Source organism: Halichoerus grypus, chromosome 4 (genome assembly GCF_964656455.1).
Source record: "Halichoerus grypus chromosome 4, mHalGry1.hap1.1, whole genome shotgun sequence".
NCBI classification, from domain to species: domain Eukaryota; kingdom Metazoa; phylum Chordata; class Mammalia; order Carnivora; family Phocidae; genus Halichoerus; species Halichoerus grypus.
The window spans coordinates 139600877-140054125 of record NC_135715.1 but is presented as its reverse complement, the minus strand read 5'-3'; the positions used below and the strand labels follow the sequence as shown (position 1 = coordinate 140054125).

The 453249-nt window shown below is 40.4% G+C and overlaps 2 protein-coding genes, 2 long non-coding RNA genes and 1 pseudogene across 4 annotated transcripts; 3 read left to right on the top strand and 2 right to left on the bottom strand.

The window, feature by feature from the left end:
- Nucleotides 1-1316: 1316 nt before the first annotated feature.
- Nucleotides 1317-392207, top strand: PDE11A (phosphodiesterase 11A). Its single transcript, XM_036099160.2, has 20 exons — nucleotides 1317-2440; nucleotides 57479-57637; nucleotides 154759-154848; nucleotides 158667-158807; nucleotides 173973-174037; nucleotides 196303-196435; nucleotides 212588-212663; nucleotides 215077-215144; nucleotides 215890-215982; nucleotides 258938-258988; nucleotides 300329-300475; nucleotides 300715-300822; nucleotides 315706-315815; nucleotides 325407-325497; nucleotides 329299-329399; nucleotides 343120-343197; nucleotides 348753-348816; nucleotides 355665-355739; nucleotides 361718-361801; nucleotides 391191-392207. The coding sequence occupies exons 1-20, from the start codon at nucleotides 1529-1531 to the stop codon at nucleotides 391347-391349; spliced, it is 2805 nt and encodes a 934-aa protein (XP_035955053.2). The 5' UTR covers nucleotides 1317-1528; the 3' UTR covers nucleotides 391350-392207.
- LOC118540141 (cytosolic 5'-nucleotidase 3A-like) lies at nucleotides 37247-52413 on the bottom strand (annotated as a pseudogene).
- Nucleotides 392208-393127: 920 nt separating the features above from the next.
- On the top strand, nucleotides 393128-411341 carry LOC144381633 (uncharacterized). The gene is made up of 3 exons (XR_013447229.1): nucleotides 393128-393445; nucleotides 407926-408039; nucleotides 410143-411341. It is a non-coding gene; the product is annotated as an uncharacterized LOC144381633 (long non-coding RNA).
- Nucleotides 393505-400979, bottom strand: LOC118540130 (uncharacterized). Its single transcript, XR_004919477.2, has 4 exons — nucleotides 400939-400979; nucleotides 400612-400671; nucleotides 399454-399669; nucleotides 393505-394936 (listed from the first exon to the last, which is right to left on the bottom strand). It is a non-coding gene; the product is annotated as an uncharacterized LOC118540130 (long non-coding RNA).
- Nucleotides 401051-403505, top strand: LOC118540126 (intraflagellar transport protein 70B-like). Its single transcript, XM_036099162.2, is given in 2 exon segments — nucleotides 401051-402803; nucleotides 402805-403505. Coding segments are annotated over 2 exon segments (1995 nt in total). The 5' UTR covers nucleotides 401051-401282; the 3' UTR covers nucleotides 403279-403505.
- Nucleotides 411342-453249: the final 41908 nt, after the last annotated feature.

Here is a 453249-nt window from a genome sequence, read left to right as displayed (position 1 = left end):
TGTGTTAGGTCATCTGTGTGTGCCTGCCACATGGAAGCACTGTAAAGTCACTGCTTGCTTCCTCTCTAGCTCTTTTCTATTACCCTCATTGCTGTCATTCTGTAAGAACATGTCTAGATTGTCCTGCTGTCCCAGGGAACTAGATAGTTCCCAGTCTGCTTTTGTTTCTCACCAAAGAGGAGACCCCTGAGCATCAAGAAAGTGTTATCAGCCTGCTGTTCTTTCCTGGAAAATCACCTACATTTAACCACTAGGTTTGGAAAAGGCCCAAGGGAAACTTGATGTTATTCTAGCTGAGACAAGCCAGATCTGGAGCATCCCTAGGTCTGGAGAAAGAAAAGCTTCCCACAGAGGAGAAATCCTTACCCACAAAGACCTAGGATGTTGGTAGGAAGGGAAGCATTGGTGGCCTTGCCAGACTGAGTGGGGAAAGAAGGAAGAGATGGTCAGTCATCCATGAAAAGAAGAGAAACCACCCATAACATTATGCAGGACTGCCCTTAAGTCTGCCTTGCTATATGCCCCTGCTAGGTAAGGTCACCCTAATCCAAGGAACTGTGTTTTATACCCTCCCTCCATGTACCACCTTTTCCCACTCTCCCAGGTCCATGAATTTGGTTAAAGTCATAAGCTAATGGGTAACTTCATTTGCTAATTTCAGGGAAATCCAGTTCCATTAATATTTACTGAAAGCCCACAGGAGCTGGGCAGTGTTAGCGGGCAGTCCCAGGAATCTTAGGAACTAACAATCCACAGTCACATCCCAGAAAAATAATCCTCCCTTTCTCTGAGCATCCTCATTTCCTCGGAGTCAGCTTCTGGGTCTGATGCCTGCAAAACACCAGCACTTCCTAGTACTTGGATTCCCACTGGGCTCCCCTGGGGCCTCCTGGAAACGCTGGAGGATTAAGGGACGGGGAATTGGGAGGGCTGGGGAAGTAAGGATGGGAGGAGAGGGAAGGAACAAGGTGCGTTTCCCCCTTTAATCGTGTTCCAATCAGGAGTCGGCCGCGTTCCCAGGCGCCGATTCCGGCGGTTCAAAGTCTCTTCCAGGAACCACTGGGCATCCTGGGCGGTGGACTCCGGCTGGTCCAGCGCCCGAGCCTCCCTCCAAACCCCCCCCCCCCCCGCCGCGGGCTCCGTGCCTCACTCAGGGGCGTGTCCTGCCCTACCTCCCTTTCACAGTGGTCCACTCAGCCGGGTACAGCTGCAGCGGGCGGCGGCAGCAGCCGGAGCCAGAACAGCGATAGCTCCGGCTTTCCAGACTGGAACTGTGGCCACGGCAGCAGCTCAGTGGGGGCACCTGTGCGGAGCAGGAGTAGCAGGACAAGGGGGTGGGGTTCTTGCCAGCCACTCTCCGAGCCCGAAGGAAGGGGCCCCTCCCAGCTGAGATTCCTCTGCTCAGCCGGAGCTCGCACGGAGCTGGGAAGACTGGTGGGGATAGCCATGTGCAGGACCAGCTAGAGGGCTGGGGTAGGTAAACGTTTGGTCCGAGTGTAGAGTGGCCGTGAAAGCTGTGTCTGGGACCATGACAGCCTCCCGCCTGGACTTTGGGGAGGTGGAAACTTTCCTGGACAGACACCCAGAGTTGTTTGAAGATTACTTGATGCGGAAGGGGAAGCAGGAGATGGTGGAGAAGTGGCTGCAGAGGCACGGTGGGAGTCAGGGGGCGGTAGGCCCAAGGCCCGCAGTGGCCGGCACCGGCAGCTCGGCTCACAGTGGTGGCAGAGGCAGCGGCAGTGTTGCTGGTGGCACTGGACCAAATAGCTCGGCCAACAGCCAGCCCGCTCCGGGTGGCGCGGACTGTGGCGGGGCTCCCCTGAGTCCCAGCTGGGCCAGTGGCAGCCGGGGCGATGGGAGCCTGCAGCGGAGAGCTTCTCAGAAAGAGCTCAGGAAGAGTTTTGCTCGCTCCAAGGCCATCCACGTGAACAGGACCTACGATGAACAGGTGACCTCCCGGGCCCAGGAGCCCCTGAGCAGTGTGCGGCGGAGGGCACTTCTCCGGAAGGCCAGCTCCCTGCCCCCCACCACGGCCCACATTCTCAGTGCCCTGCTGGAATCGAGGGTGAATCTGCCTCAGTACCCCCCTACGGCCATGGACTACAAGTGCCACCTCAAAAAGCATAATGAGCGTCAGTTCTTCCTGGAACTGGTCAAGGATATCTCCAATGACCTTGACCTTACGAGCCTGAGCTACAAGATCCTCATCTTTGTCTGCCTCATGGTGGACGCTGACCGCTGCTCTCTCTTCCTGGTGGAAGGGGCAGCTGCTGGCAAGAAGAGCTTGGTCTCCAAATTCTTTGATGTGCATGCAGGAACCCCACTGCTGCCGTGCAGCAGCACAGAGAACTCAAACGAGGTGCAGGTCCCCTGGGGCAAAGGCATCATTGGCTATGTCGGGGAGCATGGAGAAACGGTCAACATTCCTGATGCCTACCAGGTAGGACTTTGCATTGTCCCTCTTCCAGAGCCCCATTGGCTTGGAAGCTAAGCCTTCTGTTACCCTTTGGCATCCAGGAACACATTAATTTAGATTCTTTACAATACTAATCTTGCTACTTAAATTCCCTCTGAGTTTAGACCAGTTAGAATGTTACTACACCATCTTTGATGTAATGGTCTTTTCCGAACACACAGTGGTTTGTGAACAGTTCACATATCACAAGGACTACATTTTGCACTCATTAATATCACATGTTTCTCTGTCAAGATTCCTTATCTTTAAGAATATCACTGTATGGTTTTAGAATGCATTTGTGAGGTGCTTGAAAAAAAAAGTCTGCTCCAGAATACTAGTATTAGTCTGAAGAAAATGGGATGTTGGTGTCTCTGATGTCTTTTGGGACTGTAATAAATTTCATTCTTTCAGAGTTGGACGGGAAACAAAGTACCAAACTCCTTTCACATCCCTTAGCTTAAAGTTGCATGCATTTCAAGGTAGGGAAGAAGAACAGAGGAGGAAAATCAGAGGAAGAGTGGGCCTTTTTAATTGTTTCTGTTACTGAGTTTAGAAAGGTTGGACAAATAGAGGGATTATTTATCTTGAGGTTTGAATATAGCATTTTCTGCTGTCACCTTTTGACAGGACTGAGCATGTAGGTTTTAGTTTGTGAAACAAACAAATATTGGTAATTTTCTTAGCAACTCCAGAGGAGATCAGCAGGGTAAACCTGCTAGTTTCAAGTGGAAAAGGAAACCCAACATGCTGTTTTCTGCTATTTCTAAGCCTTTCATTTTCACGGCGATTTGAACTTGATATTAAATGCCAGATCTGAAAGGCAGTCAATTCTAATTTCTTTAGTATCTATTCACTGAACATGATGAAATTGGATGTGCTTTCTATGAGACTTCTTCAGGGTTCATAAGAATTGAAAGTTTTGTGGTCATTTGATGAGCACTTCTTCCAGTGTCTAATAGAGCTACCTGTTTCTCTAGAGTTTGGTAGCTGTTGATCAGAATAGCAAAAGTGGTGGGAAGAAGACTGAGGGCAAAATTTTCTCCATTTCATCTGAAAGTTGACAGTTTTACATAGAAAATTGACTGGCTTGGACTAAAACCAAGTTTCACATTTTTGGGAGGTGTCTGTCAGTATAACACTTTCATAGTCAGGGATGCCTGTCAAAATACCCTCTTCATTAACCTTTTGTTATTGATTAGGTGCCTTATTCATTATACCCTCCTTGAAGACTGATAGTTTTAGGTCAAGCAACCAATGAATGAACTTTCACAAGTGTCTGTTTCTCTGTAATCTTGGAAAATAGGAAGAAAGGAAACATTTAATAATTGGAATGTTGAAGATTCTTTAAGAAGTTGAACAATCACAAAGTATTTTCCTTCCTATTCCTTCCACATTTGTATTGTGTGTTTGGGCTAAAAAAAAAAAAAAAAAAAAAAATCTCTTTCTAGTTGGATGGCACTTGTTAGAACCCAGAATTGCATTCTATTCTCTTCATTGCCTTACTTTTTCTTGTTCTTCCCCAGTTGATATTCTCCTATTTCTATGAGCCTTTATTTCTTGCTCTTCTCCTTCAACTCCCAGCTTGTATTTAATATTGTCCCCATAACCACCTTTTCTTCCAGAGCAGAATTCCCAGCTTCCTCAGCAGTTGACTTGCCTTCCTGCTGCCTGGAATCATGGCTAGAGGTGTTATCAGAGTTACAGACAATCGGGTTTGTAGCAGCTGATATTTCTTCTGGGCCCTACTCGCACTCTGAAGACAGAATGAAAGCAAAGTTGCCTTTGATATCTGAAAGCTGACAGTGGGAAAGGAGAGTCCCCAGGGTGGCAGCGATGGCTATAGAGAAGACAGGTTGTTGGGAGGACTGGCAAAAGGCAGGTAGGGGGAGGGTGTGATATTGGCTGAGAATTTGAGATCTGTCTGCGTCATGCCTTGTCTTCATTTTGACCTGAAATGAAGAAAAGTTTCTCAGAAAGTTTCTCTTTCCTTTCACCACTGCTTCTACTATATATTTCTATATTTTTAACGTGGTGTGTTTTTCTTCATTTTTTAATGCTACTCTTCTTCAAAAAAAATGCTTTTTTTTCTTTATTATGGTGTACCATAATATGTAGTCTCCATTAGTGTGACCTTGGGAGAATTTCTTAATCTCTAAGTCTCAATCTCCTCATCTGCAACATGGGAATAATAACATCTATGTGGCAAAGATAAAATAATTGTTTGGAAAATAAAATGAGCCCCTAAACAGTACCTGCCACATTGCAATTGCTCAGGAAATGGTAACAATTTATGATGATAACGATGATACTAGTCTGCTAGAATTCTTTTTCTTTATCTCATTTTCAATTGTTTTTCTCTTGATCAGGGACTGAGAGATGTGGACTCAGCACATTTTGACCAACCTACTCTTTCCCTGAGCCATGTTCCACCCTTAAATAAGTATTTTAGAACCATCTTTACATTCAAGGAAGATAGAAATATCTATCCTTCTACTCTCTACTTCAGATTCCTCTAAATGTGATAACACTTGACCCTATCCTATCCTATCAAAAGTTTTATGCTTTGTTCCTTTTAGAAACCCATGCAAGATAATTTTTTATGGAGTTGTATTAATGCTGCATCCTTCCTAAATTCTAGCATTTCCCCCCATCCTTCCCATTTCTGACTCTTATAGATTTCTCTTAATGAAAACCGACAACCTTTCAAATGTATGATCTTTTATCACAGTGTTGTTGTAATTCTGATCCTCTGTAAACATTCTGAAGTTTCTTTGTAAAAATATAACCATCTTCTTTGATTTTCATTACCTACTATGTTTTCAAGGTGTTTCCTGCTCAGATTCAACTAGCATTCTTTTTCTTCTTCGGGAGGTGAAATTTTTATGATACAACGTTTCAAAATTTAATCATTTAAAAATTAGGCTGATGATCTTCTTGGGTTTAGGATATGGGTGAGAGAAAAGCATTAAAGATACTTATGAAATTATGATAATAAGCAAGACATTCTGGAGTCAAGAGTAGACTGTTTAATGAAATACTAAAGTTGAATACAAGTTCTGACAGCAAAAAAACCCCTTAGTTTATTTCATTACTTTTCATTACTTTCTTCAATTTGTCTAAAAAACAGACTTGAAATTAGAAGAAAAAAAATTGCAAGTGGAAAAAAATTCATTTTAGGTATCCAGTATGGATCATAGTGACTGCCATTTATCTTTTTTTTCCCTGACAGTTATAAGTTATTAAACAGCCCACTTTAATATAGTAATGAAAAAATTGCCCTCAAGAGGTTGAAAATAAGAGCACTCAAGTAACAGGTGTTCTCTTTGAGATTATTCTGAGCATTCAGAATATAGCACTTTAAACATTAATAAAAAGTGTGAGATGATATTTTTGTTAGTGTTGATAATGATGGTACAGGTGTTTGATGGGCTTTGGGTCTGAAAAGCAGCCAGGATGTTTTGTTAGGTGAACTGGGAGGAGGAAAGGGGATGACGCAGAAGGGTTACAGGTGTACCAGGGTTTCAGAAAACTCATCTGTTTACAGTACAGTTTCGTTTATTCATTAGTTCCAACAAACATACACTGAGTACCCATTTTACCTAAGGCCTGGGTAGGGGGACTGTGGGTATACAAAGGTGAGAGGACATGCTTTTTTGCCCTCCAAACACTTATATTTGAGGGGCATATACTATACACAAACAAGTAAATACTAAGTGCTGTACTTAATAAATGTTGCAGACTAAATGATTAGTCTCAGAGGAGAATGGAGTCCCATTGTGACTGGCCTCATGATGGAAGACTTCATGGAGTAGGTGCCATTCAAGCTGAAAAAAAGGTTAGATTTCATCATTGGAGATGGTTGTGGGTTTGGGGGTCATGATCCAGGTGTAGTAAAATGGCTTCAGCAGAGACACAATAATGAGCAAGCACAAAATGTGTATAGGGCACAGTGAATGGTTTCATTTGGCCAGAGTATTGCCCATGCTATAGAACGAATATGCAAAAGTAAGATGAGGGCAAAAGAAGAAAGAACCTTGAATGCCTGACTAAAGAACTTGAATTTTACTAACAGTCGGGGACTAACAGTTACAGGGAGCCCTTAAAAACATTTTAGTAGGATCAGGGTGGTGTTTTGGGTAACCTGGTGGCAGTGGCGGAATGGATTGAAAAGGGGGAGGCTCAAAGCTGTGGCAATAATTAACAGTCTATTATGATGATCTAGTGGAGCCATGATGAACAACTGAATTAAAGCAGGGACAGTGCAAATGGGCAGCAGGGGACAGATGGAAAATGTTCTGCAGGTGTGGAGTTGGGCTAAGAGGAAGGGAAGATAATGCCCTGGGTGATATGGAGAAGGGTGCTGCTGTTATCAATAACAGGAAAAGAAGCTGGGCGAGTAAAGATTCTAAGTAGAGCCAGTTATGTAATTTGTGGAGTGTAGTGCAAAATGGTAAAGCAGGAGCCTGGTTGGAGGTGAAGTTAATCTTCTCTTCCCAAGAGTATGTCGCCTCAACCCGCAGCAGACATGCAACACCCTAGTGATTTCAACCTCCATGCTGAGAAACTCTGTGCCTGGATTGGGGGTAGGTAAGGGACCCTCATTGAGTTCCCTGCCTAATTGGTCATAATGCTGCCAGCTCTGGGTGAGGATGACCACAGCCTTGCTCTTCTCTGTGATGGCATGGGGCATGCACCTGACCCTCCCCACACTCCCACCCAGATCCCAACCAGGAGCAGAGGGCAATGGCAGATGTGGAGTGTGGCCTCTCACTCAACCAGGATGACATGGTTGTAGCCCCTGGTCACAAGGGAAGGGTGATGAGGTGGGAGGCCTGGGACACAATAGAGCATGATGGATAAATGACCAAGAACTGGTCCTGGGCAGGCAGTGGGAATGAAGACTGAGTGTGAGCTAAGGCTTCAAGATTTGGGGTCATATGCCCCTGTTCCATTGGACTTCACTTAGCACAAATTCAAAGATAAAATTATTAAGTGTTTCCTACAGCATAGCATTAAACCTCAGGCAGGGGGCCCCTAGGCAACAGCACCAGTCACGTGTCCATGAAGCTGGCCTGAGTCTGAGTCATTTTTATTTATTTATTTATTTATTTATTTATTAAAGATTTATTTATTTATTTATTTGAGAGAGCGAGAATGAGAGAGAGAGAGAGAGTACATGAGAGGGGGGAGGGTCAGAGGGAGAAGCAGGCTCCCCGCTGAGCAGGGAGCCCGATGCGGGACTCGATCCCGTGACTCCAGGATCATGACCTGAGCCGAAGGCAGTCGCCTAACCAACTGAGCCACCCAGGTACCCCGGGTCTGAGTCATTTTGAGTGTTAGGTGGAGAAGTTCAGTTTTATTTCAGCTAGTGTCTACTGCTTCCTTTCACATGGCCTCAGCTCCATTCTAATTACATTATGTGCCATTTTCAATGCCTGGACTGTGCTCTTCTATTTCTGTGCTTTTCATCCTTTCTGCCAGGATTACTCTTTCTCCGTATTTTCTCATTCAAATCTTGCCTTGCCTTCTCCTAATATAAGAAAGGAGGAGAGCTGATTGCTTATCCTTGATGAGAAGAGATGGAAAACGAACAAAAATTATACACAAAGTCATATTTAAGAATGCATTCTACTATACTGACATATTTATTATATGTATTAAGTAAGAATATGAATAATGATATTTTATAATTCACTTTCATTGAATTTCATTTTAGAATAACCTCCATTGAAATAACTACATTTAAATGTGTTTGGCTTCAGAAGGGATTAATTTCATATATCTAGAAAATTCAGTGAGCAGTATGCTTCATTCCCTGATGAGCCACTGCTGACAGACATGGGTCCTGTGATTGAGTTGCTGAGATTTGCTTAAAAGGCAGATGTTGATCCCACCCCAAGACTGGTATTAAAAGGAGTTACATGAATTCTTATTTCAGCCTTGCACATAGTGTTTTAGAAATTCCCCTAAGCCCACAAACATGTTCACTAGCCCAGAACCAGAATTGATTTTGTGCTTGAAGCAGGAAACATTTGCTGTTTCAGCCCCTCTTCCTGACAGACACATGATCATGATAAACACAGTGACAAATTGCATTTGCTGCTTTGTACTTGAGGATAGATTACAGAGAAGTACAGTTCCTACAGAATCATGGGGAGGTAATTTAAGGTTAACTTAATTTTTTCCCAACCCATAAGCTAAATGTTTACTAATCTGACCAATTTATTTTGGTTCCTGAGGTTTGGGTCACCTGTTTATTTACAAGGTTGGCTTAATTTGGAAGTTAGTGTTTCATGTTTAATATAGTGTTGAAAAGTCATTTGAAGCTGTCCTCTGAAATAGCTTTGAGTCCTTTTACAGGAAAGTCAACAAGATCCTTGACGTCCACTACTTGCTACTTTAGTTACTTATTTTAAGGGTGGTGTTTTGCAATATAACCACATTCTTTTGGAAAGTGTAATTTGAATCATAAAGGAAGCCGTTTAGTCATAAGAGAGTGGGTTGGGTTTCTAATATTTTGGGAGAAATGTTGGTTCCTGGCCATTTATAGGCATTCAGGCTAAATTTATTTTTATTTATTTTGGGGATTAAAATAGTAAAGAAGGCTTCCTGGTATTAAAAAAAATGTGTATTTTCTATAATTCTAATGGTTTCTTATTAATTGGTTGGTTTCATTGACTGTTGAACAGTGGTTTTATACATTAATGATAAATTCTGTTTCCTATCATAAAATATAGCTTTAGGCTACTGCAAATTTAGTACAAGGAATCTTTTTTATCTAAATGAAAAAATGAGGAACTTTTGAGAGCTTTTTAAGGGTGTCAATTTTTTAAAAATTTAAGCATGATGATAGATGGGAAACTGAAGCTCCACTGTGGATTAACAATAACTCTATTTATAGAGCACTAATTATGAGCCAGGCATTAGCTCATTAGCAAGCATTGTCTCTTTTAATCTTCTCCACAGTTCCCAGAGGTAGCTATTACCACCCTCATCTTCAGAAGGAGAAACTGAGGCTTGAAAGGGTTGAATCATTTGCTCAAAGTCACTCAGGTGGTGAGGGAGCTGGGATTCAAAAGGAGACCTTTGGACTGCAGAGCCTTCATGCCTACCATCCCCAGTGTGGCCTCTACTGACCACTATTATATGCACACTGATAACTGTCCCTTTGCCTTCTCTTTTTCTCTGCCAGTTGAAATCCTCTCACCCCTCAAAGCCCCACTTCATGAAGCCCTTGCTAATCCCTGCCCCATCCCACCCAAACTAGACAGGATTTCTCCCTCTTTGATATTCTGTAATGCTTTAATGTGCTTCTTTCTATTTTCATAGTATTTTAACTATTTGGATACTACATGACCTCTTGACCATGAATTCCTCAAGATCAAGATCATGACTTCTTCATTTCACATTCTGCAGTAGGTCATATATGGATTCATGCAAATCTATTCAACTGAGTAGTTACACTGATACACCCTTTATGTGGTCAGTTCAACCACCTCTAAGCACAAAGTTCAGCCTGTGCAGGCCATATACATAGCTAAACCAGGAAATTCATCCCCTGAGCACATCTTTTACTCTTTAGACCTGATTTTGTAGATTTTTTTTTTTTTTTAATAGGGCTTATGAAGCCCAGATAACTGGTCAATTATCTGAATTGCTTGTCTGCATTAATCAAATCTTCGTAGTAACTGCTGGGCCCCTGTCTCCCCACCCCCTTCACTTATATTTATTTATTTATTTTTTAATTTTACTTTATTCCATGTGGAAACTATGGAGAAAATAGACTGCCACTAGCCAAATACTAAACTAGCAACAGCTCACTGCCAACTTCTTCTTGGCCAAAGCATAAGATGGAGCATGACTGTTCTGGCTAACTGAATTTTCTAGTTTTCTCATGATTACCCCTATTCATGCAATACAACTTTTTTAAGGTAAAACACTCCTTCCAGGATAAGGTCTTACAGATGTTAGAATTTTTCCCTGAAAGTCCTTTCAGACATGAGAGATTATATTGACCAACCTGGTAATTATTTATTTTTCAGGAACATTGCACTTTCAAGTTTATTGATTACATTTCTTATGTTTCACATACTCTTAAAAGGTGTAAAAAAATTCAACTTCTGAGATGGTTGCATTTACAAACTACTCATTCCAAGATGTGGTTATTAGATGTCCATGGGGCATGTCCAAGTGAGAGCTATCTCTTCCCCTTCTATTCCCTAAAGTTAGCATCAATAAACTGGGCTGGTTGCTACACCACCCCTCCATCCCTCCTCCCAGCTGAAATAACAAAGTAGCTAATGGTAAACCATACAACTACCCTTGTTATATAGAAATGAACCACCATCCCTACTTCTGAAGAGGAGGGTGCAACTACCGGAACCCTGAGAGAGAGTTCCAGCTGTGGGAGAGGGGCCACCCAGCCAGAGCTGTGGCCTGAGGGAGAGGAATGCAGCCACAGACGAACAGGACCTGGAGGAGAGGGGGCCAGGAAATGTTATCCTCCTCACACCCTCTTCCTCTGTCAGTGTCACTCAGTGGTTTAACCCAGGCTTGGTTGAAACCAAGAGGGCAAAGGGAGTCCTCCCTGGCACAACGATTCATAGGAGTCAGTCTTCTGGCACAGAATAGAGTAGTAAAACGTGGTAAGAGCATCTGAAGAGCCAAATGGGGACTATCCAGAGTCATCAGGATATTTCTTAGTTTACTCACCAGGAATGTGAGTGTGTGTAGAGACCAAGTCAGGTGGGAATATCCATCTTTGATGTGAATACTGAATTTCATCAGTATGTAGAAAATAGTGATTGAAATCTGTTGAAAATGAGTTCGAAATGCCATATTGGTATTTGGCTGTCTTGTTCTGTCCAAGTAATTTTGTTTATTCCCAATATGCTATTTCCCAGAAGAAACTCCATAGGAGGCAGCCAAGACCAAACACACCTAACAGGAATGAGATGACTTTGGTCTAGTTAATGGAATTTTTTTTTAAACAACCTGATTAAGCCCATTTATTTGAGAAATGAATTTGTCAATTACTAATCATCTTGTTAAACTGTAAAAGCCATCAGCATGTAATAGAACATGCTCTAGACTTGGATATAGAAGTCTTGAGTTCTATTCCCAGTTCTGCCTTATTGTTTTCAGCTATAGTAAAGGAATAATATGTCCAGACATGTCTATCCCATAGTATTTTGTAAGGATCTATCTATAAAACCAGTATTAGATTCTAATGAGGTAACGAGAAAGAATATTCAAAAGGGTAAAGTAAGAAATGTAAGACTTTATTCATATTTTTAAATGCACAGTCCAACAGGGTTTATTCACAGGACCTAGCCCGGAAAGGTCCTTGTTCATGAAAGGAAAACTTTGATTTAAAGTATGGTAGTACCTGTATTGACCATATTTTCTTATTTTCCGTATTCTTGATGTTCTGGTTTTGGTGGCCCTGATCCTACAAAGACTGCCCCTCTTAGGGGTAGCTAATTCCTAGAGATAGCAAAGGACTCCCCTGCAAGTGCACCTGTGATATACTAACCAACCACCCCAAAGAGCCCACATCCCCAACAATCTCCTTTATCAAACTCTCACACACCAAGCCAGAATCCCTTTGCTTATGTCACCCCAGGGTCCTAGACAACTAGGGACCACCCCTAGAGTCCAGAGCCTGCTGAAATTCTTCAAACTATCCAATACTAAATTGACCCAGGGACCCTACCCTGCCTCTGCAATTTCTTCCCAAGGTAACCCCAGTAAAGGCTCTGGGCCATGTTCTGCCCTCTCCCTTTCTGCCTCCCAACTGACTCTGGTTCTTCCCCATAGGGCCCTGCATGGTGTGCCCTGCCTCCTGTGTTTAGGGATCTGTGAGTATAACCTTCCTCCTTCAAGACAATCATTTCCATGTCAGTGTGTCTTACCATACTGGATTAAAACAAATTTCAGTCACATTTCAGGATAGTACCATACATACATGATGCCTTATACATAGATAATGATTGCTTTAAAATGTAAAGTAACCAAATGCTTTAAATGAATTTTAGACTGTCAGGATCTACTGGCCATAATACATATCGTGCATTTAACAAGCATAGTTAATTTTTTTTTTTTTTTACAACTGATGAATATGCCTATTTTTCTAGTATAACATGTAATCCCAAAAGTATGCATTGGGTTTCTGTGCTGTAAATTCCCCCATAATGTCTCCAGATTGACCATTTGTACTTTTATTCTTGAAATCATAAAGATTTTTTTAAATGACAATATTTGGATCTAGTACTTGTAAACTAAATAAATTGTAGCAGCTGAGATTAAAGGGTAAATGAATACTAAATCATGGTGCTTATAATCAAGCTCTAATAATTTATTAGGCTAGGTGGAATCTGTGATGCAATTTTATTTTAAATGTGTTGACTATACACCAAATAAAAGATAGACTTTCTTTATTTTATGTTTTTCTATTTAGATATGTTGTTAATTTTATGCTATGCACTATCCTTGTACTTATGCTACCTATATTTATCAGATTGTCAGAATGTCCTAACCTTTACTTTTTTCAATTTAAAGAAATTAGATGTTACTCCTTTTTCATTTAAATGGCTGTATGCAGTTTAATAACCTAATAGTTTTTATGGGGATTTGGCAACTTAATGTGCATGATTACATATTTAAAATTTTAATAACATCTGTAATGGAATTAAGAAATGTAGGCTTGGGAAATTGTGGGAAAGATTATCTCAGGGTTGCTAAGGAAACCAGTCTAGGTTTTTCTGTATAAAGTCCTCTGGAAAGGTGAAGCTATAATCCCATCTCTAATGGCCACTTTTATGGAACATCCGCATTTCCCCCTTAGCTTCTTCTTTTTGCTTCTAGAGAATGACTATGTGATAGGGTATATGCTTTGCATCTGTTAAGGCTGGCTCCTTTTCCTGTCTTCAGGTGAGAGTGGGGTCAGATTCTTCCCTTACTTGCTCTTCTTTGAGCACTGGCTTTGAAGGCCCAGGACAGCCATGGCATCCCCTTTTTACTATAATCCAGAGATTAATATGCAGAGAAGCGAGGAGGAGAGGAGCCGGTGACAGTGAATGTGCCAAGCAGGCTGAGGAGCACAGAATCTCTGGAGAGGAGGCTGATAACACGGCTGGGATCCAAGGCATTTTTCCCCCTCTCTCTTTGCCATCCATTTCTTTTTTTTTTAAGATTTTATTTATTTACTTGACAGAGAGAGACACAGCGAGAGAGGGAACACAAGCAGAGGGAGAGGGAGAGGGAAAAGGAGGCTTCCCGCTGTGCAGGGAGCTGGATGTGGGGCCCCATCCCAGGACCCCGGGATCATGACCTGAGCCAAAGGCAGATGCTTAACAACTGAGCCACCCAGGCGCCCCACCATCCATTTCTTAAATGAGGAAACAGAGAAGCAGCTTCTGATTTTGGTCCCTTTATGTTTTCCATGCCTGCTGTGAGTCCCATTGAATAGCCAGAAAGGAACTGGCACTCAGGGAATGCGTGCTAATTTAAAATAGAAAGAGCAGGAAAACATTATTCCACCTCTGAATTAACCAAATCGAGATGATCTGCTAGGTTAAATTAAAGAACAAAAAGGTCAGCAGGGGAAAGAGGAACCACTGTCATCGTAGGGATGTTTTATACCTAAGACCTTGAGTTTCTGTTGAAGAAGCAACCGATTTTATTCTTAGAGATAACCTGGAAGGATCAAGCATTTATGTATGTAGTGATGTACCAAAATTAATCATTTCATGTAGCAACTTTGTGAGACTGTATAATTTAATGCAAAAGTATATGGAAATCACTTGATGAAAATGATATGGAAAGATATGAAGCTATAAAATGAAACTGATGTGCTTTCTCTCTAGCAAAGGAAGGTACAGTTTACTTCCAAACCACCTCCTCTCTTTACTGTTGACTGTTGATCTGACCCTCCTCCTTGAATGCTAACTTAGCACTTACTACAGTATCTGGCTATAGTAAGTAGATCCTTGGTGAATCATGTTTGAATGAATGGAAGAGCCCTGTTGTAGCCTTTGTTTTGTCTTAAGAGTGACACACCCTCATGAGACCATTGTGTAGCTTAGAGCATCTCAACATTGGACTATTGGCATTTTGGACATCTTCGAATCCCTGGCCCTACCTGCCAGATGCTTGCTTGGTTGTGACAGTAATGTCTCTAGACACTGTCAAATGGCCTCTGGGGGCAAAATCCTCCTCCCCCCCTTTTGGAAATCACTGATGTAAGGCAGTTGGTCAATACACAGGTTCTGCCTTAAAAATAGTCCTAACTTCTGATTTAGCAATTCCAGATCATTCTAAGGAAATTTTTATGGGTATGTGCAAAGATTTGTGTATATGAATATTCATGGTAGTGTTATTTATAGTAGTGTGAGCTTATCAATCCAAACACCTAACTAAGTGTTTGGATAAATAAATTATAGTACATCATAAAATGGAACATTTAATCAGAGGAAGTCGCCCACAAAATATTAAGTGAATGAAGCATATTTATAAAACAATAGCATCACAGTTTTCTTAACAATAATAACAACAACAAAAGCATGAGGGAGGGAGTTGAATTCAGAATCAGACAGACTGAATTTGATTCCCAGTCCCAACCCCTTGAGAGTTGCATCGTATTTTACCTCTGTAATTGTTAGTTTCTGCAGCCCTAAAATGGGGATAACGATACCTATCTTAAAACGTTGTTGTCAGGATTAAGTGATATCATATATGAAAGGTGCTCAACATGCTGTTTGTTACATTGTGAGGACTCAGTAAAAAGTACTTGGAATAACGCATGGGGAAAGGCCGGAAGATGATTCACAAGAACATTAATAAAGGTGGGCTTCTTTTTCTCTTTTGTGTTTTCTTTTATGTATTTTTCAAAAATTTCCACACATGTATTTATTAATAGAGTAAGTGTAGCTGCTTTAACGGATACACCTCACAAGCTCAGTGGTAACACAACAGTAGCTTATTTCTCACTCTTGGGAAGCTCAGCAGCTCTTGCTGATTGAGGGATAGCCATCCTCCAAGAGGGCATTCTTTCCTGCCTCCACACCTGCAACATGGGGCTTCAATGTATGATCAGCAGATGAGGGGAGACAGAAATGGATAAACAACATGGGAGGATTTGTGGGTCAGGTCTGGGATTGGCACACATTATTTCCTGCTCCCATTTTTTGTCTTTCTAGGCTCCAGAACTCAGGCATGTAGCCATACCCAACTGCAGGGAGGCTGGCAACTAGAGCTTAGCCCCGCCCCAAAGTGGATCCCAGCCCAAGAACCATCTAGTCATGGTATACAGCTTGAAGTATAGGATCTTCAAGTGGGGAGCCATCCTCTCTAGCAGGTCCTCTTGGTTGTCACAGGCTGCAGCTCACATGCGTGACTAATTTCTCAGAACAAGATTTGAGAGGGAAAACCAGCTTTGGAAAAGGGACCTGGAAGACATGGGGAGAGGATTCTTGCTGTTTTAGTTTCCATTGTTGAGAATGGATTGGAGAATAGGACTCCGGAGGCTGGAAATTTTCTGAGGAGATTGTGGTCTCTAATCTCAAAGGTCTGAAGGTTACAAGGGATGGAGCTAGACCAGGCTACATAATTTGTGGGACCCAGTGAAAAATCAAAGTGGGGTTCTCGTCATCCTTCCAGTCCAGCCACCCCCACCCACAACAAAGGGGCCACCCCACAGGACTGCAGCCTCAGTGCCAGAACATGTATCATACCTGGATCAGGGGTGGGTGGGAGGCCACCACAGAGTTGCTTACTGGACAGGCTATGGTACTGTCAGCCTGCAGTGGAAGCAGCCAGAGTCTTGCTCTACCCCAAGACACCTCAGGCTCCTGATTCTCCCTAGACCCATGCCCACAACCTCATTGGGAACGGAGGGCAAGAGCAGAATGTGGGCACCCTCCCATCTCAACCCCCATCAACCTGTTGTAACCCTGGGTAGAAAGAGGTAGAGATCATGGGGCTGGGGCAGGGAGCAGGAGACTGAAAACCCATCAGGAAGCTGGACTGTGGGAGCCCCCGGGGCATGCTCCATCTGACTTCATGTACAAAACACTAATTCAACTTGAACTTCAAGTGTGTATATAGGGGACCCTTCTTAGCATGGGGCTCAGTGTGACTGCACTGGATGCATACCCATAAAGCCATTCCAGGGTGATGCCTACACTGTTTTTATCTGTAAGAATAATGAGGATGGCAAACTCCCCAAGGAAGTTTTTTTTATTTTTCTACCTACTTCCATAACACTTCACCCATATGACTCTTGCTATTTATTCCATTTTTGGTAATTTTAATTTTGGCTCACCTGTCTTTCTCTCCATTAAACTGTGAGCTCTTTGAGGGCAGATGCTACGACTTTCTCAGCTTTACAGCACTCCCTGTGTATGGCGCAGTGTCCAGCGTGTAGTAGTTAGGTACTCCATAAACATTTTTTATGTGAATAAGTGAGGAAAAGGAAGGTGATCAAGAATTCGGTCGCTAGGGCAAGTGGCCTAGGAACTAGTACTAGGTTATAAGGTCATATTAAGACCAGGGGTTTAGCGATAATGTTGAGCTAGGCCACTTTATAGGCCAAGGGTCCTTTCATTTTCTCATACATAAGGCTGGGTTGAGTTCCCAGGTCAAGTGGTCAGGTACAAGGCTTTGGTGGTCCAGGCTGTGAATGCTAGAGAAGTGAGGGCACAGGGAACCGAGCAATTCATCTGTTACCAGTAGAGAACAAGAATTAGCAAAGCTGGGAGGATAAAAGCAAGAGAATAAAAGTATCAGCTATGACTAACGTAACAGGCTGGGGGCCTTGGGAAAAGAGTGATTAGCAAAGGACATGTATTCTTCTTTTCATATGGTTATTTAGATGGCAGTGATGATGTCTTTTAGGCCAGGCAGACTGATTCACTAGGGAGAGTGTAAAAGGTTAGACCAGGAGCTCTCTGCTTTAGGGGTGGTAATTTAAATCAAATTAATGTATACAGAGAGCCCAGCACCAAGCCTTTGAGGAAAGCGAATGCATCACCACCGCCACCACTTCTATCTTCCCCCAAAGAACCACAAGTATTCTCATTTCTCTAGTCTGTACTTGTTTCCCGGGAGCATCCTCTGAGATTGTCAGATTCTTTTTTAGACTCTAGATATTTTTATTTGGATTATCTATCATTACCCTAGGAAATGGTAATGGTCCTTTGAGAAGTACGTAACTCTTCTAAAGTCCTCCGTGACCAGTTGTGCTGAATAGTTAAATGACATTTCTAAAGACAGCAATCACAATCAAAATCGCTAATGCTCTAGAGCTCACTGGAACAATAGTGTCAACAAACACATTTACCTAACATATTTCAGAGTTCCCTTCACTATTGGCTTGCTTCAACCTCTCTCCTTTCCTCTCTCCATTGCTTTGTCCTGTGCTTTCCATTTCCTCTTTTCTGGCATTCCACACCTGTCTTCCTGTTGACTAATTCTTCCCTCATTCCTCCCAACTACCCTCCTGCCTTTTCTGTTCTCCCCACTCCACCTCCTGTCCTTCATCCTGCCTGTCCCCCTTTGCCTTATTTTTTCTTCTTTTCCCTGTCTGCTTCTGGCCCTCCCTGACATTACTGACCTTCACATAAATGGCTGTAACATGAGAATAAGTATTTGTTCCCAGTTTTTAATTTCCCAAGCAAATTTTTAAATCTCACAGGATTCCCTCAAGAAAACAACCGAGTTTCCTTTTTTACTTCTATGTGGCCTGTGATTGTATCTTTCTTTTTAATTTGAAAATCAGATACATGAAATATATATTTTTTTAAAACACACAGTTTTAATTACGTTTCAAACTGTTATCCCATGTGGCCCTTGGTTGTAATTTATTTCCTCAGGGTCAATGCCTTGCAATATGAAAAAGACCTTGCCCCTCGAGTACATTCTAAGTAGAACAAGTGACAGGGAAATGGTATTTAAACAATTGGTATATAGCATCCAGCCTTTTATTAAAATGAGAACAGTGATAAATATTATTTCTTTGGTATATCTCTTAGTTTAGTATCTACCAGGAGCTTTTAGCAATGGCAACACCAAAGTTACTATGCCAGCAATTTTCAGGCTGATTGCTTAAAGAGGTCCTGTCTCTGTTAACCTAAAGTTCCTCTTAGTGAATGTCTCCTGCAGCGTTCTTTTTTCCCTTTTGTACACAGAAAAGAATATTTTCCATCCTCCTGAATCCACCAGGAAGCATGTGGGATTTAATCACCTCTGTTATTATATTGCTTTTCCCCCAATGTATTAACGCTCCGAAACTTGCTTAGTCATTTGTAAAATTCAGCCACAGGACTTGCTGTTGCCCTTCCGTGATAATCCATCAAAGGGAAAGTTAACCAAACTTTATAAGCTGTGTGGCTCTGTTTCCTAGAGCTGATATTTTCTCTTGACTGAAAACCACATTGAACCTTAATACCTGCATCTTGCTTCATTACTTCTAGCAGAAGGTAATAGCTGACTTATGTGTGGATGTGTATTTTTTTTTTAATCACTCCAGCTTTATAAAAGAGAATTTTTCCCTTCCTTGATAAAGGAGTCCATTTATTATGAATGCATTTCTAATTCTCAAATTCTCTGTAAACGTACCAAGCTGAAGAATAAGCCAGAGGCAAGCCTGGAGACCTTTTCCTGAGGCTACGGGGCCATAAGTGTCAGAGTTAGGACGATTGTGTTCCTCTATCACTGTTTCTCCCACTCTTGGACTCTGAGAAGACCCAGTAAATAACATCCCTCTTTCCTGCCCTGAACTGGCTGAGATGAGAGAGAAGACAGAAGAGGAATAACTTGTTGAGCAGGTGCTGGCATGTGGGCTTGTCTTTAACGGCTTATAATAGTCACCTCCAAAATGAAATAGACCTACTCTCCCAGATACAGACAAGGCTGGGGGCCTACAGTCTTCTCTACATAAGGGCCTATCCCTTTGAAATTTGCAGCACTAAGGAACAGAGTAGAGGAATGCCTTCTGTGGGTAGCCTGACTCTAGAAGATTAAGGGGAGCAAGAGGCCGGGGTGCATACCCAATTAGTCTCCCTAGCATACTGATCAGGTAACTCCCCATGCCTTTGTAGGGAGGAACAAGGGGTGGGTCCAAAGGCTGGAAGGTTAAGGGAAATCTATTCTCATGGAATCCAGAAAAGGGGGAAGAGTTGTTCCTCTTCTCACATAAGCCATGCCCCCTCTCAAATAGATTATTTTATCTGAAACATTGAGAAAACACTTTATTTTACTGCCCCATGCCCCAACACTCTCCTTCCCCTGCCTTATCTTCCTTATCTTCAGTTACCCAAGCCAGAAACCTAGGCATCTTCTCTGATTCCTTCGTTTTATTCAACCACCACCATATTAAATCCATCAGAAAGTTCTTTTGATTTACTCTTTAACAGAGATCTGTCCACTTTTCTCCATGTTTGCTGCCACAACCCCAGTCCAAGTCACCATTATATTTCACCTACACTAGTGAATCTGCCTCTAATGTGTCTCTAATTCTGCTCGTAATCATTTCCCACATAGAATGTATATGAGGCGACAAGGAGTCTGTCTTGGATAGCCGTGGCTAGGAGGATGGGGCCAGATAGGAAGATGGGGCCACTTTGAAGGCAATGAACAATGGAAGGCTTGTGAACAGGAGAGGGACACAGATCTGGGCTGCTCTCCACTCATCATCCATGGGAACTTGGGCAGATAACCTGCTCCCTGTGGATTTCAGAATCTTTATATGTAACATGAGAGGGCTAGGAAAATGATTTCTAAGATTTCCAGTTCTAAAATTTCATGTTAATTATGGAAAGGAAGAGGAAAAACCTTACAAAACACCTCTGCCCGAGTTGAACCATCTTTCTAGCAAGATATGCTTAGTGTTGAATGAGCCACATGTCTGAGTCACTCAATAGTTATTAGTGGCAGCTCCGGAATGTTATAGGAGTGGCTCAGGGCTGCCATCTCCTGGAGGTGTGGACTAGGAGACTTGTAATAGAGCTCTATTTGAGGAGCAACATGTTGTCTTTATATATCTTTGGGAAAGCTGGGACTAAGCCATTCTTTGGTATTGCCATTGGGTGATATCCTTAAGAAAGGAATGATGTAGGTTCAGGTTTGCTTTTGGGTCTTCTCATCAACTGCAGTAGAGGGTATAGCCAACTATTATGTCATAGGATCTGAGCCTCTTTATCTCCAAGTCAAAAAGAAAGTTTTCAGCAGAATTATTCCAATCTAAGAGCGCAAATGCGTCTACACAAACAAGAAAGGTCTTAGACATAGCAATAGTGGGCAAAAGATAACAGGTAATGTTCTCTGCACAACTTTACAACCTATAATTCTACTATTATAGCTTAATTTCCCCCAATATTTCTGGCTTTTCCAACTTTAAGAATCTCTAAACATCTTTGAGAGCCCATCAGTGAACAAGTTAATTAACAGTTAACACTAATGGAAATAAATTGACCACTTGGTAAGAGCAATTGGACCAGGAAAGTTTCATGGATTGAGAAAGTAAGGGAACCAAAGATGAACTGGCTAGCTCAGCTTTGCCAAAGGCAAACCATGTTTAAGTCATGTCTGCCTGACTTTGATGGGCTAGATATCCTCTGTCTTAACTCTATGATTTTCTCATCCTGAAGTTCTGATCTGAATTCTTAAATTGTACAAACAACATGGGCGCCTGTGTGGCTCAGTCAGTTAAGCATCTGCATTCGGCTCAGGTCATGATCCCAGGGTCCTGGGATCGAGCCCCACATCTGGCTCCCTGCTCAGCAGGGAGTCTGCTTCTCCCTTGGTGCTTCCCCCTGTTCATGCTCTTTCTCTCTCTCAAATACATAAATAAAATCTTTAAAAAATTATGTAAACAAACAAAAATCCTTAGTAGAAAGGAAGCCCTGATGATTCTATTACAGAGGTCAACCACTTTCTCAACATATTTCTATAAATTACTTAGACAACTACTCCAGAATTGTTTTATATTGTAAGGTTTGTAACAAAATCTTCCAAAAATGCATGTTAAAGTGAAATAAATTTGACATTATAATGGCACAAGAAAAGACTTCTGCCAGTAAAATTTCATCCTTTCATTTTATAAGCCTTAAAGTATCAGTTGCTACCATAATTTGTTTTTTGATTAACACACAGGCAAAGAACTCGTATCAACTGGACTAACCAAACCAAAGAAAAATTAATAGCAATAGCTAACATTTATTGAGTATATGTACTAGGCACTGGGCTAACATGTAATTGTCTTATTTAACCCTCATAAAGTTCTATGAGATAGATACTATTACTTTCCACATTTTACATATGAAGAAACTGGACTTTGAGAGGTTTAGTTACTTGCCCAAGTTTACACAGCTAGTAAGTGGCAGAGCCAGGATGCAAATCCCCCTTGTCTGATTTTGTCTACACTTTTACTACTATGGGACATATTAGGGATTATACTCACATATTCAAGATTGTACCAGTACTGTCCATGAAAGAAGAAGGCTCCTTGACAGAATATGAAATTCAAAACCACAGAAGCTGTGTGAGCAATTCATACCCACTGACATCAGACGATATTGATTATTTACATCTAGTGATCCCAGCAATTGCATCGTGTTTGGAGAGTTTGGGACAAGATGCCTCAGGAAACTTCACCGCATGCAGTGTAACCCCTTAATGCCTGTGCCGGCAAAATAATAATGGTAGGAATAGCTAACATTTATAAGGAGCTTAGTGTGTGCCAGGCCTTGTCTTAAGCACTTTATATATATTAACTCATATATTATGCACAGCAATTTTATAGAGTAGGTCAATTATCAATCCATTATACAGTTGAAGAAACTGAGGTACAGAAAGGTTAATTAACTTCCCCCAAGATCACATAGCTAATAGGTTGGAGAGCCAGGGTTTGAGCCCAGATTCTTTGGAGCCACAATTTGTATTCTTAAGCACACGACCTGCTGCCTCCGTTGTGCTGTATAAACATCGTGTAACAAGCTATTCAGCAACATCTTTTCACAACGCCCTTTACTGAAGTTGTGAGACAACTTTGACATGGACTACACAGTTGATATTTCTGGAAGCTGAGTTGTGAGTGTGCAACACTGATAGTTCCTTTAACAAGAAAAAAACTTTCATTTTTTATCACAACTGGTCAGTACCAAACCTGTTAAGATCATCTGTTTGCATCATTAGGAATTAACTAGAGGAAATCGTCAACAAATTTCCCACACTATTGTAGACATATTGATAATCTGCAAGGCAGAGATAGAGTTGTTCTTTGCAGATCTTATAATTGTGTGTGTATATCTGTTTTAAAGTACGAGATGTACATGTCTCTGAGAAATGACCTGGAGCTCTGGAGTATATAAGCAAGCAAATTATGCTAGAATAAATTGCACATTTCTCTTTACTGTGAAACTTTTTGGAAGCTATAGGTGAACTGTAAGTAGGGCATCGAAGTTATAGCCACGACAGTGATTTATTGGTCCAACAGCTCTTTGTTCTTTGGCTGGAGGGGAAGTTCTTTGGGGGCATTTGTTGCTTTAGTCATGGACTGGTTTGATTACTGGGGACAGACACCCACTGAAGCAATCAAATATAATAAGTGGGGCGAGGGATAACATCCTGGAAATAACATCTAGGGAAATCTCCCAGAACACAAGACAGGAAGTTAAGCGAGCCTTGTGGGGACAGGATTTGGTAAATGGAGAGTTCCTGATGCTGCTCTGTATTCTGAATGTGGTGGCATATTTGTGTAGCATTTTATGATTTATTTTTATTTTTTTAAAGATTTTATTTATTTATTTGTGAGAGAGAGAATGAGAGAGAGCACATGAGAGGGGGGAGGGTCAGAGGGAGAAGCAGACTCCCTGCTGAGCAGGGAGCCCGATGCGGGACTTGATCCAGGGACTCCGGGATCATGACCTGAGCCGAAGGCAGTCGCTTAACCAACTGAGCCACCCAGGCGCCCAAGCATTTTATGATTTATACAGTGCTTTAGTCTATGCTACTTCAGTTCATCCTCACTTCTGTGAAAGGTAAGAATCACTATTCCCATTTAGAAGGTGAGGAAATTGAGGCTTAGAGAAGTTAAATGTCTCAGAATTTTGGAGCTAAATAGTCACAGAACTGGGACAGGGAAACCAGGACTTTTGGCATCACATCCAGCATTGTTTGTACTTCCCACGAACTTCCTTTATGACCATGATCATGACAGGTTTAAATTAAGAGAATATATTGGGAAATTATTATATTATATTTATATATTAACTTTCAGCTTTTGGAAAATAAAGTAAAATCAGGATTCTAGCTTCACTTTCTTGGGTCATTTCATCATTTCTGTGAAATGGGCTGCACCTGGGAAAAGATATTTACAATTCAGGATATGCCTACTCTTCATGAAGCATGAGCTTTAAGCTAAGCTTTTGGAAAGCATACTTGATTTTTTCTGTGCTTTCCTTCTGCAGAAGCCAACCTTTGCTGATATAATTAATCATAGACTCGGAAAAGAGTGACCACCCTGTTGAATTTGGCGAAGAAGAAGAATGGCAGTGTTAACTTCTGACTCTGTTCTGGTACATTAGGTTGAACATAAACTACTGTTTATTACCACTGACAGATCTCTTTCTGATTGTGGGGCTGCATTTCACAGCAATATGGGCAGTGGCCCTGAGCACATGTACGCTAACTCTTGAAAGTAGTGTAGTATGATGAAAAGAGCCCATGCTTTAGACTCAGGCATCTCCGAGTCGGCACTCTAGCTCAGTTATTGGTAAATTACTCACATGAGGTAAATTTACTTACTTTCTTTTAGCCTCAGGTTCCTCATGTGCGTAATGGGGCCAATAATACTCACTTTGGGTGGCTGTTGTGAATATCATATGTATGTCAAACACCTGGCACAGATACCAGGCCCATGATAGGCTCTTGGTAAATGAGAGCATTCATTTTTATTATCTGAAGAATCAGTTTCATAATTACGTCAATTCCTTTATAATTTAAACAGATCACAAGCCTCATTTAGTATCTCTTAAAGGCTAACTTACACATGCGATGCTGGAATAATTGGTATGAATTGTCTACTTGATGCTTGTCTACTGGCTCAGGAGACCAAGAATGAAAGCCAAAGTCATGGACTCTCTGTTGCTACAAAGCCAGATTGTGTAGTTGCTCTCTCTCAAGTTTTAATGTCAGTAGACTCCTGACTTGTCTTTATATGCACACACACACAAACACACATACATCCATACATACACATACATCCGTACACACATACACACATATATCATACATACATACGTATACTTAGCACTGCAGGGTTTGGCTAATATCTTGAATTTAGTATGAAAGGAGGGCCCAGTGGAGAAATTTCCTAAGGAATTCATGCTATTTATAAGGCATCAGTGTGAATCATCTGCCCATGACAGATACTGTCCGTGAGGAAAATAGCATTGGTTCTCATCAAAAACCCATTTCTTAAATTCCACTTCACACATGTGTACCAAATACCTAATATCAGCCAGGTATGACTGTACTAATATACAGCTGCATTCTATGATCCATAACCAGAAATGGTCTTTATGACAATACTGGTTAAAATCTATATTTAAATTCTTATAATTCATCTTTGTACTGTAAAAGGAAAGGAAAAAAAACCCATAAAATCTTCCCCTTCTGCATCTCAAATGCGTTCCTTACCACCCACACCCAACGAGGCCAGTATTCCCTCATCTTAGGAAATTGTTTCAGGCCTTGCACCAAATGCTCTGAACTCCCCAGTCTTTTTCTTTGAAACAGTATACCTTGATTGTTTCTCTCTTGCTTGCTCCTCTGATTGACTTTTTTTTTTTTTTTTTACATGCTCTTCTCTGTTTTCTGCTTTGGCCTTCTTTTCAAATACTACCTGTGTTTGCCATCGTCTTCCACCTTTTTGACCTCATGAATAGCACATCCTTACACCTAGCCAAGGCATCCGATGTACCACACACTGATCCAGATCCAGTGTCCTGAGCCTTCAATTGCCTGTTAGAGGAAGCAGGAATAGTTTATGCCTATAAACCCTGTCATGACCTATCAAAAGTACTTACCTTTCTTTGGAAATTTATTAAGAAACTTGACCAAGATGTATTGATTTTTGCAGGACCACAGAAGAGTATTTTAGTTGTGGTAATTCCTTCTTTTGATGAGTTTAAGTAGATTGTTTTATCTCAGATCACTGCTGCAGCAAGTACATCTCTAAATCAATTATTTGCAAAAATATGGATTGTCAGAATTATTTCTCATCTGTTTTTATTTCAGTTGAGTTGAAAGAATTTGTGGCTAGGAAATTTACAGCTGCCATGATCCTGTTTCATGGAAGAGGTCGATCTGAAAAGATGGTGTCAGATGTTAAGAATGCCCTATGGGTGGATGGTCTGAGATGGCAGGTCCAGGAAATTATGCAGGTTTTTGTTGCTCTGCATGTCATTCTATGTCTTACAATTGGAGTCAATCCTGATGAATTAGTAAGGGCCTTAAAACCTCCATCAAGATCAAATTTAGAAGCACAAGGTGAAATACAACAGGGAAAATTTTTATTCCAACTCTGAGTCTTTATTAGTCTTTGTGGATCTGGGCCAAAGTTGGTTCAAATTTTTATAATTAAGATTCAGACGATGTGGCATATAAAACCCGAGGACATAGCATGTTGTGTGGATTTGAAAAATCAAGCAGTCCTATGTTAATACCCAGGCTGAGTCACTTAGTGCCCATGGCCTTGGGTGCGTTGCTTAACTGCTCATTACCTTCGTTTTCATACATGTAAAATACCTACTGTACAATTCCCAAGGTGTTCTTCCCAGTTAACAAGAGCAGAGCCATTAGAAGCCTTAGAGTCTTCTGTCATTGGTGTTTGGGATATATTTCTCTAGTACCCTGAACCACAAAATAGAGGAAGCCTAAATTCTTTGTTAGCCCCTGCTGTCAAAACTGAGTTGTAATTAAGCCCACAAGGTACATCTTCATTAATGGAAAGTGGGATCTAAAGGGTACCTCATTCCTGGTTAAAATATGTCAGTCAAGGGGGAGACAGGTGTTATGCCTGCTTGGAACCTCTGTGGTTCAACGCTGGTGAATTATTCGATTTTCTATCTCGTGTTGCCTGCAACAATGATTTAGTACGAGGTTGATACAAAGCACTTTGGTAGCAAGAAGCCATGTTTTGGTTACAGCCTTCTTTCCCCTAACTGTTGTTTTTTTAAAAAACTTCTATGTGACATAATAATAATTTTAGAGATTTCATGGCAGAATATCTTATGTACTTTCAGGATCTTAAAATCAGTTTTACCATTCTGAATATTACTTAACAAAAATCATGTACCGAGGTCCATTTCAGATTGAGTGGAAGGCATATAATACAAAGCTAATTACCTACACTTTAATATCTTCCAATATTCACACGTTTATTAATTTTGGTGAGCCACCTACCCTTTAAAATTGTATATATAGTGAAAGTTTGTTAGATGTTTTATAAAATAAAATAGATAAAATAGATAACTCGTATGGATTTTATTAATTGTATGTATCTTTAGAATTATTGCATAGACATTATGTGGCATGTGAAGTCAGCTGAGCTGTATAATATCCCTTTTCTTATTTTCATGTAAGAAAATGACCCCATTTACTCATTGTCCCCTTTGCTCACACAAGACAGCATGCTCATCACTTAGACCCCTACAGAAACAGGAACAAGGACTAGCAATATTTCTACAGTTTCTTTAAAAATTTTTGAAAAGAAAACTGCTTTTTTAAAAATAGGGATAAAGATGCTTTTTAAAAATTAATTAATTTATTTTTAAAGTAATCTCTACACCCAATATGGGGCTTGAACTCATTACCCTGAGATCAGGAGTCAGATAGTCTGCTGACTGAACCAGCCAGGCAACCCCAGGAACTTCCTAATGTGAGAAAGTTATTTTTGTGATCATCTAAAGTTTCTAGCAGATAATAAATATGGATCTTCTGACAAACTTATGCTCAAGGGAGTCCTTTAATTCACAGGCAGTTCAGCTAAATATATTGTAACATTTAAGGGGATAATGCTTGAAATATTGTCTTTTCTTACAGAAAAGTTATGGGGAAGGTGTCAAACTGGACAGGTAGTACTTCAAAAGGGGAATTAAGTGCTTTGATACCTTGACAATGACATATGTCATACATATTATGGGAAAACGGGAGAACTATTGTAACGTTCTGGCTTCTGCCACTTTTGAAAAAAAATTTGGGGGCACCTGGGTGGCTTAGTCGGTTAAATGTCTGCCTTCGGCTCGGGTCATGATCTCGGGTCCTGGGATCGAGCCCCGCATAGGGCTCCTTGCTCAGCCGGGAGCCTACTTCTCTCTCTCCCTCTGCCTCTCCCCCTGCTCGTGCTCTCTCTCTCTCAAATAAACAAAAAAACCTTAAAAAAATTTAAAAAAATTTTAAAAAAAATTTTATTTTTGCATGTGAAAATATCTCACTGTAGCTTTTATCAAGTTAGAGGTTATTTGGAGAAATGACATAGTTAAAAAAATATGTCTGAATACTTATTATTATCAATCTATATTTGCTGATTAGATTCTTAAAATTACATGTCATCAGCATCAAAGTCATAAAAGTTATGTGGACAAAACACCGTGGAAAGGACTGTAGAGAAGGAAGGTAATCCTATTTAGTAGATTATCTGTAATGCATGGTAATGTCAACACACAGTACAAGAGTGAGAAAAGTGAACAAACTGGGGTGTGTATGTGTAGATCTCTGAATAAACATTCAGTTTTAGTACTAATAATCCCATGGAGTAAAGTTTTAATTTAGTGGTTTAGCCATAGAGATCCCATTAACATAGTGAGAACTGAGTTGTTAACTGCTCATGTATGTTGCCAAAGCATACCCCTTGGAAATCCGCAAATTAAAGTAAAAGAATGTGTGCTGAACATATTGGCAATGACAAGAGCTTTGGCCCTTCAGTTTTCATTGTATTGTCCATTTCCTTTTTTGGAAACTGAAATGTATCATATAAACCAAGGAGGAAAAGAAAATATTTATGTCCAGCATAAAGAATAATTATAAACTGGACATTCTTCTATTTCCACCAGTTTAAAACAGAAAACATAGCCATAGTACTGAAGTCTTCTGCTGCCCCTTCACAATTATATTGTCCTCCTTCCCAAGCCTCACCCCTGTTATCGCTATCCCGAGTATTGTGTGATTATTCCTTTGGTTTCTTTTTGTTTTTATGGCTTTGCCACCTATGTATGTTTTCCCATACAGCGCACAATTTTGTTTTATCTGCTTTTGAACTTTGTATAAATGGAATCATTCTATATATATTCTGTTTCTTGCTTTTTCTACCCAACATTGTTTTCAAGAGTAATTGGCAAATTTTGAAATGCATAGTAATAATATCCAGTGCTATATAATATCCCTTTGAATAAATATATCACGCTTTACCTATTCTACTATTGATAGACTTTTTAAAAATTTTTTATTGTTATGTTAATCACCATACATTACATCATTAGTTTTTGATGTAGTGTTCCATGATTCATTGTTTGTGCATAACACCCAGTGCTCCATGCAGAACGTGCCCTCTTTAATACCCATCACCAGGCTAACCCATTCTCCCACCACCCTCCCCTCTAGAACCCTCACTTTGTTTTTCAGAGTCCATCGTCTCTCATGGTTCGTCTCCCCCTCCGATTTCCCCCCCTTCATTCTTCCCCTCCTGCTATCTTCTTCTTTTTTTTTTCTTTTTCTTAACATATAATGTATTATTTGTTTCAGAGGTACAGATCTGTGATTCAACAGTCTTGCACAATTCACAGCGCTCACCATAGTACATACCCTCCCCAATGTCTATCACCCAGCCATCCCATCCCTCCCACCCCAACCCCCACTCCAGCAACCCTCAGTTTGTTTCCTGAGATTAAGAATTCCTCATATCAGTGAGGTCATATGATACATGTCTTTCTCTGATTGACTTATTTCGCTCAGCATAACACCCTCCAGTTCCATCCACGTCGTTGCAAATGGCAAGATCTCATTCCTTTTGATGGCTGCATAATATTCCGTTGTATATATATACCACATCTTCTTCATCCATTCATCTGTCGATGGACATCTTGGCTCTTTCCATAGTTTGGCTATTGTGGACATTGCTGCTATAAACATCGGGGTGCATGTACCCCTTCGGATCCCTACATTTGTATCTTTGGGGTAAATACCCCGTAGTGCAATTGCTGGATCTATCTTCAACTTTTTGAGGAACCTCCATACTGTTTTCCAGAGTGGCTGCACCAGCTTGCATTCCCACCAACACTGTAGGAGGGTTCCCCTTTCTCCACATCCCCGCCAACATCTGTCCTTTCCTGACTTGTTAATTTTAGCCATTCTGACTGGTGTGAGGTGGTATCTCATTGAGGTTTTGATTTGGATTTCCCTGATGCCGAGCGATATTGAACACTTTTTCATGTGTCTGTTGGCCATTTGGATGTCTTCTTTGGAAAAATGTCTGTTCATGTCTTCTGCCCATTTCTTGATTGGATTCTTTGTTCTTTGGGTGTTGAGTTTGATAAGTTCTTTATAGATTTTGGATACTAGCCCTTTATCTGATATGTCATTTGCAAATACCTTCTTCTATTCTGTCGGTTGTCTTTTGATTTTGTTGACTGTTTCTTTTGCTGTGCAAAAGCTTTTTATCTTGATGAAGTCCCAATAGTTCATTTTTGCCCTTGCTTCCCTTGCCTTTGGCGATGTTTCTAGGAAGAAGTTGCTGCAGCTGAGGTCGAAGAGGTTGCTGCCTGTGTTCTCCTTTAGGCTTTTGATGGACTCCTGTCTCACATTTAGGTCTTTCAGCCATTTTGAGTCTATTTTTGTGTGTGGTGTAAGCAAATGGTCCAGTTTCATTCTTCTGCATGTGGCTGTCCAATTTTCCCAACACCATTTGTTGAAGAGACTGTCTTTTTCCCATTGGACATTCTTTCCTGCTTTGTCAAAGATTAGTTGACCATAGAGTTGAGGGTCCATTTCTGGGCTCTCTATTCTGTTCCATTGATCTATGTGTCTGTTTTTGTGCCAGTACCATACTGTCTTGATGATGACAGCTTTGTAATAGAGCTGGAAGTCCGGAATTGTGATGCCGCCAGCTTTGCTTTTCTTTTTCAACATTCCTCTGGCTATTCAGGGTCTTTTCTGTTTCCATACAAATTTTAGGATTATTTGTTCCATTTCTTTGAAAAAAGTGGATGGTATTTTGATGGGGATTGCATTGAACGTGTAGATTGCTCTAGGTAGCATTGATATCTTCACAATATTTGTTCTTCCAATCCATGAGCATGGAATGTTTTTCCATTTCTTTGTGTCTTCCTCAATTTCTTCATGAGTATTTTATAGTTTTCTGAGTACAGATTCTTTGCCTCTTTGGTTAGATTTATTCCTAGGTATCTTATGGTTTTGGGTGCAATTGTAAATGGGATCGACTCCTTAATTTCTCTTTTTTCTGTCTAGTTGTTGGTGTATAGGAATGCCACTGATTTCTGTGCATTGATTTTATATCCTGCCACTTTACTGAATTCCTGTATGAGTTCTAGCAGTTTTGGGGTGGAGTCTTTTGGGTTTTCCACATAAAGTATCATATCATATGCAAACAGTGAGAGTTTGATTTCTTCTTTGCCGATTTGGATGCCTTTTATTTCTTTATGTTGTCTGATTGCTGTGGCTAGGACTTCCAATACTATGTTGAATAGCAGTGGTGATAGTGGACATCCCTGCCGTATTCCTGACCTTAGGGGGAAAGCTCTCAGTTTTTCCCCATTGAGAATGATATTTACTGTAGGTTTTTCATAGATGGCTTTTATGATATTGAGGTATGTACCCTCTATCCCTGTACTCTGAAGAGTTTTGATCAAGAAAGGATGCTGTACTTTGTCAAATGCTTTTTCTGCATCTATTGAGAGGATCATGTGATTCTTGTTCTTTCTTTTGTTAATGTATTGTATCACATTGATTGATTTGCGGATGTTGAACCAACCTTGCAGCCCAGGGATAAATCCCTCTTGGTCGTGGTGAATAATCCTTTTAATGTACTGTTGGATCCTATTGGCTAGTATTTAGGTGAGAATTTTTGCATCCATGTTCATCAGGGATATTGGTCTGTAATTCTCCTTTTTGATGGGGTCTTTGTCTGGTTTTGGGATCAAGGTAATGGTGGCCTCATAAAACGAGTTTGGAAGTTTTCCTTCCATTTCTATTTTTTGGAACAGTTTCAGAAGAATAGGTATTAATTCTTCTTTAAATGTTTGGTAGAATTCCCCTGGGAAGCCATCTGGCCCTGGGCTTTTGTTTGTTGGGAGATTTTTGATGACTGCTTCAATTTCCTTAGTGGTTATAGGTCTGTTCAGGTTTTCAATTTCTTCCTGGTTCAGTTTTGGTAGTTGATTTGGGTCATTTCTCTTTTCTTTTTGATAAGTCTGGCCAGGGGTTTATCAATCTTGTTAATTCTTTCAAAGAACCAGCTCCTAGTTTCATTGATCTGTTCTACTGTTCTTTTGGTTTCTATTTCATTGATTTCTGCTCTGATCTTTATTATTTCTCTTCTCCTGCTGGGTTTAGGCTTTATTTGCTCTTCTTTCTCCAGCTCCTTTAGGTGTAGGGTTAGATTGTGTACTTGAGACCTTTCTTGTTTCTTGAGAAAGGCTTGTATTGCTATATACTTGCCTCTTAGGACTGCTTTTGCTGCATCCCAAAGATTTTGAACAGTTGTGTTTTCATTTTCATTGGTTTCCGTGAATTTTTTTAATTCTTCTTTAATTTCCTGGTTGACCCATTCATTCTTTAGTAGGATGCTCTTTAGCCTCCATGTATTTGAGTTCTTTCCAACTTTCCTCTTGTGATTGAGTTCTAGTTTCAAAGCATTGTGGTCTGAAAATATGCAGGGAATGATCCCAATCTTTTGGTACCAGTTGAGACCTGATTTATGACCTAGGATGTGATCGATTCTGGAGAATGTTCCATGGGCACTAGAGAAGAATGTGTATTCCGTTGCTTTGGGATGGAATGTTCTGAATATGTCTGTGAAGTCCATTTGGTCTAATGTGTCATTTAAAGTCTTTATTTCCTTGTTGATCTTTTGCTTAGATGACCTGTCCATTTCAGTGAGGGGGGTGTTAAAGTCCCCCACTATTATTGTATTGTTGTCGATGTGTTTCTTTGCTTTTGTTATTAATTGGCTTATATAATTGGCTGCTCCCATGTTAGGGGCATAGATATTTACAATTGTTAGATCTTTTTGTTGGATAGACCCTTTAAGTAGGATATAGTGTCCTTCCTCATCTCTTATTACAGTCTTTGGTTTAAAATCTAATTTGTCTGATATAAGGATTGCCACCCCAGCTTTCTTTTGGTGTCCATTAGCATGGTACATGGTTTTCCACCCCCTTACTTTTAATCTGGAGGTGTCTTTGGGTGTAAAATGAGTCTCTTGCAGACAGCATATCGATGGGTCTTGTTTTTTAATCCAATCTGATAGCCTGTGTTTTTTGACTGGGGCATTTAGCCCATTTACATTCAGGGTAAATATTGAAAGATATGAACTTAGTGCCATTGTATTGCCTGTAAGGTGACTGTTACTGTATATTGTCTGTGTTCCTTTCTGGTCTATGTTGCTTTTAGGCTCTCTCTTTGCTTAGAGGACCCCTTTCAATATTTCTTTTAGGGCTGGTTTCGTGTTTGCAAATTCCTTTAGTTTTTGTTTGTCCTGGAGGCTTTTTATCTCTCCTTCTATTTTCAATGACAACCTAGCTGGATATAGTATTCTTGGCTGCATGTTTTTCTCGTTTAGTGCTCTGAATATATCATGCCAGTCCTTTCTGGCCTGCCAGGTCTCTGTGGATAGGTCTGTTGCCAATCTAATGTTTCTACCATTGTAGGTTACATATCTCTTCTCCCGAGCTGCTTTCAGAATTTTCTCTTTGTCTCTGAAACTTGTAAGTTTTACTATTAGATGTCGGGTGTTGACCTATTTTTATTGATTTTGAGAGGGGTTCTCTGTGCCTCCTGGATTTTGATGCCTGTTTTGTTCCCCAAATTAGGAATGTTCTCTGCTATAATTTGCTCCAATATACCTTCTGCCCCTCTCTCTCTTTCTTCTTCTTCTGGGATCCCAATTATTCTAATGTTGTTTCGTCTTATGGTATCGCTTAGCTCTCGAATTCTGCCCTCGTGATCCAGTAGTTGTTTATCTCTCTTTTTCTCAGCTTCTCTATTTTCCATCATTTGGTCTTCTATATCACTGATTCTCTCTTCTGCCTCATTTATCCCAGCAGTTAGCACCCCCATTTTTGATTGCACCTCATTAATAGCCTTTTTGATTTTGACTTGGTTAGATTTTAGTTCTTTTATTTCTCCAGAAAGGGTTTCTCTAATAAAGTCCATGGTTTTTTCAAGCCCAGCTAGTATCTTTAAAGTGATGATTCTGAACTCTAGATCCGACATTGTACTAATGTCCATATTGAGTAGGTCCCTGGCAGTCGGTACTACCTCTTGTTCTTTTTGTTGAGGTGATTTTTTCCGTCTTGTCATTTTGTCCAGAGGAGAATAGATTAATGAGAGAACAAAATGCTAACAGGGTAACAACGTCCCCAGAAAATATACTCTAAACAAATCAGAAAAGACCTGAAGCCGGGGGAAAAAGAAAGGGAAAGAAAGGAAAAAGAGAAAGCAAAAATAAAGAAAAAGATAAAAACAGGAAGAAAAAAAAAACAGAACAGAACAAAAAAAACAGAATATGATCAAATATGGTACATAGATCAGTGCCACACACTAGATTTTGGGTGTATTTTGGTCTGTTAGAAGATAGTGCCTCCCAAAATTTTAAAGAAAGAAAAACTTATATATGTACAAAAATAAGGGTTAATATGATGAAGGGATGGACTATGACTGTAAAGATGAAAATTATAAAAAAAATTTATAAAAGGAATTGATAAGAAGTTGTTTGAAAAAAGAAAAGAGGATTAAAAAAAAAGAAAGAAAAAAAAGGGAGAAAATGTGATCAGGCAGGAGAGTAGAACAAAACCATACACTAGAGATTTAGGGTATATTTTGATCTGTTAGAAGAAACTATCTCAAAATTTTAAAGAGAGAACAACTTATATATATATATATGCCAAAAATAAGGGTAACTACTATGAAGGGATAGAATATGACTCTAAAAATGAAAGATAAAAATGTTTTTTTAAAAAAGGGATTGATAAGATGTTGGTTGAAAAAGGGAAAAAGAAAAATTCAAAAAATAAAAAAGAAGACAGTTAAAAAAAAAAATTGAAAGACTAAAGAATCATGGTAAAAAAGCCATGGATTCTATGTGCAGTATTCCCCTAGCACTGGAGTTCTGCCATTCTCATTGATCGGTAAACTTGGTCTTGGCTGGCTGTTCTCGCTGATCTTCTGGGGGAGGAGGACCTGTTGCCGTGGTTCCCAAATGTCTTTGCCGGAGGCAGAATTGCCCCGTCCTTGCCTGGTCCGGGCTAAGTAATCTGCTCGGGTTTGCTCTCGGGAGCTTTTGTTCCCTGCAAGCTTTCTGTACAGCTTTGGAGGAGGAGAGTGAAAATGGCGGCCTCCCAATCTCCGCCCCGGAGAAGCCGGAGGAGCCAAGAACTCAAGGCCCCGCTCCTCAGTGCGCCCCCAGAGAAAAGCAGTCAGTCACTCCCGTCTCCCCGGTCTCTGGCCACACTCCGTGCTCACCCGGCCTGTGACCGAGGGTTTCTATCTCTGGCACATGACCCCGTGTGGAGTCTCCAAACCCAGCAGATCCCTGCGGTGCACTCCCGCGCCGCTCCTCCCGGGGGAAGAAGGTGAGTCTCCCCGGATCTGCCGCTTGTCGGGTCCCTGCTGGAGGAGCAGTGGCCCGACTGTGCCACGGATCACGGTTTATGGCAACCCCGAGCTGAGAGCCTGCGCCTGGGCTCCGTCTCTGCAGCCGGCTTCCCCACTCCGATACCTGGGAGCTCTGCCACACTCAGGCACCCCACCCCCACCCCCGGTCTTTCTGTGACCCCGAGGGTCCTGAGACCACACTGTCCCATGAGGGTTCCACCCCCTGCTTAGCCACCGGAGCGACGTCCCACAGCGGAGCAGACTTCTAAAAGTTCCAATTTTATGCTCCGTGGCTCTATCACTTGCCAGAAGCGGCCGACGGAGGCCCCCTCCCCCGCCGTCTATCCTCCCGAATATCGCCTCGGATTCACTTCTCCGCACGTCCTACCTTCCAGAAAGTGGTCGCATTTCTGTTCAGAGAGTTGTTGCTATTCTTTTCTTTGATCTCCTGTTGAGTTCGTAGGTGTTCAGAATGGTTTGATCCCTATCCAGCTGAATTCCTGAGACCAGACGAAATCCAGGTCTCCTACTCCTCCGCCATCTTGCTCTGCCCCTTTATTGATAGACTTTTGAGTTACTTCTAGGTTGTTGTTGTTGTTCTTGTTTTTCCTGCTATAAACATTTGTACATGTCTCCTAGTTTACTTGTGTGATATGCTGAATAATGGTTTCCCAGAGATGTCTGCATCTTAGTCCTCAGAACCTGTGACTGTTTATGTGACATGAGGGATTTTCAAATGTGATTAACCTAAGGATCTTGATTTGAGGAGCTTATTCTGGATTTTCTGGGTGGACCCAATACACAGTCATAAGGGAAGGAGGGGGGTCAGAGTTAGAGGGAGATTAAAAGATGCTGTGCTGCTTGGAAGTGCATTTGAAGATGGGGGATTAGGCCATGGACCAAGGAATGCAGACAGCTTACAAAAGCTAGAAAAGGCAAGGAAGTGAATTCTCCCCTAGAGCCCAGAAGGAACACAGTCCTACTGTTCTTGATTTCAGGACTTCTTACCTCCTGAACTGTAAGAGAATAACTTTGTGTTGTTTTAACCCACTGAATTTGTGGTAATTTGTTACAGTAGCAATAGGAAACTAATATATTTGTGTGACAGTTTCTTTGGAGTATATATGTACAAGTAGAATTGCTGGGTTATAGTTAATACACATGTCAAATTTATTATTAATGACAAACTGTTTTCCCAAGTAGGGTCACACCAGTTGCATTCCCTCTAGCAATGTGTGTTGGTTTCTATTGCTCCACATTCTTGTTAACACTTGATATTGTTAGACTTCTTCATTTTTGCCAATCTGGTGTGTTGAAAATTGTATCTCACTGTGGTTTTAGTTGTATTTTCCTGGTCATTAAAGAGGTCCTCATCCCCCTCCCCCCACTCTTTTTTTTTTTTTAGGAGATGGTGATACCATCAGCATAATTAACCCAAATTATAAAAACAGCAACACTTAAAATCACGCACATTATTTGACTATTTCATGCAACTTCTTTTCAAAATATAAACTTTCCCAGTATAAAAGGACTCCTGAGGAAGTGCTTGATAATATTAAACTCCAAAATCAATTTTAGAAAAGCAGGGAGTTATTTTCTAATTTTGGCTTTAATTTTTTTTGTTTTGTTTTTAACCTATTAAAAAAATATGGTGGGAAGTGTGTTGGAAGAGGTAGAGAAAAAGGAGTTTCCAGCTGATGGATTCAACATATTTGAAAATGCAGAAGTAACATAAAGGAAAAACTTTAAAAGCAAGAATATATTATAAATAGCTGCCTTTCTGCAAGAAGAACAGATGAGAAGTTTTTGTATCAGTTGCTCTATGAGAGAGAGGTATTCCTGAAAGATATGTGTTTATAGAATCTTATGTAGGATAATGTTGGCTATCTCAAATGAGTACTAAATTGTACAAAAAATGATATTGAAAGAGCCCAGGTACTTTCCTAAAAGTTCACCCATTCGATCATTTAGATACCCAGTTGTCTGAATATATTTAATATTAGCTCCCACATTCGTAAGTCTACTTGGGAGTCTTTCAAAGCATTAAGTTGCTATTGTCTTTTAGTGGATTGAAATATTCTGTTTTTGTTAAATATGTGCATTAATTCCCCTCTTTGTCCTTTGAAAGCCTATTTTCATCAAAATCCATGAGGCTGGACACTTCTTTGATATTTGGATGATAATACTAGCTTGATAGATAACCTAGTTTAGTACATCACCTATTTCATGCAAAAATATGAACACAGGGATATTGTGTTTCTGGAGCTTATCACATAAATTCTCATTTCCTTCCTTGAACATGACATCAGATTCTTCCATAATTTCTTTAAGTTTGGCTTCTGAGAAAGCTTGTTCAACTGGCAGATTATGTAACTTAGTATTCTAGTCTACCATATAAGGGTACTTCTAGTCTCTGGTAAGAACAAGATCAACTTTAATAACTTAATATTTTTCTTTTAGTTGAATATCTTTTTTTGACATTAATCTGTAAGCAGTTTACAGTTGTTGCTATTATAACATGTTGGGCGTCTCTTTCCTTTGTATTTACTTAGTGTCATATCAAAGTCTGTTATTATCAGAAGTATGTATGGTGGCTCCTTCTTTGACAAGACCATGGCACAGATAATTTTTTCTACCCTTGTAGGGTTCTTGATGAGAACTGGATGTTTCTGGAGTTTTGGTATCATTTTCACAAAGACAGCAGACTCTTAATTAGTCACTTCTTAGCTACTCAATATTCATCTCAATAATCTTGATCTTCTTCTGTAACCTCCTCTTCAAGGTGAACATGTACTGGGCCAATACCACCACTGCCACCAGCACACAAACTCTGACACCGAGCCCATTGTCCCCATAGCCAGCCAGGACCCTCACCTGGCTCTTAGCCAGGAAAAGAAAAAGCCAATTACAGAGGAGCAGTGGGGCACACACATGCTTCACAGTGAACCCTTTGAATACCAACCTCCTTAACGGTTATATATATTGTAAATATCTTTCTCTTCTCTATTGCTTGCTTTTCATTCTTTTTTTAAAAAGATTTTATTTATTTATTTTATTTTAGAGAGATACAGAGACAGAGAGGAGGGGCAGAGGGGGAGGGACAGGGAAAGAATCTCAAGCAGACTCCGTGCTGAGCTTAGAGCCCTGATGCAGGGTTCCAGCTCATGACTCTGAAATCGTGACCTGAGCCGAAACCAAGAGTCTGACACTTAACTAACTGAGCCACCAAGGCACCCTGCTTGCTTTTCATTCTTAACGGTGAGTTCAGATTCTGAATTTTACTGTAATTTATCAATCTTCTCATTAAGTTTTGCATTATTTGCTTCTTATTTAAGAAACAAGGTTACAGAGAAAAATATTTGATATCGACTTTGGCAAATTTTATAACTTGGTGTTTTATATTAAGTATTTGATTTCAATTCATTTTTGTGTTAGAATGTAGGAAAGGGATACAACTTCATTTTTTTTTTTCTGTTTGGATAAACAATCAACCTTGTGTCATTTATTGATTTGATCACCTTTTTTCATGATCTGTAATGTCTGCTTTGTCATAAATTCATTTGCCATACAGGCATGGGTTTAGTACTAGGCCCTCTATTCGTCCTTTGGTATATTAGTCTGTGCCTGCACCATAGCACACTGCCTTGATTTCCATAGGTTATAGGAGGTCTTAATATCTGGTGGGGAGAATCTCCCAACCCCTCCCCACACCTTGTTCTTCAGGAGTATCTTGGCTTTTGTTGGCCCTCCTTTCTTTCCCGTAAATTCTGTGATCAGCTTGTTGAGTTTCTGTTAGAATTGTGCTGAAGTTAAAGATCAATTTGGAGGGAGGGTATGTGCTATGGTGAGCGCTGTGAATTGTGTAAGACTGATGAATCACAGACCTGTACCCCTGGAACAAATAATACATTATATGTTAAAAAAAAAAAAAAAAAGCAGATAGTAGGAAGGGAAAAATGAAGGGGGGGAATCGGAGGGGGAGATGAACCATGAGAGACTATGGACCTGAGAAACAAACTGAGGGTTCTAGAGGGGAGGGGGGTGGGGGGGTGGGCTAGCCTGGTGACGGGTATTAAAGAGGGCACTATTGAATGGAGCCCTGGGTGTTATACGCAAACAATGAATCATGGAACACTACATCAAAAAAATAAATAAATAGAGAGAAAAAAAGATCAATTTGGAGAGAATTATGATATACTTTATGATATTTAGTCTTCCTATCTGATAATATGATAGACCTTATTCACTATTCTTTAATGTCTTTCAATGAAGTTTTTAAGCTTTCTCTATAAAAGGCTTAACATTCTTTACTTTATCATAGATATTTAAAAATGTTTATGGCTATTTTATTTTATTTTATTTTTTAAAGATTTTATTTATTTATTTGAGAGAGAGAGAGAGACAGTGAGAGAGGGAACACAAGCAGGGGGAGTGGGAGAGGGAGAAGCAGGCTTCCCGCAGAGCAGGGAGTCCGATGCGGGGCTCGATCCCAGGACCCTGGGACCATGACCTGAGCCGAAGGCAGATGCTTAATGACTGAGCCACTCTATATTTTAAAAATTTACTTTTTAACTAATTGTTGTGGATATCTAGAAACGTAACTTACTTTTGTGTATTGATTTTTGAATCCAACATCTCTAAATAATTTAAATTTTTACTTAAAAAATTTTTTTTGACCACATGACATAAACAACTAAAATGTAAATTTTAAGGGAAGGGAAATTAGTATTTATTAAGTTTCTACTATGTGCCAAATAGTTGACAGGTTATTTCACTTAATCTGCACAATTATTTTATTTCTTATCTCCTCAGCAAACATGTATTAAGTAATCCCTGTGTGTTAAGCTTTTTTTTCCCTTTGAGATTTTCTGTGTAAACAATCATATCATATACAAATAATGAAAGTTTGTTTCTTTTCAATCCTTTACCTTTTATTTCTTTTTCTTGCTTTACTGTGCAAGGACCTCCAATACAATATAGAATAGGGTTGTTGAAAACAGGCATCCTTATATTGATCCTGAGATTATAGAGGATGCTTTCAAAGTCTCATTGTTAGGTATGAAGTTTCTCTGGGTCTTTTGAAATGCCCTTTATTGGGTTAAGAAAGTGACTTCCATTCCCAGTGTGTTAAGGAGGTTGTTTTTCTTTTTTTAAATCACAAATGGATATAGAAGGTTATCCAATTTTTTTGGCTTCTATTAAGATATTATTTTTTTTATCTTAAATTGTTAATGTGCTGAATTACTTTAATTGATCTTCTCATGATAAACTAATCTAGAATTCCTAATAAACACCAACTTGGTCTTAATAAGTTATCATATTTATACATTGTCTGATTTGTTTTATAAAAATGTTTATTTTCAGAGTTTTTGCATCTATATTCACTCATAAGTGAGATTGGCCTATATTTTTCTTTTCTTATAATATCCCTTTCTGGTTTTGAAAGCTGTTATATTACAAATGACTCTTTTTCCATTGTATGTGATAGTTTGTGTAATATTAGAATTTCCTAATGCTTGAATGGTAGAATTTCCTAGAAATCCATCTGGATCGTGTGTGTGTGTGTGTGTGTGCGTGCGCGCGCCCACGCACGCACTTAATGGGAGTATTTTAAACTACTGGTTCAATTTCCTAAAAGCTTATATGACACTTTATGTTCTCTGTTTTTTAAAGAGTTGGTTTTTGTTAACCTGTATTTATCTGTTTATTTAAGTTTTCAAATTTATAGGCACAAAGTTGTTCAAAAACATTTTATCTGTTTAATTTCTATAGCAACTATAGCTTTACCCCCTTTTTATTTAACAATGTTAATGCCCTTCTCTTTTTTATTTTGATTATTTTCTCTAGATTTATATATTTTATTGCTTTTTGGACCTTTATTGACCCTCTTCATTATATGTTTATTTTCTTTTTCATTAACTTCTGCTCTTATTTTTATTATTTTCTCTCATCTTCTTGAGTTTTGTTTGCTGTTCTTTTTTTCTAATTCCTTGTGGTTGGATATTCACTTCATTAAGTTGAACTTTTCTTTCTTTTCTAATGTAAGCATTTAAGACTAACACTTTAAGAATCTTTATAACTCTGTGTCCTACAGTTTTGGAACCTAATACTTATAACAGCACCCTGGTATTTTTCTAAATATTTTCTAAAAAGTTTATAACTCCATTTTGGTTTTTCTGATTGATAAGTTGTTCCAGCAGTGTATGTTAAGTTTTCAAATATTTTATTTCTCTAGTTTATTTTTTCTAACTACAGTGCATTGTAGTTAGATGATATGTTCTGCATGATACCAGTTTTTGACATGATGATTTCAAATTGACTAGCTTGATGACCTAGCTTGTAGTCAGTTTTCCTAAATATTTGATGTCAGCGTAACCAATAATAGGAAGTGTCCTGTGGTTGGGTGTAGTGTGTAGCCAGATGCATCAGATGATCTTGTATATGAGCATGTTGGTGGGTGTGTTATCAGGGGGAAACATGCTCGTAAGATATTCTTTCTTTTTAAGTAAACAGAGGGACTGGGACACTATGAAGTTTTAAAGTTGAACTTTCCATTAATATTAGAAGTCTATTATTGCTTTGTCCACAGGATCATATAGGAGTCTTGTAGATTTGGGCAGCGCAGGGTTTTTGTGCTTTTTGCTTCTGTTGTTCCATCCTATGCATATCCTAAACCAGGGAAGAACTGTAAGTGGTTAAACTGGTTGCTCATTTTATTAAAGTGAACTGAGACATATAGAATGGTTCCTGACCCTGTTGCTTCTATGAGAGCTAGTGCTAGCTGGTATGGCTAATCTTTCTAAACTGGCCGAACCCAGATCGGAAAAATGTGATGAATGGTATAAATGGTTGGCTCTGTCAAGGGCTTGATCTGCTTTGTAAAAAGGCCATTACAGTGTTCTGCCAGCTGGTCGAGGAAATATCTGCAACAAGGCGGAAGGCAGGAGACCATCAGAAGGGGCTAACTAAACCTATCCAAAGTGGAATAATTGAGACAAACCTGCCAAAGATCAGTCTGATTTAGTTCTCCAGTGTATCTCTCTAGAAGGCTCCTACTTATAAGCATTTCTTAGAAAACATCTTGGTGCTCTATCCAGGAAAAGACACCCTGAGTGCTGAGTTCACTCCTGTGTCTATCAAGATTATTTATGAATGATTTGTGCTGATGGAAACAAGCCTCTGAGGGGCGCCTGGGTGGCTCAGTTGGTTAAGCGACTGCCTTCGGCTCAGGTCGTGATCCTGGAGTCCCAGGATCGAGTCCCACATCGGGCTCCCTGCTCAGCGGGGAGTCTGCTTCTCCCTCTGACCCTCCCCCGTCTCATGCTCTCTCTATCTCATTCTCTCTCTCAAATAAATAAATAAAATCTTAAAAAAAAAAAAAAAGAAACAAGCCTCTGAGAGACCTAACCACATATCAACACCTTCAGTTTGATACATGGCTCTTCGTTTCATGTTGGAGGGCTGGAGATTCATGCCCCACTGTTTTGTGGCACGCATGGCCATAAAACTTCTGGGGTGTGTCCAAGTACTCTTAGCACTGCTGTTTACTTGCTGCCAAGCTAGGATGAGTACCAGTGAAATGGAGAGCCTGGTCTAGGACAGCAAAAGAGGATTTCAGGGGAACAGTGGCTTATAGAGGGAATGCAATGTATATGGAAACAGCCAGCCCTGGGGATCCACCTGGAAGGTCAGTGGGCGGTAGTGACACACGGCTTCCGAGTCTTCTTCCCAGTGGGTGATGCCCGATCTTTTCTAACCTGGACTTTCAGTGGTTGAACACACTCTAGTGGCTGGAAGATTTGTTCTTAATCATTTTCTTTCTAACTTCACATCTACTGGTTTAATAGTTTGTTGACAATTTTGTCTTGTGAACCTATATCAGGCTGCTAATTTTTGGTTTCTAATATTTTTCCTTTTGGAAAATCAGGATGTTTTCCAGCATTATATACACTGTGCCACATAAGATGTTGCAATGTTTAGCAATTAAATGTGGAGAGGGTCAGATTCTAAAAGAATTGAGAGATGCATCTATATCAGAATATTGCCCAACTATAGTATCTTGTCAATCCTTTTGTTCTTTGTTCTCTGTGATTTTCAGAAAATACCAAATTCCTTTGACATTCTGTGTAGCAGTTCAATTGGACTGAATTTTTATGGTAAAGAATTTCATAGCCAGGACAATAATGGCTTAAAAAAATAACAGGGCTATTTAGACTGGTGCTAAATCCTGCTAAAATTGTAGAGTGCTGGGGCACCTGGGTGGCTCAGTCAGTTAAGCCTCCAACTCTTGATTTCAGCTCAGGTCATGATCTCAGGGTTGTGAGATTGAGACCACTTAAGATTCTTCTCTCCCTCTCCCTCTCCCCTCCCTCCCTCTCTCTAAAAAAAAAAAAAAAAAAAAAGTGTAGAGTGCTATACTATTTTCCACATATTTATATTATTTATGAGAATCAACCCCCCTCCATCTTGATAGCTGTCATTTGGTATATCTTGCCTATCTATCTTACTAGCAATCAGATAGTATAATGACTTCTATCTTTTTGGAAGGCATTTTTGAAGTTATAGTCCCTATGGTAATTCCATTGCCCGAGGTAACTATGCTAATTAGTACTGCTTTTATAACTTCTTATGTCATTTTTCTCATGTCATAATAAAAGCACTCAAACATGTATAATAACCTATAACTTTTTTTTAGTGGTAGTGTGGATACACCTTAATATAATCAATTTCTTATTGAATATTTAGATATTTCTCAATTTGTCCTTGTCATAAATCCTAGAAATGAAATTACTGCTTGCAAAGTATAAAAATCTTAAAGGTTTTTGTTATTTATTGCCAAATTGTCCTCCATATATATTGCACTACTTTGTATTCTCACAGCAATGATAAAAGTAGACTTTTCAGGGGCACCTGGGTGGCTCAGTCAGTTAAGCATCTGCCTTTGGCTCAGGTCATGATCTCACGGTCCTGGGATCGAGCCCCATGTGGGGTTCCCTGCTCAGCATGGAGTCTGCTTGTTTCTCTCCCTCTGCCCCTCCCCCACTTGTGCTTTCTCTCTCTCTCAAATAAATATATAAAAATCTTTAAAACAATAAAAGTAGAATTTCTTTCTTTTTTTTTTAAGATTTTATTTATTTATTTGACAGAAACAGAGAGCAGGAACACAAGCAGGGGGAGTGGGAGAGGGAGAAGCAGGTTCCCGCTGAGCAGGGAGCCTGATGTGGGGTTCTATCCCAGGTCCCTGGGATCATGACCTGAGCCGAAGGCAGACGCTTAACTGACTGAGCCACCCAGGTGCCCCAAAAGTAGGCTTTTCATAAAAACTTTCAAAAAAGTATCCTGTATTTTGACATCTTAGATTTTTAATCTTTGCCAACTTTATAGAAAAAAATATAACTGTTGTTGTAATTTGACAGTTTCACACTTAATAGCCCATCAAGAATTTTTCTTCTGTTAATTCCTTATTCCTATCTGTTACTCTTTTTTTCTCATTGATTTGTCAGAAATCTGTATGTGAAGGACTTAACACCTTGCCAGCCATCTACATTTAAAAATATTTTTCCAATTTTATTTTACTTTTAATTCTGTTTGTATTATTTTTCAGGTACTGAAATTTAAAATTTTTATTAGTCAAATCTATCAGTCTTTTCTTTTGTGCTTCCTTCTTTTGGGTTTATGGGTTGAAAGACATTCTCCTCATGAGATCAGACAAATGTTCAGTTATATTTCTTCTATTCTTTTATTATTTTATATTTGACATTTAAATTTTTAAATAACATAAGTGTTTTAATATAATTTTCAAGTAAAGAAAATGATGATTTAGTTTGTTGTTTGTCATGTCATTATTCATTCTTCTACTGAAAACTTTTGACCATTTGTACCTCTGATAAGAATTATAACTGAAATAGAATAAATGAAAGCAATGGAATTAATCTTACTTTTATTGCCTGCTTTGGCTAATGGTTTGGTGGAAAAGAAGGCCAACATCTGATCACAAAGCCATTGACTTTTCTGAATGCAGATTTAGGATTCACTTGATAATATGGGGTATATATGCATTCTCATAAGATTGGTTATTATAATTAATATTCAAACTTTTTTTCCCTCCTAGTATGTAACATTAAAATAAGAAATGTATCTTGGCAGGGATTGAGTAAATCTGTCCTACTTTTGCAATTCATCGGATGAGTTTATTTAACTTCTTATTCAACTAGAATTAATTTTGATGTATGATGTGAGATAAGAATCTTATTTATTTTTCCAAATATATAACTAATTGAATAATCTATACTTTTCTAATTGATTTGAAATTCTTTTATGATTAACTAAATACATTTATTCACACACATGTATACACATATGTACATATATGTGGCTTTCTATTCTCTTTCCTCAACTTTTCTGTTTTTAGAACAGTATCTTCCTCTTTTAATTATTGTAGCTTTGAGGTATGTTTTAATATCAGGTAGTCACTGTATTTTTATCATCATGCTCTCACAAGAAAGAATGATTTAAATATTTTTAAAAACACATTTCATTTTATTTATTTATTTTTAAAGATTTTATTTATTCATTTTGAGAGACAGAGACAGAGCACAAGCAGAGGGAGAAGGCGAAGCAGACTCCCCGCTGAGCTGGGAGCCCTACACGTGGCTCCATCCCAGGACGCTGGGATCATGACCTGAGCTGAAGGCAGACGCTTAACCATCTGAGCCACCCAGGCACCCCCACATTTCATTTTAAAATGTGTTTAAGAGGGACGCCTGGGTGGCTCAGTCGGTTTGGCGTCTGCATTCGGCTTAGGTCATGATCCCAGCATCCTGGGATCGAGCCCCGCGCTGGGATCCCTGCTCAGAGGGGAGCCTGCTTCTCCCCCTCCCCCTGCGGCTCCCCCTGCTTGTATTCTCTCTCTCTCTATTAAATAAATAAAATCTTAAAAAAAACTTAGCTAAAAAATAAATTAATTAATTAAATAAAATGTGTTTAAGAATGAAAACTTTCAGGACTTTTAAAGTGAACTTTAAAATTACTTTTTAACATTAAACTTTTATCAAACAGAAACAGTAATTTCCACATATTAACAATAAAATCTAAATAAAATATGTAATTAAAATATATATACTACGACACTAGAAATTACAGTATTTGCTATAAACATGGGAAAGGTCAGGATCTGACTGATATGGTTGCTAACAAATTAGTTACATTTTGGGGCCACTTTTCAGGTTGTCTCAATGGGCCACAGTTTGAAGAGTACAAGGGGGTTTCTGTTGGAGGTGGTCTTTGTTAGTTTTTTTTTTTTTAAGATTTTATTTATTTGACAGAGAGACAGAGAGAGAGAGCAAGCGAGCACAAGCAGAGGGAAAGGTAGAGGGAGAAGGAGAAGCAGACTTCCACTGAGCAGGGAGCCCAACGTGGGGCTTGATCCCAGGACCCCGAGATCATGATCTGAGCCAAAGGCAGATGCTTAACCAACTGAGCCACCCAGGCACCCCCTTTGTTAGGTTTTAACAAATGATGAGACCAAGTCTCTAGTGTATCACTGTTACAGTCATACTCCCAACCCAGACCTGGCTTTTCATGTATCACTGTCTTGTCCTTGGCTTTTTCTATATTCCTGGGCCTGACTGTTTGGTGCCTGAACCACAACTCCATGCTGACCATCCCTTCTTCATATTTGCAGACTTCTTAACCTTCCTGGTCTACCTTATAGCCTTGCCTCCCTGATTCACTGCAGTTTTTAGCTGTCCATTCTGTGATAAGAAGGAAGGTGCCTCCGGCTGACTCTGCATAACTCTCTCTTCATGTACTGGCCTTTTCTCAGACATTTTAATTACACACAATAAAACTTACAGAGCATGGACTTGTATTTTAATTCTACACACAGTATATCTGCACACTTACAGTATATTTGTAATAGGGATTTGTGCTATCTCTTAAAGAAGTTTAAGAATTCATCATTTTCAAATGGTGACTAACATAACATAATAAAATAAAATAAGTAAAATAAAAGAATTCATCATTTTCTTTTGTACCATCTCACCTGCAATTTTGGTTTCAACTGTGCTGTAGTTTTTCCATTTGTTCTGTGTCTTTTGCCTTAAGATATATTTGTATTTATCATAAGAAAGATAAACAAAAATAACCATGATGACTATAATAAGGGCCAAAGAAAAGTGCCAAAGAAGGGAAGAACAAAGAAATAACACCAGCAAACCAAGTTGACTTTAGCAACATAACTAAAATGGGTAACCTCCCAAGCAACTTGGTAATGACAATGACACTGAATAACAGTAGTTCAAATGACATTAACAGTGGTCTTGAAACCTCATATTGAATTCTTTTATGGCATGTGTTAACTACTATTCAGTTTGGAAGATTTAAATGAAAGTATGTCCATTAAACATTTACCAAGGAGAGCTGACCTTTATGTATTTACAAACTGCTCCATTGCCTACCATACCACTTAAGGTCCATAAAAAAAATGAAGCCTCAAAAACATACGTATTTTTTGGTAATATTTTGTACTATTCAAAACTCTAAAGGATTTTTGTGAAAGAATTCAGAGAGACAAGATTTTTACTTACTGGAGGGCAGTGACACTCTGCGAATACATATTAAGAACAACAATGAAAATTTTGCACTTTTTCTCAGCAAGCATTGAATTAGGAGACCCAAAGAATTAGCTATCTAGTTACCATGTCTTTGTTTATATGCGATATAATCTCAAGCCTTACATCAATTCAGAACAATTAGTTCTTCTTGGTATGGAGAAAAGCAGAATAGTACATTTGAAATCTTTAAAGACAAATTAAAATTTTCAAGAGCTTAGCATTTCAAGCATTTTCTGGAAAATAAGTGATGTTTATGAAAAGTCATAAGTGTAAAGGAGATGCTTTTATTTTTTTTTTCCAGTGGTCCACTCACTGCAAAATGTATTTATTGGTTTTTCTTCTTTTTTTATTAACATATTATGTATTATTTGTTTCAAGGGTACAGGTCTGTGATTCATCAGTCTTACACAATTCACAATGCTCATCATAGCTCATACCCTCCCCAGTGTCCATCACCCAGCCAGCCCATCCCACCCACCCCTCTCCACTCCAGCAATCTTCAGTTTGTTTCCTGAGATAAAGAGTATAAAGGAGATGCTTTTATTAATGAGAATTAAATGAGTGTTACTAATTGATGTACCAATAAAAGCAATTTTTTTTAAAGCCTCAGACATAGTTTGGCAATCTATCAGTTTGAATTTCAATGGCTTATTCCTTTTACAGTTCGTATTTCCATTAGCTTTTCTACATTACAACTCTATAAGGCATTTTAAAAAGATGTAGATGAAATGTGGGACTGAACTGGGTCTTCAAACCTTTCTTTGCAGGTGTGAAATAGTAGGGTGCTGGAAAAGGTGTGCAGGCCTGGTATGTTAAGCCTTCAGGGAAAGTGGATGGAAAACATAACAAAACAAAACGAAGCTAACAAATACACTTGTCCTGAAAACTCTAAATTTACAATCTATTCCCCTCAGACCCCTGAAGGCCTTGGATTTATTAAGGGACCTCTAATTCAGTGGTTCTTAACCCTGACCTACAGCCAAAAGTCAGATCTCCTGTCCAGTCCCTCCTCCCACGCATATGATTTAATTGGTCAGGGTGGGGCTAGAACAGCAGTATTTACTAAAACTCCCCAAGTGATTCCAATGTTAGCAAGGATTAACAACCACTGTTCTATTCTTATGAATATATATGTGTCTGAAGAAGTAAGAAATACCATATATACACATCTATCTTGTATCACCTTTTCTCTGTAACTTATGGACACAATGACTCATATACAAATTCATTAAACATTTCATGGAATTTAATAGGGACTTTTTGCATTTATATGTTTCTTCAAAGGTATGTTCTAAAAACAAGATTACCATCATGTGGACATTATCAGACTTGAAGAGTTTGATCATTTTGGCTATGAAGAAGCCAAGGTAGGGTTGAAATTGTGATTAAACATAATAATAAAAAAAAAACAAACAAACAATCACCCTTACAGGTTAAACAGTGGTCAAGACCAGTTCTTGGCTTAATCATGACCACTGGAAAATTTTACTATAAAGTGTTGGGGAGAGAAGCCTTAAATACAGAGAGGATGAAAGAGAGCTTATGTGACTCATCCTTGCCATGAGTCTGAGACCTGGATAAGATTCTTAGTTTTGGCTTCTGCCTTGGGGAGCCTTGAGTGGCTTCACAGAGAAAGTGAAAAGAAGGATGGACTCCCTTTTACTTTGATGCACCTATGTGACTCTAAATCGTGTCTCTTTGGGGCTGGCTGGGATTCTTGAGTGCAGTGAACATAGCTGTTTTCTTAAGGACCTGAAAACTCAGACTTCAGAAGTTCGATCTTTCTACAGCCTCAATGGATCTGGTATGTAGGACTCATTATCTGGGTATGCTATGTGGCATCCCATTCATCTGAGGAACTTGCAGAATAGGCTGCAAGTGCAAAGATCCTAAGTCAGAAATGTACCAAATTAACTGTTCTCTATGGAGCAGGCATAGTTCAGTTCCATTGCTAAAAAGTAGTAATTGCTTTTGGCCTTATGACTTTGTCTTTTTAAAATATTAAAGATCATAGCTGAGTGTCACATGCAAAAAATAGGTCTGCACAAAAAGCACTGAGAAGATCCTTGCACTTCTTTTTATAAGAGCGGTTATACTTAAAATATTTGAGATAGGAAAAATATTATGACATAAAAATACTTGAAGCAAGAAGAGTCTACCACAATCATAAGAAACTCATTCCAGATTTTAACAACCTTATTAAAGAAGCTCTTACTTTATTAGAAATCTCACCTGTTGTAGATCATTTCTTGTTCTTTTGTCCTAGGGGAGATGAGTAAAAATTGGACACCATTCTCCATGTGATATTTCATTATAGACCTAGAGGCATTTGTTAGTTTCCTATTCAAGTTTCTATTTTCAGCAATAAATAGGCCAAATGTTTCTACCTTATTGGTCCTGTTTCCTCCTTCCTTGGCCTTCTTGAAGCTTTGCTATTGAGTGGGATGAACTTCTGAAGACCTCAGGTTAAAAGTTACTGATCGGAGTTTCTCACCCTTACCTAAACCATCTCTACTTTCCATTCTAAGTACTTTTCCTGAAATTTAAAAAGAAAAAAAAAATATATATATATATATACATAATTTATCTCTCAAACTACTTTGGGTGCGATACCACCACGTGGATGGCCTATAGTCAACTAAACCTCAAAATGTGTACAGGGGAACTCATATTCCCACCTCTGAATTTGTCCCTCCCTGTGTTTTTCACTCAATGAATCACTCTGCCACTCACCCAGGGACCTGTACCTGATATATGGAGTCATTTTTTATTCCTTTCAACCTTTCATCAAATTAATCAGCAAGTCTTATTGATTCTACCTCCTAAATATCTTTCAACTCAGTCCATTCCCATCACCCTCACCATCATTAACCATCATCACTGTCCAGAGGTGGTTTGTCTCTCACCTAGATCTCTTGCTCCCAATCCATTCTTTACATGTAAGCCAGAGTGGTATTTGTAAAATGAAGAATCAGTTATATTACTCCCACCCACCTTCTGAAAACCCTCTAGTGCCCTCCCCTTCCTGTGATAAATTTATAATTCTAAACCTGGCCACTAGGCACCCCTTCATTAGTCTCCAGCTGGTCTTTCCTGTCCCATTTTGGACTCTTCCCTTGAGAGCTATCTTAAACTTCTTTCAATTCCTCAAACTTACCAGTGTTCTATTGCTTTTGCATTTTGGGTACTATTTTCTCTTCCTGAGACATTGATCCTTTGGGTGTCAGCTTAAACATTTCACTTTCTTTGGGGGATTTTTTTCTGACCTTACACTAGATGTGGCCTCCAGCTATGTCTTCCAAAACGTCCTATGTTTCCCTTACTACTACACTCATTTGTGGTCATTGCTTGGCAAGTGAAATCTATTTTTTTGCTGTCTTCTGTTTTTAAACTTTCCTTCCCTATATAACATCAGAGTAATATGTTTCTTTATCTAATTATTTCTCTAGTTTTCTTCATCTCCTATAATTAATTTATACCTCAATTTTGTGGTCAACTTTCTTCATTTTTTTAAAATTAGAAAATTAATCTAGAGATTAATATACATTAGGAAGGTGTACAATTATATCAGCTCTTCTCACCTCCCATTAGATGGATTATATTTGAGTTAATTTGTGAGAATTATTCCATAAGCAGTGTAATGAAGACTTGGACAAAGCATATTTTAAGATGAATTATTTTTTTAAAAAAATAAAACCTAATGAAATAAATATTTCCTCACAGCTTTTAAATTGGAAGATTAACACCACATATATCAACATAATTATTTTTTTCTCCTCGAGTTAGAAGTTTATCAGATGCGTACAGATAGTTGGAGAGGTGGTGGGAGGGTTTATATTATTTTGGTGTCCCTGGTCATGGGGAAGCATCCCCATGTCTATTGTTCTCATGTGGTTTTGGATAGTTTGACAATGAATACCCCACAGTCTTGGTGGTTGATCTACACAGAGTTGGACTGGGGTGGATGAGGCCCTTCTCCAGAGATACAAATTATCACAAAGGTAAGAACAGATGGGCCATGTCTACTCCAGAGTGGATTTTCAAGTCCAGTTTAACACAGTCCACCCCATCTGATAGGTGACCACTAGTATATGAGCTGCTCTCCTCGTTTCTTCCCATCTTAAGCCTCTCCCTATCAATGAATTTTATTGCTCTCACTAGTGACTAATCTCCTTATCATTCAGGACAGTTGTTCTCATATGAGAATCACCTATAAACATTTAAAAAATACCAATGCCTAATATTCATTGATTTGGTTTGGGGTGGAGCCCAGGCTCTGGTATTTTGAAAATCTTCTCAGGTAATTCTCACATGCAGCTTGTGATTTAGGTCACAAGATGTACCTCACCTTGCTTAATAAACTGATTCATCAACCTTCTTGACTTTCTTTATATGTAGACTTTCACCTTCATCTGGATCTCTTCCGTTCCAGTAAATGGCACTTCCATCCATAGTTTCTCAAATTTTCTTGGTTTCAATTTTTTATTTAAATTCTAGTTCGTGAACATATAGTGTATAGTGTATAGGAGTGTTCTACAGCTGAATATTAGTTTCAGGAGTAGAATTTAGTGATTCATCACTTACATATAATACCCAGTGCTCATCACAAGTGCTCCCCTTAATACCCATCACTCATTTAGCCCAGCGCCCACCCACCTCCCCTGCAGCAACCCTCAGGTTGTGCTCTATAGTTAAGAGTCTGTCTTATGGTTTCCTCTCTCGTTTTCCCCCATGTTCATCTGTTTCATTTCTTAAATTCTTAAATTTCTTAAATTTCATTTCTTAAATGAGTCACATAGTTTCTCAAATTAAAACTGAAGATATACTCTTCTTTTTCTAGTCCCCCATCCTCAACCAATCCATCAGGAAGTACTGTAGACTAAACTTCCAACCTATCTGTCTTCCTTCATTGCCTTTCTCTTAACCCAGACCATCCTCTTGCTTTGCCTGGACCACTGAAATTTCCTAATTGGTTTCTCATATTCCAATCCTGTATCATCTTCCACAAAGTTCTTAATTTTTTAAAAATGGTTTTAAACTTTTTATTATAAAATCTTGCAAATATTTAGATGGAAATAGGCCCTCAAGGTTTATAAAATCTTAACATTGTATTATATTTGCTTCACAATTGTTTTTTTTTCTAAAGAAGGAAAACTTAAAAAAAAAAAAAAAAGGAAGGAAAACCATTGGTAGAGTTGAAACCTCCTCTATACCCCTCCCTGACGCCATTTCCCCCTTCCTTCCCAAAGGTAACCACTTACATAAATTTAGAGTTTATTATTCTCATGTATGCTTTATACTTCTGGTACATATTTGAATCCATACATAGTGTTTAGTATCGTTTTTAAATATTAGTGGTATTATGTAGATGGTATCAGATTACAGGTTGTTTATTTTACTTAACATGTTTTTGATATTCATATTAACATAAGCAGCTTTAGTTTATTCATTAAAATTGTTGTATAGTATGGTATCAGAACAAGAGATCATAATTTGTTTATTTTTCTATTGACCAACATTGAAATGGTTTTTCATTTTTTCTTTTCATAATTGATGTTACAGTCAACATTTGTATATTTCTTTTCTGTACATGTGCAAAAGTATCTCTAAATATACACTAAGGAATGAAATGTGGGGCCTTAGGGCCTTTCCAACTTTTCTATATTTTTGCATAATTGCAGTACAATCTTAAAGAAAAACTCCTAACACTCAAAAAAATTATTTTGGAGCACCTACGATATGCCTGTAAGAAGCAGGAAACCAGAGAGACAAAATCTGGGCTGTCTTAGATCTTATATATTAATGGAGGGAGAACAAGTAAACTAATAAGATGATTTCAGGGAATGCTAAGTGCTGGATAATGAGTCATATCATCCTCTGCTTTAAGATCTTCAATGACGTTTAGGGTTAATGTTATAACTCCTTTCCAAGCCTGTAAGACTTGCTACCATCTGGCCCCTGCCTCCCTCCTTTCTCCCTTTGACTCCCTGTGCTTTTGCCACACTGACCTTGGAGTTTGGGGAACTTACTAAGCTTTTTCCTTCTTCAGGACCTTCACATGTATTGTTATAGCTTCCTGGAAAGTTCTTCCCAACTTTCTTTGTTAAGTCTTCTTTTTTTTTTTTTTTTAAGATTTTATTTACTTATTTGACAGAGAGAGAGATAGCGAGAACAGGAACACAAGCAGGGGGAGTGGGAGAGGGAGAAGCAGGCTTCTTGCTGAGCAGGGAGTCCAGTGTGGGGCTCGATCCCAGGACTCTGGGATCATGACCTGCACCGAAGGCAGATGCTTGACGACTGAGCCACCCAGGTGCCCCTCTTTGGCTAATTCTTACTCATGATGCAAGCCATAGCTTACTTGTCCTGTTTTCAGATAGACCATAGAAATAGGTCCCTCCTGTTAAGTCTCTCTCAGGGCACCCTGTTCTTTTCCTAGTATCACTTACTACAATACATGATTATACATTTATATGTCATCTGCCTCACCTACTAGATTGCAGGTCTGTGAAGTCAGGGATGATGTCTCTCTTGCTTCCTGCCGTATCTCCTAGCTCACAGCTTGACATATAATGGTTCTTTGGTGAATTTTTAAAAAAATTAATACAAATTAGTGTTTTTCTGAAAGTTTCGTTGCAAACTCATTTTGAGCAGGAGATTTGGTTTAGTTTGGGTTTTGATTTCCCTCTCTCCTTCAGGGCTTTTCTCTCCCTAACTAAGGGTTTAGGGTAGCTTCCATGAGTCCCCAGACCAGAACCAGGTCTTAGTATGGAGTTTAAGGGCTCCTGTCCTTGTGACACTAAAGATAACAGACTTCATCAGAAGGCCAACAGTTTTGAGGTTTTGAGGCTATCACCCCTGTCCACAGCCAGCCTCCCTCGCCTCTTAGATGAAATTCATAGCTCTAGATGGTGGTAGACAGTAGGGCTTTGTTGTTTTTTAAGCCTCTTTTAAGAAAGAATATTGAGGTCCTTGGGAGAAGCTTCACTCCACTCAGCCCCTTGCTTGAAGCAGTGAGCCTGGATCTAGTTTATCATCTTCCTTGGAATCTTTTTAGTCCCTGTTACCTTTTCTTTTTCTTTTCTTTTCTTTTTAAAAAGATTTTATTTCTTTGACAGAGAGAGAGAGAAAACATAAGTAGGCAGAGCAGTAGACAGAGGGAGAGGGAGAAGCAGGCTCCTCCCTGAGCAAAGAACCTCTGTTACCTTTTGAGGAGCCAGTCTCTTTTCTCCCCCTCTCTCTTTCTCTTTTCTTCCTCCTTCCCTCCCTCCCTCCCTTCCTTCTCTTTCTTACCATTTGAAAGTAAGTTGAAAGTTGGGACGCCTGGGTGGCTCAGTTAAGCATCTGCCTTCAGCTCAGGTCATGATCCCAGGGTCCTGGGATCAAGCCCTGCATTGGGCTCCCTGCTCCATGGGAAGCCTGCTTCTCCCTCTTCCACTCCCCCTGCTTGTGTTCCCTCTCTCGCTATGTCTCTATCTGTCAAATAAATAAATAAAATCTTAAAAAAAAAAAAAGAAAGTAAGTTGAAAGTATTATGACATTTCACACCAAAATGCTACATCATGTAATTATCCTAAAAAAATAACATTCTACATAATTACAATACCACTATCACACCTATGAAAGTTTATGTTGATAGAATATTACCTAATATAATTTCCGTGTTCAACTTTCTCTAATTATCACCCCTCCACACCCAGAAATTGCATAATAATTTTCAGTGAAGGATCACACATTTTATTTAGATTTCAGGTCTCAAGTCTTCTTTAAACCAGCACAGCTCCCATGGCCCTATTTTATTTTTATTTTAAAATTTTTTGTCTCTCACGATATTGACATTTTTGAAGAGCTCAGGTCAGACTTCTGATAGAATGACCAATAATCTGCATTTTTCTTAATTTTCTTTTTTTTTTTTAAGATTTTTATTTATTTATTTGACAGAGAGAGACACAGCGAGAGAAGGAACACAAGCAGGGGGAGTCGGAGAGGGAGAAGCAGGCTTCCAGCTGAGCAGGGAGCCCGATGCAGGGCTCGATCCCAGGACCCTGGGATTATGACCTGAGCCAAAGGCAGACGCTTAATGACTGAGCCACCCAGGCGTCCCTTAATTTTCTTTTCCTGAATGGTCAGATTCATGTTACACATTTGGAAAGAACACTCCATGTTTTTGATGATGTTGTGTCCTCATCACATCGCATTCCATCAGGAGGCATATGATATTATTTCCCATCAGGAGGCATATGAGTATTTTGTCTCCTTAGTGGTAATGCTAAGTTTGATTACTTGTTTAACGTGGTGTCCACCCAATCTCTTCACAATAAAGACATCTTTTTCTCTCTGAATGTAATAGGGAATCTTTGGGGTGGCACCCTAAGACTATGTGAATATTCTGTTTAACAACAACCTTTCACCCAGTGGTATTAGCATCCATTGATGATCCTTGCTTGTATATGTTATTATATTAGTAGTTGCAAAATAGATAATATATAATTTACCATTCCTTCTACATTTTTAATTAATTTATTTATTTTTAAAGATTTTATTTATTTATTTATTTGACAGAGGGATAGAGAGCACAAGTAGGCAGAGCGGCAGGCAGAGAGAGAGGGAGAAGCATACTCCCCGCTGAGCAGAGAGCCCAAAGTGGGACTCGATCCCAGCTCTCTGGGATCATGACCTGAGCTGAAGACAGACACTTAACCATCTGAGCCACCCAGGCGCCCCCGTTCTACATTTTTTAAGCTGACATTCTATAAAGAAGCCCTTTCTCTCCTCCCTCCCATCATACTGGTTTTTTTCTTTTTGTTTTTGTTTTTTTAGAAGTATCATTATGGGCTCATAGGTTCTTTTTGCATAGGACATTTTGACTAGAAGTAAAGTAGTGCTTTTCTGCATATATTTTCATAGTGCTTAATATGAATTTATTAGCTCTTTTTCTTATATGATACTTCATAATCAGTTGTCTATGTGAAATAACATATTTGAATAAATAGCATAGTGTGGAGCTCCATTAAAAACACTTGCCCCTGGGGGGCGCCTGGGGGGCTCAGTTGGGTAAGGATCCAACTCTTGATTTTGTCTCAGGTCATGATCTCAGAGTCCTGAGATCAAGCCCCATGTTGTGCTCCACGTTGGTCCCCACGATGGGCATGGAGCCTGCTTAAGATTTTCTCTCTCCCTCCCCATCTGCCCCTATCCCTGTTCTTGAGTGTGTGCTCCCTCTCTCTCTCAAAAACAAAACAAAAACAAAAACACTTGCCCCTTCCCCAACTTTGAGATGTTGTTGTAGTCACATTTAAAGTTTTTTCATCATTTACCATGGTTAACAACTATGGTAGTGATTTATTTTCATTTATTTTCCTTTGGTGACTTCAACATGAAATCAAATCTGGTATTGTTATTAAAAATTCATTGGGTAAAATTCCTAGTGATAAAATATAATACACAGAAATACACTTCTCTCCCCTTCTCCCTGACAACAATGCACATGCATTTAATGTCCTCTCTGTCTTATTTTTAGGATCGAAGGTTCAATGATGAAATTGACAAGCTAACTGGATACAAGACAAAATCACTATTGTGCATGCCTATCCGAAGCAGTGATGGTGAGATTATTGGTGTGGCCCAAGCGATAAATAAGATTCCTGAAGGTGTTCCATTTACTGAAGATGATGAAAAAGTAAGTTTTCATGCCTTTTGTGAGTTGTACTCTCCTTGATCATTGATTGCTGTTCTCCCTGAAAAGGACAGGACTTGTGTAAATAGTTGTTGGATTAACCTATTCATAGATCAAAGAGCTTTTTCTCGTGTTATACAAAATGTAATGGAAGTTTGGGATATTTCATAGAATGTGTTACAATTGAAAATAATTACTTCATCTTTTTCTTAGTTTACTTTTCATTGCAAGCCTCAGTAGTATTCTTTCCTTGGTCTTTATCTTCCGTATACATAAACTTTTTAATTGAGGATCACACCACCACTACACATGGCCCAAGGGAAGATATGGAATTAGGAAGATGACTGTGTTTCAGAAACTCAACACTTGCTCTTGTGTTTTCATAACTACCATGAAGAATTGTTTTCTCAGTTCTTATATAAAAATCTCAATAAAATGAATGTTATTTAATTGTTATTCCAAATTACTAATAAAGAGAATGTTATTTTTGTCTCTGAAGAACAGTTGGCTTTGGTAGAAGTGATGTATTTTTGTTCTGAAATGTTAAGTTCTTTCACCATAGTTTATTCCAGCTCATATTAAAAAAGAGACTCTTCAAAAAGCTGGAGTTCTTTCTGACTTTGAAGCTCTTACCTTCATATTGAATAAAATCTGGTGGAATATTTATGAAATTTGTGGTAAAAGCTAATCTCAAATTAGTTTAAGTTTGATGACTGCCATACACCTATTTGATTAAAAAAAACCACTTTATAATTTAACCTTCTGGATGTGAGCTTGCTATTTGCTAGTGCTACTTACTAATGCATTAAATGAATGCAAATGTTCTGGAACAAAAAGTCAGCATAAAATATGATTATAAGGAGACAAGATTTTTAAGTGAAGAGAGTCCTTTACTGAGGTCATATCTGTAGTTGAATTTGAATATCCCAAATCCCAGGAAAGGTTTATAAACCCTCAGAGCGTGATAGGACCTCAGACAATTTCTTACCGATTCAGTGAAAAACTACAGTGTGAAGACACTTGTGTTGGGGCTGTAGGAAGCACAAAGATAAAACCCAAGTGTTTATGCCATCCTGGAGCTGAACAAGGCAGAAGGCAAGATCATTAATAAGATGACCTAGAACATGCTATGAATGCCTAGGAAAGGGAGGGTTCATCTCACCTGAAGAACCTGAAGAGGCTTCTTGGAAGAGATGGCATTTGCTCTGATCTCTCAAGAAAGCCTAGGCTTCCATAAGACAGAGTTGGGTGAGAAGGTGAGGGCATTTAGGGATGTATACAATGTAGGCTGCCTCATTCACTCTGCAAATGCTTCCATGGAATGTACCGATAAAGCAAAAATGTTATTTTGTACCAATGTGACAGAGTCTTATAATAATGTGCCTCTTATAAGGATTCAGATAAAAGGATTAGAGTTTTGTGTTTTTCCAAACATACAACCACCTGCCCACGACATCTTCCAAACAGTTTAGTTTATGGATGGTAGTCCTGCCTTCACCCTGCCTCCTTCATTTAAAAGGATCCTGTTATATATTTAATTCTCATCTCTGATTGCACTTATGTTAGATTTGTTTTCTGAACTTCTCTCAGTAGATTTATACTTATGGCCTAGGGCTTCATGGGCTCTGAATGATTTACAGGGAAGGTCTACACCGGGCTTTGTCTTGAACAGCATCAGTGTTTAGCTCTATTGAGAACGAGGGTTGGGACGGAGGTCTGGCCCCACTAAGGACAAATGGGCCTGCTTTGGGTGAGACACTTAATCTTGTGACTCTCCTTTTTCTCCCCTGTCAACTATACTATTCACCATTTACAGCATGAGAATTAAATAAGATCATAAATTACCAATACTTTGTAAAATATAAGAAGCTAGGTAAATATAAAACATAAATTTTTATTTTTAAATTATCATTTTCCCAAGAGTTTGAAATGTTCTTTTATATTTGTCGCTTATCCTCAGGCAACTTATTTCTTAGATTCAACGTCATTTGAGTATCACATTTGTTCCATGTGTTATATTTTTCTCCTTTGCAATTATCCCATGTGCCCACAATTGCATTTTATTTTTCAGCCTCTACAATTCCCTCACCTGATTTAAAAACCCTACTCTAGTCTTACTTCTTGGATGAAGTCTTGCCAGTTAGGGCAAGTTGATTATGCTCATGCAGGTGACACTAGATGGAGAGTATTTTATCTCAACTTCTATATCTGGTTATTGTTTTTTCCTGCAGGGATTCTTGTGTTTATAATATATTATAAACAAAACAGAAGTGGTGAAGAAGAAAAGCAGAAAACAAAATCTAGAAATGATTAATGGGAAAGAACAAGATCTAGAGACTTGTTTCAAGTAAGAGAAGATGTTGTGACATAATGACCGCATATAGGCCATAGTACTAGTCTACCCTGGTTGAAATTCCATCTCTGCCATAGCTGTGTAACCTTGGGCAAGTTGCTTAGTTGTTTTGTGCTCCAATTTCCTCCTCTTGGAAGAGAGATGATAATAATAATACCTGTTTCATGAGGCTATAGGGGGATTATATGAGAGAATACAGGGAGAGAACTTGGAAGAGCGCCTAGCACATAGTAAGTCCTCATAAAAAATTAGCTCTCACTGATAGCACATTAATACATGTGAGATACAGTCTGGTCTCTGTTTAAAAACTAGCTCTATATAAGTTGTCTATAAGTTTTTATTAATGACAGCCTATATACCTGTTCCACTATTGGAGTTACAACAATGAAATGAGGCTTATATGTCTTTATAAATTCACATTTCTCTTGTGTGATTGTTAATGCATAGAGTATTTTATTTGGCACAAGTAAAAAAGAAAAGTCTTGGCATAAGACTATGCTTATACTAATTTGTATTCTACTTTTTAGAGTTATTTCTTACATATATGTCCACATGTGAATGTAGTCTACATTTGCCATTATTAGGGATTATGAAGTTTTTTTCTTTTTCTTTTTCTACATAGCCTAGTTTGCTTAGTCATTGTCCTATTACTGGAAATTTGGGTTATTTCCAGTTTTTCACTAATTCAAATAGCCCCTGAATGAACATCTTGAACAAATTACCTTTTTCTTTTGTGTTATTTCCTTGGGGTATATTCCAAAGACTGAAATTACTGAGTCAAAGGGCGAGAAAAGTTTTATAGCTCTCATTCCAAGATACAGATAGCTTTCGGGAATACTGAACCTATTTACCATAGTAGTAGCTTGCCTGTACCTCTTTTTTGCAGAGTCCTGCCACCTTTGTTCAGTCCCCATTTTAAAACTCAAATTAGTTTTCCGTAGTCTGCCAGCCGGCTTCAGACAACCTCCTCCCACACTCACCAGTATAACTTAAGCAACAGAAGTTTCAGTGTTGCCTGCAAGTAAGGAAGAAAGGAAGCGAACTGGAAGGCCCGTGCTCAGTGCTAGGTAGGGGCTCCAGATCAGATAGCCTTCGAAGCAGGTTCAAGTCTTTGCCCTGCTGCTTATTAGCTGAGTGACCTTGAGCAAGTTGCTCAATTTTTCTTAGCCTCAGAATGTCTGTAATAGCGTTGTGGTGAGGGATAAAATAGATAGAGATGTAAAGTGCTTAAGGTAGCACTTACCAGTAAATGAACTTCATGAAATCTTGTCATCTATTTCAAAGTAGAACTAAAGTAATTTGAACCTTATTTGTTATTTTACTTTATACACATAACTGCTATGTCATCGTTTGTATGGGTAGTGATAAATTTATTGCACATTTAGCATAATATGATTTGTATGTCCTGATATCTTAAAATGTCAACTTCTGGAGAGCATCAGCTGTGTTGTGTTTGGTGTAATTCCAAATATTTTGCAATATGAGAATCAGTAAATTATTTGCCTGGGATAAATTGAAAATTAAAAGTGGTATATTCATTTCTGGGCCATTTATATATCTAACACAGTTGTGCATACATCATATTGTGTTTCTTGAAAATTCTATGCCTATATTTCAGTGGCTGTGCCGTACCACGTAAAGTTGATGGAAAAGCCTGGAAAGGTCATCAAGATAATTTCCCACCAACCCTGCCCTCATCCAATGCAGGAATCTTTACCTGACAGATGGTCATCCAGACCCTGCCTAAAAACTTCACTTTTAATGACTTTAAAAGCATCATACTCTTTAAAGTTCTTGCATAATAGCAGTAATTTTATCAGCAGTGGTTAAAGTTTTGTGTGAAATAACAGTCTACCATAGGCACATATTAATAATTTAAATTACATACTGACAAATTACTAGTTCTGTAATTCACGTTGGAAGTGCACACAAAGGCAGATCATACAAAGGAGATGACTGGAATTTCCTGGTTCACTTCATGGGTTTCTAGCAAATGTCCCTGTTCTTCAGTGATACGTATAAGCTAGCTGATTTAGGTGGTATGACTGTTCCTTTCATCCAATTAATTTATCACTTTGTTATTCTTGGGTGAGTAAAGAGAGGCACTCTTTTGCAGAATAAAATGAGACCTGGATGGGGAGCAAACACCGGTTATCTATCAAGATGTAGGGGCAGGCCAGATGAAACCTGGAATATGGCAATGAACATGGGCTCTTATCTGCCCTTCCCAGTTTGCCCATACCTGGTCCCCAAAGGAGCCATTTCTTATTGCAGTATTTCATAAAGACGATGTCTATTAAATTCACTTTCCAACAGCTGACATATAAGCAGCTGTGGCTTGAAGTTCTCCAGCTAATCTCAACAGGGTTTCTTTAGTGTGTGGTCACCTCTCTCCAGCTCATAATTCAGAATGTTCAGCCACCCTGCTGCTCTCCTTCATGCCAGCATGTTCAGACACCCTGCAGAGCTGGGATGCAGCCAACTGAGCTTGACTACTGGGACTGGCCACATGCCAGCAATTCGTTATGGGTGACGCTGCCCTGCCAATTGGTGTGAAGGATGGTGCACGAATGATGCCAATGAGATTTGCAGAAGCTGGAGTTTTGTTATTGACAACAGGCCTGAAACTTCCAGCCAAGTAATGGGAAGGATTTGATAAGCTCTTGGCTTTACATTTTTAAGCTGTTCCTGATTGTGCAAAGGCTAATGTTTAGGATCCTGGTGAAATGTCAAGGGTGCAAAAGGTATTACAATTCATTTTGATGAGGAGCAGGGAAATTGAATACGTCTTGCTGATAGGGGTGACAAATTGGGGGTCCCAGAAGACTGAATGCAGCTCACAGATGTGTGACTTGCATGGAATTTGACTGGCATAAGACTGATTTTTTTTTTTAAAGTCTTTGGCTGCCAGCTTTAGTTCTGCCATAATAGCTAATCCCTAAACAACTAGTCAGTTTAATAAAATCAGCTTTTTTTCTGTCATCTTCTAAAGAGTTAGTTTCTACACAAAGGTACTTTTCAACAAGTACTTTTTAAATAGTTGTTATTTTGAAAAATCTCTTGTATACATGGCTAGTGGTATTGCAATTCTGCCAGGCAAGTTTATGTGTTTTCTATTAATGCTCTGTTGTCTTTTGGATACTCAAATGCTAAATGAGCAGTGAATTAACTAATTGTAAGAAGTGGCCTTTGTATTATCTCATTTTCCCCACTTTTCTACCTATATTCCAATTAAGTTAGATTTTCAAAACTGTGGCAATAAAATTATAATTAAAAAATCAATGTTTAGGGGCTCCTGGGTGGCTCAGTCAGTTAAGCGTCTGACTCTTGATTTTGGCTCAGGTCATGAACACAGGGTCGTGAAATTGAGCCCCGTGTCAGGCTTGTACTCAGCGCGGAGTCTGCTTGAGATTCTCTCTCTCCCTCTGCCCCTCCCCCCACGCTCTCTCTCCCCCCATAATAATAATAATAATAATAATAATAATAATAATAATTTTAGGTTTTAGAAGTCCTGGCAGATGGCTCTTGATTTCAAGTTATACTTGATCAATAAAATTGCAGTCCTAGAAAAATTTGGATGAAATCTCCTAACTTGTTGATTGCAATACTTTATCTACATTTAAACTGGCTAGTCACTGCACTATTTGCCTTCTAACAGCTATTACCCAGGTCCCATATGATCACTGTGAAACTACAAGAGCTTCAGAGACTCATTTGTTCATATTCAATGTATTCCCTGGACTCTATCTGGCCAAGAGGTTCAGAAACAAACAAGATCTACAGGAAAACCATTACCAACACAGTCCCTGTCAGAACTTAGGTTAAACTTCAGGGAATTTTTCCTATTGGTGAAATACTGTTGTGGGCTTCTAGCTCTATTCTCTGCCTCTTCCTTAGGCAGTCTAACTTTGGGGTAAGAAGGCAGTTCTACCTGTTGGGACCATCTTAGGGGTTCACATTCAACACAAAATGGTCACTCTGTCCCAGATTTGGTCTTGTGCTTGACTTTTGTTCATATCTAACTGCACAAAAGTCTCTTCTTCTTTATCCTTTTCTAAGGTTTAAGTCCAAGTCTGATGTCTCAGATTTAAGGAGACACTATTCCGAAAGTATTATTGTTTGTTCTTAATAGTGGTTCTAATATTTTATAGTGTAACATTTTTTCAGATGTCCCCAGTGGTTGCAGTTGGATTTTGACTAACAATTAATTTAGAAAATATATAGTGACCAAATAATCAGGAAGTAAAAAAAACCTAGTAATACAACAATTGACAAAATGAGGGGCAGTGCCTACATGGTGCATTTTGTATTTCAGATGCAAATAATGCTTGGTATGCCTGTAAGTTTGCAGGCCCCTTGCAGAATTCTGATGTCATCAGATGACTGATAATGCTGGCATTTGTAATTTCCTGCTTTCTTAGTTTCTCTTTTTTATACCAAGGAAATGATAAGTGCTTAGATGCAGCATCCTTCTTTCCATCTCTTTCCATATACTTTGCTAAACCTTGGAAGGTAGCTTGCATTTAGCAAGAACATGAAATAGCAGGAACATGAAATAAATGAACTAAATAATTTACATGGCAATAACTGTTCCAATGCAAAATGGAGAGGATTTTGAGTGATCGTTGACCCGAACATCATTTTTAGCAGCTGAATAATGTTCCATTGTGTGGAGGAACCATTCACTGACTCACTACTGACTGAGTTTCCACTTAGTAGACACTATTTTTGAGGCACTGTTCCCAGTACTGGAGTTAAACTGATGAATAAGACGGACAAAAATTCCTCCTCTCTCCGAGTTTAATTCTTGTGGAAAAAACAGACAATAAATGAAGTAAATATTTAAGTATATAACATAACTTTAAGTAGTGATTAGATGTATAATTTTTATAAATTAGATAATTAGACAATATTTTCTGTTGCTTCTATTTATATGACTGTGCTTTACTAAGGCTAGGTAATATCAAAAGGGCTCACGATAAAATAGTGTCTTTTACTAGGGAGCGGGATTTGATCCAAAACTCCTTCTCAAATAACTATGATAAATTGTGATGGACTCTTCAACTGAATCTCTTTCTTTTTTTCCTCTAAACTCCAGGTGTTCATGTAAAGTGTGTGTCCCTCTAGGCTGCCTTAGGCGCTAAACTTGAAGTACAAGAAAGTGTTGTCTTTTTATTGTGCTTACCCCAAGTATCTTTGTGCTGCATCTGCTCATGAGTATCACGCTGTAATCAAGGTATCAAACTACCACCAACTGAACTGGGGATGTTAAGAGACCTGACGACCTTAAACCTGACACTGCCAGGCTATAGATATATAGAGCTGGACGGACAGGACTCTGGGGCAACTGCGAGGGAAAGGTCAGGGGCTGAGAGGAGTTCAGTGCATTCTGATTTTCAGGGACTGATAATACACCTATGGCTTTTACTAGCTGGCAGGACATGAAATATTCTTATTTGTCAAGCCACTTCTAAAAGTGCAAAATGACAAAAAACTGTCATATAAACTCTATGTCTGATTTGTACATGGCTTGGACAAGGGAGGATGATATGCAATCAGCAGATCAGAAATAAATAAGCACTTGTTGGCAAGAAGAATTATTTCTAAAGAACTAGAACAGGGTGTTGTGGATTCTTGGTTAGCAAAGCTTTCAAATTAAGACAGATTAAGACTGTCCTTGAATAATTAGTTTTGTGTTACTGTCTGAATAAAACAGCAGGGTTTCTTCTTTTCACCTTAGAGGCTGAAATACTTGAATTGGAATTTTGAAAACTTAGGTCAAGGGCGCCTGGGTGGCTCAGTCGTTAAGCGTCTGCCTTCGGCTCAGGTCATGGTCCCGGGGTCCTGGGATCGAGCCCCGCATCGGGCTCCCTGCTCTGCGGGAGGCCTGCTTCTCCCTCTCCCACTCCCCCTGCTTGTGTTCCTTCTCTCGCTGTGTCTCTCTCTGTCAAATAAATAAAAATCTTTAATAAAAAAAAAAAAAAAAGAAAACTTAGGTCAAATTCTTTTTTGATTAAAAGTGAAAGTTAGGTGATGAGTTTAATAAGTTCTTTATAGATTTTGGATACTAGCCCTTTATCTGCTATGTCATTTGCAAATATCTTCTCCCATTCTGTCGGTTGTCTTTTGGTTTTGGACGATGGACTCTGAAAAACAAACTGAGGGTTCTAGAGGGGAGGGGGGTGGGAGGATGGGTTAGCCTGGTGATGGGTATTAAAGAGGGCACGTTCTGCATGGAGCACTGGGTGTTATGCACAAGCAATGAATCATGGAACACTACATCAAAAACTAATGATGTCGGGGAGGGGGGTGGGAGGATGGGTTAGCCTGGTGATGGGTATTAAAGAGGGCACGTTCTGCATGGAGCACTGGGTGTTATGCACAAACAATGAATCATGGAACACTACATCTAAAACTAATGATGTAATGTATGGGGATTAACATAACAATAAAAAATTAAAAAAAAAAACTAATGATGTAATGTATGGTGATTAACATAACATAATAATAATAAAAAAATACATACAAAAAAAGTGAAAGTAGAATTCCAAGTACATTTGGCTATCTTTGAATTAGGCATCTCGGTCTTTCTTGTTTTATTTTCCTTTCCTTTTATGAACGATTATTTTCTAATTATAAGAGTAGTGCAAGCCTATTACAGAAAATTTGCAAAGTACAAAAATAAAGGGAAAACTAAAATCACCCATAATCCTAACTTTCAGAAGTAATTCTGTTAATATTCTTGGTGTATTTCTTTATGTTTATTATTTTTGCCTATGAATGAAGGTATATTTCCAAATTTGCATCATGTAGCATGATACCTGGTATTTTGTCATGCTTTAAACACTTCTTCAAGGAGGTAATTTAAATGTTTGCATTATGTTCTATCATGTAATTATACAATAGTTTATTTAATCATTTTTTTTCCCCCTCAGCATTTAGGTTGTTTCCAAAATCATGTTCTGGGCTCCTGAGTGGCTCAATTGGTTGAGTGGTCCACTCTTGATTTCTGCTCAGGTCATGATCTCAGGGTCTTGGGATCGAGCCCCTTGTGGGCTCTGCACTCAATGGGGAGTCTGCTTGAGGATTCTCTCTCTCCCTCTCCCTCTGCTCCTGCCCCCGCTCATGCACTCTCTCTCTCTCAAATAAATAAATCTTAAAAAAAAAATCATGTTCTAATAAAATTACAGTGAATGAACTTCTTTATAAATAAACCTTGGATTCCATCTTAGGATAGCTATATTAAGTTGCTGTTTTGTAAGTCAAAAATATTGGTAATTTTCTATAGTTCAAACTGATGCTTAGGGTTACTGGGTCAAGGAGCTTGAACATTAGTAATTTTTACAACAGCTGTATTGTGGTATAATTCCATGCCATACAATTCATTCATTTAAAGCATACAATTCAGTGGTTTTTAGTATATTTGTAGAGATGTGTAACTATCACCACCTTCAATTTGAGAAAATTTTCATCACCCCACAAGAAACCCCATATCCATCAGCAGTCATTCTCATTTGCCTCCAGCCCTCTCAGTTTTAGGCAACCAACAATGTATTTCCTATCTTTGTGGATTTGCCTATTTGGGGCAATTTGTATAAATGGAATAATACAATATGTGGTCCTCAGTGACAGGCTTCTTTCACTTAGCATAATGTTTTCAAGATTCATCCATGTTGCAGGATGTATCAGTGTTACTTCATTTCTTTTGGTGGCGGGATAAAATTCTGTTATATGGATACACCACATTTTATTTATCCATTCCTCAGTTGATAGACATTTGGGTTGCTTCTACTTCTTGACTTTTATGAATAATGCTGCTGTGAACATTTGCATACCTGTTTTCATTTTTCTTGGATATGTACCTAGGAGTGGAATTGCTGAGTCATATGATAGCTCTAATGTTTAACCTTTTAAGGAGCTACCAGACATTTTCCAAAATGGCTGCACTATTTTACATTTCCACCAACAGTGTATGAGTGTTCTAATTTCTCCACATCCTTGCCAATACTTGTTATTATGAGTCTTTTTGATGACAGTCATCCTAGTGGATATGAAGTGGTATTTCACTGGGGTTTTGATTTGCCTTACCCTGATAGCTAATGATTTTGAACACCCTTTCAGGCGGTTATTGGTGGGACATTTATATTTAAGTCTCATGATAAATTTGACCCATTTTTATCCCCAGAAAATGGTGTTACTTATGATGCCAATAGCCATATGTCAACTTACTGAAACTTTACCACCTTCAACGTTAAAATTTTTAAAAATTGCGTTCTTTTGGGGCGCCTGGGTGGCTCAGTCGTTAGGCATCTGCCTTCGGCTCAGGTCATGATCCCAGGGTCCTGGGATCGAGCCCCACATCGGGCTCCCTGCTCAGCAGGAAGCCTGCTTCTCCCTCTCCCACTCCCCCTGCTTGTGTTCCTTCTCTGGCTGTCTCTCTCTCTGTCAAATAAATAAATAAAATCTTTTAAAAAAATTGCATTCTTTTGATTTCTAATTTCACTTTATTTCCACTCCTTTGATTTACTCTGTGTGTGTATGTACTCCACAAGGAATGAATTAACCATTGATCTAAGTTAATATATTTTTTTAATTAGAGAAAAGACTAGGGCACCTGGGTGGCTCAGTCGGTTAAGTGTCCGACTCTTGGTTTCAGCTCAGGTCATGATCTCATGAGTTGTGAGATCAAGCCCTGCATGGGGCTCTGTGCTCAGTGGAGAGTCTGCTCACGCACACACTCTCACTCTTTCTCTCTAAAATAAATAAATAAATCTTAAAAAATATAAAAAGAAAAAAAGACTAGCACAAACCAAACTGACCTAAGCCAGTTGGGCCACACACAACTATTAGGTTGCTCATAATAGCACCTAGGTACATCATAATAGTTGCCAAAAAGTTTGCAGTAAGTAGGAGTTAACTACTAACTATCCTATAACTTTGCTACTTGGTTTTAATGAAAGGTGATCTCAGACCAAATTCTGCTGCATATAAAGACATTTATTTAAACAAAGATTTATTGGCAAATCAGGTCAAATAGTACAGACACTGTTCAGTAAGCTTTATGAAGTCCAAGTTCTCTTAATGTTAGGTGATCAAAACACCACTCACAATATCTCCGAAGCAGAATCTGGTTGCTCTTGTGGTAGAAATCAGACAACTAGAATCCTTTGACTGAATGGCAGGATTGGACAGCCTCAGGCTCCATTCCTATGGATGCAAGTTTGGAACTTGCTAGATTTTTATACCTTATTAATACAAGGGTTGGGGGGATGTCTCTAGAATATTATTACCAATATACATATCCTGCATACCACTAATTTCAGTAATTACCATCCATATCTAATATCCATTGTGCTGATTAATAAGCTATTAATTTCACCAATGAAAGTCCATTTTTAACATTGGCAAAGCACCATGCTATTAACGGCAGGCAAAACTCTCTGGAGCCCTTGTAGTAGCCACATTTGGAGTATGACTTTCCAATTATCCCTGGAGGGTGAATTCTTGATAGGACAACTGTCTGTTCCTCAGTGGCATATTAAACCTGCCCTGCTGGTGGGACACACATAATTTCACATCATCTTTGTTAAAGAAAAAGCAAATTTTAGACATAAAAGAGCATTGAGTATCTCTCAGTGTTTTTTTTCCTTAGAAAGAAAACAAGAATTAAAGAAAACCATTTATTGTCTACTCTGTGATAAGTGTTCTGCATACATTACCTAATTTAATCATTTAATCCCCCAACAACCCTGTGGGTAATTATTATCATCCTCATTTTATGGATGGGAAAACTAAATGTAAGAGATTTTAATAATGTGTCCAGGATCACTTGGTTTGTAAGTGACAGAGCTGGGCATCGTCTCTGCCTGTTCATCTTCTTATGGCATGTTGGAATGCTTGGTGGATGTTCGTTATTTTCCTATTATGTCATCTTCACTTTGGAGACTCATGAATACACCTGATGTACATGCATGGTTGGTTAAATAAAATGTGAGATTCTGCATATTTAATAGATTTCAGGGAGAGCATGTGACTGAGTAAAACGTAATTTCTAAATTACATTGCTGGAGGCATTCTGGCCTTTTATAAGTATCTGTAACCAAGTTTGAGTTTTATGTCCTCAAGAAAAATAAAAACACTAACAGGGTAAAGAGTGATTTAAAAATATAATATAATATATAATATAATATTAAAAAGAGTATATTAAAAAACAATGATGGCTTTGTATACATACAACTATTAAGTAGATGATTTAATATTTTCTTTTTATTCCATTTTTGTGTTTCACTGACAAAAAAACATTTTACATTTATGGTTTTTGATGTATTTTTTTCCCTCCTGAGGATGAAAAGGAGGTGAGGATAAGTCTAACTGTAGCTTTCTTTTGCTTTTTGCAAGTCAGAATTTGCAAATAGTGTTCAATTTCACTGAGCAGAGAAGTGAGGTGTTCCACTGAATTATCTCTAGCTTAGAGGGTTGGTTTTTTGTTTAGCAAAATTATGGAGTATGCTGTTTAAATGAAGCTACATTATATTCTTGGAGAATTTCAAATAGAATATAAGATGACTTGGTAGCATACTTCATAATTTTTATTTTAAATAATATATTGATTTTAAAGATATACTTGTACTTATTTTTTCCTTTCCTTTTTTTTCTGTATCGGAGGTAGAAATGAAGCCATTTCTTTTTGTCATTTTCCATTATTTCCTTTTATTTCTCCCACATGTGCCCTGGATAATATCCTGGCTAGATATGATTGTAGGCTATTTGCACTGGCAGATTCTGATTCCATTGCCAATCAGCAACAATAGGAGCATTGTCCCCACCCCCTTCATATTCTGCACACTCCATTTAGAAATGAGAAAAAGTCTCAAAGGTAGGCACTACTATATTACCAAAGCAGGCAGCAAAGTGCCCCCGGGGAGGCCCTGAGCTGAAGTGAGAGCATGTTAAGAGGGGGAGAAAGTAATGAACACTTTTGAAAAATGAGGTTATGTAAGTTAGAGCTGCCCAGAGATGCTCTGAAAGTCTATTAAACACAGTTCTTGAGAAGGGGTTTAAATGAAACTAAATGCAATAACAAAACTCTCTCACTGGAGAGAATTTAAAATGATTCCTCTGAATTAATTGACGCTATCAGAAGGCTGGAGCGTGCTTGTCTGTCTGAAAAGTGTGTTTGGTGTTCTGGAAGAATCTCTTTCTATGGCATGTAATAAGTGGCTGGGAAATCAATACCTTTTCTTTAAAGCTGCCACCTAGTCTGTAGCACTGGGTAATTATGTCCACCATGGCATCTGGGCAGTCTTAACTCCATCTTTAGTGCTTGATCATTTGGTATACTTCATTTCCCAAACCTACCCATGTCTGTTTTCTTTCTGTCTCTTAACAAAACAAAACAAAACAAAAAGCAACATGTTTCTAATTAATCTTGCAAATCCTTTAATAGTGACATCAATTTTGTTTGTCATGATTTGTCGTCAGTGGTGCTTGTGGTTTAATGTAACTGAAATTTGTTCTAGGCATTTTGTCCAACTTTCTATTTCCAAACCCAAAATGAGCCTTTAGAATAAGCTGTGAATTATTCTCCCCTGTCATGAGGACAGAGAATCACAATCCTCGGATGAACCTTTTAAGTGTCCATTGCTCCTTGTTGTATTTGGCTCTAGATTTATTTTAAAACCTCAACATAACAATTTGACATGATACATTCATGATTTGGATAGTCATGAGACGTAATGGGAGTTTGCTGTTACTATTTTTTAACTTCTGATATAAAGTGATGGGAATTATTGTCTTTTTAAGACTGACAATAAATTCATTTTACTCTAGATCTAGAATGACCACCGTTTTAAGATTTGGTTCTGATACTTGTGGTTAGTTGCCATGGGAGTTTCTGTTACTTTAGCTTTGAAGATCCATCCCGTTGAAAGCAAAACTGTATAAATTATGGCAAACTTCTGGTTTGCAGCATGGATTTCTTAAGTAGAAGAAAACTGGAAACCAAACGGTTTCTTCCTTCCTTGTCTTCAAATTGTTGCCAGGGGGAAGATTATGCACAGATCATTGGGTTAAGCAAGGGTTATTGTTCCCCCTGCCATGCACAGAGTAATAAGTCATTCTCCTTGAAATTACATCTTCACTAGGACCAGTATAGGAAACATAGTTCTATTTGTGTTGGAAGTACAAGGTCACAGCCATTCACCTGGAAGATGATCCTTCACAATTATTCCCAGAAAAATACTTTGGAAAAATACTCTCTGCTCTTCATGTTCAATGATGTAAAATGTTTGTACTGAACTTGTTATGGGCACTAAAGGCAGAGAGCTTATCCAACAGATAGGCCTGTGGTCTGGTGCTATATTTAGCAAGACAGTCAGCTGGAAGATGGTAGGATACATGCCAGTTCATTCCATTTACTATCTTAGAAGCTATTGGCAGCTCAATCATAATAACAGCAGAATTTACATTTGCAGAGACTTTAATCTTCACACATATTTAACCCATATGATTCTGTCAATATTCTTATGAGATAGGTAAGACAGTTGTTAAATTTTTTATTACAGATGAGGTGACTGCAGTCTGTCTCATCTAGCAAGAAATTAATAGTGGAATTGGGATGTCAGTGTGCTTTCCTCTCCTTCTGCCTGTCTTGTCATTTTTTTGTAAACAGTGCATTGACTATTCCCACTACTTAGAAAGAGGAGAGCTCAGAGTAAAGAGTACCCATTGGGTTAATTGTAGAAATTATGCCATTTAATATGCCACAGAGTACAGCTAACTAATCAGTAGGAAATGGAAGATTATAACAATGAAATCACAGTTCTTCATGGATGATGAACAATGAGTTATTAAAGAGATAAAGGCGACATAAGAATCTTATCTGATAAATCCTCATGGAAAATTATTAAGAACCATCTGCTCTGAATGTGTGAAAATTATAGAAAGCAAAGATACTTGAGAAATTATTTTCTTCAAACTTTCATTTTACAACTAAAAAAAAAAGTTCAGAGATTTCAAATTATTTGCCCCAGGTTACACAGTTAGAAAATGACAGAGCTAGGGGCGCCTGGGTGGCTCAGTCGTTAAGCGTCTGCCTTCAGCTCAGATCATGGTCCCAGGGTCCTGGGATCGAGCCCCGCATGGGGCTCCCTGCTCCGTGGGAAGCCTGCTTCTCCCTCTCCCGCTCCCCCTGCTTGTGTTCCCTCTCTCACTGTCTCTCTCTCTCTCAAAGAATAAATAAGATCTTTAAAAAAAAAAAAAAAAGAAAATGACAGAGCTAAGAGTTGAATCTGTATCTTCAAACCCCAGTGTTCCTGGGCTTTACTCTATGCCATGCTGATGTTTGGCTGCCAATGGACAGAGTGTCAGACCACAGTGGTGGTCCCATTCAACTCTGGTCCTCTGGTGAGCAACACCACACAGGGAACCTCATTTTATGGGTAGGAAAATCCTGATTGAAGAATGTCCCCAGAAGCAATTAGTATGTCAGTGTTATAATGTCTCCCAAGAGCTCTTTGCCTGTCTTCTCACAGATGGAGGAGCCTGCAGTGTTTCTGCTCCACAGTGAAAAGGATTTGTGGAGAATCATCTATACATTTCAGCCGCAAGAGCTGAGAATGAAAAAAAAAAGAATCTCTGTTCTCCAGCCAATATTGAAGTAAAGTACCTATTGTCATGTCCTTTGACAATCTCAGTCATGCTGGAATCACATCAAAATACTTACGTGAGATTCTAGACTGGCATAGTTTTGACACTCTTAAGCTGATATTTGGGTAGAGCAATTTTATGGCAAACTGAGGAATCTTCAAAAAATTGGTATGCAAATCAGTGGTCTGCATGGCTTAAGAACCTTAAAAGGGGGCTACAACTCTTTAACTATCTACTGTGATCATTGATTTTTGATAGTTAACACAATGTATTTAAGAGTAAACGGAACCTCTGACGTAAAACTATATGGAATGTAGTTAAAAACTACATTAAAAACTATAAGAAATAGGGCACCTGGGTGGCTCAGTTGGTTAAGTGACTGCCTTCGCCTCAGGTCATAATCCTGGAGTCCCAGATCTAGTGTTCCTCACCCCCCCCCCACTCCCCACCCCCCCGCAGCAGGCTCCCTGCTCAGCAGGGAGTCTGCTTCTCCCTCCCCCCTCCCATGCTCTCTCTCTCATTCTCTCTCTCAAATAAATAAATAAAATCTTTAAAAAAAACTGTAAGAAATAGAAAATATTGGTGAAAATGGGTTTTGACTAGGTAGGAGGCACAGGTCTGTTGGAAAGACAAATAGTATGAATGGTAGGAATATTTTAGTAGCTTCTCTTTATCATCTCACTACATAAACATTTTGTTTCCAACGTTTTTGCTGCAGGCATTTTGTCAGAATTAAAGCCATAAGAACTCTGGAATCTTGTTCTACCTTTAGCCCCCATCCCAATTCTGGGCAATTTTTACTTTCCACTTTATTAATTTATATACTGTTTGGAAACTTTTAAACTTTGGGTTTGTATTGCTTTTATTTCTGGAATGAATCTTGTTTGGCTGTGTATTATTGTTTTGATATATTGCTGGGTTCGGTTACCACTTGATAAATGGGATTGATCTATAGCTTTTTCATACTATTTTTTTTAAAGATTTTATTTTTAAGTAATGTCTACACCCAATGTGGGGCTCAAACTCACAACCCCGAGATCAAGAGTCGAGCACTCTACCGACTGAGCCAGCCAGGCGCTCCTTCATATTATTTCTAACTCTACTATTTTTATTAAGATTATTTAGGCATATTATTTTAAATTTAAGGAAAAAGCAGTAAAATATTGCTTAGTCTACTATAATTGGGAAGCCTCCAAAGGGTTATCAGATACTTCCCCAAAAGCATTATTAAAAATAAGTTTTACTCTAAGCGTAATGTGTTATTTACAGAAGAGTTAGAAATTTGATTAGGGTCTCCTGTGCACTCTGAAGCTGACAATAAGAGATTTTATTATGGCCCAAATGTCCTTCCCCCACATCTCTAATACATACCCAATTGAAAAGGAAACTCAGGAAACTTACCGGAAGAAGATAATGCTTTTCCTTTAGGTAGATATTTTGCAGCATTTAAAAACTCATACCCTCATAAGAATCTACAAGAGTCCTATCTTGACTGGCCAACAAGATATTACTGGATGACCCTTTCTACCATTTGTTTTATGGAAACAAGACATATATTTTCATTTCCAAATATAAAACTATATTATATTCTAAATGTTTTTTCATTTCCAAATATAAAGCTATATTATATTCTAAATATTTTTTCAAACTATCCTGTCAGAAACTTATAACTCTGAAAATCACTGCTCTAAATTTCTGCAGTAAAAACCGTTAAGTTGTGTTGTTGATCAACCACATGATTGAAAAGGCAAAAGTGTCACCATTGTGACTTTAAAGGTGGAATTGCAATGTCTGAGATGCAGAAAACTCAAGACACAAGTGAATTCTCATTAACCGTTATTTGATTGGAATAATTCATGTTTCCTTCTGAGATGAGTGCATGGTTACTAAGCATATGTAGTTTGTACTAGGTTAAGTTACCCCCATCTTCACCTATCTCCATTGGTGCTGAGATGAAGTTCACCAGAGAAAGAATGTCTGTTTTGCTTATAAATATAATATATAAACATAATTTTTCAAAGCTGAAACTGTAGTAGTGTATGCTTTAGGTCGGATCAAAATGTCATACAGTTGAGGGCGCCTGGGTGGCTCAGTCGTTAAGCGTCTGCCTTCAGCTCAGATCATGATCCCAGGGTCCTGGGATCGAGTCCCACATCGGGCTCCCTGCTCGGCAGGAAGCCTGCTTCTCCATTTCCCACTCCCCCTGCTTGTGTTCCTGCTCTCGCTGTCTCTCTCTCTGTCAAATAAATAAAATCTTTAAAAAAAAAAAAAAGTCACACAGTTGATTTTCTCTCTCTCTCTCCTCCCTCGCTCCTTCTCCATCTTGTTCCATAAAGGATTTGAGGCAACTGATGGGAAATATTGGGATATAAATAGAAGTCTTATTGCCAGATGAGGTGATGAGCTGGAAGTTCTCTAGGGCTCTTTTTTTTCATGCAGATTTTGGGAAACATAAGGGCCGCAAGCTGTTTGGATGTGATGGTAATTTCTGACTACATTCAGTCTTGACCAGAATGTGTCATTGATCCACCATCTTTCTAGCATGGGGTGGGGCTGGAATAGTCTAGTGTCTCCTTGTATTGAGATAGATGCTCCTAGGTCTCAGGTTGAAGGACTTTCAGACTGGAGGCAGTGACTCATGGAGAATACACAGGACAAATAACACTATTCAGTGAGATAAAACATTATGTGATCTGCCAACCAGGAAAGCTGCTCTCTTGAAGTGGTGAAATTCATCAACATAATGAAGAAACTTGTTAATGCACAAGTATTACTATTAGGATTTTGGCCCTAGTGGATCAGTTAGTAGATCCATTTCCCCACCGTGTAAATAGCAGAAATCCCTGATTTGTGCATGAAGGAATTCACAGGGGAAAAAAAATCCTCTGTTTTACAGAGGAAATGAGCTTTCATTTCCTTTCTTATTTATAGCTTGCCTTGGGGTGTGATAGGAAGATTTAGCCCTGAGCAGAATATTCCTCTGAACTTCATTCATTCTGTGCTATGACTAAAAGGTTTTTTTCATAACCATATCAAGGATTGATACTGCTTTAAGAAACAGCATTCCGCATCTCTAGTGAACTGTGGCATATCTTTCTTGAAGCAGAGTGAAGCTCGAATTGTCATTCTTATGTATTTTCTGATGTAATAGAGGCACTAAGGCTATTGATTGCTTTAGACTGTCTGATGGATACTGAGGACCACTTAGTAGCATGTTGTGCAAAACAACTGAATCAGACTCTGAGCTCACCAAAGTTCAGCAGGCGAGCCTATTTTGCCATCCTCTCTATCACACTGAAATTTTGCAAGCAGAAGTGATGCATTTTTATGTAGAGAGAACACACTATCCTTGGTGTATCTGAAGACTTTGGTTAGTTTTGAGCAAGGATAAAATAATGGGGCTACCGAAGACCTCAAGAAGATTTCAGAGACTCTAACTTCCATATATCTCTCACCCGCATGTTTGTTTTAAGAATAGGCTTTCTCCACAGCTGCTCTCCATGAACCTCAGCTTGACCTCCCCTTTTGACTTCCAGCACTAATTCTTGTCTTAATCCCAGAGCCACAGACATGAAGAGAGCATGGGCTCCCACATGGGAATAGGCCTAGACAGTTCAGACTCTGTGGCAGGGCCAACAATAGAATTTGTAGGGCCCAGTGCAGAATGAAAACGCTGCGCCCCTAGTTAAAAAAGTATTAAGAATTTTAAGCCTGTGACAATAAGGAGCGTTAAAGCAAGCTCAGCACTCTTCTAAGCATGGGATGCTGTGTGACTACATAGGTCACATGCCCGGGAAGCCGGCCCAGCTCATTGGTCTGGAAATACAGAGAGAGAGAGGGATTTGCTTTCAATCTACAGGGTTTAGAAAGCAGTAATAGAATAGATAACTTTTGTGTATGTCATCTCAGAAAATTAACTTTAAGGAAACCACTGAAGTTCCAAGGTGGATGATGATAGCTTACCCTCCTTTATATAGTAGAAGCAAACTCCTTTTTCTGAGAAGTTTCACTGGGTAGATCCAAGAGTTTTTTATTTGTGCCAGCCTCAGGGTCAAGTGGATCCATGGAGGCATTGAGAGGTGACTCCTGAAGGCTCAGTTTGGGTATAGGTGACATTCTCAAATTCTTGGGATAATCATAGAAGGTTAAAAGTCATTGTTTTGTTTATGGTTCCAGACCTGATTTGCTTTAGTTAGAGCTTTAGAGTAAAGATTCTCACAAAACTTAGAAGAGATGAGAAAACATTGCCTCACAAGATTTGGTGTGTGGCAGTGGTGGTACCCAGTGACTTCTCATACTTAACTCACTAGAAATTATGTTTGTAGTTACTCTTCTCACTAGTGACTAATTTTACACAGCTGCTCAGCTTTTAATGGATGGACTGTGACAATGGAGGAAAAAGCATTAACTTCTCTGAGGGAATGTTCTAGAGTCATTGAAAAGCTAGTAAAAGAGTTTTGCCTAGTTCTCTTTGCAATAACACAAAGTAAAGTATTAAGCAAAAAAATGAAAACATATAGTAAATGATAAAAATTAAAACACAACAGAAAAATTTCTTCTAAAGTTCTATAAGAAGAAAGTAGACCTTATCTTTTTAATGCAATAGTTACACATAGAATATTTATTTCCATACAAAAAATTCTAGAGACAACAGTCTATCTTCTCTCTTTCCCCCTCCATTTTCTATTCATCTAGCCGTTAAATAAAACATCTGTTCATTTCTGATGAGAAAAAAATAGCTCATGCAGGGATGTGAAACTAACACTTACTGAGTGGGTCACTGCGTTAGACACCTTTGTGTATAGCATCTCTGTTTTATACGACTACCCAATTTGCTATGTATCGTTGTACTTAGAGATAAGGAATATTTGGTTCAAACGTAAACATTTCATACTGGATGTTCCTCAAAATAGTGATTCTGTAAGTTGTTCTGTGATAGTGGAATACTTGGGAAAATACTTGATTTTATCAAGCATTAGGGACTATGAGGAAACTTGGAATATATAATTGACACTTTTTGAGGCCCTTTTTCTTTGCCTTTTTCCTTCTTCTTCCCCATGAGGGTTAGAGGCTTCTGTGTCCTCAGTACTGACTATAGGAAAAGCTGCTCTCAGGAGGCAATAAAGAAAATAGTATGCACTATAGCACTGTAGACATCTGTAGGCTGGTGGGGGTGTAGTTAGGGGACAGAGGGTCTTCAAGGAATCCCTGAGATTTTACTGTGTAAGCAGGTATCACTGGGTAAGTCTGCCTTTGTTTGCAAACATACTCAGAAGGGTGTAGTTTTAGGAATGTTTGTTGAAAAAAATTGGACACTATATGTATTATATTCAGCTTTCAAAGTTAAAATTTTAATTTCCAAGATTTGAATCAGTTATCAAACTACAGCTCTTTCAGTAAAATCAGTGTTAATTTAAAGTTATTGTGTACTCTGTAAATCTGAAAGATAATGACTATACTAGATGAGGTCAAAAATAGGATCATAATCATATATAAGAAGGCTTTTTATCTGATATGGTCAGGACTGGTAATTGGTTAGTTAAGCCCCAGATTCATTGAAATAATCATATGCCTCTTATACATGGTATTTTAATTTAAAATATTAATGCACATTCATTGGATAATCTTATCTTGTTGGGCACGTGTTTTCTTTGTGGATCCACCAACTAGAGGAACACTTTGTTTTCCTTATTCAAACCGCACCCATAACGCATTATCTATGACTGACCATTTAGTTTGATTTAAAATAGAGCTAGAGGTAAGAGGACCTTGTGAAGAAACCTAAAGAAATCGAGAATCCTTCTAGGCTTTTATGATTTTTCTCCAATTTTTTTTACAGCTATTTTATCCATACGTAGCTTGAGAGCTCTTATTGATGGCACAATTTTATCAAACTCTCTGGCTTTTAACTTAATTTTCCTAGAAAAAATTAAATAATTATTTTTTTCATGTTTTTTTGGTTTATGTTATAAAAAACATATTTGAACTTACAATAAGAAGTGCAACTGACACAAGCAGGTTTGGGAACAAATACAATTAACAGTTGGTAAGCAAACACCAAACACAGCTAGCGGGAGCAGGTAGATGCAGGAGTATTGGCTTCCTGGCCACAACCTTGCAGCATGCCATAGGTATGTCTGTGTCATCTTCCATGTTGAGACATCCAGGGAAGTGGGGAGTCAAGCTCCTACCATCAAACTAATACCCTCTCAATTCCCTTCTCTCTTCTTAGCCATGTAACATAAACTGGTTTGGGAACAAACTGTGGCAATGCATTAATAAGTTTTAGTAACGTTCAAATTCAGTCCTTTAAGTGATTATTTTCCCAAAAAGGCTTACTATTCATCTACACTATTCATTTCAACTGCCAACCCTGCTTGACATGTAGATTTGTTGAAGAAAGGAAGCACTACTTGAACTTCTGTAGCCTGAAATGCTAATAGACACAGCACAGTGTCCCATATCAGAAGCCATGGAGGACAGCTACGGAATAGTAAATATGCACTTTTTTTCAGCTTATCAAATGCCAGTACATTTATTAGAGTAACTGGAGTGTGTTTCACAAAGGGGGCTTATTTGTGTAGTTTGGAGGTACCTGAGAGAAGTTGGAAGGCTCTCAGCAGGAGTTTTTGAATTTCTACCTTATGAACTGCAGGGTGTATAATAACAACTAAATTGGGACACAGAATGCCGGAGTAATGTGCCAAGACCATAAAGCTGGGCAACTTAGGAGCCAGGTAGACCTCAGGCAACGTAGTGCCGACCATCATGCTTCTACCTCTGCTCTACCAGGCAAGCCAGGGGCTTTGGCATAAAGTATTCTTGGATTCAAAGCTTGGCTTTGCGACTCAGTAGTTGTGTAAACTTGGCCAATTAACTTATACCTTTGTTTCCTCTATATGAGTACTAATCTCATGGGATTTTTTGTCAGGGTTTATGTGAAGAAGTATGTACTATCAAGAAGTTACGTTTGGCTAGCTACTTATCACAATGCCTAGCATCTAATAAGAACTTAGTAAGTGGTAGGCTTTATTATATTATTATTATTATGACTGTGGGGGACTTAAGAATTAGAGAGATTACTAAGGCCAAGGAGCTTTTGATTTAATTGGGGACTGAAACATGTAAGTAGGTGTAAATAAATGTAGACTCAGCAATAAAAGCATAAGAATAAAACTCCATAATTTGAAAACGCTTGAAGGAGACACAGGTATAACCTTGATTTGTTTTCTTTCTGGGTTTGCTTTGGCTCAGTTAAAAGTGTTCATGTAATGGGGCACCTGGGTGGCTCAGTCAGTTAAGCATCTGCCTTCAGCTCGGGTCATGATCTCAGAGTCTTGGGACTGAGCTCAGCATCGGGCTCTCTGCTCAGCGGGGAGCCTGCTTCTCCTGTTCCCTCTGCTGTTTTCCCCGCTGGTGCTCTCTGGTTCTCTCACTCTCTGTCAAATCAATAAATAAAATCTTTTTTTAAAAAAGTGTACAGGTAATATATACAAATATGGAACCATTATGTTGTACACCTGTAACTAATATAATGTTATAATTTAATTTATATCCAAATTTTAAAAGTGTGCATATGCCATTCCTACATACTTGCAGCAATGTGCTGTTGATTTCAAGAAAATTATTAATTCCAGATTTTTATATATGGACATCTAACTTTTCATTTGCCCTACTGTTACAATATTTTTAGATTAGCAAGCAATTTTATGCATTTTCTCTATGCATCATCTTTTTAAAATTTTTTTTATTGTTATGTTAATCCCCGTACATTACATCATTAGTTTTAGATATAGTGTTCCATGATTCATTGTTTGTGCATAACACCCAGTGCTCCATGCAGAACGTGCCCTCCTCAATACCCATCACCAGGCTAACCCATCCTCCCAACCCCCTCCCCTCTAGAACCCTCAGTTTGTTTTTCAGAGTCCATCGTCTCTCATGGTTCTTCTCCCCCTCCGATTTCCCCCCCTTCATTCTTCCCCTCCTGCTACATTCTTCTTCTTCTTTTTTTCTTTCTTAACATATATTGCATTATTTGTTTCAGAGGTACAGATCTGAGATTCAACAGTCTTGCACAGTTCACAGCGCTTACCAGAGCACATACCCTCCCCAGTGTCCATCACCCAGTCACCCCATCCCTCCCACCCCACCCCCCACTCCAGCAACCCTCAGTTTGTTTCCTGAGATTAAGAATTCCTCATATCAGTGAGGTCATATGATACATGTCTTTCTCTGTTTGACTTATTTCGCTCAGCATAATACCCTCCAGTTCCATCCACGTCGTTGCGAATGGCAAGATCTCATTCCTTTTGATGGCTGCATAATATTCCATTGTATATATATACCACATCTTCTTTATCCATTCATCTGTTGATGGACACCTTGGCTCCTTCCACAGTTTGGCTATTGTGGACATTGCTGCTATAAACATCGGGATGCACGTACACTTTCGGATCCCTACTTTTGTATCTTTGGGGTAAATACCCAGTAGTGCAATTGCTGGATCATATGGTAGCTCTATTTTCAACTTTTTGAGGAACCTCCATACTGTTTTCCAGAGTGGCTGCACCAGCTTGCATTCCCACCAACAGTGTAGGAGGGTTCCCCTTTCTCCGCATCCCCGCCAACATCTGTCATTTCCTGACTTGTTAATCTTAGCCATTCTGACTGGTGTGAGGTGGTATCTCATTGAGGTTTTGATTTGGATTTCCCTGATGCCGAGTGATATTGAACACTTTTTCATGTGTCTGTTGGCCATTTGGATGTCTTCTTTGGAAAAATGTCTGTTCATGTCTTCTGCCCATCTATGCATCATTTTTACTCTTCCATTCAGCACTAGTCTAAAATCAGCATAGTATTAAGGCACTCTCAAATTATAGTAGATCTTTTCTAGTGATTGGCACATTTCAAATTTTTATAAAAACTACTTTTTTTTCCTAAGCCCTGCAACAATTGAATAGCTGCTAAGTAAAAGAATTTCTAAGAAGGAAATATGAGTACCAGTGTATTAAAGAGAAGATATGTTGCTAATGTGTTTCACTAATTGATGCTACTTTGGGAGTTGGCTTTGTCACGCACTTCTGATTAAGAGTCCCTCATCGGCTTCAGAATTCTTTATCTGGAAGGTCACTTTTCTAAGCTGTCAATGTCAGTTGCCTTACTTAGTTGACTGAAACAATCAGATTATACAGACTTGATGACTAAACTTGTTTATGTTATGGTTATCACCAGTGAACTAGCAATTCTTAGTTTTCTGTCTGTCTTGCACTTCAACTATAAATTCACTGGTGCCATGTATTTAAAAATAAGAAAGACTAAGGAACTTAGAACATCTGAAAAAGTTTTCTTTAGCGCATCAAATAATAAAACCTTCATGAATTTGTTTCATTTTGCAAGTAACTAGTTCGTCACAGTAAATAATAAGAGTCTTTAAAGTGGCTTCTTACGTGTAGTGGAAGATCTGGAGCGTGTTTTCTATGTAATCTTTTCATTTATGTAATCTTTCCTCATCATTCTGCATTGCAGTCTCAAGAGTTTTTCAGTTTACTTTAGAGCCACTTAGATTGGATCAGTTTTTAGAGTAGATGCTGATGAAAATAAGCACCAATAGCCCATTGCTTATAGTGCCATCTTGTGGCCCTGATCCATTACTGTGCCCATGAGCAATGACTGCAGGCCCTCGGGTTGGGGTCAGATGTATCCCTAGTGAGTATAGGGATTATATTGTTTTCAGCTAACTACTATGAAGATTTGATTGGTAATTTCATTTTCCTGATCACTTGCAAGGTACAAATAGAGGTAGGTCTACACTTTCTCCTTTTTGGGGGGTCTGCTATCAAGAAGTTATGTTTGGCTAGTACATTTTAGAGGGCAAAAAAAAATTCGTGCCTGAAATTTCATCTTGTTAAATTGGTAAAATACTTAACTAATTTCTTGTCTCTATTTGATTCCTCTCTTCTCTTCACATTAGCATATGACCCTTTTTTTCTCTGCTACATGTTCTTTGAGAGGAGGTCGTTGACACATTTAAATGAATGTCCTGAATAAAAAAAATAAAGGTGCTGGGGCACCTGGGTAACTCAGTTGGTTAAGCGTCTGACTCTTGGTTTCAGCTCAGGTCATAATCTCAGAGTTGTGAGATCAAGCCCTACGTTGTCAGGCTCCCTGCTCAGCATGGAGTGTGGTGGGGATTCTCTCCCTCTCCCTCCACCCCTCCCCCTGCTTGCATGTGCTCTCTCTCTCTCAAATAAATAAATAAATCCTAAAATAAATAAATAAGTAAATAAAGGTACTATATGTTCTACTGGCCAGTGTTCTGTTCTCAAATATTCCTATTTTTATTTCTTGTGTTACCTAATTTGAAGGCTTTAAAAAAGGTATACCCATGACTGCAGTGTTAGGAGATCAAATCTTCATGGCATGTTCCAGCTTTGGGCAAAAATATGTCATTTTGTAAAGCATATGAAGAGATAGAGATGAATATATAGTGTTTGGGTATTATTTTTCATGATGAAAATGAGCTTAGAATGAGGGTTATGGCAGAGAAAACAAAAAGGTCACATTACTCATTAAAAACATTTAAGGAGAAAACAAAAGAAATTGGTTGAAAAGAATTCAATTTGATTAATAAGTATGTAATTTATACTCATTTAAATTCCACTGAAGAGCTGTTCTCTTCCAGTTGTGATGAGCATAATTGAGGTTGTTATATGATTAACAAATGGTTTAGAGTAGAGGTACATGCTCTTTTTCTGTGGGATATACTTTTGCAGGCCTGGCTGCATAGATTTGTGGCAAATTTCCTTTCCTCAAGACCAGCAAACCATGGATAACAGAAGTCAACACCCAGCCATTCCAGATTCAGCTAAGAGCAGGAAACTCACTACTTTATACGAAAGTCTCTACATGATAAAAAGCAACAGGTATTCCTTACTTTAAAAAGAAAAAGAAACAGAAAACGAATCACTAGATAAGGATATTCTACATTTTTATTTTATTTTAAGATTTTATTTATTTATTTGACAGAGAGAGACACAGTGAGAGAGAAAACACAAGCAGGGGGAGTGGGAGAGGGAGAAGCAGGCTTCCCGCCAAGCAAGGAGCCCGATGCGGGGCTCGATCCCAGGACCCTGGAATCATGACCTGAGCCGAAGGCAGATGCTTAACAACTGAGCCACCCAGGCACCCCTATTCTACAATTTTAAAGTACTTTATTTACTAACCTATCTCTTGCAAAATGTCTCTAGCAAAATAGCCTAGTAAATAATTGTTATGGATTGATTGTCTTCTCCTCAAAAAGATAAGTTGAAGTCCTAACCTCCAGTACCTTAAGATGTGACCTTATTCGGAAATAGGATCTTTACAGAGGTAATCAATTTAAAATGCGGTCATTAGGGTAGGCCCTAATCTAATAGGACTAGTGTCCTTATAAAAAGGGGAAATTGGGACACAGAAACAGAAATGCCCAGAGAATCGACTATGTGAAGAGACACAGGGAAAATGCTATGTGAAAACAGGGGGGGCAATGCTGACATAAGCCAAAGAGTATCTGGGGCTCCCAGAAACTAGAAGAGGAAGGGTCCTTCCCCTTATAAGTTTCACAGGGATATAGCCCTTCAAACACCTCGATTTAAGACTTCTAGCCTCTGGAACTGTGAGATAATACATTGCTGTTGTTCTAAGTCACCCAGTTTGTGGTGCTTTGTTACAGCAGTCCTAGGAACCTAATACAATCATAATATTGAACTAGTACTTACTACATTGCCCTATGAGCGTTTACAGGAATTGTCTTATTTACACCTAACAATAACCTTCAAAAGTATTATTATCTTCCCAAGATATTAACCGATGAGGATACTAATTGAGAGGTTAAATGATTTGCCTAAGATCAGGGTTAGTAAGTGAGTGAGCTGAGATTTGAAGCCAGGTCGGTTTAACTGTAGAGTCTAGTGTGTGTGTGCGCGCGCATGTGCGTGCGTGTGTGTGTGTCTTCTCCTTACTGGATTGTTTAAGGCTGCAGCCACCTTCATACCACTCTCATGTCTCATCTAGAACCATTCACCTCCATTTGGAGGAGAATTTCTCTTGGCATTCACTGGCAACCCCACCCTCGGCTTTCAAGGGCATGAGTAAAACTCCATTTCTCTGACAATAAAGGGTTGGTAATATTCTCTTGTCTCTTTGTAATTTGAAATTTATAACCTTATTGGCCTCTTGTCCCACACCTCTCCATTTCTTTCTGCCTCTTTCCATCACCCAAATCAATGGAGTTTAATATGTGTAACGGAGTGAAAAAATCTACACCGAGTCAATTTTCTGCTTCAAAAGAATTTCTTTAAAAAAACCCAACCAATGTCTTTGTCAAAGACTAAATAAACCTGCATTGAATTGTGTATATCGGAGATACTCAAAACTGGGCTAACACTTAAAACCCAAAATGTCATCAGTGAAACTAACCCTGTCATTCTGAGAGCTGAATTGTTTTTTGAAATCTCAGAATGAGTGCCTTTTGCGTTAATAATTATTTCTGTTACAGTTTAATTTCACTCAATGATCCCCAAAATCAAGACATAAATTTAATTTATAACAATGCCATGGGTTGGTTCAGTTAAAAAAGGAATTCTAGTTAGACCAATAGTTAAGCAAAACAGACGGCTGATTATACATTAGTCATATGATATCAAAGCTAAAGCCATCAAATTAGATTTCTATGAGGTCATTGGAGATACGAAGAGAGAATTAGAAATCTCAGGTTATATTTACTGTTAACCCCTAAAAGTTCTCCTCGTCTGATATTCTTGTTGTTGACTTAGGGTGTCACCTTCTGCTCAGTCTTCCACGTTAAAGCAGTAGGTTTTAAAGTTTTTGACTCTCACCCATACTCACAACAGCCAGGGGAAGAGTTTCAAGGAGGCAGGGATGGTAGGGACTGTCAGCCACTCCAGCGAGAGTAAAAAGATGACTAAGAAGACCTGATACTTAGGGGATCAGTATTTACTGAAGCAAATGTTTTTACTGTGGTTTGATCAAATGGTCATCTAGGCAATATCCAGTCATGCACGAGTAATAGAGCTGTCAGAGGGATAAAAGTCACTGGATTCTCTAAGACTGGTCAGCTGAACAGCGAGAAAACCCTACTGCTTGGTAGGTGTTGCATGCTCCAGCAAACATCGCTGTGTGGACAGACCGTCCATTAGCGAGGCCTGAGGCAACTCACCGAACAGCCTCCATGCACGCTGACTGTCTTACCACAGGGCAAGGAGAGCAAGCCTCTGCAGTAGATTTCCTTTCACTTTTTCTTTTCAAATTGCTTTTTTTTTCTTTTCTCTAACACAATGTTTATAAAGTGGGGCGGGGGGGCGGCAGTCAGGAGTTTTACATATTTGTAGATTAGAACCCATACAGGTTCGGTGACTCGCCCAGGGCCCCAGAGCTAGGAAATGGCTGTACTGGAGAGGCCGGGAAATCTCCCAAGTCACAGTAATTATTCTGCCCTCACTGATCCTTTCTGTTTTAGGAGGCTTTTCCCAAAGCCCTGGATTTCTATCCTGCTATCTTGCCTGACTAAACTAAAATCACTACATTAAACTAAATGACTAAAACACAGACCTGTCCTGAGTTGAGGAATGTCAGGTAGGGACATCCTTTACTGACCAGTTTTTAGCCACCAGCACACATTTACATTTATAACTGAAATGTCACAAAATGATATTTACCCTTACTATGGTCAATGCACTCTGATATTTTTTTTGCTCTATTTTCTTTCATTTGCAAAAATGTTCTGTTCAAGGCTCAATTGATTTCACAGCCCAACTAGTGGGTCAAGACCCGAAATTTGAGAAACACTGCCTTGGAGCCCTCCTTGAGGGTCCTGAATCACAGCACAGGCATCTGATAGGGCCAGCAGAAACTGCCTGCTCTGCCTCACTTCTGTCCCCCTACACTGCCTTCTCCTCTCTAGCTCTATCCTGTCACTACCTTAGTTGAAGCTTTTCCCATCTATCATCTGATTTATTTCAATACACGCACCACGCACCCTCTCTCTGACCACAGTAGTGATCCAAAGCTTTTCTTCTTTCTGTGAGGCCCTCACTAACCTCTACCTTAGTCGCATTCAGTGAAAACTGGCTCCTCAATCACAGAGAAAGTATCTGGCAGGACCTCCAACCTCTAAAATGACCTGCTGCGACGCTGGTCCTCACTTCTTACCTCTATCCCAGGGACGTCCCTCCTTCTGTCCAGGGCCAACCCCTCCTCATCTACACTGGACCCTTTGCCCACCCACCTTTTCCAAAGCTTCATTTTTTCAGCTCTCTCCTCAGACTCCTTCTCCAATGCTCACTTCTCCCCATTATAAAATAGCCATCTTTCAATGCAGTTTTTCTTTTTACTTCTCTCTCTCTCTCTGCCTTCCCGTCAGGAACAAACATCTTAAAAGATGGTTCTACCCTGATGTGGCCACTCCATTCATTTCCACTTATTGTTCACTCGAATTTAATTTGGCTTTCTCGCCACCACTTCACTGAAAGCTTTCACTGAGGTTGAGTATTCTCTTCCTGCCAAATACCAAGGCATATTTTGAGTCCTTAACCTCAGAGTAGTCACTGATAGTTTGAATCCTTCTGGTCTCCTTCTCTCCTTATTTTCTTCCCATATCTCAGACCATCCCTTCTTTGGCTCTTCTTTTTCTACATAAGCTTCAGTATCAGGATTCTTTACATAATCATCTTCTTGGTCTACAGACATTTTTTTAAATTATCTTTTCAATTTCAGTGGCATTGTCTACCACTTTTACGTTGAGAGTCCTAAATCTCTCTTTATAGCTCTGTTTGGCTCTGAAGGATACCTGGTTTTGATGGAGTTCGCTTTTATATCCTACTGCTAATATTGCTTTCATCTAAATTAGGAAAACATGCAACAAATTGACATATGTTACTTGCTTTCCTATGAGAATCTCACTGGCCCCTAGATGGTTCTAGTTCTAGCAGTCCACAATGGAAAGTCACCACTCAATAGTCACATTGCCTCTTTTATAACTGTTTTTTTCCCCTGAATTTCTTAGAGGTTCCTATTTTCTAGAATTTTCTCTTTGAATTGTCCAACTCTTACCTGCCAGCTCTGAAATAAGTTGAGTGACTGGTATCATCATTCTTTTCCTGCCATTTTATTAATAGGCAAAAAGAGAAGTATCCTGGTGACCTTAGATAATGAAACTTATTATAAAATCTCAGTTTCTTTCCCCCCACACTTCCCCTGCTCTTCCCCTTCTCCTTCTCTTTTTATAGACAATTGACGACCAAGCAGTAAAGGATGTCCCTACCTGACATTCCTCAACTCAGGACAGGTCTGTGTTTTAGTCATTTAGTTTAATGTAGTGATTTTAGTTTAGTCAGGCAAGATAGCAGGATAGAAATCCAGGGCTTTGGGAAAAGCCTCCTAAAACAGAAAGGATCAGTGAGGGCAGAATAATTACTGTGACTTGGGAGATTTCCCGGCCTCTCCAGTACAGCCATTTCCTAGCTCTGGGGCCCTGGGCGAGTCACCGAACCTGTATGGGTTCTAATCTACAAATATGTAAAACTCCTGACTGCCGCCCCCCCGCCCCACTTTATAAACATTGTGTTAGAGAAAAGAAAAAAAAAGCAATTTGAAAAGAAAAAGTGAAAGGAAATCTACTGCAGAGGCTTGCTCTCCTTGCCCTGTGGTAAGACAATCAGTGTGCATGGAGGCTGTTCAGTGAGTTGCCTCAGGCCTCGCTAATGGACGGTCTGTCCACACAGCGATGTTTGCTGGAGCATGCAACACCTACCAAGCAGTAGGGTTTTCTCGCTGTTCAGCTGACCAGTCTTAGAGAATCCAGTGACTTTTATCCCTCTGACAGCTCTATTACTCGTGCATGACTGGATATTGCCTAGATGACCATTTGATCAAACCACAGTAAAAACATTTGCTTCAGTAAATACTGATCCCCTAAGTATCAGGTCTTCTTAGTCATCTTTTTACTCTCGCTGGAGTGGCTGACAGTCCCTACCATCCCTGCCTCCTTGAAACTCTTCCCCTGGCTGTCATCACTCCATGCTGTATGGCTCACTCTGATTCACCACCTGCCTCAGCGTTCCTTGTTGTACCTGCTCTGGCTCATCTCCTTTACCTGGTCTTGAAGTGCTGGCATCTCCAAAGGAGCTATCCTCTGCTCTCTCTTCTGCTCTTCACTCTATCCCTTCATAGTCTCATTAGTGCATTCTGACCATAATGTTGAATGAAGGTCACTAAGCTTCTTTCATTTCTGAAGCTCCAAGGATCCACAGGTCATTTCTACTTGGATCTTCTGCTGTCTTCTCAAATGCTACACATCCCAAAGTTTCCTGCACTGGTGCCCCGACTTTAGTCTTCCTCTGGAGTTGTCTGAGTTATTTCATGAAATCACCATTCTTTTAGCAGCCTGGAGACCTTACCATCATCCTTGATTCTATTCCTCCCTTTAATTTCATGTCCAATATCCAATTGGTTGTCAAATTCTATCAGTTTTACTTACAAAAGACTCTGGGATCTATAACCTTTAAAAGTGATAGTTTATAACCCTACATTGTTGATTCTTGCTATCTCTCTGGAGTACTCTTTCTGTAGTTAGATTTTTACAGTCCTAATGTGACCATGTCACTCACTTCAAGTCTCTGAAAACTCCCTATTGCTTCCAGCATAAAATGCAAACCCTTAGGATGGCATTTGAATCATTTCAGTTGAAATCATTTCAACTACTTCTTGAGTCTCATTTCTAGACACATTGCCCAAACATTGTTCACACTAAGTCACGTTGGAATTCTTGCCAATTACAGGACCCAAAATGCATCTTCCTATCTCCTGATCTTTACTTTTTTCAATTCCTTCAGTCTAGAATTCATTAAAGTCACTAACATTTCTTGAAAATTAGCTAAAATGCTACTCAGTCAATGTTTGTTGGATTGAAATATCATGAGTAGCGGTTAAAGAAAGATGGCGGAGGAGTAGGGGACCCTATTTCAACTGGTCCCAGAATTGAGCTGGATATTTACCAGACCACTCTGAGCACCCACGAAACCAGCCTGAGAAGTAAGAAGATCTGGATCTCTACAAACAGAATATCTCAGGCAGTTGGTTTTGAGGTACGAAGCGGGGAGCCGTGATTCCGCGGGCAGATATTGGAGGATAAACGGCAGTGGGAGGGTGCCTGGCCGTGCGGATCCTACACCGCCAGTGAGCGACAGCCTCGTGAGCTGCGGACGGGCACAGACTCGCAGACCGGTAGTGGCGGGGAAAGGACTTTAGGGCAGCCCCCGGGGCGGAAACCTGGAGTGGCGGGGTCACACCTGCGAACTGGGAGCAGCTGGCGGTTTTAGAAGCACAAAGGGCAGAGACATGCTCTGACCTGGAGGCAGGACTGGGGGCGCTGGGGGGGACGCACAACCCAGGACGCTGCAGTTTATAGCAGCATGGACAGAAACGGAGACAGTGTGGCCTGGAGAGCTCACTGAAGAACAGACTGCGGTCTCTCTGCTCTGAGGCAGAGGGTTGGAAACGGTCTCTTCTGCTCTGACTCGCGGAAGAGACACGGAAAGCCGCCAGGGAGAGCCGCCAGAGAACAAAAGCCCCAAAGACTGATTCCCGCTGAGCCCATCCCCCGCCACAGGGGGGCAGGGCAACTCCGCCCAAACAGGGTTGCCTGAGTAACAGCCCGGCAGCCCCCTCCCCCAGAAGAAAGGCTGGGAAAACAAGAGGCCAGCAACCCTAAGGTCCCAAGAAAACAGGTGCATCTTGCTTGGGTTCTGGTCAATAATTTGGACTCTATACATTCCCTTAAACACCCATCAACAGAATGACTAGGAGGAGGAACCCCCAAAATAGAAAAGACTCAGAGATCATGACTTATGCTGCAGATTTACAAATGGATGCAGATATAACCAAGATGTCAGAGATGGAATTCAGGCTAGCAATTGTGAAGACAATGGCTAGAATGGAGAAATCGATTAATGGCAACATAGAGTCTCTAAGGGCAGAAATGAAAGGTGAATTGGCAGAACTTAAAAATGCTATCAATGAGATCCAATCCAATCTAGATAATCTAACAGCTAGGGTAACTGAGGCAGAAGAACGAATAAGCGACCTGGAAGACAATAGAATAGATAAAAAGGGAAAAGAGGAGGCCAGGGAAAAACAACTCAGAATCCATGAAAATAGAATCAGAGAAATAAGTGACACCATGAAGCATTCCAATGTCAGAATAATTGGAATCCTGGAGGGAGTGGAGAGAGAGAGAGGACTAGAAGATGTATTTGAGCAAATCGTAGCTGAGAACTTCCCTAATCTGGGGAATGAAACAAACATTCGTGTTCTAGAGGCAGAGAGGACCCCTCCCAAGATCAAGGAAAACAGGTCAACACCCTTGCATGTAATAGTAAAACTTGCAAATCTTAGAACCAAGGAAACCATCTTAAGGGCAGTTAGCGGGAAGAGATTCGTTAGGTACAAAGGGAGGAACATCAGAATAACGTCAGACCTCTCCACAGAGACCTGGCAAGCCAGAAAGGCCTGGCAAGACATATTCAGGGTACTAAATGAGAAGAACATGCAGCCACGAATACTTTATCTGGCAAGGCTTTCATTTAGAATGGACGGAGAGATGCAGAGCTTCCACGACTGGCAGAAACTGAAAGAATATGTGACCACTAAGCCAGCCCTGCAAGAAATATTAAGGGGAGTTCTATAAAAGGAGAAAGACCCCAAGAGTGATCTACAACAGCAATTTACAGGGACAATCTATAAAAACAACATCTTCACAGGCAACATGATGACAATTAATTCATATCTTTCAATAATCACTCTCAACATGAATGGCCTAAACGCTCCCATAAAATGGCACAGGGTTGCAGACTGGATAAAAAGACAGGACCCATCCATATGCTGTCTACAAGAGACTCATTTTGAACCTAAAGATACATCCAGACTGAAAGTGAAGGGATGGAGATCCATCTTCCATGCCAGCGGACCTCAAAAGAAAACTGGGTAGCAATTCTTATATCAGACAAATTAGATTTTAAACTAAAGTCTGTAATTAGAGACACAGAAGGACACTATATCATTCTTAAAGGGTCTATCCAACAAGAAGATCTAACAATTGTAAATATCTATGCCCCCAACATGGGAGCAGCCATCTACATAAGCCAACTGTTAACCAAAATAAAGAGTCATATTGATAACAATACGTTAATTGTAGGAGACCTCAATACTCCACTCTCAGCAATGGACAGATCATCTAAGCAGAAAATCAACAAGGAAACAAGAGCTTTGAATGATACACTGGACCAGATGGACCTCGTAGATATTTACAGAACATTCCACCCTAAAACAACAGAACACTCATTCTTCTCGAGCGCACATGGAACTTTCTCCAGAAGAGACCACATACTGGGTCACAAATCAGATCTCAACCGATACCAAAAGATTGAGATTATTCCCTGCATATTCTCAGACCACAATGCTTTAAAACTGGAACTCAGTCACAAGAAAAAATTTGGCAGAAATTCAAACACTTGGAAGCTAAAGACCACTCTGCTCAAGAATGTTTGGGTCAACCAGGAAATCAAAGAACTTAAACAATTCATGGAAATCAATGAGAACAAAAACACATTGGGCCAAAACCTATGGGATACTGCAAAGGCGGTCCTAAGGGGGAAATACATAGCCATCCAAGCCTCACTCAAAAAAAAAATAGAAAAATCCCGAATTCACCAACTAACTCTACACCTTAAAGAACTAGAGACAAAGCAACAAACGATGCTTAAGCCATGCATTAGAAGAGAAATAATTAAAATTAGAGCAGAGATCAATGAATTAGAAACCAGAAACACAGTAGATCAGATCAACAAAACTAGAAGTTGGTTCTTTGAAAGAATTAATAAGATTGATAAACCACTGGCCAGACTTATCCAAAAGAAAAGAGAAAGGATCCAAATTAATAAAATTATGAATGAAAGGGGAGAGATCACGACTAACACCAAGGAAATAGAAACAATTATTAGAAATTATTATCAACAACTATATTCCAATAAACTGAGCAATCTGGATGAAATGGAGGCCTTCCTGGAAACCTATAAGCTGCCAAGACTGAAACAGGAAGAAATTGACAACCTGAATAGGCCAATAACCAGTAACGAGATTGAAGCAGTGATCAGAAACCTCCCAAAAAACAAGAGTCCAGGGCCTGATGGATTCTCTGGGGAATTCTACCAAACCTTCAAAGAAGAAATAATACCTATTCTACTGAAGCTGTTTCAAAAAAGAGAAACAGAAAGAAAACTTCCAAACTCATTCTATGAGGCCAGCATTACCTTAATGCCCAAACCAGGCAAAGATCCCATCAAAAAGGAGAATTTCAGACTGATATCCCTGATGAATATGGATTCCAAAATCCTCAACAAAATCCTAGCTAATAGGATCCAACAATACATTAAAAGGATCATCCACCACGACCAAGTGGGATTTCTCCCCGGGATGCAAGGGTGGTTCAACATTCGCAAATCAATCAATGTGATAGAACACATTAATAAGAGGAGGGAGAAGAACCATATGGTCCTCTCAATGGATGCAGAAAAAGCATTTGACAAAATACAACATCCTTTCCTGATTAAAATTCTTCAGAGTATAGGGATAGAGGGAACATTCCTCAAGTTCATAAAATCCATCTATGAAAAACCCACAGCGAATATCATCCTCAATGGGGAAAAGCTGAGAGCCTTTCCCTTAAGATCAGGAACAAGTCAAGGATGCCCACTCTTGTTCAATATAGTACTAGAAGTCCTAGCAACAGCAATCAGACCACAAAAAGAAATAAAAGGTATTCAAATTGGCAAAGAAGAAGTCAAACTCTCTCTTTTCGCAGATGACATGATACTTTATGTGGAAAACCCAAAAGACTCCACCCCCAAATTACTAGAACTCATACAGCAATTCGGTAATGTGGCAGGATACAAAATCAATGCACAGAAATCAGTTGCTTTCTTATACACTAACAACGCAACTGTAGAAAGAGAAATTAGAGAAACGATTCCATTTACAATAGCACCAAAAACCATAAGATACCTCGGAATAAACCTAACCGAAGAGGTAAAGGATCTATACTCTAGAAACTACAGAACACTCATGAAAGAAATTGAAGAAGACACAAAAAGATGCAAAAATATTCCATGCTCATGGATCGGAAGGATAAACATTGTTAAAATGTCTATGCTACCCAGAGCAATCTATACCTGCAATGCCATCCTGATCAAAATTCCAATGACATTTTTCAAAGTGCTGGAACAAACAATCCTAAAATTTGTATGGAATCAGAAAAGACCCCGAATCGCCCAGGAAATGTTGAAAAAGAAAAACAAAGCTGGGGGCATCACGTTGCCCGATTTTACAGCTATATTACAAAGCTGTGATCACCAAGACAGCATGGTACTGGCACAAAAACAGACATATAGACCAATGGAACAGAATGGAGAACCCAGATATGGACCCTCCACTCTGTGGTCAAATAATCTTTGACAAAGCAGGAAAAAACATGCAATGGAAAAAAGACAGTCTCTTCAATAAATGGTGCTGGGAAAATTGGACAGCCACATGCAGAAGAATGAAACTCGACCATTCTCTAACACCATTCACAAAGATAAACTCAAAGTGGATGAAAGACCTCAATGTGAGACAGGAATCCATCAAAATCCTAGAGGAGAACATAGGCAGTAACCTCTTTGATATCGTCCACAGCAACTTCTTTCAAGATACATCTCTGGGGCGCCTGGGTGCCTCAGTCGTTAAGTGTCTGCCTTCGGCTCCGGTCATGATCCCGGGGTCCTGGGATCGAGCTGCACATCGGGCTCTCTGCTCCGCGGGAAGCCTGCTTCTCCCTCTCCCGCTCCCCCTGCTTGTGTTCCCTCTCTCACTGTTTCTCTCTCTGTCAAATAAATAAAAATCTTAAAAAAAAAAAAAAGATACATCTCCAAAAGCTAGTGAAACAAAAGCAAAAATGAACTTTTGGGACTTTATCAAGATAAAAAGCTTCTGCACAGCAAAGGAAACAGTCAACAAAACAAAGAGGCAACCCACAGAATGGGAGAAGATATTTGCAAATGACACTACAGATAAAGGGCTGGTATCCACGATCTATAAAGAACTTCTCAAACTCAACACCCAAAAAACGAACAATCAAGTCAAAAAGTGGGTGGAAGATATGAAAAGACACTTCTCTGAAGAAGACATACAAATGGCTAACAGACACATGAAAAAATGTTCATCATCATTAGCCATCAGGGAAATCCAAATCAAAACCACATTGAGATACCACCTTACAGCAGTTAGAATGGCAAAAATGGACAGGGAAAGAAACAACAGATGTTGGAGAGGTTGTGGAGAAAAGGGAACCCTCTTACACTGTTGGTGGGAATGCAAGTTGGTACAGCCACTTTGGAAAACAATGTGGAGGTGCCTCAGAAAATTAAAAATAGAGCTACCCTATGACCCAGCAATTGCACTCCTGGGTATTTACCCCAAAGACACAGATGTAGTGAAAAGAAGGGCCATATGCACCCCAATGTGCATAGCAGCAATGTCCACAATAGCCAAACTGTGGAAAGAGCCGAGATGCCCTTCAACAGATGAATGGATAAAGAAGATGTGGTCCATATATACAATGGAATATTACTCAGCCATCAGAAAGGATGAATACCCAACTTTTACATCAACATGGATGGGACTGGGGGCGCCTGGGTGGCTCAGTCGTTAAGCGCCTGCCTTCGGCTCAGGTCATGATCCCAGGGTCCTGGGATCAAGCCCCGCATCGGGCTCCCTGCTCAGCGGGAAGCCTGCTTCTCCCTCTCCCACTGCCCCTGCTTGTGTTCCCTCTCTCACTGTGTCTCTCTCTGTCAAATAAATAAATAAAATCTTAAAAAAAAAAAACAAAAACATGGATGGGACTGGAGGAGATTATGCTAAGTGAAATAAGTCAAGCAGAGAAAGTCAATTATCATATGGTTTCACTTATTTGTGGAACATAAGGAATAGCATGGAGGACATTAGGAGAAGGAAGGGAAAAATATGGGGGGGAATCGGAGGGAGAGATGAACCATGAGAGATTATGGACTCTGAGAGACAAACAGGGTTTTAGAGGGGAGGGGGGAAGGGGGATTGGTTAGCCCGGTGATGGGTATTAAGCAGGGCACGTACTGCATGGAGCACTGGGTGTTATACGAAAACAATGGATCATGGATCACCACATCAAAAACTAATGATGTATTCTATGGTGACTACCATAACATAATAAAATTTTTTTAAAAAGTTAATATTAAACACATCTGCAGACCAGACGTCACCCATAGGCTACTAGTTTGTGGACTCCGAATTAACCATTAAAAATTATTATATTAAAAAAAAAGAAATATTATGATTAGCTTCTCTCCTGAACATAAATATGAAAGCAGAGATCAAATCTTTTTCATCTTCATGTTTCCAGCAATTAGCAGAGTGCCAGAAGTATGGTAGGTACTCAAGAAATATTTACTTTGAAACAAGAGCTAAGAATTACTAGTCTGCCTGGTTATATGTATTTTTAATATCCATATTTTCCCTAGGAGACACAAAGTAGTAAAATAACCAGTTAAAGAAATCAAATCAGCATTCTTTACTACCCATTAGCATGAATTGTTACTCACTCGGGGGGGGATAGCTATTTACAAGATTGGTGCTGACATTAATAGTTGCAAACCACTTTTTTAGTCACTTAGATCTGATTGAATGTTTGTAGTAATGAGCTTGCTTATAACTTTTCTCTACATGAGCTTTTACACATAGAGGACCCTCAAGTTTTAGTATCATATATTACAGGTAACATATCTGCTCCCTGCTTTCTGGTAGCAAAAGTTCCCAATACAATGTGTATGAAACACTGGGTGTTTAAATCTGGATCTTAATTTACAATGAAATTATGGCTATGATGCAAACACTAGAGCCTTTAATAACTAAAAATTTGTTTCATCCTATAGGAATTTACTTGACTGTGGACAGTAAGGTATTTTCACCTGAATACTTTTTTTGGAAACAACTATATCCCGAGGCTTCAGTTTATTTAGCTTTTTATATAATAATTCTTTTGACCTTCTCAAACAGTCAGCATTGATTAGGAGAGCACCAAAATTCTAAATCTTTTTTAGTTTGCTATAGAAAAAACAATTTCTTCCTTAGGATAGTTCTGTGATACAGATTAAATTGGAGTCGATCAAAGAAAATCTACCAAATGAGAGAACTATTTGTCTTCTTAAGTAGGTTTGCCTGAGTGAATTATTTTATTATTTTGGGGACCACAGGGAAATTTCATTAGCGTTGGCATAAAAATAAATGTATCCATTGATAAGCCTTGATTTTTTTAGGAGACGAAATAATCTCTTACAGTTAAGGGACAGAATAAATATGGTCTCTCTGTCTTTTTAGTCTGCGACAGCAAGTCTATGTGGGATGACTCAAAATTAGCACCTTGTCTGACTCAATCATCACTCTCCCATTTGAGAGGACGGGAGAGTGGTTAAAGACCATGGGCATTCGTATCAGTCAGACTGTGGTTTGAATCCTGGTTTCACCATCTAGTAACTGTGTGACCTTGGGCAAATGGCCTCGTCTCTTTCAGCCTCAGTTTCCTCATCCATAAAATAGATATTCATTCATTCAACAAATATTTATTGAGCAAGTCCTATGTGCAAACTCATGTTCTAGGAATCTGGGAAATAACAGTGAACACAACAGGCAAAAATCTTGACCTTCATGGAATTTACTTGTAGTAAGACAATAATAATAGTGCCTACATCTGTGATAGTTGTGGGAATTAGCTGATACAATGCAAGTATACTGCTTAGCACAAAGCCCAGCACCTAGTATATGTAGTAAGCTAGGGAAAGTGACTGGTCTAGTTTGACAGGTATATAGAAGAGGTGCTGGGAGGGTGTGTATGGCCTGGAGAGAGGGTAGGTTGGGGTCACGTTGTTGAGGCTGAAGTTTATTGAACACTTGCTATTTTTCAGACCCTGTACTAGGTGCTTCTAACTTACAACAGTCCAATGAGGCAGGTACTTCCCCAGCACCTAACCCAGTCTGAAGGCATAGGGCTGGATGAGGGAGGTCATTGGAATCATCTGAAGCTTGGGTTACAGATTGGTTCCAGTTCCCAACCAGCCACCCTGCCCTATCCCTAAGTTGTATTTATGACTGGCTAGATACTTTCCTGAAAGTTACCCTATCCTTGTACTTTAAGGTAAAAGCTATTTTATTTTATTTTATTTTACCATTTTATTTTTTAAATTTAAATTCAACTAGCCAACATCTATTACATCATTAGTTTCAGATGTAGTATTCAATTATTCATCAGTTATATTGCATATAACACCCAGTGCTCATCACATCACATGCCCTCCTTAATGCCCATCACGCAGTTACCCCATCCCCCGCAACCTCCCCTCCAGCAACCCTCGGTTTGTTTCCTATAGTTAAGAGTCTCTCATGGTTTCCCTCCCTCTCTGATGACTTCCCATTCAGTTTTCCCTCCCTTCTCCTATGATCCTCTACACTGTTTCTTATGCTGAAACTATATGATAATTGCCTTTCTCTGATTGACTTATTTCGCTCAGCAAAATACCCTCCAGTTCCATCCATGTCGATGTAAATGGTAAGATTTCATCCTTTCTGATGGCTGAGTAATAGTCCATTGTATATATATGTCACATCTTCTTTATCCATTCATCTGTCGATGGACATCTGGGCTCTTTCCACAGTTTGGCTATTGCGGACATTGCTGCTATAAACGTTGGAGTGCAAGTGCCCCTTGGGATCACTACATTTCTATCTTTGGGGTAAATCCCTAGTAGTGCAATTGCTGGGTCGTGGGGTAGCTCTATTTTTAACTTCTTAAGGAAGCTCCATACTGTTTTCCAGAGTGGCTGTACCAGCTTGCATTTCCACCAGCAGTGTAAGAGGGTTCCCCTTTCTGTGCATCCTCACCAACATTTGTTGTTTCCTGACTTGTTAATTTCAGCCATTCTGACTAGTGTGAGGTGGTATCTCATTGTGGTTTTGATTTGTATTTCCCTGATGCTGAGTGATGTGAAGCATTTTTTCAAGTGTCTGTTGGCCATTTAGATGTCTTCTTTGGAGAAAGGTCTGTTCATGTCTTCTGCCCATTTCCTGACTGGATTCTTTGTTTTTTGGGTGTTGAGTTTGAGAAGTTCTCTATAGATCTTCAATACTAGCCCTTTATCTGTTGTGTCATTTGCAAATATCTTCTCCCATTCCATAGGTTGCTTTTTAGTTTTGTTGACTGTTTCCTTTGCTGTGCAAAAGCTTTTTATCTTGATGAAGTCCCAATAGTTCATTTGGTAAGAGCTATTTTAGATATTATATTTCTGAAAACAGATTTTGAGAGAAGAGCAGAGAACAAGGCAATAATGCATTGGATATTTCTCTGGACCTGCTCTCTTATCTTGTAGGTGGACAAGGGGAGATGGACACTTTGGGTAGCTGGACTCCGGTCCGAGTGGGTCTCTTAACTTCATTCAACTTGAGCTCGTCTTTCAAAGTTGGGAAAATAACTTCCTTTCTTTGGGGCCAATTTTCATATTTGAAGGAGTTATCCTAAAGGATTTTTAAGATCTATTCCTACTCTGACATTTTGTGATTCTTCATGTAGGAGGAGGTAGGTCACCGAATAGTATTATGTATTTGTGGGCATCTGGAATGGAGGGTTACACCTGCACACATTCATGCGCATTTCTCATTGTGGTTCCCCTCCATATAGTGCTCATCCTGAAATGGCAGAAATAGTGGCGTGGCTGATAAAATTGAGCAAGAACCCTTATAAATTTAGCAGAATATTATTTGATAATTTCAAAGCAGATTTTACTTTATTTTTCTGTGTTTGAGATAATTAAAGGACATAGATATAGAAAGCTTATTGTTAAATTTTATTTATTTTTCCCACATAAGGCATAGGGAGCTGGAATAATTCCCACCACCCCAAACAGTTTTCCTATTTAGTTTTTAAAATTCTTGTAAGCAGCTTTTTTCTTCTTAAAAGTAAAACCTTGACCTTTGGGAAGTAACAGTTCAAAGCTTAAAAAAAAATTATATACTATATTAACTAAATCTCCAGTTCAGATCTGAAAATTTCTGGGATTTTTTTTTTCCAGCTTTTTCTCTCCCTTGCATCTATTTGTGTTTATTTTGATGATAGAGCACACCTTAGTTTATCTAATAAATATGTTCCTAAAATAGGAATCAAACCATATTTAAAATGTAGTAAGGATTTGCTGTTTAAATAGTTTTTATTGTAAATTTATTTTGCACTGTAAGCTATTTGACCCTAATTTATCTTTGATGTATGCTTGGATTTTAATCTATTAGGTTTGTCTAAATCAAGGCACATCAGTTAACCATTGGATCTATTCCTGTTTATTGCTCTCGTAAAATCTAGAGCTATCACTTTAAAATTTTAAAATTCAGAATCTCCTGTGGCTAGCCTAAGTTACTACTAACAGCAGTGTAAGGTTTTTCTTTATTTACAATGTATTTTATATCCAAGATAGTATACTATATATATAAATTCTGTATATAATTAAATGGTCTCGTTAAGTTTAACTGAAAGATTGAGTATCTTCATTTTACTGATTGTATATCTACAAGCTATGACTAGGGAATATTGATATATTTGTGGTCATTTTTTCACCGAACAAATATTTAATGCCTACCATGTGCCAGGCACTGGGCTAAATAAAAACACTGGGGAATGTAAAGTATAATATATGATCTCCTTTAGGAACTCACAATTTATTAGGGGAAATAGATATAAACACATAAAGAGTTACATGATATAAGACAAATTTCAATATGAGACAACAACATAAAGTAGCATCTCCCAAATTGTGTTATATGAGATAATTTTAGGTAGGAGACATGGACAAACATTTGTTACATTAATGGTTACATTTTTATTGTATATATATTTACAATTACCTTCAATTTATGTAAAGTGTTATTGGCTTTCCATTATGGTCATGATCTAAAATTTCCTATAAAATTAAATGTATTAAGTAAAAATACAGCAGTTTATTTTAAGAAAATATTACAGATGAAAACAAAACAAGTAGTATGTGGATATGGAAAAATAGTCAAGGATACATGAATACTGAGATTTGGGAAACTAATGAAATAAATGTCAACAGTGATTTTGTAACAAGGAGTCTTACCAGCAGTTACCAACCTGTGTGCTGGAGGGAGGCAAGGTCCTGGCACGTTGGAGGGGAGGGCAGGCTCCCAGGAAAAGGAAATACTTAAAACTGGATAGAGAGGAGGGAGAACAAGACCAGGACTCACAGTGCTAAAGGAACGTGGAAGCCAGAATTCACATTATATTGAGGGGCAGGGAAAGAGTGTAGAGTGGAGTTTCTGTGTAGGGGAGGATGGGATGTGAGACAGAAAATGTAGGCTTGAAGGAAGATGGTATAGGGTATTGAATGTTATGCCGAGAAATGTGGGCTCTATTTGCTGTATATATATAAGAGCAAGCATTTTATTCCACATGGGGCCAGCATCCAGGAGGGATGATCGGGAAGGCTCTGAAAAGCCTTCTGGATCGCATATATATCTCCCAGCATGAGATTCTCAGCATTGTCATTACTGAAGGATTTGCTGTCCTTTCCCACTGATTATGATTCTATAGCAATTAGTAGCTTGAAAAACTCTTTAGTCAGAAGGCAACTTTAGGATATGGGTCCATTTAAAGGGGGGGAACGTAGGGTAGGACTAGAATGGCATCAAAATACGGAATGCTGGGCAACCCAAGATAGCTATAACTCAATAGTTTTGCTTAGGACTGACCTGTCTTTTCTGTGTGGCAATGTGGTACCCATGATAGAGTTGCAATAACATGTTACTGGATTTGTCATTATGTGTTTCCTTTTTTTCTTTTACTCTTGGCAGCTTTTCTGTTTGACACAATCATACATAACTATGGCAAGTCTCAAGTTCTTTATATAATTGCCTTTAGTTCTCCCAACTGATTTTACTTTGGGGCAGCCTTGGAGTTCATTTTCCACAACCTGCAAATTCTCTTAAGTTTATTCTGTGGTATGTTTAAATAAAAATTTGGCTTTAAAAAATAAGCATGAAATGACTAATGTTTTGTGATGAAATTCAACTTGGGAAAAAAATTCATAAATAATGAAAAATATTATACTGATTTTGCTATTCAGTTGAAATTTTTTCATTCCAAATGAGTTCCAAAAGGGTACCATTAGCTTCTTGGTAACACAGTGGTATCAAAATGGAACTATTTTCAAATTTTTTTCAATCCTCTATGGTGGGTAAGAAGGAGAACTCTGGGTTCTGATCTCTACTTCAGCTACAGCAAATCTGCTTTAATTTATTTTTTATATCTGTTCTCTACTTTGAAACTCTAAAATAAAGATGAAAAAGATAATGAAAACCATAAGCCATGGGGTACTTCTCCAGTGGTCTAGAGATCAAAGCAGTAATGACAGTAATTGCTCATCACCCCTGTCAGGGGGTGTTGGGATAATTACTAAACCTTTTGTGACGTATAGATAAGCAAAGCCATCACTGTTTTTGGCTGGGGTCAAGAATTGGCTACTCAGAAAAAGAAGAGAGTTTTTACTCAATTACTCTATTAAAAGTAAGTTATAATGATTTACTCTACTCATAAACATCAACAAGTATTCCTAATACCTAAAAATTTAAAGGCATTATAGTTGAAGTAAAATTTAGAGCAATAAAATATATATCTAATCTTCTTGCTAATACTTGATTAACTTGTATCTCTACTCCTACCTACATAAATTCAACTATCTACTTGATTTGACGTTTGGATATCTAACTGATACATCAAATTTAATATGACCCAAACCCAAATTTTGTATCCTCCTTGCAATTTATTTTCCCCCAAGTCTTCCTTATTTCAATAAATGACCCTACCAGCTACCTAGTTATTCAACCCCTATATCTTTTTCTCACTGCTCAAATCCAGTCAGTCCATAGGCAAGTCCTGTTGGCTCAAAATATATCCAATTTCTCCATCTTTACAGTTACCATCTTGGTCATGATCCAAGCCACCATTATTTTTTGCCCAGAGGATTGAGATAGCCTCTTACTGGGTCCTCCTGATTCTGCTAATGCTGCATAACAATCTATTCTCCATACGGTAGCCAGAGAGATCTTTTAAAAATGTGTATCAGATCATGGCACCCTTCTAGCTAAAACCTCTCCCTGCCTTCTCACTGTTATCCAGATTCTCAGCCTTGGCTTATAACCTGGGTCCAGTCTTCCTTTGAGATGCTTCCACTGCTGCTCTCCATGTCCTGTACTCTTCAGCTACAGGGAATTTTCTGTTCTTGGCACATGCCAAGCTCACTCCAGACTTGGGGATGCTATATCTCCTCATCCCTCTTCTTAAGAACCCTCGGTCTCCTGATCAGCTTCTTGTCACTCAGATGCCCCTTCCATGGGGAAGATCTTTCTTAAATTAGTTCTACCACCCTCAAGTCACTCTTTTCATAAAATGAAAATTATCTCATTCATTTCCTTGTTTGTTGGTTTATTGTCTGTCTCTACCTCCTCTCCTCTGGAATGTAAGCTACATGAGAAAGCAACCTTATCTTCCTGGGAACCACTCGTTCCCAGTAATTAGCACAGTGGAACATAATGGAGACTCAATAAATTTTGTTCAGTTAGCCGGTTCATGAATTCAATATTTTTTTTCTTCCTTTTATTTAAGGAGGGAAACCTTTAGCTCTTTCTCTGAGATTCTGTTTGCTCTATTGCATCAATCTCTATTTAACTGTAGAATGAAATTATATGGAAACAGCAAAAATATAGCTCTATGTTCTCCTGAACCCAGCTCTGAGAGTTGCTCAGTTCAGGGAATTATGTCCTTTCCTAATGGCTTGATTCTGTTGAAATTCACCAGAGGTTTTAGCATTTCTCCTTTGATAGCTGTTCTTGCCACTTCTTTCATGAGGCAGAAATCAGAGGAGGGAAATTAATTATTCCCAATGTGCACAAGAGTGATATTTCGTGATTGCCTCTTTAAACCTACAAGGGAATAATTTACCCCTCTCAACCTTGTCTTACTTCCCCTTCTAGATGTGGATTTGTTTGTCTGACTTTTCTCTCCACATCCAAAATAAAATATCTTTATTCAACAATTAGGTAAAGTTGCACAAGAATTTTAAGTGGAGATAGGATGATAGTAGTTTCCCAGAGGGCTTTTGTTGACTTGGGGAGGCACTTGTGCTACCCACTTCCATTCCTCCTTCCAGTTAACCAAACCCTGTTCACCAAGCGCTTGCATGTATTGCTGGGAAAAAAGCATGCTGCAATACTTTATGTACTGTAGGGTTCTAGTTATTAAATGCATTGAAAAAAAACAGGAAGGAAAAAAACCGTACACAGGTCTTCAATAAGTGGTTTTGAAATTATGGATATTTTTGTTTTCTTTATATCTTTTGACATTTTCTAAGTTTTAAAAAAATATGTATTACTTTTATTATTTTTATTACTCTCATAATCAGAAAAAAAGAATATGCTTCAAAAGAGAGAATTATTGGAGCTAAAACCCTAAGATGGGCTGTGAACACCCAGGCCTCTGGTCACCTTTCTGTGTGACTGTCACTGAACTTCCAAATCTTATTGCTAATAACCTGGAGGATCACGTAGCTCAATGGGCTCTGTGTTATTTTCTGGTTCAGAAAAGCTGGTTTGGATTCATACCTGGTTTGAAGCATAATTCTTTTCCAGACAAAACTGGTTTAAAGACCAAATTGTACTACATAATGGAATTTCATTTCTTCCTGAGCACCATCACCCAGAGGAGGTTTTTTTGTTTTGTTTTGCTGTTGTTTTTAGGATTAAAAAAAATTACTTCCATTGAATCGATAATGTTTGGTTCCATGAAAAGAAACACTATTGAATTTAACAGTTCTAACAATTGGAGATCTGAGACTATTGAAAATAAAGAATTAAATTTACCCTCTCCTTTATCCTTTTTTGTTGGGAGAAATAGCATATGTTATATACAATATTGGGTTTTCAAGAAAGGAGGAAATACTTGTACATTTATGGTTTTAGGTACTAGGAAAAGCCAGTAAGGTTGGTGACATATATTTCCAAGTACCTTGCTCCTTCAGATCTGATGTATGAAAGAGCAGCTTGTTAGAAATGCAGACTCTCAGGCCCACCACAGACTACTGACTCAGAACTTGCAGTTTAACAGATCCCCAGACCATTCTTATGCACATGAATTGACAAGCATTGTCCTAGTATACTTTGGGGATTTCCAGGGCCAGATGGCTTCATTTACTGCCCTTCCTCCTTTTCTTCTCTCCAACCCCCATTAGTAACTCATAGGCAAGTCCATAAAGCAGGAGTTCTGAAGCTGGGGTCTGTGGACTCTTATGAAGAGTTAGTTGTAAGTGGTTATTTGTGAACCCACTGAAATTTCACATAAAAATTATGTGTGCATATGCATACTCAACTTTCATTATAGTCTCATGAAGTGCAAAAAAAAAAGGCTACCCGTTCCAGGCTGCAAAAGCATAGATACCATATTCTGCCCTGAAAGATGGAGTAGGATAATTCTTATAATTACAGAATTATTATCCTGGAAAAATCTAGGAGAAAAGCCCGATAAGTCTTTCCTATTCTTTTAATAAAAAGAATCAAACTGCCCAGAGAGTTGATCACACAGATGAGGGATTTTTGGAAGCAGCTTCCTTGTTCCCAAAAATTGAATTCCACTCCACTGGTCCTGATGTGTTTAGGTTAGGAGAAAATTGCCTGTTCAGCTCCCATAGGTCCTGCATACTTTAGGGTAAAGAAGATAAACTTTTTCCTAATATGAATTTTGTATCTTAATTCTATCTTTTTGATTATTTTGAATCCCTAGGTCAGTGCTCCTTAGCCCTGGCAGCATATTAGATTCATCTCACAGTAGACCAATTGTATCAGAATCTCAGAAGCTCTGTGGTGAGGACCAGGCTTGCTGGGTTTTGTTTTTGGTTATTTCTTCATTTTGTTATGTTTTAATTCTTTCTGGATAGTTTTATTTTTTATTTTTTTAAGATTTTATTTATTTATTTGAGAGAGAGAGAATGAGAGAGAGAGAGCACGAGCATTAGAGTGGGGGGAGGGTCAGAGGGAGAAGCAGACTCCCTGCTGAGCAGGGGGCCCGATGCTGGACTCAATCCTGGAACTCCAGGATCATGACCTGAGCCGCAGGCAGTTGCTTAACCAACTGAGCCACCCAGGCGCCCCTTTTTGGATAGTTTTAAAGTATGGCCAGGTTAAGTACCATTTGCACAGAGCAATGTGTTTGATAAATTCCAGAATGTCTTTCTTGGAGAACTGTGTGTCTTTCATATCTGAGGGACACTTATTCCATTTCCTCTAGACAATAAAGTCCCTTTTTCTATTGGAATATCACTATATATGTGTCCTGCTGTGCTGTCTTTCTTCATCATGTTAAACCAAGGCTGATAAGTAAAGAAATTGTTCAGATATGGAACTGATTTCAAGAATTATTGAATCATTAGTTTCAAATGTAGTGTTCAATAATTCATCAGCTGCATATAACACCCAGTGCTCATCACATCGTGTGCCCTTCTTAATTACTCACTCAATTACCCTCATCTCCCCCTCAACCTCCCCTCCAGCAACCCTTGGTTTGTTTCCTATAGTTAAGAGTCTCTCTAGGGGTGCCTGGGTGGCTCAGTCGGTTAAACGGCTGCCTTCGGCTCAGGTCATGATCCCAGGGTCCTGGGATCCAGCCCCGCATCGGGCTCCCTGCTCAGCAGGAAGCCTGCTTCTCCCTCTCCCTCTGCCTGCCTCTCTGCCTACTTGTACTCTCTCTCTACCTCTCTGTCAAAATAAATAAAATCTTTAAAAAAAAAAAAAAAGAGTCTCTCATGGTTTCTCTCCCTCTCTGATGACTTCCCATTCAGATTTCCCTCCCTTCCCCTATGATCCTCTGCACTATTTCTTATATTCCACATATAAGTGAAACCACATAAATGCCTTTCTCTGATTGACTTATTTCACTCAGCGTACCCTACAGTTCCATCCACATCGATGTAAATAATAAGATTTCATCCTTTCTGATGGCTGAGTAATATCCCATTGTATAAATATGCCACATCTTTATCCATTCATCTGTCGATGGACATCTGGGCTCTTTCCACAGTTTGGCTATTGCAGACATCGCTGCTATAAACGTTGGGGTGCAAGTGCCCCTTGGGATCACTACATTTCTATCTTTGGGGTAAATCCCTAGTAGTGCAATTGCTGGGTCGTGGGGTAGCTCTATTTTTAACTTCTTAAGGAAGCTCCATACTGTTTTCCAGAGTGGCTGTACCAGCTTGCATTTCCACCAGCAGTGTAAGAGGGTTCCCCTTTCTGTGCATCCTCACCAACATTTGTTGTTTCCTGACTTGTTAATTTCAGCCATTCTGACTAGTGTGAGGTGGTATCTCATTGTGGTTTTGATTTGTATTTCCCTGATGCTGAGTGATGTGAAGCATTTTTTCAAGTGTCTGTTGGCCATTTAGATGTCTTCTTTGGAGAAAGGTCTGTTCATGTCTTCTGCCCATTTCCTGACTGGATTCTTTGTTTTTTGGGTGTTGAGTTTGAGAAGTTCTCTATAGATCTTCAATACTAGCCCTTTATCTGTTGTGTCATTTGCAAATATCTTCTCCCATTCCATAGGTTGCTTTTTAGTTTTGTTGACTGTTTCCTTTGCTGTGCAAAAGCTTTTTATCTTGATGAAGTCCCAATAGTTCATTTTTGCTTTTGTTTCCCTCGCCTTTGTTTTTTTTTTAATTTTTTATTGTTATGTTAATCACCATACATTACATCATTAGTTTTTGATGTAGTGTTCCATGATTCATTGTTTGTGCATAACACCCAGTGCTCCATGCAGAACGTGCCCTCTTTAATACCCATCACCAGGCTAACCCATCCTCCCACCCCCCTCCCCTCTAGAACCCTCAGTTTGTTTTTCAGAGTCCATCATCTCTCATGGTTCGTCTCCCCCTCTGATTTCCCCCCCTTCATTCTTCCCCTCCTGCTATCTTCTTCTTCTTTTTTTTTCTTAACATATATTGCATTATTTGTTTCAGAGGTACAGATCTGTGATTCAACAGTCTTGCACAATTCACAGCACTCACCATAGCACATACCCTCCCCAATGTCTATCACCCAGCCACCCCATCCCTCCCACCCCACCCCCCACTCCAGCAACCCTCAGTTTGTTTCCTGAGATTAAGAATTCCTCATATCAGTGAGATCATATGATACATGTCTTTCTCTGATTGACTTATTTCGCTCAGCATAACACCCTCCAGTTCCATCCACGTCGTTGTAAATTGCAAGATCTCATTCCTTTTGATGGCTGCATAATATTCTATTGTATATATATACCACATCTTCTTTATCCATTCATCTGTCGATGGACATCTTGGCTGTTTCCCTTGCCTTTGGAGATGTGCTAGCAAGAAGTTGCTGTGGCCTAGGTGAAAGAGGTTGCTGCCTGTGTTCTCCTGTAGGATTTTGATGGATTCCTATCTCACATTTAGGTCTTTCATCCATTTTGAGTTTATCTTTGTATATGGTGTAAGAAAATGGTCCAGTTTCATTCTTCTGCATGTGGCTGTCCAGTTTTCCCAGCACCAGTTATTGAAGAGACTGTCCTTTTTTCATTGGATATTCTTTCCTGCTTTGTCAATTAGTTGACCGTAGAGTTGAGGGTCAATTCCTGGGCTCTCTGTTCTGTTCCATTGATTATGTGTCTGTTTTTGTGCCAGTGCCATACTGTCTTGATTACAGCTTTGTAACAGAGCTTGAAGTACAGCATTATGATGTCTCCGGGTTTGGTTTTCTTTTTCAACATTCCTTTGGCTATTCTCAGGTCTTTTCTGGTTCCATACAAATTTTAGGATTATTTGTTCCAGCTCTGTGAAAAAAGTTGATAGTATTTTGATAGGGATTGCTTTGAATGTATAGATTGCTCTAGGTAACATAGACATTTTAACAATATTTTTTCTACCTATCCACAATCATGGAACATTTTTCCATTTCTTTGTGTCTTCCCCAATTTCTTTCATGAGTGTTCACAGATCCTTTGCCTCTCTGGATAGGTTTATTCCTTGGTATTTTACGGTTTTTGGTGCAATTGTAAATGGGATTGATTCCTTAATTTCTCTTTCTTCTGTCTCATTGTTAGTGTATAGAAATGCAACTGATTTCTGTGCATTGGTTTTATATCCTGCCACTTTGCTGAATTCCTGTAAGAGTTCTAGAAATTTTGGGGTAGAGTCTTTTGGGTTTTCCACATAGAGTAGCATGACATCTGCGAAGAGTGAGAGTTTGACTTCTTTGCCAATTCGGATGCCTTTTATTTCTTTTTGTTGTCTGACTATTGAGGCTAGGACTTCTACTACTATGTTGAACAGCAGTGATGATAGTGAACATCTGTGCTGTGTTCTTGACCTTAGGGGGAAAGCTCTCAGGTTTTCCCCATTGAGAGTGATAATCATTGTGGGCTTTTCATATCTGGCTTTTAGGATATTGAGGTATGTTCCCTGTATTCCTACACTGTGAAGAGTTTTAATCAAGAAAGGATGCTGTACTTTATCAAATGCTTTTTCTGCATCTATTGAGAGGATCATATGGTTCTTGTCCTTTCTTTTATTAATGTGATGTATCATGTTGATTGATTTTCAAATGTTGAACCACCCTTCAGCCCAGGAATAAATCCCACTTGGTTGTGGTGAATAATCCTTTTAATGTACTACTGGATCCTATTGGCTAGTATCTTGGTGAGAATTTTGGCATCCATGTTCATCAGGGATATTAATCTGTAATTCTCCTTTTTGGTGGGGTCTTTGGTTTTGGGATCAAGGTAATGCTGGCCTCATAGAATGAGTTTGGAAGTTTTCCTTCTATTTCTATTTTTTTGTTTGTTTTTTTGTTTTGTTTTTTAAAGATTTTATTTATTTATTTGACAGAGAGAGAGACAGCGAGAGAGGGAACACAAGCAGGGGGAGTGGGAGAGGGGGAAGCAGGCTTCCCGCCGAGCAGAGAGCCTGATGTGGGGCTTGATCCCAGGACCCTGGGATCATGATCTGAGCCGAAGGCAGACGCTTAACGACTGAGCCACCCAGGTGCCCTTATTTCTATTTTTTGAAACAGCTTCAGAAGAATAGGTATTAATTTTTCTTTAAATGTTTGGTAGAATTTCCCTGGAAAGCCATCTAGCCCTGGACTCTTGTTTGTTGGGAGATTTTTGATTACTGCTTCAATTTCCTTGCTGGTTATGCATCTGATCAGATGTTGCTTTTCTTCCTGTTTCACTTTTGGTAGTTTATAAGTTTCCAGGAATGCATCCATTTCTTCCAGACTGCCTAATTTGTTGGCATATCGTCGCTCATAATAGGTTCTTAAAATTGTTTTTTATTTCCTTGGTGTTGGTCATGATCTCTCCTCTTTCATTCATGATTTTATTAATTTGGGTCCTTTCTCTTTTCTTTTTGAAAAGTCTGGTTTATCAATCTTATTAATTCTTTCAAAGAACCAGCTCCTAGTTTCATTGATCTATTCTACTGTTCTTTTGGTTTCTATTTCATTGATTTCTGCTCTAATCTTTTTTTTCAAAGATTTTTATTTATTTATTTGAGAGAGAGACAGACAGATAGTGACAGAGATAGCAAGAGAGAGCACAAGCCGGGAGGAGAGGGAGAAGCAGGCTCCTGCTGAGCAGGGAGCCCAACATGGGGCTCGATCCCAGGACCTTGGGATCATGACCTGAGCTGAAGGCAGATGCTTAACCGACTGAGCCACCCAGGCGTCCCTGCTCTAATCTTTATTATTTCTCTTCTCCTGCTTGGTTAAACTTTATTTGCTGTTCTTTCTCCAGCTCCTTTAGGTGTAAGGTTAGCTTGTGTATTTGAGACTTCTCTAATTTTTTGAGAAAGGCTTATATTGCTATGTACTTCTCTCTTAGGACCACCTTTTCTGTATCCCACAGGTTTTGAACAGTTGTGTTTTCATTTTCATTTGTTTCCATGAATTTTTAAAATTCTTCTTTAATTTTCTGGTTGACCCATTTGTTCTTTAGTAGGATGCTCTTTAACCTCCAAGTGTTTGGGTTCCTTCCAAATTTCTTCTTGTGATTGAGTTTAAGTTTCAAAGCATTGTAACCTGAAAATATGGAGAGAACAACCCTAATCCCAATCCCAGTCACCGGTTGAGACCTGATTTGTGACCCTTTATGTGATCTGTTCTTGTGAATGTTCCATGTGCACTCGAGAAGAATGTGTATTCTGTTGCTTTAGGATGGAATGCTCTGTATATATCTGTGAAGTCCATCTGGTCCAGTGTGTTATTAAAAGCCCTTGTTTCCTTGTTGATCTTCTGCTTAGATGATCTGTCCATTGCTGTGAGTGGGGTGTTGAAGTCCCCTACTATTATTAGTATTATTATCAATGTGTTTCTTTAATTTTCTTAGTAATTATTTTATATAATTGGCTGCTCCCAAGTTAGGTGCATAAATATTTATAATTGTTAGATATTCTTGTTGGATAGATCCTTTAAGTATGATATAGTGTCCCTCTTCATCTCTTACTACAGTCTTTGGTTTAAAATCTAACTTGTTTGAAAAATAAAATAAAATAAAATAAAATCTAACTTGTCTGATATGAGGATTGCTACCCCAGCTTTCTTTTGATGTCCATTAGCATGATAAATGGTTCTCCACCCCCTCACTTTAAATCTGGAGGTGTCTTTAGGTCTAAAATGAGTTTCTTGTAGACAGCATATGGATAGGTCTTGCTTTTTTATCCAGTCTGATACCCTTTGTCTTTTGATTGGAGCATTTAGTCCATTTACATTCTGAGTAACTATTGGAAGATATGAATTTAGTGCCATTGCATTACCTGTAAAGTCCCTGTTTCCATAGGTTGTCTCTGTTTCTTTCTGGTCTATGTTACTCTTGGGCTCTCTCTTCACTTACAGGATCTCCTTTAATATTTCTTGCAGGGCTGGTTTAGTGATCACAAATTCTTTAATTTCTGTTTATCCTGGAAACTCTTTATCTCTCCTTCCATTCTGAATGACAGCCTTGCAGGATAAAGTATTCTTGGCGCTGGAATTTTGCAGTTTTGTGTTCTCTGTAAACTTGGTATTCGCCTGATGCTCCAGCTGGTCTTCTGGGGGAGGGGCCCCCTGCATGGATTATCAAGTGTCTTTGCCTGGCCGAGTTGCACCGCTCCTTGCCAGGGGGCTGGGCTCAGTGTAAGCTGCTCTGGGTTGTTCTATGTGGTTTTTGTTCCCTGAAGGCTTTCGGAGCCCCTTTAGAGGATGAAAATAAAAACAGCGGCACCCCGATGTCCAGCCCTGGAGCTGAAAGATTCGGCCCCCTCTCTTCAGTAAACCCTCAGGGAAAAGCAGTCTTCACTTTTGTGTGCGCCAAACTCTGCAGACTCCTGCGGTGCCTACTTGGGCCAATCCTGCCAGGGAAGTGTGGAAGGATCGCTGCATTTCTGCCCTTTGTAGGGCCCCCATGTGAGAGCAGTTGCCAATCTGACAATGTTCACGGTTTATGGCAAACTGAGCTGAGAGCCCCATCCCAGGCCCTCTGACTATAGAGGGTTTCCCTACTCCAATGCTTGGGAACTCTGCTGGGTAAGGCACCCCTGTTCTTTCTGTGACTCCAGGGATCCTGAGACCACACTGTCTCACCTAGCATTGCTCTGCTTCACCACCTGAGCACCTTTCAGGCAGGGATGTCTCTCAGTGAAGCAGACTTCTAAAAGTTCCGATTTTGTGGTCAGCTGCTATATCACTTTCCGGTAGCCGGCTTATGGAGGGTCCCTCCCCCTGCCATTTATCTTCCAATATATCCCCTCAGATTGACTTCTCCACACCTCCTACCTTGCAAAAAGTGGTTGCTTTTCTATTTGCAGAATTCCAGCAATTCTCTTCTTACATCTCAGGTTGAATTCATAGGTGTTCCAAATGATTTGATAGATATCTGCTTAAATTCAAGGGACCAGATGAAATGAGGTCCCCTACTCTTCTGCCATTTTGCTTCCCTCTAGCTATAACTAAGCAATTTAATTAGAGATAACTTGGGGGTTTTTTCCCATTATTTTTTTTCCATATCAGTATTGGCTGATACTATAATTATAAAATCAACAGTCTCTGACATTTTGAAAGCCTAAGAACAAATAAGAATCTGTAGGATTCAGGATTCCAAAGAGAACAAGAAAGAGTATATAGACTGAATATAATTTACAGTCACTAGTAATGCCTTTCATCAAACAAAAGAAGTGAAATCCTATGATAAAGTTCCCATTTATAAAGGATTCTCCTAAGACACATTCACAAATTGATGCAGAATTTTACATATTCACATTTTTCCATGGTGTACTTTAAGCATTTCTAGCATTATTAGATTTTGCAGCCAGTCCCTTGAAAAATAACCTAAGAGTTTACTTGTATATTGTCCTTTTCTAAAGGAGATTTCTGCCAATCTGAGCACTCATCTTCTCACTTGTGGGAATTTCCATGAGAATTAGTGGGATTTGTGTTCAGCTCATGTTTACCTATCTGGAATGGATTCACCAAAGTTTCATTTAATTACTGTTTTCTTCTAGATCATGAGAATGCATGTCTGAGAATGATAAATTAGCTTTAACATCGTTTGGGGAATGGGAAATGAGGAATGGAATTACAGAACAATTCAAATCTGATGAAGATATTTTTGAAGTTGTGGTTTGTACTCAACATTAATGAAAAAAATTGGAACTGATTATTTTCCTAGTATTAATGCTTCAGTGTTCTCTATAAATATTGAGAAGGATGTATTGTAACTTGTATGATACTAACTTTTGTAACCTCTTTCTAGCTAAGAGATTTCTCAGTTGTCTCCTAGTAAATATATAAACAAGTGATTTTCTGTTTGAAATGGAAAATGTGGGGTGCCTGGTTGGTACAGTCGGGTAAGCATCTGACTCTTGGTTTTGGCTCAAGTTGTGATCTCAGGGTCCTGGGATTGAGCTCCATATGGGGCTCCGTGCTCAATACAGAGTCTACTTAAAACTCTCTTTCTCCCTCAGCCCGTCCTCCCTCTCTCTCTCTCAAATAAATAAATAAGTCTTTAAAAAAAAGAAATGGAAAATGCACATAGGTTATATTAATGCTTTAATCTTTACAGAAGATTGCTCAATTGGAGGACCCTCAAGCGGAGGCTCTGTGATAAAATTGCTCTTCTTCCTGATGTGCTTTGGCATTGGAATTTTTTTCCCCTGGTGGAGGCTACAGTTTTGTGACAGTCACACCTTTGTCTGATATTTGCTTCTTGTTCTAGCTTGCAAAAAGAAGTCCCATGTCTGAGTTCATGAATGATCTGCCCACTTAACTTAAGTCATTTTGATAGACTTTCCTCTCAATTTAAGCCAAACTAACATAATCAAGGACATTTGGCAATAAAATTCAAAATATTTTTTTCTTTTTTGGAGAAGACAGGTGACTCTATGAGTTGTGAAAGTTTACTAGTCATTCTAATTCAGCCCAAATGTGTGAGTGCCTAAAATGTTCCAGGTTCTGTGCTAGGCATTACAGGGAAAACAGTGAACACCTGCCAATGAATCACATATGAGAGGGAAAATAGAAAACGAGTAACTATAACAAAATGTTGTAAGCACGATACGTAGGGTGGGGCAAGACCACAGAGAGGTGACAAAAATCTCTGAGAGTCAGAGAGGCTTCCATGGAGGAGAAATATCAGTTATCAATATCATCTGTTCAGTTACAAGTAACAGAAACTGATTCAGGATAAAAAGCCAAAAGACAAGAAGAGACAGAGATCAAGTTACTAGAAGGATTTGGGTTTCTGACAGGTTAAAAAAAAGGGAGTGGGGGAGGGGCACTGAAGAACCAGGCCTCAGAAAGGACCTAAATTGGAGAGTTTGGGCTTCTAAGTAGAAGAAACTAAAGGATGGTTGCTAAAGGGAGTTGCTGAGGGATCAATCAATTCTAGATGTTTTCTGTCCCTGTGTCACTCCTCTCAAGATTTTCAAGAGATGCAGCATTATTTACAATAGCTAAATTATGGAAACAGCCCAAGTTCCATTGATTGATGAATGGAGAAAGAAGATGTGGTGTGTGTGTACACACTCTCTCACACACACACACACACACACACAAGAATATTACTTGGCCATAAAAAAAATGAACTCTTGCAAGGAAATGGATGGAGCTAGAGAATATAATCCTAAGGGAAATAAGTCAGTCAGAGAAAGGCAAATACCATATGATTTCACTCACATGTGGAATCAAAAAAAAACAAGGGAAAAAAGAAAGACAAACCGAAAAACAGACTCTGAACTCTTAGAGAACAAACTGATGGTTACCTGAGGGAAGGTAAGCTGTCGGGGGGGGGGGGGTGGACATGAAATAGGTGATGGGGATTAAGAGTACACTTCTTTGATGAACACTGAGTAATGTATAGAATTGTTAAATCTATCTTTCATACAGATCAATGATGAAGGTTGTTACAGTTACACACTTGTGACAGAATTTTTTGGAGGGTATATTTTCCATATGCTCTAATCCAAAGTTTCTCCTGCCCTCAGGTAAAACACTTTTTCTCTGTCTCTGTCTAGAGGATGTGAGGAAGAGATGGGGCTCAGATATTTATTTTAATCCTTTGTGTACTAGAAGCCTACTTTTCTTTTCTCTACCATCTTCTTTCCTTTAAAGCCTAGGCTAACTCAAGCAAATAACCTCAGAAATTACAAAGAAAGTCCCATCTTCTGAGCATTTCCTTGAGAACATCTGACAACATACCCTAAATACATGTAGGGAACAAACAACATTAGCTTCTGAATGTGTCTTTCTCAACAAATGGTGCTTGGAAACTGGATATTCACATGCAAAAAAAATGAATTTGGGCCCTTGCCTTACACTGTATTCCAAAATTAATTCAAAATGGATTAAAGATCTAAACATAAGACCCTAAACTATAAAACTCTATAGAAGAAAACATAAGGAGAAAAAGTCATGGCACTGGAGTTGACAATGATATCTCGGATATGACACTAAAAGCACAGGCAACAAAAGCAAAAATAGACAACTGGGGCTACATCAGACTTTAAAAACTTATATGTATCTGGGTGGCTCAGTCGTTAAGCGTCTGCCTTTGGCTCAGGTCATGATCTCAGTGTCCTGGGATCGAGCCCCACATTGGGCTCCCTGCTCAGCGGGAAGCCTGCTTCCCCCTCTCCCACTCCCCCGCTTGTGTTCCCTCTCTAGCTGTGTCTCTCTCTGTCAAATAAGTAAAATCTTCAAAAAAAACAAAAACAAAAAAAACTTATATGCATCAAAGGACACAACCAACAGAGTGAAAAGGCAACCTCCAGAGTGGTAGAAAATATTTACAAATCATAGATCTGATAATGGATTAATATCCAGAATATATAAATAACTCCTGCAACTCAACAGCAAAATAACCTGATTCAAAAAAGGTTAAAGGACTTGAATAGACATTTCTTTGAAGATGATATACAAATGACCAATAAGTATATGAAAAGATGCTCAACATCACTAATCATTAGAGAAATGCAAATCAAAACCACCATATGGTTACCGTCAAAAATAAAACAAAACAAACCCAGAAAATAACAAGTTATTACTGAGGATATGCAGAAACTGGAACCCTTTGCACTATTGGTAAGATTGTAAAATGGTACAACCACTATAGAGATGGTGGTTCCTTAAAAATTTAAAATAGGACTACTATACGATCCAACATTTCTACTTCTGGGTATATATCCAAAAGAATTAAAAGCAGAGTTTTTAAGAGATATTTGTACACCCATGTTCATAGCAGCATTATTATAGTAGCCAAGAAGTTGGAAGCAACCCAAATGTCCACCAAAAAACAAATGGAAAAACAAAATGCAGTATGTACGTACAATGGAATATTGTACAGCCTTCAAAAGAAGGAAATCCTAACACATGCTACAACATGGACGAACCTTAAAGACATTATACTGAGTGAAATAGTCTAGTCACAAAAAGACAAACACTGTATGATTCCATTTATACGAGGTATGTGGAGTAGTCACATTTCATAGAAACAGAAAGTAGAATGAATGCTGGTTGCAAGCAGCTGGTGGGGGAGGGAGAAAAGAGGAGTTATTTAATGGAGTTGTTAATTTCATTTTTTGCAAGATGAAAAGATTCTAGAGATCTGCTCTACAACAAAGTGACTATATTTAACAGCACTGACCTATATAGTTAAAAATGGTGAAGATGGTATAATTTGTGTTCTAGGATACTTCTTAAATTACCATGGTCAGTTGGGGCAATCATAATATGACTCAGAGCACTCCATGTTTTGGAAAAAAATCTGGATTTCTATACCTGAAATATTCCAGGAAAAATTACCCTGCTGCTATAAAATACATGGATCAAGAAAAATGTTTGAGGGATTTAGGAATTTAACTGGTGGAAGAATCCTTTGGTAGGAGGGTTAGAAGAAAACACAGGGTTGGATCTGGTAGAATCTCAGTTTTGCCCCTTACTGGGTAGAAAGTTTAGGGGTGTGCCATGAAACATCATGTGCTTTAGAATCTGCAGGGTAGAGGCTAAACTGTGTGCTCTTTTGTTAGAGATTCACAGTGCAAGTTATGAGAAGTCCTGCCCAGCATTCTGTTTAATTCAGTGATTCCTCACTTATCTGGCAGAACCCTTCTTAATATCACGCAGAAGACAACTTAGGGTAATTTCTTGAGGATTATTATTTGCAAAAGGAATTGCTCATATTTAAAAAATAATTTTTAATGCACCAGAATGTTTATTTTCTAAATGAAATTGATAATGGCATTAGCTAGGAGCACAGCGGGCTAATAAGGCAAACGATTATAAATAGGACCTGCATCCTTCATTCAAGCAGCTGCTGAAATCTCACCTCCTTTAGTAAGCTTTTCTAGAATAAATAAAATGGCATAAATTCCCAGGACCCCATTCTGTCCTGGTTATCATTTCATGTACTTGTTTTCAAATACAGTTCCAGTAAAATCAAGGTTGCCTTTTGACCTGATGCTTTTGAGGAAGCATAGCCCAGTAACAAATAGGTGATTTCAGTTAATTCAGGTATTTTTCCATCTCGGAAGAAAACACTAAATTGGAGAGTATATTCTTAATATATAGAAAAAACTCTTTCTTAAAAAAACAACCCTGTTTTTGTAATGGAAAACTTAAAACTTTTGTACAGATTAGACAGAATAGTGTAATAATCCCATCTCAAGTGTCATCACTACTCTTGGCCAATCCTGCTTCATTGTATCTTTACACCATTCCTCACCCACCACCTGTCCCCTCCTCCCATCTTATTCTGAAGCACACTTCAGGCACCATTCAGTTTTATCTATAAATATTTCAGTCATAGCTCTCTAAGAGAGAAGGGTTCATTCTTTTAGAAAACATAACAATATAATTTGCAAATATCTTCTTCTATTCAGTAGGTTGTCTTTTTGTTTTGTTGATGGTTTCCTTCACTGTGCAAAAGCTTTTTACTTGAGTGTAGTCCCAATAGTTTAATTTTGCTTTTGTCTCCCTTGCCAAAGGAGACATATCTAGAAAAATGTGTCTACGGCTGATATCAAAGAGATTACAACCTATGTTTTCTTCTAGGAATTTTATGGTTTCAGGTCTCACATTTAGGTCTTTAATCCATTTTAAGTTTATTTTTGTATATGGTATAAGAAGGTGGTCCAGTTTCATTCTTTGGCGTGTAGCTGTCCAGTTTTCCCAACACCATTTGTTGAAGAGACTTTTTCCTATTATATATTCTTACCTCCTCTGTTGTAAATTAACTGACCACCTAAGAATGGGTCTATTTCTGGGCTCTCTATCCTGTTCCATGGATCTATTTTTGTGGCAGTACCATACTGTTTTGATTACTATAGCTCTTGTATATCTTGAAATCTTGGATTGTGATACCTCTAGTTTTGTTCTTCTTTTTCTTTTTTTTTTTAAAGATTTTATTTATTTATTTGACAGAGAGAGAGCACAAGTAGGCAGAGCAGCAGGCAGAGGGAGAGGGAGAAGCAGGCCCCCCACTGAGCAGGGAGCCCGATGTGGGACTCTATCCCAGGACCCTGGGATCATGACCTGAGCTGAAGGCAGACGCTTAACCAACTGAGCCACCCAGGTGCCCTTGTTCTTCTTTTTCAAGATAGCTTTGGCTATTTGCAGTCTTTTGTGGAGAAGATATTTGCAAATGCTATATCCAATAAGGGGTTAATGTTCAAAATTTAAAAAGAATTTACACAACTCAATGCCAAAAAAACCCCAAATAATCCAATTAAAAATGGGCAGAAGACATGAATAAACATTTTTCCAAAGAAGACATACAGATAGCCAACAGACACATGAAGAGGTACTCAACATTACTCATTATCAGAGAAATGCCAATCTAAACCACAATGACATCTCACCTCACACCTGTCAGAATGGCTAAAAGCAAAAACACAGGAAACAAGTGTTGGTGAGGATGTGGAGAAAAAGGAACCCTGTGTACTGTTGGTGGGAATGCAAGCTGGTGTAGCCACTGTGGAAAACAGTATGGAGGTTCCTCAAAAAATTAAAAATAGAATTACCATATGAACCAGTAATTCCATTACTAGGTATTTACCCAAAGAAAATGAAAACACTAATTTGGAAAGATACATACATCCCTGTGTTTATTGCAGCATTATTTACAAAAGCCAAGATATGAAAGCAGCCCATGTGTCCATCAATAGATGGATGGATAAAGAAGATGTATATATACATACAATGGAATATTAGTCATAAAACAATGAAATCTTGCCATTTGCAACAATATGGATAGAGCTCGAGAGTATAATATTAAAGGAAATAAGTCAGTCTGAGAAAGACAAATATCATATAATTTCACTCAGATGTGGATTTTAAGAAATGGAACAAACGAACAAAAAAAAAGAGACAAACAAAAACAACAGACTCTTTATTATTATTATTATTATTATTATTATTATTATGTTCAGTTAGCCAACATATAGTACATCATTAGAAAAACAACAGAACCTTAACTATAGAGAACAAACTGGTAATTTCCAGAGGAGAGGTTGGTAGAAGAATGAGTGAAATAGGTGAAGAGGTTTAAGAATACACTTATCATGATGAGCACTGTGTCATGTATAGAATTGTTAAATCATTATATTGTACATCTGAAATTAATATGACATTGTATGTTATTTATACTTGAATTTAAAAATAAACTAAAAATACAAAATAAAAAACAAAAACCATAATACTATTATCATACTAAAAAATTAACAATATTCATTTGCCTCATAAAATTTTTTACCAGTTCATTAATCTGTTCAAAGCAAGGTCCACATATTATGATTGGCTGATATGTCTTTAAGTATTTTTAAAGTATAGATTCCCTCTCTACCTCTTTTTCCCCTTGCAATTTGTTTGCTGAAGTGATGGCTAGGGTGACCAACTTGTCCTGGTTTGCCCCTAATTTTCCCTGTGTTAACACTGAAAAATCCTATGTTCTGGAAAGTCCCTCAAACTGAGGATGTTTGTACTACAAAGTTCCCCACAATATGGATTTTACTGATTGCATCCCCATAACAACATGTTCCTCTGTCCTCTATTTTTGTGAGTTGGTAGTCTAGTGTCTTGGTTAAATTCAGATTAAATCTTCCTTCCTTCCTTCCTTCCTTCCTCCCTTCCTTCCTTCCTTCCTTCCTTCCTTCCTTCCTTCCTTCCTTCCTTCCTTCCTCCCTCCCTCCCTCCCTCCCTCCCTCCCTTGCTCTCTCCCCCTCTTTCTCTCTTTCTTTCTTGGCACTTGGTTACAGTGTTGTACACTTACATCAGGAGGTACATAATTTCTGGTTCTCTATCTTTTGTTATGTTATCAGTTGTTGATAAACAATGTCTAGATTAGCAAAACTTCTTAAAAATTCTTTCCCATTTCTTGTTTCTTCCCTTGTTGCAGATGTTCCTGGTTGTGTACTCTCTTAGATTCAGGCTGCCATAAAAAAATACCACAGACTGAATGCCTTAAAAGATAGAAATTTATTTTCTCACAGTTCTGGAGACTAGAAGTCTGAGATCAAGATGTTGACAGGGTTGTTTCTTCTGATGTTGTTTTCCTTGATGTGTAAATGGCCATCTTTTTCCTATATCTCCATATCATCTTCTCTTTCTTCCCTTTCTACTCACCTGTGTCCTCATCTCTTCCTCTTCTACGGACACCCATCATTGGATTAGAGCCCACCCATACGACCTCATTTTATGTTAATTAACACTTTAAAGACTGACTATGGTTACTTTCTGACATACTGGGTGTTGGGACTTCAACATATAAAATTTAGACACAATTCAGCCCATAACACATACCAAACCCTGCTTATTTCTCTTCCAACTTTCTAACAGGAATCCCCCCTATGCCTGACCACCGTGAGTTTCAGGGAAGGGAAGCCTCATCCTGTGTGCTGGAGGGTGAGTTATGGTTGATCTAAGCCTTATGGTGGTCCTGGTTTCCTTGCCAGGGAATGGTTTAAGCATGGATATAACATGCCATTCTGGCAATGAGATGTGAGAGAGTCAGCTGGGAATCTTCTGAAAAGGGTTTTCCTCACTGATTAAAAAGATGACACAGGAGAAGAAACAGAGCTTCTTCTACTGAAACATGAGGGAAGCAGGCTGAGCCAGCTCGTTGTCATGACATTGAAATTGCATGGATGACAGAGCACACGGATGGAAGTCCTGGAGGAGACTGTGTAATCTGAATTAATCCACTTGGCTTCCTTGCTTTGGAATTCCTATGTGTGATGATGTCTTCCCTTTGTTTAAAGGGCACTTTTTTTTATTAATTAGTTTTTATTAACATATAATGTATAATTTGTTTCAGGGGTACAGGTCTGTGATTCATCAGTCTTACACAATTCACAGTGCTCACCATAGCACATACCCTTACCAATGTCCATCACCCAGCCACCCTATCCCTCCCACCCCCCTCCACTCCAGCCACCCTGTTTGTTTCCTGAGATTAAGAGTCTTATGGTTTGTCTCCCTCTCTTGGTTTCATTTTATTTCATTTTCCCCTCCCTTCCCCTATGATCCTCTGTCTTGTTTCTCAAATTCCACATATCAGTGAGATCATATGATAATTATCTTTCTCTGATTGACTTATTTCGCTTAGCATAATACCCTCTAGTTTCATCCACGTTGTTGCAAATTGCAAGATTTCATTTTTTTGATGGCCGCATAACAGTCCATTGTGTGTGTGTGTGTGTATATATATATATATATATACCACATCTTCTTTATCCATTCATCCATTGATGGACATCCAGGCTCTTTCCATAGTTTGGCTATTGTGGATGTTGCTGCTATCAACATTGGGGTGCATGTGCCCATTTGGATCACTACCTTTGTATCTTTGGGGAAAATACCCAGTAGTGCAATTGCTGGGTCCTAGGGTAGCTCTATTTTCAACTTTTTGAGGAACCTTCATACTGTTTTCCAGAGTGGCTGCACCAGCTTGCATTCCCACCAACAGTGTAGGTGGGTTCCCTAAAGGACACTTTTAGCTTGGATTTCTGTTCCTGCTTCACAGGCATCTTCAGTGGCTTATCCCCTAAATGCTGTCTCCCACACATTCAATGACTCCAAACCCAGCTCGTGTTACTCTTCACTCCAAACTTCCTTTGCCCTTCCTTTTCATTGTAATAGTGATTTTGTTCCCTTTCCACTCTTAAGTTTTCCAACCTCTCCAATCACTCCTTCTCTCCTATTTCCCTCTGTGGTTGCAGGCTAAAGAAAAAGGTTGTGAATGCTAACAATTAGTAATTGTTGCCTCTCTTTATATATGTACTTTTCTCTTTTTCATTGCACCTAGTGATCATGCTAAAGTCCTAGTGATTGTGCTAAAGTCCCATGCTAAAGTCCTAAAGTCCTTTGGGTGGTTGGTATGCTCTTCAGGAAAAAAAAAAAATCTATACTCCTCACTTTGTTTCCCAGATGCAGCCCTTCTATTGGGTGAGAGGTGAATCTGCTTCCTCTCTGGGCTATACAGGATCTTCTCTTCATCTTGGAACTCAAGGCAAAGTTAAAGTGTTCTTTTTGCTTGCTCCATTGCAGCTTTTTGGAAAGAAAAGATGGAAAGCAACTTTAGGTTATTTTTGTAGGTAAATTTTATAAAAGAAGAGCTTTACCTTCTTGTCAATGAAGCTTTTACTTTATTATTAGATTTCTGTGTTTAATCAATTATTTGTCTTTTATGTCTCCCTGAGGGTTGACTTATATAACCAAGTGCATAAAAGGTAGGGTGGCCATAGAACTTATCATCCAAATTGGGCCGCTTCTACAAATCAAAGGAAGTGGGTCAAGAGGCATAAGCCAGATTTCCCAAGCCAATTGTGATGTACATTCACTCCAATTAGAGTACTGTGAAGGCATTCACAGCTTTCTTTCCTCTGTAGAAATGTGTAAAGAGATGCTAAACCAATATTTTTGGGACATGGTAATTAGCTCTAACAGTCCCCATAACAGTCCAAACTCTCAGAAAATTGCAACTCCTAGGAATATCAGAGGGGTGTTCAAAATACAAAACAATTTAATAAATGTGTGGGAGATAGCATTTAGGGGATAAGCCACTGAGGATGCCTGTGAAGCAGGAACAAAATACCTTTATTAAATCATTATATTGATCCGAAGGGGCACGTGCACCCTAATGTTTATAGCAGCAATGTCCACAATAGCCAAACTGTGGAAAGGGCCCAGATGTCCATCAACAGGTGAATGGATAAAGAAGATGTGGTATATATATACAATGGAATATTATGCAGCCATCAGAAACCATAAATACTTACCATTTACATCGACGTGGATGGAACTGGAGGATATTATGCTAGGTGAAATAAATCAGTCAGAGAAAGACAATTATCATATGGTTTCACTCATAAGTGGAATATAAGAAACAAGACAGGCTCATAGGGGAAGGAAGGGAAAACTGAATGGGAAGTCATCAGAGAGGGAGAGAGACCATGAGAGACTCTTAACTACAGGAAACAAACTGAGGGTTTGCTGGAGGGGAGGTTGGGGGGATGGGGGTAACAGGGTTATGGGCATTAAGGAGGGCACGTGATGTGATGAGCACTGGGTGTTATATGCGATTGATAAATTATTGCACTCTATATCTGAAGCTACTATGTACTATATGTTAGCTAATTGAATTTAAATTTTAAAAAAGAGAAAAAAAGGTATTCCTTAATTTTTAAAACCCTGGGAACAAATAAATAAATTTTCAGTCCAAGGCACTTTTCAGATATTCACCTATCCATGGGAGAGCATCTGAGATGGATCAACTTCAGAAACATGTTCTTCTCAGCATGTTTCCACAGTAGGGGGCTCTGTGAGCAGTAGAGAGCAGTGATTAAGGAGTGAGTTACAAAATGCTCTGTTTAAATCGCGCCAAGGGCATGGAGATGGCTTTCTGTCCATGGCTTCAAACCATGGAAGTAGAATGACAGTTTTTCCTAGAAACGGAATGAAAAATAGATCCACGTGTCACTAGCAGAATGTGAAATGACAGGCTGCGGCTCTGACATTGTCACACAGATGCCAAAATACAACCAAGCTCAAAGTAGACCAGGCGTAGAAAACGTTAGCAGGATGTTCTGGGAAAGCAAGGAGAAGAAAAAAAACAGTGAAAGAATATTCTTTATTAGAGCCCGAGACTCACTAATATTTTTCAAACTTCAGTCTGCCTAGGAAAATGTGTACTTGCACTTTTTCTGTCAATACCTCACACTCCTCAAATGACATCCCACCCATCTTTTGCTGTGGTTCCCAATGATAATAGGTTAAGATATGTACACAGATGTCACAGAAGAAATGGAATTGCACTCTATTGCACTGGGTGATGGGCGTTAAGGAGGGCACATGATGTGCAATTAAAAATCTCACCAAAGAGTGCTAGGGAAAAATAAAGGAAAATTATATAAAGGTAAGACAACATATGTTGACAACATATGCTGACAAGGGATTTTACATTCCAACACACAAAATGGAGCAGATTGATAGGTAATTAGGTATTTCGGTCTTTCTGACATCTACTTGAGATTAGGGAGGTGGGACTCAAATCCTTATTATTCCCAAGCCAATGTTAGTTGTCTTACTAAATGTCACATTTCTGGTAGGTGTTATGGTCAGGGCTAGAACTCAGACCTAGATCTTCTGGCTTTACATCTCAAGCTCATTCCATCAGCATGCCTCTGAGCAGCCGCCGCCCCCCCCCCCGCCCCCCCCCCCACATCTGCCTCTGGTTGCCCCTTCCTCTGGGGCAACTACCTGGTCCTGGGCTGGTAGGGATGAGGCAAGGACCCAACTTTGAATGTGGAAGGATTAGAGGAACAGATGGTTCCTGAGATCTCTTGGGTACAGCCTATTGATTTGTTGTGTCTTGCTTGTGAACACATGCAAACTTGTACTTGCCATGGGCTTACATGCTAGGTCAAGGTGATTGGTCCTTACACCAAAAGCAAAAGCATTGCCTTGAAAATATCATACCTAGATCAACACAGTAAAACGATGACTCACAGTAGCGTTCACTACAGCTGAGCTACTGTGGTTTTCTGAACCTAAGTAAATTTGTAGCTATTCTAGCCCGCTGATCCCCAACATAGTGAGTCCTGTCCCCTAGCTGTCGAAGAAGTAAGTAGTGGTAGTAAGAGTTGGGGCAGTGGGAATTGGTTGGTAAGAGGTAGGATCCATGAATAATTAAAGTAGTGCAAACAGACTAACAGAGACAACATGCTTAATTAACCAGGACAAGTCTACACAGATTAAATAAGACAAGGTTTTTAAATGTCTTTTGGTGGGAATTTTATCAATATTCTTATCAGAAGACCTAATTCACATTTCAATATGTATCTGATGAATAAAACAGTGAGAAACAAATTATTATTAATAATGGCAAATTCAGAAAAAGATGAAGATTTGGAACGCCTGGGTGGCTCAGTTAAGCATCTCAGCCTCCCTGCTGAGCAGGGAGCCCACTTCTCCCTCTGCCTGCCCCTCCCCCTGCTTGTGCGTGCGTGCTCTCGCTCTCTCATTCTGACAAATAAATAAAATCTTTTTTTTAAAAAAAGAAAAAGATGAAGATTTTAACAGATGGTACCCATAATAGGAAATAATAACAAAAGCTGTTCTTTTTGGTGAAGAGCATGGGAATCAGTGGATTAGCCCATGGCTGATTATGAGTCCCAAGGGGAGGTAAGCCTGGCTAAGAAGCCACAGTGCAGGACTCTCTTTGATGTGCAAGTTCTAGAACTTTTTCAGTTAAGTTTCACAGACCAGTTAAGAATCCAACCCTCTGTGGATCCTTACAAGGTCCCAGTTAGTTCAAGGATCCTCCTTTGGATTTAAGGCAAGTAATCAGAGGGACCAACATTTGTGATTTACTCAGGCTTTCCAAAATGATTCTGGGCCTTGTATTAATCAATGTGCATGAAGAAGCTTCCTTATGAATACTTGTGGAATGAGATTTCCTACCCTTTCTTCTCTTCTCTGCATCTCATTTCCAGGTAAAGGAAGGGTTGGGCCCCAGAACTTGGTAGTTATTCAGTATTCTACTTTTAACTGATTGCTGCTTCTGCCTTTGACCTGGGCTTCCCTAGGATAGACACCTGGACTCATGCCAAAACTATATTTGTTGTCTTTCCTGATCCGGTTTTAGTTCATTGACTACTCATCCAGGTATTGGATATGGCTGCAAGGTGGGCATTGTGCAGCTGCTAATACAAGCTTGTCTGCCTGCTTGGATGCAAACCTTTCACTCTATAAGCATATATGAGTTGTCTACTGCATGCACTGAGGAACTTGTTCAAACAGTAAATTTGCCTCTAATACATCTCAAATTTACCAGAAAAATTAGCTTCAGAAACACTAGTCATTTTATGACTAGCAGCACAAATATATAATAATTTTGTGAGATAGCTGTTAAATTGCACATAATTAATTGATCAATTTAAGCCTCAAAGAATAAGCCTCAAATTGAGCAAAGAGAAATCTAAAGTATTAACTGCCAAACCACATACATAGAATGACAAAGTGAACAGCCCACTCTTATTCTATCAAACTTGTAAATGGTGATTCATTCCTATTTCTTGTCAGGGAGTGTATTTCGTTGATTATAATCATATTTATCCTAGAACTTTGGTTTATTAAGTAAATAACTTGTACAAAAGTGGGATTATTTTTCAAATAGCAATTACCTATTTATAAATCTTATTGCTGTCTTTAGATTCCCACATAAAAACAGGCTGGAGGAAAAGAAACACTGTACACTGTGATTTCTGTGCTGAGAGTTTGATGTGAGATGGGGGGAAGCTTTATGAAATTCTAAATGGAATTTATTCAACTACAGAATTAACTCTCTCTCCCCACACCCCCACATCCACCCACATACAACCTCCTGAAGTAATTTAAGAGATTAAATGTAAAAGAAACCCAAGAGCGTCAAACATATACATGTTAAAGGGAAAGCAAACCACAGAAGCTGCTCATAGGAATTGTGAACTGAAGCAAGAGTCTTGTCCTTGTATAGATGAAGCTTCAAGTTCATCCTAGCAGGCTTTAAAATACTGATGCCATCTTTGAAATACAGTTTTAAGATAAGGTTATTTAAAATATAGCAGTCTTCATTTCTCAACGTTAATACAGTTACTAGATATCCATTTTGTTTTGATCTTACTGATCTCTAATCAGTGTTCCTGAACATTTTGCTCAACAAGTCAAGAGTCTCAGTGAACTAAAGAATGGTCTCTCCATATATGGTCTCCAAACCACAGAGAATGTGCACGCCTCATGGAGGGTGAACAGGAAAGCAGGGTATGGAGCTAAGACCTGTGGGCTGGGACTCACTGCTCTTGGGGAGAGACAGAGAAGACAGGTGGCCATGAGAGAACCCAGGCTGGTGACACTTACTGAGAGCAGTTAGGTCAATTTAGTCTTCCCTATCTCCAACAGTCAGATTTCCTTGAAAACACCAGCAAGTATCCTGAAGAAAGAAAGATTTCATTTTGCTGTAGGCTATTTTTTTTTCTATTCATCCCTCCGCATTGACCTGAAGGAACACAGCTTAGGTTTTCAAAGCTCTCAAATGCCTTTATTTTGAGAAACATAAAAATTGAAAACATAACTTCAAGGTTATTTCTAGATTATTCTGTTATTTGCTTTTTTTGAGTGGAGGGGGGGAAGGTGGCAGAGGGAGAGGGAGAGAGAGAATCTTAAGCAGGCTTCATGCCCAGTGTGGAGCCTGACGACACAGGGCTCAATCTCACAACTGAGATCATGACCAGAGCCGAAATGAAGAGTTGGATGCTCAACTGACTGAGCCACCCAGCTGCCCCCCCACCCACTTTTTTTTTTTTTTTTTTTTTGGTTATTCTGTTATTTGGAACAAAGTTAATTCTTCAGTTTCAGTCAGGATCAGAATTTATACAGGAACTGGAGATATTGAACCTATATTATAATTTTCTACAATTTATTCTTAGAATCACAGAAAATAAAATCTTGACATTCTGTCAAGTGATTGTCATATAGCTGTGTAAGTATTCATTAGATGAGATTTACTAAATGATATTTCCTCTATCTTATATTCTTTTCTTTTTTTTTTATTAAGTTCAATTAGCATCTTATGTTCTTATAAAAAAATTAATCAACTTTAGTTTTTAGAGCAGTTTTTGTTTCACAGCAAAACTGAGTGGAAAGTACAAGGAGTTCCCATACGCCCCTGTCCCCACACATGCATTATCCCCATTATCAATATTCATCACCAGAAGGGTACATTGGTTATAGCTGATTTGGCACACCATTTCACCTAGAGTCTGTAGTTTACATTAGGGTTCACTCTTGGTGTCATCCATTCTATGGGTTTTGACAAATGTACAGTGGCATGTTTCTACCATTGTAGCATCGTACAGAATAGTTTCACTGCACTAAAAATCCCCTGTGCTCTACCTTTTCATCCCTCCCTCCCCCAGACTCCTGGCAACCATTGATCTTTTTTACTATTTCCATAGTTTTGCCTTTTCTAGAATGCCATGTAGTTGAAATCATACAATAAATAGCTTTCCATACAATGAATAGGCTTCTTTCACTTAGTAATGTGCATGTAAAGTTCCTCCATGTCTTTTCAGGGCCTGGTAGCTCATCTCTTTTGATCACTAAATAACATTTCAATGTCTGCATATCCATTCACTTTTTGAAGGACATCTTGGTTGCTTCCAAGTTTTGGCAGTTATGAATAAAGCTGCCATAAACATCCATGTGCAGGTTTTTGTGTGGACATGTTTTCATTTAATTTGAGCAAATACCAAGGAGTGTTTTTCCTGGATCATATGGTAACAGTTTGTACATTCTTTTAAAATCCACCATAATAATATATGATGAACCTGGCATCATAGCATTTTAAATTATAACTCCAGAGCTTTAAGTTATTCCTTTACTTTAGGAAATTAGTTACTATTAGTATTTCTCTTTCAAAGGTAGAGAGACTAATTCAAAGATTGAAATACTTAAATAGTTATTTTCTTGTCCCAATTTACCAATAATCTGATAGGTTATCAGCAAAGACTTATTAAAATATGGAAAATGTATTTTTCTAGAACTCATCTGTTTAAATATGTAAGTTTCAATTTTTTTTTTTTAAGATTTTATTTTTAAGCAATCTCTACACCCAACATGGGGCTTGAACTTACAACTTAGAGATCAAGAGTTGCATACTCTACCTACTGAGCCAGCCAGGCACCCCTCAATGCTTTTATTACTTACTAGCCACCTGTAGAACAGTGTCACCTTTGACAGTGTGAGCCAACAGTCTGGTACCCTGGAGGATTTTGTTCCTGGTCTATAATCTCAACAGTTAAGAGGCACATTTTCATCCTCTTCACATTGTCACTGAACCCAAAATCAATACTGAAGATTGGGTATTTAAGAAGTATTTGCTAATTTGACTTAAGTATCTGAAGTGACGGGTTCTGCATTAAGGCAAAATTTTCTATTACGAATATAAATAACCAAGAAAGAGAAAATGTGTCAGATGCAAAGGATAGCCTGATCAGTTCCATTAGCTGTCATGGCAATGACTTTTGAAAGATTATTAACAGGAAGGGAGATAGTGTTTGGCTTCATATTTCATAGGTGTGGATCAGGGTCAGTTGTATAAAGGGCCAGGAGGAGGTGAGAGTAAGATATGTAGATGTCGGGCCCAGACTGTAAACGGCCAGGTGTACTCTGACCTGGTGGCTTTAGGGAGCCACTGAGGTCACTGAAACAGGAGAGTACATGATCAGATCTGGAGAATAAATGGTGGCAGAGAGGAGGGGAAACAGTGGAGAGACATGAATCCATGAAAAGATTTTTCTGGTGGTGCGGGTGAAAGTTGATTAGGACTTGCAGACTTGGAGTAAAAAAAAACTATCAGAAAGTTCCAGTCCTTTATATCTTCATAGTGGGCAAGAGTTCTGAGTAAAAAGGTCCAAAAGTGTGTGAGGATAGGAGACTGAGTAAAGGAAAAAGCGCTAAAGGAGAACTGCTAAATAATGAACAAGATGTTGTCCCTGTTACATCATGGACTTAAGAAAAAAATCAATAAGTAGCTATGGAATACTTTGAAATTGTCAACTCCCCTTTGGAATATTTCTGAGAGCCAGTACTTTTCTTCATACTGTTCAAATCTCAAAAGCTGAAAGTTGCTCTGTCTCCTATTTCATGGGCTCCATATTTTACTGCCTAAAGTTATTCACTCTCAGCACCTTAATTTCCTACCTGTTCATTGGGGTTGTAGCCACTGAATTATAATGCAAACATGGAGGAGAGATTGAATTATATATCAATGAATCAAACTGTTGCCCTTACTGAAGCCTTAAATTGATTCTCTTAGACATACAATCTACTTCTTAGACCATAAGAGGGTTTCTAACAAGAAAATATGAAGCTAATATTTTGCCACAAACTTTTCCCTACACTATCATGAAGTCAAGAAGAAAAGAATGTTTGAGTTCCTCTTAACTTTTAAAAAATACTTAGTAGAAATACGGGTGATAAATCAAGCATTCTTTTTCCCCACCTAGAAAATGAAAAAGACACTTCTGAAGTTATCTTGAAGCTATTTATTAAGGCTGTGTACAATATGTAGGCAAAATGAAATTAGTGCTGTGTAACATATAATTCACACAAATAATGTTTCCAGTGATAAAAATTGTTTCTTTTGGTTTCTATTATCTTCATTAACTTTGTATTTTGACATAGATTCAGAGAGAATTTTTGCTCTCCCCTGTTCTTTCTCAAAGCAAGAAAAGTTGGTGTGATCTGAAAGTTGATTCTTCATCCCCTCCAACCCACCTTTGTCCCCCTAAGCTTCCTGCTTGTTGGATGTCATGAGGAGACTGGCATTCCATCCTTTCTTGGTAATGAAATGTACCTAAAAGAAAGCTTGACAGCAGAGAGAACATGAAGAAATACATTAAACCATAAATATATATATGTGTGTGTGTATATGTGTGCTTACATCAATTCATGAATTATTTCTTGAAAAAATTTTGTGTCAGACCTTGTGCCCTGTTTCAGAGGAAGGGGGAAATGAATAAAATACTGACTCTGGCATCGAGGAGTTCACTCTCTATCTGTGGATTTGACATTGGATCTCACAAATTCATTGAGCTGACAGCCACATCTAAGTTTCATGGTCAATGGGTAAGCTTTAGAGCAGTCATGAAATCAATCTTACTTGGTAGAGTAGGTCTGCTAGATATATTTGTAAGGGAAACTTCTGCCCTTTAAGACCAAAACAAGTTGTATCATTGTTTTTAGTTCAGGCAGAACTCTACTCGGTAGTCAGTATTTTTGTAATGTCAGCTTGAACCAGGATATGATTTGATTATGGTCATGGATGCTTTAACATATAGATGTAAATCCAAAATACAATTTGGGTTCATACATGATCATATAACAGTTGATTTTAGTAAGTGAAGACAAAAATTTAAACCGATGGCCCATATTCTGAACTTTTAAAGGAAAAGAAAAGAAAGAGAAGATGGTGGGGGTCGTGTACAGTTTTTCTTTAAGCAAACACAAGTTCTGTTTCACTTGGTCACTTGTTAAATAATGAATTACTTTAGGGTAAAGCAGATCTCTGTATTTCTTGTCCTGGTTAATGTGTGTATGTATGTATGACATATTCTATATGCTCTTTTAGATATTATTTTACAGATTGTGTTATTTATCAAGGCATTGTTTTATTTATTTAACATATACGTCCTAGACATACGTGCTAGGTGCCATGTGCTAGGTGTTATGCAAGATGTTCAGAAACATCAACATGATGCTCTTAAGAATCCAGGACTATTTTTAAGGATAGGTTTCAAATTTTATGAAATTTCAAATAAGTGAGGTAACACTGAGAATTTTGTCTGAAAGGAAAGTTAATGATAATTTTCCCAAGAATTTTATAAACTACTTGTGTACATTTGTTATTTTGAGCCCACAGCATCTTGGTAATAGGGGGCCTTGATTTTCCCCTAGAGAGCTATCCTATTCTTGGTCTTTGTTTCTACCCCAAGCTCAGTGATGGGCATATGGCTCAGATCATGCCTATGAGGTGATTAGTTTTCTTTGACCTCAAGAATTGGTTCAGTGATGATCATGTAATCCAATTCAGTAAATAAGGGCTAGGTCCAGCATTTATGCGCACACTATCAGGGAAAAGAAGCTCTCCGTATACTGCTCAAGTTTCATCTTGAATGATGGTCTAGAGCTACTATGGTGCTTGAGAATAAAGCCCACATAAAGGAGAGTGGAGATAAGAGGTGAATAGGGACAGCATTTTATGACCTCATTCGAGATTTAATTCAGCACCTGCTGGAGCTAGTTCTACCCCTGTACTTTTTATTACATGAAAAATACATTTCTTATTTCTGCTTATGCCAGATCAGTTGGGATCTTGTTCACTTATAACAGAAAGTATTGAAGATATGCTGTAGAAACATATATTGAGGTCCTACATTTTACCTAGGCCCTGTGCCACGTGGCAGAAGGAAAAAAGGTGAGTAAGCCATTGTCTCTGCCCTCAAGCAATTCATAATCTATCCAAGGTTATAGGTACTGGTACAAATGAACTCTAATATAAAAGTGCTGTACTAGTGGTATGTACAAAGAGCTATAAAAGCATGATGGAGTACTGGTTATTTGTTTGGTGGAGTGGAAAGAGTGGCAGAAAATGGTAGGGCAAAAGGAAAGGTCCAGGAAGATACCATCAAGATGATCTTTGAACTCAGCCTTGTAAAATAAGTAGAGTTTAAAAGACAGACAAAGTGGGCAAGAGCATTCTAGAATGAGGGAATAATGATGGAAAAAGACAAGTATAAAACTTGATTATGCATAAGAATGAGTAACCTCCTGTGGCTAGTATACAAGGAATGTGGAGGGAGAAGAGTGTTGGAAGATGAGTCTAGAAAATATGTTGGGGCCAGATTGTGAAGGGTTTTGAATGCCAGGTCCTCTAGGAAGTAGGAAGACATGGAAGAGCAATGAGGGTAGCTTGGATTGAGGTGAAGGTGAGGCAGTGGGAAATGATATAATGATGAAAAGAAACAGACAATGTTGAGAGATAACTAACAGGTAAAATCAACAAGACTTGGTGATGTGTTGGGTATGGGGCTTAGGCTTTTGTATTCAACCCTTGTTTGAGAGGAGGTGCTTTGCTAGGACACCATATTACTCTCAGAAGAGAAATAAGTTGTTGAGGGTGTTCAATTGTTACTTCTATCTTGGATAAGGCATTTAACATGCTTTTGAGATATCTAAGTGAAAATGTTGAGTAAGCAGTTGGATCTAGGACTCAAAAGAAACTCTGGATTAGAAATACAAGTTTGGAGGTCATAGGCATGTAGATAGTAATTTAACCTAGCGTTGCAGAGAAGATTTCCTATAAAGAAGTGAGTGGGATAGGAAGTCCTGGGATCGAGCCTTGAGGAACTCTAACAAGTAATGGTCAAATGGGGGAAAAAATTGCAAAAGAAAATGAGAAGGAGCAAAGTTGTGTAAGGTTAGCAAATGTAAAATATTTTAAGAGTACTCACTTGAGACAACTTTCTTTTTCCATTCCAACTTCCTGACTATCATGCTTCCCCATTTATCAAGTGTTTCTGGAGGGGCCACATTTTTGGGACCTAGTTAGGGAAGAAGTCAGGTTGAGGATGCACTTAGTTTGAGTTTAGTAAGATGCATTAATATGGTTTTCGATGCCTGTCATGTAGAGTTAAGTTGTTGCAAGACTTACGTTGCAAGAATGGCTTCCCTGAATACTCTTTCACTCACTGTCCCTGCTCACTCAGCATCTTGGCTCAAAGGTTCAAGGCTAGAGGACACCCTGGAATATGAATGTTTTCTGTAGTATGTGGCCCTAGAAGTATGCACAGTGGAAGAGAAATACAGCTTGAAATGTATGAAGACGAAGCTAGTCTATGGAAAATTGTAATCATCAGATGTATAAAATTTAGTTTTCATAGATGCCTAGTCAAAGCAGAAGTTCTCTCCTGTCAGGAGCATATTCAATAATGCAGCATCTATAATGACAAACACACCAGGCTGGCTGGCTTCTTGCTTGCTTGCTTGCTTGCTTGCTTGCTTGCTTACTGTTAGGTGAGGATTATGCAACATAGAATTGATCAGAATTCCTGCATTTGTAGGAAACAAACCTGTACTAGCAATGCAAATAGGAAATATGCCTCTGGGTGAAGTTAATTGTATTATGCATTTTAACCATCAATAATATAGAACAAATATTGATTGCTCATGCTAGAGAAGACAACTATTTTTCTATGTGTCTATAGAGAAATAATATTAAAAATTGCTATCACATGCAGAGGCAATCAAAAATCATACTGTCAAAATTTTAGGAAAATTAATATAAATATTATGCTGTTTTGGGAGATGCTGTAATGTTTATGGTTATTTGTCAAGTTTTAAAAAATTGTAATATATTATGATTTCTTTCCTCATTCTAAATAAATATTCATTTTATAACTAATTTTGTTTACTTTTTTAAAAAAGATTTTATTCATTTATTTTGAGAGAGAGAGAGAGCACAAGCATGAGCAGGGGGAGGGGCAGAGGGAAAGGGAGAAGTAGTCTCCCCACTGAGCAGGAAGCCTGACCAGGGCTTGATCCCAGGACCCTAGGATCATGACCTGAGCTGAAGACAGACACTTAACTGACCAAGCCACCCATGCATCCCTAATTTTGTTTTCATAATTTTGTATTTTTTTCTATGTATGTATGTATGTATGTATGCATGTATGTACGTATGTAGGCTCCACATGCAGCATGGAGCCCAACGTGGGCCCTGAACTCAGGATCCTGAGATCAAGGCCTGAGCTGAGATCAAGAGTCCGATGTCTAACTGACTGAGGCACCCAAGCACCCCTTGCATTTTTTTCTTAAAAAGCTCCCTTCCCAAATGTATACATTTCAGGCCTTACAAGATGGGAATTTGCCCCTGGTAAGACATAAGCACATTGATTAAACCTGTCAGATTATTTTCTTAAGATAAATTTCTAGGAATTAAATTGTAAAGACAAAGGGCCTGTTCTTAAAAGCACTTGATACATTTTGCAAAACTGTTCTTCAGAAATGCTACACCAATTCATCTTCTTAAAGAGATGCCTGTTTCCCCCATTATTATTAACCTTGGATATTAGTTTTAATTGTGATATTTGTCACTATAGTAGGAAAAATGTGGCAATTAATTGTTATCTTAGTTTATACTTATTTGATAATTAGTGTATTAAACATTTTTCATATATTTTTTAGTTATTTATGAGGTTTTGGATAATTTTTATGAGGGTTTTTTTTTCTGATTGTTTTGAGAGTATTCTTTTCCTATTTAGGGTATTTACAATTATCATAAATTGCAAATCATTTTTCCCAGTTCATTTTGCCTTTTAGTATTAATTTATATCTGGAGATATAAATGTTTTCATCTACAAATGTATCCAAAATCTCTCATATAATTTCCACATTTGGTGGTATGATTGGAAAAGACTTTCACAATTAAGGACTATGTATATAAGTATTTATATTTCCTCCATGACTTCTGTAGTTTCATTTTTTAGCCTATCATTAATCTCTCTGGGATTTTTTTTTTAAAGTTCTAATTTTTAGTTGTTTTTTTTCCCCAAATAGTGAAATATTTGTCCCAATGTGATTTGTTGATTAAACCATCTTTTTCTACTGATCTGAAATGCCACCTTTGTCAATATTCATTTGTTATACATCCTGGTTCTGGACCTCTGTTTCATCATGCTGTGGGATTATTATGTCCCTGGTGCTACTCTATTTTGGCCATCATAGCTTTACTTACTTCTTATTTCTCTTACTCCTTTTAATGTTGGTTAGTGTTGTATATTTCTCATTTCATTTGAATTTTAGAATTACTTTTTTTTCAAATTCCAAATGTATCATTTCAATTTCCACTAGAATAAAATTTATAGAGTAATTTAGAGGGAAAATTGATCTCTTTTTAATATTGGGTCCCTTCATTTAGAAATATGACATGTTCTTCCACTTTTAAAATGCTTTTTAATAGCCTTCTAGCTTATTAAAAATTTCTTAGGCAATAGGTAGTAGACTTCATCAAATGATTTTCTAGAATATTAAGGTAATCATATCTTTTCCTTCACAAGTTAAGATGAAAGTTTGTAATAATTGATTTTGCAATATTGAACCATCAGTTCAGTGAACAGAAATCCTTGGTCATGTCCATTTTTTGGTATTTGGGTAAAATTCAATTTCATTGTATATATATATATATTTGATTTTCTAATATTTTTATTTAAGATCTTTCTCACTCATTTTCATAGGGGACTTATTTTCTAGGTTTAATTTTTGTGCTATTTTTATTAGGATGTGCTATCAGAATTATCGTGCCTTCAAAAAGTATTTGAGGTTTTCCACTTCCTCTGGACTCTAGTATAGTTTGAATAGCATAGTAATTACCTTGTTTTTGAAAATTTGAAAGAATTTGCCTATGAAACCATTTAGACCTGGCACCTTTTCTGAGAATGATTCTATTACAACTCTCCTTATTATTTATTTCTGTGGTGATGTGTTTACTCAGATTTTCTCATTCTTATTAATTCAATTTTGCTAATTTATATTTTCCTTAAAATGCACCATCAGATTTTCAAATATATAAGCTTAGGGTTGTGCAAAGAAGTCTGTTATAATTCTTTAAATTTTTTTTCTGTAGCTGAGAATATATTTTCTTTATCACTTCTGTTTTAGTATATTTGTGGGTTTTTTCCTCTGATTAAACTAGCTAGTGATTTATTTGCCTTATTGATTTTCCCTACAAGCACCATTTCTGGAGCAATTTATCAGTTTTACTGGTTGTTTTCTCATTTATTATTTTCAGTTTTTATTTTTATTAATTCCTGCCTTCTGCTTTCTTTGGGCTTGTATTTTTATTCTTTCTGCGTACTGTATATGAAATTTAGCCCTTAAAATAAATATTTGAACTATGAAAAGAAATAACACCTGAAGCAATTGATGAGACCGTACTGCTGACAGACTGAATCTGGATGAAGAATGAAAAGTGTGGATGGGGGCAATAAAGCATTTTGGCTTTGAAGATAGCTTCCTAGCTTTTTAGCTAGACTGTTCTAAGATACATAATGAGAAAACTTGCTGAATTACTGATGAATCCCATAGAAGGCTTTCCTCTTTGGATTGCTACCCAACACTGGTAATACAAGCAAACTTCAGAGATATTGTGGGTTCGATTCCAGACTACTGCACTAAAGCGAATATTGAAATAAAGTGAACCAAATGAATGTTTTGGTTTCCCAGTGCATAAAAGAGTCATGCTTATACCAGACCATAGACTACTAAGTATTCAATAGCATTATGTTTAAAAAAACAATGTGCATACCTTAATTAACAAATACTTTAATTCTAAAAAAATGGTAACCATCATCTGAGCTTATAGGAAGTCCTAATCTTTTTGCTAGTGGAGGGTCTTGCCTCCATACTGATGGCTGCTGACTAATCAGGGTGCTGGTTGCTGAAGGTTGGGGTAGCTGTGGCAATTCTTAAAAATAAGACAACAGTGAAATTTGCTGCATTGGTTGACTCCTTTTCACAAACGATTTCTCTGTAGCATGCGATGCTGTTTGATAGCATTTTATCCAAGTAGAGTTTCTTTCAAAATTGGAGGCAATCCTCCAAACCCTGATGTTGCTTTATCAACCAAGTTTATGTAACATTCTATCTAAATCCTTTGTTGTCATTCCAGCAGTCTTCACAGCATCTTCACCAGGAGTAGATTCCGTCTCAAGAAACCACTTTCTTTGCTCATCCATAAGGAGCAACTCCTCCGAGCACCTGTGTGGTTCAGTTGGTTGGGCGGCCGACTCTTGATTTCCACTCAGGTCATGATCTCAGTGTCCTGGGATCGAGAGCCCCGCGTCAGGCTCCACACTCATCAGGGAGTCTGCTTGAGGATTCTCTCTCTGCCCCTCCCTCCACTTGTGGGCTCTCTCTCTCTCTCTCTCTCAGATGAATAAATGTTAAAAAAAGCAACTCCTCATCCATACAAGTTTTATCATGAGATTGTAGCAATTCAGTCATATCTTCAAGCTCCACTTCTAATTCTAGTTCTCTTGCTATTTCCATCACATCTGTAGCTACTTCCTCCACTGAAGTCTTGAACCCCCCAAAGTCATCCATGAGGGTCAGAATCAACTTCTTTCAAACTCCTGTTAATGTTGATATTTTGACCTCTTCCCACAAATCACAGATGTTCTTAACAGCATTTAGAATGGTGAATCCTTTCCAGAAAGTTTTCAATTTACTTTGCCTAGATCCATCAGAGGAATCACCACCTATGACAGCTTCTGGCCTGATGACATGTATTTCTTAAATAACTAGACTTGAAAGTTGAAATGACCTTGATTCATGGGCTGCAGAATGGATGTTGTGTTAGCAAGCATGAAAACAACATTAATTCCATTGTACTTCTCCATGAGAGCATTTGTATGACCAGGTGTACTTTCAATAAGCAGTAATATTTTTAAAAAGAATCTTTCTCTGAGCAGCAGGTCCCAACAGTAGGCTTAAAATATTTAGTAAACCATGTTGTAAACAGATGTGCTGTCATCCAGGCTTTGTTGTTCCACTGATAAAGCACAGGCAGAGTAGATTGAGCATAACTCTTAAGGGCCTTAGGATTTTTGAACTGGTCAGTGAACATTAGCTTCAACTTAAAGTCACCAGCTACATTAGCCCCTAGCAAGAGAATCAGCCTGTCCTTTGAAACTTTGAAGACAAGCATTGACTTCTCTTCTCTGGCTATGAAAGTCCTAGATGGCTTCTTCTTCCAATAGAAGGCTATTTTCATCTACATTGAACATCTGTTGTTTAGTGTAGCCACTTTCATGAATGATCTTAGGTGGATCTTCTGGAGAACTTGCTGCAGCTTCTACATCAGCACTTGCTGCTTCCCCTTGCACTTTTTTATGCTGTGAAGATGGTTTCTTTTCTTAAACCTCATGAACTAACTCTGCTAGCTTCCAACTCTTCTTCTGCAGTTTCCTCACCTCTCTCAGCTTTCATGGCATCCAAGAGAGTTAGGGCCTTACTCTGGATTAGGCTTTGGCTTAAGGGGATCTTGTGGCCAGTTGGATCTTCTAGCCAGACCACTAAAACTTTCTCCATATCAGCAATAAGGCTGTTTTGCTTTCTTATCATTCATATGTTCACTGGAGTAACACTTTTAATTTCCTTCAAGAACTTTTCCTTTGCATTTACAACTTGGCTAAATGCTTGGTGCAGGAGGCCTATATTTTGGCCTGTCTCAGCTTTCAACATGCCTTCCCTTACTGAGCTTAATCATTTCTATCGTTTGATTTAAAGTGAGAGACATGCAACTCTTCCTTTCACTTGAACACTATAGGGTTATTAATTGGCCCAATATCAATAGTGTTGTGTCTCAGGAAATAGGGAGGCCCAAGGAGAGGGAGAGAGAGTGGGGAATGGCTGGTTGATGGAACAGTCAGAACACACATTTACTGATTTACTTTGTTGTCTTATACAGACATGGCTTGTGGCATCCCAAAATAATTACAATAATACATAATTACAATAATAACATAAAAGATCACTGATCGTGATCACATAACAAATATAAGAATAATGAAAAAGGTTGAAATATTGAGAGAATTACCACAATGTGACACAGAGACATGAAGTGAGCAAATGCTGTTGGAAAAAATGGTACTGATAGACTTGCTGGATGTCGAGTTGCCACAAATCTCTAATCTGTAAAAAATACAATATCTGAGGGACATCTGGGTGGCTCAGTCATTAAGCATCTGCCTTTGGCTCAGGTCATGATCCCAGGGTCCTGGGATTGAGTCCCACATCGGGCTCCTTGCTCAGCGGGGAGCCTCCTCCCTCTGCCTGCCATTCCCCCTGCTTGTGCTCTCTCTCTGACAAATAAATAAATAAAATCTTAAAAAAAAAAACAACAATATCTGCAAAGTGCAATAAAGCGAAGCACAATACAATGAAGTATGCCTATAAATGATTAGCCCTTCACCAAGTTCCATGTGTTTTTAGGCTAAACTTTAAGCTCTGTCTTCAAGGTTGTCTATTAAAAATGTCTTAAATTTAGCAGGTACCAATTCAGTGTTTTACTTGCATAAGCACAACTTATGTACTTGATCAAGGCTTTTACATTTATAATATTCATTTTAGGGTCCTATTACATTAATTAAATATTAATGCTCTAAGCATATTTTTCATAGCCTTCTCTGTTTCTTCTCCACTGGAGAATATTGCTGGAAATTAAAAAATAGTGTGGTTTATTATCCATGTCATTGGCATTGCATTTTGATGATAAATTATTTTTAGAAAATGAAAAAAAGATATATAAGTAGAAGAATCCCCTCTGGGTCTCCTCATGTGTTCCTCTGAATAGCAATTTTATATTTCCTCACTGTTTTTCCTGAGATTATTACATATCTTCCACAGGCATCTATAAAATACTAAGCCATAGTCTTAAATATTCGAGATACTTTCTGATGAGCTTCTAATGAGATTTTTTTGAAAATACTGTATGTGGTGTAGACATGCTCACACAATAGTAGTTTGAAGAAAACAGTTTTCAATATGTATAAGGCATTTATAATATTTATTTCTTCTATTCTTTAATTGTCACAACAGGGCACATTGGGACAGTCAGTGTGTTTAAATTTATGACTTTTCTGGATGAGAAAGCAAAGATTAATGAGTTCTTGGCACATTGTGAGGATGAGAATGTCTCAGCTACCGTTACAATAATCTAGAGATAGTGAGGGATGGCAAAGCTGACCCACAGAAGCTCAAGGGTGTGGGATGGAGACCTCGGAAGCTACTGAAGTACTATTATGTGTTTTTGCCAATGTATAGACAGCAATCAAAGTTGGCTTCAAGAGTTTGGAACTGAGTAAATAGAACATTAATGGCTCATTTGGCACATATAGAGCATTTTGGAAGCTCTCTTTCTTCAGGAGGAGAAGGGGTTAAAATGATAAACTTGGGTTTGGAATGCTGAGTTTTTGGTAGTATATGGACCTCTGAGTTGAAATGTCCTATAGGCAACTGGTGATGTGGAGCTAGAGCACAGAGAAAAGGTCAGCACCAGAGAGCCATCTTTGAGAATCATCCCAGAGGTTACTACTGAAGACACCAATAAAAAGAAGAGACTTTGGCACCTGTCTAGTTAATATTGTTGAATTCAGAGTCAAGTTCAATTTAGGACCGGAAATGTCAAAATTAGACTATGAGATAGAGGAAGCAAATGTTCCCAGAGCTCAACTTGGTGGATTAGGATGAGAAACTCTGAAACCTAAATCTGAAAAATAGCAGAGGGTGGCTGAGAGGAAGTGTGGCTAGAGACAGCAGAATGAGTTCAGAGCCAAAGGGAATTAGAGGTGGAGCGACATTCAAGAGTGAGGCAGGAGAAGCAAGTAAGCAAAAGAAGGAAGTTTCTCGGCTGCTTAAATATCTGGCCCTATCGAATTTGCTGTCTTTTCTAGCTGACTCTTGCTCAAAGGTTAATTCTTGGATGGCCAACCTGCTTTATTTTGTAGGATTCTTTTTTTTTTAAGATTTATTTATTTATTAGAGAGAGAGAGGAGGAGAGGGGGCAGAGGGAAAGGGAGAGAGAATCTCAAGAAGACTCCCCACTGAGTATGGAGCTTGATGCTGGGCTCCATCTCACCACCCCGAGATCACTACCTGAACCAAAACCAAGAGATGGATGCTCAACAAACTGAGCCACCCAGGCGCCCCTGTAGGATTCTTATATTATGAGAATAAATAAATCCTTAGAGGGAGAATGTGGAAAGAGAAGGTTAGAACGTCAAAGATTGAATCTGGGAATATAACTTGAATAGGGGTGTCAAAAACACAGAAAAAGAAATAGGAGTGTATAATGTATGGAAGCCAAAGTTTTAATATCTAGCTCGTGATTAAGTGGTAAAGGGTTTAAAGAGGACAAGGACATAGATTATTTGGTGGGTTTTGTGATCTGGTGATCAGGAGATCATAGACAAGCTTCCAGTGAGCCATTCCTGTAGACTGAAGATTGTAAGCCAGCTGATGGGAGTGAGGACCTGGAGGTATGCAGATGGAAACAGCAATACCAAATGAAAGGAAAGACATTTCCCTTTAAGGGAGAAGGGAAGATCCAGACATAGGAGATAGAAACAATGATGGTAGAGAGGAAGGGCCCCCAATCCCACAGAAATGACAGAAATGAAAAACCCTAGGAAAGGGCTTACCTCCACAGACAAAACATGACTTTTCCCTTGGGCCTGGACAAGAGAATACTGTCCTGGGTACACTGATATCAAGAATAAGGTTGAAAGTAGATGAGAAAATGTATTAAAATCTTTGATTAATTCTAAAGTTCGCTGAAAGCAGAATAGAAACAAGTAAGTAAAAATCTAGTTAAGCTTTATACAAAAAATAACATGTAATGAACAAACCACAGACTGGGAGAAAAATCTCTGCAAAACATATAAAGGACAGGTATCCAGAATATATAAAGTACACCCAAAACACAATAAGCAACAAGCAACTTGATTTAAAAATGGCAAAAGATCTGAACAGACATCTTACTAAAGAAGATACTCCCGGCAAATAAACATATGAAAAGATGCTCAACATCCTGTGTCATCAGGGAACTGCAAGTTTAAACAATGATGAGATATCATGAAACACCTATTAGAATGTTTAAAATTTGGGGTGCCTGGGTGACTCAGTCGGTTAAACATTCAAGTCTTGATTTCAGCTAAGGTCATGATCTCACAGTCATGAGATCAAGCCTCGTGTTGGGCTCCGCGCCGGGCTTGGAGCCTACTAAAGATTCTCTCTCCGTCGCCCTCTGCCCCTCCCCACTGCTTGCTTGCTCTCTCTCGCTCAAAAAAAAAAAAAGAATGTTTAAAATTCAAGACACTGATAACAGCATTTGTTGACGAGGATGTGGAGCACCAGGAACTTCTGTTCATTGCTGGTGGAAATGCAAATTGGCACAGGCACTTTGGAAGATAGTTTGGCAATTTCTTACGAAACTAAAATACTCTTCCCATGCAATCCAGCAATCATACTCCTGGATATTAAGCCAGATGAGTTGAAAACATGTCCACACGAAAACCTACACATGAATGTTTATAACAGCTTTATTCATCATTGCCAAAACTTGGAAGCAACCAAGATGTCCTTCAATAGGTGAATAGGTCAACAAACTGTGGTACATCCATATAATGAAATATTTTTCAGTGATAAAAAGAAATAAAAAGCTATCAAGACATGAAAAGACATGAAGTCACCTTAAGTGGATATTGCTAAATGAAAGAAGCCAACCTGAAAAGACCGTATACTGTATGATTCTGACTATATGATGTTCCTGAAAGGGCAAAATTATGGAATCAGTGAAAAGATCACAGGCTACCAAAGCTTTGGGGAGACAGAGGAAGAGATGAATAGGCAGAACACAGAATTTTTAGGTCAATGAAATGATTCTGTGTGACACTATAATGGTAGATACATGACATTATACATTTGTCAAAGCCCATAGAATATGCAACCCAAAGAGTGAACCCTAATGTAGACTATGGACTTCAGTTAATAATAATATATCAATATTGGCTCATTAATTGTAACAAATATACCACACTAATGTAAGAGGTTAATGCTGAGGGAAACTGTGTGTGCTAGGGGAGGGAGGGAGGTTTATGGGAAATCTCCGTACTTTCCACTCAACTTTTTTGTTGTCTTGTCTAAAAAATAAAGTCTATTAATTTAAGTAAGACTGAAAAAAGGAATGGAGTACTGATAAATGCAACAACATGAATGAGCCTTGAAAACAGTATGCTAAGCAAAAGCAGACAGACACGACAGGCCACATATTATGTGAGTCTATTTATATGAAATGTCCACTACTTTAAGAACCAGGAGTTATAAAAAAGAAGGAACTAGATAAATAAGATGGTGAAAGGAAGGATCCTGTTACTATAATAGGAGGAAATAGTGTGAATATGTTCTACATTTAAAGAAAAACTAATGTGTTTCTCATTAGAAAATAGCCTAAGAGGAATTTTTCTGTTCATACAATGATTATGATATAAGGTTTTTCTAGCATCAAGGTGTTGATACCAAGACTAAATTACTATGCAGTGTAGCTTCCTGCATTTATACCTGTGCTTGGTAATTGGAGAAATCATAATGACCTTACTAGCTAGAACTCAAGAATGGCTGGATCAAATTGTAGCTCAAACTGACTTCTTACACAAACTCTGAGTTACAAAAATGAATGGAGTGAATAGGCAGAATGAGATCTGTAGGTCAACCTGCTTATGAAAATAACCTTGACAGGGTTATATAGGTAGATATTGTTGTGAAATTTCTTTATACTGTGAGAGGGAGCAGGCCCAAGTTTACTGGGTCGTAATATCTGTTTATCTTAGACAAAGCAGTCATGGCTTGTAGGGCTGTTGGATTGTATCAAACAGATGACAACTGCTGATTATCAAATAAGATTCATGATTTGCAAAAATGGAAGATGGTTATTATTCTTAGGATAAAAAGAGTGCTTCGTAAGTAGTAAAAAAATAGAATGTCCAGTAAAAGATAAGCAAAGACACAAATAGGCCATATTAAAAAACAGAGATAACCAACAAGTTATGGAAATTATAACCAACAAATTTGGAATTATGAAATTATTATCAATATCATTAGTAATCAAATAAATGTAAGTTAATGCAAAAATGAGTGCTGATTTAATCTGTCAGACAAAATTTAAAAAGAACAATAATACCCAATGTTGTACAAGGAGAGGTAAATGAATTCTCTGATGACTGTTAGTGGGAGTTTAAATTGGTAGAGAATTTTTGGAGGAGGAGTAGGCAATAGCTGTTAAGATTTTTTTTAATGCACATTTTCTTCAACTAAAATTTCACTTCTAGGAATCTGTCCAACAGAAGTATTGTCCAAGTGCACAAAGTTGTATTTATAAGAAAGTTCACGGCAGTGTTATTTGTAATAGAGAAAACTTGGAAACAACATGAATGTCAATTAATGGGTACATTCACCTCCTAGAATATTCAGCAAAGATTAAAAAGAAATAAGTAGATTTCTTTGAACGGACATGTCAAGTTTTCCAAGATATAATGCCAAGCAAAAGAGAAGGTATAAAACATAACCTATAGTCTGATCCCGCTTATGTTTACAAACACCCCCAAAACTCGATATTGTATGTAGGCAGTTAATGAAAAAAAGGTCCAGAAGAATACTATAAATGTCTCTTAAGGTTGTTCATTGGGAGGGGAGTCGTTAGCAGGATAGTAAATGAAGAGGCGTCTGTAGATATTTTATTGTATACCCTTCTATACTGTTGGATTTTTTTTAACAAAAATTAAAAATTTGTGTAATACTAGGAGTTATTAAAAAATGTACATGCATATTAACAAATTAATATTAGTAAAGCACTGGGAATATTTCCTGGTAGAGAGAAAGTGCCATGTAAGTGTGTGTTAAGTTAAATAAATAAGTTCAAATGTTAGGGCTTTATCCTAAGAAAATAATTATGAGATGTGCGAAGATTTATTTTTAAGATTTTTTTATTGTTATGTTAATCCCCATACATTACATCATTAGTTTTAGATGTAGTGTTCCATGATTCATTGTTTGTGCATAACACCCAGTGCTCCATGCAGAACGTGCCCTCCTCAATACCCATCACCAGGCTAACCCATCCTCCCACCCCCCTCCCCTCTAGAACCCTCAGTTTGTTTTTCAGAGTCCATCATCTCTCATAGTTCGTCTACCCCTCCGATTTCCCCCCCTTCATTCTTCCCCTCCTGCTATCTTCTTCTTCTTTTTTTTTTTCTTAACATATATTGCATTATTTGTTTCAGAGGTACAGATCTGAGATGTGCGAAGATTTAATTGCAAGGATATTTAACCCTAAGATTGTTAAAGTTAGAAGCCACCTAAATGTCCAGCAATAGATGACTAAGTGAAAAATATTAATCCATACAGTGAGTGAGATTTTTGAATGAAAATTTTTAACAGCTATATTGAGATATATTTTACATGTCATAAACGCACCCATTTCAAAGAACAATTCAATGATTTTTAGTAACTTTATGAGTGGTGCAACAATCAGCAGTTTTAGAACAGACCCCTAATAAGTTCCTTTATCTCATTTACAGTTAATCTCATTACCACCACTAGCCCGGGCAACCAATAACCTACTTTCTTTCTGTATAAATTTTCTTTTTCTGGACTATACAATGGGATATTCTGCATTGGTCATAATAAGTGATAGCTAATTATAAAAAGTTTAAAAAGTAAATAAAATATTACATATAGGATTAGCGTATTTGAATTTATATGGCGAGAGAGAGGAAAATTTGAATGGCAGTCTCCAAAATGTTCATAGTGGTTACCCTTGAACAGTAGAAATATGAGTGCTTTTTTTTTTTTTCTGTTGAAATCTTATGATCCAAAAATGACAATTCAAATTATCTTGGAAAGGACATGGCTCCTGAAATGGGTTCTTTCAGTAAATGAAGAGGCATGGCTCCTGAAATGGGTTTTCCCGTCAACGCAGTGAGTAAGAGAGTGGGAATTTAGAAGTGCCTCGGGATATGAGAGGGTTGTTTTTCTAAAGTCTCCCACGTGGGGAATGGGAGCGAATAGAAATAAGGTTATCAGATAATATGCATGATTCAAGTGCTTAGCAGACCAGAGCCTGCAAAAAAGTCCAGGAGAGTAGGCCCTGATGCTGCCAGGCTGCCTGCCAGGAATCAGCTCCAGCCTGTCTACCCTTGGATAAGCTTGGCTTCTTAGGGATCTTTTAGCCACTACTAGCCTCAGGAAGAGAGGTGAAGATAGTGGAAGGGAGATCATTCCAATTCCCCTGGGGTCCCAGCTTTGATACCCAGGGGCAGAAGCAGAAGTACCTACATGCCCATCTCCTCAGAAGGAAAAGCAGAAGAGTAAGTTTCTTTCTTTCTTTCTTTCTTTTTTATTTTAAGATTTTATTTATTTGTCAGAGAGAGAGAGTGCACAAGCAGGGGGAATGGCAGGCAGAGGGAGAAGCAGGCTCCCTGATGCGGGACTCAATCCCAGGACCTTGGGATCATGACCTGAGCTGAAGGTAGACGCTTAACCTACTGAGCCACCCGGGCACCCCATAAGTTTCTCTGTCTACTTTATTTGCTGCCTTGCTCTTCCTCATCTTTTGTGAATGAAATGCACCCCCGTCCATTCTCTTTAGAGGGTTAATTCTTTTTTTTAATTTTGTTTAAAGATTTTATTTATTTATTTTTGAGAGAGAGGGCGTGAGCACGAGCAGGGGGAGGGGTAAAGGGAGAAGCAGTCTCTCCACTGAGCAGGGAGCCCGAGGCGGGGCTTGATCCCAGGACCCTGGAATCATGACCTGAGCCGAAGGCAGACGCTTAACTGACTGAGCCACCCAGGCGCCCCTAGAGTGTTAATTCTTAAAGAAACAATTTCCAAAAGTATGTGTTGAATCAATCTATTCGTGCCAATGTTCCTTCAAACAAAGTGGGGACTTTATGTCTCTGTGTATTTTTGGGAGACTGTTTTCTTCAAAGGGGGCACAGGTGACATTTGAAATAAAAATCTGACCTATTGTCTTTACTGAATTTGCCTAGGAAGAAAATTGCAGTGAACCAAACTATGCCTCTGGAAGCAGGAATTTTCTTTGGAGACTCTAGAAAACTTCAGACTCATTTTTTACTATTTTATTTATTTATTTATTTAAGATTTTATTTATTTATTTGTCAGAGGGAGAGAAAGAAAGCAAGCACAAGCAGGGGGAGCGGCAGGTGGAGGGAGAAGCAGGCTCCCCACTGAGCAGGGACCCTGACGGGAGACTCTATCTCAGGACCCTGGGATCATGACCTGAGCCGAAGGCAGACGCCTAACCAATGAGCCACCCAGGCGCCCTTCATTTTTTTACTATTTTAAATATTCTATTCTTAAAATACGTGGAAGGTGTTTCATTATGTGAAAATAATGTGACTGCCTCCATATTTTGATACCTTATTTTCCAAATTACTCTACTTGAAGACTTTATTTAGTGTTCGAGTTACAACATCTCCTGTTTCAAATCGGTGGGGCCCACCCAGCCTTAGAGTTCCTGCCAGAGGGCAGGAGGGACCTGCGACTGCAAATCACAGGGTCAGCGCAGAGGCAGATGTTGCCTGATGGTGGGAAGACCTTCTCTCACCCATGACTTTAGCGGATAGTGATGTGGTTCTTCAAGCTATTTGCCTTTAAGAGTGGAGTCCATAAAGGGGATGGCCCGAGGCCCCTCAAAGAATCTCCAATGTAGACCTCCAGTGTCCTTTAATGATGAATAATTGGACCAGCCCTGCCCAGGAGGCTTTAATAACCTTTCTCTGTGGTCTGTAAGTTTGAGAAGGCTCAGTACCTACTGTCTTTCTTTAGGACATTGATGGAAGGTCCCAGTGCTCCCATTTTATGCTTATTAGTGACACTTCTCATGAGTTTCTAGGGCTAAAGGGACTTTTCTGCACTGTTAAATGATTTTCAGTTTAACTCCCTTTCCGAGTGGTATGTTGTAAAGATCAATTAGCCAATGTTCATAAAGTGCTTTCAAGCTGAAAAGCACTGCACAAGGGTGTACAGACTCATTAGCTTCTTAGTCATTAAGGTTTTTTTAGACCTTTCGTATTCAGAAACTGGATGATGAAGGCCAAATTAATATTTTTTCTTGGAGGAGGGGGACTTCAAAAGGAGAAGAATAGAGCAATATCACTCTTTCTTTGTTTAAAAAAAAGACATCTGTTGCACTGGGACTGAAAAAAAGACATAAAAATTTTTATTTTTCATTATCTCCTATTTCCACACTGCTTCTGCTTCTTCTCACTTCCTCCTTTCAAAATGCATTTGCCTGATTCTCCTGGATATTTATTTAGAAACTCATTGGATCATACTGTCATGTAGGTGTCCATAGTGGAACTGACTCTGGCCTCAGAGTGTTGAGTTGTTCTACCAATAAATGACACAGGGAAATCATTCTCTTTATAAACCAAGATCCCCTCCCAGTTTGCAATGTGTCATAAGGGTATAATATTGTCTCCATCCTCAGTAATCTTTGGCCAATATATTTAGAGTTCTATATGATTCAGTTAAGCCTTTGATTGAGGCTGGAAAAGTACAGACTGGCCACCAAAGACAGAAAGAGGTCCTAGGAGAAACAAGAGACAAAGATGGATAACCTACAAAGAATTAGATTGACAGCTGACTATTTTAGCAGCATCAGCTGCACATGATAAGAGAATAATATCTTCTAAGTATGGAGAAAAATAGCTGTCAACCTAGAATTGTATACCAAACTAAATTACCTTTAAAGATTGATCATAGAATAAGAACATTTTTATACAAAACAAAAATAACACATTTACCAACAATGCTAAAGGATATCCTAAAGGATTCAAAAAGAGAAAAATTATTCCAGAAGGACAGAAGGAGATGCTGGAAGGAATGAAGAGGAAAAAATTGGTAAACATGTGGGTAAATCTAAATAAAGCATGAACTAATAATAATAATGTGCAGTTTGTAGTAACAAACAAGATATAAGTAAAAAAAGTAACATATATAACAGGAAGGTAAAAGTATTCCAGTGTCTTTATCTTATTTAGAAGGAGGCTAAAGATGTTATTTAGATTTTATTAAGTATATACATAGACTTTCTAGTTTTAATCACTAAAATAAAGGAAATGCAATGTAGTAGAGGGGGGAATCAATGGAATGAGACAATAAAATAAATAGCAACTAACTCAGTAAAAAGGGAATAAAGAAATTTAACATGGATCTCAGTAACTGTTCCTGGGGTTCTTACCCTACAATTACAAATACTAAGTAACTATGTCAGGGAGTTCATATCAATACACCTACAGGATAAATGAAAAATGAAATAGTCTTTTTTTTAATTTTTTCTAAGATTTTATTTATTTATCAGAGAGAAAGAGAAAGAAAAAAAAAGAGCAAGAAAAAAGAGCTGGGCAAAGAAAGAGCAGGGGGAGGAGGAGGGTCAGAGAGAGGGACAAGCAGATTGTCCGCTGAACAAGGAGCCCAATGTGGGGCTCCATCACAGGACCCTGGGATCATGACCTGAGCTGAAGTCAGACGCTTAACCAACCGAGCCACCCAGGCACCCCAAAAATGAAATAGTCTTAATGATATGTGAACAGCTGTTTCTGGCTTGGGATGAAATGTTCGCTAACAGCCTCATCTTGATGACACAGGACATCGGTTATGGGAGAGGAACCACAAATGTAGGGAACACACGTCTTTCATAATGGACAGTAAGCCTGCAAGACCTCTGCCCCAGAGAGAGATACTCCCTTAATGATACTTCATAGTAAACAAGTGTGCTCTTTGCTCTGGAAAAAGATACAGTTTCCCAAGGCTGTTCATTATACAAACACCTTTGAAAGATAGAGCAGTGCCTTTGCTTGTAAGCTGTGCAGAAATGTGAGAGACCCATGGAGAGATATCTCCCAAAAAATTTGGGTAAGTTTCTAAAGCCTCAGTTTTCCCATCCGAAAAATGGTATAAATGGTATGACATATGTGATTACAAGGATCAGAGGGTAGAGCACATATAAAATGCTTAACATCATATCCAAGGACTGTGTCAATATCAATTACTACTACAAATGATTATTTCTTGAATAAAATATGAGCATGTTTATTGAATTCTTTGTTTTCTCCAGTAAGTAGAATGTTACAGCTCATGGATGTTTCTACCGATTAGAATCACCAAATATTAGAACTAAAAAGGAAAGATTAGCCAGTGAAACCAGGCATTTTATAGATAAGGAAATAGGTTCAGAAAGGTTAAATGACTTTTTGGCTTTCACACAGAAAAGCCATACAAAGGACAATGGTCATCTAATTTAAAATTCACATTCTTTTTAATTATACACAATGCTTGGAGCTCAATAAATATTGGTATTACAAATGAATTGAAGCAAGCCCAGGTATATTAGAAAACATTTCACGTGGGGCGCCTGGGTGGCTCAGTCGTTAAGCGTCTGCCTTCGGCTCAGGTCATGATCCCAGGGTCCTGGGATCGAGTCCCACATTAAGCACCCTGCTCAGCACGGAGTCTGCTTCTCCCTCTACCCCTCCCCCCTGCTTGTGCTCCCTCTCTCGCTGTGTCTCTCTCTGTCAAATAAATAAATAAAATCTTTAAAAAAAAAAAACATTTCACATATTCATTTGGTCATGCTCTCTGCCTGCTTGCATAACCTACAAACCATATTAAACATGGTCTCTGAAGACAAATAAATACAGGAAGGAAGGAAGGGAGGGAGAGAGGAAGGATAGAGGGAGGGAGGGAGGAAGAGAAGAGGAAAGAAAGAAAAGAAAAAAGAAGAGAAAAGAAAGGAAGGAAAAGGAGGAGAGTAAAATAACCCGTATCTCCTCCTCCCCTCCACCTCCATCATAGTCACTGCCTCCACAACAGAGAAAAAACAGGAAACAAAAGAAAAGTGCTTTCTGTGTGTGTAGGTAATGTTGAAAGTGGTCCCATTCTGGCTAATGACAGGGAAATTCTGGCAGAATATTTGGCAGCTTTATGTCAATAGCTTTATCCGGGTTTAGCAACAAACTTCCTAAGGCATGAGGGGGAGTAGTAAGGAAAGGGAATGAGGGGGTGACAGAAATAGCACCTCGTTCTAGGAGGCAGCATGTTGTAAGGAATGATCGATCATCAGTTGTAGAAGAAGATGACCTGAGTTCCTGTGTGAGTTTGAGCAAGTTACTGAATTTCCTGATCTCTAAAATGTACTTAAAGTCTCTCCGTGAGAAGTTGATGTGCTATTCAGATGACGAAATGAAGTGAGCGTGTCTGGCACCTAGCAGGTCCTCATTAAATAGAAGTTTGAACCAAATTCAGTGAAGGAATTTATCCTGGAAAGATGTGTAAAAAATCAACTCACTGGTTTTGTACGTCTGTCTACTCCCAATCCTGCCGTTTGTCTTTCTTCAAGAGCGGTGTCGCCACATTAGCTTCTACAGCATTGTGCTACACTTCCTGGGACCCGAGGTCAGAGTTGAGTAAGCCCAGGCAGCCAAAGCAAGATTTTAATAGGAAAGAAATGATAGGGAATGTGGATTGTCCTTCATCTTTTGTCTTTCTCAAGCCCTCTGCAAAATCACCTTCCACTCTAGGTAATTGTGCTCTGCAGGTCCCACGGGCGTCTCCCGCGGCTCCTGCCATTCTCATCCCTCACCCATGGTGAACACTGCACTTCTGCCTTCTGGGCATGCAGGAGCGGCTCTGTTTTGCCACTGCTCTGTACCTCTTCACAGGACATTGCAGTGTGGGGGGTGTGTGTGACAGAGAGAGAGACAGAGACAGGAAAGGAGACGGAGGGAGGGAGGAAGACGATGGAACAAAACATGCCCTTTTCCTTAGAGAAATCCCAAAGCAATCTTGCTCGTCACAATGTTCTATGTTGTGAAGAGTCTAGGGAAATCGTTCCTTTGGTTTTTACTTGGGGCATTCTCTCTCTCTTTGGAATCAGAGATTCCAGAGATGAATTTGAGTGAGAGTGTCAGGCAGTACTGAAAATAAGTGATGATGAAATGATGAGCAAGTCTTTGTTAGGATGGAGCCCACCACACCGAGCTGTTTCTTCCCATAGGAGAAGTGTGCTCTCTGAAAGGATCCCCAACCTTTCCTCAAACAGGCTTCTGTAGGATCATCCCACACATTTGCATTCACATCCAGTTATGTCAACAGAACAGTGGGCACAATTTGAGCTCTTTTGCACGAGGCTATTAGGCCCTGTGGCCCCTAAGTTCCTACTGGGCCAATCTACCAGGCATACTGAAATTTGTAGCTAGCAGTGTGCTATGGTCAAGCTGAGAACCCTGGTAAAGATACACGTGTACAAGGAAATTGACTCAGAGCCTGCCGCCCTCCAAATATGAATGTGGACACTTGCCTTACATTTTAGATATATGAGTTGATTCATTTATTCCTTTTTCACTGATCAAAGAAGGAATACACAGATGATTTAGGTACAGTTCCTGTATTAGTCATCATTGTTGCTTCACTATATGTGCTCATAGATGTGACTGTCCCTAGTTAAAGCTTGATTGAGACCATCTTAGAGTCAACTCTGAAAAATATCCCTTCTAAAGTTAAGATACTTGTATCAGTAATTCCATACTCGATTTCTGTGTTGAAAAGAAAGTATTATAATCAGGCCAATGCAAGGAATATAGCATTTGGTGCAGTAAGGTTTTAATGTTCTTAACACTCTCTCTGCCCCCAGGTTATGCAGATGTATCTTCCATTTTGTGGAATTGCCATATCTAATGCTCAGCTCTTTGCTGCCTCAAGGAAAGAATATGAAAGAAGCAGGGTGAGTAGAAAGAAACGCTGCTCACAACCCTCCAAGCTCTCTGACTTTCAAGGGTCTGTGAGTCATCATGTCTTTTAAAAACAGCAGATGATGTTTGAATAGTACAGGAGTCCTTTTTATTTGTTTAATCCTTCAAGTTTATGGTTGAAGATATCTTTGAAGCAGTAAGTGCAAATGGAAGTGGATACAAATTCTCTGTTGTTTGGGGGCAAATAGTACCAGCTTCTTTTAAAAATGAAATTAATTTCACATCTATACTGTAAGGTAGTAGATATACTCTTATTTGTAGCTTTGAAACAATAACACACTTTAGCTATATTTTTACAATTTAGTTTCTTTAAGAAGCAAGATACGTTACAAATGATTTCACCCCACCTCATAGATTTTGCTTTTGAAATGAAAGTTTTTCTGGAAGAGCACCACAAGAGAACTGGACAATAATGCAAACACTTTTATAGGATTATAAAGAAACACATACAAAGAGGGACTTTCACCAGCTATCCAGGTAAATAGGAAAGAGAGAAAGAGAGAAAAAGAAGAAAGGAAGGAAGGAAGGAAGGAAGGAAGGAAGGAAGGAAGGAAGAAAGAAAGAAAGAAAGAAAGAAAGAAAGAAAGAAAGAAAGAAAGAAAGAAAGGGAGGAGGGAGGAAGGAAGGAAGGAAGACTCAAAAGAAATGCTAAACTATCAAATAGATATTAAATTATATTAGGCTCATAATACAATAGATACAGGTAGGTATAGATAGGTACAGTAGATAATAGTCAAGCAAACCAATAAAAAATAATATAGTATCAGGTAGTGATAAATGCTATAAAAATGAAATGAGATGAAGAGATAGAGACTGATCACTGAAGGCTAGTTTGAGAGGATGCTTATTTCAGAGCATGATCAAGAAGTTCTCTATAAGATGTTATTTGAACTGAGACCTGAATGAAATGAAGGAGCAAAACCACCCAAAGATCAGGGAAGAGCATTCCAGATAGTGGAAATGTCAAGTTGAAAGGCACTAAACAGGCAAAAGCTTGGTCTGTGCATCTAGGGAGCAGAGAGGAAGAACTCCAATAGCCAAAGCAGTACTTAAAAAGAAGGACAAAGCTGGAGGTACCACACTTCCTGATTTCAAACTATAATACAAAGCTCTTATAATCAAAACAGTATGGTACTGGCACTAAACACAGACACGTAGACCAATGGAATAGAATTGAGAGCCCAGAAATAAACCCATGCATATACAGTCAACATATATTTGACAAGGGAGCCAAGAATACTAAATGGGGAAAATATAGTTTTTTCACAAATGATGTTGGGAAAACTGGATATTCACATGAAAAAGACTGATATCAGACCCCTATCTTACACCACTCACAAAAATTAACTTGAAATGGATTAAAGATATATATGTAAGACATGGAACTAAAACTTCTAGAACAAAACATAGGGGAAAAGCTCCAGCAATTTTTTGGATCTGATACAAAAGCACATTTGTGATCATTTCACAACATGTGATGTATCAAATCATCATATTTTACACCTTAAACTTACACAAAGTTATATGTCAATTATATCTCAATAGAGCTAGGAAAAAAAGAAACAATGTGACTGGGACTAGAGGAGCAAGAAGTGAGAGATTCCCTCCCAAATTAGCAGTGACATATACAAAGCTTATTGATGTGGGAAATGAGTGACAATGACTTTTGGCTTGTACATCTGGCAAGTAAACAGTGGGGTAAGGAGTCTAAAGTTTTGGTGAGATGTCAGGACTCGAGACTCGTCGTATTGGGGAACGATCAGTATATAGATGATACTTAAAAGTAGGGTACTGAGTGGGTCAATCTGGAGGAAAATCTGTAGATAAGAGAAAGGGAAAGGTCCAAGGATGAGCCCAGGAGCAAAAGAAGGCACTAGACGAAGGAGGGGGGCCAATATAAGGGAAGTCAAGAAACAGGGAGTGTTCAGGGTGTGAAGAGCCTCCAATGTCTGTTGAATTGCCCATCATCCAAGATTTTCTTCTCTTTTTCTCCCATTGTGGAGCTAGTCTGTATTATTTGTGAAACTTTTATCACTTGTTAGTAAAGCAGCAATTTTTAATTAGAAACAGTAAAATTACTATGATGTGATTTGTCAGTGCAAGACTCAAGGCACAATTAGTTTTTCCTCTGAGATAAATGTTCTTGTATATGGGTCCCAGGGGCCCTATCCACACAGTCACAACAAATTGAAAAGTTAAATAATTGCTCAGTTAATATGATGCATCTGAAGAAATAGTCTGGATGATTAAGGAATAATGTTTTCCCCCTTAATAACAGGGAATTGTGTTGGTAATTATTCAGACAATTGCCTCATTTTTAATGTTATATTTAAATATGAAATTATTGCACGTTGACTTCTTACAGCAATTTGCTGCCCAAATGCCAAACAGTCAGGATACACTCAAAACTTTTTTCACCTCCTGGTGTTTCTCCTCTTCAGGATCATAGAGCCACCCAGGCCCTTAGCCGTACTCAGAGGTTCTCTTTAAAGAAAATGCCACCAAGGATATTTGATCCTCTTTTAGATGCTCAGTGAACTAGACTCATTTCATGGATCCCTTAACTCATTCAAATGCTTTTCTACCTGAATAGACTCAGAGAAGAAATTTTCACATGTTTCCAGTGGTTTCAGGACAAATCAAATTCATTACTAAAGTTGAAAATTGGTCATATCCCTGGGATGATCATCAACACCATCTACCTGAATAGAAGTGAATTTGAAAACCCACAAAATCCTTTTGTGAGAGGTCAGACCTGAGAGTGTACATCTTATTAAGTTCTGTTGAACGAAGCACCTTCTGGCCAGTTCACTGGCTGTGTAATTTTCTGATTGCTCTCTGGCAGAAGCATAATACCTACTACCTGTACATAGCCCACTATTCTGAAATCTCTGGAAAGAGCCATGTTATTAAAAATTCCAAATAAATATTATTTCAATGCAAAAATTGCAAGCTAACTTAGCTGGATAAAATGAGAGGTTATTACCATTTGATTTTTAAGTGAGTATGCAGGTTTTCAAGTTAGTTTTCAAGTTAGTTTCAAGTTTTCAAGTCATTCATCTAAGGTTTTCTTTCTTTAATTTGTGTGTTTTTCATTCTGTTAACAGAAATTTTAATGGTATTTTCTTTCCTGAGATATATTTTAGTATCTGTGTTTTCCTGGACAGGTGAGATGAAGCAATATTTCTTATGTAGAGGGATTAATGGGGATTTTATATATTTTTTGAAGGCTCTGAAGCTTAATTAGCATTCACCCCTATAATTCTTTCAGAGTTCTGTGAGAGATGTGTATTAGGGAAAATAAGTCTCAAGTCTGACCATGAACCTATTTCTTCCTGGGTGAGGAAGAGCTGCTTTGTAATTTTCTGAAATAAATGTTCTTTGGAGAGAATCAGGTATTCATAATTTATAAAATGTTGGGTTTATACCTAGTTATGTTGCAGAAAAACTCCTGTGAAGTGGGGCTGGGGAGGGAAGCCTAGAGCTATAGCGGACTAAACGGGATCGTGTAGTCATTAGCTCCTCGGGAGATAGTCCTATAGCTGTATGTGGGATTTATATAGGATTATATGGATTGACACTATTCTCAAGTTGTATTTTTCAGTTCAAAACTGTGTTATAAAACAAAATGATGGACTATGTCGAAACAATGATCAATGCTTTAAAAATTAGCCACACAAAAATATTTATATTTTATTACAGCAAACACCAAATGGAATTTTGAGAGGAAAAAAAAATTTTTTTATTCAGTCCTATACCCACCTAAATACATCCATTTTATCTTTCCTAGGCTTTGCTAGAGGTTGTTAATGACCTCTTTGAAGAACAGACTGACCTGGAGAAAATTGTCAAGAAAATAATGCATCGGGCCCAAACTCTGTTGAAATGTGAACGCTGTTCTGTTTTACTCCTAGAAGACATTGAATCACCAGTAAGTCATCTTTTATCTGTCACACAGTGTTGAAGACTGTGTTAATGGACTGAAGTTTCATTTATTTGTAATTCAGCTTGTGAAATCTTTGCTTGAACCACTCACTTCATGACTCTTCTAACCATGAGGTCACTTTTTATAAAATTAAAGTTTTTTTAAATTTCTTTTACATGTATTTTCCGTCTTGTTTTGCTGTCACCTTAGAAACATAGGCTCTTACGTTGATGGGGACCTTGGAGATCAATCCCAGCCCTGAGTATTTACAGATTACAGATTAGCTGGTTTGCCCCATGTCTCCCAGCTGAATAGCTCAATGCCGGGCTCCCATCCTATTCCCCCAGCATGAGGAAGGCCGTTGGCATCTCTGGGTGTGGACTGCAGTCCAGACTGTGCTCCCCAGCCCTCTTATGAGGAGGAAGCAAACAAATGCTGGAGGAGCAGTGCCCTTTGCTTCTGGGGCTCAGACAGACTGTACTTGAGCTGAGGGGGATGACAGGCCTCAGCTGGGCTGTGCTCTGCAGCAAAGCCTTGAAGTGTAGTTTCCAAGTTCTTTTCCTGTTGCTTCGGAGCTGGGGACACTTGCACAGAGCACACACCAGGTGGAGGCGGCTCCTTGCCTCTTCCCCACTGGGGTTCCTGTTACTCCAACGGCAGGCATCAAGCTAGTTCAAGGCCTCCGGCCTGTAGCACCTTGGCTTTCAGGTTTCTGTTAAGCCCTTCAGCTCTTTGGGGGAAATCTGCTGGGTAAATATGCAACAGTATTGAAAATAAGGATCATCATCAATCTAACTTCTTGAAAGTTAAATGTCTAAACCCTTAGTAGCAATTTAATATCTTTACTGTGAACTGTCTTCGAAGACCAGGAATTGTCTAGCTACTTAAGTACCGTTTTAATACTTCAGAGGATGATATTTTACTGTACTTTGCTTAGAAAAGGTTATTGTCTTTGCCTTCAGGTTTGTTTTCCTCCAAGAATAAGAACCTTAGGGTAAATTTTGGAGATGTAAAAATAAGTATCATAAAATTTACAACATGAAGTTTTTTTTTTTTAAGATTTTGTTTATTTATTTGACACACAGAGAGAGATAGTGAGAGAGAGAGCACAAGCAGGGGGGAGCGGCCGGCAGAGGGAGAGGGAGAAGCAGGCTCTCCGCTGAGCAAGGAGCCCAATGCGGGGCTCGATCCCAGGACGCTGGGATCATGACCTGAGCCGAAGGCAGACGTTTAACCGACTGAGCCACCCAGGCGCCCCACAATGTGAAGTTTTAAAAAATCTATACATGTTTAAAATGTTGAGGCATGTTTGCCCATATTTTAGCAGAGCTTGGCATTACTTCTACATCAGCAGGTGTGGTTTAAACAAACGATAGCCTTGCCATTATCCTGTGATTATGTAAAACTCAGTGGAACCCTGGGAGAACACCCCCCCAACAATAGCCCACATTTATGGAATGCTCTGGATGTTGTGTGAAGTACTTGAGTTCATTTAATTGCCCCTCATCCTTATGAAGTAGGTATTATTATCATTCTCACTTTATAGAGGAGGAAATGAGGCTCAGAGAGTTGAGTGACTTGCTGGAGTCTTCCCTCACCGCCTGACTCTAAAGCCCCAGAAAGGAATGGGGAGGAGTGGGGGTGCTCGGTGGTACGATGATAGTCCTGGCAAGCTGTAGGCTCTCACCAAGCAAGGGCGGGAAGAGGCAGCTGTTGGGGCCTCAGCTTACATGGGACGAATCTGCTGGTGGGGGTTCTGGGGTAGCACAGTAGCCCGATGATGTAATCAAGAGCCCAGCACTGTCCACTTTCCTGCCCACGTCTCAGTGCTCGGCTGCCTTTCACCCTCATGGTCCAGGATGCTGACACAGCTCCAGGCAGTGTGTCATCATGTACCAGGAGAGGAAGAAAGGAAAACTTCTGTTCACCTAGCTTTCTTTTTCTCAGGGGAGAAAGTCTTTTCCATAAGAGTTTTTTCCCAGCTGACTTTCCTGCAGGATTCACTGGTCAAGAATGAGATATTGCAAAAAAAAAAAAAAAAAAAGAACGAGATATTGCTTACATCATTCATATTCTTGATATTTTTCTATTCTTCACTTCTCAGTCTCTAATACAGGTGTATTCAAATGTTCAGCATAACTGAGATTTATCAGTATCTTCTTGTCCAGTTCTGTAGGTCGTTGATTTAGTTGTATTAATATTACTTGTTCATGCGTTTTTGAGTTTTGGATTGGAGGTCATTTTGATGGGAGGGTGTTCGTTTGTTGGTGCCATTGTTTTCTTTGGTTCTTTCTTGTACTCCTCCCTCCCTGTCTAATAGTTTGTGCAGTCCTTGGCCCCTAGTCAAGAACAAGTTGGGTCTCCTGCTGCGTGGTAATATTACACTAAGCCAGAAGCAGCGTGGTTCAGTGTCTGGGGGTGAAGTTAGGTCACCTGTTTCAAGAGAACATTTTTCGTCCCCAAACCCCAGTAGAAGCTGAAGTTCCAATCATTGCCACCTGCCTGTTTCTGGACTTGGAGGACAGTAAGCCTGTGTCTTCAGGCTTGGCCATTTAGAGACCTTTTCTTTTTGGTCTTCTCTGCCATCCTGCCCTTCTCTTTTTTCTGCTTTTTAACCTCTAGATGTCTTTCTGGTTTTCTCTTTCTGTATTTTTATCAGTCTGTGCTGTTTTTGGAAGAGACAGATGTGTCAAAGCATTAACTTATGGCATCATGTCTACTGGAGTTCCATATGCTACTTTTTACAATCGGGGGGAGACAAGCATCATTTCACGAAAAAAAAAATCTGCTGGAAGTTTCCTTCCTCTAAAAATAACTTTTGCTTTTCTCTATTTTATTAGAATCATTCCTGAAAACAGAAACTTCTGATTATTGCCTTGTGATTTGAGTATTTAAAAAGCTGGTTACTGCAGATGTATGATATTTCCTGGCCTTTGTTCATTTGAGGGAAAGAGGAAGAAAAGAAATTGAAATCTAGCTATCGAAGCTTTGATTCATCAAGCTCCTCAGTGTTTAGAGACTGCCTTCCTGAGCAGGCAGGTGTTAACTGATCAGTTCACTCAGTAGATGCCAAAAACAGAAATAAGAAATGCCTTTCTGGCCTCTCTCCCGCCAAAATTCATATTTTACCCTCTTTTGCTTCCCTTAAGTGTTTCAGTCAATCAATTTTAAGTGACTTTGTCAGTGGTATCTTCCACTAGACTGAAAAAGTAGAAAGATTGTTCCTTAGCTAGCTACCATTGACATTAGGAAAATTTAGTCCTTTGAACTGAATATTCCCTATATAATATTATGACATTCCATGAACCTGTCCAAGCAATTCCTATACCTTCTGTTAGCTTCTTTCTAGTTCATGTATTTACTATTATCTCTACTTCTTTCTGTGCTTTGTCAAGGAAAGCAAGAATGTGGACATTTTCATGGTAAAGTCCTAAGGTACTTTCTCAGGACTAATGTTTACTCGTGTTCTCCTTTCACGGATCATCCCGATGGCTGGCAGCGACTGCCTCGTGGAAAACTCCAGCAAGGACTTCATAACCCAGCTTATAACCAGGAAGCTAGTTTCAGGAGCTCACTTCCTAAACCAGGAAGCATGACCTACACTTACTTTTTAATATATTCCTTAACTTCTTGGCTCTTGTGTAAATATACATGCAATTAAGCCATTGAACTAGATGATCTTCCTGAATCCCATATTTAAAAGGAAGAGATGGAGGTAACTGTTATCTGATTCTTCCAGAACAGCCTATAATTCAATCCCCTCCATTCTAAATGGATGGCAAAAATCGCTCCAGGTCACTTTCTTTCCATTTCCTTACCTTTCTTTAGCTTGTCTTCTCCCTATAAGGAAATCAATGTAAATTCTTTTTGATTTTTGTTCCAATTGCTTTTTCTAGAGTGCAAAGTGGCAACTATCTAAAAAAAACTCTGATGATTATCCAATCATTGTTTTATATATACTCACATCATTAATCATTAATATATTATATTATATATTTGTTATATTAAGTCACTTTATTAGTAATTTTCTATCAATATATTAACTCACATCATTAATCACTTATATGTGTTAACTATATGTATATGTGTGCATATATATATATATCCAACTTCTGAACTTCAATTCCCACTCCATCTCCACCACATCCTGCCCCAAATCTTTATCACTTCTAAGATTTCCTATTTCAGTTCATAGAATCATCATGTAGTAAGCAACTCAAGCTAAAAAACCACACAGTAGCTTCTAAGTGTTTCTTACCATTTACGTTCAATCGTTTGTCAGTTCTGTTGCTTTTATGTTGAAACCTCATTTCTACTCCCTTCCTCTCGCCTCTTCTACTACTGTCTTTACTAATCTCTTAGCTCCACATTTTCCTCAACTCATTTCTTCACTTGCAAATGGGGCAGTCTTCCTTTCCATCAATTCTTAATACTCCTTCTAGTTCTCTTTCTAAAACATGCATCTGCCTCTCCCATGGTTCAGAATATTTGGTAACTGTCTGTTGCCTACACCATAAAGTTCAAACTGCCCAAAATACAAGGTTCATCACCTCTGCTCCCAACTTAACTTTTGGCTGTTCTTTCCGGTCCTCAGCCTCACCCTTTCCCTTTCTTCCTCCTCTATCCCCCCTCCCCAGGTCAGCCTATGCATGCATTTGCCTCTGTATCTTGGAACATCTTGTTCTTGTGGACGACAAAATGCACCAGACATTTAGGGAGATAATTTCATCCAGGCTATTGCTATAGGGAGAACATTCATTTCTGAGGAACATCTCAAAAAAAAAAGGAAGGAAGGATGAAGACAGGTCTTATTTTAGAATATGCTAGGGCAGGGTGGTCCTTTGAGGTTAGCCAATTCTGGAAGAAAGTGGTAGGAGGGATTTCTTTATTATTACTGTTTTTTTGGGGAGAGCAGGGCTCAAGTAAAGTTCAACATTGTCAACTCTGTACTGACTATTTTCTGCACCGCCCCCCCTTCTATTCTTGATGTTTCTCTCCTTAGCTCAGTGCCCTTGAATGTACTTGGGCTTTCTTGCCCACTGGCTTCCAGTTGAGTTTGACAAAAAAGAGGGATCAGCAGAAGGTTTTTTTGTTTTTTGTTTTTAGATTTATTTATTTTAGAGAGAGAGAGCATGAGCGGGAGGGGCAGAGGGAGAGGGAGAGAGAATCTCAAGCAGATTCCATGCTGAGCACAGAGCCTGACACAGGACTTGATACTGTGACCCCAAGATCACAACCTGAATAGAAACCAAGAGTTGGATGCTTAAACTACTGCACCACCCAGGCACCCCCAGCAGAAGGTTTAAAGGCTGGAGGAGAGAGAAATTGGGGATAGTTATTCCTCTTGTTCTTTCTGTGCCAGTTGTTAGAGGTGGCTGGATTCTTCCAAGATCCCCTTCCATAGTTCTAGTGCCTCAAGGACACCAAAAGCATTATTCCCTCCTTCCTGACATCCTTCTTTCTCTCCCTTCCTCTCTGTGATCTTTAGACATGCTCCTTTAGACTGCAGTCTTTCCAAAGTTGCTAGTTCCTGTGTATCTCACCATTTCTTATTGGTTTCTTTTAACCCTGCCCACACTTCTGTAACTAGTCCCTTTATTGAATTAGGTTCAGTTAAAACCTTTTCAGTGTTCTTTCTGTTTTCGGCCAAAACTGACCTATTTGGTCCCTCAACCCAGAAAACTTCCCCCACTACTCAGCCTAGAGCATGCCTGCCCACCGATGAAGACACAGTTCACACAAAGACTTCTTCAATACCCTCTTCTGTGTGCTTGTAGAATTTTGAACATATACTGTGGTGAAATTATACTTTTGTGAACTGTTCCCCCCACCCCTGTACTATTTTGTGAGTCCCTCAAAGACAGGACATGATTTATGCCCCTTTGGTATTTCCAGAGCCCATAATGGTGCCTGTACACTAAGTATTTGATAGATGTTGATTGAATGAATAAATGATTAGAGTAAATTACTCATCATCATAAATGAGAAATTTATCAAGAAGGATGACAATGGATGATCATTTAGTTCTTTTGCCCTATAGAATAGTCCTCTTGTGGAAAAATATAGATTAAGAAGACTGAAAAATGGTGATTATTAGATCATTCCTATTTTCTTTTTGGTGGCAAGAGTATCTGTTTGAGCACAGTTTTTGTTTTTTAAGTTGTTTTTAAATTTAAAAAGACAGAGAGAAACCAAACCAACTAGTGCTTGATAAATATCCAAATCAAAAAGTCTTCTGTCCGTGGAGCTTTTCCAAAGAACAGGCAGAGGTGCTCGGGGATATTTTGTTTGCTTCACTGTGTACTGCCTTCCCCAGGGTGCAATCATCAGGGCTGATCAACAGCCAGGAGAGCTTGGAACCACTTGTTCAATTTCATTGACCTATAAACCACTTCTGATATTTCTCTTATAAGATTCTCTTTTTACTTAGTGTATGTGAATGTGGGTATTTATTTATTTAATCTAGGCTCATGTAGTATATCTATTATAAAATCAAACTTGGATTTAGAGAATAAATTTTAAAAAATTAATGAGACCAAGAACTATACAATTGGTCCAAGTCAAGAATAAAGCATGAATTTTATTCTCTTCTTTTATGCTCTTGTCTGTTTTTTATTGGTCATAATCTCCACAGTGACACTATATATCCCATTAAATTGCACTGAAATATTTTAGCTGTTTTTGCTGTTTCATTTTTAAACCCAGGTGTCTGACTATAAATAATTTTCTACTTGAATGCATTATATTTTTAATAAATATTTTAAAATACATAAATTGTTTGGGGCATGGCTGCCTAGAGTTTTGCTTTTCAAAAAAAGATACATTTGAGAGTGAAAAGTGGCACTTTTAATAATTGTTTCAGTACAACAGGCTTAATTAAAGTGGGACAGTCCGTGACAACTTTGACATATGCATGTCCTCAAGTATGTCCCCCACCACTTACTGTGGTGCCTAAAATTTCCATCATTACAGTCTTGTTTCAGATGTGAAGATTCTGACTCCAGGAATCCCCTTTCTGAATCACAGATAAATTACGTAGGAATATGAATATATTAATCTATCATCAGTCATTAAAGTTTAGCAAAAAATAACTAGAGATGGCTCTAGATCATAAGTCAACAAATTCTTCTATGAAGGGCTAGCTAGTAAATACTTTAGGCTTTGTGGCCCATATGGTCTCTGTTGGAGCTACTCAACTCTACTGTTAGAGCAAAAAGCAGCCACGGTAATATTTAATTAATGAGTGGGCCCTGTTAAAATGTGACTTTATTTATAAAAATAGATGGTGGAGAAGATTTGGCCCATAGACTCTTTTGCCTATCCCTGCTCTAGAAGAATGAGAGGCAAGCAGATCAGTCTGCATCTCCAGAAACGTATTACTTCTCTTCTGTTCATCCTGCTGGCCTCAACATGGACCAAGTCCCATGAGTATGTCGCCTTAAGGGCCCAATATTCTGATGACTTGGAGGGTTCACTGGCCGTGAGTCTAATCTCAAATTGCCCTACATTCAGAAAATCTGTAAGAGGATTCCACCAGCAGCCCTGGGTTCCTGACTAGATGGTCTAGACTAGGATTTCTGTGATAAATCCATTCTAAAATGGACTTGAAGCCCTTCATAGTCAGATTGGCTGGACTTAGACTAACTTTCTACACCTTATGGAGCCAAGACTGGCTTTTCATCACTTTCTTGATCTTATCTGGCTTACAGTCATCAGTGGGTTTGTCCTCACAGTTTCCGTGCTCTGCTTATATTTGACCACTCTCTAAACGGGACTCAAGCCTGCTTCTCTTTTATTCTTACATTGTTTGCTATCAGCTGGAGGCCCTTAAATGTTGTATTTCTCTTACCCACCATTCCAGATTCCCTTCCCATGCTTCTGAAAAATCCTCTTTTATACAACTTAATGTTCAACTGTAATTACTTTTACATAAGCAAATTTATGTTACTTCATGTGTAAAAGCATTTTTATACACTTTATACATTTTTCAAGTACATAAGTACTTTATCTCCTCTTGGTTTATACTTTAACTCAATTAATTACCACAGCACTTAAAGCACCCTTCAGCAAAAATAGAAAAATTCATAGTGAGCAAATATTTTCTGAATGCTTATTAGGTGCCAGACACATAACAAAATGAAAGGCAAAATTTCAAATAAAATGGGAGAAAAAAAAGTAGATGATATAAGCAAAACCAAATGAAATCAGCAATCTCAAAACCAAATTATGCTGCAAAAAGATAAAACTTTGAAACTAAAGCTTTGCTCTGAGCTTCCTAACAGCTAAGGTAAGAGAAGAAATTTAATACATTTTATAATTGTTTGTTAAGTAAAAGGAATCACAACAGCTGATCAAGAAAAATCTTCCTGACCCTTAAGTTTAAAGTTTTTTCCCCTTTAAAATATTATTTAAAGGTTAGAGACCTTATTTACTATGTTTTGATATCTCTTTTTGTTACCCAGTATACACTGATATTGCCTTAGATAATCAATATTAGCCAAAGACCATTATTCTCAACATTATTCTCATTTTTCTTCTAAAGACACGAGAACCTATGAATTATCACATAAGGTACAAAGTAAGGGAACATAATCTATAATACTGCCTTCACTTCTGACACCAATTATAAGTTCAAGGGTTCCCAAGACCACCCTCAGTCTCAATAATTTGCTAGAAGGACTCACAGAACTCACTGAAAGCTGTTATACTCATGGTTATGGTTTATTATGAGGAAAGATACAGATTAAAATCAGCCAAAGGAGAGATGCATGGGCAAAGTCCAGGAGGGTCCAAATGTGGAGCTTCCAGTTGTCCTCTCTCCATGGAGTCATGGATAGCATTCACTTCTCCCAGCAATGATATGTGACAATGTACATGATGAAGTATGGCCAACCAGGAAAGGTCACCCTTTGGCATCCAGAGGTCTTTATTGAGGCTTAATCACCAAAACTTAGTTGACCACCTACAATAGCTGACCTCAGTCTCCATTCCTTCCAGAGGTCAAGTGATACCACATGACCCAAAGCTGCACCCGACCTGACCCCCCACCCCCCAACCACATTGTTGTGTGGCTCAAATTACATTGTTCTATCTGGCTGGCCCAAGGCACTTTAATCAAGGCTGGATATGTCCAGGGGCTTAGAGGTTACCTCCCAGGAGCCAAGGGCAAAGTCCAGACCTTTCTTTGCATAGAGTTAATTCTTTATTACACACAAGGTCAACACTATGGTTCATGAATCCAGTGTCTGACTTTGACCAGGACACCGTGGACTGGTTTATTGGGGGACACAACTAGTATTCTCCATGATATAGAGTGCTAAAGTTGAAGGATAATCCTTGACTTTCCCTTTACTCATTAAATATAAATTTAGAAAATAAAACCAATAAAATAAAATAAAATAAAATATTTGACCCTGTTTTTCTTTTTTTTTTTTAAAGATTTTTATTTATTTGATAGAGAGAATGAGAGAAAGAGAGCATGAGAGGGGGGAGGGTCAGAGGGAGAAGCAGACTCCCTGCTGAGCAGGGAGCCCGATGTGGGACTCCATCCCGGGACTCCAGGATCATGACCTGAGCCGAAGGCAGTCGCTTAACCAACTGAGCCACCCAGGCACCCCGACCCTGTTTTTCCTTATAGCATATGGTTTATATTGAAATAAAAAGTACTAACATTTTTTTTAAAGTGTTTTTTTTCCTTTTGGTAGTTTTAAAATGTCCTGTTTTACATATCAGGAGTTCAAACACTGACATTTCATCAAGAGGTTATTTGTTTATCTTATCCATTCTCTTTCTCATTCTAGATCTATAAGTTTTATAGCTTTAAAATTCCAGAATTTTCTATTCCATTTCTTATCAGCATTATCCTTTAGCAGGTTTTTTTTTTTTTTAATTTTTTAAACATTAAAAAAAACCCTTTATTCTCTTTTAATCTCTGAACATTTCTTAGGTTTGTTTTCCTAAGATGTGGAAAGCAGAAGTTCCTTATTATTCCAGGAAGCACTAGTCTTGAGAAGCCAGGGCAAATTAAGCTCCCTAGGATACAGTAGACTTCATGCATGCAGAGATTGTTTTCCGTTTACTTTCCCACGTGTAGTCCCAGTGCCCTATGCTCCTTGACACATACAGACACTCAGTACATATCTGTTGTGTCGAAGCACAGTTTTTAAAACGTTAAAACCTAGCCCTTGCATAAATCTAAAGCAAGCATGTACCAAAGATTTATTGAACTCATTAAAGAGATAAACCAAGTGAGGTAGTAAAATCAGTTTTAAAATAGGTACTAAGGGGCGCCTGGGTGGCTCAGGCAGTTAAGCGTCTGCCTTCGGCTCAGGTCATGATCCCAGGGTCCTGGGATCGAGCCCTGCATCGGGCTCCCTGCTCAGTGGGAAGCCTGCTTCTCCCTCTCCCTCTGCCTGCAGCTCCCCCTGCTTGTGCTCTCACAGTCTCTCTCTCTCTGTCAAATAAATAAATAAAATCTTAAAATAAAATAAAATAAAATAAAATAGCTACTGAAAGAATGCTAGGGTAAGATTGCTAGGTTAGATTTCTATAATGGTTACTATCATCCAGGACAATAAAATTGTCACTATGGGCTTACCTTTACTACTGCTCAGAAATCATTTGCATTTCTCCTTGGATAAAATTCATTTGTGCATTGTCAAGCTGTTCTTTGTGGCCTCAATGACTCACTGAGTGCCTGCACTCAGCCTGCTTGTTTTGAACTTTTACCTAGTTATTGCCCATTCTGGGTACCCATCCCCAACGTGTGTGTTTAAGCAGTAAGCCTCAGGATGACATTCCCATTTTGCCCCTTCCTTCCTCTCCATGTTGACCCAGTTACATTCAAATTACCCAAAGAGCAGGTTTCCCAAGTGCCACAAGCTACCTTACCCCTGACACCATTAAAGGTACTTACCCATGGGTCCTTGCTCTGCCCTTTCCCTGCCTGCAGTGACCAAGCTCTGGGCTTTGGGTGACTTTATATGATCCTCTGAGCATACCATGCTCCCATCTCTATGATTTGTGATGAATTCTTTAATTTCACATGCCTTTCCAAGTATAATTTCTGGGACTTTGTCAGAGTGATCTTTAATGACCCCACAAGGGGGCTTACTCCCTCATTTACAACCCTAATTTGTATTGCTATCAGTTTTTCAGGAATTATTATCTATCCTTTTAGAGTTGTAAAGTATTCTAATTAATAGTAAAAAGGAAGCCAAATGAAGTATTCCTTAGTAATATTGAGGAGTTTAATCTCATCTGTCCAGTCAGGGAATTTAAAGGTATCTCCTTTTTGATGGGTGCCTGGGTGGCTCAGTGGGTTAAGCATCTGACTCTTGATTTGGGTTCAGGTTGTGATCTCAGGGTCGTGAGGTCTAGCCCTACATCGGGCTTTGTGAGCTGGGTGCATACCCTGCTTAATATTCTCTCTCTCCCTCTCCCTCTGCCCTGCCCCACTTGCACTCTTCCTCTCGCTCTTAAAAAAAAAAAAAAAAAAAAAAGAAGGTGGGGTGCCTGGGTGGCTCAGTCCATTGAGCGTCTGCCTTTGGCTCAGGTCATGATCCCAGGATCCTGGGATCAAGCCCCGCATGTGGCTCCCTGCTCAGTGGGAAGTCTGCTTTTCCCTCTACCCTTCCCTTCTGCTCATGATCTCTGTCTCTCTCTCTCTCTCAAATAAGTAAAACCTTAAAAAAAAAAAAAAGTATCTCCTTTTTTATTTCCAAATGCAGAAATAATTAATAGTTTATTGGTAATTTGATTAGTTTTATATTAAGCCAAGTATTTTACTTCAAGCTACTTTTAGTCTGTGTTTATTCAAATTCAGGCATTAATGGGTACTTGAAAAATATTTGTAAAATTGATAAATAAAGGCAGAGTTTATCTAACTATTCTGACTTTGAAGGAGTCATGTCCAAATAATTTGGTGTCACAATTTTGCTCATGTTTACAAAAGCAAGGAGTAGTGGGGAAACTGGGGGCTGTAGAATCAGACTGACATGGTGCAAATCCCAATTCTGTAGTGTATTGGTTGTATGGTTTCCAGGAAACACTTAACCCCTCTGTGCCTTAATTTCCTTTCAATAAAGTGGGGATGATATTATCTACCTTGCCAGAATGTTGTAAGCATTGATATCTACATAAAGGATTGGTCATAATGTATGTAAAATGCCTCATACACATTTGCAGCAAAAAGGGAGAATATAGTTGTCTCAGTCAATTCAAGCTGCTATAACAAATTATTATAGAATGGATGGCTTACAGAACAAACAAGCTATTTCTCACAGTGCTAAAGACTGGGAAGTCCAAGATCAAGGCACTAGCAGAGCCAGTGTCTGGTGAGGGCACTTTTCCTGGTTTGTAGATGGCCAATCTTCTCGTTGTATCCTCACATAGCAGAGAAAAGGAGAGGAAGCAAGCTCTCTCTGCCTCTTCTTATAAAAGCACTAAGCCATTATGAGGCTTCACACTCATGACCTCATCACCTCCCAAAGACTCCATCTCCATATACCATCATGTTGAGGATTAGGGTTTCAGTATATGAATTTTGGGGAACACAAACATACAGTCCATAGCAACAGCATAAACATGATAAAATAGGGAAAGAATTTTCTGTCATCTAACAAAATAATGGAAAGAAATCACAAATCATGGACGATCAAAGCAGAGATAGAGGACTAACTCCCTCTTTTAAAATCTGTGACAATTTTCTATTATGCAAACAGAAATGAACTGCTACTACTTTTTACCTTATTATTATTTTAACTTTAAAAATTATTTGGAGTATAGTTTGAGAGATTTATTATTTGGTGATAGCAAATAGTTTCTCTGTGGCTTGCTAGCCTTGTGAGATCCAAGAATACTGCAAGTGGATAAAGATTTCTAAGTGATTGATTTCTGTTTAAGTCCTCAATTAAGACAAGTGTTCTGGTTATTTTTGCTGTGTAACAAATAAACCCAAAACTTGGAGGCTTAAATCAATCATGTTATGCTCACAGATCCTATGGATCAGGAATTTGGAGAGGGTACCACAAGGATGGTCTGCCTCTTCTCAGGATATCTGGGGCTACATACAGTTGGAAAAACGTAGAAACCAGAGGTGACTTAAGGGCTGGGAACTGGAATCATCTGAAGATTTATTCACTCATATGTCTGACTCCTAGACTGGAAGGACTTAAAGCCTGGAGCTTCTGACCAGAATAGCTACACGTGGCGTCTCTATGTGGTTGGGCTCCCTTTCAGCAGAATGGCCTTAAGGTAGCTGGACCTCTTACATGGTATCTCAGGGCTCCAGGCACAAGTATTCCATCAGACAACACAGAAGGAACATCGCCTTTTATGACGATCTCCGAAGGCACATCACATCCGTTCTATATACTCTATTGGTCAAAGTGGTCAGTAGCCCACTTAGATTCAAGGGGAGGGAACATAGACCCTACCACTTGGTAGGAGGGTGGCAGGGTCGTATTGTAGTGAAGAGTGTAGGATAGGAGACAGTGTTGTGACCATCTTTAGAACATAAAATTGGCCACAATGAAGGACTTTGTAGAGGCTCAGTTCACACTGGAATATGAAATGAAGTGTGTGCTCTAGCTGTCAAGGGCATTTCCTTGCAGTTGGTCTGTGTCACTGCCCTGCAGTCAACTAGTCACACACAATTTTCTTTGTGATGAGCTTTTCTTTTCTTTTATCTTTTTCCTAATGTTGCATTTTCTTAGTTTGGGTTCATTACCTCACTGATAAAGGTGTTTTAATATTTAATCTATTCCGTTTCAAAATCATTTTCTCAGGTGCCCATCCATTCCTCATAAGTGGTTAATTTAAAAGGCCTTTGAAGCATGACTGCATCCAGCTACGGCAAATCTAAATGTCAACCTTGGAAGCATCCAGTGACGTTCAGATGACTCCTTTCAATATAAGGGCCTCATTTTTCTATCATGTGGTATAGCTTGTCAGAAGAGGGCGAGAAATGGTACTTTTCCCACTCCACATTTTTAGTGTTGTTGAAAGAACAGGCACTCTAGAATCATGCAGGCTTGCTTTAACCCCAGGTGCCCCCATTTAGTTCTGTGAAACTGAGCGAGTTTCTTAAAAATTATGGGTTAGTTTCCTCATCTATACACTGAAGATAAAAATCCCTGCTTTATAGAGTTGTACTAAGGAACTTAAATAGTCCAAGAAGCTTCTGATGTAGAGCCTGGTTTATAGTAAGAACTCAATAGTTGCTAATAATAAGGAAAACTACCTTTACATTTCCTGTGTCCAAAATTTTCTTTCAGTGTAATAAGTCTTGATCAGGTTCTTGCACCAAATATGCCGGTTTCACAAGACAGGTGAGAGAAGAAGTGTCTACACTAGGGATGATCCTTGAAGAAGATGGCTTTCTCTTCTTTACCCTTGGAGCAGGAGGCTGGGGTTGGTGGCAAAAAATGTTCACCTGAGAACAATGATAAACCGAGGAAGGTGACTTCAGGAGCCTGGGGTTGATGGAGGACATCCTTTTCTAGGTTTTTGTCTCTACCTTCTTCTCCATGCATATTGATCAGATTGTTAAAAGGGCAATAAAAATTTTAAAATGTTTCCAAGTGAGATGTCCCTTGGTAGAACTACCACAGATAGTAAACACCTCATTGTAAAAATATAACACACTTAATTTTCCACCGGTGTTCATTTGTTTTGTTTCTTATATGAGTGGGGAAAAAAAGAGAGGAAAGCCAAGAAACAGACTCCCAGCTATAGAGAACAAACTGAGGGTTACCAGAGGGGAGGTGGGTGGGGGGGATGGGCTAAATGGGTGATAGGGATGAAGGAGGACCTTTGTTACGATGCGCACCGAGTGTTGTATGGAAGTGTTGAATCCCTAAATTCTATACCTGAAACTAATACTACCCTGTATGTTAACTAACTGGGATTTAAATAAAAACTTGAAAAAAATATATGCATGTTTAGTAAAATGTATCAAAACTTTGGCAATGTATGCCATGTTAGAAGTAAAATCCAAAAAGTAGGATAGAATTTTCTTTTTTGGCCCCTTGAGACTTCTCCACTTAAAATTCCTCCTTAATCTCCAATTATTGTAATTATCATTATAAAGATGAAAGATGTTTATTGCATTATTTTAAACTGCAAAAAAGCTTTAATTGACTTGAATTTATGTCTTTCTGTGTGTGGCAGGTGGTGAAGTTCACCAAATCCTTTGAATTGATGTCCCCAAAGTGCAGTGCCGATGCTGAGAACAGGTAGGGCTTGTGAGTTTCAGGTTTGTCTTTTGCTCCTTGTCTTCAGTCCTTGGTGTTGGCAGCATCGTGTAATTCTTTGAGGATAGGAGTTCTTTCTTTAGATCAGCAAGTGCAGCCAAATACCATCACTCTTCTGTATTTCACAGCTTAAATAAAAATTGCTGCCTTTCTATGTCAACTGTACTTCAATAGTAAAAATTTTCAAGAAACTATAGCTTAAAAATACATGTGTCTACATTGCAGAATAAAACTGCAAATGAATGAAGTCAATTTTTAGATATTCCCTAACTACACAGACAGCCTAATTTTCTGCTTTATTCTGTCGCTTTGCTTCTCTTCCTCCCTTTTGTTTGCTTATATTTGGCCAATAATATACCCTTGGGAAAGAGGGAGAGTTTCCAGTAATTCCTTTTTTTTTTTTTTTTTTTGTTCCCATTGACATCTTTGAGATAAAGGTGAGGGTTGGGGACAATCAGTGAATTTCTGTTAGCTTTGCGCTGCCCTGAATACCAGTTGGGCAGCTACAGAAGTGGATTCTGTTTACTTTGGTCCCTTCTAGAGGAAAGACTAAGAAATAGTGAAACTGACAAAAATGCAGAAATATGGAGAAAGACAAGTAAAGTGTTTCTGGTGCCGTGATGATGATAATGATGTTAATATTGATACTAATGCCAGCAAGATAAGCAGCTTCCAATCACTGAGTGCCAAGTGTGCCACGTTCTAGCTAAAGGCTTTATAGGCCTTTAATCCCCATATTAATCCTATGAAGTCAGCATCATTACCCCAGCATGACAGAGGAGAAAACCAAGGTTCAGCTAAAGTTCCTGCAGGCAGTAAGTGGTAGCCACATCCAAGGACAAGGTCACCTAATGAAACTCTCCAACAGCCTCTGAACTTTGATCCTATTCCCACACATGATTTACAGCCTGGTAGTTAATCTCATACAGTGAATATCTGTTGGGCTAATGTTTCCCAAATCTGGCTGATCAATCAGAGTCAAGCTTGGAGAACTTGATAAAAACAATTCCCAGAAACCTCACTGAGAGATTTTGATTCAGTATGTCGAAATTGAAGTCCTAAAGATCTCTATATTCAAAAGGCTCCCTGGGTATACTACCTGCTTCAAGATGTGATATTCAAGGGTAATTTGATTTTATATATCCATCATTGCCTTAAGTTCAGGAAATAGAAATCAGTACATTAACATTGACACTTCATTTAGTTACTTTAATTTTTATCCAGGGCATGAAATTTAAAAGAGGCCTTTGCTACATACCATATAATTCCATTTATAGGACATATTTGAAAAGGCAAATTTATAGAAATAGAAAGCAGATCAGTAGTTTCCAGGAGCTGGAGATGGAGAGAGGGGTTTACTACAAAGGGGCACAGGGGAATTTGGGGATGTGATGGAATTTTTCTGTATCTTGCTGTGGTGGTGGTTGTATGACTGCATTTATCATAATTTGCAGAACTGTACACTAAAAAGGCTAAATTTTACTGTCTGTAAATTTTACCTTAAGATGGGGAAAAAGAGGCCTTTCATAAGAGGTTTTTGTTTTTCTGCAAATATATTTTTGTCCACATCTATATCTAATGTCAGCCAATCTATACCTAAAAAAGATATTTAGACATAGAGAGTTACTAGTGGTATACTGAGCAGTTTTCATAAAGTTTTCATGTAAAATAACATGAAATGTATTAGAAAAAAATGTGTATTCATACTTACTCCTTGAGCTAGTCATGGCCTCAAGTAAGCTATCCCTCATACATGAGGGGGGCAAGGTTTATGGAGTCATTAAAACGTAACCTTTGAAATCCAAGTGCTTCAATATTGTTCTTTTTTATGCTACTGAATGTGTCCTCTTGGTCACTGCAGAGTTAAATATTTCTGGTCTTTCAATTATTTTTAATGATGAAAGAACTTCCATGTCAAAACAGAATGACCCAAGGCCCAGAGTGTCCTTGGCAAACTTTCTGATAACAAAGAGAGAAAGAAGGAAAGAAAGAAAGGTCAGATTTTCTTTAAAGAGACATTTGAAATGTGCCTTTGAACTTTGACATTATGAAATAGTACTCTCCATCATTCTATTTGTGGCCTTTAAATTAATGTAGAATATTCATTTATCTCAGAAGACCTTTCCTGCATTGTTTAGTAATTTCTCTCTCATAGACAGGGGGATCCTTCGGTCATTTATTGGAAGTTAAAGGAATAAAGACGAGTGGCTCTAACATTTACTTTGCCAGAGGCTGTGGAAGAGTCATTGAAACAGGCTATGAGTCCGCAAATCACAGCCTGCTCTCAACACATTGTAAATCTTTCCTTTAACCTTTCATCACTTAACATCTTCACTGTAGATAATGTCCATTAGATACCTTAGTCCTCTGGACATCGTTCAAAGTTATAATAGGATAGCTTTTGAAGATAAAATGTCTATGGCTTCATGCAATGTTTCAGGGTATGGTTTTAATTCTGATGAAATCTGGCTTAAGGCTTGCTGATTTTTATAGACAGTCCTTGAAGATTTTTTTTAAAAAAACTGGTTTTGTTGCTGACTCATCATTTTTGCATATTGCCCTATGGGGCTAACTCCTTTGTCATGGCCACGCTCTTCTTGGTCTTCGTGTAATTAATACCAAGCAGTTTGAGAGTTAGAAATGATCTGATGCATTTCTCTCCCTGAGGTATGTACCTCCTCTGGGGCATCCTTGACAACTCCTCCAGTGATAAAATGCACTACTAAGTATTTAACCCAAAGATACAAATGTAGGGATCCAAAGGGGTACGTGCACCCCGATGTTTATAGCAGCAATGTCCACAATAGCCAAACTATGGAAAGAGCCAAGATGTCCATCAACAGATGAATGGATAAAGAAGATGTGGTATATATATACAATGGAATATTACGCAGCCATCAAAAGGAATGAGATCTTGCCATTTTCAATGACGTGGATGGAACTGGAGAGTGTTATGCTGAGCGAAATAAGTCAATCAGAGAAAGACATGTATCATATGACCTCACTGATATGAGGAATTCTTTATCTCAGGAAACAAACTGAGTGTTGCTGGAGTGGTGGGGGATGGGAGGGATGGGGTGGCTGGGTGATAGACATGAGGGAGGGTATGTGCTATGGTGAGTGCTATGAACTGTGTAAGACTGTTGAATCACAGACCTGTACCTCTGAAACAAATAATACATTATATGTTAAAAAAAAAAGAAGATAGTAGGAAGGGAAAAATGAAGGGGGGGAAATCGGAGAGGGAGACGAACCATGAGAGACTATGGACTCTGAGAAACAAACTGAGGGTTCTGGAGGGGAGGGGGGTGGGGGGATGGGTTAACCTGGTGATGGGTATTAAAGAGGGCACGTATTAAATGGAGCACTGGGTGTTATTCGCAAACAATGAATCATGGAACACTGCATCAAAAACTAATGATGTAATGTATGGTGATTAACGTAACATAATAAAATTTAAAAAAAGGAAGAAAAAAATAAAATTCCAAAAACTTAAAATTCTAAAAAAAAAGAAAAAATTCTCACTGTGTCACCATGGGATTTTTCTACTGATAGTGTTTTCTAATTGTTAGAAGAGCATTTTACGTTCCTATAACTTCCACCTATTTTTCCTGAATTTGTCCATTCGAGATAGTTGCTCTTTCATTAATTTTATTCCTTCATTCAATAGCTGTATGTTGAATACCTACTCCGTGCTGGGAAATAGATAGGTAATGGGGCTACAGAGATTTTTTAAAAACCAGCAGTTTCTGCCTTCAAGGATCTCAAGGCCAGTGAACAGAGGTCAGAGTAGGTTGAGAATATAATATAACCATAACTAGATTTCACCAGGCCTCCAGACCATGGCTATAAGTAGAGTCACATTAACAGTGATAATTTATACTTAGCTGCTGGTCATTTCTCCCTTGTGTAGTATAAGACCCTCCAGCCCCTTGCAAAAGCCACTCTTAAACTAGTTCTGGGAGTCCCTAAGATTTAAACAGACAGAAACAAAATAATTTTATTACTGACTCATCATTTTCCCAAGTGTCCATTCCTAAATCCTTTCCCTCTAGACATAACAGAGCAGCATCTGCTGGGCATGGGCTTCCTTGCCCACTCCAGAATTCATTGCACTGTCTCAGAGGTACCGGTGGCCTTCTCAAATCTGAGCAAGGCTGGGTAATGAGTGCATAAGTGGGAAGAGGGCTCATTTTCCCGACCACGTGTTATAGTTTGTTGTTTGGCCCCTAAATAGCTTTGCATGTACCCCGTTTTTTCCAAATATTTCAGTTCCCAAAGCTTTTGTCTGTTGCCCTTCTTTATCCATAACTTGGATTTAGTCCATGGGGCCAGGCTTAGGAACCAGGACCTGGACTGAAGGCCAGCCATTAAGTTGCTCTCTTGGTTTCCCCACCTTACTTCCATGTTGGCCACCAGGCTTAGATGCTCAAAACCTCCCCCTCACAGTCCCTTTCCCTCTGTGCACATTACCTTGTGCAAATAAATGCCTTCTCATGTACAGATGCATCTCAGTTTAGGCTCATATGTCCTGCTATCAAGTAAGTCAGTGACTGCAGAGCAATTCAATACTTTGTGCAAAAGGTTTGTGGTATTTTAAGGTGGTATTTTAATAGAGAGGAGGGGCACCCAACTCATCGGGTAAAAATGGAAGACGATGTTCAGGGAAAGCTTTTGGATGTGATGAAACTTCACTTAGGTCCTCTAGGATAATGGAAAGTTAGTGACACAACTACCTTCCAGGAAGAGGAAACATTGTAAACGGGGGCACAGAGGTGAGAAAGCTAACGAGGCACGTTTCAGGATCTTTAATTTGGGCTGTGAGCTGTTATCACAAAGGTCATCATAATTGATGGTGGTGACCCTTAACTCCCCGTAAGGGCATCCAGCTGCCCAGAATGCCAACTGACTGGGGCAAGGGTCTTATCGGGTCCTGAAATGCTCAAACCCTCTTAATTGGCCTAGAGACTGGCTACATGCTTACTCATGGGTGAGCAACCACAGACAGTGACATACTGAGATTTGTGTCTTGAAAACTCATCTGGGCGGTAGAGTGGGAGACGTGCTAGAGGAATGGCAAACTAAAGCCACCAAGGGATTAAATCTACTGCCTCACCCCAGTGGCAATGGTTCAGTACTGGAAGACTGCCCTGGATCCGCTATGCTTACCTTTTCCTGGTCAGCAACTGCTGTTCTTAGATGATTTTTATACTTCGTGGTCCAGACTTTTTGCCACTCTTTTCATTCTCCCCTGGATGTGCTCTAGCTTGTCAGAGTCTTTCTTAAAGTTGTGTTTCCCAGAATGGGATATACTTTCCAGTTTTTTCCAGAATCAGAATAGATCAGAAAGAGATATGTACCTCACTTTTTTAGAACACAGTACTGTTAATGCATTGATTATTTACAGTCATCTTGTGTTCTCAATGCTGACTTTTTAAAAAAATTAAGACTTTTATCTGATTCATTTGATGCTCAATCTCCTCAGATCTCACTGTTAGAACCTTTCCTATGAAGCTTAATTTAAGAATATTTAGTGAATCAACTTGAATAAACTTTCTTGGATCTCTTATTCAAACTTTAAAAACCTCTTTTCTATCCTCAGTGGGAACAGGTAGTTTGAATGATCATGTGTAACTTAGAAATGGGAAAAGAACATTTGTGGACATCAAAACAGAAATTTTTATTTCATTTGAAACACATTTGGCCAAATTCTATTGATCTGTCTCCTAGGTATAAGTTTGGATGCTGCTTTGGAAGTTGCACTTTCTCAGCTGTGCTACTTAAGGTATTTTTTTTTAAAGCCAAATGTCTATAATGTCTGGAAGGTAACACTGATTAAAGGGGAATTTTTCAAGTTTAATGGAATATAGTGGAAATATTATTATTTAAAACCTGAGCTCTGTAACCACGGCCTTCTAAGAATAGTGAGTAGAGGGGGCAAAATTTATTTTAGTGGGAAGCGATCTTTTTTTTAAAAAAACTTAATATTTATGCTATATTTTTCATTTGTTGTGACTGGAAGGAGAGGAGAAAAATAAAGCTAGAAATCTCAGAGCAGCTAAAGGGCAAGATGTTTGGTTTAAGGAGCCTTTTGGCATGCAGGTCAGCCTGGAGAGTGGAGAGCTAAAATGTTCTGTTTGAAAAGATGAGGACATATGGTAGCAGAATAAGGGCTCCCCAAAGATATCCAGGTCCTAATCCATGGAATCTGTGAATGTTACATGGCAAAATGGACTTTGCAGATCTGCATAAGAATCTTGAGATGGGGAGAATTATCCTGGATTATCTGAATGGTTCAGTGTAATCATAAGGGTCCTTATAAATGGAGATGTGACAACAGAAGCAGAGGTCAGATTGATGCAGTTTGAGAAAGACTTGACCTGCCCTTGCTGGCTTTGAAGAGAGGGGAATGGGGCCATGAGACAAGGCATGTGGGTAAGCTGTATAGTTAGAAAAGGCAAGGAAATGGATTCTCCCCTAGAGAATGGTACGAATTGTAAGATAATAATCTTGTGCTATTTAAAGCCACTTAAGTTTGTGGAAATGTGTTATAACAGCAGTAGGAAACTAATACAGGGGTATGAGTTTAAAAGGAGTCTAACAACAAGAGAATTCAGGAAAAAAATGAAGGAGTAAGAAGAGGCAAACCAAGTCTTCAAGAATCAAGGGGGCTGAGAAACGTGGGTAGAAGCTAAAACTTGCAGGAAAAACATGGCCAGTGAGAAATTCCCAGGGATGGGACAGGTAAGGGATTGGTCTGAACCGTCTGCTGTGCTCAGTGTTAAAATACTGCACCCACTTTGTCCTTTGCTTGCTGTCTTCAGTTGCTACCGGAACTCTGGTGTTTCATCCAAAGGCTTTTCTGAGCAGTCACTCTTACCTTGCAAAACCTAGAAGTCACACTGTTATAGGCCACTTCTGAGGTTATAAAGATAGAAAAAAATAAGAGATCTTTAAACACTCAGATATATGTAAGGTTAGAAATTTGTTCTCTTTTAAATGTTATTTCAGTAAGACCTGTTTCCTCAGTGCAGTGGGTTGAGTAGTGTCCCCTCAAAATTTGTGTCCATCTGGAACCTTAGAATGGGGCCTTATTTGGGGGCACCCTGGGTGGTTCAGTCAGTTGAGCGTCCGACTCTTGGTTTCAGCTCAGGTCATTATCTCAGGGTTGTAAGATCCCACCGCTGAGTGCAGAGTCTGCTTGAGATGCTTTCTCCTCCCTCTTCCTCCCCATTTACTCCTCCCCCTACTCGTATCTCTCTCTCTCATAAATAAATAAATAAATAAATAAACAAACAAATAAATAAAATCTTTTTAAAAAAAGAGAATGGGACCTTATTTGGAAAGAGGGTCTTTCCAGATGCAATTAATTAAGGATCTTGTGGTGGAATCATGCTGGATATAGGGTGGGCCATAAATCCAATGACTGGTAAGGACATATAGGGACATAGGGGAGAAAACCATGTGAAGACAGAAGCTGAGACTGGAATGATATATACAAGTCCAGGATAGTAGGAGCCACCAGAAGCTGGAAATGGCAAGGAAAGAATCTCTCCTAGAGCCTTTAGGGGGAGGATAGCCCTGCCAATACCTTGATTTGGGTCTTCTGGCTTCCAGAATTGTGAGAAAATAAATTTCTGTTGGAAACCACCAAGTTCGTAGAAATCTGTTATAGCAGCCCGAGGAGACTAATACACTCATTAAATGAGGAAGATGAAATAGATAATGTCTACTAAATTTCTCTTCTGGCAACAAAGTTCCAGGAAGCATTGAGTCTATGAATCAACTATTGTGCATTGTAGTGATTTTTTATCTAATTAGGGAAGAGAATTAACTGTCATTGAAAGATTCATATGTCACACTTATGTTCTTTAAGTTAATTTCACGAATGCCCAATGCATTAGACTTTATTGTCCTCATTTTACAAATGAGAAACCTAAGGCTCAGAGAGGTTAAGTCATTTGCATACATTTGCAGGTTACTAAGTGTTGAATTTTTAAGTCCAAGAGCAGTGCTACGGGCAGTACTCTCTGCTTTCCTGCAGGCTTCTGCCTGGAAGAAATTCTCTTGGCCATCTAATGCTTTACTCTATTAAGACTGAGGCCTTAATTGGGTTTAGATGCTGTTTAATATGTCTCTAACAAGATTATACTACGATCTGGCATTGAAATGAACAATTATTGTTTCACAGAAAAACATGGAAACAAGAAATGGAGTATAAATTTGATATTAGTGATGAAAATGTGTATTGTTGGGAAACTGACCATGGTCTAGATGTTCTTGCAAAGCAACAACCGAGGAAGAAACTCACAGGGAGATAAAGCTAGACTATGTTTTGTTCCTGAAATACATACTGAAGGATCACTTACCAATGCCAAGTCATGCAACTGAAGACAAGAGAAATTGCCAAAGCACTCACAATAAATGAAAGAAATTTCAAAACAGTAAGAGGCTGGTGTAACCAACTTCAGGCATGATCAAGACTGCTATTAAAGTGTGGATTATCAATTTGTCAAAAACTTCCAATGTGTTGGAGGCTGTTAAATTTCTAGGGACAAGTGATTCAATTAAAGAAAAAAGGAAACCATGAACTTAGTCAAATAGGAAATGCTGAGAAAATCCCAGTGTCCTTTTGACATGCCTGTCAGTGCCAAGGGTACTAAAATGATCACTATCAAGTACATAGATTACAAAATGTAGCATTTCAACATAATGCCATGTCTAATGTCAAATGGTTAAAACTTGCCACCATATTTAATTTTAAACAACAAAATCAAACTAAATGTGGGAAACAGAATTGCAGCCCCCAGGGCCCTCACCTTCAGTTGTCATATCCATGAATGTGTTACATTTCATGGCCAAAGAAACTTGCACATGTAATTAATCAATTGATGTTAAAATAGGGAAATCATTCCAGATTATCTAGGTGCCCCAACCTAATCACAAGCCCTTAAAAACTTAAGAACTTTCTTCTAGTTGAGGACAGAAAAGGAAGCCAGAGAGATGTAGCCGATAAGGGAAGTCAGAGATTTAAAGCACAAGCAGGATTCCACACATATTGCTGGCTTAAATATAGAGGGGGCCACATGTCAAGGAAACCAAGACCTCAGTGGTACAATTACAAGGAGTTGAATTCTTCCAACAACAACAAGCTTGGTTCTTCCCCAGAAGCCCCAGAGGAGAATGTAGTTCTGTCAACACCTTGATATTGCTCTTGTGAGATCCTGAGCAGCAAATCCAGCTATGCCATGACAAACTTCTGATCTCCAGAATTGTGAGATAATAAAAGGGTATTGTTCCAAGCTGCTAATTTTGTAGTAGTTAGTTGTGCAGAAATAGGAAACTAAGGCACTATTAGTGCATGAGTTTGAACCCAATCTCATCTGAGAATGAAATTGAATTCAGTGATGTGAACACAGACACAGATAAATAAATGGCAGCTGAGCTGGTGAATGAGCGATGCATAGCCAGCCATGTAGAACAGATGACCAGGAGCCCTCCATAACCTTCAGATTATGTTAGGTCTTGATGTAGTTTTAGACACGTGGCTGCACAGTTAAAGAATCACTGGTGGCATGACTGGACAACAGCAGCCCCTTAACATTTCTGGCAACAAACCAACTGAAGATCCCTTGAGGGAAGAGTATAGTCTGGTTTTGTCTAAAAACTTTCCAGTGACACTTCCTAGTAAGTTCAACAGAACGCCAGCTGGAGGGTGCTGGTGATTTGGAAGAGAGTCCCCGAGATGATACTAGAGCCCTCTTGTAAGAAATGCTGCATCCTCTACATCCTGATAGCTCAGAGGATGTTATCTGCAAACATCGATGACTCCATATTGAAAAGTGATTCAGAAGAGCGACACTGAATTTGAGGAAATTTTAGAAATGTCTTAGTCAATTTATTTTACTTATAATTTTTCCTTTTATATATAATTAACTTGTATAGTTTAAATTTTCCTTCAAAATAGCATATCATAACATTTATGTCTAATCTAAAAGATCTTTTAAAATAAAATTAAAATAGTGTAAGTGATAAGAACAAATTGCCTCATAGCATTTTTTGTCTTTTTTTACTGATTCAAAAATAACAATGCATCTTACAATCGATGGTATTGTAGATTCCATCAAATAATATGACCCTTACACACATTGTTTTTCCTGTGACTTTTCTACCCCTCAGCTCATTTACACCTACCCCTGAGGGTATATATATTTCAACTTTGAGAAGCACCTTAGGGGCCCTTTAGGGTTTCTTTCAGTTTTTAGACTGGACACCCCTGTGATTCTTCTCAATATTAGTTTTCTGCATTACATTTTTTAGGTCAGAATATTGAAACTTATGTTTCAATGCCTTATTGATTTTTTTCCTTTCCTTAGAGTTCTGTGTAGATCTAGTTTTGCAAACAAATTATTCCTCCCAGCAGTGGTTTGCAACCATTCCTTACTTCTCTATAACTCTTTCCTTTAGGCTTCCAGCCCCCATGGCCCAAATCTGGCCAGTTTTTAAAAGGGAACTGACTTCCATAAGATGTGACTATAATGAGACAAAAGTACAGGATGAGCTCTAAGATTGGTTCATGAGTCTGTAAATAAGACTCCCAGAGATGTTCTTTGTTCTTGTCCAGCAGCAATGGTATATTCGGGAATAAACTTGGAATAGACCATCTTAGCCTAAAAAGACTAAGTATGATGACAGAGGATTTTGTTTATTCACTTTATTGTGATTGTACCCTGCAATCATATTGTACATTTTACAACCCTGAGATGTACCTGGCCCAGGTGAGATGATCTCTAGCACCTATCCACATTACGAATAGGACTGGGCTTATGTTTCCAGAAAGTGTGATGTAACCCACCTTCACTTGGACATTGCTATTTAACCCTGATGAGGATTTTAGGAATCAGAAATTCTGCTTCTACCTTGAAGAAAGTTGTTAAGTGTCTTCACTGTGAGTCCTGACTGTGCCAATTTCTTTGGGTATCCTTTAGATGGTGACTTTCAACCTTTTTAATTACAATGTAGAACAAAAGATATATTTCATATCCAAATCTAGTTAATGCATATAAACACACACAAAAAGGTACACATACTTATCAAAAGCAAGTTTTATGAAACTATGCTTACCTTCGCTATGTATTTGCTGTGTATTCTGATGTATTCTGTTCTTTAAAAACAACCAACCAACCTGCTGTCCTAACTTATAAAGTTGATTTCATGATTCACTAATTTGCTGTGACCCACAGTTTGAAAAACACAGCTTTAGACTCATAAGCCTTGTTTGATTCATACATGTAGTATGTGTGGCCTCAATCAATGTCTATATTCGTTATTTTTAAATATGGTGGTCATACGAAACATACAACCCAAACCTTCAAAAAATTTTTCACTCAAAAATATGTTGTGCTTCAAATTTGGCACCTTGGAGAGTGTTTTGCTTATGTAAGTTTTGTATACCACTATTTAGTACAAGTGAATGAAATGTGTTACATAATCTGTTGATAAGGTTGACAGTCTTTCTTTGAGCACTTTGAATATGTCATTCAATGGCCTTCTGGACTCCATGGTTTCTGATCATGGAGCTCTTAATCTTACTGAGAATCACTTGTATGTGATGAATCACATTTCTTTTGTTACTTTTAAAAGATTCTTTCTTTGTCACTGGTTTTCAACAGTTTAGTCAGGATGTGTGTAGGTGTTGGTCCTTTTGAGTTTATCCTACTTGGAATTTGTTGAGCTTTTTGAATGTATAGATTAATATTTCTTTAACCAAACATGGGAAGTTTTTAACCATTATTTTTCAAATATTCTTTCTGCCCCTTTTCCTCTCTCCTGTTTTTCGAAGTCTCCCGTAATGTTCATATGCTTGATGGTGTTGGTGATTCTTTCTTCTGGCTTCTCAATCCTTCCGTTGAACCCTCTTAGTGAATTTTTCATTTCAGTTATTGCATTTTTCAATTCTAGAACTTCTTTTATTCTTTTTCATAATTTCCAACTCTTTGTTAATATTCTGTATTTGTTGAGACATTGTTCCCTTATTTTCCTTTAGTTCTTTAGATTTGGTTCCCTTTGGTATTTTGAATATATTTATAATAGCTCAATTAAAGTCTTTTTCTAGTAAGTCCAACATCTGGACTTACTCAGGGATGGTTTCTGTTGACTGCTTTTTTTCCTGTGTACTTTCCCATTTCTTTGTATGTCTCAGTTATTTTTTGGTTGAAAACCAAATATTTTAAATAATATAGTGTGAAAACTCTGGAGATCAGATTCACTTCCCACTCACTTCATCTAGGGTTTGTTGTTGCTTCTATTTGTTGCTGTTATTGTTGCTGCTACTGTTTGTAGTTCAGTGACTTTCCTGAACTCTTTGTTGTGTGTGGCAACTGAATTCTCTGCTTGGTTAGCTTCTTATCAGCGAATGACTGGACACAGCTTTCCTTAAAAGCCTTGAGCCAGTAAACCTTCCATCCTCGCTGAGGGGATCTGTATGCATGTGGGTCATACCTTCAATTCTCTGAGGGGAAGTTTACGTAGCTTTCACTTTCTGCTTACACAGAGCTTCAAGGTCAGCCAGAGGTAAGGACTTAGGGCCTTCTTGGGTCTTTGCTGGGCATACATACAACTCTGCAAATGAGTGTGCCCTTCTAGATTTCCAGGAATATGTCAGAGCTTTTCAAAACCCCCTAGGAATATCTCCTTTCCATGCTGCTTCTTTCAAGTTTTCTAGTCCACTTCCTGTTAGTTACAACTGTTATCCCTGCCTACAGCAGTTGCAGTGTTAAACAATTGCTGCTGGTTTTTCCCCCCAAATGCCCTGAGGTGAAGGGTGTTCTCATTGAGCAAGCCCCAAGTCAGGTCGAATAAAGACAAGCTCTATGAGTGGAAGTTTCTAATGGAGCTGCCAAACAGGTCAAATAATGACAACGCTCTGGGGATTGGACTTTTAAGGAGCTCCAAATCTGTTCTCTCTCTGCCAGTGGCTGCTAGGCTGCTGGTTTTCACAGCTATCATGATTATGTAGCTCTTGGTCTTCTAGCTACCCTAGAGTTGGGGAGAGGGAGACGGGAATAAAGTCCATGAAAATGCCCCCCCCTAAAAAACTTGCTGTCCTTACAGAAATTCAACTGTTTGTCTTGAATAAACACTCCTCAGATTTTTGCAAGCCTTTCCTTAATTTTCAGAGTTCTCAAAAAGTTGATTTTGACAATTTTTGCTAGTGTTCTTACTACTTTTATGGAGGAACAAATTTTCAATGGCCTTATTCTGCCAATTTGGAAGACCATCCTCTTCTTTTTTGCCTTCTTTTTAATCTCTATTATCTACAGTGATAGGAAATGGTAGACAAACTCACACACTGGTATAAGACAAAACATTTCCACAGTATGTGATGAATATATTCTTTTTTCCTACTTTTTTTCTTCATGGATCTCCTTTCTTCTGTGCTAGAAAGCATGTGCTAGGAAGCCTGTGATGGGTGTTCTGTATGAATAAAAAGATGATACCTATTCTGATTTCAAGAAAATGAAGAAAAGCTTCAAAATATTAAAAATTAAGGGGCGCCTGGGTGGCTCAGTCGTTATGCGTCTGCCTTCAGCTCAGGTCATGGTCCCAGAGTCCTGGGATTGAGCCCCACATCGGGCTCCCTGCTTGGCGGGGAGCCTGCTTCTCCCTCTCCCACTCCCCCTGCTTGTGTTCCTGCTCTCACTGTCTCTCTCTCTGTCAAATAAATAAATAAAATCTTTAAAAATAAAATAAAATAAAATAAAATGTTAAAAATTAAAACAGCACTGTCACCACCACTCCCAGTCATCTTGAAACAGAAGCAAGATTTGTGTTGCTATGTCACTTCCTTTAAAACAAGAACTTTAGGACATTCTTCTTGACTACTGTCTAGCAAATTCAGGGCTGCTGAACCTCATAATGCCAATATTTAGTGTTGCTAATTGAAGAAGAGAGATGCAGATGGCCCAGGAGTCTCATTTTTATCCCCTTTCCATTGTTTAGCAAAGAGGTGGTTCAGCAGATCTGAGTTAGCTCAGCAGAAGACAAGACTGGTACCAGAGACTGAACTCTGAGGCTCCCTCTTGGCATAAAGGCTAGTTCTTTACCAGGAAGCTCTATTGTTGCAGAGTCAAGTATATATTTCTGATTCCTTTCCCTAAAAATATACAGAGTGTTATGAGATTGGAGTGTTTCCACTGAAACATTTTATATCTGACCTACGCATACCTCCCAAGGAGCTGTGTCACTTTGATACTTCTGGGCTTGCATGTTTTCCCCCCAAATAACCCTATTTTATAAATATCCTCCCTGACATAGTGGTGTATGTGTCCATGTACCATTTGCATGATGCTAATTATAAGAATTAAACATCAGTGAAAGAGAGGAAACATTTTAAAATGCAGTCGTATGTCTTCCAAAATCTTAAGAAAGTCAAGAACACATATTTCTCAAGTATCTAACCTTTATCTCTTAAACATAGTAATTTCTATCTTTTCTTTTTCCTGCCTTTGAACATGAAGACTCAAATGAAAGACAACCCCTCTCATTACCCTTTTTTATTTTGGACCAATGGGCTTGTCACTCTAGAAAAACTGTCACAGAGGAGAAGAAAGCTATAAAAATGTTCTATGGAGAGCAAGGCACATAAATAAGTACTGAGATCAAACATAATAAAGTAGCCTATGGAGGCCAACTGTCTCTTAGATTGATGCTATGCAGTAAACAGAATTATGGCAACTTGAAAGCTTTCATGACTCGTTTTTATATTTGACTCTTATTTTTGTAGGTCTCTTATTTAACATGCTTGAGTTAATATTTTAACACTTTGAGTCCACTTCTCCTTTCTTGCTGTGTAGACATATGTCTGGGACTTGTCGGGAAGGTATGTCCTCAAAAATGGAACAACAGATGCATGCAGTTGGCCACAGCACCCCCAAAGAGAGATATGGTGGGGCTACTTGAAACATCTAGCAGGATAGGAATTTTAACTGTGTGCTCTATTATCAACAATTTTGCCAGCTAGCACATTTTCTCTTCAGCACGTCTCCAAATATGACAATGATGCCACAGTCAAAAACAGTTAACATCTCTCCTGCCCCAGGAAAGAAGCAGTTAAACAGAGCATGTCTCACCTTAGTGTTTTTTAAAAAAGAAAAATCTTTGTGATATAAGGAATTGATATTTATTGAGAGCTTTTTATGTGCCATACATTCATCAAGGTTATATTATTGTATCCTCAAATCATCTCTGTACAACGAATTTTATTTCCCCTATTTTCCATTATGGAAACTAAAAGTTATTAAAATTTTATTTGTAGTCTCACAACTAGGAAATGTTGGACCAAGATATGAAAAACCGTTCCAGATTTGCTTGGCTGTGAAACCAAGCAGTTGTCACTATATAATGCTAAATTGTAGACATCAACCACTCACAGTGATGCCATCTGACACCCATCTGAGAGTCACAAGACTCTTCCCCAAAGTGACACCAACTCCTGCAGGTGATAAATCTCATGATTCTAATTGTACAACTTGAGGAAATGAAGGGTGGAAAATGTGTTCTTTGGTCGCCATGTCTTAATTTCTAGTAACAAAGGATGCTTAAAACAGGAGAAATAAGAGTGTGATGAAGTGTCCTCAGGCAAGACCTTAAAGGTAAGTCCATTAACAGGTCATGATAAGGTTTTGGAACTTCTGCAACTTAGAGCATCTTCCTCACCTACCACCCTGTGACAATTGACAGGCTAGCTCTGCTTGCTAATTACACTCTCTCCCATTACTTTTTATGACTAAAAGATTTGTTTGGTAACCTTCAAAGATATACTGAAGCCAGTAGGGGATTATTCATGTCCCAGTTCTGGATGTTTAAGACTCTCCTGCTGGGGTGCTAGCTTTGAGTCCCACTGGTATTGACTTAGTTCCTTAATCTCCTAATTGAAAGACAACTTCAAATAATATTGCAGAGCTCGAGGCTTCAGGAAGGACCCAGGGATTGATAGGTTTACCTGACAAGAAAAAGTAAGGAATAGAATTTTTCTCTGTGAACCAAAGCTCAGAACGACCTCTAATCAATGAAACAAAATGGCAAATAGTATTAGGCACAACCTATAGATCAAAAAACAGTTTTTGTTTGCAAAATGGAAAAAAGAAATATCTGTCCTAAAGAGTTCTTGGAGTTCCTGTCTTGCTTCTTTGCCTTTCTGAATCCTGCCCCCACTGGATAATACTCAAGCTAGCAGAAGGCAATTGACAAACCCTCCTTGACAGTGAGAAAATAGATGTGCCTATGTTGACACTTCTGCTCCTAACCTAAAGATATATTTTTAGTTAATGGCCACAGTTTTGATTAATGATTGTTATAGCACATCAAGGAGAATATATTAATGTAGCCCTGAAAACGTTAAATTTGAGGTGACTGGAAATGACGAGGAAGAAATGTCCAGAAAGTGCTTGGATATATATGTAGGGAAGTCAGGACTCAATGGGCTGCTGGTGAGATGTGGAGATCGTCAGTATATATTCGGTTGTGGATACAAAGTATGTCCATGGGACCACACAGTATATTGGTTGGCCTCTTCCACTGTAGCCTTCTTGATCACTTCCACCATGTATCTTAAGTTTTAGTTCTAATATTTATCATATCAATACCGAAAACCTCACACTTCTAAAGCTTTACTCCATGCTGTGGTTTTGTCTGGATTGTTTTTATGAACTTTTACTTCTACAAAGACCAGCTTAGACCGACTTCCTTTTGGGAAGTAATTTTCCAAATACCATTCCCAACCCAAACAAAGCTGACCCTTCTTTGCTCTGTTCCCATAATGTCTTGTACATTTTTCCATTAAAGCATTTATCACAAACTGTTGTCATTGTTTGTGAGCTCCCCAAAGGTGTGGTTCCTTTAGCTTCTTCCTATACCTCTTTCTGTAAAGGTAGGGGCAGGGCTGAGCTAGCTGACCATCCATACACAGATGGGTTCCCACTGCCAATTTATTTAAGCAACAAGGAAAAGACCTTTATTGGTGTGTTTATGCAAGATTAGCCCCATGACCGTCCAGCACTTAGTAGGGAGCATGGTCATTCTTGAATGACCAACACATGGTCATTCTTGAAATAGCAAAGTCTTGGGAGTCTCTCGTGAAGACTAAACTCTAGGTTTGAGAACAAAAATGTCAATGCAGACACAGAATAATGATTAACATTATTTTATTCAGATATTTTGTCTTCTAATTTAGAGACTCGTTTTGAGAATTAATCCTTAAAAAAGTCTTAAGTGTATTTTCATATAGTTTTCTCTGTTTGAATCTTTAGCTAAGAGGTTTTTCAGACAATTGAAGATGGTGAAGTTGCTTGTCCAGGGGTGTTTTATTTTGTCTTGTTTTGTTTTACTTGTATTGATTTCTTTCCTCCACTACTCTGCAACTTGTTGTCCTCAGGTTTATATCTTACCTCACTGGCCCTCACTTCAGGGGCAGTCACATTTCAGGAATTATGTGTTGTCTGTAATAGGGCAATTCTCTTTTATCCTTCCACTGTCAGTATATTGGAGCTCATGAAGCTCTCTTTGAAGTCAGTGTGAGTCTCATATTTGGAAGCAAGATACCACTGAGAAAGAAGATTCTAAACTGCAGCCCTTTGAGGGAAACTCACTTTTTAAACCTGCATCTTCCTATGTACCTGGTTCTAGTAAAATACAATTGTGTAAAATATTTCTTTACAATTTTCATGTTACTTTAAACAGTCTTGATCTTAGGGAGGTCTTCTTTTTAAAGAGTTAAAATAAGCTAAGTGCTTAATTTTTACTTTTTAAGGAAGAATCACTAAAGTTAAGTGACAACTCTATTTATTTTCCTTTTCTCAGACTTTTATTTCAAGCATTTTTTGGTCTGCTGGTTTTTTTTTTCTTTAAGCCAGAATCTATTTTAACATCCCCACCTTAAAGGTCAAAATAGTTTTATGATTTGAACATGAGAAGCTATTAAACATAGACAGATATTAAAACATACAAACTTTGGAAGTATTTTAATGGTTTCTCAAAACTTCTGATTTTTCAACAACAAATGAATGTTGTATAGAATTTTAAGCCATTTTTCCCCCTCTCTATGGTGCACTGGTATACAGTAAATGTCTTGGCAAAATATACACAAACCCAGAAACACTCCCACCAGACATCCACTTGCATGAGATGATCTGTAAGTGTCTTTTCCTTTTTGCTGAAAGAAGGGTCAGCCCATCCCTATTCCCTGTGTATAACAGAGAAGGGTATGGGGAAAGCCAAAGGGGCTATTTAATGAGGAAACTTGTGGCAGTGTAGACATAAACAATATGGCCTTGGGATCTAGGGGCTAAAATACAATGCAGAGAGTGGGGGAGAGGATTCTTCCTTTACCCCATGAAACTTAAACACCCTCAAGTGTCTGGTCTCCCTCAAGTGACTTCCAAGGCTTTGACAAGGGGCCTTGAGTGAAAGAATAAATCTCCTTAGAGACTAGGGGTGAGGAGAGGACTTAGAGGTGTCTGTGGTCTTGGAGTTATGCACATGGCAACTAAGATCCACTGAACTGACATGATCTCACTTGCACCCACAAACTACAGAGTAATCAATATTGATGTGTTTCCAAACTGCAGTAACTCTCCTTATCTTGGTTCTGGCCCAAACTGAAAATCTTAGTGCTGGATTTGATATCTCTGGTCAGATTTAGGGGGGCTCTAGAAAGTTGGCCAGTTCAATTTTGGATATTAATTTAAGCTTCCAATGACCTATTAACAAAAAAATAAGACCGGCTAGAAACTTTCAACCCTGACTCTTCTGGTAAGAACAAGATCTAGAACAAAGGTGATGGTCATCCTACCTCCATCCTGCTCAGACCTCATGGAGAAGACTATTCTGGACTGGCTTTCATAATCAAGAGGGCTATCAATCAGCAGGGGTACATGTAGGACAAGGATGATGAGAATAAGGAAGGCATGCCAGAGGAGAAGTCGCTGAAGAAATTAGAGCTGATTAGAAAAGAATGATCTTAGATGGAAGACTATGGGGAACATGTTAATTATTGCCAAATATTTCAAGGGCTGTCAGCTAATGAGATCCCATGGGACTGGGAGCAAAGGATGATTATTAGGAAGTAAGCTGAGCTGCCACAAAATGGAATGGAATATTTTGGTAGGTAATGGGTTCTCTGTCACTAAAGACATTCAATTTGATATTAGATGTCCATTTGTCAGAGAGATTGAAACAGGGCCATTGTCAGCCCATACAGTGTCTCTGTGAGAATAGAAAAAGTACTCCCTCTAGATGGATGCAGCTCTAAGTCAACATGCACGGCTAGGCTAGATTTCAGCCCCCATTTGTTCCTTTTACAGGGCACCCCTTTGCAGGGCAGAACCTGCATAACCACACATGGCTGTGTCCATGATCTTAACATGTTCTGCTCCAACAGCAATCAATCAAAAGAGAGGAGGCCACACAGAATAAAAGAGCTCTCATCAACCAGAAAGAGTTGACCTATAGGACCTTAATGAAAGAACTGATCCTTTAAGCCAGATGTGTCCCTCAAGAAACAGAAATAATTTGGGCCATTTCCTTTGTGGTTAAATTCATAATACTTCATTGCTGAAATGTACAAAGACTACTGTCACATGAGGAATTTACTTTAGAAGCTATTAAAATGTAGATACTTTTTAAAAATATTTACTGTGGGCTAGAAAATATGTTAAGCACTTGTATAAATTATTACTTTAATCTGCACAATAAGTAGTAGTATTATACCCATTTTACAGATGAAGTGTAACCCAACTTGCCTGAGATCACTTTGCTAGGAAGAGGCAAAATAGGTATTTGAATCAGGTATATTTGACTCTAAAATTCATGGTCTTTCTCATAAAACAAAATTATCCTTTTGAAAAAAAGCAAGGTTTTTGGGGCGCCTGGGTGGCTTAGTCAGTTAAGCATCTGCCTTCAGCTCAGGTCATGATCCCAGGGTCCTGGGATCAAGTCAAACATCGGGCTCCCTGCTCAGCAGGGAGTCTGCTTGTCCCTCTCCCACTCCTCCAGCTCGTGCTCTCTCTCTCTCTCTGTCAAATAAATAAATAAAATCTTTAAAAAAAAAAAAAGCAAGGGTTTGAAAGCTCTAACTCAACATCATAATTTTGCATTACAGTAAAATTTTAAGATTTGGAAGGTTGAATTGGTGCAAAAGCCAGAATGTGATATAAATACTCAAGAGTGACAATCATCCTTCCTGACCGTCTCTCTGAGCATTCTGTCACGCTGGGCCTTAGTTTATGTACCCATGCACCATTAAACTGAAGAAATGGAGAGGTGGTTTTCAGAACATCTGCTTGCACTGTTGCAGCTATAGGTTCGCTAAAATCTCCGCTCCCCTCTGTAGCCTTACCCCATGATGACAGTCTCGGTGGCTGCTTCCTCCCTGCACTTCTTTTGCATTCCTGATCGGTACCGTTGACTTGGCAAATAGTCAACACCGCCATGTGACGCATTTCTCATTTGAAATTTGAATGGAGCCCTTAAAGTGGTCATTGTATAAGTGTCATCTCCCCATCTAGGTGGAGACCTCCATGAGGGGAGAGACCGTAGTTTATACTTACGCGCAGTGCCTTGCACGGAGTTGACTGTCTTACGTTGTCCTACAATTTTAGAGTGATTGCAATACCTACATAGCCTGAATTAAACCCAGTTCTAAGCATGTTTAGATTTAGAATGAATCTCCCAGGAGCCCCTGCTCAGTAAGTGTTCCCATCATCATCTTCCTTGGGAATTTTGTAAGTAGGGACCTATGGCCCTGGACGATCAAGTCCAATGTCTTCTCCTCCCTCTTCTTCTGACTGCATACAGTCTCAGACTGCAGTGTTTATGATTAGCAGTGTTTCCCTGAAACTCTCTGTATATGGACTGCCACTCCCTTCTTTTCTGTAGGTGAGAACCTACTATTCTTGCTCTACTCCTACTCATTGATTCCTCTCCTGAGAGGCTACAGGGATGAATAACATCACCAGTAAATGTTACATTCACCAGACACAGACCAGCAGCCATTACAGATGATGTCTACGGATGGTGCTAAAGAATGCCTCTGCTTCCCAATTCTTCATGTATCCAGGGGCCTCTCCGTGCCCCAGATCCTTGGGATGGCACAAATTCCACACTGCGACACATCGTTGCATAGTAACAACGGCTCGTGACAGTGGTTAGTGTTTTCCTTACATATAGGGCAGTTTAGATTAAAAAGTCAATAGAGTTCTTACTCTTCTTGCTGTGGTGCCCTCACTCACGTGTCCTGGAACCTAGGGTTCCACAGAGTGTGGTTGGAAAACGTCGCCCCTGTAGACTTGCATTCATTTATGTAATTTCAGTTATCACCTGCCACACCACAAACCTCACATCCTCCATGAAAATGTTCCTTGACGTTGTGATTTTGAACAGTACTCAGTTTTGCATTTCCATAGCTCCTGGCAGTGCTCAGTTTGCACTTGGGGAAGAAGTGGTGGAAGGGAGGGAGGGGAGTAGGGAATCTTACTAATTCTTATGCCCTTTCTATAAATGTGATGATTGTAGTGAATGTGATACAAGGGAAAGTTCACAAAAGCATTTTGCATAAAATACCTGTTCAAATCAAATATGGATGTAATTTAAATGATCAATGTTAGGGGTCAGTAGCATTAAAACGGGTTTTCCAGTAAGATTTTGTAAGTAGGAAATGTGTTTTTGTTAAGAAACTCTGAGACATACGCAGAAGCATTACGCATGGTCTAGATCTGCTCTTTTGCTGCCTTTAAAATTTTGTAAATTCCTAATTTATTTCCTGATTTTTCCCCATTCTGGGGCTTAATTTTTCCCTATGTCAAACATCCAGTCTGCTCAGTTAAGGGGTGTGGGTTTTGGGAGGTCAGTGGAATTTATTATGCTATGGTGTTAGCATCCTATTGTCAATTTCAGTCATTACTTGATTGCTTACTTTATGTCTGTCTGCTTTGGCCTAAATACAACCTCAAGTGGTTCTCTGGATCATAGGCAATCTATTATTTCTTCCCATGGATTTGATTATTTTACATTACATCAGGTAAGTTTTTTTGAAGTAGCTACTGATAATTACCTCGCTATTCTGTGACTCAAGTCACTTATCCCTTCTTAAGGGGGATAGATAATCCTACTATGAGTATAATTTTATGAGATTTGCTTTCAAGCAAATTTATGTTTCTCTATTTTCTTACTGCCTGTTTTGGTTTTGATAGTTTCAAAGAAAGCATGGAGAAATCATCATATTCCGACTGGCTCATAAATAACAGTGTTGCTGAGCTCGTGGCTTCCACAGGTCTTCCGGTGAACATCAGCGATGCCTACCAGGATCCTCGCTTTGATGCCGAGGTAAGAGGAATTTTCTCATTCCAGTCTTAAGGTTCACTTGTCACACTGGTGATGGTTTGCTGGTTGAAGCAAAAGAGGGACCATCATATAGATCGATAGCAATCCCTGAGTTTATAGGCAATTTTTTTTTTTTTTTTGCATCTTTCCCCCGTGATCAGATTTTTAGCATTGCCTACTGTTGAGTAACAGAAAAACCTCCTATCTACTCTGATTTGTGGCAAAATGGGTATCTGTTATGTATTAGTTTGATGCTCTTTTACAATTGGGTACATTTTATATTAAATGTACCCATATACAAGTACCCATGCCTTAACTCATGGACATTTTATATTAAACATAGTTTATATTAAACTATGAAATAGTATTGATAAAAATGTGTATATAACATAGTTATTTCCCAATAGATGCTAGAACAACTACCATGTCTTTTAAAATTGCTCCCAAGAAATGGTAAATTGGTTTGTGTTATTATTTAATGTTAATTTTGTAGGCACATTGTGCTCTATGCAGAATATATTAAAGCAATATAGATTCTGACTTGCAAATGTTTAAATTCTAAGTATCTACAGTATCATACAGATAAATTTACATGAATTTATAAAATATCTGTGTGTGTGTGTGTGTGTGTGTGTGTGTGTGTGTGTGTATTCAATAAATTACACATTTCCTATTCTACATTGCCAAGCTAAGATCTAAAGAGTAGCAGGAGTTTTTTGGCGAGGAAGGTGAAGAGATGTGTTCCAAGCAAAGCTGAGAGAGCATGGGGGCTGAGGGGCTGGAGAGCTGAGATGAGTTAATGCTGCAGAAAGCACCAGGTAGATGAGGCTGGAGGAGGAAGCAGAGGTCAGATTGCGCCAAGACTTTGAAAGTTACGTTAAGAAGTTTGAGTATTTGTCCTAGGCAATGGGGAGCCAGTAGTTGAGTTTTAAATCAGGGAGACGCAGGACTTGTATTTTAGAAAGATCACACCACCTCTGTGGCTACAGCACAGAGGATAGATTAGCAGTAATAACTGAACGTTTAAGCTGAAATGACAACTCTGGAGACAGACAGGGATTCAGTCCCAGTCTCCAGACTCCACAGCCCTCCTCCTCAGGTCTGCTCTATGCTGTCCCATGTCTGGGGTGTGGCATGATGTGACAGGAGGCTGCAATCTAGACTTAACTTTGAACTTCAGTCATGTCATCTTTGCAGATCTCTGCAGGGAAATTTTTTATTCCCCAAAACTCACCACCTCTCTGTAGCTGCCTGGAGCTTTCTTCCCCCAGGCCATGTCCTCTAGTAGTTTCTATTAATTCTTGAGCATGGAGCTTAGCTTCTCCTACCTTGCAAAGGCTTTCACGAGCTCCCAGTCTGGGTTGGGTGTCTCTGCAGCGTTCTCCTTCGGCTGTCCCAACCCTGACCACCCTCTAGCTCTCTTCAGTTCTGATGCATTATTTCTGAGTTTTGACTTCCCTTTCTTGGGAAAGTACACAGTCTAAAGCTTCTTTAGTTGTCCTCCTTTGCGGGAAAATACCACCACCTTGGTTCTGTGATTGGCAGAGAAGAAATTATTTATAGAGGTCAATATTTGTATACTTTAGCATTATGATTGGGTTAGGACTGATTTGACAAAGTTTTGTGTTTTGCCTTGTTTCTTTCTTCCTTGCTTTTAGAGAGAGAATACTGAAGAACAGATATCTAAACACCGTTTTATGAAGGAATGCTTTCAGTATCCTATTATTGACATCAGTAATAGCTGAACAAACTGAAAGCCTTGCTATGCAGAAAAATCATTCGTTGCCAATTCCTTGTTACCAGGTCATCATGTTAGATCAGATGTCAAGGGGTCATGGTTGATTCCTATCCCAAATTTTAGTGCTATGTTTAGTATGGATTACTGTTATTCTGCTCTTCGCTTTGGATCATGAAGTCAAATTCTGGGGAAAGGAAAGAACCAACAAATTACACCATTTTAAAAAGTTGGTTAATTAGCCATATGTAAAGGTATAACGAAACATGAGGCAGTGAACACCCACTACCCAGTTTAAGAAAAGAACATGATTATTACTTGTGAATCCTTCCCTAATCCTTTCCCCCTTTGCTTTCCCTGCAGAGGTAACCCTATCCTAATATGACCTTAACATTCTTTTGCCTTTCTGTATAGTTTCATTGCATATGTCTGAATCCATGCCAAATATATCATTATATCCTACATGTCTCTGAAATTTATATACATTATATTATACTGTATGTATTCTTCTGTGGCTTGCTTTTTCATTCAACATATGTTCCTGAGTCATGTGAGTTTGCAGTTCATTCATTTATTTTCACTGCTGCCAAGTATTCCACTATATGAATAAGCCTTGCTTTATTTACCCACTATGGTGTTGATGGACATTTGGGTTCCATGTTTGGTTATTACGTACATAGCTGCTAAGGACACTCTTGAACATATCTCTAAGTGTACACGTGCAAGAGTTTTTCTGGGGTCTGTACGTTGCCTTCATCAGGGAAGGAAAAATTCTTGTCCAGTCATTGGTCTTTTTTTTTTTCTTATGGGAAACAGCACATGTAGCAAGCACAATTAATATCTCAAGAATACTTCTGCTCGTACAATTTAGTGATTTTGGATATACCATATCCTTATGTCTGCAGACTCTTACCACATCTCTTCCTGATTAATGATACAGCCATTTTACATTGTTCTCTGTGCTTATAGTCCATTCCAATAAAGCAGGCTGCTCCACTGATCTATAAAAAGAACAGTGTGGACTCCTGAGCAAAAATGCAGCAGTTTCTTCTGTGGGATTGGTCATAAAAATTTCATGCTTTTATCCAGTAGTTAGAAGCAACGATGCCTGAAGACAGTAAACTGTGGTAGGTTAAGCAGTGACTATTTCCTGAAATCACTTTCTTCCCTCTGATAAAATAAAGCATGTACTTAGACCAACATTATTTCTTGGTCTTCCACCTAAAATGCTTTCAATCTGCCACATACCTAATACTAGATTTCAAATGCAAATCTGAAGATGCATTATATATGATGTTTACATGGGTGTCTTTGCATGGTATTGGAATTTAAAGTTATTTTATGTTTCCCTTCTCATGCTAAGGGAAAAAACTGGTAAGGAATTAAGCAATGTAGATGGAGGTGAGTGAGAGAATTTTTCCTAAATGCAGGCATTTAGTAGATATGTTCTATGAATGTGTGTGTATGTTATAGTGTGTGTGTGTATTGCTAGGAAAAGCAAAATTATTTATCTGCTTAGGCTTCCTCCCTTCTCAAGTATATTTTGCCTCAGGGCATTTTGTCAACTGTTTATGTTAATAATGAATGAGACTCCAGACTAAGCCACAATGCCAAGAGGCTAAAAGGCTCCAACCTTCTCCCCGTGAAGCCTGATGTAAGATGGTGTAGATCATAAGATAAAGACAACCATTTCAGATAATATTTTTTATTAATGGTTTAAAAGTTTTCCTCAATATAAAAAAAATGTCATGACAAAATGAAATTGCTTCGTTCTTGCACCAAAAGTAATTCTGGAATCATCCTAGAGGTAGAGGGTAACTTTTATAACTGTGTTGTCTTCCTGCAAAGGTTTGAGTCCTCTCCTCTTGGTCTGCTATGGATCCATAATTTTTATCGGTAATTATAATTGAGTAGTTATTTATTACTGATAGAAAATAAGGAAATAATTTTTTAATCCAGGATTAATGGAGTAGCTCCCAGAGTTTTCTCCACTGGAAAAGGTGCTTGCTTTTTGGTTCACTACACTCATTGACTTCCCTGAATAGTTTGAAGCTGGTTAATAAGAATGATAATTTGCAGAGTGGTAGCATGGGTAATCCCTTTCAAAGCATTTCCTATTTTTCTTACAGATGTTCTCAACCTAAGTCTACATAATGAACTTAAATCTGCCAAAAATATATTTTCCTGAACGCTGGTATCTATCCTAAATTTCTCAATGGTTCAATGGCTAATTCTGACAACTTGAATTCTCTTTACTGAACATGAAGAAGGACCCCAATTCACCAGACAATGTAGTGTCCTGGGATAGAACACCCAAAAATGGATTGGTCTTCTTCTGGGGTTTTATACTGTAGATGTGTCAACTTTCAGTTAATAGGAATACTAGAGATTTCTTTAATTTACAGATGAGGAAACAGACTCAGAGAGCTGAAGTGACTTGCCTAAGGCCACACAGCTTCCTTGAGATAGGACACAGAACAGACTGGACTTTCTGATTCCTAATTGAATTCTCTGACTGGTCTCCTATAGGGACCAGCTGCTAAGGGGCTTCCTGGGCAATGGAATCACCACTCCATCTTTCCTCTATCCACAAAGGCACATAAATGTTGGCCAGTAGACCTACCTCTTTGTCCAGTCTGCTCCACTCACCTGCTGAGTCATCTTGGGCATACTACTTGCATATATATTGTAACATGTAAAATGCTATATAAATATTTTGTAAATGATGCAGTTCTATATAAATGTCAGTGAAGATATTTATCTGATTAAGGATTAAGTTTCTTCTTTTGGGGTAGGGGCAAGTTGGCAGAAGCAGGTCCTTTTCTCTAAAATGAGGGGCCATTACACAGAGCTGCAGACCAGCAGACCTTGGTTATAGACAAGCCAACTTCAATTCTCTTCATCCTCAGACACAGTGGGGAAGGAAGAGGAAAGTCTCTAGCCAAAGAGGGGAGTTAAGGGTGATTGTTTCTTGACAGTAAAGAGGGGATGGTGACACTAATCTGATAACCTGTGGGTCTTCAAGTCAGCCAGGTCTCTCTTTGTCTTCTCAGAGGAGGAACAGTAACAGATGTTAGTTACAGAGGTGGTGAAGGCTGGATGCATGTCCTGTGGCCTTCGACTACCATAGAGATGGTCACCATATCCTCTCCTCAAGGAGCCAGCAATATGCAGACTTGGCTTTTAACAAGAATGGCCAGACATCCAGGGGCCAGATTACCAAGGCACATTAAGGATGATCAAATTTCAGGAGCCAGCCACACTGTCCAGACCCAAATAATCCACCAATCTTTAAAACATATAGCTGAAAAACCGATTACTCTGGTATATTTCAAACACAGCCCCGTTGCCTACATTCAATCCACAGTATCAGTTAAGGCAATAGATAAACTCCAAAATCTCCATGGCTTAACACAATAGGAGTTTAGTTTTTGCTCCTGTTGAGCCTAAGTGGATGCCCCTGATCATGGGCACTGCACAGAGAGATGTTCCCTCTTCCATGAATGAAATTGTCCAGCAGCCACCGATGAATGACTTGCCCAGTGAACCATCTTGTGGAGTCTTCAGATCGCTAACTGGGTGCCAACCCCAATACGTCTTCTCATGTGCATTTGGTAGTTTCTTCTCCAGTTTAGACTAACACGGGACGTTTGTCAATTTGGGGATTCATGATGCCAATGGCTATTTTCTGTTAATAAGAGAGAATTTACTCTGCCAAGCTTTGCCTTAACTGTACAGCTTAGGTGGAAACTAGATTTCCAATTGAGGTGTCTTTTCTACCTTGTAACTTCTGGGAAGTCCTCACAAACTCTGCCCAAAGATACGCAGCAAGAGAATGATCCTTATTTTGAAACCTCAGTTTTGAAACTGTTGGTCTTCCTTTTAATAGAAACTACAAAGGGATGTGTTTCATGTGATATGAAGCCCATCCCAGGTGCTGCCAAGAGCTTGCTGTGAAGGCTATGGGGCAGATAATCATAGTTGTCTACCTGCTGTGTGTTCTCTTTGTGATTGTATTAAATATTTAATGGAGGTCCCTCCTTGTGGGGAGCAGAGCAACTTAGAGGGCAGCCACTGTGATTACTTGCCTTCCGTCTGCCTGTTTGAGTTGACTCTGAGGAGCGGCACCTGCTGGGCTTGATCGCCTGCATGGTTTTAAGGCCAAAACTCCTTGGTTTATGGGTGGAAAATTATGACAGAATGGTTATATAAAATACTCGCAGAGCCAGAACTAAATTTCTGAGCTTTAAATTCTGCAACCTTATGAAGATCGCTCTATGTTTATTCTGTTACAAGGCTCTGTTACATCCTCCATGAAAAGGATGGAAGACAGAAAAGATATACCTGATTATATTTATTTATAGTGGCTCAAGAAACACTCGTGTTCACAGGTTATCATGTAGGTGGTAGGTTTCGTAGTTTTACCCACCATTTGCTCCTTGGGAAGAGGATGCCCATCCTCGGCTCGTGAAGACACTGACAGACACCATGTGTATTAATTTTCTATCGCTGCCTAACAAGACACCACAAATTCAGCAGCTTAAGACAAACACTCATTTCTTATCTCACAGTTTCTGTAGGTCAGAAATCTGGGCATGGCATAGCTGGGTTCTCCACTCCAGTGTCACACAGGCTAAAATCAAGGTGTTGGCCAGGTGGCATTCTCATGTGGACTTTGGCACTTTTCAAAGCTTATTCGGGTGATGGCAGAATTGAGTTCCTTGCAGTTGTAGACTGAGCTTCCCCTTTTCTTAATGGCTGCTACTAAAAGGTCTCTCTCAGCTCTTAGAGATTGCCCTTAGGTACTAGCCATATGGTCCTCTCACAACATGGCAGCTCATTTGCTCAAAGCCAACAGGAGAATCTCACCCAGTTGGCTGTGACAGAGGCTTACATGATGTCGGGAGTGACTTACATAATCACAAGAGTGGCTATCCCATCACCTCTGCCACATAACATAACCTAATCAAGGAAGTGATGATCCTGTCATATTTACAAGTCCTGCCCACACTCAAGGGGAGAGGATTCTACCAGACTTGTACAAAGTGGAGGGTAGCAGGTGGGAATCTTAGAGGCCATCTTTAGAATTCTGCCTACCACACTATAAAAATAACCACAAAAAATATCCCTTCCATATGTCCTGCTATGGAAAAATGTCTACAAGAAAAAAAGCCACAAAGAAGTATGTATAGAATAGAGTATAGAAGTATGTATAGAATGATAAATGTACATATATACACATATTTTTCTTTTTTTTTTTATTTAAAGATTTTATTTATTTATTTGACAGAGAGAAACACACCGAGAGAGGGAACACAAGCAGGGGGAGTGGGAGAGGGAGAAGCAGGCCTCCTGCTGAGCAGGGAGCCCGATGTGGGGCTCGATCCCAGGACCCTGGGATCATGACCTGAGCCGAAGGCAGACACTTAACGACTGAGCCACCCAGGCGCCCCTATACACATATTTTTCTAATAGACCCCTCAAACCTAACATGTCCAAAACTGAGCTGACAATCTTTTTTCTCCCAAGCCTACTCCTCTCTCTATCTGTTTCCCTCTCTCTATTAAGGCAACTCAATCCTTCCTGATGCTTATGACAAAAATTTTATAGGCATCATGCTCTCATGTTACACATCTAACTCATCAGGAAGTCTAGTTGGCTCTACCTGCAAAATTTATCCAGAACCTGATCACTTTTCACCACTCAACTGCTACTACCCAGGTCTAAGTCACCCTCATCTCTGGACCGTTTCATGGCCATAGCCTCTTAATCTCTCCCCCTCTATGCTCTATAGCCAGATGCTTTTGAATTTTAATCATATCATATCACAACTCTGCTCACAAACTCTTCAAAGTCTCCTTATGTCATCACTAGAGTAAAAGCCAAACTCATAATTCTTTCAGAGGTTTCCAATATCCTACACAATCTGGCACCTCATCATCTGGCCCCAGCCCTGACTCCTACATTTCCAGCCACACTGGACTTTTTGTTATTCCTAGAATATACTGCTCACACACCTACCTCAGGGCCTTTCCACTGGCTATTCCCTCAGCTGAAATACTTTTCCCCCTGTATCTGTGTGGTTCAAATCCTTACTTCTTTAAAGTCATCTTTCAAATGTTACCTGATAATAAGGCCTGACAACCTTGATATTAAATCCCCTTTATCTTGCTTTATTTTTTCTCTGTAATTCCTAAGACCTTCTAACATGTAATCTATTTCTGTATTTTTAAAAAATTTTTTGCCATCTGTCTTCTCTCACTAGAATGTAAGCTCAACAAAGGTGAGGATTTTGTCTGTTTTGCTCATGATTCTCCCCAACAACTGGAACAATGTTTAGTACTTAATAGTCATTATTGTTCAACGTTGTTGGATATTTTATCTATGTTATTTATGAACGTATATATTGTTGAATATATCATAAATTGATGCATGAGCATATTATATATTTGTAGGAAAAGATAGGAAGAACTTACACTAAGTTGTTAATAGTTGCCATGTCTAGAGATGGAAAGATCAGAGATTTTGATTTTATTTTTACTTAAAAATTTCACAAGTATTTGTATTATTTTCGTAATCAGGCAAAATTATACAGATATTTTAAAATTTTAGACCCTTTATATCTTATGTGAAATTATATTTTGCCAGGCTATTCTGAGCCCTCTAAAAGCTATAAATTATTACTCAGAACCAGAACTGAAATAATGCAAGATCTAAGTACATTAACTTGCTTTGCCGTATCTTTGGGGAATTCAGATGGTTATTTTCTATAGCCCTAGCCAGCGTAGACTGCTGCATGGATTTTATCCTAAGATCTTTCTTTGCCTGAGACTGTCCCCACAGCTTGTACATAAAGTGTCTTTGCGGATGAGCTGCTGCTGTATTAGGTGATTCCTTGGAGTGCATACTCTATTTACAAATACAGTCATCCTGAAACAGTTATTCTGGTCTTGCTTTTAGCTGGAATTGTGCTTATGAATTCAACTCCCAATAATTAGTTGCACTCTAGTGCCTTATCTGTGAAGCTTTCTGCCCTTCTTTTCATACTAGATTCAAAAGAATACCTTAAAACAAACACACTAATGCACAACAAGGCATTATTTAGTCATTATAAGGTATAATATTCTGTTGCTTAATTTAGTATTTCCCCCCATTTGTATAGTTATGGAGAGAATTTTCAGAGCCATTATGTGCAGAGTTTGTCCTCTGTCTGCAGCAGGAATGAACAACTGGACCCAACATTTAAATAGGAAAGGTTCGGGAAGGTGGGGGGGATGGCAGAAAATAACTAAAAAGTAGGGCAGGCCTTATGCACGGATGGTTTGGTGGTGTATGTATTTGTTACAAATTTAGGAGCAGTGGGAAACTCATCAGTACCCAGATCTCCTCTGCCATGGGTGGCTGATGCCCAGAGTTACACAGTTAAATATAAGGTGTCGTGACCCTAAATCCATCACGCTTCAATCCCATGCAGTTTTTCCATCTGAAATTCTTTCTCTGATTTTTTTTTTTATTATTAAAGCCTGTTGAAGACAACTCAATAGTTCTTGCCCTTGTCATGTAACACTTAAGGTTAATGGGGGCTCCAGGCTCTAAATCCTTTGACTTAGAGCATTAAAGCCCATTTCGCCTGTCAGAGCCTCATAGCCAAGCACTCCCGTAGTCTGGGATGCTGAGTGCTAGCCCAGCAGGACAATTCATTATCTATTTCCTATAATGTCTTCTGGTCTATCAGCTATGCTGCCGTCACAAAGGAAATGTGCAAAATTGAAACCATTAAGAGATAGAGCTGCGTGAATCTGCTGAAAAGCATTTGCTTACCAGTAATCTCTCAGTCACTGATACTTAGTGTAAGCCAGTTTGAGATACCTTCCAGGGAGTAAGGTTTGAAGACTGGACGGTGCATATAACAATTCCAGATGACCAGGAAGGTGAGGAAGGTTAGGAGGATTAATAAGACTTGAATAAGGTATAGAATGGGGTAGCTGTGGGGAGTGAAGACAGAAAGGGGTCCCATGGTTCTAAGAGTGGAACAGACTTTGCTGCATAGGTGGTGAGGAAGATACTTCAGTTCTTGGCCCAAAGGTCAGTTATTTTTCTAGGAATACTTTTGTCAGAAATTTAAGGAATCATTGGTAGGTATGTTCCAGAAGCCATTAAGACTGATCCTATGTGTAGGTAAGATAGGCAAAGAGAAACTGCCTCTCTACTGTTCCAGAAAAACCAAGGGACTGATGTCAGAACATCTCCACCCTCAGCTTGTCCTAGTACCAGAATTTCTCTCTGGTGGATTGACATTTGGGAGATAAAGTATTGTTTTAAATTATTGCTGGGGTGCCTGGGTGGCTCAGTCGGTTAAGCATCTGCCTTTGGCTCGAGTCATGACCCTGGGTCCTGGGATGGAGCCCCTTGTCAGGCTCCACGCTCATCGGGGAGTCTGCTTCTCCCTCTCCCTTTGCCCCTACCCGTCCCCCTGCTCATGCACTCTCTCTCTTTCTCTCACTCACTCTCTCTCTCTAAAATAAATAAATAAAATATTTTAAAAATAAATAAATATATAAATATATAAATAAATAATTACTAAAATTGTACGTATCTTTGTAGGGAAAGGAAACACCTTGAATATAAAGAGTAGTGTTATAGTACCACCAATTCACTTAACATTTCCACTGACCATCTTTGAGAGGCTGGAAAATATGACAAGTGTATTTTGATGGCTCCAAGTAGATCCGTTTACTGGGAAGGCCCAATGAAGACAGACACTAGACAAAATTTTTAGGTATACACATCTTTAATTAGAAAGAAGTAGGCACTCCCCGATAATATGTTTATTTTAACTGTAGCCTTCTAGAAAGGCTGCTTGGTCTCACGTGGTCTAACATTTGGGACTCTAACAATGTGAGTTTTAAACTGAGAATGATCGAGCAGGAACCCTGTGGAACAGTGGGGCAGATATTTGGGGGCAGGTATTCCTCTCAATATTAGTAATATTTATATTTGCAAAACACCTTACAAATTTTGAAACCCTTTCACACATATTCTTACAAAACAACTTGAAAAATAAGAAAAAGCACAAAGGGAAAAAGATGAGACTTGGCTATAATGCTAAAATCTGAAGACAGCCAGTGTTAACATTCTGGTGCACATGAGATAAATGTAAATAACAAAATTGAGACAGAAAGTTTTGGTGACTTGGTCGGGGTCAAGAGACCAGAGATATTTTTGAGCTCCATTGACTGATATGATCTGAGGACTTGGGGTTATGTGATGAACGGAGATGATTCTTTCCTTCCTACTTTGTTATTCCTGTTCATCCCTGTTTGGGACTCATTCTTCAGGTGTCTTGTGCTTCCACTGATGGGCTTCATCTCTTCTCCTTCACCCCTGATATATGCTCCCAGCCCTTGATGTTTCATACGGTCATATTAACTAAATTGGATTTGTTTAACTTTCCAGAAACAACAGCACTGTCACAGATAGACAAGTCATGGGGGGGGAGGGGGGCGAGGGGATTGCCTTAGTGATCTTAAAATAAAAAAATTCACTCTCGTCATACTCTGCTGTCCTTCTTACTCTCCATGTCCTATCGTGCTGGGCTCATCAAGCATGCTGATCACTACCACTCTCTCTTCCCTATTCTCATTGCCAGTTAGTGCCAGTTTCACTTCCTTCCCTCATCTGCAGTGGGAATGATTTAAAGACATTCTCAGCATTCTCTTTTGCCCCTCCTCTCCTCTTGTGCTCAGCCCACGCAAGCCTCCAGCATTGGATCAATGCAGCTCCGCTCTCTCAGTGTGGTCTTCCTCTCCTCCAGAACTAACCACTTGACTTCTGTTTCTCATCCCATCCCTTCTTGCCTTGCCTTTGTCTTCATTTATCCTTCTGTGCTGCTAAATTCAATAACCCATTTTTGGTGCTTATCTTATTTCACTATTCTGCAAAATTTGACACTATTGTTCCACTTTAGTTCTATTTAGAAAATAACTTTCCCCCATGTCTACAAGTAATTCATTATCCAAAATTTAGAAAGCAGAAACAGTAATTTAAAAACTCCCATAGGCAGAATTCTTTCACAATGTATACATGTATCAAATCATCATGATGTACACATTAACCATGTTACAATTTTGTCAGTTCTGCCTCAGTCAAGCAGGGGGTGGTGGGTGGGGGAGAAAAGTGGTGGCCAGAGCTGAGCAGGGATGGAGGAATGAACAGGTGGAACAGAGAGGATTTGAGGGTCAGTGAAACTATTCTGTATGATACCATAATGGTGGATAAAGGTCATTATGCAGTTGTCAAAACCTGTGAAATGTACAGCATCAAGAGCGAACCCTAATGTAAACTGGGGACTTTGGATGATAATGGTGTATCAGTGTGGGTTCATCAGTTGTAACAAATGTACCACGCCGGTGAGTGATGTTGATAGTGGGGGAGGCTGAGGTGCATGTGTGGGGCAAGGGATGGGAACTCTCTGTACTTGCACTCATTTTGCTGTGAACTTGAAACTGTTCTAAAAAAGTAAAGTCTATTTAAAAAGTAAAGAAACAGAAACTCCCATAGGCAAACAATTCAGAGGGGACCATTGTGGTTATATTTCCAGGATTTTCCAATGTATATGATAAGTGTTTTTATACCTACAGACACCCACAGTTATCACTTAATATATTAAAATTTTCCACGTTTAACAAATATTCTTCTATAGCATGATTTAAATTAGATGGATAATATTCCATCGTATAGGTGTGCTATGCTTTACTTAACCAAATCCCTCCAGTTGAGTATTCAGGTTATTTCTAAAATAGCATTATCATTAGTAATCCTATGGTTTACACCTTTATATGTAAACTTTTGTGTACAGCTATAATAACTACCATAGAATAAATTTCTAGACACAGGAATTGATGGGTCAAAGGGTATTTATACTTTTTAGACTCTGGATACACATCAATAAATCTGTTTCTGGAAAGGTTGTAGCAGTGTATTCACACAATAGAAATGCTACAAAGCCTTGAGGTTACGAGCTTTGGAGTTCTTTTCCATCCCCGGCACTGACCCCACCTTCTTCATTCTGCCCAAAATACCATGTCCCCTCAGGTTCAGTTTTCATCCTTTTCGTCTTTTCCTTGCACAAGTTCTTCCTTGATGATTTTACTCACTTCGTCCAAACCAGAGGCTGATGACTCCGAGGTGAGTGCCTCAGCTCCTCCTTCTCTCCACCACCTTCCCAATTGGAACTTGAACTCGGAATCATTTCGCTCAGACTTCCTGTGTTCCCCACATCAGGGAATTCCAGCCACTCTTCCTCAACCCAGAAATTTCCATGTTATCCTTGGCAGGGATGGTAGAACCTCCCCAGAATAGAAAATTCTTTGGGGCAACTAGAATAATTTTTGGTAAACAAAATTCTCTCTTATTTCACTGATAAACAGCTTAAGGTTTGTTTTTCCTCACCACCAGCCTCTCAAGCTGTCTCTCTCCTTGTTTCTTTCACTCACTGCATGTCCTTGTCTTCTTGCACTGCGACCTCGTGCCTCAGCTGCTGCAGATCTCCTAGGAGAGGTTAGCATGGGGCTACAGCTGTCCCCGAGTTGGCAGAGGCAACCATACCTCCTGCTCCGTGCTGGCTTGGGACTACCGACCCCTGGGTATGACCCTCAGCAGAACAAAACAGACCCAGACATTCTAGCGCTGCTGCGGCTAGCCCCAGTCTGTAGCTGATGCCTCCCAGACCACTGTCCAATCCACCTCCTCCTCTTCCTGCTTACTAGCATTGCTGTTGAGTCAGACTTCAGCTGGAGGGAAAGAAAGAAAACCACTTTGTTTCTTTCAGAAGATAACTTTGATGGATGTGTTTGTTATTGCCTGACTTCCTTTGAACCAGTCTCTCCACTTTCAAGGCAGTTAATCTCTCTGAGTCTTATCTGAGAGGGAGGAAGTGAACAGGACCTACCTGCAGGGTTGTTTTAATAAGTATATGAGATAATGCTTGTGAAGGTGCTGAACCCAGTGCCTGGCAGGAACTGAACATCCAGCAAACATTAGCTCAGCATCATCAGCGCCATCACTGTCCTTGAAGACCCACTTATAAGGATCTAAAGCTACTCTTATTTTCTCTAAAAAGGGTTGCTGGCTTTTCTATAGTATTTTGAGATTGCTTTACTTGGACACTTATTTTATCTTAACTATTTCTATTTTTACTACACTGTGAGCTCCTCACACAACTGTTTAAATTCATTTTTATATCCTCCAAACCCAGCCATGTGTCTGGTGCATAGGAGGTGGTAAATAAATATATGTTAGAAGAGTCTTGACTCTTAGCTCACACTATTCTCGAAAATCACTTTCAGTTTGGTTGCAAATCTAAACGTGAAAGCTAAAACAACAAAGATTCTAGGAAAAGAATTGGAGAATATCTTCATGAGCTAGGAGTAGGGAAAGATTTCTTGAGCAAAACCAAACAAATACTTTAAAAAAAGAAATGAACATGCTGGTATCAAGAATAGAAGATATCTGGAAAATTAATTTCTCAGAGAAAAACCAAAACAATCTAAACATAAAATTTAGGTGTGTAAATGAACTTCCAATTTCAAATGTTTAAAATATGTAGCACTTAATTTCTACAATGAACATTGTAGAAAAAGAGTACCTTTATTTCCCCAATAACCATGATCTAAAACCTTGATGTCTTTTTTTTTTCCCTATAGTATTGGGATGACAGGTTGACCTTTCTCACGAGATATCAAGGTCATATGAACTCACCAACACCCTATCAGTCTTTAGTAGCTCTTACCTAACAGTTAGATATGGACCATTGGTTTTAATATTAAGTGGAGCTTATTACTGAATGATGGTTTTTGATCCTAGTAATTATATCTTCCTATTTTAAATATATCATCTGACAGTCTGCTAGAGTATAGAAAGATCTCTGAACCTCTACATTTATCATATATTTTTGCAACTTCAATTTTTTGTATATGATTTTATAATATATATAGTGAATTAGTGATGTTAAAAATATAGAGTATTGGGGCACCTAGGTGGCTCAATCGGTTAAGCATCTGACTCTTGATTTTGGCTCAGGTCATGATCTCAGGGTCGTGAGATCGAGCCCCACTGGGCATGGAGCCTGCTTAAGATTCTCTCTCCCTCTCCCCACCCTCCTACCCCCACTCAGGTGTGCTCAATCTCTCTCTCTTAAAAAAAAATATATGTAAGAGGGTTCCCCTTTCTCCACAACCTCTCCAACATTTGTTGGTGGGAATGCAAGTTGGTACAGCCACTTTGGAAAACAGTGTGGAGGTTCCTCAAAAATTTAAAAATAGAGCTACCCTATGACCCAGCAATTGCACTACTGGGTATTTACCCCAAAGACACAGATGTAGTGAAAAGAAGGGCCATATGCACCCCAATGTTCATAGCAGCAATGTCTGCAATAGCCAAACTGTGGAAAGAGCCGAGATGCCCTTCAACAGATGAATGGATAAAGATGTGGTCCATATATACAATGGAATATTACTCAGCCATCAGAAAGGATGAATACCCAACTTTTACATCAACATGGATGGGACTGGAGGAGATTATGCTAAGTGAAATAAGTCAAGCAGAGAAAATCAATTATCATATGGTTTCATTTATTTGTGGAACATAAGGAATAGCATGGAGGACATTAGGAGAAGGAAGGGAAAAATGAAGGGGGAGGAAATCGGAGGGAGAGATGAACCATGAGAGACTATGGACTCTGAGAAACAAACAGGGTTTTAGAGGGGAGGGGGAGGGGAGATTGGTTAGCCCCGTGATGGGTATTAAGGAGGGCACGTACTGCATGGAGCACTGGGTGTTATACGAAAACAATGGATCGTGGATCACCACATCAAAAACTAATAATGTATTGTATGGTGACTAACATAACATAATAAAATTAAAATATATATATGTATAAATATATATATGTATATATATAGAGAGAAAGAGTATTAAAAGTATATATGCATTTGGCAGCATTATAAGCTCAAAACATTTTTACTAACAGATGCGCCCAAACAAAGAGAAATATTGACCACTAGTTTAATTAAAATATTTTAAATACTCAGAACAGAAACTGTTGCTAGAATTTTTGTCTGGTGGTATGATCATGATCAAGAGTTTTACATCCAGCTCTCTGTGGCTACAGGGACTGAGGGAGGTATCACTGGTGTGGGGTCTTTTGGTTGATTCATATTTGGTTGGGGCTTGATCTCCTTAGGATGTCTATTGTGATGCTTTAAATTAAAAGAGGCAGGTGAGTGTATGCATTTAAAAAGAGATTATAACGTGTCTTTTTAAAAGCTATTTTTAAATGTCTGTTATGAAGAGTGGTAAGCTGTAAGTCAGAAATGGGTAAATAATGTTTAATTTTAATTAATTACTTTCTTATATCCTAGGCTGACCAGATATCAGGGTTTCATATAAGATCTGTTCTCTGCGTCCCTATTTGGAATAGCAACCACCAAATAATTGGTAAGGTATTACCTAAATAGTTTAAAGTTCTTTTTCTTTTTTCATTTTTTTTTCATTTGGGGGGGCAGGTGAGGGGCAGAGGGAGAGAGAAACTTACACAGACTCCCTGCTGAGCGTGGAGCCGAGGCAAGGCTCCGTCTCATGCCCCTGAGATCACGACCTGAGCCGAAACCAAGAGTTGGATGCTTAACCGACTGAGCCACCCAGGCGCCCCAGTGCAACCTTCTTGTATAAAGAAAGACAAATTTACTTTAAAATACACGGTATCTTTTTTACACTTGATCTTAGCAAAAAGGCCAAGAAGTGATACCTGCTCCCCTCTTTATGTCCAGGACTCATCAACCTATGTTTCATTCTCTCATGTAATTTCGTAAGTGCAGACTCCTGATGAATTGACATTAACCGGAACAATGAACAAAGATTTATTCTTTTAACCAAAGACCAATAATTCTGAAGTTGGAGGGGTTCTCAGAAATCACCTAATACGGCTCTCCTACCTTACCTTGGGGAAATTGAGGTGGGATGGCGGAATCACACAAAGACCAGAATAAAGTCACAGAATGTTAGTAGCAGGATCGGGATTACAAGTCAGGCCTCCTAACTCCTATACAAATTTTCCCACTACATCTGTGTTTTCCATCTATGCTTTTACACATGGAGTACATGCAAAGGAAAAAGAACATGCATTATTAGACATATACGGAGCATGTATCTTTCTGTCTGGATGATTCTGAAATAGGTTATACTTGACCCAGAATAACAGAACTGTGGGCCAAAGCAGCTTCCAAGTTTTTTCTCCCTCCTTTGCTCCTTTCCCTCCCCTCAGAACCTCTGTCAGGAAAGTATCAAACCCAAGAAAGAAGTCAGTGGGTAAAGTAGAGAAGTCATAAAGAGTGGAGGCGTTAAAATTATTGAAACATAATTAAAACATGATTTTTTTTCTAAGAGACACAAGGTAACTAGTGCGTTTGCCTTTCTTGGCCTCCCTCCAACATTGTCTGTTAAACTGTAGGACACTGCTACTTACCAGAGGATTTAGTATACTGTAAACATTGTCAAGACTTGAACTGTAACAGAATTTTTTTCATCAGTTCGCTTAATTTGCAGAAAAATATTGGTACGTTAATGAACATAAAGATTGTTCTAAGAGTTGGGGATTCGAGCCCCTAGTACAAAGTGTTGAATTGCATCATGTATAGTTTTAAGTATATTTAAGTTTAGAGAGAAGAGAAAGTGCATAAGAAACATTGTTTCTGTGCTATCTGTTGATGTCCAATGGCAATCTCAAATACGGTCCTAGCTTTCATTTGTAACAGTAAACATCTGTTATTCTTTCCAGATTAAGACTGCAGTTTGCCTATTACACGCTAAAGATTTGTGTTTCATTATATACGTCATTATATGTGTCTTCTAGCATATGATGACTTACTTCCCTAGTGGGAACGTAGGTGTTTTAAAAAACACAGGTATGCTTTAGAATTATGGCTATTTTTTTTTTGTACCAAATGGGGACACAGGAGAATGTTTTTCAAGATTGTTCAGTTTTTCTGGTTAGAGTTGTATGTTTTGAGAGTCTTGCCCCAAAACATCTGGTACAATGCCGGAAATGAACTTTGGAAAGAGGAAGTACATAGGAATTAAGTTTGTTAGAAGTGTGTGTACCCCATCGGTAGAGGGCAGCAGATCTAACTTTGCCTTGAAGGTTAACTGCGCCACAATCCCCCACATTTCTTGAACGTTCACTCCATGTGGAGCAATATGCTTTAAAACATTCAAACATTATCTCATTTCATCTTCATAACCCTCTGAGACAGTGAACATTTTAATCCCCATTTTACAGATGAGGATTTTCAGTGCTAAAAAAGTTAGGTAACTTGTTCAAGGTAACAGCTGATGGTGGCGTTGAAATGTGACCTGAGACGGTGTGACACGAGAGCCCACGTTCTTAATCACGATGTCATCCTGCCTCACTCAAGCACTGTGTTCCACGGGATTGAAAACATAAAAAATTACATAAATATATGTAGACACACATATGTATATACACACAGTTATTAATACTCAGTGGTATATCTAATTGCATATATGTGTACATGAGTGTGTATATTTGTCAGATATATCCGAGTCACTGTGCACTGTCATCTTGAAAACCATTTTCAAGGCATCAGACTGATGCTCAGTAGAACTCCAGGCTTCACTGTGACCCGGTTTGGGTATCACAGCCTCGAAGATAGACTGTATCGCTGTACCTCAGATCTGTCCCATGGCGACAGCAGGCAGTGGGAAGACCAGGGATTAAACTGAGTGTCTGAAGTTACCTAAGGGAGTTATTGAGTCAGCTGGGCTTTATTATATTATAGTAATACAGTGGCCAGTGCTAAAAATGACCACGTCAACCAAACTCTTCCCACAGGAGTGGCTCAAGTGTTAAATAGACTTGACGGGAAAGCTTTTGATGATGCAGATCAACGACTTTTTGAGGTAAGAAAATAAATTTGTGAACCAAAGGCTAGGGCTGAGTCACCAATAGTCTCCTGGTTGCAGCTTGCCAAAATCTGTCAAGAGTATGTCTATAGTCACGAGACCGCCAGCCAGCTCCGCAGCAAGTTTGGCCATCTCCTTTCTTGTGTTTTCAAGCTTCCCTTTATTCCAGTCTGCCCTCTAGCTGGAACGGTTGGCCTTGAACAGGCATCCTTCTAAACTTTGCACCAACAAAGTAGCCAACATGAAAACCTCATGATTATTTTTTCTCTAGGAGAGAATACCTCACAGCTTCTTTACTAACTGGTTCTAGATCTGTCTTTCTTCCTCTTAATAACATTTACCTCATGGGTATGCTCACTTGGTTTCCTCACCAAAATATTTTATAGCCTAGCCACTAAAAGAGGGTGCTTTAGTTTAATGGAATGGAAGTAGTAAAACCAGTCCGTGACCTAAATAAATTAAGAACACATTTGGTAAGACTGTAAGTATGTTTTTAAATTTATAAAGTCATTTCTTCACCATGACATTATGTTAATAATTTTTTCTCATGTGCAATGTGAGCTATAAAGTTGTTACATGACAATAGTAATTAAGAATTTTAATGTGCATATTTCCCCAAGGCCTACCTCTGTGTACAATAAAATTATATTTTCAGACCCATTTCTGATGACTGCCTGCTTTCATATTAGATTATACCAATGAGTTATTGCAATTTTTAATTAGTGGGCTTTCTCTTTCCTAGGCTTTTGTCATCTTCTGTGGCCTGGGCATCAACAACACAATTATGTATGATCAAGTGAAGAAGTCTTGGGCCAAGCAGTCCGTGGCTCTTGATGTAAGTCAGTATTTATGTCCAAATCATATGCTTAAAAGCCCTAATTTTATGAGAGAAAAAAGGTCCTTGTTATGGGACTAATTTCTCAAATTTTAATTACCTATTCATTGGGCTTTAATTATTTTAGAGTCATGTGTTTGAATTTGATGAAAGCCACAGACCCTCTCTAGAACAATGCACCTATGCACACAATTTTGCATACAATTTTGGGGAGTTCACAGATTCCTTGAAGACCATCCATATGTTGCACAGTTAGATATAGATTTTATGTGTTAGGCTTATTAAAAGTGATGATGCAAAAACAATTTGTTAGGATTTATTTAAAATTAAATGCATTTTGAACTTATTTTGAATATGTATAGGTAGTCTGGAAATTCACAACTTTTCTTACCATAGAAGAACCCTTCACTGTGAAAATATGTGACCCAGGTGGGGGAAGCTGCTCCTGTCATTCTCCAACTCCCCCGCCGTGTACACCTCCCACCGAGAACTCCGACCTATTCCCCAGACCTAAACTGCATGTCCCCTCAGACTAAGTCCCAAAATAGTTCTCCCTGGATCCCAGCTTGTTTCTTTTCTCAAATGGTACGATGCTCTTTTAAAGTACTAAGACGGTAAACTCTACTTACAACATTAGAACAGAAACTTAAAGATTTAAAAGTATTCTGCTCCAAACCCATCATTTTTTTTTAGCTGCAAGTAGCTATAGCATTTTTTATTATTTAAGTTCAATTAATTAACATATAACATATTAATACTTTCAGAGGTAGAGGTCAGTGACTCATCAGTCTTATATAATACCCACTGCTCATTACATCACATGCCCTCCTTAATGTCCATCCCCCAGTTACCCCATACCCCCACCTCCCTTCCCTCCAGCAACCCTCAGTTTGTTTCCTATGATTAAGACTCTTATGGTTTGTCTCCCTCTCTGATTTCATCTTGTTTTATTTTTTCCTCTCTTCCCCTATGATCCTCTGTTTTGTTTCTTAAATTCCACATATGAGTGAGATCATATGATACTTGTCTTTCTCTGATTGATTTATTTCTCTTAGCATAATACCCTCTGGTTCCATCCACGTTGTTGCAAATGGCAAGATTTTATTTTTGTTGATGGCTGAGTAGTATTCCTGTGTGTGTGTGTGTGTGTGTGTGTGTGTGTGTGATATATATATATATATCACATCTTCTTTATCCACTCATCTGTCGATGGACATCTCAGTTCTTTCCACAGTTGGGCTATTGTGGACATTGCTGCCATAAACATTGGGATGCACGTGCCCCTTTGGATCACTGCATTTGTATCTTTGGGGTAAATACCCAGTAGTGCAATTGCTGGGTCATAGGGTAGCTCTATTTTCAACTTTTTGAGGAATCTCTACACTATTTTCCAGAATGGCTGCTCCAGCTTGCATTCCCACCAACAGTGTAGGAGGGTTCCCTTTTCTCTGCATCCCCACCAACATCTGTCGTTTCCTGACTTGTTAATTTTAGCCATTCTGACTGGTGTGAGGTGGTATCTCATTGTGGTTTTGATTTGGATTTCCCTGATGCCGAGGGGTGTTGAACATTTTTTCGTGTGTCTGTTGGCCCATCCGTATGTTTTCTTTGGAGAAAGGTCTGTTCATGTCTTCTGCCCATTTCTTGATTGGATTATTTGTTCTTTGGGTGTTGAGTTTGATAAGTTCTTTATAGATTTTGGATACTAGCCCTTTATCTGATAAGACATTTGCAAATATCTTCTCCCATTCTGTCGGTTGTCTTTTGGTTTTGTCAACTGTTTCCTTTGCTGTGCAAAAAGCTTTTTATCTTGATGAAGTCCCAATAGTTCATTTTTGCCCTTGCGTCCCTTGTCTTTGGAGACATGTCTAGCAAGAAGTTGCTGCGGCTGAGGTCACAGAGGTTGCTGTCTGTGTTCTCCTCTACGATTTTGATGGATTCCTGTCTCACATTTAGGTCTTTCATCCATTTTGAGTCTATTTTTGTGTACAGTGTAAAGAAATGGTCCAGTTTCATTCTTCTGCATGTGGCTGTCCAGTTTTCCCAACACCATTTGTTGAAGAGACTCTTTTTTCCATTGGACATTCTTTCCTGCTTTGTCAAAGATTAGTTGACCATAGAGTTGAGGGTCCATTTCTGGGTTCTCTATTCTGTTCCATTGATCTATGTGTCTGTTTTTGTGCCAGTACCATACTGTCTTGATGATTACAGCTTTGTAATAGAGCTTGAAGTCTGGCATTGTGATGCCACCAGCTTTGGTGTTCTTTTTCAACATTCCTTTGGCTATTCGGGGTCTTTTTGGTTCCATACAAATTTTAGGATTATTTGTTCCAGCTCTGTGAAAAAGGTTGATGGTATTTTGATAGGGATTGCATTGAATGTATAGATTGCTCTAGGTAGCATTGACATTTTAACAATATTTATTCTTCCCATCCAGGAGCATGGAATGTTTTTCCATTTCTTTGTGTCTTCCTCAATTTCTTTCAGGAGTGTTCTCTAGTTTTCTGAGTACAGATCCTTTATCTCTTTGGTTAGTTTTATTCCTAGGCATCTTATGGTTTTTGGTAAATTGTAAATGGGATCAATTCCTTAATTTTTCTTCTGTCTCATTGTTAGTGTATAGAAATGCAACTGATTTCTGTGCAGATTTTATACCCTGTCACTTTGCTGAATTCCTGTAAGAGTTCTAGCAATTTTGGGGAGGAGTCTTTTGGGTTTTCCACATAGAGTAGCATGTCATCTGCAAAGAGTGAGAGGTTGACTTCTTCTTTGTCAATTCGGATGCCTTTATTTCTTTTTGTTGTCTGATTGCTGAGGCTAAGACGTCTAGTACTATGTTGAACAGCAGTGGTGAGCTTGAACATCCGTGCCTTGTTCCTGACCTTGGGGAAGAGCTCTCAGTTTTTCCCCATTGAGAATGGTATTCACTGTGGGCTTTTTGTATATGGCTTTTATGATACTGAGGTATATTCCCTGTATTCCTACACTGTGAAGAGTTTTAATCAAGAAAGGATGCTGTACTTAGTCAAATGCTTTTTCTGCATCTATTGAGAGGATCATATGGTTCTTGTCCTTTCTTTTATTAATGTAGTGTATCACACTGATTGATTTGCAGAATCCCAGCTTGTTTTGACCTAAGACCTATTGTTTTCCCCAACTTCTGTAACTATTATCAAAGATTCTTTTTATATCTGTGAAATACTTATAAGTAGGGCAGAAAAAATATCACATAATGTATGACATCATCTAGAACAGCATAATGTAATACATGTGCAATCTTCAAAATATTCTGTGTACCAAGCAAGATACTGGTAGAAAGATAAAACTAAGGGAGAGGATAAGTAGGTAACACAGTAGTACCGGCAGCACTTTGATTTAAGGTTTAAAGACATAAAATTACTTCTTTACCAAAAACTTTTCTACCCTTAGTTGAACCATGAACATCCTAGTTCTGTCACCTACCTCAGTTGTGAGAATTAAATGAGATGATACATGAGATTTTAAAACTCCATCAATAAAATTATAGTAATACCAATAATCGCCACATTATTACTTGCAGTAATATGTTTATTCCCGAGAAATCACCATAGATTGTAAGAAAGAAAACAGGACAGGAATTTTGAACAGTAAATGTCATGACTCTTTCACCATCTTCAAATTTTGACCTCCACAGAGTTGCCTCACCCAGCTTTAGTTTCTTTAAAAACTTTAGTTTCTGCAACTGTGAAAAGGACGCACTATACACTAGTCCCACAAACTATTTCATCCTGTCATCTTATACTTCACGCACAGAACAGCTCCTATACACCCACATTCGAGCTCCTCACCGCCGCCTGGTGGATCTTCATCCCGTTGGGAAGGGAGTAGAATCCGTGGGTTGAAACTCGAGCTGCCATTCACCAATGAGAGGCAGCACTCTCACTGGCACCATGGCCTAGTCGCCACCGGACCCCAAGGAGCCACAGTTCCCGTTACCTAGAAAGTGCTACCACAGCCATAGTCTCCTCACCCGTGAAGTGCTCATTTGGGTTCATAGTGAACACCCTCTTGTTTGTGTAACTCAGATACCTTCCATCCTTACACACAAAAATTATTACTGACACTCCCAAATTTCCAGCGCAAGTCTGGGCCTCATGGCAGTCTCACCCTTTCAGAAGTTGCTTGTATGTGTGGTTGTATGTTCTGTGTGCTTGCCCTGTCACAACTCTGGTGTTGCCATCTTGGTTCGTCCCTCCCTGCTCTGCTCAACTCCTACCTCACTAGATACCAAACTCTGATCTCTAATGATGGGGGGTTGGGGGGGGAATCCATTCCTCACCCAGGAATCCATATGCAAGAATATCTGGAAGGATTTCTTATCTCAGGGCTTTATGAAGACAAAAGATGATTTGTTGAGAGCTACTAAACCCAAACTCTGGAATGAAATCTACATGTATTATACATTAACTTTTGAATGAATATATATATATTTTTTTAATTTATGTATTTATAAATACTATAGATGGGTATGAATAATATAATTTTATGTGAATATTTCTATTAAAAGTCTGTATTTATAACCAGCCTATTCCAGTAAAGGATTTAAGCTACTTTATAGGAATGTAAATAATCCAGCAAATGTTTTAAGGTAAAATAATAATGATGACTAATAATAATAACAGCAGTAACATAACAGAGGAGAGAGAAAGAGGACACACAAGCCAGAGGGGACAGAACCACATGCATTGCTATCCTTCTATCATCTCCGTCCTTCATCCCCAAGGACCTGGGATGACCCTCTCCTCTTTTGTCGGTGTGGCTAAGGAAAGATTCCCTACTTGGATCTGGTCAGGTTCTTCTTCTGCTTGTGTTGTCTCATTTTTTACTTATTCTCTTCAGTTTTTTCTGCCTGATCTTGCACAAGAAGATATTTGTCTCAATGTAGCCTTCCCATTCATATATATGTATATATATGTTCATATTCATATATATATAGGAATTATATATATAATATATATTAAATGTATATTATATATATGTAATCTTTTTGCAGTGTGTTTTTTCAGCTGGCAACAAGAATGAAGGGAAGTAATCCATCCCACAGCCCCCAGTGACAATAACCGCCCTAGAAGCCTTTCCCTCCCCAGAAAGCGAGCACGCATATTTCATGGCCTGGAGAGGTAATGTGAATACATTTCTTCCGGCGTGTTCAGGAGACTCTTGAGAGACAACACAACATTCTCTTGTCTTTTAAGAATCCTTTCTCCCAGACATTTTTATTTTTTTAAGATTTTATTTATTTGAGAGAGAGAGAGAGCACACAAGCAGGGGAAGGGGCAAAGGGAAAGGAAGAGGTAGACTCCCCACTGAGTGGGAGCCCAAATGCGGGGCTCAATTCCAAGACCCTGAGATCATGACCTGAGCCGAAGGGAGACACTTAACCGACTGAGCCACCCAAGCATCCCCTCCACAGCACCCCAGGCATTTTTAATAAAAAATACCATCTTGGTGCATTCTCTGAAAGTAAATATTTTCCCTATTCTCTGGGAAGGCTACTTCTTCTTTTTTTTTTTTTTTTTAATTTTATTATGTTATGTTAGTCACCATACAATACATCATTGGTTTTTGATGTGGTGATCCACGATCCATTGTTTTCCTATAACACCCAGGGCTCCATGCAGTATGTGCCCTCCTTAATACCCACCACCGGGCTAACCAATCCCCCCTCCCCCCTCCCCTCTAAAACCCTGTTTGTTTCTCAGAGTCCATAGTCTCTCATGGTTCATCTCTCCCTCCAATTCCCCCCCCTTTTTCCCTTCCTTCTCCTAATGTCCGCCATGCTATTCCTTATGTTCCACAAGTAAGTGAAACCATATGATAATTGACTTTCTCTGCTTGACTTATTTCATTTAGCATAATCTCCTCCAGTCTCATCCATGTTGATGTAAAAGTTGGGTATTCATCCTTTCTGATGGCTGAGTAATATTCCATTGTATATATGGACCACATCTTCTTTATCCATTCATCTGTTGAAGGGCATCTCGGCTCTTTCCACAGTTTGGCTATTGCGGACATTGCTGCTATGAACATTGGGGTGCATATGGCCCTTCTTTTCACTACATCTGTGTCTTTGGGGTAAATATCCAGGAGTGCAATTCCTGGGTCATAGAGTAGCTCTATTTTTAAATTTTTGAGGAACCTCCACACTATTTTCCAAAGTGGCTGTACCAACTTGCATTCCCACCAACAATGTAAGAGGGTTCCCCTTTCTCCACAACCTCTCCAACATCTGTTGTTTCTTTCCCTGTCCATTTTTGCCATTCTAACTGCTGTAAGGTGGTATCTCAATGTGGTTTTGATTTGGATTTCCCTGATGGCTAATGATGATGAACATTTTTTCATGTGTCTGTTAGCCATTTGTATGTCTTCTTCAGAGAAGTGTCTTTTCATATCTTCTGCCCACTTTTTGACTTGATTATTTGTTTTTTGGGTGTTGAGTTTGAGAAGTTCTTTATAGATCGTAGATACCAGCCCTTTATCTGTAGTGTCATTTGCAAATATCTTCTCCCATTCTGTGGGTTGCCTCTTTGTTTTGTTGACTGTTTCCTTTGCTGTGCAGAAGCTTTTTATCTTCATGAAGTCCCAAAAGTTCATTTTTGCTTTTGTTTCACTAGCTTTTGGAGATGTATCTTGAAAGAAGTTGCTGTGGCCGATGTCAAAGAGGTTACTGCCTATGTTCTCCTCTAGGATTTTGAAGGATTCCTGTCTCACATTGAGGTCTTTCATCCACTTTGAGTTTATCTTTGTGAATGGTGTTAGAGAATGGTCGAGTTTCATTCTTCTGCATGTGGCTGTCCAATTTTCCCAGCACCATTTATTGAAGAGACTGTCTTTTTTCCATTGCATGTTTCTTCCTGCTTTGTCAAAGATTATTTGACCATAGAGTTGAGGGTCCATATCTGGGTTCTCTATTCTGTTCCATTGGTCTATATGTCTGTTTTTGTGCCAGTACCATGCTGTCTTGGTGATCACAGCTTTGTAATATAGCTTGAAATCGGGCAATGTGATGCCCCCAGCTTTGTTTTTCTTTTTCAACATTTCCTTGGCAATTCGGGGTCTTTTCTGATTCCATACAAATTTTAGGATTGTTTGTTCCAGCACTTTGAAAAATGTCATTGGAATTTTGATTGGGATAGCATTGCAGGTATAGATTGCTCTGCGTAGCATAGACATTTTAACAATGTTTATTCTTCCGATCCATGAGCATGGAATATTTTTCCATCTTTTTGTGTCTTCTTCAATTTCTTTCATGAGTGTTTTGTAGTTCCTAGAGTATAGATCCTTTACTTCTTTGGTTAGGTTTATTCTGAGGTATCTTATGGTTTTTGGTGCTATTGTAAATGGAATCGTTTCTCTAATTTCTCTTTCTACAGTTGCATTGTTAGTGTATAAGAAAGCAACTGATTTCTGTGCATTGATTTTGTATCCTGCCACATTACCGAATTGCTGGATGAGTTCTAGTAATTTGGGGGTGGAGTCTTTTGGGTTTTCCACATAAAGTATCATGTCATCTGCGAAAAGAGAGAGTTTGACTTCTTCTTTGCCAATTTGAATACCTTTTATTTCTTTTTGTTGTCTGATTGCTGTTGCTAGGACTTCTAGTACTATGTTGAACAATAGTGGCAAGAGTGGGCATCCTTGACTTGTTCCTGATCTTAAGGGAAAGGCTCTCAGCTTTTCCCCATTGAGGATGATATTCGCTGTGGGTTTTTCATAGATGGATTTTATGAACTTGAGGAATGTTCCCTCTATCCCTATACTCTGAAGAGTTTTAATCAGGAAAGGATGTTGTATTTTGTCAAATGCTTTTTCTGCATCAATTGAGAGGACCATATCGTTTTTCTCCCTCCTCTTATTAATGTGTTCTATCATAGTGATTGATTTGCGAGTATTGAACCACGCTTGCATCCTGGGGAGAAATCCCACTTGGTCATGGTGGATGATCCTTTTAATGTATTGTTGGATCCTATTAGCTAGGATTTTGTTGAGGATTTTGGAATCCATATTCATCAGGGATATCGGTCTGAAATTCTCCTTTTTGATGGGGTCTTTGCCTGGTTTGGGCATTAAGGTAATGCTGGCCTCATAGAATGAGTTTGGAAGTTTTCCTTCTGTTTCTATTTTTTGAAACAGCTTCAGTAGAATAGGTATTATTTCTTCTTTGAATGTTTGGTAGAACTCCCCAGGGAATCCATCAGGTCCTGGACTCTTGTTTTTTGGGAGGTTTTTGATCACTGCTTCAATCTCGTTATTGGTTATTGGCCTATTCAGGTTGTCAATTTCTTCCTGTTTCAGTCTTGGTAGCTTATAGGTTTCCAGGAAGGCCTCCATTTCATCCAGATTGCTCAGTTAATTGGCATATAGTTGTTGATAATAATTTCTAATAATTGTTTCTATTTCCTTGGTGTTAGTTGTGATCTCTCCCCTTTCATTCATAATTTTATTAATTTGGGTCCTTTCTCTTTTCTTTTGAATAAGTCTGGCCAGTGGTTTATCGATCTTATTAATTCTTTCAAAGAACCAACTTCTAGTTTCGTTGATCTGATCTACTGTGTTTCTGGTTTCTAAGTCATTGATCTCTGCTCTAATTTTAATTATTTCTCTTCTAATGCGTGGCGTAGGCATCGTTTGTTGCTTTTTCTCTAGTTCTTTAAGGTGTAGAGTTAGTTGGTGAATTCGGGATTTTTCTATTTTTTTGAGTGAGGCTTGGATGGCTATGTAGGACCTTATGACCACCTTTGCAGTATCCTATAGGTTTTGGACTGATGTGTTTTCATTCTCATTGATTTCCATGAATTGTTTAAGTTTTTCTTTGATTTCCTGGTTGACCCAAACATTCTTGAGCAGAGTGGTCTTTAGCTTCCAAGTGTTTGAATTTCTGCCAAATTTTTTCTTATGATTGAGTTCCAGTTTTAGAGCATCGTGGTCTGAGAATATGCAGGGAATAATCTCAATCTTTTGGTATCGGTTGAGACCTGATTTGTGACCCAGTATGTGGTCTATTCTGGAGAAAGTTCCATGTGTGCTCGAGAAGAATGAGTATTCTGTTATTTTAGGGTGCAATGTTCTGTAAATATCTATGAGGTCCATCTGGTCCAATGTATCATTCAAAGCTCTTGTTTCCTTGTTGATTTTCTGCTTAGATGATCTGTCCATTGCTGAGAGTGGAGTATTGAGGTCTCCTACAATTAATGTATTGTTATCAATATGACTCTTTATTTTGGTTAACAGTTGGCTTATGTAGATGGCTGCTCCCATGTTGGGGGCATAGATATTTACAATTGTTAGATCTTCTTGTTGGACAGACCCTTTAAGAATGATATAGTGTCCTTCTGTGTCTCTAATTACAGACTTTAGTTTAAAATCTAATTTGTCTGGTATAAGAATTGCTACCCCAGCTTTCTTTTGAGGTCCAATGGCATGGAAAATGGATCTCCATCCCTTCACTTTCAGTCTGGATGTATCTTTAGGTTCAAAATGAGTCTCTTGTAGACAGCATATGGATGGGTCCTGTCTTTTTATCCAATCTGCAACCCTGTGCCTTTTATGGGAACGTTTAGGCCATTCATGTTGAGAGTGATTATTGAAAGATATGAATTAATTGTCATCATGTTGCCTGTGAAGATGTTGGTTTTATAGACTGTCCCTGTAAATTTCTGTTGTAGATCACTCTTGGGGTCTTTCTCCTTTTATAGAACCCCCCTTAATATTTCTTGCAGGGCCGGCTTAGTGGTCACATATTTTTTCAGTTTCTGCCGGTCGTGGAAGCTCTGCATCTCTCCATCCATTCTAAATGAAAGCCTTGCCAGATAAAGTATTCTTGGCTGCATGTTCTTCTCATTTAGTACCCTGAATATGTCTTGCCAGGCCTTTCTGGCTTGCCAGGTCTCTGTGAAGAGGTCTGACGTTATTCTGATGTTCCTCCCTCTGTACGTAAGGAATCTCTTCCCCCTAACTGCCCTTAAGATGGTTTCCTTGGTTCTAAGATTTGCAAGTTTTACTATGACATGCTGGGGTGTTGGCCTGTTTTCCTTGATCTTGGGAGGGGTCCTCTCTGCCTCTAGAACACGAATGTTTGTTCCATTACCCAGATTAGGGAAGTTCTCAGCTATGATTTGCTCAAATACATCTTCTAGTCCTTTCTCTCTCTCCACTCCCTCCGGGATTCCAATTATTCTGACATTGGAACGCTTCATGGTGTCACTTATTTCTCTGATTCTATTTTCATGGATTCTGAGTTGTTTTTCCCTGGCCTCCTCTTTTCCCTTTTTATCTATTCTATTGTCTTATTCATTCGTAGCTTATTCGTTCTTTTGCCTCAGTTACCCTAGCTGTTAGATTATCTAGATTGGATTGGATCTCATTGATAGCATTTTTAAGTTCTGCCAATTCACCTTTCATTTCTGCCCTTAGAGACTCTATGTTGCCATTAATTGATTTCTCCATTCTAGCCATTGTCTTCACAATTGCTAGCCTGAATTCCATCTCCGACATCTTGGTTATATGTGCATTCATTTGTAAATCTGCAGCATAAGTCGTAATCTCTGAGTCTTTTCTATTTTGGGGGCTCCTCCTTTTAGTCATTCTGTTGATGGGTGTTTGAGGGAATGTATAGAGTCCAAATTATTGACCAGAACCCAAGCAAGATGCACCTGTTTTCTTGGGACCTTAGGGTTGTTGGCCTCTTGTTTTCCCAGCCTGTCTTCTGGGGGAGGGGGCTGCCCGGCTGTTACTCAGGCAACCCTGTTTGGGCGGAGTTGCCCTGCCCCCCTGTGGCAGGGGATGGGCTCAGCGGGAATCAGTTTTTGGGGCTTTTGTTCTCTGGCGGCTTTCCCTAGCGGCTTTCCGCGTCTCTTCTGCGGGTCAGAGCAGAAGAGACTGTTTCCAACCCTCTGCCTCAGAGCAGAGAGACCGCAGTCTATTCTTCAGTGAGCTCTCCAGGCCACACTGTCTCCGTTTCTGTCCGTGCTGCTATAAACTGCAGCGTCCTGGGTTGTGCGTCCCTCAGCAGCGCCCCCAGTCCTGCCTCCAGGTTGGGGCACCTCTCTGCCCTTTGTGCTTCTAAAACCGCCAGCTGCTCCCAGTTCGTGTGCATGACCCCGCCGCTTCGGTTTTCCGCCCTGGGGGCTGCCCTAAAGTCCTTTCCCCGCTGCTACCGGTCTGCGAGTCTGTGCCCATCCCCAGCGCCCGAGGCTGTCGCTCACTGGCAGTGTAGGATCCCCACGGCCAGTCACCCTCCCGCTGCCGTTTATCCTCCGATATCTGCCACTGAATCACGGCTCCCCGCTTCCCACCTCAAAACCAACTGCCTGCAATATTCTGTTTGTAGAAATCCAGATCTTCTTACATCTCAGGCTGGTTTCGTGGGTGCTCAGAGTGGTCTGGTAGATATCCAGCTCAATTCCGGGGACCAGATGAAATAGGGTCCCCTACTCCTCTGACATCTTTCCCCCCTCCCGGAAGGCTACTTCTTAACGAATGTTTGCCAAAAGGTTCAGAGCTCACTAGAAGTACACTATTAGGCACACCTTGCTCTGTATCAACATCCCCTGCAGGAGGAGGCTGCTGGCTTTATCTAAGCGAGAGGCAATGTGGGCAGATTTAGAGCCTTGTCTTCGCCATTGGTCTGATCAGTCTAGTTAGGACTGCGTCCCAGTTCAGTTGCTCTGGATCTTGGACAACTGAACTTCTCAGTCTCGGTTTTTTCATATGTTAAATGGGTATGATAAAAGAGGTGTTTTAACAGTTAAATGAAACAATGCAGGGAAAGTGCTTAGGGAGTGTTTAGTTACAGTAAGCACTGAATAGAAGCTCCCTAGTCTATTAACCAGAGCACACGCTGCCCCTTAATCTGCACCGAGTTCTGCATGCTCAGCCCAAGAGTTACTATAAGACTGCGCTGATTGAGGGGCTGGGGAAGAGGTATAATTTTTTGCTCCTTTTAATGAGGAAGATCATTTCCTGCTTGATGTTTGAGCTGAAAACATATCCCTAATTTCCTAGATACTCAGCACACCCATGTTCCACCACTGAGCATCCCAGCAGCGTCACCCCTGCTCCCCATGGCTCACTTAATGCAGGCCCATTTTCTATGGCTCCCATCGCCCTTTAGATTTCTACAGAAAAGTCTGGGGGTGTAAATACAAATTTTCCCATGTCAAAAATAACTATGGAGGTCTTCAAAAGCTATACATCACCAAGGGCAAAGCCTCCCCAAAAGACCTGCCAGGCGAGGGGTCCCTTCCCTGTTGCCACCTACTGGCAACTTCAGCTCATTTTAACCTAATCCACAAAAGGCAAAAAATAGCAATATGAACATACGATATACTTTCTTCTTTTCTGGCCTTTAAAAAATGAAGTGGCTAATACATTGTCTGGATTTTGTTTAACAATTAATTGAATTATAAAACACTATTATTTTTGGGGTGCCTGAGTGGCTCAGTCGTTAAGCGTCTGCCTTCGGCTCAGGTCATGATCCCAGGGTCCTGGGATCGAGTCCCGCATCGGGCTCCCTGCTCGGCGGGAAGCCTGCTTCTCCCTCTCCCACTCCCCCTGCTTGTGTTCCCTCTCTCGCTATCTCTCTGTCAAATAAATAAAATCTTAAAAAAAAAAAAAAACACCATTATTTTGATGACTGCTTTTCTTAATTTCTCATAATTTAGTTATGTAATTCTATTGTTAAAGGTCTTTTTCCTAAATATATAAAACTAATAATCTAAGACTCTTAGAGAGCAGAAATGCTCTTAAAGCTGAATAATGGAACAAAGAGAGGAATTTACTATCATTTTTAATAACTCTAATTTTATTATCCTGATTTCCATTCTACCGGAGTGCCAAGAGCTTCACAGGAAGTGTACTAATGTATGTTCACATATTCTGAGTGTAACAATCCTATGGTAAAATGGGTAACTTCACCTGAAAGTCCAGAAGACAGAAAATACAGTACGAATGTAAATCAGAATATCACTTCTTCATTTTGAACACCAAGAATTGTCCTTTGGGGTGTCTTTCATTGAAAATGCAAATGAAGCCTCGCCTGATACTGATGAGAAATTTTCCAGAAAATATAAGTCAGTGTATTAAGGGACACCTTCTACCCTTCTATGATCAGAGGAGGGAAGGGATGAGGGTCAGACAGAGGGTGTGGAAAGGGCAAGTGCAATCAGGAGCCAAGCCCCATTTATCCTACCTCCCCAAAGTCTCTCCCATCCATTTCCTCCTTTCCAACTGCCACAGCAACCATCCCACTTACGGGCTTCATTACCTTTTGACCGAGCAATTGTAATAGCCATCTATCTGTTCTTCCTAAACCATATTTCAGATTGCATCACTCACTCACTCAGAGATCCTAAATTACTCCCACATTACCTATCAGAGTACAAACTTCCTGGCCTTCTGGGCCCTTTGAAAGCTCATACCAAACTATCTTCCTACCCCTGGCTCTCATTTCTCTTTTCAGAGTATTCAATGCTACTTACAAAAAACTCAGCTACCTCGTAGTCTCCAGATCAGTCACCTGCTTCTCTGCCATGTGCCCTTTAACACCCTCTCCACTTCAGTTGTTCTCTGTTCCAATTATGCCATCTCCCCTCAAAGTTGTTCTGTCGTTCAAAGCTCAATTTAAATGTAATCTTTCCTATAAGTCTTCGAATCCCACGCTTACTTGTTCCTCTCTTTGTCCTAGATTATAGTTAATTGGGAGTTTGTATGATTTCCTTTAGAACGTGTGTACATCGAAGTACGTGATTATGTCCTAGTATTCCTTATTCCTTTCTGTGCTTTATAGATAGTGGTCCTCAACAAAAGTATATTGAATAAATGAATGTATGCAGCCACAGCTAATTATTCTGGTCAGCCATGTCAGCATTCCAAAGGGGAAAGCTTGGGCTGTGCTGGGAGAGCTCGCAGTCACCAGTGCAGCCTTGCTGGCCGCAGACTCGCACAGCATGCCTCTGTATTCCCTTTCTCCTTTTGTTTCTATGTATTTATTTTGGGGGAGATCTCCTCCCAGATACCATCTCCCCTGGGCTATTTCCAGAGATGATGATTAAGGGGCCAACTGGCTTCCTGAAGATAATTCTGCCATGTGGAATCTCCTAAGCTCCAAGGAGAAAATTTTCTCTAACTGGGTGATGGACACAACTAGACTCATAGGACGCCAACAGAATGCCACTCCATTCCTTTTCATCCCTCTTCCTTTAGACCTATCCTCTTGAACCAATCTTCCCTACTCCTGGATGAACTCTGTGGCTCTCCTCCATGGCTCTTCTGACACGCTCAGATGTTAAATAGCCTCCAAGCTCCTCCCCTTCCCTGGGATTAGAAGCCTACAGTCAGGAGAGGGTCACACTGGGCTTCTTTACTCTTCTTCACTTCACCTCCTTCCCAAGACAGGTGCAGGGAGCAAGATGGAAGTAGGATAAAGAGCAAACTCTTACATGACTGGTGCTGTCCTAACCTGGTTTCAAGGTGCTCTTGTGTCAAGCAGCAACATTCTCTTTTTATTGTGAGCTGCTTTCATGAATTCTTCAGAGAATTCTGGGGGGTAGGAATCTCCTGGGTAGGAATCTCCTGGTGACAGTCCCTGATGTGGGTTTACCTCTCCTGACTGACAGGTTTTAATCTTCTCTCCGGCCTTGGTTTCCGGTGGCCCATGCAGACTCTCTTTCTGTGGGGATCATCTCCTTCAGGAAGTCCTCTTTCTTAGGATCTATTTTTGTTTTTCTCTTTTATTTATTGTAGTCAAATAAGCACAACATAAAGTTTACCCTTTTTAATTGTACAGTTCACCGGCATTTAGTGCATTAGCAATGTTGTGCAATCATCACCATCATCCATCTCCAGAACTGTTGGCTCTTCCCAAACTAAAACTCTGTGCCCATGAAACACTAACTCCTCATTCCCCTCTCCAGCCCTTCGCAGCCACTCTTCCACTTTATGTCTATGAACTTGACTCCTCTAGATACCTCATGTAAGCAAAATCATACAGTATTTGTCCTTTTGTGACTGACTTATTTCACTTAGCATAATGTTTTCAAGGTTCATTCATGTTGTAGCTTGAGTCAGAATTTCCTTATTTTTTAAGGCTGAATAAAATTCCACTGTAAGTATATACCATATTTTGTTCATCCATTCATTGCTTCAATGGTCAGGGTCCTTTTAAACCTGGTTATCTTTCATTGGTCCATTTGGCCAATTGAAGTCACATGTCTTGGACCAATAGATTACACAAAATAGGCCTCTCTTCCTGCCCATTAACCTTTAGAATTTTTAGGCATGAATCAGTGACTAGTCTGTTTCCACACCACACTCTGGGGGTATACATATTAGGTTCTACATGTGTTTTTCTGGAAGGAACCCTCAAAAAACCCTAACTAAAAGATTTTCAATAGTGGGTCCTCTCATGAATTGTTTCCCTTGTCTCATACAATGCAGAGATGGGGAATGAGCACCTTAGCTTGAAGGTAGCAGAAGTAGTTTGGGACATCTTTCCAAGTCCTGTATTGGTAGCCTACATGGCCGAGCACCTCCTTTTAGAATGTAGTATCTGTTGTTCTCAACTATAAAGTCAGACAGAAAGAGTCCCGTTTAAACATGCTGTTGTTGACGAAAATGACTTTCCAGACCAGGTTACTGTCCAACCATGATCCAGTGATTGTCTGAATGATAAATATCTACCCTTGGAAGATCCTTGTTTATTTGCAGGTTCATTGGCTACAGTCTATCAATTACAAGGGCAAATGCAACACTCAGCAGAAGTGAAATTGTTCCCATTTGTAAAATCTTCTTTACTGAAAACATGTTGCATTGTGTAAACACTTCTTTTGAAGAAAGGATAAAAAGGAAACCCAAATGAACTACTTCCCTGAAGTGGTTATATGGTCATTAGTTCCCCATTGTAGCTACTACTACTTCTTAAGTTACTTTTAAAGCAAACAACATGGGGCGCTTGGGTGGCTCAGTCATTAAGCGTCTGCCTTCAGCTCAGGTCATGATCCCAGGGTCCTGGGATCGAGCCCCACATCGGGCTCCCCGGTCCGCGGGAAGCCTGCTTCTCCCCCTCCCACTCTCCCTGCTTGTGTTCCCTCTCTCGCTGTGTCTCTCTCTGTCAAATAAACAAAATCTTTAAAAATAAATAAATAAAGCAAACAACACTTTGGAAGCAGTTCTTTGTGAAAATTCCTGGCTCTTAACTGAGCTAGTTTATAAATTATGATCAAATAATTGTGGCTTTCTAAAAGGCCCTAAGAAAATAATCATGCCAACTTCCTTGAACTTCTTCTTTGGATATAAGGTACAGGAAAACCAATTAAACAAATAGTGTGGGCTTCCACTTTTCACTTGCCACTTTGAACGCAGGGTTCATACAGAAACCAGGGAAACAAATAGGGTGATTGATTGCTTTTCTGTGAGGGCTCACTGAAGAGTAGGGGGCTTGAACTTTCAGGTCCAATGCTAGAGAACAGGGCGCAGCCATTGCATCCTGCCCATCAGTGCTGAAAGTCTTCAGGGAGCAAAACAGCACCACCTAGTGGAGGCTGGAGCCTGGTACACCAAGCCCTGCCTCCCTACGCCCTGGAGACTCATTTCCATTGAGTCAGCCTGAGAATCAGCCCAGCAGGCCTCTCCCCCAGAAGACCAGCACAAACAGCTAGCTCACACCAAGTTTATTGATTATAAAGTGCTGCAAAGCTTCAGCTCTAGGGGAAATAGGATTGAGCTTCTTTTTTACTTTTTTCTTTATTTCTTTTATTTTTATTATTTTTTCATTTATTTTCTTAAATTTTCCAATTCCCTTTAAAATTTTTAAATTATTTTTTATATTTATATATATTTTTTCACATTTTTGAATTTTTTGGCCTACTTTTATTTTATTTTATTTTTTATTTTGGGATCTAGATTCTTTTAACAAGCAGACCAAAACCCACCCAGGACCTAGTTTTTGTGTTTGGTTTGGTTTGGTTTGGTTTTCTTGTTTTGCGTTTCTGTTTTTCTTGGGGGTTTTTGGTTTTTTTCCCCCTTTTTCTTTTTTTTTTTGCTTTGTTTTTGTTTGTTTGCTTGTTTTGCTTTCCTTTTTTCTATTCTTTTCTTTTCTGAACAAAATGACAAGACAAAGGAATTCACCGCAAAGGAAAGAACGCAAGGTAGAACTCATGGCCAGGGATTTAATCAACACAAGCATAAGTAAGACATCTGAACTAGAATTTAAAACAACAATTATAAGGATACTAGCTGGGCTTGAAAAAAGCATAGAAGACACTAGAGAATCCCTTACTACAGAGATAAAAGAACTAAAATCTAGTCAGGCCAAAATTAAAAATGCTATAACTGAGATGCAAACACAAATGGAGGCCATAAAAATGAGGATGGACAAAACAGAGGAGCGAATCAGTGATATAGAAGATACAATAATGAAGCCAAAAAGAAGAGGGAAAGAAAGGTAATGGACCATGAAGATAATCTTAGAGTACTCAGCGACTCAGTAAAATGTAATAACATTCAGATCATAGGAGTCCCAGAGGATAAAGGAAGAGATAAAGGAGCAGAAGGTTTATTTGAACAAATTATAGCTGAAAACTTCCCTAATCTGGGGAAGGACACAGACATCAAAATCCAAGAAGCACAGAGAACTCCCATTAAATTCAACAAAAGCTGGCCATCATCAAGGCATATCATAGTCAAATTCACAAAATACACAAACAAGGAAAGAATCTTGAAAGCAGCAAGGGGGAAAAAGGTCCTTAACCTACAAGAGAAGACAGCTCAGGTTTACAACGGATCTGTCCACCGAGACCTGACAGGCCAGAACAAAGTGACAGAAAATATTCAACTGCTGAGTGGGAAAAAATATGCAGCTAAGAATTCTTTATCCAGCAAGGCTGTCATTCAAAATAGGAGAGATAAAGAGTTTCCCAGACAAACAAAAACTAAAGGAGTTCATGACCACTAAACCAGCCCTGCAAGAAATTTTAAGGGGGACTCTGAGTGGAGAAAAAAAGACCAAAAGGAACAAAGGACCAGAGAACATCACCAGAAACACCAACTCTACAGGTAACACAATGGCACTAAATTCATATGTCTCAATAATCACTCTGAATGTAAATGGACTACATGCACCAATCAAAAGACATAGGATACCAGAATGGATAAAAAACAAGATCCATCTGTATGCTGCCTACAAGAGACTCATTTTAGCCCTAAAGACACCTCCAGATTGAAAGTGAGGGGATGGAGAACCATCTATCATGCTAATGGATGTCAAAAGAAAGCCAGAGTAGCCATACTTACATCAAGCAAACTAGATTTTAAAATAAAGACTGTAACAAGAGATGAAGAAGGGCATTATATCATAAGTAAGGGGTCTAACCATCAAGAAGATCTAACAATTATAAATATTTATGCCCCCAACTTGGGAGCACCCAAATATATAAGTCAATTAATAGCAAACATAAAGAAACTCATTGATGATAATAAATAATAGTAAAGGACTTTAACACCCCACTTACAGCAATGAACAGATCATCTAAGCAGGAAAATAAGGAAACAATGGCTTTGAATAACACACTGGACCAGATGGACTTAACATATATTCAGAACATTTCATCCTAAAGCAGCAGAATACACATTCTTCTCAAGTGTACATGGAACATTCTCCAGAATAAATCACATACGGGTCATAAATCAGCCCTCAACAAGTACAGAAAGATCAAGATCATACCATGCATATTTTCAGACCACAACGCTTTGAAACTTGAACTCAACCACAAGAAAAAATTTGGAAAGACCTCAAATACATGGAGGTTAAAGAATATCCTACTAAAGAATGAATCGGTTAACTAGGAAATTAAAGAATTTAAAAAATACATGGAAGCAAATGAAAATGAAAGCAAGACAGCCCAAAACCTTTGAGATGAAGCAAAAGTGGTCCTAAGAGGGAAGTATATTGCACTATAGGCCTACCTCAAGAAGCAAGAAATGTCTCAAATATACAACCTAACCTTACACCTAAAGGAACAGCAAATAAAGCGTAAAGCCAGCAGAAAGGAAATAATAAAGATTAGAGCAGAAATAAATGATAGTAGAAACCAAATAGAAACCAGTATAATATATTAACAAAACTAAGAGCTGGTTCTTCAAAAGAATTAATAAAATTGATAAACCCTTAGCCAGACTTATCAAAAAGAAAAGAGAAAGGACCCAAATAGATAAAATCCCAAATGACAGAGGAGAGATCACAACCAACACCTACTTCACACTCTCTCTCTCTATGAAGCTTTTTTTTTTCCCAGCTAACTCTTGATTCTTGTATGTACCTCCAAAAGTTCAGACTTAGCATATCTAGCAATTATAATCTCCATTAAAAAACAAATATATGTTATTAACAGAATACTGATATGATGTTTTCATTTACAGTGGTTTATCTTTAACTTCTCTCCCTGGCTTTTCACATCCAGACCCCTGCCAGTCCCAGTCAATTCTGCAGTATCCTGCAGACACTGCAGTATCTCCATTTTCATGGTTCAGGTCTTTATTTCCTCTTCCTGTATTCTACTTATTCAAGCTAATAATCCTGGCTCTAGTGTCTTCTCTCCTCACCCATAGTACACTCAACATACAGATTTATTTTCCTAAAGTGCAATTACTGATCATATCTGTCTCTAAAACCATCAGTGGCTCCCCATCACCTGCAAATTAGAGCGATAGAACATGTAGAGTACTTTTATGAGAAGAAATCAAAATCAGTGGTAACCAGTGCTTGGAACTAACCACCTTATCATTTGGGTTGACAATTTTTTTTTTCTTTCAAACCTTTTAACATATCACCATCTTCTGGTTTTCACTGTTACTAATGAAAAATCTGCCATCATTCATGTTGTTCCCTTAATGGAATATATCTTTATTTCTTACTGATTATAACATTTTATTACTTCTGGGTTATTTTGTTTTAGGCATATTTCTTACAAACTACATACATCTGATTCCATACAAGTTTTAGGATTGTTTGTTCCAGCACTTTGAAAAAAGTCATTGGAATTTTGATTGGGATGTCGTTGAAGGTATGGATTGCTCTGGGTAGCATAGACATTTTAACAATGTTTATTCTTCTGATCCATGAGCATGGAATATTTTTCCATCTTTTTGTGTCTTCTTCAATTTCTTTCATGAGTGTTCTGTAGTTCCTAGAGTATAGAACCTTTACCTCTTTGGTTAGGTTTATTCTGAGGTATCTTATGGTTTTTGGTGTTATTATAAATGGAATCGTTTCTCTAATTTCTCTTTCTACAGTTGCATTGTTAGTGTATAAGAAAGCAACTGATTTCTGTGCATTGATTTTGTATCCTGCCACATTACCGAATTGCTGGATGAGTTCTAGTAATTTGGGGGTGGAGTCTTTTGGATTTTCCACATAAATTATGATGTCATCTGCGAAGAGAGTTTGACTTCTTCTTTGCCAATTTGAATACGTTTTATTTCTTTTTGTTGTCTGATTGCTGTTGCTAGGACTTCTAGTACTATGGTTGAACAATAGTGGCGAGAGTGGGCATCCTTGTCGTGTTCCTGATCTTAAGGGAAAGGCTCTCAGCTTTTCCCCATTGAGGATGATATTCGCTGTGGGTTTTTCATAGATGGATTTTATGAACTTGAGGAATGTTCCCTCTATCCCTATACTCTGAAGAGTTTTAATCAGGAAAGGATGTTGTATTTTGTCAAATGCTTTTTCTGCATCAATTGAGAGGACCATATGGTTTTTCTCCCTCCTCTTATTAATGTGTTCTATCACATTGATTGATTTGCAAATGTTGAACCACCCTTGCATCCCGGGGATAAATCCCACTTGGTCGTGGTGGATGATCCTTTTAATGTATTGTTGGATCCTAATAGCTAGGATTTTGTTGAGGATTTTGGAATCCATATTCATCAGGGATATCAGTCTGAAATTCTCCTTTTTGATGGGGTCTTTGCCTGGTTTGGGGATTAAGGTAATGCTGGCCTCGTAGAATGAGTCTGGAAGCTTTCCTTCTGTTTCTACTTTTGAAACAGCTTCAGGAGAATGGGTATTATTTCTTCTTTGAATGTTTGATAGAATTCCCCAGGGAATCCAACAGGCCCTGGACTCTTGTTTTTTGGGAGGTTTTTGATCACTGCTTCAATCTCGTTACTGGTTATTGGCCTATTCAGGTTGTCAGTTTCTTCCTGTTTCAGTCTTGGTAGTTTATAGGTTTCCAGGAAGACATCCATTTCATCCAGATTGCTCAATTTATTGGCATATAGTTGTTGATAATAATTTCTAATAATTGTTTCTATTTCCTTGGTGTTAGTTGTGATCTCTCCCCTTTCATTCATAATTTTATTAATTTGGGTCCTTTCTCTTTTCTTTTGGATAAGTCTCGCCAGTGGTTTATCGATCTTATTAATTCTTTCAAAGAACCAACTTCTAGTTTCGTTGATCTGATCTACTGTGTTTCTGGTTTCTAAGTCATTGATCTCTGCTCTAATCTTAATTATTTCTCTTCTAATGCATGGCGTAGGCATCGTTTGTTACTTTTTCTCTAGTTCTTTAAGGTGTAAAGTTAGCTGGTGAATTCAGGATTTTTCTACTTTTAAATTCAATTTGAGAACCTTTGTTTTTGATGAAAGATTTGGTTTTACATAAGTTATCTTATTCTTCCTGAGTTTTTACTTTCTTATGGTTTGCTTTTTCTGTGTTTTACTATGTGGATTATATTTTGCTTGATTTTTTACTCCAGTGAAGTGGAATTTTTTTATTATGTGTCTTTTACAAAAGCATTCTTTAATCAATATTTCTCTAATTAATAAAGACAAAAATGAACCAGTATCTTTTTACTTCTCACTATGTAGGAAAATGAATTGTGGCGCATTTATTTACCTGCAGTTGTCTGGTTTTGTTTATGTATTATAGGATTTTAATTACATGATCATGAGCAAATTGTTACATTTACATACTGCAGTTATTTTTTCAAAAGTACTACTCATATTTTCAGTACTAATATAACTATATTTGTAATATTTATTTAGACATAGGTTTTGTTTTGGTACCATAGTGTCTATCAAACCACCTCAAAACTTATTAGTTTTAAAACAGCAATTTTGTTATTTCTCACTAAGAATCATATCTTAATATGTCACAAGTACAGAAAGTGTTCCCCCATGCCTCTTCCCAGAGACACCCACCACCACCCCTAGAGATAACCACTGTTTGGCTCTTCTTTCTAGATCCCTATGCATTGTCTCCACAGATCTCAGTCTCCAGTTCCACTGTCCTAGCCCAGCCACCATTCTCTCTTCTATATCCACTCTTGCCCCCCTCCAGTCCATCCCCTACACAGCAACTAGGGTCATGTTCTACATGTAATGGGGATCCCTTTATGTAAGTTCAAGAACAGGCAAAACTACATCATATAACAAGGGAATGCATGCCTCAAAAGTTGGAGTGGTGGTATAATTGAGAAAGGGCTTCCAAGATCACAGTGTTGGGAAAGCTAACCAGGTCATGTCAGTCTCTTGCTTAAAAACCCTCAGTGTATTCCCACTGACTGTAATAAAATCCTTTATTAGCCCACAAGGCCCTGGATGGCCTAGCCTCAGCCCAGCACTCCTACCTCATCTCAGGTCACCCCTGCCTCACTCACATTATCCTTAGAAGCAACTTCTCCTTCTGCCCAAAATATCTTCCCTCCACCCCTTGGCCTGGCTAGTTCCTTTTTATTTTCCAGGTCTCACCTTAAATATTATCTCAGCAATGCTGTCTCTAACCAACTTTCATGCCACCTCTCACACTCGGCCCACCCCCATTCTCGTTCAGCATTTTGCTAATTGACTCTGTAACAATTATTTCAGTGCATATGTTTGCTGGTTAGTACACTCTCTACTGCTGAAACAGAAGTTCCATTAAGACAGGGACCATGTGTACAGTGCTTGGCACAAATTAAGTCCTTAATAGATACTTCTTGGTTGAATGAAGGGCTCATGATCTAGACACCCAACTGCGTTAATGCTGTTCCCTGACTTACTCCTTCAGATCTCATCTGATCTCTATGGCCACCAACTTTAGTTCAGACAGATTAAAACTTGCCCTTTTTAGTCTTACTTTTGGACTTCCCTTCCCTCCATGGCAACCAGTCACCCCTGTGGCCCTAGTCAGGTTGACAGTGGCTCAAAGTAGGTCTGGTCCCTCCTTACTCCTTTCACTCCAGAGGGAGCTCCCAGCAAAACCATGCTGCATCAAACATAAAGTTCTCCATGGTTCCTGCATAGCCACTGCAAATAAACAATATATCTTTCTCCCAAATCAGCCACCACAGTAGCCTTGCTGATTATGCAAAACCCATGAGGGAAGAGATACAGAAAATAAATATATATAGATACTCAATAATGGGCAGCTTAGAAATATGCCATTAAGTGAAATCAGACTACTAATAGTTCCAGATAGGTAAATTGTAGATTTGAAAAGCCATTGGCACATATTATAGTTGTTTTATTTTTTTAATTTTTTTATTTTTAAAGATTTTTTTATTTATTTTTTGACAGAGAGAGAGACAGCGAGAGAGGGAACACAAGCAGGTGGAGTGGTAGAGGGAGAAGCAGGCTCCCCGCTGAGCAAGGAGCCCAATGTGGGGCTCGATCCCAGGACCCCGGGATCATGACCTGAGCCAAAGGCAGATGTTTAATGACTGAACCACCCAGGCGCCCCTATAGTTGTTTTAGACACAGTAATAACCAATCCAAGTTACTCAGTTAGTCCAGAAAAATGTTACATTCTCCTCTGTTCAAATTAACAAACAAGAAAAACAAGCAAGGAGCTCATTAGAAAGGCATTTGTGAAACATTAATACATATAATAACCTACATGATTAAGAAAAGCAGCCTCACATTAAAACAAAATGTGGGGAATAATGCAATTGTGGGAAAGGAACACTTATTTTGAAGCAGTTATAAATTATAGTCCATTATGTGTATATATAGGATTATACTGAATCACACTAAGAATTAATCCAAAAGTAGCCTTTTTCATTTAAGTGTTAATAGCTGAGATCTTTAGTGAGAGACTACTAAAAACTTTTATAACTTGGAAGAATTATTACCACATACAACTTTTTCAAAAGAAATAGGGTGTTTCTTTCACCCTAAGGACATTGAAATGATTGACATTAGTAACTAAGCAATTCAGAAAGTTATGTAACAGAAAAAAAAAAATCATAATCCTTCACTTATAAATAACTTTCTTCTATAGGTATCAGAATATGTTTAGTCAAATCAACAATATTTAATGAGCATATACTACATGTACTATATATGCTATATATAAAGAATATTTAATAAGCATATACTGTAATCCCACTTATTTGGAGGTCCTGCCTACCAAACACAACTCTTTGAAACTCAGAAGAGAATCAGGAAATAAGTGAAAGTTGAATAAACACCATGAAATTCATATACTAGAATTCGTACATTGGACTCATCTGCTCCAATTTCAAACACAATCTAACACAACTTGCTATTTGATTGCCTAATCTATTGTGATACTCATTAGAGCTCATGACTAAATATGTCTGATCCTGCCCCTTTTGAGCTTATGGTAGGGTTACACTTTTGCACTGCCTTGAAGTTAAATGGAACCATGGGACTTGTTCTGGCCTGTGAAATGTGAATGAAAAATGCAGATATCTCTCCCTTTTTACTGATGAGGAAACTGAGCCTCAGATAGGGTAAGCCATTAGGCTAAAGTTACAGGGCTTGTGGAGCCAGGATTATGAGCTCGGGCAGTCTGACTCCAAAGCCCCCTATGCTCAACTGCCAAGCTATACTGCTTCCCACTGTTACTGTACTGTAGTGACAAATTAAGAAAACAAAACTTCACTAAATGAAAGGAAATGCCTTGCCTTAAGAATTGCTGTAGGGCGCTTGGGTGGCTCAGTCGGTAAGCATCTGTCTTCAGCTCAGGTCATGATCCCGGGGTCCTGGGATGGAGTCCCACATCGGGCTCCCTGCTGAGCAGGAAGCCTACTTCTCCCTCTCCCTCTGCCCCCCACTCCTGCTTGTTCTAACTCTCTAGTGCTCTCTCTCTCTCAAATAAATAAATAAATAAAATTTTTAAAAATAATTGCTGTAAATAATCCGTAAATCAATTAATCCACATAAACAAAATCAAGTACTACTACTGACCCCTTTGAATAAGGAGAGAATGAGGTCATACTATAAGCCAGTGGCAATTCAGGGGATGAATTCTGATTTCTGTGCTCAGAAATGTCATAGAGTTGACTTATGTTATGACATGATTTTAAACAGGATCTTGAACAAATTGCTTTCATAAGCCAAAATGAAACTAATTTCATTTATTTTGTATTTCCATTTTCAACATAATTAAGAAATGAAAAGAAATCTAGTTATAGGAAGTGTAATTAGTAAAATAAAGCTAAGGAAACATTTCAAATAAAGAAACTATTCAAATCACACTGGGATTTGGGAGAAGATCCAGACAAACTTTATCTCTTTCCTCTCTACTCACTCCAATGTCCAACCAGTAATGTCCACTCCAGTCTAGTCATTTTTAACCTGGAATCCATGGGTGAGACTTAGACCAGTGGTTCTCAAGGTGTGGTTCGCAGACCAGCAGCATCAACATCACCTGGGAACTTGTTAGAAATACAAATACTCCGGCCCCACTCCAGACCTGCTGACCCAGGGAACTCTGGAGGCAGGGCTCAGCCATCTGTGTTCTGATGCATGCTAAAGTTTGAGAACCACTGAGCTAATGAATGACTTAAGGTGTGTATGAGAATTTCTGATATATAACAACATGGGTGAAATATTATCTAACTATAGGTTACCAGCATTTTATGGGAAAATCCTTGACAAGCCCTCTTGGAGGTAGTAAAGATATGAGGGAATAGATTTTGACTGCCTCCAGCAACCAGAGGGTGTGGAAGACATTCTTTGTGAGTAAAGGAGAGAATTTTGTTATTTTAGATTTGAAATGGAGGGAGAAGGGAGAAAAGGTAAAAGGGAAGAATACATTGGAGAGTAGCCCGAAAAATGAAGAGAGGCTGAAACTTATGAGGTTAAGGGTCAGTGAAATGTCCCATTCGTGGAAGGAATCAAGAGGCATTTTGAGGATGGTGAGGCTGGCATTTGATTTGAAATGATGTAACTCCATCACTCGTTTTTCAGAAAGAAAAAGAGAGGGGGGGAGAGAGAGAGAGAGAGAGAGGAAAGGAGGAGGAAGGGGGAAGAGAGAGAAAGAGAGAAGGAGGGGGGGAGAGAGAGAAGAAAGGAGGAAGAACAAGAAGAGAAAACTTTCTTCATGATCTACTGAACTCATGAATGCTTGATGTGAATGGACCTTTTTATGAAAATTAAAGAGGAGTTGAATTTCACATTTCTGTATGATGGATACAACATAAAAATACATAGGAACTTGAAGGCCAAGGTAACCAGTTGAAGGTTGATGTTGTTTTGCTTATTTAATGCTCCTTAACCAACTATCCTAAAATTGAGTGGCTTAAAACAGTCAACATTTGGGCGCCTGGGTGTCTCAGTTGTTGAGCATCTGCCTTTGGCTCAGGTCATGATCCCAGGGTCCTGGGATTGAGCCCTGCATCGGGCTCCCTGCTCAGCGGGAGGCCTGCTTCTCCCTCTCCCACTCCCCCGTTTGTGTTCCTGCTCTCGCTATCTCTCTCTGTCAAATAAATTTAAAAAATCTTAAATAAAAACCAGTCAACATTTTGCTCATGATCTTATGGATCAGGAATTCCAAAAGGGCTGGAATAGATGGTTCATCTCAGATCCACGTGGTATCAGCTGGGGTGATTGGGGCTGGAGGATGTATTTCAAGATGGCTTCTTCACTCACTTACATGTGTGGCTTCATGGTGCTCCTTGGCTTCTCTCTCCTTGCACTTGGCCTTTCACCCTTCAGGCTTCTTCATGTGGCTGGAGCTTCTCCCAGGGTAAACAGACCTTATACACAGTGGTTCAGGGCTACAAAAGAGAATGTTTCATGGGCTAGGCAATAGAAGCTTCCAGTCACTTAAAGCCTGGGCCCAGTACAACTAGCACAGCATCACTATTATACGTTATATTATTAGTGAAGTAGTCACAAACCCTACCTGGAGTCAAGAGGAAAGGACATAGACTCCACCTCTCATGGGAAGAGTAGCAAAGGATGTGTGGTCTTCTTAATCTCTGTAGATAATAATTTGCATGTAGTTGCAGAGTACCTGTTAAGTTTCAGGATTTATGTAATACAAAATATGTTATCCTCCGGCAAGTGTACCTGTACCAGTCTTTATCAACTTATAGAAAGGGTGAAAGATAGTTTGGGTAGCTACCAAATGAATGTCAGTGTTGTCATATCCTAGCTAATGGGTACTATTTATAATTATGAAAGTATTTTAAAGGCTTGCTTTTCAAGATTAGGTTGAAATTTGGAGTGTTGTTACCAATATTAACATTTTAATTTGGTAATGACATCGAATAATCAGATTAAGCCTTTGTTTTGGGTGAATAAATGATGAATGCACACCTCATCCTAAGTTGAGGGCTCTCTCAAACCAATGGAGATGTTGACTCCACACCTCTGAATGAAACAAATGCAAAAATGACATGTCTGTTCTGTCAAGATTAATTAATAGAGAATCCAGCCAAGATGAGCAGGTCTCACTCTGACCTAAAAGCCTAAACTTCTAATATGGGGACATCATATCAAAGTAGATTTCAGAACACCAAGCTCTTTGAAAAACTTCTACTCGCATCCCACTGAACACAATTTGGTAGACGCTTTTATATTCTTTCTGTTTCTATATAAAACAGGAGGCTTGTTATTTCAAAACTAAGATGATTCTTTTAAACGCCCACTAAGATGGACCCAGTAGGAACTTGATATATCCTTTCTTGTAACCACAGTTTCTTATACGCCATGCTAATTTGTCCTACTGGTCAAGTGGAGATCTTTTAGCCTCTTACATGAGAAGGTCACTATTTCTTTTATTCCAGAGGGCCAGCAGCTGGCTACAGAGCTACCAGGCTTATTGTTAGTACAAATTATACCTAATGCAAAATGAAATTGACAATCAAAATTACACCCATGTTTTAGGTACAAACCTAATCATTTAAATTTAGACATCTATGATTTTCTCAAAACGTATCTTTGCAGCTCTTTCATCAAGAGAGCCTTGGACTGAATGAGTTAGATCCAGAGGCTCATTGCTTATATGCTGATGTTTTCAGTGATTGCACATTCGTAGCGCAAATGCCACCGCTCTTCCCGCCTAATGTACTGAAGACATCAGTGATCAGGCTCAGCAAACCTTCCCACTGAGCACCTCTGTTAAGCCTCAACAACCATTTTCAGCACAGTGGTTCATAGAACTCCCAGCAGGCCAATGAAATTGAGGCCCCAAGTAAAATTTATTTGGCAGGATGGGGAAAGGAAGCCCAAAATGTCTATCACCAGGGCTTACGCATAGTAAACCATGGTGATAGACATAAATATGTGTTGATATGAACTACAGATGTGGCCCTTCTTTCCTGCATGTAGTAGTTAAAAAGAAGCTGATCTTAAAGTCAGGCCGACAATTGATTATTTTATTTATTACCCCAGGTCCAGCAGGTATTTTCATTCTACTTTAAATTCAAAAAGGTCGAGTCTGTTTTAGATTTTTTTTAATATTTTTTTTTATGACAGGGGTGCCTGGGTGGCTCAGTCAGTTGAGCGTCTGACTCTGGATTTTTGGCTCAGGTCATGATCTCAGGGTCCTGGGATGGAGCCCTCCCCACTCAGCAGGGAGTCCACTTGTCTCTCTCTCCCTCTGTGCTCTCTCCCTCAAATAAATAAATCTTTAAAAAATATTTTTTTTTTTATGACAGATACATTCTGAAGGTCGTGATAACAGATCACATAGCAGGCGCAGGTTTGTGAAGTCCCTTTGTGAACGTTCCATTCCATTAAAAAGCAGGTAGTTTCTCAAATACTTGACAGTAGAAACTGATGATCTCTTTGTTTCTACGCATTCATTCAGTGGAAGTATCTATGAGGCTTGTCATCCTGTTGTTAAGAAATCCTGGAGTATGGTTCTCCATACTCATAGCACTTCTGTTAGGTCATTCCAAGTAAATTGGCTTTCTGTTCCTTGTGGGTCATCATCATCCTTGGCTGGAGACCTGCGGCTGCTAGCAAAACTTCTTTATTTCTTTGGAGCTCATCAAAATAAATTATTTGGGACTTTACTTTGGATCAGTTTAACTTAACTGATATGTTTAGTTTCTAAGTGCCACCAAGTGCCACTTTTGCCACCAGAGTCATAAACATTTCAGTAAATATTTATGCGGTCCCTTTCTGCCCGAGACAGCCCAGCGTCTGCGGTCTCAGCGAGAGCTGTCTTCCTCCCCCGTGTTAAGTAGTTCTTTACATTTGTGCTCCTCTCAGCCAGTATCTGTAATGGTCCATTTCTCATTTTAGAAGCAAATGACCGCCCAGATTTTATTTGTTATTTATTATAACAAATTTATTATATACTAAATATTTATTTAGTATCAGTTCATCCTGATTATTAATTAAAATTAACATTCAAAACTCCTGATGTGAGAGATTTGCTGTCAGCTACTCGGGGGCAGTTCCTGGGAATTCAAGGCGGGCATTGGCTCTGGTCTTGAACCGCGTGAGGCAGAGGGCAAGGCTTGGTACCGCGGTCGTGTTTCATAGCTCGGCTCATTGTTTTTCTTTTGAAAGGTGGTTAATTGTGTTTTCCCACTGAAGAAGCTCGACACAAAAACATGAGTTCTTTACACTCTCGTTCATGGGTCTGATGATTGCTTTATCTCGCTTTTTGTGCCTTTTTTTTTGTTTTGCTAGGAGCAAGTTCAATCCAAAAGTTAATTGAAGTTGGTAGGGTTTTGCAAATAGTAACATTTTTGGAACTATTAAGATTTCTCAAGTTAGAGTTCACCAACAAAACTGAGTCACTACTTTTTACTTTAAAATTTTTCTAATTTAATATAGATACAAAAGATAAAGCTATCTGGGATAGAAATTTTCTTGTGAAAGTTTAATATTTGTCAAGTGTTCTGTGGATCAGGTGTTTACTTTTGTACATAAGCTTTATACAAATTTTATTTAGCTGTCAAAAAAATTGACGAGTATGTATGTTATGGCTAAACTCATAACCTAACAATGTTCCTCACAGAGAAAATATTTATATAATTAAGATATGCAAATGCTTCTTTCTTAAAACTATTACAATGCATTCATAGTAAAGCATTTTTACTCAAAGATATTATTACTTAAAAATGGATAACTAGATTTTTGATATGAACTATACAGTTGATGGAATTCTTATAAAATTAATAGAGTCTGGAACCATGGAGGAAGTGTTCATTTATCCAAGAGGGTCTGACAATAGTAATTAAAAAAATACAATTCTTGGGGTGCCTGTGTGGCCCAGTTGGTTAAGTGGCCAACTCTTGGTTTCTGCTCAGGTTGAGAGCCAGCCCCACCTCTGGCTATGAGCTTAGTGCAGAGTCTGCGTCAGATTCTCTTTCCCTCTCCCTCTGCCCCTCCCACTCCGGTCGTGCTCTCTCTCTCTAAAATAAATAAATACATCTTTAAAAATATATATAATTCTTCATTTGCAACAACATGGATGGAACTCAAGGGTATTGTGCTAAATGAAAGAAGCCAGACAGAGAAAGACAAATACCATATGATTTCACTTATATGTGGAATATAAAAAAAAAACAAAAAACAAATGAACAAAAAACCAAACACTTTCTTAAATATTGAGAACAAACTGGTGGTTGCCAGAAGGAAGGAAGTGGGGGGATGGACAAAATAGGTGAATGGGATTCAGAGATGCAAACGTCCAGTTATAAAATAAAAAAGTCACAGAGATGAAAAGTACAGTATAAGGAACATAGTCAATAATATTGTAATAACATTGTATGGTAACTATACTTATTATGGTGAGCTTTGAGTAATGTGTAGAATTGTTGAATCAATATGTTGCACACCTGAAACTAATATAACATTGTATGTCAATTATACTTCAATAATCAATTTAAAAAAAAGAAAAGAAAAATCTCCAGGCCATGTCAATGTGGAGATATATATATATATATATTATTCTTTAAGTTTTATTCTCAACTATAGAAATTTGCCTGATCTTTAGTCTTTAGTCATTAGTTGTGCTATACGGTTATATATATATATGATTCTCTTTTGAATATTTGCTATGCTAAAAGTAATCAGGAATTACTTTTGTTTTATTTCCCTCGATGGCATCCCTCCATAGATTTGTCACAAGGTCTTAGATTAATGAGGTTATTTGGCATTGCTAAAAATATTCTAGACTCCAGGCATTTGATAGGTTTGCCAAATAAAATACTGGTAAAAAAAGTCACTGGGAGATGTTGTGAGGTGGGGGAAGAACGTGAATATTTTGGGATGTGGCTTAGAGTTTCCCATATTTGTTTCTAGCCTTTTTAATTTGCAGAGAGTAGAAGTAGGGTTTCTAGGTAAAAACACAAGACACCCAGTTAAATTTGAATTGCAGATCAACAACAAATAATATTTTATTTGTTATTTATTATAACAAATTTATTATATACTAAATATTTATTTAGTATCAGTTCATCCCCAATTTTGCAAATATTGATTGTTGATCTGCAATTCAAATTTAACTGGGTATCCTGTATTTTTATTTGCTAAATCTGGCAACCTTTTACATGGCTCAGTTTATGCTCTACGACATATTATGATTTCACTGAGGAAAAGATAGCAATTAAGGCCACTCATAATATAAGCAATGAAGCATTATGGGAAATGGAGAGAATCTTTTAAGGTCATCTTATTTTTTTATTCCTTGATTCACCAAATATTTACTGAGTACCAACTAAGTATCAGGCACACTCCTAGGGACAGGTTACCCACTGGGTACCCAAACCAGATCTGATCCTTCAGAGTGCTTACAATATAGTGGGGGAGGCAGGTGATGAACAGGCTAACTAATTACTCCAACTGTGGTAAGTGGTGTGAAGTGGACAAAAAGTCTTGATCTGCAATAACTGTCTGCTTCACTGATTCAAATAGTTTCAATTAAGTGGAGTTAATGGCTCCTTTTTTTTTTTTTTTAATAATAATAAAGGATGTGGGAAAATTTGATTTAAACAAGGCAAGTGGGTGGTATGCCTTAAATACCAAAAGCCTGGCTAAGCACCACCTGGTGGCAGAGATTTTGAATTTCAGCTTGAATTTTTGTGGAATTTTATTTTTTAAAGTAAAGACAAATTTTGAAGATTAAATCTGCAAAGAGAGACTTATAAGTTGTAAGAAATTTTAATAAAATGACTAACATAACATAATAGAATAAAATTTTTAAAAATGACATCCAAATTAAAGTTACCATAGTAAAACTGAACCAAAAGAACAAAATCTATTCAGTTATTTTTGCACTGAAAATACCTGTAAATACTTATGAGCCAATGAAGATAATAATAAGATGATGCAATACTCTGCCAAATATTTATATGATAGAAATATAATTGAATATTAATATAAGAGCTGTAAGTTGATTATTTGTGTGCCAAGTGTTTGACACATATTATTCCATTTAACCTTCCCAAGAACTGTGTGAGATACAGGACCACACCACAGAATTTCCTCAGCCGAAAGTATCTTGGTTTTTAATAACCAAACCTCATAGAACATATTTCTTTCTCAATACAACATTTTTGTGCCTTTGTTTATATTGGGAAAAAATATATTTATGTCCCCAAAACTCTGTATACTTTTTTTTAAAACAAAATGAGGTGTGGGGAAAATTTTGATTTACATTCCAGATAGACTTGGTCTTAAGAACTTACAAATCACGTGTAGACATGTTGAGAACCACACAGAATTTAACAATGAGGCCGTGCATCTCAGTTGTCCCTGCTGCTGAGAAAGGCAACTCATCCTGATGTATCACCGCCAAACTGCTAACATTTAGCTCTTGTTTTTGCTTCATAGTATCTGACAATGAGTCCCCTCCCAAAGATGAAAAAGTGTTGAGAAAATTATGGGAAAAGAAGCGAGTGATCAAAGTGCTTACAATGGGAGAGAAGATACTACTGAATATAAAGCAATGTTTTATTAAGACTTTCGGTTATTATCAGAAAATAAACACTTGAAGCAATTTATAACCTAACATTTTTTGTTTCATACATACATATTAATTTTACTGTGTTTTCATTAAGTTTTAGAAAGTGCTTGTAGGTTTTATCATGCATTATAATTTTTTTCAATTAAAAATAATGGAAAACAGGATCCCTGTGGGTGTTTTCAGGTCGAACCTGATTTTTAAGAATAGATTACTGATGTTCAGCAGGAGATGCCTGTTTAGTGTTAATATTAAACCACGTAACAAAGAGCCACTTGTCCAAACTCCCGTAGCTGGGAAGTGGTGGAGCCCTGGTGACCTGGCCCCAGAGGCTGTGTTCTCCACCCATGACACTGTCCCAGTGGGGCCCCTCTGCTGTCCCATGGGTGGTGCACACTTCCCATCAGCATTTCTCAAAGCTTTTGGGCAATAGGTTATTAGGTTAGAATGTCACTAGATTAATATATCACCGAAAAGGGAATTCTGTGGCTAATCAGATTTGGGAAATGCTGCATTTAACAAAATAAAACGTTGTTAGTCTACTTTTCAGAACCAAATGTGCAATGCAGTTCTCTAAGATTGGTAGTTGAAGAGGGAGTTAGCATTTCCTAGACTTATTTGTTTGAAATCTGTGTCGATTAAGAATGGGATTGGTAGTGGGGAGCCTGGGTGGCTCAATCGGTTAAGCGTCTGCCTTGGGCTCAGGTCATGACCCCAGGGTCCTGTGATCAAGTCCAACATTGGGCTCCCTGCTCAGCGGGGAGTCTGCTTCTCCCTCTACCCCTCCCCCCTGCTTGTGATATCGCTCTCTCTCTCTCAAATAACTAATTAAAATCTTTTTTTAAAAAAAGAATGGGATTGGTAGCATAAAACATATAACATGTATAAATTATGTGTGTGTGTGTGTGTGTGTGTGTGTGTGTGTGTGTGTATGTGTATGCCTTGTAACATACCAATACTGACTTAAGCGAATGTGTGTTTATTTGTCTTCCATAACAAAAAGTCTGAGGCAGGGCAGTCCAGGGCCAAACTCATTTCTCTTTCCCATTCTGTTCTACTACCCATCACAAGCGGTCATTCACACTCATAGTTGTCACCTCACAGACACCAGATGTTGCTGCACCCCCAAGCCTTACAGCTGTTTTTCAGAGAAGAAAAAGCAAAGAGGCAGCCCCAGCCTTCCCACTTGTATGTCATTGACCAGAGGAGCATCACATACCCACTCCACATGATTACCCCTAGCTGCAGGGAGATTGTGAATTCGAGTTTTGACTTTTAAGCCTCTGAATCAGTAAATTACAACGTGGTGATAAACCACAGAGCTTGATCTCATGCTCACGTGACACACCATCAGCTGTGGCTTAGCTGGGGCTGTGCTCTTCATTTTGGGACCCCTTCTGGGGGCTACACACTTCCCACCGTGGAAGGGAGCAGGCGATGGCAGAACCATGTGATGGCTCTTGAAGACTGCTCAAAAACGGTATCTGTCACTTCCCCCCCATGGCATTGGCTAAAGCTAGTCATACACTAAGTCTAGCAGTAGGACAGAGAAATGTAATCCTCTTACAAAAAACATCACAGATGGTTGCGCATATCAGTATAATCTTTCCTATACAATAAAAGCAAGCAAGTGAGAATAGACCAGAAATGGAAGTTGAGTCAGCTGTCTATAGTGTCGGCCAAGTTCACACACATGCACACACACACAGACCACCCACAAGTTTTTATTTATTTATGTTCCACAGCATTTCACAGGACAAGTATTCATGTCCTTTGGTAACTGGGTCTTGAGTCACATCATGTCCCTTTGATAAAATAACTACCTATAGAAACATCCTGGTATAAAATACTTAGCCTTTATTTTTTTTAATTTTATTTTATTATGTTAATCACCATACATTACATCATTAGTTTTTGATGTAGTGTTCCATGATTATTTGTTTGCGTGTAACACCCAGTGCTCCATTCAATACATACCCTCTTTAATACCCATCACCAGGCTAACTCATCCCACCACCCCCTCCCCTCTAGAACCCTCAGTTTGTTTTTCAGAGTCCATAGTCTCTCATGGTTCTTCTCCCCCTCTGATTCCCCCCCTTCATTTTTCCCTTCCTACTATCTTCTTTTTTTTTTTTTTAAACATATAATGTATTATTGTTTCAGGGGTACAGGTCTGTGATTCATCAGTCTTACACAATTCACAGCACTCACCATAGCACATATGCTCCCCAATGTCTATCACCCAGCCACCCCATCCCTCCCACGCCCCACCACTCCAGCAACCCTCAGTTTGTTTCCTGAGATTAAGAATTCCTCGTATCAGTGAGGTCATATGGTACATGTCTTTCTCTGATTGACTTATTTCACTTAGCATAATACCCTCTAGTTCCATCCACGTCATTGCAAATGGCAAGATTTTGGGGTTTTTTGATGGCTGCATTTATTCCATTGTATATATATACCACATCTTCTTTATCCTTTCATCTGTCAATGGACATCTTGGCTCTTCCCATAGTTTGGCTATTGTGGACATTGCTGCTATAAACATTAGGGTACACATACCCCTTCAGATCACTACATTTGTATCTTTGGGGTAAATACCCAGTAGTGCAATTGCTGGGTCATACGGTAGCTCTATTTTCAACTTTTTGAGGAACCTCCATACTGTTTTCCAGAGTGGCTGCACCAGCTTGCATTCCCACCAACAGTGTAGGAAGGTTCCCCTTTCTCCCCATCCTTGCCAACATCTGTCGTTTCCTGACTTGTTAATTTTAGCCATTCTGACTGGTGTGAGGTGGTATCTCACCGAGGTTTTGATTTGGATTTCCCTGATGCCGAGCAATGTTGAGCACTTTTTCATGTGTCTGTTGGCCATTTGGATGTCTTCTTTGGAAAAGTGTCTGTTCATGTCTTCTGCCCATTTCTTGATTGGATTATTTGTTCTTCAGGTGTTGAGTTTGTAAGTTCTTTATAGATTTTAGGTACTAGCCCTTTATCTGATATGTCATTTGCAAATATCCTCTCCCATTCTGTCAGTTGTCTTTTGGTTTTGTCAACTGTTTCCTTTGCTGTGCAAAAAGCTTTTTATCTTGATGAAGTCCCAATAGTTCATTTTTGCCCTTGCTTCCCTTGTCTTTGGCGATGTTTCTAGGAAGAAGTTGCTGCAGGTGAGGTCGAAGAGGTTGCTGCCTGTGTTCTCCTCTAGGATTTTGATGGACTCCTGTCTCATATTTAAGTCTTTCATCCATTTTGAGTCTATTTTTGTGTGTGGTGTAAGGAAATGGTCCAGTTTCGTTCTTCTGCATGTGGCTGTCCAGTTTTCTCAACACCATTTGTTGAAGAGACTGTCTTTTTCCCATTGGACATTCTTTCCTGCTTTGTCGAAGATTAGTTGACCATAGAGTTGAGGGTCCATTTCTGGGCTCTCTATTCTGTTCCATTGATCTATGTGTCTGTTTTTGTGCCAGTACCATACTGTCTTGATGATTACAGCTTTGTAATAGAGCTTGAAATCGGGCAATGTGATGCCCCCAGCTTTGTTTTTCTTTTTCAACATTCTTCTGGCTATTCGGAGTCTTTTCTGTTTCCATACAAATTTTAGGATTATTTGTTCCATTTCTTTGAAAAAAGTGGATGGTATTTTGATGGGGATTGCATTGAATGTGTAGATTGCTCTAGGTAGCATTGACATCTTCACAATATTTGTTCTTCCAATCCATGAACATGGAACGTTTTTACATTTCTTTGTGTCTTCCTCAATTTCTTTCATGAGTATTTTATAGTTTTCTGAGTACAGATTCTTTGCCTCTTTGGTTAGATTTATTCCTAGGTATCTTATGGTTTTTGGTGCAATTGCAAATGGGATCGACTCCTTAATTTCTCTTTCTTCTGTCTTGTTGCTAGTGTATAGAAATGCCACTGATTTCTGTGGATTGATTTTATATCCTGCCACTTTACTAAATTCCTGTATGAGTTCTAGCAGTTTTGGGGTGGAGTCTTTTGGGTTTTCCACATAAAGTATCATATCATCTGCAGAGAGTGAGAGTTTGATTTCTTCTTTGCCAATTCGGATGCCTTTTATTTCTTTTTGTCGTCTGATTGCTGTGGCTAGGACTTCTAGTACTATGTTGAATAGCAGTGGTGATAGTGGACATCCCTGCTGTGTTCCTGACCTTAGGGAGAAAGCTCTCAGTTTTTCCCCATTGAGAATGATATTCGCTGTGGGTTTTTCATAGATGGCTTTTATGATATTGAGGTATGTATCCTCTATCCCTACACTCTGAAGAGTTTTAATCAAGAAAGGATGCTGTACTTTGTCAAATGCGTTTTCTGCATCTATTGAGAGGATCATATGGTTCTTGTTCTTTCTTTTATTAATGTATTGTATCACACTGATTTATTTGTGGATGTTGAACCAACCTTGCAGCCTAGGAATAAATCCCACTTGGTCGTGGTGAATAATCCTTTTAACGTACTGTTGGATCCTACTGGCTAGTATTTTGGTGAGAATTTTTGCATCCATGTTCATCAAGGATATTGGTCTGTAATTCTCCTTTTTGATGGGGTCTTTGTCTGATTTGGGGATCAAGGTATTGCTGGCCTCATAAAATGAGTTTGGAAGTTTTCCTTACTTTTCTATTTTTTGGAACAGTTTCAGAAGAATAGGTATTAATTCTTCTTTAAATGTTTGGTAGAATTCCCCTGGGAAGCCATCTGGCCCTGGGCTCTTGTTTGTTGGGAAATTTTTGATTACTGCTTCAATTTCCTTAGTGGCTATGGGTCTGTTCAGGTTTTCTATTTCTTCCTGATTCAGTTTTGGTAGTTTATACATCTCTAGGAATTCATCCATTTCTTCCAGATTATCTAATTTGCTGGCATATAGTTGCTCATAATATGTTCTTATAATTGTTTGTATTTCTTTGGTGTTGGTTGTGATGTCTCCTCTTTCATTCATGATTTTATTTATTTAGGTCATTCCTCTTTTCTTTTTGATAAGTCTGGCCAGGGGTTTATCAATCTTGTTAATTCTTTCAAAGAACCGGCTCCTAGTTTCATTGATCTGTTCTACTGTTCTTTTCGTTTCTATTTCATTGATTTCTGTCCTGATCTTTACTATTTTTCTTCTCCTGCTGGGTTTTTATTTTTATTTGCTGTTCTCTCTCCAGCTCCTTCAGGTGTAGGGTTAGGTTGTGTATTTGAGACCTTTCTTGTTTCTTGAGAAAGGCTTGTATTGCTATATACTTTCCTCTTAGGACTGCCTGTGCTGCATCCCAAAGATTTTGAACAGTTGTGTTTTCATTTTCATTTGTTTCCATGAATTTTTTAAATTCTTCTTTAATTTCCTGGTTGACTCATTCATTCTTTAGTAGGATGCTCTTTAGCCTCCATGTATTTGAGTTCTTTCCAACTTTCCTCTTGTGACTGAGTTCTAGTTTCAAAGCATTGTGGTTCAAAAATATGCAGGGAATGATCCCAATCTTTTGGTACCAGTTGAGACCTGATTTGTGACCTAGGATGTGATATATTCAGGAGAATGTTCCATGGGCACTAGAGAAGAATGTGTATTCTGTTGCTTTGGGATGGAATACTCTGAATATATCTGTGAAGTCCATTTGGTCCAGTGTGTCATTTAAAGTCTTTATTTCCTTGTTGATCTTTTGCTCAGATGATCTGTTCATTTCAGTGAGGGGGATGTTAAAGTCCCCTACTGTTATTGTACTGTTGTCGATGTGTTTCTTTGCTTTTGTTATTAATTGGCTTATATAATTGGCTGCTCCCATGTTAGGGGCATAGATATTTACAATTGTTAAATCTTCTTGTTGGATAGACCCTTTAAGTATGATATAGTGCCCTTCCTCATCTCTTATTATAGTCTTTGGTTTAAAATCTAATTTGTCTGATATAAGGATTGCCACCCCAGTTTTCTTTTGATGTCCATTAGCATGGTAAATGGTTTTCCACCCCCTCACTTTCAATTTGGAGGTGTCTTTGGGTCTAAAATGAGTCTCTTGCAGACAGCATATTGATGGGTCTTGTTTTTTTATCCAATCTGATACCCTGTGTCTTTTGATTGGAGCATTTAGCCCATTTACATTCAGGGTAAATATTGAAAGATATGAAGTTAGTGCCATTGTATTGCCTGTAAGGTGGCTGTTATTGTATATTGTCTCTGTTCCTTTCTGGACTATGTTACTTTTAGGCTCTCTCTTTGCTTAGAGGACCCCTTTCAATATTTCTTGTAGGGCTGGTTTCGTGTTTGCAAATTCTTTTAGTTTTTATTTGTCCTGGAAGCTTTTTATCTCTCCTTCAGTTTTCAATGACAGCCTGGCTGGATATAGTATTCTTGGCTGCATATTTTTCTTGTTTAGTGCTCTCAATATATCATGCCAGTCCTTTCTGGCCTGCCAGGTCTCTGTGGATAGGTCTGTTGCCAATCTAATATTTCTGCCATTGTAGGTTACAGACCTCTTGTCCCAAGCTGCTTTCAGGATTTTCTCTTTGTCTCTGAGACTTGTAAGTTTTACTATTAGATGTCGGGGTGTTGACCTATTTTTATTGATTTTGAGGGGGGTTCTCTGTGCCTCTTGGATTTTGATGCCTGTTTCCTTCCCCAAATTAGGGAAGTTCTCTGCTATAATTTGCTCCAATTTACCTTCTGCCCCTCTCTCTCCTTCTTCTTCTTCTGGGATCCCAATTATTCTAATATTGTTTCATCTTATGGTATCACTTATCTCTCAAATTCTGCCCTCTTTATTCTCCATCATTTCGTCTTCTATATCACTAATTCTCTCTTCTGCCTCATTTATCCTAGCAGTTAGAGCCTCCATTTTTGATTGTACCTCAGTAATAGCCCTTTTCGTTTTGACTTGGTTAGATTTTAGTTCATTTCTCCAGAAAGGGTTTCTCTAGTATCTTCCATGCTTTTTTCAAGCCCAGCTAGTATCTTTATAATCGTCATTCTGAACTCTAGTTCCGACATCTTACTAATGTCCGTATTGATTAGGTCCCTGGCAGTCAGTACTGCCTCTTGTTCTTTTTTTTGAGGTGAGTTTTTCCATCTTGTTATTTTGTCCAGAGGAGAGTAGATGAATGAGAGAACAAAATGCTAACAGGGTAACAACGACCCCAGAAAAATATACACTAAACAAATCACGGGGGGAAAAGAAAGGGAAAGAAAGAAAAAAAAAAAGAATATGATCAAATTTAATCAGGCTGGTGCATAGATCAGTGCCACACACTAGATTTTGGGTGTATTTTGGTCTGTTAGAAGAAACTGCCTCCCAAAATTTTAAAGAAAGAAAAACATATATGTACAAAAATAAGGGTAAATAAGATGAAGGGATGGAATATGACTGTAAAGATGAAAATTATAAAAGATTTTATAAAAGGAATTGATACGAAGTTGTTTGAAAAAAGAAAGAAGGGAAACTTAAAAAGGGGGGGGCAGAGAGAATGTGATCAGGCAGGAGGCTAGAACAAAGTCATACACTTAGAGATTTAGGGTATATTTTGGTCTATTAGAAGAAACTGTATCCCAAAATTTTAAAGAGAGAACAACTCATATATATACCAAAAATAAGGCTAGCTACAATGAAGGGATAGAATATGACTCTAAAAATGAAAAATAAAAAAGATTTTTTAAAAAGGGATTGATAAGATGTTGGCTGAAAAAGGGAAAAAGAAAAATTCAAAAAAAAAATAGAAAAAGAAAAAAAAGAAAATTGAAATAATTAACTTTGAAAGACTAAAGAATCATGGGGAAAAAGCCATGAATTCTATGTGCAGTATTCCCCTAGCACTGGAGTTCAGCCGTTCTCATTGATCGGTAAACTTGGCCTTGGCTGGCTGTTCTTGCTGATCTTCTGGGGAAGGGGCCTGTTGCTGTGGTTCCCAAATGTCTTTGCTGGAGGCAGAATTGCCCTGCCCTTGCCAGGTTGGGCTAAGTAATCTGCTCAGGTTTGCTCTCAGGAGCTTTTGTTCCCTGCAAGCTTTCCGTATAGCTTTGGAGGACGGGAGCGAAAATGGTGGCCTCCCAATCTCCACCCCGGAGGAGCCGAGAACTCAGGGCCCCACTCCTCAGTGCGCCCCCAGAGAAAAGCAGTCAGTCACTCCTGTCTTCCCGGTCTCCGGCCGCACTCCATGCTCACCTGGCCTGTGACCGAGTGTTTCTATCTCTGGCACCCGACCCCGTGTGGAGTCTCCAAACCCAGCAGATTCCTCCCAGTGGAGGAAGGGGAGTCTCCCCGGATCTGCCACTTTTTGGGTCCCTGCTGGAAGAGCAGTGGCCCAACTGTGCTGCGGATCACGGTTTATGGCAACCCCGAGCTGAGAGCCCACTCCTCGGCTCCGTCTCTGCAGCCGGCTTCCCTGCTCTGATGCCTGGGAGCTGTGCCGCACTCAGGCACCCCCGGTCTTTCTGTGACCCTGACGGTCCTGAGACCACACTGTCCCAGCAAGAGTTCCACCCCCCCGCTTAGCCACTGGAGCAATATCCCTCAGCAGAGTGGACTTCTCAAAGTTCTGATTTTGTGCTCCACTGCTCTATCACTTGTGCCTAGCGGCTGACGGAGGCTCCCTTCCCCCGCCGTCTATCTTCCCGAATAGCACCTCGGATTCACTTCTCCGCACGTCCTACCTTCCAGAAAGTGGTCGCTTTTCTGTTCAGAGAGTTGCTGCTATTCTTTTCTTCGATCTTCTGTTGAGTTTGTAGGTGTTCAGAATGGTTTGATACCTATCTAGCTGAATTCCTGGGACCACAGGAAATTTAGGTCTCCTACTCCTCCGCCATCTTGCTCCTCCAAGCATCAATACTTAGCCTTTAATGTGGGCTGCAGTTCCATTCAGCATTATAATAGATTCCATTGCACTTGCACAGATAACAATCTGTGTCACAGTTATTGGAAATTTCATGTACATTAAAATCCCCTGTTGAAAAGACAGTCTCTTCAATAAATGGTGTTGGGAAAACTGGACAAGCTACACACAAAAGAGTGAAACTAGACCACTGTTACACTATATACAAAAATAAATTCAAATTGGATTAAAGATCTGAATGTCAGACTTGAAGCCATAAAACTCCTAAAAGAAAACATAGGCAGTAAGCTCTTCGACATCAGTCTTAGCAAAAAAAATTTTTTGGACCAGTCTCCTCAGGCAAGGGCAACAAAAGCTAAAATAAACAAATGGGACTACATCAAGCTGGAGAGCTTCTGTACAGCAAAGGAAACCATCAACAAAACCAAAAGGCCACCTCCTTAATGGAAGAAGAGATCTGCAAATCATACATCTGATATGTGGAATCTAAAAACAAAACAAAAGAACAAATGAAACAAAACAGAAACAGACTCATTGAAACAAGAAATAAACTTTTGGTCACCAGAAAGGGGAAGGGTTGGGTAGGGGGGCAGATGAAATCGGTGAAGGGGATTAAGAGATACAAACTTCCGGTTAGAAGCATAAAAAATACAAAAATACAAAATACAAAATACAAAAATACAGTCAATAATATTGTAATAAATGTATGGTGACAGATGGTAACTAGACTTATCATGGGCATCATTTTGTAATGCATAAAAGTATCAGATCACTATGATGTATACCAGAAATTAATAGGATATTGTATGTCAATTATACTTCAATTAAAAAAAATCCACTATTTTCAAGGTGACATAATGAACTGCATTTATTTATAAGCCAGGAGAATTTCAGAAAACACTCATGTCTAGTTATTAAAGGGTTTTTTTTTTCCCTTTTCTTCTGAATCAGGTGCTGTCATACCATGCAACATGTTCAAAAGCGGAAGTTGACAAGTTTAAGGTAAGGAAGCAAAGGGTGCCCTTGCTAGTACTGAATGTTAATCTTCACATGGCATTCTGACCCGTTGTCACTTGCCTCTGTAGAATCAGTCTGGTCCACTAGGTATTAGGGAAAAGAACTGGGCAAAGGTGTGTTTGAATATTTCAGTCTTAGAGGGGAAAAGGGACTTATATATAAACTAAGTATCCCCTTCATGATCATTTAAATGATTCATTATTTATTTCTTTCCATTTGTTAAATATGTGGGGTATTAGAGAAAAAATCTGTGTAATATTGTGAGAATCGGGACACCTGGCTTTGGCATTTATTTTTCCTCCAACTTTCTGTTCACTTAAATATTTTCATCTGTAAAAATAAGGAAGAGATTAGGACAATAATAACTAACATTTGCCATATGCTTACTATGGACCACAATACAAAGCATTTTACCTATATAATTCATTTGAGTTTCATAATCCTGTGAAGAACATACTGTTTTACAGAGGAGTCAGTTGAGGCATGGAGATGTTAAGTAGACAGCCAAGGTCAAATGATTGTAAGGGGTAAGCCAGTCAATCTGGCCCCGGAACTGGAGCTCCTAACCACGGTGTTCACTGCTGTTCAGTGGGACCTTCTTCCAGCTCCAATATACGATAAGTCTGTGAATGAGGCTTAGATATTCTTTATCTTTTTTTTAAGATTGTATTTTTAAGTAATCTCTACACGCAACATGGGACTCGAACTCACAACCCCAAGATCAAGAGTCACATGTTCCACCAACTGACTCAGCCAGGTGCCCTAGATATTCTTTTTCACCTCAGTCACCACCATTCTCTTAAAGGCAGCCCAGAATTCTTGTTCCGTCCCCTGCACTTCTAACCAGTCATAGTCAAAATATGAGAGTGTTGGTAGGCCTGATTTCCCTCCCCTTTGCAAGCTTTGGTCTCTGCCTTTTAAAGTTTTCGTGGAAGTCCAGAATTATCAGGTTAGCCACCACAACCGTAAGAAAGACAGTGTTTTGTACTGTGATATCTGTATGTAATAACCCTTGGTGATGGCTACTCTTCTAAGAGTTTCATTTACACGCAGATGCATTCATCTTCCCAGGAACAATGGCACAGAGAGCTGATCCCTAAATTGGATCATTAGAGTTGAGTCACACTAATAAAGAAAGGAAACAAGGGAAGACTCCAAACTCAGAGTAAGGATGAGGGGACTGCTCAGAAGGGCAGGGAGCAGTGCATTTAGCATGGGCACAAGCTGAGCTGCATGGGCTCCAGCCAGGGATATGGTGCTATTGGCTGGATGAGAGGCTTAGGAAAAGACTGCAGTGCTGACCCAGATCAGGAGCGACATGTTGCCAGCAAGAGGTGACAGCTGACAGCAGAAGAAGGAGACAGAACAACCCAAACTGTGGCAGTCAGGGCCCTCTTGTTAGGGAGATAAACATCCTACCTATCAGCTAGAATGTGAGTGTCATCGGACAGCACTTTTTGTATGTTGTGTTCACTGCTCTATCCCTGCAGTTCTGGGAACATGGTAGTACTTAGTAAATATTTGTTGAATTGATAGATGAATGAATGAATGACTGAATCCAAAAGGCATCAGTGTTCCATAATTCAAAACAATTATTCATTAAGAAAATGTTAAAAACCATGGTTACATATGATTATTTTTCATATCTTCTATATATTTTATAAATAAGTCCATCAAAAATAGGTAAAGCTTTTATACTTTAATAAAGCTTAGTTACCTAGAAATCTGATTTAGGGAAATAACTTGCTGCAAATATTTTACTGTTCTTACTGTCTTATATGTTTACTGTTATTATCATTATCATCATTGCTAAAAGAAGGAAGGGACCTGCAGGGAGAAAGATAGCAAAGCGCACAGTGGGACAAATATGACTGCAGGAGCTATTTGATGGGACAAGCACAGAGGCACAGCGGGCCAAAATCCATAGCTGTGTACCCTCTACACATACTGCCCCTTGTTCAGCCTTAATTCTTAATTCTAATTTCCTTAGATTAAGGAAAATACCATTGTCTTGGAATTTGCCGTGCTTTTCTATTGTTAGCTCACAAACATACTAAAAATATGAAGTATTTAAATTTGAGAACAAAGGGTTATTTCATCTTAAAGTTATCAAGAATATTAACTTAACTGATTTATTCCAGATTTTATCCTGAAAGATATTGGTAAGTGTCTTATTACAATGTAATTGAGATATAGTAGATAATTTTAACTTAATGGCTTTTTTTCTTGATATATAAAGTAAACAAAACATTATCATAATTAGTAGCTGATGTCTTATAACTGCAGCAATAACATTAAAATGTAGTGAGCTTAAAATAATCCTGCACATAGACACTGAAAAGTACTTACTGAAATTTCACACTGGAGTATGTGCAATGGCAGTTTCCTAACATTGTAGCTAAATAGCAGTAAATAAATGCTTTGTTTTGACCCATATGTACAGATAAACCATGCTTGCATTCAAATATATTGTAAACTTTGCTACTTACAATAATTTTTTAACAGAGATAGTAAAGAAAATAGATCTATATGTAGAGAGAGATTTGAAATCTGGAATAGAGTTATCCATGAAATTTCGTCCTTTAAGGATGGCTGAGTCAATGTATTGGATTATGTACAGCTGGGACCAAGCTATTGATCAGTGATTCAGAGATGAAATCAGGGCTTGGAAGGAAATATCATCCTCTAGGACCTGGAGGTCAAATACACGCATACATAGGCCAGACTCCGGTTGCAGCCCAAGCTGTACCATATCCAGGATTCAGATATGTTGAGAACACCAGTGAGAAATGGTTATTCACACAAGAGACTAGAGGCCTCCTAGTCAAGAAGTCTTCCTAGTGGAAATTGAGACCACAGGCCTCAGTGTCTAGATGATTCCAAGTTCAACATGGGGTTTGTCTCTTGGATTTGTCCCTTAGCCCAGCCTCCTATAGATTCATCTTCTCAGCTAAAAACGTGAATGGACACAAAAGGTATGGACTTTAGTACAGTTTCAGTGCAATAAATGACCCCAAGAGCATGAGGGTTCCAGAGTGCCAATAGCATGCAACAGAAAGCGGCAGCCCAAGGGAAAGAAAGCCTCAGATAGACCAGAGGGAAGGCACCTTCTATCAAAATGACCAGCAGAAGCTGAAGGAATCAATGCAGGCTGAGTGGTCACATTTTAAAAACAAGTTAGGTATACCCTGAGAACTCTCAGAAATAAGTAGGAGAGATGGAAATCCCATAATATTGGAGAGTACAATACACACCATTAATTAATTACTTTCAATTAACTACCATTTGTACTCCTCGGTGGGATGGTTTCAAGCAACACAGATTTCATATATGATAAACCTATAGTCAATCTTTAATAATCATTAATGCAAGGCTAATATCATCTTACCTTTTTTCATATCTTGTCTTCCTATTTCACACCTGTCTATATTTGGGGATTTCTTTTCCTATTGTAGAATGTCAGAGGAGAGGGAAAAGATGTTTTCCTTTCTGTTTTGTTTTGTTCTGTTAACTCCATTTCTCCTGTTGGGAAAAGTCTCTTTCATGGGTGTGTGGTGGTAGGTGGGTGAAGGGTGGTCAGAGTGTGAAAACCATTCTAGAAGTTTTCCTGGATTATCTAGCCAGAATAAGTAGATGAAACAACATATAATTGCTCATCTAGGAATGTCAGAACCTAAGCTTATTTTTGTGACTGTGATATATTATTTATACCTTGGGAAACAGTCTTTTTTGGAGGGCCACCTATACACAAAAAGATCACAGAACTTCCTGGAACTAATGAATTAACTTTTTCAAAGTCTGATTGAGGTTATAATGTTAATAATTTGTCCTTTATGGGCTGGTTGCCCTGTGCATTGAATGAGGAAACCAGGATCTAAAGAATAGTTTTTAATCCTCATTAACATTTACTGATCTTCCTTGAACTTGAAATAAGAAAGGTGTGCCCAGAAAATTTGTGCAGATTTTAGTGCCTGTTTATATCTTTTCTGCTCTGTGCTAACGGGAATAATGTATAAAGACCATATTGACAATTAGATCTCTTTGAAGATGACTGGTTTAAAGGCTTTTAATAACCTGAAGATGCCAGATGTGATAACATAAGAAAATGAGTTTGGTACACCAATTATATGCTCCTGTAATTTTATGCACTTCCCTAAGATTCCAATGTGGTGGACAGACCAAACAGTTACTACTGTATATTCCAGTTTACTAATTAAAATAAACTCATGGACGTTCTCATGTTGTATTGCCACCTTTTATCATCCCTTCTTTCAATTCCAAACTGCACGGGTTATGGCTGCAACCAGAGATGAACTTGTTTACGGCACTATTTAACTGCCTCGGTAATTAAACACCGATAACTCCTGTTAGATGTTTGGGTTTGGACCATAAATTAACATCCTGGTAAAGTAAATAAAATAAAGTGCCACGGAATAGGTACCCCCTCTGGCCTTTACTACCAAAATAAGAATGGCCACATCAAAAATAGGATCTTACAAACTCCTCTGTAAGATAGAGGGCAGGGGAGAGGCTGGGCAATGGGATAGGATGTACTAGGCTTTTTTTTTTTTTTTTTAAGTAATTAAGTTTGAGGAGGCATCTTTGATCCTGAAATATTCAAATGTTATCATAAGCCCTGGCAGTTGTGCGGGTAGATGTGTCTATCATAAGTCCTGCACGAGGGTCCCTGTGTAAGGAGGCAGGAGTTGGGGCTTGCCCCCACTTGGCTGGTCCACTGATGGGTTGCCCCTTAGTGACTGATCTCCCAATGGGCACACCTTTTTCTAATTGCATAGCGACAGAACATGTGCTGGCCTGCCAACTCTATTTCCAAAGCTGGGGGAAAAGTCCAATCCTTGCACCGGCTTGTTGCAGAGGAAAAGTGTCCCATGTAGACAGAGGGTAACACCATGACACTTACCCAAACCCAAGTAATGAGGCAGCTGCCAAGGAGGGGAGAGGTAGGGCAGGGCACCATGTGGCAAAGGCTTAGGGAGCTCATTGTTCCCCACCACAGTCAGTAGGAAGCACCTTCCAGCTCCTCTCCGGCAGGCCAGGCGCTCCCATAGAGACACCTCCAGAGTCCAGGCGGTAATCCACGACGTCAGGGTGCCAAGGAGGGAGGGAGAACTTCCACTTGTTCCTCTAGCCTCAGCCCTCACAGTCTTCCTGAAATGCCGCCTTTGGAAATCTCAACAACCAACCACTTTCCGGTTCACCTCTGCTTATTTCTTTTTTTTTTTTTTTAAATGTTTTATGTATTTATTCATGAGAGTCAGAGAAAGAGATAGAGAGAGGCAGCGGCAGAGGGAGAAGTAGGCTCCCCGCCTAGCAGGGAGCCCGATGCGGTCAGAGCTTTCCAGAACACTAGGGCATCTGGAACTGTATCACTCTCCTTCTTTCCGGTTTGCCTCTAGTTAGAGCCATCTATGACTACAGGCATGGAACTGGGAAATAAAGATGCAGGGTCTCAGGACCCTGGGATCGTGACCTGAGCCGAAGGCAGACACTTAACCATCTGAGCCACCCAGGTGCCCCCACCTCTGCTTATTTCTAACGTTGTTTAAAAGATGACCTCGACCTCGCGGCAGTATAAATGGAACTTGGGAATCATCTTACACCTAACCTATTCTGTCTCCTCTCTTTTCCCTGCCTCTTGACTTGAGGGCTTTGTTGTTACTTTAATAGTATCTGTGCCGAGTTTAATTTCCGAGATTTTTTTTTTATCATCAGGGAGTTCTTGAACCTTCAGTAGGAATCTGGCTGCAGGGGAAACATCTGGGAATCGGCATTCAAAAGGGCATGCCCTGCTCCTGTGGCAGCCTGCACGGCTTAGGCCATGTCCAGAAATCCATGGAGTGCTTTGTGTCCGAATGTCCACATGTTCATATGGGCTTCTCTTTATGAATTGTGTCTTCATGGAAGGTTAGGTCAGATAAAAGATGGTTACGCTTGGTCACTGTTGAGTGTCAACAACCCTGGGGAGGGGAGCCGTGTGAGGGGAATCAGGGCTGAAGTCCAGCCCGGCCTTTCCTACTGCTGCACTATGTGGCTATGAGTTGAAGGCTCCTCAAGAACTCACCTGGCCAAGCTACATCCTGTGGTGACACTGACCTTCTCCCAGATCAGCTTCAACAGCCATCATTTGTCCCTTCTTTGAATTTGGAAACAAAACAGGAACACTGTCTCTGAAAGGTCATGAGGAATGTTGACTTTCCCTGGGAGGAAGGATGTGCCTGGAAGGCGTTCTCCCACCTTCTTGCTTCCACACACTAACACAGCTGGTCCACTGCACTCCTGGAGTGGCACACGTGAAGGCCCAGGGAGTCTGACCCTGAGGGAATGAGATAAAGGGCAGTTCATTTTTGGCTTCAGAGCAGTGATGAGTCCTGAAGGTCCAGAGAAGACAGGAGTGGAGGGCAATTGTGTGGCCCGGTTAAAGCGCTGACTCTGAACAGTGAAGGGAGCTATAGAGGCCAAAGGGGTCAGAGCTTTCCAGAACACTAGGGCATCTGGAACTGTATCACTCTCCTTCTTTCTGGTTTGCCTCTAGTTAGAGCCATCTACGACTACAGGCATGGAACTGGGAAATAAAGAACTGATGTGCCCTCCCCTCAGTGATGTTGGTTTGGTTTAGCAATCGTAACGGTTGGTTTTCTCTCTGCATCTCCTTCAGTATACGTAGGAGCTACAAACCCCTGACTGCCATGCTTCCCTCACCCTCCTCTCCAGAGGACCACTTTGGATATAACTGTCCAGTCACCTTTGAGTCCTCACATCTCCTCACTCCCATGGGCTCATCCCTCCATTCTGACTTCACAATGTCTCCCATGCTCCCCCGATCCTCACAGTCACCACCAGCTCGGATCCTCATTCTTTCTCATGCAGACGTTTGTTATGCATGCTCTCCTAGCTGGTCTCCCTGCCTCTCTTTCTCTCTCGCTCTTTTTTAATTTTTTTTTAAGCAAGCTGGTCTTATGCCCAACATCTGGGCATAAAACCAGCTCCCAAATTAATCCTGTGCATAGTGGCCGGATTAATAGTATGTTGGTACCAGTTGCCTTCTCACAAAGCTCAACATCTTCTATAAGCCTTTAGATTCCATCATTTCAAATCCTTCAGTTGGACATGAAAATGGGTGAAGACCAGTGGGAGAAACAAGCTTCCAGTTAGAGAATGAATGAGTCACAGGAATAAAAGGTACAGCAGAGGGAATATAGTCAATGACACTGTAATGGCGTATGGTGACAGATGGTAGCATAGCATCACGGGTAGAGAAGTTGAATCACTGTGTTGAACACCTTAAACTGATGTAACATTGTGTGTCAGCTATACTCAAATTAAAACATTTAAAATAAATAACTAAATTCATTATAATAATACTTATAAAAAGTGCTCTGAACTCTCAGCTCCAGTTCACTTTTCCATCCTGTTTCCCATGCTCCCACTGACCCACCCTTTACATGAGCTCTATTTGATATTTTCTGTCCATTCTCTGCCCTTCCTGATCTCGGTCCCCATTCCTGTTTCTATCTCAGCATATTTAGAGTCCTGACAATCCATCTGCTCCTGCTCAGTTGTGCCCTCTGTGAAGTCATTCTCACTGTAATTCAGGCAAAAGTGATCTGCTTGTTTGCCATTTTTTTCATTATACGTATCAGTTTCTGCCTTGTGATATAAATCTTTATGCACCTGTCCATTCATCTGATTAAACCAGGAGCATTTTCATGAGCGAATCCTTGTCTTTACTCATTTTTGTAACCTTTATATTTCCTAAAGTCATGTCTTGCACCTGGGTGCTGGAGAAATTTCTACCAAATCCATTGAACTATTTGTGGTTTTGATGGCAGAGGTGATTACAACATATGAGTAGAATTTGGAAGCAAGGATCTATGACAATAAGAGTGTCTGCAAATTGTATCTCAACACCTTGTTTTAAGTTCTTGGTTGCTAATTTCCTAAGAAGCCTGAACTATATGAAAATAAAGGGATTCATTTTCTTTGTTTAGGATACTCTCTTTGAAGTGTTCAGTAATGACAATATCTGTGCTTCCCTACTGTGGGCAAAGGCCCCTTGTCATTAATTCTTAGTTGATTCAGCAATTGCTATAATATAAGTACACCTCGGAGATGTTGAGGGTTTGGTTGCAGAGTAGTGCAATAAAGCAAATATCACAATAAAGCAAGTCAAATGCATTTTTGGTTTCCTGGTGTATATAAAAGTTATGTTTACTACACTATACTATAGCCTATTAAGTGTACAATAACATGATGTCTAAAAACACAATGTACATATCTTAATTAACAAATATTTTATTGCTAAAAAAAGATGAACCATCATTTGAGATTTGAGTAAGTCATAATCACTGATCACAGATATATAATAATATATATAAAATATAATAATGTAAAAGTTGATAGTATTTAGACAATTATGAGAATGTGACACAGAGACATGAAGTGAGCAAATGCTTTTGGAAGAATGGTGCTGATAGACTCACTCAACACAGAGCTGCCACAAACCTTCAATCTATAAAAAACCAAAGTATCTGCAAAGCGCAGTAAAGCCAAGTGCCATAAAATGAGGCATGTCTGTATTAAATAAGATTGTTCACTCATGTATCCTGCTACCACCATCCCGATAATTAAATCTGTTAAAACTATTCTTTTCTTGAATCTCAGGATGCCTTTCTAATTCTTTTTATTTGTATCATCCTGCGTTCTGTCCCTTCTACCTATTTTTGAAATTATGTGCTGTTTTGGGTAGTTCTGCATGGTTTCTCACAGTTGACACCAGATCCACCCAAAATCTTAAAAATGTGCATAAATCATGATTCTATTGATCTCAAGCCCCAACATGAAATCCCAAGTTAGGAAAGAATGTCTCGGTTGCCAGAGCTGTCCCTTTTGAAGCAGTCTTTGTAAGGTCATGGACATAGGACAGAAAGCGAACATGTAAATAGACAAAGCAGCCACCAGACCTCTGGGTTCACTTAAAATTGCTAGGCCTCAGGTTTCCTCGTCTGAGTAACAAAGCCATTTTCAGCTATAAAATGCTACGATGTTATGAGCCTATAAAATGTATCTCCAGGAGGGAAGGGGAAAATAAAACATAAAGCAACATAAAGTTTATAAAACATCTTGGGGTTCTTATAATTTCTAAATACCCAAAGCTTTAAATTTAAGCTTATTTAAAAATTTGGATATTTGGTGGAAGACTTGGCTCAGCTTGATGTAATTACATATTATAAGTGATTTCCAAAGCCCACCATGGCTGCATTATATTTGAAGGGTAACATTATACAGTAATACTCATAAGAAAGATCAGTGATTATTTTAGGTAGCAAGAATCTTAACCTCATAAGTATAGAAAGTATACACTAGGGCTACCTATAAATGTTTAAATAATATTAATGCATCAAATAATATGTAATATGACTTAGCAGTGTATAAAAATGTTTTCCTTCCCATTATCTTACTTGAACCTCACACCTCTTGGTGAGGGCAGGGTCATTACCCTTTACATACAAGGTGACCAAGAACCAAAAGAACCAGCAAGAAAAGTGCACGTGCTTGGCTTTGATTTTTCCTCTCCAGTGTTTTGTTTTGACCTTGAAGATAATGCTTCTCTTCAAGTTCTGAATAGGAAAATGTAAGTAATATCATGGAATTTTATCCTGAAGTCATTTCTTTTGATTTCTTGGAACCTCTGTGGCATTTTGACAGTGTGGGGGCCAGATAAGTGTGAATGGTGATGATGTCTGAGAAAAACAGAATTTGGGGCTGAACTTAACATAGACATTTGTAAAAAGAGGCTTTTCATGGTACTCTTTGGGCAATCGATATATAATGCTATTCTATTAGAAACTTCTTTTTGTATTGTGGTTGTACCATCCATGTGACTTCTTGCCCTGAGGTTTCAGACTGCTTAGAAACCTAAGGAAATTGGAAACAGCAAACATTATGAAGATATTGCATCATTTTGAGCAAGAGGGTATATGATTCATTATTCTGACATCTTGCTTGTCTTCCTTACTGTCTGATTGGCTATCTAGCTGTATAGAAATCTCTCGACATCTGGAAAGCTCAAAGGAAAGAGAACAGTCCCACTTTATTATCCTGTGCTCTCCAGGCCTGCCAAGTACCTTGTAAGAAAGATAACAGGGTTATGAGATTGTGAACATCAGTTTAAGGATAAAGCACTTGTCAGGAGATAAAGTCTTATGTTTAAGGCATGAGAACTCATGAACTAGAGACTATTTGGGGGAAGATATGAAGTGAAGAATGGGAGACTGGGTTTACATTTGTATAATGTTTCCTATACTGATGCGCGGTATTAGGGACATCATGGACAGTAATCTGCATATCTGAAATATGACGACTCTAACATAAGACTTTACGCTAAATTTTTAAGGATTTTTGAATGTTATTCTGAATTAGCCTCTGTATATAGCTTCAATTTGTATGTGTGAATATGTGTGGTGTGTGTGTGTGTGTATGTGTACACACTTCAGCTTAAAGGGATAGTCAAGTGATTTAGTGTTTCAACTCTGGCGTTAGAAAAAGATGGCAATTCATTGTCTCCAAAGAGACAAGCAATGGAAAATCTGTGAGAAAAACAAGATCTGAGATGAAACACTTTGGCCACTGGGTGCCATCCTTGCTCCACGTAAGGATTTGCTGAGCCACATTTCTAGGAAAATGGTTTTAAAACCCAAAAGACAGTCATTTAAAAGTAATTTCAAGATATAATAATGTTTGTGTGTGCACATGACCTGGAATATGTTAGTGACACAGCAGCTTATTTATCTGCTGAGGCACGAGGTGGAACGACTGGGGAGATCTCCCCTCTGGTTCAGCCTTACCAACAAAGCCTGGGTAAAGCCCTCTTGCTGGCTGTATCCCAGTGAGCCAGTGAGTTCAGGGGAGGCACAGTGGAGGTGCTGGGAGTTGATGGTGAGATGGTGTGGTAGCTATCCAGAGGTCGGATGCTCCATTAATTGTTTGTATGGTGGCGTATTGTGCGGTATGCACGGAGCGGGACTTGAACCCAGCAGTCAGTGTGGCTGTGCTCAATCCCTTCGAATACACTCCTTTCATTCCCAGAGCTGGTGGAGCCATTCAGCACTCTTCCCTTTTCTAGCAATGCTGGTGATGCGTGTTGGTGGAATAGGAACTCTGTTTTGCGTGCTTTTTCTTTCCCTGGAAGCAATTCATGGAGTCGGCAAAGATAACACCTTAGCCAGGCACCAGAACATCCCTAGTCAATGACACAGTATCTGTGCAGGATTTTGCTATCTTTGGATTTGACACTAATATACACAAAACTTAGAAATTAAACTCAGCTTTATGAACAAGAGTAGCCACAGAGACTGTTCTAAGACTAGCTTGTAGTACAGGCCGATGTTCCCATCTAGGGCCTCGAACGTGGTTGAGACTAAAAGGAATTAAGGTGTGAACAAGTAAGAATTTGAATAAAAATCGAAAATCTGTGACAATCACACTAACAGAAGACTCTAGAATCCTTTCTACAAGACCACATTGTAAAAGGGATCCAAGCTCCAAATAGGTTTTACCTCACACCCCCAGGCTGGGGGCTGTGCAGCTTGGCCTCACCCTTGGCCCAAGAAGCTGCCCAGAGCAGGGCCTACATGTACTTCTTCAGGCTCACTGTCATCAAACCCACATGCCCATGAAAGGGGAAAGTGTAAGAAGGGCTGGTGAGAAATTTAAAAAGGGCAAGCTTTTTTCAACCTGCCCAGGGATAAAAATACCATCCTGCCATTAATCATCCACAGGTGGACAGACTTTAACATACATTTTCTGGGCTTACTGTAGGATAACCTGATACCAATCATTATATACTTTTAAATACTGCCACTCGCTGAGAGTTGTGTTGTTAATGGCTGTAGCATTCCTTCTGATTCAGTGTGCCTTCACTGTTCTTATTTCATTGGATGTTAACAGAAGCCCTTAAAGGAGGCATCAGTGGCTTTATCCCACGTATGCATCTGGCAGCTGAGGGAGATCGCACACCGCCCATTTGGAGGCCTCACTTCTTGCCCCGGAGGTCCTTTTTTGGGACTCTCCTACCCAGTATGTGCTCAGTTCTTGCAGTGTGATGGTCACATGGAAAATAACAAATATTTAATGAACATTTTACCATGTGCCAGTTCTCTTTTCAGGGCCTTACCTGTATTACAAATTAAGAAATCTTGATCTAGGTAGGCATGCTGAATTTGTAATATTCCCTTTCAGAACAGACGTGGAACCCTTTTCGTTTTAGGTTCTTCTGGTCCTGGTTTGGCCCTGTTCTTATGGTCTGATGATGAGCCCTTCTGAACTCTAAGGCTTAGTTCCTTGATAGATGGAGGAGTTCAGATTTCAACAGACTCTGCAAAGGCGTGTTTGTTTGTTTGTTTGTTTGTTTGTTTTGAAGGTGACACAGTAGGAAGGCAGTCCAGGCCTACTGCTCAGGCAGGTGTGCTTTCGCCAACTTCAGCATCCGGGAATAGCAGCTTCAGCAGACAGGCTGTGGGATCTAATAGCGATTTTTCCCCTCGAAGGGTAAATCCCAAACAGTTCTTGTGCTGAATGATCCCATTCGTATACCAGGTTCATTTTTCCTAACATATATTATAATTCATCTTGGGCCTTTCCAGAGACAGAAGGGAGTTCTGTGAAAACCAAGCTTTGTGATGGTTTTTGCAGGAACAGGTGGCCATCCTCACCACTGGGCTTAAATTTGTCAAACAACTCCATGAAACACTGAAGCTGGATTTTAAAGAAGGACACTTAGCACTCTTCCCCTCACGACCAGCAGGAAAACCCGAGAACTCAGAAAAGAAAGAGAAGAGGGAGAGAGGCTTTCAGTGACTACGTTGCTCTAATATGAAAAATCATAGGACTCACCCTCCCTTTATTTTTTTAATGAAACTATCCATTTTCTTTTATTTTTTTAATGAAACTATCCATTTTCCTTTATTTACTTAACTTTTTTTTTTTTTCCACTAATCACCCTCCCTTTAAAACCATGGAGAAACTTATTCTTCTGCCTAAAATATCTTTCAAACCATCAGTGATCTCTTTGAAAACAACTTTCCTCTGGTTCTCTGAAGAGTTATGTGTGAGAGCAAAGGCTGATTATTTTGATAACCCCCTTAAAAACCAAAGGTCCAAGTATTCTGTTGTCCCTGTCTGCACTGGGCTGTGATCACGTGTCTGTCTCCACATGAGCTCTTTCTCCCACTGCATAGTGATTCACTTATGAGAAGGCAGGACGGAGTGGTGGCAAGGTCCCAGAGGTAAAAATCTCCTTCCTCTGTATAATATATGTAAGCTCAAAGTTCCTCCCGAGAAGGGTTACAAGTAGGGGTACACTGTATACCAAAAGGACAACATGCCCCACAGAATGTGCTTGGACGAAGCCAACTGCTGGGGGCAGAGGCACCCGGCTGCAACAAGCACCCAAGGGGCCCCTTGAGTCAAACGTGCAGAGCCGCATCAATGCAGCTTTGAGCCCCCAGATATGCTCCCTGCAGCCTCGCTTTCCTTACAAAGGGGTAAACGTGGCCTCTGTCAAGGCCTCAGTTTCTCATCTTTCAGCAACCCCCTCCAGAAAGAACTGTTTCCAAGTTCCAGTTTGAAGAATCTCAGGAAAGTTTTCCAGTTGGTCTATTTTGGGTCAAGGGCCCATCCCTGGACCAACCAACTGTGACAGGGACATTGTCATAGAAGAATATATCAGCTCCAAGATGGAAAAACATGGTTGGAGTGAGACACATGGTTTCCTTGAAAGGAGAGGGAGGGGCGCCTGGGTGGCTCAGTTGGTTAAGTGTCCAACTCTTGATTCCAGCTCAGGTCATGATCTCAGGGTTGTGGGATTGAGCCCTGCGTAGGGCTCCACGCTTAGTGCAGAGTCTGTTTGTCTCTCTCTTTCTTTCTTTCTCTCTCATAAATAAATAAAATCTTTAAAAAAGGAAGGAAGGAAGGAAGGAAGGAAGGGGAGGGATACTAGGCAGATAGAAACATAGCTGGCCTTCACAGGCGAGGTATACAGGCACATAACTTTAAGATGCAACTCTCGGTCCCTATCCAACCTACCGTGGCCTCTCTATGGAAAGCACACATTTCCTGGAGCACAGCTGAGATGCTCACAATCTCCCCTTTCATAATTCATAATTGTAGACACTGGGCAACACCCACCAGTGACCTGCCAGCCATAGTGGTTTCCCAAGAGCCTTTGTCTAGGTTGCATTATTGAAAAGAATGTTTTATTATAGCCTTAAAGCATTTCTATTTCCACCACTAATCCCATTGAGGGTCACCTTGATTAGGCTTTCAAACTCACCCAAATTTTATAAGACAAATAAATCTAACTTCCAGGAATGTGCCAATTAAATTGGCCCAGGAAATCCTCATTAACAATTGTCTCATCTGATCATCTCACAGTAGCATCTTTCTATTGCTCTTGAGTCCTGGGGGCACCGATGCAGACCCAGGAAAACCCCTTTCGACTGGATCAACCAATAACCCACAGCTCTCTTCTCGAGTAGTCATTTCTTCGTGAACTAAATAGGACTTACTGGAGAATTGAGCCGATCGAGTAAGCCAAACATCTCAAAGTTCCCGAAGATCTGATGTTTGAAACTCACAGTAAAAGCTCAATTCCTAATCTACTTCCTAGCCTCATTAGAATTCAATTAGTAGAAGGACATTCTTTCCTAGAGGCTCTTTGGCAGATTTGTGTATGAACAGTTAACCCCGGTGTTAGCAAAAGCAGTTACTTGTACCCAAACAGCTCTCTCTGGCTGCAAAGAGAATCCCAAAGCCGTTTAGACAAGACTTTGCTTATCCTCCCACCAGGATGCAAATATTTTAAGTGGACAGTGAGATAAAATGCAGTCAGTACTGTGCTGACACTGACCACACCCTGTGGCTGATGGATTTTTGGACTTGAAGGTCAGGGGAGGAAGGTGAAGGAGAGGACACTAGAGACAAGGAGACAAAGAAAAAATTTAAAAGGCTTCCTTGACATTGTTTAAAACTATTTCCCTGTATAAACAAGTTTGGACTTTAAAATGTATCAACACGTAACTACAAAGAGTATGTAGAAATACATGTATATTCTAGGACAGGTGGAACTTCTAATGTGTCGTGAAAAGCAGGATATTTGAGGGTAAGAAAACCTTGAGGTTTTTTTTTTTTTTTCTTTTTTTTCTGCAGTATTCCCATAACTGTTCTTCAGATGCCCGCATGTAGACTCAGGGAGATTTATTTTTCTTCTAACAGGGTATGTAATAGTTGTCACTCAGCCTTGAAATAGTTTTCCTCTGCAGTGGAACATTGGGCCGGTAATATATTCGCATATAGCTATTCCCACCTGTCATTCTTCTGCCAGCCTAATGCGTCAGCAGGGCACAGGACCCCCCACAGGCCAATGGCAAGCTTTTAAGCTGCTGCATTTATGGGACATAGTTTCAAAATATCCGTAGTCACCCAGCAACAGGAAAAGGTATTTCATTGGCTCTCTTGCTGTCAGCTAGAAAGGAGGACAATCTGGATGGACTTCAGCTGTGAAGATCAAGATGAGGCATTGGAAGAGGGGCGAGGGGGCAGGGGCCCAGGGGGAGAAGGGGGGGCCAACGTTTGAACACAGGAGCCTCTCAGTGGCCAATGTGATATTTTATAAGTATTGTGTAAAGCATGATGCTTTCATCCCCCCAGATTTAAGAAAAAAAATCAGATGTTAAAGAATAGTACTGTAACAGGGCAGGTAGTTTTCATCTGCAGTGTCGTAGATGCAGAAGAGATCAATCTCGGCTCCCAGTCTTATCTGCCTGATCAAAGGGAGTGCTGCTGAATTTGGAGCCCCAGTGAGAGATAAATTAGAGCTTTTTAGTGTGCAAACAATTAAGCCTTCCTCTACTAGAGGTAGGATGCCATCTATAGTGGGTATTCTAAATGCAAATCAATCCCATAAGTTACTTTATCAATATCTAATCTTGTGAATTATCCTGCCCTTAAAAAGTTCTGCCTAACTCTTCAGGCTGACTTCTGCCCCACTCCCCAAGCAAACCCAGGAGAGAGCCGCAGAGCAAGTCCAGGTGGCCTGGGCCTTGAATAACAGGCCATCTCGCCGTGTCTTCTGCTTTCTCCTCCAGCCGTTCCCACGTAATCTATCTATAAAGGAAAACAAGGCTTCCTCTTTCTGATTTTACTCTTTTGTTGTTACCATAGAGCAGAAAATTAATACCAACTGGGTGCACATGTAAAATCAAAGCAATTAGGGAATGCTCTGTAAACCAGACAAGGAAAAAAAAATACTTTGACGACACCCAGTCCTTGCTGAGAATCCAGCCTCACCACTTTAAGCTGTATGATGGAAGGACATACACTCTCAATAGTTAAAAACCGTTAAACTCTTGGGATGCCTGGGTGGCTCAGTCGTTAAGCGTCTGCCTTCGGCTCAGGTCACGATCCCAGGGTCCTGGGATCGAGCCCCGCATCAGGCTCCCTGGTCCGCGGGAAGCCTGCTTCTCCCTCTCCCGCTACCCCTGCTTGTGTTCCCTATCTCGCTGTCTTTCTCTCTGTCAAATAAATAAGTAAATAAAATCTTAAAAAAAAAACAAAAAACACGTTAAACTCTTCCCTGCAGATTCACCTGAGCTGCTGCATAAAGCAGCAAAATGGAGGGAAGGTGCTGTCTGCTTTTTCTGAGAGTTAGTCGGATTAGAAATCAACCATAATTACTAGTAATTATAATTAACAGCGGGCAACGTATTAACTGTAGATCCAATACTATTACATGCATGTTAATTCTGTAGACTCATATTAATAAATTAGTATGTGAATATCATTTCTGTGTATCTCTTAAGGGGTATAAAAAAGGATGCAGGCAAATTTGCCTTAGCTAGACTCTAGGCTACTTGAAAACTGCTTTATCTTCAGTGCCTAACACGATGCCTGATATATGGTGGGTGCTCAAGAAATATTTCTGGAGTGACTAAAGCAATAAATTGATGAAATTGATGAGTCAACAAATGACACAAAACTTGTGAATCTACCTGAGTTTCTCAAATGACAAGCCTCAGAAAGTTGTGAAACATTTCGATCTTCTTTTAAATGTTTGGATTTACGCATCTCATGGAAACGAAACACAGGAGACCTGATTTGTTACCTTGTTCTGTCACAAGTCTAGGAGATAGACTTTCTTATTACCTCATTTTATAGATGAAGAGGCTGAAGGCTAAGAGGTAATGTGACTCTCCTAATGTCACAGAGTTAGTAAGTCACAGGATAAGATTTGAACCCGGATCTAATCCAAAGTTCATGTTCTTACCATTATGCAACTCTGCTTGCACACCTATGCGTTTTTTAAGTACTGAAATATAAATCCCCGGGGCAGAACATGCTGCCTTTCTACACAGCATTACCACTTATCCTGTTCCAAAACCACAGACTAGAACATTGAGGAGAAAAGGCTTCTGAGATTAAGATGCTGTTTTGGAGACGACACACAAAAAACTGAGAGTCAAGATGCAGGAAAATAATGAAAAACATGGAACTTTCTGAGCGCTAAACGGGTCATCAAGCTCAGACTGGAGTCCCAGCCTGTTACCTGTGGTGGGCTCTGTGGAGGTGGGAAATGTTGGTCTGGGCCCGAGTTTGCCACCATCATCATCACAAGACCTGGGTTCAAGGCTCAGCTCTGCCTCACATTTCCAGCAGGACTGTGGGCAGTGCCCACAGAGGAGTTAGGCCCTTTGAACCTCCTTTTCCACAGTCAGAAAAGTAGGGTAATAGGAACTACCCTAAGGGATAGTGTGAAGATGAAATGTGATGACAATATAGAAAGAACTGTGTTTATCCTAGACCATTGCCGATGCTTAATAAATATTAAATGTCTTTTCTCTTTCTCCTATACCTTTAAATGAAAAGGTTGAAGAATCACATTTGTTTAGCAGATTATAAAAGGACTCCATAAAATTATCCAGTTTTTCTCTCTGGACTTTTTAATCAGCAAATGTTGGTTCCTTATTTAAGGAGGAAGCAACATGCATTTTGTATTCCAGTAAGACTTTAGAAAAGCTCAGACACAAGGTGAAAATTTGAGCTAGAAATTTACGTTAGACATGGCTTTCCAAGCCTCCAGGTACCAGGCTATTGTCCTGATTTTCATTTCCCAAGTGAACTACACTAATGATGGACATTTCAGGGATTTTTATCACCTACTAGGTCAAGTAGGAGACAGGCTACCATAAGTCATAGAGAAAGTCTTGGAAGGTTTACCTACAACAGAGGTCCTCACCGTTTTTCGTGAGGAAGAGCAATTCCTCACTTACCTGAAGTCGTGATACAGCAGATGCAGGTTTTCAGGGAAGGTTCTGGGTAAAACAGGCAGCCTGTTCCTTCCCACTGAACATGGCAACTACCAAAGAGAAGGAAGCGTGGTAGGGAGTGGGCCAGTGAAACCAGCAAATCCCAACATGTCAGCTAACACTTCAAGATCCATTAATGATCCAGATCTGAGCCCAGAGAAAATGTCTTTCTCTGACACATTAGAGCTCTAGGTCTGCGCACTAGAGGGGGACCACTGGGGGGCATAAGGGGCAGGCCTTTAAAAACAATACCACTGCCTGGGTATCACCCCCAGTCCGATTGAAAAGAAGTGGGCAGAGGGCTGGCATTGGTGTATATATATATATATATATATATATATATATATATACACATATATATATATTTCAAGCTCCCAGATGAGACTATTATGGAGCTAGGAATGAAAAGCCCAGATCTAGCTAATATTTTCCAAACTGGTGTCCCATTAGAACACCCTTCCACAGAATATTAATAATGTACCACCCACCCACCAAAAGTGTTCTGGTAAATACTCGATTAAATGAAGCTAAAAAGTGATTTTACTGCACCCTTTCTGAGACCTTGTGCCCTCGTGGGCCTTGTACCTCGTATGGTAGAGTATCAACTTTGCCCAGCCACTTTTAACCCCACCTGTTTCAAAGTCCACCTGCTCATGGCTTCTGTAACAGGCCACACCAGTCTGAGCGCATGCTGGCCTGGGGCCACATGTCGTCAAAGGAAAGGCGCAGGGAGTCCTAAGAAGGGGTGGCTGGGTGATAGACATTGGGGAGGCTATGTGCTATGGTGAGCGCTGTGAATTGTGTAAGACTGTTGAATCACAGACCTGTACCTCTGAAACAAATAATACATTATATGTTTAAAAAAAAAAAAAGAAGAGGAGAGTAGGAAGGGAAAAATGAAGGGGGGAAAATCAGAGGGGGAGACGAACCATGAGAGACTATGGACTCTGACAAACAAACTGAGGGTTCTAGAGGGGAGGGGGGTGGGGAGATGGGTTAGCCTGGTGATGGGTATTAAAGAGGGCACGTATTGAATGGAGCACTGGGTGTTATACGCAAGCAATGAATCATGAAACACTACATCAAAAACTAATGATGTAATGAATGGTGATTAACATAATAAAATAAAAAAAATTGGGGAAAAAAAAAAAAGAAGAAAACAAGCAGTGGCATCTGCCAGCGGCCACATTCTGTGATCTGAAATGCCGAGGACATCCAGCTCCTGGCATTGATACTATTCTGAGCCTGAGCCTTTAAAAATTAATAATTATTATTAAATAATAGTTGCATTAAATAATAGTTGCAATAAACGCTTGTTTCAGGAATTTCCAAAGATCAAGTCACTTTAATTACAGTAATGTATTTTTCAAAGCTGCTCCATTTTTATTGTCAGTATTCCTACCCTGAAAAGAAAATGTGTTGCTGTTTTGAGTTGTAAATTGATTCAAAGAAGGGAAGCTCCTAAAGATTCATATTGCCTTCGAATACCCAGCAACGCTCAGGGAGCAGGTCTTTACCTCCAACCAGGGATCTAGGAAAGGAGGTGGAAATAAAACGGAACTGACAATGATATTGAGCTTGAGAATGTGCAGGAATTAACGATGTACTAACTATCTAACTGCCTAAAATAAAAATGGGTAGTCAGTGATTTGTATTTTACTGGCCAGAGGTGGCAAGTTTACTTATGTGCGGCTGAGATTATGTACTGTTGTAAATGAAACCTAAACTCCAGTGTTCAGGATCGGAGAAGGGAGCTCTCTGAGCCTGCATCTTCCCTTCTGCCGAGGACATTCTCCGAATTATCTGACCTATTACTTTTCCCGACCGGCTCGTCATTTTTCCATTCATAGTTGGGAATACGTAACAATCAGTAATTTCTAAATCACAGTAAAATGGTGACCATACTCCATGCCACATGGCCAAGAGCCTTAGAATTTATTAAAATGAGGTGTAATGAAAATAATAATAATGACAATTATATTATTACTGTTATCCTAGCTATAATTTTTGAGCACCTACTATGTGCCAGGCACCGGACATGTGTTATCTTAATTTAATCATCAGTATAACTCTGTGAGATTAGTGATTTGGGCCTTCTTGACCTAAGGGGGAGCTACAGCTCAGAGACATAAAATAACTTGCTCAAGTCAGCATTGAAGCTAGGATTGAAAGTACTGTCCATAAAAAAAAAAAGAAGAAGAAGAAGAAGAAGAAAGAAACTACTGTCTATAATTCTTTTTGTGGTAAGCCCTTCTCTTAAATGTATGGTATACCTTGTTCCATTGGTTAAGGAAATGACAATACAGAGGAGAAAATGATACATGTTTATAACTTTATACATGAGCTATTTCAGTATACTGAGACTTCAGTCTCTAAATATAAATATTTTTACAACATTTTTCAACTTTTAAAAGACGATTTGGCATCATTTAACTGCAGCTCTTATTTGCAGAATGATGTATGGGGCTTACAATAGCAGATTAGTAGACATGTATATATTTATATTTATATAGATAGAGCTACATGAACATATGCCAGGTTTTATTTTGTCTAGTGAGCATTGTTTGATGTCTTTATTATGGGAAGATGACTTTCCAGACCCGTCTCTGTGGCACATCAACTCCTAGTTCTTTAGGGAGCTATAATCATTGGATTTGCTTTACCTGGCCACATTCCTTTAATGAGCCCCTTCGTGACACATTTATTGATAAGAAAGATGGCTGGGGTGAGGACCACTGTCTGTAGCCACAGAAAATAACAAAGCTAACTAGCTTCTTAATCCCACAATCACTACCCAGAAAGAGAGGTATAATTCTAACATACTGAATTCATCTGAACTATGAATCCAATGTTTGGTGACCTCTGGGAAAGAAGTATAAAAAAGAACAACCACCAAAAACCAACCAACAAAACAAAGGGCAGTTAAAATATGGAAAAAAAAAGAAGAAGAAGAAGAAGATAACAGGAGGGGAAGAATGAAGGGAGGGAAATCGGAGCGGGAGACGAATGATGAGAGACAATGGACTCTGAAAAACAAACTGAGGGTTCTAGAGGGGAGGGGGGTGGGGGGTGGGTTATCCTGGTGATGGGTATTAAAGAGGGCACGTTCTTCATGGAGCACTGGGTGTTATACGCAAACAATGAATCATGGAACACTACATCAAAAACTAATGATGTAATGTATTGTGAATAACATAATAATAAAAAAAAAGATTTAAAAAAAAAAGATGAACTCCTATATATCCAGCAAAAAGAATGTTAGATGGTGGCTAAAATATATTGGAAGTATAGATGGGAAAGTAGTCCACTCTGGCCTATCCTGGCAATAGCATACTCTGCACGACTCAAAGAAAATAGCTTTTGGCATTTATCCACATAATTTTTTACCACCTAATTCAAAAGCAGAACATTCCTAGGTCTGGCAAAAAAGCTATTTCGATACTTTATTTTTATTCTCCAGAAGACAGTTTCCAATGCGAAAGAATAGTTTTATCAATATAAATAATCTACCTTCAGGTGTTTTATATCACATTCAATGACAAACTATGAAATGTAACATTCTGCGCTTTGACAGCCCATGAAATCCATTATCTCTCTTTATAGATCTTTCATTCAGAAAAAGATTTGAATTTAGAGGATTTACGGTCCGATCAGAAATATTTGAATAAAAGATTTGCAGCTTTTAAAATCAATATCGAGATTTACTAGTGAAAACCTAGAGTCAGTGGGTGAAATTTTATTGTAATCATTTATCCTTTGTGACCTTTAAAAGAATTAAAAAAAAAAAAAAAAACTGCAGTCTCATGCCCATAGTTTATATCCAGCAACACTAGGCAAGAGCAAGAAGCTTTTTTCCTTCACCCGGTGGTTCATGACTTTTCCAGGAATTACCCGTATACTGTTTCAATGAGGAAGAGGACACTGGGTGATCTCGGTATTTAATAAGGTATGAATAGGTAAGACAGAGAAGGGTTTTATTCACCTGGTGTGTCTTTATAAAAGTAACTGGAATGATGAGAAATATGACCGGATTCATTTTTAGAATATAAATTTACGATCTTGTCTACTCTCTTTCTTAGATGAGTTAGCATGCTGTTCTTCTATACGGGTCCATAAAATGGACTCAATCTAAAACTACCATTTAATCAAATCATTATCATAAAGGAAAACTATTTCCTCTCGGTGGTAATCACAACTTTAAGAGTATTCTGTCTTGGATAAATTCTATTATTTATCATTTATTAGATTTATTAAAATGCTCCCATGTGCTAGAATTTTCTTGGTAGAGAAGTGCAAATATGATCATTATGTTAAAATGCGTCATCTGAAATGCCGCATACTCAAAGCAAAGCTACAGAATGGGACTAATTAGAGTCCGATTTAAGGGAGAGGTTGAGCAGAGCACCCTGAAAGTTGGTAAATTCTGCCTCTAACTGGAAGGGGGACTTGGTAGGGGCAGCAGGGTCTGGTAGAGAGAGCCCTGGGCTGGGAATCATGAGATCCTGATCCTGGCCCTGATACCAACAGGTGCTCTCACAGTTTGGCCTAGACTCCTTAGCAAACTGCCAGTGCTACCCTTAGCCCATCTGGCAGGGAAGTGCAGTGACTTCGGTGCAGGGAGGGCTGGAGGCCAGGCTCCCGGGAGCTCGGTACCCAAAGTGAATGATTGCAAAGTGAAACACTCACCCCACTCACATCCCATGGGCCAGAGCAAGTCATGGCCAAGCCTGAGGTCAATGGGCAGAGAAGTAGTGCCATCCCACGGGAGGCACAGGGTCAAAGTGCAAAGGCACGTAGAATCTTCTCACATGGAGAGAAGCAACTCATCAAGAATAATAATACCATTTGTCATAGTCACTGCGCATCCCTTTCAGAAGTTATCCCATGAAGAGGCCCAATCAGGAAAGTCCCCTGATAGACAGTGATTGAATAACGTAACCTGGACCAGTGGTCCGCTGCCTCTCCTGGCTGGTTGATCTCCTGGCCGGTCCTCCGTGATTCAGGAAGCCGGGAATGTTCTTTCTCCTCCTGCCTCCCATAGCGTGAAGAGGAATTTAAAGGAGGTTTGAACATACCTTAGGTTCATGCTAATCTATCTAATGTTACCTAGTCAAGAAAAGCATGGAACATTGTGAGTGGTCCCCCTCCTCAGCAGTCTCCCCCAGCACAGAGGATCACCAGCAGACCTCAGGAATGTCCTACCAGGTCACCAGAGCATATTTCTCCTCCTGCCTTTCTCTCAGCGCTCTCCCACATACTCTTTTCTTTTCTTCCCTTGGATCTCTGCCTTTTTCCATGTCTAGTCTTTCAAGGTTCCTTCCTCCCTGTGTATCCTGAGCTGGAGCCCCACTTTGGTCTTAGAAATGTGGAAGTCTCCAGCCCTTCTTGCCTGGTTTCAGTGCTGGTGCAGGGGCAGAGGAGGAGGGAGGGGAGGGAAGCCCCATTGTGGTCTGGACCCCAGGTGGCAGCTAGCTTATTTTTCTTTTTGAATGATCCAGATACCTGAAAAGTACAAGCCATCTCGCCCAGCCAAGGCTGACATAGATTTAGTCTCCTGCTAACACATTCTCTCATTTCCAACTTGAATTTCATACATCGGGCCTCTTCAGCAACCCGTTCCTGGTTCCTGGCTGTGAGAGTGATAAAGCTCTCTGAACCCTTACTCCACCCCTCCCTTCCCTTTTCCCTTCAGAGCTCTCATGCCTCAACTTACTTGGGCTTCTTACCAGCAAGTTGGTCAACCAATCTGAGCCTCGCGGGACCGTGAATATTCAAAGAGAAACTAGCTGTGGTGGTACCCACTCAGAAAATGCCAGTTCCTTTCTTTTCATTTCTCTTCAAAGGATTTGAGAGAACTACTCCTTCTTGGCCATCCTAAATCAGGTGAGGCTGATTTTGGAGGCATTTCTCCCCTGAGCCCTCTTATCCCATGCTTGCATAGTTCAGAGCATACAGTGAGCACCTGATGGCCCAGTTTCCTTCCCTCATCCCTCACTTCCCTGCCCCTCCCCTTGTCAGCCCTATGCCCTCCACACATGTCCTCTTCTGATCTCCTTTTCTGCACAGCCAAAACCAAGAGAGCAGTATTTGCACACTTAACTCTTGTGCGGGCTAACAGTCAATGATCCCAATAATCAGAGACTATGAGAGTTTACCAGAAAATCAGGAAAGCAGCAAAGTCCCATTATTTAAAACTTACGTTCTACTTCTGGTGTCTGTAATCAAGCCTCTGTATTAAGCTTTGATTCTTCTATCCCTCTCCTTGTTCCAAGGAGAATGAAAGAAAAACCATTATAGACAGCTTTATCAAGCGACTCTGCACATCACTAAATCACTGCTGTTTATGTAGAGTCAGGACACGAATTCAGAAACATGTTATCCACAAATTCCAAAAGCAGCTGAGGAGGGAAGAGCAGCTGATACTGAGCTGCCTGGTAATTCCCCTGTGACACAGTTGGTCCTTAGCCCTCCCGTCATGCCAGCTCTGCCGAGATCCCTTTCACCTGGGGGCCCCTCTCTCAGGACAGAGGTTGAGAATTGAAACCTCTATTACCTCTACTGTCTGTTGGAAATGGAGCTTTTCTTCAAACCTCAAGATACTGCTACCTCTTACTTTCCTACCCATCTCTTCCTTCAGAGGAAAGTGTTCTCAGAGAAAGTATCCTTTTACATCTGGCAATTGAATTTAGCTAACACTTATGGAAAGCCTGCCAAGTGGCTGCCCCCTGGGTGGTACAAAAATGAAGTAGGCACCGTTCCTATTCTGTCCTGCCCTTCAGAGAGTCCCTGTCTAGTAGGAAAAATGAATTCAGACACAGCGCTCTGCAAAGTACCTCAGGAAGCCCTCACTAAAGATTTGTTGAATGAATGAGCGAAAGAATGAATACACAACAACTTGAACAGAGAGCAGACTATGGTAAATGCTATAGAAGAGAAGAGAGCAAAATATCCTGGGAAAGTTGATGGGAGAGATTGCAGGTGGTTAGAGACACCGGGGAGGGCTTTATAAGGGGAGATAGACAAGAGATGGAGCCCCATGGGGGTGAGATGGATTGAGGTTGACGCACCAGGGCTCTGCGGGAATGAAAAATCTTTCCTGGCCTTTTCTCAACAGCACCACCATGCAGTAATTTTCTACATAAGGGAGGTACAATGATAGGAACACAGGGATGGTGAGGGCTTGTTCCACAAGATATGAGGCTGAAGAATGACTTGGTTGTTGGCTCTCCACAAGAGGATCACCTTCCCTGGCAGAACGGGCAGGCTGATTTCATGTTCGACAAGTTTACAGTTCCCCCGATCTTTACTTTCTGAGATGTTTAACTTGAACTTGACGAATCATATTTTCCTCCAGTGTATCTTGGATACCCCAGCATTTCTTTCCAAAGTGAATATGGTACAATTTGCTGGGGAGAGAAAGCCTCTCTAGATTGTCTTCTCTAAGAAACCAGGGAGAGGAAGGACTGGAATTGTAATCAGGATACTTTTGAAGGGGACCACCACTCTTGAGTCTGACATAAATCATTTATTCTGAATTTTTGGAAATTTAGTATTCAGTTCATCTGCAAAATAATAATCACCTGTTGTGAATGGAATTGTGTCCCACCCCATCCCTCACTGAAATTCATATGTTGAAACCCAACCCTAGGGCACCTCAGTCAGTTAAGCGTCTCCCTTCAGCTCAGGTCATGATCCCAGGGTCCCGAGATTGAGCCCTACATCGGTCTCCCCACTCAGTGGGGAGTCTGCTTCTCCTTCTGCCCCTCCATCTGTTTGTGCTATCTCTCTCTCTCTCTTCTTCTCTCGCTCACTCTCTCTGTCTCTCAAATAAATAAATAAAATCTTGAAAGAAAGAGAAAAAAAGAAGGAAGGAAGGAAAAGAAAGAGAAGGAAAGAAAGAAAGAAAGAAGGAAAAGAAAGAAAGAAAGAAAGAAGAAAGGAAGAAAGAAAGAAAGAAGAAAGGAAGAAAGAAAGAAAGAAAGAAAGAAAGAAAGAAAGAAAGAAAGAAAGAAAGAAAGAAACCCAAACCATTTCATTAGCATGTGACTGTGATTAGAGACAGAGCCTTTAAAGAAGTGATTCAGGTTAAGTGAGATCATAAGAGGGGCCCCAATCCAAAATGACTGGTGTCCTTAAAGAAAAGGACGAGGCATAAGGAATGCCTACACACTGAGGAAAGGCCACGTGCAAGCCAGGAAAAGAGGCACAGGAGAAACCAACCTTGCCAACACCTCAGTCGTGGACTTGCAGCCTCTAGTCCTGTGAGGAAGTGCATTCCTGTTGTTTAAGTCACCCAGTCTGCGGTACTGGCTGTGGCGGCCCTAGCAGACTGATACACTGCCATCCACTGAGGGCCTACTAGGAGCCTGGCACTGTGCTAAGTGTTTTATCTCACTTGACACTTTTAATGAGAGTTATTTTTACGCTCCTTTTTCAGAACAGGAAGTAGATGCCCAAGGCCAGAGCTCTAGTAGGTGGCGAAACTCGGATTCAAAGACATAAATAACTATTGGCCCCAGACAGTATGCACTGAGCATACCACCAACCCCCATTTAAGCCATGAAAGGAGTACTAGGCTATAATAATTGCTGGCATTTGAGAATCTTAATCTTTTCCTTATGGAACTTATAAATGATGAGAGACAGACTTACAGAGATAAACATACACATATGTACTGCATGGACGAGAACATCTGGGATTAATAATGCCATGGCAGCGTCACTGAGAATGTAAGCTAAGAGAGCACTCAGATGATGGCGAAGATGGTATAGGGTAATGATTACACACACTGGGGGCAGGGGCAGATCCAGCAGTTTTCTAGTTATGTGACCTTGGCGAAGTTACTTATATTCTCAACTTCAGTTTTCTCATTAATGCTAAGTGGGGCTAAATTGAGCCTAATAATAGAACATTACCCATCAGGTTGTTAGAGGATTCAATGAGATGCTATAAAACACTTCACATGATGCTTGGTATATAGTACATCTCAAGAAATGCATCATGTGATAAAAAAAAAAAATTCATCTAATGCGTATGCTACTAGGAACTGATAAAAATAGCCAACCTGTTCAAACATGGTTGAGTTCTTAATTGTTTAAATGAAAATTATTCATGTTGTTAAATTTATGACTATTTTCACTGACCCTTGCATGTGGGTTTCTAGATATAATTTCACTTCCAAAATATTTTTGTCCAATCCAGCACATTTAGCTGGAGTCAGATAGCAACGCATACCACCAAATGTTCATTTGTGTGGGGGACGGCCTGACGAAAAGGCAGGACACAAAGGACTAATAAAATATCTGATAGAAGTCAAAAAGCAAATTAAAAATAAAGTGTGTGTGTGTGCGTACATGCACGTGTGCGCATGACAATACATGCATGGAGGTATGTGTGAGTGTGTTTTCAGGAGCTCCTCCGTCCATCTGAGAATAAATCCAAGTGCGATTCAAGACAGGGAATTGTAGCTGAGGAATCAGCACCACACCCCACTTTCCTCACTTGACAGATTGCTTCTTTACTGCAGGTAATGGCTTTATTCACCCCTACGAGTAGAAACTTCTTTTAGAATGCTTCATGGGCTTTTATGGCACAAACCAATATAAATATTTACTGGATCTATAAGTAAAAGCACATAAATTCTTATTTATCTTGCAGCATAGAGGAACCATGAAAAACATGTGGGAAGTTGAGTCTGTTTTTCTCCAAGAAGCTACTCAACTCCATGCTGAGGCAACAGCAGAGAGATGCTTAGTGTCAGAAGTGACAACGAGGCTCTACTATACTTTTTGATGCACAGGATGGGAAATAGTTTCTACTGAATACATGAATATTGAAATATGTACTCTAATCAGCTCACTGGAAAATGACGATTGGGTGGTCAGCCACAGATGTCCATGGAGACAGATTGGACTCCTAACCCCAAGTAGCAGGCCAACAGGAGTATGGAATTCAGAGTACGGAACAAGGGGAGAAAGCATAGGATCAGGCCAGTAACATGAATGGAAAACCGAAACAAAGCCCAGTCCTGATCACTGACTCACACCATCCTCTTCACCCCCAGTATAGCCCACTGTTGCTGTTAGCTTCTAATTTTAATCTCATCGTTCAAGTTTTCCCCTTCTGTAGCTCTGTTCTCATGGTGGGTGTGGAACTTTGGAAGAGAGCATTGAGACCCATCATCCCAGCACACACAAGGCAGAGGCAGATGGACTTCCACCAAAACCATAAAGAGAGGAAGTTGAGCTTCCAGTTCTCTTTGATCCCCCAACATTATCCTTCTCTACTATTCACTGGTCTCCAGGCTCCATGCCCCTTGGTGTCCTCTGTGCCTTAGGTATTATAGTTCAGCATTAGTGTTTGCTCGTTCCTATGAATTCTTATTAGTGGAAATTCTTTAATAAGCCTGTAATTTCAAACCACAGAAACAAGGGAGTATGATGTTCCTTCGTCTTTAGCCATTTGTTAATAAAGTGCAGAACCAACCCACCTTGTCCCTATTACTGGTTTCTAAACCCTGACTCATCACCAGGGGCTGATGTCCCAGACAGCCTCACTTTTTGAAATAACACCACTTTTGCGGTGCTGTTTCAGGCAGGCAGGAGAGAGCTCACCTGGAATTGTAGATCTCCCCCGACCTCCATCCTGGCGTGTAGGTGATTATCAATTCAACCCATGTTGAGATCATATTTGTGCATAAAGTTGCAGTTTTTTCTTTGCATTATTCCCACCAAGAGTTGGGAATTTCTGACAGTCTTTTGTAAGTTTCTGTTTGTGAAATTAACATCTATGCCTGCTCACTAAATCCAAACCTTTGAAAAAATTACAGCATGCCAAGGCTAATAGCAGAAGTTAACAATGTTGGGTGCATTGTTTTATTTTCTAAGATGCCTAGATTGTTCTAAAACTAATATAGAGTGGCTACTGGTTGGAGTAGATGGTATTTATAAGAAGCTGACATTTGAAGTGTCCTTTTCTTTTAAGTGGAAACAATGTTGATTAAATCTATATTATTTGATGTAAAATCTGTATTATTTCCTAGAGGATGATCTAGGTTATCTTCCATAAATCTCTTTTGTAATATTCTTTAATTTCCTATTCCTCTTTGAGTATTCATCGGGTGGACTTAGGAACTTGGATAAACTACCAATGAGTGTAGAGTTTATCCTCACTCGTCACACAATTACAGAGTCCCTGTTAGGTATCCGATAAGCTGCCAGGCACCGTAGAGTGTGGAAGAAGCATCAGTGGCTGAGCCTTTCCTCTGCTGGATAATACTGCAGCAGAGGGGGGCAGCAAGGATCAAGCAGCACTCACAGCGCAGCAAGTTGAGGCTGAGGTGAGCAGGAGGCTATTAAGATCCAACCAAGTGTGTGAGTCAGAGAAGCAGTATACAGAGGGGATGGTGGCTCTGGCAGGGCCGAGATGAAAGGTAGCAATTTCTTGGGCTGGATGGGCCACATTTGCTTTAGGGTATTCATATCTCACATCTCCAAACTCTGAAGTCTAATGCAGTCAACCCAAGCTTGGCTGACCACAAACATCCTCCGATCCTCCCACTACTAAGACATGGGAAGAAGTTCATGGTAACCTCACAGGGTCACCATGTTGCCCTCATGCATCCACTGCAAGGACTTATCTCCTTCTTGGAGAGATGAAGCAGGCTCTCTTGCCCCTCAGAGTCACACGGCTGATGAGCTCAGACTGGAGCCTGAAGACCAGGACCATAGGCTCAGAGGTCCCTCTGTGGGTCTCCTACTACAAGTAGCCTACAACAGTAACAGGCATCATGGGAGTCTCCTACTACAAATAGTGCATTAGTTTCATGCAAAATTAGAAGGCTACTTGACTCACTTAATTTTGCCTGAGCTTGGATTTCTGCATGTGTGTGTGTCTCCATGTGAAGGATTCACAGAGGTGGTTGGCAGTAGGTCCCACAAGCTCAAATCCACAAGAGGATGTTGTGGCATGGTTTGGGGAGAATGAGTAAGATAACTTTCAGTGAGGTTATCGGGTGTTCATTCACTCATTCAATAAATGTTTAGTGAGTTTCTTCCAGGTGCCAGGCACAGCCCTGCAAAACTATCCTGGACACTTAGGACACAAAAGTAAACAAGACAGACACAATCCCTACCTTCCTGTAGCAGACCTTTAACAAATAATTACATAACACATTACTGATGATGCAGAGATGTCATCATCCAGCTTCCCACCCAAGTTCAGGTGTGCAGAGCACCCCCACCAGCACTCCTCCAGGTACCTGGGACCCTACCCCTCTTTCTTGGCTTTATTGGTGGCCTTAGGTATTATATGTTTGGGGACTGGGCAGAGGTGCTGTTGCTCAGACAAGTCTCACTCCCATTGAGTGGCCAGCGGATGAGGTGCTGACAGTGATGAGCTAAAGTCTTCACCAGTCTCCCATGGACAAGTAGCTGGTGAATCCCTGAGTGCAAACAATGGGGGGTATCCACTTGAGCAAAGGCAGGACAATCCGTGTGTGAATCCAGATTCAGCTACCGTGTAGCTCCTGGAAGCTCAAACAATGCTTCCATGGCGGTCCTTTGCTAGGTGCATCTACTTCTTCCGCAGATGTCCCGGGATCAGTTGCTGTGCTCCCAGAGACTCTCTCTTTCCTTTCTTACCCCACTCTGTGACCTCTGTGAGGTGGCGACATTCTTCCTACCCCTTCTCTTATCTCCCCCAGGAGCTCCTTTGGTTCTTTCAAAATAGATCCCGATGGCCCACTGACTCAGAGCCCCACTCAACTGAGAACAAGTTTCTTTTCCTGGAGGACTCAGAGGGCTGCTTGATCTTCACGTTTTCCCAGAAGAGGAAAGAAAGTGTTTGCTGCTGCGTGCAGCAAAAAAAGGGAAAAAAAAAAAGTCCCCAGCCTATCACCTGCCACAACAAAAACTGTGACCAGAGCTTTGAAGGTAAGCTTCTGGGAGCTCTGACTACAGAGGACAGAGACTGTGACTGTCCAGGGACAAGGGAGCAGGCTGGCAGGGACAGTGAGCGGAAGTCAGTCCTAGAATTACAGGCAAGACACACTCCCAGGCTGTGCTCCAGGACCGCAGATGGGAGCCTGGCCAAGCTGCTGCCTCCCAGGCTCTAAGGGCCCATTAGGGCAAGTCCTGAATCAAGCCACTGTCATCAACCTGGGGCCCTGGAGGTCTGTGCTTCCTGGTTTTGTGCCATCTGCAGGTCAGATGGGAGCTCTACTCTGTCCGTGCTGTTCTCTGCCTGCAATCGTCCATATTTCCTAATGCTCCTGGTGAACTTGCATTCATCCTTCGATGCCCACATCAGCTGACCCTCCTCCACTGTGGTTCTTGGCCTCCTCTATGCTCCCTCCCCTTGTTACCTCTGAACTTTATGCTTCCAATTTGTCACTAATAGTTCTGTTTCCTCTTCTTTCTCCCTGCATAGACCATGAGCATCTCGGGAATGGAGTCTGCATCTTTTCTTAGGTTTCAATACAAGCTTTATGAACTTGAGAACCTTTTCATCATAGTAACTATTTTTAACATTTTAAATTATTCTCAATATGCTTTATAAAGCAGAAGTTTAATGATGATTTAGAATGAAGGCAGCGGCATTATTTCATCAAACTCTCCCAGGGATTCCAAGAGTGCCCTGTGTTTCCCCCTTCACAGCACTTCCCACATGGTATTGTCACTGCCTGTCGGCTTCATTGTGTCTCCTGACAGACCGTGAGCACAGGGACCACACTGGTTTCAGAAATATATCTGGAGCCGGTGCTGACCGTGCCTGTCGTTGGGTTGGGCACCCAACACAGGTGTGTTCAATGAATCAGAATGAAATTCAGAGGTCTCCTAAGGGAGTGGGTAGAGTTGGTTCCTCAGGGTCTAGTCACTGAAATTCTTTACATCCACTCCTTCCTTCTTTGAGGCTATCTGTATAAAAATTACTAACAAGTACACCAACAGCATGCCAACAACCACCACGGTTGTACAGTCACTATTAGTTAGTGTTTCCTATTTTCAAACACTGCTGGACCCTGACCCTGAGTGGGGGTTATTTCATTTACTCCTCACAGCAACCGCACAACAGAGTTTTATTGTGTCTACACGGAGCGTGCTCAGTCTCAGGCTTACCTCAACTTCGTGCCCAGGGCCCTTAGCAAGTAGGGTCAGGGGTAGGATTAGAGCCCATATCTGTTGTGAAGAGAGTTCTAGGCAGCTACAAGGTAAATAAATAGCTTCAAGAAAAAACAGTTATTAGAATTTAAGCCACACTCTTTAGAAACATAACTGCACAAATCCCTATAGAGCCAAACCTTTTCCTAGAGGACAGTATTGTTAGGTTGATGCTTTATCAGTTGTTGGCAGTGAATATTTTTTTCCCCGCATTTTATTAGGAAAATTTTCAAACATAGAAAAAGTCCATTCCTACTATCTTCTTTTTTTATTAAAAAAAAAAAGAAAGAAAGAAAGAAAACGTCCAAAGAATTGCATAGCAAACCCTCATCAATCAGCAGTTTTTCACTTCATTGAGGAACCCCTTATACTCTGCCTTCCATCCCCCAAATTTGCACACCGCCCAAGCCACCCCAGCTCTGAGTAATTTGCTGCTGTGCTTCTTGAAGGGATCGTGTTCACAACAATGGTTTTCAAAAGTTAGCAAGCATCAGAAGCAGAGGGCTTGTTAAACATAAGTAGAGTTTTCTGATTCAGAATTTGCATTTCTAACAAGTTCTCAGGTGGTGATATAGCTGGTCTGGAGTCCACTCTTTGAGAATTAATGGCTTGGGAAATTTTTCCCTAAAAACCACAAGAGACGTTTCTCTGTAGACTCAGAGACAGCATAGCTGTGTCTCTATGGGTTTCCTTAGCCCTGTCTTTTTAAAAAATCTTATGAATTCTGTAAATTATCTAACATACCAGATTCTCTTTATAGTGGTTGCTAGGAAGCTTACAGACAAATTTCTGGCTATCCTTACAAATGTCTTGACGCTAGGGCATGCATTTTATCTAGTAACTTCACTTCTGATCATGATTTATATTCCTATCCTTAGTTTCTCTTTGATTTCTCTTTCTGGGCTATTTTTATTTTCTCTTACTCTTTGTTATTGCATGGATTTTGAAATCCACATTAAACATTTTTTTTGGAACAAAGAGGTTATGTATATAACACTACCACCAGCAACAATAAAACAATACTTTGATATACCATATTTTTTTTCTAACAGGAAACATTTTTCTAACAGAAACATTTTTTAAAAGAAAAATTACTCCACAGGGCTCACCTCACTCAGGGACCACTGGCTTGATTTTAAATTAAAGATTCAACACATCATCATCTCTTAGTGCTAATTCTCTCTCACCTTACCCACTGCCTTTAAGACCACCATAATGTACTCAATGCAAGATGGATTAATCTTGTACTCTTAAACAATCTTCTTTCATAAAGAAACTACAGAAAACATGAAAATATATAAACAGATACTGCGTTGTCTGACCTGGGATATCTCATGTGTTAAAGAAGAAACACTTGATAACCTTAAAAAAAAACACACACACAACTTATATCGAATTGCTCTTAATTTTATCTTAAATGTTACATGCTAGAAAAAATAAAATCTCTTTAAAAATGACCAGTTTCTGTTGAAATGCAGTATTTAAATGTTCAGTGCTGCTGTGGAGACTGTTTCATTGATAAACATAAAAAAGAAGGGCACATTAGAAATATGAAAGAGCCAGTGTTAAAAAGACATCACATAAAAGAAAGTTTCTCTGTTTCCAAAAGGAACACCCACTCTAATGTTTCTTTTACTTTTTGTTCTCACCATGACAAGAAAAATCTGTGGGCATCATGCCTCCCGAGGCTTATGCTGTTGCATAAAAGATAACAAAGGCAGTTCATGAGATCAATAGGAAACAGGTAGCATTGAGATTGTTTAACCAGAACAGCTCAAACAGAAATATAAGATTTTTAACTTCTGGGGAAATTTCTGAAAATCACATGTCAAGAGATGATAGAAGTTCCATTCTCCTATTAAGAGATTCAAAGTAATAGGTGTACTCAAGCCTAGAAAACCAAAGTGAATTAAGCAGTAATTGAGAATAACTAAAGGTTAGTGAGAAAAAGGACATACTGTACCTAAGAGTTCGTATTTCTTTAAACTTTCCTCTCTTTTTCAATATAGTGATTATTGACTACAAATCCTCCTTGCTTTTATGCACTTAAAAAAGACAAATACATAAAATGCCCTTTGACTTGGTTAGCTGTGTAATGGGAAGCATTGCCACTGTTTAGGTGAAGCTTAAGTATTCATGTATACCAAGATTCTGGTAGGAAACAGCCCTCAGCGTGTACAGAAAGATCACCTGGTGAGTTTGTCAAGCTACAGAACCCATGTTAAACCACCGAGGAGTCTGAAGAAAGCTATGGACCCCTCCCCCCCCGTTACAAATAATCACATTCAAACCAATCTGCGTACCTGATTCAGGGACCTACCTACTTCCTGCTCTAAAGGGTATACGTGAAAACCCTAGAGTATAAAGTGACTGTAAATATTACAGTGATTTCTATAACTGCAGAGAAGGACATCACTGTAGGATGAGATAGGAATGAATGAATGGAAATGAACTTGTAAAGAAGATGGCGTTTGAATTTCAGTTGGCACAGAGTAAGGAAGAAGTCAAACCCCATGGTGGGGGCCGGGGAGTAGAATAATCTGAAACAGAGAGGGAGAGATGAGAATAAGGATAATGAAATGCCCCGCCTGATGCTTCCACAGACAACTGGAAGATGGTAACGTTGGATGGGCAATGTTTACGAAGAGCCTTGAATGCCAAGCTAAGGAATTTTACTTCATTCAGCAGGCCACATTGAACACTTAGAGGTATTTGAAGAGGGAGTTACAGAATAAAAAATGGTGTGGGCGGAGTTAAAGGCATAAAGTCTATGTTTTAACATATAAGCATGTTAAAATATACTATGTTTATATTTTAACCTGAGATAGGATAGGGCCTTATAATTCTTCTTTTAAAAATATTTCTTGACAATTCTTAGACATTTATATTCTCTCTTATGTTCTAAATTTTACTGTTTCCACATATAAATTGAGCCCGTGAGCTGCAGTGTTTGGTCATCTCCTTATTGTATGTCTGGCCCCAGGAACACGACTCAGAGCTTCACATTACTGCCACCCAGGCCACCAGCTGGCTTCATAGCCTTTTGTGGCTTCTGGCGGTGTTTTGTAGACACGCAAGGTGGGTGTCGCCTGCAAACGTGCTGGGCGGCCCGCACCTCCTCCGTCCGCTGAGCAGCTCGCTGCTGGAACTTTGTTGCGCTATCTCCTTTGAATTCCGTATCTTTCCCCACACATGTCACATGTTGTGGGCTCCCAAATAGCCCAACTTTCCCGTTTGAAAGTTGATTTAGGAAAGCAACATTGCACTGGGATTAATAAGAAATCGTTTCCTCTTTTCCTGAGCAAGAGCAGAAATTCGTTAAGATGTCACTCTTCGCCACCAGAAATATGACTGTATACTACCTAAACTACTACTTCTAGTACTGTTAGTTCCTCTAAAACCTGAGTGACGCATATGTTTTAAGCATTTCTCAACTGCAACCCAAATGTCCAGAGAAACCTTCCCAGGTTTCTGACAAAAGGATCCTGTCTACACAGAAGGATCCCTCACCTTCCTGCTCTCCGCCCAGCATCTCACCTGTTTGCTGCTTCCCTTACTCTTGCCTGGCCAAGGGTAGTATCAGCCCCATGCATGCTCTGCTTTCCCGTCGGAAGCTGATGTCATTTGCCTGAAGTCTGCTTCTGCTCCCTCAGAGGAGAAGTTATTTTTTTCAGGATGGTCTTGGGAGTATTGAACTGATTCTGTGTTCCCTCTAATCAAAACAATGCTAACGACCGGGGCTATTCTAAAGGCAGTTGTGGACCTAGAGACTTCCCAAATGAATTCATGTAAGACCAAAACATTGTCCTCTCAAATGGTTCCAGGCTGCTCATCATGAAAAATGGATCGATAATTATCTGGATCTAAGTCCCAAACATCGCTCCTGGTGCACCCAAGTTAGCTTGCATAAAACAGGGATGAGGGACCCTTTGGCTTGGCAGCAGCCCATTTTTAGAGGCAGTATAGTGGTTGGGAACCAGTCTCTAGAACCAGATGCCCCAGGTTCAAATCTGCCTCTGCCAGTCACCACTGTGCAAATTTGAACAGATTACCTATCATCTATTCCCGTGGCCTCGTCTGTAACATGGGATTAAAAATATTCCCTACCTCTTCGGGTCCTCGTGAGGAGCAAGTGAGTTAATATGCATAAGGTGCCAGAACAGTGCCTGGCATGTGGTAAGAGCTGTAACAGTGTGGCGAAATAAAGAACGTCGCAGTCCCTTCCACATCCCCACAGCCCGGTCCCCTGCCTTCCATAATCCCAGGATCCTAAAGCCCCCAACTTCTGCTCTTGTCCAGAGGAGCCCGTGAGTGAGTGGGCTGGAGTGGCGACAAGTCATTCTGCCTTTGAAATGCTTGGCCTGGACCACCACCCACTTTGTTGTTTCTTCCCACTTTCTGAACATCACAAAATGTAATATTCATGTGTCAGGGGATCCAGGATTGTATTTTAACATTTTATGGCCTCTTTGCAAAGCTACCTTTTCAATTTTAGAGGAGGCAGTTTTATGACTTCCTTTGATAACCACTGAACTATTAAGACCCACACAAAGAAGAGGCATGGGAGAGGCACTCCCAGCCAGCCAGAGTCCCACTTCTGGAACATCATTCAAATTAGCTCCAGGACTCATAATTCTGTGTTTTCATTTATTGCTGCACTAAAGTAAATTGTTCTTTTATCCAAATGTTATTTCCTGGCTATTAATTCAGTAGTTACTTTGGATTGTAGCACTCTTCTTTGATTTAGGGATATGGTGCCTTATAAATATTTAAAAGTTGAAGACTGACAACTGGAGAAACTGACTTTGATTTGTTTTGTTAATATCCTATGTCTAGAGTAATTATAGGTCTGGAAGACGTGATCCCATTCTCTACTTATCAGAAGATATGCAGAGCTTGTGTTTCTATAACAAGGACATTTGGCAACAGAAGGCTCTTCCCAACTCTTTTGCAGACGAGATCTCCATGCGCACCTCCTCAGGACACACCCTACTCTTAATTCTTCATAATTTCCCCCAGAAACCGCTCTTGAACCCAGGAGTGGGGATGAAAACTATCTATACTTCTCAAAATAGCTGAAACTGGCCATTTCTGAAAGGCTGGGGACTTTCTCTGCATCTACAAGTGCCAGCAAGGGTTTACGACAGGGCTTGGGGTGATCCATAGACTGGTATGATTTAACTGTGGATCAATCAACCTGTTAGGGGAAAAAAGACAAGGTCAATAAGTATGGGTCTTGGTGAACCAGAGGTCACCCTACATTTTTCAACCTAATGTTCTTATTTCCTTTCCATTAACATTTCATAATGAAAAAATGCCTATATTCTTTAATTTTTAAGATAATTAAGTGAATTTAGTGCCTTTGAAGGGTAGAGGATTTACAATGGCATCAGAGACGACACTATTAATAATCCACAAGACAGGGGCCACCTGGAGAGCGACACGGCCTCCGCGGCCACATAAGCTCCTCGGCAACCAGCGGGGAGGGGGTTGGACTTCCTCTGCCAACGCAGGACCAGACTCTTCTCCTGAGAGCAGAAACACTTGTGTCTTTGGGGACGGGGCTCCTACCCTCTTGGGAAGTGGTTTTCCAGTTGTATTTGAGTCTGAACTTGAACAAACTACCACGAGCACAGATATTCTAAGTAGAGAGAAAGCCCTTGAAACATGTGGTGGAAGTAGAGAGTCGTTCTGGAGTTTCCCTAAGGGAAAGAAACACCGCATCCTCTTCTAAGAGTGTTACAGCCTAAAAGGCAAGGTCAGGATTGACACAGGGGTACAGAATAAGAGAAAGGGGTGTGCACGGTTGCCGCCAGGCCCATGCACGTAGAAACAAAGGGACTAAAAACCAAAGGCCAGTTTACCTCTGAGTTCTCCAAGCTGATCATTTAAGGCACCATTTTAAAAACACAATTTAAATGATTTTTGGATAACGATGGTAGAGTAAACTGACTCATTTTCTTTTGTTCCTGCCTCAGGCCCCACTAAAAAATCATGAAGAAATTTTTTTTTAGGGTATAAATTCTCAAAAACAAAGAAATTGGGAGAGGACTTGGGACGCCTGGGTGGCTCAGTTGGTTAGGCGGCTGCCTTCGGCCCAGGTCATGATCCCAGGGTCCTGGGATCGAGTCCCACATCGGGCTCCTTGCTCAGCGGGGAGCCTGCTTCTCCCTCTCTCTCCCTCTGCTTGTGCTCTCTCTGTCAAATAAATAAAATCTTTAAAAAAAAAAAAAAAAAGAAATTGGGAGAGGACTTAATAATAACAAAATTTTGAAAGCTAGAAAACAGATGGATAAATACTAAGTAATTTAGCAAACCCAAGAAAGCCAAAATAAGCCAGCCATGGGAAAAGCTGAGAGACAAACAAATTTATACCACAGAGCCCCTCCCAGATAGCTCCAGAACTGGCTAATTAAGTACCTTTGGAAGTAGGGATGAGGGTGGGACTATGTCCAGGAAAATGGGGAATCTAAGAAACAGTGACATCTCCAGATCCTTTGTCTCACGCCTCCACTTCATAAACACTGAGAGCTGTGTGTAGCTTAAGAGTGTATAACAGCTGCTCTTTGGGTTAGGGAGACTCCAGCGCAGAGCTTGAGGGTAGGCCTACAGCCTGCACACAGGGCTGAATGAAGGGCTAGCAACCAGTGCTGGGGCTCCTCCCCCAAGCCCCTTCCCAGCCAGGCTCCACCCGCAAGATTCTTCTCTGGGGAATCTGAGTAGCTGAAGAGCAAAGTCCTGAAGATACCACACATTTGGTGGCTTTCCCAAGGAAACAGGTCAGTTAGATTCCCCCTCCAGAGAAGGCTGCAGGAGATTTAACAGGAGCTATTAGAGCCTGACTTGTACACAGAAGCTGAAAATCAAAGATGACCATACAGCTAAGGAAAACCTCTAACACTCTGAAACCTCTGATATATGAAAATGATTGCTTGACAGATAAGCTGATTAAGACAGAGACTAAACCATCAGCAGATGAATGGATAAAGAAAATGTATTACAGTTGACCCTTGAACAACATGAGGGTTAGGGGCGCCAACCCCCATGCAGTCAAAAATCTGTGTAAAATTTTGACTCCCCAAAAACATAACTACTAATATCCTTATTGACCAGAAGCCTTACTGATAACATAAACAGTCGATTAACACATATTTTGTATATTGCATGTATTAGGTACTGTATTCTTACAATTAAGTAAGCTAGAGAACATAAAACGTTAAGAAAATCATAAGAAAGAGAAAATACATTTACAGTACTGTGTCGTCTTTATTGAAAAAAAGCCGCATATAAATGAACCCATGCAGCCCAACCCATGTTGTTCAAGGGTCAACTGCATACACATGCAACGGAATATTATTCAGCCTTAAAAAAGAAGGCAATCCTGTCATATGGTACAACATGAATGAACCTTGAAGACATTATGCTAAGTGAAATAAGCCAATCACAAAAAGATAAATACTACCTGATTCCCCTTATATGAGATATCTAAAGTAATCAAACTCATAGAAACTGAAAGGAGAATGGTGGTTGCAGGGACTGCAGGGGAGAGGAGAATGGGGAGTTGTCCATTGGGTGCAGAGTTTCAGCCACACAAGGTGAAAAAGTTCCAGATACCTATCGTACAACAGTGTGCATATAGTTAATACGGTACCATATTTTTATATTTGTTCATTGTTCTTCTGTGTTGTGGGGAATAAACAGTGTTCGGATTTTAGCCTAGAGATGTAAACTCTTATGGAGGAGCATGGAGTTGGGAAGGCAGGACTGATTATATGGTTTCTAGAATGCTTAGAGTGACAGCGTTGGATTTCATTGCTCAGCCAAATTAGTCCCAGGGTGAAGATAACTCCTTGAGTAATTTACACCCAGTGAATAGACTAGAAATATGAATCCAGAATATCCCCGATAGCTTGAAAAGGTAGAAATTATTCCCCTACCAAGAGTGGCCCAAAGGATATGGTGAACCCAATGAAATCAGCATGAAAATGATTCCCTAAGATTTTGTTCTTCCCTTTAAGTTTGTGTGGGGCAACTGATGGACGGCTGCCTCACGTGAGTGTTTTGAAAACCCTGAATATGTATGACCAGTATTGTAATTACATTGTGATGTTCATGTAGAATGAAACTAAGCGATATTGTAAATTTATTCTTTTGGTGAAACATACGCTGGTGTTGATCCTCCAAACGTCGCTATTCTATTAAGAAAACATTTTGTGCCAGAGATGCTCTGTCTGATCCTTTCCATCCTCCTGAATATACAGAACATGTGTGTAACAAAGGGCATGTGCGGAGCTACAAGGTATAAGGACACAAGAAACGGAAATAAGGATACACAACGCAAGGATATGAGAATACAAGAAACAAGGCAAAGGGGTGTATTCCCATGTCCTCCTCTGAATAGCAGCAATTAAAATTAAAATAGCAGCAATTAAAACCAGATGTTTCTTGCATTTAGTGCTCTGTAATATGCATCAGAATATATTGTATGACTGCAGTTTCAGTAAACTAGACAGCTTTGTATTCTAAATTCTGCAGACTAGATCCAGTGTGTATATTTTTCCTTCAGATTAGCTTCCCTTCCCCCCTCCCACCCTCTTCATTTGCTTGGGGCATTTGCAGCTCTGAAACAAAAAACATTTCCAGCTCAGAGTTTAGCTCTATCGGAGTGTAAGTGCAGGTCAGGTCTGATTTATGTGGCACGTCTGATAAGCAGGAAAGGAGAGAGCAAGATGAGGGCTTTGGAAAAGCTGGTGAACTTGGCTTGACTTCTGTCTTCTGTTTTGTAGGCAGCCAACGTCCCTCTGGTGTCAGAACTTGCCATCGATGACATACATTTTGATGACTTCTCTCTTGATGTTGACGCCATGATCACAGCTGCTCTCCGGATGTTCATGGAGCTGGGGATGGTACAGAAATTTAAAATTGACTATGAGGTAAGATGTTCTGACAAGGCGATCTGCCTGGGACAACATGGTAGCCAGCTTGCCCAAATGGCAACCTGAGGATGATACTACTCAGCCTGCACACCTCCTGGGATTACCGTGAGAACCCTGGGAGGTTTGTGGAAGGGCTTTGGGTGGTGAAGATGACTCAGACATAAGGCATCGTTTTGATAACAGCCCACTGGAGACACATCCAACCGCCTGATACAGCCTTTCCCTTCCCATTTCAGACACTGTGTAGGTGGCTGTTGACAGTGAGGAAAAATTACCGAATGGTTCTGTACCACAACTGGAGACACGCCTTCAACGTGTGCCAGCTGATGTTTGCAATGCTCACAGTAAGTGTGTTCGGTAGCAGTGGAAGGTCATCTGTCATTTGTAGGGGCCTAGAGGCCTTCTCCTTCGCATTTCCATTTCTCTGACAAATTGCCACGTGATTTATTTTACACTGGGACTTACCTGCCCTGGTTATGGGAGTATATATTTCACAACAATTTCTGGGCTTTAAAGCAGTAAACTCGCTGACACCTTGAAGCAGGTGTAGTCTTGGCATGATTGCTTGAGCCTCTTTTCAGTGTTTTATCTTGGGAAACTGGTTCTTTTTACAAAAGAAATGCTTGGACTTTCAAAGTAATCTTCTTGCAGAGGACAGGGGCTTGAGTAACAAAACATAAGGGATCCCTGGCTAAGACTCTCTCGGTTGGTGAGCCACAGTCAGGGCGTGTGAACATTACCCACAGAAACATGGAAATCCTGAAAGAACGCTCATCTCTGAGATGCCCAGGGAGGCAAGGGAAGAAAGAAGTAGGAGCAAATGCTGTTAGGGCTTAGGGGCACACGAGGCTTAAAATCTCTGTTCTAGGGGCTGTCACCCAGGGAAGGTGGTAGTCTGGTTCTTGGAGATGGTTAGAGCCACTGGCCAGAGGTAAGCCTTGGAATTTAAACTAAAAGCAAATGTTTGTGGCAAAAATTGAAACCAAATCTTCTATTCGTCTCCATTTACTGGCAAGAAATAAGGCTTGTTTTGGCCTTATTTCCACTTACACTGTTAAACTGTAATCAAGTAAAATATTTTCTGGCTTAAATATATTGGCTTCTCTGGCCTCTTGGTTTTATATATATACACATGTATGTAGATATATGTACATATATTTATATGTATAAACATATTTACCATATAAAATAGAAAAGAATACAAGTTTTAATTATTATAACATAAATCTAAGTACCTTACATCTTTGTACCCACACTGAAATTTAAACCCAAAATAGGGAACTCCAAATGATATACATTTTTCTTTGGCCAAATGAGCAAGTACTGTTCTGCTCCTTCCTTATGAAATGATCTGTCCCGTTCTCTGCCTATTAAAATTTTACTCATCCTTGAAGGCACTGATCTATGCCAGTTTTTCCCTGAGTCTTCCCCTATCTCCCCAAGCATCAATAATTACTTCTATCTCTGCACTGTGTCTAGTACAATGTATCTTTCTTTCCGTTGTGTATCTTAAGTCACAGGTCCCTCGTTTTGCTATAGAGTCAGCAGCTTGAGGCCAAAGAGATCATTTCTTATTCTTTCAACAACATTCATTTGCTTGCCCAATGAGGGCATTTTTTTGCTGAGGGCCTCGCCAACACTTTGCATGCCCTCATACACTTGGTAGGTTTTCAACAGATGTGTGTTAGGTTAACTTGAACGCCAATGTGCATATAGCATGAGAAGATGGGACCAAAATGTCTTCACTTTACGCGGGAGGACATCTGTTTTGGATCCTTAGCTGCTTAAGGAGCAAGCAGATTGGCCTGGAAAAACTGGACTGACCCTGTCCTTCTGTAACATACCCCATGAAAGCAGTCGGCCAGGCAAATGAGGGAGGAAGATGCTTTGAACTATTAGCCTTAATTGCTCAAGTGCCAATGTTGCTTAAACACACACACACACACACACATACACACACACACACAAAACAACAACAGAAAAAAACGCACTTTCATCTTGCTTTTCCATATCAGATCTCAGTAGACAAGGAATCATTTTCTGTGTGCAGAGTTTATGTGTTGGACTCACAGAAGACATTCAATAAAGAAATTGTTAACCTGTTATTTTGGAGAACCTATGGATTTATGGTGACTTGCCAAAAATAAGTCAGCGGGAGCCTTATTCGACGAAGGGAAAAAAAGGAATGGCCTTGCTATTATGAGTTAGAGATGTAAAAGACAGAAACAGACTTCTATGACAAGCCTTAAAATAGTCGGGGTGGGTTAAGTTAGCAAGAGCAGTGGGGTCAGGGAGGACACTTAGGAGTAAAAGGAAATACCCAGTTTTCTTCAGTATATGTTTCCAAAGTACAATCTTGATCCTTTTCAGGAACTGAAAGAAAGCAGAACTCTCAAGCTCTGTTATTACAACAGGGGTATTCATACTGCCAGAATATTTCAAGGGTATAGTTATTTTTGCAAGTCTGCTCAGCAACCTTGAAGAGTAGCCCTGTGTGAGAAGGTTTGGGTTTTGTTTTTGTATTAATGCTAGCTCAAAAAGGGGAGAATTCTCTGTTAAAGTTCCCACCCTGGCTTTGAAAAAAATACACTGGTGAATGTTATTTTTTTCTCCCTCAGACTGAATTGAGAAGCCACATCTGGAAAAGATATCATTTCCTGCTCATTAGATTTTGCTGAACTTGACTAAGGGTTACAATAGGTTGAAATTATCAACTTTTGTACCTAACACAAGCAGTCTCTTCAACTTGACCATGGGCAACCTGGTTAACGAGAATTTTTTAACTAAGAAAATAATTACAGAGGTGAAAAAAATTACTTGATCAGTGAAGAAAAAATGAATTTAATTTACTCATCAGTTCTAATTTCTGGAATACAACCTCAGCTTATGGCAAAATGATAACCTACTCACTTCCAAGAATAGGTATTAACGCTTCAGACACTCCTGAAAACTAGTAGGGGCTTTCACTGTTCTGTTCTCATTAGTGATTATATTTCCATTCTAGTTATCTCATATTCTATTTCCATGCATTGAGTTAGAAACAGAATTTTCTCTTAAAAAAAAAAAATTACCATACACCAACCGACACTGGATTCGTTCCGCCTGAGTCACAAAGCCAAGAAAGCATGGCGCACATATGCTGAGTTTTCCTCTAGATGGCGCTCCAAGGCAAAGTTTCCCAGCCAGTTGCCAAGAAAGGAGGAAAAAAAAAACCTTCCCAACCTTCCCTGGAAGTACTTCTTTTCTTCTAGGACAGGAGATAATGAGGCACACACTCCCACACTCTTTTCTTAAAAGAGGCACCACCAAAGCAAGTGTGTCCAAAAAAAGCCCCTCCTATCAGGTCAGACTGTATTATGACTGCCTTGCCCACAGAGCTGTTAGCAGGAATACTAGAACATTCTCCATGTGACCTTGTATCTGTGCACGTATGTATTTTTCTAAGCCCATTGTCTCTGAGAGTGGGAAGATGCATAGTTGTGTGTCACTGCTGAGCAAATTATGACACCATGTACAACAGGACAAGCAAGTAGTAAATCTACACACCAGCTGCCAAACCTTTAACCCTAAAATCATTTTGAACGTGGAAAATAAACTTATTGACTCAGAATTATGTTTTGCAAAAGTATTCAACCTCATGTCTAGGTAACAAATCGGTTTTGTTCCTTTATGGGGAAAAAGAATGAACTGCTTTGAAGCATAAGCAATTTGATATAAAACGGTGGAAATTTAGTTCACTGGGAACCCTGCTAATGACTTACTAATTTATTCTACACCTCTGGCCTGAAATTCCCAATTTAGAAATGAAAGCTTCAGTATTATTCCTTGCTTCTAAAGAGATATTTAGGTAGTTAGAATTTACCAAATATTTTGAATTCCTTGGATAAACACAGTACGGTTACTATTTGGGGCTAAAACAAGGAAAAAAACCTGCAGATCAAGAATAATTATACAAATTCTCTTTATTTATGGAAGCTTGTAGAATAAATATTCCATTAAGCACATACATAATGAACAATGAGAAACACATCTCTCCTATTCACAATGCAGACCAGATAGGGAAAACGACTGTGCTTTTGTTTGTATTCTGTGGAATAAAAGGTATGCGGTAGTGCCAAGGTTGCGGAGACATTTTTCGGTTTTATAAATGATGTATGAGTTCTGACAGATTCTCCAGGGGGGATAAAAAAAGGTTTCCTTAAGAGTCAGTGTTCTTTACTATCCCATAAATGTACTCATTAGCACTTTGGGCCATGCCCAGCATCCTGTAGGACTCTTTCAAAAGAGATGCATTTGAATGAGTGGATTTAGTTGAGGGTAATATTATTCATGTTGCCTAGTGTCCAGTTTTTTAAAAAACTATAAAACGATGAACAACTATCACTGCTAGAAATCTTGTTTTTTCTTCATATCACACTAAGGTTCAGCTAGGGTTCATATAGAATATTATGATCCTGCAGAATTCACTGGATATGAAAAGAGAAGAGCACATGATCACATTAAAATTTATGGTGGTGCAGGCGGCGTGGCGCTGGTGGGGGATTGCAGTTAAACACTAGTAATAACCAAGTATCACAGCAAACACATTGACACCCCCTGACATTTACTGGGGGCTTCTTAAATCTTAAATGTGGAGGTAGCGTGTTTAAGTCCATATTTGTGTTGTCAACAAGGTTATTTTCAGAGATAAGCCAAGTCATTTTATTGATAATTCAAACTAGAGAGCAGAAGGGACGTTTAGGGAGAAAAATCCATCCTATTCACCAGCTTGAGGATAATGTGCTGTCTGCTGTCTGCTGTTTTCAGAGAAGTCCTTGATTTTTGAGATAGAAAATTTATTCTGGAAAGAGATCTGAGAAGCACAGTTGGAAATCTCCCTCACTCCCTCTCTTCCCTCCCACCACCCCCACCCTGCTGGCCTCCCAAGAAGGACAAATTCAATTAAAATTTTTTTTAGAACCAATTAAATTTTTGAATTAATATTTTCACTAAGTAACCAGAATCCTAATCTCAACAGAAATCTAAGTTTTTTTGTAGATTGTCACATTGGGAGGTCCAGAGAGATCTACATGTTTTGTTCTGTAACTGACTATAATAAAGTAACAAACGATAATCATGTTTATAATCATCAAACATCATTTTCACATTGTATTTCCTTTTCATATAAGTAGTAACTACTATATTTACTTGAAAATAAATGGCAGCGTCATCATAACAATGCGATAAAATCTGCACGTTAGAAAAGCCAGTTCTTTAATCTTCATGTAGGTATGTCTTGACTTCCAGTGTAACTTTAAAGATGGCAAATTTTCAATTTAGGAAAGGAGTGATTTTCAGTGTATTTGCAGAATATCAGCACTGGGCACTAATCACTTTGAATACTGTGCTTAAATTACATTTAAAAGTCCTGCCTTTTCATCATTTAAGAAGGTTTCTATTTTTCTTCTCTCTGGCCACCTCTGAGAGCTCCAATTAAGCACTCCATGCTTCTAGTTGACATTCCCTTTATCCACATTTATTTTATAAAAGGAAAAAGGCAAAGCCACACATAATTAAGAACCCGGTACGCTAATAACCAAACATACAATTGGGCAGAAGGATAATCCAATCCATTTCCTCACACAGGAGAGTAACCTCCATAACTCACTTTAAGCGCTGCCATTCATGAGTTATGGGTCATTCCCTTCCTAGTGAAAATAAATTCTCCAGCACCATCAGCCAGAGCTGGGTATTTTTCTTAGGACATGTAAATTGTAAAAGTGTATGAACATAATCATGTCCAGTATTCTGGGGTGCGTATAAGCTCCTGCTCATGGACACAGGCTTGTGAGGAAATGAATATGCTTTCAGGGCTCGGGCCGCCTTGTTACAATATAGGATTTTTGATTAAAGGGAATTTATTCTTGAGATTTTTACAGTGTTGGTAAACTGCTTAATCTGTCGCTTTGTGTTTTATGACACCAGCCGAGTCCTCCAGGTCAGGGAGACCCAGCAACAAAGCCATGGTCATTTATCACCGCCTCCATTCTCCCTGGTTTATAACTTAGTGATGGCACCTCCGTGGGGCTGGAAATGGGCACTTCAAGGTGTCAAGCTGGGAGCTTTAAGAAGTTTTAATTCTTCATGAGTCCGGTGTTTAATTTTGGCTCAACGATGGCAAATAAAATTTTGCGTAAGCTTTGAAGAGCCCTCATAGTCTTGAAACTCATCAACCTGGCTTCTCGTACTTGGAGAGGTCTGTCTCTGCACAATTAATGTTCACCAAGTGATCTGCCTCATTTTCTGTGCTCACAAACCACATGCTGTATTATATTCAGTTCACTAGTAATTTATCACAAAATATAAACTACCTTTCTAAACATGAACAAAAAGTCTCTGCCCTCAAAAAAATCACAAAGCACATCTATTTTTAGTGTTGAAAGCTAAGTCCTTAAGAATCGAATATGCTTTTTATTGTTCCTTTTTGAAATACAGTGTGTGCTGCATGCACACAGATATGTAGTCCTTGTGTTATCTAAATTGAAGTACAAACTTTGTTTTTCCCAAGTCTTATTAGGATGTCCACTCTGAAATTTTCCATCTACCGTTTGTATGTCTTTTTACACATTTTATCAAAATATGAGAGCAGAGATAATTCGGCCAGTTTCTATTTGACATCCTGAGAATGAAATAAAGAGTGCTGACCGATGCTGGAGGTTTGCTTTGAAAGACTCTAGCTCACAAACAAACAAAGCAATGCATGTGAACAGATAGATGAAACAGGACCAGCAAACCATGGATCCTGTTGTTGAAGTTGGATAATGAAGACGTGGTGGTTCATTATTAGTATTCTACTTTTTGTATGCTTTTAACTTTCCAAAGTAAATAATTTTTTTAAATTATGATAATAGGTAGGTTAAAAATTAAGTCTTGGAAGTGGTTTAAAAATAACTATAAAATTTATTAGGATCAACCCAATTTTTTTTTCATGCATCAAACATTCATTCAACATATGCAATTACACCAAACAGACCACTGAGTTTTGCTCCCTGGCCTTTCTCAGACTTACATGGGCAAACAGTTGCAACATTACTTGAGGTTGAGAGTCACGGTATATCCAAAATATGACTTAGGTTTTACTCTTTGATGACAAGTGCCTTTGGAGGCTTCCGGTTGTAGGAGAGAGTATTTCAATGTAGACTGTAAGATTTTCCCAACTCTTGGGTTGGTAAGGGAAGGGTCATTATAGATTTAAATCAGTATTTGGCTGCATTCATCTCGAGGAGAAAGAGAAGCAAGTTTGATCAAAACTACCCCTAGTGCCATGGATAATTAGACAAACTACAACTGGTTTGTGTTACACTACATGCTTTGGTGAAGGGGACATGTAAACATAGTGCTAGATGGTGGTCCCCTAACAGCTGGAGAGGTTCTGGTCTCTGGACCTCAAAAACAGGGCTAAAGTGCCTCTTTTTCAGCTCAGCACACCCAAATACTGGCAGAAAAAGATTACTGTAAATTCCAAAGGAGTATGACCATTAAATCTAGATGCTCTGTTTTGTGCAGTAGGGTTTTTTTTCCCAGTAGGGGATTGTGGCTGTGAATACCTGTTCTCCTCCCCATTGTGTTTTCATCACATAATCCCTGGTTGGCAGAAATAGGATCCTGTTTTAAAAAGAAGATAGGATATGGCATCAAGTAGTGTAAATTTATTCATAAGCACTCTTGGTAAGCAACTGAAATCTACTTCCATCTTAAAGCTTGAGAAAGCCCTCTGCCTAAACTCATTGCTTTGTAGCAGTTGAAAAGGTTGATGCCCATCAGCCTGCTCCCTGGATTTGTATGTTGAGAGGTAGCCATTCCATCTTGAAGCCAACAAACAGATTCCCAAAGAGAAACATGCTGGGCTTGCCCTATACACGCCCGTGGAGGCCAAACGCGTGACTTAACAACTCTCACCGCTCTGATCCACCCACACCCGGCTATGTGCTCAATCGGGAGGGTGATTGAAGGCCCCCTTCTCATAGAACCTTTGGTTCTTGTTCGCAGATCTAAGTTTCACAGAGAGACACGAGCATCTTGTATGTGGCATTTACAATGAAACCCTCAAAGAGTGCTCTTTGGCTAAAGTAAACTTGATTTTAATAACGTATCAAACAAAGGCCCCAGACAGTGATCTGCAACACTCTGCACATCAGAAATTAAGAAAACCAGAAACTAAACGCTTCTTGTCTAAATGCTGCATTTTGGCCCCAAGCTCACATCACTTCGAAGTTGGAAGTCATCTATAGGTCAGTTGAGACATGACACAGATTAGGGATGTGGTGTGCAGATTCTTCTAGAGGGACACTTCCTTGAGAAACCATGTTCTTCTAAACCCCTTGGAATGGTGACCTCTTCTTATCCAGAAAGAGAGAAAGATGAAGGGGAGAAGGAAATCTCTACAAAAACTAATCGTGTTCTCCCTCAACTTTAGCCAATCCACTGAGGGCTCTGCTTTAGTGCCTGGCTGTCAGCATCCATGGAGGAACATTCGGGGAGCCAAGAACCTTAAGTCTGGAATTTCTGCGACCATTAAGAATTCCTAGTACATCATTGGATTCCCTCCCTCTTTGTCTGCCATGTGCTAGATCTTGAAATCAACAGAATGAACTCAGGAAATCCCTCATCATTCAGTACCTCCGACACCAGGTGCAAAAACAAATGTGAAGGCAGAACTTCTGGCATCACTCTCTCAGCTTCCCATGCTGGAGCCGAATACACGACAAGGGTCTTGCAGTCCATAATCTACTGTCTCCAGAAACAGAGCAGGGGTGGCTGACCTCTTCCAACATTAGTCTTTCCTACAAAGCACAGCCAGTGTTGTGATGGTTTCTCACTAGAAAGGGGACCTTTACAGCATGCCTCGGGCTGGCCAGGGTCATTCCTGTCTTCCTCCATGCTCTCTTCCTTGTGCTTGGAACAGTGTAAATGCTTCATAAATATATGCTCAATGAACCAATGAATGAATGGACACTTTTCAAGATGTTAGTGCTTCCCTCGTGCCTAACATGGAGCAAATGCTTAATGAATATTCGCTCGATGAATAAATGAGTGAAGGACACCTGTGAGGTTGTCACTATTTTATTCCAAGCTAGGAGAGTTTGATGAAACATGGGCTTACTCTTAAAACAAAACAGAATTTAGACACACACACACACACACACACACACACATATATATTCTAATGAATAAATGTTTTTTATGGAAATTTTGGACACAAAGGAAAATTTTTAAGTCAACTGTGAACCCATTACTGGTAACATTTTGATGTCCTGACAGTCTTTTTCTATGCAAGTATTGAGTAAAGTTGGGATGTTACATATAAACCATTGTATCTTTCTTTTCTCTCCAAACCTATTTGTACGTCACTCTTTATGATCAGTTACGTCTTGATGCACCCGAGCTCATGTTTAGGCGCAAGATGTCCAGTGGTTCTGCAATATCAACCTATCACCACTCAAGAACAGCATCCTTTGTGGAATAAAGCACACATCAACTGATTCTTTAAAGCCATGTCATCTAACACTGTATCATCACAAGAGTATTTAAAAGTTGCGTAACTGTACCCACACCCTCACCTTAGCGGCTGAATAGCAGAGTGGATGAGAGCACACTTGGGAGCCAGTCTGCCTGAGTTCTAGTCCACCTCTGTTACATTCTAACAGTGTATTTTAGTGCCTCAATAGCCTCATCTATAAAATGAAAGATAAGAACAGCATCTCCCTTAGAGCGTTCTTACAAGGATTAAATGAGTTAATGGATTTGAAGTATATAGAACAGTGCCTGGCATACACAAGCACTATAGAAGTGTTAACTACTGTTAGTATTATCCCAAGCCTTTTCTCAGATATGAAATCATTATCCACAATATCAGTTGCTTGATATACAATAAGCATTTAATAACGTTTGTTAAATGAATGAAGCCTCTATAGCACCATCTATATTGTGATGATATTATGGCTCTTGTTTTTTAGACCTTTTTGGAATCTACAGAGCCACAAAGCAACAGTCATTTTTCTCTGCCCATGATTTCCTCCATTCACTACTATTACATTGGGTCAGCTTAGAAATGGTAGTATATCCTAGCTGGTTTAAATCTTATGTTGACCGGATGATAGGAAATTATTGGGTAGCCTAGGGTACCCTGTGAATCAATCTAATTGTCTGGGTTTTTTGGATTCCGGTGATTATATGCTCTGGTAGCTGGGAATAGGATTATCCCAACATATGTTTTAGCCCAAGAAAGGATGATCATTGGAAGCCTGCTCAGAGGGTAGTCACAGGCTTTTCTGGAAAGGGTGATGTGAGAACTGGGTCCATATGCCTTGACTATCTCTTTGCTTATATATATGGTATTCACTGCTTTACATTTTTTATATGGACTGTGAGGGAATACAGGTGAAAAAATAGATTAATGTAAAGGTCAATAAAACCCATAATTATTGGGTCAAGAACAGAAAAGATATAATTATATTTGAAAATAAAAGAATAAAATAGAGTCAGGCATGGGATAAATACATTAAAATATACTTTCCATGGCCACTGTGTTCTCTTTTGAAAGTATATTGTCCTCAGCAGGCAGTTGACTTTTTCTCCTCAACGTGGGTAAGTGGAGGTCTGAATGGAGAGGGCACGAAGGAAGATGGATGTGGGGGGAGGGGAGGGGCAAACGGACACTTACTGGCAGCTGGACACTTTTCAAGCCTGATGATTCTCAGAAACCATTTACCAGGCAGTTTTAAATCACAGTCAAGAGACAGGTACTGCTTCAGTAATTCAGGTATCATGGTTGAGAGAGGTAAATATGTTTGTGACTGTGAGTGGGCTGGACTTCAGGGACTCTTTATTCTGAGGATCTAGAGGTGGGCTCCATGGTCTTTGAACACCATAAACTTATAGAATAATTTCTGGGAAGAGGGAGCATGATTTTTATCAAATTCTCAAAAGTATCCATGATCTAAATAGTTTAAGACCTACATGTGGATTCCCAAGAAGGGGCGAGGGAGGCGGGGGGAGGAGACGGGCTGCATAGAACATTCTAGTAAAATATATTCCATCATATTATATAATGGGTGATAACTGATAGCTTAAAAATGACTCAGGATTCTGATCTTGTGTATATTAGAAGCATTTGCTTCCAACTTCTAATTAAATTTCTAGTCTAATTACCTTACTTTAACATTATCCCTATTCTTACTATTCTAATTCATCAGCTCATTCTAATCAATAATATTTTCACAGGCAGAACCTCTGTAAATTTTAGTGCAGTTCTGTTGCTTATTATAGCACTGATTTCCACAGTATTCTGGATAATTATTTCCTATTTGATAGGCTTTCAGGATTTACTTATTATTAGCAAGATCCAAACCCAACAAAGTTTCAAGATGACAGAGATGACAGATAAAAACTTTTATACTCCTTCCTTTCAAAATCACCCCCAAAAAGCAAGGAGAACAAGAAATGGATACACATCCCATATATTATGGAATCATAATATATGAAGGCAGAAAATGGAGAGAGGATAGCTCATAGCTTAGCAGAGAAAAGGAAGATCTAACCCAAGTGCCTTCAAGGTGAGGGGATAGAGGAAGTGGTACACGTGAGAAACATCTCCCCAGAATCTATCAAGGCTCAGGAACCGGAGGCATCAGATAATTTAAAAAATGGGGTGAAGTGGAGTGAGGAGGTGCTGAAAACTCTGAGTCCCCAAGTCTCCACCCCTTCTCCATGTAGTCAGAGGGCTACTCTTCCCCTCACCTATGCAGGAAACCAGGATATTTGCTGGAGAAACTGAACTGACTTGGGGACACCAGCAAAAGAAAAGTTAGGGTGAGGTACACCCTGAAAATGAGAGAATTAAGTGAAAGTCTACATTCTCAAAGATGAGGAGATACAGTTCTCTTTTCTCGAAATGCCAACACCCACGTTTACACCATTTCCAAGCAAAAGATTGGCAAGTCCAGAGAAAATGAGCTTAGATACCGACATTTAGGGATGTCCAACAAAAGACCAGCTGGCCTTCTGCTCACCTGGTGGTAAGGCCCAGCAATCTACAGATACCACCCCCATGAGCTGGTGTGTGGTGAACATTATAGTGCTTTACTCTTATATGAGTAGACGCTCAAGGATATCAGGCATTTGAGGGAAACCAGCAAATACAGAGAAAAAGAGTTTCAGAGGACACAGGCAATCAAGGAGCAGAAGAGAATTTTAGAGGAATTATAATTATTATCTTCAAAAAGATGAGATGAAAATGCATCCATGAGAGAATAGCATGCTATGAGAAAAGGAGCAACAGATAAGAAAATGCTTATAAATTATTACTCCTGGACATTCAGAGGGAAAAGTCAATATGAGCAATGGGAAAGAAGAGACAAGAATATAAAGAGATCAAAACAGGAAGTCCAATGTCCAACCAACTGGAGTTCCATTCAAATAGGACCCAAAAAATAGTGAAAAGGAAATTATTTTTTAAAATATAAGATTACAAAAACATTGTACTGAAGAAAATGAGCCTGCAGGTTGAAAAGCCTCACCAAGCAAAACGATGGGGGAAAAAAGTCCCAAACCAAAGCATATCTTTGTGAAATTGCCAAAATCCAGGGATAGAGAGAGGATTCTAAGAGAGAGAAAATCAAATAACATCTGATTTGTTAGGAATGAGAATTGGATATACTTCTCAAAAACAGCTTCAGAAGTTAGAAAACAATAGAGCAGTCTTTCAAAATTCTGAGTGGAAATGTTGCAAGCTAGAATTGTAGGGGAAGCTAACAACTGAATAGAGAAATAAAGACATTTTCAATCATGCAAAGCCTCAAAAGTTATTGCACTCCCCAGTGTTGAAAAGTTAACACCCTTTCTCATGAAGCCACTGGCAGATGTGCTCCTGCAAAATGAGGGAGGAACTGAGGAAGAAGAGAGGTGTGGGGTGCAGGACCCTCGAGGTCACCCCCAGGAGAGGAAAGCTGACAGCCCACAGAGAATCCAGACCAAAGAGCAGGACCAGACTACCGCAGGGGGTCCCCGGGACAGGAAGGCATCGAAGAAATGCTGTGAACCTTTAGAGAGCTGTGTAGGATATGCGAAGACTTCGATGTTCAAAGAAATCTTAACTCCAGGAAATAAAAACATTTACATCAGAAAGGAAACAAACCTTGGATACTAGTTGGCTCAGTTGTGAATATTTATATAGAGAGTGCGGATCTGGATTGCATTGTGAGTGTGAGGGGAGGGAAGAGAGGAAGGGAAGAGAATTCTCACCTGTCACAAGACATCAGTGTTTAAGGGTAAACTCTGGCACCTGGATGCTGGGAGCTTGCCCACCTCTGCCACGTACTAGCTGTGAGTCCTTGGGCACATTACCTAGCTTCTCTGTGCCTCAATTCCTTCATCTGTACCTGGGGATAACAGTAGTTCCTAGGACCACAGGGCGGTGGTGAGATTTAAGTCAGTGAAACAGTTGGAGAGCTCTTAGGATTGTCGGCACAGAAGGAGGACTATATACATACTTGCTGAATAACCAAGTGCTAATAATATGGACATACTATCTAGAAATATGGTAGGAAATAACTACCAAATTAGGGAAAGATTAAGTGCCTTTGGGAGTCAGGAAGGGGAAAGGATGAGAGACTACTGTTTTTGATTCGAAACCTCTTACCATGATTTGATTTTTGTTTTATAACTATTCAGGTAATACTCCAAGTAAAATAAAATTAACTTAAAATGAGCAGCCAACTCCAAATTTTAAAATGAAGGGGCACACACAGCTTTGCTGGGGGCTATTTCATCCCTCCCCCGACAATTTATTAACATTCCCATTTGCTGTGCTAGTGAAATTATGTGTATTTCTAAATGTAGCAAGGGACCCAACTTAATTTTTAAAAATAAAATTGTCAACACAGAAACTTATTGTTCAGTTATTTCTGCAATAAAAATGTAATCAATTAAAAAACAAAGTTTTGGGGCGCCTGGGTGGCTCAGTTGGTTAAGCGACTGCCTTCGGCTCAGGTCATGATCCTGGAGTCCTAGGATCAAGTCCCACATCGGGCTCCCTGCTCAGCAGGGAGTCTGCTTCTCCCTCTGACCCTCCCCCCTCTCATGCTCTCTGTATCTCATTCTCTCTCTCAAATAAATAAATAAAATCTTTAAAAAAAAAAAAAACAAAAAAAACAAAGTTTTCATTGCTCTAAAGGAGTGTCTTACAGATACTACCTATTGGTCCAAGGTTTGGGGAAAAAACATACACAAAAAAGGAAGCAGTTTGAACTCCACTTTCCCCCTCCTCCTGTCCTCTGATAAAGATTTTAATAAGTAATGAAATGGGAGACTTAACTAAGTATAAAGGGGACAACATAAAGGCTTTGGGTCAAGAAAATGCATAGACTTGTGTTTCCAGAGGTTCACTTCCTCTTCTAAACTAACCAAAGGACAGCAGGAACCAACCAACCTTGGTTCTGTAATTACATCACGCTGCTCCCCAAAGATCTCACATCCAGCCTATGCATTCCACGAGCATGCTACCATAGGCTAATAAAAAAAGGATTCCATGCAATAATACTCCACCTGATGCTCAATCTGCATTGCCTAATCGTCTGCCAAATCCTAGCTTTCAAGACATACCCTGCCTTATTATCTGTATAAATTTAATCTGTCTTCCAAGCTAATATGAATTAAGGTAGTCACAAGATAACTTCTCGGATATTATCATGTAGCAATCTGAGTACCTCTAAGTTGCTTCTTTTAATATACATGTATATAGGAAAGGTGTTTTCTTTTGCCTGCCTTCCTTTGAGTGGCCATTGATGGATATAGCATTCACTTCTCAATTCACAGCCCTCTTTTCTCCTCATACCACTAGATGCTCATCATTGCAATGTAGAATTACAAAACACATTTTGCTCTGGGCGGCTGCCAAACTGTCACTGTATCTGGATGGTGCTGCCTCTTCTCTAAAAAGGGAACAAAATAGTCTGAACTGTGTCCTGGTGTGCCAGGGTGGGCCACCATGACAGCCAGCTAATTCATCACTGTGGGGACCTTAGGCTCTGCAACTGACCACCCAACTGACTGTCATTGAAGGGGGTGGCAGTTAATCATTTCCTTAAATGATGTGAGTATGAAAACGGAGCAGACTGTTGCTCAGAGGACGAACCTGATCCATCCTCCCTGCCCCGAGTAGTGACTGTGCCATTTTCCCTTCTTCCCAGACCGCAGGGTTTCAAGAGATTCTGACCGAGGTGGAAATTTTAGCGGTGATTGTGGGATGCCTGTGTCATGACCTTGACCACAGGGGAACCAACAATGCCTTCCAAGCTAAGTAAGTGTTCTAATTGTTGTTATTTTAATGCATTTGCCTTTCTGTTCAGAGCCAAAGGTGATGAGTGCTAAAGAGTAAAGCATTAATATCTGGCATCTGAGGCCAAGGCCACGCAGACTTGGGTGTGCATGTCATGGGGCTCATCCATCTTTATAATTCCCTATTCTTCTTTTAATTGCAAATTTGCCCTTCATGTCATGCTTGTTGATTTGGTCTGTCTCTGTTGACCTCAGTCAGATAACAAAGCTCAGATTTTAAAGGGCCTGTTTTTTTTTCTCCCAGAATATTTGCCTTCATGGCATTATAAGCATCTTGGACTTGCTACTCTCAAAATCGGGTTTTGAGACTATTAAAATAAAAGTGGTCTTAAGAAATTTTATGAAGCAAAATATCTTTCTTCACCCAGTAGAATCTCTTGCAGGTTCTTTAATGTTGGGTTTGTATAAACTGCAGTGAAGTAAAGCGACGTGAGGAATAGGGTCTCTGCTGCTCTCATCCGTCTTCCTACAGAAAGGTGGGAAACAAAGGATTGCATCAGGACCGGGGATGTGCGAGCACATAATGTGCACAGACAAAATAATCTGCCCCTAAGCAAGTTGGACTGGCCAAGATAACCGTTGCTCCATGGCTCATGCTGTGGCCAAGGCCGTAGAATGTTTGGGTGCTGGAAATAAGACCAAAACCCCAATCTCCCAACTTAGATTGAGGATCCAGTTTCAATGTTCTTTTTACTCTCTGTTTGCAAACAAAATGATATGTTAGCTCAGACTCTGGAGCAAAAAGTTTGGGGATGGAGAAGTTAAGGAAGGCTTCAACAAAGAAGTAAGATAACTGTCAGGTGACTGATTTCGAAGCCCCTGAACAGGTCTGCCTCCACAGTCTGAACGTCAACAGCCCACTGAATGTCAACAGCACACCACTCACTTTGTTCCTGGAACATCTACCTATTGAGTTCTTGGAGTCCTGGCATCTTGCATTTACTCCTGATCGAGCAAATGAATTTTTATCTTATTCACTTCTCTATGCATCCTGGATCCTATTATAGCCCATCACTTCAACTCTCTCTTCTCAATATCCTATGATTTCTTGACCCTCTTAACCTGCTGTGACATCTACTCTGCAAAAACTCAGCCCCAGTTCAATCAAACAGTTCAATTTCTTGCTACTCTACCTAGATTTTTAAAGGCTTTGGGAGAAAATGTCACAGTTGCGAGAGTCTGAGACATACCAGATATATATTGTCCCAACTCAGCTGGCGGCTCTGTACTCCCCGCTGATCTTTCTGCGTCCCCAGCCAGCTCCATCCCCCATTGCTCTTAGCAGTTATATGTACCAAACTGTTCTCCCTTCCTAAACCAGCCCCTGTCTACCACCACCCCCGCACCACTCAGCAGATCACCTTGCCTCCTCCTTCACCGAGAAAATTGAGGCCATCAATTGAGCACTCCCTCAATTTCCTCCCCTGCCAAGTAGAAACTTATCTGTCTGGCCGCATCCTTTCATCCTTCCCTCCTATCTCAGCCAAAGGGCTCTGCTGCCTCCTGTCTGAGGCTAATCCCTCCACCTCAGCTTTGGGTGCCTTCCTTGACCCCTCCTGCGGGACCCCACTCCATCAATCTTCCTCTCTCTGCCTTGTGTCTCCTTCCCCTTCCTACTAGTGCTCAGCATCCTGTTAATGTGAACGATTCTCCCCCATCTTGAAGAAGCCCACCTCGATCCCCACTTCTCCCTCTGGCTTCCGTCCTCTTTCTCTTCCTTCCTTTCCAGTCAGTCTTCTTGGAGAGTTGTCTGTTCATTGTCTTCACTTCCTCAGCCCCTGCTTTCCACATGGCTTCCAGGGCCGCCTTACCAGGGAAGACCACCAATGGCCCCTTTTCCCAAAGCTTCTTTCTTGGTCCTTCTTGCCCTCAGGCACATTTTGCCACTCCCTCCTTCTGAGAACTCTCTTCCTACTGGAGTCCCCCACTCTCTTCTTTTCCTCTATCCCAGTGAATGGCAGCACCAGAAATCCACAAGGCACCCATATCTTCTCCCTAGCACACTTCAAAGTCTAAATCTCTGCATCCTTACTCTAACTGCTGCTTCTTCACATCTGTCCTGGATTGCTACAACAAGCAGCCCAACTTCCCTCCTCCGGTTTTCCCCCTCCCTGGCACTCCAGAATAATCTTTATAATTCATGAATATTCTGACTAGATCACTCTCCTGCTTAAAAGACATTCACTGGCCTCCTGTGACTTTCAGGATAATGTTCAAATTGCTTACGTTAGCCTCTGAAGGTCCTTTTCAGTCAGGCTTCTGCCCATTTTCCTGGCCCAGCGCCCACTCCTTCCACCCCCACCCCCATCAGCACATCAGGGTTCCAGACACAGGGGCTATTTGGAGTGCTCGAGGGGGTCCAGTTAGTCACCTCTCTCTGATCCCCGGTATGCTGCCTGCCTTGCCTGGAATGCCCTTCTTCTCCTTTCCCCAAAACTCCTCTGAAAGCATCACCCTCCGGGCTTTATCCCTGAGGTACCATCCCCTTTGCAATTTTCTGTGCCCACATAATGCCCTCTGCTTTTTCAAAAGTATGCATCTCACTACATTTTAATTGCTGATTTACCGCTGTGTCTTTCCTTCTTCTTGAGTACCTATAATGCGTAACAAGTACCAAGAGCATAAGAAACACACAAGGAATGTTTGATGAGTGAATGAATGAATGATGAATGGATAAATGGATGAGATTTTATTTTAACTAATTTAACAATTTTAATATAGCTTTTCAATAAAGTTTCCTGATTTCTTAAGTATAATCTTTTATAGATTATTATAAAACATAGTATTCATACACAAAGGTTTGATGTTGCACTTAAGACAATAGTGTCCCTGGGGCCTGCTGAAGTGTAAACTGAGTACACTTTCATTACAGAGTCTGACAATTCCTTATGTTTGAGTTCCTGTGTCTGCATTTCATTATTTTTTAGGATGCCTCTCTCTCTCAGGTCAATGGCATCACTATCAGTGTATCTTCCTTTAGCACCCTCTCTCCAGCCCCCTACCATTCTGCCACTTATGCATAAAGAAGAAATAAATGTATTAGAATTATATTCATGAAACAAGACTGAGCACCTTGTGGGTTCTTTTTAAGAATCAAGTGCACAGGGGCACCTGGGTGGCTCAGTCGTTAAGCGTCTGCCTTCGGCTCAGGTCATGATCCCAGGGTCCTGGGATCGAGCCCCGCATCGGGCTCCCTGCTCAGCGGGAAGCCTGCTTCTCCCTCTCCCATTCCCCCTGCTTGTATTCCCTCTCTCACTGTGTCTCTCTCTGTCAAATAAATAAATAAAATCTTTAAAAAAAAAAAAAAAAAAGAATCAAGTGCACAATGCTTGTGCTTAGATACCAAAGTCCCCTCCCAGAGAAAGCCTGTGTATCACACTGAGAATGGCAGCCCTTCTTGCCAGTTGACCTCTCAGCATTTTGGACTGAGAATACACACCTATAATTAAAACCCAGTTAATCATATTTTATCTGCTAGGAATGACATTGACTCAGTTAGCTGTTGAGATCCAAGATGCAGATCCACAGAGACTTGGGAGCTCTAGGCTGCCATTCTGGGAAAGCCATGATGACCACATCAAGTAGATAAGAGAGACAAGAAAGGGAATCTGCAGAGAGAAGAGAAGAAGTAGATATTCAGAGAGAAACAGAAAGAGATTGTACAACCCTAGAGAAAGAGAAAAAGCAGACTTGATCCATGCTTTCCACATCTCTCCTCCCTTTCCAGGAGACCCAGCCACACTTGTGATAATTGGGTTCTGTCAGAGTTCATTTTATCTTTTAATCAAACTTCTCTTTAGTGAAGCTGCTTCTAATAGATTTCTGTTCTTTGCAACTAACAGTCCCTGAGACCAAGAGAAGAACTACGATGTGTTGTTTCCTACTTCCAGGGCTCACCAACATACCTACAGGGCAGATATTTTTTGTCTCCATTTAAGAGGGAGGGCCTGAGCCTCAGGAAAGTAATTAATTTGCCCAAATTCATACATCCAGAATGTGGCAGAATGGCATTTGGACTGGGCTATCTGATTCCGAAAGCCATTCTTTAACCACTGCATCATACTCTCTTTTGTGACTTTGTAATATTTATTTGGGGCCTTTGAGCTTCCAGTTTATTGGCTGCCTTGCCATATATGTGAGCCCTGGAAAACTAAAATATATTTTGACATCTAGCAAATCAAGACACAGAGCCATAAAAAATCATAGAACTGAACTAAACCTTGGTAGTCATATCTTTTTTCAACACCTTAATTTTACAAAAATGGAAACTAAGGTTCCCAATCTCAAGCGACTGGTGTAAGATTAAACAACTTTCAACATATGAGATAGGTATTAAGTTGATGATATTAGAATTCAGTTTTGTTTTTTTTTTTGGCATCCTCATACCACATGATCAAATCTACCCGTTCCAAGATAGTCTGACGTGTTTCCTCGAGACGATTAAACTTGTACACAATTTACCAGCTCATGGGATGTCCATCAACCCTGCTTCAACCTAAGAGAGTCACTTTTGCACCCAACCTCAGTTAAAATTTCCTTCAACAGTGAATACTGGAAGAGACCTTTTACATCATGGGGAAGGGATTATCTTTTTATTGATTAGAATAAGACTTATTCAGTAAGTGTGCCATTGTTTAGAAAAACCCTAAGAAGAAATCTAATCCTTATTTCCTTTGTTATTCCACAATAATTGAGTGCTTTATTGTGCAAGGCTCTGTGCTAGGCATTGTGGGAGAAATAAAGAAGTATAACAAAGAGTCCCTTCCCTTAAAGTATTCACAGTATAATTCCAACCTTTCAAGTGATTTGGAAATGGGATTTAAATGCACCAATTATTATGTGGCAAAGCATACAGTACCTTTTATTCATATATAAGGCTATAAAGAAACAAGAGACATTTAGCAAGGGACAAATTACTATATAAAATGCAAAATGCCTCTACAATAAAAAGTTGTGACTTTAGTTATAGCACAATATGATTTATTCTCTTAGCCTTTCTGATGAGTGAACCTTTGCATTTTCATATTTTATTCTAAATTTTTAAGTATTGGAGCGCGTGCAGTGAATGATCAATAGGCAGAGAGGGCTGCTTATCCCACCATGCTTGGCAAGTACTCTGTGAACACCTCTCTCCTGTTTTCTCCAGGGACCGCGTTTCCCCACTCATCTCCCTCTCCATTACAGCTGCCCCCAATGATTAAATATCAGTACCAAGCAGCTTTGTAGTATATTCTCCTAGGAGACTTCTTCTATTCATTTCTAGCATAATCTCTTATACTCATTTATTGGGAATGAAAACCCATCTTGTCGCTTTCGGCCAGGTCCCAGAAGTGAAATCCTGGGGCACATTAATCTGCCGTGACAGCCTAATCCCATTCCTCACCACCTCCCAGCAATTCTCAATTTCCTAATTACCTTTCATAGTTTTCCTTTTAAAACTTTCCCATAAGCCACGGCCACACACTTCCATTACATCTCTCTTTATGCACATCTAGCAAACTTATGCACGTTTTTGCACTTTTTTTTTTTTCCTGCTCCCTGTGCAAAGTGCTGAATGCCTGTAGGGAAAGAATTTTCACTTCAATGTTTCTTTTTAATAAGTGTCTCCTTGGTGTGTCGCCTATCCAAAAATGAAAAACTTTAGTATGTTGTGATGACCTAATCAATAATGAGCATCATGAATAATCACATGTATAAATATTCCTGTGCTTTTGGCATTTGGATATATAATATGGATATCCACAATTTGGAGCTATACATAGCTCCACATTTGGATATGTAATATTTTCGTAATTACACTGTGTGTGCCCCAAAGCTCTTATATGATGGGTATACTTACCACAGACAATTAAGATGAAGGCTGGTGTTAAAGTTCATTTTTTCCATATGAAATTGATTTGGGTATCTTTTTCATATTTTACATGAAAAACTGGAAGTATACCTTTACACAAAATATATTACATGAAAGACATGGCCTCTTTTAAAAAATGGTTTTATGATAAAGTAAAATTGGTTAATACTGCATATTACATTCCTCGCCTGCCAAGTCACAATGTATTTTCACATATTGATACCATTGGGAAAACCTACAATAAAAAAACAGCTTAACTTTTTAAACCCAGCATTTTGACCATGGGACTTTTTCATTTCTGCCCACATGCCATTTAATATTTCAAAGAACTAATATTCTGCAGACTACTTTTTGATAAGGTATATCCTAACAGACACATTTTATTTTTTGCCACTTTCATCAAGTTTAATGCCTATGGGCTTCACTCCTGCAGCCCTAGGAGCTTCATAGCATGTACAGATCTTAAACATCCTCAGTGAGACTTGGCCTGAGAGAAAAAGCACCAAGGGGTTTTGCAGTCTTAGAAAAACTGACAAAGACCAAATCTAATAGTGTAAACAAAGGATCCATATGGAAATGGAAGCATTCTTGCTTATATGGTTTTACTCTAGAAAACTGAAGTAGGTTTAGTCTCACGCTCTATTCTATGAACGCTAAGAGGGCACCTTGTTTGCAGAAAGGTGAGCGTTATTAGTGCAAGTCTACTCAGAGAATGTCTCCTACAAAATTATAGGGGACTGTGAGCTTCCTGAGGGCAAGAGCCAAGTCTTATTTGGCTTTGTATTCCACATGCCTGCAGCCTGGCTTTGTGAAAGTCATCAATCCTTATTGGGTGAATTAATGATAGATGAATGAATGAATGAATGAATGAATGAATCACAATGTCTTCCTGCACTTTTGTAGCCTTACTCTGCTTCAGTTGCAAAATCTACATATTTTTGTGATTAACTCAGTATTGTGTGAGAGTCGGGAGAATATAAGATGGAATTACAAAGGGAACAAAGAGGGAGCCTGCTGTTGAAGATGCTCAGATGGGGGACAGTCACATGGCTGCATTTGCAGGAACACCTGAGAGGACTTGTGATGGAACGCAGCACTCAGAAACCCTATGGATCTGGGGAAGGGGGAGAGGAGCAATGTAGGAGGCACCAGAGTATTCATTATAAGCTGTCCTCTGGTTAAGGGAGGGAACATTCTACTCATCCTGAAAGAAGAAAATATAATTTGTGATCATCTAGCTGGTTTAACTTTTGTGAGGTCTGCTAAACCAACATGATAAAGGAAGAGAGAATATTTTGCATTGTGACCTGAGCTCTGTTATCAGGATTCACACCACTAAGTGAGGTGCAACTGGGCATGGCTGGTGAATAGAAACAAGTCACAGGAATCTGAGCCTGTGGTTAGCAGTTATACAAGTAGAATTCTCATTACATTTTGAAATCTTCTTTCACTGATGACAACCAGCTTGGCAAAAATGGAGACTCAGTAGCAGAAATGAGAAAGTTATCTTTCTCATGATGCAATGAGAAGAAAGTTACAAGCTTGTATTCCAGTCCAGAACTGGTACCTGCCAGCTGTGAGATCTTGGGAAAGCTGCGTAACTCTTCTGAGCCTCGGTTTCCTCATCTGTCAAATGAGAAAAATAACACCTCTTTCGTGGCTGTTGTCAGGACTAGATGAAATAATACAGTAAGTTGTTAATATATTGCCTAGTGTATGATAGGTAGGTACTCATGATAGCTAGCATTGTTAAAGACATTATCACAAAATATGCTAACACGCTTATTACTGTCAACTTTCCAATTCCAACTATAATCTCTAGCCATACCACTGTAAGCTTATTAGCCAAGCAGCTAATATTTTTTAAGCACCTGTTCCATGCCAGGCAATTGGATGTGACATGCGCATAACACATTCTAGAATTTCAAAAACCAAAACAAAGGCATACAGTGTACACTTTGAAAAATGTATTTTCATAAAAATGAGCTCTGATAGAAAATAGTAACTAAAATTAAATATTAATTAATCATTGATTACTAAGATTAGCCTAACAAATTTTCACTTATTAAATGGTATAGATTAAGGTAAGATTTAAAGAAATAACACATACCCAATTAAAATCTAGTTCCCTCCTTACCAACTCTATTCATAATAATCCCTATGGACCCTGTGCTTCTCCCAACATGTGGTGAGTTCTGAGTCTTTCCAAGCATCACAGCTCCCTGGTCCCCTGATCTGGCTGGAGATCTTGGGGATGGAGGGCAGCTCATGACCAAAATCCTTCACATTGCACATAAATGCAGTTCTTGCTCCTCTCATTAGCAGGGCAGGCTGTGAGCTGTCAATCTCTGGCATTTCCAAGTAAAAGCTAAATTGCCCTTTTAACATCCAAACTCCCTGGAATGAGCAGGAAAGAATACAAGGACCTGGATGGGTCGTTAGTCAGAGTCCCAGGACTGCCCTTTAAACTATAGGATTCTCTGGATCTCTCTTGGCTCTTAAGATGCTCTAATTCCTAATCCACAAGAGCTGGAAATGAACACACTTGGACGTTTCCAACAAACACTTTGCTGAACTGATATTGTTGAGAATTAAGTTGTACTACATGAGCAAAATTTACAGATATTTCAAAATGATTTTTTCAAGTATCAATTAACATTTTTTTCTTTTTTTTTTTTTTAGATTTTATTTATTTATTTGACAGAGAGACACAGCAAGAGAGGGAACACAAGCACGGGGAGTGGGAGAGAGAGAAGCAGGCTTCCCGCTGAGCAGGGAGCCCGACGCAGGGCTCGATCCCAGGACCCTGGGATCATGACCTGAGCCGAAGGCAGACGCCTAACCAACTGAGCCACCCAGGCACCCCTCAATTAACATTTTCTTTTTGCAGATGGAAATATATATGGGTTTTAATTGATTTACTAGACTGCAGTCTACTACATGTCATGCATTATGACAGGCACTTTCAAATATTTTATTTTATTTTCATAAATAATAGAAGGTAGGTAGCATTATCATAATTTTAGAGACAAAGAAGCTGAATCTTAAAGCATCCAAGTAATTGTCCAAAGCTATTACCAAGAGCCGGGGTCTGACTCCAAATCCAGGGAATTTACCAGAGTTTTACCCTGAGATATAATGGGGCTGTGGGCTGGGAAACCATAGTAGAAGCTTGTCGGCCGTACATGTAGCAGTTAAATGGGCTCTGCCTAATATTCCCAACGGCTTTCCCATGGAGCGTCAAATACATTTAGTATAAGACAGTTAGTTGTTCTGGGCGCTCAGAGCTACATAAGGTTTAGTTCATGAAGCGTACCCTGATCCCCTGAGCTAGAAATTATGTCTTTTGTCCTCAGATCATCCACAGCACTTTGCTTGGACCTGGAACACTTTCTATGGTATCTGGGTATCTGGGTTATGTGCATTATTTTCCCTTATGACCACATCTCATCTTCCTTACTAGTCTGTAAATTTCTTAGCAACATGGACTTGGTCTCATTTATTGTTGTATCATCCACAGGCTCTAGCCTAACACATAGAAGTTTTTCGAAATATTTCCTTCGAACTACGCAGTTTCCTGAGAATGTAGATGCTTATGTTCCTTTGCCAAAGCAGGAAAAGCAGTTTGATCCAAAGAGCTGGTGTGGGAGAATCGTTGGCAGGTGGAGGGCCCGGGTCACTCACCCTTCTGTCGTCTTTCAGGAGCGGCTCTGCCCTGGCCCAACTCTACGGAACTTCCGCTACCTTGGAGCATCACCATTTTAACCACGCTGTGATGATCCTTCAAAGTGAGGTACAGACCTAATATTCTGCTTCTCCCCTTGACAGAAAACCAATAAAACAATGTTTGCTACCTCTTTCTTTTTAATGCCACAGGTAGATACGGGGAAGAGGGACACGTTTTTTTTTTTAGGCCAAACGATTGTTTTTCTTGGTGGCTTTTTAAAATTCTTTCAGATGCCTGATTAAGAACCTTATTCAGATTCTTCCTGAGCAGATTTCATTTGGGTCTCATTATTGGTAAGAAGACTTTCCAGGTCCACTTGGCAGAGGAGACTGCTTATATAGCTTGTCACCGAAGCACAGTCTTACCTTCCTGAAGGAATACAGAAGCCCTCTGACAGAGTGACTTGGTCCAAGTAGTGAGCGGCCCAACGTTCCCATTTTGCGAAATCCAAAGCCATTTTAAAAGACGGTAGAAGTAGAAACAGGGCGAGAAAATTACACTTTATTAGCACAATTGAGAAAGCTATAAAAGATAAAAGAACCCAAAATTGCTGGTGGGAGCAGTCTGAAAGTGAGAATTGCAGCTAAACTTGAGACCCAGGGCTAAAGCCATATGCCTTATTTTGTTTCACGTGGCAATGCAGGAGTTGAAAATAGTTGGGCTTTTGTACTTTGAGCTCTCCACGGAGAAAAAGAAAAACCACTAACTGGCTCTGGCTGAGGCCTCTGTGTTTTAAATTGCCAGGAAAGGATCTGTTTAATTTTCTGCAGGCGTACAGACTTTTTTTTTTTTTTTTTTAGGCCAAGAAGGGATCATCTGTTCCCCATTATTTGTCAGTTCTCTAGCTGTGCCATTAATTATTATTATTATCATCATTAAGGCCCTGCTTCGCTGGAATAGCATCATTAAATATGGAGGTTTTTTTCCTCCAGCCTATCTTGAGAAAGCATGCCTTTTGCAATATCACGAAAGCCTTCTTCGACCCCATAAAGGAGAGTCAGCACTCCGGAACCCAGTGCGGCTGGGGAAGGGCAAAACCGCTGGGGGAGATGTATTTTCAGTTGGGAATGAAACATCAAGGGTTAGGATCTCAGTAACTCTGACAGAAACCAGCATCCCAGCATCTGCAGCTCTGGAATTTTCCTATGTAAGCCATGTTTCAGCTGAGCGCTGTGGAAGAAAGAGGGTAGAGGGAGGGTGAGGAGCTTGGGTGCAGACTGTCTTTTCTGTACCTCTGACCCCAGGAACTCCCCCCTTCAGAACGACAGAGATTAGAAACAGGGTGTTAGGGTTTTCTCAGAGGGTCATTTGTTTGTTTCCTGGGAAAAACAAACCCCACTAACTCAGAATTTGGCTTCATACAAACAAAACACATTGGCTGGTCTTCACTCCAGGGTTCTCTATGAAGAACAATAATAACGGAACTGCGCCCTGAGCAACTGGTGTGTGGGTTGGGGCCTGGCGCTCCCCCCACATCCGCTCCCGCCCTGCCCCTCAGAAAGGCAAACATGCAGATGTCATTATCACCCCGCTTTTCAAATGAGGCAGCGGCAGGGCGAAAAGTTGCTCCAGACCTTGCTCCCTCCACATTTGGTTTTCTTTTCATCAGTACCACTGCTCCCTAAACAAGGAGTAGAAGCAGTATTTCAGGGAGGCAGACCTGTTTCAGGGACCAAACCCCTGAGGCACTGTGGAAGGTCAATTTGCATATAAGCAATACTCTGCAAATTAGCTATTCTTTTTATTAAAGCTTATCTTTATCACTCTGTTAGGTGTAAATTGTGTCAGTTACTCTATGTCCTTTAAAATTGGTAAAGCATGCTCTCTCACAAAATGATCAAGATCCTCAGGGCTCCTGGGTGGCTCAGTCGTTAAGTGTCTGCCTTCGGCTCAGGTCATGATCCCCAGGTCCTGGGATCGAGTCCCGCATTGGGAGCCTGCTTCTCTCTCTGCCCCTTCCCCCTGCTCATGTTCTTGCTTGTTCTCTCTCTCTCTCTCAAATGAATAAATAAAAAAATCTTAAAAAAAAAATCCTCGGGGCGCCTGGGTGGCTCAGTCGTTAAGCGTCTGCCTTCGGCTCAGGTCATGATCCCAGGGTCCTGGGATCGAGCCCCGCATCGGGCTCCCTGCTCAGCGGGAAGCCTGCTTCTCCCTCTCCCACTCCCCCTGCTTGTGTTCCCTCTCTCGCTGTGTCTCTCTCTGTCAAATAAATAAATAAAAATCTTAAAAGAAAAAACAAAAAAAAAAAAAAAAAAAAAAAAAAAAAATCCTCAAATTCAGACCAACTGTCTCCTGAACTCCACATAGTTTTTACTGTAACTTACTCCTAAAGGCTATATTTCTTTCACCAGGAGATGCTAGACACACGGGTGTGCATCCGGGTGACGACTTTCCACGGCTTCCACCCACTTTCTCCCAGGCCCCCAGCACACCAGCCCATGATTGATCCATGGGGCAAGGCTCAGGCAAAGAAACCCGCGCAGAATTATGGCGTGGCCTACCTTTAGTTATTTGTCTTCTTCCTAATGGCTGAATTAAGGGTCTGGAAGAGTTCATTTGAAAATTATTATTAATATTGGACCTGGTCCCAGGTGAAACCAATATACTCTAGTCTTTAAGGAGTGGAGGGTTCACCCAATGAGATAAATTAACCCAGGGAAGGAGATTATCATCTGGCGCCTGGTAAGAACTAATTTGCTAATTGATATTCTGGTCCCCTGAAAGAATTAATTTACCTCTTGGTAGAGAATAGTTTATTCTCACGCAGTCATTCTGCCCCTTCCTTCTGCAGCACCTTCTGGCTCTCAACACCGGGTTTAAAACTCCTCTGGCTCCCGGTCCTCGTGTTTATGAGTTCATAATTCATGCTAAGAAAACCTGATCAATGAAAAAGTCCCTGACTTTCAAAACAGATTAAGTGAATTGTCAGTCATTTTACACAATGATTTTTTTTTTCACTTTATAAAAACATTGCAGAACTGCCTAATGTAGCTAAAACAAATTTTGATGAAAAGAAGTATGCTTTCCAAAGGTATGGAGATACAGATCCTAGGTAAAAGTCATCTTACCAGTCCCAAGAACTACGCCAAGAACTGTATCTTATACATTCTAGCCACTCAGTAATTACATACTGAGCTTAAACTACCACACACTTCATTGGGATGTATATTCACAATTTCACACAGGGATTCTCAAACTTGGCCGTGTTGCCATGCAGGGCCAGGTAAATCTTTGTTGTGGGGTCTTTCCTGTGCATTGTGAGAGATTTAGCAGCATCCCAGGCCTCTACCCACCAACAACACACCCAGTCAGTGTGACAATCAAAAGTGTCTCTAAGCGTTGCCGGAAGTCCCCATTGCCAAAATCACCCTCAGCTGAGAACCACTGGTCTAAGGTTTTTTTTCTTCTTCTTGAAGTCCTTTGTTGCCATAGCAGGTGCTTCCAAAATGCCAACTTTAGTCTTTATTAGAGAAACTAGTGTTCATTTTAGAGTCAGAAAGATTCCCAAATGTTTTGTCAACTTCTACATTCAGTAAATTCCATGGGAAGTGGCAGTCAAATGAAGTTGTCGGCACAAACATATCCACAGTAAGTTTAAAGATTTTCACAGTTTTCTATTTAGGACTAATAAAGTCTAATAAAGAATAATAAAGTGCCCCCTGGTAGTCCTCGAAAATGATTGCACTTTCCGGCTTTGCTCTGTCTGCCAGAGAATCTGTTTGTACTTGCACAAAATGTCATTAAATTGTCTTAAATGATTTTATCAGGTGCCCATACCTTTTTTTTTTTTTTAATATAGGAAACACATGTAATCAACAACCTCAGATTTAATGTTGTCTTTTGTGACTTTTTACTTTCTCATTACAGGGTCACAACATCTTTGCTAATTTGTCCTCCAAGGAATATAGTGACCTTATGCAGCTTTTGAAGCAGTCAATATTAGCAACGGACCTCACGCTGTACTTTGAGTAGGTATTGGCATTTGATCTATTTGACAAATGGATATTGAAAATTTCATCCTGTAATTAATTTTCAGGTCCATATTGGGGGTTGCTTGTTTTTCTAACACTGGTATCAATGTGTAAATGAGCTAAACTTTTTGTTGTTGTTTTCCCCTCATCTAAATGAACTTCATCAAGGTGGTATCTGTAAGACAAGAAAATCAGGGCTACCACGTGAGATTTATAGCTTTCTTCTATTTTATGAGCTTTGTGTGAAATTTTGACTCTGAAGCTAAGCGATGGCCATTTTTATTTTAGAGACTGGCGAAGATTGCTACTTTGGACTATTACTTCTGGTCAGATCCATAATGGTGTTGATGATGCTAATGAAAGATTTGTTGCTGAAAGGTTGACTTGAAATCCAAGTCTTCCTTTCTTGCTTCTCCTCTAGTTCTCTTTCTCAGAAGAGCTGTCCTCCTTTTCTCCAAAGTTCAAGCCTCCATCTGAGCTGGAAATTCCATTGCTCTTATTTCCTCTGAGACCTGCTCCATCAGGTATCACCTATTTCAGCAGCCTGGAAGTCTCTTCCTTCACCAATAGGCAGAGTTTCCTCTTAAAGACCCATTTCCCTTCCTTAAAAAATTCTTTCACTTGATCCCATGGAGATCTTTAATTGTTTTTCAATTTACCTTTCTTTTACTGCCTACCTTTTAAAATGAATGGAACACGTTACTACCTTTATTTTCCTAACACGTATTTACACTTCGAAGACCAATGTGCCCTTTCACATGCAACCAAAATTGCTCTTTCAGAGGTCATCAGAGACTTCCTTGTCCTCAAATTATTCAATGTCCTTTACTCATTTCTGATATTGTCTAGCTTTGTTGAGACCTCTAAAGGTTTACGGACTTCTCACTATCATTTTCTACCCTCTTCTCTTCCCCAACATCTGGCTGCTTTTCTCCTTCCTTTTCTGGGTTCTTTGTAGGTTTCTTTTCTCCTTGTTCCCACGAATGAGTTCTTTAGCCCATGTTCTTCTCTCTCTACTCAGATTTGTTCCCTTAGCCTCATCTCCATATAACCTTATATAGGTGTGTAGAAGGCTCTGGAATTCTTCAGTCTAACCCTCCCTCACATTCTAATCATGTATCTCCAACTTCCATCTCAAAAACCTTCAGTGGCTTCATTGCTTCAAACTTGGTTCAAGTTCCAGAGCCCTCCATAATCTGCCCCCAGTCTTTTTTCCTTCTTACCTTCCACTCCTCTCCTACATGATTTGGCTACGTATTGCCCTTTGAAAACCCCTCATGAGGTGCCCCTGTGCCCTAATCACACTGTTTCTGCATGAGATCCTGTCCCTGCACTTCCCCACCTGGCTGAACTTTCCTTTAAGGTCCATCTCCTCCATCACCTTTTCTAGGAAGCCTGTTTCACTCTCTTTGAAATCTTACTGCACTTTGGCATTGTGTCAGTTCGAATTAGATTCAACTGTAAGGGAGAGAAACCCCAAAATAGCAGTGGCTTACTTCTCTATCACGTAAAAGAAATTTGGAGATCCACAATGTGGAGATGGTAGAGTAGCTACATTAAGTCATCAGGGACCCAGTGCTCCTTTTGTCTTTCTGAGCTGCCGCCTTCAGCACGTGGTTTCTACCATAGTCCAAAATAGCTGCTCAAGCTCCAACCATAATGTCCACATTTCAGCTAGCAGAAAGAAAGAAGGAGGGCACCTGGGTGGCTCAGTTGGTTAAGCGACTGCCTTCAGCTCAGGTCATGATCCTGGAGTCCTGGGATCGAGTCCCACATCGGGCTCCCAGCTCAGCGGCGAGCCTGCTTCTCCCTCTGACCTTCTCCCCTCTCATGGTGTTTCTCTCTCTCTCGCTCTCTAATACATAAATAAATAAAATCTTTAAAAAAAAAAAAAAAGAAAGAAAGAAGGGGCAAGGAAAAAAAGGGGCCAAAATGTGATGCAGGTTATCTCTTTTTTTTTTGTATTTGATTTAAGAATTACTTTATTAAGTACTTAGAATGCACTTAAAAACTATGTATACATCAGTAAAACTACCACTCACATCAAAATATTGAACATTTTACAGATGAATGCCATGTTGTTTACCACATAAAGCTTCTTAAATGCTACATCCTACACTGTTTTGTACTTTGTTATAGCTTAAATTCTGATAAAAATGTTGTTCCCTATTTCAATTTCTATGCCTTAACAGTTTTCATCATAAACTCCTTTATCCTTTATTTTATACAAATGTGACCATCCCAAGTTCGATATGAAGGCAACTGGAAGACATTCCTAGATGCGGGTTATCTTTTAAGAGAATTTTCTGGAAGCTCCACATAACTCTTCCACTTACATTTCATTGGACAGAATTTAGTCATTTGGCTATACCTAGGTTGAAGGAAGGTTGGGAAAGGAAGTCTTTATTCTGGGTAGCCATGTGCCCTGCTAAAAAAGTAGGGGTTCTATTATTAATAAAGGAGGGAGGGATATTAGATTAGACAACTAACAATCTATGCCATAGGTATTTATTGTTGGATTCCACTGAATGACTTAGTAAATGGTATTGTGGAAGGAGTAAAAGCTTTGGAGGTATGTTGGTCTAGATTTAAATTGCATTCTGGCATTCTAGTTAAACCTGGTAGATTGAGCTCATGTGTCTGTATCCTCTCTCTCCTGAAACTCCACTGAAAGGATACCAAATAAATTTAAAAGAAAAATAAAGGCATAAATCTGCAAAGAGAAAGAGAGAGGGCACACCACAACTGAGAAGAGATGTCAATACATTAGTGGAAAATCAAAGACTGACCAACAAATGGTAACTGATATAGCAGAGTAGAAGTGAAAAGTAGGACCTACAGAGAATAGCTCTGAGAAGCAAGATACTTTGCCCTGTAAGACCTTGTCTGGAGCCCAGAGACAAAACGTGCCATGAAAAGGGGCTATGACTCTCAAAGCTTAAGGAAGATAAGGAGATGATAGCAAGCCAGTTTACAGAACATACAGAGCCCACAAAATGCTCCCCCAAAGTAGTCAGTTAGCTTCTTTCCTCTACCCCTGGAGACAGCTAAAGGTTTATTCCCTGGAGAAATGAAAGAGCAGACTCTGGACTGAGGAAAATACAAGGTGGGAAGGAGAGACAGAGCTCAGAAGAGGGAATGAAGTGAAATGGAACAAATCTCTGGATTGAAAACCTATAGCCCAGTCACCCAGAAGCTAGGAGTTCATAAGCCATATACCCAGGGTTGTCAGATTTAGCAAGTGGAAACACAAGAAGCCCAGTTAAATTTGAATTTCATATAAACAATGAATAATTTTTAGTATAAATACATCCTGTGTAATGTGTGTGTGGGATGCACACATACAACTCCTGCTCAGTCTTTCAATGCCTTACTATTATATACAAACAGATACTGAGAATCACAGAAAATTTTGTGAAGACCTCCCATATGAAATACAGAAGCCAAAGAAAATAGGAAAAAATTATATTCAGAGCAAACAGGGAGAAGAAAACAAAACCCAAAAACTATTGTTGATATCCTTGGACAGCTAAGATATTACATCCATGAAACAAGAACAGGATGCTTTAAAAAATAATAGGAGCGACCACAGAAGAAGAAAAAGCTCTTGAAATTAAGAATATTATGGCCAAAATAAAACATGAAATGAAAGCACTGGGAAATACACTCAAAGAACAAAAGGCAGCAATATGGAAAACACTGTTTTGTTTCATTATGTGCTTTACAGTATTGTTTGATTTGTTAACTATGTGCATGTATTACCTTGATAAATATAAATTTAATTAATTTTTAATATATATTTTAAAAACAAAAATTCCAGCTCTGCCACCACCTGGCTCTGTGTTATCAGACGAATTATTCACCTCTCTGAGCCTCTTTTCTTCATGTGTAAAATGGAGATAACAATACCTATGTTATCTATCTTATTACATCTCGTAAATGCCTTGTATGTCTTATAAATGGCAATATCTGCAACCTCATTGCTTTATAGCCCATTTATTTTGCATGTTTTGTGGCCCTCATGATTGACTTAGCTATCGTGATCTTCCATCTTTTTCTGGAATGATGTTCCTTGATTTGGGATTCATGGAGCCCTATACCCCTTCAATGTTTTTATTTCCTCTCTCTGACACTTGTAGGATTTTGTGTTATTTTTCTCAAAGTCAAAGCATTTTCCCAAGCCAAGTTTCCAAGTAACTTCTAAGGAGGAAAAAAATCTCCCCAGTTGGAGTCCATTTATCAAGGCCTGTTAGGGATGTGTCAAATCACTGAGTGACCGCTGGGACGCAGCCAAGGAAGTTGGTTGCAACTCGTTTTCTCATTACTCTGTTCTTATCTTAATGCTGCAGCCCCTGCTGTTTGCTGACTCCCAAAGAAGCCAGCTTGTTCTCTTTTTGTCAGCATTATTGTCTTCTGAGGTTCCAAATAGCTGCTCATTCCCTAATCGAGACCTTCAGGAGGCTGATTCACTTGCTTGTCTAAAGTTGCATTAAAGTGTTGCCATATTTTTTAGACAAAACAATCCGTAGGGTTAATGAGGGGAACAGCAGCCACTACAAACCATCACCCAGATGCTTTTATTTCACAAATATACAATTGTGGACATGATGTAATCCAAATCATCTCCTTTATTTTATAGATCAGGTACTAAGCTCAAAAAGGTTAAATGGTGTAGCTTGGGTCACGTAACTAATTAGTGGCTAAACTGAAACCCACACCAGCTTTTTCAGGGCGTTTTCCGCCATCACTGTATTCCTTCTCTCATGGAAGAATCAAGAAATAGTTGTCATTTGAGTTGGAGATACATTATATGGAATATTGACCTTCCTCAGATGTATATTAATCAGTTTACTTTGAAAACCAGCATAGGTCCCTGTACCCTCTCCCAAAGCAGAGCTGGAGACAGGGGCTTGCGTGCAGTTAGCATAGTTTTGGAAGTGACATCAGGAACAGGAGTGGGGGACTGGGGCAGTAGAAATGGCAGGTAGGAACGCTATTGTAAAGACACGTTTCCTTGTTGGTCATCCCTGTGGTCAACTGGGCTTGATCCTGCAGGGACTGTCTGAAAAGTCTCAGGTGCTGCACCTCAAAATTATCCACTCACCTCCATTCTCCCATCAACCAAGGTTGTTCCATGGGCGTGAACTCCCAGGACTTGGGAGTTCTGGGACATACACACCCGAGGGCAGGAGATTCCTCCAGCGATCCCCATCCCACACGGGGAGTCAGAGCAGCCTCCCCACCGCCCACCAGCTGAAAGTAAGTGAGGCACCACGTAGCTTGGGCAGAAGCTTGGTGCAGCAATGGCTGGAGAAAGCTGGGTCAAGAGGGTGTGGGTGGTCTGGCACAACTACTCTCTAACAGTCCGGAGTATTGCTGTTTCTTCTGCCCTGGCTACTCAAATCGAAAGTCAAGGGGTGCCTGGGTGGCTCAGTCCATTAAGCTTCCGACTCATGATCTCAGCTCAGGTCTTGATCTCGGGGTTGTGAGTTCAAGCCCCACATTGGGCTCCATGCTGGGTGTGGAGCCTACTTTAAAAAAAAAAGTCATGATACTATTGAGGTCAAACAAAAAGGAAGCTCACTGCCTTCCTCCCCTAGGAAAGGGAAAGCACTCTAGAAAGGACCAGTGCAGGCAGGAAGATGCTCTTTTGGACCTTTTGGAGCATTTATGACCCATCCCTACGGGCAAGATCTCCTGCCATGTGCCAAAAGAGGAAAATAAGATTCCTAGAAATGAGGAACCCCTTTAAAAACAACCACAGAAACTTGTAAATTTAATTTCTAATGGCTTTGGTCATCCTTGGAATTCTATACTACAATTCTACAAGTGATAGGTGAAAGCAGAATTCACAGGTTTAAAAACAAAAATAAAACAAACAAAAAAACCTTAGTGTGAATTTCTAGGCTTCACAACCCAAGTCTGGGGGTTAATTCTTTAGTCTGATTTTCCAACTCACTGAAAACATTTTCCAGTTTCTGCTGAGTGATTTTCTGAAATTGATTTCCGTGCCTATTTCTGAGTCCCTGCAGTGAATAAGGCTTTGATAATTAAATAGTAATTTCAGCATCTCAAGCAGGACTTAGATGTACCCAATCGGTAACCAGCCATGAGACTTTGAGGGAGTCACTCACTTAATCTCTCCTTGCCTTGGTTTCTTGTCAGCAGCATGGGGACAGCATATCAGGGACCACATTGCCTCAGACCACTATAGAAACTGAGACTTATCCAATACTTCAGATTTTATAAATCCATTTGGATGCGCGATGCTTTTCCAACTGGCTCTCTAAGTTAATCAGATGGATCTTCAAACTGAAAAATGTCCATTTCCCTTTGTGCTCTACAAACATTCATCAGCAATTATGGAAAATGCCCAGTCTAATGGTATCTTTGTCTTTGTCTTTCCAAGGGGAGGCAATAAGTAACATTTTTCAAAGCATCTGATAATGACAGCAAAATGTACTAAATTATCTAAGATTGTTAGAGGAGTTATAGTTTGACCATCCTTTTAAAATTAGATTAATATCTAGAGCAATTTATTTTTTTAAATACAATAGGAACTCAACAAATGTTTCTACTGCTATGCAGACAGGAATATTCACTCATTCATCACTCAACAAATGTTTATTAAGAGCCCACTCTGCTTAGCGTTTTCAACTTCAGCTGTTGCCTGCACTCAACTTAGCCACCATATTGGAAAGAAGAAAGATATATTAATGCAGAATAAGGCGTAATGACTGATAAGGCTTAACCCATTCTTATATTTTAACAGAGCCTAATGAATTAACCCGCTGAAAATATTCTACTGTTAGAACAGGCCCCACGGCAGGTTGATGGAAGAAATATTTTGGTACCTCTTGATGCATTTCAAAGCACTTTTACATATATTCATCCCCATGTCCCCATCCACATGATATTGCAACTGAATAAAACATGAGAAAGTAATCCACTGGCACTTATTGATGCCTTCTTTATGCACTTCTCTAGGTACTGCGCTAGTTTCTGGGGCTGCACAGGCAGGTAAGACAAAGCTCTTACCTCCGGGCCTCTGTGCCCGCGGGGAAGAGAGAACACCAGTAATACCGCAGCTTGAGGAATGCTGCAGCCAAAGTAAATGCAGGAGCAACGAGGACACGGGCCATCCAGCTATGCCTTACACCACCTCTTGGCCTGGTGATTGTGCCTGGACTCAACCGACTCTTAGCACCTGTGTTGTCTAAACCTTGGCCATTCTCAATATTCCGTCATTCTAGCCTTTCCATTTCCTGCATTTTGCCGATTTTATTCATGTCAGCAAAAGCCCAGCTTCCGACAAATAACTTCGTTCAGGTTCTTAGCTGACCTTTGCGTTATCAGTGCTAGTCTAAAACTGGCAGACAATTCACTTTCAAAATTAAATGACTTTTTTTCCTTTGGTCATAATTACTAGAGTTAACATCTGCGTATTAATTTTCTATTCCTCTCAGGTGCTTTTGTGCCCCAATTCCAGAAATCTCTCCAGAGTCTACATTTAGCAGTCAACAACAGACATATGATTTGCCTGTTGAATGAGCTGTAAGAATACCAAAAGAACAAATCTCTTTCCCCCTGCACCCCCTCATCTCCCCACCCCCCCCACACACTCATGCCACCGCTGCCTGATGATTCTGGGGCTGACATTGCAGAGGATCGCAAGGATGATTTGTCAATTTGGCAGTAAAACCTTCCTAACATTCATGGACTTTTAGTAGATTTGGAACAGTGAGATGAACAGAGAGATAAAGAACATGTGCACATATATGCATGTACAGATATATAAATTTACCCCCCAAATTGTTTGATTAAAATATACACAAAAATGGTGATTTCTCGCTTTACAAATAAAAGATGCCTTCTGCAAGATAGATTACAAACCAGAAAGGTTTTTAGTGTAGTGACGGGTGACCAGTAACCAATCTTTAGAATTATTTTTGAGGGTAATTTTAGCAGTTCTGTTCAAATGATGCTTTTTTAAAGACTGCTATTTTTCTAAATAGAGCCTTTGTCAGGAGAGCAGGATAAAAGCCTAATAAAAACATATCTGATTATAAATGAGATTTTCCAGTAAGTTGCTTTTCACTAGCCGAGGTATTTGCCATTGTCCTTGAAAACCAAGGTTCCCAGTGATCTGCCTGAGAAGTTAATGATATAGTTCCTCGTGATGGAAAAGCCTGGATCCAGGGAGTATTAGGTAACTTTGTAGATTTTCACATGTTCCTTTTAGGGGTCCTGTGTTTTGAAAAGCGCTCCTGTGTCTGTGTCACACATGCCCACGCTGTCGAGTCGGTATAATCTATGGACACACACATACAGGTGCCTACAGGAGCAGCTGGGCGGGCAGACGCATGTCTCAGAAGCACAGTGGATATCACATTGTTGCTTTGTAACGATCATCACTAAGGAGGAGGTCAGAATTACACCACCTGGAGCCGCCGACCACCAACTTGGCCTAGGCCATTTGCAGCTTTTCTGTGGAGCATCCCCTTGTTGATGATGGGAACACCTGTGCGGTGCCCGCCTCGGGACTTGGTATTTGGCACGTCCGCGTTGCAACAGCATGCAGAGCCGTTACATCTCATGAGGGCTGGGGGCCACTGCTGTCCAGATTCTCTCAACATGCCGGGCTACCTGGCCCCAGGGTTCATGCTACTCACGGCTTACCAAACGATCTCAGAGACCAGAAGTGGGAGGCGGGGGGCTTAGAATCTACCAAGATCTGCCCATAACTGCCATGGGGCCCTGGAACAATCACTCCACCGTCCTTCACCTTGAGTTTCCTCACCTCTAAAATGAGAGAAACAGTAGCTGTTTCTCAAAGGTACCATATACCTCTAACAGTCTATAATTATAATGAAAACTCATACATAGAAAACAAATCACTCTATGACCCAGCAATTGTATATATGCGTGTGTGTGTGTGCGCGCGCACGCGCACGCGTGCATAGAGACAGAGGCAGGGAGAGAGAGAGAATGCACACAAATTCACAAGGAGACATACAAGGATGTTCATAGCAGCATTATATGTAATATGTAATAGCAAAAAAAATTGGAAATAATCTAAACCTTCATCATCAGGAAGTAAATAAATAAATAGTGTATAGTAATACATGGAATAACCACACAGCAGTAACGTGGGTGAGTCTCACACTGAGCAAGAAAAGCAAGCTGCTAACGAATACATACACTACAATGACACCATTTATAAAGTCTTAAAATATGTAGAGCAATAGTTTGCGTGATTCACCTAGTAAAATTAGAAGGATCTATGTGGAGATGATTTATACAAAATTTAGGAAATGGACCCATCTTGTGGTGGGGGGAAGGGGGGCAGAAGCAAGAGTGCAGAGCTGTACAGAGTGGATAAAGCTTTATTTCTAGGCTGGATGGTGAAGAGGTAGATACATTCTGTATGTCTGATGTGTAATTTGTATACCTTTTAAAACATATTAAGCATGCATAATAAATTTGTGATGTGACCTTTGCCTATCAATACTTCCAAATCCTTTCTTGCAGCCTTATGAAAATGATTAACACCACCTCCTGATTTTTCAAGATGGTTAATTTTCAGGAACTTAAAAAAAATTCTAAGTGCACTTTGTTTTAAACTTTAAAGTGTCTATTTGACTATTTGTGTGGCCAAACATATTACCAGGGGTATGATATACATGGTTTCACCAGAGACTGAACTTGACAAAACTATGGTACGCAGAAAGTTCTGTTGCCTTCTGAGGTCATAGTCAAACCTTGGGACGTCAGAATAAATATCAAGAAATAGCCACACTTTTGTCAGTGGAGGAAAAATAAAATTAGTATGTCACATTTTTCTGTGCCCTACGGATTCTTTCCACCCCTTCTCTATCCACCATCCCCTAGGGACAGTGGATAATCCCGTTTGTTCCAATGCAGTGGAATCTAGTTTTATTATAACGTGATGTGAAGCCTATAACTGATTTGGGGTCCAGTTGATTTAAGACTTTCACAGCAGCAACTCTAGCTATTAAAGTTTCCATAGTTGGGAAATTTATCCTTATGGTTCTGTTCAGTTGCCCTATCACAGATTTGCACTTTTTAAGAAATTCCTTTCTGCATTGAGTTAACCACCTAGCTAATACGCCTCCATTTTGCAGCAGAGGTATTATGTCTCACATATTGAAAATACTCTCCATACTCTCCGCAAATATAACAATATTAGTGGAAGGAGGGTCGGACATCAGATGGGAATGATGTTCTTAAACTTCCCACTACCTGTTTTGTTGTTCTCTTGGTCTAGTGGGAATCTAGTCTTCAAGAATCTAACAGAGCTTTTCTTGGATAGATTTTATGTTGCTTTCTTATCTCAATCTCTCCAAATGATAACTGTGAATACTCCAGTACAATTAGAATCGAGGTGAAACCAGTGGCTAGAGAGTTATTTTTTAAAAATGAATAGGTTTCTGAGGTAATCATTCTCATTCATTCATCACTCCAACAAATATTTATTGAGCTACTACTACCCATCAGGCACTGTTGTAAACACTGGGGATCTAAGAGTGAAGAAAAGGGGGCCAGGCCCTTGTCCTCATGGAGTTTGCCTTCTAGTGATTTCTTAGAATAACTCAGAGGATTGAAATGACATCAGGTGCATATGATGACAAGGATGATGACGGGCAAGCTCTTTCAGAAAGCCTTTCATGATCTTCCAAGCTAAGCTCAGAGCCTTCCTCTGCACCCCGCCCCCCAGGACACCCTGGGCATATCTTAGCCACTTGGGGCACCTGATATCTCAGTAGGTTGCTTTTGTATCCCAGCAGTGCCCCTCACCAGCTGTGCAACCTTGGGCCAATTAACTCAACCCTTCTGAGCTTAGTAACTAGCTAATCCTACTGAGCACCTACTATGTGCCAGGCTCTCTGCTAACTGTTTTACATAAATCATTTTACCTAATCCTTCTACCAAGGTAGATCCCCGGATAAGAAAATTGAAGCCCAGCAAGTTTAAGTAACCTACTTGAGGTCAGTCATGTGGGTAGTGAGTGACAGAACCCATAGTGAGGGTCCAATAAATGTTTGCCTCATGGTGTGGGGGTGGGTACCAGGGGGAGGCAAGTGAGGCAAGTCATGCACACGCCATGTCAGATCATGTTGAAAATCCTGATGCTTTGTTCATCATGGATTTTTCTTGCATTTATGTTGTTTTTAAAATATTGTATTAAAATATTATTTATCTTGATAACTGAGCTTTTGGGCACCCACCGTAATTTCTTGCCCAAAATGAGTGCCTCTCTCACCTCCCTCTAGTCCCAGTATCATTAGTATTATCATTGGTATCACATTGGAAAGGGAGTTACCTATTTATTTGTTGAATGCCCCTGCTAAATTCAGAGATGTTTAGAGGTTGCCCCCACATCTTGTGTCCATAAATCTTGTTAAGAGTTGGCACAGAGTAGGTGTTCAAGAAATAGTTGTGGAACCAAACTTTCTGCTCCACAATAATTCAAAGGAAGACTAGCCTCCCTTCAGTGAGAAGAGAGAACTAGCTGACCTCTTCGATCTCATGTAGTACGATTAGTCCATTGTGTGTCATTGTTGGCAGTAATCCTATAATATGTTATTAACATATTAACCACTGCTGTCAGGCACTGAGTATCTGCTAGGGCCAAACACTTAGCACACCTCCTCTCAAATTCTCACCACAAAGCAGGAAACCGAGGCTCAGCAGTGTGGAATCACTTGCCTGGGGCCACACACCTAGTAAGCTAGTAAGTGACAGTCAGCACAGGTCAGTGTGAGTCCAGACTTGAGTTCTTTCCATTCTACCACCTTTGTTTCTCTTTCAGCTCACAGTCTGTCACTGAACAGACTGTGGCATGACTGGGGCTGTAGAGAAGGGCGTGGGCAAGTGAAGACGATGATGAAGTTATACAAAGAAAAGATCCGCACACACCTGAACCCCCAAAGGGGAGGGGAGTTGCCAGGCCCTTCCGTGTCCCTGTGCAACGCCCTCTCTGACCACTGCTACAGGGTTGTTGTGGCCATTATCCCGTACTGTGGTGTGACCTTGACCTCTATCCATTTGGAGGGATGGATCCACGACTTGTCTGTGTGTCTCAAATACTTGTCTTCCTGACCTGCTTCCTTTCAAATAAATTGAGTAGTTAGTCCGACCGGATGACAAGAAGTCTATATGGTTGGGCAGCTGGTGATGGGCACCCTAGATCAGAAACAAGGAACCCAGCATTATGCACCCAGGACTATGTTCTTTGTTCTCAAACTACACTGGGTCAGCACTTAAGTGTCTAAGATCCTACTCTGATTTCCACCATGAATGACATGGTTGTATTTTCCAAAGTGCATTTCTTAAAACATCAGTACTATGGGTGCTTGGGTGGCTCAATCGGTTAAGTGTCTGCCTTCGGCTCAGGTCATGATCCCCGGGTCCTGGGATGGAGCCCCGCATCAGGCTCCCTGTTCAGCAGGGAGTCTGCTTCTCCCTCTGCCCCTCCCCCGTCTTGTGCTCTCTCGCTCACGCTCTCTCAAATAAACAAATAAATAAATAAAATCTTTACCAAAGAAACAAACAAACATCAGTACTATGGAATTCTGTGGTTAAGGAAGGTGAAACAGGCTTTCCTATCTCAGTATTTCTCAGAGCCTTCAAAAGGCTAATAAGGGAGGTGAACCTCCAAAAGAGGTATATCTCACGCAGCATTCCTCCAACCGCTTGCCAGTATGTGGAGTACTTCCACGTGGGATGCACTTTGGGAAACTGCGTGTCAAGATCTTTTAAATAGTACCTCATTAGGAAGTGCCAAGAAGGTGAAACCTTGGGAAGTGATTCTTAAGGAATAAAATGGTAATGTCCTTTTTTTATTCTTGCACTATAAAAAGGAAAAGTCATATAACTAGATGGAAGGAAAGTTTTGAAAATAAAAATAAATCACCCTTATTTTCCCAACTTCAGAATATTCCTTTCTTGCCTTTTCTGTATCTATACTTCTCCAAATGTGTATCCGTATGTGTATGTGTGTCCGGCACTGGAAATGTGCAGACGCTATGCTAACTACTTTGCATTTAATCCTCACAGTAACCGTGTGAGTTAGCAAATATGATCCCCGTGTTTGAGATTTGGAAATGGAGGCTCAGAGGGTTTAAGTAACTTCCCAAAGTTGCACAGCGCGTAGGTGACCGAGCCACTCTTTAAATAGTTATTTCTGACTCCACAGACTATGTGTTTAAGCACTGAAAGGCTGAAATAGTTATTTTCTAGCCTAGCAAAAAGTATTTGCCCTGAATTTACTACCGGGGAGCTTATCTTATCTCAGATCCTCATAGAGCTCAGTTCTCTGTTGAATGATAAAAGAACATTCCAAATTGTTCCCGCTTTTTATTTGTCCTTGCTTCCCTCCTCTGACTTTCAGTCACAAGAGCTTCCCAGCCAGTAATCCTAAACTTGGGACCACATTGTTTTCTGTTTTATGGCTCGACAAGCTCCTCTGTTGTAAATACATTCAGAAATGATTGTGGCTTTTTCTTGAAGCCTCAACATTTTTTAAAAAGTGATTTATTTTGACAGTGCTTTAGCCTCATGATTTCAAATATTAAGTTACTTGCTTGGTTCAGGTGATCTTATATTTTTCCATAAATGTGTTTATGTCACCCCGCAGACTGAAAAATTTCATTCCAGATTTTTTTTCTTTCTTCCTTCATTTGATTTTGTGCAGGAGGAGGATTGAATTCTTTGAACTTGTCAGTAAAGGAGAATATGATTGGAACATCAAAAACCATCGTGATGTATTTCGGTAAGAAGCAGCTCTTGTTTATGTGTTTCTTCATTATTTGAAGATTTCGCCATGCTTTTCAGACAGTGCTAAGGGCACACACGTGATTTTTAAAGTAACAAATCTTAGCTTCCATTCAAACATTCAGAGAGTAGTTGAATAATTAGAGAAAAGATAGATGGCATGTCTTTTCGTCTTCTAATCCATTATATTTTTGCCCCCTCTCCATAAATTTGCCTTCAGAATTAGAAAATGGTGTTCAAATAGGTTCAGTTTCAGCAAGCTGTGACTTCCTCTTTTTCCTGGGGTGGGGGTGTATGTTGAGGGGAGAGAGGATTTTGAACCTTAGAAAACAGTGTTAACCAAAACAAAGTAGAGAGTTAACTTTGGGGGGTTTTTTTAGAGACAACAGGCGTTGTAGATAGAAAACCAATTGGAACAGTTTGGGTGGGATCTGTTCTAGAATTTTCACTGAACTTCTTCCTAGTGGTTTAGAAAAGACAGCAGCAAACCACCGCCCTTACGTGGCATATTTGAACGCCCTGACTGGAGCCATCCCACTGGCTAGGCACTATTCCTCTTTCTCTCAGATCTTGTCCCTCCACTGTCCCTACCTCACCCACCCCCAGACCTTCTGCTGCCTTAGTCCTGTTCCAAATTGGAAAGCTTGTATTCCTGGGAAAGCCTGTGAGGCCTGCACTGAGGCGCATTGTGTCTGTTCCACAGCCAGGTGACTACTAGAATCACCCAGAACAGGACCCGTCTCATGGCGCCCATAGCTGCTATGCAAGCCCCTCCCCCCACCGCCTCCAGCTTCAGAACGCAGGGCTGCCTGCCCCTCCCCCTCTGCCCCTGACCTCTCTTCACCCTTTCCCCAAGACTTCTCACCGGGGCCCTCTGTTTCTCCCCTCCTGCGGTAATATTTCTCTCTGCTATCTTTTCAGACCTTTTTCTTCTTCCTGTCCAGGGTGGGAGGGGACCCTTCCTCCTTCAAAACTAGCCCTTCCCATGTGTCCTAACTCCGTTCCCTCCACCTCCCCTGCCCCTGGACCTGCCTTCTTGATTATGCTCCTTTGGCATTTTCAAAATCTGCTTTTTTCCAGCATGACCATACTAGGCCTAAAAATATGCTTCTATCTCCTCAGGCAAAAATATCATGCCTCAAATCTGCCTTCTTCCCCAGGTCCATTCATAGTCCCCGTTTTCTCTTCAGCTCCACACTTGACTCACCCTCCTCCTAACTTCTTGCAAGGCAGTATGTTTCTTTTTAAATAATTTTGAGTTCCACAAGTAATTACAGGACTATATTTTTCTGTAACAAATGAAAACATGACAGATGAGCCACCAGACGTCCCCTGGGCTTCACTCCCAATTCCCACACCAGAGCGAAGCACAGCTATACAGTCTGTTACCAGTTTGCTGTATCCTTTCCAGCCACTTCCAAAGCACTTATCTACGTGTATATTCTGAGGAAAAAATACTGTTGAGTGTGGACTTGTTTGTTTGTTTTAACATAATTTACGTACTTATATATCCATCTGAACTGGCTTGTTCACTCAACTGTATGCCTTGGAGTTTTTTCCGTGTCCGCACGTCATCAGCGTTTACTGTTGCACAGCACTCCAAAGGATGGATTTACCACAGAGTAGCTAGCCGTTCCTCTCCTGAGGCCTTCAGTCTATGAAATGTGACTTCAGCTCCTTTTGAAAGTCACCAGTCACCTCCCAAGGATCAAATTCTAGGGCCTTTGTTCTCTCCCCGGATCTCATCACAGCCCCTCATTGCACTGGCCTTTCTGTCTTGAAGCTCTCCTGGTCTTTGGAGGCTGTCGAGCCCTGGGCTTCTAGATTTTCTACTCTCTTCTGACTCTTGCTTCTCCTCTTTGTCCTTCTCCAGCCCTTCCCCTCTCCACCACCCCTGAAAGGCAAGGACCCCGAGGACCTATTTTTGAGATTCCTCTCCTGTTCCTCAGCCTCCTGGTGGCTTTAACAAGCACCCCTTCTCACATGACTCCTGCCCTATCTCTCCAGCCTGGCCTCTCTTCTGAGCACAACTCCTAAAATGTCCGTGCTCATTCCACATCTCCACCTGGGTGTTTTCCTACAGAGGTTTTCAAACGCTTTTTGGCAGGGAACCCCAAATGGAAGAAAAATCTTATCTGGAAGCACAGTGTGTAAAATAGAGGTGCTCCGGGAGCTCTCCACGCCCCCCCCCCCAGCTTTGCCTTCCCTCCCCAATTTCATGGTTAGACTCCGACCACGGGCACCGAGGGGCAGGGGGACTCCGGGGGACCACCGTGTTAGAGAACCTGAAAATAGCAATAAAACCAACTAAAAGTCGGTCTGCTTTTTATCATCACCATGTGCCTACAGCCTGAACAATGTCAACGATAAGCTACTTCTCCCCGAGAAAAATCTTGTGTTGGTAGAAGTCCTAAACAATTGCTGAGTTTACTGTTGAGTATCAAAGTAATTGATATGAAAGCTTCAGATGAGCACATAATTACTTACCCTTTAGTTGTACACGTGTGCCTGTAAGTTCACTGCGAGAGCGCGCGGGGACCCATGCGCAGGGGACGTGCGCGGGGACCCCGTCAGCCGCTGACACCGGTGGGCGCGGTGCCCACTTCAAGTCTAAGTTCCTTTCGCGCGGGCTCCGCGGCTAGTTGGTGCCTTCCCCCCTACCGAGCTTCACATCCCCGGTTTCAAAGAGTACATCCGGAAGAAACAATGATAGCGCAGTAACGGCAAGGACGGAAAAACATAACTCGACCTACTTCGCTTCTGTCATTTTGTGTTGACCATTTGGACGTTTTATTTGTGTCTTAAAATTTAAAACCGAGACGCAGAGGGCAAGGCGCGAAGTGGGATTTTTTGTTTGGTGAGTGCCAAATGCAGCTCACACGTGAACTATTTTATTGACTATGAATCTATTTTTTTTAATTACAATGGATTCTTTTTCATTGCTAATTGTTTTAAAACGAGAACCAATCAAGAAAATGATGGTTAACCCAAGATTGTTGTTGAAATGACTTGGCACATAGAGGGGAGGTGCGATAAAAATGATCTGCGGAGAGCGTCGGATACGCCGGAGGCAGCCCCGCCGGCCGCAGAGGGGGCTGTACGCTCGGTGCCGCGGCCATGCATTCACTCGGCGCGCCGTGCACCTGCACACCCCCACCGCACACTCGCGGCCATGCATTCACTCGGCGCGCCGTGCACCTGCACACCCCCACCGCACACTGAACGGGAAGTATGCGGACCTCAGGAGTCACTTCCTCCCGCCTCTCTGACTCGAGAAAAGACCTTTCCCTTCTTCTAGAGGCATCTAAACAGTACACTATCACTACTCATTCACCCCCTTTGGTTCTTCCTCTGGAATCTCTCAGCCTTCTCCTTGCCTTTCCATTCTCCTGCCCTTCCTTGTTGTAGGCCCTTATCAGTTGATATTTTCCAACTGGTCCCCCTGCTTCCCTTCTTCTCCAAACTCTTTTCACACCCACCACCGAAAGTTCTGTCTGGAATGTCTAGCCAGGTCCTTTCTGAACCCCCAACCGTAACAGACTCCCCAGTGCCAGTTGGATGAAAGTTTCAGACTCCTCCGCCCCCGTCTTCCCTCCCAGCCTTTTTCTGTCTTCCTTCTCAGTATGGACTTCCTGCTCACTGTAGAGCATTCATTGAAAATAGAGACCCTTCTGTCAGACTTTATGGATCCGGCTCCAGCTTTGACACTTCCTCACTGTGTAACCTCTGGCAAACTTTCTACCTGTCTGATCAAGGAATGCAAAACACTAATTTGCTTTGTAAAATGGAGGTAATAATAGTATCCCTACCTCACCTAGAGGCTATGTAGATCACTCTGTAGTGCTTGCTCGATTAATGGTCCCTATTAGAATGATCACTAACTGAGCACCTAGCTAGATACTCAATACACTTGTTGATTGACTGATGAATGGTGACATGAATTTGAGAAGTAAGCCTCGAATTATCAAGCAGATGAAAGCTAAATCATTGTCCAAGTTATAGTATAAGTAAGCAACCTCAAAGAGATTATTTCCTGTCTAGGAGAGTGACTGCAAAGTTCAATGCATTACCTACAGTCTTGTCTCCCTCTGGTACCAGCAGAACCTAAAAGGAGAAGCATTTGAGTGTAGCAAGAGGGGGTCTGGTAGCTTTGTGATAAACACAGAATCCTGACTCCTTACTCGCTTTGGGAAAGTTACTTCATCTCTCCATGCTTCCTTTTACCTCTCTATAAAACCCTCCTTCTGAGGGTTCAGTAGATTCATTTATTCGTAGTTAGGGGTCAGCACTTAGTACGGAGGCAGGCACACAGCAGAGTGCTTGTTACAGAAGATCAAATATGAAGAATGCACCGCTGCATTGCTCCGCATAGTGCTTAGCACATGGGGGGCTTGGGATTAGATGCTGCCGAACTCGTGGAGGAGGCTGCTGAGGCCGGCATGCCTGGCGGGGCTTTGAATGACCTATTGTTACCTGCCACTCTGCCCTGTTCCCTGGGGGGGTTTCCTGAGGAAGTTACACAAACCCCACTACCATCGTGCTCTGCCATCTGGGAAGCAGACATGTTTCCAAGGCATTCGAGTCCGGCAGGGTAGGAAATGTTACCACCCGACATCAGGACAGCCCCCTGACCTCTAACAACACACCCCTTTCTTCCAAAAGGAGCCAACCAAATGTGGTCTCTCGACTCCAATCCTTCATCGCTTTTCATCACATCCTGCTGGCTTATAGTACAAAGAAAGCAAATTTTGGACAAAGGGTGTGCCTTGTTTTTCCCACCTCCTCATCACATCAGATGATAAGCACCAGAGCTATCCACAATTTAAATTGTCCCCCATGTTTTTATATCCATGGTTCAGGGTGAATTCTAGTTAAACCCAGTAGAAATCTGCCCCTCAAAGATCTGGTTCAGATCTTCCTGTGCTTTCTTATGTGTTCAAATTAATGAAAGCTGCTGCTGAATATGTTTCTTCTTCATAATGCTTATAAAACATGGTTGCAGCCAGGTAATAAACTGGAGTGAAACAGTGTGGCTCTCCCAGTAAATCTTAGCTCTGTAGAGCAGGTGGAAATGAAGGAGCTCCTAGGGTAGTGTGCACCTCGCCTCTTTGCTATAGGTTTCCATCCATTCCCATCAATCAGCGATAAGTTGGTGAAGAGATTCATCAGCTATGTATATGGCATTATATGCTGATTCCCTTGCCGCTAGTTAAAAATAAAAAACATTGTCCATTAGAGATTATTTTAAGCAGAGCTTGCTTAGCTCCGGTATAGAGAAAGTAGTTCTCTGCCTTCCTTGATCTGCTGCAGACATAACAAAAGGGCCGCCACCGAGGCTGAGGCTGTGTGCGAGCTTTGTCTTCCTAAGCAGTGTGGCCACATGATGGAGATGCTAAACATGGGGACTGTAAACAGTGCTTCCCTTGTTGAGGGAAAGACACGTGAGAGTTGGCCTCGGTCCCATTTTATTTATTTATGTATCTAGGACGGATTTGTTTAGGAAGAATGCAACAAAAGATTATTCAGGCTGTTTTGTTTGGTTCTGTTTTTCAGATCAATGTTAATGACAGCCTGTGACCTTGGAGCCGTGACCAAACCGTGGGAGATCTCGAGACAGGCAAGTGGTGATTAATGGCAGGGCCTGGCAGAGGAGGGACTGGAGGTGGGGGGGAGAGGGGGAGCAATATTCCCAGAGCCTCCCCCACCCCCCACCCCCACTCCCAGGCACTGAAGCCCTAGTCAATTTGCATCAGTATTAACATGGTGTAAAAAATAGCAGGAGGCTCGGGCGAGACTGTTTATTGCACAGCCGTTCATTAACGTGCTTCCACTGAGTCATAATATGCCTGATTCTCTAAGATTTTTTTAACACTCTAAATCCAAATAACGCATTGGCCGTGTCCTAAGGCAAGAGTTTCAAAAATAGTGTTTTTAAATAGGTAATCGTGTTTTAGCACAAGTTCTGCTTTTTTCTCATCTTAAAAAAAGAGAAAGAGAGAAAAAAGAAAACAAGGAGGTCAAAAGGAAATTTTATTTTTTCTTTTTAAGGACTATTTAGAGATCAGATCACTGTGGCCGAAGTGTGCAATATCCACAAAAAATTATGCCTTTACCACCTATCTGGTTTCACTGCCGAACATGTTAGTTTAGAGCAAGAATAGTTTTCAAGCCAGTAACCACACAGTTTAAGATCCTTGATTACTAATAGTTTTTGGAGATTAATATCTTTTCATTTTTATGAGGCACCTACCGTGTGGGGTGTGAAATAGTAACTTGGTATCTTAAGTCTCAACATTTTAGGGAAAATAAAATAGATTCATATAACAATAAATAACTAGTATTTATTGACTAAATATCTAATATCCAAATTTCTAATTTCAAAGCCCCCCCCCCCCACCTTTGACTTAGGTATAGTTACTCCAGTAGGCTGAATAATAGCAACCCAAAGATAGTGGATCCTAATTTCTGGAACCTGTAAATATTGCCTTAGAAGGAAAAAGGGTCTTTGCAGATGTGATGAAGTTAAAAATCATCATCATCATTATTATTGTCATTATCCTGTATTATCCAACTGGGCCCTAAATTCAATGACAGGTGTCCTTAGAAGAGAGAGTTGTAGGGAGATTACACATTCAGAAGAGAAGAAGGGGATGTGAAGACAAGGCAGAGAGTGGAGCGATGCGGCCACAAGCAAAAGAAAGGTGGCAGCCACCAGAACCTGGAAGGGACAGAGGATAGATTCTCCCCTAGAGGCTCCAGAGCAAGCTTGGCCTTGGCAACACCTTGATTTCTGTCCAGTGAACTGATGTTGAGCTGCTGACCTCCAGAACTAGAAGAGAATAGATTCCTTTTTTTTTTTTTTTAGGATTTTATTTATTTATTTGACAGAGAGAGAGAGAGCACACAAGCAGGGGGAGCAGCAGGCTGAGGGAGAAGCAGATTCCCCGCTGAGCAGGGAGCCCGATGCGGGACTCTATCCCAGGACCCTGAGACCATGACCTGAGCCGAAGGCAGACGCTTAACCAACTAAGCCAGCCAGGCACCCTGATTCCTGTTGTTTTAAATCACCAAGTTTGTGGTCATGCCTGGCAACCCTGGGAAACTAATACAGTTTATTACCCCTATTTCACAAATGGGAAAAGTGAAGCCTAGAAAGGATAGCTTGAGGTGATATAGCTAGTAAGTGATGGGGCTCGGTATTCAAATCCTAGCAGATTAGGCTCCAAAGCCTTCACTCTTTACAGCGCCTCACACTATCTCACACCGGATTCATCAGTGGGCATTTTTATTTTTTTTTTAAGGTTTCATTTATTTATTTGATAGAGAGAGAGAGACAGCGAGAGAGGGAACACAAGCAGGGGGAGTGGGAGAGGGAGAAGCAGGCTTCCCGCGTAGCAGGGAGCCCGATGCGGGGCTCGATCCCAGGACCCTGGGATCATGACCTGAGCCGAAGGCAGACGTTTAACGACTGAGCCACCCAGGCGCCCCTTATTTATTTATTTGACAGAGAGACACAGTGAGAGAGGGAACACAAGCAGGGGGAGTGGGAGAGGGAGAAGCAGGCTTCCCGCCTAGCAGGGAGCCCGATGCGGGGCTCGATCCCAGGACCCTGGGATCATGAGCTGAGCCGAAGGCAGACACTTAACGACTGAGCCACCCAGGCGCCCCTCAGTGGGCGTTTTTAAATGATGCCAGTGGTCAGGAGAATGAGCTATTATCCTTCAGCCTCAGTGGCTTAAAACAACGTATTGTTCATGAGCATGTGCATCCAGGGTCAGCTGGTACTGTTCCTCACTTTGGACTCTGGCTGAAGGAGCAGTTACCATGTGGATCATTCCGACAGAAGCCCTAGCCTGCCTCGTCCTGGCAAGTAAATGCCTCTTCCCAAGAATTCATTGGCCAGAACTTGTCACAAGACCCCACTCAACCAGGAAGTATAATTCTTTCGTGTGCCCAGAATGTAGGAAAGCCAGAAATAGTTAATGAAAATGTGACTACCACAGTTTGCCCTTCTAATCACTGGAAGTGTGATTCACTCTCCTTCCTGCAGGCAAAATATACTCAGCCTTTCCCCAAGGGAAATGACCCAAATGTCCCATTAGTCATGGTATCAAGCTCAAAGTCCAAGATCTCTGGGTGATTCATGCCAGTCTCTACATCAGGTCTGGATGCAAATTAAAGACCTACACACACCCCCAAACATAGCATCTGACATACACCCAAACCACGAAATATTCATTATAATGCTCCCATTCAGAAAGGAAAGAGATGGCCAACATGTAGCAGTTAGGGGGCCACAGTAATTCCAAAATCCCACTGGGCAGTCACTGTGAGGCCATCCATTCTGTGGTAGGCTCTGGTTCTCTGCGAGATGCTCCCCAACCATCATTATCCATGGCTGCTAGATCTATTCTGGGAAATTATCCCTTTTCCATTGTCCTCCTTGGCTATATCCAAAGGGCAGGCAGCTTTCCAACCTGTTTCCCACCCAAAATGGTTGAGGACCCAAGGCTTGTTTTAGGTTTTAAGTAGTCACAGTCTTATGGGGTTTTTGGCACCAAACTCTCTTGCACATTTAGTCAGCTTCTTATGTCTTTGATTCTAGTCATTTCCATTTGCTAGTAACCACATCCACAGTTCTAGTCTAGACGGACTTCTTAGATCTGCTATATCTCTTCGCTTCCTTGCTTTCAAGAACAAAGAAAAATAACATATGTACTTCTTTCCTCCTCCTTCATGACCCAATTCCTAGCAGTTGGGGCCCAACAGGTGCCAGTGAGAGAACCATGTAGTAAAATCATTTTTCTGGGCCATTTTGTACAACGGAAGGGATATCCTGGGTACCACCTACTTCATTCGAAGTTCTTAACTGTGAGTGCACTGGCCGTACCTTTGATTCTTGTCTCAAGGCTGAGTTGTTGTTGTTGTTGTTTTTAAGATTTCATTTTTAAGTAATCTCTACACCCAACATGGGGCTTGAACTCACAACCCTGAGATCAAGAGTCACATGCTCCACCGACTGAACGAGCCAGGTGCCCTGCAAGGCTGAGTCTTGATCAGCCTTTGTCATTCAAAACATATCTCAATTTTTATTTTTATAGTTTGGGATTAAAAAGCAGCTTCATCTTTCATCCCTGAAGATGAAGACTCTGAATTTATGACTCTCTCTCTTCCTTTTCATTTCTGATGATAAGCCTGCCAATCCTTTTCTGAGCTCACTTCTTAACAATACTTAGCAAAACGTAGTCAATAGCAGTCGTCACATGCTACTAACATTTGTTTTCCAATCTCTTCCCCTAAGGCAGTAAATTCATTAGATACATTATTTGTTTTATTTCAGGAGAATTGTACAAAATATTTTGCCACTGTGTAACATGGGCCATCATCTTTACAGCCTCCAACAACATTTCTTCACTGTCTTATACCTGGCCCCCTTGCTGATGCCACATATTTTAGGGTCTTCTTATTTGTCTTCCTTTTTTTCTTTCTTTGTCTTTCAACAGCAGCACCTCAATTCCATACTAATTTTTGTGTTAGTCAAAACTCGGGTAGGCTTTGCTGCAGTAACAAATATATTCTCAAATTTCACTGCTTAACTCAAAGAAAAGCTTATTTCTTTGCTCCTGTCACAGTCCAGTGTAGATTGGGCAGTTTTCCTACAAAGTTCTCCTCCAATAAATAGCTCTCCTCCAACTGAGCCTCGGCTTTCATTTTAGTGTGACACATCTGAAGTTACATAAAGCAGGGTAAGCGGGAAGAATTTGCACGGTTGAGTAGCTTATTTCTACATCTCTGCCCACTCTTCACTGCCCCAGTGTGGGAAGGCTCCCCTACAGTGAAGTTGGGGAACAGAGAAGAGGTAGGAATCTTCCAGGTATTGGGGAAAGGTATAGTAACAGAGGTGGCCACTCTGATTGGGATGGAAAGAAGTGGAGGAGTGGAGAGTGGGAGAAAGTTCAGGGGACCAGGGGAAAAATAGAGAAGATTGGAAAGAGAGTGAGATGATGAGGTATGATGTGCCAGACCTTTCAGAAACCCCAGTGAAATGCATGTCAACAACTAAAGGAGCAGTAACCCACTTGGGAGCAGGAAAAGGATAGGAGAAAGTCCTTAGAAGGAAAAAGAGTTCCTGCATTGATATTTTAAACCAACTTGGGAGGCCCATCGGCCACTTGAAGGTGGTCTTCTTGGTCATTGATGTAAATAATATTTTATTTTTAAGATGTGAAGTTCTGCTGATAAGTGCAGAGACCCAAGAGTTCAGGGAAATAAAACACAAAACCATGTTTTTCCAAACATTTCCATCAGAAATCTTGTCACAGCCCTAAACTGGAGATCTCATTTGTGTTTGTCTCCAAACCAAATAGGTTAAAATGTTTTCAAAAACATACTCACTTCTATGATTTTAAGAAACATTTGGACAAAAACAACGGAAACTTCTTTTAAAAATATAAATATATTTCCAATTTCCTAGATGTTGATTTTTTTAACATTTCCTTGCAAAATGTTTTTTTTACCGGTGACTGTTCCAACCCTCCTTCCTCACACACATGACTCTAAGCATGTGAGTTTCCCCAGTGATCCCCCAAGGCCTGATTAGCATCTCAATTTCCTTCTTTAATAAAAAATTCAATCAGGAGCCACTTAATGTTCCTGATTGGGTTTTTAAGTACAAATGAAACAGTGGTACAAATTGAGCCGTGAAAGAAGCACAGGGGAGATAGCCAGGACTACTTTCGAAAGATAAAGGACAGGATTTTGTTTTAATTTCTTTGCTTTCCAGGGGCTATAGACCTATGCAGGACTCCTACCTTGGGGTGACCTGATGTGCACATTTGTATTCTTTAGTGCAAAAGACCCACCTCAGAGCAATCTGAGGGAGTGTTCTGGGAGCTGAATAAAGGAGGCCAGGCCCTTAGGGGACCATTTCTTTTTTACAGGAAGGCCGGAGACAGAGAGAAAGGTCTGGAGTGCTAATGGGAAAGGTAGTGGCAGAGACTAGAGAGAGAGAGAAGGAAATCAGGCCCTAGAAAAACTGAGCCAGCGCCAACTAGTTTTATGCTATTGAATTTTTAAAAGGTACCCATATTCCTTATTAGAAATGTTTAAAATCTGAACTGACTAGATATTCTATTTTTTTTATAAATGAGCTACATACTTGCTATTCTCAAGGGGTGTTTGTGTGTGTGTGTGTGTGTGTGTGAGAGAGAGAGAGAGAGAGAGAGACAGAAACAGAGACGGAGAGAGACGTTTTTATGTTTTATCAATGGTTATGATTTATGGTTGGCAGAATCTCTTGAGAGATACACTTAAGTAAACTATCTTGATTCTATCCACTTGACCAAAATTAAACCATTCTAGCCTTTTCCAGACCTTAGAACCTCATCTTTATAAGAGCCTGGAATAGAGGAAAAACTAGTCTGGGGATCCAGATCTTCTTGCCATCAAATTTTCTGGGACTTTTTTTTTCCTGCTCTTTCAAATTTTCTAAATCCAGCTAGTTCATCTCAGAGATTTCCTAGATGCACACTATAGTGTTGTTGAAAATACCCATTTAACATTTACTGCTATATCAGTATGCTTCCCATAAGCTATCATTAGAAGCACAGGGCTTGGAGAAGCTTCTCTTCAGCTTAACAATGACCAATGAGCAACTTCTGATCATCCATGCTAATAGATGAAAAGTGGAAAAACAGAAGTCCTTACTTTGGAAAAATCTCTACCATTTGGGGTAGAACCACCAATTCCATTGTGCTTGTACCAACTGGAACCTACCATAAATTAACACTTTTAGTACCTAGATTAAGACAGCTTGAAGACCAAATCAACACTCTTCAAACTGCATCATGACACACTGTAGAAAAACCTGGTATGAACAGTGACTCTAGCGTTAGTCCTGCCCTTGGCTGATTGCTCCAGTAAGAAGCAGAGGTTGCCCTGGGGTTATCCTCTCCAGAGTGCATGCGAATATTGGTAGGGTGAAGCAGTTAAAGAGTTTGGGGGATGGCAAATGAAACCAAGCTAAGATAAAAGTATACAACAAAGTGAAGAATCTATGTAGAAACAACCAAAAGTTGGCTAAATTATTATTGCAAGTATATCATATTATAAAGACAAAAAATATTATTAGGCATTATTTGCTTCATTTTTCTGCAATAAGAGCAGTTCCTACTTTGAAGGTGGCAACCCAGTGCCTCATCCTGAATATGGAATCTGTACTCTCCGAGATCATCTACTAGCATGCATCTAAAAATAGCTTGCACAAGTTCCTCTGATTAAAAGGAAATCAGTTTCATTGATTAAAGTCCGTAATACCTGAAACAGAAAATGTTAATGTAATTCTTCAAAAGCTTTTTAAGTGATTATCTGGGTTGAAGATCATCACCATACACGGAAGGCAGAAATAACTTCTGAGTCTTATGATAGATCACATAAAACCATAAATTAAATATGTATATGTTTCAGGTGGCTGAACTTGTAACCAGTGAGTTCTTTGAACAAGGAGATCGGGAGAGATCAGAACTCAAACTCACTCCTTCAGTAAGTTTGTCCTTCTATTATGACGCATTTACCCTTTGGAATGACATTTGCTAAAGTATCTCCAAATCACAACTTGAAAGTGGGAAAGACTGAAAGTTGGATTTAAGGAAACACTCCTGAAAGTTTAAAACTGTAATTAAACTTAGATGCTAAACACTCTTATTCCCAGGTTTCTGATTAAGAATGGTGAGCTACTTAACAAGCATTTCCTGAGCTCCCACGGTGGGCCAGCTAGGCATGAGGGAGGATATGCAGGGTGGCATTTGAGTAGCTCAAAGCCCAGTGCTGGCATTTCCTATGTGGTCAGTAGCTCCTTTGGAATAGAAATACAGACGAATTTAAATGCAAGCTGTCCAGCCTTGAGCAGCTAGAATGGACAGCCGCAGTGAATAATGGATGGTCTGGATTTTATTTTCCAATTTCAGACTTTCCAAAATTGTAAACCCAAATCATTTCAAGTCTCTGTTTCTTTTCTTTGTTTGCAAAATGAAAAGTTTCACTTGGGGAACTAGGTTCTTTTGACTGAAATGCCATTTTTATTGGATTCATCCATTTGATTATTATTTGAAAACACTTACTGCAGGCTCTGGATGATGCTGTTTTTACTCAAACAAGACAAAAGACATAAATGCCTCCGTCACCACCCACAAGGAGGGGGTGGCCTCTTTATTCGTAATGAAGGGTTAGCTAAAAACACATCACCCAACAACTCAAGGAATGATTCAAAGTGTTGGAAAGCCAGCGCAGCTCAGTAGATTCAGTACAGCTCAAGGAATATGTCCGTTGTCAAGAACGTCTGTTTATGAGGATTCAAGTCAACTGAGTTTTGAACATTTGGGGGTATTTATAAGATCTTCAAGTTTTAAGAGGCCTTTCTTCGCTGACATTTAAAAGCAAGGAAAGGCAGCAGAACTAGCTCCTAGTTAAACAACGTCACCTGCTTGAAGTCAGACCTCACAGCCTTACTAATGTTGACTATTCCTAATTTGTTGCTTACCTATGAAAGGTCAGAAGACTACATCAGTTAGAACACTCACCCAGAGAAGATATTTGCAAATGACATATCAGATAAAGGGCTAGTATCCAAAATCTATAAAGAACTCACCAAACTCAACAGCCAAAGAACAAAGAATCCAATCAAGAAATGGGCAGAAGACATGAACAGATATTTTTCCAAAGAAGACATCCAAATGGCCAACAGACACATGAAAAAGTGTTCAATATCGCTCGGCATCAGGGAAATCCAAATCAAAACCTCAATGAGATACCACCTCACACCAGTCAGAATGGCTAAAATTAACAAGTCAGGAAATGACAGATGTTGGCGGGGATGCGGAGAAAGGGGAACCCTCCTACACTGTTGGTGGGAATGCAAGCTGGTGCAGCCACTCTGGAAAACAGTATGGAGGTTCCTCAAAAAGTTGAAAATAGAGCTACCATATGATCCAGCAATTGCACTACTGGGTATTTACCCCAAAGATACAAAAGTAGGGACCCGAACGGCTACGTGCACCCTGATGTTTATAGCAGCAATGTCCACAATAGCCAAACTGTGGAAAGAGCCAAGATGTCCATCAACAGATGAATGGATAAAGAAGATGTGGTATATATATACAATGGAATATTATGCAGCCATCAAAAGGAATGAGATCTTGCCATTTGCAATGACGTGGATGGAACTGGAGGGTATTATGCTGAGCGAAATAAGTCAAACAGAGAAAGACATGTATCATATGACCTCACTGATATGAGGAATTCTTAATCTCAGGAAACAAACTGAGGGTTGCTGGAGTGGGGGGTGGGGTGGGAGGGATGGGGTGACTGGGTGATGGACACTGGGGAGGGTATGTGTTCTGGTAAGCGCTGTGAATTGTCCAAGACTGTTGAATCTCAGATCTGTACCTCTGAAACAAATAATGCAATATATGTTAAGAAAGAAAAAAAGAAGAAGAAGAATGTAGCAGGAGGGGAAGAATGAAGGGGGGGAAATCGGAGGGGGAGAAGAACCATGAGAGACAATGGACTCTGAAAAACAAACTGAGGGTTCTAGAGGGGAGGGGGTTGGGAGGATGGGTTAGCCTGGTGATGGGTATTGAGGAGGGCACATTCTGCATGGAGCACTGGGTGTTATGCACAAACAATGAATCATGGAACACTATATCTAAAACTAATGATGTAATGTATGGGGATTAACATAACAATAAAAAATTAAAAAAAAAAAAGAACACTCACCCAGTATTTTAGTTTCCAAAGCAACATCTATTTATATTGTTTCCAAAACCTCCCTTTATTCTTTTTTGGTGGTGTCACCAGATTTGGCTATAAAAATAAAGACACTGGATTGGGATACATTGTTAATCTGTAAAACCTCGTACAACCCACATTTCTCTCAGCTACATATCTATTTTCAAATTAAAGCTTTCCTCCACTTAAAAAGAACTGTTTCGGAGGCATCCTCTGAAGGGTGTATAACGCAGCAATACTACAGGTCATTTAATTGAATGAAAAGAAATATGAGTCAGTTGCCAGCACTGGTGAGCTGGCAGGGGCAGGGACCCAGCACTAAGGCGCCTTTGTCTGTGGGCTCAGGTAAGGCGTTCTCTGAAGACACAAATGAGATCGATTTTGCGGTGGAAGCATAGCACTAAGTGCTACTCTCGCCTCCCAAAAGGCTACTTAACATTGCTGATGACAGTCTCCTGGCTGCTGTGGCAGGGCGATTTCTCATTAGTCCTTTTCCAGAGATGTCTGGAAATGCATACACCCACAGGTGACACCAGCCCTGTCTGTTATTCCTTGATATTCAGGAAGAAAACTGTCTGGGAGCCCCATCAGGTGTCATGGTCCTAAAGGTCATTAGAGTAACCAAAGGGTTAATAGTGGAAGCAGTGAGTCAGTTAAGAAAACATGCTTGAGCACCTCCAAGTATCAAGCATGAAGTTGGGCACTGTGCTGCCAGCCATGAGCAAGGCACCATCTTCCCTGCCCTTCCCCAAAGCTTGTCAACTGATGGGAAATATAGATATTAAATAAAAAATCACTCAGGGCGCCTGGGTGGCTCAGTCAGTTAAGCATCTGCCTTCGGCTCAGGTCGTGATCCTGGGGTCCTGGGATCAAGTCCCGCATCGGGCTCCCTGCTCAACGGGGAGTCTGCTTCTCCCTCTCCTTCTGCGCTCCCCTCCCCAACTTGTGCTTGCTCTCTCACGCATGCTCTCTCTCTCTCAAATAAATGAGTAAAATCTTTAAAAGTAAATAAATAAATAATCACTCATAGTCAATTACAAGATGCAAAATGCTGTAAAAGGAAAACACAGGACAGTGTGCTATCTCACATTTCCACTCAAAAACATTTTTTGAGAAGTGACTAGTCTGCAAATAAACTCTGACAGTTATGGTCAACTGATTTTCAAAAGGACGCTGAGACAGTTCAGTGGGGAGGAAAGTAGTCTTTTCAAATAGTGCAGGGACAGTAGGATATCCACTGCAAATGAGTCAAGTTAGACCCCCTACCTCTCACCAAACCTCAGAATAACCTCAAAGTGGATCATAGACCTAAATGTAAGAACTAAAACTATATAAAACTCCTAGAAGAAAACAAGATGTAAATCTTCTGGATTGGATCTGGCAATGATGTCTTAGATATGACACCAAAAGCACAAGAGACACAAAAGCACAAGAAAAACAAAATAGATAAATTGGACTTCATTAAAATTTAACACTTTGCATCTTAAAGGACACTGTCAAGAAAATGAAAAAGCCTACAGGATGGGAGAAATGATTTGCAAATCATATATGATATGGGCCTGGCATCTAGAATATATAGAGAACTATGAACAACTAGAAAGGCAACCCAATTTTTAAAAAGGGCAAAGGATCTGAATACATATTGCTTCAAAGAATATATAGAGATGGCCAATAAGCACATGAAAACATGCTCAAAATCATTAGTCATCAGGGAAACGCAAACCAAAACCGCAGTGAGATACCACTTCACGGGGACTAGCTATAATTAAAAAGACAGACAATGACCAGTGCTGAGGAGGATGTGGAGAAATTGGAACTTTATACGCTGCTGGCAGGCATGTAAAATGGTGCAGCTGCTTTGGAAAACAGTTTGGCAATTCATGGAAACATTAAAGGTCAGACTGGGCTCATGGCCCAGCAATTCTGCCTCTAGGTCTATGCCCAAGAGAAATGAAAACATACACCCACGTGGAAACTTGTACATGAAGCATTCAGAGCAGCATTACTCATCAGAGCCACAAAGTGGAAATAACCCAACTGCCCATCAGCTGAGGAATGGATAAATAAAATGTGGTGTAACTATACAATGGAGTATCATTTGGCCATAAAGAGGAATGAAGTGCTGATGAATGCTACAGGATGGAACCTTGAAAACATCATGCTCAGTGAAAGAAGCTGGTCACAAAGACCACGTATCATACGATTTCATTTATATGAGTGTGCAGAATAGCCAAATCTATACAAACAGAAAATAGATACATGGTCACCTAAGGCCGGGGATTTGGGGGAGGATGAGGAGTGACTGCTAATTGGTATGGGATTTCCTGTTGGGGTGATAAAAATGTTCTAAAACTGACTGTAGTAATGATCGCACAACTAATTGTGAATATACCAAAAACCACTGAACTAAAACAAAAACAAACAAACAAAAAGTTCTATGCACCAGAAACAGTAATTAAGTAAATAAGAAAATCTCAGATAACTCTGAGAGCTCAAGAGTAGATAACAGAATAATATTTTTAAAGGAACATTTCAGACAAAGACTCCTGCAGTTCACAAGATCCATTCCTTCCTTCCTCCGGCACACGTCAGTCTTCTCCAGACCCTAGTCCCCTTTCCTGGTATTTCACATTTCACGTTGTAAGACAAGGACGAGCAGAGTCTGTGGGAGTCAGTGACCTTCTCCCTGATTTGGAGAGATTTCCCTCGGCAGCGCCCTTCTGTCTTCTTGTGAGCTTTGGCAGCAGCTCGTGATTTCTGTCCTACCCACTCCCACCCTCATTCATGAGTCTGAAGGATGCTGGCTTTTTCAGCATCTCCAGACCAAGGGAATGCCTTGGATCTGCCCTCATGACCCATGTGAACGCCAAAATGATGTGGATGCCACATGTTATCTCTGTAGAGGAAAGACCAAACCTACTTTAAGACAATAATGCAGGGGAAGGTCGCTTCGTAGACCCTGGCCTTACTCGCTGATAGCAGAGAGAGGGACATGCTTAATGGAGTAGAACCGGCTGTGTTTATTCAAGAATCCATGTGCGCCCCAAGTCCAGCTGATTGGCTTCCTTTTCATGTCTGCCCAACAGACATATGCCACTTCTTTTTCTTGAAGAATATACCTAAGTTTTCTAAACATTATAGTATCATGAAGTTTAAAGGCTGGGAAGGAGGAGGGAATGGGTACCTACCACATCATCCATCCCATGATAGATAAAAACTTAGGATTTTTATTAATGACAGAACCTTATTGAAAAACACACAAGAGTTGTCAAACCAACACCCCACCCTGAAAAATTAATACAAATAGTTTCTATTTAAGGTGAAGCTGCTTTAAGGATCTTTTCTAATCTATCCCACCTTCTTTCATTATAAAAATAAAAGCCTGCATTATTTTTGTGGCAATAAAACATATCCCCTTCCCCTTGACTTGTACCCAGTTCCCAGTGACCTGATGACTTGATTTAGTGGCCATTACCTGTATCTGAAGGCAGATTTTGGCCCCAAGGAGTTGCGTGCTATAAAGTTCAAATAAATTCGCTTACAAATCTCATAAAAAGAGGTGAAAATACTTTATTTCTCATCATAGATAAAGGAAAAGAAAGTACATGTAAAGATTGATTGTGATTTGTGAAGTGTTCAGTTGGTAAAAATTGGATCATTGTGGCAAAGTGTTTGACAAAGCACCTGTAAAATAGTCCAGTGTAATAAAGCAAGATTCTCTTCCCCCATTCTAGGCTATTTTTGATCGGAACCGGAAAGATGAACTGCCTCGGTTGCAACTGGAGTGGATTGATAGCATCTGCATGCCTTTGTATCAGGTAATCATGATTTGGGAGGGTCTGCGTGTCCCAACTGAGCCAAGAAAGAAGAGCGTATGTACTTTCAGAAGGTCTAGCCCTCCGATCCCCTTCCAGGGTATGGGCATTGCTAAGAACTCTGGTTGCAGTCAGTCTCTTCTCAGATTTCTGACTGTCTCCTAGGAAAAGTGATGCTAGGAGGCCGGAGACCTGAGTTGTCCTTCTAGGACATAATGTCCATGGGCCTTGATGCCCTCATCTCTAAACCAGGGTTAATCATATTTTATCTCAGTATTTCCCAAGCTGTGCCCCAGGAAACACAAGTATCCAGCCATAGCCTAATAGATATCTCTTCAAAGAGAGCTCTCGGGCCCGACAATGAGGGAACCCGAAGGCTCAGAGAGTCCTTCGGGAAAGAAACATGTTTAACCTTGATTCATTCCAAATTTCTTTGACATCTGACTGTGGGAATCTTTTTCACTTTTTTTTTTTTAAACAATTCTTCTTTTACTTCTATGAATATCACATGAGACACAAGAGTTCCAGGAAACCATGAAACATGGTTTTCTGTCCTGGCCCCATGGTCTGGGCCACAGGGTTTTCAGAGAACCTTCCATCTTAAAACTCTGCCTCTCTCTGAGATGCGTGTGACAAATGCTGACCACTGCATTCTGAGCAAGAGGCACTATGGTTTCTGGCTCTGCCGCCTGGCGTTCGGGACCCTGCTCCTGGCAAGCAGATGAGTGTCATCAGCTTTGAACGTGCACGCTCCACTTTTTGAGTGCAGATTAGGGTTGGCGTCGGTTAACACCAACAGTTTAGTGTACATCGGCTTTTAATTCTCCTACTAAGCATTTGCTTTCATGTGTAAAACCTGGCGAGTTCTTTACCCCCTACCCAGCTCAATCAGACTGAGCTGCTTTTCTAACTTCAGACTGAGAAACACACGCAGGGAAGGCAAAATCGCTTTAGTTTCTCACTCTGTGTAACTCCATTAAAAACACAGTATTGTTTTTTAAGGACTTCACAACCATTAAGTTTCAGGCTTATCTACCACTTTGTTTTCAGCACTTTTAGGAGCTGCTGAGCCTTGTCACATTACGCTAAAAAAAAAAAAAAATTCTAGAATATTGTCTTGAAGATGGAAATGTAACTTTTCAGTGACTATAAACACCAAAAATAAATTCATTTCTTTGTTTTATGTTAGCCATTAAATGTAGGATAGCATAAAAATGAGACAAAGCTTTAAAATAATCTAAGGTAGATTATTTTAGTTATAATAGCACATAATGTTCTTTTGTTTAATAATGAAAGATTGGGCAAAAAAATCAGGAGTGATGTGTCCTTTATTATAAGAGGACCCTTAACTCCCTTTTCCTCCTGTCCGCTCCTCCCATCCTTGCTGCTCTGGTATCTCTCTGCATGTGCTGGGGCCCCAGGTGTCAAGTCTACAGGTGGGTCAGATGTATCTTGCTTTGCTAAATTCACCTTGACTACCCCTGTTGAATTATTTATAATTTATTCAGTTTCCTGTGCACAGTTATGCAATAAATGGGATGAATTCTTGCCATGAATAAATTCCTTTTACTGTGGGTAAAGCTTAGGAGGATGAAGACTTGTAATTGCAGGGCTGATACATTTTTGCTATTAGTTTGCAAAGCTACTTTGGAATGGACCCAAAGTCCACACATCCTTCCTATGTGATTAGTTATAGTAAATGCTGGAAAGGATTCTCATGTGCTTTTCCATGCTAATTTCATTGTTTTGGTACTGATTCACAATTATTTGAGCTTATTTTATACTTCTTATTAAATACTTTGAAATCTTCAGGTTAAAAAGGAAGCTGCTTGAATTTAAACTGAAAATAGCACTTTCCAGAATTTAGGGAGTAATATTACCAAATCACATTATCTATCATTCCTGATTTCCCACATCTGTTTTACTTTACTACCTGTCTGTGAGGTTAGATACACCTGCTATTTTTATCCACAGAAAATTAACATACAGAAATTTTAAGTGACACTCCCACCAAGCTAGAGCTGTGTCCCACACATCTGTGGTTTCGGTTTTGGTGTAGTGGCCTTTCTACCACCCGTTCCACCTCTGCTGGATATTTCTTCCACAGTCTTTTTTTATTAAACTATTGAGAGAATCTTACCATTGTAAAGAGGAATGTGGAGGAGCTGTTTATAAAAGTTCATGTTCATTTCTGCTGTTATGTCTTCTTAGTTAACAAAGCATGAAAATCATGCTCATTTTTGAATGTCTTATCATCACTTATTTTTTAAAATAACACGGAGGGGCACCTGGGTAGCTCAGTCGGTTGAGCATCCGACTCTTGATTTTGGCTCAGGTCATGGTCTCAAGGTTGTGAGATTAAGTCGCATGTTGGACTCCGCGCTCAGCAGGGAGTCTGCTTGAGATTCTCTCTCTCCCATTCCCTCTGTCCCTCCTCCCTCCCCTCCCCCTGCTTGCTCTCTCTTTTAAAAATAATAAACAAATAAGTGAATAAATAAAAATAACAGATTTTATTTGTAAATTCTTTATAAGTCTTTGAAACCAATATTTCAAAAAGCCCTCAAACTGAAACTTTGTTGAGCAATTTTAAGTATCCTCTCTGAGAGTCCCTATTTTGTTCCATCTCACGCAGTTCCATCTCAACACCCAGCGCTCAAGGCCTGGGGGTTGACCGTTATTTAACTGGGTAAGCTGACATTAACTGTCACGCTCCCGAAGTGAAATGGAATGCGTCAGTGGGCAGGAATCACCATTAGTGCGAAGATACAAAACCTTGACAAAACAAGTCACCAAGCAAGGAACACCATTGATGTGACATTAGTCATTGAGGCAAATGTCTGCAGGAACTCAGGTTGTTGCTGAAATGCCAGTTTGGGGTTTTGAACATGAACATGCAATAATGAAGAGTCTGAGAGGATAGAAAGCAAATGGGAAAGTATGCAGGTGGCAGGCATCCCAAAAAGGGATTCATCTGAATTCTAGAGCATAGGAATCCAGGGTGGCCTTGCTAGGTCAGTCTGGGCATAGGACAAAAGGATACAGAATAGTACACATGAGACAGAGAATGTTCCTTTTCATGGCCAGGGCCCTGACCCCAAGGTGGAGCGGTTTGAGTGGCAAGAAACCTCGTGTGGCACCTGAGACAAACAGATGCGGAGAGAGCTGGAATCCCTGTGGGGGGAGCAGTGTGGAGAGATGCCCTCCAGCGAGGGTGGAAGCTAACCGAAGCACTGGGGCGGAGGACTGAATGGCAGAATACGGACGGAATTTGGAAGCAGGGGTGGAGGTGCAGATGAGCAGTAGATACAAATATGGTTTTAGGACAGCTTTTTCCTTTTAATTTTTTATTTAAATTCAATTTAATTAACATATACTGTATTATTAGTTTCAGAAGTAGAATTTAGTGATTCATCAGTTGCTTACAACACCCAGTGCTCATTACAACAAGTATGCCCATCACCCACTTACCCCATCCCCCCTCCCCTCCAGCAACCCTCAGTTTGTTTCCTAGAGTTAAGGGTCTCTATGGTTTGCCTCCCTCTCTGTTTTTGTCTTATTTTATTTTTCCTTCCCTTCCCCTACTTTCATCTGTTTTGTTTCTTAAATTCCACACATGAGTGAAATCATATAGTATTTGTCTTTCTCTGACTTATTTCGCTTAGCACAATACCCTCTAGTTCCATCCACATCGTTGCAAGTGGCAAGATTTCGTTCTTTTTGATGGCTAATATTCCATTGTAGACATCTGGGCTCTTTCCATATTTTGGCTATTATAGACATTGCTGCTTTATAACATTGGGGTGCAGGTGCCCCTTTGAATCACTATGTTTGTATCCTTTGGATAAATCCCTAGTAGTACAATTTCTGTATCCTAGCGTAGCTCTATTTTTAACTTTTGAGGAACCGCCGCACTGTTTTCCAGAGTGGCTGCACCAGCTTGCATTCCCACCAACAGTGCAAGAGGGTTACTCTTTCTCTGCATCCTCGCCAACATCTGTCATTTCCTGAGTTGTTAATTTTAGCCATTCTGACTGGTGTGAGGAGGTATCTCATTGTGGTTTTGATTTGTATTTCCCTGATGCCAAGCAATGTTGAACATTTTTTCATGTGTCTGTTGCCCATTTGTATGTCTTCTTTGGAGAAATGTCTGTTTATGTTTTTTTGTTGTTTGGGTGTTGAGTTTGATAAGTTCTTTATAGATTTTAGATACTAGCCCTTTATCTGATAAGACATTTGCAAATATCTTCTCCCATTCCGTAGGTTGCTTTTTGACTTCCTTGACTTTCACTGAGTAGATTGGTTTCACTTCATGGTTTTGGAAATGTTGTGCTTGTCAAATATGAAAATAAATCAAGCACTTTCCTTGTTCACTCCAGTTTGCTGAGTTATGTCCCTCTGAGCCAAGGGCAGATTATCACTAGTCTCAGGCGCCTGAAGGGCTACTCATTTATGTGCCTAGGTGGGAACTCCCACAAACTACATTTTGGATGCCCGCTGCATTTAAAATTGAAACTCATCTCTGAGACAACTTCAATTTCCAATCAATTAGTGCCTATGTTGAAGGAAAACCAGGCTAACTCCTCCAATCCTCCTAAAATCTATTCATTAGGAAGTTACCTAAGTAATCCAGTGATTGACTGGAAGTGACTGACTGAAAGTATATAAAAATATATAAACAAAGCAGTGCATAGGGAGAAAGTGTGCAGAGAACACTCCCAGATCCATGACTAGTTATAGAGTTGGGAGATACGACACACTTGTATACATATATTTACATGTGAGTATATAATTCTCCAGAACTTGCTCATCTTTTTAATCTGATGGCTCCAAACTTTTCGTTAAAGAAAGTAGAAAATGGTCCTAACAGGCAGAGTCATGATTTATCTGTGACAGCGTTTTAATCAGGAAGCATATAGGAAGTCAAGAGTGGGCAGGGAAGCATCAGAGCGTGTGCCCCAAGAGAAGACTAAAGCCTGGTTAGTTAGCTCTGTCCTAGCAGGGTATCTTGAAGGAACACATTGACATCTGATTCCTGTGCTTTCTGCTGTCTTTGCACCCTGCTGGGGATCCATTAGCCTGCTGCTCAACATCTTCAGAGGGAGAAAAAATAGAAAGAAAGAAGGAAGAAAAAGAAAAAAAAAGACACCATCAAACTTTGAAGTCATTGCTGCACCAGCCTTAGGGATAAACAGAAAACCTGATGTGGCAGCGTCACACTGAGCCTCTCTTTGCAACAGCAAGCGACGTTTCTGCCCTTTGTTTTCATTCGCGACTTAAGCGACTTAATCAAACCTCAATGTACCTAGAATTTCAATGATGCACAGAGGCGTTATAAATCTTCTGTTGTTAAGGGTTGAGGGATTTAATTTTTATTATGAACATAATCAGATTTTCAGCCCATCCCAAACAGGTTCTTGATTTGAGGGTGGCTTTTTTCACAGATATTGCCGAAGGGCTTGACCTGGACAGGATCTAGCCAGAATAATTCCCTGTCTCCACCTCCATTTTCCTGCAGAAAAATTCTGCAAGAGTATTGCCTCTTTATAAAAATGCCGTGGGGTTCCTGCAACAGGAAGACCTTCTGATGTTCTGATTACAGTAGCTTTTGACTTTTTTTCTGCCTTCAGTTGTAGTCATTGTTTTGGAAAATACATTCACTTGATGCAATTATTAATAAGCTCTCTGAAAGAAGGGAGAAAAGAATCTTTAAAATATAATTAAAATTGTCAAGACTGGGAATTAGAATTGATAAATTGGAAAAGAGGATGTAAAGTGCTAAGACATTTTTTCTGGACTTTTTAAAAAGTTCTTTAAAACAATTTAATATTCCCCAGATGGCTCATGCCTTGTGTCTAATTTTTTAAAAAAGAACAAGTTGGGCGCCTGGGTGGCTCAGTTGGTTAAGCGACTGCCTTCGGCTCAGGTCATGATCCTGGAGTCCCTGGATCGAGTCCCGCATCGGGCTCCCTGCTTGGCGGGGAGTCTGCTTCTCCCTCTGACCCTCCCCCTTCTCATGTGCTCTCTCTCTCTCATTCTCTCTCTCTCAAATAAATAAATAAAATCTTTAAAAAAAAAATAAGTAATGAGCTATGGAGTGACTAGTTAGAATGTAATATCATCTCCTCTTAAAAATCTACAAGGAATAGAATGTGGATACAGAGAAGAATGATTTCATCAGATACTTTTTAAAAAAAGGACACCACCCAAATCAGTTTTCTATAAATGTTTTTTCTACAATATTTAGTATTCTTGTAGATGAGAGGAAGAAATAGTTGGGGCTAATTTCTTACTTGTGTTTACAAGGAATGACAGCATGTGTAATTCAAAAAACTCAAGAAAGAAAGAGAAAGAGAGAAATAACTTCCTACAGTCTCTAATTTATCCATCTGGCTCCACCTTTTCCTAGTGATGGGTGGGGGAGGGGAGGAAGTCAGGGACTGGTACTTAAACTTGACAATTAAAATATCATAATTTTTTCTGGTTAAAACAAGTCTTTGGGAGGGACTGAAATGGGAATAGTTCCCAACCGGAGCTATTTCTTCTCCCCAGCTGCCATCTGGGGCCAGGGAAGCTCACCTATCCTTGTGATCTCGTCAGGTGCTTCTCTTGTCCAGTGCTCAGCTCCTATGGGCCACCCGTGAACTCCCAGCTCCTTTCTCCTCACCCTGCGGTCCACACAGCTTCCTCTGTCCTTTCTAATAAGCTGCCGGAGGGCAATGCCAACTTGTTCTGGGAAAATTCTGTCATTTTCCTGAATTAAGCCTTGAGATTCAAGAGACAAGCTCTCCCGTGACCCCCCCCCCAGGTTTTGTCCGCCAAGAAACAGGGAGCCAAGACACTCACTTCTCATTTTCCCTTTCTCACCACCAACCCCTCTTTCTGTCTCTCTCATTCCCTCTTTCTCTCCTCTCTCTTTCCCCCTCCCCTGCCCCTGCCCTCATCTCTGGCCCCGACAGTGGAAAGTTTTTTTACTTCTTTTTTCTTGTCTGATGGGAACTACCCTTATATGGTCTCCGCTGTGCTGTCTGCACTAGAGCTTTGTGGTCAGACTGGATGATCTGGCTTAGCCAGATTTGGTTCTTAGTAGGTAAAGGAGAATTCTGGGATTTCGACACCTCCTCTCTCACCACACAAAGCTGGCTTTCAGGGTTATAGTCTCTCAACGCTGAATGATGACAGCTTGCTGTTCCTGAGGGGAACCACCATTTGCCTGCAGGAGGGGAGCCTACTGAGTTAATGGGTGCAGAGCCACAGGCGGGACGAATCAAGCAGAACAAAAACACATGGGTTTAATATTTTCCAAATATTGTCCTTGTCACATATATTATACCTAAAGCTGAGTGCTGATAGTAAAACCTGTTTACTTCAAAATTTTCCATGTCCAATCAGTCAGCTACGAATGGCAGAGAAATGTGAACATTTGAAAGTGCCAGTTTTAGGTAGTTTCAAAAACGCCCCTCTGCAACGGCCTGTCCTCCGAACTTTTGCCAGTGATCTTCCTTTAAAAAAACTGGATCATGGCGCCCCTGCTTAAAAACCTTGGGTGACTGCCACCATCTGTAAGATCCCTTCTGGATCCCTCACTTTGGAGTTTCAGGGCCACCTTTTCTGAGGCCCCCTGCCTCTTGGCTTCCTCTGCTGGCGCCCTACCTGCTTCCTGAGCCAGGCACCCTTTGTCCCAAAGCACAGGACTCCCAGCCCTCTTGTCCCTCTTCCCTTGCCTTTTCTGTGCTCCCTCCCGCTCCTTTCTCCTGGAAAACCTTTACTCCCCCTCGATATTTCTACGGCACTCCGTCTGTCTCATCAGAACCACACATAACACTCTGTATTATGAGTGGTTGGCTGGCTGGCTCCCTTCCCCAGGAGACTAGTTTCTGGGGACCATCATATTCCTGGTACCCAGCACAGGGCCTAGCACATTCGAACCGCTCAGTGAACGTTTGTGGAACAAATGAATGAAGAAACGGAGGAATGTATGATGGGTGCAGCACCACAGAATTAATTACAAGCAGCGGAACATGTGAAGTAGGGTTTATAACGTCACGTTAAATTATCATCTGTAAATATATAAAACCTTTCATCAGAGTGTGCACTGTTCTATTCCTGCCCATAATCCGAAGTATATGGCCTATGATATCTTTTTAGAAAGTGGTTTAGTTCTCATCATGGTTGAATTGGCCCTTAATTCTAATATAAAAAGGCCAGTTTATAGCCATGAATTTTTCAGGGCTTTGACTTTTTCAACTAGGAAATACGTGAAATTTTCTTTTATCCAGCATTGGCAGAAAATATGGTCTTCTAGTTATTTTAATATTCATGTTAATAGAGAGCATATATATATGGATTTCAAGATAGCACATATATATATGGATTTCAAGAACTTATGTTGTGCATTGTATACATGTGATTTCAACATATATTGAATCATATGCAAATCATATGCAAATTATAACACAATAAAACATGCTAAATTTGTTATGATTAAAATGTAATCTTTCTTTGACTTAGAAGACTTTTCAGATCCTACATTTCCTAACAGTTACCACTACTGCAAGCATCAGGTAATCGTGTGCTGTGTAGAGGGAAGTGCTGAACGGCAGGCAGGGCTTACTAACAGAGCAGCTGTTAGTTCAAGTTCAAGTTCACATCGCTGCCTGCCTCGAGCATGGTATGTGTCAGGTGAAGGCATCTCACACCCTTGGCTACATCTCGGAGTTCCTCCTGAATACCTGATGTGCCAGGATGTTTGATTTTAGAGAGAATTTTCCACCTCTAAAAATGAGTTTGACTTGATAAAGCAACCAGCTCTGTGTACATTTTCTTGTGAATAAAATGGACTTTAATTTGTCTCATTCCATGCAACTCTTAAAAGAAAAAAACTGTTCTTTATACAGTAGCACTTAATCTATTCTTATTCATGTGCATTTTATGAGTTCAAAACTGCCATGCTGAATCCATATTAAAATGCTAGAATCTGGTTAAAAAAAAAAGATAATATATTCCCTCATAAGGCTTTTGAAGGTAGAATTTAAGATAAGATCTACTTTTCCTTATCAGGCTGACCAGCATAAATAACTCTTTTTGAAAGTGTTTCTGCTTGAGAATCATGAAGCTAAAACTGACTTAACTGAAGTCCATAGAAGGCCTGGAATGTTGTCGTACGTTGCTTCCCAGCGCCTCTAGAAAGTGTATTTTAAAAGCTGATTTACCTCTTTTTCATGGCTCTATCTTCTTTGAATCTCTTCAGAAAAAGAGGAAAAGAGAGAGGAAGAGCAGGAAGGCAGAAGAGAGAGAGAGAAGGAAAATTGCATTTTTCCACCAGGAAATGAATCAAGGCCTCTTTTAAAGATTGTTTTTAGCACTGTAAGTGCCTCTCCGAAATTTCTGCAATTTAATGTGCATTTAGAAGGTCAGCATTGCTTGAGCTCGTGGGACGTGAAGCATGAGATAAACATAAAGCATTCTTTTTTTTTTTAAGATTTTATTTATTTATTTGACAGAGAGACACAGCGAGAGAGGGAAGTGGGAGAGTGGGAGAGGGAGAAGCAGGCTTCCCGCCGAGCAGGGAGCCCGATGCGGGGCTCGATCCCAGGACCTGGGATCATGACCTGAGCTGAAGGCAGACGCTTAACGACTGAGCCACCCAGGTGCCCCAACATAAAGCATTCTTATTATGCTATTGCCAAACAGAATCTTCTGTACTACTCGAAATGTTTCCTGAGAGAATTCAAGGAGGCACTATCTGGATGCCTAGCCATCACAACTCTTATATTTAATTATCTGAGCTGCAGCCATAAAAATATGAAATAAATCACTCAAGACACATCGCCTCATCTAGCAAGCAGATGCTAGATGGCCATGTGACCAGAGAGAGCCAGGCTCTCAACGTCATGCACCAAACAATATGGCAGCCCAACGGTTGACTTTGTTAGCCAGGATCTAAAACGAAGTTAAAGACTTCTATCAGAGGGGCGCCTGGGTGGCTCAGATGGTTAAGCATCTGCCTTCGGCTCAGGTCGTGATCCCAGGGTCCTGGGATGGAGCCCCGCATCGGGCTCCCTGCTTGGCGAGGAGCCTGCTTCTCCCTCTCCCACTCCCCCTGCTTGTGTTCCCTCTCTCGCTCTCTCTGTCAAATAAATAAATAAAATCTTAAAAAAAAAAAAAAAGACTTCTATCAGCCTGAGCACTCGGAAAAGAAGTTCAGTATTAGAGTCCTGACAGACATGGGGTATCCTTATGCACATTGTTTAAGAAAGCAGACATTTATTGAATACTGACTGCGTTTACAGACACAGTTTAATTTGACTCTAATTGTGAAAGAAGAAAATACTTCATTCTGGATCCTATAATGTCTAATGGTCTAAGTTTAACATATGAGGAAAGCGAAACCTACAGAAGCTAATGGACTTAATTCGAGTGAAGCAGTTAATACAGAATAGAGCCAGAAGTTCAAATCCAAGTCCTCTCTGTCTTCATCTGCTGCTTTTTCTCACTATACTGCCCTGAGGAAGTAAAAAGTGATTCCATTCTGACCAGTAGTGCTCTACCTTTGTAAACCTCCCATTTATAAGATAAAACCCTGAATCCTTCAGAGGGGAGGATACAGGGACCAGAGTAGAGATTCCGGGGAGAGCAATTCCTAGAAGGCCAAATGGGCTAATGGATTCTGTTTAGCTGGTTACTATAGAAAATTCTCTCAGAAATACATTATGTTAAGCTGTTCTTGACCTAACACTTTCACTTGCAAAGTGGGTTGACATTGTCAATAAAAGATGGCAGGCTGGCCTCACTAGTTTAGCTCCTCATCCTTCTGAGACTTCCATTAATATAATACTAAAGGAATTTTTTAAAAGGTATACACTTTCTTGGGTATTGAAAAGAGGGTGAAAAATTTTTGAGGAACGTGATAGAAAAAAAACCTAGATTTCCTTGAACAGACTGTTAGTATAAGTAAGGATGTTAAGGACTCCGCTAGCAAAGACTCGGAAGGAAATAAGGAACACAGTAGAGAAAACATACTGCCTTCCAGAATACTTGAATCATTAAGAGCAGGTTGTTAGGAGAAGTAAGGACCTCACATTCTCTTCTTCCTGTGGTGCCCCTTTATGCTACTGTCCACACATAAACACGAATTTACCCAGAGACACTAGTGTATTCTGCTTTGGTCACGTAACATAACGTCCTAACACGTATCCACATTCCTATCATAACCTTCATGTATCCTTTGAAACAGCAGCCTGGTATTCCAATCAGTTGACTTGTCATAATTTATTCAGTCATTACCTATTTTCTTTTACTTTTTGCTAAAAGAGGTAATTCTGAAATGAGCACCTTTTATTTTATTGACTTATTTAAAACTATTAAGCGTGATTCAAAATAATGAAGTTGTATTTCTTTAAAAACAACAACAACAAACTCTCAAGGACAACAGAATGTGAGGGGACATAAGATCTCCTCAAATATTAAAAGTTGGCAAGGAACTAACATCCCAGAACGTCTGCAGACGGAAGTGAGCTGATCTATCTTTCAGAAGGAACTCCTGAGAGGCTCAGGACTCGGAGGGGCCAAGTACCCCCAAGAGGGCGTATATTAGTTTTCTAGGGCTGTCTCACAAAGTACAGCAAACTGGGTGGCTTACAACAACAGAAATCTATTGTCTCACAGTTCTGGAGGCTAGATGTCCAAAATCAAGGTGTGGCAGGGTTGATACCTTCTGGAGGTTCTGAGAGAGAACCTGTTCCATGCCTTTCTCTTAGCTTCTGGTGGTTACCGGAAATCCTTGGTATTACTTGGCTTCTGGATGCATCACTCCAATTTCTGCCTCTGTCTTCGTGTGACATTCTCCCCCCGTGTCTGTGTGTCCCTGTGTCTTCCCATGGGCTTCTTATAAGGATACCAGCCATTGGATTTAGGGCTCATCCAATCCAATATGACTTCATCTTAACCTGATTACATCTGCGAAGATCCTATTTCCAAATAAGCTCACATCCCAGGTACCAGGGTGAGGACTTCAGCATATCTTGGCGGGGGCGGGGGGGGCACAATTTGATCCACAACAACGAGGTGGCGGCATAAGCCTGGAAATAAGCAGAAAGGTTAGAAGCCGGTAAGTGGAGTCTCACTACGCACACGGCCAAGGTAAACCCACCTCTGTCACTGCTGCCAAGCCAGGAGACCAGGGAGCTCTTCCCGCAGAGCACTCATCGGGAGAATTCGGGGCTCAAATTAAGTGTGTGGAATGACTGGCTGGACCCCCAGGTGCCCTCCTACCCTGCACCCAGGATGCCAACAGCCAGACATCCCCAGGAGCAGAAAAGTGGCCTCAGAGAAAGGATCCGCACGTACTTGCCCTTGGGACGCTCTCAGTGAGAGTCAGCTCCCCGCAGGATGCCCCCCAGCGGCCGCACGCAGCCGGGGACAGCTTCTGCCCTTCTCCGGCGGCCACACTGCCTGGGAGCTGTCTTGGGTGCCTTGCACTTGAACTGTGCAAACGGAGAAGGGCCACAGGCTGTTTCAGGAGAGCCTCCACTACGAAGGAATGGAAGCAAATCAAAAACAACGAAGGGAAAATGGAATTCAGAGGATACAGTAAATACAAAAAACAAAAGACAACTTTAAAAAACCTGGTATCATCAATAAGCCCAGAAACACGTTATAAAACAAGACCAGGTGCCGGTTATTATTTTCTCGTTGCCACATCATGATTTTTCTCCTTCCTCTGGGTCCTCTGTCCCCACTCAGACCTTGTCACCCTCAGCAGCCCCTGGCGAGTTTCACGGCCTCAGTCCCATCCGCCAAAGCAACACGGGAGTTATCTTCCGAAAGCAAATTTGACCGTGGGTCCTTCAGACCCTCCCTCCCCGTTACTGGAGGGAAAAGTCTAAGCTGGGGTTTGACCTTCCTCTGCTCACCTTCTCTCCCTCCTTGCTCCGTCCCCTCTGCTCTTGAGGTAACTGGCCACCTGCCATTTCCCAAACTGCTACTCCACCGACGTGACACATACACACACGCGCGCGTGCACGCTCGCACACCGTGCCTTTGCACATGGCTCGCACTGCCCGCCCTACCTCTCCCTCTTCTCCCCCAGCAAATCCTACTCTTCCTTGAGGAATCTGCTCAGATGACAGGCTCCGGGTAAAAGCTCAGTTTGCTCCCAGCAGGTAGAGACCGCAGCCTCAGGGCCCCTTTGCATTTTCCTTTACTAGCACGTTACACTTATTTGCATTCATCATCTCTGTTGCCCAGCTGCAATGCCCCGCACACACTATGCCACCGACCTCCAGCGAGACCCCACGGGACGGCCTCGGCAGCACAGCCTGCGGTGGGGCGGGGGGCGCAGAAACGGGGAACCGGGAGGAGTGGGTTCCGCGGTGCCGCTGGGAAGCTCTGGCGTCCCCTCCGCACCTTGTGCTTTCCGCGTGCCCTGAAATAACCCACCATTCCTGAGGTGCCCTGTGGCGGGCGTTAGCAGCTCTGTCTTTATTTCACGTTTCAGAAAGCAGGGAGGTTATACTTGCTGTTCACAATCACCCCGGTGAATCGGGGGGGAGTTTCAGCCTACCAGCCGCTGCCTCCTACAAGCAAAGGGAGGGATAAACCACAGAACCATGAAATAACATAAAAGGAAGAGTAATTCTCCAAGTCCTTGCCTTCCTATGTCGTCTATAATCTTAGTGCCACAGATGCTCTGAATGGCCGAAAACTAAATAGGAAAGGAGAAAGAGAGCAACAGAGACCTACAGAGAAGAATGAGACAGAGGAAAACAGAAAGGAGACCTAAGACGGGCCAGTAGGGGCTGAGTGCTTTTATAAGCATCCTTTCAAATCCGCCCTCCACACTCATAAAACCTAAATCTTGCTATCCTCGGACTTTTTTTTTTTTTTAAGATTTTATTTATTTGACAGAGAGAGAGAGAGAGAGAGCACAAGCAGGGGGAGAGGCAGAGGGAGATGCAGACTCCCCGCTGAGCAGGGAGCCCAATGCAGGACTCCATCCCAACACCCTGGGATCATGACCTGAGCCCAAGGCACATGCTTAACCAACTGAGCCACCAAGGAGCCACTCCTTAGACTTTTTATGGTGATCACCACAAGCTTGTAGGTTGGACTAAAAGTAACACCACTTTGCTACGTTTTTAAAGTCTTTGGCCTTACAAAGTGACTCTCTTCTTGGAGCAAAGGGAAATGACGATAGTTAATAACAACCTTTCCAAGAGTCTGAACCAAGGGAGAGGAGGCTCATGGAAATGCATACATACATGTGAGTTGTCATTATTACTATCATTAATATGGCCCCTAAGCTTCAGTAGCTGGTGTTGTAAATTTGAGTAACTGCCAAACTGCCTAGCTTACTAAGATGTTGTAAGTCTATAATAACATTCCTGAGCACTTACTATGTGCCAGGCACCAGTCTGACTTTCCGAACATTATCTGATATAATCCTCTTCGCAATAGCAAGCCAGGTACTACTATTATCCCCCTTTTCCAGATGTGAAAGCTGAGGCTGGAGAGTTTCTCTATCTTGCCCAAGAAGACGCAGCTATTAGGTGACAGAGCTTAGATTCTTTCTGCTTCCAAATCTGGGCTCCTGCTGCCACCTGAGTGTGTGAGTGTGTGTGTGTGTTTGTGTGTGTGTGTGTGTAGGCCTTAACGTGCCACAAACCTCACATCTTCAGTGGGTCACTATACACGGAGACAACATGCTGTTGTGATACGAAGATTCTTGACAAGAAGTGAGCTTATAAATAATCTGTAGGTCGGGAAAGCGGAAACCTGAAAGGTCACTCGTGACCCGACTTAATAGTGGCAAAGCTGGTTTACAACCCAAGGCTTTCGACCTTCAGTGATGGTTTGTCCCAATACACCCTGCCATCTATGGGGAAAATTCGAAACATATAATCTCAGAGTTTTCAAGGCTCTCCTGAAGGGACGAAATTTGAAAAGGAAGTCTACACGAGTAGTGATGCCGATTTCCAGCAAGCAGAAAGCAGATCGAACCAGGGAGTTTGTTTTGAAGGACAGCATGGTGAACCAAGATGCCTCGGAGAACGGGGGAAATGGAATGAAAAGTCAGCAAACAAGGTAGAAAAGACAGCCCTGAGAGGGCCTGAGAAACTGAACAGAAAATCTGAAGGAAGATAAATGGATAATTTAACAGCCATTCAGTTTTTAAGAAAGACAAAGAACAAGCTACATTGCATCAGAAAAGGCCTAGAAATGATGATGGATGGGGCCCTTCAAATGAGTGGTGAACACAACAGAACCACAGTTGCCTGCCCAATTCCCAGCTGAGGGCAAATTTGAGGAACTAAATAAGGATATGAGACTGATACGGATTGAAGAGTTTTTCAAAATCTATTTAATGGCCAGGCAGGGGACATTGATCGCTTCTCAGAGGAAATGTTTAGGATCAATGAGGTAGTCGGCCCTTATTTGTGATGTGGGTGGCTGAGTGGGCTGGGGGAGGGGGTTATAACGTATACATAACAGTATCGCCACGTACTTTAACGTACTGAAATAATTCTTGAATTATGGTGGTGAAACACTAAATTATTTCGATCTTCATGAACTAAGCATTTCTTTTCTTTATCCTTGTATCTGTAAACCTTCTTTCACTATTAACAATCAGGTAGATGACTTGTTATTTAATAATTCTCACACGTGATCGAAGATTGCTAGTTCCTTTATTGGTTCATGATAAAATTTTTAAATATCTTACTGTTAAATACTTTATACACATCCAGTGAACAGAATTCAAAAGGCACAAAAGTATTAGAGAAAAGTGATCCTTCCTCACACTCCTGTCCCCCAGTCACCTCCCTCTGGGGCCACCACCTCTAAAGACCTTCTTATGTATGCATCTAAAGACAATCTATAGAAAAGCATAAATACAGTCGGTTTTTACACTGTTTTTATACATACTGCTTATACGCTGTTTTCTAATATGGCATATATGTATGCATATACACTCTCTGCCCATATATATGTATATACGTGTATGTATGTGTGTACGTATATATATGTATGTGCACATATATGAACATAAGTATATCCTGCTCCAGACCATGCTTTTTCACACTTGATGTATTTTTGAGATTTTCCTCTTCCAGTGCCCAGACAGCAGCTGCTTCCATCTTTTTGATGGCCATAGGGTATTAGATTTTAAAGATGAAGAATAAAATATTTAACCAATAATTAATTAATTATTAAGGACACCGATGTCATGTCTCATAGTTTGCTACTGTAAATGCATTCTTCACACTTTATTTATAGGATAAATACTTCATTTGTAGGATAAATACACAAAAGAATTATTGGCCATTTGGCATACAGGCATTTGAAATCTTGATAGGTATTGCCAACTTTCCCTCTGTGGAGTGTGTACCAATTTATATTCTCACCAGCAATATGTGAGGTGCCCCTCTCTCCACACCCTTACCAACACACTAGGTTATCAAACTTCTTGAATTGTGCCAATATGATAGGATAAAATCTATCTCATTATAGTTTTCATTTGCATTTTCCATATCATAAATGAGTCTAATCATATTTTTAGTATAGACGTGTTAGGAGCAATTTGTATTTTTTTCTGTAAACTCTTCATATTTTTGCCATTTTTCTATTAAGCTGGTGGTCTTTTTGATTTGTAGGCGCTCACTATATATTAAAGAAATAGACCTTTATCTGTAGCAAAAGTGGCAAATATTTTCCCCAGGTTGTCATTTACCTTTTCCCTTTGTTTATGCTGTACAGAAATATATCGATTTTATGTAGTCAAATTTATGACTCTTTTCTTTTGTGGCTTCTGGATTTCATGTCATGCATAGAATGATTTTCCCATTGCAAAAGATAACATTTAAGAATTTTTCTCAGAACATCTTTTAGTATTTTATGGTTTCTTTTTTTTCTTTATATTTGTACCTCTGATTCATTTGGCTGTACTTTATTTTGTTGGATGTGAAGTATGAGGTCAGAATCCAACTTTAGGTTTTCAGATGGTTCCCCAGTTTTCCCATCAGCTTTTGACTAGTCTTTTTCCTTAGGATTTAAAAAGTCACCTCTATCATAGGCTAAATTTCTTTAAATTTAATTCTATTCTTAGTCTTTCTATTCTTTTTTTTTTTTTTTAAGATTTTATTTATTTGCGAGAGAGACAATGAGAGACAGAGAGCATGAGAGGGAGGAGGGTCAGAGGGAGAAGCAGACTCCCTGCTGAGCAGGGAGCCTGATGTGGGACTCGATCCCAGGACTCCAGGATCATGACCTGAGCCGAAGGCAGTCGCTTAACCAACTGAGCCACCCAGGCGCCCCTTAGTCTTTCTATTCTGTTCTATCAATCTGTCCACCTCGTCATACTACCTTAATTAATGTCTTTTATAATATATTTAATGATAAGCCTAGTTCATCTTCAGCATTACTCTTGCAGTATTTTTCTAAGGATGCGTGTTTATCTTTCCAGGTGAGCTTTAGAATTTAGTTCAAAAACAAATCTAGTTTGTCATTTTATTGGGATGCTTATTTAATTTTAAATGGTCAGTGTTTGGAAGGCAAATGACTGTAAAACTTCCCAACATTGAAAGATAGAAAATCGTTGCCCCTTAGGAAGTTTCTATTCATAACATCCTGATGTTCCCATCCTTAAACTGCATTTCAGTAATGTAATAAAAAATATCCAGGGTCGTGGTCCTGCTGTCCCCATACCATATCTTAGCCTTGGGGGAAGTTAGCAATGTAATTAAAGAAAAGCCACAATAGCATGCCTCAACCAGGTCTTAAAGTGACCAGCTTGGCCTCTTTCTTTGGACAAAGAGAAGGCCAGCTAATGAACATCCTCCTCATATACCCAGTGGTGTGTGCAAAATATTCCTTTTCTTGTCTTCCTATTCTTTCTCTCCAAACTCTCACTTTCTTCATTATCTTATAAAATTAAGAAGAAGAAGGTTCTCTTACCATACAGAGAGAAACCACCAAGTACTAGAGGATTTTTGTCCCAAGGATCTTGGATTTCTCACGGGTGCTTTGGATCTGGTGCTCTGTAGATGTGGAACATTGGGGTGCACAGGCTTTGAGGGCTCCTTCTTGTCTCAAACCTGAGCCTGTGTGGTACTGAGCATGAGGACCACCTATAAAGCCTCACAAGAAATGTTCCATAATCATTTGCATGGTGCTCACTAAGCGGTTCATCAGTACCAATAATTAGTGTTTTGACTCTTCTGAAATGCTCAAATATAGGCTGAAAAATCGAAGAGCAAAATGTTAGTGGAGTATTCTAGAATCCTTTCTTGAAGGCTCCATAGCACCTTTCTCAGAACACCATTCACGCCAAAGGCATGGAATTGCAATTCCATATTTTTACAGAGGCGCCCTATCCATTCTGTTTGGGGAAGCTTAGGATTCAAGGTACATGAGAAGTCCACACAGAATGCCTGTAGCTCAACAAACTAAAAATGTTTAAATGGTCCTTCTTACACATTGAACTTGGCCAAAATAATCGAGTCTATATATTTCTATAAAATCGCAGATGGCCCAGTTTTACCGGAAAACATCCCGGTGCATGGAGGGGAGGACTGTTACCATGTGGCTGAGCTTTAGTTACATGTTCCAGCCACCTCTGGTGTGAAGTCCCATTCATCAGAGGCTGTGGCTTCTGGGTCAGCAACCATTCCTTCCAAGTCAGATGTTGCCTACACAATGAACGTGATTGATTAGCTACCAATATGTTCTAAAAACCCAACCAACAGGATAACTTAGGACAGTATCCTAGAGGGGCTCATTATAACAGAAGAGGCGGTTCTCCTTGTTCCCATTTACACAAGCTATCTTTGGGCCTGCCTGTTATTTACTACTTAAAACCCTTGTTTTATTTTCCCAGGGCAGGATAGAGTAGATGAGTCACAGATAAAAGATTCACTGTCCGCACCTAATGTTTGGGAGATGGTGTTTCTACATTACTCAGGGAGGCGGTCTCCGTCCTGTGGGTTTGTCCTGAAACAGTGTCCCAGACCCCAAAACAAAAGAGTCACTCCACTCGCCTGACACTGCAGTTAGGTGGGAGAGATACCTGTCGTTACCAGCATCCCAGTGAGATCCCTTCCACGGGCTTTGTACTCAGGCAGGCCACGACTGACATTCCAGCTCTGCTGTATTTTAACCATGTTCACTCTGGTGCCTTTGACTTCATTTCCCCCAGTCTAAGGTTCCTCATCTGTCAGAACGGGATGAACAATACCAATCTGCCAGCACCATTGCAGGGTTTCGTCCGCTCAAATACGGAGAGATCCTCGAATGGAGCCTGGAACATGGGACACATTCAGTACTCAGTAGTGAGTTCATTATGGCAAGACGGGTTTTCCTGTCTGTCACGGCAGGCAGATGGCAGCCCACGGAATTGACTCAGCCCACAGACCTGTTTCATTCAGTTGAACGCTGTTTTTAAAACTGTAAACGGTCCAGTTTGCCGGAGGCCCCACCATTGCCAGCTGTCTCGTGCAGCTTATTTCATGCATTAACTGTCCCGGCCTGTCCTTGTAGACATTTGAGGGTTTTTTGTTTGTTTGTTTTGTTTTTTGAGTTTAAGACTCTTGCCCTCTCTGATGGAAGTAACAATGCTGTTTATCCCAAGAGAGACAAAAATTCCTGCCTCATGAATTCAGAATGTTAATGTCATTTGTAAGTATCATTTTCCACAGAGGAATCCCTTGAGCGTATAAATAAAGTAAGCAAAACACATAACCTGAGAGGTCGGAAGGGAATGGAAATGGAAAGAAAAGAGGGAGAGAAGATAGGTATCAAGCATTTTAGCATCTTCACCTCTATAGGCATCTGCTTCACACCTCAGAAAGAAAAGGCTCTCTTCCTAAGTTATTACTAGTACTATCATTAGCTTTCAGGCTATTAGACATTGATGCTACAAACATCAGTGTTATAACCTGGCCAGACTATGCCCTTAGGATTCTGATTATAGGTCTGAATCACTCTTCCATTGGATTCTAATGAGCTCGCGTGCCCTCATAATAAGCATTACCTCCGTGGCTTTATCATCTTTATTGCTGTTCAGGTAACTGCCTCACATTATTTAGATTTTAAGATCTCAAGTATCACTAAAAGATTTCAGAAAGATCTGACAATACTTTTTGGCATTTGCAAAATTTGGACTCAGCCAAGCTGTTACTGCACATGTATAGAAAAATAGTTTTCTCAAATGGAGAAAGCATCTCACCCGATATGACAAACATGGGGTAATAGTGAACTCCCACTAAAGAGAAAGTAACAGCTCATTGCTGTTTGTCCTTTCTGTCAGAGCTCACCTGGTCTACAGGGAAAATCCATGCTGCATGGATGGCAACTCCCGATTCCTTTGAGTATTCCTTCGTTGGAAGCTGAAATTCCACAGGCCTGCTGACTTTGCCACCAGAGGGAATTGGCGTACACCGTTAGCACTTTCTGAGTCCCCATAACATGGCAGGCCAAGAATGAGCAACCTTTTAAAGAGTCTGTTTGGTAGACTCCTGGGATTCAAGGAGAAGGGAGAGAACTGCTAGCTGATCTCTGACCCTCACTAATTTGGTAAAGAGCACTGCCCAGTGAGTGTCAGCAGCAACTTTGTGTGCTGAGGAAGCTGAGACTTCCTTATGGGAGCCACCAGTTCAAAGTCTGGTGGCGGGGTGGGGGGGGGGGGTTCAAGCTCAAGTAATTCTGGGGGTGACAGAGAAAAACAAATGACAACAGCAAAAGACTATTTGGAGCTCAGAAACTCACCCAGATTAGTCTGAGCAGAAATGGGAATTGATTGGCTCAAGTAACTGGGAAGCTGAGAGGCACATGTGGCTGGCGGCACAGAGCTAGAGCCGGGGGATTCAAAAGATACCATAAGATGTGTCCCCTTTCCTCTGCCTCCTACATATGTTTTGGCTTCATTCTCAACCAGGCTTTCCTCACACATCCTGACAGCTCTAATGTCACATGTCTATTATAGGTATTATCACACCAAAAGAAGCATGAAAAGGAAAACCTCATTTCTAGCAGTTCCAGGTAAAACTTAGAGAGAGCTCTGATTGCCTTAGCTTGGGCCACAACCCTATTCTTACACCAATTAATGAGGCACTCCTGTTAGTCAGGCCTGAATTATGTGCATACTCAGAGCACACGGAATGGATTTTATTATCAGAGGAACAGTAAAGGTTCTGTCTCTTACAGTTCACTTATAACCTGCTGTCATAAAAAGTTAACTCATAATTCCACAGTGCAAGGAATCAACTAGAATTCTCTGACACCTGCACAGTTCAACAGAAAATAGAGACCTACAACATGACATCAGTTCTCTCAATTAGATATTGCATGCAGCTGCTAGTAATAGAGATCTGAAATCACAACAGCTAAACAAAATAGAAATTTCTTTTTCTCTCTCCTTCAAAATAATCCAGAGAAGTCCACTTTAGACTGCTATGATATGGTAGTTCCATAGACATCAGAGACCCAGTCCCTGTTTGTCTTTCCTTAGCATGTGGCTGCCATACTTAAGGTTGCCTCATAGTCGCAAAGTGGCCACTATAGCTCCAGCCATCATGTTAATATTCCAGCACCGAGAACGAGATAGGACCAAGAACAAAAGGATGCACCTTCCAGCTGAATAAACTCCCATTTAAGAGTTTTCTCAGAAACTCTTCCTCATGAATTCTGCTTATACCTCCCCGGCCATTCCTAAGGTCAGGGGAGGCTGAAATGCATATTTGGAAGGCAACTAGCAATCTCTGTTAGAGATACCAGAGTCCTGGCAGAGTAAATGACTCTGTCCCCAAATGGAGCAGAAGTCATAAGGCTAGAGCCCTTTGAGTTCCATTGCATTCTAGCCTGGGAAGAAGCCAATAGTACACGGTGCCTGGCATAGTTACATGTGTAATGTATGTAAATGATTATTATTAACTTTCTGACTTTAGCAAAGTACCCACTAAAGATTTATTTTAAAGTAGGTATCTTTAATGTGAATGTTTAAAAACATTTATTCACAGAAGTCTTGGCTTGCTTCTGTGTTCACCATTATTTGATTATTCATTTTTCGAAGCAAGTTTTAAAAACTGCTGGAAGCTTCCTATGGTAGTTAATACATTATCTTAAGCAATTTAATGCTAATTAATTTTTACACAACCTTGAGTTTCAAAGGCTATTGACCTGGGGAGAGAAAGAGTGAAGTTTAGGAGGAATCTGTTTGCTGCCTCCCATCTGGACCCCATAGCCAGCTCCATCTGCTTTCACATGTAGTAAGTAACACTTCGGTGACTCCCCTGCCAAACACACCATGTGGAGTTTGGCTTATTTTTTTTTTTTTTTTTTTTTTACTCAGGAAGATGTTAGAAAGATGCATAGAAAGATGTGAATTTCAGGTTTTCTAGAAAACTTGATGGGATTATTTGGGCATTTCAAAATTCTGCTTTTGTACCTTAACCCAAGTTTTCCATTGGGTTTTATGGGGTTTTTTTCCTCTCCTGTGTTGTTTCTGGATTCCATTCTCTTTTAATACCACAATTCTCTTTTTCCGATGGAGTCTTCCAGCACATTCATATCAGATGGGAGCCACTGAAAGGCTCGGGGTAGAGAGGGACCAGCTGGGGTCTGTGGCTACAACGTGGATGGTTAATTGGATGGGGAGGGGAGGGGAAGGCAGGCATCCCGGTAGGAGAGGAGCAGGTTAGAGCAGTTGAGAAGATGATGGTCTTCTAAACCAGGGTTGGAGACATGTCAAGAGACTGACACGAAAAGACACTTTGGAAGCAGGATTGACAGGACCTGGTGATAAGTTTGTGGGGGGGGGGGGGAGGGAGATGTCACGGATGGCTCAAAGATTTCTGGGCTGAGCAGTTGGGTGGAGGTGATAATGCTCAGTTCCCCGAAAGAGTAAACTGAAGAAGAAAGTTGGGAAGAAGGTGACGAATTCAGTTCTGGACAAGCAGTTCACTGTCTGTGGCCTTGGCAATGCGACAGAAGAGTGGAAGGCTGGCAAGCCAACCGTGATCCTTAGCCAACTTCACCACTGCCACGTGGCATGGAAAATTCAGGACTATGTTAGCTTGAATCATGAATAATCTTAACCTCTGGGAATCAAGAAATATAGCAGTTGGACAATTTAGACGTTTGGATTTGCTCCCACAATTGGCCCCTTCTTTCTGAAGGCACATACCTTCAGGAGAAGCCTTCTTTGTTCCTCAGAGATGCTCTGGCCAGTCACATGAATCCAAGAGACTCTCAGGGCCTGCCACCACGCATGCTCTCCTGCCCCTCCTGTTGAAGGTCTGAGCAGAAATGACAGCAGCTGGTCATATCATCAGTGATTTTCCATTTCAAGATACCAACTCTCAAATGGGCTTTTTGACATTTTCACTCACAAAGTAAATAATCATGGTAGTAAAAGTGATCATATCTTCATAACAGGGATATTGCCTCAAACAGTTGAGACGGGCTCCAAGTCTAATTTTATATTTTATAAAAAAATTGATATTAAAGAAATACTTTTTCAATTTTTTAAAAAATTTATGTATTTGTTTGAGAGAGGGAACACAAGCAGGGGGAGGGGCAGAGGGAGAGGGAGAAGCAGACTCCCCACTGAGCAGGGAGCCCGGATGCGGGGCTCGATCCCAGGACCCTGGGATCATGACCCGAGCCAAGGGCAGACGCTTAACCATGTGAGCCACCCAGGCGCCCCAAAGAAATACTTTAAATTCGTTGTTTTCTACCATGTATTGTACCTCTTAGTTTCTGAATATTTCTCTTGGGTAAGGTGGGGATAAAGGAAGGCAGAAAATACTAAATCTTATTGCCAGCATTCTGGAATTACATAATTCAACCATAGGAAGTGAAAACCATCTTCTCTCTTTGGCCTTTTAAAAAAATAAATGAATAGCCAGCTCAGATAACTCCCTCAAAGTTTTGAAAAGACCTTAATGACATAGTTGGACATTTTCAAGTTCAAAGACAAATGTGGTTTTAATTTGCTGGTGCTCCTTTAGGCCCCCTTCCAACAACAGAGTAGAGGAGTAATGACTTTTTCTGAGAACGTGGCTTTCTCTTGGTTGATTCCCTTGTCCCCCATGTGCCCGGTCTATGGAGCGGCCGAGTTCTAAGAAGTGACTGCGGCCTGCTAGTAAGTCCGCGCCGGGCCACAAGGTAGCAGGTGTGGACATGACGGCGGAGGGAAAGCAGGGCCAGAATCCGACTCCTAGCAGCTCCGTGAACGGATAACAAAACAAAACAGAACGTAGTCTCAGGAATCGTGGTAATAAGAGAGAATACTATATTCATTTCCCAAGAGGGTCGTTCTGGGGTTGTTTTTATAGCAGCTTTCTGCAGCAGGTCAGAACGCCCTGACCCCGCTCTCAGCCACGGGCCGCCGGCCTAGCCTCGCGCCTTCCCCCTGCCTCGGTGTGCGGGTCCTTGCTCCCCAGGGCCGCTGCCGGAGCTGCTACCGACGCAAGGCTGAGAGGCCCTGTGCCCGCTCCCGTGGGGGCTCCGGCGTCGTCCCCCAGATGGAGCCGTTTAGAACCGCTGCTAAGGGACTTCCAGTGCTGGCCGGGAGACAGTGACCGGGAAGGAGCGAAACGAGAGTTGACAGAGGACACGGGCAGCACGTAGCCCAACATAGTGGTTCCTGAGAGAGGGGAGCAAACGAAGTGAGCCCTGCAGTTGTCCCCGCTCCCCGCTCCCCGCTCGCCGGTGCTTCCGCCACCGCACACGGAGGGAAACCCGGTCTCACTGAGCTGACGAGGCAGAGCCCCGAGTCTGGGGAGGCCAAGGAGGTTGGAGTTCCCAGGCAAGAGGACCAGGGAGGAGACAGCTACGAGACGAGAGAGAGAGAGAGAGAGAGCAAGAGAGAGAGCGCGAGAGAGAGAGCGCGAGCGCTCCACAGACCTGCAGAGCCATCTTCAGCGCTGTTCACCACATGCGTGTGGGGAAGCTGCTAAGGCTGAGGAAAAAAACAGCAAAAAGGAACAAGTAGAACAATGCTCAGAGCTCACACAGGCTGGGCAACAGCCCATGCTCCCACCAGCCAGAGCAGGAGAGAAAACCCTTGAAATATATGAGGTACCGGCTACAGTTCTCAGAAGATGATTGTCTCGGTACCGGACCCACATTAACCCTAGACTAAAGGCTGCTCTGGACCCACCTAGCAAGGCTTAAAAGCAAGCCTCAAAAGGACCACATTATTTCCAAGTCACCTAACCGCATTCCAGAACAAAACTGAAAAATGTTTAAAGAAATGCAAAAACAAACGGATTAAATAAAAATCCAGCACACAACAGCATAAAATTCACAATGGCTGATATCCAGTCAAGAATTACCAGGCAGGGCGCCTGGGTGGCTCAGTTGGTTGGGCGACTGCCTTCGGCTCAGGTCATGATCCTGAAGTCCCTGGATCGAGTCCCGCATCGGGCTCCCTGCTCGGCGGGGAGCCTGCCTCTCCCTCTAACCCTCCCCCCTCTCATGTACTCTCTCTCTCTCTCTCATTCTCGCTCTCTCAAATAAATAAATAAATCTTAAAAAAAAAAAAAAAAAAAAAGAATTACCAGGCATGCCAAGAAGCAAGAAAACCTGGCCCATAATAATGAGAAAAAAATCAATCAATACAGACTCAGAAATGATACAGATCATAGAATTGATAGAGAAGGACATTAAGACATTTATTATGTTTTATATGTTCATAAGGGTAGAGAAAAGATCAAGCATGATAAACAGAGTCATGGAAGATATAAAAAAACCACCCAAATCAAACTCCTAGAAATGAAAACTACAATTTTTCAGAGGAAAATGACAGTAGATGGGATTCACAGCAGATTAAGCTCTGCAGAAGAAACTCTCAGTGTCATAGCGATAGAAAATTAGAATGTGGTCCCTCTCCTCTCTATATACTCCAAGTGTTAATTCCTACGCAGTACATTTGGGCTCACTCAAGCATCATAATAATGTTGTTCCACAAAGTTTTGATTTCACTCCATCTCTGAAAGAAACATCCAAAATGGTAGGAGAATCAACTTAATTATACACACATATGTATTATATGTATACATATAGATGTTATGTACACATGTATATATGTGTATATGTATTTTTATATGTGCTTACATATGCATAAAAGATTTCTTGAAGGATACCCAAGAAATTGATAACTTTGGCTGCCTCTAGGGAAAGAAACTCAGTGTCTGAGGCAGGGGTGAAGGGAGATTGTACATTATACCTTTTTACCCTTTATATCCTTTGGACTGTGGGAATGTATTACTTATTCAAAACATAAATAAAATGTGGAATAAACCGTAGCTGCTGGTCCCAAGGGGACTCAACAACAGAGTGAATGGAATCGGGAGGAAGTGGGGTCCCACAGCCACTTGGATGACTAGATGCCCAGGGCTGTGTCCCGGAGCAGGCAAGGATCCAAGGTGCTGTCTGCAGTGGGCCAGGTGGAGCTGGCGCAAGCTTGGGGGCTGGACAGTTGCCCCAAGGGATGGTAAGCAGCACATCCTGAGTTGGGGTATTAGGTCAGTCTCAACCCTGACCTACACTTGAAGCAGCACAGTAGTCATCAGTCCTACAGTGCTCAAGTAGATTCCGGCTTAAAGAACCATTAGGTAGAAGTTACAAGGATATAGGTTTCTGTTCAATATACGGAACAGTCTAAAATCAGAACCACCTGGGAGGTAGTGCGTTCCCTGCCTCTGGACACGTGTAAACATTGAGGGTCCCACTGCAGGGTTGCCACAGAGGAGATTCAGCATCCCATGGCTGATGGCGCCACATACACCACCTTTAGAGTCCCTTTGCATACATATGGAGAGTGACTAGACGGGTGATATTTGTGCCCTCTCTCTTTTGCAACGTGAAGAGCAAGTCAGACAAGACTTGCAAACAAGTAGCATATGCACAGAACTCATCAGGCGTCACTCACTGATGAGAAGTTTTTAGGAATATCCGTATTTTCTAAATAGTAGGAGCAATTCTCTTACTGATGGCACAAGATGGGATATTTTGCTACCTTTGCCTAGACCTGCACCTGCCAGGGGAAAACGATATTCTAATATGGCAATTCCGTGTTTAATTAAAGAGACTATGTAACAAAGAGAAAGAATTCTGAGAAATATGTACTGCTCCCCCCACAGTTGGTTTTTTTTTTTTGTATTCACCACAAAGGTAGCAAGAGAGACAACAAAGAGCTAGATAAGGGAAAGAAATCTCTGTTTGGGGCTAAGCCAAATAAACTTAAATGGTTTAAGGAATAAATTGGTGGAGTAATTCGAATCATGGGCAGGTGCTATGAATGTAATTTAGTAAATGCTCGGGAACCTGCCAAGGAAGAGAAAAATGTGTTGCTTTTGAGATCATTTCCCAGCAGCTTCATAAAAGAAAACTGATTACAGGAATTTAATAAGTAAAACAGAGCCAGAAATATAGTAATCAAATGAGTTTTTAATTACATTTCAGGCAGAAAAAAATTCCAATTTGTGCTCCTGGGATTAAAAAAAAAAAATAAGTTCTAGAGAAATGCTTTTGTAGCAGGAAAATAACATAAACACTAATTTCCATAGGAATTATAGTAGTCAGTTTAATTAAAAGGCTTGATCAGAGTGAAGAAGACCAGTGCCAAACTATACTAAATAAAACCATGGCATTCGTTGCTACCCCACACTATTGTCCAAATAAAAACACTGTGCATTGAGCAGAAAGCAGTAACCTGCATTTTTCTCATGAAAATAAAGGGGATTTTGATCACTACCTGAGTTATTATGTTGCTATGTTTTATTTTCGTATGGAATGGCTAATAAATCTGATTTAGAATTGAATGTTGGTTGGTGTGATAAAGACCGCTTTTAAGAGAGAGAATATGCTCCATTTAAAAGATGTCCGTGTGAAGGGACCCCACTTCAGCCAGGTTGAAGGGCTCACAGCCCAGTAGGATCCGTCGTTACTTCTGGGCTTTTCAACAGCCACTTAACTAACACCCAGTTGCATTTAACTCATGTCCTGCAGTGAGGGCTATTTGAGGGGATAGATCAGGTCTAACTGGTGATTTGCAGTCATGTTAGGGAAGGACACCCTCTACGTGAAGGGCTATTCTTTCCTCCTTTGGGAGGCTTTGCTATGAACCTCCCCCTAACCACACGTCCTGCTTGGAGAAGGCTGCTCCAGAGGTATGCTAACATTGCAGTGGCTTTGTTCCCCTTGGGATGAAGGGGACACACCTGCAAGGTGTCTACATGGAGCAGGGGGTGGGGGGGATCATCTGTGGCCACAGCACGCAGACCCTAGGCATTGGGCAGGAACACTATCTTTCCATAGACTAACACCCCCACACCTCCACCATCCTTGTTTTATTCATTGCTTTGTTCCATGATAGAGGCCATCCAAGTTTTGTAAAGCTAGAAGTTTATACCATTAAGGAGTAGGGGACTCTTTTTTTTTTTAATAACAAAATTAAGTAGGGCGCCTGGGTGGCTCAGTCCTTAAGCGTCTGCCTTTGTCTCAGGTCATGATCTCGGGGTCCTGGAATCGAGCCCCGCATCGGGCTCCCTGCTCAGCCAGAAGCCTGCTTCTTCCTCTCCCACTCCCCCTGCTTGTGTTCCCTCTCTCGTTGTGTCTCTCTCTGTCAAATAAATAAATAAGTAAGTAAGTAAATAAATAAATAAATAAATTTCAAAATTAAGTAAAGGAGAAAATATTTAGGAGAGTCTCCTGCAAGTAGGACCCTGAATCCTGGGTTGGCCTCCAGCCTCAGCCTGCACGTCCTCTTCCATCCTGCCCTCTGAGGCACCCTGGCCCTCTCTTCCCCACTCCTGTCTCCCTTCTCTCGCGTCCATCTCCGTGCGTGTTCACATCCGCATCTGTACATGTAGCACGGCTCCCAGATCCTTCATGGGAAAAATGAGCACCTTCTCTTCTTTCAGGATGTTACCTGGCCTTTCTTATCCGGTGAGTCCACCCAGCACCATCTGTGGTGGAGCAAATGGAAGGTGTATCTTGGTCAAAACTGAAGTTCATGGTCTACTGAGATCTGGAAGTCTCCATGGCAGGCGACAATATACATATTAGTAGTCATGTGTGAGCTGGATATTTTGTGTCCTGTCTGGTCTGCTGTGGATTAAAAACAGGATCATAATCTAACTGGCTGGCACCCTAGTAGTACATAGCCCCCCCACCCCACCCCGTCTTATTTTTCCATTTTCCCTATGGGCTCTATTAATGTAACACAATGGCGTTACATGCATATTTGCTTCTTGTAAATAGCTCGTGTTTACCAAAATAATTATCACTTTTCATTTCTTGCAGCCAGTTTCCACTGTCCTAGCCAGTGAAAGCTGGAAAACCGTGTCAGTGACTCGGGTTCCTCTCCTCCACCTGTGTTTTTGTTTTACTTCAGGCGTTGGTGAAGGTCAATGTGAAACTGAAGCCGATGCTGGATTCCGTGGCGGCTAACAGAAGTAAGTGGGAAGAGCTGCACCAGAAAAGGCTGCTGGCGTCGGCCGCCTCCCCCTCCTCCGCCAGCCTCTTGCCGGCCGCCGGGGAAGACAGAAACTAACCGTCCAGCTTCGCGGCCGCCGCAGAATGACCGTGTCCTGAAGGGCCGGCCTCGGTCCAGTCCGCGGCATCCCTTTGCCCTTTTTCGCTCAGGCAGACGGAGTCTCAGTTTGCGCGGGGAAGCACGCCTGGGCTTTCCCCTTGAAGTGGGGTCAGCAGAGGAGCGCGCGGCCCGGAGGGACAGAGCAACAGGCGGCCGGCCGCCGAGCACCCAGAGCCTGAGGCTGAGCCGGGGCGCTGGGCAGACGAGCCGGCGCCTGAGGACAGCCGGCCCTGCTCCTTCCCGGCCCAGGGAGCCAGGAGCAGTGAGGACGCCCTTAGCGCTGCTTCACTTCCGATCTCGCCCTTGATTTGTTACAGGCCACGCAACGCCTGCCTTTGCATCCTCTCAGCGCTCTTTCGTGCCACATTGTCCCAAGAATCCCACTTTGTATTCTGTAGAGGTATCTTATTTTTATCCTAAAGCTTCTTAATGATGGATCAGAGCCTTTAGAATTGCCTCCCTAAGAGATAAACTATAGTATCCTTACAAATACCAATCATGTCTAGTTTTTCCCTAAAAGGCCCATAGTAGGGAGATAGCAGATGTGTTTGTGTGACTGGTGTTTATACAACATTCATAACACTCCATGGGGATTGCGGTCCCCTTTTTCAGTTTTTTAAAATTCAACCTTCGTTGTAGACCAAGTCTTCTCCCAGGAGGAATGGGTTAAGAGACTTTAATTAAAGGAGGGATGAAAGGAAGTCCATAGCTGGATTTACCACAGGTGACACATGAATACTTAGGAACTATTCCCAACAGCAGGGACATTTTACAGACACAGCAGAACCATGGAGAACGATCACTGACTACCTTGAGTTCTTTCAGGGATAAGTTTTTGTAAACCATTGAAGGTTCCGACCAAAACCAACCTAAAGCCAAATGCAGTGGTCCCCAGATTTTTATTTTTCCTTAAGTGTAAGAAATAATGCTTGAAAAGTGAAGAAATAACAGTCTGGCCAGAGGACAAATATTCTCTAGGAAACTAGGTTTATAATTAGAATAAACGATATTAAATTGATGGAATGACTACAAAACTACTTTGCTCCCCATTTTACCTGAGAGATTAAGGATGTGGTTTGATTTGTCCAAAGAACACTGGACTAGAAGCTAGACTTCCTGCCCTAGCTTTGGCACGCTTGATCAGGTGACTGTGGACAAGTCACCTAACTTCTCCCAGCCTGTTTCCACATCTGTTGAATGAGATTACATTAGGAAAAGATTTTCAAACATATTTTAACCTTAGAACTCTTTGTGCAAATAAGTCTTAAGCGGAATTCCCAAGATATAAAATGCCTAAAAACTGAAATTTTCTGCTTGAAGCCAGGTTGGGGGATCCAGAACCCTGTAAATTCTCCTCTCTTTGATTACATACGTGGCGGTCCATAAAGGAGCTCTGAGGAGTTGGAAGATTCCTGGACTAGATGAACCTTGAAGTCCATTCCAGCTCTGGATAATCCCAAGTTCACCATTTTTGTTCTTGTTTTTACTGGTCAATACCAGTTATTAACTTGACTCCTCAAATATTAAAGAAATAAGGACCACGTTCCACAAGGAGCACTGTTCCTCCAGAGACACACAGTAGACATTCCGGAAATGTTTAAAGAATGGGTAAATGAAGGTACCAAAACAGGAGTGAGGGAAGAGCGGGTATCAGGAGGGAAGACGTAAGATTCTTTATGGCAAGAAATAAAGTAACAGAAAATTATAAACCAGGCAAGCGGGGGGGGGGGGGGGGAACGAGGAAGATGAGGACGAGAAGCAAAAGACACCCAAAAAAGAAAAGATGCTAAGGCAGCTGGTAAGAGGACTGCCAAAGGCAAAGTAAACAATCCAAAGAAAAATGGTGCCTTTAACCCCCCAAAATGAGGACACAGAATCATGTCATCAATTGCTTAGAAAAGAGAGACACACTTGATGGGGGTTTGGCCAAAGAGAGAAGGAGTGGGAGCCTGAACAATAAGGTTCCTAGCTCGCCTTCACAACTGCCTCTGCAGGGAAGACTGGAGGAACTGGGCGAGAAAATGAGTGCAGGGAAAATTGCCTCCGCAAAGCAGGTAAGAGGAGGTTGTTCAGATTTATGGATTTTATTAAGCCAGTTTTCTGAATCGCTCTGCTATAAAGGAAAATAGCTTCTGCCGCGCTGTTTCGCCTCCTTCAGGTGAGGAACAAAGCGGGGGTGGAGTTGGGGACAGACCCTGGTCGGCGTCTGCAAGCTCAGAAGCACTGCAGGTGTTTCTAGCTATTGCGCCGCATCATGTTTATATCACAAACGGGAATTGAAAATCAGTCCGTGTGAGGCAGAGATGAACCCACATCTGTTATCCTCCCCAACAATAAATAAATAAATAGCCCCGGCAGACGGATGCCAGTGTATCTAGAGCAAAATTTTAAAGCATGTGCTTTATGATAAAACTAGACCCAGGGTCCGACGGAGACTGCAGGCAGCTACGGGTACTGTAGCCGCCCTGAACGTTGATGCTACATATTGCTAAGGGGAACATAATTTATAGCACAAACCCTACGGCTTCCACTAAGGTTGAGCTTTCGTCTCATTTTCTTGCCTTTTTATTGGCTTCACTGCACGGTTGCCAATAGCAACATCCACTGGTAGCAAGGGGAGTTCAACACCATCACAATCTGCCGTACACTGGAGCCCTGACAATGTCAACCATCAATCAAGTAGCTGTGTGTAATTGCCTCCATCTATTTCTCCTGTCTCGAGGTATCTTTCCTATTGTGGGTCAAAATTCAGAAACTGCTGACTAATGCCATGGGTCTGTTCCTCAGAGACCATGAAGCAGTGGAAAGGACAGCAGCGCCCTCCCTGTGCAACCCTGGGGGGTGAGAGGTTGAACACTTGCAAGTTGGAGATATTTTTAATCCCTTTTCTAAATAATGCATAATTTTCCAAGACTGTGAGGGATGTGTGGTTATCTATGTACTCTGCTTTTCTACAATACACAGAAATTTTCTCAGTCCTTTTTTTTTTAAAGATTTTATTTATTTATTTGATAGAGACAGAGATAGCGAGAGCAGGAACAGAAGCAGCGGGAGTGGGAGAGGGAGAAGCAGGCTTCCCCTTGAGGAGGGAGCCCGATGTGGGACTCGATCCCAGGACCCCGGGATCATGACCTGAGCCGAAGGCAGACGCTCAATGACTGAGCCACCCAGGCGCCCTCAATCCTTATTATTAATGTTTATTTCCTACTGGAGGAAGGCAATTGAAATGTGAGCCTTCTTATAGAACCTTCACCTGACCAGACGATGTTTGCTTCCTCCGGTCTCTTGGCCATTAATTGTTGTAATGACTTCATCCTACTTTCTCCGCGTGATGTATTTTTTCAGACACGCTATTTATTTTCTTGTTAGTCAAAATGTACATAATACATGCACAACCTATGATGTAGCTTGCGATCCTGGCCAGGAGGGACAGTGTGCAAACTGTAAAGGGCACCAGGCAATGCACAGCCAATGGGGGCTCCCCGTCCCCTTGGCCACCAGCTGGACCTGTTCTCTTGGGACTCTCCAGGTCTTGGGTTTTCCACCTGCAAAATAAAAGCGCTGGCTCTTATTAAGTTCATTTCTGCACCAGAGGATCAAGCTGTATTTAATTTTTAAAATGATTTCCACATAAAGGTCTTATTTACTCTTCTCAAATAAAAGAGGAGCACACCTACAGAGGTCATCTTCTCTCTAAAGACAAAATAAAAAGTTACATACACGGATAGATATAAAACATCCTTACCACAGATACATCTGAGCCTGCCTCTAGTGATCATGAAAGATATGGTCATCAGTACATTTTTTTTTTTTAATATACCCTTTTACTTCGTAGAGGACAATTTTAGATTATCTCATATCTAGATGTCCCATAAATGGCAGTCACTTTAATTTAGAAGTCAATTTATAAAGTGAGTCAGATGAAATTAAAATTGCATGTGTTTTTTATTTCTAAGATCTGAGATGTCTATACATTTCCAGGTATTTTATATTTGCATACACGTTGCGTTGGGTTAGAAATAATCTTTAACATTTTGTTAGTGTAATAACAATATTATCTAATGTTAACACTACAGGAATTCAGTTGATTTTTTTCATGTATCAAGATTTATCATACTTTATCCCCTTACCTTAGGTCATTAAACAGAGTCTGCTCAATTTACTTTGCAGTACAATTATTTTAAAATCCATGTCTCCTGCTGACTCTTAATGAATTGCCGAAAGATAAAATATAGTCTCGTCCCTAGAAATAGTGTGAAACAACTCCCTTCAAGCAGGACAGAAATCTAAACATATTGGGGGAGATTTAAATCTAAAGAAAAATGTCTGGGCTGGAAAAAATAAAAACTCAAAGAAGATTCATTAAGCAGAACAAGAACAAAACCTAATTTGGGCCCCTAAAAACTCTGGCCACACCAGCGCAGGGAGGTTTCATTATCTGCTTCAGCCTAACAGCCTCTGAAACAGTCGTTCTGCCGCTTGCTGTCAAGCATTCCCCAAACTCAAATGCAGCAGGAAATGTAAAGGCTGAGTCTTGGCTACAAGAAGGCCAGAGTTGCCTAAGTGAGCAGTCACAGAATCCAAGACAGAGATGGCAGAAACAAAATGAAGCGTGTCCAGGGACTGTCATGAGCAGCACACGGTTCAGCAATGCCTGGTGTCCTGCTCACATTGTTCGTGTTACTACTTTTCCTCAACTAGCAATTTGGGGTTACATCTTCCCTAATTTAATTTTGAATGTTCTTGCATATTTGGCACATCTCTCAACAGGGCTAAAGATCAGCTGTTTACCGTGCGGCGTATCTATACCAATGTTGTTGAATGTATACACTGGCACAGAAAGATGTTTATTAAGTAAATGAAGTATTTGCTGAGACCAAAATGTGCTATTTGCAGCTATCATCTATCTTTGTGTTCACTTTGTGTGTATATATGTGTGTATTAGAATCTCAATTTTTCTTTAGATTTAGATCAAATCATCTTTAGACGAATTAAGAAGAGAAAGAAAGAAAAAGGGAAGGAAGGAAGGAAGAGGGAGGGAGAGAGAAGGAGGGAGGGAGGAAGGGTGGGGAGAGAGAGAAAGAAAGAAACAGCATACTATGGAAGTAAGAGACTAGGTTTTGTTAAGTCTCATTCCCATGGGGGAAAACTGCTTTTGCCGTTTTATTTTGATATACAATAATCTAAAAAGGATCCCCCCCGGATCTGCTTCCTAATTATTATTGTTCTACACAAAAGAAGGGAAATTCTCTTCAGCTGAGTTGTTTGAAGTCACTCTCTTTGTGCAGATCTGCCGGACTGATGTTTCATTGTAAGAATACTGCCTTGCAGATCGCGTGGCCATTTCCCAAGCAGCCAATTCATGAGCTTGAAACAGTCTGCTTTAAGAGACCTAAATATCTTTGTTTTTAATAAAATGCTTAAAGTTTAAGAAGCCTCTGGAATAATCTTTCTCTCTCTTGAGAATGGTGATCTAAAGGCTGAAAGAGGCAAGCATGCATCCGAATAGCGACAATTTAGACTGTCAATTTATCCCATTAACCTTGTCTTGATCTGTGATGTTTGCCCATCTGAGAGGGATCCTGAGACCGTCCTGTCCGTGGAGCATTTTAAAGATGACAAAAGGTTCCTCGAATTATTGAAGATTTTCTGGAAGAAGAAGCCGCGGCGGAACGCGGGCTCCCGCGTCCGTTACAGATTGCTCGAATTTGCATGGGCAATTACACAGGGGGATCACATCAATGCAGGGCTGCCAGCCACACTGACGCCATACAATTACACAACGGCTTCGGTGCTTAAACTTTAAAATTCTTCCACCATTGTGCCTGTTCTATTAGAACAAACTGCAGCAAATGATCCAAAGCCAATTCAAACGACTGGAGAGGCGGTGCCCAGGGGAAGCGAGGGAAGAGGTGCAGGGCGGCCCCTACCGGCCAGCCGGAGCAATCGCCAGTCCCCATGTGCTGGCCGCAGCCACCACAGGCTTCTTTCTGTGTTTTGCTGCCCATGATTTTCCAGTGGGGCCAACGGTAAGAGTCGCCTAATTCACGGAAGGGCTGAGAGGATTAATGAGGGGAGTTAGGCAAAGCAGGACCTGGTCCTGGTACAGAAAGTACTGCATAAACACGAAGCTTAGAATAACTCTTTGTTTGGATGGTTGACTGCTTTCTTTATTTTTATTTTTTTTTAAGATTTTATTTATTTATTTGACAGATAGCAAGAGCAGTAACACAAGCAGGGCGAGTGGGAGAGGAAGAAGCAGGCTTCCCGCTGAGCAGGGAGCCCGACGCGGGGCTCGATCCCAGGACCCTGGGGCCATGACCCGAGCCGAGGGCAGACGCTCAACCGACTGAGCCACCCAGGCGCCCCGGTTGCCTGCTTTCTTTAAACGCCAGTATCCACAGTTGTGCCCTCTCTACTAATTCCATTTACGAACTATAATGCTACTGTGCTCCCCCTGTAAGTTAATTTAGATAATAATACTGTGAGCACCCAAATATAAGCAACTTGATAAAAAAAAAACAACCCAAGGTATATCCAAGAAGGAAATCTAATTAAAATATTAATAAAGCTGAAACTACCAGCAAAAGGAGAGTTCATAATGAGGTTAAATGGCTTACTATCTGAGCATAAATGTCCCCAAGTGTTGATCTGGAATACAACCTTTCCAAAAGTATTAAAAGATTGAACAGATGCTCCTAAAATTCAATTCCATTACCAACCGGCACTAATTTATTCTTTTTCCCTGTTTATTGTTGAGAGGAAGCAAGGTAACTGAGCCCCTGAAACTGGCCATCCTGAAGAAAATGGCCTGCCAATGAGAGGGAAAAAGAAAGAACAACTGGCAAATGGTTTTGCAGAAGGTCTTCCGTTATCAAGGAAGATGTCTGCCCACAGCTGTGGTAGTTGAGATGTTCAGAAATGACCGATTTACCAATAGGAAAGGATTCCATTTGCAGGATAAATAAGAAATCATACCTTCCAACTGTTTTACAAGACAACGCCCAATAGATTACACATACAAATAGAACAGGATTTGATCATCTCACAGTTTAGCAGGCAGAAACATAAGCATATGAAGAACCAAACCTCATGCTTTTAGCTCCTACACATTTTGCCTGAATGGAACTCTTCTACGTGGTAAACATGCCTCCCTCATGCAGCAAAATCCATCGAACCCAACACCGTTTTCTCAAAGCCTCGTTTCTTTCAATAAGGCACTAAATCATTTTATTGCAACCACCAAGTGCTTTCTTATTGCTAGGAAAGGTATGATACATTTACTTTTTGATACATGCTCCAGTTTTCAAGATTCTGTTGGAAACAAAATGAGCCTTTATGACATTTTATAATATTCCATCCCATTTATTGTTTTCCAGAATTTCTATCATTAATTAAAGGGCCTTCTTTCACCCTCCCCCCCTCAAAACGCTAACCTATTCCCCAACTGCCTATCAGAGACTAAATAAAAGTCAGTGTTCACAGCAGCAGTGATGGTCATGCCAATTTCACAGTGTGATTTGTGCACTCATTTCATTTTGAAAATGACCCTGCCCTCCATCTGTCTAAACCGAATGTCCTGCTTTTCTCAAGCCAGGCCTCAGGAACAGTAGCACATGAAACAAGGGGAAAGACACAGAGCAGCCTCCCTCCTGCCCCCGTCAGCTGCCACGCCCACAGACAGGCACCAACACAGAGGGGCCCCCAACTGACTCTTGAAGGGATCAGGGAAATTTGGGGGAGAGCAGATAGTCCTTCTATTTTTCATCCATTTCCAAGAAGCCATTTGAAGGTGAATGCTTTCATGATACAAATCCAATTCTGAAAAAAAGACTGACAGACCAAAGGTAAAAAGGTAGTTTCCCATTTCTATGTTCTGTTGTCTTACCTTGATTTAACAGTAACTTACCCAAAGTAACAGTTCATACATAAGGATTTTAAAATACTGTGCCTGAGTTTCCAAGGGACAAATGTAGTCAGGCAGCCATAAAGGTGAAGATCCTCCCACACCCACGCCTCAATTATTGGGCAGCACTAATCAGCCTCTTGTCAAACCACATACCTGCTGAGTTGAAGGCCCTAAAAGGGTGCACCCAGAGGTTGGGATGAAAGAAGTGTCTGAGGAGAGTTATAGGAGTCTTCATTGCCTGTTTTCTCGGGGTATCTCAGGTGTGCAAGAGCCCCCACTCAACCCTCTGAAATATATGTAGTTTGTTCCTCTCTTGGTATTCATGCAGTAGCAAGTTCCTTTTCTGGCCCCACTCAGAACTTCACAGCTCTGCCAATTTCTCAGCAAGAGAGAAGACTGAATGAGTACATAAAGTCAGTTGTTTTTTGATATGAACAATCACACACCTGGAGAAGGCTCCTCCTAGATACACCAGGTGACTGACTTGAAGCTATACCACCCCACCCACTAATTAATTCCTAATATCTGCTCACAGCTGCCATTCCGATCTGGAAGTTCAAATTTCTACTGCCCACACCAAGTTGGTCGGTTGGTTGGTTGAATGGACGAAAACAACACTAACCTTCCATTCTACAACTTGGCCCCAAACACTAGGCTCTTACAAACTCATCTAAAGAGGACAGACGTAATGAGTTACTTATCAGTCACTATTTTCTACTGAAACTAGATGTTGGATATCGTGGCACAGCTGCTACCTATCTGTGTGGTCTTAAGCAAGTAACTCAAACCTTTCCAGTACACAGATTCTTTACCTGCAATATACAGAATATGGAGTGGTTATTAAGATCAGGGAAAAAAAGGACATAAATGGTCTAATAATACAATATGGTTGGGGTCGTGTCTAAAATTTACATATAGATAAGCTGCATGGGCAGCAAAACTATAAAGGAGGAAGATAAAGGACTTGCACTGCAGTCTTTTAAGTATATAGCAAAGACATGCTTTTATTTGGACACCGTTTATCTTAGGGACTAGACAGGCCAATGCAAATGATAGAAGACCAGTGGAGATCTAGGCAGATCAAGGAAGAATGGTTTCTTTTTTGTAGTGAAAGCCAGAGGACCAGGGCAGGAGATGCAGCCAAGTTTAAACGCTGCCATCTGCTCTGTAATAACTGTTTATGAAAAATAAGGGGATGGAGACACTTGAATCTAAAATTGAATGTCTCACAGTACCATATAATACAAAACCATTTCCTACCGTCACCTGTGAAAACGACAAAAATAAAGACTTTTGGTCTCTCCATATTACCTTCGTAGAAAGTATGCCCTCGGGGTAGCTTGTGTTCCCTCTCTCGCTGTCTCTCTCCCTCTGTCAAATAAATAAATAAAATCTTAAAAAAAAAAAAGAACCTACTCTAATTCCAGGGCAATTCCAAGGAGATATCCACCTTTTTCTTCCCGCTAATTTACAAGCACAAAACACGAACCGACACTGTTTGTATGCACTGCACACTAAAAAAGGCTTAAAGAGCAAGGGATTTCAGACAATAACCCTTCCTCCCCTACGCGAGACACCGAAATGATACAACTGGCAGCCAGCAATCGCCATAAAACACGGGTAGGAAAAAGTACTGACACCTCATCTCCCCCCATGCCTGTGAGTCGGTCCCGCGAGACTAGGGCCCCAGCATGCAACGCGGTCACGTTCCGCCTACGCCGCGACTAGAGTGGTGCACGCCGGGAAGTGGAGTTTTCATCTCTGAGCTACCTAGAAGCGTGTGTTCAGTCTTGCGTAACTAACGGCCTTAGCAGCCTAAAGTCTTCGAGGACAGATTTAATAATGGAAAGACTAACTTCACTGATTACTTTTTATTCCTAACGGGCTTATTCCGTTACCAAAGTAATCTCAGGACAAGCAGCCTTCCGTTTCCGGCGGGCTTGTTGCCGTGGTAACCAGCGCGCACCACCACCGCGGCGGTTATGGCCGGGCTGAGCGGCGCGCAGATCCCGGATGGGGAGTTCACCGCCGTCGTGTACCGCCTCATCCGCGATTCCCGCTACGCCGAGGCGGTGCAGCTGCTGGGCGGCGAGCTCCAGCGGAGCCCGAGGAGCCGCGCCGGCCTGTCGCTGCTGGGCTACTGCTACTACCGCCTGCAGGAGTTCGCGCTGGCCGCCGAGTGCTATGAGCAGCTGGGCCAGCTGCACCCCGAACTGGAGCAGTACCGCCTGTACCAGGCCCAGGCCCTGTACAAGGCCTGCCTTTACCCAGAGGCCACCCGGGTGGCCTTCCTCCTGCTGGACAACCCCGCCTACCACAGCCGGGTCCTCCGTCTGCAAGCCGCGATCAAGTACAGCGAGGGCGACCTGCCAGGGGCCAAGAGCCTGGTGGAGCAGCTGCTGAGTGGGGAAGGGGGCGAGGACGGTGGGGGCGAGAACGAGCCCGACGGCCAGGTCAACCTGGGTTGTTTGCTCTACAAGGAGGGCCAGTATGAAGCCGCGTGCTCCAAGTTCTTGGCGGCCCTCCAGGCTTCGGGCTACCGGCCTGACCTTTCCTACAACCTGGCTCTGGCCTATTACAGCCGCCGGCACTATGCCCCGGCGCTCAAGTACATCGCCGACATCATTGAGCGTGGCATCCGCCAGCACCCGGAGCTAGGTGTGGGCATGACCACGGAGGGCATTGATGTTCGAAGCGTTGGCAACACCTTAGTCCTTCACCAGACTGCCCTGGTGGAAGCCTTCAACCTCAAGGCAGCCATCGAGTACCAACTGAGAAACTATGAGGCGGCCCAGGAAGCCCTCACTGACATGCCACCTCGGGCAGAAGAAGAGTTAGACCCCGTGACCCTGCACAACCAGGCGCTCATGAACATGGACGCCAGGCCTACAGAGGGGTTTGAAAAGCTATAGTTTTTGCTCCAACAGAACCCCTTTCCCCCAGAGACCTTTGGCAACCTGCTGTTGCTCTACTGTAAGTATGAGTATTTTGACCTGGCAGCCGATGTCCTGGCAGAGAGTGCCCATTTGACCTACAGGTTGCTCACACCCTATCTCTATGACTTCCTGGATGCCATGATCACTTGCCAGACAGCCCCTGAAGAGGCTTTCATTAAGCTTGATGGGCTAGCAGGGATGCTGACTGAACAGCTCCGGAGACTCACCATACAAGTTCAGGAAGCAAGACACAATAGGGACGATGAAGCTGTCAAAAAGGCAGTGAATGAGTTTGATGACACTCTGGAGAAGTATATTCCCGTGTTGATGGCCCAGGCAAAGATCTACTGGAACCTGGAGAATTATCCAATGGTGGAAAAGATCTTCCGCAAATCTGTGGAATTCTGTAATGACCATGATGTGTGGAAGCTGAATGTGGCTCACGTCCTGTTCATGCAGGAAAACAAATACAAAGAAGCTATCGGTTTCTATGAACCCATAGTCAAGAAGCATTATGACAACATCCTGAACGTCAGTGCTATTGTGCTGGCTAATCTGTGTGTTTCATAACATTATGACAAGTCAGAATGAAGAAGCTGAGGAGTTGATGAGAAAGATCGAAAAGGAGGAAGAGCAGCTGTCCTATGATGACCCAGATAAGAAAATCTACCACCTCTGCATTGTGAATTTGGTGATAGGGACCCTCTATTGTGCCAAAGGAAATTATGACTTTGGTATTTCTCGGGTTATCAAAAGCCTGGAACCTTACCATAAGAAACTGGGAACTGATACCTGGTATTATGCCAAAAGATGCTTCCTGTCCTTATTAGAAAACATGTCAAAACACATGATCGTGCTTCGTGACAGTGTTATTCAAGAATGTGTCCAGTTTCTACAACAATGTGAACTTTATGGCAGGAACATACCTGCCGTTACTGAACAACCCCTGGAAGAAGAAAGAATGCATACTGGAAAGAATACAGTCACCTATGAATCCAGACAGTTAAAAGCTTTGATTTACGGAGGGCAAGACGAACCATGAGAGACTATGAACTCTGAAAAACAAACTGAGGGTTCTAGAGGGGAGGGGGGTGGGAGGATGGGTTAGCCTGGTGATGGGTATTAAAGAGGGCACGTTCTGCATGCAGCACTGGGTGTTATACACAAATAATGAATCATGGAACACTACATCAAAAACTAATGATGTAATGTATGGTGATTAACATAACATAATGATAATAAAAAGCTTTGATTTATGAGATTATAGGATGGAATATATAGTTATGTCTGATAATGGCATTTATCAGAATGGCTCTGTTATTTATATTTGTCCTCTATCTATATTTATCTTTGGCATCTTTACATGCTACATATTGAGCCTAGACCATTTAAAATTATAATAACAAATATTCTGTTTGAGGAATCTTTCCATTTAATTGAGTAAGGAGCACTCAGTATGAGGTAGCTCACTTTGGTATTCTCTCTGCCAGAAGTCACCAGGTTTTGCCCTCAAGCAACACTTGCTAGAGTGACATCTTTACATAAGCCAGTTACCCTCCACAGTTTATATCCTAATTTTAGGCTGTAGGAAAGGATGTGGCATAAACCAAAGAACTGTTAGAGTGGGTATGTTTGCATTCCTCTGGTGACCACCATGTAAATGATTGCTAGCCCATGGCTGGACCTTTCTTCAATCAGCAATCAAGACCCGTCCACTGTGCCATCCCAGGATAGACTTTGCTGTCCAATAAGACCAATTCTGAGCTTAACTGTATACCTCCACTCCATTTTTTTAGTCCTGTAGCCTCTGGGTCTCAACTGAGTCGTTTGGACCTTGGCCTAAGCTCTTGTAAAAGTACAAGTACTAAATGAATGAGAATTATTTTTTTGGCTCTTTTCAGGTTATGAGGTTTGGTCTGTGGCTTAATTTTTCTTCCATAATTTGGTTTATTGGTTTATCTTGTTTTATAGAATCCTTCCCCTAGTTTTCCATTTTTGGTTTTCCAGGATTGATTGTGCCTCCTTGTGAATAGTGACAAATAATCAAATGTAAAAGCTTTCTAATGTGTGCAGCATAGGGAGAAGTAAGCACTGAACTGACAATGAAAATACTAAGGTATGAGTTCCAGACCGTCCACAGTCAACTTTTACCTTCAGAAATTCATTTACCCCTTGAGGTCCCACATCATTTGAACTGCTAGATGCTTTTTACAATTACTTCTGGCTGTTACATCTGATTCTGTACAACCATACTGTAGAAAGTTGACTGCTTTTATGACCTGGCTATTTAAACAAATCAGTCAGGAAACAAAATATATAATTACATTTCAAATGAATGTTTTCTGGTATTTGGGCTTACGGTAAATGTTAACCCATTAGATAAATGTCTGTTGTCACTTTTTGTTGGATGCTACAACATATTGATTACTACAAAGAAATTAGGATTTTTGTCTTTTTCTACTTGGAGCTTTTTCTTATGACTCTATGAAAGTATAAAAGGCAGTCCTTGTTCTCAGCTATGGGTTGTGCAAAAATTAAGAATTTTGTAAATACTTAGAAATTATTTAATTCTCTTACCCTTTTAGTTTTATCCACTAATTTATCTATTTGGTGGGGAAGGGGAGATTTGCTTTTAATTCCTCCAAAAAATGTTATACCACAAATGATACGTAAATGATATATACTGCAGGAGTTCTAGTAACAGGATATTATAATATGCGTTTTTAAATCAATTATTCTTGAAATAATTAGAGCTCCTCCTGCCCAAGGTGAAGGCCTCCAGCGGCCAGTCTGCCAGAAGTCTGGAAATAGAGGAACAGGTGAGGTGAAGATGAAGCAGAGATGTAGCTATGTGATTTACTTCACGACCCACCTTGGATCCCCTTCAGGTCCAAATCTCAGCAGTTTAATCAAATGTCTGCTGCCATTAACAGAACAGAAGTACTGGATAACAGAATGGAAATACAGATGCCAGAGCTACTTCTGTAACTAACTCACCAAATCGAATCATCAGTCCTTGCACCCTTGTCTTATTTAATACAAGGAGGAGAGGTCATGCAGACTTTCCAAAAGGACAAAGCCACAATGAACAGGAAGACAATCTCCAGTTTATAAAGCTTTCTCTTGGAGTGTTTTCTTTTTCTGCCTTCAAAGGGTCTATTTAAGAGAGAGTAGTGTTTACTGCTACAGAATGTATCACAAGATAAGAAATGAAAAATCTATCTGCCTTACTGCCCTCCTTTTCTCTTTTTTATCTTTTATTTTTCTCCCTTTTGTCAATTATAAGGACATTTCTCTGATAACTGGCAGTTGAAACCACAAGCAGGTATAAAAGATGCATACCAACCTTTTAGCAATAAGTGTCAGGTAAGTAGCACTGTGATTATCACAGGGACTTTAGAAACCATTTAACCATGCATTTTTGCAAATTGAGATAACACTTATCAATAAAAAGTGACTCTCAAATTGGGAAAGCCAGAGAAGCTTTTAAGAGGACCTAACCAAAAGCACTGGATCTATATAATTTGCAGAATGCAGTGAGCTTTCTTTGTATATTTGCAGTAATCCTTATCTTTTTCTCTTCGACCTCAATAGAAAAACAGTGACTGAAATTTTAAAGAGTACAATATATATTTTTTAATGTTCTGTGACATTGGGAATTAAATATACTCTTAACTCTAGAGGAGACTTACTTTTCTGTAGCCATAATCATTTTATATTGAAAAATAGAGCCAGGCATTAGCCAGAGGTAATTAATTAATTAATCATAGGTATAGTGTGGTCTTGTTTTAATATTCCCCTTGGGGAGGGGGGAGAGTGAGTCTTTACAAGGTGATTGCTTTACACTTGAGTCCACAAGAAATCAGGGTTCTTTTGGTGGTTTAATAAAATCAGCTCCCTTGGATTTGGGCCAAGATTGACCTATCACATATTGAAATCCTGTCTACAACATCATAATGTGTTTATATTAGAAAAGAAATTGCCCTCATAGGGAAAAATGTTCAGAAAATAGAGAGTTCTGTGTACATTTCTAGAATGAAAGATAGGCATTTGTTAGTTTAAGCAGGACCTGCTGGTAACTTGATTATAAATATTATTAGGTGGACATGTAAACTGAGTCCAAGTCCTTGTTCGAAAGTGAAATTTGCACATTTGTGAAATTAAACACATCATTATCATTGACTGGATCTCTCAGTTCAAAATAACAAATGGCTAAAACTGTACTGTGCAAACAGGACCTTAATAAGGTTCGTGAGAAAGCATTTATTGCTATTATTATGTTTCCAGTTATTTTAGTACAGAGGCAAATGCTTAAGATAAAAGACACATTACTGAAGGTTTTACCAGCACTCATGGCAACTGCTGTAAAAAGTATGTCTACAAAGTGTCCACAGAGTCTTGAAGAGCTTGTCAAGATTCACCAGGAAACTACCGGCTGAGTTGTGTTTCTGTCTCTGCTGCATAAGGTCAGAAGCTATTCTGTGAAGACTCAACCTCTTGGTCCTAATTAGTCCAAATTTGACAAAGCCATGCCCTAGAGTTTATGCACTTCGGATATGGAAAGAAGAATATACACTCTGGGGAATAAAAGGTTTAGTCCATTGTTGAGTCAGGAAATACTATATTTAGAGCAAGAGATAATCACACCCTAATATTGTAAAGCAAAAGAAAGCTTCAGGAATTGAATCGTAACAGTTTTCCAAAAAAAGATCCTATTACAAGGGCAATACCACATATCCATGTTCCGTGTATCTACTAGAAAGGTAAAACTTTTTCTATAGTTAATACAGCATTTTTGTGTACTGGTCTTTTGTTCTTGTACTGATTCATTACATTTAAAGTGTTTTGACAACGTGCCAAAGAACAAAGGTGAGCTATGCATGATTTGACCAAGATGCTGCAAGTAGTTATTAGTCCTTTTCAGAAACTAAAGAGACTATTTTTCTGACAGTGGATGGAAGATCGATAATGAAATGGTTGGCAAAACTGTAAAATTATTCTAGAAATAATCATGTGGAATCTAAAATGGAAAATCATAAATGGATTCTTCTGTGACATTTGTAGATATGACTTAATAGATTTTTTAAATTACAGATTGGGTATTATGATAAAAATGTGGAATGCATCTGCAACAGTGAGTCCAGGGCTTGGACTAGCTCATCTCTTAAATCCTAAAACTGAGGCTCACAGAGAATACTAGGACTTGCCCAAATCACAGAGCCAAACAGTGGCAAAGGCAGGATCAGAACCCAGGACTACTGGCTCCGATCCAGTGCTCTTTCTACTTCACCACCGTCCACCTCTTAGGTTTGTTTTTTTTTTTTTTTCCAAATTATTCTGACACACTATCAATGCCAAGTGTTTCTGTTTCCAGAGCTATGACTTTCACTACTAGTGTTGCTGCTGATTATTTCATTAGTGGTGTAATAAGCTTTCCCCAAAGTACACTCAGCGAACATATTCCTGCGCCAGCCTAAATTATATTCTAGTTTCCAGAATGTGCTGGAGGGGACTCGAGTGTGCAGCACATGTTGTTTGCAGCGGGTGCAGATTTAGCTGTGGTACAATCTGGGTTGGGCACAAAGATTATTGACCCACCTGTTGTTTCAACAGCTCTTTAAAAAAAAAAATCACTCTTTACGACCCTTCTTCAGATTAGTGATTGTCTTCTCTCCATTATGGTCTCCAGCCACCAACCACAGCAAAAACAGCTGTCATGAGGCTACTCTGCACCTCAAGTGCAAAGGGCTACGTATGACGTACTTACTCAGAAATCACGGTAGAGGGCCGGCTGCTTCCACAGGTATTTACAGAGTGTTACCAGAGACTTCTGAGGCTCCATAAAGCTTTACCTTTACTTGCAAAACCCATTTGACCCAAGACCTTAAGGGCTTACTCACACTCTCCCACAAGATCGCTTACTCAGATTAGCTTTGATCTGGGGGAGGAAAAATTAAAAGCAAGCTAAGAACGAGAGAACAGATTATGTCCCTGTTATCTACCTCCTTTTCTCCCTTTGTACTAATACCTCTCAGTCCTCACTCTGTGTCAGAATCAGCCAGTAAACTATTCAAAAATAGAGATGCCTAGGCCCTAACCCCTGAAGATTTGGTTTCAACTTACGGGGATTGCAGTGGGAAGGAGGGGTCAGTCTTTAAAAAGTCCCCCCAGATGATTCTAATGTGTAGCCAAGGTGGAGAAGCACTGCTCTGTATGTGCAAATGTAACAGTGACCACGTGATGCTGCATGCTGGCCACCATGGGGGTGGCGTGGGGTGGGGCACAGTCTATATGAGAATAAAATGACCTGGATATCCAGCCTAAAGAAATGATAAAAAAAATGGATAATTGGAAAAAGTCAGGGCATCTGAATTTTTTTAAGGCATTCTGTCTGGGGTATTTGTATAGCTTTTAAACTAGTGAAACCTTTTTTGTATTTTTTTTTTTAATTCCAATGTAAGTAACATACAGTGTTATATTAGTTTCAGGTGTACAATATAGTGATTCAACAATTCGATACATTACTCAGTGCTCATTATGATAAGTATACTCTTAATCCCCTTCATCTATTTCATCCATCCCCCACCCTCCTTCCCTCTGGCAACCCTCCATTTGTTCTCTGTATTTAAGAGTTTGGGTTTGTTTAGTTTTTTTAAGTCTCTTTTTTTTCTTTGTTCATTTGTTTTGTTTCTTAAATTCCACATATGAGTGAAATTATATGGTATTTGTCTTTCTCTGACTGACTTATTTCACTTAGCATTATACCCTCTAGATCCATCCATGTTATAGTGAAATATTTTTTTATTCTTGTTTTATTTTTTTAAAGATTTATTTATTTATTTCAGAGATCTCGTGAGGCAGGAAGGGGCAGAAGGAGAGGGAGAGAGAAACTTTAGCAGACTCTGCCCTTAGCCTGGAGCCCAGTTTGGGGCTCGATCTCATGACCCTGCAATCAGGACCTGAGCTGAAACCAAGAGTCAGAAGCCTAACCAACTGCACCCTGAAATCTTTTTTTTTTTTAATTTAAAAGATTTTATTTATTTGAGAGAGAGGCCAAAAGCATGAGCAAGGGGGAGGAGCAGAGGGAGAAGCAGACTTCCTGCGGAGCAGGGAAATCTTTGCAGGGACTCGATCCCAGGACCCCAGGATCATGACCTGCACCAAAGGCAGCTGCTTAACCAACTGAGCCACCCAGGCACCCCCTTTTTTTTAAAATTTAATATCATGCATTCAAGAATTCTTAAGAAATCTTTGGCTTTCATAGAGGGAATGTGAAAAATACTGAAGTTATCTAGAAGCTCTTTGACAGTGGAAACTTTTTTAAAGAGGGTTTCCAGAATTTAAGAGTATTCTCATACTTTTTTTCTTCAAAGACTCATAAGTATCCTTTACTGTCATCACTTCTTAATTTATTACACTTTGCTAAAGTCAAAAGTCACTGTATATATGCATTATTATAACCATGCTCATAAATGGCTTTGATTGGTTTTGGATGTATCCAAATTTGTCTTCCTAATATGGACCACATTCATCTGGTCTCCCTATAAATATGGATTCCTCCAAACCTGACTCCAAATCCCATGTGTGCATTTATATATGCACATACATCTTTTAAGATTTACATTGAAAATACAATAATATTTAGTGGCTATGGTAATTTATAATCCAATATTCATTTCCTACCTCTACCCTCCAGATATTTGGTCTAAATTTATGGTTCTCAAATGCTTTGCTGCACATTAAAATCACCTGGGGAGCTTTTAGAACTCTTTGTGTCCCAGGCTGCATCCCAGGATCTCTAGAGGTGGGACCCAGGTATCAGTATTTTTCTCAAAATGCAGCCAAGGTGGAAAATCACTGGTCTAAGTCCATTGTTGTAATCCTCCTTTTCCCTGATTACTTTCAGGATAAACATGTGGTCCAATCTTCACTAAGGCATGAGAAGTCTCTTGAAGGGCTGCTGAGAAAGCTTTCTTTAAAAAAAAAAAAAAAGATATAAGAAGGACTCTCTTCTTCTGGGCATGACTGATCTGAATCTGCTGCCACCATCTTATGACCATGACAGAAACTAACCTAAGCTGAAGGGGGGTGTGGGGGGCGGGGAGAACTGGTGTCTTTTATTATATCTTTGAGCCACTATATTACCTTCTTTAGAACCTGACCTACCTCTGGTTCTCCTATAGAATGGAAAAAACAAATTACCTTATTGTTTAAACGTGCTTGAGCCAGATTTTTTTGTTACTTGTACCTAAAAGCACCCCGACCACATTGGCCATACTTAGATCACACAATTTTGAGTGTTACCCAGGAGGTGATGAATTTTTATGCATGGTGCCAACACTTTAGTCATCCAGTCGTCCTTGAGACCCAGAATCAATCCTTAGATACCAGTGAATAGGACAAAGTTAGTTGACCTTTGTAAAGACATTGCCTGAAAACTTGCCTTCATTAGTATTAAATGTTCATGCAGTCTTTTGAAAATTATAGCAGCTACTCATGAGATTGGTAATGCTATTCTTGGAAGAGCATTCACTTATGTAGAAGTAAATGCAGAATCAAATCGCTCTACCCCAAAAAGCTGCCCTAAGTCCAAGGCTTGCTCACTGTTTGTTGGCAGAACCACAAGATAAACACCAATGCATATCATGACTCATACAGAAAATATATTCCTCAATTTTAGAACTTCCTCCACATTCATATAAGGTTGTTTCAGTAAAAGCTCAATAATAATAGAAGAATAAAAATGAAAATGAAAACAATGGCAGCATTTATTCACGTAGAGTAAACCTAAGTGTTAAAGTGAGGCAACCTAATCTTTTTTCCAGTGAGAAATGCTAATCCATGTATTTCAGCCTCGGCCCTTTCCAGTCATAAACCTGGTTATAGGAAAAGCTTCATAAAAAATAAATACTTGAGTTTTTGATAATCCCCACAGCACAGCATTCCACCTATCAGGCCCAACTTATTCTGAGTTGTTGGCTTACATCAGTTCTCTAGAAGAAAGATGAAGAAAATTCAAATTCAAACCGGATGGTCCATATCACATGGGGGGATTGGGACAGTTGATTTACTCATATAATCTCTTTAAACATCTACCAGGAGAGGTTCTCAGACAGAATTTATTGCCTCCTCTAGCCATCTTTGGACCTACAAAAAGCAAAGCAAAATCCTTCTATGAAACCTGAAACTCTAGTCACTGGTTTCCTGGCTGATGTCATTTCAAAGGCATGGTGCGGCCCTGGGATAGCTACAGCGGAAATCTGCCTCTCTATGGGGTTTCCATCTGTTTGCCATCAGAAAGGACCTTTTTGGGGAGCCACAGTAAATGCGGAGCACCCATTCCTCCCTGTGGGTTCTGGAGTCTTGAATTAATGTTCTTAAGATCAACTGTTATTAGGATTGAATAATGCTTAAATTTTCCCAGAATAAGAAGGTATATAGAATTACATTGCTGTAGCTTTAGTTTTCATTTATGTGGGTTCTCATAAGCTATTTTCTGTAAATTTTCCATATGATTCTGAAATTACTTTGCAAATGTTACCAAAATAAGAATTCAGTCACTGATTTTTTTTTCCTTTGGAAGAAGAGTTTTCTATATAATTTTATGTAGTGAACTGTTTATAAAACAGCTGGTATTCGAAGCAACTCTTTCTGCGCTCTTTAGGTCTAAAGTTGTTTAAAAATATAAATTTTGTGTCAAAAGTCTATTTATTTACTTCTCATTAAGGGTCAACAGAAATGACATACAAAATTAAAACAAAGAAAATAAAGTATAATGACAAGAGGTTTCAAAATTGAGATCTTCTATGGATTGGCTTCAATACAAATAATCCACTGTAAATAACTGGGGCTTCACAATGGTACCAAGCTATAACTCGCTGGGGATTGAGTGTATTCACCCAGCAACAAATGCATAATGGTCGCCTTTATTACTGAGGAAACAAAGCTTGAATTAATAACACAGGAATGTTTAATAAGGGAAAAGATTTCATGAAGATCAGCCTTTTTCTCATCCCCATCCTCCCCTACAGGTATTCCAGCTTTCACAGTGCCCGGACAAAAACAGACTCTCCATTATATTCCTCAAGGAATAATTTATTAAATTTGTTTTTATAAATTGGACTTTCTGTGTTTATGTGCCATTTCCTCGGAGAAGGCTGACTCTAAGGATGAAATAGAAATAACATCACTTTTCAATATTCCTCAAGTCCTAATTCCTAGAAAAAGACATGAATACAAAGGTCTTTTTATTCCTTCTGTCAATTACCAGTTTGTTTCAATATGGTTTTCCCGGAGTTCAGTATCAAATGAGGCACAGTCCCCAGTGGGCGACAGAGAGGTAAAGTTTTCCTCACCTCAACGGGGAAAAGGAAATATGAATATTGAACCAAAGAACTTTGAGAGAATGGAAAGGGGAATGAAGGAAGATTCATGACAGAGGGTAAGGCATGAGGGAGAGGCCAGGTGAAGAAAGACAATAAAAAACTTGCCTTTGATGGAAAGCTGAAATTCTGACTACTATATTTACATGACTTAAACATGAAGTATATTTACCTCAGTATCTTCTAAAGCATAGTAAACACATGCGATAATTAAATGAGCTGAATTTAGCTGACACACAGAAGAACATTTTTTAATAGCTATATATTTATTTTATTATATTTGTATACACACTCACACACACACGACACATCAAACCTGAAATTTCATGAATTCTATTGCATGAGATGAGGCTAAAATAAAAAAATGACTTGACTGAAAGAAAAATATTAAATAATAAGACACAGTAAGTACTTAGCTGTGTCAAGAAGCATGTCAGTAGTACTTAAATGATGAGAGTTTAAGAAAACTTAGTTTAGACAAATGGAGCACAGAATTCCACGTGAGGGTGTGGAAGAACCCTACTCTTCACTAAGCAAAAATGGGATTTTTACCTATAATTGATTCAGTAAGTATTTGTCAAGGGCTTCTATTTTCCGAAAGCTAACTTCACACTTTAATACAGAGATTTTTGCCACCTACTGTGAAAATTTCCTCAGTAGAATGTTGCCTAACAAATTTATGACAAAAAAAGCTTAAACTTTCTAGATCTCGGTTTCCTTGGTTGAAAAACTGAAATTTAAATACTATGCTTTCAGGGATCATTTCTATAGTTTGAAAAGCTGAGATTTAGGTATTCACATTTCCTTGCAATTCTAATCTGTTCTGATCCTATGATTTTTTCCCCCATTTCCCACAAACCTAACAAGTTCTGACTTTTGGTGGATGATGAATCCCACCAGTAGAGGGGGCCTCGCTCTGCTTGAAAAGTGCTCTGAAAGGCCGAAGGGGTGGTTACTCCACTCAGAACAGGATCGCCCTTTCCTGTTTGCTTAAGATCCTGTGGCTTTTCTCTCAATTAGTAATTTTAAAATGAGACTGCCGGATTGTGGAGCAGTCTGGAATGTGCCAGCACACTTCAGTCTCAGATCCAGTCTTAAGTTTTCATACGGATCTGGTGAGCCGCGGTACAACACATCTAGCTAAAATAGTGAACGTTCTAATTGTTACCACATTTTTCATATGTGTGTAGTAGTACCTTCGGGCTGACTAGGCAAGGGTCCAGTTGTGTTCATTTTAAGTTGAATTCCAAGTTCTGAGTTGGAAGGATTTTTAAGAGCATCTGTTCCAACTCCCTCATATCACAAATGAAGGAGAGACAAAGAACTTACTTCCCATAGAAAGATAATAGTGTGGAAATAGAACTATTCACGGTGTATAAACAAAACAAAACAAGTCACTTGCAGCCTGCTTAGTCCTGACTGCCCCTAGGAGCTGTGTGGCAGCTCGTTTAATCTTTGGGTCTCAGTTTCCTTTTCTGTAAAATAAAGGCACAGAACCAGGGAACAGCCAAGATCACTTCAGCTCTATTTTATTAGGTTCTCTGCTTCTAAATGATTATTGCTTTGGTTTCCATTTGCAGGCAATTCTAAGGCTTCTTGTTTGCTTTATTGTTCATTCATCTTTATTAAGTTTATAAATGTGTTTTACCTTTATGAGTATAAAAGGAATTAAAATGCAACTGCCGAACAAAAAGTTAAAACTCCAATGTGAATGCAACAATCAAAAATATAACCCAGACAATAAGAGAAGGTAGAAAAGTGAAAACAAGTTGGAGTATCAAGGTTGTAGAGCTATGAATGATTTGTCTTTAAAAAAAAAAAAAAGAAAATGTTTACCACCATTCTGTAATAAACATAATTCAAGAGGATGAAAAAGGCCATCTAAAAGGCAAAGTCGAGGTTACCAAGTATCAGGCACAGCCAGCTAGAGATTTTAGGAGGTGGAATGAAAGCAATCAGCAGACCCTCAAGGCTTCACCCCCAGGTCCCCCACTTCTGGTGTACTTCAGCCTTGCAATAAAGCTTCCCATTTTTCAGGATATTAAATTCGAGTTCAGGGAAAGCCAGACATCATGTAATCACAGTTTGGAATTACAGTGTACATCTAATAAAAGCCCACAGAACTTGCCAAAAAAAAAAAAAACCCAAACCTCAGAATCTTTTAAAGAGCTATGTGTTTGCTTAGGAAGAAGGGAGGTGGGAAAGAAATCACGTGTAAGGGAAACCTTTCCACGGAACCAAGGCAACTCCAGACCAGACACAGATCCTGGCAGATAGCCTGAAATAGGGACCCCCTCCTCTGAAAGAAAGGAAGGAAGAGGAACAGGGAAAAGAGTCTCCACCACAGACTGAAGACACCTTTGTTCAGACTGGACCCTAGGGAGGTCCACCCCACACATTTCCCCTGCTGGCATCACTGTTCTGTGGAGAAGGCCTAGTTCTTTCTCTGATTGCTACGTAAAATGAACGCAGGAAAGTTCTGATGATTCACCCAATTAATCCAATCACGTTTGGATTAATTCTCATGGAGACACAGGGCCAACTTTATGGGTGGCTGTATGGTCACACAAAGCTCTGCACACAGAAGGGTCCCATGCTAGGTTTAATCCTCTGCTGTCACTTTTAAAATTCTTAGTGATTTATGAACAAAGGACCCCACATTTTCATTTTGCACTGGGCTTCAAAATTGACGTAGCTGTTTTTGGCTGGGCATTTTTATGAGGCTGTTCATATTACTGCATACTTTTCTGACATTGCTGCAACATTTTTGACATGCTTAATCATGGCCTAATGCACTTTGAGAGCCTTGTCTTCCTATATGTTCCATATGCAGCCTGTGGGCCTTTTCCATGAGGATTCATCCTCTGGCCCTCAAAAACTCCAGGTCACAGCCTGTGTCGCGTCAGATGCCACCCAGCGTGCCTTTTGTCTCTTCCCCCAAATGTCCAGAGTCTCAGTACTCTTTATATGTGGGTGCTCTACGAATATACTACCATCTTAGAACCAACATGAAAAGCAGTTGAAGCCCTTGTAAGACTTGGCCTGGGGCAAAGGCGAGTGTGAACTCTGGCTCCTCGGAGCGCTCCATGTTGTCCTCAGTCTGGCCCGCCTGCTGCGAAAACAAAGCAGCTCAGTGTGCTACTGAATCTTGCTCAAACCTCTGCGGACCCTTAACCCTTGGTCTTCTGCTGGTCAGATGCTTTAAGGCCGAAACTGGTTCCTTCAAGTGGCTAAAATACAATGATTTAACCATAACTCTGGATTCCAAAAATCCATGGGCTACAGCAAGCACTGACATTCCCACCCCATCCACATACAGAAGGCCCGAGGAGGACGGGGACGGCCCTGGGGTAATATAGCTCCTTTAACGTTCCAGCAATCTTCCCCTCCCCCAACTGAGGGCAGAGCAGAAAAGAAACAAAACACCCTTGTGCACAAAAATGGGGCTTATAGCGTCAAGGGGAAGGGGGAAGGGGGAGAAGGTGGGAGAGAAGAGGAATGACACCTTGCAAATTTGGGAAATACTTCTCAATATCAATTTAAATTATATCATCCCTCAAAATTAACATGGCCACTGGGTGAGACTGGCAAACACAACATAAGAGGTGAAGGAATGAGCATTCTTGCAGCTCACCATGGTAGAAATAATGAAAAATCAATCTGACCAGTAGACTTCAGGCCTACTACGCTTCCCCAGGCAACAGGGAGCCCTCCTCCCTGGCTGTTTTGTGAGGTTTAAACAGCAGGGGGCATCACTAATCATTTTGTGAAGACCCAGATGGTTTCTGCAGACCAAATTACAGGGAAGGGATGGGAACTGAGTTTTCACAAAGGAAATGGGTGTGTACCTGAGGGCCAATGAGCTGGTTATGACCCAGGTTGAGAGTGGGAATCTATAAGGGGTTTTCTTCCTCTGAGAAGGCCTATATCTTTACAGAGCATCCCCTTTGAGATTCAGGGCAAAGCCCCAATTAGCTGAAGTCCTGCCTTTTCTTGAAGGGATGGAAAAGTTTTCCCTTCAGCTCTTCTAGGTGCTTTGGCTGGTCTAACAAATTGACAAAAGACAGATTAACAGGAAAAAAAAAACAAATTTAATCATTTGTGTGGGAGCCCCATAAAAATATGAGACTCAAAGGCAGGTCAGCTAATTGTATATGCCATCCTGAGCTAAGGAATAGGATAGGGGCATGGGGAGGAGAGGGGAGGAGGCCAGTTCTCAGGAGGATAAAAAGAGCAGATGAAATTAGATGTTTGCCATGCCATACAGATAGGTCAGATAAAAAGTTATCTCCAGTAATAGCTCTCTTTCTGGGCCAGGCCCCCTATCTTAATTCTTTTAGGCAGTTAAGGAAAAGGTAAAAGTGTTTCCTGAGTCTGTTGGGTCTTCATTGCTTTCAGCTCAAAATAATCCACATGCCAAAGTGGCACATTTTGGGGTGGCATATTCTGCTCCCCTTCACTATGTGGTTCTTTTCAAAACCATGGAAACTTGGATGGACTCAACGATGGAGTGTCAATCTCTGGTCCAAGGGAGGGACATCGCCTTATGGAGGAGACCAGGACCCAGGGGGCTTAAGAGAGCAGGTGAAATGAGGCTCTCTCCTTCCTGCGGCAGTGCCTTCTGAAAGAGGGAAGTGTCGAGACTGGACACTCAGGTAACCAACAGAAGCTGGCCCACTGTCAAGGCCTAATAGGGAAACCGCAGTGTTTCTGTTCACCTTCTAAAGGAATTCTGTGGGAGGGGCATTCTGCATCAAATCACCATCCAATTTCTAAAACGCTGATGACAAAGAGGGTCTTAACATTTCCCTCAGCTTGACAAGCCTTTGGAAATGTAATCATCAAAGGAGATAGCACCCCCATGTCCCAGGTCCTGTGGGAGAGTAAAAGCCTAACTTCGGCAGGCACCTGGCTCTAAGCTGTAAAATGACAACTTGTAAAGATAGGAAAATTTACTTTTCTTTTGGTCAAGTCAGTTAGCAAACACAGATGGCCGATGATCATTCTCTCAACCCCAATGCTTGAAAACTCTACCGCCCTTTGTTGCAGTGGAGTTGAGTTCAGACTGAGTTCTGGCCTCTCTTCCCTAGTGCAACAGCCTTGAATAAAGTCTTCCTCGCATGTTTAATTTTGGCCCATGCAATTTTTGCTTTGACACCAACAATGTAAATGCTGTCAACCAAGATATGTTGTGTTCCTGCAAATCCTGACTGCTTTGCAGATGAAAGATCAATGAGGCAAAGTGCCCCTTGGTTTGTGCATCTCCCTGGAGGATCTTGGGAAGGTACATCTGGGTCAAAGCCAACCCAAGAAGGAGGGATGTCACCAACCACTCTCCATAAGTGGCACATCTTCAGGGAGCAGGAAGGGGTCAGCTGGAACTGGTCTGCTGCTGCCCAAAGTACAGCCTTACTAGATTTAACAGAGCCTGAGAGAACGCTCGCCTCACACCAGGCACTGTTCTAAGCACTCCACAAATAATAGTCATTTAATTCTTACAATAACCCCGTGAAGCAGATTTTATTAATAGTCCCACATTTTCAGGTAAGGCACATCTCTGGAACCACAGAAAGCTTAAGTAAACTTGCTCAAGCTCACACAGGTGGCAAGCCAATAAGCCTGGCATTTTGATTCCAGCAGCAATGCTGTTGTTTTTTTTTTCCCCCAGCAGCAATGTTTTAATGCCAAATTCTGCAGCTAGAACCAAAGAGCACAAAATCCCAAAGGCACTGTAGTAGGCCCAGTGAGACCTGATCAGGAAATGAGGTCTGTTTTAAAGAAGTCTCCAAGTCTCTACCAGAAAGCAGTTCTCTATTTCGGAAGGAAAGTGGCCCATGACAGCCCGTCCAGCATGCACCACCATGTCCTCTAGCCTATAGGATAGGACTATTCTGCACCAGCACTCCACCATTTCCTAAGGTTCGAGAGATTCCTGTATAAAAAGTTCTGTAGATCCTTTCTGTAAATCTGCTTTCACAATGAGCACGAGCCAGGCAGTTCCAGGAGAAAAACCTGTTTTTCTGCAAAGGGTTGTACAGAGGTGGCAGTGTCTGAGGACAACTGAACAATATCCACGTTCTTTTCCTCCCTGCAGTTCTGAAGCTCAGCATGACCTTGGCTGATCCCTGCAGTATATGCTTAAAATGAAGTGGTGGCTTTGACTGCCATCAAGGGCAAACCAAATTCACATTCAGTGTGCAGGGCAGCTTTTCTCCTCTCCCCTTTGCTCCCTTGCAACCTACTTGCCTCCCTCGCTGCTTCAGAAAGTGCGAGAGAAGTCCTTTGGCAGAGTGAATGGATGCTTGCACAAAAGAAATAAAGCGATTTGAAGTTGCAACTTCACTTCAACTGCACAAAAAAGGGTCCCTTCGCTGGGTCCCTGAGACATGCCCCCCCACTTGGCAGAACCCCAAGAGGTCTCTGCATGGCCAGTCCTGGGCCAGGCAGGAGGAGACCTGGGCTGTGGCACCCAGCTCACCACCTCATCACACTCTGAACCTTCCTTTTTCCATCTGTGAAAAGTGACTCACAATATCTGTGTTTTGTACTCTCCAGGGCTATTACGAGGCTCAAATGAGATAATGTATGTAAAGCGCTTTGTAAACTGTAAAATACTCTACAAATGTAAGGGATTATTATAAACCACAATACAGCGATGTTTTATGCTTTTATAAAACTACTGGCTGGAACTGCAGGAAGGGGAATCCCTCTGGTGATTTTTATTTTGGAAACAGGAGGACTTGGGTTTGCTTCCTTGCCAGGAATTGGATTCCTGGCAGCAGCTGTTCATTCCATTTAGCTGGGCGACGCACATATGGCCGCCGCGCGCCTCCTGCGGAGCTGACAATATGTACTGCTTTGTCTGAGCACATCAAGGAAAAGCGTCTTTTCGCCTCCCTCGCTATTTCCAACTTGCCAAGTCTAACACCTAGGAACTAGAGACTTTCAAGTCGCACTTCACCACGGCAACATTTGGTTTTTTTAGATGAGATTTTTTTTTTCCTCCTTAGCAACCAGAAATTTACAGGCAGCCTCTCACCGTAAAAACAGCCTTCCCTTGAGCTGTTCGATGCTTTTATAAAGCTTTGCCTTGGTTAAAATGAACATGATATTAATATTTGTCCTGGGACTGAGTTTGGACCAGCTGAAAAGGATTAAGCTACGAACAGGTTCTTTTTTTTTTTTTTTTCCGCCTCTCTCCAGCGACGGCGAGGCGGGGGCGCGCTGGGTGACTGGGGCGGTGGGGGGTGGGGAGCGGGGGGAGCGGAGGGCGCCAGGGAGCCGAGTGCCTGCCGTTCTGCACAAATACCTGCCCCGGCGCTTTGCTGCAGGTAGCCACTCGCTGCAAGCTGAGGTGTTTTGAGATGACTCTACGTCTAAGAACTACTTGCTTGTAAATGTCAAGAGGAATTATGTACGTTTGTAGAAAAGTAACTGTTTGACTAATTTCCGGTTCCATGGAGCAAATGCACTACCCTATGTATTTAGAATCTGGTGCTGACAGCCAGGCCGTGGCAAACCTCAAGGTTATAGGATCATAAATGGGATTAGATAACCCAGACAGTGTGGCTCAGGCTCTAGCACTTTTAAAATATTATTAAAACCCCAGAAAAAGGGCAAACGATTTTGAAGGGAAAGTAAGACATAACAGACCCTCAACAAAGAGAAAATGGAATCCTGGAGATGGTTCTAGGGACTTGTTAATCCCCTGGAGCATTTCTAGAGTACATGTTAGAATAAATAAATATTTTAAAACATAAGACATAAAGAAGCAGGTCATGATTTATAGCGTAGAAAGATTTTTCTATTAGATTTGAGCCATGGAAGAAAGAAAAAGAAAAGGACAAGGAAAGTGTACTGAGAAAACCAAAATTGACAGTAAGAATTTGCAATTCCAGATAGCAGAATTCAGTGCACCACCTGGAAGGCTTTGCATTTTAAATTATCTGTTTCTTTTTAATCGACCAGATTAATTATTTCCACCTTGCCACTTGGCAGGTAGGTCACTGTTCCTTTTCACAGCATTAATGAACCCATTCACTTTTTCTCCATGTAATTAAGACTGTGAGTTACAGATCACATTCTTAAATTGGCTTAGTGTACAACCAACTCAGTCTTTATTAAACAAAATATATGACATCAAGTATTTCTCATTGAAAAAGTGTTGAGTTTCTACTGAGTTTTCTTCCAGTTGTTGTGAGAGTGGTGACTTTGTTCTTTTTATTTTGTGGAAAAGAAATACAGACCTATAAAGGTTATAGCATCCAGGGTGGTGTTTCATTCTTAATGTGCTTACAGTCTGGAGACCTAAAGGACAGCTGTTGGATTAATGTTCAAGTATTTCTATTGCCACCAAAATTCTGACCAAGGCCTTTCATGAGCTATTTGAAAAGAAATAACTTTGGGTATACTGTTAAAGTTAGTTAACTGAAATATATTGCCCTCTTCTGTTAGCTTTATTTCTAGGCCATTTAAGAAACCCTAGGAACATTAAGAGTTACTCTGCGTTGAATACAGTAGCGGAACACAGTAGAGAAAGTTTTGTTTGTGGTGTCTATGGCCCTCAAGAGAGCAAGCTTTAATTTAAGCCAACCCAAGCTGTCTCCCAAAGCATTTGGCTTCATTCAGGATTTCTGGATCTCAACCTACTTCCCAGAGGAACTGAATTTAGAATGAAGGTTTAAGGTGCTTTAATCTTTCCAGGACCTGAATGGGATTTTCTCCAAGAAAATGAGTCTGGTGGAGCACCTAATCAAGAGGAAAACTGTTGGGACAGAACTTTTAATGGTGGTCACCTTTGCTGCTGGCAAAAGACTATCAACACAAATCTAAAATATTAGTAATACAAGTGCATTGTTTTTACATACTGAAAGCTTGTGAGAAATTCTGTTTGCATTGTCTGAATACAGTGGGGTTGGGATCAAAGATACAACAACTGATATTTTTCTAATTCTTTTTTCCATTTCTTTGTAGAAATGGACACTTCTAGTCACACATAATAAGCTCTACTAATCACTGTGACAAAACTGCTCAAGTTTGTAACATAACTCACTTCCTAATTTTTTAACGGAACGTACATTTTGCAATCTTTTGTCCCACAGTTGTAGAACTTCATGGTGTTCTTTTACTATTGAGATTTCAGGTGGTTAACTGCTGTATTTCCTTCCAACCCGAAATGCAAGTGCAGTAATGATCTCCATGTGCTTCGATAAAGGCATGTTGGCCTGTGGTTATGTTTTAAGTAAGTGCCTAAACACACATACTCACACAGAGTCACAGTCAGCAGGAATGGCCTTTCATCTTGGTCTCACTGTGGGCAGGCTGTGGTTGTGACAAGAAACATACAAAGCTAATTGCAGTGTGGCTTAGCAAGGCTCTGTCTTTTTGCACTAAAAGGGACAGGTTAAATGCATTTTACCCATTGTTGGGATGGCTTGAAACAGCATGGAGTCTTTATATGAATAGGGCATTTCAAATTCATGTCATATGAATGTGTGGGAATAGAGGTGACGGGAAGAGAAACATATCAATTTCAGGACCTGGAGTCCTTATACACGCTGTTGGAGTCCTCTTTGGGGCCTGTGCCCAAATTGTTTTGTGCTGGATAAAGCTGAAGACTGGGGCACTGGAAAGCACAATAATAAAAGAGAAACGTGCTCAGAGCAATGAAGCTTTCAACTTCCAGGAAGCAAACCAAACTAGGAAGCCGCCTCAAAACATTCCTGGTCCTGGCTGGCCAATTTCACCACAGGGACAGAGTCATTCCAAATGACAGTTAAGTCCATCTCTTTGCTTTCCTCTCCAGGAATAGGCTGCCAAGAAGCAAAAACATCTGCCTTGGGGAAATCTTTGGGCACTGTCAAAGTTCCCTGCTCACCCTTTAACCAGATTTTACTTCTGTGCTGGCGCAAGAGGGCTCCCAGACATAGCACTTGGGAAACCCGCATACTGTAATGTAATCAGCTCCTCTCACTTCTGGCTCCATCCTCTGGAGCCACATCTTTACTAACACCTCTGCTTCTTGCCTCCCTCTTTGCCCTTCCCACAATTAGCTTATCTCATTTCAGGATGGCATCTAGATTAGGAGCCTTCGGGACAGGGTTGGGGGAGAAAAATAGGAACCAGGACTAAATTAGGTCTTGAGAGCTTATCCCCCTGTATAAAATACTGGATGTGTCACTTAAAAATAATAACCACAAGGGATCTATCCAATGATTGCAATACTGGTTTTCAGTTGTCCCCTGAAAAGGAAGAAAGACAACATGGTGAAGTGCACAAAAGCCTTTGTGACCTGCTCAGAAGCAGCATGTGTCACTCTGGTAGTATTTCATTAGCCAAAGAAAGTTATATGACCAGGTCTGACATCAATAGGGTGAGGAAGTATAATTCTGCTCCACAGAGAAGCAGAAAATATTTTTGAACAATATTATAATCATAGGCCAATCATCAAACATATTTGAAGCTAAAAGTCTAGAAATTAATGAAAATGAAAAAGGAAAGGTATAGGGAATGAAAAGACAAGATCTTGGTCGAATTTGAGTAGCTGAAGAGAACTGGATGTCTGATTATAACAAAGGCTGAGCAAAGGTCCACGTCTGATGACTTACTTGGACTTATTTTATAAATGACGTGGATGGAATCTGGCAGAGCTGGCCATCTAGAACTTAGAGCTAAGGTGCTCTGAAGAAGTGAAGTTCCAGTAAAGTACTCGCAATCATGTGGTTGCAGAATGAGAAAAGCTACAATCATTTGTTAGTATGAGAAGAAAAGCTCGGCATTTCCTGACAAACACAATTCAGCAATATGGTTCCCTCTATAACAAAAGACATCTAGGCTCACCTGGTGGTGCGCAGCAGTTCGGTGGCAGATGTGGCCCTAAAGAGAGAGTATAGCCTGGAAAGTAGAAATATCGTAATTTTAATGGGGCCAGTCCCAAGGCATAGGCAACTCTGAGAGCTAGGATGTCTTGGACCATGACCTTCTGTTGGTTATCTAATTTGGAGTGTTGACCTCACTTCTACTCGGCCAGGAGCCTGGTAAAGGAATTCCTCTCAAGATCAGTTGAAAAGAGCTGAAAGGCCATTTGCTTAAGCGTCACTCAGCTAGCTAAGAGCCCTGAGCAGGCGGCATCTCCTCTGTCCACCATCACCCCTGGCCCTCAGCTGGATGATAAGGGAGAACTCTGGCTCATAAGGCAGATGTCTCCACACCTGCTTCCACATCTGTCTGGATCAAAGTGAATGCAGTCAGATTTTGCCTTTGCCTAGACACAAATCTGTGCTTCAGCAAAATCCTACTAAGGCCCAACTGCAGGCTCTCACGCAGACCCACTGATCTCTGGGCAGCAGCCTGAGTGAGTGGCAGAGGAGCAGAGAGGTTCGCAGTTATGGCCCTGTGAACTTGCACACCCAGAAACACTCAACTCAGCTGCATACTCACTGACAAGGAGGTGGAATCCCGGCCACAGGCTTTTCACAAAACAGCACCTGCCGCTAACTGGAAGCCATGTAGCAAGCCGGTGCTGACATGCCCTCAGTGGCTCTTGGCCCTCTCCCCATCTGAGACATGAGGATGATTAATTGGAAACATCCCTGTTAGAAACCCACCATCTTGCAGTGCCTGCCTGTTTCTTGGCATGCATTAATCCCACCTGCATGGATTAATGTCAGATTCCTTAGGGGGGCAACTGGTTTTGAGGAGGAGGTCTAAAGCTGCCCTAAAGAAAGATGAAGCTCATGAGATGGATGGGTATGAAATAACTGGATCACATACCAGACCAGGAGAATGGTTCCAAGGTGAAATGTTTCTAAGGCTAACTGAAGGACTTTGCCCCCTCAGGATGAGGGGACACACGACAGTGGCTATGCGACAATACCAGCTACCCCTATGCTGTGGAAAGCCAGAGGGGCCCACTGTTTTATCTTTTAAATATTTACCTACTCGGTACTCTTCTCCTGTTTTCTGGAAAGAGTTCAACTCCACTGGCCACAAGAGTGGGAACATGTGCACAAGTTTGGCCCAATCATAGTAACTCATACACTTATTTTTTAAACGTGGACAGATAATCCAACGGGGACTAACTGGACTCCTTCCCTGGGATTTTTCAATGATAACTTGCCTCTTGGATCAGTGAAGCTGATGGTGCCACATTTGGCCACCTTGGCAGGAAGGCTGTGAGCATGGTATTTCTTTGGAGGACAAGGTGGGGGGATCGGTGAAATAGGCACAGGACTAATTATGTCCAGTACAGGTCTGAAGAGAGAAAGAAAGAAGCAGCAAGGACCACATCTTATTCTTATTTGCATCCCCAATGCCTACATGGTGCTACATATATGTTCGATGAATGCATAAATGCATGAATGAACATATGAGGCAATAAATGAAATTAATGAAGCAGATGCAAGTGCTACTCAGAAGACAATTAGTCTTACACTAGAACAAGAAGGAATCGGGACACCACTCAGCAGCCTTCCTGGACCAGAGCTGTTCCTGGCACACGCTTGTGTTCTGGACCCCAGACCTGCCCCTCATAGCTGCCTTCTCGGAGCATGAGCAAGAAAAAGCCCTGTGAGCCAGTGTTTCAAGCAGAACCTCCCTCTGGCTATGAAAATTCCCCCATGTCAACGACGGGGCTTGACCCAACAGGCCTCTGGAACAGGAGAGGACTTTAGTTGCACTCTCTAATTAATCCTGCAAGAGTGGCTGAGAGCGTCAAAAGTCTCTCATCAAACAGATGCTTCTCCTGAGCTCTAACAACTAACAAAGTTGTCAACTATGTTAAGGAACAAGAAGCCATAAAATTGTTTAACAGCCCAGTGCCTTAGTCAAACAGACATGGAGAGGAAGGTACCGGATTTGCACTCAGAAGGGGGTGAGTTTGAGTTTGAGTAAACTGGAACAAGTCCCTTGACCTATAAGGCCCTAGTTTTCCTTTAAAATGAGGATAATTGCTTCCATCCTCCCCACACCTCATTTGGTTGTAGTGAAGATCACTTTAGACAACATTTATGAAAAGAGTTTGTAAATGGGCGAAACGTGGGAATGAGAGATTGTTACTAGTGTCACCAATTAACAAAAAATGGATGGGTGCTGGGAAAATCTGGAGGTAAAAAGGTCAGTTAGGAGGCTGCAGGCCACCACCTATGGGAAATGCTAACTTGAGCCAATGCAGAAGCAATGGGAATGAGAAAAGGGGCAGGGACTCTCCCTTAACTTTCTGCCCATATGAAGCATCTAAGTTGTTTAATAAATAGAGTATAACCAGCAATTCTTTGTAAAGAAATCATCTTTCTTATCAAAACATTACCTGTTACAGTAAATTACCTGTTTCTAAATTCTGAATTTCTCTCCTATTTTTGTAACACCAATGAGCTTGGTATGTATTTTATTATTGCATTTATCACCCTGATTTAATGTGTTTGTTAAATTTTTCATCTCCTCTTCTAGATTTGAATCCCTGCAGGGCAAGGGCCATGTTTTATTAATATTTGAAATCTCTTGTGGTGCCTAGCACACTGTTTAATGCATAATAAACATGTACAGTTTGATGGATGAATGATTAATCATATCACTGTGGATTAATTACTGCAAATCATCACAACAATCTTGCAAGGCAGGTATTTTAATTCCCATTTTGCAGATGAAGAAACTAAGACTCAGAGAGGTTAAGTAAATCAGTTATCCAAGGTCCCATAGCTGGTAGAGTCTGGATTCAAATGGCCTGCTCTCGAGCCCTCACCACCTCTGCCTGTTTCCACAGTGCCCAGCTAATAATAACAATTCTGGAGGGGTGTGTCCTTGTGATTTTGCATGTGTCTTCCAGTTGCTGAACTCCTATCCAACCCTGTACTTGTCTTGTCTGGACACACATTTTACTTTGGGGAGAAGGGAAAGAGCCTCTGGGAGTGAGGCACTGCTGTGAAGACAATGGGAAGGACTGAGTTTATAAGTCCTCTTCTGAAAATGATCAGCTTCTTCTGGGCCAACATTCTCAAGGATAAAGCCTGATACAAACTTTTTTTTAAAATTATTTATTTATTTAAGAAAGAGAGCAAGAAAGCTGCAAGTGGCGGGGAGGAGCAGAGGGAGAGGGACAAGGAGACTCTCCACTAGGCGTGGGGCTCAATCCCAGGACCCTGAGATCATGACTTGAGCTGAAACCAAGAGTCAGCTGCTCCACCAACTGAGCCACTCAGGCGCCCCAAGCCTGATACAAACTCTTAAACAAAACTAAAGGAAGTTCCTGAACTTGAGGAACGCTGTGTGCCCCACCTTCTCCTGTGGGGTCTTTATTGTTTCAGGACGAGTAAAGGATGGAGAGAATGAAAAGGATCAGGACTCCACCTGTGTCCAGCTAGGAAGGCAGCTAGCAAAGACTATCCAGACAGGAAAAGAGGTTTCTGCACCACTAGTAGTCTAGGATGTAGACTTTTTAAAGGCTCCTTGTCATTGATAAGGGAAACCAAGCTACTCTTGTATGTCATGTCCCTGCTTTGTTTTGTTTTATTCACATATCATAAGCACATCTGACCTGCCTGGTCCAGCTAATATTATTGATGTGCAAATACGTTCCTCTAATAGGAGATCCAGAATTCACAGTGCTATTTGTAGAACATCATTAAAAATTGCTCCATTTCGGGGCGCCTTGGGTGGCTCAGTCGGTGGAGCATCCGACTCTTGATTTCGCTCAGATCATGATCTTGGGGTTGTGGGATCGAGACCCACATGGGGCTCCATGATGGGCGTGCAGTTTGCTTGAGATTCTTCCTCTCTCTCTGCCCCTCCCTGCCCCTCTCTCTCCCTCTCTCTCTTAAAAAAAAAAAAAAAAAATTTGCTCCATTTCATTGTAAATTTCATCATACAAACCAGTGACAATTTTACTGAGACAAGTGATACCAGGCCCTAGAGATGAAAGGATATTTAATAAACTCAGAGTACAGAAAGTATAAAATGTAAATATATAAAAGGATATAAAATGTAAAATGTATAAAACGTAAATGTCTTCTTTCGGAACAGCTACCCATCCCACTCCCTCTCCAAAGGGACACTGTTGACAGTTTCTGATGTATCCTTCCAGAAATGTCTCCACATCTATATAAACTTATTTAGAATATGTATATCCTTTTTAAAAAAAACAGTAAGGAGTTCATATTATAGATGCACTTTTATGCTTTGGTATACCGACAAAATACATACTATAAATAATAGAAACTATTTATTATTAAGTGGTTTTAAATGAAATAAGAAATGAACTTTGAATGAATAAGTAAATGAATGACACACACTGTATGCTTTGATATGGTCCTGAAATGATCATCTAGCTATAAACTATACACAGACCTTGCTCTTATTTCCCAACTAGTCCCACTTTCTGGTTTTTGAAAGGCACCATGCCCTGTCAGTCAAGTAGGAGCATGTGAGCCCTGACCTCCACCCCACTCCCTCATCCAGAAATCCCAAACCAATGGGCCTGAGAAAGAGAAGAAGCAGGTTTGTTTTTTCATTGACAACCTAAGCACATACCTCTAAAAATCTCACTAATTTAATTGAAACGAGCCTGAGCTACAGGATAATTCTATACGTAGACTGTCACTGAGACCCAAAACATTTTTTTTGAATAGTGTTCAGGCCTAGTGACCTTAATTAAGGAAAAAGAAAGATTCATATGCTATTTATTCAGTCCCGTGCATATCCACTACAGATATTCTAAAGCCCTTACTTTAGATTCCTATTAATTACCTTAGCAAACACCTTTTGGGCTACTGGAACAAAGATCACCTTCACTCCAAGCCAGTTAGCATGAAGGAATGAAGTCTGACCACATTCCTGAGCTGGAGCTCTCAGGGCCTTGAACCCCTGTGCAGCTCTGCTTCAGTCCTGCCACTGAGTTCCACAGAGGGGTGGGGAAGGGGCTGGAGAAAGGGCTAACCTAGGGAGGGTGCTGACCTGCAGTTGGTCCCTTCCAGGTTGCAAAGAGCCATGGAAATCCCTAGAATCTCAACGGGCCTCTGGGACCTCAGAGTGGGAAGCCCAACCAAGGCTGACTTCATGGTCTCCTTAGCATTGCCCTTCCCGCAGGTGACCTCCTGACTCCTCCCTGGCTCCCTACACAGTCCCTACTGTGACATCCTGCTGGCCAAGGAGCTAGGTGCACAGATTTGTTCCCAGCAGGGATGGACCTCTGCACCACCCATTCCAGAGACTATCCCAAGATGCCCATCTCTACTACCCCATGCCACACAGGGACAAAGATTTTAACCAACCCACAGGTCTGAGGGGAGAGGGGACCTGGTATCTGGAAGGCTCTTCCTTACCCCACTGAGATCTGTGGGTGTGTAAGGGTAGAACAGCTCAACTTTTCTCCATGAAGGAATCAGACACACAGGCATTCATATCCCGACTCCTTCACTCAACAGACTTACAGCTGATGAGGCTCCTTGACTTCTCTGAGCCTCAGCTTCACAAACAACAGAGGGGGAAGGACATCACCTACTTTATAGGACAGTTGTAAGAATTAAGCTACACAAAGCCTGGTGGTTCCTGGTGGTAGACTGCCATGCTAACATCTGTTTTCGCAGCTTGGCCTTCATCTTTATAATGGGACCACTAACCTTGGTCAACCAAATCTCTCACCACTGATAAAAATCACTCTTATAACGTATGTGTATCAAGTAAGGAGAAGATATACTGTTTGTACTCCAATTGGGGACATGTTTGGTTCCTCCCTGTATAAAACACAAGACAAGACTAGTTGGGGTTTCATTTGGTTTTTGTCTTGTGCAGACATGCTTAAGCAGTACTGCCTAAAACAGCAGGGGTTGGATAAGCCCAAGTGTTAGATGATGTGACAGTTGACCAAGCCATGCCTTGAACTTTGAAGTTGCCTGAGCCAACCAGTCCATTAATCATGGTGCACTTTTCAAGATATGAGATCAAAGGTGAGTCTCTCCCTGCCCTTCCTTGTAAACAGCGGGACACCTACATACCTACAAGGGGAACTGATTATGCAAGGAGGTGTGTGATAAGTGCGAAAAAGTGGCACAGGCAATACTCTAACAGCACGAACTGGACATCTTACTACCAAGCACAGAGAATTTAGAATCAGCCCTTCCCCACCATGACTTCTGTGTTCTGACCTGAACCCAAGCTGAGCTTCAGACCTTGAGGTCAGTTATCTTCAACCTTGTCTTTGTCCCTTACTAGAAAGACAATCAAGTTCCTCAAGGGCCTTCCTGATGGCACCTAGCATAATGTTTGGAACATAGTACTTGCTCAATTAATGATAAAATCAATTCACACTTAAGGCTATCAGTTGCCTGATTTTTAGACCAGGCGTGCACATGGGATAGGTAGCAGGTGCCTGCTCTGGGCAATTCTAATGCTATTGTTATTGCTGCCTTTGATATTTCTTTGTAGAAACAGAACACAAACATCTGGCAGTGTGTGGATGGGGAGGGAAGGGGGAAGCCTCTTTGTTTAAAGGAAGCTCAAAGGCTTACAGAGACAGAAGTGAGTCCCGATCCCATACCGACAGATGTTCTGCAATCACTCCTGGCTGCTGGAGACACTGAGAGCTGAAGTTCCCAGGTGGCTGCAGACCTGCCTGAATGTGACAAGGAAGGCCATTCATTAGAGCCCCCAAACCATTGCCCCAGGCCAGTTTCAGGGCTCCTGGCTGGGTCTGCCTTTCTGGGTACACCACCTGGGCCATGAGGCCTGGAAGATTACCTTGATGGCCGCATCAATTTGGCAGAAATGCAAAGGCACGGAGGTATCAGGCAAGCTATTAGTGCCTGTGTTTGTGATCTTCTGGCACTTGCAGCCCACGCTGGCTGGCTTGCCAGCTTGCCCTGGCACTCAGGCCTAGTATTTCAGAAAGTTCTGGCAGCAGAACCTATGAAATAGTAACTTTAAAAAATGTGGAGAAAGCTAATGTCGCATTGGCAAAGCTCACCTGGGGCCACCTCCATCTGTCGGCCCCTCTCTTTATGGCTCTCCATTTTACTTTCTCTTTAGTGGTCAGAGCCTCTGCTGTCCTTTCCATGCCCTCACTGGGGAGAGGCCTGTGGATGGTCTTCCACTGTCCCCTGGTTTATGACTCCCTCCTCCTTACAGTTTAACAGCTGGGCAAAACAGCTGAAGCAATTCCCGTAAGGGCTGTCAGCTAAGACTGCAGTGGAGAGGAAATGGCTTAGAATGCAGTGTACATACCAAACTCCCTACCACAGATGGGCAGAGGGGTCTGGGCAGAGCCTGAGATGGTTATAATGGGGCAGCACGAGTGGTCTCAGGTCTCCTTCTGCAGCCCAAGGCAGATTGAACAGAGACAGTTGTGGGATATAGGGCCTTTCCTGCTACCCTCTGGGCTTCAGCTAGGGTTCCTTAGTTGTAAGCAACAGAAACGAAGTATGTTAAGTTTAAAAAAAGGAACTTGTTGAAAGGGTACAAGGTAGCGCACAAAACAGAAGAGGGTGATTAGCTTAGTCTTAGAAAGGGCAGGAAAAACGGAAGGTCTTGGGATCAAGGTAACAACCCATAAGAACATATTAATCTCTTCAGAATATTTTTTTTAAAGATTTATTGATTTATTCCAGAGGAGGGAAGGGGCAAAGGGAAAGGGAGAGAGAATCTCAAGCAGACTCCCCGCTGAGCACAGAGACTGACACGGGGCTCCATCTCACAACCCTGAGATCATGACTTGAGCTGAAATCAAGAGCCAGACGCTTAACCGACTGAGCCACCCTGGTGCTCCCTGAACATTTTTGTGCCACTTTCAAGCTGTTCAACATTCCTGGTGACTCTGACTGGCTATACTTGGATCAAGTGACCCAAACAAAGCCAATCAGAGGCTTTGACCCAAACAAACCTTCATTTGATTGACAAGGAGCTCACTTGTGAGAGGACCCCTAATGAGGAGACCCACCAAGACTTCCCAGAGCACAGGAGAGGGCTTGTTCCCAAAGGAAAAAGTTGGCCAACTACTGGGTGGCCAAAAGCAACTGGTATCCATCACTCAAACCCACAGAATCCTTTTCTCTTCACTCTGCACTTGCTCTACCTTGCCACCAACTGGATTTTACCGTGAGAAAAATGGTGGAAGAGTTAAGGGAGTCAAGGACAGGAGAGGACTTGATTACTGTTGGCGAGTCCAGTAGACCTTGCCAGGGGAGTCTTGGAACTGTTTCTACTTCCTCGAAAATCTGAATAGTTCATTCATCCAAGCCAGAAACCTGGGAGATACCTAGATGCCTCCATCTTCTTTCCTCTTTCCCTCAAATCAAATTGGGCACCAATTTCTTTCATTTTATCCCCTGAACATTTCTCATCTCTACACAACCTTTCAGGGCTCCAGCCTTTTATTTGCCTGGGACCACAGCCTTCTAACCCATAGCCTTCCCTCCAGGCTGCTCCTTCCAATACTCTCCCAAGCTGCAGCCAGAGGGATCTCTTAGGAACCCAAATCTGATCATTTCTCTCCCTCTCAGGGGCTTCCATTGCATTCGGGAAAGCCTTGACACACACACCACACAGGGCCCCTTGATTAGTCTTCAGCTTACTTCTTCAAACTTCTTGCAAGTTTTTCCCTTCTTTACAACTTTTACATGAAGTTTCTTGAAGCACCGTTAGTGCTGGCTAATTGTTTGCTTTGAAGAGGTAGATATAAAAGAGCTATCTCCTCCCACTGCCTAGATTTTGAGGGACTGAATTGTGGCCTTCGAAATTCATACGTTGAAGCCCCAATCCCCTGTATGACTGTATTTGGAGGAAGGAGGTAATAAATAAGGGTAGGACCCTAATATAATAGGATTGGTTTACTTATAAGATGAGAGAGACCAGAACTCTCTCTATCATGTGAGATCACAAGCCAGGAAGAGAGCTCTCAACAGAAATCCACCCTGCCAGACTTTGATCTGGGACTTCTAGCCTCCAGAATTGTGAGAAAGAAATTTGTTATTTAAACCACCTAGACCATGGGATTATGTTATGGCAGCCAGAGCTAAGACAAGGGGTAAACTGTGAAAGAGTCTTTATAAACCTTGACATCTCTTTGAAGTCTTTTTTTTTTTTATAATAAGTTTTGGTATTTTTGCATTCTACCTCAAAATAGTCTTATTTGCTTTAATATAAATATATTGTTTTAAATCACATGCACAGTGAATCAGGCCATAGTGATCTGCTGACTTCTAGTATCCTCAGCCCACCATACCCCACTCCACCACCCAAGGGGGTTTAGAACCCAGTTTCAAAGCCCATGTCAGCTGTTTCTCCTCAAAGCTTCTGCATATTTTGCTCTCTGCTAGAACATCCTCTAACTCCTTTTGCCCAATTGGTGAACCCTCTAAAGCAAAACTCAGTTGTCACTTCTGTTGTTTTGTTTTGTTTTTTAAGATTTTACTTATTTGAGAGAGAGAGAGAACAGAGGGAGAGTAAGAAGGAGAAGCAGACTCCCCACTGAGCAGAGAGCCCGACGTCGGGCTCGATTCCAGGACCCTGAGATCATGACCTGAGCCAAAGGCAGACGCTCAACTGACTGAGCCACCCAGGCACCCTGTCACTTGTGCTTTTATGATGCTCCTGGCCTCACATCTCAACGTGGAGCCAGCTGACATCCTCCTTTGGGCACTCACTAGGCCTTTTGCAGATGTCCAGCCCTTTATTACTCACATGCATGTTTATGTTTGACTCTACTTAATTGTAAGGTCCTGGAGGGCAGGCAGGAGCTCTGATTTATTGGTGAGTCCCCCAGGGCCCAGAAGAGGGCAAAGCACAAAGTACATGCTTAGTAACTGTAGAAGAATGAATGAGTGAATGAATGAATGAACTCACAAATCAGCTTCATTAAAGCAGCAGTCATGGGGTGCCTGGGTGGCTCATTCAGTTGAGCAGCTGCCTTGGGTTCAGGTCATGATCCCAGGGTCCTGGGATCAAGCCCCGCATTGGGCTTCCTGCTCAGTGGGGAGCCTATTTCTCCCTCTCCCTCTGCCTGCCACTCTGCCTAATTGTGCTCTCTTTCTCTATCAAATAAATAAATAAAATCTTTAAAAAAAAAAAAAAGCAGCAGTCATTTCTGTGGGATATTCTTGAGAACAGTGTTAAAACGTGAAATGTCTCACAAAAATGGACAGTGAAATATCTATGGCTAACGCCAGCAGCAGAGAGGCAAGGTTAGGTCTGCTCCAAAAGGCACGACCACTGAGCAGTCTCACAGAACGAGGGGGATAGCACAGAGGGTCTCCTGAGATTTCTGCAACTTGTATTGGTGAGCTTGCTCCCTAAACCCTCATTGCCTCTCACACTGAACCCCCTTTCTGAGCTCTAACATAGTTGAGCTCCTTAGTACCTCAGGCTTGGATTATCATTTATTTATTTAGGACAGTGGCCTAAAAGCAAGCCCCTCTTCAGTCACTCTGTGTATCAATGCCAGGAGTACTCACTCCACCCAAAATTCCACCCCAATCAACCACATACCTGGAGAACGTGGTCTGAGGAATTTAAGCTCCTTCAGTCCCTAGCCTCAACTTACTTCTCAGTAATAGTCCACAAAGAGAATTGGCAAAGCTGGCTCTAGGTATTCACAGTAGTGAATTCAATGGACAGAACTCCCAGCCCTCAGGGACCTTCTATCCTTGTAGCCTTGTCTACCCCACCTCCTTTCACCATCTTTCCCCCACCCGCTCCCCATTACCTGAACACACCTCCTCATTCCCATTTCCCTGCCTTTGCAGAGGAGTGTATCTTTTCCACCACTAGAATGTAAACTACCTAAAGGCAGAAATGGGTTTCTGTCTCCTTCTGAGTCTTGCTCAGTGCTCTGCACATGGAACTCAATGAATACAGACTGAAGTAGGGCCGTTAGTTGGCAGGAAACAACTCTGTGGGGCTCTCCCTGACCTTGTGGCTTCATTTCCCACTTCCCAAGATACCCACTTCTCTCTGTCACTCTGAGTCCTGCCAGCTGAGGCGCTTGCGGCAGTCTGTCAGTTTAGGATGATGCCCTGCATCAGGGCTCTGGTAACGGGAGAAGGACTCAAGTCTTGAAGGTGTCACAAGGCAGACATTTTCTTTGAATCTTGATAGAACTGGCCAGGGTCTTTCTTCCTTTCTTGATTTCTCCAGAACAGAAGCTACATATATATATATATGCACACTCTGAGACATATTCTAACTAGTGGGGATTCTTTTTATTTTTGTGAGTGACAAGGATGTTAGAGCAGAGAAGAAAAATAAGGCAGCAAGAGGACCTTCAAAGACCTGGGGTGTCCTCTCAGGAAGCCCATTACATACACACACGCACAGAGGCATGCAGGCCAGGGAGCTCACAGCATGCACTGCCGCTAGCATGGAGTCACAACCTAGGTCTCGTGAACATCATGTCCAGGTGGTTGCCCTGGTATAGTCAGACAAAACCTGCTCAGAACACACAGACTGAGCAGGCTGTCTCTCCTTCACAGCAGCAGTCATGACCAGCCCCGCTTCCCACTATCTCCAGCCATTCATACTGCAATCTGCCAAAGGGGAAGAAAGGGAAGCAGTTCACAGACATCATTATCACTTGCTCAGCAATGTGGACTCCTCCTCTAAACTGGGTTTCTTGTCTGCCAAACACGGCAGCCAAGATAGCTCCTACCCTGGGACCAAATCAAAGGAGAGAGGAATTTAAGGAAAAAAAAAAATGAAAATCCTTCTAGATAGCAAAACCCACAATGCTCTGGGGCCACATCTAATTAACTTAGAGCCTCTGATGTCAACAGCTTCCAAGCCTGGCATGGTGCATTCGCAAACACATTCCAGGAGAGTCAACATGATCTGGTGTTGACACAGGCCTATAACTGTCAGAGGCAGTAATTTTCAATTTATGGATGCTGTAAACCTTTGGCAATAGGATTGCTACAATGTGTGGTGTGTTTTTGACAATAAGCAGGAGGTGGGGAGCTGGGGAGTACTGGCTCCACATTTGGCCATGGCCATGGGCTCATGAAGGCAAGCCTGTAGTGATTTCTGCTATTGCAAGGCAACTGCAATAGTAGCTCCAACAATGAACTTAAGAATGTTACGTGGTTCTTTACTAGCAAACTCTAGACTTCCATATCACACCAAAGGTCATTATTTATTCAATAAACATTGATTACCACCTATCATGTGCCAGGCACATAATGCAGAATCAGCACAATGGAAGCACAAGAAATGGGGTATAAGCTTACCTCCAGGGCACTCAATAATAGGTCTCCTTGCTTCTAAGAATCCTCTTGGAGGAACAATGAAGGAAGAAAAAAAAAAAACAAAATGAAAGGAGAGGGATAATGAACACAGTTCTCATCAGTTTTTGCTCCTATCACCTCGGGGTTTGGTGTCCATAGGTGCAGGTGTGGGATTGGTTCAATGTGGGCTGCAATAGGGAGAGTAACTATTTCATTGTCTGAGACCCAAAGATAATAATGGGTCTGATGATTTACCAAAATAAAACATAACCAAAAATATTCATTTATTATCACTTATAGACCAAGGCCAACATGTGGAGGTCCTCAGAGTCTAGGGTTTGAAAGCCTAGGCAATGTGGTCCCAAGCTGGTATAGAAGAATACCTGTGGTTTTTGTGAGTATGTATGCATGTGCACATGTCTGAATCTCCCCAAATAGATCCTTCTGGTTCTCAAAAGCAGAGGTAGCCAGGTCATTGAGAGCTATGCAATCAGCAAACATTTTCTAAACACCTACAGGATGCCAAGCTGACACAAAGGAGCTGAAGGGCAGACTGTGTGGCTCTCAGAAGTTAGTGTACTTCTGCTTAATAACAGAGAGGAGAGAACCTGCTTAGATTCATATTCACATACTCATTTTCAGGCAATTCCAAGGCTTTTATCTTGAACAAAAAAAGAAAAAGAAAAATGTTACCACTACCTATCAGAAAGGCTAAAATCCAAAACACTGACCAACACCAAGTGCTGCCGAGGAAGGGGAGCTGCAGGAATTCTCATACACTGCTGGTGGGAGTGCAGAATGGTACGGGCACTCTGGAAGATGGTTTCTGACAGAACTAACCATACTCTTACCATACGTTCCAGCAATCATGCTCCTTGGTGTTTACCCAAAGGAGTTGAAAACTTATATCCACACAAAAACCTGCACACAGATGTTAAGGCAGCTTTATTCATCATTGCCAACACTTAGAAGCAACCAAGATGTCCTTCAGTAGGTGAATGGATAAACTGTGGTACATCCAGACAATAGAAATATTCAGCAGTAAAAAGAAATGAGCTATCAAGCCATACAAAAGACATGAAAGAAACTTAAATTCCTATTATTAAGTGAAAGGCGCCAATCTGAAAAGGCTACATATTATATGATTCCAACTATATGACATTTTGTAAAAGGTAAAATTATGGGGACAGTAAAAAGATCAAGGGCTGCCAGGGGCTTGGGGGAAGGGAGGGATGAATACGTGGAGCACAAGAGATTTTTAGGGTAGTGGAATTATTCTGTACGATACTATAATGGTGGATACATGTCTTTAAACATTTGTCAAAAGCCATAGAAGTTACAACACCAAGAGTGAATTCTAATATAAGCCACAGGCTTTGATTGATAATATGTCAATACTGGTTCATTGACTGTGACAAATGTACCATTCTGGTAGGAGATGTTAATGGTGAGGGAGGCTGGAAGTGGACAGGAGAGGGAGTATACGGGAATTCTCCGTACTTTCTGTTCAATTTTGCTCAACTTTTGTGAGTGTAAAACTCTAAAAAATAAAGCCATAAATAAACAAATGAATGGATGAATAAATAAGAGAAAATGGCATTCCAACCTGTGAACACTTGAAGAAAGAAGTGGATCTGATGGGTAAGTTTCTCAGCTAGGGCCCTGAGCAGATTTCTTGGGTTCTTTTTGACAATGAAATATTTTATATTTTTACATCAATATATAGCCATGTTTAGAAATGGGATAATGGTTCCAATAAGCCTGTACCCAGCCCCAAGAGTTGGGCCATAGCTTCCAATCCAGGAGCCAGACGAAGTCCATATAAGGGAGCTGGTGCAGTCCAGACCTCTCAGTGTTCCATGGCCAGGAAAGATTGTGTTGAAGAGTAAGAATGCTTGACCAGGCACAGTATCATGGCTGTGATATATTAAATGAAAAAAAGTACTCTGCAGAGAGCATAAATGGTCCCAATTCTAGTTGATCTTAGACAAAAGACACACCAATTGTTAATAGCAGTTGTCTTGGGATGACAGGCTAATGGTGTGACTTTTATGTTCTGCTTTATGCATCTCTATGTTCTAAATTTTCTACAATGTAGATGTGTGTTATTTTTTAATCAAAGGCAGAAGAGAGAATGATCATTCATCAACAGAGCTCCCATTGAAGGTTTGGGTTTATCAAGATGAAAAATGACCAGCAGGTAAACAATCTGACTCAGAGCAAGCTTCTGAAGGACTGAGGTACACTTGGGTTAAAATAAAAACTGTGCACATGAGAACATAAACCCATATGTGTTGTTTTTAAGTCAACCACATGGGCCATAGCAGTAACGATCTGCCCAGTTCTTGTCCACTCCCAGAAGAAGAGAATCAAAAGAGCACAAAGTATTTGAACATGGCAGGTTTTCTCATCAAGGTTCAACCTCTTCAGGCATGGAAAGAAAACGCTCTCTCCAAAGCTGAAAGGGCAAGAATGGTAGTGTCTGCAGCCCTAAAACAGATACAAGTAAGACAACTGGAGTTGTGGGCCTGAGTGTTTAAATCTTAATAGGTTGAGACTAAGGAGGTGGGGGGAGGAGACAGAAATTAAATAAACGTGAACCACAGCCAGGAATCAAAACCCAACACCTTCTACTTGATGTGATGGCTCTTCCAGGAGCCTGTTAACACTTCATAACTTAACTGACACCCACAAAAGAAACCATTCCACAGGGGCAACACATAACAGTCCACATACCCAGAAGTGATGACAGTCTCTGGAGCAGAACAGACAATTCTTCCCAGAAAGGCTCTGCAGTGAAGAAGCAAAAGAATATGGGGACATTTTTAAATGTCCCTCCACATTCCTGAGTGTGATTTGTCCATCCAAATCCTGGGAATGCACATTTTTGTATTTCAGTGAAGGGCTCCTGTTTGACATGTGAGATAGTGGATTTCCAAATCCTGTCTGGAGGGCTAGATGAGAACTTGAGGATGGGCTGTGAGTCCTACCAAGAGCTGCTGGGCCACTAAGGTGCTGTCACGTGGGTTCCTCTAACATGAGAAACATCCTGAGTCAAGGTCACTGTGGCAGTCAGGGGCTCAGTTGAAGGTCAGATCTACAAAGTCAAGCAGGTGTCATTCCCATCCTGGGGCTTAAAAAAAAATTAGAGCTGAAAAATTCTCAGAAGTCATATAAATTGACAGATATCTCATTAGGGGTTAGGGAAGTAGGGTTAGGATTAAGTATGTGTTATTAAACATTAAACGGCCTTTCTAGATTTTTATGATGTATGAATCACACTGATATTCACATCTTCTTTATCCTTCATAACAAAGCAATATGATAAGTAATATTGTCACTACCATTTTATTTGAAGAAACTGAGCCTCAAGGAAAATGTCTTGCCCAAGATGGTAAGCTAGTAAGTGACAAAGCTGGGATTTGAACCCAGATCTTCTCACTCAGCACTCAGGTCCACATTGCCTACTCTAGGGCAGCTAGCAGAGTACTACAAAGGAACTTCCAAGCAGGACTTGGAATGGGAGCCTGGACAGTCTGAGAGTCTTTCCAGGACAGGGATCATGTCCTGTTTATCTTTGTCTCAGGGGCTGGTGTATGGAAGACTCCACATATGGTGAATGATGGAGGAAGAGGAGTCAGGAAGACTTAAGGAACCCAGCGGGACTCAGTGCCAGCTCACAGACTGATGGCTTTGGGCGAATCAATGTCTCATGATGGCCTCTATCAGAAGGTAAAGCAATGAAACTTCTTAGAGCACCTCCAAGAGCCGACTTGGTATAGTGACTACAGCTCTGGGCATATGTAAACCTCCCTCCCTGACCTTTGGGGACTTTCAGAAACAACTCTGGGCCACTTTTAAGGCCTAATCTTTCAGCCGCTGAAGATTGAAGCAGGTGACATTTAAATTATTTTTGTGTTTAAAGATACCTGTTTTTGAACTTACCAATCTAGATCAGTAAATATATATAGATCTATGTCACAATGGTTAATAGTTATATTGTTCTCCACAATGTACAAGAACACAATTTACTTAACTAACACTCTAGGGGCACCTGGGTGGTCAGTTGGTTAAGTGTCTGCCTTCGGCTCAGCTCATGATCTCGGGGTCCTGGGATCAAGCCCCGCATCAGGCTCCTTGCTCAGAGGGGAGTCTGTTCTCCCTCTCCCTCTGCCCTTCCCCCGGCTTGTACTCTCTCCCTCTCTCAAATAAATAAATAAAACTTTTTAAAAAAATAACTGACACTCTATTGATGTCATTTATGTTATTTCCCATTTTTTGCTACTATGACCATGCTGCTGTGAACTCTGCTTTGCTCTCTGCAAAGAGAGTTTCTGAACTTAATAAAGAAGATTGGATGGTCAAAACAGAAAAGGTGACTTTCAGCTTGGGGAGGAAGATTAGGCCAGGCTTCATGGCACATGTAAAGTCTGAGCTGGACTTGGTGGTCAGGTAGAGATTATGAGGTGAGGATGGGGGAGAAACAATCCAAGGAGATGACTGACCTAGAACAAAGGCAGACAGCTGGGAAAGCATGGGTTTTGCATGGGGAAAGAGAGTACTGTATAATGAGATCAGAGCACAGAGAGAGATGATGAAACAGAGGGGCTGGAAATAAGATTCCCAAGTAGGTTTGGACAAGACCGAGGAGGGCTTTGACTGCCAGAGAAAGGGGTCTATTTTTGTAGATCAATAAGATGGTTTCATGCTGACTCTTTCATGTTAGAGATCATCCCTCCAGGCCTTAGTACTCAATGTGTAACTCAAAGTCAATTCTCCTGTTAATGGTAATAAAGAAAAAAGAATGCCCTTGATTCCAGATTGGAACATTAGAAAATTCACAGACTCAGAAGTTCAGTGAGATATGCATGAAATCACTTGGTATGGATGTGTCATACAGTAACTGTCCAATAAAAGGTAATTATTAGCATGCATAACCACAACAAGAGGTCATTTTGAAATTCTGGAATTCTGCAGTTAGAAACAGCTTTTTTTCATGCTGACTTCGCTCTCCCTGCATTTGTGTTTTTAGGTTCCAATAATGTTGCATGGGGAGGAAGCAAGCTTGCTTTAAGGAGAGAAAAGGAGAAACCCCACACATCCAGGGGGCTACTGGAGCTAGTTTTCAGATTGCTTTATCTCTTTAGTATTCAAATCCTCACTAGCTGATCATCAAAGTCACTGCAGTCTAAACTGGCCTATGATATTTTTTTCTGTGTTTGGAGTTTATATGAGAAATTAAGATTTACTGCATTTGCAGACCATTTTTAGCCTTTTTATGAAAAAAGTGGAGGCAATAGAGACCCACTTGTCCAATGTGTCGTTTTAAACACGGTGGGCAAGCAGAGGGTGGCAGCTTTATTTATCACCACACGCTCGCTGGAGTGCTGGCAAATGGAATTGCTTTGCTCTGCCAAGCACACAGGGAATAAGCACAGCAGTGAGGCTGAGTTTTTACAGCAGCTCTGTGATCTTGAATTATGAAAGGATTAGACAAGGTTTGAGAGAAGGGAGGCTCTCTTGTTTTTCTTCCTTCTTTTGTGAAGATTTGAGGCTGAGGAAAAGCCTAGAATAAAGACAATTTAAAAAGTCCACCAGATGATGCTCATTGGAAGATGGGTTGGGAGATTGCTGATTTATTCCCTCTGGTTATTTGCCAAGTCAGAAATCATGATGCAAATAATGATTTCGTTCTCTGGAGTGAGGAATTCATTCGTGTTAGACCTAAAGTCCTGCTGGGTCCCTGAAGCACTTGCTTTCCCCGCCAATCTTAAGGGCCACACAGTATTTCGTTCCCTGAATTTGAGAGTTGAACCCCATGTCTGTTTAATGACATTACTGAGAAGTGAACTGTATTTTTTGGAGATGCTTATCTTTTCTCTTTGCTGCTAAACTGTGTCAAATCCAACTGACCTGTAAGCATTTGGATATTTTCTTCATTATAGACCACTAGTACCATTTCTAGCCCAATCCCTTACTTCTCTCTGCCTGCCTACCCTTTAGGCCACGCCCCCAGGTCTCTGCTCATCCCATCATCCTTGAGTGCCGCTTCGAGGCATGTGTCTGACACAAGCCATCTTCCTGGGAACCTTATTCAAAGGCCTCAGTGTAATGGGAGGTTCTCCCTGCAGATCCAACCTTAGTTTACCTCTCCATCCTCCTTGGCAGCCACCAAATTCCTTGAACAAGTCATGCTGTCCCTTATCTCTGGGCCTTTGCAAAGACCAGTCCCTTGGGAAGAAATACCCATCTGTTAAGGTCAGCAAAGGCTGTCATAACAAAATACCATAGACTAGGCAGCTTAAACACCAGACATTTATATCTCATAGTTCTGGAGGCTGGAAGTCCAAGATCAGGGTGTCAGCACAGTCAAGTTCTGATAAGGACTCTTTTCTTGGCTTGCATGTGGCTGCCTTCTCACTGTGTTCTCATGAGGTGGAGAGAAATCTCTTTCTCTTCTTCTTATAAGGAAACTAATCCCACCAGGAGGGCCCCACCCTCATGACCTCAACCAACTCTATCTCCCAAAGGCCCCATCTCCAAATACCATCACAATGGGAGTTAGAGCTTCAACTTGTGAATTCTGTGGGGATACAGAACATTCAGTTCATAACACCATCCCAACATCAAAAAGGCTTTGCTTCAAGACTTAACTTAAGGAGCACCTGGGTGGCTCAGTTGTTAAGCGTCTGCCTTTGGCTCAGGTCATGATCCCAGGGTCCTGGGAACGAGCCCAGCATAGGACTCCCTGCTCCGCAAGAAGCCTGCTTCTCCCTCTCCCACTCCCCCTGCTTGTGTTCCCTCTCTTGCTGTCTCACTCTCTGTCAAAATAAATAAAATCTTAAAAAAAAAAAGACTTAACTTAAATGCTACCTCTGTTGGGCATTATTTCCTGAAATGCCCAAGGCTATATTCTCTTATAGCATCCTGTGTTTATCATGGTACTTATCACACTGTATTGCAACTGCTGATATATCTATATGTCTTCTCCTGCCAGGCTGAACTCCTTGAGGGCAGGAACTATTATTCACTGATGGATCCCTACTACTCACCATAATATCATGCATATAGTAAGCATTTAAATGCCTATTGCCTGACTGCATTAGTAAGGATCGTGCTAGTTGTTTCAACAAAAATAACAACATTTAAGACAAAGAAATTTATTTCTCATACATATAACAGTCCGGTGCAGTTGCTTAGCAAGCAGCCTTCCATGGGGTGATTCAGGAACTCAGGCTCCTACCTTGTGGCTCCACTACGCCCTAAGACTGTAGAGTCCTATTCTAGTCAGCAGACAGGAAAGAAAGGATGGAAACAACACACCTCTTACCTAATCATTTCTGCCTGGAAGCAACATGCTTCTCTTCCAATCACGTCCCATTGGTAAGAAGTGGCTTCAGCCACATACAAGGGCTGGGAAGGCAGGGGGAGCAGGCTGATGAATATGATCCCTGATAGGCAGCTGCTTCCAACCACTCCTTATCATGGGATGAATGAATCAATGAACAAATGAATGAATGAAATCAAAGATACAGTACAGTGGAAAGAACACAGAAATGTTGGGACCAAGAGGCAAACCATATTAAATCACCCAACACCCTGATGTTATAGGAGAAGCAAGAGGTCCACAGTAAATGTCTGGCCCTAAACTCTTCGGTGGATGTCCTGGGGTTTGAATTCAGGTGACCTTGGTTCTTGCCCTAGTTTATTGAATGGAAAAGCCACGCGCCCACCTCTCTGAACCTCAGGTTTGTCATCTGTAAAACAGTATTGCACTAAATGCTCCCTAAGATCCCAGCCCAGAAAAGGGGCCACAACCAAGACCTTGAAGGTTTATTCTGAGAATAGTACAGTTCATGTCCCTGAGATCACACCTGTTAACCAAGAAATGAAAATTTGATCTGTTGATCAGTTATTTTATCTGCATATCCTAAATCATCCTTCAATGAAATGAACTACATTGTGAAGGTATTTAGAATCAGGCAGACAGAACACTATCTACACACCTTTATTCATCCATAATTAGCCTGGGTTTGCACCGGAAGTCAGTGAGCATGGCCTGAACGCCTGTGCTGTTCCTCAGGTTGACTTCAGACCATCACACAGCAAGAACGAGAGTGAGACTGTACCTCAGTTATTTGAGATGAGAATTTGACACCTGATGGTATTCTGATTCTTTTTTTTTGTTTTTTAAGATTTTATTTATTTATTTGAGAGAGACAGAGCGTGTACACAAGCTGGGGGAGGAGCAGAGGGAGAGGGACAAGCAGACTGCACTGAGCGCAGAGCCTGATGTGGGGCTCAAACTCATGACCCTGAGACTGTGACCCGATGAGACAATGACTCGAGCCGCAATCAAGAGCCAGATGTCCAACCCACTGAGCCACCCAGGTGCCCCTGATGGTATTCTGATTCTTAACAGCAATCCTGTTCTTCCTTTCTAACCATTTCTAACCATGCATTTCACACTATTCAGATGTGCTCTAAATCTCAAATTTTAGAACACCTGGGTAGAAAAGATAAGAGAGGACTGAAAGCATGCTAACTTCATTGGGAGCCTATTTTAGAAAATAAAAATAATAAACTTGAATGACAGAAGTTTTCAAAATGAACTTCAAATGGGGATAAACAAACTTAACTAGTCATTTTTGAGGAGTTACTGTGAAACTTCAAATGTTCCTTAGCCCCAAGACTTTAACTATAATGACTTTCTAGACTCTCATTTAGCTAAATGACTTAGGCTTAAATCCTCAAAGTGCAAATCAATAAGAAAGTGTCCTAGAACTCTTACAAGTTTTATTTTTGTTTAGACCATTACATTGCCTCAGGAGAAAATGAAAGGGTTCCCCAATGTTCTGAACGCTATGTATTCCCATGTATATGACTCAATAACCATGATCACAGCCTCCTTTATACCTCCCAAACTCCAGGTCCTCTCACTGTGAAATCCTGTTCTGACTTATGTATCTTACCTCCTTGTCCTATTCCCTGCCCACCCCCCACCCCCATATATCTCCTGGGTAGAATATCACTTCCTGAGGTTGGAAGAGGGTAGCATAGAAATGATGCTGCTTTGAAAGTTACTGGCAAAGCACTTCCTAAGTTCAACTTGGCAAGGGAGGCCTACCCACCCTCCTCTAGCATTGCCATTGCCATTTTGCACAATGTACCTCCCACCCCAAATCTGGAGCACTGATCTATAAAGAAGAAAGGGAAAAGCAAGCTGTCTATAGAGTCTTAATTCTTCTTCATGGAATAAAGCAACATGTTACTGTGGCTTTTGACCTCCAGGGGTTGGATTAGATGATTTTCCACATGCTTTATTGTGAAAGGTTTTATTGCACATTCACCTCACAGGTCCCCCAACAATTTAATTGCCATAAAAATAGCTAACATATGTGGCAGGTTTTAAAAATGCCCATCCGCCAAATGGATTTGCTTCTCCTGTGGCTGCCCAAAGCTGGCAGCTTTTCTCCACACACCTCACTAGGGTTCTAAGCAATAGGGTTAGAGAATCACCCTGAGGAGCTGTAATGAATGTGGCTCTCAGGAGACAGGAGGCAGACTCTCTGCTTCTACAACCCTCAGAGACATGTCTTGGTTGCCATTTTTCTTTTTCTATACTGGTGGGAGTTTTGTTTGCTTGTGTTTCTTCTTTGGGAAGTGAGTTTTTAAAGAACATTCTCTGTGGGCCATCAAAAGTTTGTATAGTCCTTGATTCTATGAACACAGAATGACCTAACAGGGCCCACGGCCACTGTCTCAGTGGGCTAGCCCATCATATTCTCCCAAGTGTTCTCATTTGCATGCCACCAACATTACAGACCTGTTAGAGGGAAAGAGGGGAGCCTGGGTAGCTCAGTCAGTTAAGTGTTAGACTCTTGATTTTGGCTCAGGTCATGATCTCAGGGTCCTGAGATCAAGCCCTGTGTCCAGCCCCATGACAAGCCTCGTGTTGGGCTCCACACTGAATGGGGAGTCTGCTGGAGATTCTCTCCCTCCCTCTCCCTTTGCCCCTTCCCCCGCTCGCTCTCTCTCAAAATAAATAAATCTTAAAAAAAAAAAAAAAACCCAGAGGGAAAGAAATCTATCATACTTTACTAGAAACAATGCAATAATTTCCTTGGTAGGAAGTCATTGTCTTTACATCCCATTAGCTAGTAACAACAATACTAAAAAAAAAAAAAAAAAAAAAATATATATATATATATATATATATATATATATGGATGCACTTCTCTTTACATAACAGATGTTACTTCTCAAAGTGAGGCTGCCTTCTGAGAAATCCTTCAAGGTCTAGTTAATTAATGTCTCCTCCACAGATCCAATAACCAGGTGTGATTTCTCCCTTGACCTCTCTTTTGTCACTTGTCATAGTGTCCCCTAGCTATTACTGGGCGATCCAAAAGGTAGCCTCATAGAAGTCTGAGAACCAGCCTGTTAATAGCAGTCCCCCATCCTTCTTCAGTAGTGCTGCCCCCTTCAGCTGCCTATAACCTAGCCTAAAGAGGACACTGCCCATCAGAGGAATACCATTATCTGTCCCTAGGTGCCAGCAAGATTTCCCAAGCTCCAGGTACCAGAAGAAAGCTGGGGAAGGTCAAGCAAGCCCTCCTCCTGTGCTGTTCCCTCAGACCCTAGAATTATCTACTGGCTCAGGAGTCTCCATCCAGGCCCAGTGAAGTCCCTCTTGGGCAGCTCTATCAGCTTCTGACCTCAAAATTAATCCAAAGGACCACTGAGGGTCCTTCCTTTATCTTCCTGGTCCAACTAGCATTTTTGATCCCTTCTTCTCTCCCCTTTAGTAACAGCAACAGAGAGAGAGGAACATTGTTTCGGGAGCTAGCAGCAGAATTCATCCAGTGGAGACCTGTTTTTGTGTACCAAAACATTTGGATAAGCCACTTTGGCTGTATCAAGATGGTTCACAGGAGATAGGCTGAATGAGACAAGAAGACTTATACAAAGTGAGAAGAATTTTTGAGTTTCTAGTAGCAGTGCTGGAGGAATAGGGGGCCTGGAAAAGGCAAGAAGCTAGGAGAGATGAGAAGAGATGATGGGAAGGGATGGCCTAGGAAGAGAGCAAGGAGTCTGTGACTCAAGAGAAGAGAAAGTAAGTGAGAAATCCCTAGTGCAGTATATGACAGTTGGACTTTTTAGAATAGGGATAGCTAATCTTTTCAGTACAAAGTTGTTTATTCTGCCATGGACACCAGTTTTATATTAAAAGGAGCTGAATTAGGGGCACCTGGGTGGTTCAGTCGGTTAGGCAGGTTCAGTCGGTTAGGCAGCCAACTCTGGATTTCATCTCAGATCATGATCTCAGGATTGTGAGATGGAGCCTGTGACAGGCTCTGTGCTCAGCCCCTCCCCCTGCTCTCTCTCTCCCTCTGCCTCCCCCCCCCCCCCCCGCTCTCTCTCTCTCAAATAAAGTCTTTAAAAGGAGCTGAATTAAATCCATTCAATGAAACAAGCTATAGGTTTAAAAATGCTGAAGACCATTATTAATTAATGAAAATAATTTTAATTAGTTCAATATATCAAAATATGTCACATATATAGGCACCCAAATACACTGAAGTTCTTTTTTATACACAGCTACATATTGTACCTGGGATAAGAGATAGGGTTTTACTGCTTCTCTTTAACCCAATTATTCTCACATACAGCCTCCTCCCCAATCTTACTCCTACTTAGTACCTAGTGGGAATGGTATTTGGGAGAGGGTAAAGAAAATGAGTGTCTTCCATATTTGTCTAGCTATAAGAAATAAAGAAAGGTTATGCCAGGAAAAGTAATATGTAAGAGAAATCAAGAATTCAGTGGAAGTGAAAAATCTGAGTATGATACATTGGGGATGGGGTGGCCAGTTGAAATACAGAAATGCCCAGTTAAATTTGAATTTGAGATAACAGGTGACTTTTCAATATATGTCCCAAATATTTTTCTCCTTATACTAGATATCGTGCAGTTTTATTTGCAAAAGCTGGCAAACCTGGAGTAGGGGTATGCTGGAATATGTTAGTAGTAAAAAAAAAAACATTTTAAATGTCATAGAAGAGTATGATTTGGGTACAGTAAATGTCTGGGTTAAATAATACTGTACAGTTTCAAAGGTACTATATTTAGAATCAGGCTCAAAGAAAGCCCTTCACTATGAAACACATAATCTGAATATACCCTTGCAACATCAACACCAGCTATGAGACCTTTAAGGAGGTCCTAACGCCATTATCTCTTACTAATTGTATAGAAAAAACTAGCTATTCTATCTTTAAAGGGAATTGCTAGTTAGACCCTTAATTATAGGGAAACTAATTACTAGAGAGGAAAGTGAATAGCCTCCCTTTTGACTCCCTCCCTATAGGATAAACAGAATGAAATGTAGCCTGGGGACCCCTACCTAACAAAGACTGCAATTCTCAAGTAGGCCAGCTTAGTCATTAAATAATCAAGTTGGGGGCTCTTTCCCCACTCTCCAACTACCTGGTTTTATCAGGCAGCAATAATCATGCTCTTAAAATGTCCAAATTTTGTTTTAAAAAAGATCTAAGCCATCCACAGAGGCAGAGTGAAAGAATAGGAAATACTTTCAATTTAAAAAAAAAAAAAGGTTATTACAAAGGTGCTTAATAAAATACAAGGTAAATGTACTTAAAGTTATAGCTTAAAGTGAAATGTGGGGAACCTGTTTCATTTTTATTAAAGTTGGATTTATTGCTTTGGTTTATTAGTTTATGTTCTCAGAACTTAATTTAGTCTCTAGATGATTTGCCCAAAGGAAAGCAGATGGGTCAGCTGGGTGTTGGACTATACCAGCCAAGGGGTTGTGATATAGGTATTAACTAATTTTGGCCTGCATCAGCAACCCCCAAAGAAACAAAAACATTCCAAAAATCTTTCCAACTAACTCCCAACTTCATAAGGATGAACTTTTTATAAACATCCCTTGTGCTTTTTAACCTTTGCATTGAAACTCTACCTCTTTCTCTCTCTCATATTTGCAAGCTTAAATCCTACCCATCCTTTAAAGCTCCCCTATGGCATCACTCCACTTCTCTAGCCTGTCAGCTCTCAGTGGGGGCTGCACTACTCTAAGGGGGCATTTTGAATATTTGTGGGGATGTTTTTCTGGTATTGTCATGGCCTAGAACTTATATACATTAAACTACATACTATTCCATATAAATCATTTTCCTTTTATTTCTTCTTCATATTATAATAAGGGCATTATGTTGATAGTGTCGATTTAAAAATTAGATATATAAGTTAAAGTAAAGGGCCAAGAGTGGCGAAGACACTTCACTTCTATTTTTTTTAAAGACTTTATTTATTTATTTATTTGAGAGCACATATGTGCATGAGTGGGGGGCGGAGCAGAGTGAGAGGGAGAAGCAGACTCCCCGCTGAGTGTGGAACCCAAGGTGGGGCTCAAACCCAGGACCCTGAGATCATGACCTGAGCCTTAGAAAGACGCTTAACCAACTGAACCACCCAGGTGCCCCGACACTTCACTTCTGAAAAAGGAAAGTACAGAGGGGGTATTGCCCAACCATATTTGGATTTATAATGGAGCTATAGAAATTAAGACAATGTTGTGTTGGTCCCAAACTTGATAAACTGGCAATGGAATAGAATAGAGAGCTCCAAAACAGGCCTATATACATATAAAACTTTGTATATTACAGATAAGCCATGTCAAATTGAGGTAAACTGAGAGACTGTTCAATAAATGGATGGGGCGCCTGGGTGGCTCAGTCGGTTAAGTGGCTGCCTTCGGCTCAGGTCATGATTCCAGGGTCCTGGGATGGAGCCCCACGTCGGGATCCCTGCTCAGCAGGGAGCCTGCTTCTCCCTCTCCCTCTACCTTCCACTCCCCCTGCTTGTACTCTCTCTAATAAAAAATTTTAAAAATCTTAAAAAAAAATAAATAAATGGAGCTAAGAAAAAAAGGTTATCCATTTGGAAAAAAATTAGCTTGAATCTCTACCTCACATCACACACAAAAATCCAATTCCAGATGCATTAAAAATTTAAATGAAGAAACAGGACTTTAAAAAATATGTGTGAATATAATGTAGCCATGAAATAAAGAAGTTTTTAAAACAAGACATAAAAAGCATTAAGTATAAAAGAAAAGATTAATAAATTTGGCTACATTTAACTTAAGTACTTTATCTTAAAGGAAGTGAAAAGTTACACACTGGAAGAGGCTTGCAATTCACATAACATAAGGGATTAGTAAAGGAGTATACAAAGAACTCCTAAAAATCATAAGAAAAACACCAATAAGCTAATAGAAAAATGAGCAAATATAAGATTAGGCTTTTCACAAAAGAAACTATATATATGGCCAATAAATATGAATTTTGACAATATGAAGTATTAGAGAGAATGTGAATTTCTAGAATCTCTTATATGCTGCTGGGGGAATGTAAATTAGATCAACTATTGTGGAAAACAGTTTGGCTTATATACGAACATTAAACATCCAAATTCTCTAATGACACAATAATCCCACTTCTAGGCATATGTACAAAAAAAGTCTTGGACATGTCCACCAAGGAGTATATACAAAAAATGTCACAGGAGTACTTTCCAAAACAGCAAATATTGAGACACAACCTGAATGCCCATCAATAGGAGAGTAAATGAGTAAACCATGGAATGTTCACACAATGATATATAACAGAGTAGTTGAAACCAGTGAACCACAGTGACACGTGCAAAAATATGGATGAATCTCAGAATTACAACATTACAAGAGAAGATATATGTGAATTCTTTTGATAAAGTTAAAACAACTAAAATAAAAATATGTTCAAGAAACTCATATAGATTCAATGAAACTGTATAAAAATGGAAGCAAGATGGGGTGTCTGGGTGGCTCAGTCAGTTAAGCATCTGACTTCAGTTCAGGCCATGATCTCAGGGTCCTGGGATCGAGCCCCGCATCAGGCTCCATGCTCTGCAGGAAGCCTGCTTCTCCCTCTCCCACTCCCCCTACTGTGTTCCCTCTCTCATTGTCTCTCTGTCAAATAAATAAATAAAATCTTTTTTTTAAAAAAAGGGGGAAGAGAAAGGTATCTATGATAGAGTTGCAAACCACCACCCTAGCCAAATGCTGGTCTGTTTTTACTATAAACTCTGAACCTCTATGTCATGTTGTGTCACTCATAAGGGACCGCATATATTGCCTAGATTGTGGATTTTTAATGTACTTACAGTATCTCCCCTGGACTATAAGTTTCTTGAAGGCTCTGGGTTCTCCACAATCCAGGGTAGAGTAAACACTCACTAATTTGTTGAATGAAAAAAATATACTATTTAACTTGGTGCTTTAATTTCCTGGAGAAGCAGGTTTAGTGAAGACACTAATTTACACCAGATAACTGCCCCTCCACTTTTTGGAGTTTATCAGGCACTCTTAGGAATACAGCATCTGAAATGTCAGAACACCTACTCCTGGATGCAAATGTTTTAACTTAGTTTTGACCCATAGTTATTCAAGCCTAAAATACTCTAATTCCCAAGGAATCTCAATAGCTCCATTTATGTAATAAAAATAGTTAAAATATATTAAGTACCTTGAACAAAGAAATTATTTTTGTCCCTGTATTACTAATAAGGGAACTGCAATTCATTGAGGTTAAGAATCTTTCCCATGGCTACATTGTTGGCAATGGCAGGACAGGGATTTGACTTCAGATGGTTTTATGCTGAACTAGCCTGTCTCTTTCAAACATGTTATTGCCACCTGGGGACCTTTTCATATCTTCATCAAGTTTTTCTTTATTTCTTGGTTGTTGTTTTTGTTGTTGTTTTTAAGGGTCCTTTACAGATAGAAGGCAAGGTCTGCAGGGTTCTATTTGCTGAGGCCACAGAAGAATATAAAACCATTTCTAAAGATTAAAAGGCACAGAAAAGGCAAAGGACCCCTCTATGCATAGAAATCCAGAGGTAAGAAAAGCACTTGATGTGCTTATAAAATAAAATGTTATTAAATTATTCAATAGGAGTAAGTGACTAAATCAATTGAAGTTTCTATATCATCCTCAAATTCTACTACCATATGTAGCAACCATCCCTTTCAAAACCATTTGAACTCTCAGTCCCAAGACATTCCCATATATGCAGGCAGCAAGAATCATTAGAATGAATGACACATCTTACACACTTGAGACAGAAACTCTCACTTAGGAAGCAAAGCCATTGGGAGTTTTGTTTTGTACAAGGAGGTTCCCCAGAGTAAAACCCTTAACAGAGAAGGGAGAAAAAGTGCCCTGAAATCTTTGTAAGGGTCCCAGGAAGAGATGGGGGAAGCCATTTAGGAGACTTATTGCAGATCCGGGAGAGAGATGGTGGCAGAAAGAAGGGTAGCAGTAGTGGAATTCCGAGAGAAATATACAGAGTGGATATATTTCAAAGGCAGATTGTCAGAATGTGGGGAGTTCAGCAGCAGGAGGCTTGAAGGAGAGGCTTGGTTTCTGAGTTGGGTTTCATGGTCCACCAGCACAGGCCCTGGGAGTGTGTTCCATAACTCTCTACACAGAAAGCCTAAAAAAACATTACAGTACTTTTGAGATAATTGGATGGCTGGTTGTCAAAGCCATCATGAATGGCTCTCTAGTACTGCAAGCTACTTTGCAAGCCAAAAGCTGATGACAACTTTCTTTGATAAGAATAGCATCTTCTGGGATGCCTAGGTGGGTCAGTCATGATCTCAGGGTCCTGGGATTGAGCCCCACATTTGGCTCTCTGCTCACGGGGGCTTCTGCTTCTCCCTCTCCCTCTGTGTGCGTGCGCGCACTCTCTCTCTCTCTCAAATAAATACATAAAATCTTAAAAAAAAAAAAAGAATAGCATCTTCTGACCACGGACTTCAAAGACCTTTCCCATCCAATTTATTATCTTCATGGCTAAACTGCAGAAATGAGAACAAGCACAGGATATATCTGACTATGAAGGGTACCAGTCTTGGGAGAAAGAAGTGATACTACAAATCATTTCTTGCCTCTTAGAAATGTGAAAAAATGCTCAAATGAAGTGATTTGGGTACCAGCCCCATCAGTGAATTCCACAGCACACTCCAACTGCGGGGAATAAATTTTTCAAGGGTAGTACCACTTGTGGTGTCTACTCTGCTAATTCCTTTTTCTAAAACATGTTTTGTGATCTGCCTAATAAATTAGTTTGGATAATAACACCATAAGCCTCAAAATAGAAATTATTTGATCAAAAGCAAGATATATGAAGAAGGAAACATATTACTATATAAAATATTAATAGAGCTGGAACTACCAAAGAAAAAAAGATTAAGTCTCAGTGAGGTTAAATTTCTCACCATCTGAGCATAAATGTTCCCAAGTGTGGATTCAGCATACAGTCTTTTCCAAAAGTCTTAAAAGATTGAACAGATGCTCCTAAAGG

Bases quoted from the DNA above. Each gene is read 5' to 3' on its own strand.
- PDE11A (XM_036099160.2), top strand. From the start codon at position 1,529: ATGACAGCCTCCCGCCTGGACTTTGGGGAGGTGGAAACTTTCCTGGAC. The intron at 196,436-212,587 runs GTAAGAGGAATT...CTTATATCCTAG, and splicing joins ATCCTCGCTTTGATGCCGAG to GCTGACCAGATATCAGGGTT. The intron at 212,664-215,076 runs GTAAGGTATTAC...CTCTTCCCACAG, and splicing joins TAGCAACCACCAAATAATTG to GAGTGGCTCAAGTGTTAAAT.